We start from the raw sequence: 564,165 nt of genomic DNA on the forward strand, positions 1-564,165 counted from the left end.
CAACTCCAGCATGATGCCACCATCAAACACATCATCCCCTCACTACCCATCCCTTCACTGTGCGACCGTGGTGGCACGGTAGCACAGTGGTTAGCACTGCTGCTTCACAGCTCCAGGGACCTGGGTTCGATTCCCGGCTCGGGTCACTGTCTGTGTGGAGTTTGCACATTCTCCTCGTGTCTGCGTGGGTTTCCTCCGGGTGCTCCGGTTTCCTCCCACAGTCCAAAGATGTGCGGGTTAGGTTGATTGGCCATGATAAAATTGCCCCTTAGTGTCCTGAGATGTGTAGGTTAGAGGGATTAGTGGATAAAATATGTAGGGATATGGGGGTAGGGCCTGGGTGGGATTGTGGTCGGTGCAGACTCGATGGACAGAATGGCCTCTTTCTGCACTGTAGGGTTCTATGATTCTATGATACCTCTGTCAGCATTCCACAGAGACCGTTCCCTCTGGGGAAATCTAGTCCACTCCTCCACTATCCAGAACACCTCTCCCATTACCCATGGCGCCTTCACATGCAATCGTAGAAGGTGTAACACTTGCTCCTTTACCTCTTCCATGCTTCAGATCCAAGGTCCAAAATACTCATTCCAGGTTAAGCAGCATTTCACTTGCACCTCTTTCAATTTGGTCTATTGCATCCGCTGCTCCCAATGTGGTCTCCTCATATACTGGAGCAAGCTGAGAGGGAGTGATTGGAGGCAGGAGTGCTGGTGAGAGATTGATTGAATTGTTTATTTATTTAATTAGTCAGCTAGTGTGTGTTTTGTTTTGGCCTTTACTTTTGTAGTAGTATTTTAAGTTTAAAGTGAAAACTGGAAGTGGGCTGCTAAGGAGTCTGGGAAGCGTTTTTTAAGCGCGCGAAGTAGAAAAGGTAGGCTGCAGTATACAGCGGGCAGCGTCGGGAGCGGGCAGTGGAGTGAGTGGGAAGCAGAGTGTGAGCTATAAGGCTTTGGCTCACAGGGCTTAGGCAGAAAGGGCGAGCAGGGGTGAGTTTAATTCATTTTTGCTGTTTCTACCTGGTACTGGCAAGATATCTAGAGGGGATGGGTGTGCAGGCAGTGCTATGTTCCTCTTGCAGTATGTTTGAGGTGAGGGACGACGACAGTGTCCCTGCTGATTACATCTGTGGGAAATGCACCCATCTGCAGCTCCTCCAAAACCGTGTTAGGGAACTGAAGCTGGAGTTGGATGAACTTAGGATCATTAGGGACGCAGAGGTGGCCATAGACAGAAGCTTTAGGAATACAGTTAGTCCGAGGAATGAAAACAGATGGGTGAGAGGGGCTGGGAGGAAGCAGTCCGTGCAGGGATCCCCGGTGGTCGTTCCCCTTAGCAACAAGTATTCCGCTTTGGATATGGTTGAGGGAGATGACATACCAGTGGTGAGCCGCAGTGAGAGGATCTCCAGCACTGTGTCCGTCTCTGTGGCTCGGGAGGGTAAGGGGCAGAGCGGGAGGGCAATAGTTATTGGGGACTCGTTAGTTAGAGGGATAGACAGGAGGTTCTGTGGCAGCAAAAGAGACTCACGGATGGTATGTTGCCTACCGGATGCCAAGGTCCGTGACGTCTCAGACCGTGTTTTCCGGATTCTGAAGGGGGAGGGGAAACAGTCACAAGTCGTGGTACACATTGGTACCAATGACATAGGTAAGAGAAGGGACGGGGATTTAAGGCAGGAATTTCGGGAGCTGGGCTGGAAGTTGAGAGCCAAGACAAAACATGTGGTCATCTCTGGTACGTTGCCGGTGCCACGTGATAGCGAGTTGAGGAACAGGGAGCGAGTGCAGTTAAACATGTGGTTGCAGCGATGGCGTAGGAGGGAGGGTTTCAGATACGTGGATAATTGGAACACATTCTGGGGAAGGTGGGACCTGAACAAACAGGACGGGGTGCACCTGAACCAGAGGGGCACCAATATCCTAGGAGGGAAATTTGTTACGGCTCTTCAGGGGGGTTTAAACTAATTTGTCAGGGGAGTGGGAAAAGGAGTTGTAGTCCAGAAGTCAGTGAGGGTGGTGAGGTATTGGGGAAGGTATCAGGGTCAAGGGTGGGTACCGGTAGACACGAAGGTGGGTTGAAGTGTGTCTACTTCAATGCAAGGAGCATCCGGAACAAGGTAGATGAACTTGGGGCGTGGATTGGTACTTGGGACTACGATGTTGTGGCCATTACGGAGACATGGGTAGAACAAGGACAGGAATGGTTGTTGGACGTTCCGGGGTATAGATGTTTCAGTAAGTGTAGGGAAGCTGGTAAAAGAGGTGGAGGAGTGGCATTGTTAATCAAGGATAGTTTAACAGCTGCGGAAAGGCACTTCGAGGGGGATCTGCGCACTGAGGTAATATGGGCTGAGGTTAGAAACAGGAAAGGAGCAGTCACGTTGTTAGGAGTTTACTATAGGCCCCCAAATAGTAATAGAGATGTGGAGGAAGAAATTGCTAAGCAGATTATGGATATGTGTGGGGGTCACAGGGTAGTTGTCATGGGGGACTTTAACTTTCCAAATATTGATTGGAACCTTTGTAGGTCAAATAGTTCAGATGGGGCAGTTTTTGTGCAGTGTGTGCAGGAGGGTTTCCTGACACAATATGTGGATAGGCCGACAAGAGGTGAGGCCACATTGGATTTGGTACTGGGAAATGAACCGGGCCAAGTGTTAGATTTGGTTGTGGGAGAGCACTTTGGAGATAGTGACCACAATTCGGTGTCTTTTGTTAATGCAATGGAGAGGGATAGGGCTGTACGCAGGGCAAGGTTTACAATTGGGGGAGAGGTAATTATGATGCGATTAGGTAAGAATTAGGGGGCATAAGTTGGGAACAGAAACTGTCAGAGAAAGGAACTAATGAAAAGTGGATCTTTTTCAAGGAACAAATACTGTGTGTCCTTGATAGGTATGTCCCTGTCAGGCAGGGAGGAAATGGCCGAGTGAGGGAACCATGGTTCACGAAAGAGGTGGAATGTCTTGTGAAAAGGAAGAGGGAAGCTTATGTAGGGATGAGGAAACAAGGTTCAGATGGCTCGATTGAGGGTTACAAGTTAGCAAGGAATAAGCTGAAAAAGGGGCTTAGGAGAGCTAGGAGGGGACACGAGAAGTCCTTGGCGGGTCGGATCAAGGAAAACCCCAAGGCTTTTTACTCTTTATGTGAGGAATAAAAGAATGACCAGGGTGAGGTTAGGGCCGGTCAAGGACAGTAGTGGGAACTTGTGTATGGAATCAGTAGAGATAGGCGAGGTGATGAATGAATACTTTTCTTCAGTGTTCACCAAGGAGAGGGGCCATGTTTTTGAGGAAGAGAAGGTGTTACAGGCTAATAGGCTGGAGGAAATAGATGTTCGGAGGGAGGATGTCCTGGCAGTTTTGAATAAACTGAAGGTCGATAAGTCCCCTGGGCCTGATGAAATGTATCCTAGGATTCTTTGGGAGGCAAGGGATGAGATTGCAGAGCCTTTGGCTTTGATCTTTGGGTCCTCGCTGTCCACGGGGATGGTGCCAGAGGACTGGAGAATGGCGAATATTGTTCCTCTGTTTAAGAAAGGGAATAGAAATGACCCTGGTAATTATAGACCGGTTAGTCTTAGTTCGGTGGTTGGTAAATTGATGGAAAAGGTCCTTAGAGATGGGATTTACGACCATTTAGAAAGATGCGGATTAATCCGGGATAGTCAGCACGGATTCGTGAAGGCCAAGTCGTGCCTCACAAATTTGATAGAATTTTTTGAGGAGGTAACTAAGTGTGTTGATGAAGGTAGGGCAGTTGATGTCATATACATGGATTTTAGTAAGGCGTTTGATAAGGTCCCCCATGGTCGGCTTATGATGAAAGTGAGGAGGTGTGGGATAGAGGGAAAGTTGGCCGGTTGGATAGGTAACTGGCTGTCTGATCGAAGACAGAGGGTGGTGGTGGATGGAAAATTTTCGGATTGGAGGCAGGTTGCTAGCGGAGTGCCACAGGGATCAGTGCTTGGTCTTCTGCTCTTTTTAATTTTTATTAATGACTTAGAGGAGGGGACTGAAGGGTGGATCAGTAAATTTGCTGATGACACCAAGATTGGTGGAGTAGTGGATGAGGTGGAGGGCTGTTGTAGGCTGCAGAGACATAGATAGGATGCAAAGCTGGGCTGAAAAATGGCAAATGGAGTTTAACCCTGATGAATGTGAGGTGATTCATTTTGGTAGGACAAATTTAAATGTGGATTACAGGGTCAAAGGTAGGGTTCTGAAGACTGTGGAGGAACAGAGAGATCTTGTGGTCCATATCCACAGATCTCTAAAGGTTGCCAGTCAAGTGGATAGAGCTGTGAAGAAGGCCTATAGTGTGTTAGCTTTTATTAACAGGGGGTTGGAGTTTAAGAGCCGTGGGGTTATGCTGCAACTGTACAGGACCTTGGTGAGACCATATTTGGAATATTGTGTGCAGTTCTGGTCACCTCACTATAAGAAGGATGTGGAAGCGCTGGAAAGAGTGCAGAGGAGATTTACCAGGATGCTGCCTGGTTTGGAGGGTAGGTCTTATGAGGAAAGGTTGAGGGAGCTAGGGCTGTTCTCTCTGGAGCGGAGGAAGCTGAGGGGAGACTTAATAGAGGTTTATAAAATGATGAAGGGGATAGATAGAGTGAACGTTCAAAGACTATTTCCTTGGGTGGATGGAGCTATTACAAGGGGGCATAACTATAGGGTTCGTGGTGGGAGATATAGGAAGGATATCAGAGGTAGGTTCTTTACGCAGAGAGTGGTTGGGGTGTGGAATGGACTGCCTGCAGTGATAGTGGAGTCAGACACTTTAGGAACATTTAAGCGGTTATTGGATTGGCACATGGAGCACACCAGGATGATAGGGAGTGGGATAGCTTGATCTTGGTTTCAGATAAAGCTCGGCACAACATCGTGGGCTGAAGGGCCTGTTCTGTGCTGTACTGTTCTATGTTCTATATCAGAGAGACCAAACATAGACTGGGAGATTGCTTTGCACCTTAGGTCCGTGCGTAATCAGGACCCTGACCTCCCTGTTGCTTGCCATTTTAACACATGATCCTGCTCCCATGCCCACATGTCTGTCCTTGGCTTGCTGCAATGTTCCAGTGAAGCTCAACGTAAACTGGAGTAACAGCATCTCATCTTCCAGTTAGGCCTTTTGGTCTCAACACCGAATTCAACAACTTCAGATGATTAGCTGTACCTTACCTTGACCCCTTTGTTTTCATTTTATTGAATTTTTAACTGTTCTCTACCTTTTATTTCTTTATTGTCTTTCTTTTTCTTACCCTCCCCAATTTTATCCCCCCTTTCCTTAGCTTTTCTCCCCCTTTGCTTCCCCTTTATCTCCTTTTACTCAATTTTACTTCTCTCTCACACATCTCCTCTCTACCCCCCCCCCTCCTCTCTCCCCCCACATATTCATCTGTTACAGCTTACCCTCTGATTTCAGCTTCTCTGCTGTTTGGCCGTTCACGCCTTCTATTCTCTCTATGGATTGCCATTAGCAACGTTTCCCCTTGTTTTTGTGGCTATGACGCATCTCTCATTCCCTCACCCTACAGTATAAATATCTCCCACGTTCTGTGCCTTTTAGCTTTGACAAAGGATCATCTGGACTCGACGTCAGCTCTTTTCTCTCCTTGCGGATGCTACCAGACCTGCTGAAATTTTCCAGCATTTTCCCTTTTGGTTTCTGGAGCCTCTGTTGTTTGTAGTATGTATAAGTGATTTGGAGGAAAATATAAGTGGTCTGATTAGTAAATTTGCAGATGATGCAGAAGATGCAGAAGAGCATTCAAATGGTTATTGGATAAACATATGGATGATATTGAAATAGTGTAGATTAGAGGGGCTTTAGATTGGTTTCACTGGTCGGCGCAACATCGAGGGCCGAAGGGCCTGTACTGCGCTGTAATGTTCTTTGTTCTATACGAAAATTGGGGGAGTAATGGATAATGAGGAGCATTGTCAGAGGCTATAGCAGGATATGAATTGGCTGGAGACCTGGGCTGAAAGATGGCAGATGGAATTTAACCAAGATAAATGTGAGGTGATATGATTTAGAGGGTCTGCTGCAGAAGGAAAGTACACAGTAAATGTTAGAGCCCTTAGAACTATCAGCATTCAGAGAGATTTAGACTCCACAGTTCCCTGAAGGTGGCAACTCAGATGGACTAGGTGGTCAGGAAGCTGTATGGCATGCTGGCCTTCATCGGTGGGGACATTGAGTGTATGAATTGGAAAATCATATAAGACTATATAAGACTTGGTTAGGCTGCATTTGGAGTATTGTGTACAATTCTGGTCGTCACACTACTGAAAGGATGTCGATGCATTGGAAAGGGTGCAGAAGTGATTTACCAGGATGTTGCCTGGTTTGGAGGATATGGACTATGAAGAAAGGTTGAAAAAAACTTGGATTGTTTTCATTGGAGTGTCGGAGGATGAGGGGAGACCTGATAGAGGTTTACAAGATTGACAGGCTTGGATAGAGTGGATATTCAGAGTCTTTTTCCCAGGGTCAAAGGATCAATTACTCGGGGGCATAGGTTGAAAGTGAGAGGGGGAAAGTTTAAAGGACTTGTAAGGGGCAAGTTTTTCACTCACAGGGTGGTGAATGCCTGAAACGTGCTGCAAGAGCAGGTGGTTGAAGCAGATTCTATAACAACGTTCAAGAGGCATCTGGATAGATACATGAATAGGCAAGGAATGCAGAGGTATGGACCATGTAGAGACAAGAAAATATTAGATTAGAGAGGCAGCTGTGTTGGCACAGACTTGGTGGCATGAACTACCCTTTTATAAATCTGCTTGGCTGTCTCTGATCAGCTGAGAATTTTCAAGATCTCTAACCACCCTATCCTTGCTTATGGACTCCAGTAATTTCCTGACAACTGATGTTCGGCTAAGTGGTCTGTAATTCCCTGGTTCCCTTTCTCATCTTTCTTAAATAGCAGAATGATATGCAATTTTCCAATCCAGCAGAGTGACTTGCAGTTTTCCAATCCAAAGGTACAGTTCCCAAATTAAGTTAACTTTGCCTTGACTATATTCTTTCAATGGCAATGGTCTTGCATACTTCCTTTTAAAATCCTGAGGTGGAAATGATCCAGATCTGAATATTTGTCACTTTTTAGTGCCATTATTTTCATCATTACTGTTACCTTGGCAAGTTTCCTTAGTACAAGTGGCAATTTGACCTCTTCCCCTACTTTAAATACTGATGCAAAGTAAATAATGATTTAAAAGTTGATTTACTGATATAAATGTTGATTCAATGGGTCCACCATGTCATTGACAAAATCACGGTCATCAGTTTTCCACAAATTGTCTCCCAACCATCCTCTTTTTACTAATAAAATTGTAAAAATGTTGATTTTGATATCCCCTACAGATTTCTTTACATACTACCTCTTTGTAACTCCTGCTATTTTTTAACCCTTTACTGTTCTTTGTATCTTGCACATTCGTATGTCTTCTCTTATTTTTATTTTTAGTTTAAGTCTTTAATCGTCAAAAGCTTTGTTTTGACTTTTGCACCATCGGGTACAAACTGGTTCAGTGTCACATTCTTTTTGAACACCTCCCACTTTCTTCTGTCATTTTACCCATTAACAGGTTTATCCAGTTTACGGTGGATAGCTGATGTCTCATCACGTTAAAACCAACCATGCCCAAATCTCAAACCTGAGTCATTTTTTTGTGCTTTTCACTTTTAAACAATTGTTATTCATACACCATTGGGATACTAATTCAATCTGGCTCATTATCCATTACTAAATATAACATGGCCTGCCCCTTTGGCTCAGTAAACAATCCTGGACACACAAGACATTCACTACCTTTTGGCCATGCTAGTTCACTTGTCCCAATCTATATGAAAGTCAAAATGCTCCATTTTAACTTGCCACCTTTTCTACTTTTTAATCTCTGAAACCAGGTTTCCACCTTCCCACGTTACCAAGCAGTCTTTATTTATGTGCCTGTGACAATGTTGCATCCTCATTCTTCTCAACCTGACTGTGACACAATTAGCCACACCATTCTCCTCCAGCATCTCTCCACTGTTGTCCAACTGAATGGCACTGTCCTTTCTTCTTTGCATTCTTATCAAACCAGTCATAGCCAAAGGACTGTCTACAATGACTTCTGTTCCCAACGATCCATCCTCGGCTTTTCTTATTTTTCAATTATGTACCGCACCTTGGTATCATCATCGAAAACACAGTGTCAGATTCCAAATATATGCCAATGGCTTCTGGCTCTACTGCACGACTACCTCTCTTGATCTCTTCACTGCTTCTGATTTGTCACATTGCTTGTCTGATATCCAGTAGTGGAAGGGCACAAATTTTCCCCAATTAAATATGGAGAAGGCTGAAGCTGTTGCTTTTGGTTCAAGCTACCAGCTCCCCTCTCCAGTCACTGACTCCATTCCCTTCCGTGCCAGCTGTTTGAGGCCGATCCATTCTATTTCTACATAATCAGATGTTAGGACATTGGCAGGAATTTGCAAATCCTCTGGCTGCAGATGAGGTGCCAGGGGACTGGAGGAGAATTAATATTGTCCCATTATTTAAGAAGAGAGGTAGGGATAGACCAGGAAATTATAGGCCAGTCAGTCTAACCTCAATGATGGGAAAGTTACCAGAAAGAATTGTGAGGAACAGGATAAATCTGCACTTGGGTAGACATGGATTAATCAAGGATTAAGGCTTGCACTTTTCAGGAAAGGTCTTTTTTGACAATTTAATCAAATTTTTTGAGGAGCTGGTTGTAAATAAAGGGTTGTTTTTCAAACTGGAGGCCTGTGACCAGCGGTGTGTCTCGGGGATCAGTGCTGGGTCCACTGTTATTTGTCATTTGTATTAATGATTTGGATGAGAAAATAGGAGGCATGGTTAGTAAGTTTGCAGATGACACCAAGATTGGTGGCATGGTGGACAGTGAAGAAAGTTATCTCCAATTGCAACGGGATCTTGATCAATTGGGCCAGTGGGCTGATGAATGGCAGATGGAGTTTAATTTGGATAAATGCGAGGTGATGCATTTTGGTGGATTGAACCAGGGCAGGACTTACTCAGTTAATGGTAGGGTGTTGGGGAGAGTTACAGAACAAAGAGATCTTGTTCTATAGCTCCTTGAAAGTGAAGTCACAGGTGGACAGAGTGGTGAAGAAGACATTCAACATGCTTGCTTTCGTTGGTCAAAATATTGAATACAGGAGTTGGGACGTCTTGTTGAAGTTGTACAAGACATTGGTAAGGCCACACTTGGAATACTGTGTACAGTTCTGGTGACCCTATTATAGAAAGGATATTATTAAACTAGAAAGAGTGCAGTAGAAATTTACTAGGATGCTACCGGGATTTGATGGATTGAGTTATAAGGAGAGGCTGGATAGACTGGGACTTTTTTCTCTGGAGCGTAGAAGGCTGAGGGGTGATCTTATAGAGGTCTATAAAGTAATGAGGGGCACAGATCAGCTAGATGGTCAATATCTTTCCCCAAAGGTAAGGGAGTCTAAAACTAGAGGGCATAGGTTTAAGGTGAGAGGGGAGAGATACAAAAGTGTTCAGAGGGATAATTTGTTCACACAGAGGGTGGTGAGTGTCTGGAACAAGCTGCAAGAGGTAGTAGTAGAGGCGGGTACAATTTTATCTTTTAAAAAGCATTTAGACAGTTACATGGGTAAGATAGGTATAGAGGGATATTGGCCAAATGTGGGCAATTGTGATTAGCTTAGAGGTTTAAAAAAAAAGGCAGCATGGACAAGTTGGGCCGAAGGGCTTGTTTCCAAGCTGTATACCTCTATGACGTTGTGACTATGACTCTAGGTAACCAGGAGTATTGATGAAGGTGGCCTATATGGACTTTAGGAAGGCGTTTTTAATAAGGTCCCTCATGGAAGACTGGGATCCAAGGCAAAGGGGCACATTGGGTCCAAAATTGACTGAGAGGCAGGAAGCAGAGGGTGAGGTAGAGGGATGTTTCTGTTACTGGAAGTCTGTTCCAATGGAGTTTTGCTCAGTGCAGGGGCCCTTGCTATTTGTGGTGTATATTAATGATTTGGACTTCGATGTAGGGGATATGATCAAGAAGTTGGTAGGATGGTGAACAGTGAGGAGGATAGCTGGGGACTGCAGGAGGATATCATTGGACTGGTCAGGTGGCCAGAGCAGTGGCAAATGGAATTCATCCTGGAAAAATGAGGCAATGCACTTGGGGAGGGCCAGCAAGACAATGGATTACACGAGGAATGGTAGGACCCTGGAAAATACTGAAGATCAGAGGGAACTGCGAGTGCATATGCACACATCCCTGAAGGTGGCAGGGCAGATAGATAAGCTGGTTAAGAAGGCATATGGGATGCTTGTCCTTTATTAGCCAAGGTATAGAATGCCAGATCAGGGAGGTCATGCTGGAGCTGTATAATATGTTAGTTTGTCCACAACTAGAGTACTGTGTACAGTTCTGGTCACCATGTTATAGGAAGATTCCACTGGAGAGGGTGCAGAGGAGATTTACCAGGATGTTGCCTGGGCTCGAGCGTCTGAACTACGAGGAAAGATTGGATAAGCTGGGGCTGTTTTCCTGGTGGGATGGGGTGTAAGTGGGGGAGGAGGGGGGTGCTGCTGGGGGAAGTGGGAGGTTAGACTGTTGTGTGTGAACTGCCTGCCCCCCACACCGCAAAAGGAAAGTTAGCTGGAAGCTAGCATACCAGTAAGCGGTCTGCTCTGCAGCCATAACACGTCACAGGCAAGCTAAAGTAGTTGAGAGTGGGAATTCTGAGAGGAAGTCCTTTCCTCGAGATTGTCCCGCAGTTCCAACAGTGCCAGGGCTCAGCAGTGGGCACTGTCAGGACTGCAAGAAGGAGCACAAAGAACTTGGATAGATAGTAGATGATACCTGGAGGTTTATAATTACGAAGGATCCTGGTGCCTGAGGTGGGGCTGGGTGTTGGAGGGCAGATGGCAGAGAAGGAATAGCAGGACCCTTCCTTGCTCCCATTATTTCATAACAGCTGCCCATTCCCACCTGCCTGTCTATGCCATCCATAATATGGTGTGGGAAGTGTACTATCCAATCAATAGCAAGCCTGGGAGATAATTAACTATTTATTTACATATGAAGTTGGGCTGCCAATTTCAGTGCATGCCAACCTCGCATATTAAAAGCGTCAAGCCAGAGTTGGTGGGAAGGTAGTGGGCTATCCACCCAACCTATTTGACATGACCCCCTGGTGAAAACACCATGTGAAATTCAGCCGCAAGAGATCTGTTTGATCGTTTTCCTCTGTTCTTCCCAATCCAAGTTTGCATTCTAGCTATAACACCCTCTATCAACAAATGTTCTGTGGGCCAAGGATCAAACTGGTAATGGCTCAACGTCGCAACACTTGCTGCATTTACCCACAGAGTAATAAAGGAAGTCGAGGGGAAACTGTATTACATTCCATGGTTAACCATATTAGGTTGAATTTATTTTCAATTGTATTTGAAAGTTGGTTTATTTTCAAATAAGATTGTTGATTAATCCAATCCCTTGTTCTTGTTATGGTCATGCAGCACGGTGGCACAATGGTTAGCCTCACAGCGCCAGGGACCCGGGTTTGATTCCTGGCTTGGATCGCTGTCTGTGTGGAGTTGCACATTCTCCCCGTGTCTGCGTGGGTTTTCTCCGGGTACTCTGGTTTCCTCCCTCAGTCCAAAGATGTGAAGGTTAGGTGGATTGGCCATGCTGAATTGCCCCTTAGTGTCCCAATATATGTAGATTAGATGGGTTAGTCATGCTGAATGTGCAGGGTAAGGGGATAGGGCAAGGGAGAGGGCCTGGGTATGACACACTCAATGGGCTAATTGCCTCCTCCTGCATTGTAGTGATTTTATGCTATGACAATATACAGCAGGAAAACGAAGCATTCTATACCTTAATTTCAAAAATACCACAAAGGGTCTCGTCTCTTGCAGTTCTTGCCAGTGCTGACTGAGACATGCAATTAATCATACATATAGAGTTCAAGAATGCATATAACTTTGTAGCGGGTCTTCCAAATTTTTACTTAGCCAGAAAAAGATGCATTGATCAGCACAACCATCTTGATTTCTAGAGACTTTTGTATTTTTTATTTGTCGTGCATTCTTAATTTAAAACATTCTGCTTTGTCACATATTGTCTCTTAGGGTGGCAAGAAAATTGTGGTATTGGTTCATGTTTTCATGATTGGTTATTTTCGCATTTAGATGCCGAGAAAGTTTTCCTGCCTTGGCTGATGGGAGAGGTAAAGAAATCAATTGAGAAGAGAATTCTGGGAAGGACTATCTTGGACAGTAAGTAACTGACCTATCCAAACAATTTTGTTTCTGTTCTGTGCATAAACTCAATTATTTCAAATGCAACAGGTTTAGACAAATGGGAGTTTTGCTAGTGTGGTTCGGGTGGGTTTAAACTAATGTGGCAGGGGGGTGAGGATCAGAACAATAGGTCAATAAGCATAGAGGCTGGGGACAAGGTTGGGGCCAAGACAAGGCTATCTAAGAGGAAGAGCCTTCTGGGGGAGGATGACCTCAGTGGGCCTGGAGGCCTGGAGTGCATCTGCTTCAATGCAAGGAGCGTCACGGGCAAGACAGACGAGCTTATAGCCTTAATGCGTGCGTAGAACTTGGATGTGGTTGCAGTGATGGAGACTTGGTTAAAAGAAGGACAGGACTGGCAGCTGAATATTCCGGGGTATAAGTGTTTTAGGCGAGATAGAGGAGAGGAGAGGTGGGGGAGTAGCAATGCTGGTCAGGGAGCATATTACAGCGGTACAGAGGGTGGACAATATGGAAGGGTCATGTAACGAGTCACTGTGGGTGGAGCTCAGAAACAGGAAGGGCACAGTCACTATGCTGGGGGTATACTACAGGCCACCCAACAGCCCACAGGAAGTTGAGGAATGGATATGTAAGGAGATTCTGGACAGGTGCAGAAAAAATAGGGTTGTTGTAATGGGAGACTTTAATTTCCCTCACATAGACTGGAAATCGCTTAGGGTTGGGGGCCTGGACGGGGAAGAATTTATAAAATGCGTACAGGAAGGTTCTTTGGAACAATATGTTGACAGTCCAACTAGAGAGGGGGCTATACTGGACCTAGTACTGGGGAATGAGCCCGGTCAGGTCATCAAAGTTTCAGTAAGGGAACATGTGGCAAATAGTGATCGCAATTCTGTAAACTTTAGGATAGTAATGGAAAAAGATGAGTGTTGTCCTATGGGTAAGGTGCTGAATTGGGGGAAGGCTAACTACAGCTGGATTAGAAGGATTTGGTGGTTGTTGATTGGGAGAGGCTGTTCAAGGGTAAATCCACATCTGGCATGTGGGAGTCTTTTAAGGAACAGTTGATAGGACTGCAGGACAGGCATGTGCCTGTAAAGAGGAAGGATAGGAAAGGTAGGATTTGAGAGCCGTGGATAACCAGTGAAATTGTGGGTCTAATCAAAAAGAAAAAAGAGGCATACATGAGGTCCAGGCAGCTAAAAACAGATGGAGCACTGGAGGAATACAGAGAAAGTGGAAAAGAACTCAAACAAGGACTTAGAAAGGCAAAAAGGGGTCACGAAATGTCCTTGGCAGACAGGATTAAGGAGATACCTAAGGCATTTTATACATACGTTAGGAACAAGAGGGTTGTTAGGGAAAGAATCGGACCTCTCAGGGACAAAGGAGGGGAATTATGCTTAGAACCAAAGGAAGTAGGTGAGATCCTAAACGAATACTTCGCATCAGTATTCACAAAGGAGAGGGACATGTTGACTGGTAGTGTCTGAGAGATGTGTTGACCTGTTAGAAAAAATCTCAATTACAAGGGAGGAAGTGTTAGGTTTTTTAGGAAACATTAAGACAGACAAATCCCCAGGGCCGGATGGCATCTATCCTAGACTCCTCAGGGAGGCGAGAGATGCAATTGCTGGGCCTCTAACAGAAATCTTTGTCTCTTCACTGGACACAGGTGAGGTCCCAGAGGATTGGAGGATAGCAAATGTGGTCCCGTTAAGAAGGGTAGCAAGGATAACCCGGGTAATTATAGGCTGGTGAGCTTGACGTCCGTGGTAGCGAAGTTGTTGGAGAAGATTCTTAGAGATAGGATATATGCGCATTTAGAACTGAATAATCTCATTAGCGATAGACAGCATGGTTTTGTACGAGGGAGGTCATGCCTCACAAATTTGGTTGAGTTTTTTGAGGAGGTGACAAAAATGATTGACGAGGGAAGGGCCGTGGATGTCGTCGATATGGATTTTAGTAAAGCTTTTGACAAGGTCCCTCATGGCAGGCTGGTGCAAAAGGTTAAATCTCACGGGATAAAAGGTGAGCTAGCTAGATGGGTGGAGAACTGGCTTAGCCATAGAAGACAGAGAGTAACAGTGGAGGGGTCATTTTCCGGTTGGAGGTCAGTGACTAGTGGTGTTCCGCAGGGCTCTGTACTGGGATCTCTGCTATTTGTGATATATATAAATGATTTGGAGGAAGATGTAACTGGTGTGATCAGTAAGTTTGCAGACGACACGAAGATTGCTGGAGTTGTGGATAGTGATGAACATTGTCAGAGAATACAGCAGGATATAGATAGGCTGGAACATTGGGCGGAGAAATGGCAGATGGAATTTAATCCAGATAAATGCGAAGTGATGCATTTCGGTAGATCTAATGTAATCTAATAATAATGTAATTTGGTAGATCTAATCTAATGGAGCTCTACAATAAATGGTAGAACCATCAGGAGTATAGACACACACAGGGACCTGGGTGTACAAGTCCACAGATCTTTAAAGGTGGCAGCACAGGTGGAGAGGGTGGTGAAGAAGGCATATGGCATGCTTGCCTTTATTGGACGGGGCATAGAATATAAAAATTGGCATATGATGTTGCAGCTGTATAGAACATTGGTTAGGCCACATTTGGAATACCGCGTCCAGTTCTGGTCACCACACTACCAGAAGGACGTGGAGGCTTTGGAGAGAGTATAGAGAAGGTTTACCAGGATGTTGCCTGGTATGGAGGGTCTTAGCTATGAGGAGAGATTGGATAAACTGGGGTTGTTCTCCCTGGAAAGACGGAGGATGAGGGACGACCTAATAGGGGTGTATAAAATTATGAAGGCATAGATAGAGTGAACAGTGGGAAGCTTTTTCCCAGGTCGGAGGTGATGAACACAAGGGGTCACGGGTTCAAGGTGAGGGGGACAAGGTTCAACACAGATGTCAAGGAGACGTATTTTACACAGGGTGGTGGGGGCCTGGAATGCCAAGCAGGATGATTGAGGCGGACACGCTGGGATCGTTTAAGACTTATCTAGATAGCCACATGAACAGACTGGGAATAGAGGGATACAAAAGAATGGTCTAGTGGGCACATGAGCGGCGCGGGCTTGGAGGCCGAAGGGCCTGTTCCTGTGCTGTATTGTTCTTTGTTCTTTGTAAAAGTAAAATACCGCAAATGCTGTCAATCTGAAACATAAATAGAAAATGCAGGAGATCTGGTAGCATCTGTGGAGAGAGAAACTGAAATGTTAGCTCAGACAAATGATATTTTCCTCTCTAGCTAAAGACAAGTTAGGGGCAGATTTTATTTCCTTCTGCTTGGCAGAAACCAGACCAAGTTCCATTCAGTGGAGTAGGTGCCTCATTTAATATAAACCAAGTAGAGTTTGATGTTTCGTAGAGAACCCCGAAGCAATTTTAACAACCTGCTTGCTGGTTGTAATGAGTTAGCTCCTCTGGAGCTACCACCATTTTCCACCAGGAAAATGTGGGGCTTTTCTCCCATGGTTATCCCTCCACTTCCTTAGAACCACTCTCAAACCCCTTCATACCCAAAACCTCAGCACAGATTGGGAATCCCTTCTGGGGTCAACTGGTCTGTATTGCCTGATACTACTACAGGCACTGTTTAATTATTAGGTGCTTCTTGGATTTACACAATAAGACAATTTTGGATGTAAAGTAGCACACGAGCTTAAACTTCATCCAAAACTGTAACCTTTTTTGACCATGTAGACGTCAAAGGCAACACTTGGAATACTGTGTACAATTCTGGTCACCCTATTATAGAAAGGATATTATTAAGCTGGAAAGAGTGCAGAAAAGATTTACGAGGATGCTACCGGGACTTGATGATTTGAGTTATAAGGAGAGGCTGGATAGACTGGGACTTTTTTCCCAGGAGCATAGGAGGCTTAGGGATGATCTTAGGGGTTTATAAAATAATGAGAGGCATAGATCAGTTAGATAGTCAACATCTTTTCCCACAGGTAGGGGAGTCTAAAACTAAAGGTTTAAGGTGAGACGGGAGAGATACAAAAGCGTCCAGAGGGGCAATGTTTTCACAGGGTGGTGAGTGGAACAAGCTGCCAGAGGTAATAGTAGAGGCGGGTACAATGCTGTCTTTTAAAAAGCATTTAGACAGTTACATGGGTAAGATGAATATAGAGGGATATGGGCCAAATGCAGGCAATTGGGACCAGCTTAGTGGTTTAAAAAAAAAAGGACGGCATGGACAAGTTGGTCTGAAGGACCTTTTTCCATGCTGTAAACCTCTATGACTCTATAACTGCATTGCCCTCATCTATCTATCTTGGTTACCGCTTCAAAAATCTAAATCCAATTCGTGAGACATGATTTTCTACTCTCAAAGCCATGCTGACTGTCCCTAATCAGTCCTTGCCTCTCTCAATGCCTGGAGATCCTGTCTCTTCGAATACCTTCTAACAACTTAACCACTACAGACGTTAGGCTCACTGGCCTGTAGTTCCCAGGCTTTTCCCTGTAGCCCTTTTTAAACAACGTTTGCCACCCTCCAATCTTCAGGCACCTCACCTGCGGCTATCGATGATTCAAATATCTCTGCTTGGGGACCCACAATTTCCTCCCGAGCCTCCCACGATGTCTTGGGATGCATTTCATCCGATTTATCTACCTTGATGCGCTTTGAGACTTCCAACACTCCCTTCTCTGTAATATGTACACTCCTCAAGACATCACAATTTATTTCCCCAAGTTCCCTAACATCCATGCCTTTCTCAACAGTAAATACCGATGATAGTCAAAAAGAAGAAGAGGCATATGACATGCATAGGCAGCTGGGATCAAGTGGATCCCTTGAAGAGTATAGAGGTTGTCAGAGTAGAGTTAAGAGGGAAATCAGGAGGGCAAAAAGGGGACACGATTGTTTTGGCAGATAAGGCAAAGGAAAATCTAAAGAGCTTCTGCAAATACATAAAGGGCAAAACAGTAACGAGAGAGTAGGACCTCTTCAGGATCAACAAGTCATCTACACACATAGGGTCTCACCCATCTCTCTAAGTGAATATTTCTCATAGTAATATTTACTATTGAGAAAGGCATGGATGTTTGGGAACTTGAGGAAATAAATGGTGATGTCCTGAAGAGTGTACATATTACAGAGAAAGAGATGCTGGAAGTCTTAAAGCGCATCAAGGTAAATAAATCGCCGGGACCTGATGAAATGTATCCCAGGACATTGTGGGAAGCTAGGGAGGAAATTGTGGGTCCCCTAGCAGAGATATTTCAATCAGTGACAGCCACAGATGAGGTACTTGAAGATTGGAGGGTGGCAAATGTTGTGCTTTTGTTTAAGAAGGGCTGCAGGGAAAAGCCTGGGAACTACAGACCGGTGAGCCTAACTTCTGTAGTGGGTAAATAGTTAGTAGGTATTGTGAGAGACCGGGTTGACAGGCATTTGGAGACGCAAGGACTGATTAGGGACAGTTAGCATAGCTTTGTGAGTGGAAAATCATGTCTCGCAAATTTGATTGAAGCGGTAACCAAGAAGGTAGATGAGGGCAGTGCAGTTGATGTTGTCTACTTGGGCTTTAGCAAGGCCTTTGACAAGGTACTGCATGGTAGGTTGTTGCATAAGGTTAAATCTCACGGGATCCAGGGTGAGGTAGCTAAATGGATACAAAATTGGCTTGATGAGAGGAGACAGAGTGGTTGTAGAGGGTTGTTTTTCAAACTGGAGGCCTGTGATCAGTGGTGTGCCTCAGAGATCGGTGCTAGACCCACTGTTATTTGTCATTTATTAATGATTTGGATGAGAATTTAGGAGGCATGGTAAGTAAGTTTGCAAAAGACACCGAGATTGTTGGCATAGTGGACAGTGAAGAACATTATCTAGGATTGTAACGGGAGCTTGATCAATTGGACCAGTGGGCCGATGAATGGCTGATGGAGTTTAATGTGGATAAATATGAGGTGATGCATTTTGGTAGATTGAATCGGGGCAGGACCCACTCAGTTAATGGTAGGACATTGGAGAGAGTTATGGAACAAAGAGATCTAGGGGTACAGGTTCAAAGCTCCTTGAAAGTGGAGTCACAGGTGGACAGGGTGGTGAAGAAGGCATTCGGAATGCTTGGTTTCATTGGTCAGAACATTGAATACAGGAGATGGGACATCTTGTTGAAGTTGTATAAGATATTAGTAAGGCCACACTTGGAATACTGTGTACAGTTCTGGTCACCCTATTATAGAAAGGATATTATTAAACTAGAAAGAGTGCAGAAGAGATTTACTAGGATGCTACCGGGACTTGATGGTTTGAGTTATAAGGAGAAGGTGGATAGACTGGTAAGTAAGTTTGCAAAAGACACCGAGATTGTTGGCATAGTGGACAGTGAAGAACATTATCTAGGATTGTAACGGGAGCTTGATCAATTGGACCAGTGGGCCGATGAATGGCTGATGGAGTTTAATGTGGATAAATATGAGGTGATGCATTTTGGTAGATTGAATCGGGGCAGGACCCACTCAGTTAATGGTAGGACATTGGAGAGAGTTATGGAACAAAGAGATTTTTTCCCTGGAGTGTAGGAGGCTTAGGGGTGATCTTGTAGAGACCTATAAAATAATGAGGGGCATAGATAAGGTAGAGTCAACATCTTTTCCCAAAGGCTGGGGAGTCTAAAACTAAAGGACATTGGTTTAAGGTGAGAGGGTTGAGAGACAAAAAGGTCCAGCAGGGCAATTTTTTCAGAGGGTGGTGAGTGTCTGGAACGAGCTGCCAGAGGTAGTAGTAGAGGCAGGTACAATTTTGCCTTTTAAAAAGCATTTAGACAATTACATAGCTAAGATGGGTATGGAGGGATATGGGCCAAATGCGGGCAATTGGGGCTAGCTTAGTGGTAAAAACTGGGCCGCATGGACAAGTTGAGCCGAGGGGTCTGTTTCCATGCTGTAAACCTCTATGACTCTATGACCGTAACCTCAAATGAATGTCTAAAGGAAAACATGCTCAAAAGTAATCTGTAGTTTGTGTAGCATTCTGAAGTAATTATATTCATTTTTATTAATGAAAGGAAGTCTGATCTGTTGTTTGAGAACAATACAGAAGTCTGATCTGCTATTTGAGAACATGTATTGTGATCAATAATTTCCACAATATATTATATTTCTTTACATTCTAGTATCATAGAGGTCATTTGGATGTTGTATATGGGGTTCCAAAAGGTGTTTGATAAAGTTTGGTAGGCTTGTTGGCAACATTGAAACCCATAGGATAAAAGCGATACTGGACACATAATTGGCTAAGAGATCGAAAACAGTGTTATGGTGAATGCCTGCTTAGAGAATGGGGAGGTTTTCCGAACTTACTCCGCTGTTATTAGATCACGCCAAAGCAGTAGAATAGTGTGTGAGCCTAAAAATCCGTTTTGCACCTGGTGCCAAACAGTTTGCAATTCTCCCAGCCTCTTTGTAATGGCGCAAACCAATTCGTGCCCATTCTCACCGAAAAAGAAGTCGAGGGTGATTCGCATACAATTGCCAGCATTTCAATTTCATTTTCACCAGGATGCTGCCTTGGATGGAACATTTAAGTTATGAAGACAGGTTGTGTAGGCTTAGGTTGTTTTCATTGAAGCAGAGAAGACTGAGGGGCGACCTGATCAAGGTGTACAAGATGATGACAGACATGGACAGAGTGGATAAGGAGTAGCTGTTCCCTTAGTTGAAGAGTCAGTCATGGGAGGACATAGGTTCAAGGTGAGGGGCAGCAAGTTTAGGGGAATTTAATTGAGGAAAAACTTCTTCACCCAAAGGGTGGTGACGGTCTGGAATGCGCTGCCAGGGAGGATGGTAGAGGCAGGTTGTCTCACATCCTTCAAAAAGTATCTTGATGAGCACTTGGCACATCATAACTTTCAGGGCTATTGCCAAGTGCTGGCAGATAGGATTAGGTGCGAGTTCAGGTGTTTCCAATGTGTCGGGGCAGACTCGATGGGCTGAAGAGCCTCTTCTATGCTGTATGAGTCTATGATTAGCAAAATCGGCAAGTGACTCCCAGACTACACCCATCTATCCGGTGTCATGTCACACCGGCGCAAATCATTATCTCTCCTATAAACTGTGGTTCAGGCACAACAGTTGGGAAGGAGAGCTGTCCACCAACCTTCCAGGGTGCAAAGAGGGTGGTTCAGCCACTGCCATGGTGCGGGGTGGAGACCCCCATGGATGCAACAGGCTTGAGAGGGGGAGCTCAGGCTGGGCCGGGGGTCCTCAGGTCAGTGGTCGCTGCTTGGTTGGAGCTGTGGGGCAAGCATTCACCCTGCCTGCTGAAAGACCCCCTAGGAGGTCCAGAGATTGAGATCAAATCCCACTGATGTTGCCGCCTCCACCTTGCCACCTCTCGGCTGGGAAGGCTCCATGGTTTAGCAAGGACATCCCATCCCAGGCCCCATTAACAGTCACAAGCACATGGCAGCTGTTACCCCAATTAAGGGAGCTTGTCAGGTGATAACACAGCTCAGCACACTGCATGAACTCAGTAGTACTCCCTACAGTGACCATCTATCGCAAGGAAGTTAGAACGGTGCTTCCCTACCATTTTGTCTGATCAGGGCGCCATGTCTGGAAGTCACGTTGCACCAAACATCCAGGTGGGTACACGCATGTGTATCCTGCAAGGATTCCTTATTGAGGACCTTCCCACAACTGCACTTAGGCTCAACGTGAGCGCCAGAGCGCTGAGCCCAGTCTGCCTCGTGCAGCTGCCACTGACCTGTGATATCAGGGGTCTGTATCCAGGGATGTGACTTTCCAGGGATTTGGTGGGGGGGGGAGCTTTGCGCCACATACCAGCAAGCATGCAATTGCTGCATCATGTGAAGGGAGGGTACAGCCGTGTGGGACACCATTGGCAACCATAAGGGGGCAGTTTCTATGGCCGCTGAGGTGATGATGTGTTAAAGGTTGGCAGCCAATCAAGGTGGCACATGGCAGTGGGGTAGGTTAGGCTTGCCAGGGTTCAGACGCATGAGGACATGGGCTGTTTTGAGGGATTGAGGGCTCCGTGATAGATAACCTTATGGTTATCAGGGAGTGCCCTTTATGAACAGGAAGGCTTTCACTCTCTGAATGCGTAGATCATGTGCGACCGCCTCGCTAACATCTTGGAGATGTGCTTGGGCTTCCAGGGGAGTATGTATGACAGCTACATCTTGGGACACTCGTGTATCTCCAGGGTGTTTGAAGACCAGCGTTAGAGAGAATCTCTGTTACGAGGGAGGAAGTGTTAGGTTTTTTTAGGTAACATTAAAACTGACAAATCCTCAGGGCCTGATGGCATCTATCCTAGACTGCTCAGGGAGACAAGAGATGTAATTGCTGGGCCTCTGTCAGAAATCTTTGTCTCTTCATTGGACACAGGTGAGGTCCCTGAGGATTGGAGGACAGCGAATGTGGTACCGTTATTTAAGAAGGGTAGCAGGGATAACCCGGGTAATTATAGGCCGGTGAGCTTGACGTTCGTGGTAGGGAAGTTGTTGGAGAGGATTCTTAGAGACAGGATGTATGCGCATTTAGAATGGAACAATCTCATTAGTGACAGACAGCATGGTTTTGTAAGAGGGAGGTCGTGCCGTACAAATTTGGTGGAGTTTTTTGAGGAAGTGACAAAAACGGTTTACGAAGGAAGGGCCGTGGATGTCGTCTATATGGATTTCAGTAAGGCATTTGACAAAGTCCCTCATGGCAGGTTGGTTAAGAAGGTTAAGGCTTATGGGATACAAGGAGAGGTGGCTAGATGGATAGAGAACTGGCTTGGCCACAGGAGACAGAGGGTAGCAGTCGAAGGGTCTTTTTCCAGCTGGAGGTCTGTGACCAGTGGTGTTCCGCAGGGCTCTGTACTGGGACCTCTGCTATTTTTGATATATATAAATGATTTGGAAGAAGGTGTAACTGTTGTAATCAGCAAGTTTGCGGATGACACGAAGATGGCTGGACTTGCGGATAGCAATGAACATTGTCGGACAATACAGCAGGATATAGATAGGCTAGAAAATTGGGCGGAGAAATGGCAGATGGAATTTAATCCAGACAAATGCGAAGTGATGCATTTTGGAAGAACTAATGTAGAGGGGAGTTGTACAATAAATGGCAGAGCCATCAAGAGTATAGCAACACAGAGGGACCTAGGTGTGCAAGTCCACAAATCCTTGAAGGTGGCAGCACAGGTGGAGAAGGTGGTGAAGAAGGCATATGGTATGCTTGCCTTTATAGGACGGGGTATAGAGTATAAAAGCTGGAGTCTGATGTTGCGGCTGTATAGAATGCTGGTTAGGCCACATTTGGAGTACTGCGTCCAGTTCTGGTCACCGCATTACCAGAAGGACGTGGAGGCTTTAGAGAGAGTGCAGAGAAGGTTTACCAGGATGTTGCCTGGTATGGAGGGTCTTAGCTATGAGGAGAGATTGGGTAAACTGGGCTTGTTCTCCCTGGAAAGATGGAGAATGAGTGGAGACCTAATAGAGGTGTACAAAATTATGAAGGGTATAGATAGGGTGAACAGTGGGAAGATTTTTCCCAGGTCGGAGGTGACGATCACGAGGGGTCACGGGCTCATGGTGAGAGGGGCGAGGTATAACTCACATATCAGAGGGACGTTTTTTACACAGAGTGGTGGGGGCCTGGAATGCGCTGCCAAGTAGGGTGGAGGAGGCAGGCACACTGACATCGTTTAAGACTTACCTGGATAGTCACATGAGCAGTCTGGGAATGGAGGGATACAAACGAATGGTCGAGTTGGACCAATGAGCGGCACAGGCTTGGAGGGCCGAAGGGCCCTGTTTCCTGTGCTGTACTGTTCTTTGTTCTTTGAGCTGCCAGGATGCCTCATGGGGACAAGGGCCATCCGCTTAAGTCACAGTTTATGACACCTGAGACCAAGGTGAAGGAGACCTACAATGAAGCCCACACAGCCATCTGGTCCATCGTCGAGCAGTACATCAGACTAGTAAAGATGCGGTTCTGCTACCTTCACCACTCTGGTGGGATCCTTCAGTACAGCCCCAGAGGGCCTCCTGCATTGTGGAGGTCTGCTGTGCACACCACAACCTGGCGCAGCAGTGGGGTGACATCATGGAGGAGGAGGGGAGCCAGGCGGATGCCCTTGTGGAGGAGGTGGTCCAGGAGGGTGTGGAAGAAGATGCTAAGGAGGAACCAGAGGATGCTGGACCAGCAGCAGCAACCCCCCCCCCCCCCCCCCCCCCCCATCATCACCTCAGGGTAATGGGGGCTCACTGCCAAGACCCTCTGTCTTGCACCTGCCACCTTTGGCTACCATTTCCAGTGCTGGGTCCACTGTTATTTGTCATTTATATTAATGATTTGGATGAGAATATAGGAGGCATGGTTAGTAAGTTTGCAGATGACACCAAGATTGGTGGTATAGTGGACGGTGAAGAAAGTTATCTCCAATTGCAACGGGATCTTGATCAATTGGGCCAGTGGGCTGACGATTGGCAGATGGAGTTTAATTTAGACAAATGCGAGGTGATGCATTTTGATAGATTGAAGCAGGGCAGGACTTACTCAGTTAATGGTAGGGCATTGGGGAGAGTTACAGAACAAAGAGATCTAGGGGTACAGGCTCATAGCTCCTTGAAAGTGGAGTCACAGGTGGACAGAGTGGTGAAGAAGGCATTCGGCATGCTTGGTTTCATCGGTCAGAACATGGAATACAGGAGTTGGGACATCTTGTTAAAGTTGTACAAGACATTGGTAAGGCCGCACTTGGAATACTGTGTGCAATTCTGATCACATTATAGAAAAGATATTATTAAACTAGAAAGAGTGCAGAAAAGATTTACTAGGATGCTACCGGGACTTGTTGGATTGAGTTATAAGGAGAGGCTGAATAAACTGGGACTTTTTTCTCTGGAGCATAGGAGGCTGAGGGGTGACCTTATAGAGGTCTATAAAATAATAAGGGGCACAGATCAGCTAGATAGTCAATATCTTTTCCCAAAGGTAGGGGAGTCTAAAACTAGAGGGCATAGGTTTAAGGTGAGAGGGGAGAGATACAAAAGTGTCCAGAGGGGCAATTTTTTCACACGGTGAACAAAGAACAAAGAACAATACAGCACAGGAACAGGCCCTTCGGCCCTCCAAGCCCACGCCACTCCCCGGTCCAGGATTGAATCCTGAATCCAGGATCCCCGCCCAATTTTCCAGCCTATCTACATCCTAATATCCTATCCACCAAGCTGTCCCTCACAGCTACGATGCTTTGTTCATCACAACCTATTAACTCACCCCCACCCCCCCATTCCAGACCATGTGATCTCCAGGGAGAGGCGAAAACCCAGAGTGAAAACCCCAGGGCCAATATGGGGAAAAAAAATCTGGGAAATTCCTCTCAGACCCCCTGTGGCGATCGAAACGAGTCCAGGAGATCACACTGGCCCTGAACAGAAAATGCTTCCCAACCCTATTCATTTCCACTTCTGCTTTACGAACACCATCTGAATTCCCTGCCCCCGAGACAGGTTCCCAACTATCCGCAGTCTCGCTCTGTACTGGCACCAGCAAGATGATCATAGAATGAAGCCTTGAAACGAGAAACAAAGAACAATTAGCCCGCGCCGCTCCCCTGGTCCAAACTAGACCACTCTTTTGTATCCCTCCATTCCCACTCCGTTCATATAGCTGTCTAGATAAGTCTTAAACGTTCCCAGTGTGTCCGCCTCCACCACCTTGCCCGGCAACACATTCCAGGCCCCCACGACCCTCTGTGTAAAATATGTCCTTCTGATATCTGTGTTAAACCTCCCCCCCTTTCACCTTGAACCTATGACCCCTCGTGAACGTCACCACCGACCCGGGGAAAAGCTTCCCACCGTTCACCCTATCTATGCCTTTCATAATTTTATACACCTCTATTAAGTCTCCCCTCATCCTCCGTCTTTCCAAGGAGGGTGGTGTGTGTCTGGAACGAGCTGCCAGAGTTAGTAGTAGAGGCGGGTACAATTTTATCTTTTAAAAAGCATTTAGATAGTTACATGGGTACAATGGGTATAGAGGGATATGGGCCAAATGTGGGCAATTGGGATTAGCTTAGGGGCTTTAAAAAAAAAAAAGGGCAGCATGTACAAATTGGGCCGAAGGGACTGTTTCCATGCTGTAAACCTCTATGACTCTATGACACATACATCTTTCTTCAGAACCAGTTGGCACAAAAACAGATATGCTCATCTGGGTGCTACATTTCCAGCCTTTTAACCCCTCTGGACAGAGATCCAGAAAGACACCTATCTTCTGACCCCCATACAGCAGTCTCCAGAGAGAGAGTGCTAACTTCAAACAGCAGAACTTTAGAGAAAGAGCTGTATTTTCTGGCTGGTTCCTGACTCCAATATTCAGAGAGAGAAAGAGCTTACTTCTTTCTATAGCTCTCAAACAGCAACTAAACCTGTTACTCTCTGTGCACCTAGCCCTGCCACCCAGTCGCATGCTGTCAATCAACCTAATCAAGCCCCACTCTGAAAAACCCCAGGGGAAAACACTAAAATAACTGATCTGCATTAGTCCAGGTTAAAACAAACATTCCAGCAATTAGGACCAATTATGCTTCTGCAACATTGACATGTTGTCAGTTTGTACATGATGTGCTCCTGCGCCCCCATAAGAATTGTACCCTTTATATTGGGTGGAATTTTGAGCCCTTGGTAGTCGTCAGCATAAACCGTGACACTGGACCAACCTACCATGAGGGACTTTGTCAAACGCTTTATTAAAGTCCATATAGACGACATCCACGGCCCTTCCCTCGTCAACCATTCTAGTCACTTCTTCAAAAAACTCCACCAGGTTAGTGAGGCATGACCTCCCTCTCACAAAACCATGCTGACTATCGTTAATGAGTTTATTCCTGCAGGATGATCCATCTTTCCAGAAGTGAGGATATCCACAATGGAAGAAGGCACGCAGAGATAAATTAGTCTAATAGGCACCAGTACGGGTATTCTGCTGTTCCAGTAGTATACAGTGTAGATGAGAGCAATTTAATCAATAGAAAAAGTTAATTTAATAGAAGGACAGCAATCCAACACGGGTTTAGAATAGTCCGTTTTAAATTTGTTACTTGACGTAGCTCATATCCACCGTTCAAGAAAGAAACAAGATTGAAGCAATCATAATGAGGACAAGTATTTCAATAAAAAAAATAATGAGCTCTGTGGTTTCCAAGAATAATATATGCGTTTGTTCCTTGTTTTGCAGTAATACTCCGTGATGTGATTAAGAGCAGAAACCAGGCTTTCTCACAAGTGAAATCGGATGATGAGCCAATGCATGTATTTAGGTAAAGAAAGAATCCAGAAATTTGTATTTTGCAGTTTGCTAACCAGTTCTGCTTTGCTCTTAATAAACTGTGATGAAAATGACAGTGTGACATGTTGGTGGTTGCCACTTGTTTGTTACCTTCATGTTCTGCTTTCTTTTCTACTAACTGGCAAGTAATTTAGTTTAAGCCCTGAAATTTCAGGCTTTCCTTCATATTGTGTTGCAACGTTTGTTGTTAAGTCTGTAAAACACACATCAAAAATGGATTTCTGACAACTGCCCTGTGAGAGGTTTTTTTGTATTGCATACTGCCACTAGATGTCATCCTTGTTTAATTCTTAAAATATGTTTAGATGAAAAATTTCCAACAGCGTCCCCTGAAATTAGCTGGAGGTTTTCTTCTTCGTTTTGCATCTCGGTAGATTGCCTTGCTAGAAAATGGGTCAGTTTGTACATGATGTGCTCCTGCACCCCCATAAGAATTGTACCCTTTATATTGGGTGGAATTTTGAGCCCTTGGTAGTCGTCAGCATAAACCGTGACACTGGACCAAAATTTCTCAATTTACATGTCCCTCTATGACATAAAGAGGTTCTTTCGGGAACTCAATTTTACTATATTAGCATATCATTAGTGAGCCTTCCCACCAGGATTTCCACCCTCTGATTTGTTCATTACGCACTGGCGTGACATCATGCTGGCGCAGTTTACAAAGTCTCCATAGTCATGTGAACCTGGCGACCTCGCATCCGAAGGGGATATTGGTGGTGAGCGTGCAAGTCACCATTACCAACGAGGGAGTCAAATGGAGAGTGGGCAATGGAGATGATGTGGGGGAACTATCTAAGTCATTCTCAGGCTGAGGAGAGGTAGTTCTAGGGCTCCTTTTGGTGTAGACTTTGTGCTTCTTGGGTTCCCCCTGCTGGTGTTAAGCAATGTTTCCTGTGGCCTTTCTGGAATAAGTTTATAGGGTCAGCACAGACTTTGAGGTCCCAGGTTCGGGTCTAGTGAAAAGCCAGGCTGCATGGGCAGTATGGGGGCTCTGATGTGGTGATTAGCTCCATGAGGGCAAGCGAACCCTGGCATGATGGGTTAAAGAGGTCAGTCACAGTTATTACCCCCCACCCTCATGCTGCAAGGGACAGCTGTAGGGCATGAAGAGTGTGGAAGGCCACTGCAATGGTCCTGGAGTCCAGGCTGTCATAGAAACATAGCAAATAGGAGCAGCAGTAGGCCATTAGGCCCTTCCAGCCTGCTCCACCATTCATGATCATCACTAATCATCCAACTCAGTAGCCTGTTCTCGCTCCCCTCCCATCCCGTCATATTCTTTGATCCCTTTCACCCCAAGAGCTATATTTAGCTCCGTCTTGACAACAAACAATGTTTTGGCCTCAATTACATTCTGTGGCAGAGAATTCCACAGTCTCACCATTCTCTGGGTGAAAAGATTTCACTCATCTCAGTCCTAAATGATTTACCTGTAGTGTTAGACTGTAGCCCCTGGCTCTGGACTCTCCTGCCATGGGGAACATCCTTCCTGCATCTATCCGATCTAGTCCTTTTGGAATTTTGTAGGTTTCAATGAGATTCCTCCCTCATTCTTCTAAACTCCAGTGAATATAATCATAACCAATTCAATCTCTCCTAATACGTCAGTCCTGCCATGCCAAAAATCAGTCTGGTAAACCTTTCCTCTATAGCACGAACGTCCTTCCTTCGGTAAAGAGACCAAGACTTCACACGATATTTCAGGTGTGGTTTCACCATGACCCTCTATAATTTCAGCAAGGCATACCTGTTCCTATACTCAAATCCTCTCATTATGAAGGTCAACATTACATTTGCCTTATTTACCACTTGCTGCACCTGCATGCTTTCTTTCAGCGACTGATTTAGAAGGACACCAGGTTTCGTTGCACATTCCCCTCTCTCAATTTATAGCCATTCAGATCATTTGCCTTCATGCATTACCAAAGTGGACAACCTCACATTTATCCACATTATACCGCTTTTGCCGTGGATTTGCCTACTCATTCAGCTTGTCCAAATCACAATGAAGCTTTTCTGAATCCTCCCTGCAGTTCATCCTCCCACCCAGCTTTGTGTCATCTGCAAAATTGGAGATATTGCATTCAGTTCCTTCATCTAAATCATTAATATATATATTGTGAACATCATAGAAATCATAGAAGAAATCATAGAAACCCTACAGTACAGAAAGAGGCCATTCGGCCCATCAAGTCTGCACCGACCACAATCCCACCCAGGCCCTACCCCCATATCCCTATATAGTTACCCACTAATCCCTCTAACCTACACATCTCAGGATACTAAGGGCAATTTTTAGCATGGCCAATCAACCTAACCCGCACATCTTTGGACTGTGGGAGGAAACCGGAGCACCCGGAGGAAACCCACGCAGACACGAGGAGAATGTGCAAACTCCACACAGACAGTGACCCAAGCCGGGAATCGAACCCAGGTCCCTGGAGCTGTGAAGCAACAGTGCTAACCACTGTGCTACCGTGGACTTACATCTAAGGACTTAGTACTGATCCCTGTGGTACCCCATTAGTTACTGCCTGCCATTCAGAAAAAAGACCTGTTTATTCATGCACTTTTGTGAGACAGTTTTCTATCCCCCTCAATACATTACCGCCAACCCCACGCGCCTTAATTGCCAATCTCTTACGTGGGACTTTGTTGAAAGCCATTTGAAAGTCCAAATAAACCATATCCACTGTCTCTCCTTCATCAACTTTACGAGTTACATCCTCGAAGAATTGCAGTAAATTTGTCAAGCATGATTTCCCTTTCGTAAATCCATGCTGACTCTGTCCGATTCTGCCACTGTTTTTCAAAGTGCTCTGCTATAAAACCTTTGATAATGGACTCTTGAATTTTACCAACCACTGACGTCAGGCTGACTGGTCTTAATTCCCTGTATTTTCTCTACCTCCTTCTTTAAATAGTGGGGTGACATTTGCTACCCTCCAATCTGCAGGAACTGTTCCAGAGTCTATAGAATCTTGGAAGATGAGCACCAATGCATCCACTATTTCTAGAGCCACTACCTTAAGTACTCTGAGATGTAGATTATCAGTCCCTGGGAATTTTGGCCTTCAAGCCCATCAATTTCCCCAACACCATTTCTCTATTAATGCTGATATCCTTCAGTTCCTCCATCTCACTAAACCCTGTGTTCCCTAACATTTCTGGTATGTTATTTGTGTCCTCCTTTAGATCATAGATCATAGAAACCCTACAGTGCAGAAAGAGGCCATTTGGCCCATCGAGTCTGCACCGACCACAATCCCACCCAGGCCCTACCCCCATATCCCTACATATTTTATCCACTAATCCTTCTAACCTACGTGAAGACAGAACCAAAGTATGTATTTAATTGGTCAACCATTTCTTTGTTTCCCTATTATAAATTCCCCTGTTTCTGACTGTAACTTGCCTTCACTAATCTTTTTCTCTTCATATACCTAGAGAGACATTTACAGTCAGTTTTTGTTTACCGCAAGCTTACTCTCTTACTCTATTTTCCCCTTCTTAAGCAATCTCTTGGTCCTCCTTTGTTGAATCCTAAACTGCTCCCAATCTTGAAGTCTGTTTTTTCTGGCCAATTTGTCTGCCTCTTTCTTGGATCTAATGCTATTTCTAATTTCCCTTGTAAGCAATGGTTTGGCCACCTTTCCCATTTTACTTTTGCGCCAGTCAGGAATGAACAAATGTTGCAGTTGACCCATGTGTTCTTTGAATGTTTGCCATTGTCTATCCACTATCAGCCCTTTAGAACAAAGAACAGTACAGCACAGGAAACAGGCCCTTCAGCCCTCCAAGCCTGTGCCACTCCTTGGTCCAACTAGACCATTCGTTTGTATCCCTCCATTCCCAGACTGCTCATGTGACTATCCAGGTAAGTCTTAAACGATGCCAGCATGTCTGCCTCCACCATCCTACTTGGCAGCGCATTCCAGGCCCCCACCACCCTCTGTGTAAAAAACGTCCCTCTGATACCTGAGTTATACCTCGCCCCTCTCGCCTTGAGCCCGTGACCCCTCGTGATCGTCACCTCCAACCTGGGAAAAAGCTTCCCACTGTTCACCCTATCTATACCCTTCATAATTTTGTACACCTCTATTAGATCTCCCCTCATTCTCCGTCTTTCTAGGGAAAATAAGCCCAGTTTACCCAATCTCTCCTCATAGCTAAGACCCTCCATACCAGGCAATATCCTGGTAAACCTTCTCTGCACTCTCTCTAAAGCCTCCACGTCCTTCTGGTAGTGCAGCGACCAGAACTGGACTACCAGCCTAACCAGCGTTCTATATAGCTGCAACATCAGACTCCAGCTTTTATACTCTATACCCCATCCTATAAAGGCAAGCATACCATATGCCTTCTTCACCCCCTTCTCCACCTGTGCTGCCACCTTCAAGGATTTGTGGACTTGCACACCTAGGTCCCTCTGTGTTTCTATACTCTTGATGGCTCTGCCATTTATTATATAACTCCCCCCCCCTACTTAATTCTTCCAAAATGCATCACTTCGCATTTATCCGGATTAAATTCCATCTGCCATTTCTCCACCCAATTTTCCAGCCTATCTATATCCTGCTGTATTGTCTGACAATGTTCATCGCTATCTGCAAGTCCAGCCATCTTCGTGTCATCCGCAAACTTGCTGATAACACCAGTTACACCTTCTTCCAAATCATTTATATATATCACAAATAACAGAGGTCCCAGTACAGAACCCTGCGGAACACCACTAGTCACAGACCTCCAGCCGGAAAAAGACCCTTCGACTGCTACCCTCTGTCTTCTGTGGCCAAGCCAGTTTTCTACCCATCTAGCCACCTCTCCTTGTATCCCATGAGCCTTAACCTTTTTAACCAACCTGCCATGAGGGACTTTGTCAAATGCCTTACTGAAATCCATATAGACGACATCCACGGCCCTTCCTTCGTCAACCGTTTTTGTCACTTCCTCAAAGAACTCCACCAAATTTGTAAGGCACGACCTCCCTCTTACAAAACCATGCTGTCTGTCACTAATGAGGTTGTTCCGTTCTAAATGTGCATACATCATGTGCATGCAACATTTCCCAAACTATCATAGCTAGCTCGCGCCTCATACCTTTGCAGTTTCCTTTATTAAGATTTAGGACCTTGGTCTCAGAATCAAATACGCACTCTCCATCTTAATGATGAATTCTATCATCTCAATGGGGTCTTGCACAACTAGATTGCCAATTATTCCTTTCTCATTACACAATACTCAGTCTAGGATGGCCAGTTCTCTGGTTGGTTTCTCAACGTATCGGTGCATCCCATATACACTCCAGTAATTCTTCCTCTACAATATTGTATTAGAACGCAGAAGTTGATCCCCTTTTGAGAAACTGCACTGAATCCCCAAAAGCGGACTATGTCGCTTCATAATCTGAGTGAATAATTAACAAGTTATTTATTTAACCAACCACAATCTTTAACTAGGCAACTAACATATTAGTTAAAGGAAGGTTCTACTGGAACGCTGTTCAAATAAATACAAGGACCATTCATTACCAAAAACAAAATAATTTAGTCCCCCTCAAAAAATAAACAGGTTTTGTGGCTTTGGAAAAACCTTTGGATTTCTTCTGGCGATTCCACTGTTGGTAAGCTCTTTCTGATTTGGTACCCTTTTGTTAGATAGATGGAGAGTTCTCTTAAGAGAGATTTTTTAGCTGGCAGGGAGCTGCTCTTCCCTCTCTAGGTGTTGAGAGGTGGCAGCCCTTCAGTAGAACTGCAGGCAGGCAGTTGAGTTCCTCTTTATAACTCTGACCTATCAATTTTCCTACACCAGCATTGGTCTGATGTTATCAACAACAGCAAATTCAAATTTGATAGGTTCCTGATAGCTGAGTATCTTCTTTAAACTGATAGGCTGTCAAAATTCAAAACCTGCAAAGCTTTTTACCAAGGCAACCCTGATGCTTGGTCCTCATTATAAATATTACAAAACAAAGAACAATACAACACAGGAACAGGCCCTTCGGCCCTCCAAGCCTCCGCCGCTCCCTTGTCCAAACTAGACCATTCTTTTGTACCCTTCCATTCCCACTCCATTCATGTGGCTATCGAGATAAGTCTTAAACGTTCCCAGTGTGTCCGCCTCCACCACCTTGCCCGGCAGCGCATTCCAGGCCCCCACCACTCTCTGTGTAAAATACGTCCTTCTGATATCTGTGTTAAACCTCCCCCCGCTCACCTTGAACCTATGACCCCTTGTGAACGTCACCGCCGACCTGGGAAAAAGCTTCCCACCGTTCACCCTATCTATGCCTTTCATAATTTTATACACCTCTATTAGGTCACCCCTCATCCTCCGTCTTTCCAGTGAGAACAACCCCAGTTTACCCAATCTCTCCTCATAACTAAGCCCTTCCATACCAGGCAACATCCTGGTAAACCTCCTCTGCACTCTCTCTAAAGCCTCCACGTCCTTCTGGTAGTGTGGCGACCAGAACTGGGCGCAGTATTCCAAATGCGGCCGAACCAACGTTCTATACAACTGCAACATCAGACCCCAACTTTTATACTCTATGCCCCGTCCTATAAAGGCATGCGTGCCATATGCCTTATTCACTACCTTCTCCACCTATGACGTCACCTTCAAGGATCTGTGGACTTGCACACCCAGGTCCCTCTGCGTATCTATACCCTTTACGGTTCTGCCATTTATCGTATAGCTCCTCCCTACGTTAGTTCTACCAAAATGCATCACTTCGCATTTATCTGGATTGAACTCCATCTGCCATTTCCTTGCCCAAATTTCCAGCCTATCTATATCCTTCTGTAGCCTCTGACAATGTTCCTCACTATCTGCAAGTCCAGCCATTTTCGTGTCGTCCGCAAACTTACTGATCACCCCAGTTACACCTTCTTCCAGATCGTTTATATAAATGACAAACAGCAGAGGTCCCAGTACAGAGCCCTGCGGAACACCACTAGTCACTGGCATCCAGCCGGAAAAAGACCCTTCCACTACCACCCTCTGTCTTCTGTGACCAGCGTAAGAGTTTTAACAACACCAGGTTAAAGTCCAACAGGTTTATTTGGTAGCAAATACCATTAGCTTTCGGAGCGCTTCTCCTTCGTCAGATGGAGTGGAAATCTGCTCTCAAACAAGGCACAGAGACACAAAATCAAGTTACAGAATACTGATTAGAATGCGAATCCCTACAACCAACCAGATCTTAAAGATACAGACAATGTGGGTGGAGGGAGCATTAAGCACAGGTTAAAGAGATGTGTATTGTCTCCAGACAGGAAAGCCCGCAAATCCAGGAGGCAAGCTGCGGGGGTTACTGATAATGTGACATAAATCCAACATCCCGGTTTAGGCCGTCCTCGTGTGCGGAACCTGGCTATCAGTTTCTGCTCAGCGACTCTGCGCTGTCGTGTGTTGTGAAAGCCGCCTTGGAGAACGCTTACCTGAAGATCAGAGGCTGAATGCCCGTGACTGCTGAAGTGCATCATTCTGTGACCAAGCCAGTTCTCCACCCATCTAGCCACTTCCCCTTTATCCCATGAGATCCAACCTTTTGCACCAACCTACCATGAGGGACTTTGTCAAACGCTTTACTAAAGTCCATATAGACGACATCCACGGCCCTTCCCTCGTCAACCATTCTAATCACTTCTTCAAAAAACTCCACCAGGTTAGTGAGGCATGACCTCCTTCTCAGAAAACCATGCTGACTATCGTTAATGAGTTTATTCCTTACTAAATGCACATACATCCTATCTCTAATAATCCTCTCCAACAACTTCCCTACCACGGACGTCAAGCTCACCGGCCTACAATTTCCCGGGTTATCCTTCCTACCCTTCTTAAATAACGGGACCACATTAACTATCCTCCAATCCTCTGGGACCTCACCTGTGTCCAGTGACGAGACAAAGATTTGCGTCAGAGGCCCAGCGATTTCATCTCTCGTCTCCCTGAGCAGCCTTGGATAGATTCCATCAGGCCCTAGGGATTTGTCAGTCTTTATATTCCCTAAAAAACCTAACACTTCCTCCCTTGTAATGGAGATTTTCTCTAACGGTTCAACACTCCCCTCCGAGACACTCCCAGTCAACACATCCCTCTCCTTTGTGAATACCGATGCAAAGTATTCATTTAGGATCTCCCCTACTTCTTTGGGCTCGAAGCATAATTCCCCTTTTGTTCCTAACGTATGAATAAAATGCCTTGGGATTCTCCTTAATCCTGTCTGCCAAGGACATTTCGTGACCCCTTTTTGCCCTTCTAATTCCTCGTTTGAGTTCTTTCCTACTTTCTTTGTATTCCTCCAGAGCTCCCTCCGGTATTCACAAAGGAGAGGGATGTGTTGACTGGGAGTGTCTCGGAGGGGAGTGTTGAACCGTTGGAGAAAATCTCCATTACAAGGGAGGAAGTGTTAGGTTTTTTAGGGAATATAAAGACTGACAAATCCCCAGGGCCTGGACCTAACGTACGCCTCTCTTTTCTTTTTGACCAATCCCTCAATTTTCCTGGTTATCCACGGTTCTCGAATCCTACCCTTCCTATCCTTCTTTTTTACAGGCACATGCCTATCCTGCAGCCCTAACAACTGTTCCTTAAAAGACTCCCACATGCCAGATGTGGATTTACCCTCAAACAGCCTCTCCCAATCAACAGCTGCCAATTTCTGCCTAATCCCACTAAAGTTAGCCTTCCCCCAATCCAACACCTTACCCTTGGGACACCACTCATCCTTTTCCATCACTATCCTAAAGCTAACAGAATTGTCGTCACTATTTGCCACATGTTCCCCGACCGAAACTTTGAAGACCTGACTGGGCTCATTCCCCAGTACCAGGTCCAGTATAGCCCCCTCTCTAGTCGGGCTATCTGCATATTGTTCCAAAGAACCTTCCTTTACGCATTTTACAAATTCCTCCCCATTCATTACGATTTGTGTACCCTGTGTTTTAAACATCCAAGCACTGACACAAAACCAGCTTTTAAAGGGACTGCACTTCGCAACAATTGTGACTAATTTGATTTGCTCAATCTATATGCAGAATGAAGTTACCAATAAGAATAGATGTTCCTTCCGATTATAATCCTCTCCAATTTCCTGTTTAATTCTATTTCCAACATCACTACAGTTTGGGATCTACATGCAGCCCCCACTAATGTTTTTTTATCCCTTTAGTGTTTCTCAGCTCTACCCATATAGATTCCACATCGTCGGAACTATCTTTCCTCACTCTTGCATTAATTTCCTGTTTAGCCAGCAATGGAACGCCACCTCATTTTTCCTTTTTGTCTGTTCTTCCTAAATACTGAATACCAATGGATATTCATTTTTTTCATCCCTGGTCACCATTCAGCCATGTCTCTGCAATCCTGACTATATCGTACCCATTTACATCTAGTTGTGCAATTAATTCACCCACTTCATTGCGAATGCTCCGCGTGTTATGGCACAAAGCCTTGAGGCTTTTTAACATTACTTGTCCTGTTCCCACTATTTTTCATTGTTGTTGTTTCTCTGCCTATCACTTCTTGTTCCCCTTACTGTCTTTTGTTCTTGTCTTTGATTTCCCCTCCTCTGACTCCTTGTATAGGTTCCCATCCCCTACTATTTTAATTTAAACTTTCCCCAAATCCTATCTTTGAGGTCATACTTTTCAACTTGCTTACTAACTCCCTATATTCTGCTTTTAGGACCTCATCCCTTTTTCTATGTATGTCATTTGTACCACGACCACTGGCTGTTCATCCTCCACCTTCATAATGCCCTTTAACCATGCCGAGACATCCTTTTTCCCAGCACCAGGGAGGCAACATACCATCTGAAGTCTCATATGTGGCTGCAGAAACACCTGTTTACTTACTATTGAATCCCTTACTATTGAATCCCTTACAACTATTGCATTCCCACACTTTTTACTCCTCTGTGCAACAGAGATGACCATGGTGCAGCAAATTTAGCTGTTGCTGCTTTCCCCTGAGAGGCTATTCCCCTCAACAGTATCCAAAGTATTATATCAGTTTTGCAGGAGAATAGCCACAGGGGATTCCTGCACTGCCTATTTAATCCTCTTGCTCTGCCTGGTGGTCAGCCATTCCCTATCTGCCTTGTGGTGACTGAGCCTGTGGTGTGACTGCCTTTCTTTATGTGCTATGCACAATATTCTCCCTCATGGATGCTCCAACTCCAAACCCGGGCTTCCTGGAGCTGGAGCCATTTCCTGCACACACGCTGGCTCCGGGCACTGGAAATGTTCCCGGATTCCCACATGGAGCACAAGGAGCACACCATGGCTTTGAACTCTCCTGCCATGACTTACCCCAGGAAATTAAACCTTTGGAAGATGCTTAATATCAAATATTATCAATGACTCTAGGAACATTCTTTCCTGGTCCTCGTTATTATAGAATGTAGCCTTCACAAACTATAAACCAAATAAAGACCTTACAAACTATAAGAGATGAAAGGAGTAACTAAACTTTACCCACTTCTTACCAATTGGCTCTCTCCCTTTTAGTCACGATTGCTCCAGCAGAGCAAGACCACTCTCTGAAGATTTAAATAATTAGAAAGCAAAGTGGCAAAGGAAAGCAAAAAGCACCTCTTGCCCCTCTGTACCCAATTCCTACTGTTCTCCAAATTCCCGATATCCACGCTCACTCTGGCTGTGTCTCACATGGGGTGTGCTCTCTCCCACTCAGGATGTGCTTCCAATGGTCCCTTTTTTAAATAGAGCTGAGGTGAGCTGAGATGACTTACATGCACACACGCGCATGCGCTCACCTTCAACAGTAATCAACACCTATTGAGGCTTTAATCAGGCTTCAGTTGATTGACAGTTAACTGTCTTGCAGTCGTAGAATCATACAGTGCAGAAAGAAGACCTTTGGCGCATCCAGTCTTCACCGACACATGTGAAACACCTGACCTCGCACCTAATTCCATTTACTAGCCCATAGCCTTGAATGCGATGACGTGCCAAGTGTTCATCCAGGTACTTTTTAAAGGATGTGAGGCAGGGAGCACATTCCAGACCGTCACCACCTTCGGGTAAAAATGCTTTTCCTTACGTTATCCTAAACCTTCTGCCCCTCACATTGAACTTGTACCCACACTTGACTGACCCTTCAACTAAGGGGAACTGCTGCACCTTATCTATTATGTCCATGCCCCTCAATCAGGTCACCCCTCAGTCTTCTCTATTCCAACAAAAACAAAGAACAAAAAAAAACTACAGCACAGGAACAGACCCTTCAACCCTCCAAGCCCATACTTTTTTAAAAAAACCTTCTTCCCTTACTCAGTTTCTCTCCTTCTATTCTCTCCTTGTTCATATACCCATCCAGATACTTTAGCTTTAGCGATGGAAAGGGATAGGTATATACCGCAGGGCAAGAGTTATAGCTGGGGGAAAGGAAATTATGATGCGATTAGGCGTGATTTAGGATGCATAGGATGTGGAAGGAAACTGCAGAGGATGGACACAATTGAAGAAATCATAGAAACCCTACAGTACAGAAAGAGGCCATTCGGCCCATCGAGTCTGCACCGACCACAATCCCACCCAGGCCCTACCCCCATATCCCTATATAGTTACCCACTAATCCCTCTAACCTACACATCTCAGGACACTAAGGGACAATTTAAGCATAGCCAATCAACCTAACCCGCACATCTTTGGACTGTGGGAGGAAACCGGAGCACCCGGAGGAAACCCACGCAGACACGAGGAGAATGTGCAAACTCCACACAGACAGTGACCCGAGCCGGGAATCGAACCTAGGCCCCTGGAGCTGTGAAGCAGCAGTGCTAACCACTGTGCTACCGTGCTGCCCGAAATTAGGACGAAATTAGGATTGAAATGTGGAGCTTGTTCAAGGAACAGCTGCTGCGTCTCCTTGATAAGTATGTACCTGTCAGGCAGGGAGGAAGTGGTCGAGCGAGGGAACTGTGGTTTACTAAAGAAGTTGAATCTCTTGTGAAGAGGAAGAAGGAGACTTATGTAAAGATGAGACGTGAAGGCTCAGTTAGGGCGCTTGAGAGTTACAAGTTAGCCAGGAAGGACCTAAAGAGAGAGCTAAGAAGAGCCAGGAGGGGACATAAGTCTTTGGCAGGTAGGATCAAGGAAAATCCTAAAGCTTTGTATAGGTATATCAGGAATAAAAGAATGACTAGGGTACGATTAGGGCCAGTCAAGGACAGTAGTGGGAAGTTGTGCGTGGAGTCCGAAGAGATAGGAGAGGCGCTAAATGAATATTTTTCCTCAGTATTCACTCAGGAACAAGACAATGTTGTCTAGGAGAATACGGAGATACAAGCTATCTCAGTATTTATCCCAGGAATCTCTGGGATGCTAGGGGGGAGATTGCAGAGCCTTTGGCTTTGATCTTTATGTCGTCATTGTCTACAGGAATAGTGCCAGAAGACTGGAGGATAGCAAATGTTGTCCCCTTGTTCAAGAAGGGGAGTAGAGACAATCCTGGTAATTATAGACCAGTGAGCCTTATTTCTGTTGTGGGCAAGGTTTTGGAAAGGATTACAAGAGATAGGATTTATAATCATCTAGAAAGGAATAATTTGATTAGGGATAGTCAACACGGTTTTGTGAAGGGTAGGTCATGCCTCACAAACCTTATTGAGTTCTTTGAGAAGGTGACCAAAGAGGTGGATAAGGGTAAAGTAGTTGATGTGCTGTATATGGATTTCAGTAAAGCGTTTGATAAGGTTCCCCACGGTAAGCTATTGCAGAAGATACGGAGGCATGGGATTGAGGGTGATTTCGCGGTTTCGATCAGAAATTGGCTAGCTGCAAGAAGACAGAAGATGGTGGTTGATGGGAAATGTTCATCCTGGAGTTCAGTTACTAGTGTTGTACCGCAAGGATCTGTTTTGGGGCCACTGCTGTTTGTCATTTTTATAAATGACCTGAATGAGGGCGTAGAAGGATGGGTTAGTAAATTTGCGGATGACACTAAAGTTGGTGGAGTTGTGGACAGTGCGGAAGGATGTTGCAGGTTACAGAGAGACATAGATAAGCTGCAGTGCTGGGCTGAGAGGTGGCAAATGAAGTTCAATGCGGAAAAGTGTGAGGTGATATACTTTGGAAGGAGTAACAGGAATACAGACTACTGGGCTAATGGTAAGATACTTGGTAGTGTGGATGAGCAGAGAGATCTCGGTGTCCATGTGCATAGATCCCTGAAAGTTGGCACCCAGGTTGATAGGGTTGTTAAGAAGGCATACGGTGTGTTAGCTTTTATTGGTAGAGGGATTGAGTTTTGGAGCCAGGAGGTCATGTTGCAGCTGTACAAAACTCGGTGCGGCCGCACTTGGAGTATTGCGTACAGTTCTGGTCGCCGCATTATAGGAAGGATGTGGATGCATTGGAAAGGGTGCAGAGGAGATTTACCAGGATGTTGCCTGGTATGGTGGGAAGGTCTTATGAAGAAAGAGGGACTTGAAGCTGTTTTCATTAGAGAGAAGAAGGTTAAGAGGTGACTTAATAGAGGCATATAAGATGATCAGAGGATTAGATAGGGTGGACAGTGAGAGCCTTTTTCCTTGAATGGTGATGGCTAGCACGAGGGGACATAGCTTTAAATTGAGGGGTGATAGATATAGAACAGATGTCATCGGTAGGTTCTTTACTCAGAGTGTAGTACGGGTGTGGAATGCCCTGCCTGTAACAGTAGTGGACTCGCCAGCATTAAGGGCATTTAAATGGTCATTGGATAAACATATGGATGATATTGGAATAGTGTAGGTTAGATGGGCTTTAGATTGGTTTCACAGGTCGGCGCAACATCGAGGGCCGAGGGGCCAGTACTGCGCTGTAATGTTCTATGTTCTAGATGCCTCTTGAATGTTGCTAATGTGCCTGCTTTCACCACCTCCTCTGGCAACGCATTCCAGGCACCCACCACTGCGTGAAAAACTTCCCTCGCACATCTCCATTAACCTTTCTTCCCCTCATCTTGAACTTGTACCATCTTGTAATTGACACTTCCATCGTGGGAAAAAGCCTCTGACTATCCACCATATCTATGCCCCTCATAATTTTGTAGAGCTCTATCAGGTCTCTCGTCAGCCTCTGTCTTTCCAGTGAAAATAATCCTAGTTTATTCAACCTCTCCTCATAGCCAACACCCTTGAGAACAGGCAATATCCTGGTGAACCTTCTTTGCACACACTCCAAACCTTCCATGTCTTTCTGCTAATGTGGCAACCAGAACTGCACGCAATACTCCAAATGTGGCATAACCAAGGTTTTATGTAGCTACAACATGGTTTGCCAACTCCTGTACTCAATGCCCCAGATGATGAAGGCAAGCATGCCATATACTTCTTTAATCACTTTGGTCAGCTTGTTGCCACTTCGAGGGAACTGTGGACCCGCATGCCCAATCCCTCTGTATGTTAATGTTCCTAAAGATTCTGCCATTTACAATATAATTCGCACCTAAATTTAATTCTCCAAAATGCATCACCTCACATTTGTCTGGATTAAACTCCATCTGTCATTTCTATGCCCAAGCCTCCAATCTATCTATATCCTGTTGTATCCTCTGATAATCCTCAGCACTATCAGCATTTCCACCAGTCTTTGTGTCATCCGCAAACTTACTAATCAGACTCCCTACATTTTCCGCCAGATCATTTATTTATATATTATATATACTACAAACAGCAGAGGTCCCAGCATGATCCCTGCGGAACACCACTAGCTACAGATCTCCATTCTGAAAAATATCCTTCCACCACTACTCTCTGTCTTCTATGACCAAGCCAGGTCTGTGTCCATCTAGTAAGAGTTTTAACAACACCAGGTTAAAATCCAGCAGGTTTATTTGGTAGCAAATGCCATTAGCTTTCAGAGCGCTGCTCCTTCGTCAGATGGAGTGGATATATCCACTCCATCTGACGAAGGAGCAGCGCACTTACATGTTAGTCCATTGTATATAAATGATGTACGTGTGGTGGCCACACATTATCTACCCCGTCCTCCGTATCCTGCCCGGGCAAAGTGTGGATCTATGGGTGTAATTTCTAGGGTGCAGTCCTGTGTCCGGTTAAACCCACACTCTGCTGCCTCTCCTTGTCTCAGTGGGTGGGGACAGATGGTGATCTCTCCCCGCTGTTTGCACCCTGCGAGAGAGACACTGGACATTATACCATGCCTGGAGATGGCCGTGGTTTCGGTTATCTGGTAGCAGAGGGAGGTATTGCCCCTAACAACACCAATGTTTTCAATCCGGAAGATAGGGAATGGCCCCGCGTCCTGTGTGACTGTTGGAACCAACAGAACCATTCCTATCCCGGTGCCCTCACTAACCTCGCAGTCGGGGATCACTTTCATGGTCCGGTCATCCAGCATCCCCTTCTGATCTGAGAGTTGCGCTAGCTGGGTGCTGTCGATCCAGTCTGGCACCTCCCCCCTGTGTACCTGGTCCAGATTGTGTCGTACTTGTGCTACCATCCACTGACCATACGCATGGCATAGCTGTCCCTGTTGTACCCGGGCAGTGTCCTCCCTCTCCCTGTCTATGAGGTGGTTAATGGTCCGGGCGTGCGCTTCTAGTACTGCAATCCCATCTAATTGGATGTGGGCGCCCGCTCCCCCTGGAAAGGTTTGCTCAGCCTGTTGGTCTAGTGATCGCTGTAAGATGTTCTTCATCACCCCCTTTAGTTGTTCAATTTTGTTGTTAAGGCCCTGGATGTCAATGGGGTTAACTACTGTGGATCCTGTGTTTAACCCCGTGAATATGTCATTGACAATGTCCCTTTTATTCCTGTATGTGTTTGTGTCTCCCCTGTAATGTAATGTGAGTCAATGGCCCATTTTATGGTCTCCCTCCCCAACATTCGGTACATGTCTTGTGTCTGCTCCGAGCAATACTCTGGCACCTGAATTCCTGAAATATCAATCAGGACAGGTACGACCTCATGTTTCACATTTTCATATACAATCTCCCCCTCGTTCCACAACACCAGTCCTCCCTCCGGTCCCCTGCTTTGCAAGGGGCAGGGTAAGATTTCGGGTGTTGTAGTCATGGGGGCCCGCGTTGGAATCGGCGCGAAGCATGCATACAGTGAGACTGCGGGAGCCTCAACAAGTCTGTAATAGCCGCATATGTCCATGTCTGGCTTTAAAATGTCCTGTGGTGTTGTAATCAATGGGTTGTCGGGGAGGGCGCAGATGGTCCCGAAAGTGCAGTAATCTCTGTTCTGAAGGTCCCGTCGTTGAATGCAGGTTTGGAATCTTTCTAAGGTGCAAGTGAAGCAGATCTCGTTGATACCCGGGTAAATTTGTAGCCATGCATTAAAATAAGTTCTACTGTCCATAGGGTCCGGTTCAGCTGGCACACATAGTGCCTCGGATGTGTTGAAGATTACTCCGTGGAATCGCGGGTAGATGGGGTGTTCTATGGGTGCAATACCCGTCAGGAAGGTCGCCGTGAGGATCATCCTCCAAGTGGTCCACATGATCCTTGAGAGGGGGGTTGGGGGAGGATATATAAAACCTGGTGGCCACCAGACGTTAGATTGATATCAAATGACTAACTTAATCTATTTATCTATTCATGTTTATATTCCTATATACATATATACATCCGTGCCACGGTTGGCGCACGACTCCTTTGTACCAAAAATAAAAGTTGTTATTCCGACCTCCGCTGTCTGGACAAAGATGGTTAGGGGCCAATACGTGAAGTGGTCGGAGCATCCCTGTCTTCACAGTCAGTCTGTCCTGTCTCTTTCCCGTGGTGGTAGGATTTTAATTGTGACCAATGTTTCCAGCGGCCCTTTCCCTTAACATCGACACAGGCACATGCGTCGCTGGTAAGGATAATCTCGTGGGGTCCTATCCATTTTGGTGCAAACCCGGGTCGGTCTGGGGCAACCCGTATTAAAACTTTATCCCCTACTTGGGGGAAGGGTGGTGGTGTGACTGACATTTTGATCTCTAGCCTGGTCTCTAATGGCTTGCTGGTCTCTGGCTGCGTGGTGCAGATCTCGGAGCTGTAAGTCTAGTTGCTGTACATATCTCTTGATTTTGTCCCGAAGGGGTGCCATTTCTTCCCCTCCCACGGCAATGTTTTCTGGGAGTCGCATTGCCCTCCCGGTCATTAGCTCAAACAGGGTGAGTCCTACGGTACGACCTGGGGTGGCCCGTAGGCGCATCAAAATACAAGGAAGGACATCTACCCACCCCTGACCTGTCTCTGCGATGGATTTGGCTATCGCATTTTGAGAGTGCGGTTCGTCCGCTCTACCATTCCAGCACTTTGAGGGTGGTATGGGATGTGGAATCGCTGCCGGATTCCTAGGGCTTTGCAAGCGTCCTTCATCACCTTGCCTGTAAAGTGTGTCCCCTGGTCGGAGTCCAGTTGCAGCGGGACTCCCCACCTTGGTATTATTTCGTATGCCAGGATGCGGGCTACAGTGGTCGCCCCGCAATCCCGAGTTGGAAAGGCTTCTACCCATCGGGTGAACTGGTCTATGAGGACTGGGCAGTACTTCTTCCCGCGGCTGGTGGGTAGGGGGCCGATGAAATCAATTTGGAGGTTTTTCCAAGGTCCCTTTGGTCTGTGTTGGTGAGCTAATTTAACTTTCAGGGGCCGACCAGGGTTTGATCATATTTCGGGAGCGCTCTCTCTCTCTCTCCTTGGGAACCTTCTGCTTCTGCAGGCTGATTCGGTGTGACCGAATCTGCCGCACTTGTGGCATATGTTAGAGGGATGGGGTGCCTGAGCTCGGCAGTCCTTTTTATAATGGTCCGATTTCCCACACCTGTAGCAATTCCCTCCTTCAGTCCCCATAGCTGATATCCCTACTCTGGCGCTTTGGATCTTTCTTTGTTGATTATAGAAACATAGAAAAACTATAGCACAAACAGGCCCTTCGGCCCGCAAGTCGTACCGAACACATCCCTACCTTCTAGACCTACCTATAACCCTCCATCCTATTACGCTCCATGTACTCATCCAGGAGTCTCTTAAAAGACCCTATTGAGTTCGCCTCCACCACCACTGACGGCAGCCGATTCCACTCGCCCACCACCCTCTGTGTGAAAAACTTACCCCTAACATCTCCCCTGTACCTACCCCCCAGCACCCTAAACCTGTGTCCTCTCGTAGCAGACATTTCCACCCTGGGAAAAAGCCTCTGAGAGTCCACCCGATCTATGCCTGTCAACATCTTATACACCTCTATTAGGTCTCCTCTCATCCTACGTCTCTCCAAGGAGAAAAGACCGAGCTCCCTCAGCCTATCCTCATAAGGCATGCCACTCAATCCAGGCAACATCCTTGTAAATCTCCTCTGCACCCTTTCAATCTTTTCCACATCCTTCCTATAGTGAGGCGACCAGAACTGAGCACAGTACTCCAAGTGGGGTCTGACGAGGGTTTTATATAGCTGCATCATTATCCCCGGACTCCAAAACTCAATCTCTCGATTGATAAAGGCCAGCACACCATACGCCTTCTTAACCACGTCCTCCACCTGCGGGGCCGATTTTAGAGTCCTATGGACCCGGACCCCAAGGTCCTTCTGATCCTCTACAGTACTAAGAGTCTTTCCCTTTATATTGTACTCCTTCATCCCATTTGACCTACCAAAATGGACCACTATGCATTTATCTGTGTTGAAGTCCATCTGCCACTTGTCAGCCCAGTCTTGCATCCTATCTATGTCCCTCTGTAACTTCTGACATCCCTCCAGACTATCCACAACCTCACCAACCTTTGTGTCGTCGGCAAACTTACCAACCCATCCCTCCACTTCCTCATCCAGGTCATTTATGAAAATGACAAACAGTAAGGGTCCCAGAACAGATCCCTGGGGCACACCACTGGTGACCGACCTCCATTTAGAAAAAGACCCATCTATACCCACTCTCTGCCTCCTTTGGGCAAGTCAGTTCTGGATCCACCGGGCAGCAGCCCCTTGGATCCCATGCCCCCTCACATTTTCGAGAAGCCTTGCATGGGGGACCTTATCGAACACCTTGCTAACATCCATATAAAGCACATCTATCGCCTTCCCTTCGTCAATGTGTTCAGTCACATTTTCGAAGAACTCCACCAGGCTCGTAAGGCACGATCTGCCCTTGACAAAGCCATGCTGAGTATTCTTGAGCATACTAAACCTCTCTAAATGCTCATAAATCTTGTCCCTCAGGATCTTCTCCATCAGTTTACCTTACCAACCACTGAGGTTAGACTCACCGGTCGGTAATTACCTGGGCTATCCCTATTCCCCTTCTTGAAAATAGGAACCACATCCGCAATCCTCCAATCCTCCGGCACCTCTCCCGTCTCCATCGACGATGCAAAGATCATCGCCAGAGGCTCTGCAATCTCTTCCCTCACCTCCCACAGTAACCTGGGGTACATCCCATCCGGACCCGGCGACTTATCTATCTTGATGCCATTCAAAGATTCCAGCACAACCTCTTAAAGTCCACATACTCAATCCTTTCAGTCCACCGCACGCCCGAAATACATCCACCCAGGTCCTTCTCCTCTGTGAAAACCGAGGCAAAATACTCATTGAGCACCTCTGCCATTTCTACTGGTTCTGTACAGACTTTCCTGCCTTCACCTTTTATAGGCCCTATTCCGTCACGTCTCATCCTTTTACTCTTCACATATTTATAGAACGCCTTAGGGTTCTCCTTAATGCTACCTGCCAGGGCCTTCTCGTGACCCCTTCTGGCTCTCCTAATTTCCTTCTTTAGTCCCCTCCTACAAGCCGTATACTCTTCTAAATCCCTATCTTCGCCAATTTCTCTGAGCCTTTTGTACGCTTTCCTTTTCTTCTCGACAAGGTCCCGCACAGCTTTCATGCACCACGGTTCCTTTAACCAACCAACACCTCCCTGTCTGCTCAGAACGTTGTCCTGTAGAACTCTAGACAGACATTCCTTGAAAAACTGCCACCTCTTTTCAGTACATTTCCCCGAGAATACCTCCTTCCAATTTACTCCTCTAATTTGCTGTCTAATGTCTTCATATTTCCCCTTACTCCATATAAACGCTTTCCTAGCCTGCCTGATCCTCTCTTTTTCCAATGCAAGCCTAAAGGAGATAGAGTTATGATCGCTATCCCCAAGATGCTCTCCCACTGAGAGATCTGACACCTGTCCAGGTTCATTGGTCAGTATCAGATCAAGTACAGCCTCTCCTCTTGTAGGCTTGTCCACATGCTGTGTCAGGAAACCCTCCTGAACACACCTAACGAACTCTTCCCCATCCAATCCCCTTACCCTAGGGATATTCCAATCTATGTTTGGGAAATTAAAGTCTCCCATCACAACTCTGCTATTACTGCATCTCTCCAGGATCTGTTTCCCTATCTGCTCCTCCACCTCCCTGTTACTATTGGGCGGCCGATAGAAAACTCCCAGAAAAGTGACCGGCCCCTTCCCACTCTGAACTTCCACCCACAGAGACTCGGTGGACAATCCCTCCACAGCATACACCTTCTCTACAGCTGTGACACTATTCCTGATCAGCAGTGCCACTCCACCCCCTCTCTTGCCTCCCTCCCTGTCCTTCCTGAAACATCTGAATCCCGGCACCTGGAGTATCCAGTCCTGTCCCTGAGACATCCAAGTCTCCGTAATGGCCACCACATCGCACTTCCAGGCATCAATCCACGCTCTGAGCTCATGCCCTTTATTCACTATACTCCTGGCATTAAAGTAGACACATCTCAATCCTTTGGTCTGTCCTCTCCCCTTCTCTATTCCCTGTCCATCTGCCCTCTTGCACTGCCTATAACCCTTCTCTGTTTGCGAGCTACCTTCCTCACTCTCAGTCACCTCATTTTGATCCCCTCCCCCCAACCTATCTAGTTTAAACTCTCCCCAGTAGCCTTAGCCAACCTTCCTACCAGGATATTGGTCCCCCTGGGATTCAAGTGCCACCCGTTTTTTGTGTACAGGTCACACCTGCCCCTAAAGAGGTCCCAATGGTCCAGGAACCTGAATCCCTGCCCCCTTCACCAGTCCCTCAGCCACACATTCATCCTCCACCTCACTCCATTCTTGTCCTCACCTTCCCGTGGCACAGGCAGCAATCCTGAGATTACTACCTTTGCTTTCCTCCTTCTCAGCTGTCTCCCTAATTCCCTATACTCTCTTTTCATGACCCCTTCCCCCTTCCTACCCATATCAGCGGTACCAATATGTACCACTACCTCCAGCTCCTCTCCCTCCCACCTCAGGATTTCTGGGACTCGCCCAGCGACATCCTGGATCCCAGCCCCAGGGAGGCAGACCACCATGCGAGACTCCCGCCTGCCTCCGCAAAAACGCCTGTCCGACCCCCTTACTGTCGAGTCCCCGATTAATGCTGCCTTCCTCCTCTTTTCCTTAGCCCTCTGAGTTACAGGGCCGGACTCCACCCCGGAGATAAGGCCACTGCTGCTTCCCCCAGATGGGCTGTCCCCCCCAACAGTACTCAGGCAGGAGTACTTGTTGTGTAGGGGCACATCCACCAGGGTGCTCTCAATCACCCGAGCTTTACCCTTCCTGGCCGTCACCCACTTGGCCTCCTCCCGTGGCCCTGGTGTGACCACCTGATGATAGCTCTTGTCTATCACCTCCTCATTCTCCCTTAACAGCCTACGATCCTCGAGCTGCAGTTCCAGCTCCCTAACACGGTCCCTCAGGAACCGCAGCTCGACACACCCCTCACAGATGTGGATGTCTGGGAGGCCAGGTGCCTCCAGGACCTCCCACATCCTACACTGGGAACAACACACTGGCTTCACACTCATATTTCACCCTTTCTACCAAGGTACACAGAGAAAAGTAAATTAGAAATTTAAAAAAAAGAAACTCACCCCTGCTCGCCCTTTCCCCCCGAAGCCCTGTGAGCCAAAGACCTTACAGCTTTCACACTGCTTCCCACTCACTCCCCTGCCCACTCCCGACGTTCCCGCTCAAAAGTGTGGCCTGGTTTTAAACCCTCCAAAAAAACCTTCTCAGGCTTCTCCTGGGCCTACTTCCTGTTTTGGATTAAAAAAAAACCTCTGATTTTTTTACACAAATTTAACTGAAAAATAAATAAATCACATGCACAAACACACTGCCTTACCCTCAGCCTGCTCCTGTGGAACAATGAGCTACAGTGATGGCCCAGTTCTCTAGTTCATCAAAAGTGTTGAAATTTACCAACCCGGTTTTCAGAACTGCTTGGTGCGCCGGGCTCAGTCCATCCCTATATTGCTGGAGGAACGCGGGGTTCTGCCTATCTGCATCGGGCATTCCCCCATGGGCCATAAAGGCATCAAATTTCCGTCGCCCATATTCCTGGGCCCCTTCCTCCTTCCCCTGCGCTACCCCTACTATTGCGCCCCAGCTCACGGGGACCTGCCCCATGGTCTGGACGATATCATTTTTAAAGTCTGCCAGAGCCTGATCCTGCTCTCGGCGACTCTCATCCAGGTTTGCACACCAGGACCCATTCTGGTGCTCTGCCTGAAGCCGGGTCCAATAATTCTCGGGCATCTTGGCTCTTAAAAGCCCTGCTATGTCGCGGTTATGTAGGTTATGACACAGTTGCATTTCCTTAATCTTCTGCCAGAAGATCTTAGAAATCTTAGAAACCCTACAGCACAGAAAGAGGCCATTCAGCCCATCGAGTCTGCACCGACCACAATCCCACCTAGGCCCAACCTCCATATCCCTACATATTTACCAACTAATCCCTCTAACCTACGCATCCCAGGACACTAAGGGCAATTTTAGCATGGCCAATCAACCTAACCCGCACATCTTTGGACTGTGGGAGGAAACCGGAGCACCCGGAGGAAACCCACGCAGACACGAGGAGAATGTGCAAACTCCACACAGACAGTGACCCAAGCCGGGAATCGAACCCAGGTCCCTGGAGCTGTGAAGCAGCAGTGCTAACCACTGTGCTACCATGCCGCCCATTACTGTGTCTGGGCTGGAGGGTCGGGAGTTTCTCTGATAATTTCATTGTGTCTCCCGGTGTGAGTGACACATAGATCATTTTAATCTGGGTCTGCCGCCCTCGCCCATCTCTCCCTTGTGCCCCAGGAACGCATTCGATCTTTAAGGGAGCTGCCATAGCGTCCTGGGGCGGGGGGTCGGTGGTCAACGGGAGGTTCCCCCCTGTCGGGCACAGTGAGCCCGTTTCATCCATTAAGCATTCCCAATCGGGACACTCCTCACTTGGAAATTCATGTGAGAGGTCGGACAGCGCTGGCAGCATGGGGTTAGCAGCCATCACAGCGGCGCACTTTCGCTGTGCGGACTGTTCTTGCTTGTCCTGAACATATTTATGAACTCGCCCTGCTAGAGTGATGTGGGCTTTTAATATCAGGATCCAAGCCTTATCATCTTTATTCCTCTTTTCTTTTGCCCACCATTCCCGTTGGTTTTCAAGTGGGTCTTGGGGTTTCCACCCTGCTTTGATCATGCTTTTAATTAGTATCTTATTTTTGTCTGCTAGAAAGCGGGTGAGGGACCCTTCTGGTCCCCATTCGAAGGTGGTATCATTGCTATCCATGTCAGGTCTCTTAACTAGGACCAGTGGTATACTAATCCTGGCTCTGGTGCTTCTCACAGATACTTGTGTGGGTATCTCTGAGGTTACTGGTTTGGTGTTCCCACTGTCAGTGTGTTTAAACTTTCAGCAGCAACACGCAGAGCCCGTTCTGCGTGTAGCGGGGAGATTACCGCTCACAGAGGCAGGTGAGCTCTGACCATGACTACAGGGGCCGGGGCCACCCTTTCCTGGCCAACTCCTATCACTAAGTCAATCCTCAGAGGCTCGCCGTTTCCCTATCTCCTCGGGATCACCCTGACCTGGGTGCGGACAGGCGTGGAATTGACCGCAGATAGGAGTTCCCCCGGCTTATAGCCCTTCGTTTGCGCGACCAGAGGTCTCCTGCTTGTAGTGGTCGAGGCACACAGAGGCTCCAGACTTAGTAGCGCCCAGACATGTAGCAGACTCCTCGCCGTTTCTGCCCCCAGTGGCCCGAATCTTTCGTGCCTGCAGAGGTCCTACCCGACTTGTAGCGCCCGGACTTGTACCGAACTCCGAGAGCCCGATCACAGTGGCCCAAACCTAGACGTCCTCGCGGCTTCTACTATTCTCAAACTCTGTCCTGTCAGGTACCTATAGGTCAGTTAGTTTATGGTCGGGTTCGCCGTCAGGGGTACACGGAATGTAATGGCAACACAATCAATCACAGTTCACGACCCCACTCGCCCGCCCAAAAAGAACCTACCCTACTGTGCAGTTATTGAACAGACTCTGTTCACAAGTTCAGATCGCGGCAGCCGTGAAACACCGCTCTGACACTGGGAATGCCCGCGGATTTAAATGAGTAAAGATACTCACCCAGAGACGATGTTCCAGCGACGGTCACGATCCCGGACGAGCCCCCAATTGTTAGTGCGAGTGGGCGAATACGACCACTACGGACCCAGAGTCAGGTTCAACAATGACGCAGCTTTATTGCTTTTACGTCGACGGAGGTACAATCAGGACACACATACAATAACAGTCCCGAAAGCACTCTGAAAGCCTGCCGCAATGGGCTACAGTTATACTCGAACTTTGACACTTCGTATGATTCAAATGTTAATGTTTTGTTTACAGTATTTGACTCTAGCCATTCTGTGGTTGATGTGTAAATGGTTTGTTTATGGTGTCCTGATATGGTCATCCTGTTTAATGGGTTTTTAGGTGCGGAGTTGATGTGTTAAGTCTGGTGATAATTGTTTGAGATCTCCAGAGTTTCTTATACAATAGATGTTTAATTGGATATCAGGAAGTCTTCCAGGTCTCAGAGACCTTCTGAAGTGTTTGATAAGGGCTTCCTGATATCAAAGAACAAAGAACAGTACAGCACAGGAAACAGGCCCTTCGGCCCTCCAAGCCTGTGCCGCTCCTTGGTCCAACTAGACCAATCGTTTGTATCCCTCCATTCCCAGGCTGCTCATGTGACTATCCAGGTAAGTCTTAAACGATGTCAGCGTGCCTGCCTCCACCACCCTACTTGGCAGCACATTCCAGGCCCCCACCACCCTCTGTGTAAAAAACATCCCTCTAATGTTATACTTCGCCCCTCTCACCATGAGCCCGTGACCCCTCGTGAACGTCACTTCTGATCTGGGAAAAAGCTTCCCACCGTTCACCCTATCTATCCCCTTCATAATCTTGTACACCTCTATTAGATCTCCCCTCATTCTCCGTCTTTCCAGGGAGAACAACCCCAGTTTACCCAATCTCTCCTCATAGCTAAGACCCTCCATACCAGGCAACATCCTGGTAAACCTTCTCTGCACTCTCTCTAACGCCTCCACGTCCTTCTGGTAGTGCGGCGACCAGAACTGGACGCAGTACTCCAAATGTGGCCTAACCAGCGTTCTATACAGCTGCATCATCAGACTCCAGCTTTTATACTCTATACCCCGTCCTATAAAGGCAAGCATACCATATGCCTTCTTCACCACCTTCTTCACCACCTTCTCCACCTGTGTTGCCGCCTTCAAGGATTTGTGGACTTGCACACCTAGGTCCCTCTGTGTTTCTATACTCCTGATGGCTCTGCCATTTATTGTATAACTCCTCCCTACATTATTTCTTCCAAAATGCATCACTTCGCATTTATCCGGATTAAACTCCATCTGCCACCTCTCCGCCCAATTTTCCAGCCTATCTATATCCTGCTGTATTGCCCGACAATGCTCTTCGCTATCTGCAAGTCCAGCCATCTTCGTGTCATCCGCAAACTTGCTGATTACACCAGTTACACCTTCTTCCAAATCATTTATATATATCACAAATAGCAGAGGTCCCAGTACAGAGCCCTGCGGAACACCACTGGTCACAGACCTCCAGCTGGAAAAAGACCCTTCGACCACTACCCTCTGGCTCCTATGGCCAAGCCAGTTCTCCACCCATCTAGCCACTTCTCCTTGTATCCCATGAGCCTTGACCTTCTTAACCAACCTGCCATGTGGGACTTTGTCAAATGCCTTACTGAAATCCATATGGACGACATCCACGGCCCTTCCTTCATCAACCGTTTTTGTCACTTCCTCAAAAAACTCCACCAAATTTGTAAGGCACGACCTCCCTCTTACAAAACCATGCTGTCTGTCACTAATGAGATTGTTCCGTTCTAAATGCACCTACATCCTGTCTCTAAGAATCCTCTCCAACAACTTCCCTACCACGGACGTCAAGCTCACCGGCCTATAATTTCCTGGGTTATCCCTGCTACCCTTCTTAAACAACGGGACCACATTCGCTATCCTCCAATCCTCAGGGACCTCACCCGTGTCCAAAGAAGCGACAAAGATTTCCGTCAGAGGCCCAGCAATTTCATCTCTCGTCTCCCTGAGCAGTCGAGGATAGATGCCATCAGGCCCTGGGGCTTTGTCAGTTTTAATGTTCCCTAAAAAACCTGACACTTCCTCTCTTGTAATGGAGATTTTCTCTAACGGGTCAACACCTCCCTCCGAGACACTCCTGGTTAACACGCCCCTCTCCTTCGTGAATACCGATGCAAAGTATTCAGGACATTTCATGGCCTCTTTTACCCCTCCTTACTCCCTGTTTGAGCTCCTTCCTACTTTATATTCTTCAAGGGATTCGTCTGTTTTTAGTTGCTGAGACCTTATGTATGCTTTTTTTGACTAAGCTGACAATTTCCCCTGTCTAACAGGGTTCCCGAATCTTGCCATTCCTGTCCATCATTTTCACAGGAACATGTCTGTCCTGTAGTCTAATCAACTGGTCTTTAAAAGACTCCCACATGTCAGATGTGGATTTACCCTCAAATACCCTCACATTCTCCAATTCTTGCCTAATTCAGTTATAGTTGGCCTTCCCCCGATTTTAACACCTTCACTTGAGGATCACTCTTGTCCTTATCCATAAGTATCCTGTTCTCGTGTTCACATGTCTATTCTTGGCCTGCTGCAATGTTCTAGTGGACCCAACGAAAACCAGAGGAATAGCACCTCATCTTCCGATACAGCCTTCCAGACTGAACATTGTGTTCAACTTTAGAGCATGAACTCTCCCCTCCACATTTACCCCATTACCATTAATTTTATTTTATTTTGTTTCATTTTATCTTACTACTTTTTTTATTTTCATTTCTTCCTCCTTTTCATTTTTCCATCTTTTTAAAATCTTGCTTTGGATCTTGCCCCCACCACCCTCCCCCCTCTCACCTTAACAGAATCTAAATATCAGCCTATTTTCTATTGTCATCAGCTCTGATGAAGGGTCATTCTGACTCAAAACATTGGCTCTATTTTCTCTCTCTGCAGATGCTGTCAGACCTGCTGAGATTTTCCAGCATTTTCTGCTTTTGTTCACTATGTCTAGGTGTCTCTCCAGGGTGGGGTGACCTGCTGACCGTGATGCCATGTTACCTGAGATGACCTTGTTGGGCACTTCCCGGAGGGCTGGGACCTCGAGGGTCCGAGCTTGCTTTTGGGCAGCACGGGTGTTGTACTGCTGCCCTCCTTGATTTACAGGGTTGGAAGTTTGCTCACATTAAGAGGGGAATCAGATAGGCTGGACACCCGCACCGCCCCACCCCCACCCCCCTCCCCCAGGGTCTCCGGGCTGTGCACCAGATGATCCTCTTCCCTATGGGTGCACAGGGTCCCTGGACTCTTCCATGGGATGTGGGTCAGCTGGAATAAGATCCAGAAATCCCATCATCCTCTGGTGCTGACACTCATGGATTCCCACAGTTGCATGTACCATGCAGTTAATGCCCTGTACCATGCAGCTCACACCCTCAGCCATGGAGTACATGGCCTGAACCATGGAGTGGACATCCCTCACCATGAAGTGCACATCCTTCACCAAGATCTCCACTGCAGATGACACCCTCAATGTTGGTCTGGTTGCGTCAGAGTGCTGACACCGTCTCCTCGTTCAGAAGATGATGGGACTCCTCCAGTCAGCCTTGCAGTCTGGATGCTGACATCCCTTCCTGATATTCATGACACTGCCTTTATAACTCCAGCAGCTGTGGGCCTTCCGAACCTAGGGGCACGTCACCTGACCAGGGCTCAGCAGAGTCCTGGGGTCCAGCATTCATCCAGTACACATTGATACAAACGACATAGTTAAAAAAGGGATGAGGTCCTAAAAGCAGAACATAGGGAGCTCAGAAGCAAGTTGAAAAGTAGGACCACAAAGGTAGTAATCTCAGGATTACTAGCTGTGCCACATGCTATTCAGAGTAGTAACAGCAGAATACATAGGATGAATATGTGGCTGAAAAGATGATGTGAGGAGGAGGGTTTCAGATTTCCTAGGGCATTGGGACCAGTCCTGGGGGTGGTGGAACCTGGGCAGGATTGGGACTGATGTCCTTCAGGGTTGGAGAGATTTTAAACTAATATAGCAAGGGGATGGGAACCTTTGCAAGGATTCAGAGCAGGGGGAATTAAGAACAAGAGGAAAAGACAGTAAGGAGAATAAGGAAAGTGACAGGCAGAGAAATCAAGGGCCAGAGTCATAAGAACCGAGTTTTTAAAAAAATAGTAGGAAAGGGAGAAGAAATGTTCAAAGTGCCCACCCTAGGATTTTGTACCTGATTGCTTGGAGCATTCGGAGCAAAATGGATGAACTCGTTGCACAGATAGATGTACAGGGGTATAATATAGTTTGTATTACGGAGACATGGCTCCAAGGTGACCAAGGATGGCAACTAAATACTGAGGGCTATTCAGTGTTTAGGAAGGACAGACAAAAAGGTAAAGGTGGTGGAGTTGCATTGTTGATCAAAGATCATATTGATACGATATTGAGGAAAGATATTCGCATAGATAATGTGGAATCTGTATGGGTCAAGTTCAGAAACAGCAAAGGGCAAAAAACATTGGTGGGGGTGGTATACAGACCACTGTGTGGTAATTTTGGGAAAAACATTAGACAGGAAATCAGAGATACATGCGTTAAAGGAACATTTGTGACTATGGGTGACTTTAAATTAGTCACAGTACAATTTTTGGAGCAATGCGTGGAGGAACCAAAGGAACAGGCCATCTTGGACTGATTGTTGTGCAATGAGAAAGGATTAGTTGGCAATTTAGTTGAGAGAACACTTGGGGACGAGTGACCATAATATGGTAGAATTTTTTCAAGGTGGATAGTAATGTCGTTGATTCTGAGACCCGGGCCCTGAATCTCAATAAAGATAACTATGATGGTATGAGGCATGAATTGGTGATGATGGACTGGGAAACATGAATGAAAGGAAAGACAGTGGACAGGCAATGGCAGGCATTTAAAGAACGAATAGGTGAACTCCAGAAGTTGTTTATTCCTGTTTGGCGCAAGGGTGGTAGGGAAATTGTGGCCAAACCATAGCTTACAAGGGAAATTAGAGAGAGTATCACATTCGAGGAAGAAGCACACAAATTAGCAAGAAAAAGCAATAATTGGGATTGGGAGCAGTTTAAATTCAGCAAAGGAGGAGAAAGGATTGATTAAGAAGGGAAAAATAGAGTATGAAAGTAAACCAACGAGGAGCATAAAAATTGACTGTAAAGGTTCTATAGGTATGTAAAGAGAAAAATATTGACAAAAATGAATGTAAGCACCTCACAGTCAGAATAGGGAGAATTCATACCGGGGAATAAAGAAATGGCTGAGGAATTAAATTTGTACTTGGCTTCAGTCTTCACAAAGGAAGACATGAATAATGTACCAGAAGTTCAGAGAGAAACAAGTTTTAGTGAGGAGCTAAAGGAAATCAGCATTAGCAGAGAAATGGTTTTGGGGAAATTGATGGGATTGAAGTTGGATAAATTTCCAGGTCCTGATAATCTTCATCCATGAGTACTTAAGGAATTGGGCCTGGAACTAGTAAATTTATTAGTGGTCATTTTCCAAAATTCTTCGGATTCTGGACTGGTTCCTACAGATTGGAGGGAAGCCAATGTAAGCCTGCTATTCAGAAAGAGATGTAGAGAGAAAACGAGGAACTACAGACCAGTGAGCCTAATGTCGGTACTGCGGAAGTTGCCAGAGTCCATTGTCAAGGATTTCATAACTCAGCATTTGGAAGCCCATGGTAGAATCAAACAAAGTCAGCATGAATTTACAGATGGGAAATCATGCTTGACGAATCTATTGGAATTCTTTGAGGATGGAACTAGTAGAGTTGACCGAGGAGAACCAGTGGATGTGGTTTATTTAGACTTTCAGAAGATTTTGACAAGGCCTCACATAACAGACTACTATGTAAGGTTAAACATATGGAATTGCAGGCCATGTCTTGAGATGGATAGAAAGCTGGTTAGCAGATAGAAAGCAAAATGTTGGCATAAATGGGTCTTTTTCTGATTTGCACTCAGTGACTAGTGCGGTACCGTAGGGATCTCTGCTCGGTTCCCAACTGTTCACATTATATGTTAATGATTTGGAAGAGGGAACCGAATGTATTATCTCCAGATTTGCAGATGATACAAAGTTGGGTGAGAGGATGAGCTGTGAGGAGGACGCAGAGATTCTTCAGCGTGATTTGTCAGGCTGAGTGTGTGGCCATCTGCATGGCAGATGCAGTATAATGTGGATAAATGTGAGTTATACACTTTGGTAGCAATAAGAGGAAGGCAGATTAATTCTTGAATGGGTGTAAATTGAGAGAGGTGGATACTCAGTGAGACCTTTGTGACCTCGTGCATCAGTCGCAGAAAGTATGTGCATAGGTACAGCAGGCAGTAAAGAAGGGAAATGCTATGTTGGCCTTCATAGCGAGAGGATTTGAGGATAGGGATCATTTGCTGCAATTGTATAGGGCATTGATGAGGCCACACCTGGAGTATTGTGTACATTTTTGGTGTTGTGAAGGCTGTCCTTGTTATGGAGGGAGTACAGTGAAGGTTTACCGGGAAGATTCCTCGAATGGCAGATCAGTCATATGAGGAAAGACTAAGTTGGTTAGGGTTATATTCACTGGAGTTTAGAAGAGTGAGAGGGGATCTCATAGAAAGTTGTAAAATTCTAACAAGGTTAGACAAGGTAGATTCAGAAAGAGTGTTCCCAATGGTAGGGGAGTCCAGAACTAGGGGTCATAATTTGAGGATAAGGCGTAAACCTTTTAGAACTGAGGTGAGAAATTTCTGCACCCAGAATGTGTGGCATTCACTACCACAAAGTAGTTGAGGCCAAAATGTCTGATTTCAAGAATAAATTAGATATACCTCTTGGGGCTAAAGGGATCAAGAGATATGGGGGGGAAGGGGGATCAGGATATTGAATTTGATGATCAGCCATGATCAAATTGAATGGTGGAGCAGGCTCGAAGAGCCAAATGGCCTTCTCCTGCTTCTAGTTTCTATGTTTCTATCCCTCCGAGTGCTGGATCCCTGGACATCCCTGCTTCTGCATAGAGTCAGAGGTTTACAGCATGGAAACCGACCGTGCAGCCCGACTTGTCCATGCTGCCCTTTTTTTTAAACCCCTAAGCTAATCCCAATTGCCTGCATTTGGCCCATATCCCTTTATACCCATCTTAACCATGGAACTGTCTAAATGCTTTTCCCACCTCTACTACTACGTCTGGCAGCTTGTCCCGGACACTCACCACTCTCTGTGTGAAAACATTGCCCCTCTGGACACTTTTGTATCTCTCCCCTCTCACCTTAAACCTATGCCCTCTAGTTTCAGACTCCCCTACCTTTGGGAAAAGATATTGACTATCTAGCTGATCTGAGCCCCTCATTATTTTATAGACCTCTATAAGATCACCCCTCAGCCTTCTACGCTCCAGAGAAAAAAATCCCAGCCTATCCAGCCTCTCCTTATAACTCAAACCATCAAGTCCCGGTAGCATCCTAGTAAATCTTTTCTGCACTCTTTCTAGTTTAATAATATCCTTTCTATAATAGGATGATCAGAACTGTACACAGTATTCCAAGTATGGCCGTACCAATGTCTTGTACAACTTCAACAAGATGTCCCAACTCCTGTATTCAATGTTCTGATCGATGAAATCAAACATGCTGAATGTCTTCTTCACCACTCTGTCCACCTGTGACTCCACTTTCAAGGAACTATGAACCTGTACCCCTAGATTTCTTTGTTCTGTAACTCTTCCCAGTGCCCTACCATTAACTGAGTAAGTCCTGCCCTGGTTCAATCTACCAAAATGCATCACCTCGCATTTATCTAAATTAAACTCCATCTACCATTCGTCAGCCCACTGGCCCAATTGATCAAGATCCTGTTGCAATTGGAGATAACTTTCTTCACTGTCCACTTTGCCACCAATCTTGGTGTCATCTGCAAACTTACTAACCATGCCTCCTATATTCTTATCCAAATCATTAATATAAATGACAAATAACAGTGGACCCAGCACTGATCCCTGAGGCAGACCGCTGGTCACAGGCCTCCAGTTTGAAAAACAACCCTCTACAACCACCCTCTGGCTTCTGTCAAAGAACAGTAAGAAGTCTCACAACACCAGGTTAAAGTCCAACAGGTTTATTTGGTAGCAAATACCATAAGCTTTCGGAGCACAGCTCCTTCGTCAGATGGAGTGGATATCCACTCCATCTGACGAAGGAGCTGTGCTCCGAAAGCTTATGGTATTTGCTACCAAATAAACCTGTTGGACTTTAACCTGGTGTTGTGAGACTTCTTGCTGTGCTTACCCAAGTCCAACGCCGGCATCTCAACATCATGACTTCTGTCAAAGAGCCAATTTTGTATCCATTTAGATACCTCACCCTGGATCCCGTGAGATTTAACCTTATGCAGCAACCTACCATGCTGTACCTTGTTAAAGGCCTTGCTCAAGTCCATGTAGACAACATCAACTGCACTGCCCTCATCTCCCTTCTTGGTTACCCCTTCAAAAAACTCAATCAAATTTGTGAGACATGATTTTCTACTCTCAAAGCCATGCTGACTGTCCTGAATCAGTCCTTGCATCTCTAAATGCCTGTAAATCCTGTCTCTCAAAACACCTTCCAAAAACTTACCGACCACAGATGTGAGGCTCACCAGTCTGTAGTTCCCAGGTTTTTCCCTGCAGCCCTTTTTAAACAAAGGCACAACATTTGCCACCCTCCAATCTTCAGGCACCTCACCCGTGAGTATCAATGATTCAAATATCTCTGCGAGGGGACCCGCAATTCCCTCCCTAGCCTCCCACAATGTCCTGGGATACACTTCATCAGGTCCTGGGGATTTATCTACCTTGATGCGCTTTCAGACTTCCAGCCCCTCTTTCTCTGTAATATGTACATTCCTCAAGACATCAAAGAACAAAGAAAAGTGCAGCACAGGAACAGGCCCTTCGGCCCTCCAATCCTGCACCGACCATGCCACCCGACTTAACTAAAACTCCTACCCTTCCGGGGACCATATCCCTCTATTCCCATCCTATTCATGTATTTGTCAAGATGCCCCTTAAAAGTCACTTTCGTATCTTCTTCCACTACCTCCCCCGGCAACAAGTTCCAGGCACCCACCACCCTCTGTGTAAAAAAAAAAATCTGCCTCGTACATCTCCTTAAACCTATGCCCCCTTTTAATTGACTCTTCCACCCTGGGAAAAAGCTTCTGACTATCCATTCTGTCCATGCCCCTCATAATCTTGTAGACTTCTATCAGGTTGCCCCTCAACCTCCGTCACTCCAGTGAGAACAAACCAAGTTTCTCCAATCTCTTCTCATAGCTAATGCCCTCCATACCTGGCAACATTCTGGTAAATATTTTCTGTCCCCTTTCCCAAAGCCTCCACATCCTTCTGGTAGTGTGGCGACCAGAATTGAACACTATATTCCAAGTGCAGCCTAACTAAAGTTCTATAAAGCTGCAACATGACTTGCCAATTTTTAAACTCAATGCCCTGGCCGATGAAGGCAAGCATGCCGTATGCCACCTTGACTACCTTCTCCACCTGCATTGCCACTTTCAGTGCCCTGTGTACCTGTACACCCAAGTCCCTTTGCCTGTCAATACTCTTGAGGGTTCTGCCATTTACTGTATATTTCCTATTTGTATTAGACCTTCCAAAATGCATTACCTCACATTTGTCCGAATTAAACTCCATATGCCACCTCTCCGCCCAAGTCTCCAAGTGATCTATATCCTGCTGTATCCTCTGATGGTCCTCATTGCTATCTGCAAATCCATCAACCTTTGTGTCACCTGCAAACTTACTAATCAATCCAGTTACATTTTCCTCCAAATCATTTATATATATATTAATCATAGATCATAGAAACCCTACAGTGCAGAAGGAGGCCATTCGGCCCATCGAGTCTGCACCGACCACAATCCCACCCAGGCCCTACCCCCACATATTTACCCACTAATCCCTCTAAGCTACACATCTCAGGATTCTAAGGGGCAATTTTTAACCTGGCCAATCAACCTAACCCGCACATCTTTGGACTGTGGGAGGAAACCGGAGCACCCGGAGGAAACCCACGCAGACACTAGGAGAATGTGCAAACTCCACACAGACAGTGACCCGAGCCGGGAATTGAACCCGGGACCCTGGAGCTGTGAAGCAGCAGTGCTAACCACTGCGCTACCGTGCTGTTAAAAACAGCAAAGGTCCCAGCGCTAATCCCTGAGGAATGCCACTTGTCAGATCCCTCCATTCAGAAATGCACTCTTCCACTGCTACCCTCTGTCTTCTTTGACTGAGCCAGTTTTGTATCCACCTTGCCAGCTCACATCTGATCCCATGTGACTTCATCTTCTGCACCCGTCTGCCATGAGGGATCTTGTCAAAGGCCTTACTGAAGTCATGTAGACAACATCCACTGTCCTACTCTCATCAATCATCTTCGTCACTTCCTCGAAAAACTCGATCAAGTTAGTGAGACACGACAAAGAACAGTACAGCACAGGAAACAGGCCCTTCGGCGCTCCAAGCCTGTGCCACTCCTTGGTCCAACTAGACCATTTGTTTGTATCCCTCCATTCCCAGACTGCTCATGTGACTATCCAGGTAAGTCTTAAACGATGCCAGTGTGTCTGCCTCCACCACCCTACTTGGCAGCGCATTCCAGGCCCCCACCACCCTCTGTGTAAAAAAACGTCCCTCTGATATCTGAGTTATACCTCGCCCCTTTCACCTTGAGCCCGTGACCCCTCGTGATCGTCACCTCTGACCTGGGAAAAAGCTTCCCACTGTTCACCCTATCTATACCCTTCATAATTTTGTACCCTATTAGGTCTCCCCTCATTCTCCGTCTTTCCAGGGAGAACAAGCCCAGTTTACCCAATCTCACCTCATAGCTAAGACCCTCCATACCAGGCAACATCCTGGTAAACCTTCTCTGCACTCTCTCTAAAGCCTCCACGTCCTTCTGGTAGTGCGGCGACCAGAACTGGACGCAGTACTGCAAATGTGGCCTAACCAGCGTTCTATACAGCTGCAACATCAGACTCCAGCTTTTATACTCTATACCCCGTCCTACAAAGGCAAGCATACCATATGCCTTCTTCACCACCTTCTCCACCTGTGCTGCCACCTTCAAGGATTTGTGGACTTGCACACCTAGGTCCCTCTGTGTTTCTATACTCTTGATGGCTCTGCCATTTATTGTATAACTCCCCCCTACATTAGTTCTCCCCTTCACAAAATCATGTTGGCTCTCACTAATACATCCACTTATTTCCAAGTGGGAATAAATCCTGCCTCGAAGAATCCTCTCCAAAAATTTCCCTACCACTTATGTAAGGCTCACCAGCCTGTAATTGCCTGGATTATTCTTGCTACCCTTCTTAAACAAAGGAACAACATTGGCTATTCTCCAATCGACTGGGACCTCCCCTGTAATGTGGAGATGCCGGTGTTGGACTGGGGTAAACACAGTAAGAAGTCTCTCAACAGCAGGTTAAAGTCCAACAGGTTTATTTGGTAGCAAAATCCACTAGCTTTCGGAGCGCTGCCCCTTCATCAGGTGAGTGGGAGTTCTATTCTCAAACAGGGCACATATAGACACAAACTCAACTTACAAAATAATGGTTGGAATGCAAGTCTTTACAGGTAATCAAGTCTTAAAAGTACTGACAATGTGAGTGGAGAGAGGGTTAAGCACAGGTTAAAGAGATGTGTATTGTCTCCAGCCGGTACACGGTACATACACTTGCAACTCGGCCAACGTTGTCTACCTGATACGCTGCAGGAAAGGATGTCCCGAGACATGGAGACCATGCAGATGCTACGACAACGGATGAATGAACACCGCTCGACATTCACCGGGCAAGAGTGTTCTCTTCTTGTTGGGGAACACTTCAGCGGTCACGGACATTTGGCCTCTGATCTTTGGGTAAGCGTTCTCCAAGGCGACCTTCATGACAACGCAGAGTCGCAGAGCAGAGACTGATAGCCAAGTTCCGCACACATGAGGGCGGCCTCAACCGCGATCTTGGGTTTATGTCATACTATCTGTAACCCCCACGACCTGCCTGGGCTTGCAAAATCTCTCTAACTGTCTTGTCTGGAGACAATACGCATCTCTTTAAGCTGTGCTTAACTCTCTCTCCACTCACATTGTCTACCTTTAAGACTTGATTACCTGTAAAGACTCTCATTCCAACCATTATTTTGTAAATTGAGTTTGTGTCTATATGTGCCCTGTTTGAGAACAGAACTCCACTCACCTGATGAAGGAGCAGCGCTCCAAAAGCTAGTGGCTTGTGCTACCAAATAAACCTGTTGGACTTTAACTTGGTGTTGTGAGACTTCTTACTGTGACTTCCCCTGTAGCCAGTGAGGATACAAAGATTTCTCTCAAGGCCCCAGCAATTTCCTCCCTTGCCTTTCTCAGTATTCTGGGGTATATCCCATTAGGCCCTGGAGACTTGTCTACCTTAATGTTTCTCAAGAACCCCAATACCACCTCTTTTTTGATCTCAACATGACTCAAACTATCTACACATCCTTTCCCAGACTCATCAACCACCAAGTCCTTCTCTTTGATGAATACTGACGCAAAGTACTCATTTAATACCTTACCCATTTCCTCTGGCTCCACGCATAGATTCCTTCCCTTGTCCTTGAGTGGGCCAATCCTCACCCTGGCTACCCTCTTGCTCTTTATGTATGTATAAAAAGCCTTGGGATTTTCCTTAATCCTGCTGGCCAATGCTTTATCGTGACCCCTTTTAGCCCTCCTTACTCCTTGCGAAAGTTTCTTTCTACTTTCCTTGTATTCATGTGTTCCCAGCTTCCTAGCTTTGACAAATGCTTCCTTTTTCTCTTTGACTCGGCTCACAATATCTCTCGTTATCCAAGGTTCCCAAAACTTGCCATACTTATCCTCCATCCTTACAGGAATGTGCCGGTCCTGAATCCCTATCAACTTGCACTTGAAAGCCTCCCACGCGCCAGATCACTACTTATTTCCCCAAGTTCCCTAATAATGTAGGGATATGGGGGTTAGGGCCTGGGTGGGATTGTGGTCGATGCAGACTCGATGGGTCGAATGGCCCCTTTCTGTACTGTAGGGTTTCTATGATTTCTATGAATCTATGATTTCTATGAATATCCATGCTTTTCTCAACAGTAAATACTGATGAGAAATATTCATTTGGGATCTCACCCATCTCTTGTGGATCCGCAGATAGATGACCTTGTTGATCCTTAAGAGGCCCTACTCTATCCCTTGTTACTTTTTTGCCCTTTATGTATTTATAGAAGCTTATGTATTTGCATGCTGTGAATGACCCAGAAACCTGCCTACTAGTTAGTTCCACTCAGTGCTGATGAAGGATGGTTGATAGTTGACGCCTCAATGATGCTCGTCTCCAAGTTTTTTTCCTCGGAGCTGCTCGGGTCCCTGGTTTCCAGACGGCGAGAGGATGGTCTGTACTGGTCGAATGATTGACCTGCATGGGAAGCAAGATGATAGTGTATGACTGGGAGGCATAAGGATGGCAGAAACCGGCCTCATGAGGGTGGTGCCAAGGCTGGATGTGTTGAGGGTTCTCACTTTTGTTTCTTGTCCCCACCTCACCATCTGCACGGGTGCGGTCCACTCCTCTCCGGTCAGCCCAAGGGCTCTTTGCTCAGTCAGGATGAGGGGCTTCAACTCGAGCATTGCTCCAACTGGCTATGCCCAGTCGCACCAGTTGTGTTGAAGTTTGCCCTGCAATGAGACATTTGGAGAAAGTGTAGGCAGGACTTATGCCGGGTCAGATGGTAATGATGTCTGACATGCGCGATAGATGAGTGGGAGCAGGAAGAGAATAGCTGAAGTAAATGTTGGCCATTTAGAGGACAATACTGATGAGGTATTAATGGGGAGCACAGAAATAGCAGAGGCACTAAACCAATATTTTGCCTCTGTCTTCAAGGTAGAGAATAATGAAGATTTTCCAAAAACTCATTCATGCAGAGGAACTTGGTGCAATAACCATCACTAGGGAGAAAGTGTTGAATAAACTAATGGCAGATAAATCTCCAGGATCTGATGGCCTGCACCCTTGGTATTAAAGGAGGTGGCAGCAGAGATAGCAGATCATTGGTTGTGATATTTCAAAATTCCTTTGATTCTGGTAAGGTCCTGGTAGATTGGAAACATGCTAATGTGATGCCCTTTTTCAAAAAGGGAGAGAGGCAAAAAGTAGGAAACTGTTATGGGGGACTTTAACTTTGCAAATATTGACTATAGTTCGAGTACTTTAGATGGGTCAGTTTTTGTCCAATGTGTGCAGGAGGGTTGGATAACATTCCTGACATAGTATGTTGATAGGCCAACAAGAGGCGAGGCCACATTGGATTTGGTACTGGGTAATGAACCAGGCCAGGTGTTAGATTTGGAGGTAGGTGAACACTTTGGTGATAGTGACCACAATTCGGTTACATTTACTTTAGCGGTGGAAAGAGATAGGTATAGACCGCAGGGCAAGAGTTATAGCTGGGGGAAAGGAAATTATGATGCGATTAGGCGTGATTTAGGATGCATAGGATGTGGAAGGAAACTGCAGGGCATGGGCACAATTGAAATGTGGAGCTTGTTCAAGGAACAGCTACTGCGTGTCCTTGATAAGTATGTACCTGTCAGGCAGCCGGAGCGGGGGGGGAGTGGTCGAGCGAGGGAACCGTGGTTTACTGAAGAAGTTGAATCTCTTGTGAAGAGGAAGAAGGAGACTTATGTAAAGATGAGACATGAAGGCTCTGTTAGGGCGCTTGAGAGTTACAAGTTAGAGGGATGTGTTGACTGGGAGTGTCTCGGAGGGGAGTGTTGAACCGTTGGAGAAAATCTCCATTACAAAGGAGGAAGTGTTAGGTTTGTTAGAGAATATAAAGACTGACAAATCCCCAGGGCCTGATGGAATCTATCCAAGGCTGCTCAGGGAGACGAGAGATGAAATCGCTGGGCCTCTGACGCAAATCTTTGTCTCGTCACTGGACACAGGTGAGGTCCCAGAGGATTGGAGGATAGCTAATGTTTTCCCGTTATTTAAGAAGGGTAGGAAGGATAAACCGGGTAATTATAGGCCGGTGAGCTTGATCTCCGTGGTGGGGAAGTTGTTGGAGAAGATTCTTAGAGATAGGATGTATGTGCATTTAGAAAGGAATAAACTCATTAACGATAGTCAGCATGGTTTTGTGAGAGGGAGGTCATGCCTCACTAACCTGGTGGAGTTTTTTGAAGAAGTGACCAGAATGGTTGACAAGGGAAGGGCCGTGGATGTTGTCTATATGGACTTTAGTAAAGCGTTTGACAAAGTCCCTCATGGTAGGCTGGTGAAAAAGGTTGGATCTCATGGGATAAAGGGGGAGGTGGCTAGATGGGTGGAGAACTGGCTTGGTCCGAGGGTCCGAGGGTGGTAGTGGAAGGGTCTTTTTCCGGCTGGAGGCCTGTGACTAGTGGTGTTCCACAGGGCTCTGTATTGGGACCTCTGCTGTTTGTGATTTATATAAATGATCTGGAAGAAGGTGTAACTGGGGTGATCAGTAAGTTTGCGGACGACACAAAATTGGCAGGACTTGCAGATAGTGAGGAGCATTGTCAGAAGCTACAGAAGGATTTAGATAGGCTGGAAATTTGGGCAAAGAAATGGCAGATGGAGTTCAATCCTGATAAATGCGAAGTGATGCATTTTGGTAGAAATAATGTAGGGAGGATAAATGGCAGAACCATAAAGGGTGTAGATACGCAGAGGGACCTGGGTGTGCAAGTCCACAGATCCTTGAAGGTGGCGTCACAGGTGGAGAAGGTGGTGAAGAAGGCATATGGCATGCTTGCCTTTATAGGACGGGGCATAGAGTATAAAAGTTGGGGTCTGATGTTGCAGATGTATAGAACGTTGGTTCGGCCGCATTTGGAATACTGCGTCCAGTTCTGGTCGCCACACTACCAGAAGGACGTGGAGGCTTTGGAGAGAGTACAGAGGAGGTTTACCAGGATGTTGCCTGGTATGGAGGGGCTTAGTTATGAGGAGAGATTGGGTAAACTGGGGTTGTTCTCCCTGGAAAGACGGAGGATGAGGGGAAACTTAATGGAGGTGTATAAAATTATGAAAGGCATAGATAGGGTGAACGGTGGGAAGCTTTTCCCCAGGTCGGTGGTGACGTTCACGAGGGGTCATAGGTTCAAGGTGAAGGGGGGGAGGTTCAACACAGATATCAGAAGGACATATTTTACACAGAGGGTGGTGGGGGCCTGGAATGCGCTGCCAGGCAAGGTGGTGGAGGCGGACAAACTGGGAACGTTTAAGACTTATCTAGACAGCCATATGAACAGAGTGGGAATGGAGGGATACAAAAGAATGGTCTAGTTTGGACCAGGGAGCGGCACGGTCTTGGAGGGCCGAAGGGCCTGTTCCTGTGCTGTATTGTTCTTTGTTCTTTGTTAGCCAGGAAGGACCTAAAAAGAGAGCTAAGAAGAGCAAGGAGGGGACATGAGAAATCTTTGGCAGGTAGGATCAAGGAAAATCCTAAAGCTTTGTATAGGTATGTCAGGAATAAAAGAATGACGAGGGTAAGATTAGGGCCAGTCAAGGACAGTAGTGGGAAGTTGTGCGTGGAATCCGAAGAGATAGGAGAGGCGCTAAATGAATATTTTTCATCAGTATTCACTCAGGAACAAGACAATGTTGTCGAGGAGAATACTGAGATACAGGCTATTAGACTAGATGGGATTGAGGTTCATAAGGAGGAGGTGTTAGCAATTCTGGAAAGTGTGAAAATAGATAAGTCCCCTGGGCCGGATGGGATTTATCCTAGGAATCTCTGGGATGCTAGGGGGGAGATTGCAGAGCCTTTGGCTTTGAACTTTATGTCGTCATTGTCTACAGGTATAGTGCCAGAAGACTGGAGGATAGCAAATGTTGTCCCCTTGTTCAAGAAGGGGAGTAGAGACAACCCTGGTAATTATAGACCAGTGAGCCTTACTTCTGTTGTGGGCAAAGTTTTGGAAAGGATTATAAGAGATAGGATTTATAATCATCTAGAAAGGAACAATTTGATTAGGGATAGTCAACACGGTTCTGTGAAGGGTAGGTCGTGCCTCACAAACCTTATTGAGTTCTTTGAGAAGGTGACCAAAGTGGTGGATGAGGGTAAAGCAGTTGATGTGGTGTATATGGATTTCAGTAAAGCATTTGATAAGGTTCCCCACGGTAAGCTATTGCAGAAGATACGGAGGCATGGGATTGAGGGTGATTTAGCGGTTTCGATCAGAAATTGGCTCGCTGTAAGAAGACAGAGGATGGTGGTTGATGGGAAATATTCATCCTGAAGTTCAGTTACAAGTGGTGTACCGCAAGGATCTGTTTTGGAGCCACTGCTGTTTGTTATTTTTATAAATGACCTGGATGTGGGCGTAGAAGAATGGGTTAGTAAATTTGCGGATGACACTAAAGTCGGTGGAGTTGTAGACAGTGCGGAGGGATGTTGCAGTTTACAGAGGGACATAGATAAGCTGCAGAGCTGGGCTGAGAGGTGGCAAATGGAGTTTAATGTGGAAAAGTATGAGGTGATTCACTTTGGAAGGAGTAACAGGATTACAGAGTACTGGGTTAATGGTAAGGTACTTGGTAGTGTGGATGAGCAGAGAGACCTCGGTGTCCACGTGCATAGATCCCTGAAAGTTGGCACCCAGGTTGATAGGGTTGTTAAGAAGGCGTACGGTGTGTTAGCTTTTATTGGTAGAGGGATTGAGTTTTGGAGCCAGGAGGTCATGTTGCAGCTGTACAAAACTCTGGCGTGGCCGCACTTGGAGTATTGCGTACAGTTCTGGTCGCCACATTATAGGAAGGATGTGGATGCATTGGAAAGGGTGCAGAGGAGATTTACCAGGATGTTGCCTGGTATGGTGGGAAGGTCTTATGAGGAAAGAGGGACTTGAAGCTGTTTTCGTTAGAGAGAAGAAGGTTAAGAGGTGACTTAATAGAGGCATATAAGATGATCAGAGGATTAGATAGCGTGGACAGTGAGAGCCTTTTTCCTCGAATGGTGATGGCTAGCACGAGGGGACATAGCTTTAAATTGAGGGGTGATAGATATAGGACAGATGTCAGCGGTAGGTTCTTTACTCAGGAGAGTAGTAAGGGCGTGGAATGCCCTGCCTGCAACAGTCGTGGACTCGCCAACATTAAGGGCATTTAAATGGTCATTGGATAAATCGATGGATGATATTGGAATTGTGGAGGTTAGATGGGCTTTAGATTGGTTTCACAGGTCGGCGCAACATCGAGGGCCGAAGGGCCTCTACTATGTTGTAATGTTCTATGTAGGCTGGTTAGCTTGACCTCTATGGTGGTGAAGTTGCTGGAATCGATCAAAGCTCAACCCACCATTGTTGAACCAAAAGGCCATAAGACATAGGAGGAGAATTAGGCCACTCGGCCCATTGAGTCTGCTCTGCCATTCAATCATGGCTGATATTTTTCTCATCCCCATTCTCCTGCCTTTTCCCCATAACTCCTGACCCCCTTATTAATCAAAAACCTATCTATCTCTGCCTTAAAGACACTCAATGACCTGGCCTCCACAGCCTTCTGTGGCAAAGAGTTCCACAGATTCACCACTCTCTGGCTGAAGAAATACCTCCTCATCTCTGTTTTAAAGGATAGTCCCTTTACCCTGAGGTTGTGCCCTCTGGTTCTAGTATTTCCTACTAGAGGAAACACCCTCTCCATGTCCATCCTTCTAAACTCCCAACGAGTACAGACCCAGAGTCTTCAACCGTTCCTCATACGACAAGCTCTTCATTTCAGAGATCATTCTTGTGAACATCCTCTGAACCCTTTCCAAGGCCAGCACATCCTTCCTTAGATATGGGGCCCAAAACTGCTCGCAATACTCCAAATGGGGTCTGACCAGAGTCTTATACAGCCTCAGAAGTACATCCCTGTTCTTGTATTCTAGCCGTCTCAACATGAATGCTAACATTACATTTGCCTTCCTACCTGCCAACTGAACCTGCATGTTAACCTGAAGAGAATCTTGAACAATGACTCCCAAGTCCCTTTGTGTTTCTGATTTCCTAAGCATTTTCTCAGTTAGAAAATGGTCTATGCCTCCATTCCTCCTTCCAATGTGCCTAACATAGAACATAGAACATTACAGCGCAGTACAGGCCCTTCGGCCCTCGATGTTGCGCCGACCAGTGGAGCCAATCTAAAGCCCCTCTAATCTACACTATTCCAATATCATCCATAGGTTTATCCAATAACCATTTGAATGCTCTTAGTGTTGACGAGTCCACTACTGCTGCAGGCAGGGCATTCCACGCCCTTACTACTCTCCGAGTAAAGAACCTACCTCTAACATCTGTCCTATATCTCTCACCCCTCGATTTAAAGCTATGTCCCGTCGTGCTAGCCATCACTATCCGAGGAAAAAGGCTCTCACTATCCACCCTATCTAATCCTCTGATCATCTTGTATGGCTCTATTAAGTCACCTCTTAACCTTCTCTCGAACGAAAACAACCTCAAGCCCCTCAGCCTTTCCTCATACGATTTTCCCACCATACCAGGCAACATCCTGGTAAATCTCCTCTGCACCAGGCAACATCCTGGTAAATCTCCTCTGCACCCTTTCCAACACTTCCACATCTTTCCTATAATGTGGCGACCAGAACTGTACGCAATACTCCAAATGCGGCCGCACCAGAGTTTTGTACAGTTGCAGCATGACGTCCTGGCTCCAAAACTCAATCCCTCTACCAATAAAAGCTAACACACCGTATGCCTTCTTAACAACCCTATCAACCTGGGTGCCAACTTTCAGGGATCTATGCACATGGACACCCAGATCCCTCTGTTCATCCACACTACCAAGTATCTTACCATTAGCCCAGTACTCTGTATTCCTGTTACTCCTTCCAAAGTGATTCACCTCACACTTTTCCGCATTAAACTCCATTTGCCACCTCTCAACCCAGCTCTGCAGCTTATCTATGTCTCTCTGTAACCTGCCACTTCCCTCCGCACTGTCTACAACTCCACCGACTTTAGTGTCACACTTTTCCACATTGTATTCCATCTGCCACTTTGCACACTCTCCTAATCTGTCCAAGTCCTTCTGCAGCCCCCCGCTTCCTCAATACTACTTGTCCCTCTGCATATCTTTGTATCATCTGCAAACTTAGCAACAATGCCTTCAGTTTCTTCCTCCAAATCGTTACTCTATATTGTGAAAAGTCGTGGTCCCAGCACTGACCCCTGAGGCACACCACTAGTCACCGGCTGCCATCCTGAAAAGGACCTCTTTATCCCCACTCTCTGCCTTCTGCCAGTCAAGCAATCCTCTGTCCATGCCAGGATCTTACCCTTAACACCGTGGGCACTTAACTTATTTGACAGTCTCCCATGCAGCACCTTGTCAAAGGCCTTCTGGAAATCTAAATAAATCACGTCCACTGGTTCTCCTTTATCTAACTTCCTTGTTACCACCTCAAAGAACTCTAATAGATGACCTCCCCTTGACAAAGCTGTGCTGACTCAGTCCTACTTTATCATGCACTTCCAAGTACTCTGCGATCTCATCTTTAATAATGCACTCTAAAATCTTGCCAATGACCGAAGTCAGGCTAACCGGCCTATGATTTCCCAGCTGCTGCCTCCCTCCCTTCTTAAACAGTAGTGTTACATTAGCTACTTTTCAGTCCTCTGGTACTCTCTCTACCTCCAGTGATTCCTGAAAGATCACCACCAATTCTTCCACAATTTCCTCAGCTATCTCTTTTGGAACCCTGGTGTGTAGTCCATCCGGTCCAGGTGATTTATCCACCTTCAGACATTTCAGTTTCCCCAGAACCTTCTCCTTAGTGATGGCCACTACACTCACCTGTGCCCCCTGACTCTCTCGGAGCTCTGGCATCCCACTGGTGTCTTCCACCGTGAAGACTGATGCAAAGTAACTATTCCGTTTCTCTGCCATTGCTTTGTTTCCTGTTATTACTTCTCTAGCCTCATTTTCCAGTGGTCCAATGGCTATTTTTGCCCCTCTCTTACCTTTTATATATTGAAAAAAAACTCTTCCTATCATCTTTTACATTACTAGTCGGCTTACATCATATTTCATCTTCTCCCCACTTATTGCTTTTTTAGTTGTTCTCTGCTCGCATTTAAAGGCTTCCCAATCCTCTGGCTTCCCACTAATCCTCGCCACTTTGTATGCTTTTTCTTTTGCTTTTATGCTGTCCTTGACTTCCCTCATCAGCTATGGATGCCTCATCCTCCCCTTAGCATGTTTCCTCCTCCTTCCTCCATCTTGGGATGAATTTCTGTTGTGCCTCTCCAATAACCACCCAAAACTCCTGCCATTGCTGTTCCAGTGTCTTCCCTGCTAGGCTCCCTCTCCAATCAACTCTGGCCAGCTCCTCACTCACATTTTTGTAGTTACCTTTATTTAATTGTAATACCGTTACATCTGATTCCAGCTTCTCCATGGGTTAGCATGGTTTTATGAAAGGTAAGTCATCCTTGACAAACTTGCTTCAGTTCTTTGAGGGCATAACCAGCAAGGTGGATAGTGGAGAACCTGTGGATGTGGTATATCTGGACTTCCAAAAGGTGTTTGACAAGGTGCCGCATAAAAGACTAATCCAGAAGGTGAGATTGCAGGGGGTTGGGAGTAGAGTACTGGATTGGATTGAGGATTGGCTGACTGACAGAAAGCAAAGAGTCGGGATAAATGGGTCATAGTCATAGAGGTTTACAGCATGGAAACAGACCCTTCGGACCAACTTGTCCATCTGCCCAGTTTTAACCAGTAAGCTAGTCCCAATTGCCCGTGTTTGGCCCATATCCCTCTATACCCATCTTATCCATGTAATTGTCTAAATGCTTTTTAAAAGACAAAATTCTTTAAAAGACCCATTTCTACTTCTATCTCTGGCAGCTCATTCCAGACACTTGCCACCCTCTGGACCCTTTTGTATCTTTCCCCTCTCACCTTAAACCTATGCCCTCCAGTTTTAATCTCCCCTACCTTTGGAAAAAGATGTTGACGATCTTCCTTATCTACACCCCTCATTATTTTATAGACCTCTATAAGATCATCCTGAAGCCTCGTATGCTCCAGGGGATAAAGTTCCAGTCTATCCATATAATCTCCTTATAACTCAAACCATCAAGTCCCGGAAGCGTCCCAGTAAATCTTTTCTGCACTCCTTCCAGTTTAATAATATCCTTTCTACAATAGGGTGACCAGAATTGTACACAGTATTCCAAGTGTGGCCTTACCAATGTCTTGTACAACTTCAACAAGATGTCCCAACTCCTGTATTCAATGTTCTGACCAATGAAACCAAGCTTGCTGAATGAAACCAATTCAGCACCCTGTCCACCTGCGACTCCATTTTCAAGGAGTATGAACCTGTACCCCTAGATCTCTTTGTTCAATAACTCTCCCCAGAGCCCTTTCGTTAATTGAGTAGGTCCTGCCCTGGTTCGATCAACCAAAATGCGGCACCTCACATTTATCTAAATTAAGCTCCATCTGCTATCCATCAGGTCCTTCTCTGGCTGGCGAAATGTAACTAGCGGGGTTCCGCAGGGGTCAGTCCTCGGACCTCAACTATTTACAATCTATATAAATGATCTTCAAGCAGGGACAGAGTGTAACATAACAAAATTTGCGGATGATACTAAAATAGATGGGAAAGCAGGCAGTGAAGAGGATATAAAGATTTTACAGACGGATATAAATGGGCCAAAATTTGGCAGATGGAGTTTAATGTGGATAAGTGTGAGGTTGTCCATATTGGCAGAAAAAATAGGCAAATTATTACCTAAATGGAAAGTAGATTCAAATTGCGCCCGGGCAGAGGAATCTGGCTATTTATGTTGATGGATCACAGAAAGTCGGTATGCAGGTGCAGCATATAATACAGAAGGCAACTGGGATGTTGGCATTTGTTACAAAGGAACTGGAGTATAAAAGCCGAGAACTGTTGTTGCAATAGTATAGGGTGTTGATGAGACCACATCTGGAGTATTGTGTCCAGTTTTGGTCTCCTTATTTGAGGAAGGATGTGGTGGCATTGGAGGCAGTTCAGAGGAGGTTCACTAGATTGATTCCGTGGATGAAAGTCTTGACGTATGAGGAGAGATTAAACAGTTTGGGCTAATACTCGCTGGAGTTTAGAAGGATGAGAGGGGATCTGATTGAGGCATATACAATTTTAAAAGGGATTGATAGAGTAAAGGTAGACCAAATGTTTCCTCTTATGGAACATTCTCGAACAAGAGGTCACAGGTATAGGTTGAGAGGCGGTAGCTTTAAAACTGAGATGAGGAGGAACTACTTCTCGCAGAGGGTGGTGAATTTGTGGAACTTGCTGCCCCAAAGCACGGTGGAGCCTGAATCGTTGAATGGTTTCAAGAAGGAGATAGATATATTTCTAATAAAGAAAAGGGATAATGGGATATAGGGAACAGGTGGGGAGGTGGATTTGAGACCAGGGAGAGATCAGCCGTAATCTAATTGAATGGCGGAGCAGGCTCAAAGGGTTGAACTTGCCTACTTCTGCTCCTAATCTCTATGTTCCTATGAATGTAAGTAGGAGAGGAGCCACTGTGGGGGATAATTAGGGACGAGGGGGGTGGGGGGGCAGGTGACGGTAGGAAGGATGGCCAGGTGAGTGTTATAACCTCATGAGGTGGATGGGAGTGAGATCACAGTGGAGGTTTTAATGGATGTGGGTGGATACGGGAAGGGTGACTTAACCTTGCTGCATGAAGAAGGTCACTCATCTTCTTGCATTGGATCTCCTTCCCCATATGCAGTAAGCTGGCTCTCATTATTTCTGCTATCCCTCCCAAGTGGGGTTGGTCACCTTGCTGGCAGGCCATTTGCTGGTGCGAGGGTAGAGGATGTCATGGCTTTGCTCCACCCTGCATCCAGCATCTTGGTCAGGGCTCACTCAAAGAATCGTGGGGCTGTCTTCCTGGCTGCCATTCCACCAAATGGACTTGGAATAAGTGTTAGGGAGGTGTTTAAAAGGAGCACCCCCCCAGCCCCCAATTGCTGAGATGAAATAATTCCAGGCAAGTGAATCAGATGCAGGCTGCCACGAGCATAGTGTGAACATTTAATTTCCAAAGTGGCTGAAAATGCAGCAATTTTTCACACCAACAACACCAATGGGATTCTCTCCAGTTTTCTCGTTGAAACCAGCACTTTGGAAAATTCCACCCATTATATATCCATGTTCTATCAAAATGCATCACCTCATTCTTCTCCACATTGAACATCTGTCACCTATCTGCCCACTCTGCCAACTTTTCTTGTACTTTTGAAGTTCTACATTAATAGCGGCACTTTGGCACAGTGGTTGGCACTGCTACATCAGTGCCAGGGACCCAGGTTCAATTCTAGCCTTAGGTGACTATCCATGTGTAGTTTCCACATTCTCCCTGTGCCTGTGTGGGTTTCCTCTGGGTACTTTGGTTTCCTCCCACACTCCAAAGATGTGCAGGTTAGGTGGATTGGTCATGCTAAATTGCCCTTGTTGCCCAAGATAGGTAATGGCACCTCCTCCACGATTATCCTCAACATCGGTGCCCCTCAGGGCTGTGTCCTCAGCCCCTTACTATACTCCCTATACACTTCTGACAGTGTGGCCAAATTCTGCTCCAGCTCTATTTTCAAGTTTGCTGATGACACCACTGTAGTGGGTCAGATCTCAAACATCAACGAGACGGAGTGCAGGAAAGTGATAGAGAATTTGGTGAAATGGTGCAGTGACAATCTCTCCCCCAATGTTAGCAAAACGAAAGAGCTAGTCATCAATTTCAGGAAACTGTAGTGGAGGACATGCCCCTGTCTACACAAACAGACATGAAGTAGAGATGGTTGAGAGCTTCAAGTTTCTTGGTGTTTAGATCACCAACAATCTGTCCTTTACATTGGTATTCACAAAGGAGAGGGACACGTCAATTGATGGTGCCTCGGAGGGGTGTGTAAACCCTTCAGAACAAGTCATCATTACGAGGGAGGAAGTGTTAGGTGAATTCAAAAGCATTAAGGTAGACAAATCCCCAGGGCCAGATGGGGATTTTCCTCATTGGCCACTGGAGAGGTACCAGAGGATTGCAGGATAGCCATTGTCCCATTATTTAAGACGGGTAGCGAGGATAACCTGGATAATTATCAGCCAGTGAACTTGACGTCAGTGGTAGTAAAGTTGTTGGAGAGGATTCTTAGACATAAGATCTACACACATTTGGAACTGAATGGTCTTATTAGTGACATAGACATAGAACATAGACATAGAAACCCTACAGTACAGAAAGAGGCCATTCGGCCCATCAAGTCTGCACCGACCACAAACCCACCCAGGCCCTACCCCCATATCCCTACATATTTACCCACTAATCCCTCTAACCTACGCATCTCAGGACACTAAGGGCAATTTTTAGCACAGCCAATCAACCTAACCCGCACATCTTTGGACTGTGGGAGGAAACCGGAGCACCCGGAGGAAACCCTTGCAGACACGAGGAGAATGTGCAAACTCCACACAGACAGTGACCCAAGCCGGGAATCGAACCCAGGTCCCTGGAGCTGTGAAGCAGCAGTGCTAACCACTGTGCTACCATGCTGACAAGACACTACAGATTACAGGGGTTACAGATAGTGTGACATGAACCCAATGTCCATCTGTAACCCCCACAACCTGCCTGAATGTGCAAAGTCTCACTAGCTGTCCTGTCTGGAGACAATACACATCTCTTTAACCAGTGCTTAATGCTCCCTCCACTCACATTGTCTGTACCTTTTAAGACTTGATTAGCTGTAAAGGCTCACATTCCAATCATTATTCATGTAAATTGAGTTTGTGTCTTTGTGCCTTGTTTGTAATCAGAACTCCCACCCACCTGACGAAGGGACAGCCTGTTCCGAAAGCTTGTGGCTTTTGCTACCAAATAAACCTGTTGGACTTTAACCTGGTGTTGTTAGACTTCTTACTGTGGTGGCCATAGAAGACAGAGGGTAGCAGTGGAAGAGAGTTTTTTCTGAATGGAGGTCTGTAACTGGTGGTGTTCCACAGGGATCAGTGCTGGGACTTCTGCTGTTTGTAATATATATAAATGACTTGGATGAAAACGTAGCTGGTCTGCTACCAAGTTTGGGGATGATACTAAGATTGGCAGAGTTGCGGATAGTGATGAAGACTGTCAGAGAATCCAGCAGGATATAGATAGGCTGGAACATTGGGCGGAGAAATGGCAGATGGAATTTAATCCAGACAAATGCGAGGTCGAATTCAGGTGAGAGTTATAAAATAAATGGCAGAACCATTAGGAGCTTAGACACACAAAGATCTGGGAGCCTTACATCAGTGGTAGGGAAATTATTGGAGAGGATTCTTCGAGACAGGATTTATTCCCACTTGGAAATAAGTGGACGTATTAATGAGAGGCAACATGGTTTTGTGAAGGGAAGGTCATGTCTCACTAACTTGATCGAGTTTTTTGAGGAAGTGACGAAGATGATTGATGAGGATAGGGCAGTGGATGTTGTCTACATGGACTTCAGTAAGGCCTTTAACAAGGTCCCTCATGGAAGACTGGTACAGAAGGTGAAGTCGCATGGGATCAGAGGTGAGCTGGCAAGGTGGATACAAAACTGGCTCGATCAAAGAAGACAGAGGGTAGCAGTGGAAGGGTGTGTTTCTGAATGGAGGGCTGTGACAAGTGGCATTCCTCAGGGATCAGTGCTGGGACCTTTGCTGTTTCTAATATATATAAATGATGGAGGAAAATGTAACTGGTTTAATTAGTAAGTTTGCAGACGACACAAAGGTTGGTGGATTTGCGGATAGTGATGAGGACCATCAGAGGATACAGCAGGATATAGATCGGTTGGAGACTTGGGTAGAGAGATGACGGATGGAGTTTAATCTGGATAAATGTGAGGTAATGCATTTTGGAAGGTCTAATACAGATAGGAAATATACAGTAAATGACAGAACCCTTAAGAGTATTGATAGGCAGAGGGATCTGGGTGTACAGGTACACAGGTCACTGAAAGTGGCAATGCAGGTGGTGAAGGTAGTCAAGAAGGCAAACAGCCTGCTTGCCTTCATCATCCAGGGTATTGAGTTGAAAAATTGGCAAATCATGTTGCAGCTTTATAGAACCTTAGTTAGGCCGGACTTGGAATATAGTGTTCAATTCTGGTCACCACACTACCAAAAGGATGTGGAGGCTTTAGAGAGGGTACAGAAAAGATTTACCAGGATGTTGCCTGGTATGGTGGGCATTAGCTATGAGGAGAGGTTGGAGAAACTTGGTTTGTTCTCACTGGAAAGACAGATGTTGAGGGGTGACCTGATAGAATTATATAAGATTATGAGAGGCATGGACAGAGTGGATGGTCAGAAGCTTTTTCCCAGGGTGGAAGAGTCAATTACTAGGGGGCATAGGTTTAAGGTGCGAGGGGGCAAGGTTTAAAGGAGATGTATGAGGCAGATTTTTTACACCGAGAATGGTGAGTGCCTGGAACTCATTGCCGGGGGAGGTAGTGGAAGCAGATACGGTAGTGACTTTTAAGAGGCGTCTAAACAAATACATGAACAGGATGGGAATAGAGGGATATGGTCCCCGGAAGGGTAGGGGGTTTTAGTTAAGTCAGGCAACATGGTCGGTGCAGGCTTGGAGGGCCGAAGGACCTGTTCCTGTGCTGTAATTTTCTTTGTTCTTTGTACAGGTCCACAATCCTTAAAAGTGAGCACAAGTGGAAAGGTGACGAAGAAAGCATATGGCATGCTTGCCTTCATCAGCCAGAACATCGAGTATAAAAGTTGGCAAATTATGTTACAGTTATAAAAAACATTGGTTAGGCCACATTCGGAATACTGTGTCCAATTCTGGTCACCAAACGACCAGAAGAACGTGGAGACTTTGGAGAGTGTACAGAAAAGGTTTACCAGGATGTTGCCTGGTATGAAGGATATTAGCTATGAGGAGAGATTGAATAAACTGGGATTGTTCTCCCTGGAAAGACCGAGGCTGAGGGGTGACCTGATAGAAGTGTATAAAATTATGAGGGGTATAAGTAGGGTAAACAGTTGGAAGCTTTTTCCCAGGGCAGAAAGGACAATTACAAGGGGGCACAAGTTCAAGGTAAGGGGGGAAAGGTTGAGTGGAGATGTGCGGGGAAGTTTTTTTTAACACAAAGGGTGGTGGTGACCTGGAATGTACTGCCAAGTGAGGTGGTTAAGACCAATACGTTAGTGACAATCCCAGTTTATTCAATCTCTCCTCATAGCTAATACCAGGCAACATCCTGGTAAATCTTTTCTGTACTCCCTCCAAAGCTCCACGTCCTTCTGGTAGTGTGATGACCAGAATTGGACACAGTATTCCAAATGTGGCCTAACGAATGTTTTATATAACTGTAACATAATTTGCCAACTCTGCCCTGGCAGATGAAGGCAAGCATGCCACATGCTTTCTTTTCCACCTGTGCTGCCACTTTTAAGGATCTGTGGACCTGTACTCCCAGATCTGTGTGTCTATGTTCCTAATGATTCTGCCATTTATTTTATAACTCCCACCTAAATTTGATCTCCCAAAATGCATCACCTTGCATTGTCAGATTAAATTCCATCTGCCTTTTCTCCGCCCAATGTTCCAGCCTATCTATATTCTGCTGTATTCTCTGACAATCTTCTTCTCTATCCACAACTCCATCAATCTTAGTATCATTTGCAAACTTGCTAATCAGACCAGCTACGTTTTCTTCGAAGTCATTTATATATATTACAAACAGCAGAGGTCCCAGCAATGATCCCTGTGGAACACCATTAGTTACAGACCTCCATTCAGAAAAACATCCTTCCACTGCTACCCTATGGCTTCTATGGCCAAGCCAGTTCTGAATCAATTTAGCTAGTTCACACTTGATCCCGTGTAATTTAACCTTTTGCACCAGTCTACCATGAGGGAATTTGTCAAATGCTTTACTAAAGTTCTTTTAAAGTGCTTTTTAGTCTACTGCCTAGCTCTCTGAATTCTCGATGCAAGACCTCATCCCTCTTTCTTTCTATGTCATTGGTACCAACATGTACCATGACCTCTGCCTTATCACCCTCCCCCTTCAGGATGCCCTGCAGCCATTCAGTGACATCCCGGACTTTAGCACCAGGGAGGCAACATGCCATCCTGTGTAGTTCATGAACGGTATGTTTCGCCTGTATAGCGCGCAAGAAACAATACTTTTCACTGTATCCCAGTACGTGTGATGATAAATCAAATCAAAAGATGTGTATGTTAGGTGGATTAGCCATGGTAAATACACAGGGTTATGGGGATAGGGCAGGGAGATAGGCCTGGGTAAGATGCTCTTTTAAAGAGTCGGTGTAGATTTGATGGGCCAAATGGCTTCCTTCTGCACTGTAGGGATTCTATTTTTTAAGGAGCTGTCCTCAAAGTTTACAATACAAATGTATGAAATAGGAGCAAAAGTAGGCAATTTGGCTCATCGAGCCTACTCTGCCACTCAATAACATCATGGCTGATCTGTTTGTCTTGAGTTCCACATTCTGCATCTACCCGATAACCTTTGATTGTGGTTATGCAAAGGAATCAGTCTGCCTCCATCTTAAAAATATTCACTCACTGCTTTCTGGGACAGAGTTCCAAAGTCACAACCCTCAAAGAAAATAATTCTCCTCATCTCTATCCTATTAGGGTGGTCCCTAATTTAAAAATAGTGCCCCCTAGTCTGGACTTGCCCACAAGTCTCATCCTCTTAACATTCACCTTGTCAAGATCATTCAGGTTTTTACATGCTTTAATCAAATCGCCCCTCACTTTTCTAAACTCCAGTGAAAACAAGCCCAGCCTTTCCAACCTACTGGCAGACCTCATTCCAGATATCAATCTAGTAAACCTCTTCTGAATTTCCTCCAGCACATTTACATCCTTCCTTAAATAAGGAGACCAATAATGCACATGCTTTTCAAGATGCGGTCTCACCAATGCCCTGTATAACTGAAGCATAACATCCTTATTTTATGCTCAATTCCTCTCATAATAAGAGGATGCTTCCAAGTTTTGTGCATCTGCAAACTTTGACATTGTCCCCTGCGCACCAAGACTAGATCATTAATATGTATCAAGAAAAGCAAGCATCCCAATACTGACCTTTGGGGAACTCCACTACAAACCTTCCTCCAGCCCAAAAAATATCCAATGACCATTACTGTCTGTTTCCTGTTATTCAGCTCAATGATTTAGAGGGAACTAGGTGTCCTAGTGCAGGAATCACAAATGGTTAGTATGCAGACGCAGCAAATAATTAGCAAAGTTGATAGAATATTATTGTTTTTTGCAAGGGAAATTGAATGCAAGAGTAAGGAAGTTATGCTTCAGTTATATCGGGCGTTGGTGAGACCACATCTGGAGTACCGTGCACAGTATTGGTCTCCGTATTTAAGGAAAGATATAAATGCATTGGAAGCAGTTCAGAAGTGTTTTAATAGACTAATACCTTTCATAGAAACCCTACAGTACAGAAAGAGGCCATTCGGCCCATCGAGTCTGCACCGACCACAATCCCACCCAGGCCCTACCCCCATATCCCTATATATTTTACCCACTAATCCCTCTAACCTATGCATCTCAGGACACTAAGGGGCAATTTTAGCATGGCCAATCAACCTAACCCGCACATCTTTGGACTGTGGGAGGAAACCGGAGCACCCGGAGGAAACCCACGCAGACAAGAGGAGAATGTGCAAACTCCACACAGACAGTGACCCAAGCCGGGAATCGAACCCAAGTCCCTGGAGCTGTGAAGCAGCAGTGCTAACCACTGTGCTACCGTGCCGCCCAACGTTTTCTTACCTTATGAGAAAAGGTCGGACAGACTAGTCTTGTTTGGAGTTTACAAGAGAAAGAGGCGACTTGATTGAAACAAGATCTTAAGGTGACTTGAGAGAGTGGATGTAAAAGTAGTGGGAGCAATCTTGAGCCCATGCTTGCCAACTATGTGAATGCCAGCGGAAGATCAAGATCCGGAAGTCACAGTCCTCGCCGGCTAGTTCAGGATTTCAGATCTTCCCCGTCCCTCGCTGGTGACATAATCAGGTTCACACCCATAACGGATGTGAACCTGCTTTACATCAATTTGAAAAGATTTTAACATAATTAACATGTCATTCTGGCAGTGCCAACCTGTGCCAAGAGGCGGGCACCAGTGGGAGCCTCATGGGGGAGTGGTGGTGGGGATTCATTTAGATGTAGGTGGCCAGGAGCGGGCGGAGGAGCTGAGAATGCTGGCGATGGCTGTTGGGGGTGTGGAGGTAGGTGTCAGCTCAGACTCTGGGGGTGGAGTGGGGTGGGTGGGGGAGGGACCGATGATCGGGGGAGGGGGTTGGAGAAAGGGGTTGAAGATCGCGGCGGAGAAAGGGGTTGAAGATCAGGGGAGGAGCAAGGGGCCCATGATTGGGATGGGAGGATAGAGAAGTTTCAATCGAGTCGCCACTTTCTCTTGTAAACTCCAGCAGATACAAGACTAGTTTGTCCACCCTTTTCTCATAAGATATTAGTCTAATAAAACACTTCTGATCAGGGAAGGGAATCCCGAGACCTCCATGGGGGTTGGGGAGCAGCTTTACTTGGGTTATAATCGGGGCGCCATTTAAAGGTGGTGCCCCGCTCTCAGTGCAGCCAGGTTTTTCTGGCGTGTTGAGGCCCTGTCCCTCTGTTTGACAGAGTGAAGCATGCCCCCTTGATTACTTTTGGCAGAGTGTCATAAGATCTGCAGAGAAAACTGGTGCCGGTTTTCTTGCCAGAAACAAAACTCTGCCATTTTTTGGTAAGATTTAGGCCAAAGTTGCTTCAAGAGCTCCTGAAGGCTTTTTTTTAAAAAAAGGATCCTATTTTAAGCAGTAGGGTTGCAATTGGTTGGTTGGTTTGTTCAGTAACTGGAAGGCCTAATTTCTACTCTTACTCTTAAATCCAATGTATATTTTTTCTGTAATCACAATTTCCATTTGATTTTTTAAAAAATGCTTGTCGGGTGTTAATTTTATATGATGTGTGCTAAATTGCAAATAAAATGCTGCAGTTAAATGTCTAAAAGCTGGTAAAAGCTCAAGCAGGTACTGAAATCAAACGGAAAATTCCATTTCTATTGTTAATTTTGCATTTACACGATCTGTAATATAAATCTTGTTGCTCCGCTAAAAACTCTCAATCCTATTCTTATTAAACATCTTTGTATAAAATTAAATAAAAACAAATTCAACATGTCTGGCAACTTCTGTGGAGAGAGAAATAAGAATTAAGAATGACATTGTCTAGTTGCAAATCTCAGTATATGTATTCAACCTTAGATTTGTAAACACATTTTTATTTCTTATTTTCCAGGAGCACCAGATAAATTGAAGTATTCTGGACGGGGGCAGAATGGGAAGTTCTTGAATATCCATCATATGTTGAATAATACCTTAAAAAATGAGTTCTTCAGATTCCAGTGTCCCTTGTATTTGTGTGAAAAATATCAATGGCACATTGACTTGAACCAGGAAATCCTACATTTGTAAATAATTGTTGAGATTCCAAACAGTAAACAGATCTAGACATAATGCATTATTAAGCTGTGCAAACATATAATGTGTAAACTTAAAATAAACCTGCTTTTCAAATGAAGCAATAGTGAAGTTTGTCCTTAATCTCAGTGTATTAGATTAAAAGTGCTTCACCTGTTGAAACATATTTATTATTTATGCAATTTATCTTTTTTTTTTGTTTTCACTTCTGTGGTTTCATATTACAGCTGTTCTGGCTTTGTGGTTGAAAAAGTTTTCAACATGTGAGCTGTAAACATTGATCGTATGTTGGCACGACATTACTACCCTAAGTGCAGATGTGGCCTACTACATACTGCCTATCCTTCAAGTGATGAGTGCATAAACCCACAGAAGACTGAATGAAATTCTTAAACTGAGTTTGAAAAGCTGCTGAAATTTATACCCGTGAACAGGAAGCTGAATTATCGAACCGCACCCTACAAAATTACTGTCCTCCATTCTTCTTCTGAATATTTTGTCAAAATATCATGTTAAAGATCCTGACAAACTGGTTTCCTGTAACTGAACCATTATTCATCTACTACCAAGTTGCCATCTGACCTTTTATTTTTGTGTTTGTGATCTTATGACAGCAGAGAACTGACTAGGTCTAACCTCTGAAAATTTAAAATATAAAAGTAAAGTTTATTTATTAGTCACAAGTAAGGCTTACATTAACACTGCAATGAAGTTACTGTGACATTCCCCTGGTCGCCACAGTCTGGCATCTGTTCAGTTTAGTGCACCTAAATAGTCAGATTCCTTGTTTCAAAATGAGCACAGTTATTTTGAATAATTTTAACATAGAAACATAGAAAGCTACAGCACAAAACAGGCCCTTCAGCCCCACAAGTTGTGCCGAACATATCCCTACCTTTTAGGCCTACCTATAACCCACCATCCTATTAAGTCCCATGTACTCATCCAGGAGCCTCTTAAAAGACCCTATTGAGTTTGCCTCCACCACCACTGACGGCAGCCAATTCCACTCACCCACCACCCTCTGTGTGAAAAACTTCCCCCTAACATTTCCCCTGTACCTACCCCCCAGCACCTTAAACCTGTGTCCTCTCATAGCAGCCATTTCCACCCTGGGAAAAAGCCTCAGAGTGCACCCGATCTATGCCTCTCAACATCTTATATACCTCTATTAGGTCTCCTCTCATCCTACGTCTCTCCAAGGAGAAAAGACCGAGCTCCCTCAGCCTATCCTCATGAGGCATGCCACTCAATCCAGGCAACATCCTTGTAAATCTCCTCTGCACCCTTTCAATCTTTTCCACATCCTTCCTGTAATGAGGCGACCAGAACTGAGCACAGTACTCCAAGTGGGGTCTGACGAGGGTCTTATATAGCTGCATCATTATCCCCGGACTCCTAAACTCAATCCCTCGATTGATAAAGGCCAGCACACCATACACCTTCTTAACCACCTCCTCCACCTGCGGGGCCGATTTTAGAGTCCTGTGGACCCGGACCCCAAGGTCCTTCTGATCCTCTACCATACTAAGAGTCTTTCCCTTTATATTGTACTCCTTCATCCCATTCGACCTGCCAAAATGGACCACTATGCATTTATCTGGGTTGAAGTCCATCTGCCACTTCTCCGCCCAGTCTTGCATCCTATCTATGTCCCTCTGTAACTTCTGACATCCCTCCAGACTATCCACAACCCCACCAACCTTCATGTCGTCGGCAAACTTATCAACCCATCCCTCCACTTCCTCATCCAGGTCATTTATGAAAATGACAAACAGGAAGGGTCCCAGAACAGATCCTTTTAATTGAATTAAACTTGGTTTAGAGAGCTACAGTAGTTTATGCTTAGATTGGAAGTACAATGCTGAATTGTGGTATCAGACTTTCGTCCATTTCCATAGCTATTAATTCCCAGAACATTGTGTTAGTCTCACGCCAGGGGTTTATAGCTTAAGAGGCGCCACGCCACTTCAAGTGTGGCTGAACTCGGATCCAAGGGCACAGCCTCAGTAAAGAGATGACCCTTTAGAACTGAGGAATTACGTAAGCCAGAAGGTGGCAAATCGATAGAAATCATTGCCACAGAAGGCTGTGGAGGTCAAGTCGTTGAGTGCATTTAAGACAGAGATAAATAGGTTCTTGATTGGTAACGGAATCAAATGTTACAAAGAAAATGTGGAAGAATGGGGTTGAGAAACCTATCGGCCATGATTGAATAGCGGAACAGATTTGATGAACCAAATGGCCTAATTCTGCTCCTATATCTTATGGTCTTATGAAAAACTCCTCTCCACATCCACACTGTCAAGACCCCACAGGATCTTGTAGGTTTCAATCAAGTTACCTCTTACTATTCTAAACTCCAGCAAATTCAAGCCTAGCCTGTCCAATGTTTCCTCTGAAGACAACCTGCCCATTCCAGGTATTAGTCTGGTAAATCTCTGAACAGCTTCCAGTGCATTTACATTCTTCCTTAAATAATTTGACCAATAGTGTACACAGTACTCCAAATGTGCTTTCACCAGTGTCCTGTACAAAAGCATAACCTTTGTATTCAATTCCTTTCATAGTAAATGATGGCATTTAGCTTTCTAATTACTTGCTCTACCTGCTGTTGTCTGTGAAATACTTTATACAGATACTTCAACCAGTTTATCACTCAAAACACATTTACCCAGGTGCTCTTACTTTATGGGACAGACAAAGGACTGTGGTTTGAACTTAGCTTTATTAAAAACACTCGGGTTAGAGAAACAATTCTTACACAGTGGCACAGTGGTTAGCACTGCTACCTTAGTGCCAGGGATCCAGGTTCAATTTTGGCCTTAGGTGACTGTGTGGAGTTTGCACGTTTTCCCTGTGTCTGCGTGGGTTTCCTCCGGGTGTTCCGGTTTCCTCCCACAGTTCAAAGATGTGCAGGTTAGGTGGATTGGGCATAGTAAATTGCCCCTTAATGTCAAGATGTGTAGGTTAGATGGATTAGCATGGTAAATGTGTGGGGTTACGGGAAAGGGAGAGGGCCTGAGTAAGATAGCCTGTCAGAGAGTTGGTGCAGACCCGTTGGGCCAAATGGCCTCCTTCTGCACTGCATGATTCTAACTTTTCCCCAAACTGCTAATTGCCTGAAAAACAGATACTACCTGGTCTGGTGAAATCGATTGGGCTGTTGGATTCATGTCGACAGATGAACTCAGGGTCCTCTTAGCATGAAGGTGGATCTCGCACGCTCTCTTGCGTTGTCCCAGGTCACAGTAGGTTGGTTGTGTCTTCACTGGAGTTTATCTTCAAAATGGCTGTTTTTATCACCCCTTTTCAAGCCCTTCTCTAATATTGACTGGATTTTGGCCAATAGGGGTAAATGGTGGGAGTCACAGCACCCAGTAAGATTAGGCCAGATCATCATACTTGTACATTTCCCCACTCAGGATATGGTTAATAGCAGGGAGTCTGGCCGAAACTAGGGAATACTGTCTTTTTTTTATTCTTCTGGCTCAGTACCTCCTGTTGGGTTTTGGGCCATAATGACTTCTATTGTTAAATCTGAGCCTTTCTTTCAGTATGTAAGAGTTCTGGCTTCAGGTTATAATGACTTCCCCATTGTTAAGGTCAAGTACCTCTCTTCAATATATGCGACACAGCTGTGGTAGAACAAAGAAAATTACAGCACAGGAACAAGCCCTTCAGCCCTCCAAGCCTGCACCGACAAAGACATCAGCTGTTTTTAAAGCAGGCTTTTGTAAGAATACGACCAGGGAGCTTGCCGGCAAACTGTGGGAGAAACCTCATCCAGAGTGAGATTCACCTAGAGTGAGGGTGAAGCCATCAGGAATTTGGAGTTGTGGGAATTCAGTGCAGAGGGGAAAGAGGTGCATTCTAACTTTTAAATCTTAGGAGTAGTCTTGCCCTGCTGCAGCAGTAGAGAACACAAAGGATTGGTAAGTAATAAGGTCGGGTAAGTATTTAAAATTTATCTCACTTTTTGTGGTTTATAGTTTGTAAGGGTTATATTCAGTAGTAATGAGGAGCAGGAAAGAAGAGTCCGAGAGAATTGGTTTTAATGTGATTTCAAGCATCTTCTAAAAGCTAAATTTAAAGGGGTAAACCTGCTCTTCGTGCTCCATTTGGGAGGCCGGGAAAATTTCCAGTGCCTGGGGCCAACGTGTACAGGAAGTGTTTCCAGGTGCCGCTCCTGGAAGCCCAAGTTTCAGAGCTGGAGTGGCATCTGGGGACACTGGAGCATCCACAAGGCGGGGAGTATTGTGGATAGCACGTATAGAGAAGTGGCCACACTGCAGACTCAAGCAGGAAGGGAATTGGTGACCACCAGGCAGAGCAGGAATCTCTCGTGGCCATTTCCCTGCAAAACCAATATATTAATTTGGATATTGTTGAGGGAATGGCCTCACAAGGGTAAACAGCAACAACCAAATTCATTGCACCAGGGTTGGGTCTGCTGCAGAGGGAAGGAGTAAAAAGTGTGCAAATGTAATAGTTACAGTGGATTCAATTGTAAGGGGATAGATAAGCATTTCTCTGGCCACAAATGGGGGTGGGGTGGGTGGGCGGTTGCAGAGTGCCAGCATTAGACACTCTGGCTACTTGCCAGAGTGTTTGGGGAGGGCTTAAACTAATATAGCAAGGAAATGGGAACCTATGTAAGGATTCAGAGCCATGGAAATCAAGAACAAGAGGAAAGGACAATAAGGAGAATTGGTAAGTGATGAGCATAGAAACCATGGAGCAGAATCAGATAAAGACACAAGTTATAATAGGAACAGGATAAGAAATGTTAAAAGGGATCACAAAGTTTTGTATCTGAATGCTCGAGGCATTCAGAACATAATGGACGGATTAATTGCGCAGATGGATGGAAAGGTGTATGATATAGATGGCATTGTGGAGACATGGATCCAAGGTGACCAAGGATGGGAATCAAACATTGAGGGCTATTCAGTTTTGAGGAAGGACAGAGAAAGGAAAAGGTGGCGGATTTGCATTGTTGATTAAAGAAGATATTGATATGATATTGAGGAAAGATATTAGCACAAACGATGTGGAAGATACACAGGTCGAGTTTAAAAAAACACCAAGAGGCAAAACCATTTGTGGGGGTGGTTCACAGACCACCAAACTGTAGTGGTAATTTTGGGAATAGCATGAGACAGGAAATCAGAGATTCATGTGTCAAAGGGATATCTGTAACTATGGGCGACTTTAATCTGCCTATAGATTGGGAGAGTCAAATTAGACATAGTACAATAGAGGAGGAATTTCTGGAGTGTACATGGGATGGTTTTTGGAGCAATACATTGAGGAACCAACAAGGGAACAGGCCAGCTTGGACTGGGTGTTGTGCAATGAGAAAGGATTAATTGGCAATCCAGTTGTGAGAGAACCCTCGGGGACGAGTGATCATAATATAATAGAATTCTTTGTCAACGTATTGACGTAGTTAATTCTGAGACCAAGGTTCTGAATCTCAATAAAGGTAACTATGATAGTATGAGATATTAATTGGCTATGATGAACTGGGAAACATGTGCCTTATCCACTATGGAGTGGCGTCTGGAGTATTTGGGGGCCAAGAATGTACCTACTTGGGAAACCTGGAGCATTACCTTTTGTCCTACCTCATACTCTATCTGGTTTACTCCGCCATCAAAGTGCTTTGTTTCCTTTTCTGCCCTGATTTAATGGCAGCTGCCATCCTTGCAGCCTGTATGTTCTCTAGCAGCAACGTAACTGCCTGCTCATGGCTGAGAGTTGTGGATTTAGGCTCAGAAAGATCTAGTCCGAACAGTGGTTCAATTCCTTTCATGGGGCGTCCGGTCATCAGGGTATTGGGGGTGAATCCGGTAAAAAGTGCTAATGTATTCTGTACCAGCATCAGGACAAAGGGTAACACGATAGTCCAAGTGGAATTGTTTTGCTGGATAGTCTTTCTGATCATACCTTTTAGGATATGGTTCATCGTTGATTTGATTTGATTTATTATTGTCACATGTATTAACATACAGTGAAAAGTATTGTTTCTTGCGCGCTATACAGACAGAGCATACCGTTCATAGAGAAGGAAACGAGAGAGTGCAGAATGTAGTGTTACAGTCGTAGCTAGGGTGTAGAGAATGATCAACTTAATGCAAGGTAAGTCCATTCAAAAGTCTGACAGCAGCAGGGAAGAAACTGTTCTCGAGTCGGGTGGAACGTGACATCAGACTTTTGTATCTTTTTCCCGAAAAAAGAAGACGAAAGAGTGTGTGTCTGGGGTACGTGGGGTCCTTAATTATGCTGGCTGCTTTGATGAGGCAGTGGGAAGTGTAGACAGAGTCAATGGATGGGAGGCTGGTTTGCGTGATGGATTGGGCTACGTTCACGACCTTTTGTAGTTCCTTGTGGCCTTGGGCAGAGCAGGAGCCATACCAAGCTGTGATGCAACCAGAAAGAATGCTTTCTATGGTGCATCTGTAAAGGTTGGTGAGAGTCGTAGCTGACATGCCAAATTTCTTAGTCTTCTGAGAAAGTAGAGGTGTTGGTGGGCTTTCTTAACTATAGTGTTGGCATGGTGGGACCAGGACAGGTTGTTGGTGGTTTGGACACCTAAAACCTTGACGCTCTTGACCCTTTCTGCTTCGTCCCCATTGATGTAGACAGGGGCATGTTCTCCTTTACGCTTCCTGAAGTCAATGACAATCTCCTTCATTTTGTTGACATTGAGGGAGAGATTGTTGTTGCCGCACCAGTTCACCAGATTCTCTATCTCATTCCTGTACTCTGCCTCATCATTGTTTGAGATCTGACCCACTACGGTGGTGTCGTCAGCAAACTTGAAAATGAATTTGAGGGGAATTTGGCCCCACAGTCATAGATGTATAAGGAGTATAGTAGGGGGCTGAGAACACAGCCTTGTGGGACACCGGTGTTGAGGATGATCGTGGAGGAGGTGTTGTTGCCTATCCTTACTGATTGTGGTCTGTGAGTTAGGAAGTTCAGGATTCAGTCACAGAGGGAGGTGCCAAGGCCCAGGCCATGGAGTTTGGAGATGAGTTTCGTGGGAAAATTAGTGTTGAAGGCTGAGCTGTAGTCAATAAATAGGAGTCTGATATAGGTGTCCTTATTATCTAGGTGTTCCAGGGTTGAGTGCAGGGCCAGGGAGATGGCATCTGCTGTGGACCTGTTGCGACAATAGGCAAACTGTAGTAGGCAAACAGGCAGTCCGGGAGGCTGGAATTGTTTTGTGCCATGACCAACTTTTTGAAGCACTTCATAATGAACATAGAACATAGAACATAGAACATTACAGCACAGAACAGGCCCTTCGGCCCACGATGTTGTGCCGACCTTCATCTGAAACCAAGATCAAGCTATCCCACTCCCTACCATCCTGGTGTGCTCCATGTGCCTATCCAATAACCGCTTAAATGTTCCTAAAGTGTCTGACTCCACTATCACTGCAGGCAGTCCATTCCACACCCCAACCACTCTCTGCGTGAAGAACCTACCTCTGATATCCTTCCTATATCTCCCACCATGAACCCTATAGTTATGCCCCCTTGTAATAGCTCCATCCACCCGAGGAAATAGTCTTTGAACGTTCACTCGATCTATCCCCTTCATCATTTTATAAACCTCTATTAAGCCTCCCCTCAATCTCCTCCGCTCCAGAGAGAACAGCCCCAGCTCCCTCAACCTTTCCTCATAAGACCGACACTCCAAACCAGGCAGCATCCTGGTAAATCTCCTCTGCACTCTTTCCAGCGCTTCCACATCCTTCTTATAGTGAGGTGACCAGAACTGCACGCAATATTCCAAATGCGGTCTCACCAAGGTCCTGTACAGTTGCAGCATAACTGTTGCAGCATAATGATGGATGTCAGAGCTACCGGCTGATAGTCATTAAGGCACGCTGCTTGGTTTTTCTTCAGTACCGGGATGACGGTTGTCGTCTTGAAGCAGATAGGGACCTCAGATTGTTGTAAAGAGAGGTTGAAGATGTCTGCCAGCCGATCAGCGCAGGATCTGAGTGCATGTCCGGGGATCCCATCCGGGCCAGTCGCTTTCCGTGGGTTGACCTTCAAGAAAGCTGCTCTGACATCTGCAATGGTGACTCCAGATACAAGATCATCCAGTGCTTCCAGGGTGGAGGGCATGCTCTTGCTGACCTCTTGCTCAAAATGGGCGTAGAATGCCCATCATCAGGGAGGGGTGTGTTGGAGCCGGTGATTTTAAATGCCTTCATCTTGTAGCCTGTTATGTCTTGCAGACTTTGCCATAGTCGGCAGAGGTCGGTGTGGCTAGCCTGGGACTCTAGCTTTCCAGTATCCCAATCCAGGCAACATCCTTGTAAATCTCCTCTGCACCCTTTCAATCTTTTCCACATCCTTCCTATAGTGAGGCGACCAGAACTGAGCACAGTACTCCAAGTGGGGTCTGACGAGGGTCTTATATAGCTGCATCATTATCCCCGGACTCCTAAACTCAATCCCTCGATTGATAAAGGCCAGCACACCATACTCCTTCTTAACCACCTCCTCCACATGCGGGGCCGATTTCAGAGTCCTATGGACCCGAACCCCAAGGTCCTTCTGATCCTCTACAGTACTAAGAGTCTTTCCCTTTATATTGTACTCCTTCATCCCATTTGACCTACCAAAATGGACCACGACGCATTTATCTGGGTTGAAGTCCATCTGCCACTTGTCCGCCCAGTCTTGCATCCTATCTATGTCCCTCTGTAACTTCTGACATCCCTCCAGACTATCCACAACCCCACCAACCTTTGTGTCGTCGGCAAACTTACCAACCAATCCCTCCGCTTCCTCATCCAGGTCATTTATGAAAATGACAAACAGCAAGGGTCCCAGAACAGATCCCTGGGGCACACCACTGGTGACCGACCTCCATTTAGAAAAAGACCCATCGATACCCACTCTCTGCCTCCTTTGGGCAAGTCAGTTCTGGATCCACCGGGCAGCAGCCCCTTGGATCCCATGCCCTCTCACTTTTTCTAGAAGCCTTGCATGGGGGACCTTATTGAATGCCTTGCTAAAATCCATATAAACCACATCTACCACCTTCCCTTCGTCAATGTGTTTAGTCACATTTTCGAAGAACTCCACCAGGCTCGTAAGGCACGATCTACCCTTGACAAGGCCACTTGTCACACTTCTCGTTTATATACTTCCTTAGTAACTCTTCCCACTCTGGGCACTTTGCCATTTTCTCTATTCTCTATATCTCTTGAGTTTGTGACTGGGATTGGGGTCCAGCTCTCACCTGACCTCCTGTTCCACAGGAGCAGGCTGAGGTTAAATTTGTGATAAAAATCGGAGGTTTTTTTGCAAAACAGGAAATAGGCCCAGCAGCAGCCTGGGAAGGTTTTGGAGGGTTTAAAAGTAGGCCGCACCTTTGAGCTGGCAGCGTCGTTAGCGGGCAGCGGAGTGAGCAGGGGACAGAGTGAGAGCTGAAGGGCTTTGGCTCACAGGGCTTCGGCGAGGGTGAGGAAGGTTGTTTGTTTTTCTTCTGTTAGACCCCCTTTTTTGTTTTATCTCCCAAAAACTAAAAAGGACATGGCTGGTATGAGTGGGAGGCCAGTATACTGCATTCGGTGTGGGATGTGGGAGTTCCTGGAGACAACTTGCCTCCCGGAAGTCCATATCTGTGCCAGATGTGTGGAACTGCAACTCCTGAAGGATCGTGTAAGGGAGCTGGAGCTGAGGCTCGATGAACTCAGTTTAGTTAGGGAAAATGAGAGATTAATAGATAAAAGTTATAGTCAGGTAGTGACACCAGGGTCTCGGAAGGAAGACACGTGGGTCACAGTTAGGAGGGGTAATAGTCAGAAGGGTGATGTGCCAGAAAGTACCCCAGTGGCAGTCTCCCATAAAAGAAAGGGATGGGCAACAGATGGGAGAAAGGAAGGGAGTGAGCAGTCTGTGGTTGTCCCCCTCCAAAATAGGTATATTGTTTTGGATTCTGTGGAGGGGGATGACCCTCCAGGGGTAAGCCACGAGGACCAGATCGCCTGCACGGAGACAGGCTCAGGGGTCCGGAAGGGAAAGAAGGGGTTTAGGAGAGCGATAGTTGTGGGGGACGCAATGGTTAGAGGCACGGACAGACGGTTCTGTGGGAGTGAACGAGAATCCAGGATGGTAGTCTGCCTCCCTGGTGCCGGGGTACTGGATGTCTCTGAGAGGGTAGGAAGCATATTTAAAAAGGAAGGTAGTCAAACGGATGTGATTGTACACATTGGTGAAAATGATGTAGGTAGGAAGAGCAGGAGGGTCATACGAGAGAAATTCAGGGAGTTGGGTGCTAGGCTAAAAAGTAAGACCTCCAGGGTAGCAATCTCTGGACTGCTCCCGGTGTTGGTGCAAGTGAGGCTCGGAACAGGGAGATTCTACAGTTGAACGCGTGGCTAAAGGACTGGTGCAAGAGGGAGGGTTTTAAATTCATAGATAACTGGGAAATCTTCAAGTCAGGATGGCAACTGTACAGAAAGGATGGGTTACACCTCAACTGGAAGGGAGCAAATATCCTGGCTGGAAGTTTTGCGAGAGTGTTTCGGCAGGATTTAAACTAGTGTGGCAGGGGGGTGGGGAAGAAAACAGGAGGTCAGTAAATACTGAGGCTGGGGTTGAGCTGGGGGCCAGGGCAAGGCTAGCTAAGAAGAGGAGCACTCTGGAGGAGGATGACCTGAGTGGGCCTGGAGGTCTGGAGTGCATCTGCTTCAATGCGAGGAGCGTAACGGGTAAAACAGACAAACTTAGGGCCTTAATGCTTATGCGGAATTTGGATGTGGTTGCGGTGACGAAAACTTGGTTAAAAGAAGGACAAGACTGGCAGCTGAATATTCCGGGGTATAAGTGTTTTAGGCGAGACAGAGGAGGGGCTAAAAAAGGTGGGGGAGTAGCGATATTAGTTAAGGAGCATATTACCGCGGTGCAGAGGGGAGACAACTGAGAGGGGTCATGTACTGAGTCGTTGTGGGTGGAACTCAGAAACAGGAAGGGTGCAGTCACTATGCTGGGGGTGTACTACAGACCACCCAACAGCCCACGGGAAGTGGAGGAAAGGATATGTCAGGAGATTCTGGATAGGTGCAGAAAAAATAGGGTTGTTGTAGTGGGGGACTTTAATTTCCCTGGCACAGACTGGAAAGTGCTTAGGGCTGGGGGTCCGGACGGGGAGGAATTTGTAAAATGCGTACTGGAAGGTTCTTTGGAACAGTATGTAGATAGCCCGACTAGAGAGGGGGCTATACTGGACCTAGTTCTGGGAAATGAGCCCGGTCAGGTCATCAAAGTTTCGGTAGGGGAACATGTGGCAAATAGTGACCACAACTCTGTTAACTTTAGGATAGTAATGGACAAGGATGAGTGCTGTCCTACGGGCAGGGTGCTAAATTGGGGGAAGGCTGACTATAGCCGGATTAGGCAGGAATTGGTGGATGTTGATTGGGAGAGGATGTTCGAGGGTAAGTCTGCGTCTGGCATGTGGGAGTCTTTTAAGGAACTATTGATAAGGCTGCAGGATAGGCATGTGCCTGTAAAAAGGAAAGATAGGAAAGGTAGGATTCGAGAGCCGTGGATAACCAGGGAAATTGAGGATCTGATTAAAATGAAAAGGGAGGCGTACGTTAAGTCCAGGCAACTGAAAACAGATGGAGCTCTGGAGGAATACAGAGAGAGTAGGAAAGATCTCAAACGGGGAGTTAGAAGGGCAAAAAGAGGTCACGAAATGTTCTTGGCAGGCAGGATTAAGGAGAATCCTAAGGCATTCTATTCATACGTTAGGAACAAAAGAGTTGTCAGGGAGAAAATCGGACCTCTCAGGGACAAAGGAGGGAAATTATGCTTAGAACCCAAGGGAATAGGGGAGATCCTAAATGAATACTTTGCATCGGTATTCACGAAGGAGAGGGGCGTGTTAACCGGGAGTGTCTCGGAGGGAGGTGTTGACCCGTTAGAGAAAATCTCCATTACAAGAGAGGAAGTGTTAGGTTTTTTAGGGAACATTAAAACTGACAAAGCCCCAGGGCCTGATGGCATCTATCCTTGACTGCTCAGGGAGACGAGAGATGAAATTGCTGGGCCTCTGACGGAAATCTTTGTCGCTTCTTTGGACACGGGTGAGGTCCCTGAGGATTGGAGGATAGCGAATGTGGTCCCGTTGTTTAAGAAGGGTAGCAGGGATAACCCAGGAAATTATAGGCCGGTGAGCTTGACGTCCGTGGTAGGGAAGTTGTTGGAGAGGATTCTTAGAGACAGGATGTAGGTGCATTTAGAACGGAACAATCTCATTAGTGACAGACAGCATGGTTTTGTAAGAGGGAGGTCGTGCCTTACAAATTTGGTGGAGTTTTTTGAGGAAGTGACAAAAACGGTTGATGAAGGAAGGGCCGTGGATGTCGTCTATATGGATTTCAGTAAGGCATTTGACAAAGTCCCACATGGCAGGTTGGTTAAGAAGGTTAAGGCTCATGGGATACAAGGAGAAGTGGCTAGATGGGTGGAGAACTGGCTTGGCCATAGGAGACAGAGGGTAGTGGTCGAAGGGTCTTTTTCCGGCTGGAGGTCTGTGACCGGTGGTGTTCCACAGGGCTCTGTACTGGGACCTCTGCTATTTGTGATATATATAAATGATTTGGAAGGTGTAACTGGTGTAATTAGCAAGTTTGCGGATGACACGAAGATGGCTGGACTTGCGGATAGCGAAGAGCATTGTCGGGCAATACAGCAGGATGTAGATAGGCTGGAAAATTGGGCAGAGAGGTGGCAGATGGAGTTTAATCCGGATAAATGCGAAGTGATGCATTTTGGAAGAAATAATGTAGGGAGGAGTTATACAATAAATGGCAGAGTCATCAGGAGTATAGAAACACAGAGGGACCTAGGTGTGCAAGTCCACAAATCCTTGAAGGTGGCAACACAGGTGGAGAAGGTGGTGAAGAAGGCATATGGTATGCTTGCCTTTATAGGACGGGGTATAGAGTATAAAAGCTGGAGTCTGATGATGCAGCTGTATAGAACGCTGGTTAGGCCACATTTGGAGTACTGCGTCCAGTTCTGGTTGCCACAATACCAGAAGGACGTGGAGGCATTAGAGAGAGTGCAGAGAAGGTTTACCAGGATGTTGCCTGGTATGGAGGGTCTTAGCTATGAGGAGAGATTGGGTAGACTGGGGTTGTTCTCCTTGGAAAGACGGAGAATGAGTGGAGATCTAATAGAGGTGTACAAGATTATGAAGGGGATAGATAGGGTGAACAGTGGGAAGCTTTTTCCCAAGTCGGAGGTGACGATCACGAGGGGTCACGGGCTCAAGGTGAGAGGGGCGAAGTATAATTCAGATATGAGAGGGATGTTTTTTACACAGAGGGTGGTGGGGGCCTGGAATGCGCTGCCAAGTAGGGTGGTGGAGGCAGGCATGCTGACATCGTTTAAGACTTACCTGGATAGTCACATGAGCAGCCTGGGAATGGAGGGATACGAACGATTGGTCGAGTTGGACCAAGGAGCGGCACAGGCTTGGAGGGCCGAAGGGCCTGTTTCCTGTGCTGTACTGTTCTTTGTTCTTTGTTCCAGTCCCCCTAAATCTAAGGCGGGCTAGAAATGTGTGTCACACTCTTAGCTAACCAAGTTTCAAAGTCTGCCATTTGTTTGTCTCACTGTTCAAAACACCTGGTTTATGGCCCGATTACCAGTCAGTTGCCCCTATCCTCATTCACCTATTTGAATCCTGGTCTTCACACCGTGAGCGGTGGGAGGGGATACAAGGAGTATGATCAGCAGAAGGGTATCCAAGTAGGGGTGATCGGCAGTGGGGAGGAGACTGGCACAGGAAGTGATCAGCGGGGGTGGGGGGGACTGGCGCAGGGAACAATTGGTGGGATGGGGGGTGGAGACTGGCATGGGGGTTGGGCATGCGGGGTGGGCCCTGGCAGGGATCATGACTCACTGGGTGGGTCCCATGCCCTGATGCCAGCAACCTGTATTGTCATGGGGATGGGTTACACTGCCGCTGATGAAGGTGGGGGATGGCAATTTCACCGTGGGACGTGTGGGGAGATTGGCAGGAGGTCTCCAGTTCAGGACAGTGGCACCCAGCAGTCTTCAGCCTGCAACCCCCCCCCCACCCCCCCCCCCCCCCGACCTCCTCCACCCCAATCCACCCAACTGGTGAGAATGGTGTTTCTGTCCAAAACAAGAGTGTCATAAGATTGCATTTTCAAACTTGTCCAAAGGTCTGAAATTTTCCCGTTTTCTCACTCCATAGAATCCATTCGGCCCATCGGGTCCACACCGACTCTCCGACAGAGCATTTCATCCAGACCCACCCCCTTCTCGATACCCAGACATTTATCCCACAAAATCCCTAACTCTCATCTTTGGATATGAAGGAGCAGTTTACCATGGCCAATCCACCTAACCTGCACATCTTTGGACTGTGGGAGGAAACTGGATCACTCGGAGGAAACTCACACAGACACGGGGAGAAGTTCTAAACTCCGGCATGAAGTTGTGGGGTTACGGGGATAAATGGAATTGTGGTCGGTGCAGACTCAATGGGCCGAATGGCCTCCTTCTGCACTGTAGGATTCTATGATTCCACACAGACAGTCACCCAAGTATTGAACCCAGGTCTCTGGAGCTATAAGGCAGCAATGCTAACCACTGTACTACCATGGATGAAGGGAAGGCGGTGGATGTTGTCTACCTGGATTTCAGCAAGGCTTTTGACAAGGTCCCTCATGGGAGGTTAGTTAGGAAGGTTCAGTCGCTAGGTATACATGGGGAGGTAGTAAATTGGATTAGACACTGGCTCAATGGAAGAAGCCAGAGAGTGGTTGTGGAGGATTGCTTCTCTGAGTGGAGGCCTGTGACTAGTGGTGTGCCGCAGGGATCGGTGTTGGGTCCATTGTTGTTTGTCATCTATATCAATGATCTGGATGATAATGTGGTAAATTGGATCAGCAGGTTTGCTGATGATACAAAGATTGGAGGTGTAGTGGACAGTGAGGAAGGTTTTCAAAGCTTGCAGAGGGATTTGGACCAACTAGAAAAATGGGCTGAAAAATGGAAAATGGAATTTAATGCAGACAGGTGTGAGATATTGCACATTGGAAGGACAAACCCAAGTAGAACGTACAGGATAAATGGTAGGACTCTGAAGAGTGCAGTTGAACAGAGGGATCTGGGAATACAGGTACAGAATTCCCTAAAAGTGACGTCACTGGTGGATAGGGTCGTAAAGAGTGCCTTTGGTACATTGACCTTTATAAATCAGAGTATCGAGTATAAAAGTTGGAGTGTTATGGTAAGGTTATATAAGGCATTGGTGAGGCCGAATTTGGAGTATTGTGTACAGTTTTGGTCACCTAGTTACAGGAAGGATGTAAATAAGGTTGAAAGAGTGCAGAGAAGGTTCACAAGGATGTTGCCGGGACTTGAGAAGCTGAGTTACAGAGAGAGATTGAATAGGTTGGGACTTTATTCCCTGGAGCGTAGAAGATTGAGGGGAGATTTGATAGAGGTGTATAAGATTTTGATGGGTATAGATAGTGTGAATGCAAGCAGGCTTTTTCCGCTGAGGCGAGGGGAGAAAAAAACCAGAGGGCATGGGTTAAGGGTGAAAGGAGAAAAGTTTAAAGGGAATATTAGGGGGGGCTTCTTCACGCAGAGAGTGGTGGGAGTGTGGAATGAGCTGCCGGATAAAGTGGTAAATGCGGGGTCACTTTTAACATTTAAGAAAAACTTGGACGGGTTCATGGATGAGAGGGGTGTGGAGGGATATGGTCCAAGTGCAGGTCAGTGGGACTAGGCAAAAAATGGTTCGGCACAGACAAGAAGGGCCAAAAGGCCTGTTTCTGAGCTGTAATTTTCTATGGTTCCATCTATGGTTCTATGCCGTCGTTGTGCCATTTTGCACTTAAGATTTTCTTTTGTATGATTGCGCCTGAGGGGGTGATCTTGCTAAAAAACTTCTATGTGCGGAATGACCATTTTGGAACTGTCTGCCTCAGAACAAGGGTTATGGATTCTTCTCAGGTAAGGGAATCAAAGTTATTGGAGGTAGATTGGAAAGTGGTGTTTGAAACACAAACAATGATCTTAAATAATGTTGTGGAGATGCCGGCGTTGGACTGGGGTAAACACAGTAAGAAGTTTAACAACACCAGGTTAAAGTCCAACAGGTTTATTTGGTAGCAAAAGCCACACAAGCTTTTGGAGCTGCAAGCCCCTTCTTCAGGTGAGTGGGAATTCTGTTTGTGAACAGAATTCACACTCACCTGAAGAAGGGGCTTGCAGCTCTGAAAGCTTGTGTGGCTTTTGCTACCAAATAAACCTGTTGGACTTTAACCTGGTGTTGTTAAACTTCTTACTTAAATAATGTAGCAGGCTTGAGGGGTTGAATGGTCTACTTCTGCTCCTAATTCGTATCTTTGCATGTTTATGATGCGGAAAATAGAGATTCCATTTCAAAGAACAAAGAAAAGTACAGTGCAGGAACAGGCCATTCAGCCCTCCAAGCCAGTGCCGATCATGATGCCGTAACTAAACTAAAAAAAAGTTCTGCCTTACTCGGTCCATATCTCACTATTCCCTTCCTATTCATGTACCTATCCAAAAGCCTCTTGAATGTTGCTAATGTGCCTCTTCCACCACTCCTCTCATAGCACATTCCAGGCACCCACCAATACATGTTAAACTTCCCCACACATCTCCCTTAAACTTTCTCCCCCCTCACCTTGAATATGTGCCACCCTGTAATTGACACTTCCACCCCAGGAAAAAGCCTCTGACTATCCACCCGTCTATGCCTCTCATAATTTTGTAGAGCTCTATCAGGTCTCCCCTCAGCCTCCATTTTTCCAATGAAAACAATCCTAGTTTATTTAACACCTCCTCATAGCCAACACCCTTGCGACCAGGCAACATCCTGGTGAACATTCTTTGCACTCTCTCCAAAGCTTCCGCGTCCTTCTGGTAGTGTGGTTACAAGAACTGCATGCAATACTCCAAATGCGGCCTAACCAAGGTTTTATATCGCTGCAACATGATTTCCCAACTATTGTACTCAATGCCCGGCTGATGAAGGCAGGCATGACATATGCCTTCTTAATCCCCTTGGCCACCTATGTTGCCACTTTTAGGGAACTGTGGATCTGCACGCCCAGAGCCCTCTGTATGTTAATGGTTCTGCCATTTATAGTATAATTCACACCTAAATTTGATCCTCCAAAATGCATCACCTCGCATTTGTCTGGATTAAATTCCATTGGCCATTTCTGTGCCCAATCTATCCTGTTGTATCCTCGGCAATCCCTGGCACCATCAGCAACTCCACCAAGCTTTGTGTCATTTCATTGGACATTGGCACCATTATTGGGACAATAGGGATTTGTACAGTTGGGACATACTCCACCTGAACCAAGCTGGGATAATTGTATCTGAGCGGAAAGCGTAAATAGGGTGGTCACAAGGACTTTAAAATAGTAAATGGGCAGGAGGGTTCAGGTGGAGAAGGGAATAATAGTGCAAAACCAAACAAAAATGAAGAGTAGAGTAACAGTCCAAAATTGTGCTTTAGTACTAAAGGGAAAAATGAAAAGATTTTTAAAAAGATTTTAAAAGATTTTTGGGGGACAGAATTCTTCCATCCCACCTGCAGCAGGTTTGGTGGTTGTAGAGAGTCTGGCACGAGCCAAAAACTCAGAAACCCGCAGTGTAAAATCACATTGCAATTCTCCCAATGGCAGAATGACGGGTCATTTATCCCATTGGCAGGTGAAGTGAATGCAATTTGCTTTCATTTGCATCTCATGAATGAACAAAGAACAAAAAACAAAGAAAATTACAGCACAGGAACAGGCCATTCAGCCCTCCAAGCCTTCACTGACCCTGCTGCCTGACGGAACTAAAACCCCCTACCCTTCTGGGGATCATATCCCTCTATTCCCATCCTATTCATGTGTTTGTCCAAATGCCCCTTAAAAGTCACTATCATATCTGCTTCCACCAGCGAGTTCCAGGCACCCACCACCCTCTGTGTAAAAAAAACTTGCCTCGTACATCTCCTTTATACCTTACCTCTCGCACCTTAAACTTATGCCCCCTAGTAATTGACTTTTCCACCCTGGGAAAAAGCTTGTGACAACCACTCTGACCATGCCCCTCATAATCTTGTAGACTTCTATCAGGTCGCCCCTCAACTTCCAGCGTTCCAGTGAGAACAAACCAAGTTTCTCCAACCTCTCCTCATAGCTAATGCCCTCCATACCAGGCAACATCCTGGTAAATCTTTTCTGTAGTGTGGCGACCAGAATTGAACACTATATTCCAAGTGCGGCCTCACTAAAGTTCTATAAAGCTGCAACATGACTTCCCAATTTTTAAACTCAATGCCCCGCTCGATGAAGGCAAGCATGCTGTTTGCCTTCTTGACTACCTTCTCCATCTGTGTTGCCACTTTCAGTGACCTGTGTACCTGTACACCCAGATCCCTCTGCCGATTAATACTCTTAAGGTTCCTGCCCTTTACTGTATATTTCCTGACCTTCCAAAATGCATTACATCACATTTGTCTGGATTAAACTCCATCAGCCATCTCTCTGCCCAAGCCTCCAACCGATCTATATTCTGCTGTATCCTCTGACGGGCCTCATCACTATCCGCAAATCCACCAACCTTTGTGTCGTCTGCAAACTTACTAATCAATCCAGTTACATTTTCCTCTAAATCATTTATATATATATATATATTACAAACAGCAAAATTCCCAGCACTGATCCCTGAGGAATGCCACTAGTCACAGCCCTCCATTCAGAAAGGCACCCTTCCACTGCTACCCTCTGTCTTCTATGACCGAGCCAGTTTTGTATCCACCTCACCAGCTCACCTCTGACCCCTTGCGACTTCACCTTCTGTACCAGTCTGCCATGAGGGACCTTTTCAAAGGCCTTACTGAAGTCCATGTAGACAACATCCACTGCCCTATCCTCATCAATCATCTTCGTCACTTCCTCTCAAAACTCAATCAAGCTAGTGAGACATGACCTCCCCTTCACAAAACCATGTTGCCTCTCGCTAATACAGCCACTTATTTCCAAGTGGGAGTAAATCCTGTCTCGAAGAATCGTCTCCAATAATTTCTCTACCATCAACGTAAGGCTCACTGGCCTGTAATTACTTGGATTATGCTTGCTACCCTTCTCAAACAAAGGAACAACATTGGCTATTCTCCAATCCTCTGAGACCTCCCCTGTAAGAAGTCTCACAACACCAGGTTAAAGTCCAACAGGTTTATTTGGGAGCAAAATCCACTTTTTTGTGGATTTTGCTACCAATTTAACCTGGTGTTGTGAGATTTCTTACTGTGTTTACCCCAGTCCAACGCCGGCATGACCTCCCCTGTAGCCAGTGAGGATACAAAGATTTCTCTCAAGGCCCCAGCAATTTCCTCCCTTGCCTTTCTCAGTATTCTGGGGTATATTCCATCAGGCCCTGGGGACTTGTCTCCCCTAATGTTTCTCAAGACCCCCAATACCACCTCCTTTTTGATCTCAACATGACTCAAACTATCTACACACCCTTCCCCAGACTTATCATCCACCAAGTCCTTCTCTTTGGTGAATACTGATGCCAAGTACTCATTTAATACTTTGCCCATTTCCTCTGGCTCCATGCATAGATTCCCTCCCCTGTCCTTGAGTGGGCAAAGCCTCTCCCTGGCTACCCTCTTGCTCTTTATATATGTATAAAAAGCCTTGGGATTTTCCTTAATCCTGCTGGCCAATGACTTTTCATGACCTCTTTTAGCCCTCCTTACTCCATGCTTAAGTTTCTTTCTGTTTTCCTTGTATTCCACACTTGCTTCGTGTGTTCCCAGCCTCTTAGCTTTGACAAATGCTTCCTTTTTCTCTCTGACACGGCTCACAAGATCTCTCATTATCCAAGGTTCGCAAACCTTGCCATACTTATCCTTCATCCTTACAGGAATATGCTGGTGTCCTGAATTCCTATCAACTTACAATTGAAAGCCTCCCACGTGCCAGATGTTGATTTGCCCTCAGACATCTGCCCCCAATCTGCATTCTTTAGTTCCTGCCTAATAGTGTTGTAATTAGTCTTCTCCCAATGCTCATTAAAAGTGCTGGCCCTCGGAATCCCATCAGGCCTTCCAATTTATTGTCACCGCAGTGGGAAATCATATCAGTGTCAAACCCTCTATGGCGATAAATACGCAATGGCGTAAATACGCCATTGCTCTGGAAGCTACAGCTAACCAGTTTTCAAAATTTGTTCTTTTAAAGGGATAGGCACAGATAAATAGCCTCGCATCAGATTTGGAAATGCTACATAGTGGAAGACAGAAATGTAGCCTTGGAGGATGAAGGCTTTAATGAAGGGGGCTTGGCTGCATCAATTGTGCCATTCAATCAGTGACGAGGATTCATGGGTTAACAATTAATGTAGTAAGAAGTTTAACAACACCAGGTTAAAGTCCAACAGGTTTATTTGGTAGCAAACGCCACAAGCTTTCGGAGCTCCAAGCCCCTTCTTCAGGTGAGTCACCTGAAGGGGCTTGGAGCTCCGAAAGCTTGTGTGGCTTTTGCTACCAAATAAACCTGTTGGACTTTAACCTGGTGTTGTTAGACTTCTTACTGTGTTCACCCCAGTCCAACGCCGGCATCTCCACATCTTAACAATTCATACCATTCATCAATGGCCAAACAGATTCCATTCATTCACCATAAGCAAACAAGTGAATAAAGAACTGACCGAGGAATTAAATTTGTACTTTGCTTCAGTCTTCACAAAGGAAGATATGAATAATGTACCTGAGGTTCTGAGAGAAACAAGTTTTAGTGAGAAGATAAAGGAAATCAGCATTAGTTGAGAAATGGTTTTGGGAAATTGATGGGATGGAAGGTGGATAAATCTCCAGGTCCTGATAATCTTCATCCCAGCGTACTTAAGGAAGTGGCCCTGGAAATAGTAAATCCATTGGTGGTTAATTTCCAAAATTCTTTGGACTCTTTACTGGTTCCTACAGATTGGCGGGTAGCTAATGTAAGCCCGCTATTCAAAAAGGGAGGTAGAGAGAAAACAGGGAACTATAGACCGGTGAGCCTAATGTTAGTAGAGTCATAGAGGTTTACAGCATGGAAACAGGCCCTTCAGCCCAACTTGTCCATGCCGCCCTTTTTTTTTAAAACCCTGAAGCTAATCCCAATTGCCTGCATTTGGCCCATATCCCTCTATACCCATTGTACCCATGTAACTATCTAAATGCTTTTTAAAAGATAAAATTTTACCCGCCTCTACTGCTACCTCTGGCAGCTTGTTCCAGACACTCACCACCCTCTGTGTGAAGAAATTGCCCCTCTGGACACTTTTGTATCTCTCCCCTCTCACCTTAAACCTATGCCCTCTAGTGCTGGGGAATTCCATTATCAAGGATTTCATAACTCAGCATTTGGAAGGCTGTGGTATAATCAACCAAAGTCAGCATGGATTTACAAAAGGCAAATCATGCTGGACGAATCTATTGGAATTCTTTGAGGATGTAACGCGGCGAGTTGACCGAGCAGAACCAGTGGATGTGATTTATTTAGACTTTCAGAAGGCTTTCGACAAGGTCTCACATAACAAACTATTATGTAAATTATGCACATAAGATTGCAGGAAATGTCTCGAGATGGATAAAAAGTTGGTTAGCAAAGAGTTGGCTTAAATGGGTCTTTTTCTGATTGGCAGTCAGGAACTAGTGGGGTTCCACAGGGATCTATGCCAGGACCCCAATTATTCATATTATATATTAATTTTAAAGAGGAAACAATGTATTATCTCCAAACTTGCAGATGATACAAAGTTGGGTGGGTGGGTGAGCTGTGAGGAGGATGCAGAGATGCTTCAGCGTGATTTGTCAAGCTGTGTGTGCGCGCATCTGCATGGCAGATGCAGTATAATGTGGATAAATGTGAGGTTAGCTATAGATAATAGGAAGACAGTTTATTACTTGAATGGGTAAAAATTGAGAGAGGTGTACACTCAGCGCGATCTTGGTGTCCTCGTGCATCAGTCGCTGAAATTAAGAATGCAGGTATAGCAGGCAGTAAAGAAGGCAAATGATATGTTGGCCATCATAGCGAGAGGATTTGAGTATAGGGATAGGAATGTTTTGCTGCAATTCTATAGAGCGTTGGTGAGGCCACACCTGGAGTATTGTGTGCAGTCTTGGTGTCCTTATCTGGGGAAGGGTGTCCTTGCTATAGAAGGAGTACAGTAAAGGTTTATCAGGCTGATTCCTGGGATGGTAGGTCTGTCATGAGGAAAGACTAAGTCGGTTAGGATTATATTCACTGGAGTTTGGAAGAGTGAGAGGGGATCTCATAGAAACTTATAAAATTCTAACAGGGTTAGACAGGGTAGATTCAGAAAGAATGTTCCCAATGGTGGGGGAATCCAGAACTAGGGGTCGTAGTTCGATGATAGCAAGGTGGCTCGGTCAAAGAAGACAGAGGGTAGCAGTAGAAGGGTGCATTTCTGAATGGAGGGCTGTGACAAGTGGTATTCCTCGGATCAGTGCTGGGACCTTTGCTCTTTGTAATATATATAAATGATTTGGAGGAAAATGTAACTGGTTTGATTAGTAAGTTTGCAGACGACACAAAGGTTGGTGGATTTGCGGATAGCGATGAGGACCGTCAGAGGATACAGCAGGATATAGATCGGTTGGAGGCTTGGGCAGAGAGATGGCAGATGGAGTTTAATCCGGACAAATGTGAGGTAATGCATTTGGAAGGTCTAATACAGATAGGAAATATACAGTAAATGGCAGAACCCTTAGGAGTATTGATAGGCAAAGCGATCTGGGTGTACAGGTACACAGGTCACTGAAAATGGCAACGCAGGTGAAGAAGGTAGTCAAGAAGGCATACGGCATGCTTGCCTTCATAGGCTGGGGCGTTGAGTTTAAAAATTGGCAAGTCATGTTGCAGCTTTATCGAACCTTAGTTAGGCCGCACTTGGAATATAATGTTCAATTCTGGTCGCACACTACCAGAAGGATGTGGAGGCTTTGGAGAGGGTACAGAAAAGATTTACCAGGATGTTGCCTGGTATGGAGGGCATTAGCTATGAGGAGAGGTTGGAGAAACTTGGTTTGTTCTCACTGGAACGACGGAGGTTGAGGGGCCACCTGATAGAAGTCTGCAAGATTATGAGAGGCATGGACAGAGTGGATAGTCAGAAGCTTTTTCCCAGGGTGGAAGAGTCAATTACTAGGGGGCACAGGTTTAAGGTGTGAGGGGCAAGGTTTAAAGGAGATGTACGAGGCAGATTTTTAACACAGAGAGTAGTGGGTGCCTGGAACTCGTTGCTGGGGGAGGTAGTGGAAGTGGATATGGTAGTGACTTTTAAGGGGCATCTTGACAAATACATGAATAGGATGGGAATAGAGGGATATGGTCCCTGGAAGGGTGGGGGGTTTTAGTTCAGTCGGGCAGCATGGTCGGTGCAGGAGGGCCGAAGGGCCTGTTCCTGAGCTGTAATTTTCTTTGTTCTTTGATAAGGGGTAAACCTTTTAGAACTGAGGTGAGGAGAAATTTCTTCACCCAGAGGGTGGTGAATGCATGGAATTCACGACCACTGAATGTAGTTGAGGCCAAAATGCCTGATTTCAAGAATAAATTAGATATAGCTCTTGGGACTAAAGGGATCAAGGCATATGGGGGGAACGGGGGAATCAGGATTTTGAATTTGATGATTGATGCGCGTTATCACACACGAGGCTTGAGATGCTCAGGAAATAAAGGCTTTTATTTGCTGTAACAACGAAGCTACTAATTATATACACGATCCCAGACTGAGGGGTCCCAGACAGAGCAGAGACCTTTATACCTCTCCCAGGAGGCGGAGCCCGACTGGGATGTACCATAATAACTATATTACAAGGTGTAACAACCCAACCCTAACCCCAACAGCAACATATATATATACTTGTAGTACTGGCCAGACCCTGGCTCAGTACTATCTAGTGGGAACCAACGATGGTTCACCACAATGATCAGCCATGATCATAGTATAAAATAGAATAGAATCCCTACAGTGCAGAAGGAGGCCATTCAGCCCATCGAGTCTGCAACAACCACAATCCCACCCAGGCCCTATTCCCGTAACCCCACATATTTACCCTGTTAATCCCCTGACACTAGGATCAATTTACCATGGCCAATCAACCTAACCCGCACATCTTTGGACTGTGGGAGGAAACCGGAGCACCCGGAGGAAACCCATGCAGACACAGGGAGAACGTGCAAACTCCACACAGACAGTGACCCGAGGTCAGAATTTAACCCGGGTCCATGGCGCTGTGAGGCAGCAGTGCTAACCACTGTCCCACCATGCCACTCCCTAAATGAATGGCGGAGTAGGTTCGAAGGGCTGAATGGCCTCTATGCTTACAAGTGCTCATAGCTATGCCAAGTCAATGAATGGATGTCAGACGGACATTGGTTCAATGATGTAATTCACATATTCTGAACCCCCACTCCCAAACTACCCCCCCCCCCCCCCCCCCGCGCTCCACCCCTCCCACCCCCTTGGGGATCCCAATGTAACTTCTATGGAAAGGAATGCTGCTCACTGCTACGTGTGTGCTAGAGTCTCAGGGTAAGGCAGCATGAGGAACAATGCAACCTAAGGTGCCAAAGCCTACTTCTCCCATAGCTCTCTCATTTACACCATTGTACTCAGTACCCTCTATCTATTCTGGTCTTCAATAGCTTTTTTCAGAGAGAGCCAAAAGTGAGAATGGATCCAGTGTTCCAGAGAGTTTTTATACAAATCCTCATTTGAGGAAGGAGGGAAAAGGGTCCACGCATGCAGCTTGAGCAGGGGGCTCTGCATGTGGGATATGGCCAAGAGGAGCATGAACATCACAAGGAGGCTGAGGAGCAGAGACCCAGACTGCAGAGATAACTAGCAACACCAAGGGTGTATTACCCACAAGTCTCCTCTCTGTAAATGATTGAAAGTGAAAGACAAGCCTGTGATTGTCCACAGATCTGGTCCATCACATACGCCACATGCTCCAAGAAGACTTGATGCCACATGGATTTGGAGGCTCCCCTACCAGTGGCTCTGAAGGTAATAGCAGCGCTCAATTTCTTTGCATCTGGATCTTTCCAGGGAAAAACTAGGGACCTGTGTGGCATTTAGGGCGGCATGGTGGCACAGTGGTGAGCAAAGAACAAAGAAAATTACAGCACAGGAACAGGCCCTTCAGGCCTCCAATCCTGCGTCGACCATGCTGCCCGACTGAACTAAAATCCTCTTCCCTTCCGGGGACCATATCCCTCTATTCCAATCCTAATCATGTATTTGTCAAGACGCCACTTAAACGTCATTACCATATCCGCTTCCACTACCTCCCCCGGCAACGAGTTCCAGGCACTACTCTCTCTGTAAAAAAAATCTGCCTCATACATCTCCTTTAAACCTGGCCCCTCGCACCTTGAACCTGTGCCCCCTAGAAATTGACTCTCCCACCCTGGGAAAAAGCTCCTGACTATCCACTCTGTCCATGCCTCTCATAATCTTTTAGACAAGATGTAGCAGTGCTACATCACAATGCCAGGGACCCAGGTTAAATTTCAGCCTTGGGTGACTCTGTGTGGAGTTTGCACATTCTCCCCCTGTCTGCGTGGGTTTACTCCGGGTGCTCCAGTTTTCTCCCACAGTCCAAAAAAGATGCATGGGTTAGGCTCATTGTACATGCTAAATTGCTGCTTGGTGTCAGGGAGATTGACAGGGTAAATATGTGGGGTGACGGGGATAGAGCCTGCGTGGGATTGTTGTTGGTGCATGCTCGATGGGCTGAATGACTTCCTTCTGTCGGGATTCTATGATTTTACAGTCAACAATACATTGGTGCATTCAGGAAGTGACCAATGCCCTTAACAGGAGGGCCCATCATTATTTGAACTTTTCTGTGGTCGAGAATAACCAGACTTTCAGATTCAGGGGCTATGCAGCTAGCGTTGGGTTCCCTATAGTGCCGAGAGCAATAGACTGCACCCATGTGGTTATGTGGGCTCCCTGGCAGCAGTTCTTGAGGTTCATCAACCGCAAAGGCTCTATTTCATCAACGTGCTGTTGGCGTGTGATCATCGAAAGCACATCCTGCACAGATCCAGCAGAGGTGGCAGAGGAGGATTCTGGGAGAAGTCAACTCAGACACCTTGACTGTACTGTGGGTAGCAGAAAAACCCCTCCAGTGACAAACAGGATGAATATCATTCAGCAGAGGTGGCAGAGGAATATTCTGGGGGAAGTCAACTCGGTCACCTTGACTGTACTGTGGGCCGCGGAAGAACTGGTGTCAAGGCGTTGGGTTGGAGCAGCAGCTGGACACACTGAGGAGCATAAAGTGTGATAGACACTAGGTTCAGGGAGGTGGTCACACCACAGGTCCAAACAGGTGGATGGGTGACCGTCCGGAGAGGCAGGCAGGTAAGGCAGGAGTCTCCTGTGGCTATTCCCCTCTCAAACAGGTGTACCATTTAGGATACTGTTGGAAGCGGATAGCCTCTCAGGGGAAAATATCTGCAGCAGCCAGGCCTGTGGCACCACAACTGGTTCTGCTGTAGAACTAAGTCCAAGCGAGTGATAGTAGTAGGCGACTCGATAGTCAGGGGCACAGACAGATGTTTCTGTGGCCGCGAACGAGACTCGAGGCATTCACCAAGGAAAAGGATATGACAGATATTGAGGTCAGGGATAGGTGTGTGAATGCTCAAGAGAATGTTAATATATCAAAGGAGGAAGTGTTGAGTATCCTACATTGCGTAAGGTAGATAAGTCCCCGGGGCTGGATGGGATCTATCCCAGGTTACTGCGGGAGGCAAGGGAAGAAATAGCTGGGGCCTTAATTGATATCTTCACATCCTCTTTGACCACAGGCGAGGTTCCAGGGGACTGCAGAATAGCCAATGTTGTTCCCTTGTTTAAGAAAGGAAGCAGGGATAATCCAGGAAATTATGGACCAATGGTAGGGAAGCTTTTGGAGAAAATACTGAGGGACAGGAAATGTGCATATTTGGAAGAAAATGTGTGGTTTTATTTGGGGAAGGTCACGTCTCACCAACTTGATTGAGTTTTTTGAAGAGGTGATAAAGATAATTGGTGAGGGAAGGGCTGTAGTTTATATGGACTTTAGTAAGGCAATTAATAAGGTCCCACATGGCACACTTGTACAAAAACTAAAATCACACAGGATTCAGGGTGGGCTGGCGAGATGGACACAGAACTGGCTTTGTTATAGATGTGGAGATACCGGCGTTGGACTGGGGTAAGCACAGTAAGAAGTCTCACAACACCAGGTTAAAGTCCAACAGCTTTATTTGGTAGCAAATACCATAAGCTTTCGGAGCGCTCGCTGCTCCTTCGTCAGATGGAGTGGTTATCTGTTCTCCAACAGTGCACAGACACAGAAATCAAGTTACAGAATACTAATTAGAATGCAAATCTCCACAGCCAGCCAGGTCTTAAAAGGTACAGATAATGTGGTTGAGAGCTGGTGAGATTATGCAAGACCAGGGGCAAGCTGTGGGGGTTACTGATAATGTGACATAAATCCAACATCCTGGTTTAGGCCGTCCTCATGTGTGCGGAACTTGGCTATCAGTTTCTGCTCAGCGACTCTGCGCTGTCGTGTGTCGTGAAGGCCGCCTTGGAGAACGCTTACCTGAAGATCCAAGGCTGAATGCCCGTGACTGCTGAAGTGCTCCCCCACAGGAAGAGAACAGTCTTGCCTGGTGATTGTCGAGCGGTGTTCATTCATCCGTTGTCGTAGCGTCTGCATGGTTTCCCCAATGTACCATGCCTCGGGACATCCTTTCCTGCGGCGTATCAGGTAGACAACGTTGAGAACATGAGAACACCATCTACCAGGTACACGGTACATACTCTTGCAACTCGGCCAACGTTGTAATTAGTATTCTGTAACTTGATTTCTGTGTCTGTGCACTGTTGGAGAACAGAGACCACTCCATCTGACGAAGGAGCAGCACGCTCCGAAAGCTTATGGTATTTGCTACCAAATAAACCTGTTGGACTTTAACCTGGTGTTGTGAGACTTCTTACTGTGTTATAGATAATAGAGTAGCAATGAAAGGGTGTTTTTCAGAGTGGAGATTATTTCAGGATTATTTGCTGGAGCCAATCTCGTCCATCAAGCTTGGCTACTGACCCTTAACTACACTTAAAGGCAGTTGGGCAATTTGCTGCCTATAACTGACAAGGTGCTGCTGTTGTTTCCAAAATCTGTATAGTCTCCCCCGTATACATCGCCTGCCTGGTTGCAGTGTTTTTTAATCTCAGAGGCTGGACCTCTCCCTGTAGGCGTCGATAAGTCTTTTCTCTCTCTACTGTGGCAGAAGCTCCTTTGTCTACCTCCACTTTGAGTGGATGACTGTTACCCATCACCATTATTGAGATGGGGCTACTTTGCCCAACTTAATATTATTCAACCTGTATACATCTGATTCTTTTTCAGAATGACTCTCTACGCTGTGCGCAAGAGCTGGATTTTTTTTTCTCTAGCACTGGGCAGGTCCTGTTTAGCCTTGCATTTGCTTCTTTTATGCCCCTTCCTGCCACTGGCATAACACATAGCTTTCCTAAGTCTACATTTGTCCTGGGGGTGGGCTCCCCACACCAATAGCATTCTTCACAGTTCTTGGTTTGGAGGCCGAATCTCCTATATCTCTGCACCCTCTCTCTGTGCTTCTTTGGTTAGTAAACGCAGTGCCCACAACCCTGGCGCCACTGCCTTTAGCAGTTTTCCATCAAACTCGGTGAACCTTGCCATGCTTTGAAGTTCCATTATGTCTTTTTCAACATTTTGCATAGCAAGGGCAATTCCTAACACCACCTTTTGGATTATTTCTGCTTCTGCCAACAGTTTCTTCTGTTTGTCAGCGATATTCACCTCACACACTAATCGGTCTCAACATCTCATTCAAGGCAGACCCAAATTCACAATGTTCAGCCACTTACCACAATCTCAGCATGAAAGCTATGTGTCATAATAAGTCATCTTTATTTTTAAATTCACAGAATGTTTTTTTTGCTGAAATCAATTAAGTTGGTGAAAACCACTCTGAGGGCAGGATTTTCCGGCCGCGCTCACCCCAAGACCGGAAAATCCTGTTCAAGCTCAAAGGACCTTTGCATGGTCCATGTCCTGCCTGCTACAATCCCCATGGCAGGCAGAATGGGAAAATTCCACCCTGAGAGTAAGAAACCACAATAACCTCATACATGAAAACACTTTTTCATTACTGACAACAATAAAACATTCTGTGCATGACACAAAAGTAAATCGGCAGGCAGTCATCAGATTGTTGCATTTTTGTTTGGATACGTATTTATATATGTGTGCAGACAAATACATACAGACATATGTAAATAATTTGGAACAAAAGTCATTGGGCAGGGAAGAAAAAGCGTCATGAGCAAATAGTAAGAAAAACAGATATCCCAACACATTTTTCAAGTGTAGTCACCGTTGTAAAGTAGGAAAAAGCAGCAGCCTATTTGAGCACAGTAAGCCCCACAAAAAGAAATATGATAATGACCAGATAATATGGCAGAATTTTGTTAAAGGAGGCTGCCCTGCAGCAATATTACACAGGGGCAGCCTTAATAAGTTAATTGTAAGCCTTCTGCCCCTCAGGAGCAGGAAGCCCTGCCCTCGAGATCTGACTATTAGCTGAGTAGTCCGAGCAGTGCCAGAGAGCAGTAGTGGCCACTACTGGGATTACAAGGGAGCCCTGAAAAGAAGACAATGTGAAGACCGAACTTGGTTAAGTCCTGGGGGGAGGGAGTGGGGGGGGGGGACACTGAATGTCAGCCCCCCGCCCTTGCTGTCAACAGTCAATGCCCCTCCCTCGTAATCCCCACCCTAAGACCCTGTCCCAGTGATCACTCACCTGTGCCCGTGCCCTTCCCAACCTGAGGCCTCATTGAGTGCAGTGCCTCCCCCATTGTGCTGCTGCCCACGGAAGGACAAAGAACAAAGTACAGCATAGGAACAGGCCCTTCAGCCCTCCAAGCCTACACTGATCATGATGCCTGCCTAAACTAAAACAGTATGCACTTACGGAGTCCATAATCAAAGAACTACAGGCCAGTGAGCCTCACATCTGTGGAGGTCTTGCTGCAACTGTACAAGGCACTGGTGAGGCCGCAACTGGAGTACTGTGTGCAGTTTTGGTCCCCTTATTTGCGAAAGGATATATTGGCCTTGGAGGGAGTGCAGAGAAGGTTCACCAGGTTGATACCGGAGATGAGGGGTGTAGCTTATGAGGAGAGATTGAACAGATTGGGTCTGTACTCGTTGGAGTTTAGAAGGCTGAGGGGTGATCTTATAGAGACATATAAGATAATGAAGGGGCTGGATAGGGTAGAGGTAGAGAGATTCTTTCCACTTAGAAGGGAAACCAGAACTAGAGGGCACAGCCTCAAAATAAGTGGGGGCCGGTTCAGAACAGAGTTGAGGGGGAACTTCTTCTCTGAGGGTAGTGAATCTCTGGAATTCTCTGCCCATTGAAGTGGTGGAGGCTACCTCGTTGAATATGTTTAAATCACGGGTAGATAGATTTCTGATCGATAAGGGAATTAAGGGATATGGGGAGCAGGCGGGTAAGTGGAACTGATTCACTTCGGATCAGCCATGATCTTGTTGAATGGCGGGGCAGGCTCGAGGGGCTAGATGGCCTATTCCTGCTCCTATTTCTTATACTCTTATGTTCTTATGTGGGTAAGTTGTTGGAAGGTATTTTGAGAGACAGGATCTACAGGCATTTAGAGACACAAGGACTGATTAGGGACAGTCAACATGTGAGTGGAAAATCATGTCTCACAAATTTGATTGAGTTTTTTGAAGGGATAACCAAGAAGGTAGATGAGGGCAGTGCAGTTGATGTTGTCTATGTGGACTTTAGCAAGGCCTTTGACAAGGTACTGCATGGTAGGTTGTTGCACAAGGTTAAATCTCACGGGATCCAGAGTGAGGTAGCTAAATGGATACAAAATTGGCTTGATGACAGAAGACAGAGGGTGGTTGTGGAGGGTTGTTTTTCAAACCGGAGGCCTATGACCAGCGGTGTGCCTCAGGGATCAGTGCTGGGTCCACTGTTATTTGTCATTTATATTAATGATGTGGATGAGAATGTAAGAGGCATGGTTGGCAAGTTTGCAGATGACACCAAGATTGGTGGCATAGTGGACAGTGAAGAAAGTTATCTTGGATTGCAATGGGATCTTGATCAATTGGGCCAAGGCCAAACAAAGCTGCATTATTCTCCTTTAGATACTTTTTCTCCCCTTATAATCCAAACCATATGTATAAAGTTTCCTACAGAAGGCTCTAAATTACCAACACTGGCTTTCAAACAGTATCAATGTTTTACAGATTGTGGATCATTTTTGGAGTTTAATGCTGATGCGGAAGAAAGAGAGTAAAGTTCACAGTTAATCAGGAGATGATTATTGAGGTGGATCACTGTAAAGTCCAAACATATTTTTTACAACTGCTGTAAAAGAACACTGTTCATGAACAACTTGTCAAAGACTTGCAAAAGACTGAATTTACATGAGGTTTTTCAGTCCGCTTGGATGTTATTACTCACTGGCTGGCCGTGGGCTTCACTCAAGCAAGGGCTGGAACAAAGGACTTGATTTATTGGACACTCCAACAGGATCGTGTGTAGTTCCTGAGGGAGTTTAATTTTTTCTAATGTTAATTTATTCTCAAAGAGAATGAGGGTAACTAAGGAAAGAGTAGGGCCTATTTGAGACAAGAACCTGTGTGTAGAGGTAGGAGATGCAGATTCGGTTGTGAATAAATGTTTGGATTTTCATCCTGAGAGTGGGAAATGGAAGCTGGGATGATTTGCAGGATTCAAATACACCCTGAAAGGGAGGGGGAAACACAATATTCAAGGCATTGACTCCTTAATTGATGTGGAGAGAGATTTATCATCCAACTCACCAGCTTTATTCAATCCTTCTCTAAAATTTGATACACAGTCCAATAATATAGTCTCAGAACGCTAACTCACCAATTTCTCTTTAATCAATTTAAGGGATCGTCTGACCTCATGACCAACAATCATTTCAAATGGACTGAATTTAGTTGATTCATTAGGTGCATCCCTAATTGCAAAAAGTACAAATGGAATTCTTTTATCCCAATCCCCCGAATAATCTTAACAATAAGCCCTCAACGCTGTCTTTAAAGTTTGATGTTACTGCTCTAATTGTTCCCTGTGATTCTGGATGGTACGCAGATGATTGAAATTGTTTTACTCTGAAGCTATCCATAACCTCATTGAATAACTTTGATGTACAATTTGATCCTTGATCTGGTATTTCTGTGGTTAGACCATACCTAGTAAAAAGTTTAAATAACTCCTCTAAAATCTTTTTAGCTGTAATATTGCGTCATGGAATGGCCTCTGGAAATCTAGTAGATACATCAATTAAAGTCAATTAATATTCATTCCCACTTTTCATTTTAGGGAGGGCTCCTACGCAATCAATTAAGGTCCTGAAGAAAAGTTCCTCAAATGCTGGAATGGGTATCAAGGGCGCTGGTTTTGACACTGTTTGAGGTTTCCCTATTACCTGACATATATGACATTACCAACAACATTGAACCACATCTTTATGCAGTCCAGCCCAATAAGAATTTTTTTTTAGTTTGAGTTTTCCTTACTCCCAAATGACCACCTTATGTGCTACCTGCAACATCTCCGTTGTATATAGAGTCATAGTGGTTTCCAGCATGGAAACAGACCCTTCGACCCAACTTGTCCACGCTGCCCCTTTTTTGTTTTAAAGCCCTAAGCTAGTCCCAATTGCCCGCATTTGGCCCATATCCCTCTATACCCATCTTACCCATGTAACTGTCTAAATGCTTTTTAAAAGACAAAATTGTATCCACCTCTACTATTGCCTCTGGCAAGTTGTTCCAGACACTCACCACCCTCTGAGTGAAAAAATTGCCCCTCTGGACCCTTTGTATATCTCCTCTCTCACCTTAAATCTATGGCCTCTAGTTTTAGACTCCCCTACCTTTGGGAAAAGATATTGACTATCTGGCTGATCTATGCCCCTCATTATTTTATAGACCTCTATAAGTTCACCCCTAAGCTTCCTAAGCTCCAGGGAAAAAAACTCCCAGTCTATCCAGCCTCTCTTTATGACTCAAACCATCCAGTCCCGTTGGCATCCTAGTAAATCTTTTTTGCACTCTTTCTAGTTTAATAATATTGTTTCTATAATAGGGTGATCAGAATTGTACACAATATTCCAAGTGTGGTCTTATTAATGTCTTGTACAACGTCAACAAGGTGTCCCAACTCCTGTATTCAATGTTCTGATCAATGAAACCAAGCATGTTGAATGTCTTCTTCACCACTCTGTCCACCTGTGACTCCATTTTCAAGGAGCTATGAACCTGTAATCCTAGTTCTCTTTGCTCTATAGCTCTCCCCAATGTCCTATCATTAACTGAGTGGATCCTGCCCCGATTCGATCTACCAAAATGCATTACCTCACATTTATCTAAATTAAACTCCATCTCCCATTCATCGGCCCATTGGCCCATATAATCAAAATCCCATTGCAATCCTAAGTAATCTTCTTCACTGTCCACTATGCCACCAATCTTGGTGTCATCTGCAAACTTACAACCATGCCTACTAAATTCAAATCCAAATCATTAATATAAATGACAAATAACAGTGGACCCAGCACTGATCCCTGAGGCACACCACTGGTCACAGGCCTCCAGTTTGAAAAACAACCCTCTACAACCACCTTCTGTCTTCTGTCGTCAAGCCAATTTTGTATCCAATTGGCTACCTCACCCTGGATCGCATGAGTGTTAGCCTTATGCAACAACCTACTATGTGGCATCTTGTCAAAGGCCTTGCTAAAGTCATGTAGACAATGTCAACTGCACTGCCCTCATCTACCTTCTTGGTTATCCTTTCATAAACTCAACCAAATTTGTGAGACATAATTTTCCACTCACAAAGCCATGCTGACTGTCCCTAATCAGTCCATGCCTCTCTAAATGCCTGTCTCTCAGAAAACCTTCGAACAACTTGCCAACTGCAGATGTTAGGCTAACCGGCAAGTAGTTCCCAGCTTTTCCCTGCAGCCCTTCTTAAACAAAGGCACAACAGTTGCCACCCTCAAATTTTCAGGCACTTCACCTGTGGCTGTTGATGATTCAAATATCTCTGCTAGGGGACCCGCAATTCCCTCCCAAGCCTCTCACAAAATCCTGGGATACATTTCATCAAGTCCCAGAGATTTATCAACCTTGATGCGCTTTCAGATTTTCAGCACCTCCTTCCCTGTAATATGCACACTCCCCAAGTTCCCTAACATCCATGTCTTTCTCAATAGTAAATACCGATTTTTAAAAAACATTATTTTAGGATCTCACTCATCTCTTGTGGATCCACACATAGATGACCTTGTCACGTCTTCGCCAATCGCCCAGACACACCTTGGTGTGCCTTGTGTGTCCCTCTATGGAAGAATCCTCCCCCAATACATTGGGGACCTGGGGTGGAGGCTAGTGCATGCGGCAGTTCCATGTAATCGTAAATTGTGTTCCCCAGAAACCTGCCCTTTTTGCAATTCTGCAAAGTCAGTGGACCATGTCTGCGTTTCGTGTTATAGGCTGCACTCCCTTTTTAATTACTTAAATCTTTTATTGATGTTTTGTTTGCACTTTAGTCCCACATTCCTGATCTATGGACACCCAGTGCGGAAGGGGGTGGGGAAGGCGGAGAACCACCTCGTGAACCTGCTCCTGGCCAGACTCTCCAAGTCCAGGCAGTGGATGACCAAGAGGGTCGTTAAACCCGACTGTCTGCCCCTCTATTGTGGCTACATTCGCAGCCAGGTGTCCCTGGAGAGAGCATGCAGTGTCCAAGGGCACCATCGAGGCTTTCTGTGCCCGTTGGACCCCACAGGGGCTGTGGTGAATTATTGACGCTTTAAATCACATTTTGATTTGATGTTTTAAGTTTCCTTTCCACTTTGTCTTTTCTTTTGGACTGGCACAAAAAGAATTGTCCTCTTGGTGACCCTATAACTTGTTAACCTTATGTGGCCTCTAGGTGTCTTCCCACGATGCACATCAGAGATGGAGGTGATCAACTGCATTCTGCGCTCAGTGGCCTGTGATGTACTTGGCAGGTGTGCCCTGGTCGGCTTTCCGGTGTCATAGATGTATCCCACTGCCGTTGAGATGCTCCAGTGTCAGGAAGGGGGTGGGAATCAGAAGGCATAGCAACGGCCACAGTCGCTTGGGTGGAAGGCCCCGGCATTGGCTACAGCCCTTCCTCCTCCTTTGGGGTGCCAATGGGGCCCTGGGTCACTCCATGGGACGGCGGTGCTTTTCAACTGAGCTCAAAGTTCTGGCATCAGCTGGTCCTGCCAATCCTGAGGCCTACCTATGTTCACCCTATATTGTATGAACCCTTGGCGATGGCCCTCTCAGTCTGGGGCCACCTGTTGATGGCCACAGCATGTTCTCTGAGACTGTGCTATGCTCTGCAGCCATGCCTCCGTCTGGGTCACGCTCTCTAGGGATGCAGCCATAGCCCGCTGTATTTTGGCCCTGGAACCTCTCGAACTTTTCAGTATGGGCTGTAGAATCTTGATAAGGCACGCGAGGCCGTGGCCCGCTGTGACTTGGCCATGCCTTGGATCCTGCCGCTCATGGCAATCATTCACTGCCCCAAGCTTTCCACCATGAATGCAATTCTTGCAGTGTTGGCCTGAGTACCATGGAATACTGGAATTCCCACCTGAAACCTGTGGGAATCCTCCAGCAGATCATAGAAAGAATAATGGAAACCCTACAGTGCCGAAGGATGCCATTCAGCCCATCGAGTCTGCACCGACCACAATCCCACCCAGGCCCTACCCCCATATCCCTACATATTTACCCGCTAATCCCTCTAACCTACACATCTCAGGACACTAAGGGGCAATTTTTAGCATGGCCAATCAACCTGACCCACACATTTTTGGACTGTGGGAGGAAACCGGAGTACCCGGAGGAAACCCACGCAGACACGAGGAGAATGTGCAAACTCCACACAGACAGTGACCTGAGCCGGGAATCGAACCCAGGTCCCTGGAGCTGTGAAGCAGCAGTGCTAACCACTGTGCTACTGTGCCACACACGGAAGGACTAATCACAGTGGCCCAGCATTGAGCTTGGGGCCAGCTGAGTCATTGGCTCCGGGAGGCCTCCGCAGGCAGAGGCCTCAGATGTACAACAGCAAATGTGTCATGCGCATCATAGAGTGACTCAGAAGCCTCACCATTAACTTGATCCACCAAGGTGATAGTCTCTGAAATGTTGAACTGTGATGTGGAAGTCTGTGTCGATAAACTGATGCTGGCCTCGGAGGTTTCCTCCTGCCCTTCCTCCAAGGTGTCTTCCAAACTATCCTGGGGAGTCTCAGCGGGAGCAACGGGGGGGCAGCGATACTAAACGGGGCTGGCACATCGGGGTTGTTTTCTGCAACACAAGACACAAGGTTGAGTGCAAGGGAGGGACAAGAATCTGGGCTGCATGCAGCTTACTTGAGATGTCTCAAATGATTGGAGGATTGTCAGGTGCTTAGATCTGTGGCACAGCCTGGCCTGGCTGTTACAAAGAACAAAGATTGTTACTGATTGTTCAGTCATCATCCTCCCCCGCCAGATCCAGTGCCTGCTCCTTGAATGGTTGGGGGGACTCTGATATAGAACATAGAACATAGAACATTACAGCGCAGAACAGGCCCTTCGGCCCACGATGTTGCACCGACCAGTTAAAAAAAAAAACTGTGACCCTCCAACCTAAACCAATTTCTTTTCGTCCATGAACCTATCTACGGATCTCTTAAACGCCCCCAAACTAGGCGCATTTACTACTGATGCTGGCAGGGCATTCCAATCCCTCACCACCCTCTGGGTAAAGAACCTACCCCTGACATCGGTTCTATAACTACCCCCCCTCAATTTAAAGCCATGCCCCCTCGTGCTGGATTTCTCCATCAGAGGAAAAAGGCTATCACTATCCACCCTATCTAAACCTCTAATCATCTTATATGTTTCAATAAGATCCCCTCTTAGCCGCCGCCTTTCCAGCGAAAACAATCCCAAATCCCTCAGCCTCTCCTCATAGGATCTCCCCTCCATACCAGGCAACATCCTGGTAAACCTCCTCTGCACCCTCTCCAAAGCCTCCACATCCTTCCTGTAATGTGGGGACCAGAACTGCACACAGTACTCCAAGTGCGGCCGCACCAGAGTTGTGTACAGTTGCAACATAACGCTACGACTCCTAAATTCAATCCCCCTACCAATAAACGCCAAGACACCATATGCCTTCTTAACAACCTTATCTACTTGATTCCCAACTTTCAGGGATCTATGCACACATACACCTAGATCCCTCTGCTCCTCCACACTATTCAAAGTCCTCCCGTTAGCCCTATACTCAACACATCTGTTATTCCTACCAAAGTGAATTACCTCACACTTCTCCGCATTAAACTCCATCCTCTCGGCCCAACTTTGCAACCTGTCTAAGTCTTCCTGCAAACTACGACACCCTTCCTCACTGTCTACCACACCACCGACTTTGGTGTCATCAGCAAATTTGCTAATCCACCCAACTATACCCTCATCCAGATCATTAATAAATATTACAAACAGCAGTGGCCCCAAAACAGATCCCTGAGGTACACCACTTGTAACCGCACTCCATGATGAATATTTACTATCAACCACCACCCTCTGTTTCCTATCCGCTAGCCAATTCCTGATCCAATTTCCTAGATCACCCCCAATCCCATACATCTGCATTTTCTGCAGAAGCCTACCATGGTGAACCTTATCAAACGCCTTACTAAAATCCATATATACCACGTCCACTGCCTTGCCCCCATCCACCTCCTTGGTCACTTTCTCAAAAAACTCAATAAGGTTAGTAAGGCACGACCTACCTGCCACAAAACCATGCTGACTATCACCTATCAATTCATTACTCTCCAAATAACTATAAATCCTATCCCTTATAATTTTTTCCAACATCTTGCCGACAACAGAAGTGAGACTCACCGGTCTATAATTCCCGGGGAAGTCTCTGTTCCCCTTCTTAAACAATGGGACAACATTCGCTAACCTCCAATCTTCTGGTACTATACCAGAGGCCAACGACGACCTGAAGATCAGAGCCAGAGGCTCTGCAATCACTTCTCTTGCCTCCCAGAGAATCCTTGGATAAATCCCATCCGGACCAGGGGATTTATCTATTTTCAGACCCTCCAGAATATCCTGCACATCCTCCTTATCAACTGTAATACTGTCTATTCTACTCCCTTGCAACCCAGTGTCCTCCTCAGCTATATTCATGTCCCCTTGCGTGAACACCGAAGAGAAATATTGGTTCAATGCTTCACCAATCTCCTCCGGTTCCACACATAACTTCCCTCTGCCATCTATAACTGGCCCTAAACTTGCCCTAACCAACCTTCTGTTCTTGACATACCTATAGAACGCCTTAGGATTCTCTTTAACCCTATCCGCCAAAGTCTTCTCATGTCCCCTTTTAGCCCTTCTAAGCTCGCTCTTCAACTCCCTCTTAGCCAATCTAAAGCTTTCTAGTGCACTACCCGAGTGCTCACGTCTCATCCGAACATAAGCCTCCTTTTTCTTTTTAACCAACAAAGAAACTTTTTTGGTGCACCACGGTTCCCTAGCCCTACCAATTCCTCCTTGCCTGACAGGGACATACCTATCACAGACTCGCAGTAGCTGCTCCTTGAAAAAACTCCACATGTCGGACGTTCCCAGTCCCTGTAATCTCCTAGTCCAACCTATGTTTCCTAATTCTCTCCTAATAGCCTCATAATTACCCTTCCCCCAGCTAAAACCACTGGCCCGAGGTTCATGCCTATCCCTTTCCATCACTAAGGTGAACGTAACCGAATTGTGGTCACTATCACCAAAATGCACACCAACTTCCAAGTCTAGCACCTGGTCTGGCTCATTTCCCAGCACCAGATCCAATATAGCCTCACCTCTAGTTGGCCTGTCTACATACTGAGTCAAAAAACCTTCCTGCACGCTTTGAACAAAAACTGACCCCTCTAACGAGCTAGAGCTATAACAATTCCAGTCAATATTAGTCAAGTTAAAATCCCCCATAACAATTGCCCTATTACTTTCACTCCTAAGCAGGATTGACTCCGCAATCCTTTCCTCAACCTCTGATATCACGCACACCATCCCTTATCTTTTCACGCTTGTGGTAATTATGGGCCTGATCCATGATTATGATTCTTTTCCTGTGGAGACAGAAAGAACAAAGAAAATTACAGCACAGGAACAGGCCCTTTGGCCCTCCAAGCCTGCACCGACCATGCAGCCCATCTAAACTGAAACCCCCTACACTTCCGGGGACCATATCCCTCCATTCCCATCTTGGTCATTTATTTGTCAAGATGCCCCTTAAAGGTCACTATCGTATCTGCTTCCACTACCTTCCCCAGCAAAGAGATCCAGGCACCCACCACCCTCAGTAACTTGCCCTCTTTTTAAAAAAAAAAACTTGCCTCATGCATCTCCTTTAAACCTTGCACCTTAAACCTATTCCCCTCATAATTCACTCTTCCACCCTGGGAAAAAGCTTTTGATTATCCACTCCGTCCATGCCCCTCATAATCTTGTAGACTTCTATCAGGTCGCTCCTCAACCTCCGTCGTTCCAGTGAGAACAAACCAAGTTTCTCCAACCCCTTCTCATAATTAATGCCCTCCATACCAGGCAACGTCCTGGTAAATCTTTTCTGTACCCTCTCCAAAACCTCCAGATCCTTCTGGTAGTGTGGGGACCAGAATTGAACACTATTCCAAATGCGTCCTAACTAAAGTTCTATAAAGCGTCAACATGACTTGCCAATTTTTAAATTCATTGCCCCGGCTGATGCATGCCGTATGCTTCTTGACTATCTTCTCCACCTGCGTTGCCACTTTCAGTGACCTATACATCCAGATCCCTCTGCCTTTCAATGCACTTAAGGGTTCTGCCATTTATTGTATATTTCCCCTCGCGTATATGACCCCTCGTGATCAGAAGTGACGATCACGAGGGGTCACGGGCTCAAGGTGAGAGGGGCAAAGTATAACTCAGATATTAGAGGGATGTTTTTTACACAGAGGGTGGTGGGGGGCTGGAATGCGCTGCCAAGTAGGGTGGTGGAGGCAGGCACGCTGACATCGTTTAAGACTTACCTGGATAGTCACATGAGCAGCCTGGGAATGGAGGGATACAAACGATTGGTCTAGTTGGACCAAGGAGCGGCACAGGCTTGGAGGGACGAAGGGCCTGTTTCCTGTGCTGTACTGTTCTTTGTTCTTTGTCTTTGTTCTTTGTTCCCATCTGTATTAGACCTTCCAAAATGCATTATCTCTCATTTGTCCGGATTAAACTCCATCTGCCATCTCTCTGTCCCAGTCTCCAATTGATCAATATCCTCTGATGGATCCTCTGAGGAAGTGGAGGGATGGGTTGGTAAGTTTGGTGATGACACAAAGGTTGGAGGTGTTGTGGATAGTGTGGAGGGATGCCAGAAGTTGCAGCGAGACATTGATAGGATGCAAGACTGGGCGGAGAAGTGGCAGATGGAGTTTAACCCAGATCAGTGTGAGGTGGTTCATTTTGGCAGGTCAAATAGGATGGCGGAATATAATATTGATGGTAGGACTCTTGGCAGTGTGGAAGATCAGAAGGATCTTGGGGTCCGAGTTCATAGGACGCTCAAAGCAGCTGTGCAGGTTGAGGCTGTGGTTAAGAAGGTGTATGGTGTACTGGCCTTCATCAATCGAGGAATTGAGTTTGGGAGTCGTGAGATAATGTTGCAGCTATATAAGACCCGAGTCAGACCCCACTTGCAGTACTGTGCTCAGTTCTGGTCGCCTCATTACAGGAAGGATGTGGAAGCCATAGAAAGGGTGCAGAGGAGATTTACAAGGACCTTGCCTGGGTTGGGGAGCATGCCTTATGAGGATAGGTTGAGTGAGCTAGGCCTTTTCTCCTTGGAGAGACGAAGGATGAGGGGTGACCTGATAGAGGTGTATAAGATGTTGAGGTATTGATTGAGTGGACAGTCAGAGGCTTTTTCCTAGGGCTGAAATGGTTGCCACAAGAGGACACAGGTTTAAGGTGCTGGGGAGTAGGTACAGAGGAAATGTCAGGGGTAAGTTTTTCACACACAGTGGCGGGCGAGTGGAATGGGCTGCCAGCAACGGTGGTGGAGGCTGATTCGATAGGGTCTTAGAAGAGACTTTCAGATAAGTACATGGAACTTAGTAAGATAGAGGGTTATAGGTAAGCCTAGTAATCGCTAAGGTAGGGACATGTTCGGCACAACTTTGTGGGCTGAAGGGCCTGTATTGTGCTGTAGTTTTTCTATGTTTCTATGTCCTCATTGCTATCTGCAGTTCCACCAATCTTTGTGTCGTTCGCAAACGTATTAATCAAACCAGTTACGTTTTCCTCCAGTGGCTGACATAGTAGCACAGTGGTTAGCACTGCTGCCTCACAGTGCCAGGGACCCGGATTCAATTCCTGGCTCAGGTCATTGTCTGTGCGGAGTCTGTACATTCTCCCCATGTCTGCGTGGGTTTCCTTCGGGTACTACAGTTTCCTCCGACAGGCCAAAGATGTGCAGGTTAGGTTGATTGGCCATGCTAAATTGACCCTGGTGTCAGGGGATTAACAGGATAAATATGAGGGGTTACTGGAATAGGGCCTGGGTGGGATTGTGGTCAGTGCACACTTGATAGGCTGAATGGCCTCCTTCTGCACACTCTCTGGATTCTATAAACAGCAAAGGTCCCAGCACTGATCCCTGAGGAACGTCACTTGTCACAGCCCTCCATTCAGAAACGCACCCTTCCACTGCTGCCCTCTGTCTTCTATGGCCGAGCCAGTTCTGTATCCACCTTGCCAGCTCACCTCTGATCCCATGCAACTTCACCTTCTGTACCAGTCTGCCATGAGGGACCTTGTCAAAGACCTTATTGAAGTCCATGTAGACAACATCTACTATCCTATCCTCATCAATCATCTTTGTCACTTCCTCAAAAAACTCGATCAAGTTAGTGAGACACAACCTCCTCTTCACAAAACCATGTTGCCTCTCACTAATACGTCCATTTATTTCCAAGTGGGAGTAAATCCTGTCTCGAAGAATCTTCTCCAATAATTTCTCTACCACTGACGTGAGGCTCACCTGCCTGTAATTGCCTGGATTATCCTTGCTACCTCCTTAAACAAAGGAACAACATTGGCTATTCTCCTATCCTCTGGGACCTCCCTGGTAAGAAGTCTCAACACCAGGTTAAAGTCCAACAGGTTTATTTGGTAACACAAGCCACTAGCTTTCGGAGCACTGCTCCTTCATCAGGTGAGTGGGAGTTCTGTTCACAAACAGGGCATATAAAGACACCAACTCAATTTACAAAATAATGGTTGGAATGTGAGTCTTTACAGGTAATCAAGTGTTAAAGATACAGACAATGTGAGTGGAGAGAGGGTTAAGCACAGGTTAAAGAGATGTGTATTGTCTCCAGCCAGGACAGTTAATGAGATTTTGCAAGCCCAGGCAAGGCGTGGGGGTTACAGATAGTGTGACATGAACCCAAGATCCCGGTTGAGGCCGTCCTCGTGTGTGCGGAACTTGGCTATCAGTCTCTGCTCAGTGACTCTGCGTTGTCGTGTGTTGTGAAGGCCGCCTTGGAGAACGCTTACCCGAAGATCAGAGGCCGAATGCCCGTGACCGCTGAAGTGCTCCCCAACAGGAAGAGAACAGTCTTGCCTGGTGATTGTCGAGCGGTGTTCATTCATCCATTGTCGTAGCATCTGCATGGTCTCCCCAATGTACCATGCCTTGGGACATCCTTTCCTGCAGCGTATCAGGTAAACAAGGTTGGCCGAGTTGCAAGAGTACGTACCGTGTACCTGGTGAATGGTGTTGTCATGTGAAATGATGGCATCCGTGTCGATGATCCGGCACGTCTTGCAGAGGTTGCTGTGACAGGGTTGTGTGGTGTCATGGTCACTGTTCTCCTGAAGGCTGGGTAGTTTGCTGCGGACAATGGTCTGTTTTGAGGTTGTGTGGTTGTTTGAAGGCAAGAAGTGGGGATGGCCTTGGCGAGATGTTCGTCTTCATCAATGACATGTTGAAGGCTCCGGAGAAGATGTCGTAGCTTCTCCGCTCCGGGGAAGTACTGGACGACAAAGGGACAGAGTACCATTCGTCGTCTAGTACTTCCCCGGAGCGGAGAAGCTACGACATCTTCTCCGGAGCCTTCAACATGTCATTGATGAAGACGAACATCTCGCCAAGGCCATCCCCACACCCCCACTTCTTGCCTTCAAACAACCACGCAACCTCAAACAGACCATTGTCCGCAGCAAATTACCCAGCCTTCAGGAGAACAGTGACCACGACACCACACAACCCTGCCACAGCAACCTCTGCAAGACGTGCCGGATCATCTCGCGTGAGAACACCATTCACCAGGTACACGGTACATACTCTTGCAACTCGGCCAACCTTGTTTACTTGATACGTTGCAGGAAAGGATGTCCCAAGGCATGGTACATTGGGGAGACCATGCAGATGCTACGACAATGGATGAATGAACACCGCTCGACAATCACCAGGCAGGAGTGTTCTCTTCCTGTTGGGGAACACTTCAGCGGTCACGGGCATTCGGCCTCTGATCTTCGGGTAAATGTTCTCCAAGATGGCCTTCACAACGCAGAGTCACTGAGCAGAGACTGATAGCCAAGTTCCGCATACATGAGGACGGCCTCAACCGGGATCTTGGGTTCATGTCACACTATCTGTAACCCCCACGACTTGCCTGGGCTTGCAAAATCTCACTAACTGTCCTGTCTGGAGACAATACACATCTCTTTAACCTGTGCTTAACGCTCTCTCCACTCACATTGTCTGTACCTTTAAGACTTGATTACCTGTAAAGACTCACATTCCAACCATTATTTTGTAAATTGAGTTTGTGTCTTTATATGCCCTGTTTGTGAACAGAACTCTCACTCACCTGACGAAGGAGCAGCGAGCGCTCCGAAAGCTAGTGGCTTTTGCTACCAAACAAACCTGTTGGACTTTAACCTGCTGTTTTGAAACTTCTTACTGTGTTTACCCCAGTCCAACGCCGGCATCTCCACATCATGACCTCCCCTGTAGCCAGTGAGGATACAAGGATTTCTCTCAAGGTCCCAGTAATTTCCTCCCTTGCCTCTCTCAGTATTCTGGGGTATATCCCATCAGGCCCTGGGGACTTGTCTACTTTAATCTTTTTCAAGACCCCCCAATACCTCCTTTTTGATCTCAACATGACCCAAACTATCTATACACCCTTCCCCAGACTCATCATAGAATCATAGAAACCCTATAGCACAGAAAAGGCCATTTGGCCCATCGAGTCTGCACCGACCACATCATCCACCAATTCCTTCTCTTTGGTGAATCCTGATGCAAATACTCATTTAATACCTCGCCCATTTCCTCTGGCTCCACACATAGATTCCCTTCCCTCTCCTTGAGTGGGCCAACCATCTCCCTGGCTACCCTCTTGCTCTTTATATATGTATAAAAAGCCTTGTGATTTTCCTTTAATCCTGCTGGCCAATGAATTTTCGTGATCCCTTCAGCCCTCCTGACTCCTTGTTTAAGTTTCTTTTTACTTTTCTTTTCCACACTTGCTACATGTGTTCCCAGCCTTCTAACCTTGACAAATGCTTCCTTTTTCTTTTTGACTAGGTTCATATTTCTCATCACCCAAGGTTTCCGAAACTTGTCATACTTATCCTTCATCCTTATAGGAACGTGCCGGTCCTGAATTTCTATCAACTTACACTTGAAAGCCTCCCATGTGCCAGATGTTAATTTGCCCTCCAACATCTGCTCCCAATCTACATTCTTCAGTCCCTGCCTAATATTGCTGTAATTAGCCTTTCCCCAATTTAGCACCTTCACCCGAGGACTACACTTATCTTCATCCATCAGTACCTTAAAGCTTACTGAATTGTGATCGTTGTCCCCAAACTCCTCCCCTACTGAAACGTCAATCACCTGGCCGGGCTCATTCTCCAATACCAGTTCCAGTATGGCCCCTTCCCTAGTTGGATTATCTACATATTGTTTCAAGAAGCCCTCCTGGATGCTCCTTACAAACTCTGCCCCATCCATGCCCCTAGCACTAAGTGAGTCCAGTCAATATAGGGGAAGTTAAAATCACCCACAACACCTACCCTGTTACTTTTACACCTTTCCAAAATCTGCCTATATATCTTCCTCTATCTCTCCTGGCTGCTGGGAGGCCGATAGTAAACCCCCAACATTGTGGGGGTTTACTATAGGCCTCTCAACATTGTAAAGCCTGATGGCAGGATGCCTGCAAGGAGTGGGCCTCAGAGGGCAGGGGTTGTGTGGAGCTTCAGGGCGGTGGGTTGGAAGCAGGTGCAAGGGGTCACAAAAGGAGCATATGCACTTGGCAGGGGTCACATAGGGAGCAATGCACACTCACCTTTGCTGCACGAATGAGGTCATTGATGATTTTCCTGTACTAGTGTCCAATCCTCCATACCAGTGATGGTGCACTGACTGCCACGGCCTCCCAAGCTGCTCTGCCATCCTTTCCCCTGGCTCGGCATCTGGGGGAAGAAAGTATCCCTCCTCTCCTCTACTGCATCTGGGAGATGTCCCGGTTCTCCCTCTGAGAATCAGGGGGCTGTTCTTTTGGCAGCCATCTTCCTGCCCTGCTTGCCTGTCTGTTCATCCTTGGGGCTTGTATGCTGGTCTTCCTTGTTAAGACAGTTCAGCTGCAGGCAGTTTGGGTGATTCATGCACCCTTTCGGGCATTTCAGCAAGTTTACATGCGGGTTGCTTTGTTGTAATAAGGGTGAGACTTGCAGGTGTGTTGATTTTGGGGATAGGTGGGGGTGTGGTGAGGAATGTGCTACTGTGGTGATTGGGGATGTGAGAGTGGGACACTTAAGACACTCTGCAATCGGGGGGAGGGGGGTGTTATGATGCTGAGGTTGACCCCCCTTTTGAGAAGTAAGGCCGATGCCCCCAAAGAGGAATTCCTCGCCTTGTAATCTGTTCAAGTGTGTGGGAAGATGTGAACTGTTCTTCAGTAACGTTTAGTGGTTAACTAACAAATACCTGACACTCACTTTAAAATGAACACTTAGCAATTAATTTTATTTAACTAAACAAGTAACATACTGAATAACATAAGATTTTAAATCATAGAATCCCTACAGTGCAGAAGCAGGCCATTCGGCCCATTGAGTCTGCATTGACCACAACCCCACCTTATTCCTGTAACTCCACATATTTATCCTGCTGGGGGAGGAATGTCGACAAGAGCAGCAGTTTTGCTGCTTTCTGTGTGCATGCATATTCGGGCCCACCGAGCTGAGCAGCTGGCTTTTGGGTGACGATATGCTCCATCTCCACCCCTGCTGGTGGAAAACACACGGAGGGAGTTTTCACTGCACAGAGTTCATAAGATTCGACTGGTGGCTTCACCGAAATAACGGATCTAAAGCTCTCCTGTTTTCACGCTCAATCAGGACTTAGTATTTTTTTGGTACTGTTGCACTGGCACCAGTAGAGCCCAGTTTTGTAGTCGATCTGTTTTAGTGCTGTTTGGTTAGGAATAAATACTGGGCAGAGCACAAAGAAAACTCTCCTGCTCTTCTGAATAGTGCTCTGGGATTTTTTTGTTTACCTGAGAGCAATTTGCACAAACATTTTTTTGAAAGTACATTCAGTGCACAGATAATGCTGAGCAGGCACAAAAGCAGGAATTTGTCATCTGATCTCTTGAGAGGTTGTCCTTCCATTTAGTCACCCATCCAAATACGCAAGTCAATTGCAAAAGATTGGGAGTAACTTCACCACACGGACTGCGTTAGTTCAAGAAGCATCTCGCCTCCGAGAGAATTAGAAATTGCCAATAAATGCTGGCTATGCCAGTGGTGTCATGTCATCTAAATGAAAAAAATCATAGAAACCCTACAGTACAGAAAGAGGCCATTCGGCCCATCGAGTCTGCACCGACCACAATCCCACACCGGCCCTACCCCCATATCCCACCCGCTAATCCACGCATCCCAGGACACTAAGGGGCAATTTTAGCATGGCCAATCAACCTAACCCGCACATCTTTGGACTGTGGGAGGAAACCGGAGCACTCGGAAGAAACCCATGCAGACACGAGAAGAATGTGCAAACTCCACACAGACAGTGACCCCAGCCGGGAATCGAACCCAGGTCCCGGGAGCTGTGAAGCAGCAGTGCTAACCACTGTGCTGCCCCTATGATGCGGATAAAATATTTTAGAACCTCGTTCTTCACCACAACAGTAGCAAGCATTTAACATAACTTCCCCACACCTCCAGTTGTAGTTGCTTTGACAATATTATTAATAATTAAGAAAGAATATACACTGTGGGTTGAGCTACCTTTCCAAAGTGAGAACAAAGCAGTCAACACTATAAACTCATTCCTTCCCTCCTTTTTTATAGCTGCCTATTTATAATGTCTGGACCCTATTGGCCAGAAGCATAATTAGGCGTTCCCTGGTGTCAGCATTCCAGATATTTGCAGCAATCACAAGATTGGCTCTGACTCATGGGCTCTGCCTTTATACTGTAAACTGCTTCCTGCTACTCAGTGACCTGACACCTAACCTGTTACTATGGTCACAATGTTTGTGGACAAATCTCAGGGCGGGTTCAGCCAGCGTCATACAGATCCAATGATCTGAATTACTTTTCTCATTGCAACCTATTGAGTTAATGCAACTAGCCAGAAGTGTTTTGAATGAATACATATTGCTCCTAACTCTGAGGCTGAACTGTGCTCCAGTCCAATGGTATTTTCCAATACTTAACAATCCTGTTTTTCCTGTGTGCAACCAGATTGTTTTCTGGCAATGAATTGAAATAGCCGCCTCTTCACAAGGGGATTCCTGCAGTACCTGCTTTGCTTGTTTCCTGATATGATGAAGATTCCAAAGCATCTGGTTTCATGCAAAAAAAAACACTGATTTTCTATTTCTTCTCCAAAAACATTTAAGAAAATAGCTGGAGAAAATGTTTATTCTTAGGAATAGTAGGGGGCGGCATGGTAGCACAGTGGTTAGCACTGCTGCTTCACAGCTCCCGGGACCTGGGTTCGCTTCCTGGCTTGGGTCACTGTCTGTGTGGAGTTTGCACATTCTCCTCGTGTCTGCATGGGTTTCCTCCGGGTGCTCCAGTTTCCTCCCACAGTCCAAAGATGTGCGGGTTAGGTTGATTGGCCATGCTAAAATTGCCCCTTAGTGTCCTGAGATGTGTAGGTTAGAGGGATTAGTGGGTAAAATATGTAGGGCCTGGGTGGGATTGTGGTCGGTGCAGACTCGATGGTCCGAATGGCCTCTTTCTGTGCTGTAGGGTTTCTATGATTCTATGATACTCTTTTAAAATTGTACTGGTGTTTTGGACAACCGAGAGCACCAGTAACTTAGTTCACAGGTTTCTGCTATGACAGTCACCAATAAAAACAGAAACTAATTCACTACAGGAGCTTTGTCACTGATATCATAAATAGTTCACTACAAGACAGAGGCTGAAGAACGGCCAGAAACCGGGGATAGGAACTGCAATGGCCAGAGGCTAGACAGTCAGATCAAATGCAGCCCAACATTGGGCCATAAGGACTGGAAAACCTATGGCTGCAGACTAGGTTCTGGAGCAGCCTGAAATTGGAGAATAAATTCTGGAAGAGCCAAATACTGCAGAGTAGGACATGGTGCAGTTAAGGTGCAAGTCAGAGTAGAAATAGCAAAATATATCTGATGAATATGTGGCTGAAGAGATGATAGGAGGGGGAGGATTTAAGATTCCTGGGATATTAGAACAAGTTCTGGGGGAGGTTAAACCAGTATGATGCATAATCAATTATGCAAAGACTTGTTGTTGCAAAATAACAGGCTTTTATTTACGAAAGAACTGGAGCACACCCGAACCGATAGCTAATCCAAACTGAGGCAAAAGGGGCGGAGAGCAGTCGCCTTTATGCCCAGAGAAGGGCGGAGCCCCGGATTGAGGCAGCAGGGGCATGTCCAGGCATTTCACACAAACAGACAATACTACAGTGGTTCACCACATTCACCCCCTGTTCAAAATGTTCGGCGGGGGCGAGGTGGTGGAACGACAGTCAGAGTTACAAGTTCAGTCTCTCCGGGGGCTTGATCTGCCGCTGCGACCGCCGCAGTGTTGGCCATGATGCCGGTTCAGGAGGCCGCGGTGATGAGTCAGACGCCGGTCCATAACCGGTGAAGCTGTCCGTAGCCCCTTCAGACTGCCGGGTGTGTGGAGGCTGCTCCTGGGGCTCAGGCGTGCTGTACACGGGGGCCAGATGAGCGTGCTGCAATCCTGGTGCATCATGGGCAACGTTGGGAGCTGTGGGTGAGGGGCCGTGGGGCGTAGTACCCGCGGGTGCCAGGTCACGAATGGAGACCGTGTCCTCCCGCCCGTCGGGGTATGCCACATAGGCGTATTGGGGGTTGGCGTGGAGGAGCCGGACCATTTCAACCAGGGGGTCCGACTTATGGGTCCGCACGTGCTTCCGGAGCAGGACAGGGCCTGGGGACGTCAGCCACGACGGTAGTGAGGTCCCCGAGGAGGACTTCCTGGGGAAAACAAACATTTGTTCATGAGGGGTGCTGTTGGTAGCCGTGCACAGTAGTGACCTAATTGTGTAGCGCATCAGGGAGGACCTCTTGCCAGCAGGAGACTGGAAGACCCTTAGACCGGAGAGCTAATAAAACAGCCTTCCAGACTGTCGCATTCTCCCTATCCACCTGTCCATTCCCCCTGGGGTTGTAGCTGGTGGTCCTACTCGAGGCTATACCTTTGGAGAACAGGTACTGTCACAGCTCATCACTCATAAAAGAGGAACCCCGGTCGCTATGAATATAGCTGGGGAAACCAAACAGGGTGAAGAGGCTGTGCAGGGCCCTGACGACCGTGGCAGAGGTCATATCCGGGCAGGAAATAGCGAAGGGGAACCGCGAATACTCATCGATGACATTGTGGTCAGAGGAGGGGGGGGACCTTTGAAGTCAATGCTCAGGCGTTCGAAAGGGCGGGTGACTTTGATGAGGTGCGCTCTGTCTGGCCGGTAGAAGTGCGGCTTGCATTCCGCGCAGACTTGGCAGTGCCTGGTTACAGACCTGACTTCCTCGATGGAATAGGGCAGGTTCTGGGCCTTGATGAAGTGGAAGAACCTGGTCACCCCCGGGTGGCAGAGGTCATCGTGGAGAGTCTGTAACCGGTCTAGGTTCGCGCTGGCACAGGTCCCCCGGGTCAGGGTGTCTGGGGGCTCATTGAGCTTCCCAGGCCGGTATAAAGTGTCGTAATTGTAGGTGGAGAGCTCGATCCTCCACCTCAAAATCTTATTGTTCTTGATTTTGCCCCGCTGTGTGTTACTGAACGTAAAGGCAACGGACTGTTGGTCCGTGAGCAGGGTGAACCGTTTGCCAGCTAAGTAGTGGCGCCAGTGTCGCACAGCCTCCACGATGGCTTGTGCCTCCTTTTCGACAGAGGAGTGTCGAATTTCAGGGCCCTGGAGGTTGCGCGAGAAGGTGGCCACAAGTCTGCCCGCCTGGTTAAGAGTGGCGGCTAGGGCAAAGTCAGATGCATCACTCTCCACCTGGAACGGGATGGATTCGTCTACAGCGTGCATCGTGGCCTTCGCGATATCCGCTTTGATGCGGTCAAAGGCCAGCCAGGGGAAAAGATGTGGATTTGATGAGCGGACGGGCTTTGTCTGCATAATTGGGGACCCACTGGGCGTAGTACGAGAAGAAGCCCGGACATCGCCGCAGTGCTTTGAGGGTGGTGGGGAGGGGAAGTTCCAGGAGGGGACGCATGCGGTCGGGGTCGGGGCCGATGATCCCGTTTTCCACAACACAACCAAGGATGGCGAGGCGGAGCGTGCGGAATACGCACTTCTCCTTATTATAGGTCAGACTTAGAAGTGTGGCGGTGTGGAGGAATTTGTGGAGGTTGGCGTTGTGGTCCTGCTGATCATGGCCGCAGATGGTGACGTTATCCAGGTACGGGAAGGTGGCCCACAGTCTGTTCTGGTCTACCATTCGGTCCATCTCACACTGGAAAACTGAGACCACGTTGGTGACGCCGAAGGGGACCCGAAGGAAGTGATCGAGACGGCCATCCGCCTCGAAGGCAGTGCATTGGCGGTCTTCCGGACGGATAGGGAGCTGGTGGTATGCAGATTTCAAGTCCATGGTGGAGAACACCCGATATTGTGCAATCTGATTGACCATGTCAGAGATGCGGGGAAGGGGATACGCGTCCAGCTGCGTGTATCGGTTGATGGTCTGACTGTAGTCGATAACCATGTGATGTTTCTCCCCAGTCTTAACAACCACCACTTGGGCTCTCCAGGGGCTGGTACTGGCCTCAATGATCCTCTCCCCCAGGAGGCGTCGCACCTCGGACTTAATAAACACTCTATCTCCAGCGCTGTACTGTCTGCTTTTGGTGGCAATGGGCTTGCAGTCGGGGGTGAGGTGTTCAAAGAGCGAGGGAGGGGCGACTTTAAGGGTCGAGAGACAACAGGTGGTGCGCGGTGGCTGGTCTAATAGCTGCGGATTGTGGACGGAGATTGGGGGAAAAGGCCCATTATACAGCATGGTGACGTTCCCAAGGTGATACATGAAATCTAGCCCCAGTAGTACGGCAGCGCAGAGCTGTGGCAGCATGAGGAGCCTGCACTTCTCGTACACCGTGCCCATACAGTCAGAGTTGCCACACAGTAGCCGAGGTCATTCACCGACTGGGACATCTAAACCATGGAGATTGATTGCTGCATTGGCAGTACTGGCAGTGTGTAGCGACTCACCGTGTTCGGGTGGATAAAACTCTCCGTACTCCCACTGTCAAATAAACAGTTTGTAGTGTGACCGTTTATCTTGATGTCCATCATAGACCAGGCGAGTTGGTGAGGCTTGGACTGGTCCAACGCGACTGAGGCCACCGTCGGATTAGGCGGGGAGCCGCACGCGGTGGATGGTTCCCAAAATGGCGGCCCGCGTGGCTCGCACGCAGCTGACATCATCCAAGATGGCGGCCCCGTGACTCGCACACGGCTGATGGCGTCCAAGATGGCGCCTCCCGCGGATCACACGCGGCGCTGCTGGGCCTGGAGGCCGATTTTTGCCCTGCAGACTTTCAGGTAATGGCCCTTCTCACCACAGCCGGAGCGGATCGCGTCTTTCGCCGGGCAGCGTCGTCGTGGGTGCTTTTCCAGGCCGCAGAAGTAGCACCTCGGGCTTCTGGAGACAGCCGCAGTGGTCAGTTCAGTGTCGGGACGGGGTGTGGCGTAGGTTTGCGGCACTCCCGGGTACAGAGGTGGCAGCGGTTGCGGTGTCTACGGTGCGCCCTCGTGGCTGGGGGTGTAGGCCTCGATTGCGAAAAGCCACCTGCAGCGAGCCGGCAAGCTCCACAGTTTTCTTCAGGTCCAGCCCACCTTGTTCCAGTAGACGCTGCTGGATATAGGTCGACCTGATGCCCGCGACAAAGGCATCTCTGATCAGGTCGTCGGCGTTTTGGGCGGCTGAAACGGCCTTGCAGCTGCAGGCTCTGCCGAGTGCACGCAGTTCACGCAAGAATTGTTCAGTCGATTCCCCCGGCTGCTGCCTGCGAGTGGCCAGCAGATGTCTGGCGTAGACCTCGTTCGGCTGCCGGTTGTACTGGCTCTTTAGGAGATCGATTGCCTCCTGGTAAGTTTCCGTGTCTCGGATTATCGCGAAGACGTGAGCGCTGACGTGGGCGTGGAGCACGTGTAGTTTGTCGATGTCGGTTACGACGATGGCGGAGGAGGTGATGAAGGTCTCGAAGCAGCGCAGCCAGTGATCAAAAGAGTTTGAGGCCCCAACAGCCTGGGGATCCAAGTCCAATTGATCAGGTTTTAAGAGTTGCTCCATCCCAAAAACTTTCGTAAATAAAATTGATGCACCATCAATTATGCAAAGACATGTTGTTGCAAAATAACAGGCTTTTATTTACAAAAGAATTGGAGCACACCCGAACCGATAGCCAATCCGAACTGAGGCAAAGGGGTGGAGAGCAGTCACCTTTATACCCAGAGAAGGGCGGAGCCCCGAATTGAGGCAGCAGGGGCGTGTCCAGGCATATCACATAAACAGACAATACTACAGTGGTTCACCACACAGTACAAACTGGACGTATTACACCTGGGCAGGACTAATGTTCCAAGTGGAGTATTTGCTAGAGTGGTTGCAGAGGGATTAAAATAAAATGGCAGAGGGATGGGAACCTATGCAAGGAGTAAGAGCAGGGGGAAGCAAGGACAAGAAGAAAAGATGGTAAAGAGAATAAGAAAAGTGATTGGCATGGAAATCAAGAGCCAGAATCAACAGGACCACAGTGAAAAATAATGGGAATAGGACCAGTACAGTGTGATTTTTTTTTCCCCCCGGCCCACTAGCACAGTGGGCCGGGAAATGTCAGTGGAGGATCTGTAGTGAGAGTCACAACCAGCGTCCAGCTGATCATGGCTTTTCCAGGCCACCTTTTTAAAAACATAATCAACCTTGCACTGGAAATCAGTGTGAGACTGATTACAATATGGAGATCTTCATTTCCATATCATTAGTGAGCCCAGGACGGTATTGTCTAGGTTCACGAATGTTTTCTTCCCCCCCCCCCCCCATCAAAACAGGCTAAAAAGATGTGTATTGTCTCCAGACAAGGCAGCCAGTGAAACTAAGTGAAGCTGAGCAGAAACTGATAGCCAAGTTCCGCACACACGAGGACGGGCTCAACCGGGATATTGGGTTCATGTCACACTATCTGTAACCCCCACAGCTTGCCTGGACCTGCAAAGTTTCACTGGCTGTCTTGTCTGGAGACAATACATATCTTTTTAGCCTGTCTTGATGCTCTCTCCACTCACATTGTTTGTATCTTAAAGACTTGATTAGCTGTAAGTATTCACATTCCAACCATTATTCATGTAAATTGAGTCTGTATCTTTATATGCCCTGTTTGTGAACAGAATTCCCACTCACCTGAAGAAGGGGCTTGGAGCTCCGAAAGCTTGTGCGGCTTTTGCTACCAAATAAACCTGTTGGACTTTAACCTGGTGTTGTTAAACTTTTTACCCCATTAACAGGGGCCAGGCATGATCACCTTGCTGGTGGGGTCAGAGTCCATTGAGGCTCCCAGGGGAGGTCGGGGGTGGGGGATGTCCCTTGGGCAGTGCCAGCTTGGCACCTTGGCACTGCTCACTGGGCAGTATCAAGGAGTTGGGGACTGGGGAGTTGGGGCCTAATGGGATGGGATTAATTGGCAGGGGGGGGATAGGGCCACTGCGCACTATGCATTAGAGATCAGTTGGGGGGGTGGGGGGGAGGCAGGAGGAGTAAGTGTCAGGGAGAATGAATAGGAGTGGGAACAAAGAGGAAACTGAGGAGGAAATTAGTTCTCTTAGGGGAACATGAGGAATATCAATTGAGTCCTTTCTGTACCTACCAATACAGGCACTGCTAACTTAAAATGGTTAAGGAACGTAGTGTTAGGGATCTGACATTTAGTACAGAGACTGGTGTAGAATTAGACACAGTATACACATCTAACAAAAGTTTTTAAATCCATGAATATCCTGTTCACCCACCCTGCTCATGTTTGCTGACTAGTGGGCATGCTACCTACCAACATCTCCATTTTAATATCCTTGAGTTCAAACAATTCATGGTCTCAGCTCTCCTCCTCTCTGTAATCTTCTCCAGATGAACAAGATAAGGTTGCTGCAAAACAGTAGATAAATTTCCTTTGATCTACCAGATTCCCTAAAGACTAGAATGGAAGGTAGAAATCTACCTAATTAAGAAAAGATGCAGGGAGAAAGAAGGAGGAGCTATGGACATTAGCTTGAAATCATAGAACATAGAACAGTACAGCACAGGAGAGGCCCTTCGGCCCACGATGTTGTGCCGAGCTTTGTCTGAAACCCAAATCAAGCTATTTCCTCCCTATCATCCCGAAGTACTCCATGTGCCTATCCAATAGCTAAATCAGTAGTAATAAAAATGTTTCAGGTTTCAGGGAATCGGGTTGAACAAATTGAGGAGAGTTTTTCTAAGGTATAACTGGGGTAGATGGGGATAACCAGTATATTTGGATTTTCAGAAGGTATTCAATAAGGTAACACCCAATCAAGTGTGGTATATATTATTAGCATGGATTGTGCTTTGGCTAATGGACAGACTACAGATAGTAGGAATAAACAGGTCTTTAGTGACTAGAATGGTTGACGAGGGAAGGGCCGTGGATGTCGCCTATATGGACTTTAGAAAAGCATTTGACAAAGTCCTTCATGGTAGATTGGTGCAAAAGGTTGGATCTCGTGGGATAAAGGGGGAGGTGGCTAGATGGGTGGAGAACTGGCTTGGTCACACAAGACAGAGGGTGGTAGTGGAAGGGTCTTTTTCCGGCTGGATGCCTGTGACTAGTGGTGTTCCGCAGGGCTCTGTATTGGGACCTGTGCTGTTTGTGATTTATATCAACGATCTGGAAGAAGGTGTAACTGGGGTGATCAGTAAGTTTGCGGACGACACGAAAATGGCTGGACTTGCAGATAGTGAGGAACATTGTCAGAGGCTACAGAAGGATATAGATAGGCTGGAACTTTGGGCAAAAGAAATGGCAGATGGAGTTCAATCCAGATAAATGCGAAGTGATGCATTTTGGTAGAACTAATGAAGGGGGGAGCTATACGATAAATGGCAGAACCATAAAGGGTGTAGATACGCAGAGGGACCTGAGTGTGCAAGTCCACAGATCCTTGAAGGTGACGTCACAGGTGGAGAAGGTAGTGAATAAGGCATATGGCATGCTTGCCTTTATAGGACGGGGCATAGAGTATAAAAGTTGGGGTCTGATGTTGCAGTTGTATAGAACGTTGGTTCGGCCGCATTTGGAATACTGCGCCCAGTTCTGGTCGCCACAATACCAGAAGGACGTGGAGGCTTTAGAGAGAGTGCAGAGGAGGTTTACCAGGATGTTGCCTGGTATGGAAAGGCTTAGTTATGAGGAGAGATTGGGTAAACTGGGGTTGTTCTCACTGGAAAGACGGAGGATGAGGGGTGACCTAATAGAGGTGTATAAAATTATGAAAGGCATAGATAGGGTGAACGGTGGGAAGCTTTTTCCCAGGTCAGTGGTGACGTTCATGAGGGGTCATAGGTTCAAGGTGAGGGCGGGGGGGGAGGTTTAACACGGATATCAGAAGGACATATTTTACACAGAGGGTGGTGGGGGCCTGGAATGCGCTGCCGGGCAAGGTGGTGGAGGCGGGGACACTGGGAACGTTTAAGACTTAGCCACATGAACGGAGTGGGAATGGAGGGATACAAAAGAATGGTCTAGTTTGGACCAGGGAGCGGCGCGGGCTTGGAGGGCCGAAGGGCCTGTTCCTGTGCTGTATTGTTCTTTGTAGCAAGGGAGAGTGCCACAGGATCAATGCTTGGTCCTCAGATACTTACTTATTAATGACTTAAATGAGGGGAGAAAGTGAAACATATCCAAGTTTGCCATAAAGAGGAAACAAGGGACAAAGGAGGGGAATTATGCTTAGAACCAAAGGAAGTAGGTGAGATCCTAAGCGAATACTTTGCATCAGTATTCACAAAGGAGAGGGACATGTTGACTGGTAGTGTCTCAGAGAGATGTGTTGACTCGTTAGAAAAAATCTCAATTACAAGGGAGGGAGTGTTAGGTTTTTTTAGGAACTATTAAGACAGACAAATCCCCAGGGCCAGATGGCATCTATCCTGGACTCCTCAGGGAGGCAAGAGATGAAATTTCTGGGCCTCTAACAGAAATCTTTGTCTCTTCGCTGGACACAGGTGAGGTCCCAGAGGATTGGAGGATAGCAAATGTGGTCCCGTTATTTAAGAAGGGTAGCCAGGATAACCCGGGTAATTATAGGCCGGTGAGCTTGACGTCCGTGGTGGGGAAGTTGTTGGAGAAGATTCTTAGGATATACACTCATTTAAAACTGAATAATCTCATTAGCGATAGACAGCATGGTTTTGTACGAGGGAGGTCATGCCTCACAAATTTGGTTGAGTTTTTTGAAGAAGTGACAAAAACGATTGATGAGGGAAGGGCTGTGGATGTCGTCTATATGGATTTTAGTTAAGCATTTGACAAGGTTCCTCATGGCAGGCTGGTGCAAAAGGTTAAATCTCACAGGATAAAAGGTGAGCTAGCTAGATGGGTGGAGAACTGGCTTAGCCATAGAAGACAGAGAGTAACAGTGGAGGGGTCATTTTCCGGTTGGAGGTCAGTGACTAGTGGTGTCACTACAGAGCAGGGCTCTGTACTGGGACCTCTGCTGTTTGTGATATATATAAATGATTTGGAGGAAGATGTAGCTGGTGTGATCAGTAAGTTTGCGGACGCCACGAGGATTGCTGGAGTTGTGGATAGTGATGAATATTGTCAGAGAATACAGCAGGATATAGATAGGCTGGAACATTGGGCGGAGAAATGGCAGATGGAATTTAATCCCGATAAATGCAAAGTGATGCATTTCGGTAGATCTAATGTAAGGGGGAGCTATACAATATATGGCAGATCCATCAGGAGTATAGACACACAGAGGGACCTGGGTGTACAAGTCCACAGATCCTTAAAGGTGGCAGCACGGGTGGAGAGGGTGGTGAAGAAGGCATATGGCATGCTTGCCTTTATTGGATGGGGCATAGAATATAAAAGTTGGCATATGTTGCGGCCACATTTGGAATACTGCGTCCAGTTCTGGTCGCCACACTACCAGAAGGACGTGGAGGCTTTGGAGAGAGTACAGAGAAGGTTTACCAGGATGTTGCCTGGTATGGAGGGTCTTAGCTATGAGGAGAGATTGGGTAAACTGGGGTTGTTCTCCCTGGAAAGACGGAGGATGAGGGGCGACCTAAGAGAGGTGTATAAAATTATGAAGGGCACAGATAGGGTGAACAGTGGGAAGCTTTTTCCCAGGTCGGAGGTGACTAACACAAAGGGTCACAGGTTCAAGGTGAGGGAGGGCAAGGTTCAACACAGATGTCAGGGGGACGTATTTTACACAGAGGGTGGTGGGGGCCTAGAATGCACTCCCAAGCAAGGTGATTGAGGCGGACACACTGGGATCATTTAAGACTTATCTAGATAGCCACATGAACAGACTGGGAATAGAGGGATAGAAACAAATGGTCTATTTGGGCACATGAGCGGCGCAGGCTTGGAGGGCCGAAGGGCCTGTTCCTGTGCTGTATTGTTCTTTGTTCTTTGAAACAAAGTGGCTGCAAAGGGATATGGGTCGGTGAAGTAACTGGACAGGAAGGTCGTTGAAGGAACATAATGTAGGCAAGTGTGAAATTGTCCTGTTTGGAAGTGTTATGAAGTTGCATATATAAGATTAAAAATGTGGTGTTTGACAAATGTAAATATTGAAAATAAGTGTTTAAAAAACCAAAGGAAATCATGTAGCATTGTCTCTTTGTGCTTGGGATTTTAAACTGCAGAAAGCAGGCTGCAGACGCCAATTTTGCAACATTCGTATCCAAAGAAGCAGCCAGAGTTCCAACAGAACAAAACAGGCTTTTGAGATTGGACCAATGATTTTAAAGCAAATACTCAAAGACACCGAATCAATTGAATACAAATTTGATTGTTGTTGACAGCTTCAAGCCACTCAAATTGCAGGAATACTGTGAGGTAACTCTAGGTATTTAAACCTGGACAAGGGGAAATAATGGTTCGAGTAATCTGCTCACCTCTTTAATCAGAAGGAGGGAGAGGTGAGGCTCTCTTATCGAATCCTGCCGTAATATATATATATATATATATATATAGCTTCATCAAGGCACCATCTAAATAGAAAGAGAAACCAACTCAGAAAATATTCCAGACCAAAGCATCAGAAGAAAGTTCATACTTCCAACAGATGCCTGGTATTGTATTATTTGAGAGTGACTATATTCAGTAATGATTTATTTCATTATTCCCAAATGAGTCTTGTAATTTGAACAGGACTCTATTGGGGAGCTTATTCAGTTTGTTAATCGTTTTATAAGGTTGTCACCAGTTTTAAAATAAGGACCTGTGTTAATTGTTCATGATAGTGTGTCAGACCCTGCTTTAATTTACCTAAACTAATAACTTTCTACTCCCTCACGCACACTTCAGATTGTGAGGCGAGGAATATCCCTTTGTGGGGTTCCAAAACAGAAGGAAGAATAGTAACACAGAATATTTTTAAAAGGTGAAATATGAATAAATGTTAGTATTTAGAGGGATTTGGGTGCCCTTCTATATGAACCACAGAAAATTAATACATACAGTAAGCAATTAGGAAGGCAAATGAGGTGTAGGCCTCTTTTACATATAGGTGGAAGTATAAGATTTAAGGAAGTCTTTCTGCAATGAAATAGGGCATTGGTGATGTTACCACCAGCACCAGGTAAGGTTCCCCAAAAGCGTTGAGTCAGACAAGACTCCTCGATTTTGTCACTGTCCAACTCACCTGGGAGAGGAGGGGTGACTGGTTCCATGTCTCAACCCATCCTCTGGTTTAATCTAACAAGTTCCCTCTCTCTTGAATGCTTTTCCAGTCCCAATAGTTACGTTTAAAAACATAACGCAGTTTCCTTGAGTTAGGATAGAGTAAGTTTGAGATAATGAAAACGTAAGGAGTAATGATAAAACATATCAGATACATTCATACAGATTAGAAGTCAGAATTGAATCCAATAGTAAGTAAATATTTAAAAAATTATACAAAACAGTTCTTGAGTTTTGAAAAGTAGATAATGAGCATTGAGTGATTCAGGTTGATTCCAGTAATTGACTTCGCTGGCGAATAGTTGATTCTTCAGTTCAGGTGCTCTGTGAGATTTTAGTTCTTTTTCCAGCTGCGATCAACTTCCATGATCTGAGAGAGTTGCAGATGTTACTGCAAAAGCTGCCTATTTTGCAGGGCCTCTGCTTCAGTTACTGTAACAACTTCAGTTTCTGCATGCACACACAAACCTACAGACAATTTCATACTTCCACCAACTTCCCACCTTTGCATTAATGAGTAACATGTATCATCTGTCATACTTACCTCGTACAGTTTATGCCACTGCAGTTGGAGACCATTGTGATCTGGTTGTACCTTCACCTCTATCTTATTACTGAATTATGGCCCTCTTGATTTTTATTTTAATTGCTGATCTTGCCCTAAACCCTGCATTCTATTTTGTACTATGCCCTCTTACTCATTCACATCTTGTCTCATTACTATTCTCAATCGCTTATTTCTCTTCTCAAACCCTTGAGTAGGTGTGAAAAACAGATAAGAATGTTGCTTCTGCAGGAGAATCACAAGACGACTGATAAGGTATGGATAGGGTTAAACTGGCTGGGACAAAGGGAAGCCAGGACTGCAGCTTGTCACGTACACTGTGGGCGCTCACACAGAAAGTGGCGCGAAAATGGGAGATAAGGATGGGAGGGAACAGCCAAATAAGGGACAAAGTAAACATGGACGGGGGCTGCCAAGCTGGGTAGCAGGGGCAGTAAACAAAGGTGGAGTAAACCTAGGGCTTATGATAGGTGATATCCGATAACACGAACACCAACTGGGGGGAAGGGGAGGGATTGAGAGACACACAGAAATTGTATAAATTGTGTGGGGGGCACGGTAGCACAGTGGTTAGCACTGCTGCTTCACAGCTCCAGGGACCTGGGTTCGATTCCCGGCTTGGGTCACTGTCTGTGTGGAGTTTGCACATTCTCCTCGTGTCTGCGTGGGTTTCCTCCGGGCGCTCCGGTTTCCTCCCACAGTCCAAAGATGTGCGGGTTAGGTTGATTGGCCATGCTAAAATTGTCCTTAGTGTCCTGAGATGCGTAGGTTAGAGGGATTAGTGGTTAAATGTGTAGGGAAATGGGGGTAGGGCTTGGGTGGGATGGGCCGAATGGCCTCTTTCTGTACTGTAGGGATTCTATGATTCTATTCTATGATTTATAGGAGAGATACTCCAGGGTGTGCCTATTTGCTAGCCACCCGTTCTTGCAAGACCGTTAAATAAAAGTGTTTGCTACTTCAGAATTTGACTTGGAGTAAATTATTTGCAAAGTGAGCTTCGTTTCTCACAATTGAGGGCTCGTCCGGGATCGAGTCATCTCCGGCGGAGTGGCCACCGTCGACGACCGGGAAGACGCGTCCCGTTCCTTTAGAACGGTCTCGTGTTTCTCGTCGATGAACACCCCTCCCGGCTGACTGACAGAGATCTTAGGGAAGTCATTCTGAACAAGGGAAGGACAATAGGCACAGGTGCAGTCAGGTAACTCCGTGCACAGACTAGGGTAAGAAAATTGACTTTTAAGTACTGCCTTGGTGACTGGGGTGGTTTACTCGTTGTAGGGATTGTGTAAACAAGACTGACGTAGTAGCCACAATAGGGGGGGGGCTAAGAGTGAGTCCCCCGGGAAAAAGGAGAAGATGAATGGGGCCCCGGGAAACATCCCTCCAGAAAGTCCTTTGGGACGGATGTTGAGTGATTGGGAAAACAATGAAAGTACTAAAAAGAAAGATCAGAAAACGATAAGATATTGTTGCTTTACGTGGACAAAGGAACCTATCCGAGCTCCGTCCATTTTCTGGCCAAAATACGGATCGGACGAGGATTGGGTTTGTCAGATTTTAAATATTTATGTCAGCCAAAAACAACCATATAACCAAGAAGAATCTGAGTACGCCTCCTGTTGGAGACCCGATGGATACAGATTATACCCCATGAATACAGTGAGGGAAAAAGAGGACGAGAAGCAGTCCTCTGCCCCGCCACCCTCTTGGGATGTTATAATAACGATGGGAACGATCGGAGGCGTATGAAAGACTTAAGGGACCTGATAGTGAAGGGTATTAGGGAGGCGGTCCCCAAGTCACAGAATCTAGCTAAAGCTTTTGAAGTTCACCAGGAGAAAGATGAGGCTCCCTCAGCCTTTTTACAAAAGTTACGGGACACCATGAGGAAATATTCAGGAATGGATCCTGACGACCCGGTAGTGCAGGGACTTCTAAAAGTACACTTTGTCACCAAAGCATGGCCGGATATTCAAAAGAAAATTCAGAGGATAGAGGGGTGGAGTGAGAAAGCGCTTGACGAGTTATTAAGAGAGGCACAGAAAGTGTTTGTAAGGAGAGAGGATGAAAAAGAGAAGCAGAAGGCAAAAATGATGGTGGCTACTGTAGACGAAATAGTGAAGAAAAGGGTGGAACCGACCACCAAGGGCCAGAACAGAGAGTGGCAGCATGTAAATAATAGGGGAAGAGGAAGGGGACGACCTCGAAAGGGGTCCTATAGACAGGGACAAGGACAGGAATGGGGACCCCAACAAGCGGGATGTTAACACTGTGGGAGAATGGGACATTTTAAGCGGGAGTGTCCCGAGCTAAGGAGGGAAGAACTGGCAGTGCCGCTCATGCGTTTTGAAAAAGACTAGGGGGGTCAGGGGTTCCTGCCCCCAGGAACCCTTGATAAATTTAAAGGTGGGACCAGATATGGAAGATGCAGTTTTCTTAGTGGACACGGGGGCATTTAGATCGTCTTTAAATTTTATACCCCGGGAAGTACGATTTACACAACGGAAATTAACAGTGTCTGGAGTAAAGGGAGAAGGGTTTGCAGTGCCTGTGTTTGAGATGATGACAATTAGATACGATGGAGGAGAAGTCAGGGGACAATTGTTGTACATTCTGGACATAGGGAGTAACCTACTGGGGAGAAACTTAATAATAATGTTGGGACTGGGAATTGGAGTACACGATCAAAGGGTAGTGATACAAATGGCTGTGCTAACGGAAGAACAAGAGAAAGAAATAGATCCTATCGTGTGGGGGGGGGCAAGAAAGACGACCGAAGGGTGATGGATGTCACCTGATGGCCGAGAAATGCTAAACAAAATGCTGATGAGGGAGATCATGGCAGTCTTACATCAGGGTAGTCATTGGGGCGTACAAGCAAGGTGTGACCTGCTTTTGAGAAAGTACGGATGCAAGGGCATATACACCGTAGCTAAACAAATATGTGAGGGGTGTATAACATGCAGAAAAGTTAACAAAAAGGTGTTATGGGGACAAGTGCCGGGAGGAAGGGAACCTGGTTTAAGACCATTCCAGAGTCTACAGGTAGACTATACCGAATTGCCTCAGGTGGGAAGGTTGAAGTACCTGTTAGTTATAGTAGACCATTTAACTGTTTGGGTGGAGGCGTATCCTCTAGCTACAGCAACAGCAGGCGGGGTGTCCAAGATAGTGCTTGAACACATAATTCCCCGATATGGAATGGTAGAGTGCATAGGTTCAGACCAAGGAAGCCATTTCACTTCTAAAGTCTTACAAGGAATAATGAAAGGACTGGAAATCTCTTGGGAGTTTCACACCCCCTGGCACCCTCCCTCCTCTGGGAGGGTCGCACGAATGAATCAGACCCTAAAAAAGCAGCTGTCCAAATTAGTGGTAGAAACCAAATTGCCCTGGACTCGGTGTCTACCAATAGCCCTGCTAAGAGTTCGGACGGCACCACGAAAGGATCTGGGACTGTCCCCTTATGAAATGTTGTTCGGACTGCCGTATATGGGAACGAAGGGGGATTTACCTGTCCTCGAGACTGAGGATCTGTTTTTAAAGAAGTGTAGACTGGGCCTGTCCTCCTCTTTGTCCTTCCTCAGGAGACAGGGACTATTGGCACAGACCCCACCTCTCGAATTTGCCATCCATCGAATCCAGCCAGGAGACTGGGTCCTGGTAAAATCGTGGAAGGAGACCAAACTGTCTCCTTCCACAGTTTGGAGATCGGGAGGGACCATACCAGACTCTCCTGACCACTGAGATGGCCATAAGAACGGTGGAAAGAGGTTGGACTCACTACACAAGAATTAAGGGACCCGTGAAACCCCCGGTCGGAGCAGGAACTTGGACAGCCGAACCGACGGAGGAACCTTTGAAGCTGAAACTAAAAAGACTTTGAGTTACTGTTTATACGGTGGCGACGCAAGCGCGGGAAAAATAGTCGGTAAAAGTTTGTATATTGGGTCTCCCTCTCTCTCTCTTTAACAAACTAGGACCAGGTTAGAATGAAGTGGGGGTTGTGGTATGCGATGTTGATTTCCTTGGTGATGGGGTGGGACTACACCCTTATTGATCAGGAATGGGAAGAATCTAAGACATTCATGGTAAAGATCCCTGAAAGCTCCAACTCGCAGGTGATAGAGACAGATGCTTGTAGCCTGGTAGACTGCGGAGATGTAGAAAGTCAGAGGGAATATAGTGCCTCGGAAAAGTACCTCACTAGGGAAGGAAGCACCTGGGGAAAAACTGAAGCTGGAGCCTGGGTGAGGAGTGACTCATCAGAAATGAAAAAAAATTACAATTCTCCGAAGCCCCATTCGACCGGGTCCGTATTGTCCCGATAAGAGATGTAACCCGATATATCTAACAATCAAATGTACAAAATGGCAAGAGGTGTTTGAAAAAAGGAAAGTCTGGAAAACCAAAGAGGGGGAGGTTAGAAGGGGAAGAGGTTGGAGGGGTATACTATGGGGAAATGAACAACAAGGTGTTTGGAATAGGGATAAAAACGGATGGGCAAGATTTCCAAGGAAGTTGTTTCCAAATAAAGGTAGAAGGGAGCGGATCAGCCAATAAAACAGGCGGTAGGGCTACCCGAATGCCACTAATACGACCCTTCGTTCCTCCCAATGACCCTGAGGTAGTGAGGGTAATGGAGGTTAAAGACCTAGCACAAACCATTGAGATAGAAACCGGATATGGGGATACAAACGCCTGGGTTGAATGGATAAAGTATACTGTAAAAAGCCTGAACAAAAGCAATTGCTATGCTTGCGTCTCTGGCAGGCCGGTAGCTCAAATAGTACCCTTTCCGCTTGGATGGGAACGTGACAGGAAGGGTATGGAGTGTATGATGGCGCTGTATCAGGACAAGACTGCCTGGGATAATAGCAGCTGCACGTCCTTGTCATTAATGTTCCCTCACTTGAGAGAGAAAGATTTAAAGAATCCTCCTGTATTTTCTATTGCAGTAGGAAACCACACATCATGTGTGAGCCGGCAGGGTGCAAGTCTAATTCGAGACTTGGGGGAACTGAAATCCTGCACGAAAATCGAGAATGTGACTGGAACGGACAAGGGAGGGAACTATTCATCGTTGAACGTTCCTGGAGCAGACTTATGGTGGTACTGTGGAGGAAAGGTATTAAGACCTACCTTACCCCCAAAGTGGAGGGGGACGTGTGCCATTGTACAATTGGCCATCCCATTTACCCTGGCGTTTGAAAAAGGGAAGGTAATAGAAGGGAGGAATAAAAGGGAAATAATAGAGAGCTCTTTTGATGATCGTATATATCTAGACTCTTTGGGTATACCAAGGGGAGTACCTGATGAATTTAAGGCTCGCAACCAGATTGCGGCGGGTTTCGAGTCCTCTCTCTTTTGGTGGGTTACGATCAACAAAAATGTAGATTGGATAAACTATATTTACTATAACCAGCAGAGGTTTATTAATTTATACCAGGGATGCAGTAAAAGGCATAGCCGAACAACTAGATGCCACCAGCAGGATGGCTTGGGAGAATAGAATGGCTTTAGATATGATATTGGCTGAGAAAGGAGGTGTGTGTGTGATGCTGGGAGGAAATTGTTGCACTTTTATCCCGAACAACACGGCCCCTGATGGGACAATCACTCGGGCTTTGCGGGGATTAACTACCCTTGCGGAAGAAATGGCCAAAAATTCAGGAGTAGAGACATCAATCACTGGGTGGTTGGACACGTGGTTCGGGAAATGGAAAAACATAGTGGCCTCAATTTTCACCTCCCTGATAGTGGTGGCCGGACTGCTGATAACGGTGGGATGCTGTATTATACCCTGTGTACGAGGACTGATTCAGCGGCTAATTGAGACAGCCCTGATGAAACAAATGTCCCTAAAGAATGATAAAGTGGAAGGTGTGTACTTGTTAGATGGCAGAGATGAAATTACAAAATTGAATGAGGCTGCCAGGATAATGCTTGAGAAGTTTGAGGCAGCCTGTGATACTTCCCCCCTTGTATGCAGAAGGCAACAAGTGTGAACCAGAAAAGAAAAGGGGGACTGTGAAAAACAGATAAGAATGTTGCTTCTGCAGGAGAATCACAAGACGACTGATAAGGTATGGATAGGGTTAAACTGGCTGGAACAAAGGAAAGCCAGGACTGCAGCTTGTCACGTACACTGTGGGCGTTCACACAGAAAGTGGCGCGAAAATGGGAGATAAGGATGGGAGGGAACAGCCAAATAAGGGACAAAGTAAACATGGACGGGGGCTGCCAAGCTGGATAGCAGGGGCAGGAAACAAAGGTGGAGTAAACCTAGGGCTTATGATAGGTGACATCCGATAACACGAACACCAACTGGGGGGAAGGGGAGGGATTGAGAGACACACAGAAATTGTATAAAAGTATATGAGAGATACTCCAGGGTGTGCCTATTTGCTGGCCACCCGTTCTTGCAAGACCGTTAAGTAAAAGTGTTTGCTACTTCAGAATTTGACTTGGAGTAAATTATTTGCAAAGTGAGCTTCGTTTCTCACAGTAGGGATCTGTGCAACGATAAAATCCACCATTTTTTAGAATCCAGCTTCTTCTTCGGATGATTTGTGTTAAATTCCATGAATATTAACTTGAGTAAGGCCTCTTGAATGAATAGATTGATGCTCCTTTCTTCCTGACAGTCCCCACTTGCAGATCACCTCACTCCTTATCATTCAGAATATCATCATGCATGGACTTAAAATATTCTCCAGTTCTCTATTTATTTATCTTTCAATCTTATGGATATTCCTCAGCAGGTTTACCGTTTCACTATAATTTTGCTCATTTTGTTTTTTTTTGACATGTACATGTTTAATTCTGTTCCAATTGTTTGAAATTGGTTTCTCTATGGAGTTTACCTTAACTTTGCTGCCATGCCATGTTGTTTGTCAAGTAGTGTGCATATCTGGGACCTGCTCTTAAATGTATAATTGCAAGCATTTCAAAACCATTCGTTCTATTTTGGATTGATTTCCTGCATATTAATTATTCCGTACGTAATTCATCACACTTAAGCAGTATCTCAATATCATGCCAACATCTTCTTGACTCCCAGGCGATCTTAACAAAAGATCGTGAAGTCTTTGCTCATCTCTCTACATATGGTGCAGATGCCTCAGGTAGTAGAACCATAGAACCATGGAAAATTACAGCTCAGAAACAGGCCTTTTGGCCCTTCTTGTCTGTGCCGAACCATTTTTTGCCTAGTCCCACTGACCTGCACTTGGACCATATCCCTCCACACCCCTCTCATCCATGAACCCATCCAAGTTTTTCTTAAATGCATTTACCACTTTATCCGGCAGCTCATTCCACACTCCCACCACTCTCTGCATAGAGGCTAGAGGATCAAATCCTGTTCTCTTTTTTTAAAAAAAAGACAAGGACACAAATATCACCAAGAGAAAGCTCTCAATTTATTAACCTATCTACATTTGCCTTTCGCTAGAATATACATCCATGGCAGATTGAAATATTCCATTGAATTGAATTGCACTCAATATCTCAATTCTCATTTACTATTTAATATCTTCTACCCTCAATTATTTAATTCTATTCAGTTTGCTTCATTACAGAAATCAAACATTTCTACTTGATTCCAGGTAGTAACCTACTTTGCTCATTTTTTGTCTTAAATAGCAAGATTTTGATGTAGCTTGCTAACAGCACATTTTTCCAATATCAGAATTATCCCAAATTCAAACAACAGTCTTGTTGGCTTTCAAATGTCCATTGATAACTATCTTATCTCTTTTTTTTAAAAAAAACTTTGTTCCTACATCCATAGATATCACCTAAACTGTGTGCATGTTTTTCTTAATCCCTTTAAATATCTTTTTTTTAAATCACCATCGTCGTTCTCGTTATCCATCAAATAAATCCCCCCTTCAATTCTGTCCTAACCTGTTTAGCTATTGCCGATCCTGTTCTTGGCTCTCTGTTCACTTTACTGTAACCCATCAACAAACAGGGTCACATTAGCTGCCCTATAACAGCTCTTCTATTACCCTGTTTATATAATCATACAGCGCAGAAGAGGCCCTTCAGCCCATCGAGTTTGCATCGACACATTAGAAACACCTGAACTCTCACCTAATCCTATCTGCCAGCACTTGGTCCATAGCCCGGAATGTTATGAAGTGCCATGTGTTCAGGTACTTTTTTAAAGGATGTGAGGCAACACACCTCCACCCTCCCAGGCAGTGCATTCCAAACCACCACCACCCTCTGGATAAAAAAGGTTTTCTTCACATCCCCCCTCCAAACCTCCTGCCCCTCACCTTGAACCTATGTCCCCTTGTGAGTGACCCTTCAACTAAGGGGAACAGCTGCTCCTTATCACTCTGTCCATGTCTCTCAATCTTGTACACCTCGATCAGGTCGCCCCTCAGACTTCTCAGCTCCAACGAAAACAACCCAAGCCTATCCAACCTCTCTTCATAACTTAAATGTTCCATCCCAGGCAGCATCCTGGTGAATCTCCTCTGCAGCCCCTTCAGTGCAATGACATCCTTCTGATAACGTGGCAACCAGAACTGTACACAGTATTCTAACTGTGGTCTCACCAAAGTTCTATACAACTCCAACATGACTTCCCTGCGTTTGTAATCAATACCTCGATTGACAAAGGCAAGTGTCCCATAATCCTTTTTCACCACCCTACTAATATGCCCTTCCACCTTCAGAGATCTGTGGACAAACACGCCAATAAAGTCATAGAGGTTTACAACATGGAAACAGACCCTTTGCCCCAACCTATCCATATCGTTCCTTTTTTTTCACCACTAAGCTAGTCCCAATTGCCCGCGTTTGGCCCAAATCCCTCTAACAATTTTATCCATGTAACTGTTAAATATTTTTTAAAAGACAAAATTGTACCCACCTCTACTACTACCTCCTGGCAGCTCATTTCAGGCACTCACCTCACTCTATGTGGAAATAAATGTCCCTCTGGACACTTTTGTATCTCTCCTCTCTCAACTTAAATCTATGCCCTCTAGTTTTAGACTCCCCTACCTCTGGGGAAAGATGTTGACTATCTAGAACATAGAACAGTACAGGCCCTTCGGCCCTCGATGTTGTGCTGAGCTTTGTCCGAAACCAAGATCAAGCTATCCCACTCCCTATCATCCTGGTGTGCTCCATGTGCCTATCCAATAACTGCTTGAAAGTTCCTAAAGTGTCCAACTCCCCGATCACAGCAGGCAGTCCATTCCACACCCCAACCACTCTCTGAGTAAAGAACCTACCTCGGACATCCCTCCTATATCTCCCACCATGAACCTTTTATAGTTATGCCCCCTAGTAACAGCTACATCCACCCGAGGAAATAGTCTCTGAACGTCCACTCTATCTATCCCCCTCATCATCTTATAAACCTCTATTAAGTCACCTCTCAACCTCCTCCGCTCTAAAGAGAAAAGCCCTAGCTCCCTCAACCTTTCCTCATAAGACCTACCCTCCAAACCAGGCAGCATCCTGGTAAATCTCCTTTCCACTCTCTCCAATGCTTCCACATCCTTCTTATAGTGAGGTGACCTGAACTGCACACAATATTCCAAATGTGGTCTCACCAAGGTCCTGTACAGTTGCAGCATAACCCCACGGCTCTCCAACTCAAACCCCCTGTTAATAAACGCTAACACACTATAGGTCTTCTTCACGGCTCTATCCACTTGAGTGGCAACCTTCAGAGATCTGTGGATATGAACCCCAAGATCTCTCTGTTCCTCCACATTCCTCAGAACCCTACCGTTGACCCTGTAATCCGCATTCAAATTTGTCCCACCAAAATGAATCATCTCGCACTTATCAGGGTTAAACTCCATCTGCCATTTTTCGGCCCAGCTCTGCATCCTATCTATGTCTCTTTGCAGTCTACAACAGCCCTCCACCTCATCTACTACTCCACCAATCTTGGCGTCATCAGCAAATTTACTGATCCATCCTTCAGCCCCCTCTTCCAAGTCATTGATAAAAATCTAGCTGATCTATGCCCCTCATTATTTTATATACCGCTATAAGATCACTAAGGTCCCTTTGTTCCACAGAACATCTGAGTATCCTACCATTTATTGAGTTCGTTCTTTTTAAATTACTCCTTCCAAAGTGTATCACCTCACAGTTTGCAGGGTTAAATTCCATCTGCCACTTATATGCCCATTTGGCCATTCCATCTACATCTTGTAGGCCAAGACACTCCGCCTCACTGTTAACCACCTGTCCAATCTTTGTGTCATCCACAAACGTACTAATCCTACCCCCGACATAGTCATCAATGTCATTTATATCAATGATGAAATAATAGGGGGACCAACACAGATCCCTGTAGTATGCCACTGGACACTGGCTTCCAGTCACTAAAGCAGCCTTCTGTCATCACCCTCTTTTTCATTCAACTGAGTCAATTGCACAACTGAGATCATCTGCACATTACATACATGGTCCTTTCCTTCAATGTTCATCTATCCTACTGGGTTATTTCCCTCGTCCCTAAATATAGTAATCCACCCATTTTCTGGCAGGAGCAGGCTTTCCCATTGAGCCCACCTCATATCTGACATGGTTTTCAACCTTCCCATATTCAGGATTTGCACCAGAGTGTGTTGCCTAATCCATCTAACCTCGATATCTTCGGACACTAAGGAGCAATTTAGCATGGCCAATCCACCTAACCTGCACATTTTTGGAGTGTAGCAGGGAACCGGAGGAAACCCACGCAGACACGGGGAGAATGTGTGAACTCCACACAGATGCTCACCCAAGGCTGGAATTGAACCCGGGACCCTGGAGCTGTGAGGCAGCACTGTGCCACGATGTCGTTCTGTGTGCAAAATTACCTTCCCCAACATTGTATTGCTTATTCTGAACTGCCCATGCTGCACAAGCTTTCAGAGCCCCAATAGCCTGTTGGACTTTAACCTGGTGTTGTTAAACTTCTTACTGTGTTTACCCCAGTCCAACGCCGGCATCTCCACATCATGCTACACAATCCAGGTCTTAAATACATCTGGTTAATTCCCATCCTAGTGCTCTAACACAGCCTGTCATCCAAGGCTGGAATAGAACCTGTGTCCCTGGTGCTCTGAGGCAGCAGTGCTAACCACTGTGTCATTGTGCAGCTGGGGCTGTAGCTCGACGTTGTTTGAAAGAAGTGAATGCAAACACGCACTCCCTCATCCATTGTCTTTTGTAACTCCTCATTAGATGCCCTCCCACTTTTTCTAGATTTGAAATCAGGCTGATTGTTACAATATTGGAACTTTACCAATAAATTCTCAAATGTCTTGAAGCTACTGCAATCTTGTTCCATTTTCAGTTAGCTGCTTGGAGCAGAATGGGTTATTTCATCTGAACATATCGGACAATTCTAAACCTTAAAACCTTGTAATTCTCAATTCCTGCAAAAATAAATGCACCTTCAGCTGCTAGTAGACAGAACTAATTTTCTGCTACTTTGAAATTGGGTTCCATCAAATGTTTAGCTTGTTCTAGGTGGAGACCAAGATTCACAATGTGAGCTTTGTCAATCTCATCATGGGTCTGATCTTCCCACCAGTTTTTACTGCACCAAGGTGGATCCGATGGTATCCATCCCTGATGCTTCATTTTATCAATAGGTTTGTGATGTTTGTGAGCCAGGAGAAGGGAAGTTGTGCCTTCCATAATACATAGGAGCAGAATGAGACCATTCGGCCCATTGAGTCTGCTCCACCATTCAATCATGGCTGATATTTTTCTCATCCCCATTCTTATGCCTTTTCTCCATAACCCCTGATCCCCTTATTAATGAAGAACCTATCTATCTCTGTCTTAAAGACACTCAATGACCTGGCCTCCATAGCCTTCTGCGGCAAAGAGTTCCACAGATTCACCACTCTCTGGCTGAAGAAATTCTCTGTTTTAAAGGATCGGCCCTTTAGCCTGAGGTTGTGCCCATTGATACCGAGGCACACCACTAGTCACCAGCTGCCCTCCTGAAAAAGACCCCTTTATCCCCACTCCCTGCCTTCTGCCAGTCAGCCAATCCTCTATCCATGCCAGGATCTTACCATTAACACCATGGGCTTTTAACTTATTTAACAGTCTCCTATGTGGCACCTTGTCAAAATCCATTCCTCAATAAAGTTTGAGTCTCAGGCTGGGCTCAGATTTCACTCTTTAAATCGGCTGGTGGTTTATAACAGCACCTGGCTCAGAATATAATCAAAAGAAAATACTCACCGAACAGAAGTGCTGTCCCAGAGGCCCGAGTGAATCCCATCTTCATCGCCAATTTGTTGCAGGTGTTCTTTGATGTTCTGCCTGTTAGTGTATTTATTACTGTGTTCCCTTGAAGTAGCCAACAAAGTGGCAAACTGGTTCAAAATGATTATTCTATAGCTATAGGACTTTGAAATGTCATTAAGGCCAGTCAGAGTACAGAATTCAGGAATATACAAGCAGATGTAGTTTCAAATTTGATCATAAGTAATTAACATAAACCAATTAAGGCAAAGGAGTTATCTCTATCTACTCTCAGCTATTTATTAAATTTACATCATACACAAGATAGATATTAAAACCAATCAAAATCATTGCACGCCTACTTAATTATATCCAATTAGCATGAAGACTTGATCAGCTGACATAATTCATCATTGTTACAAATTATCATTGATGTACCAGCTTGTATCTGTGTTTGTGGATATCACTCCTCCCCTCATGTTTAGATGTGTGACTTAATGAATTCACTCAGGCTTTGATGCCTTTCTGTGTTAACTTTTATTAAGACCTCTGGTTTCTCTCATAAGTAATGTGATTTTCAAACTTGTATGATTATTTAAATAATTTCAGTGACATATCAGCAAGAAAGGGAGCATGAGGAACGGAGGATGGTGAATGTGGTTTCACTTTTCAAGAAGGGTAGTAGAGATAAACCATGAAATTACAGACCGGTGAGTCTCATATCAGTTGTGGGGAAACCATTGGAGAAAATTCTGAAGGAGTAAATTAATCTCCACTTGGAAAGGCTTGAAAAGCAGGGAGGCTTTGTTAGAGGGAGGTCATGCCTAACAAATTTGATAGAATTTTCAAAAGTATGTTCAAGTGTGTGGATGAGGGAAGTGTAGTTGATGTAGCTTATATGGATTTTAGCAATGACTTTAAGAAGGTCCCACATGGAAAACTGATTGCGAAAGTTGAAGCACATGGAAATGTGATGAGGTGGATCCACAACTGGCTTAGTAATAGGATACAAAGTGAGTGAGTGACTGGAGGCCAGAGGCCAGTACCCAGTGGCGTACCTTATAGTTTGTTATATATAAATTATATAGATGATAAAGTGGGGGGAATAATAAAGAAGTTTGCATGTGACATCAAGATTGGTATGGTGGTTAATAGTAGAGATGAAGATAGTAGGTTACAGGAAGATATCGATGGGTTGGTCAAAAGGGCAGAGCAGTGGCAAATAGTATTTAACCCTGCTCAGTGTGAAGTGATACACTTTCGAAGAAGTAACAAGTTGATGGGGTATTTATTGAATAGTAGTACACAATAGATGAGGAATCAAGGTAACCAGACATTAGATCAGAAATCAAAGGAACATGAGGATAGACCATGAATCACAGGGAACATGAAGATAGGGCGGCACGGTGCACACTGGTTAGCACTGCTGCCTCACAGCTCCAGGGACCCAGGTTCAATCCCAGCCTTGGGTGTCTGTCTGTATGAAGTTTGCACATTCTCCTTGTGTCTGCGTGGGTTTCCTCCAGGTGCTCCAGTTTCCTCCCACAGTCCAAAGATGTGCGGGTTAGGTTGATTTGCCATGCTGAATTGTCGCTTGGTGTCACAAGATGTGTAAGTTAGATAGATTAGCCATAGAGTTGAAGTGGGGAAAAACATAAAGATGGGTACATAACACACAAAATGGCTGCCTGGCACATAAAAAGGTTACCTGGGAGAGAGACATTAAGCAGGCACTGACGTTTAGTGCAGACAGCTACTCGAAATTGAAACATACAGGACAGACAGTTATTTAAAGTTAAACATGCAGGGAACAAATACTACAGGAAACAGCCAGGGCTTGGGGCACTTTTAAGATAAGGACAGATCTAGGACAATAAGGACTGATAAAGAGGTTAGCCACAAACGGGAACGGGAATACATAAATGCAGGAAAACCAATTACTGTATGTGTAGACCGAAACTAAGTCATTGATAGGGAAAATGTACCCATTCTATGAAACAATGCGATGTTAAAAGCCAATGTCTGTATATGTCTGGTTGTAACGACGTGTTAACTATCGATCCAACTCAACTGTAACGATGTGTTAAATGGCTAATGTCCGGACTATCCATTGTCTGAAAAGTATAAAAATGAACCACTCCTATTGTATCATTGAGAGAAGGTAGCTGCCTGATGTACTGTGGAGTGCCAGTGCCTTTTCTCCACGAAGCTTCGTCAAATATAACTGTATTGTTGAAACCTCCAATTCTGACTCCGAAGTGGCAATTTTCCCACAACAATTGGCGTAGTTGGCAGGGTCCTATTACTGGTAAGCTCTGATCAATTGGCCACGATCGGAAAGCCGGGGTAGAGATCACTGAATCTATGGAAGTCAGACAAGGTCAAGAATACAGTTTGAAAGGGGTTAAACTTGAGGGGTATTTGTAGTAATAAGTATTGTTGTATATGATATAGTGAGAAGTACTAACTGCTGATAGTGATAAGTAACTGTTGCTTGTGCTGACCGACAAGAGGACAAGGTAGTGCCTGTCTCAAAAACCCAGCCTTAGGCCGGCTGTTGAGAGGGGAAATCCCCCATGCGATGGTCAGGAATTGAAGTGGACAAAGAGACACCAAGGGCACTTAGGATTGTGAAGCACAAGTGGCAGGGGTCGGTTAACATCAAACTCTGTAGTGGCGAACAAACACAGAGTTGCCATCTGATTGCATGAAAGTTTGTATAGTTGGGTACTGGACTGTCAATGTTGTAAAAGCGGGGCGGAAAAGGAACTGATCAACTCTGACCTAAACCGGACTCCGGTGGAGAAGCACATTGCCGAGGTGGTAATAGTGGAAGCTGTGAGTATAAATTGAAACTCTGAGACGGTAGTGAAACACGGTGCTCGAGTAGTAATAGTGGCCGGGGATAGTGAAGTCCCTTCGGTAGAGAGCACCCTTTGAGGAAGTAATGGTGGCCGTACGGTGCCTAAAATACGTTGCCAAGGTGGTAATAGTGGCCGGGGGTAGTGAAGTCTGCGAAATGGCAGATAATGAAGTAAAGAGGGGATCTGCAGGTTCTCTCATTGAAGTGTACATGACGGACAGAAAAGCATTAATAAAGAGGATGCAAAAGGATGGCTGGGATACTTCTCAGACCTTAGAGCAGCAGAGAAAGTGGATAGATAAAGAAAAGAGAAACAAGACAAAGAAGATAGGAGTATTGTTAATACCTCAGTTAGCTGGTCTAATTCAGCAAGCAGTCGCCTCTACTAAGAAGTGGAGTGAAGATAAAGAAAAGATTAGAGAATTAGAACCATAAAACCATAGAAAATTACAGCTCAGAAACAGGCCTTTTAGCCCTTCTTGTCTATGCCGAACCATTTTTTGCCTCGTCCCACTAACCTGCACTTGGACCATATCCCTCCACACCCCTCTCATCCATGAACCCGTCCAAGTTTTTCTTAAATGTTAAAAGCATTTACCACTTTATCCGGCAGCTCATTCCACACTCCCACCACTCTCTGCGTGAAGAAGCCCCCCCTAATATTCCCTTTAAACTTTTCTCCTTTCACCCTTAACCCATGCCCTCTGGTTTTTTTCTCCCCTAGCCTCAGCGGAAAAAGCCTGCTTGCATTCACTCTATCAATACCTATCAAAATCTTATACACCTCTATCAAATCTCCCCTCAATCTTCTACGCTCCAGGGAATAAAGTCCCAACCTATTCAATCTCTCTCTGTAACTCAGCTTCTCAAGTCCCGGCAACATCCTTGTGAACCTTCTCTGCACTCTTTCAACCTTATTTACATCCTTCCTGTAACTAGGTGACCAAAACTGTACACAATACTCCAAATTCGGCCTCACCAATGCCTTATATAACCTTACCATAACACTCCAACTTTTATACTCAATACTCCGATTTATAAAGGTCAATGTACCAAAGGCACTCTTTACGACCCTATCCACCTGTGACGTCACCTTTAGGGAATTCTGTACCTGTATTCCCAGATCCCTCTGTTCAACTGCACTCTTCAGAGTCCTACCATTTACCGAGTACGTTCTTCTTTGGTTTGTCCTTCCAAAGTGCAATATCTCACACTTGTCTGCGTTAAATTCCATTTTCCATTTTTCAGCCCATTTTTCTAGTTGGTCCAAATCCCTCTGCAAGCTTTGAAAACCTTCCTCACTGTCCACTACACCTCCAATCTTTGTATCATCAGCAAACCTGCTGATCCAATTTACCACATTATCATCCAGATCATTGATATAGATGACAAACAACAATGGACCCAACACCAATCCCTGCGGCACACCACTAGTCACAGGCCTCCACTCAGAGAAGCAATCCTCCACAACCACTCTCTGGCTTCTTCCATTGAGCCAGTGTCTAATCCAATTTACTACCTCCCCATGTATACCTAGCGACTGAACCTTCCTAACTAACCTCCCATGAGGGACCTTGTCAAAGGCCTTGCTGAAATCCAGGTAGACAACATCCACCGCCTTCCCTTCATCCACTTTCCTGGTAACCTCCTCGAAAAACTCTAATAGATTGGTCAAACATGACCTATCACGCACAAAGCCATGTTGACTCTCCCTAATAAGTCCCTGTCTATCCAAATATTTGTAGATCCTATCTCTTATCACACCTTCCAATAACTTGCCCACCACCGACGTCAAACTTACTGGCCTATAATTTCCCGGATTTCTTTTGGAACCTTTTTTAAACAACGGAACAACATGAGCCACCCTCCAATCATCCGGCACCTCCCCCGTGAATACTGACATTTGAAATATGTCTGCCAGGGCCCCTGCAAGTTCAACACGAGCTTCCCTCAAGGTCCGTGGGAATACCCTGTCCGGTCCTGGGGATTTATCCACTCTGATTTGCCTCAAGACAGTGAGCACCTCCTCCCCTTTAATCTGTAAAGGTTCCATGACCTCCCTACCAGTTTGCCCTATTTCCGTAGACTCCATGCCCGTTTCCTCAGTAAATACGGATGCAAAAAAACCATTTAGTATCTCCCCCATCTCTTTTGGTTCCATACACAGTCTACCACTCTGGTCTTCAAGAGGACCAATTTTATCCCTCACTATCCTTTTGCTCCTAACATACCTATAGAAGCTCTTTGGGTTTTCCTTCACTCTGTCTGCCAAAGCAACCTCATGTCTTCTTTTAGCCCTCCTGATTTCCCTCTTAAGTAGCTTCTTGCACTTTTTATACTCCTCGAGCATCTGATCTGTTCCTTGCTGCCTGTACATTTCATACAACTCTCTCTTCCTTTTAATCAGTGTTACAATCTCCCTCGAGAACCAAGGTTCCTTATTCCTATTTACTTTGCCTTTAATCCTGACAGGAACATACAAACTCTGCACTCTCAAAATTTCTCCTTTGAAGGCCTCCCACTTTCCATTTACATCCTTACCAGAGAACAGCCTGTGCCAATCCACGCTTCCCAGATCCCTTCTCATTTAATCAAATTTGGCCTTTTTCCAGTTCAGTCCTTCCACCCGAGGACCAGATCTATCCTTATCCATGATCAGGATTAGAATCCCGAGTGAGGGAACTGGAGAAACAAAACCAGGTTTTAGAAGAAAAGCAATGGAGAGGGGAAACTGTTCCTCTACCTCCTTATGAGTCCACACAACAGGGACCAACCACTCCTCCAGAGGAGTGGGAAGCGCTAGAACACAACTTAGCACCAGTGACCCGAGGGGGAACAGAGGCGCAGCCAAAGGCAAATTATAAACCCTTCACTCCAGGTGAGAGAAAGCAAATAATGGCTTCCCTGGGTAAATTACAACCTAGAAGCGCAAACACTAAATTCTGGGAAGAATTAGACACAATCTGGGTAGGACACCAATTACACCTGAGAGACGTACACCAGCTGGTCAGGGCAGCATGTCCAGCGGATAAGTGGAGGCAGGTAGCAGGTGGACCCGCCGCTCCTCCAGCACAGGATTATAGTGGGGGACGGTGGACACATGCAGTCGCCCTAACATCGGAGATAGATGCCCAACAGGCACCCTTCACCCAGTTTAAAGCAGAGATTCAGAGGGTATTAGGGAATCTTCCCACTAACTGGAGCAGAATTACCACAACAAAACAGTTAAAAGGGGAACGAGCTTCTGAATACGGGGAACGGTTGTTCCAGGTATATCAAGAGTGCTCAGGACAAGGGAACCCAGGTCGAGGAGATCGAGCGTTCATCCAGGCTTTTAAGGATGGACTCTCCAGCGCTCGCCAGGTCATCCTAAAAATGAGAGTGATTATGTCCCAAGATTACGATGAATTGGTAGAGTGGGCTAGTGGAGTACCGAGAGAAGGGAAATCCCAGGCAAGAACAAGGCTAGAAAGAGTAGCAGCCTACAGTAATGGGAATGGAACAAAGTCTAAACTGACTTGCCACAATTGTGGCCGGCAAGGACACTTTGCGAGAGATTGTGGGGCTCCACGGAAAGGGAACAGTGGGAAACACTGCAGCCACTGTAATAAATATGGACACACCGAAGTAGTTTGTTGGAATAAGCATGGGATACCCCCGACCCGATCCATGACCACAGCATAACCGGAGGAACCACAGGACCTCCGGGGTCAGCAAGATTGACAGTCTGCAGCCCCCATTGACAAGGGTAAGAAGGAGGGAAGGATTTACGTGTCAGCACTAGTCGGGGGCAGGCAAATGTGAGATGCTAGTGGACACAGAAGCATCCATATTTGTCACCGACCTACCCTTACCTACTACAAATAAAATGATTTACCAGGAGGGAACAAAACACCCGCCTATCTGAGCGAGACCACGTTAGTAGAGATAAATAATCTGTATATACCAATGAGGTTTTATGTGTGTAAAAATAACGAGGGTACAATAATGGGAAATGATCTGATGAAAGAATATGAGATTTTGATAGACTGTGGAAAGGGAGAATTAATGTGGCCAAGACAGGACGGTCAGAAAACGAGAATAGGGAAACTTACAAGTCACCGCGAAACTATTAAGGTGGCCACAGTCACCACCAGAAATTGGGAATTAGAGACAGGAGGGTTTGGAGCCATCTGTCCTTCTGTCCCTGGAGTATGGGCTAAAACAAAGTTAGATACCGATTTGACTAAAACGGACCGAATAAAGGTACCGGGACCGGAGCATAAGCCACACCGACAATACCCAATAAAACCAGAGGCAGAGAAAGCTGTAGTGGAGATAGTTAATGGATTAGTGGAAAGGGGGATTCTGAGAGAAGCCACAAGCACCACTAATTCCCCAACCTGGCCAGTGAGCAAGCCTGATGGAAGCTATAGGCTCACGATAGATTACACCGGACTCAATAAAGTCACGTCCAAGTTGCACCCCATTGTAGCAAGCCCTTCGACAATCCTGAATGGACTGTCACAGGAGCACAAAATATTCACACTATTGGACATGGCCAACGGATTCTGGTCCTTACCATTGGATCCGAATCCCAAGACAAATTCGCCTTTACAGAGGGAGACAAGCAGTACACTTGGACTCGTTTACCACAGGGATTCCACAACAGCCCCGCTATATTCCATCGAGCAATGAGTGGCATCCTGAACAGGGTAGAACTGCCAGAGGGTAGCATGATCCTACAGTATGTAGACGATATCCTAATAGCTTCGGAGTCCAAGTCAGGACATCAAGAAGCCTTATATTTAGCACTGAATGAATTAAAAACCGCAGGGTTAAGGGTGAGCCCCAAAAAGGCACAAATCGGGAAAACACAGGTCCTATACCTAGGACACCTTATATCCCAAGGACTTAAAGAAATGCCAACGGACCGAAAGAAGGCGGTACAACAAATGCCACGACTCGTCACCGTAAGGTCAGAAAGGTGCTAGGACTATTCAACTATAGCCGGAGTTTCATCCCAGAGTTCGCAAAATTAGCAGAACCCATTACAAAGACTAGTCAAAGAGGGAAAACCAGCTTTAGATCCCATAGAATGGGGAACCGAGCAGGAAGAGGCTTACAATAAACTAAAAACAGAACTGATATCAGCCCCTGGACTAGGATTACCCGATTCTAATAAGGACTTCCATATCCATTGTAGTACTGAGGGAGGGTTCTATTCCGCAGTGGTAACACAGGACCATGGCGACAGAAGGAGACCCAGAGGGTATTATTCCACCGCAGAAGGGCCGGTTGTCACCGGACTGCCAAGGTGCATAGCCGCCTTGGATTGCGCCGCCTGGGCTGTAAAGGTTAGCGAGCCAGTAATCATGACAGGGAATATAATCCTTCACACCAAACACACCTTGGTGGAAATGTTGAACACGGGAAAACCAAGGTCAGTCTCAAACATGAGAAGGGCTAAGTGGGAAGCTGTCCTCCTACCTCCAAACAAGTCCGTGATAATAATAAGGGATACAGGGAATGACCCAGCAGAAGGAATTTTAGACGAAGGAGAGCCACACAATTGTGAGGATATAGATATGGACGAATATGGGGCGGCACGGTAGCACAGTGGTTAGCACTGCTGCTTCATAGCTCCAGGGACCTGGGTTCAATTCCCGGCTTGGGTCACAGTCTGTGTGGAGTTTGCACATTCTCCTTGTGTCTGCGTGGGTTTCCTCCGGGTGCTCCGGTTTCCTCCCACAGTCCAAAGATGTGCGGGTTAGGTTGATTGGCCACGCTAAAATTGCCCCTTAGTGTCCTGAGATGCGTAGGTTAGAGGGATTAGCAGGTAAATGTGTAGGGATATGGGAGTAGGGCCTGGGTGGGATTGTGGTTGGTGCAGTCTTGATGGGCCAAATGGCCTCTTTCTGCACTGTAGGGTTTCTATGATTCTTTCTATGAAGGAGAGGGCAGGATAAAGGATATACCCTTAATAGCAGCTGAGGAGACCCTTTTTGTAGATGGGTCACGCAAAAATGGGGAAGGATCACCCCGGACAGGGTGGGCAGTAGTGAATGACAAATTAGAGACAGTAAGGTCAGGAAGGATTGACGGAGGTCTTTCCACGCAAGTGGCAGAACTAGTGGCACTCACACAGGCACTAGAGTTATCTGAAGGTAAAACGGTGAACATCTATACAGATAGTCACTATGCATTCGGAGTCATACATGGCTACATGACAGCATGGAGAAGAAGAGGGTTCATAACCAAGGGAGGCACCCCTATGAAGCACCAGCAAAGAATTGAGGCATTGTTGAGAGCGAGCGAGAAACCTCGAGAAGCCGCAGTAATCAAAATTAAAGCGCACCAGAAAGAACCAGGAAGAGATAACCCGGACTAGTTAAATTTCAAAGGGAACCAAGCCGCAGACAGGGCGGCACAGTTAGCCTTAGGACAGGAGACAATTGGCGAGCTGTCAATAGCAGCAACAGAACAGACAGGAGACGAAATAGATATTCGGGACTTACATGAGGATACCTCGAAAGAGGAAAAGGAGAAATGGGAAGCACAGGGAGTAGTCAAAGGGACTGACAACGTTTGGAGACGGGAAGATAAGTTAATAGCACCAGAATGCATATAAAACATCCTATTGGAACTACACCATGGACTCTCACATATGGGTAGAGAGGCCATAATAACCAATGTAGGAAAGGAATGGTGGTGGAAAGGAATGGGAAGAGATATAGCCCGACACTGTCACCGATGCGTGTCGCGCGCACAACACAACCCTGGTTGACCCATAAAAATTAAAATGGGACACCAGCCGAGACCAAAGGGACCCTGGGAACATCTGCAAATAGATTTCACAGGGCCACGACCACAATCCCATGGCAAAACTTATTGTCTGGTTATTATAGACCAGTTCACCAGGTGAGTAGAAGCGTTCCCTCCTACAAATTGCACTGCTACCCCGGTGGCTAGGATATTGGCAGAAGAGGTAATCCCTAGATGGGGAGTACCCTACAAATCGATTTGGACCAAGGGACGCACTTCACTGGAAAGGTGGTAAAAACAGTATGCCAATTAATGGGGATAAAACAAAAATTTCACATCCCTTACCACCCACAGAGTTCTGGAATGGTAGAATGTATGAATAGAACACTTAAAAATGCACTAGCTAAAGCCATACAAACATCGGGGAAAATGTGGACAGAGGTATTGCCCACTATACTAATGAGACTAAGGGCTACCACAAACCGGACAACCGGATTAACCCCTTATGAGCTAATGACAGGACGAGCGATGCAATTACCAGAAAGCATCATAACAGGTGGGACCGACATAGGTCCACTAAAAGATAAAATCAGGAGATATGTTTTGGAACTAAGCACCCAACTAAAAGGGATGCACAAATTGGTAAAAGACAATCGGGAAATAAAAGACGCAGAGAGAGAGCTTGAAATGCTCCCTGACGTCCCAACAGCGGGAAGTCGCGTCCTAGTAAAAACACTACCTGACAAACCAGGGTTTGCACCAAAATGGAATGGGCCATATGAAGTTATAATTAGTGGAGATACCTGTGCCTGTATAGACATAAGAGGGAAAGGGGTCTGGAAGCATTGGACCCAGCTGAAATTACACAAGGGAATAAATGAATGACAGAATTAATAAACTAACAGAACTGCTTTCCTCAACACAGGCAAAGACTGCAAGCAAGAACAACTGGCGCGTGTGGGTTAATAGATAATATAACTTGTAAAGATTATATGAATTATAGTGTTAGGTTTGATATTTGATCATTGCGAATATGTGTGTAATCGTGTATGTAACTGTAATACTTTGCGTTGTCGCGACTGTAAATTTGACTGGATTGGAGGATAACTTGTTTTACAAAGCTCACATTTACATGGGAATCGAACTGTATGTTACCCGTTAGCACAATCGGTAGAAGCCCTATTTGTAGCCACCCCTGGGTGGACCCCTCATGACTTATATACTGTAGACACATCAGATGCACCCTGTAAGGGACAAATTGGCAAATATAAAAGAGGTATACAGGGGAGATGTGTGGAACTTGTAAACCCCACAGATCCTGTGTGCAGGGGGTTCCAACAGGTGGGAGGAAAAGCTTGTTCAGATACTGCAAGCTATCCGCTTTGTTTTGCGGGGCAGGGATGGGGATGTGCCTATGCCTTGGTCCCTAAGAATGATTCCTGCATACAGACGCAGTGTGTCCGTCAACATTGTCGGGTTAATAAGGGACAGTTTACTTGCGCTTCTGATGAACAGAAACAGAATATAACCGCGGGGAGTCAGCTTATTTGTGGACAATGCAATGGAACTCACATAAGCTCAGCCAAATGGACATACCCATTTGATACTTACCAGGTGGTGAGATCAAACGGGGAGTCAAGTAAACCGAACAATTGGCAATATGAACAAACTCATAATCGGGACACTAAATGTTACTGGGCTAAGAAGGGATATGTGTTCCTCTTCAATGGTACTTACATGACAGAAGCACCAAACCTCCCAAACCGTTTTGCAGTGGAAACAATAGGACCACTGACTGTTCCATGCCCTCAGAAGGGGCATATTCGGAGGAGAATAGTAATTCGGGTTATCAGCAAAGAATTCTATGCTGATTGGGAAGCCCCGGGCACAATGGGATCCTCACTGGGATATGGGTTCCTTGGAGCCCTATCTCTGGGAGGGGCAGCAGGAGTGATTAGTGCAAAGAATAGGAATCATATTGTTTGTGGACCAACAGTCCTGGGAAACAGCACTTCAAAAGCACTGGAGGCTGTTAACCAAGAAATGGCTGAACTGAGACTATATGCACAGCAGACACGATACGCAGTGGACTACCAGTTAGCACAACAAGGGGGAGTGTGTACAATTTTAGGCAATAAATGCATAACCCATGTCACAGACGAGTCTTATAACATTACACAAGTCATCAACAACATCAGAGAACAACTTGATAGCTTCAGACAGGGACCCAAGAAAGGAAGTAACTGGCTGGAATGGCTAGTAGGGGGGTCCTGGGAATTTTACTTATTACATGGATTGGTCATACTCATTTCAATTGTAATTGTCTGTTGTCTAATTGTTGGATGCCTAAAGGTCTGCTGCAAGGTTATGGTAACAAGAATTGTGCCGGGAGCCAGTGTATCCATCGAGGAAGAACCCATGATGAAGATCCCCGAAGACATCAGAAGAAACGAAGGAGGAAAGAAGAAGATTGACTTATATATGTGAATGTATAATTGTTGGTCTGGGGATTATTAAAGTCATAATCCAGACCAAAAGTAGGGAGTGAAGTGGGGAAAAACATAAAGATGGGTACATAACACACAAAATGGCTGCCTGGCGCATAAAAAGGTTCCAGGGAGAGAGACATTAAGCAGGCACTGACTTTTAGTGCAGACAGCTACTTGAAATTGAAACATACAGGACAGACAGTTATTTAAAGTTAAACATGCAGGGAACAAGTACTACAGGAAACAGCCAGGGCTTGGGGCACTTTTAAGATAAGGACAGATCTAGGACAATAAGGACTGATAAAGAGGTTAGCCACAAACGGGAACGGGAATACATAAATGCAGGAAAACCAATTACTGTATGTATAGACCGAAACTAAGTCATTGATAGGGAAAATGTACCCAATCCATGAAACAATGCAATGTTAAAAGCCAATGTCTGTATATGTCTGGCTGTAACAATGTGTTAACTATCGATCCTACTCAGCTATAACGATGTGTTAAATGGCTAATGTCCGGACTATCCATTGTCTGAAAAGTATAAAAATGAACCACTCCTATTGTATCATTGAGAGAAGGTAGCTGCTTCAAGTACAGCGGAGGTGCCAGTACCTTTTCTCCACGAAGCTTCGTCAAATAAAACTGTATTGTTGAAACCTCCAATTCTGACTCCGAAGTAGCAATTTTCCCACAACAGAGTCATAGAGGTTTACAGCTTTGGCCCATGCAACATAAGAATAGGTGAGAAATCAAGGTAACGAGAAGAGATGAGAAATCAAGGGAATGAGGTTAGATCAGAAATCAAGTGAACATGAAGATAAATATCAGGAATTAAAGTAAAATGAAGATATATCAGAAGTCAAGGGAACATGAAGATAGACTAGAATGAAAGGGAACATGAAGGTAAATATCAAAGAACAAATAAAATACAGCAGAGGAACAGGCCCTTTGGCCCTCCAAGCCTGTGCTGATCATGATGCCCTAACTAAACTGAAAAAAACCTTCTGCCCTTGCTTGGTCCATATCTCTCTTTTCCCTCCCTATTCATGTAACCATCCAGATGCCTCTTCAATGTTGCTAAAGTGCCTGCTTCCACCGCCTCCTCTGGCAGCACATTCCAGACACTCACCATTCTCTGCGTAAAAAAACCTCTCCCCCCCGCACATTTCCCTTAAATTTCCCCCCTCTCACCTTGAACCTGTGCCCCCTCGTAATTGACATTTCCCCCTGGGAAAAGCCTCTGACTATCCGCCCTGTCTATGCCTCTCATAATTTTGTAGAGCTCTATCAGGTCTCCAACTCCCCCTCCCCCAGCCTCCATCTTTCCAATGAAAATAATCCCATTTTATTCAACCTTTCCTCATAGTCAACATATTTTGGTAGATCGAACCAAGGCAGGACTTACTCAGTTAGTGGTAGGGCATTGCGGAGAGTTATAGAACAAAGAGATCTAGGGTACAGGTTCATAGTTCTTTGAAAGTGGAGTCACAGGTGGACAGAGTGGTGAAGAAGGCATTCAGCATGCTTGGTCATAACATTGAATACAGGAGTTGGATGTCTTATTGAAGTTGTACAAGACATTAAGGCCACACTTGGAACACTGTGTACAGTTCTGGTCACCCTATTATAGAAAGGATATTATTATACTGGAAAGAGTGCAGAAAAGATTTACTAGGATGGTACCGGGACTTGATGGTTTGAGTTATAAGGAGAGGAAGGATAGACTGGGACTTTTCTCTCTGGAGTTTAGGAGGCTTAGGGGTGATCTTATAGAGGTCAATAAAGTAATGAGGGGCATAGATAAGGTAGATAGTCAACATCTTTTCCCAAAGGTAGGGGAGTCTAAAACTAGAGGGCATAGGTTTAAGGTGAGAGGGGAGAGATACAAAAGGGTCCAGAGGGGTAATTTTTTCATGGAGGGTGCTGAGTGTCTGGAACAAGCTGCCAGAGGTAGTAGTGGAGGTGGGTACAATATTGTCTTTTAAAAAGTGTTTAGACAGTTACATGGGTAAGATGGGTATAGAGGGATGTGGGCAATTGGGACTAGCTTAGTGGTTTAAAAAAAAGAATCGGCATGGACGAGTTGGGTCGAAAGACCTGTTTCCATGTTGTAAACCTCTGACTCTATAACACCCTCAAGACCAGGCAACATCCTGGTGAACCTTCTTTGCACTCTCTCCAAAGCTCCCATGTCCTTCTGGTAGCATGGTGACCAGAACTGCACACATTACTCCAAATGCGGCCTAACCAGGGTTTTATACAGCTGCAACATGATTTCCCAACTCTTGTACTCAATGCCCTGGCTGATGAAGGCAAGCGTGCCATGTGCTTTCTTAATCACCTTGGTCACCTATGTTGTCACTTTCAGGGAACTATGGACCTGCAAGCCCAGATTCCTCTGTATGTTAATGTTCCTAAGAGTTCTGCCATTTACAGTGTAATTCACACCTAAATTTGATCCTTCAAAATGCATCACCTCGCATTTGTCCGGATTAAACTCCATCTGCCATTTCTGTGCCCAAGTCTCCAATCTATCTATATCCTGTCATATCCTTTGACAATTCCCAGCATTATCAGCAACTCCAATCCTTGTGTCAATGGCAAACCTACTAAGCAGACCACCCACATTTTCCTCCAGATCATTTATATATACTACAAACAACAGAGGTCCCAGCACTGATCCCTGTGGAACATCACTAGCTACAGATCTCCATTCTGAAAAACTCCCTTCACTGGTACTCTCTATCTTCTATAACCAAGCCAGTTCTGTATCCATCTGGCCAGCCCACCCCAAATCCCATGTGATTTTACTTTTTGTACCAGTCTGTCATGTGGGTCCTTATCAAACGACTCAGAACATAGAACATAGAACAGTACAGCACAGAACAGGCCCTTCGGCCCACAATGTTGTGCCGAGCTTTATCTGAAACCAAAATCAAGCTATCCCACTCCCTATCATCCTGGTGTGCTCCATGTGCCTATCCAATAACCGCTTCAATGTTCCTAAAGTGTCTGACTCCACTATCACTGCAGGCAGTCCATTCCACACCCCAACCACTCTCTGCGTAAAGAACCTACCTCTGATATCTTTCCTATATCTCCCACCAAGAACCCTGTAGTTATGCCCCCTTGTAATAGCTCCATCCACCCAAGGAAATAGTCTTTGAACGTTCACTCTATCTATCCCCTTCATCATTTTGTAACCTCTATTAAGTTTCCCCTCAGCCTCCTCCGCTCCAGAGAGAACAGCCCTAGCTCCCTCAACCTTTCCTCATAAGACCTACCCTCCAGACCAGGCAGCATCTGGTAAATCTCCTCTGCACTCTTTCCAGCGCTTCCACATCCTTCTTATCGTGAGGTGACCAGAACTGCACACAATATTCCAAATGTGGTCACACCAAGGTCCTGTACAGTTGCAGCATAACCCCACGGCTCTTAAACTCCAACCCCCTGTTAATAAAAGCTAACAGACTGGTAGCGGCACGGCAGCACAGTGGTTAGTACTGCTGCTTCACTGCTCCAGGGACCTGGGTTCGATTCCCGGCTCGGGTCACTGACTGTGTGGAGTTTGCACATTCTCCTCGTGTCTGCGTGGGTTTCCTCCGGGTGCTCCAGTTTCCTCCCACAGTCCAAAGATGTGCAGGTTAGGTTGATTGGCCATGCTAAAATTGCCCCTTAGTGCCCTGGGATGCGTAAATTAGAGGGATGAGCGGGTAAAATATGTAGGGATATGGGGGTAGGGCCTGGGTGGGATTGTGGTCGGTGCAGACTCGATGGGCCGAATGGCCTCTTTCTGTACTGTAGGGTTTCTATGATTCTATGATTTCACACTATAGGCCTTCTTCACAGCTCTATCCACTTGAGTGGCAACCTTTAGAGATCTGTGGATATGGACCCCAAGATCTCTCTGTTCCTCCACAGTCTTCAGAACCCTACCTTTGACCCTGTAATCCACATTTAAATTAGTCCTACCAAAATGAATCACCTCACATTTCTCAGGGTTAAACTCCATTTGCCTTTTTTCAGCCCAGCTTTGCATCCTATCTATGTCTCTTTGCAGCCTACAACAGCCCTCCACCTCATCCACTACTCCACCAATCTTGGTGTCATCAGCAAATTTACTGATCCACCCTTCAGCCCCCTCCTCTAAGTCATTAATAAAAATCACAAAGAGCAGAGGACTAAGCACTGATCCCTGTGGCACTCCGCTCGCAACCTGCCTCCAATCCGAAAATTTTCCATCCACCACCACTCTCTGTCTTCGATCAGACCTGGACCTATCCAATCGGCCAACTTTCCCTCTATCCCACACCTCCTCACTTTCATCATAAGCCGACCATGGGGGACCTTATCAAACGCCTTACTAAAATCCATGTATATGACATCAACTGCCCTACCTTCATCAACACATTTAGTTACCTCCTCAAAAAATTCTATCAAATTTGTGAGGCACGACTTGCCCTTCACGAATCCGTGCTGACTATCCCGGATTAATCCGCATCTTTCTAAATGGTCGAAAATCCCATCCCTAAGGACCTTTTCCATCAATTTACCAACCACCGAAGTAAGACTAACTGGTCTATAATTACCAGGGTCATTTCTATTCCCTTTCTTAAACAGACGAACAACATTCGCCATTCTCCAGTCCTCTGGCACCATCCCCGTGGACAGCGAGGACCCAAAGATCAAAGCCAAAGGCTCTGCAATCTCATCCCTTGCCTCCCAAAGAATCCTAGGATACATTTCATCAGGCCCAGGGGACTTATCGACCTTCAGTTTATTCAAAACTGCCAGGACATCCTCCCTCCGAACATCTATTTCCTCCAGCCTATTAGCCTGTAACACCTTCTCTTCCTCAAAAACATGGCCCCTCTCCTTGGTGAACACTGAAGAAAAGTATTCATTCATCACCTCGCCTATCTCTACTGACTCCATACACAAGTTCCCACTACTGTCCTTGACCGGCCCTAACCTCACCCTGGTCATTCTTTTATTCCTCACATAAGAGTAAAAAGCCTTGGGGTTTTCCTTGATCCGACCCGCCAAGGACTTCTCATGTCCCCTCCTAGCTCTCCTAAGCCCCTTTTTCAGCTCATTCCTTGCTAACTTGTAACCCTCAATCGAGCCATCTGAACCTTGTTTCCTCATCCCTGCATAAGCTTCCCTCTTGCTTTTCACAAGACATTCCACCTCTCTTGTGAACTATGGTTCCCTCACTTGGCCATTTCCTCCCTGCCTGACAGGGACATACCTATTAAGGACACCCAGTGTTTGTTCCTTGAAAAAGTTCCACTTTTCATTAGTGCCTTTCCCTGACAGTTTCTGTTCCCAACTTATGCCCCCTGATTCTTACCTAATCGCATCATAATTACCTCTCCCCCAATTGTAAACCTTGCCCTGCCGTATGGCCCTACCTCTCCATTGCAATAACAAAAGACACCGAATTGTGGTCACTATCTCCAAAATGCTCTCCCACAACCAAATCTAACACTTACTAAAGAGAACAAAGAAAATTACAGCACAGGAACAGGCCCTTCGGCTCTCCAAGCCTGCACCGACCATGCTGCCCGACTGAACTAAAACCCCCTATTTACCGTTCTGGGGACCCTATCCCTCCATTCCCATCCTATTCATGTATTTGTCCAGACGCCCCTTAAAAGTCACTATCGTATCTGCTTCCACTACCTCCCCCAGTAGAGAGTTCCAGGCACTTTTACACATCCTCTGTGTAAAAAAACCTGCCTCATACGTCTCCTTTAAATCTTGCCCCTCGTACCTTAAACCTTTGCCCCCTAGTAATTGACTCTTCTACTCTGGGAAAAAGCTTCTGATTATCCACTCTGTCCATGCTCCGCATAATCTTGTAGACTTCTATCAGGTTGCCCCTCAACCTCCATTGTTCCAGTGAGAACAAACCAAGTTTCTCCAACCTCTCCTCATAGCTGATGCCCTCCATAGCAGGCAACATCCTGGTAAATCTTTTCTGTACCCTCTCCAAAGCCTCCACATCCTTCTGGTAGTGTGGCGACCAGAATTGAACACTATATTCCAAGGAACATGAAGATAGATCAGGAATCATGGGAACATAAGGGTAGATCAGCGTAAGGAACATTGGGACATAGGAACGCAGAAGTAGACAAATTCAGATCATACTGATCTCTTCTTGATCTCAAATCCACCTCCCCATCTGTTCCCCATACACCTCTTTACCTTTTTTAAAAATATGTCTATCTCTCTCTTGAAACCATTCAACGATTCAGACTCCACCGCGCTATGGGGCAACAAGTTCCACAAATTCACCACCCTCTGCGAGAAGTAGTTCCTCCTCATCTTAGTTTTATATCTACTACTTCTCAAACTATATCTGTGATCTCTTATTCTAGATTGCCCCATAAGACAAAATATTTGGTCTACATTTACTTTATCAATCCCTTTTAACATTTTATATACATTAATCAGATCCCCTCTCATCCTTCTAAACTCCAGCAAGTATAAGCCCAAACTGTTTAATCTCTTTTTTTTGAGGAGGTGACCAAAACGATTGACAAGGGAAGGGCCGTGGATGTTGTCTATATGGATTTTAGTAAACCGTTTGACAAGGTCCCTCATGGCAGGCTGGGGCAAAAGGTTAAATCTCACGGGATAAAAGGTGAGCTAGCTAGATGGGTGAAGAATTGGCTTTAGCCATAGAAGACAGAGGGTAGCAGTGGAGGGGTCTTTTTCCAGTTGGAGGTCTGTGACTAGTGGTGTTCCGCAGGGCTCTGTACTGGGACCTCTGCTGTTTGTGATATATATAAATGATTTGGAGGAAGACGTAGCTGGTGTGATCAGTAAGTTTGCGGACGACACGAAGATTGCTGGAATTGCGGATAGTGATGAACATTGTCAGAGAATACAGCAGGATATAGATAGGCTAGAACATTGGGCGGAGAAATGGCAGGTGAAATTTAATCCAAATAAATGCAAAGTGATGTAGATCTAATGTAAGGGGGAGCTATACAATAAATGGCAGAACCATCAGGAGTATAGACACACAGAGGGACCTGGGCGTACAAGTCCACAGATCCTTAAAGGTGGCAGCACAGGTAGAGAGGGTGGTGAAGAAGGCATATGGCATGCTTGCCTTTATTGGACGGGGCATAGAATATGAAAGTTGGCATATGATGTTGCAGCTGTATAGAACGTTGGTTAGGTCACATTTGGAATACTGCGTCCAGTTCTGGTCACCACACTACCAGAAGGACGTGGAGGCTCTGGAGAGAGTACAGAGAAGGTTTACCAGGATGTTGCCTGGTATGGAGGGTCTTAGCTATGAGGAGAGATTGGGTAAACTGGGGTTGTTCTCCCTGGAAAGACGGAGGATGAGGGACGACCTAGTAGAGGTGTATAAAATTATGAAGGGCATAGATAGAGTGAACAGTGGGAAGCTTTTTCCCAGGTCGGAGGTGATGAACACAAGGGGTCACAGGTTCAAGGTGAGGGGGGCAAGGTTCAACACAGATGTCAGGGGGACGTATTTTACACAGAGGGTGGTGGGGGCCTGGAATGCACTGCCAAGCAAGGTGATTGAGGTGGACACGCTGGGATCGTTTAAGACTTATCTAGATAGCCACATGAACAGACTGGGAATAGAGGGATACAAAAGAATGGTCTTGTGGGCACATGAGCGGCGCAGGCTTGGAGGGCCGAAGGGCCCGTTCCTGTGCTGTATTGTTCTTTGTTTTTGTTCTTTGTTCTCTCCTCATATGTCAACACTTTCATCCCCAGAATCAATCTGGTGAACCTCCTCTGAACGGCCTCCAATGCCACCACATCCTTCCTCAAATAAGGACACCAAAACTGGACACAATACTCCTGATGTGGTCTCACCAATACCCTATACAATTGCAACAACAGTTCTCTATTTTTGTACTCCAGTCCTTTTGCAATAAATGCCAACATCCCATTTGCCTTTTGTATTATGTGCTGCACCTGAATATTGACTTTGTCATTCACGAACATAGATACTCAGAAAACTTTCAAGGTAACATGAAAATAGATCAGGAATCAAGGGAACACGAGGTTATATCAGAAATCAAGGCAACATAGAATCACAGAATCCCTCCAGTGCAGAAAGAGGCCGTTCAGCCCATCAAGCCTGCACCGACAACAATCCCACTGAGGCCCTATCCCTGTAACCCCCATGTATTTATTCTGCTAAATTCCCTGACACTAAGGGCCTATTGAGCATGGCCAAGCCACCTAATGCACACATCTTTGGAGTGTGGGAGGAAACCGGGGCACCCAGAAGAAACCCATGCAGACACGGAGAACGTGCAAACTCCATACAGACAGCCCTTCCACTCAAGGCTGGAATCGAACCTGGGTCCCTGGTGCTGTGAGGCAGCAGTGCTAACCACTGCGCCATCATGCCACCCTCAACATGAAGAAAGGTCAAAACTCAATGGAGCATGAGGATAGATCAGGAATCAAGGGAACAGGCAGACAAATCAAAAATCAAGGGAACCTGAAGATACATCGGGAATCAAGGGAACCTGAGCTTAGATGAGAAATCAAGGGATCATGAAGGAATGAAAGTAACATGAAGTTATTTGAAAAATCAAGGGAACATGAAGACAGATCAGCTATCAATGGAAATTGAAAATTAATCAGAAATCAAATATGAGGATAGAACAGAAATCAAGGGAATTAGAAGATTGGGAAAGCTTTAAAAAACAACAAAGAACTACTAAGAAAGCGATAAAGAAAGGAAAGATAGATTATGAAAGTAAACTAGCACAAAATATAAAAACTGATAGTAAAAGTTTTTACAAATATATAAAAAGGAAAAGAGTAGCTAAAGTAAATATTGGACCCTTCGAAGACGAGAAGGGGGATTTAATAATGGAAAACGAGGAAATGGCCGAGGCCTTAAACAAGTTTTTTGTGTCGGTCTTCACGGTAGAGGACACAAATAGCTTACCGAAAATTGACGGTCGTGGGACTGTAGGGGGTGAGGTCCTTAAAACGATTACTATTACTAAAGAGGTAATGCTTGGTAGGCTAATGGGACTAAAGGTAGACAAATCCCCGGGCCCGGATGGAATGCATCCCAGGGTACTGAAAGAAATGGCAGAAGTAATAGCAGATGCGTTGGTTGTAATTTATCAAAATTCACTGGACTCTGGGGAGGTGCCAGCTGATTGAAAAACAGCTAATGTAACGCCACTGTTTAAAAAAGGAGGTAGACAAAAGGCAGGTAACTACAGGCCGGTTAGCTTAACATCCGTAGTTGGGAAATTGCTGGAATCCATCATTAAAGAAGAAATAGCAGGACACCTGGAAAAAAATGGTTCGATCAAGCAGACGCAACATGGATTCATGAAGGGAAAGTCATGTTTGACGAATTTACTGGATTTTTATGAAGATGTAACGAGTGCAGTTGACAGAGGGGAACCGGTGGATGTGGTGATTTTGGATTTCCAGAAGGCGTTCGATAAGGTGCCTCACAAAAGGTTGCTGCAGAAGATTAGGGTACACGGAATTGGGGGTAAAGTGTTAGCGTGGATTGAGGATTGGCTATCTAACAGGAAGCAGAGAGTTGGAATAAATGGGTGCTTTTCTGGTTGGCAGTTGGTGACTAGTGGCGTACCGCAGGGAAGGGTGCTGGTGCCTCAACTGTTTACCATATACATAGACGATCTGGAGAAGGGGACCGAGTGTAGGGTAACAAAGTTTGCAGATGACTCAAAGATGAGTGGGAAAGCGAATTGCGTGGAGGATGTGGAAAGTCTGCAGAGAGATTTGGATAGGCTAAGTGAGTGGGCGAGGATCTGGCAGATGGAGTATAACGTTGACAAGTGTGAGGTTATCCACTTTGGAAGGAATAATAGTAAAATGGACTATTATTTAAATGGTGAAAAATTACAACATGCTACTGTGCAGAGGGACCTGGGGGTCCTTGTGCATGAATCGCAAAAACTCAGTTTGCAGGTGCAGCAGGTGATCAAGAAGGCAAATGGAATGTTGGCCTTTATCGCGAAGGGGATGGAGTATAAAAGCAGGGAGGTCTTTCTGCAATTGTACAAGGTACTGGTGAGGCCGCAACTAGAGTACTGTGTGCAATTATGGTCCCCTTATTTGCGGAAGGATATATTGGCCTTGGAGGGAGTACAGAAAAGGTTCACCAGGTTGATACCGGAGATGAGGGGTTTAGCTTATGAAGAGAGATTGAGTAGATTGGGCCTGTACTCGTTGGAGTTTAGAAGGCTGAGGGGAGATCTTATAGAGACATATAAGATAATGAAGGGGCTCGACAGGGTAGAGGCAGAGAGATTCATTCCACTTAGAAAGGAAACAAGAACTAGAGGACACAGCCTCAAAATAAGGGGGAGTCAGTTTAGAACAGAGTTGAGGAAGAACTTCTTCTCTCAGAGGGTAGTGAATCTCTGGAATTCTCTGCCCACTGAAGCAGTGGAGGCTACCTCATTAAATATGCTTAAGTCACAGGTAGATAGATTTCTGATCAATAAGGGAATTAAGGGTTATGGGGAGCGGGTGAGTAAGTGGAACTAAACCACTATCAGATCAGCCATGATCTTATTGAATGGCGGGACAGGCCTAGGGGCTCCTATTTCTTATGTTTTTATGTTCTTATGTTCTTAAGGGAACATGGTCTGTGACCAGCCGTGTGCCGCAGGGGTCGGTGCTGGGTTCACTGTTGTTTGTCATTTATGTAAACGATTTGGATGAGAATTTAGCAGGCATGGTTAGTAAGTTTGTGGATGACACCAAAATTGATTGTGCATTGAACAGTGAAGAAAGTTATCTAAGACTAGAATGGGATCTTGATCAACTGGGCGAGTGGGCTGAGGGATGGCAGATGGAGTTTAATTCCGATAAATATGAGATAAGTTTTGGTGAGACATAGAAACATAGAAAATAAGTGCAGGAGTAGGCCATTCAGCCCTTTGAGGCTACACTACTATTCAATATTGATTATGCACTTTCAGTACTCTACTTCAGACAAACCAGGGCAGGACTTACACAGTCAATGGTAGGGCGCTGGGGAGTGTTGTCGAACAGAGAGATCTAGGGGTGCAGGTACATAGTTCCTTGAAAATGGTGTCACAGGTAGAGAGGGAGTTGAAGAAGGCATTTAGCACACTTGCCTTCATTGGTCAGAGCATTGAGTACAGGAGTTGGGATGTTATGTTGCAAATGTACAAGACATTGTAAGGCCACATTTGGAGTACTGTGTACTATTCTGGTTGCCCTACTATAGGAAGGATGTTATTAGACTGGCAAATGTGCAAAAAAGATTTACAAAATGTCACCAGGACTGGACAGTTTGAATTATAAGGAGAGGCCAGATAGGCTGGGACTTTTTCCCCTGGAGTGTAGGAGGATGAGGGGACCTTTATAGAGGTTTATCAAATCATGAGCATAGATTATGGGCATAGATAAGGTCAATAGCCAAGGTCTTTTCTCCAGTGTGGGGGCGTCCAAGACTAGAGGGCATAGGTTTAAGATGAAACGGGAAAGATTTAAAAGGGACCTGAGGGGCAACTTTTTCATACAGAGGGTGGTGCGTATAGGGAATGAGCTGCCAGAGGAGGTGGTAGAGACAGGTACAATTACAACACTTAAAAGACATCTGGACGATTTCACGCATAGGAAAGGTTCAGAAGGATATGGGCCAAATGCAGGCAAATGGGACTAGTTCAGTTCAGGAAACTTGATTGACATAGAAATCATAGAAATCATAGAAACCCTACAGTGCAGAAGGAGGCCATTCGGCCCATCGAGTCTGCGCCAACCACAATCCCACCCAGGCCCTACCCCCACATATTTACCCGCTAATCCCTCCAACCTACACATCCCAGGACTCTAAGGGGCAATTTTTAACCTGGCCAATCAACCTATGGATGGGATGGGCTGAAGAGCCTGTTTCCATATCGCTTTGACTTAATGACTCGAAGGAGACCAGGCATGACTCGACCAAGACATCAGTAGACATGAGAGAGACTTGATTTGACTCGAGGGGAGACCTGATTTGACTCGAGGGGAGACCTGATTTGACTCGAGGGGAGACCAGGCTTGACTTTGGAAGGCTAAGTTTGACTCGGGGAGACCAGGTTTCACACGAGGCGGCCAAGTTTTACGAGGAGAAATTTGGGTGGAGGCCGGGCCCAACTCGGAGGGGGCCCAACTCGGAGGGGGGGGGGGGGGAAGAGGGGGGTGGAGAGGGGGAGAAGGGGGTAGGCCGGGCCCGACTCGGGGGTGGGAGGGAGGCTGGGCCCGACTTGGAGGGGGGTGGTGGGAGAAGAGGGAGGCCGGGCCCGACTCGAAAGGGGGAGTGGGGAAGAGGCCGGCCCAACTCGGAGGCGGGAGGCATGGGGGGCCGGGCCCGACTCAGTGGGGGGGTAGGCTGAGCCCGACTCGGTGGCAGGGGTGGGAGGCTGGGCCCGACTTGGGTGGGGAGAGGGGGGCTGGAGAGAGGCCGGGCCCAACTCGGAGGCAGGTGGGGGGTAAGGTTCGCCCAGCCCGACTCGGTGGGGGTAGGCCGAGCCCGACTTGGAGGGGAAGGGGAGACCGGGCCCAACTTGGAGGGAGGGAAGGGAGGCCGGGCCTGACTCGGCGGGGTGGGCGGGGCGGGGGGCGGTTGGCCCGACATGGAGGGTGGTGGGGGAGACCGGGCCCAACTCGGAGGGAACCAAGTTAGGTTCGAACAACACCAGGCTTGACTTGGGGGTGCCCGAGTTTTTCTCAAGGGAGACCGAGCTTTACTCGACCAAGACTTCGGTGGACTTGAGGGAGAGCAGATTGACTCGGGGATGACCAGGCTTGACTCGAGCGGGTCCAGGCTTGACTTGAGGGAGAGCAGATTGACTCAGTGATGACCAGGCTTGACTCTGGAAACCAGGTTTGATTCTAGAATGACCAGATCTGTCTGGAGGGAGAACAGACTTGACTTGAGGACAACCACGTTTGTCTCGGGAGAGAGGCATGATTTCAGGAGATCAAGTTGACTCCAGCAGGAGCCAACTTGATCTCCTGAACAAGTGCAGATTGGAGTTGAGGGAGATGAGATTTGACTTGAGGGAGACCAGGCTTGACTCCACGGAGAGCAGACTTTACTCAGGGAAGATTTGTCTTGAGGGAGACCTGGCTTGATTGGTTAAGAAGGTTAAGGCTCATGGGATACAAGGAGAAGTGGCTAGATGGGTGGAGAACTGGCTTAGCCATAGGAGACAGAGGGTGGCGGTTGAAGGGTCTTTTTCCAGCTGGAGGTCTGTGACCAGTGGTGTTCCACAGGGCTCTGTACTGGGACCTCTGCTATTTGTGATATATATAAATGATTTGGAAGAAGGTGTAACTGGTGTTATCAGCAAGTTTGTGGATGACATGAAGATGGCTGGACTTGCGGATAGCGATGAGCATTGTCGGGCAATACAGCAGGATATAGATAGGCTGGAAAATTGGCGGAGAGGTGGCAGATGGAATTTAATCCGGATAAATGCGAAGTGATGCATTTTGGAAGAAATAATGTAGGGAGGAGTTATACAATAAATGGCAGAGCCATCAAGAGTATAGAAACACAGAGGGACTTGGTGTGCAAGTCCACAAATCCTTGAAGGTGGCAACACAGGTGGAGAAGGTGGTGAAGAAGGCATATGGTATGCTTGCCTTTATAGGACGGGGTATAGAGTATAAAAGCTGGAGTCTGATGATGCAGCTGTATAGAACGCTGGTTAGGCCACATTTGGAGTACTGCATCCAGTTCTGGTCGCCGCACTACCAGAAGGATGTGGAGGCGTTAGAGAGAGTGCAGAGAAGGTTTACCAAGATGTTGCCTGGTATGGAGGGTCTTAGCTATGAGGAGAGATTGGGTAAACTGGGGTTGTTCTCCCTGGAAAGATGGAGAATGAGGGGAGATCTAATAGAGGTGTACAAGATTATGAAGGGGATAGATAGGGTGAACGGTGGGAAGCTTTTTCCCAGATCAGAAGTGACGATCATGAGGGTTCACGGGCTCAAGGTGAGAGGGGCGAAGTATAACTCAGATATTAGAGGGATGTTTTTTACACAGAGGGTGGTGGGGGCCTGGAATGCGCTGCCAAGTAGGGTGGTGGAGGCAGACACGCTGACATCGTTTAAGACTTACCTGGATAGTCACATGAGCAGCCTGGGAATGGAGGGATACAAACGATTGGTCTAGTTGGACCAAGGAGCGGCACAGGCTTGGAGGGCCGAAGGGCCTGTTTCCTGTGCTGTACTGTTCTTTGTTCTTGACTGTAGGGAGACCAGTCTGACTTGAGGCAGACCAGGTTTGATTCGAGCAGCACCAAGCTTGACACTGGAAAGACCAAGTTTGACTTGAGTAGACCAGGCTTTACTTCAGTTGCATCAGGCTTGACTCAGGGGGACCATTTCTGACTAGGGGAGACCAAACTTGCCTCAAGCAACTCCTGGCTTGGCTCAGGGAAGTGGAGATGCCGGCGTTGGACTGGGGTAAACACAGTAAGAAGTCTAACAACTTTAACCTGGTGTTGTTAGACTTCTTACTTGGCTCAGGGAAACCAGGCTTGACTTCACCAATACCTAGGTGGACTTGGGGAAGACTAGAGGTGATTCGAGCAAGACCAGTCTTGACTCGGGGAAAGCGCAGCTTTGATTCGAGGAGACCAGGCTTGACACGATGCAGTTCAGGCTTGATTCGAGCAAGACCAGGTTGACTCGGGGACACCAGGCTTAACATGAGGGACAGCAGGCATGGAGATTACCAAGACATGGGTGGACTTGAGGAAAACCAGGCTTTTAGGCAGACCAGGCTTGACTTGAGGGAGACCAGGTTTGACTCGGGGAAGACCAGGTTTGACTTGATGGAGAGCAGGCTTTACTCGGGGAAGACCAGATTTATCTCAAGGGAGACCAGGCCTAACTAGAGGGTGACCAGGCTTGACATGACCAAGACCTAGATGAACTAGATGGCGGCATGGTAGCACAGTGGTTAGCACTGCTGCTTCACAGCTCCAGGGTCCCGGGTTCGATTCCCGGCTCGGGTCACTGTCTGTGTGGAGTTTGCACATTCTCCTCATGTCTGCGTGGGTTTCCTCCGGGTGCTCCGGTTTCCTCCCACAGTCCAAAGATGTGCGGGTTAGGTTGATTTGCCAGGTTAAAAATTGCCCCTTAGAGTCCTGGGATGTGTAGGTTAGAGGGATTAGCGGGTAAATATGTGGGGGTAGGGCCTGGGTGGGATTGTGGTCGGTGCAGACTCGATGGGCCGAATGGCCTCCTTCTGCACTGTAGGGTTTCTATGATTTCTATGATAACTTGAGGATGACTAATGTTGAATCTGGGAAGACCAGGTGTGATTCGAACAAGATTAGTCTTAACTCGAGGAAGACCAGGTTTGACTTGAAGAGACCAGGCTTGACTTGAGGGAGACCAGGCTTGACTCGAGGGAGACCAGGCTTGACACGAGAGAGTCCAGGCTTGACACGAGAGAGTCCAGGCTTGACTCAAGGGTGATCATGCTTGAATCGAGCAAGTCCAGGTTTGACTCGAGGGAGAGGTTTGATTCGAGGAGACCAGGCTTGACTCGAGCAGCACCTGGATTGACTTGAGGGAGACCAGGCTTCACTCAATCATGACCAGGATTGACTTGGGGAGACCAGACTTTATTCAAGGGGGACCAGGCTTGACTTGAGGGAGAACAATTTTGACTTGAGGGAGAACTGGCCTGTCTCGAGGGAGACCAGGTTAGATTTGAGCAAAACAAAGCTTTGACACGCGGAGCCAAAGTTTGACTTGAGCAAGACCACATGTGATTCAGGGTGGCCACGTTGGACTCGGCAAGCCCCTCAATGCTTCGCTGTAGACTTACCTACAAGGAGTTGTTCCCAGTCAACTTTGGCCTTATTTTAGTAAAATCAGCCTTCCGCCAATCTAAAACCATTTTTTGCAGGCCATCTTTCTCCTTGTCCATAACAAATTTGAACTGTACCGTGCTATGGTCACTGTCATTAAAATGCTCTCACACTGCCACATTGAACATTTGTCTGGCTTTGTTCCGCAGAACCAGATCTAGCACTGCACCATTCCTTGTTGGGTCTTCTACATATTGAGGTGTGATCTAAAATTGTTGAAATTAGTGTTGAATCCTGAAGGATTTAAAAGTGCCAAGGCAAAAGCTGACAATGTGTCCCTGAGCTTCTGTTGAACTTTATTGACCCCTGTATTAGGCTATGGATAGTAAGGTCAGAGTGGGAGCAAGGTGGGGAATTGAAATGACAAATGACAGTAAGCTGGGAGTCATGGAACTGAAGTGTTTCGCAACCTCGTCAACATTTGGTCTCCGTGTAGAGGAGGACACATTGTGAACAGCCAAATACTGTATGAAGAAGCACATTGTTGAAACCTTTCATTTTGCACTCATTAGGAAGATGCAAAATGTCAAATTTCAAGGGTAACAATAATTTATGTGTTAGTTCTGACGAGTTGATAAGCCATCTTTGATTGGTCAAGATGTTGTCATGGTGAATGCACCAGTGCTAACTTGCCAACAGGCATGTCATGTCTCTTTTTTCAGCAATATTCAAGTTCCGAAATCCACCTGCTACTTGAATACTGGATACTAAATTGAAACAAGTACAAGTGAATTAGTTTCACTTGGGAGGAGTGTTTGAGATCTTGGATGGTGAGTAGCAAGGAGATGAAAGGACAGGTGCAAAGAGGTTGGTGAGGTGGAAGGTTAGGATGGAGGAATTCTTTCATGGTTCTGGAATAGAGAGGGAGCAGAAGTGCAAGGAATGGATTGGACATGGAGGAGGCCAAGCCAACCACCTTGGGTGGAAAGACTCAGTTGAGGAAAAGCATTAAGATGAAAGAAAAATACTGGAAATCTGAAATAAAAACATAAAATACTGGAGAAACCCTTGCAGGCCTGGCAGAATCTGTTGAGAAACAGAGTTAATGCTTTGAGTCTGTATGACTGAACAAGAATCACATGGACTCAAAATATTAACTCTTGTTTCTCTCTCCAGTCCAACGCCGGCATCTCCACATCATTTCTCTCTCCTGCTAGACCTGGTGAGTTTTCCCAACATTTTCTGCTTTTATCTCGGAAGCAGTGGTGTGGATGGCAGTATTTTTGGATTTCCCAGAGCTATGGTGAGGGCTATGAAAAATCTACCCAAATCAAGAATATTGGTGCTTGGCAATGGAACATATTTGTTCAGTCACTTGGCATCATCGATAACAATGGGGAGCATCCAGTTCACTCGCTCCATTGGACACATTCTAATACTGAACTCGGGTATAACACGAGACATGATGTGGAGATGCCGGCGTTGGACTGGGGTAAACACAGTAAGAAGTTTAACAACACCAGGTAAAGTCCAACAGGTTTATTTGGTAGCAAAAGCCACACAAGCTTTCGGAGCTGCAAGCCCCTTCTTCAGGTGAGTGGGAATTCTGTTCACAGAGCATATAAAGACACAAACTCAATTTACATGAATAATGGTTGGAATGCGAATACTTACAACTAATCAAGTCTTTAAGAAACAAAACAACGTGAGAGAGCATCAAGACAGGCTAAAAAGATGTGTTTTGTCTCCAGACAAGACAGCCAGTGAAAGCCAGTGAAACTCTGTGGGGGTTACAAATAGTGTGACATGAACCCAATATCCCGGTTGAGGCCATCCTCGTGTGTGCGGAACTTGGCTATCAGTTTCTGCTCAGCGACTCTGCGCCGTCGTGTGTCGCGAAGGCCGCCTTGGAGAACGCTTACCCGAATATCAGAGGCCGAATGCCCGTGACCGCTGAAGTGCTCCCCAACAGGAAGAGAACAGTCTTCATGCACAGGTTCGAACAAGACTTCTTCACCGCACGGGACCTTCAACCGATGCTATACACTAGATACATCGATGACATTTTCTTCCTTTGGACTCATGGTGAACAATCACTGAAACAACTCTATGATGACATCAACAAGTTCCATCCCACCATCAGACTCACCATAGACTACTTTCCGGAATCGGTTGCATTCTTGGACACACGCATCTCCAATAAGGACGGTCACCTCAGCACCTCACTGTACCGCAAGCCCACGGATAACCTCACGATGCTCCACTACTCCAGCTTCCACCCTAAACACGTTAAAGAAGCCATCCCCTACGGACAAGCCCTCCGTATACACAGGATCTGCTCGGATGAGGAGGATCGCAACAGACACCTCCAGACGCTGAAAGATGCCCTCATAAGAACAGGATATGGCGCTCGACTCATTGATCAACAGTTCCAACGCGCCACAGCGAAAAACCACACCGACCTCCTCAGAAGACAAACACGGGACACAGTGGACAGAGTACCCTTCGTTGTCCAGTACTTCCCCGGAGCGGAGAAGCTACGGCATCTCCTCCAGAGCCTTCAACATGTCATTGATGAAGACGAACATCTCGCCAAGGCCATCCCCACACCCCCACTTCTTGCCTTCAAACAACCGCACAACCTCAAACAAACCATTGTCCGCAGCAAACTACCCAGCCTTCAGGAGAACAGTGACCATGACACCACGCAACCCTGCCACAGCAACCTCTGCAAGACGTGCCGGATCATCGACACAGATGCCATCATCTCACGTGAGAACACCATCCACCAGGTACACGGTACATACTCTTGCAACTCGGCCAACGTTGTCTACCTGATACGCTGCAAGAAAGGATGTCCCGAGGCATGGTACATTGGGGAAACTATGCAGACGCTGCGACAACGGATGAATGAACACCGCTCGACAATCACCAGGCAAGACCGTTCTCTTCCTGTGGGGGAGCACTTCAGTGGTCACGGGCATTCGGCCTCTGATATTCGGGTAAGCGTTCTCCAAGGCGGCCTTCACGACACACGACGGCGCAGAGTCGCTGAGCAGAAACTGATAGCCAAGTTCCGCACACATGAGGACGGCCTCAACCGGGATATTGGGTTCATGTCACACTATTTGTAACCCCCACAGAGTTTCACTGGCTGTCTTGTCTGGAGACAATACACATCTTTTTAGCCTGTCTTGATGCTCTCTCCACTCACATTGTTTTGTTTCTTAAAGACTTGATTAGTTGTAAATATTCGCATTCCAACCATTATTCATGTAAATTGAGTCTGTGTCTTTATATGCTCTGTTTGTGAACAGAATTCCCACTCACCTGAAGAAGGGGCTTGCAGCTCCGAAAGCTTGTGTGGCTTTTGCTACCAAATAAACCTGTTGGACTTTAACCTGGTGTTGTTAAACTTCTTACTGTGTTAACACGAGACAGGCATGGGTTCAAACGCTATCCCAAACGCTGAGTTTACAACGCATGCTGATATTTTAATGCAGGAATGTGGGAACAGTGCAGAATGTGTCACTTTCTTTCAATATGACATTAAACCGATGAGTCCTCTCATCTGAACATGGTTCCATTGTATTACTGGAAGGTAAAATGAATTCTACCAGTGGCCTAGTCAATATTTGTCCATTGCCCCACAGAACAGATGATGTGGTCATTTTCGATTGCTGTTTTGTAGGAGTTTACTGTGCTGACATTGGCAGTCTTTCCGTACAGCAGCCCAGAGGTGCTATCTAAATGAAATTTGGTTCTTACCTAATGCTGTAATAATGCAGGCGGATGAAAGGAAGCGCCACCCAGAAGGGAGTGGCAGCTTTTACGGGGAGTGAGGCAGGTAGAAACAGACAGAATCAGGGGAAGAAGGTACGACGAGAAACAGTCGTATTGATGTCCGGTAAGAACAGACAAGTTTGAGTTCAGGTGAGGAGCCGGGTCGGGGAAACACACAGACTGTCACTGAGAATTAGAGAACTGGCTGGGGCGGATCCGCCAATATCTGCCCAGGTTTTCTGTAACTGAGTTTGCGGTTCGAATAACGCGGCGGAGGGAAACTTTTTAATTTAAATGAAGATAGCATTTTAAGAAAAAGTACTTAAAGTGAGTTTTCAAAATATTTAAAATTTGCAGTTGAACATAATTGATTTGAGGCAGATATGTGAGTCAGTACATGAGGAATCCACCTGAATGAAGCTGTTCAAGTGAGTTTTCCGAGACACTGAACTGGGAAGCTGGCACTGGAAACTTGAATCTTTTTCCCTGTGCTGACTCTGCCTTCATTTTGCTCCCTGCCCCCTATGGAGTGAGTGGCGGCACTCATTGCTCTTTACTGACTGCGCCCTGTTTTTCCAGCAGCACACTCCCTGATCGTGAATCAGCGGCACTTGCAGCTGGAGGGGGGAGTCTCTTAGAGGGAGGTAGAGACAGAGAGAGGCACCTCCTTACCCCGCATTTCATTTTGTAACAGGTGATTGGACTTTAAACCTCAGCTCTCGACACCTTCACATCACCGAAAGGAGAGACCCCAAGCCCGAAAATGCCGAAACCGGTAAGCAGTTTTCTTTTCTTAAAAAAGCGTTGTAATATAATTTAGTAGCCAAGATGGTGTCTTGCGAAAGGTACAGTTACTTGCCAACAACGCAAGGTTGTTTGAAACGCAGAAATTACTTCCTGTATTGTACTATGAAGGATCCAACCTAGTGGTAGCACTTGCAACGTCAAAAGTTAGCAATGATCTGCACAGAATATTTTGATGTGTAAAATTCTGATTGTACAATAGTTTTCAAAGAATAATGTTGATGCAACTGAAATCTGATGCTTTGGCATTGCAGTTTGTCCCAGCTGATTAAATGTACTGAACAGCCAGGTTCTATGAGATGCTGTTATAGTTGGGCCTTGGCAGTATTTTGTTTTGCTTCTGGATTCAACCACTCCCAGTTAATTTCAAGTCCTTATCCTTCCAGGTTTCAGAGGTGGCTCTGTGTAATGAACAAAGCCTACACTTGTAACAGAATAAAGTTTTGAGGTGGTTACTGTGGAAACACTAGTGGGTGCTATTTGGTTGACACAGCAATTTGACTACTTTATAAAAAACGAATGCCTTTGCGTTTGTGCAGGCATCTGCTTGGCATAAGCTTAGGTGGGTGTGCCCTCAGTCTTCAGCCATGTAAAAGTTACAACGTTATTTCCTATAAACAGGGATTGTTTATTTACTCAGCTGACTGTATGATTTATACAGTAAGAAGTTTAACAACACCAGGTTAAAGTCCAACAGGTTTATTTGGTAGCAAAAGCCGCACAAGCTTTCGGAGCTCCAAGCCCCTTCTTCAGGTGAGTGGGAATTCTGTTCACAAACAGGGCATATAAAGATACAAACTCAATTTACATGAATAATGGTTGGAATGCGAATACTTACAGCTAATCAAGTCTTTAAGATACAAACAACGTGAGATATTCCAACCATTATTCATGTAAATTGAGTCTGTATCTTGATTCCCACTCACCTGAAGAAGGGGCTTGGAGCTCCGAAAGCTTGTGTGGCTTTTGCTACCAAATAAACCTGTTGGACTTTAACCTGGTGTTGTTAAACTTCTTACTGTGTTTACCCCAGTCCAACACCGGCATCTCCACTGTATGATTTATAGTCATGCTTTGGGACTAACCAATTTGGTTCATAGAATCTTTCAGTGCAGAAGGAGGCCATTTGGCCCATCAAGTCTGCACCAACTCTGACAGAGCATCTTACCCAGGCCCTATCCCCGTAAGTCAATGTATTTACCCCACCAATCAACCTAACCTGCACATTTTGTTTAGGGATTGTTTAGTCATTGTTCCCAGGGATTTTGAAATGTGGAAATTTAGAATCATAAAATTCCTACAGTGCAGAAAGAGCCCATTGGGCCCATCACATCTGCACCAACTCTATGGAAGAGCATCTTACCCAGGTCTAGCCTGTTCCCTAACCTCATAAAAATTGCCCCTAGTGTCAGGTGATTAGCAGGGTAAATATGTGGGGTTTATGGAAATAGGGCCTGGGTGATATTGTGATTGGTGCAGACTTGATGGGACAAATGGCCTCATATACATAGAAACCCTACAGTACAGAAAGAGGCCATTCGGCCCATCGAGTCTGCACCGACCACAATCCCACCAAGGCCCTACCCCCATATCCCTACATATTTACCCACTAATCCCTCTAACCTACGCATTTCAGGACACTAAGGGCAATTTTTAGCATGGCCAATCAACCTAACCCTCTCATTTTTGGACTGTGGGAGGAAACCGGAGCACCCGGAGGAAACCCACGCAAACACAAGGAGAATGTGCAAACTCCACACAGACAGTGACCCAAGCCGGGAATCAAACCCAGGTCCCTGGAGCTGTGAAGCAGCAGTGCTAACCACTGTGCTACCGTGCCTCCTTCTGCACTGTAGGGATTGTATAACCCCACAAGCATTTACCCTGCTAATCCCCTAACCAACAAACTTTAGAAATCATAGAAACCCTACAGCACAGAAAGAGGCCATTCGGCCCATCAAGTCTGCACTGACCACAATCCCACCCAGGCCCTACCCCCCATATCCCTACATATTTTCCCCGCTAATCCCTCTAACCTACACATCTCAGGACACTAAGGGGCAATTTTAGCATGGCCAGTCAACCTAATCCGCACATCTCTGGACTGTGGGAGGAAACCGGAGCACCCGGAGGAAACCCACGCAGACACGAGGAGAATGTGCAAACTCCACACAGACAGTGACCCAAGCCGGGGAATCGAACCCAGGTTCCTGGAGCTGTGAAGCAGCGGTGCTAACCACTGTGCTACTATGCTGCCCATCTTGGGATACTTAGGGGGCAATTTAGCATGGCAAATCCACCTAACCTGCAAATCTTTGGACTGTGGAAGGAAATCGGAGCATCCAGAGGAAATCCACGCAGACACAGAGAAGGTGCAAACTCCACGCAGTCATCCAAGGCTAGAATTGAACCCAGGTCCCTGGCACTGTAAGGCAACAGTGCTAACCACTGTGCCACCAGGCTATATAATCAATGTGAATATTCTGATTTCAGGAGGAATAGAATTGTTATCTGCGTTCTATCTATAACTCCAACCCTTTTTGGCCATAAATAAAACAATTCCTAAGTAGGTTGGTAGTTCACCAACATCTGTGTTGACCAGCAGTCAAGGTATTAGATTCATTAGACGTTGAAATGAAAAGCTGTTCATAGTAAGTGATGTTGCAAGGGCTAGGGGCCACAGATTTAAGATTTTGGCATGTGAGAAATAACTTCTTTATGCAATGATTGGAAATAACTTGGAACTTGTTGCCTCTGAGCATGGTGAAAATTGTTGAATAATTTTTGAAGGCAATTGGGTGGGCAGTCAAGGTAATAAATTTCTAAATCTCTGGGAATAGTGGGGTTTGAAACTGGTTTGCTTGTCAGTGAGCTGACAGACATGATGGGCCGAGTGGGAGTGACCTGCAGAAGAATATTTAGCAAGATGACTTTGCCTGTTCAGTATTGAATTAAAAAGGGAGGGGTAGAAGAAGGAATCAGCACCTTTTTTAGGTTATGGAAAAATAATTCGGAATGTGACCTCATTCCCGTGACTAAGATCTTTAGCTAGTCATTTGAGCAGTGTTCAGGCTTTTCAAAGGTAATGATTAACAGGTCATGAACTTCTGAATCTTGTACACTTTTGAGTATGTGACTGATCAACATTAATGGATTAAGGTTAAATGAATGCTTGCTGATTGTGCCAGGAAATCTAAAATGAAACTATTGTAATATTGGTAATGGGCTGGAGGTTGAATTGACCAAAGACACTCTCTAATTATTACTTAAGATTCCAGTTTTATATAAAATGGCATTTTTTTTTTACTGCTGAGATCTCGAGATCATTCATTCTTAGTATAATGACTTCACTAAAGTTGAGATGTAATAGTGGTGAATCCATAGCAATTTAGTAAGAGTATTGTGTTTAGATTTTGGCTCCACACTATGATGGTTGTTGAGGAAATAATGAGATTGAGGAGAATCATTTCGGACCTAGTGTCAGGATATCAAAATATAAAATGACCTGTAAAACTGAGAATGTTTTCATCAGATCAGGAAAGATTTATAAAATCCTCAGATGTTTATAATTATGAAGGAATGAGAGGATAGATGGAAACAAGGTCATCGTGAGGGCATTCCAAATTTAAGGTTACAGACAGCATCGGGGGTAATTTATTTGTACAGAGGGCAGTGGCCATGGAATGTATTACTTGAGTTTGTGATTGAAGTAGAAACTATGCAATTATAGATTAGATAGCTAGTTGAAGGATATGGTAATTGGGTGTGTACATGAGATTAGGGCTACTCGTGTATAACATGTATATCAGCAGGAGTTAACTGGGCCAAATAGCCTGATTCTTGTCACCAATTCCAGGAAGCTAAGTATGCAAAATGTTAGTACTGTGTTCCTGCAATCTGCGCAATTGAGTTTTCATATTTCATGTTCGAGGTCAGCAGGGTCAGAAAGATTGGCATGATCAAATATACATGGGACTGAATGGCTCACAAGCTGCTCTTTGGAGACGGGAACAGAGTTATGCCAAAGTTTAAAAAAAAAAATCTTTGCAGCATTTCCAATTCAGATATTCAATTCAAAAACTAAATTTATACTTTTGTGTTACTTATGATTTAAGTTGTAAAAACAAGAACATTTTATAATGGTACCCCTTTAAAGTAATGAAATGTCCTAAGGTGCTTTACAGGAGCATTATAAAACAAAGCATGAGATATCAGGTCACATGATCAAAAGCTTGCTCAGAGAGAGATTTTGAGGAGTGTCTTAAGGGAGGAAAGCAAGGTAGAATGGCGAAGCGGTGAAAGGAGGTTATTCCAGAGTCAGGGGCCTCGACAACTGAGGGCATAGTTACCAATGGGGAGTGACTAAAATCAAGATGCACAAACATTTCTGAAGGCTGAGAGGCTAGAGGAGATTAGAGGTGGGGAGAATTTGAAAGCAAGGATGAAAATTTTAAAATCAAGATGTTGCTTGACTGGGAGTCACTGTAGGTCGGTAAATCGAGGAGCGATCTTAAATTTATGGAGTGTGGAATGTGGGAAACCAACGAGGAATGCATTGAAATAATCACAACTCAAGATTTAAAAAAGTTGTGGATGAGGGTTTCAGCAGCAGATGAGTCGGGATGGGCAAAGTCAGATGATAGGGTAGCACAGTGGTTAGCATTGCTGCCTCACAGCGCCAGGGACCCGGGTTTGACTCCTGGCTTGGGTCACAGTCTGTGTGGATTCTGCACGTTCTCCCTGTGTCTGCGGGCATTCCAATTTCCTCCCACAGTCCAAAAGATGTGCTAGTTAGGTGAATTGGCCATGCTAAATTCTCCTCAGTGTACCCGAACAGGCGTTGGAGTGTGGCGACAAGGGGATTTTCACAGTAACTTCATTGCAGTGTTAATGTAAGCCTACTTTTGACAAATATTTTTTTTTTAAAAGGTGGTCTTAGTGATGGCGTGAAAACAGGTCGTAAACTCATCTTGGGATCAGATATGACACAAAGGTTGTGAACAGACTGGTGTAATCTCAGACTGTTGTCAGGGAACGCGATGGCATTGGTAGCAAGGGGATGAAGTTGAAGTGGAGTCATTGAATCCCTCCAGTGCAGAAGGAGGCCATTTGGCCCATCGAGTCTGCACCGACCACAATCCCATCCAGGCACTATTCCCATAACCCCACATATTCACCCTGCTAATCCCCCTGACAGGGTCAATTTAGCATGGCCAATCAACCTAACCCGCACATCTTTGGACTGTGGGAGGAAACTGGAGCACCCAGAGGAAACCTACACAGACACGGGGAGAATGTGCAAACTCCACACAGACGGTGATCCGAGGCCGGAATTGAACCCAGATCCCTGGCGCTGTGAGGCAGCAGTGCTAACGACTGTGCCACCGTACCGCCCAAAAACGATGGTTTCAGTCTTCCTAATATTTGGAGAGAATTTCTTCTCATCTATACTGCATGTTGGAAAAGTCCATCCTGGATATTGGATGGCATGGTGGCACAGTGGTTAGCACTGATGCTTCACAGCACCTGGGTTCAATTCTGACCTTGGGTGACTATTCTCCCAATGTCTCCATGGGTTCCCTCGGGGTGCTCTGGTTTCCTCCACAATCCAAAGATTTGCAGGTTAGGATGATTGGCCACTTAGTGGCCCAGGATGTGTGGGTGAGGGGGATTAGTGGAGTGAATATGTGGGGTTACAGGGCTAGGGCCTGGGTAGGATGCTTTGGAGAGTTGGTGCAGACTCGATGGGCTGAATGGCCTCCTTCTGAACGGTAAGGATTCTATTATTCTAGTCTGATAATTTGGCGACAATGAGGTATCAGGAGAGGTGAGGTTGAACTGGGTGTCTTTAGGTGTGAACCTGAATTATTTGCCTTGACTCACATTTATGTAGCAGATTACAAATACAATTATCACCTCTTTTTACATATGAATGTCCTGCATACAACACTGAGATGGAATGAGTAATAAATCTGTCTTTTGGATGTCATCTGTCATCAAGTCTCGCTGGAAGAAGGGGCTTAGAGCTTCGAAAGCTTGTGTGGCTTTTGCTACCAAATAAACCTGTTGGACTTTAACCTGGTGTTGTTAAACCTCTTACTGTGTTTACCCCAGTCCAACGCCGGCATCTCCACATCGTAAGAAATAAAGTCAGTTAATAAACAAGATCTCCTAATAAGTTAGAAAGTGGAACAAAATTGGAGCTAAATTGAGTCCTTTTCCGGTGTTGTGATTTTTGACAGAATACTGAATTTTTCTTAGATTTTAGTCTGAAATAAATTTTCATCATTCTTTCCTCTTTCCCTTATTGTTGGATAACAAAACTATATTTGTATAAGCATCTATTTGTAATTGTAGAATGTTTTGTGATTTTAAATAGCTAAATTGTCTATATTTGAATTGAACGTTGTTGTTGCTAGGAATTTCATGCTGAGAAATGGAATCTGATCATTTTGAACTGAGCAAAGAACTATTGCAGTTTCCTCGCAAAAATTGACCTCTAACTTGATGTCATTCTAGATTTTCATGAACTGTCCCAAAAAATCATTAACAATCCAATATATACATCTTTTTTGTTAACGTTCACGTCTCCCAGAATATGCACAAGTGTTTTTCAATCTATGAAGTGATATTGGCATTCAGTGTAAGTGACTTGGTTGAATCATTCCTGTGAATGAGTAACTATCTGATCATGGATCCCACCCTAAATAACCATTGTACTTCTGGGTGAATGAAATAAAGAAAAGAATGGCGAGCAACTTTCATGACCTCAATGTCCCAGAGCGCTGTGCAGCTAATGGAATACTTTTGTAATCACTGTTATAATACAGAAAAAGCAGCAGCCGATTTGCTGTTTATTGGAGCTTATGTTCAGTGTGGTCATGACCAGTTAATCTGTTTTAATGATGTTGATTCAGAGTCATAGAGGTTTACAGCATGGAAACAGGCCCTTTGGCCCAACTTTTCCATGCCGCCCAGTTTTTCCCACTAAGCTAGTCCCAATTGCCCACATTTGGCCCATATCCCTCTATACCCATCTTACCCATGTAACTATCGAAATGCTTTTTAAAAGACAAAATAGTACCCACCTCTCCTACTGCCTCTGGCAGCTCGTTCCAGTCACTCATCACCCTCTGTGTGAAAAAGTTTCCCCTCTGGACCCTTTTGTATCTCTCCCCTCTCACCTTCAACCTATGCCCTCTGGTTTTAGAATCCCTTATCTTTGGGAAAAGATGTTGACTATCTACCTCCTCTATGCCCCTCATTATTTTATAGACCTCTATAAGATCATCACTAAGCCTCCAATGCTTAGGGAACAAAGTCCCAGTCTATCCAGCCACTCCTTACAACTAAAACCATCAAGTCCTGGTAGCATCCTAGTAAATCTTTTCTGCACTATTTTTAGTTTAATAATATCCTTTCTATAATAGGGTGACCAGAATTGTACACAGTAATCTAAATGTGGCCGCACCAATGTCTTGTACAACTTGAACAAGACGTCCCAACTCCTGTATTCAATGTTCTGACCAATGAAACTAAGCATGTCGAATGCCTTCTTCGCCACGCTGTCCACCTATGACTCCACTTTCAAGGAGATCGCCAAGATCTCTTTGTTCTATAACTCTCCCCAATGTCCTACCATTAACTGAGTTAATCCTGCCCTGGTTCAATCTACCAAAATGCATCACCTCACATTTATCTAAATTAAACTCCATCTGCCATTCATCGGCCCACTGGCCCAATTGATCAGGATCCCGTCGCAATTCTAGATAACCTTCTTCACTGTCCACCAAGCCACCAATATTGGTGTCACCTGCAAACATAAGAACATAAGAACTAGGAGCAGGAGTAGGCCATCTGGCCCCTCGAGCCTGCTCCGCCATTCAATAAGATCATGGCTGATTTTTTCGTGGACTCAGCTCCATTTACCCGCCCGCTCACCATAACCCTTAATTCCTTTACTGTTCAAAAATTTACCTATCCTTGTCTTGAAAACATTTAATTAGGCAGTCTCAACTGCTTCACTGGGCAAGGAATTCCACAGATTCACAACCCTTTGTGTGAAGAGGTTCTTCCTCAACTCAATCCGCTTCCCCTTATTTTGAGGCTATGCCCCCTAGTTCTAGTTTCACCAGCCAGTGGAAACAACTTCTCCTCTGCACCCCATCCAGTGCCAGTATATCCTTTCTCAAGTAAGGAGACCAAAACTGTACACAGTACTCCAGGTGTGGCCTCACCAGCACCTTATACAGCTGCAACAGAACCTCGCTGTTTTTAAACTCCATCCCTCTAGCAATGAAGGACAAAATTCCATTTGCCTTCTTAATCACCTGCTGCACCTGCGAACTAACTCCTTGAGATTCCTGCACAAGGACACCCAGGTCCCTCTGCACAGCAGCATGCTGCAATTTTTTACCATTTGAATAATAGTCCATTTTTCTGTTATTCCAAAATGGATGACCTCACACTTACCAACATTGTACTCCATCTGCCAGACCCTCGCCCATTCACTTAGACTATCTATATCCGTTTGCAGACTTTCAGCATCCTCTGCACACTTTGCTCTGCCACTCATCTTAGTGTCATCTGCGAATTTTGACACACTACACTTGGTCCCCAACTCCAAATCATCTATGTAAATCGTAAACAATTGCGGTCCCAACACTGATCCCTGAGGCACACCACTAGTCACTGATTGCCAACCAGAAAAACACCCATTTTCCCCCTCTTTGTTTTCTGTTAGTTAACCAATCCTCTATCCATGCTAATACATTACCCGTAACACCATATAACCTTTATCTTATCTTTGGTGCAGCACCTTGTCAAATGCCTTCTGGAAATCCAGATACGCCACATCCACAGGTTCCCCATTGTCCACTGCTCATGTAATGTTCTCAAAGAATTCCACCAAATTAGTCAAACAAGACCTGCCCTTCATGAACCCATGCTGTGTCTGACCAATGTGACAATTTATATCCAGATGTCTCGCTATTTCTTCCTTGATAGATTCAAGCATTTTCCCTACTACAGAAGTTAAGCTAACTGGCATGTAGTTAGCCGCCTTTTGTCTATCTCATTTTTAAAAACAGTGGCGTCACATTTGCTGTTTTCCAATCTGCGGGAACCACGCCAGAGTCCAGCGAATTTTGGTAAATTATCACTAGTGCATTTACTATTTCTCCAACCATCTCTTTTAGTACCCTGGGATGCATTCCATCAGGGCCAGGACACTTGTCTACCATTAGCCCCATTAACTTGCCCAACATTACCTCTTTCGTGATAATAGTTTCTAGGTTCTCACCTGCCATAGCCTTCCTGTCATCAATTTTTGGCATGTTATTTGTGTCTTCCACTGTGAAGACCGACACAAAATACCTGTTCAATGTCTCAGCCATTTTCTCATTTCCAGTTATTATATCCCCCTTCTCATTCTCTAAAGGACCAATGTTTACTTTCGCCACTCTTTTTTGTTTTATATATTTGTAGAAACTTTTGCTATCTGTTTTTATACTCTGAGCTAGTTTACTCCCATAGTCCATCTTACTTTTCTTTATAGCTTTTTTCGTGGCTTTCTGCTGACCTTTAAAGATTTCCCAATCCTCTAGTTTCCCACTGAACTTTGCCACTTTGTATGCATTTTCTTTCAATTTGATACCCTCCTTTATTTCCTTAGATATCCACGGCTGATTATCTCTCTTTCTACAATCCTTTCTTATCACTGGTATATACTTTTGCTGAGCACTGTGAAAGATCGCTTTGAAAGTCCTCCACTGTTCCTCAATTGTCCCACCATAACGTTTTTGCTCCCAGTCTACCTCAGCCAACTCCTCCCTCATCCCTTTGTAGTCTCCTTTGTTTAAGCACAAGACACTGGTATTGGATTTTACCTTCTCATGCTCCATCTGTATTTTAATTTCAACCGGACCGTGATCACTTCTTCCAAGAGGATCCCTAACTGCAAAATCATTAATTATTCCCATCTCACTACACAGGACCAGATCTAGGATAGCTTGCTCCTTTGTAGGTTCCATTACATACTGTTCAAGGAAGCTATCGTGGATACATTCTATGAACTCCTCCTTAAGGCTGCCTTGACCGACCTGGTTTGACCAATTGATATGTAGATTAAAATCCCCCATGATAATTGCTGTATCATTTTTACATCAGTTATTTAGAAACATAGAAAACTACAGCACAAAATAGGCCCTTCGGTCCCACAAGTTGTGCCGAACATATCCCTACCTTTCAGGCCTACCTATAACCCTCCATCCTATTAGGTCCCATGTACTCATCCAGGAGTCTCTTAAAAGACCCTATTGAGTTTGCCCCCACCACCACTGATGGCAGCCGATTCCACTCGCCCACCACCCTCTGTGTGAAAAACTTCCCCCTAACATTTCCCCTGTACCTACCCCCCAGCACCTTAAACCTGTGTCCTCTCGTAGCAGCCATTTCCACCTTGGGGGGGAAAAAGCCTCTGAGTCCACCCGATCTATGCCTCTCAACATCTTATATACCTCTATTAGGTCTCCTCTCATCCTACGTCTCTCCAAGGAGAAAAGACCGAGCTCCCTCAGCCTATCCTCATAAGGCATGCCACTCAATCCAGGCAACATCCTTGTAAATCTCCTCTGCACCCTTTCAATCTTTTCCACATCCTTCCTGTAATGAGGCGACCAGAACCGAGCACAGTACTCCAAGTGGGGTCTGACGAGGGTCTTATATAGCTGCATCATTATCCCCGGACTCTTCATAGAAACCCTACAGTACAGAAAGGGGCCATTCGGCCCATCGAGTCTGCACCGACCACAAATCCCACCCAGGCCCCACCCCCATGCCCCTACATATCCACCCACCAATCCCTCCAACCTACACATCCCAGGACACCAAGGGCAATTTTTAGCATGGCCAATCAACCTAACCCGCACATCTTTGGACTGTGGGAGGAAACCGGAGCACCCGGAGGAAACCCACGCAGACACGAGGAGAATGTGCAAACTCCACACAGACAGTGACCCAAGCCGGGAATCGAACCCAGGACCCTGGAGCTGTGAAGCAGCAGTGCTAACCACTGTGCTACCGTGCCGCCCTTAACCGTGCTAAAACTCAATCCCTCGATTGATAAAGGCCAGCACACCATACACCTTCGTAACCACCTCCTCCACCTGCGGGGCCGATTTTAGAGTCCTATGGACCCGGACCCCAAGGTCCTTCTGATCCTCTACCGTACTAAGAGTCTTTCCCTTTTATATTGTACTCCTTCATCCCATTTGACCTGCCAAAATGGACCACTTTGTTTATTTGTCGCTTCACCATGATGTCATTATTTGGTGGCCTATAGACTACGCCTATCAGTGACGTTTTCTCCTTACTATTTCTAATTTCCACCCAAATGGATTCAACCTTTTTTTCCATAGAGCCTATATCATCTCTCACTACCGCCCTGATGTCATCCTTAAATATCAGAGCTACAGCACTTCACTTACCTTTCTGTCGGTCCCTCCGAACAATCTGATACCCCTGGATATTTAACTCCCAGTCGTGACCATCCTGCAACCATGTCTCTGTAATAGCCACCAAATCATACTCGTTTGCAATGATTTGTGCCGTCAACTCATTTATCTTGTTTCGAATGCTACAAGCATTCAGATAAAGTGCCCTTATGCTAGTTTTTGTACCTTTTTGAATTCTAACACTTCCATCAATGACATCTCCTGAGTTCTCCTTCCTTTTAACAATTTTCCTGATTTTTGATGTAGTTGGGCCCTTCTCCCCATGTTTTGACCTTGCTCCCTCCTCCTCGGACTCCTTATACAGGTTCCCATTCTCCTGGCATATTAGTTTAAACCCTCCCCAACCGCTCTAGCAAACAGGACATCAGTCCCAGTCCTGCCCAGGTGTAACCCGTCCAATTTGTATAGGTCCCACCTCTCCCAAACTTATGTGGTTGGAATGCGAGTCTCCACAGGCAATCAAGTCTTAAAGTCTTAAAGACTTGCATTCCAACCATTATTTTGTAAATTGAGTTTGTCTTTATATGCCCTGTTTGTGAACTGAAATCCCACTCACCTGATGAAGAAGCAGCGCTTCGAAAGCTAGTGGCTTTTGTTACCAAATAAACCTGTTGGACTTTAACCTGGTGATGTGAGACTTCTTACTGTGTTTACCCCCAGTCCAACGTCGGCATCTCCACATCATGGTTGAGGTTTGCCATGGCGAATACACCTTGGAACTATTGTACCCCATACTTTTGTTTAGTTCAAAAAATGTGGAATGCCTGGACATGTTGCTTTTTCCTGCTGTCGGATTATATGTAGCAAGCGTATAAAAATAAGAGGGTAACTAGGGAGAGAGTAGGATTGCTCGAGGATAAAGGAGAGAACTTGTGCTTGGAAGTGGAGGATGTGGGCAAGATCCTAAATGAGTACTTTGTGGTTGGTATTCACCGAGGAGAAGGACATGGAGGATAGTGAGATTAGTGTGGAGCATGCTGATATGCTAGGGCATTTTGAAATCAAGAAAGAAGTGGTGTTGGCTCTCTTGATGAGCATTAAGGTAGATAAGTCCTAGGGCCTGATGGGATCTGCCCCAGGTTATTGAGAGAGGCAAGAGAGGAGATTGCTGGGGCCCTGACAAACATCTTTGATCCTTGCTAGCCTCTGGTGAGGTCCCTGAGGACTGGCGAGTAGCTAATGTTGTTCCTCTGTTCAAGAAAGAAAAAAGAGATAACCTAAGAAATTATAGACAGGTGAGTCTCACATCGGCGGTTGGCAAGCTATTGGAGGGGATTCTTCAGGATAGGATTTATGCGCGTTTGGAAAAGCATGGTCTAATTAGGGAAAGTCAGCATAGCTTTGTGCAGGGCACGAAGTAGAAAGGGTCGAGGGCTTCAAGTTTTTAGGTATGCAGATCACCAACAACCTGTCCTGGTCCCCCGCATGCAAACACTATAGTTAAGAAAGCCCACCAACGCCTCTACTTTCTCAGAAGACTAAGGAAATTTGGCATGTCAGCTACAACTCTCACCAACGTTTACATGCACCATTGAAAGTGTTCTTTGCGGTTGTATCACAGCTTGGTATGGCTCCTGCTCTGCCCAAGACCGCAAGGAATTACAAAAGGTCGTGAATGTAGCCCAATCCATCACGCCAACTAGTCTCCCATCCATTGACTCTGTCTACACTTCCCGCTGCCTCGGCAAAGCAGCCAGCATAATTAAGAACCCCACGTACCCCGGACATTCTCTCTTCCACCTTCTTCCTTCAAGAAAAAGATACAAAAGTCTGAGGTCACGTACCAACCGACTCAAGAATAGCTTCTTTCCTGCTGCTATCAGACTTTTGAATGGACTTGCCTTGCATTAAGTTGATCTTTCTCTACACCCTAGCTATGACTGTAACACTACATTCTGCACTCTCTCGTTTCCTTCTCTCTGAACGGTATGTTTTGTCTGTATAGCACGCAAGAAACCATACTTTTCACTATGTTAATACATGTGACAATAATAAATCAAATCAAAAGTGCAGGTCATGTCTTACTAACTTGATTGACTTTTTTCGAGGAGTTGACGAAGGTGATTGATGAGGGTAGAGCAGTGGATGTTGTCTCTATGGATTTTAGTAAGGCTTTCAACAAGGTCCCTCATGGTGGGTTCATCCAGAAGATTAAGATGCATTGGATCCACGGTGACTTGGCCGCTTGGATTCAGAATTGGCTTGCCCATAGAAGTCAGAGAGTAGTGGTGGAAGAGTGCTTTTCTGACTGGAGGTCCGTGACTAGTGGCATTCCGCAGGACGAACAAAGAACAGTACAGCACAGGAAACAGGCCCTTCGGCCCTCCAAGCCTGTGCCGCTCCTTGGTCCAACTAGACCAATCGTTTGTATCCCTCCATTCCCAGGCTGCTCATGTGACTATCCAGGTAAGTCTTAAACGATGTCAGCGTGCCTGCCTCCACCACCCTACTTGGCAGCGCATTCCAGGCCCCCACCACCCTCTGTGTAAAAAACGTCCCTCTGATGTCTGAGTCCATACTTGGACCTCTGCTGTTTGTAATATATATAAATTGCATGGGTGAAAACATAGATGGGGAAGTTAGTAAGTTTACAGGTGACACAAAGATAGGCGGAGTTGTGGATAGTCCAGAAGGTTGTCAAAGGATACCGCGGGATATAGATCAGTTGCAGGTATGGGCAGAGAAATGGCAGATGGAGTTTAATCCGGGCAAGTGTGAGGTGCTGCACTTTGGGAGATCAAATGTTATGAGTAAGTATACAGTTAATGGCAGGACCCCGAGCAACATTGATGTACAAAGGGATCTTGGGGTTCAACTCCATAGCTCCCTGAAAGTGGTCACACAAGTAGATAGGGTGGTAAATAAGGCATATGGCATGCTTGCCTTTATTGGTTGAGGTATTGAGTACAAGAGTCAGGATGTCATGTTGAAGCTTTGTAAAACTTTTGTTAGGCTGCACTTGGAGTATTGTGTTCAATTCTGGTTGCCACATTACAGGAAGGATGTGGAGGCTTTGGAGAGGATGCAGAAGAGGTTTGCCAGGGTGCTATCAGGATTAAAGAGTATAAGCTGCGAGGAGAGGCAGGGCAAACTAGGGGGAGTGTTTTCTCTGGAGCAGCAGAGGCTGAGGGGAGACTTGATAGAAGTCTATAAAATTGAGGTTGATGGTCAGAATCTTTTTCTCCAGAGTTGAAATGTCTGATATTAGGGAACAGGCACTTGAGGTGAAAGGGGGAAAGTTCAGAGGAGATGTGAGGGGCAAGATTTTTACAGAGTGGTAGGTGTCTGGAATGCGCTGCCAGGGTGGTGGTGCAGGGAGATACAATAGAGGCATTTAAGGGCCTTTTAGATAAACACATGAATATGCAAGAAATAGAGAGATATGGACCAAGGGCAGGCAGAAGGGATTAGTTTAATTTGGTGTCATGTTCGGCACAACATCGTGGGCTGAACGGCCTCGTTCTGTACTATTTATGTTCTATGTTCAAAAGCATAAATGAGGCACATTGAGAACCTGACTAATGATCTTAAATTGGTTGTTGTTGTAATTCGCCCAATTGGGATGTTCAGCAACTGCTGTCCAATCATGGAATCGCATCTAATGTTAAACATTATGTTCTTGAGGTCGACAAGCATGGGCTGATTGAGGAGGGTCAATTATCTGCCTATTGCAAACAGTCAAAGGGACATGTGTTTCATATGATCCTCCAGTTATTGAATATAGAGTCTATGTACCTGAAATCAGAACAGCATTGAAATTCGTATACACTTTACTCATTAGTATGATAGAATGTTTACAAAGAACAAAGAAAATTACAGCACAGGAACAGGCCCTTCGGCCCTCCAAGCCTGCACCGACCATGTTGCCCGACTTAACTAAAACTCCCTACCCTACCGGGACCATATCCCTCTATTCCCATCCTATTCATGTACTTGTCAAGATGCCCCTTAAAAGTCACTACCGTATCCGCTTCCACTACCTCCCCCGGCAACGAATTCCGGGCACCCACTACTCTGTGTAAAAAATCTGCCTTGTACATCTCCTTTAAACCTTGCGCCTCGCACCTTAAACCTGTTGTGGTGAACCATCGTTGGTTACCACTGTGGGGTTATTCTAATGTTGCTGTTGGGTTAGGGTGTTGACACTGTGGGGTTGTTCTAATGTTGCTGTTGGGCTAGGGTGTTGACACTGTGGGGTTGTTCTAATGTTGCTGTTGGGCTAGGGTGTTTACACTGTGGGATTAATATACCTGTGGTGGATGCTGTTATGGCACATCCCAGTCGGGCCCCGCCTCCTGGGAGAGGTATAAGACCCTCTGCTCGGGCGGGACCCCTCCAGTCTGGAATGGTGTACTCGTGTTTAGATAGTTCCATTGTTTGTCAATAAAAGCCTTCAATTGCTGAAGCCTTGTACCTCGTGCTTGATTGTCGCGCATCAATTTTATTGACAAACACGAAACTCTCGACAGAACTGAGAGTATGGAGCAAATGCTGAAACCAGAGCGTCTGACGCTGGATCCACGTGCGGTCGGCACCTCTAACACCTTCGACCACTGGCTGAAGTGTTTCGAGGACTACCTGGCAGCCTCTGCAGCAGTTACTACGGATAACGACAGACTCCAGGTCCTCCATGCGAGGGTAAGCGACACTGTCTACCTCGCGATTCGTGCGGCCACCACTTACCCGAGGGCCCTCGAGCTCTTGAAAAAGCGATACACGAGACCACCCAACGAGATCCACGCTCGTTACCTCCTCGCTACACGACGTCGGCAGTCGGGCGAAACCATGGAGGACTACGCCAATGAGCTCTTGCAGCTTGCCAGGGGCTGCGACTGCAAAGCTGTGTCGGCTGAGCAGTACATGTACGACCTCGCCCGAGATGCGTTTGTGGCAGGGGTAGGGTCTTCGTACATCCGGCTCAAGCTATTGGAGAAAGGGAATCTCAACCTGACCCAAGCGATGGAGATGGCTGAAATGCTGGAGGCGGCGTCGAAGAGCATGGCCCTGTACCCAGAGGACCACGTGGAGACAACGTGGCAGGAGCAGTCACAAATCCCTCCTCGCCCCACGGGCTCGCGCTCCCATATCGACCCGACGACGGCGGCAGCTCCAGGCGGCCCGCGATGCTATTTTTGCGGAGGAGCCAAGCATCCACGGCAACAGTGTCCAGCTAAAACGGCGATCTGCAACCAGTGCGGTAAAAAGGGGCACTACGCGAAAGTCTGCAGATCGAAGCCCAAGAACGGCAGTGCAGCCTGCGACCCTCCAGAACGGAGATCATCTCCATCGGCGTCGCAGTACCCACGAGGTCCGACCACGTGCGAGCCCAGGACGACGCCATTGTGGCTGGCGGAGGAGGAGGATGACCACCAGGAGTCGCTACGCTCGGCACCCTCACCCATGTGCGATTCATGGGGGCGGCCATCTTGGTCGACGACGACCAGAAGCGACCAGCAGGGGTCCTCGGTATCAACCTCGGCTGCCTGCAGTGACGTCCAAGGGCCAACGGTGGCGTCGATCACTCTGGACCAGGCTAAGCATCACAGGCTTGACTGTTCAATGATGAACATTAAGGTAAATGGTCGTACTGTGTATTGTCTGTTTGACAGCGGGAGCACTGAGAGTTTTATTCACCCTGACACTGCAAAGAGGTGTGGACTCCGGGTTCTACCTGCCAAACAGACAATTTCTATGGCATCACGGTCCCGGTCTGTACCGATCCAAGGACGTTGTGTGGTAACTCTGGAAGTGCAGGGCACAATTTACGAGCGATACAGGCTCCTTGTGTTGCCGCATCTTTGCGCGCCAATTCTCCTCGGACTAAACTTTATGGTCCACATGAAGAGTGTGATCCTACAGTACGGTGGGCCACTCCCTTCGCTGGCAGTAGGGAATCAGCCGCAGCCTCCAAATCGTCCAAAGCGCCCCGCATGCAATCTTTCCACACTAAAGATCACCACACCCTCTTTATTTAAGAATCTGGTACCAGGCTGCAAGCCCATCGCTACTAAAAGTAGGCGTTACAGCGCTGAAGACCGGATCTTCATCAGATCTGAGGTTCAGCGGCTCCTCAAAGAAGGGATCATACAGTCCAGCGTTAGTCCGTGGAGAGCACAGGTCGTGGTGGTTAAGAGCGGGAACAAACCCCGGATGGTCATCGACTACAGTCAGACCATTAATCGTTATACGCAGCTGGATGCGTATCCTCTCCCGCGCATATCTGATATGGTCAATCAGATTGCGCAGTACCGGGTGTTCTCCACCATAGACCTTAAGTCCGCCTACCACCAACTCCCCATCCGCCCAGAGGACCGACAATACACGGCTTTTGAGGCGGATGGTCGTCTGTATCAGTTCCTTAGGGTTCCATTTGGTGTCACCAATGGGGTCTCGGTCTTCCAGCGTGCTATGGACCGAATGGTGGACCAGAACGGGCTGCGGGCTACCTTCCCGTACCTGGATAATGTCACCATCTGCGGCCATGACCAGCAGGACCATGACACAAACCTCCAGAACTTTTTGCGCACTGCGTCTCGCCTGAACCTGACCTACAACAGGGAGAAGTGTGTATTCCGTACGCGCAGGTTAGCTATCCTGGGATACGTGGTGGAAAACGGGGTCATTGGCCCTGATCCAGACCGTATGCGCCCCCTTAGTGAACTTCCCTTGCCCGCTAGCGCAAAAGCACTGAGGAGATGCCTCGGCTTCTTCTCTTATTATGCGCAGTGGGTCCCCAACTACGCGGACAAAGCCTGTCCGCTCATCAAGTCCACGACTTTCCCACTCACGCCAGAGGCCCAGTTGGCCTTCAAGGCTTTGAAAAGCGACATTGCGAAAGCCACGATGCACGCGGTGGATGAATCCATCCCTTTTCAGGTGGAAAGTGATGCATCGGATTTCGCCCTGGCCGCCACACTAAACCAGGCAGGCAGGCCCGTCGCGTTTTTTTCCCGCACCCTTCAAGGTCCCGAAATTCGGCATTCAGCGGTGGAGAAGGAGGCCCAGGCTATTGTGGAGGCCATCAGACACTGGCGCCATTACCTGGCGGGGAAGCGGTTCACCCTGATCACGGATCAGCGATCCGTGGCGTTTATGTTCAGTAATACGCAGAGGGGCAAGATCAAGAATGACAAGATCTTGCGGTGGAGAATTGAGCTCTCCACCTATAATTACGATATTATGTATCGTCCAGGGAAACTCAATGAGCCCTCGGATGCCCTCTCGCGCGGAACATGCGCTACCATGCAGGAGGACTGCTTGAACGCCCTCCATAATGACCTGTGCCATCCTGGGGTCACTCGGCTCTACCACTTCATCAAAGCCCGCAACCTGCCTTACTCGGTGGAGGATGTCAGGTCAGTAACAAGAAGCTGTCGGATTTGCGCGGAATGCAAACCGCACTTTTACCGACCTGACCAGGCACAATTGGTCAAGGCCACTCGCCCCTTCGAGAGGCTGAGTGTGGATTTTAAGGGCCCCCTTCCATCAACGGATCGGAACGTGTACTTTCTCAACATCATAGATGAGTACTCCCGGTTCCCGTTTGTTGTCCCCTGTGCGGACACGTCGACTGCCACGGTGATCAAGGCATTCCGTGATCTTTTTACCCTGTTCGGGTACCCCTGCTATATACATAGCGACAGGGGCTCGTCGTTCATGAGTAATGACTTGAGGCAATTCCTGCTCTCATACGGGATTGCCTCTAGTAGGACCACGAGTTACAACCCTAGGGGTAATGGACAGGTGGAAAGAGAGAATGCTAGTCTGGAAGGCTGTCCTATTGGCGCTGAAGTCCAAAGGCCTTCCAGTCTCCCATTGGCAGGTGGTCCTCCCTGATGCGCTTCACTCCATTCGCTCCCTCCTGTGTACGGCAACCAATGCTACTCCCCACGAGAGGATGTTCTCATTCCCTCGGAAGTCGTCCTCGGGGATATCTTTACCAGCCTGGTTGACGTACCCAGGACCCGTCCTTCTGCGGCGACATGTAAGGGCCCGCAAGTCCGACCCCTTGGTCGAACCGGTCCAACTCCTCCACGCCAACCCTCAGTATGCCTATGTGGCATATCCTGACGGGCGAGAGGACACAGTCTCGATTCGAGACCTGGCGCCCGCAGGGGACGTAGCAACTCCTGTCGCTCCCATACCCCCAGTCACGAATCCCCTATCACTTATTTCTTCCCCGGACGTGGCGCGGTCAGCACCGGGACCAGTGCATAACAGTTATACTCCACTGTACAGCTTGCCTGAGACTCGGAGATCGGCGCCACCACAGGCGGTACCGGGATCCCCTGCACCACCGCTTCACCAGGGTCAACCGGCCCGTGAGTCCTCGAGGGGACAGCCGGACGCTGTTTTGGAGAGAACGCCACCGCAAGCACCTGCTCCGGTGTCACAACCGGTGTTGAGGAGGTCACAGCGTCGGTGCGGTCCTCCAGACCGTCTGGACTTGTAGATTTTTTTGTATATATGTAGTCTGTTTTCGCACCTCGTCGGCCTTTGTTTTCAAAGGAGGGGTGAATGTGGTGAACCATCGTTGGTTACCACTGTGGGGTTATTCTAATGTTGCTGTTGGGTTAGGGTGTTGACACTGTGGGGTTGTTATAATGTTGTTGTTGGGCTAGGGTGTTTACACTGTGGGATTAATACACCTGTGGTTGTTGCTGTTATGGCACATTCCAGTCGGGCCCCGCCTCCTGGGAGAGGTATAAGACCCTCTGCTCGGGCGGGACCCCTCCAGTCTGGAATGGTGTACTCGTGTTTAGATAGTTCCATTGTTTGTCAATAAAAGCCTTCAATTGCTGAAGCCTTGTACCTCGTGCTTGATTGTCGCGCATCACCTGTGCTCCCTAGTAACTGACTCTTCCACTCTGGAAAAAAACTTTTGACTATCCACTCTGTCCATGCCTCTCATAATCTTGTAGACTTCTATCAGGTCTCCACTCAACTTCCGTCGCTCCAGTGAGCACAAACCAAGTTTCTCCAACTTCTCCTCATAGCTAATGCCCTCCACACCAGGCAACATCCTGGTAAATCTTTTCTGTACCCTCTCCAAAGCCTCCACATCCTTCTGGTAGTGTGGCGACCAGAATTGAACACTTGTTCAAGAAGGGGAGTAGGGACAACCCTGGTAATTATAGACCGGTGAGCCTTACTTCTGTTGTGGGCAAAGTTTTGGAAAGGATTATAAGAGATAGGATTTATAATCACCTAGAAAGGAATAATTTGATTAAGCACGGTTTTGTGAAGGGTAGGTCATGCCTCACAAACCTTATTGAGTTCTTTGAGAAGGTGACCGAAGAGGTGGATGAGGGTAAAGCAGTTGATGTGGTGTATATGGATTTCAGCAAAGCGTTTGATAAGGTTCCCCATGGTAAGCGTTTGCAGAAAATACGGACACATGGGATTGAGGGTGATTTAGTGGTTTGGATCAGGAATTGGCTAGCTGTAAGAAAACAAAGGGTGGTGGTTGATGGGAAATATTCAGCCTGGAGTTCAGTTACTACTGGTATACCACAAGGATCTGTTTTGGGGCCACTGCTGTTTGTCATTTTTATTAATGACCTGGATGAGGGGGTAGAAGGATGGGCTAGTAAATTTGCGGATGACACTAAAGTCGGTGGAGTTGTGGACAGTGTGGAGGGAAGTGGCAGGTTACAGAGGGACATAGATAAGCTGCAGTGCTGGGCTGAGAGGTGGCAAATGGAGTTTAATGCGGAAAAGTGAGGTGATTCACTTTGGAAGGAGTAACAGGAATACAGAGTACTGGGCTAATGGTCAGATACTTGGTAGTGTGGATGAACAGAGGGATCTGGGTCTCCATGTGCATAGATCCCTGAAAGTTGGCACCCAGGTTGATAGGGTTGTTAAGAAGGCGTACGGTGTGTTAGCTTTTATTGGTAGAGGGATTGAGTTTCGGAGCCAGGAGGTCATGCTGCAACTGTACAAAACTCTGGTGCGGCCGCATTTGGAGTATTGCGTACAGTTCTGGTCGCCGTATTATAGGAAAGATGTGGAAGTGTTGGAAAGGGTGCAGAGGAGATTTACCAGGATGTTGTCTGGTATGGTGGAAAATGGTATGAGGAAAGGCTAAGGGGCTTGAGGTTGTTTTCGTTAGAGAGAAGAAGGTTAAGAGGTGACTTAATAGAGGCATACAAGATGATCAGAGGATTAGGTAGGGTGGATAGTGAGAGCCTTTTTCCTCGGATGGTGATGGCTAATACGAGGGGACATAGCTTTAAATTGAGGGGTGAGAGATGTAGGACAGATGTTAGAGGTAGGATCTTTACTCGGAGAGTAGCCAGGGCGTGGAATGCCCTGCCTGCAGCAGTGGTGGACTCGTCAACATTAAGAGCATTCAAATGGTTATTGGATAAACATATGGATGATATTGGAATAGTGCAGATTAGAGGGGCTTTAGATTGGTTTCACTGGTCGGCGCAACATCGAGGGCGGAAGGGCCTGTACTGCACTGTAATGTTCTATATTCCAAGTGCGGCCTAACTAAGGTTCTATAAAGCTGCAACATGACTTGCCAATTTTTAAACTCAATACCCTGGCCGATGAAGGCGAGCATGCCGTATGCCTTCTTGACTACCTTCTCCATCTGCATTGCCTGTTTCAGTGACCTGTGTACCTGTACACCCAGATCCCTTTGCCTGTCAATATTCCTAAGGGTTCTGCCATTTACTGTATATTTCTTATCTGTATTACACCTTCCAAAATGCATTACCTCACATTTGTCCGGATTAAACTCCATCTGCCCCCTCTCCGCCCAAGTCTCCAACTGATCTATATCCTGCTGTATCCTCTGATGGTCCTCATTGCTATCTGCAAATCCACCAACCTTTGTGTCATCTGCAAACTTGCTAATCAATCCAGTTACATTTTCCTCCAAAACATTTATCAGCAAAGGTCCCAGCACTGATCCCAGAGGAACACCACTTGTCATAGCCCTCCATTCAGAAACGCACCCTTCCACTGCCACCCTCTGTCTTCTATGACTGAGCCAGTTCTGTATCCACCTTGCCAGCTCACCTCTGATCCCATGCAACTTCACCTTCTGCACCAGTCTGCATTGAGGGACCTTTTCAAAGGCCTTACTGAAGTCCATGTAGACAACATCCACTGCCCTACCCTCATCAATCATCTTCGTCACTTCCTCGAAAAACTCGATCAAGTTCGTGAGACACTACCTCCCCTTCACAAAACCACGTTGCCTCTCACTAATACATCCGCTTATTTCTAAGTGGGAATAAAGCCTGTCTCGAAGAATCCTCTCCAATAATTTCCCTACCATTTAATTAAGCTTTGACAAAGGGTCGTCTGGACTCGAAACGTCAGCTCTTTTTTTTCTCCTTACAGATGCTGCCAGTCCTGCTGAGATTTTCCAGCATTTTCCTTTTTGGCTGTTAGAATAGTTCTTTTGTCAAAACTCAGTATTAGCAAGGAGTTTTGCTACTTATGAGACCTACATTCTTTTGGATTTTGAGGGTTTAATTGGGTGAGGGAAGGGGGTAGCAGTTGGTGTGTTCTGTATTCAGTGAGCTTCTGTCTAAGAAGCTTAATATTGTTCCCTGAACACAGCAAGAAGAAACAGAGTTGGTGTTTTCAGTCTGTATGACTCTTCAGTTCTGAAGCAGTTGTACAGATTCAGTGTTAACTCTGAAGAAAGAACAAAGAACAGTACAGCACATGAACAGATCCTTCAGCCCATCAAGCCTGATGGCCTGAAAGCCAGGGTGCCTTTCTAAATTAAGACCTTTTTGGCTCTATACGGTTGTATCGCTCTATTCCCTGCCTATTCATGTATCTGTCAAGGCACCTCTTAAACATTGCCATTGTATCTGCTTCTACTATCTCCTCTGGCAGCACTCTCCAGGCACTTGGAACATAGAACAGTACAGCACATAACAGGCCCTTCGGCCCACGATGTTGTGCCGAGCTTTATCTGAAACCAAGATCAAGCTATCCCACTCCCTATCATCCTGGTGTGCTCCATGTGCCTATCCAATAACTGCTTAAATGTTCCTAAAGTGTCTGACTCCACTATCACTGCAGGCAGTCCATTCCATACCCCAACCACTCTCTGCGCAAAGAACCTACCTCTGATATCCTTCCTATATCTCCCACCACGAACCAAAAAAACTTGCTTCTCATCTCCTTTAAACTTATGTCCCCTAGTAATTGACATTTCTATCTGAGGGGAAAAGACTCCCAAATATTCATTCTATCCACGCCTCTCTCAATTTTGTAAACTTCAATCAGGTCGCCCCTCAGCCTCCGACGTTCAAGTAAAAACAAACCAAGTTTGTTCAATTTCTCTTTGTCGCTAATATCCTCCAAACCAGGAAACATCCTGATAAACCTCCTCTGCACCCTTTCCAAAGCCTCCACATTCTTCTGGTAGTATGGCAACCAGAACTGTATGCAATATTCCAAATGTGGCCGAACTAAAGTTCTATACAGCTGCAACATGACTTACTAATTTTTATGTGCTATGTCCCAACTGATGAAGGCAAGCATGCCAGATGCCTTCTTGACCACCATATCCACTTGTGTTGCCACTTTCAGGGAACTGTGGACCTGTATGCCTCGATCCCTCTGTATGTTAATGCTTCTAAGACTGCACTTTCTCCCATGCCACTTTCTGTAACAATTCTATTCAATTCTTTGCTGTATCTGTTCTGACAATACCACTTTCCATATTGATACTTCCAATTGCCAATAGACCTCAGTGGTTGATGGAGTTGCTAACAAGTTCTTGTCCCACTTTCCACAAGTCTGCTTTCACCTGTTCCTTTCCTCTCAGAACCATGATTGGGAATCTCCTTGTCCTCACCTTCCACAGTAAGACGTTTAACAACACCAGGTTAAAGTCCAACGACTCACCTTCCAGACCCAGAGCCTTCACGTTGAATGGATCATCCACTGCCATTCTGCTAGCTTTAGTATGATACCATCATCAAACACATTTTCCCCTTTTCAGGATTCTAAAGAAATCTTCCACTGCTCAATACCCTCAATTCTGCCTCTCCCCATCCTGTTGCACTTCCTGTGCCAGTCCAGGTGATGTAGCACCTACTTCTGGGACTCCTTATTGTCTGTCTGTCTGTCTAGGACTGCAAACACTTCTTAAGAGGCAACTTACTTGTGTTTCTTATTATTTATACTGTATTCAATGGTCATAATGCAGTTTTCCCTACACTGGGTAGACCAAATACAAGTCGGGTAATGGTTTTGCAGATGTCAGTTTAGTCTGCAAGTGTTAACCTTGAATTTTCCATCATTTGTCATGTAATTCTCTGCTCTCTCTCTCCTTCTACACGTTATTCCAGTGAAGCTTGAGGAACAAGCACCTCATTTTTTCGGACGAGGACTTCATGCCTTTCTAGACTCAACACTGAGTTTGATCATTTAGATCCTCTCTACTGCTCCCACTTTTTTGGACAGCAAGTGTTGGTTATTGCTGTTTTCTTTGAACTTTCTTTAGATTCATGTTTTGTTTCTTTATTTTGCCTCTACTTGTATTTGACTTTTTCCAGTTCTGATAAAAGGCCTGAACCATTGACTTTCTTTTTCCACAAATGTTGCCAGAACTGAGTATTTCCAATATTTTCTATTTGAGATGTCACTGGATTAAAGGTATTGAATAAGTGCTGCTTGTTGTTAATTCAGGCCTTTTAATCACTACTAAGCCTATTGTGTTGAAATTTTTCCTTTACAGCCCTTGACACAAGGAGGTTTCAACTATAGGTGGTCTTTTAACTGAATTTCTCATAATTAAAAATATTTTTGGCTTAACATTATTTATGATCTTCTGATCCTTGGAATTAAATAACCTTGAGGTATTTCTTAATGAAGATACAAAAATATTTCCCAATTAATTTGCTAAGCAAGGTATCTGCAAATGAAGTAAGCTGTTTGATGCATATTGCCATGTTCCTTTAGAACAAAGAACAATACAGCACAGGAACAGGCCCTTCGGCCCTCCAAGCCCGTGCCGCTCCCTGGTCCAAACTAGACCATTCTTTTGTATCCCTCCATTCCCACTCCGTTCATATGGCTATCTAGATAAGTCTTAAACGTTCCCAGTGTGTCCGCCTCCACCACCTTGCCTGGCAGCGCATTCCAGGCCCCCACCACCCTCTGTGTAAAATATGTCCTTCTGATATCTGTGTTAAACCTCCCCCCCTTCACCTTGAACCTATGACCCCTCGTGCACGTCACCACCGACCTGGGTAAAAGCTTCCCACCGTTCACCCTATCTATGCCTTTCATAATTTTATACACCTCTATTAAGTCTCCCCTCATCCTCCGTCTTTCCAGGGAGAACAACCCCAGTTTATCCAATCTCTCCTCATAACTAAGCCCCTCCATACCAGGCAACATCCTGGTAACCTCCTCTGTACTCTCTCTAAAGCCTCCACGTCTTTCTGGTAGTGTGGCGACCAGAACTGGACGCAGTATTCCAAATGCGGCCGAGCCAACGTTCTATACATCTGCAACATCAGACCCCAACTTTTATACTCTATGCCCCGTCCTATAAAGGCAAGCATGCCATATGCCTTATTCACCACCTTCTCCACCTGTGACGTCACCTTCAAGGATCTGTGGACTTGCATACCCAGGTTCCTCTGCGTATCTACACCCTTTATGGTTCTGCCATTTATCGTATAGCTCCTCCCTACATTATTTCTACCAAAATGCATAACTTTGCATTTATCAGGATTGAACTCCATCTGCCATTTCTTTGCCCAGATTTCCAGCCTATCTATACGCTTCTGTAGCTTCTGACAATGCTCCTCACTATCTGCAAGTCCTGCCAATTTTGTGTCGTCCGCAAACTTACTGATCACCCCAGTTACACCTTCTTCCAGATCATTTATATAAATCACAAACAGCAGAGGTCCCAATACAGAGCCCTGCGGAACACCACGAATCTCAGGCCTCCAGCCGGAAAAAGACCCTTCCACTACCACCCTCTGTCTTCTGTGACCAAGCCAGTTCTCCACCCATCTAGCCACCTCCCCTTTATCCCATGAGATCCAACCTTTTTCACCAGCCTACCATGAGGGACTTTGTCAAACGCTTTACTAAAGTCCATATAGACGACAGCCACGGCCCTTCCCTCGTCAACCATTCTGGTCACTTCTTCAAAAAACTCCACCAGTTAGTGAGGCATGACCTCCCTCTCACAAAACCATGCTGACTATCGTTAATGAGTTTATTCCTTTCTAAATGCGCATACATCCTATCTCTAAGAATCTTCTCCAACAACTTCCCCACCACGGACGTCAAGCTCACCGGCCTATAATTACCTGGGTTATCCTTCCTACCCTTCTTAAATAACGGGACCACATTAGCTATCCTCCAGTTCTCTGGGACCTCACCTGTGTCCAGTGACGAGACAAAGATTTGCGTCAGAGGCCCAGCGATTTCATCTCTCGTCTCCCTGAGCAGCCTTGGATAGATTCCATCAGGCCCTGGGGATTTGTCAGTCTTTATATTCTCTAACAAACCTAACACTCCCTCCCTTGTAATGGAGATTTTCTCCAACGGTTCAACACTCCCCTCCGAGACACTCCCAGTCAACACATCCCTCTCCTTTGTGAATACCGACGCAAAGTATTCATTTAGGATCTCCCCTACTTCTTTGGGCTCCAAGCATAATTCCCCACTTTTGTCCCTGAGAGGTCCGATTTTTTCCCTGACAACCCTTTTGTTCCTAACGTATGAATAAAATGCCTTGGGATTCTCCTTAATCCTGTCTGCCAAGGACATTTCGTGACCCCTTTTTGCCCTTCTAATTCCCGTTTGAGTTCTTTCCTACTTTCTTTGTACTCCTCCAGAGCTCCCTCCGTTTTTAGCTGCCTGGACCTAACATACGCCTCTTTTCTTTTTGACCAGTCCCTCAATTTCCCTGGTTATCCACGGTTCTCGAATCCTACCCTTCCTATCCTTTTTTACAGGCACATGCCTGTCCTGTAGCCCTAACAACTGTTCCTTAAAAGACTCCCACATGCCAGATGTGGATTTACCCTCAAACAGCCTCTCCCAATCAAGAGCTGCCAATTTCTGCCTAATCCCACTAAAGTTAGCCTTCCCCCAATTCAACACCTTACCCTTGGGACACCACTCATCCTTTTCCATCACTATCCTAAAGCTAACAGAATTGTGGTCACTATTTGCCACATGTTCCCCTACTGAAACTTTGAAGACCTGACCGGGCTCATTCCCCAGTACTAGGTCCAGTCTAGCCCTCTCTCTAGTCGGGCTATCTACATATTGTTCCAAAGAACCCTCCTGTACGCATTTTACAAATTCCTCCCCATTCAGAGAGTTCCTATTTTTCTCAACTGCACCAAAGAGGCTGTTCTTTAATTCAACTGGTGGTGTCCAGTAGTCAACCGAAAATCTCGCTCGCAGTTGGTTAAAGGTGTTTACTGGATTGATGCCAGTTTTAACTAGCCTGGTGCAGTGATGCCAATTTGGATTTTTTAATTGTTGTTTTTAATTATTGAAGTTGAACTTGAAAGTTATTTTCCCCATTCCTTATTTTTTGAGGACTTTGGGTCCTTCCTTAGAGTTTGCTTGCTATTTTGAGCCTTTTGATTGGCAGAAGCAAATAGTATTCAGAGCAACATTTTAATGATGCTGTTTTAGCTCCATTGTGCAACCTTTTAAAGGATGGTCATTGCTATTCTCAAAAGAGTGATGGTGGCATTGCATATCTTGGATTTGATTTATCTCTGGGCTCCTCAGTGTGATCATACTTTTCAAAAAGATTAGAACAAAGGATACCACACACAATGTGACAAGGAAGATACTACACTCGCAGATTCAACATTTATTTGTCAAGTGAACCTTAAAAGTGAGGTAGTAATTTTGGTAGGAAAAATAAGGAATCCACATACTCCTCCAGAAAATAAGTATCTAAAGGCGGTAGAAGAACAGAGGAATTGACTGATTGATGAGGGTCGGGCAGTGGATGTTGTCTACATGGACTTCAGTAAGGCCTTTGACAAGGTCCCTCATGGCAGACTGCTGCAGAAGGTGAAGTCGCATAGGATCCAGAGGTGAGCTGGCAAGGTGGATACAAAACTGGCTCGGTCAAAGAAGACAGAGAGTAGCAGTGGAAGGGTGCGTTTCTGAATGGAGGGCTGTGACAAGTGGTGTTCCTCAGGGATCAGTGCTGGGACCTTTGCTGTTTGTAATATATATATATGATTTGGAGGAAAATGTAACTGGATTGATTAGTAAGTTTGCGGACGACACAAAGGTTGGTGGATTTGCGGATAGCGATGAGGACCATCAGAGGATACAGCAGGATATAGATCAGTTGGAGACTTGGGCGGAGAGGTGGCAGATGGAGTTTAATCCGGACAAATGTGAGGTAATGCATTTTGGAAGGTGTAATACAGATAGGAAATATACAGTAAATGGCAGAACCCTTAAGAATATTGATAGGCAAAGGGATCTGGGTGTACAGTTGCACAGGTCATTGAAAGTGGCAATGCAGATGGAGAAGGTAGTCAAGAAGGCATACGGCATGCTTGCCTTCATCGGCCGGGGTATTGAGTTTGAAAATTGGCAAGTCATGTTGCAGCTTTATAGAACCTTAGTTAGGCTGCACTTGGAATATAGTGTTCAATTCTGGTCGTCACACTACCAGAAGGATGTGGAGGCTTTGGAGAGTCTACAGAAATGATTTACCAGGATGTTGCCTGGTATGGAGGGCATTAGCTATGAGGAGAGGTTGGCGAAACTTGGTTTGTTCTTACTGGAATGAGGGAGGTTGAGGGGTGACCTAATAGAAGTTTACAAGATTATGAGCGGCATGGACAGAGTGATAGTCAGAAGCTTTTTCCCAGGGTGGAAGAGTCAATTACCAGGGGGCATAGGTTTAAGGTGCGAGGGGCAAGGTTTAGAACCAGAGAACATTACAGCACAGAAACAAGCCTTTTGGCCCTTCTTGGCTGTGCCGAACCATTTTTCTGCCTAGTCCCACTGACCTGCACCTGGACCATATCCCTCCACACCCCTCTCATCCATGTACCTGTCCAAGTTTTTCTTAAATGTTAAAAGTGTGCCTGCATTCATCACTTCATCTGGCAGCTCATTCCACACTCCCACCACTCTGTGTGAAGAAGCCCCCCCCTAATATTCCCTTAAGTTTTCCCCCTTCACCCTTAACCCATGTCCTCTAGTTTTTTTCCCCCCCTAGCCTCAGTGGAAAAAGCCTGCTTGCATTCACTCCATCTATACCCATCATAATTTTATACACCTCTATCAAATCTCCCCTCATTCTTCTACGCTCCAGGGAATAAAGTCCTAACCTATTCAACCTTTCTCTAACTCAGTTTCTCAAGTCCCGGCAAAATCCTTGTAAACCTTCTCTGCACTCTTTCAACCTTATTAATATCCTTCCTGTAATTAGGTGATCTGTTTTGGGGCCACTGCTGTTTGTCATTTTTATTAATGACCTGGATGGACCATGGAAGGATGGATTAGTAAATTTGTGGATGACACTAAAGTCGGTGGAGTTGTAGACAGTGCGGAGGGAAGTGGCAGGTTACAGAGGGACAAGATAAGCTGCAGAGCTGGGCTGAGAGGTGGCAAATGGAGTTTAATGCAGAAAGGTGTGAGGTGATTCACTTTGGAAGGAGTAACAGGAATACAGAGTACTGGGTTAATGGTAAGATACTTGGTAGTTCTTGGTAAGATACTTGGTAGAACATGTGGATGAACAGAGGGATCTGGGTGTCCATGTGCATAGATCCCTGAAAGTTGGCACCCAGGTTGATAGGGTTGTTAAGAAGGCGTACAGTGTGTTAGCTTTTATTGGTAGAGGGATTGAGTTTCGGAGCCAGGAGGTCATGCTGCAACTGTACAAAACTCTGGTGCGGCCGCATTTGGAGTATTGCGTACAGTTCTGGTCGCCGTATTATAGGAAAGATGTGGAAGTGTTGGAAAGGGTGCAGAGGAGATTTACCAGGATGTTGCCTGGTATGGTGGGAAGATCGTATGAGGAAAGGCTGAGGGGCTTGAGGTTGTTTTCGTTAGAGAGAAGAAGGTTAAGAGGTGACTTAATAGAGGCATACAAGATGATCAGAGGATTAGATAGGGTGGATAATGAGAGCCTTTTTCCTCGGATAGTGATGGCTAGCATGAGGGGACATAACTTTAAATTGAGGGGTGAGAGATATAGGACAGATGTTAGAGGTAGGTTCTTTACTCAGAGAGTAGTAAGGGCGTGGAATGCCCTGCCTGCAGCAGTAGTGGACTCGTCAACATTAAGAGCATTCAAGTGGTTATTGGATAAACATATGGATGATATTGGAATCGTGTAGATTAGAGGGGCTTAAGATTGGTTCCACTGGTCGGCGCAACATCGAGGGCCGAAGGGCCTGTACTGCGCTGTCGTGTTCTATGTTCTAAAATTGCACACAATACTCTAAATTCGGCCTCACCATAACATTCCAGCTCTTTTACTCATTGCTTTGATTTATAAAGGCCAATGTACCAAAAGCACTCTTTACGACCCTATCTACCTGTGACGCCACTTTTAGAGAATTATGTATCTGTATTCCCAGATCCCTCTGTTCTACTGCACTCTTCAGTGTCCTACCATTTACCTTGTATGTTCTACCTTGGTTTGTCCTTCCAAAGTACAATACCTCACACTTGTCTGCATTAAACTCCATCTGCCATTTTTCAGCCCATTTTTCTAGCTGGTCCAAATCCCTCCACAAGCTTTGAAAACCTTTCTCACTGTCCGCTACACCTCCAATCTTTGTATCATCAGCAAATTTGCTGATCCAATTTACCACATTATCATCCAGATCATTGATATAGATGACAAACAACAATGGACCCAGCACTGATCCCTGTGGCACACCACTAGTCATAGGCCTCCACTCAGGGAAGCAATCCTCCACTACCACTCTCTGGCTTCTTCCATTGATGTGGAGATGCCGGCGTTGGACTGGGGTAAACACAGTAAGAAGTTTAACAACACCAGGTTAAAGTCCAACAGGTTTATTTGGTAGCAAAAGCCACACAAGCTTTCGAGGCTCTGAGCCCCTTCTTCAGGTGAGTGGGAATTCTGTTCACAAACAGAACTTATAAGACACAGACTCAATTTACATGAATAATGGTTGGAATGCGAATACTTACAACTAATCCAGTCTTTAAGAAACAAAACAATGGGAGTGGAGAGAGCATCAAGACAGGCTAAAAAGATGTGTATTGTCTCCAGACAAGACAGCCAGTGAAACTCTGCAGGTCCACGCAACTGTGGGAGTTACAAATAGTGTGACATAAATTCTGATTCTAGGATCGCATGATAAAGACTCAGGAGCATGATAAAGACTCATGCACAGGTTCGAACAAGACTTCTTCACCGCACGGGACCTTCAACCGATGCTATACACTAGATACATCGATGACATTTTCTTCCTTTGGACTCATGGTGAACAATCACTGAAACAACTCTATGATGACATCAACAAGTTCCATCCCACCATCAGGCTCACCATAGACTACTCTCCGGAATCGGTTGCATTCTTGGACACGCGCATCTCCATTAAGGACGGTCACCTCAGCACCTCACTGTACCGCAAGCCCACGGATAACCTCACGATGCTCCACTTCTCCAGCTTCCACCCTAAACACGTTAAAGAAGCCATCCCCTACGGACAAGCCCTCCGAATACACAGGATCTGCTCGGATGAGGAGGATCGCAACAGACACCTCCAGACGCTGAAAGATGCCCTCATAAGAACAGGATATGGCGCTCGACTCATTGATCAACAGTTCCAACGCGCCACAGCGAAAAACCGCACCGACCTCCTCAGAAGACAAACACGGGACACAGTGGACAGAGTACCCTTCGTTGTCCAGTACTTCCCCGGAGCGGAGAAGCTACGGCATCTCCTCCGGAGCCTTCAACATGTCATTGATGAAGACGAACATCTCGCCAAGGCCATCCCCACACCCCCACTTCTTGCCTTCAAACAACCGCACAACCTCAAACAGACCATTGTCCGCAGCAAACTACCCAGCCTTCAGGAGAACAGTGACCAAGACACCACACAACCCTGCCACAGCAACCTCTGCAAGACGTGCCGGATCATCGACACAGATGCCATCATCTCACGTGAGAACACCATCCACCAGGTACACGGTACATACTCTTGCAACTCGGCCAACGTTGTCTACCTGATACGCTGCAAGAAAGGATGTCCCGAGGCATGGTACATTGGGGAAACTATGCAGACGCTGCGACAACGGATGAATGAACACCGTTCGACAATCACCAGGCAAGACTGTTCTCTTCCTGTTGGGGAGCACTTCAGCGGTCACGGGCATTCGGCCTCTGATATTCGGGTAAGCGTTCTCCAAGGCGGCCTTCGCGACACACGACAGCGCAGAGTCGCGGAGCAGAAACTGATAGCCAGGTTCCGCACACACAAGGACGGCCTCAACCGGGATATTGGGTTTATGTCACACTATTTCACATAAATATTTCTGCTTTTTTCCTCCTGAGTCTTTATCATGCGATCCTAGAATCAGAATTTATGTCACACTATTTGTAACTCCCACAGTTGCGTGGACCTGCAGAGTTTCACTGGCTGTCTTGTCTGGAGACAATACACATCTTTTTAGCCTGTCTTGATGCTCTCTCCACTCCCATTGTTTTGTTTCTTAAAGACTGGATTAGTTGTAAGTATTCGCATTCCAACCATTATTCATGTAAATTGAGTCTGTGTCTTATAAGTTCTGTTTGTGAACAGAATTCCCACTCACCTGAAGAAGGGGCTCAGAGCCTCGAAAGCTTGTGTGGCTTTTGCTACCAAATAAACCTGTTGGACTTTAACCTGGTGTTGTTAAACTTCTTACTGTGTTCTTCCATTGAGCCAATGTCTAATCCCATTTACTACCTCTCCATGTATACCTAGCGACTGAACCTTCCTAACTAACCTCCCATGCGGGACCTTGTCAAAGGCCTTACTGAAGTCCATGTAGACAACATCCACTGCCTTCCCTTCATCCACTTTTCTGGTAACCTCCTCGATAAACTCTAATAGATTGCTTAAACATGACCTACCATGCACAAAGCCATGTTGACTCTCCCTAATAAGTCCCTGTCTATCCAAACATTTGTAGATCCTATCTCTTGGTACTCCTTCCAATAATTTACGTACGACTGACGACAAACTTACCGGCCTATAATTTCCCGCATTACTTTTTGAGCCTTTTTTAAACAACGGAACAACATGAGCTATCCTCCAATCATCCGGCACTTCACCTGTGGATACCGACATTTTAAATATATCTGCCAGGGCCCATGCAATTTCAACACTAGTCTCCTTCAAGGTCCGAGGGAATAACCTGTCCGGCCCTGGGGATTTATCTACTCTGATTTGCCTCAAGACAGCAAGCACCTCCTCCCCTTTAATCTGTATAGGTTCCATGACCTCCCTACTTGTTTGCCTTATTTCCATAGACTCCATGCCAGTTTCCTTAGTAAATACGGATGCAAAAACCCCATTTCTTTTGGTTCCATACATAGCCGACCACTCTGATCTCCAAGAGGACCAATTTTACCCCTTACTATCCTTTTGCTCTTAATATACCTGTTGAAGCTCTTTGGATTCTCCTTTATCTTGTCTACCAAAGCAACCTCATGTCTTTTAGCCCTCCTGATTTCTTTCTTAAGTAGTTTCTTGCACTTTTTATACTCCTCAATCATCTTATTTGCTCCCTGTTGCCTATACATGTCATACATCTCTCTCTCCTTCTTTATCAGAGTTCCAATATCCCTTGAGAACCAAGGTTCCTTATTCTTATTCACTTTGCCTTTAATCCTGACAGGAACATACAAACTCTGCACTCTCAAAATTTCTCCTTTGAAGGCCTCCCATTTACCAATCACATCCTTGCCAGAGAACAGCCTGTTCCAATCCACGCTTTTTAGATCCTTTCTCATTTCTTCAAATTTGGTCTTTTTCCAGTTTAGAACCTCAACCCGAGGACCAGATCTATTTTTATCCATGATCAAGTTGAAACTAATGGCGTTATGATCACTGGAACCAAAGTGTTCCCCTACACATACTTCCGTCACTTGTCCTAACTCGTTTCCTAATAGGAGATCTAATATTGCATCCTCTCTAGTTGGTACCTCTATATATTGATTTAGAAAATTTTCCTGAACACATTTTACAAACTCTAACCCATCTAGACCTTTAACAGTATGGGAGTCCCAATCTATATGTGGAAAATTAAAATCCCCTACTATCACAACTTTATGTTTCCTGCAGTTGTCTGCTATCTCTCTGCAGATTTGCTCCTCCAATTCTCGCTGACTATTGGGTGGTCTATAATACAACCCCATTAGAACATAGAACATAGAAAAGCTACAGCACAAACAGGCCCTTCGGCCCACAAGTTGCGCCGAACATGTCCCTACCTACTAGGCTTACTTATAACCCTCTATCTTACTAACTTCCATGAACTTATCCAAAAGTCTCTTAAAAGACCCTATCGAATCCGCCTCCACCACCACTACCGGCAGCCGATTCCACGCGCCCACCACCCTCTGAGTGAAAAACTTGCCCCTAACCCCTATTAATGTGGTCATACCTTTCCTGTTTCTCAGCTCCACCCATATGGCCTCGGTAGACAAGCCCTCTAATCTGTCCTGCCTGAGCACTGCTGTAACATTTTCCCTGACTAGCAATGCCACCCCCCCACCCTTCATAATACACCCTTGTATTATAGTGTTGATGAAGGTAGGGCAGTTGATGTCATATACATGGATTTTAGTAAGGCGTTTGATAAGGTCCCCCATGGTCGGCTTATGATGAAAGTGAGGAGGTGTGGGATAGGGGGAAAGTTGGCCGATTGGATAGGTAACTGGTTGTCTGATCGAAGACAGAGGGTGGTGGTGGATGGAAAATTTTTGGATTGGAGGCAGGTTGCTAGCGGAGTGCCACAGGGATCAGTGCTTGGTCCTCTGCTCTTTGTGATTTTTATTAATGACTTAGAGGAGGGGTCTGAAGGGTGGATCAGTAAATTTGCTGATGACACCAAGATTGATGGAGTAGTGGATGAGGTGGAGGGCTGTTGTAGGCTGCAAAGAGACATAAATAGGATGCAAAGCTGGGCTGAACAATGGCAAATGGAGTTTAACACTGGTAAATGTGAGGTGATTCATTTTGGTAGGACTAATTTAAATGTGGATTACAGGGTCAAAGGTAGGGTTCTGAAGACTGTGGAGGAACAGAGAGATCTTGGGGTTCATATCCACAGATCTCTAAAGGTTGCCACTCAAGTGGATAGAGCTGTGAAGAAGGCCTATAGTGTGTTAGCTTTTATTAACAGGGGGTTGGAGTTTAAGAGCCGTGGGGTTATGCTGCAACTGTACAGGACCTTGGTGAGACCACATTTGGAATATTGTGTGCAGTTCTGGTCACCTCACTATAAGAAGGATGTGGAAGCGCTGGAAAGAGTGCAGAGGAGATTTACCAGGATGCTGCCTGGTTTGGAGGGTAGGTCTTATGAGGAAAGGTTGCGGGAGCTAGGGCTGTTCTCTCTGGAGGGAGGAGGCTGAGGGGAGACTTAATAGAGGTTTATAAAATGATGAAGGGGATAGATAGAGTGAACGTTCAAAGACTATTTCCTCGGGTGGATGGAGCTATTACAAGGGTTCGTGGTGGGAGATATAGGAAGGATATCAGAGGTAGGTTCTTTACGCAGAGAGTGGTTGGGATGTGGAATGGACTGCCTGCAGTGATAGTGGAGTCAGACACTTTAGGAACATTTAAGCGGTTATTGGATAGGCACATGGAGCACACCAGGATGATAGGGAGTGGGATAGCTTGATCTTGGTTTCAGATAAAGCTCGGCACAACATCGTGGGCCGAAGGGCCTGTTCTGTGCTGTACTGTTCTATGTTCTATGTTCATCCCTCTGCCTCTATCACGTCTGAAACATTGGAACCCTTCTATTTGTGATTTTGCATGAACTATTAGCATCATTTATTTTCACCCCCGCTCCACTATCTGCTCTGGCACTCTGGTTCCCACCCCCCTGCAAATCTAGTTTAAACGCACCCCAATAACACTAGCAAACCTCCCTGCAAGAAGTATATTGGTCCCCTTGTAGTTCAGGTGTAACCCGTCTCTCTTGTACAAGTCCCACCTGCCCCAGAAGAGGGCCCAATGATCTAGAAATCTGAAACCCTGCCCCCTACACCAGTTCCCCAGCCACGTGTTCATCCGCCTGAGCATCCTACTCTTACCCTCACTGGCACGTGGCACAGGTAGCAATCCTGAGATTACTACCCTCGGGGTCCTGCTTTTTAACTTCCTACCAAGCTCTCGATACTCACTCTTCAGGACCTCCTCATTCTTCCTTCCTACGTCATTGGTACCGATGTGTACCATGACATCTGGCTGATCACCCTCCCACTTCAGAATGCTGTGCACGTGATCAGAGACATCCCTGACCCTGGCACCCGGGAGGCAACAAACCATCCGGGAGTCTCTGTCACGACCACAGAACCTCCTATCTGTACCTCTGACCATCGAGTCCCCTATCACAACTGCTCTCCTCTTCTTCAACCCTCGCTTCTGCACTGCAGAACCAGACTCAGTGCCGGAGATCTGGCTGCCGCAGCTTGCCCCAGGTAAGGAGATGTACGAGGCAGATCTTTTACACAGAGAGTAGTGGGTGCCTGGAACTCGTTGCCGGGGGAGGTAGTGGAAGCGGATATGGTAGTGACTTTTAAGGGGCGTCTTGACAAATATATGAATAGGATGGAAATAGAGGGATATGGTCCCCCGGAAGGGTAGGGGGTTTTAGTTAAGTCGGGCAGCATGGTCGGTGCAGGGCTGGAGGGCCGAAGGGCCTGTTCCTGTGCTGTAATTTTCTTTGTTCTTTGAATATGGGGGAAAGATGCATATATCAATAAAATAGAAACACAGGCTAATGAGGTCAATATATAAAATAAAGGTAAATGGGAGCAGAAGTGGGCCATGAGGCATATTGAATCTTGTGCAACATTCAATAAGATCATGGCTGATCGTTGGCCTTGATTCCATTCTCCAGCATAAGGGCGGCACAGTGGTTAGCACGGCTGCCTCACAGCGCCAGGGACTCGGGTTCAATTCTAGCCTCGGGTCACTGTCTGTGTGGAGTTTGCACATTCTTCCCGTGTCCGTGTGGATTTCCTCCGGGTGCTTCTGTTTCCTCCCACACTCCAAAGATGAATAGAATCCCTACAGTGCAGAAGGAGGCCATTCAGCCCATCGAGTCTGCGCCAACAACATTCCCACCCAAACCCTCTGCCTGTCATCCTACATATTTACCCTGCTAATCCCTCTAACCTATGTATCCTGGGACACTCGGGCAATTTTACATGGCCAATCAACCTAACCCGCACATCTTTGGAGTGTGGGAGGAAACCGGGGCACCTGGAGGAAACCCACGCAGACACGGGGAGAATGTGCAAACGCCGCACAGACAGTGACTGAACCCGGGAATCAAACCCAGGTCCCTGGAGCTGTGAGGCAGGAGTGCTAATCACTGTGCCCCATGTGTGGGTTAGATTGATTGGCCATAGTAAATTTCCCCTTAGGGAAACTAGCAGGGTAACTACGTGGGGTTACAGAGATACAGCCTGGGTGTGATTGTTGTCAGTGCAGGCCCAATGGGTCGAAAGGTCTCCTTCTGCACTGTAGGGATTCTGTGAACCCCGACAAGGAATCCTGCTGCTGATTATCACTTGGCATTCTCCCTCATCTGATGAATCAGTGCTAGACCATGTTAGTCAACACTTGGAAGAAGCACTGATAGTATCAAAGGCATGGAATGTACTCTGGATCTTTCAATGTCCATCGCTAAGTAGTACTACTACTATGCAAGTCCTGAAGAAGGTGTCTGCCAGACTGTTCCTGCAGCAGGTGGTAAGGGAAAACATATATTTGACCTCTTTCCTCACCAATCTACCTGATTTGGTTGCATCTGGATGTAACTGTATAGGTGGAGGTCACCACGCCACAGTCCTTATGAAGATGAAGTCCTGAGTTCACATTGAGGATACAAACTTAGAAGCAGTAAACTGGCCAACCATGAGGCGCTATGGGCCATGAGCAGCAGAATTGCAATCAACACCAATTTATACCCTCAAGGCTTGGCCTATACCTCAATAGATAATAAGCCCCCATTTTAAGTCATTTTGTTTTAAAGTTGTGTAGTTTTGAGGCGTCAACATTCCCAATTTATGCTTTTGGTTCCAATTTTACATTGTTTTGTGTCGTCGTCGTCGTGTGTCATTAATCTGCACTGTTCTGCATCACTGACCTGATCAACGCCATTTTGTATCAAGTGTGAGGAGAGGTGTGTTTGCACTCCTAAGGATTCAAGTTTTTTTTCCCTAAATCTCTGACGCAAACTTTTCCAAAAAGAATATCCAAACGAACAGAATTTTTTCACAAGGAAGCAGTTGAAACCTGAGCTGCTCACTTCTGTGAAGAAAAGGCCAATTTCTTGACTCTGCAAGGTGGTTTTAAATTTGGAACCCCAGGTGTGCTTACTGTGGAGCTTTATGTTCGTGAGGCAGAGGCCATTTTAAAGTCATAGAGAGAGGCACAGAATTTGCTACTGTAGAGTACACAGGTAAAATTACTTTCCTTGTCTCTGGGCTAAGAACAAAGAACAGTACAGCACAGGAACAGGCTGTGCCGACCACGTTGTCCTATCTAGACCAGATGCTTGTATCCCCTATTCCCGTCTGTTCATGTCTATCCAGATAAGTCCTAAATGTCGCTAACGTATTGGCCTCAACCACCTTACTTTGACAGTGCATTCCAGGTCACCACCACCCTCTGTGTTTTTAAAAAAAAATTCCCCCGCACATCTCCACTGAACCTTTTCCCCCCTTATCTTGAACTTGTGCCCCTTTGTAATTGTCACTTCTGCCCTGGGAAAAAGCTTCCAACTGTTCACTCTATCTGTACACCTCATAATTTTATACACTTCTATCAGGTCACCCCTCAGCCTCCGTCTTTCCAGGGAGAACAATCCCGGTTTATTTAATCTCTCCTCATAGCTAAAACCCTTCATACCAGGCAGCATCCTGGTAAACCTTTTCTGTACACTCTCCAAAGTCTCCCCGTCCTTCTGGTAGTGCGATGACCAGAATTGGACACCGTATTCCAAATGTGGCCTAACCAATATTTTATATATTTTGCCAACTTTTATCCTCGATGCCCTGGCAGATGTAGGCAAGCATGCCACATGCTTTCTTCACCACCTTTTTCACCTGTGCTGTCGCTTGTAAGGATCTGCAGACCTGTACTCCCAGATCTGTGAGAGTATGCTCATGATGGTTCTGTCATTTATTTTATCGCTTCCACCTGAGTTGGATCTACCAAAATAATCCCGACAAATGAGAGGTGATGTAAATTCCATCTGCCATTTCTCTACCTAATTTTCTAGCCTATCTATATCCTGCTGTACTCTCTGACAATCTTCACCACTATCTGCAACTCCACCAATCTTAATATCATCCGCAAACTTGCTAATCAGACCAACTATGTTTTCTTCACAGTCATTTATATATATTACAAACAGCAGAGGTCCCAGCACTGGTCCCTGTGGAACACCATTAGTTACAGACCTCCATTCAGAAAAACACCCTTCCACCGCTACCCTCTGTCTTCTATGGCCAAGCCACTTCTGAATCCATCTAGCTAGTTCACACTTGATCACATGTGAATTAATCTTTTTCTCCAGCTTGCCATGAGGGACCTTGTCAAATGCTTGTTTGGGTGAACAATACCAGATGCTGTACGTACATTTCAAGAGCCTGGCTCTGAAATATTCTAATTAATTTTGTAGAAGGTGAGGTGGAGAAGTCATTTTAAAGCCAATGAGAAAGTCCAGTTTGAGGTGCCACTCAAAGCCACTTCACTGAAATACTTTGGGGGCGTCCTCAGCGCTTTGAGATCAAACAATTCCACAGACTGTGATGGTGACTGACCAAATTGGAAAACAGTTCATTTAGGAAGGCATTGTGAGCATGCAGAGGTAAAGTCAAAGTGGCAAAATCCTCCAAACAACGCAAGAGTTGTACAGGAAAGGATCTTTAGCCCATTGAGTCGGCACCGAAAGTAACTACCACTAAAGGCACATTGATCCCACTTTCCTACACTTGTCCCATATCCTTGAATGTTATGATATTTCAAGTGCTCATCCAAATACTTATTTTAAATGTTGTAAGATTTCTGGCCTCTAGTACCTTGATGTGGAGATGCCGGCGTTGGACTGGGGTAAACACAGTAAGAAGTTTAACAACACCAGGTTAAAGTCCAACAGGTTTATTTGGTAGCAAAAGCCACACAAGCTTTTAGAGCTCCGAAAGCTTGTGTGGCTTTTGCTACCAAATAAACCTGTTGGACTTTAACCTGGTGTTGTTAAACTTCTTACTCTCGTACCTTCCCAGGCAGTGCATGCCGGATTCCCACCATCCCCTTGAGTGATTTTTTTTCCCTCTCAAATCCCCTCCGAATCTCCTACCCCTAACCCAAAAACTATGCCCCCTTGTGACTGACCCCCAATCATGATTTGATTGACCTTCAAACACAGCCTGCCTCCACATGTGGCAGAGACTGCAAATCACCCATTGGACTTATCAGCCATCTCAGAGTTCATCCCGGAGTGGACGTAAGTCATCCCAGAACCTGAGGGACTGCCCAGGAAGAGCGAGAAAACTGCTGTCACCCAATTTGAATATATACAGTATTTTTATATTTAGTGATATTTTATTTTGCAAATTATTTCAGTTAGAATACATTGCATTATACAAAGGTACACTATTTCAATTTGTACATTAGTTTTTCTGGGTGAGAAATGTCTAAAGGGATGTAACCTTGGTTTTAACATTAATTCCTAATGGGAACAAATTATTCACTTGTTTCGTGTAACTACAACTTGAGTGAGGACTTAATGTACCATTATCATCAAGCCAGGGATCAACCCAGATTCAATGAAGAGTGCAGGAGAAGCATGCCTGGAGTAGCAAAATATCTGAAAATTAGGTGCCACCCTGGTGAAGCTAGAACATCAGACCACATGCATGCCAAACAGTGGAAGCAGCAAGCAACATACAGAGTTAAACAATCCCACAACCAATGGATCTGAACTAAGCTCCGCACTCCTACCATGTCCAGTTGTGAATGGTCATGGATAATTAATTAATGAAAGAATGACACTCCACAAATATGCCCATCCTCAGTGAAGTTAGGAGCTGGGGGCACGTGGGCAGCACACCAGTACCAGTAGGGCAGCACGGTAGCACAGTGGTTAGCACTGCTGCTTCACAGCTCCAGGGACTTGGGTTCGATTCCCGGCTTGGGTCACTGTCTGTGTGGAGTTTGCACATTCTCCTCGTGTCTGCGTGGGTTTCCTCCGGGTGCTCCGGTTTCCTCCCACAGTCCAAAGATGTGCGGGTTAGGTTGATTGGCCATGCTAAAATTGCCCCTTAGTGTCCTGGGATGTGTAGATTAGAGGGATTAGCGGGTAAAATATGTAAGGGTATGGGGGTAGGGCCTGGGTGGGATTGTGGTCGGTGCAGATCCCTGGCTCGATGGGCTGAATGGCCTCTTTCTGTGCTGTAGGGTTTCTATGATTTCTATGACCAGTACAAAAGACAAGACATTTGCAACCATCTTTAGCTGGAAGTGCCAAATAGATTATCTATCTTGGCCTCCTCCTAAGGTCCCCTGGATCGCCAATGCTAGTCTTGTGGGCTTGAGGCAGATTTTCCCAGCTATCCAGCCTGCAGTAATTTTACATTGGGCAAAACCTTTAATCGTCTGGACTGTGCAAAGTACAATAAATGTTCCTGGAAATGCCACATCTACATGTTCACACTGAGATACCGCTCAGGTGAGGAGAGGCCTCCACCTGATCTGAATGGAGGAAGGAATTTGCTTGTTTATTCTATGTACTGAGATGCCCGCAAGTTCACAATTAACTACAGTGATCAGATTTTGCTATTAATCACATTCAGGATTGAATCATGTTCATTGGGGTCTGTTTCTGCCGATGTTAATAAACTTCATCTTAGTTGCAGGGGCTGGTATTCTTGCCAGAGGCCAAATAGATCAGTTTTGCATTTTAAAAAAAGAGGCAAATTAAACGAATAGACATCCTTAAAAGGCAAAAGATGCACATGGAAGCTGCTAAAATGCTCTCCTTCACCAAAGAAGAATTTATTAAAGCATTAGAATGGGCATTAGATTTATCTGCATTTCAGGTGCTCAGCAGACGTCAAAGCACAAAAGGAGGCTGTTTGACCTATCAAATCCATACCTGCTTTCAAGAGCAATTCATTGAGTCTCATTCCCCTACTTCTCCATGTAGCCCTGCAGGCTTTATTTTCATCGAGTGTTTGTCCAATTTCTGTTGTGAAGCTGTATGCATGCCAGGAGCTTCATAGTGACCTCACTATGTGATGCGCTATCAATTAGGCAAAAGACTACTTGTGTGCCAATACAACTGTAGGCTTTTATTCATAACAGAATCAGGAGCACATCCCAACAGGTACCGACCCGGACTGAGCAAGGGGGAGGAGACAGCCACCTTTATACTAGGTGACAAGGGGAGGAGCCGAGCCGGCAGGGGATGTGCCCAGGCATAACAAACACACAACGGTGGTCCAAGCAGGACAAAGGCACAACTGAGGTCCACCACATTCACCCCTCCTTTAAAAAAACAACACGGGGTGAAGCGGAAACAATATCACAAGTCCAGACGAACCGGTGGCTTGATTCGCCGTCGCGATCGTCGTAGTGCAGGTCGCAGAGTTGTCCGAGCAGGGAGCGATGTCGGCCCAGGCTCCAGGCACTGAGCGTCGAGAGGAGGTGCCAGGTGGTGTGAGGCGGACCCATCCATCGACCCGTCCAGTAGTCGGGGACTGCGTGGCGACGGCACCGGCGACTCAAGCGAGCTGTACATAGGGGTGAGGGGAGTGGGCTGTGGCCCGTGGCCCTGGTGGCGTATGGAGAACAGTTGGAACTGGCGCTGGGGGGTGGAGGGCCATCGCGGGCTCTGGGCGCTCGACACAAGGGACTGAGGGGCGGAGGGACGTGGTGGCCTCAGGGGCACCTGCGGGTGCCAAGTCGCAGACAGAGACCGTGTTCTCCCGCCCATCAGGGTACGCTACATAAGCGTATTGAGGATTAGCGTGGAGCAATTGGACCTCCTCGACCAAGGGGTCTGCCTTATGGGTCCGGACATGCTTCCGAAGCAGAACGGGCCCCGGGGACATCAGCCAAGCTGGGAGCGAAGTACCCGAGGAGGACTTTCTGGGAAAAGTGAACATCCGCTCGTGAGGGGTCGTATTGGTCGCTGTACACAAGAGTGACCTAATTGAATGTAATGCGTCCGGGAGGACGTCTTGCCAACGGCTGACTGGAAGGCCCCTAGACTGTCGCGCTAATAGAACAGCCTTCCAGATGGTTGCGTTCTCCCGCTCTATTTGACCATTACCCCTGGGGTTATAGCTAGTGGTGCGGCTGGAGGCAATGCTTTTGGCGAGCAGGTACTGCCGCAGCCCGTCACTCATGAATGAGGACCCGCGGTCGCTATGAATATAGGATGGAAGGCCGAACAGGGTGAAGAGCGTGTTCAGGGTCCGAACCACCGTAGCCGTGGTCATGTCCGGGCAGGGGAAGGCAAAAGGGAAACGCGAGTATTCATCGATGACATTCAGAAAATAAATATTGCGGTTAGAGGAAGGGAGGGGGCCTTCAGAATCAATGCTGAGGCACTCAAACGCGCGAGTGGCCTTTATAAGGTGCGCCCCGCCTGGCCGGTAGAACCGCGGTTTGCACTCTGCGCAGACCCTGCATTGCCTGGTAATCGTCCGGACTTCCTCGAGGGAGTAGGGCAGGTTACGGGCTTTGATAAAGTGGAAAAATCTGGTGACACCCGGGTGACAGAGATCGTTATGGTGGGACTGTAGCTGGTCCAGTTGGGCGCTGGCACATGTTCCACGGGACAGGGCATATCGACGCACTGTGTGAGGGTGTATAAAACTTCCTGTGCTCCCGCAGTCGAACAGGCAGTTTTCTGCATGGTCATTTACCTTGATCTCCATTATTGGCTTGGAGAGTTGCTGAGGCTGCGACTGGTCCAGGCAAATCAATGCCACCGTCGAATCCAGGAAGAATCCATCTTCGTCCGCGTCAGATGACGTCACGGATAAAGTTTCCTGCTCGGCGCATCTTGATGACGGCATCCAAGATGGCAACGCCCGCACATCCGGCGACCGCATCAAAGATGGCGATTCGCACGCAGCCGCTGACTACATTAAAGATGGCGGCACCCGCGAAACACACGTGGTGCCACGAGGCTTCACGATCGGCTTCGCCTGGCAGACTTTGACGAAGTGGCCTAGCTTACCGCATCCAGAGCAGATCGCATCCTTTGCCGGGCAGCGACGCCAAGGATGCTTGGATAGGCCGCAAAAGTAGCATTTGGGCCCCGTTGGAACAGCCATTGCGCTGGAACCGTCGATGGAACGGGATGCAGGGTAGGCCCCGAGGTTGTGAGAGGCCACTTCTAGCGATTCAGCCATCGTGGCCGTTTTCTGGAAATCCAGGCCATCCTGTTCAAGCAGGCGCTGCTGAATGCAAGTAGACTCAACCCCAGCAACGTAGGCGTCCCAGATCAGGTCCTCTGTGTTCTGAGCTGCTGAAACAGCCTTACACTCGCAAGCTCGAGCTAGGACCCGCACGGCGCGCAGAAATCGGGCGCACGATTCTCCTGGCTGCTGCTTGCGGGTAGCCAGGAGATGTCTGGCGTAGACCACGTTAGGGCTCTTTCGAAACTGCCCTTTTAAGAGTTCTATAGCATCCGCGTATGTAGTAGCATCGCGGAAGATACCGTAGACTGCTTCGCTTACCCGGGCACGGAGCACGTGGAGCTTAGCTCCGTCGGAGTCGACGGCCACAGCAGCGTCGATGAATGCTTCAAAGCAGCCCAGCCAATGGTCAAATTTATCAGAGACTCCGACCTCTTGAGGGTCTAATGTTAACTTGTCGGGTTTTAAAAGCTGCTCCATGTCGGTCTAATGTTATGAATAAAATTGATGCGCTATCAATTAGGCAAAAGACTACTTGTGTGCCAATACAACTGTAGGCTTTTATTCATAACAGAATCAGGAGCACATCCCAACAGGTACCGACCCGGACTGAGCAAGGGGGAGGAGACAGCCACCTTTATACTAGGTGACAAGGGGAGGAGCTGAGCCGGCAGGGGATGTGCCCAGGCATAACAAACACACAATGGTGGTCCAAGCAGGACAAAGGCACAACTGAAGTCCACCACACTATGACATTGCCATGTGTAAGGCTGGAGAATAAAAGGTGCAGCCTCCATGTTAGGTGTTCACTATTGCCTTTGACCCCTACTGCAGATGCTCAAAACTGTCTGAGACTCTGGAGTAAGACTTTATGTGGACTGTACGTGTCAGGCATATAGTCAAGTAATCAACCAATGTAGCTGCTACAACCCAGGCTAGATCATGGCCTGTGCAGAGCTGTATATAGTTGTTGCAAGTAAGAAACTTCATGTACTGTGTTCAGCCAGAACTTTGTAATTCTCAATATCTTAGCGTAGAGACAGTCAATACACACACAGTGGCAGCAGACCATAGCAATTTCTTTTTGCGATCATTAATCACCTCTGCTTCCACCATTTCCATAAGGAGTGAATTCCAGGTCATTACCACTCTCCACATAAATATCCCCTTGGACGTCTTTCCCAAAACCTTGAATTTGTCCCTTAGTCCTTGTATCATTACCTAATGAAACAGCTTTACTTTGTCTACCATATTTCATAGAAATCATAGAAACCCTACAGTGCAGGAAGAGGCCATTCGGCCCATCGAGTCTGCACCGACCACAATCCCACCCAGGCCCTACCCCCATATCCCTACATATTTTTACCTGCTAATCCCTCTAACCTACACATCTCAGGACGCGAGGGGGCAATTTTAGCATGGCCAATCAACCTAACCTGCACATCTTTGGACTGTGGGAGGAAACCTGAGCACCCGGAGGAAACCCACGCAGACACGAGGAGAATGTGCACCTCTATCATATCTCCCATCGACCTTCTTTGTGCCAAGGAGAATAACCCCAGATTCTCCAGCCTAACCTTGCGGCTGAATTCCTTCAATCCTCTTTAATATATATATAAAAAAATATAATATATATAGACACATGTAAATTTGCTCAATCTGTTACTCTCTCGATCTGTCTTGCCACCTTCAAAGATTTATGCACATGAAAGCCTTAGTCCCTCTGTAACTGCATACTTTAGAACTGTGCTATTAAATGTATGTTGCCTGTACCAACCCCTTTTGCCGGAATATGTAGAAACATAGAAATACCTCACACTTCTCTATTAAAACCCATCTGCCAATTTACCGCCCACTCCACCAACCCATCAATATGGTTTTGTAGATTATCGCTATCCTCTACACTACCCACTACTTGGCCAGTCTTTGTCTTCTGCAAATTTTCCAATCGTGCCCCCCATGTTCATGTCCAAATCATTAATATATAATACAAACAGCACTGACCCTGTGGAACACCACTCTTCCCATTTGCAAAGGCATCCATCTTTATTTCCTGTTACTAAGCCAACTTTTGTTCCAGTTTACCTCGTTATCCTGTATCCAAAGAAGAACAAAGAACAATACAGCACAGGAACAGGCCCTTCAAGCCGGCGCCGCTCCCTGGTCCAAACTAGACCATTCTTTTGTATCCCTCCATTCCCACGTGCTTTTATCTTTTTGACCAATCTGCCATGTGGGACCTACACAAAATCCACTGCACTACCTTCATTAATCCTCTTGTCACTTCCTCAAATAATTCAATCAAGTTTGAGAGGAAAAACCTTCCGTTAACAAATCCATGCTGACCATCCCTGACAAGTTCATGCCTTTCTATGTGATGGTCTCAGGATTGATTCCATTAATTTGCATACCACTGATGTAAGACTAACTGGCCTATAATTGTTTGCCATTTCCTTTGATCCCTTTTTAAACAATGGAGCTATGTTCACATTTCTTCAATCCTCTGGTACCTCCCCTATATCTAGTGAGGATTGGAATATCATCCTCAGCATCTGCCATCTCCTCCTTGACCTCCTTCAGCAGCCTCAGAAACTGTCCATCTGGTCCTGGCGACTTATCAACTTTCAAGGATTCCAGTACTTTCGAGTACTACTTCGCTCTTTATTATTATCCCATCCCAGTGTTCTTCCTGGGCTAGCAAATCTGCATCATCTCTTTCCTTTGTAAACACGGAGACAAAATATTAATTTAAAATCCTTTCCACAGCTTCTACATCTACACACCAGTTCCCTTCTTCTTCTGATAGGTCCCACTTCTTCCTTAACTAACCTTTTGCCATGAATATTTTGGGAAAAATCTCTCTTCGTTTTCCTTTTTTTACTTCGTCCCTGCACTTCCTATATTCATCTAGGCTATCTGCAGTGTTTGGTTCTTGTGCCTATCGTACACTTTCCTTTTTTGCAAGCAAATGTTGCTTTTCCATTTTGCAAATATATCATTAGCAATCTGAAGATAGCAATTGATCAATTAGAACCACAGTAAAGTTACAGCACAGAAGGAGGCCATTTGACCCATCATGCCCATGCCAACCCAAGGACACCCAGGTGCCCTTTCGAATCCAACCTTCCTGCACCTGGCCCATAGCCCGTAGCTTACAGCACTTAAGATGCAGATTCAGGTATTTTTTAAAGAGTCACACCCTGACTTACTTCTGTGTAGCTTTTTAATGTATTTATATCCTCTGCTAACTTGCACTTCAGTTACCTTGCTCACTTGGGGTGGCACAGTGGTTAACACTGCTGTCTCTCAGCAGCAGAGACCCGGGTTCAATTCCCAGCTTGGGTTGCTGTCTGTGTGGAGTCTGCATGTTCTTCTTGTGTCTGCATGGGTTTCCTCTGGGTGCTCTGGTTTCCTCCCACTGTCCAAAGATGTGCACGTTAGGTGGATTGGCCATGCCAAATTCTCTGTGTACCCGAATAGGCGCCAGAGTATGGCGACGAAGGGATTTTCACAGTAACTTCATTGCAGTGTTAATGTAAGCCTACTTGTGCAAATAAACTTTTTTTGTCGACTGTAGCAGGAATTTCTCAACCATTAATTTTTGTCAGCTGTGTAGATATTTATCATAGAGCCTTGTGAGCCCACATGGATCTGAAATCTATTGAAGCTGAACGCATCTTGGATCAGGTTTTGACTCCGCAGATGCTTTCCAACCTGCTGCCTAAACAAAGGCAGAAAAGTTAGAAATAGAGAGAACTTGGTTTAAGCATTCTTGCTACGTGCAAATACAGAATTAATTGGTTTTGAAATGTAGTCACTGTTCATATCTCAATATACTGATGAAATCTCGATGATTGAGGTTAACCCATGAATAAATAATCTGTTTTGGTGATATTTAGTGGATTCATTCATCAGCAAGATAACTGTGCTTTCAGCAAATCTATCAAAGCTTCCAGACCCAGAAGGTTCAAAGTGACAAAAACCAATTTACAAACTGCTGTGTTGCCTGAGCACCAAAACTGGATAACACCTTTTACAGGACCATGAAGTTTTCAGTAAAACAGGTCACTTCACATTTGCGCCACAGAATTATCGACTGAATCTTTTCTCTACTGCAGAGACAGACTTTTTAAATCCATCATCTATGTCTGTTCCACCCTCGTCTCCAACAAGCTGAGGGAGTTCATCCAATCAGCTGCCTTTGCTGTGTCCCTCCCTTCCACCAGTCTATTTGGCCAAACTTCCTCAACATTGCTGGGTATTGGATCTTTAGGCGAGACAGAGGAGGGTGTAAAAAGGGAAGTGTTGTAGCACTATTAATTAAGGAGTCAATTACTGCAATAAGGAGAGAGAAAATCTTGAAATAGTCTTCAAACAAGGCTTTGTGGGTAGAACTTGGGAATGTTAAGGGGGCAGCCACTTATAGACCCCCAACAGTGAGTGCAAAATAGAGGAACAGATATGTAGACAGTTCACAGAGGTGTGTAAGATTAATAATTGGGTAATTATACTAGGGAATTTCAACTTTCCCAACATAAATTTGGATCATCACAGTGTTAAGGGTTTAGAGGGGGTGGACTTCTTGAAAAAAAATTCAGTGTGGCAGTGGGGAGCATTTTAGCGATAGCAACCACAACAAAACACAGTACAGTTCAAATTTGTTGTGGAAATTTTGATTTAATTTATTATTGCCACATGTATTGGTATACAGTGAAAAGTATTGTTTCTTGCGTGTTATGCAAAGCATACCATTCATAGAGTACCTAGGGGAGAAGGAAAGGAGAGGGTGTAGAATGTAGTGTTACAGTCATAGCGAAGGTGTAGAGAAAGATCAACTTAAGGTAGGTCCATTCAAAAGACTGATGGCAGCAAGGAAGATGCTGTTCTTTCGTCGACAAGGAGAATTGAATACGGGAATTGGGGCATCTTGTTGAAGTTGTACAAGACATTAAAAAGGCCACACTTGGAATACTGTATACAGTTCTGGTCACCCTATTATAGAAAGGATATTATTAAACTAGAAAGAGTGCAGCAAATCTATACTAGGATGCTTCTGAGACTTGATGGTTTGAGTTATCCAGAGAGGCTGGATAGAGTGGGATTCTTTTCCCTGCAGCGTAGGAGACTTGGGGTGATCTTATAAAGGTCTATAAAATAATGAGCGGTATAGATAAGGTAGATAGTCAACATCTTTTCCCAAAGGTAGGGGAGTCTGAAACTGGAGGGCCTAGGTTTAAGGTGAGAGGGGAGAGATACAAAAGGATCCAGAGGGGCAATTTTTTCACAGAGGGTGGTGAATGTCTGGAACAAGTGGCAGAGGTAGTAGTAGAGGCGGGTACAATTTTGTCTTTTAAAAAGCATTTAGACGGTTACATGGGTAAGATGGGTATAGAACTATATGGGCCAAACATGGACAATTGGGACTAGCTTAGCGGTTAGAAAAAGCGCGGCATGGGCAAGTTGGGCCGAAGGGCCTGTTTCCATGCTGTAAACCTCTATGACTCGATGAGAAAGAAGACCTGCAAAAGACAGCTTTGGAATGTGGGAAGGCAGATTTTATTAACGTAAAGCAAGATCTGGCCAAAGTTGACGGCTCCTTGTGGATAAGTCTACAGTGGGGGCGGGGGCATTCAAAAAGAAACTGGGAAGAGTACAGATCCAACATGTTACCTGTCGGAGGAAATGTCGGAGCAATAAGTTCAGGGAACCGTGGTTGTCTAGGACAATTCAGGTCTAGATGATGAAGCAGAGAGCGGTTTTTAGCAAGCCCAAAGGGAGCAATTCAGCTGCGGCCCTAAAGGAATATAGGAAATGCAAGGGGGACCTTAAGAAAGCAATTAGAAGAGCAAGGGGGTGGCACAGTGGTTGGCACTGCTGCCTCACAGATCCAGGTTCCAGCCTCGGGCACTGTCTGTGTGGAGATTGAACATTCTCCCTGTGATTACATGGATTTCCTTGAGGAGCTCTAGTTTCCTCCCACAGTCCAAAGATGTGCGGCTTAGGTTGATTTGGCCATGCTAACTTGCCCCTTAGTGTCAGGTGGATTAGTAGGGTAAATACGTGCAGTTACGGGGATAGGGCCTGGGTGGGATTGTTGTCGAAGCAGGCTCAATAGGCTGAGTAGGGATTCTGTGAAAAAGGGGGCATGAAAATAGACTTGCGAACAGGATTAGGGAGAATCCTAAGAGGTTTTTAAAATACAATAAAGGGAAGAGGTGAACCAGGGAAAGAGTAGGGCCCATTATGGGAAAAGGGGACAATCTGTGCATGAAGCCGCACGATATTGGAAGGGTGTTAAATGAATACTTCTCATTGGTCTTCACTGGGAAAAGGCGGACATAGGTACAGAATTCAGGAAGTGGGACTGAGAAACTTGCACAGTTTGACATAGGAGGTATTGAAGGCTCTGATGGGCTTAAAAGTGGATAATTCCCCTGGCCTGGATGAATTGCACCCTAGGCTGTTGTGGGAAGTGCGGTGGGAAATTGCAGGGGGTCTGACAATTTTTAATTCCTGTGGCTACAAGGGAAGTGCCAGAGGGCTGGGGGGCTAATGTGGTTCAAATTTTCAATAAGGGTGGCAGAGATGAACCAGGAAATTACCGGTGAGTCTCCCGTCAGTGGTAGGGAAACTATTAGAGAAAATTCTGAAGGAGAGAATTAATCTCCACTTGGAAAGGGATGGGTTAATTAGGGATAGTCAGCATAGCTTTGTCAGAGGGAGGTCACGCCTAACAAATTTATTAAATTTTTTTTGAAAATGTGATTTCAAATGTGTGGATGAGGAAAGGTTCAGTTGATATAGTTTATGTGGAAAGCTTTTGACAAAGTCCCACATGGGAGACTGATTGAGCAGGTTAAAGCACATGGAATTCAGGGATGGATCAGAAACTGGCTTAGTAATAGGAAGAAGTCTCACAACACCAGGTTAAAGTCCAACAGGTTTATTTGGTAGCAAATACCAAATACTCTAAATACTCTGATGGTATTTGCGACCAAATAATTCTGTTGGACTTAGAACATAGAACATAGAACATAGAACATTACAGCGCAGAACAGGCCCTTCGGCCCACGATGTTGCACCGACCAGTTAAAAAAAAAACAAAAAAAAAACTGTGACCCTCCAACCTAAACCAATTTCTTTTCGTCCATGAACCTATCTACGGATCTCTTAAACGCCCCCAAACTAGGCGCATTTACTACTGATGCTGGCAGGGCATTCCAATCCCTCACCACCCTCTGGGTAAAGAACCTACCCCTGACATCGGTTCTATAACTACCCCCCCTCAATTTAAAGCCATGCCCCCTCGTGCTGGATTTCTCCATCAGAGGAAAAAGGCTATCACTATCCACCCTATCTAAACCTCTAATCATCTTATATGTTTCAATAAGATCCCCTCTTAGCCGCCGCCTTTCCAGCGAAAACAATCCCAAATCCCTCAGCCTCTCCTCATAGGATCTCCCCTCCATACCAGGCAACATCCTGGTAAACCTCCTCTGCACCCTCTCCAAAGCCTCCACATCCTTCCTGTAATGTGGGGACCAGAACTGCACACAGTACTCCAAGTGCGGCCGCACCAGAGTTGTGTACAGTTGCAACATAACGCTACGACTCCTAAATTCAATCCCCCTACCAATAAACGCCAAGACACCATATGCCTTCTTAACAACCTTATCTACTTGATTCCCAACTTTCAGGGATCTATGCACACATACACCTAGATCCCTCTGCTCCTCCACACTATTCAAAGTCCTCCCGTTAGCCCTATACTCAACACATCTGTTATTCCTACCAAAGTGAATCACCTCACACTTCTCCGCATTAAACTCCATCCGCCACCTCTCGGCCCAACTTTGCAACCTGTCTAAGTCTTCCTGCAAACTACGACACCCTTCCTCACTGTCTACCACACCACCGACTTTGGTGTCATCAGCAAATTTGCTAATCCACCCAACTATACCCTCATCCAGATCATTAATAAATATTACAAACAGCAGTGGCCCCAAAACAGATCCCTGAGGTACACCACTTGTAACCGCACTCCATGATGAATATTTACTATCAACCACCACCCTCTGTTTCCTATCCGCTAGCCAATTCCTGATCCAATTTCCTAGATCACCCCCAATCCCATACATCTGCATTTTCTGCAGAAGCCTACCATGGTGAACCTTATCAAACGCCTTACTAAAATCCATATATACCACGTCCACTGCCTTGCCCCCATCCACCTCCTTGGTCACTTTCTCAAAAAACTCAATAAGGTTAGTAAGGCACGACCTACCTGCCACAAAACCATGCTGACTATCACCTATCAATTCATTACTCTCCAAATAACTATAAATCCTATCCCTTATAATTTTTTCCAACATCTTGCCGACAACAGAAGTGAGACTCACCGGTCTATAATTCCCGGGGAAGTCTCTGTTCCCCTTCTTAAACAATGGGACAACATTCGCTAACCTCCAATCTTCTGGTACTATACCAGAGGCCAACGACGACCTGAAGATCAGAGCCAGAGGCTCTGCAATCACTTCTCTTGCCTCCCAGAGAATCCTTGGATAAATCCCATCCGGACCAGGGGATTTATCTATTTTCAGACCCTCCAGAATATCCTGCACATCCTCCTTATCAACTGTAATACTGTCTATTCTACTCCCTTGCAACCCAGTGTCCTCCTCAGCTATATTCATGTCCCCTTGCGTGAACACCGAAGAGAAATATTGGTTCAATGCTTCACCAATCTCCTCCGGTTCCACACATAACTTCCCTCTGCCATCTATAACTGGCCCTAAACTTGCCCTAACCAACCTTCTGTTCTTGACATACCTATAGAACGCCTTAGGATTCTCTTTAACCCTATCCGCCAAAGTCTTCTCATGTCCCCTTTTAGCCCTTCTAAGCTCGCTCTTCAACTCCCTCTTAGCCAATCTAAAGCTTTCTAGTGCACTACCCGAGTGCTCACGTCTCATCCGAACATAAGCCTCCTTTTTCTTTTTAACCAACAAAGAAACTTTTTTGGTGCAGCACGGTTCCCTAGCCCTACCAATTCCTCCTTGCCTGACAGGGACATACCTATCACAGACTCGCAGTAGCTGCTCCTTGAAAAAACTCCACATGTCGGACGTTCCCAGTCCCTGTAATCTCCTAGTCCAACCTATGTTTCCTAATTCTCTTCTAATAGCCTCATAATTACCCTTCCCCCAGCTAAAACCACTGGCCCGAGGTTCATGCCTATCCCTTTCCATCACTAAGGTGAACGTAACCGAATTGTGGTCACTATCACCAAAATGCACACCAACTTCCAAGTCTAGCACCTGGTCTGGCTCATTTCCCAGCACCAGATCCAATATAGCCTCACCTCTAGTTGGCCTGTCTACATACTGAGTCAAAAAACCTTCCTGCACGCTTTGAACAAAAACTGACCCCTCTAACGAGCTAGAGCTATAACAATTCCAGTCAATATTAGTCAAGTTAAAATCCCCCATAACAATTGCCCTATTACTTTCACTCCTAAGCAGGATTGACTCCGCAATCCTTTCCTCAACCTCTCTAGAACTTTTAGGAGGTCTATAAAAGACTCCCAACAGGGTGACCTCTCCTCTCCTATTTCTAATCTCCGCCCATACTACCTCAACAGATAAGTCCTCATCAAACCTCCTCTCTGACACTGTGATACAATCTCTGACCAATAATGCTACCCCTCCCCCTCTTCTACCTCCTTCCCTACTTCGACTAAAACATTTGAACCCCGGGACCTGCAGCATCCATTCCTGCCCCTGCTCTATCCATGTCTCTGAAATAGCCACAACATCGAAGTCCCAGGTACTGATCCACGCTGCAAGTTCACCCACTTTATTGCGAATACTCCTGGCATTGAAGTATACACATTTCAAACCTTGCTCCACCCCACCTCTGCAATGCCGTGCATTGCAGTCCCCATCCATGCATCCCTCACTTTCAGCCCCACTACTCAGGATCCCTCCCCCCCCCCGAATCAGTTTAAACCTCCCTGCATGGCCTTAGCAAATTTACCCCCCAGGATATTGGTCCCCTTCTGATTAAGGTGTAGACCATCCTTCTCATAGAGGTCACACCTTCCCCAGTACGAGCCCCAATTGCTTAAGTACCTGAACCCCTCCCTCCTGCACCATCCCCTCAGCCATGAATTCAAACCTTCCCTCTCCCTATTCCTCTCTAAACTATCCCGTGGTACAGGCAAGAGTCCAGAGATAACCACTCTGTCAGTCTTGGCCTTTAGTTTCCACCCCAACTCCATAAATCCCTGCCTAATATCCCCTTCCCCTATCCTCCCTATGTTGTGTGTCCCCACATGTACAATAACTTGTGGTTTATCTCCCTCCCCCCTAAGAGTCCTGAATACCCTGTCAGACACATCCCGGACCCCAGCCCCTGGTAGGCAACACACCAACCCTGAGTCCCTACCTTTAGTTCCGACCCTCCTATCTGTCCCCTTAATTGTGGAGTCCCCAATCACAAGGCCCAGTCTTTTACAGCCCCTAACCACCTGAGCTTTCTCACTCGGCTCACCCCCAGAGATCTGCTCTCTATGCTCAGTTGATTCCTCCTCAACTGTAGCCTCCAGCACCGAAAACCTATTATGGAGGGGAACCGCCCCAGGGGATTGTCTTCCCGATTGCTTCTTACCCCTCCTCCTGGCATTGACCCAAGCCTCATTTCTAGGAGTTACTATTTCTCTATAACTCCTATCAACTTCCACCTCCGCCTCCCGAATTATGCGGAGTTCCTCTACCTCCCCCTCCAGCTCCTTTACACGCTCCTCCAGAAGCTGCAATCTAATGCACTTCTTACAACTAAAATCTCCTGAAACACTACTGGATTTCCTCACCACATACATCCCACAGGAGATGCAGCATACTGCCTGAACTGCCATCCCTGAAGCCATTACCAGCAAGAAAAAAAGAAAACAAAAAACTTCCCCACACTTCCCCAACTGTCACTCTCCACTGCAGCCCGAGCAACACTCCCTCACTGAGACACCAACTGTCACACTCTACTGCAGCCCGAGCAGCACTCCCACAGTGAGACACCAACTGTCACACTCTACTGCTTTAACCTGGTGTTGCGAGACTTCTTACTGTGTTCACCCCAGTCCAACGCCGGCATCTCCACATCATTAGTAATAGGACACAAAGGGTAGTGGTAGAAGGCTGTTTGACTGACTAGAGACCAGTATACCACAAGGATTAGTACTGGGATTCTTATTGTTTGTTTGTTATATACATAACTGATGTAGATGAAAATGTAGGGGGAATGATGAGCATGTTTGCAGATGACACCAAGATTGTACGGTGGTTAATAGTGAAGAAGATGGTTGTAGGTTACAGAAAGATACAGATGGGTTGGACAGATGGGCAGAACAGCGGCAGATGGTACTTAACCCTGATAAGTGCAAGATGATGCACTTTGGAAGAAGAAACAAGATGTAGGTGTATTTAATAAATGGCAGGACCCTGTGTAGCTCAGAGGAACGGGGATTTTGGGCTAATCATTCGCAGATCCCCGAAGGCAGCAGAGCACATGAATAGGATAGTTAAGAAGGCATATGGGATACTTGCTTTCATCAGTTGTGGCATAGAGTATAAGAACAAGGAGGTAATGTTGGAGTTGTACAGAGCATTGGTTAGGCCACAGCTGGAGTACTGTGTGCAGTTCTGGTCACCTCACTATAAAGAACAAACAAAGAAAATTACAGCACAGGAACAGGCCCTTCGGCCCTCCAAGCCTGCACCGACCATGCTGCCCGACTTAACTAAAACCCCCTACGCTTCCGGGGACCATATCCCTCTATTCCCATCTCATTCATGTACTTGTCAAGACGCCACTTAAATGTCACTGCCGTATCCACTTCCACTACCTCCCCTGGCAACGAGTTCCAGGCACCCACCACTCTGTGTAAAAAATCTGCCTCGTACATCTCTTTTAAACCTTGCCCCTCGCACCTTAAACCTGTGCCCCCTAGTAATTGACTCTTCCACCCTGGGAAAAAGCTTTTGACTATCCACTCTGTCCATGACCCTCATAATCTTGTAGACGTCTATCAGGTCTCACCTCAACCTCCATCGCTCCAGTGAGAACAAACCAAGTTTCTCCAACCTCTCCTCATAGCTAATGCCCTCCATACCAGGCAACATCCTGGTAAATCTTTTCTGTACCCTCTCCAAAGCCTCCTCATCCTTCTGGTAGTGTGGTGACCAGAATTGAACATTATATCCCAAGTGTGGCCTAACTAAGGTTCTATAAAGCGGCATGTGATAGCACTAGAGGGGATACAGAGGACATTCACCAGGATGTTGCTTGGGATGGAGCATTTGACCTATAAGGAGAGACTAGATAGGCTTGAATTGTTTTCTTTAGAGCAGAGAAGGCTGCGAAGGAACATGATTGAGGGGAATGGACAAGGTGAGTAGGGACCAGCTGTTCCCCTTGGTTAAGGGGTCAATCATGAGGGGCATAGTTTTAGGATAACATGCAGGAGATTGAGGGGTTTGAGAAAATACCCCCCCCCCCCTCCAAACACACGCGCGCGCACACACACACCCCTCTCCCCATTCCTCCTTTTGGTCTAGTTGTCGGTGCATTTGAAGTAGAATGACAAAAATACTCCAGGTTTGAAGTTGCCTCTCTGCCTGGCTCAGCTGCCTGATCTCGCAATTTTTCCCACTCATCTTAAATGTTCCTTCCGATTCCGTGCCTGTGTAATGACTGAACATGTCAGTCGTTGACCTCCTGTTGCCTGCACCAAGTCGGTGCACGAATATGTTGGGCCCACTCAGCACTCATCACTAAAAAGTGTTTTTTTTTAAATTAGAGTGCTTTTAGGCTCACCGTTCACCTCCAGATTGGGTAGTTTCCTCTCCACAGTCACCATGATCTTTTATGCTACCTTGGAGCAGCAGGAACTTATGCTTCGATTGTTTCTGGAGTCACGTCCCACAATTTGAGAACCACCGGTCTAGACCCTAACCTCTGGAGTTCCATCATTTGCCTCTCCGCCTCACTTTTCTCCTTTACGTCTTTCGTTAAAAGCTACCTCTGAACAAACTTTTGGTAATCTGGACTAATTGTCATATTTTAAAATGTTTGTGAAACACTTTGGGACATTTTATTACATTGAAAGTGTGATATAGATATGTTGTTTTGCCTAACATTTTTATTTGAAATCACACTGGATGGTACTGGGAGTTGATCTGCTACAACAATCTAAACTGCAAGTTTGTAATTTACAACCTTTGGGAGTGTTGAGCATGTGACCAAAATTTTGTCAGCTACCGAAAATATATACATTGATGCATGTCAGCTAATGGTTATATCAGAAGTACATTTATGAGGGGGTCATTATGTTCACAACAGCAAGGGAATTAATGACTAATTGATCTGTTTTGGTGGTATTGGTTGAAGCAAAAATGTTGGCCACTTAACTTTCAGGAATTTTTGTACCAGTACCATGTGATATTTACGATGCGTCAAAAGGGAAAAGGACTTGAATTTTGGAATGTTCTTTTGCCATTACCTTGTATATAGCACTAATTGGAACATTTTACTGGAGTATAATTAAAACATAGTCACTTGTATAAATTTTTGGCTATCCATTCTACTGAATTCACAAAGTTTAGGAGTAAACAAACAGAATGTATGAGCAGAGGAATGTCAGACAGGCAATAATGAGTTGAATTCTGGATTGCAAAAATAATATTAGTTATGCTGAAGTACAAATTTCAGATTTCAATTAATTGTATATCATATTTGAACATCTCGATCGCTAGTGATTGAGTATCTGACATTCGAGAGAGAGAAAAGGATGGTAGGATGGCGGTCAAGGCCAATGTGATTTAATGAAAAGGAAATTTGGCCAATTAGTTTAAACCTTCAATGAGTGAGAAACACAATAACCATTACTGACTTGGCCAGAAAAAAGAAACACTTGCAATTATGTTGCATTTTTCATGACATCTCAAAGCACTTTCCAGCAGTGCAGTAACTGATTTGATTTATTATTGTCTCATGTGTTAACATACAGTGAAAAGTATTGTTTCTTGTGTACTATGCAGACAAAGCATACCGCTCATAGAGAAGGAAACGAGAGAGTGCAGAATGTAGTGTTACAGTCATAGCGAGGGTGTAGAGAAAAATCAACTTAACGCGAGGTAGGTCCATTCAAAAGCCTGACAGCAACAGGGAAGAAGCTGTTCTTGAGTAGGTTAGTACGTGACCTCAGACTTTTGTATCATTTTCCCGAAGGAAGAATGTCCGGGGTGGGTGGGGTCCTTAATTATGCTGGCTGCTTTGCCGAGGCAGCGGGAAGTGTAGACAGAGTCAATGAATGGGAGGTTGGTTTGTGTGATGGATTGGGCTACATTCACGACCGTTTGTAGTTCCTTGCGGTCTTGGGCAGAGCAGGAGCCATACCAAGCTGTGATACAACCAGAAAGAATGCTTTCTATGGTGCATCTGTGAAAGTTGGTGAGAGTCATAGCTGACATGCCAAATTTTCTTAGTCTTCTGAGAAAGTAGAGGCGTTGGTGGGCTTTCTTAACTATAGTGTCTGCATGGAGGTACCAGGACAGGTTGTTGGTGATCTGGATACCTAAAACCTTGAAGCTCTCGACCCTTTCTACTTTTGTCCCCATTGATGTAGACAGGGGCATGTTCTCCTTTATGCTTCCTGAAGTCAATGACAATCTCCTTCGTTTTGTTGACATTGAGGGAGAGATTATTGTTGCCGCACCAGTTCACCAGATTCTCTATCTCATTCCTGTACTCTGTCTCGTCATTGTTTGAGATCTGACCCACTGCGGTGATGTCGTCAGCAAACTTGAAAATCAAATTGGAGGGGAATTTGACTGCACAGTCATAGGTGCATAAGGAGTACAGTAGGGGGCTGAGAACACAGCCTTGTGGGGCACTGGTGTTGAGGATGATCGTGGAGGAGATGTGTGGTGAACCATCGTTGGTTCCCACTGGATAGTACTGAGCCAGGGTCTGGCCAGTACTACAAGGATGTACATATGTTACTGTTGGGTTGTGCTACTTGTTGCTGTTGGGGTTAGGGTGGGGTTGTTACACCTTTGTACTGTAGTGTTGTGGTACATCCCAGTCGGGCTCCGCCTCCTGGGAGAGGTATAAAAGTCCCTGCTCTGGCTGGGACCCCTTCAGTCTGGGATCGTGTATATAATTATTGGCTGCTTCATTACAGTAAATAAAAGCCTTTATTTCCCGAGCATCTCGCCTCGTGTTTGGTAACGCGCATCAAGATGTTGTTGCCTATCCTTACTGATTGTGGTCTGAGAGTTAGGAAGTTCAGGATCCAGTCACAGCGGGATGTGCCCAGGCCCAGGTCACGGAGTTCAGAGATGGGTTTCATGGGAATAATAGTGTTGAAAGCTGAGCTGTAGTCAATAAAAAGGAATGCTGGGACCTTTGCTGTTTGTAATATATATAAATGATTTGGAGGAAAATGTAACCGGTTTGATTAGTACATTTGCGGATGACATAAAGGTTGGTGAATTTGTGGAGCCATGATGTGGAGATGCCGGTGTTGGACTGGGGTAAGCACAGTAAGAAGTCTCACAACACCAGGTTAAAGTCCAACAGGTTTATTTGGTAGCAAATACCATAAGCTTTCGGAGCGCTGCTCCTTCACTGTTTGAGAGCACATTTCCACTCCATCTGACGAAGGAGCAGCGCTCCGAAAGCTTAGGTATTTGTTACCAAATAAACCTGTTGGACTTTAACCTGGTGTTGTGAGACTTCTTACTGAATTTGTGGATAGCAGTCAGGATATTGATCAGTTGGAGACTTGGATGGTGAGATGGCAGATGGAGTTTAATCTGGACAAATGTGAGGTAATGTATTTTGGAAGATCTAATACAGATAGGAAATATACAGTAAATAGCAGAACCCTTAAGAGTATTGATAGGCAAAGGGCAGGTTAATTATAGTTATTCAATCTAGTAATTTGGTTGTTTGCACTGTGGAAATACAATTGTGTAGCAGACTGGTCAAGGTAGAATAATGTAGAGTCTTGCTTTGAGAGAAATGACAATTTTATTTTTGGCACTTTACCACTTGCAGGAATCCAACCTTAATATATTCCTTGATTTATAAAATGCTGGTGAAAGAAAGAGCTTCCCATACTTGTGGGGATCAGAAGCTTTCTGACAAATGTGAGGTAATGCATTTTGGAAGGTCTAATACAGATAGGAAATATACAGTAAATGGCAGAACCCTTAAGAATATTGATGGGCAGAGAGATCTGGGTGTACAGGTACACAGGTCACTGAAAGTGGCAATGCAGGTGGAGAAGGTAGTCAAGAAGGCATACGGCATGCTCGCCTTCATCGGCCGGGGTATTGAGTTTAAAAATTGGCAAGTCATGTTGCAGCTTTATAGAACCTTAGTTAGGCCGCACTTGGAATATAGTGTTCAATTCTGGTCGCCACACTACCAGAAGGATGTGGAGGCTTTGGAGAGAGTACAGAAAAGATTTACCAGGATGTTGCCTGGTATGAAGGGCATTAGCTATGAGGAGAGGTTGGAGAAACTTGGTTTGTTCTCACTGGAACGACGGAGGTTGAGGGGCGACCTGATGGAAGTCTATAAGATTATGAGGGGCATGGACAGAATGGATAATCAGAAGCTTTTTCCCAGGGTGGAAGAGTCAATTACTAGGGGGCATTGATTTAAGGCATAATGTTTAGAGAAGATGAACGAGGAAATTTTTTACACAGAGGGTGGTGGGTGCCTGGAACTAGCTGCCGGGGGAGGTAGTGGAAGCAGATACGATGGTGTCTTTTAAGGGGCGTCTGGACAAATACATAAATAGGATGGGAATGGAGGGATGGTCCCCGGGAGGGTAGGTAGGGGGCTTTAGTTCAGTCGGGCAGCCTGGTCGGTGCAGGCTTAGAGGGTTGAAGGGCTTGTTCCTGTGCTGTAATTTTTTTTTTTGTTCAATGTTCTTAAACATGATTTTCCTTTCACAAAGCCATATTGACTCTGCCTGATCTCATTTGTAAATGTCCTCCTATTACCTGAAGATAAAATGAGGGACTTCATATTTGTTGAAGAAGTTTTTAAAAGGAAGAGGCTGGCTATGAGCAGGTTAATGCATTTCTCAGTGTGTGAACAAAGAGAAATATAGCACAGGAACAGGCCCTTTGGCCCTCCAAGCCTGCACCAATCATGATGCCTGCTTTAAAACCGTATGCACTTATGGAGTCCGTACCCTTCCATTCCCATCCTATTCATGTATTCGTCTAGTTGCCCCTTAAATGCCAATAATGTACCTGCTCCCACCACCTCCCTGGGCAGTGCATTCCAGACATTCACCACCCTCTGTGTAAAAAAAAAACTTGATGTGGAGATGCCGGCGTTGGACTGGGGTAAGCACAGTAAGACGTCTCACAACACCAGGTTGAAGTCCAACAGGTTTATTTGGTAGCACAAGCCACAAGCTTTCGGATCTGCTCAGATGAGGAGGATCGCAACAGACACCTCCAGACGCTGAAAGATGCCCTCATAAGAACAGGATATGGCGCTCGACTCATCGATCGACAGTTCCGATGCACCACAGCGAAAAACCGCACCGACTTCCTCAGAAGACAAACACGAGATGCAACGGACATGGTACCCTTCGTCATCCAGTACTTCCCCGGTGCGAAGAAGCTACAACATCTTCTCCGGAGCCTTCAACATGTCATCGATGAAGACGAACATCTCGCCAAGGTCATCCCCACAACCCCACTTCTTGCCTTCAAACAGACCATTGTCCGCAGCAAACTACCCAACCTTCAGGAGAACAGTGACCACGACACCACACAATCCTGCCACAGCAACCTCTGCAAGACGTGCCGGATCATCTCGCGTGAGAACAGTATCCACCAGATACACGGTACATACACTTGCAACTCGGCCAACATTGTCTACCTGATACGCTGCAGGAAAGAATGTCCCGAGGCATGGTACATTGGGGAGACCATGCAGACGCTATGACAACAGATGAATGAACACTGCTCGACAATCACTAGGCAGGAGTGTTCTCTTCCTGTTGGGGAACACTTCAGCAGTCACGGGCATTCAGCCTTTGATCTTCGGGTAAGCGTTCTCCAAGGCGGCCTTCACGACACACGACAACGCAGAATCGTTGAGCAGAAACTGATAGCCAAGTTCCGCACACACGAGGACGGCCTCAACCGGGATCTTGGGTTCATGTCACACTATCTGTAACCCCCACGACTTGCCTGGGCTTGCAAAATCTCACTAACTGTCCTGGCTGGAGACAATACACATCTCTTTAACCTGTGCTTAACCCTCTCTCCACTCACATTGTCTGTACCTTTAAGACTTGATTACCTGTAAAGACTCGCATTCCAACCATTATCTTGTAAATTGAGTTGGTGTCTATATCTGCCCTGTTTGAGAACAGAACTCCCACTCACCTGATGAAGGGGCAGTGTTCTGAAAGCTTGTGGCTTGTGCTACCAAATAACTTTAACCTGGTGATGTGAGACTTCTTACTAAAAAAAAACTTGCCTCTCACATCTCCTCTACACTTTTCCCCACGTACCTTAAGCCTATGTCCCCTAGTACTACACTTTTCTACCTAGGAAAAAACATCTGACTATCTACTCTGTCCATGCCACTCATAATCTTGTAAACCTCTATCAGGTCACCCCTCAACCTCCATCCCAGTGAGAACAAACAGTTTATCTAACCTCTCCTCATAGCTAATACCCTCCAGACCAGGCAACATCCTGGTAAACCTCTTCTGTACCATCTCCAAAGCATCCACATCCTTCTGGTAGTGTGGTGACCAGAATTGCACACAATATTCTAAATGAGGCCCAACTAAAACATAGGCATTAATGCTTGTGTATTAATTTATTTTAATTCAATTTATTATTAATAATACATTAATTTAGTGGTGAAAGAACAGGTCATGTGAGAGGAGACTCATTGTTCAACATTGATGGTCCTTCGTTTTCTCTGGAAGGTTGATTCAGTCACAATTAATATGCTTGCCACCAATTCCATTCCCTTGCCCAGTCATTGTCTCTGTACAAGCTAGACTGCATTCTCAATGCCTACTGGACCTTAAGCAGAGCTTCTGCCTCCTCTGTCAGCACAAAGACCACACTTTCCTGTGTCCATAACATTGCTGTTCAACTGCTGCCAAAATTTGCATCCATGCCTTTGTAATGTCCAGACTCGACAGTTCCAAAACTGTCCTGACCAGTCTCCCACCCTGCACACTTTGTAAACTTAAGGCTCACCCAAAACTCTGCTGCCTCTGTCCTATCATGAAAATGGTTGGCTCATCAATCACTCTTGTACTTTTTGATTTTCAATGGCTTCTGGTCCACAAGTCTCAAACAACGAGATGAGAATTTTGAGTTTACGTGCTTTTGTAGCATACATATCGGAATGGGTGATGTTATGAAGGGATGTAAACCATTTGCAACTATCTAAATTCTGTTTTCCTGTGACGCTGATCTCTTGAATGTTCTGCAATCCTTTTGTCAGATCTATATTGGGGTATACCTTTGACCATCATGTCTATAGTGTCTTGAATTCTTTCCACTGCCCTCTCTTTCTTAAGAGTTTTCTTGAAGTCCTTATCTTTGATTCCATTTTTAGACACCCTTGTAATATCCTCTTCTTTGTCTTCATCCATCAATGTCTATAAGTACTTTGGGGTAGTTTCCTACATTAAAGGTGGTACTTATTGACTTTTGCCATCTCTAGCCATGAGTTGGGAAGGGAATGTATCAGGATGGAGCAAATTCATCGACTAACTCCATGAGATTAAAAATGATTTCACCATCCTTCAAATCCCATCTTCAATATGACATTTTAATTTGAGAAACTATTTGGACAGAAAGGTAGCACTTTGCAACAAAGACAAAATCCCTTGCAAACGTTTAATCTCTGAATTAGTACTGAAGACAGATTTCCCAGAGCAATTACATAATTTAAATTGATGTCTTCATCCTTTTTAAAAAATAATCTTCTCTTTCAGGCTCTGTGTAGTGGAAAAAGCAAGGACGGACCCTTGAGTGATACAATGACCTGTTTTAACTCCGTTTGAAATGGTGTCTACTGCTCCATTTAAAACATTTTATTTTCAAAACAAACCAAATGTGACGGGCTTTGTAGTATAAAGCCGAGCTTCATCAGATTGAGATCAAAATGTAGCATGGTTGGCTCTGTCAATGTCAACACAAGAAATGATTCGATTTGCAGTTCCGAGGAAGATCATATTGGACTCACGATGTTAAATCTGTTTCTCTCTCCACCGATGCTGCCAGACTTGCTGAGTTTATCTAACACTTTGTTTTTATTTCAGATCGCCAGCATTCATAGTATTTTGCTATTATTTTAATTCTTTTCTCTTTATTCCCACAAATACTCCATGATTGAAAACTTGTAAAGGGATTTTGGATGCATTTGTATAAAGCATAAACATAGAACATAGAACAGTACAGCACAGAACAGGCCCTTCGGCCCACGATATTGTGCCGAGCTTTATCTGAAACCAAGATCAAGCTATCCCACTCCCTATCATCCTGGTGTGCTTCATGTGCCTATCCAATAACCGCTTAAATGTTCCTAAAGTGTCTGACTCCACTATCACTGCAGGCAGACCATTCCACACCCCAACCACTCTCTGCGTAAAGAACCTACCTCTGATATCCTTCCTATATCTCCCACCACGAACCCTATAGTTATGCCCCCTTGTAATAGCTCCATCCACCCGAGGAAATAGTCTTTGAACGTTCACTCTATCTATCCCCTTTATCATTTTATAAACCTCTATTAAGTCTCCCCTCAGCCTCCTCCGCTACAGAGAGAACAGCCCAGCTCCCTCAACCTTTCCTCATAAGACCTACCCTCCAAACCAGGCAGCATCCTGGTAAATCTCCTTTGCACTCTTTCCAGCGCTTCCATATCCTTCTTATAGTGAGGTGACCAGAACTGCACACAATATTCCAAATGTGGTCTCACCAAGGTCCTGTACAGTTACAGCATAACCCCACGGCTCTTAAACTCCAACCCCCTGTTAATAAAAGCTAACACACTATAGGCCTTCTTCACAGCTCTATCCACTTGAGTGGCAACCTTTAGAGATCTGTGGATATGGACCCCAAGATCTCTCTGTTCCTCCACAGTCTTCAGAACCCTACCTTTGACCCTGTAATCCACATTTAAATTTGTCCTACCAAAATGAATCACCTCACATTTATCAGGGTTAAACTCCATCTGCCATTTTTCAGCCCACCTTTGCATCCTATCTATGTCTCTTTGCAGTCGACAACAGCCCTCCACCTCATCCACTACTCCACCAATCTTGGTGTCATCAGCAAATTTACTGATCCACCCTTCAGCCCCCTCCTCTAAGCCATTAATAAAAATCACAAATAGCAGAGGACCAAGCACTGATCCCTGTGGCAGTCCGCTAGCAACCTGCCTCCAATCCGAAAATTTTCCATCCACCACCACCCTGGTCCAGTTGGCCTATTCGGGACCAAGGGGGCAATCTGTGGGTGGAGCCAGAGGACATTGGTAGAGTGGTACTCACATCCATCCTCATCCAGAGAATGAGGATGAGGTATGGAATTCAGGGAGAGGGACTGCAAAGTTCTTGAGCAAATTGACATAGAGAAGGACAAAGTAACGTCATACAGTGCAGAAAAGCCCTTCAGTCCATCAAGTCTGCAGTGACGATAGCTACCACTGAAGTTGCACTAATCCCATTTTCCAGCACTTGTCCCAGATCCTTGAGTGTTATGCTGTTTCCAAATACTTTTTAAAGGTTGTAAGATTTACGGCCTTCACTACCTTCCCAGGCAGTGCATTCCAGATGCCCATAACTGAGTGAAAAAAAATGTTTTCTCAAATTCCCTCTGAACCTCCTGTCGCTTACCCTAAAACTATGATCGCACAACCAAGGGAAACAGCTGCTTCCTGTTCACCTTGTCCATACCCCTCATAATCTTACCTCATAAAGCTCCAATATTACCTCCTTGCTCTTATATTGTGTCCCAGGCTGCTGTGGGAGGCAAGGAAGGAGATTGCAGGCGCTCTGACCCAAATTTTTAATTCCTCTCCAGCCACGGAGAGGTGCCAGAGGATTGGAGAACAGCTAATGTGGTTCTGCAATTTAAGAAGGGTTGTAGAGATAAACCAGGGAACTATAGACCAGTGAGTCCAAAGTCAGTGGTAGGGAAACTATTGCAGAAAATTCTGAAGGAGGGCATCTATCTTTCAGGTAAAGCTTTATCAGAGATAGTCGGCGTAGCGTTGTCAGAGAGAGGTCATGTCTAACAAATTTGCTTGAATTTTTGAGGAGGTGACCAGGTGTATAGATGAGGGCATTGCAGTTTATATGGATTTCAGCAGAATCTTTGACATGGGAGACTTATAAAGAAGGCAAATGCACACGGGATAGAGGGTAATTTGATAAAACGCAATCAAAATTGGCTCAGTTGTAAGAAATAAAGGGTGGTGACAGAAGGCTGCTTTAGTGATTGGAAGCCAGTGGCATACCACAGGGATCTCTTAATCGTCATTTATACAAATGACATAGATGACTATGTTGGGGGGGGGAGGGTGGAACCTTGCGCTTGAGATTCAGCTTTGCTGGAACAGTATAGTACGATCAGCATGAAGAAAACTGAAGTAAGGCTGAAGTTGTTCTATGCATTGGAAAATGAGTCCATGCTATATTGCATGTCCAACTCTGAACCTGCAGCTACTGCACAGTCATTGGCAAACAGGAAAACACAAAGTTTGTCCTTGGAGACATTGGTCTATGCCAGGAGTAATCTTTGAACAGCTTTCCTTCAATGCAATATCTGATTTTGATGCTAGAATCACCATTATGGAAGGCCTAAAAGGGCATTGTGGCGAAAAACACAATGAAGATGGTTGGCCCAAGAGTAACCCTGTCCCATAGGTGACTGGAAATGGGTCAGAAGACTTGTTAAATCCAGGTCTTAAACAAGCATGCCGTCGTGGAACTGTGAATGAATTTCTCGAGTCTTCCAAAATTATTCTTTATCTACCAGAGGCCCTCAGATCTGACTGTGTCAAAGGCCTCAGTCAGGTCAACAAACATGGTGTAGAAGTCCATGATCCTGGAGCTGTCTAACTGCAAACGTCATATCAGTGGTTCCTCGACTTTCCTGAAACAGCACTGACCAAGGTTAAAAATTTTCTTTTGAGACTCTTGGGATTTCCTCAGCAGCTACTTTTGTGTCTCATCCAGCTCGACACATACAACAAAATGGTGCTGACCCACCTTGAAGACCATTGGACCTTAGATTGGTCTTCTCTGTCCGGTCTGCCAGAATAAGTCTTCACATGCCAGAGTAGACAAATCCCTAAGTCACTGAGGGTAGGAGACTCTGTCGCTACCCTTTCCTCTTGGTTTGACCTGCTTATTGAATTGGTTTACCATGGTGTGTCACATGAGGTCATAAGAAATAGAAGTAGGTAATTTGGCCCATTGAACCTACTCTGCCACTCAATAAGGTTATGGCTGGTCTTATTGTGGTCTTGACTTCCCACTTTCCTGCCTACTCTTCGTAACCCTGGCTCCTTTGTAAATTGGTTTAACTCAATGATGTAGCCTCCATGGTAGAGAATCCCAAAATTAATGACTGTCTGAGAGAAGAGATTACTCCTTATTTTCATCTTAAATCTGAGACCATTTCTTCTGAAATTTGTTGTTCATGTAATGCTTAGTGCACACTAGATTGTTCATCAAGTGCCGTCTAATTGCAAAATCACATCTAACATTAGCCATTGGCCAGAGCTTACCGGCTGTTCATACACGATCTTCTGGTCCCACTGTTGCTGTACTCCTGCTGTGGGTTTCATGGCAGTGAGAGGTGCATTCAACAGAAAATCCCGTTGACAATGGCAGGACCAGAAAGATCCCACCGCTGGCCAATGGTGAGCTGCCTTCCACTCCAATAAAACATGCAGTGGGTTACGTGATAAATCCTACCCACAATTTTGAATTATGCGACCAATTTAAGCATCCCACCAAAGCCCATCCCTCTGCCCGATCTCCAGAATCCCATGCATTTATCATGGCTAACCCCCTAACCTACACATCTTGGGGCTATTTAGAATGGCCAATCTACCTAACGAACAAAGAACTGTACAGCACAGGAACAGGCTCTTCAGCCCAGCAAGCCTGCGCCAATCACATTGCCCTATCTAGTCCAACCGCCTGTATCGCCGTCTGTTCATGTGACTATCTAGGCAAGTCTTAAATGTCGCTAACGTGTCTGCCTCAGCCACCTCACTTGGCAGTGCAATCTAGGCCCCCACCACCCTCTATGTAAAAAAAATCTTCCCCGCACATCTCTGTACTCCTGGATCTTTGTGTGTCTGTGCTTTTATGGTTCTGCCATTTATTTTATAGCTCCCAACTGAATTGGATCTATCAAAATGCATCACCTCGTATTTGTCCGGATTAAATTCCATCTGCCATTTCTCTGCCCAATTTTCTAGCCTATGTATATCCTGCTGTACTCTCTGACGATCTTCATCACTATCCGCAACTCCACCAATCTTAGTGTCATCCGCAAACTTGCTAATTAGATCACTTATGTTTTCTTCCAAGTCATTTATATACATTACAAACAGCAGAGGTCCCAGCACTGATCCCTGCGGGACACCACTAGTTACAGAGCTCCATTCAGATAAACATCCTTCCACCACTACCCTCTGTCTCCTATGGACAAGCCAGTTCTGAATCTATCTAGCTAGTTCACCCTTGAGCCTGTGACTCACATCAGATGTGCAGGTTAGGTTGATTGGCCATGCTAACATTGCCCCTTAATGTCCTGAGATATGTGGGTTAGGGGGTAGATATGGAGGTAGGACCTGGATGGGATTGTGGTTGGTGCAGACTCGATGGGCCGAGTGGCCTCTTTCTGCACTGTAGGGTTTCTATGATTCTATGATCACCAGGGACCTGGGTTTAATTCTTGCTTTCAGTGACTGTGTGGAGTTTGCACATTCTCCTCGTGTCTTTGTGGGTTTCCTCAGGAGGTCCGGTTTCCTCCCACAGTCCAAAGATATGTAGGTTAGTTGGATTGGGCATGGTAAAATGTCCCTTAGTGTCCCAAGATGTTTAGGTGATTAGCGAGGTAAATACGTGGGTTTATGGTGGATAGGATCTGGGTAAGATGCTCTGTCTGTGTTTTGGTGCGGACTTGATGGGCCGAATTGCTGCCTCCTGCACTGTAGAGATTCAGTGGTGGGCACTGCTGGGATTGAGGTGCATTATTGACCCTCTTAATGATGGTTTGATGTTTTAAGTTTCAGTTGTGATTTGTTTTTTGTTTAAGGCAGTATCCCTTTAAGGGGCTGTTCTTTTAATTTGTGTCTCTGTTTATTTGATTTAGTTTACTTGGTTATTTGTTTTGATCCAATAGAGTTGAAACCCGAGGCCCCAGGCATTGATATTCAAAGCTCAGACAAGCTTCAATATAATACAGATTACACTGATGTGTACCTCTTATGGAAGACATGATAGTATGTCCATCACCACTCACTCCGTCCAATGTCATGACAGGGGTCACCTTTGAGGCACCCTGTCAGGATGCAGACACTGGCCTCATGCATCTATTCAATTGCCCTTTTGTGTAATGTCAGCATTTTGGGTGGGGAGTTGGGATTTGGGGAGAGATGCCACTGACTCTACAGGATCCATGCGCTTCACCTTGGAGTTGAAAGGGAGCAATGTGGGGATGTGACTGTAGTCTCGAGGGAAAGGAATGTGGGATCGCGGAGAGGCACGTACTGAGTGGGGAGTGCTTGGGTGGAAGTTCCAGAGATATTGAGGGATGAGGGTCAGGGCTCTGTCAGGAATCCTCATTGCTTACAGTGATGTTCTCTTTTCAGTGCATGGATCTGAAGAATCATGGAGCCAGTTAAGTTGGCTTTTTTACTCATTGCGATAGAGCAGCAGCAGAGACATTGACATGGTGCTGCATGTGGCAAGGACCAGCACCGTGCAGATGAGGTGGAGGATGGCCCGGAGCTGTTGCGGGAGCAGCAGCCCAGATGCTGGAGTCTTGTGGGATACATTACTGAAAAAGGTCTCCCTCCTCCCCCCCCCAGCTCAAGTGCTCACTCCTCAAATGGCATGAGCGTTCTGAGCTTTGGCATGACTCTGCAACACTGTGCCCACTCATGGCCCTCATTGCAGAGTTTGTCCTGCAATGAGACAGATGGGAGAGTGTAGGCGATTCATTCCCACAGATGGTGATGAAGTGTGACATGCATGGGACCTGAGCGGGAGTGTGAGGAGCATATCAACGAATGGGGGAAGGGGGGGAACTGGCTAGGGGAGTGGGTGTTTAAGAGGGCCTTGTGATAGGTATTGGCAACTCACAAGGTGGCTAGGTGAGAGATCAATTTGGGGGTGTGTGAGGGGGTCCAGGGTGAGATTGGAGAAGTCAGTCTTACCCTGGCTGCGTGAAGATTATTCATCATCTTACAACACTGCTGTCCCATCCTCTTCTGTAGTGAGCTGGCACTCGCTAAAGCTGCCACAGTTCCCATGCATTGGTGGTCACCTGCTGGAAGGACATCTGTGACTGTGGATTGAGGACGTCCCACCTCTGTCACGCACCATCCAAGAGTCTGGTCAGGGCTCCCACCGAGAAATGAGATGCTGGCTTCCTGGTAGCCATCCCTTCTGATGGAACTGGTGTAATTGCTGGAGAGACGTTTATATGCAGCTCCCCCTGATTGAAGCGGTTAAGTTGACCCGGAGTGCCCATATCAGGGAGGCTGCCATGAGAACAGCATGAATCATGGTGGGGGGAAAAAATTGTTAATGAGGCTCAAAGTTCCATGAGAAATCACGCCAGCATTGCCGGTGAAATTTGCATCCTTGTTTTCACCGGAGCCGGCCCTTTGCCAAATTCTAGTAAGTGAGTGGGCACAAAATGGCAGGAGTATAATGTGGGAAAATGTGATGATGTCCACTTTAGCAGACAGGATATTATTTAAATAGATTGCAAAGTGCTACAGTCCAGTGGGATCTGGGTGTCCTAGTACATGAATCAGAAAATGTTATCATGCAGGTACAGCAAATAATGAGAGAGGCAATTGTATGTTGACTTTTGTTACCAGGGAAAGGTGTATAACAGTAGAGAATTCTTGCTACAGCTCTGCAGGGCATTAGTAAGACTGTGCCTGGAGTACAGTGATCAGTTTTGTCCTCCTTGATTCGGGAGGGATATACATATATGACATAGATTAGGTGGCACGGTTAGCACTGCTGCCTCACAGCGCCAGGGACCCGAGTTCAATTCCGGCCTCGGGTCAATATGTGTGGAATTTGCACGTTCTTCCTGTATCTGCATGGGTTTCCTCCGGGTGCTCCAGTTTCCTCCCACAGTGCAAAGATGTGCTGGTTAGGTTGATTGGCCATGTTAGGTTGATTGACCCTAGTGTCAGTGCATTAACAGAGTAAATACTGTGTACAGTTCTGGTCACCCTATTATAGAAAGGGTATTATTAAACCAGAAAGAGTGCAGAAGAGATTTACTAGGATGCTACTGGAACTTGATGGTTTGAGTTATAAGGAGAGGTTGGATAGTCTTTTTTCTCTGGAAGGCTGAGGGGTTAACTTTTAGAGGTCTGTAAAATAATGAGGGGCTCAGATCAGCTCAATAGTCAATATCTTTTCCCAAAGGTAGAGGAGTCTAAAGGTAGAGGCATAGGTTTAAGGTGAGAGGGGAGAGATACAAAAGCGTCCAGAGGGGCAATTGTTTCACACAGAGAGTGGTGAGTGTCTGGAACAAGCTGCCAGAGATGATAGTAGAGGCGGGTACAATTTTGTCTTTTTAAAAAGCATTTGGACAGGTATATGGGTAAGATGGATATAGAGGGATATGGGCCAAATGCGGGCAATTGGGATTACTTGGGGCTTTAAAAACAAAGGGCGGCATGGACAAGTTGGGCTGAAGGGCCTGTTTCCATGCTGTAAACCTCTATGACTCTATGATTCTATGTGGGGTTACGAAAATGGGGCCTGGGTGGGATTGTGGTCGGTGCAGACTCAATGGGCCGAATGGCCTCCTTCTGCACTGTACTGATTCTATGGTATACTGCAAGCAGTTCAGAGAAAGTTCACTGGGCTGATTCCTGGGATGTAGGGTCATCTTATGAGGAAAAGTTGACTAGGTTGGGCTTTCACTTACTGGTACTTAGAAGATTGAAAGTTGATCTGAAGATTCAGATCAACTTGGCAGTGTAGATGCTGAGAGGATGTTTCTCCTCGTGGGGAAATATAAAACTAGGGAACAAGTTCAAAAATTAGGGCACTCCCATTGAGACAGGAGCTGAGGATGAAATGCTCCTCTCAGGAGTCGTTGGCATTTGGAATTCCCTTCCACGGAGCTGTGGAGGCTATGTAATTGAATATATTCAAGGCCAAGTTACAGATTTTTGATCTCTCGGAGGCTGACTATATTCTGGACAAATACGTGAATATGATGGGAATAGAGGGAGATGTCCCCAGGAAGGTAGAGGGTTTTAGTTCAGACGGGCAGCATGGTTGGTGCAGCCTTCCTGTTCCTGTGCTGTAATTTTCTTTGTTCTATACTGAAGACCAAGTTGCAGATTTTTGATCTCTCGAAGGCTATGTAATTGAATATGTTCAAGGCCAATTTTTGATCCTTGAGGGAGTCAGTGTGGGGGCAAGCAGGGAAATCAAGTTAAGGCCACAATCAGATTAGCCTTGCACTTAAAGAATGGTGAATCAGGCTCACTGGCCTAAATGGTCCATCCTTCCTGTTTCTTATGGTTAAATTAAACACAAGTCCTATTAGTTTAAGTGCAAAATGGAAGCCTTGCACTTGGTGCAAAATTATTTGTCTGCTGTTACTTTTTTCCCTTCAACTTTATTTTCTCTGTTTCAGATCAATGTTCGTGTTACAACAATGGATGCGGAGCTTGAATTTGCCATCCAACCCAGCACTACAGGCAAGCAGCTGTTTGACCAGGTCAGTCTGAAGTTTTTAATTCTTTATATTATATTGTATGCCCTTGATCTGTACCATGCCTTGCAATGGTAAACAAAACCTGTTGGAAAGAATAGTTTCTGAACTGAAATTATGAATCCCAAGTGTAATTATTTGGGTTGATGCATAATATTCAATGTGCTGCACAACAGAATCTGATACTTCATATGTGAAGGAGCAAAGAGAGGAAAAGGGGTTGAATAAGTAGCACACAGACCAAATTCAACCAAGTAATAAACTCCAGTATTTGACAAGGGAAAGAAATTGGGTAGTGAGGGATTGTGGTCCTTTTATAGAACAAGAAATAGTCTGAGAGAGGCAGGAACATCTGAGTAGGTATTTTAAACCAGTTCTGGGATGAACTGTATAACTTAACTACTTAAACTAATATAACAGCAAATTGTTGTTGTGATACTTCTAAACTTGAAATAAAGTACTTTAGTTGCCATTTAAATAAAAGATAATAAAGATGGCAAGGCTGGTGATATGTTGCAATTGTAGCATATGGGATTTGATATTCATAGCATCCACATATTCGGTAATAGACTGTAGATTGATCAACTTGAGCTGGAGACAAGATTTGGATACTTGAGGGATGAAGGTACTAGCAGGCCTTTGGATTAGATGCATCAGATTCAGTCCATGGTCAGGGACAGGAGGGTGTGATCACATGTGAGGCAGGTGTGAAGATTCACAAGGTCGCACTGGAGGAGCCTCGGCTCTCACCCTTGTCCAATAGGTTTGAGGTTCTTGTAGCCTGTATGGAAAGAATTGCAAGGAGAACAAGGAATTCGATCATATCACCTTGGTACTGGAAGCCAGTCAAATGAGGGGAATAAGAAGTAAGTGTTAGGGGGATAGACACTGTTCTCTGCAGCCAAGAGTCTGAGTCCCAACATCTGTGTTAACTGCCTGGTGCCAAGGATGGAGAAGAATTTTGAGTGGGAGGGGAAAGATTTAAGTTGTGGTCCATGTAGGTATGAACAACTTGGGTAGAACTGGGAAAGAGATTTTGTTAAGTGAGTATAATCAGTAAGAGGCTAAATTAAAAAGCAGAACCACAAATGTAATCATCTGTGGGGAGCTGGTGGTGCAGTGGTAATGTCACTGAGGTGGTAATCCAGGGACCCACTGATAAACTGAGTCTTTGTAATGGTGAACATGAAGCTACCATTAATTGTCATTTCTTTGAAAAACAATTTGGTTCACCAAAGTTTTCTGTCTGATGGGAAATCAGCCATCCTCACCTGCTCTGTGTGTGTTCCAGACCTGCAGCAATGTGGTTGATTCTTAACTGTCCTTTGTAACATCCTACAAGTCACTCAATCCCAGAGCAAAGAGGACAAAACCTAAAGTTGCCAGACTTGGTGTTGAGTCCTGAGGGCTGCAACATGCCCAACTGGAAGATGAGATGCTGCTTCTCCAGCTTCACAGTAAGAGTTTTAACAACACCAGGTTAAAGTCCAACAGGTTTATTTGGTAGCAAATACCATTAGCTTTCGGAGCGCTGCTCCTTCGTCAGATGGAGTGGAAATGTGCTCCCAAACAGGGCACAGAGACACAAAAATCAAGTTACAGAATACTGATTCGAATGCGAATCCCGACAGCCAGCCAGATCTTACAGATACAGACAATGTGGGTGGAGGGAGCATTAAGCACAGGTTAAAGAGATGTGTATTGTCTCCAGACAGGACAGCTTGCAAGTCCAGGGGGCAAGCTGTGGGGGTTACTGATAATGTGACATAAATCCAACATCCCGGTTTAGGCCGTCCTCATGTGTGCGGAACTTGGCTATCAGTTTCTGCTCAGCGACTCTGCGCTGTCGTGTGTCGTGAAGGCCGCCTTGGAGAACGCTTACCTGAAGATCAGAGGCTGAATGCCCGTGACTGCTGAAGTGCTCCCCCACAGGAAGAGAACAGTCTTGCCTGGTGATTGTCGAGTGGTGTTCATTCATCCGCTATTCATTCAGACGCTACGACAACGGATGTCTGGAGACAATACACATCTCTTTAACCTGTGCTTAATGCTCCCTCCACCCACATTGTCGGTATCTTTACGATCTGGCTGGCTGTAGGGATTCGCATTTGAATCAGTATTCTGTAACTTGATTTTTGTGTCTCTGTGCCCTGTTTGAGAGCACATTTCCACTCCATCTGACAAAGGAGCAGCGCTCAGATTTGCTACCAAATAAACCTGTTGGACTTTAACCTGGTGTTGTTAAAACTCTTACTGTGTTCACCCCAGTCCAACGCCGGCATCTCCACATCATGGTCTCCAGCTTCAACCAGGCCCCACTGGAACATTGCAGAAGTAAGAAGTCTCACAACATCAGGTTAAAATCCAACAGCATTTGATAGCACAAGCTTTCGGAGTGTCCCTCCGACAAGAAGCGACACTCCGAAAGCTTGTGCTACCAAATAAACCTGTTGGACTTTAACCTGGTGTTGTGAGACTTCTTACTGTGCTTACCCCACTCCAACGCCGGCATCTCTACAACACTGCAGAAGGTCAAGGATGGACATTCCATAGCATCCCATAGAATCCCTACAGTGCAGAAGGAGACCATTTGGCCCATGGAATCTGCATCGACTCTCTGAAAAAACATCCCGCCGAGGTGGGAGAACGTGCAAACTCCTCAAAGAGTCACCCAGGGCTCGAATCGAACTGGGTCCCTGGCACAGTGAGGCAGCAGTGCTAATCACTGTACCACCCATGTGATATGAGAGCAAGATGCTGAGTTAAAATGGCATACAACAGGAAGTTTGGGGTCATGCTTGTAGACTAAGTGAAAGTATTCCATAAAGAAGTAACCCAGTCCGCTTTTAGTTTCCCCAATGTAGAGGAGCAGCATTGGGGAGCCTCAGCTCGCGCTCATTGGGAGCAGCAAATAAATAACCAAATTGAAGTGCAAGTGAAACCCTGCTTAACCTGAAAGAAATAGTTGGAGCCTAGAACATTGAGGAGGGAGGAGGATTCATGCAGCTACCTCGACCACAGCTCCTTGCATCCCGCTCCCTGTAAGGGCTCCACCACAAGGGGGATTGCCATCATCTTCTCTCATAGTCATAGTGTCATACAGCGCAGAAACGGCCCATCGAGTCTGCACCGACAGTAACTACCACTAAAGTCACACTAATCCCATTTTCCAGCGCTTGTCCCATATCCTTGAATGTTATGATATTTCAAGTGTTGATCCAAATACTTTTAATGGTTGTAATGTTTCCAGCCTGCGCTATCTTCCCAGGCAGTGCATTCCAGATTCTTACCACACTGATTTCCCCTTTGAATCTCCTATCCCTCACCCTAAAACTATGCCCCGTTATGATTGATCCCTCAACCACGGGGAACAGCTGCTGCTTATTCAACCTGGCATATCATCATAATCTTGTACACCTCAATCCTGTCCCCCTTCAGCCTTCTCTGCTCGTAGCTAAGAAAAACAATCCAATCTAGTCTCTCCTTAAAGCCTCCAATACCTCCTCACTTCTTCTATCAAACTATTCAAAGTCCTCACAGTCCCTTTCTCCTGAATTCTGTACCCTATATCCTCCATTTTCTGAGTGAAGATGAAAGGTGTTGTACAAACATGTATTTTAACCTCTAATAGCAAATAAAGACACTAAGTCGACTTTAAATACTTAAACATAATTTCTTTATTTAACACTTTAGGTATCAAACTCAAACTTATAACAGTTGCAACACTTTAACTCTTTGTTTTACTGAACTTTGAACTTTAACACTCATTCTTGAACTGAAAATAGATGCTACCCAGTTTAGAATGAAACTGCCAGGTCTGTTCACTATGTAGAATCTGTCCTCATGGTTTTTCCTCTGAAGATGTTCCTCAGGGCACTCTTGCGAAGGTTGATCTCTAGAGTTGTCCTTGGACACAAAGAACTTCACATGTGCCTTTATCCCCAAAAATATCCTAACCTTCCAGAAGGTCTGTGACATCCAGCCAATGGTGTAACCAGAAACCGACCACATTCCTCTACCAGGCCAATGGAATTACTCACAAACAACTCTGTGATGTTTAGTTCAAATATCATGTAGGTCACATTGCCTCCTCTCAAGAAGGTGGTCAAGAAGGCCAGGTGGTCGACGTTTCAGTAGGGCAGCAGTTTGGGAACCGTGACCACAGTTCAGTAAGCTTTAAGGTACTCATGGATGAAGATAAGTATAGTCCTCAAGTTAAGGTGCTAAATTGGGGGAAGGCCAATTACAACAATATTAGGCAGGAGCTGAAGAATGTAGATTGGGGGCAGATTTTTTGAGGGCAAATCAACATCTGGCATGTAGGAGGCTTTCAAATGTAAGTTGACAGGGATTCAGGAACGGCACGTTCCTGTAAGGATGAAAGATAAGACTGGCAAGTTTTGGGAACCTTGGATGATGAGAGATATGAACCTAGTCAAAAAGAAAAAGGAAGCATTTGTCAAGGTTAGGAGGCTGGGAACACACGTAGCAAGTGTGGAAAACAAGGAAAGTAGAAAGAAACTTAAACAAGGACTAAGGAGGGCAAAAAGGGGTCACGAAAAGTCATTGGCCAGCAGGATTAAGGAAAATCCCAAGATTTTGTATACATATATAAAGAGCAAGAGGGTAGCCAGGGAGAGGGTTGGCCCACTCAAGGACAGGGGAGGGAATCTATGCATGGAGCCAGAGGAAATGGGTAAGGTATTAAATGAGTATTTGCCTCAGTATTCAGCAAAGAGAAGGACTTGGTGGATGATGAATCTGGGAAAGGGTGTGTTGAGACATGTTGAGATCAAAAAGGAGGAGTTATTGGGGTTCTTGAAAAACATTAAGGTAGACAAATCCCCAGGACCTGATGGGATATACCCCAGACTACTGAGAGAGGCAAAGGAGGAAATTGCTGGGGCCTTGAGAGAAATCTTTGTATCCTGACTGGCTACAGGGGAGGTCATGATGTGGAGATACCGGTGTTGGACTGGGGTAAACACAGTAAGAAGTTTAACAACTACTTACTGTGTTTCTTCAGGTGAAGAAGGGGCTTAAGGCTCCAAAAGCTTGTGTGGCTTTTGCTACCAAATAAACCTGTTGGACTTTAACCTGGTGGTGTTAAACTTCTTACAGGGGTGGTCCCAGAGGATTGGAGAATAGCCAATGTTGTTCCTTTGTTTAAGAAGGGTAGCAAGAATAATCCAGGTAATTACAGGCCGGTGAGTCTTACATCAGTGGTAGGGAAATTATTGGAGAGGCTTCTTTGAGACAGGATTTACTCTCACTTGGAAATAAGTGGGCGTATTAGCGAGAGACACCATGGTTTTGTGAAGAGAAGGTCACGTCTCGCTAAGTTGATTGAGTTTTTCAAGGAAGTGATGAAGATGATTGATGAGGGTAGGGCAGTGGATGCTGTCAGTAAGGCCTTTGACAAGGTCCCTCATGGCAGACTGGTACAGAAGGTGAAGTTGCACGAGATCAAAGGTGAGCTGGCAAGGTGGATACGGAACTGGCTCTCTCATAGAAGACAGAGGGTAGCAGTGGAAGGGTGCGTATCTGAATGGAGGGCTGTGACAAGTGGCGTTCCTCAGGGATCAGTGCTGGGACCTTGGCTGTTTGTAATATATATAAATGATTTGGAGGACAATGTAACTGGTTTGATTAGTAAGTTTGCAGGCGACACAAAGGTTGGTGGATTTGCGGATAGTGGTGAGGACCATCAGAGGATACAGTAGGATATAGATCGGTTGGAGACTTGGGTGGAGAGATGGCAGATGGAGTTTAATCTGGACAAATGTGAGATGATGCATTTTGGAAGGCCTAATACAGAGAGGAAATATACAGTAAATGGCAGAACCCTTAAGAGTGTTGATAGGCAGAGGGATCTGGGTGTACAGGTGTACAGGTGCTGAAAGTGGCAACGCAGGTGGAGAAGCTAGTCAAGAAGGCAAACGGCATGCTTGCCTTCATCAGCTGGGGCACTGAGTTTAAAAATTGGCAAGTCATGTTGCAGCTTTATAGAACCTTATTTAGGCCGCACTTGGAATATAGTCTTCAATTCTGATCGCCACACTACTAGAAGGATGTGGAGGCTTTGGAGAGGGTACAGAAAAGATTGACCAGGATGTTGCCTGGTATGGAGGGCATTAGCTATGAGGAGAGTTTGGAGAAACTTGGTTTGTTCTCGCTGGAACATGGAGGTTGAGGGGCGACCTGATGGAAGTCTGCAAGATTATGAAGGGCATGGACAGAGTGGATAGTCAGAAACATTTTCCCAGGATGAAAGGGCGGCACGGTGACACAGTGGTTAGCACTGCTGCTTCACAGCTCCAGGGACCTGGGTTCGATTCCTGGCTTGGGTCACTGTCTGTGTGGAGTTTGCACATTCTCCTCGTGTCTGTGTGGGTTTCCTCCGGGTGCTCCGGTTTCCTCCCACAGTCCAAAGATGTGCGGGTTAGGTTGATTGGCCATGCTAAAATTGCCCTTAGTGTCCTGAGATGCATAGGTTAGAGGGATTAGTGGGTAAAATATGTAGGGGTATGGGAGTAGGGCCTGGGTGGGATTGTGGTTGGGGCAGACTCGATGGGCCGAATGGCCTCTTTCTGTGCTCTAGGGTTTCTATGATTCTATGAAAGAGTCATTTACTAGGGGGCATAGGTTTTAAGGAGATGTACGAGGCAAGTGTTTTGCACAGAGGGTGGTGTGGGTGCCTGGAAATTGCTGCCGGGGGAGGTGGGGGAGGTAGTGGAAGCAGATACGCTAGTGACTTTTAAGGGGCACCTTGACAAATACATGAATAGGATGGGAATAGAGGGATGTGGTCCCACGAAGCGTAGGGGATTTTACTTCAGTTGGGCAGCATGGTTGGTGCAGGCGTGGAGGGCCGAAAGGCCTGTACCTGTGCTGTAATTTTCTTTGTTCTTTGTTCTCTCCTATCTGGTGCCATCAGGTCTAACTCAAAGTAAATGCTTCCCTTATTTGGTCAACACAGGAAGTTTCAGGTCACAGGGCAGACCACAGCTTGCAGCAACTTTATAACCTGCATCTGTTTTTAATTATAAGTTGACTGAAAATCCTAGCATGTTTAACTCTGTCAGAATCTCTCTTTAAAGCCTATATTACCATTATTGTTATTAAATAATTTTTGTAGTCATTCTTCTTCTCCATTCACTAAAGCATTCATTTAACACCCTTTCAATGTCCTGCAGTTTCACACAGATTGCCCTCTTGGTCTCTTATAGATCCTACCTTTCCCTGGTTAACCTCTTCCCCTTAATGTATTTATAGAATATCTTGGGATTCTCCCTAATCTTGTTTGCAAGACCTTTTGCATGCCCTCTTTTTGCTCTTCTAATTGTTTTCTTAAGTTCCCTCTTGCACTTCCTATATTCCTCTGGGGCCGCAGCTGAATTGCTCCATTTGGACTTGCTAAAAGCCTCTCTCCTCTTCCTTATTATTCCTGAATTATTCTGGGCATCCGGGCTTCCTGGCCTGTACTCTCCTCTTTTCCTTTTTGAATGCCCCCCCACTTGCTCTACTGTAGACTTTCCCACAAGGAGCTGTTCACAATCAACTTTGGCCAGATCCTGCCTTATTTAATAAAATTTGCCTTCCCCCATTCAAAAGCCATCTTTTGCAGGCTATCCTTTTCCTTTGTCCAGAGCAAACTTGAACCAAAACTTATTTTGGTCACTATCACAAAGATGCTGCCCCACTGCCACATTGAACACTTGTCTTCCCAAGAACCACACTGCTCCATTCCTTGTTGGGCCTTCTACATACTGATACAGAAATATTCCCCTGGATACATTTCAAGTAACCCACCCCATTTAGTAGTAGTTATTGGCAGTACAGACTCGATGGGGTGAAGGGCCTTTCCAGCTACCAGGCTGATTCCTATGATGGCAGGTCTGTGAGATGAGGGGAGACTAAATCGATTAGGATTATTTTCAGTGGTGTTTAGGAAAGTGAGAGGGGATCTCATAGAAACTTATAAAATTCTAGCAGGATTAGACAAGGTAGATTCAGAAACAATGTTGCCAATGGTGGTGGAAACCAGAATTAGGGGTCATAGTTTGAGGGTAAGGGGCAAACCTTTTAGGACTGAGGTGGTGAATGTGTGGAATTCACTACCACAGAAAATGGTTGAGGCCAAAACATTGTGTGATTTCAAAAAGAAATTAGATATAGCTCTTGGGGCTAAAGGAATCAAAGGATATGGGGGGAAGATGGGATGAGGATATTGAATTTGATGATCAACCACGATCAAAGTGAATGGTGGAGCAGTCTTGAAGGGCCAAATGGCTTATTTCTGTTTCATTTTCTATGTTTCTAAAAACTTCAGACATTTGATATCATTTATCAACGTACTTTAAGCTATCAACCGAAACAGGGTACTTTTTCCCTTCAACTTCAAAGTAATCATGTAGTCATTTCCACGATTCTTGTGTTTGACTATGGAAATTTTGGATTCTGAGACATACTTCAAATTTTATGACAACACTTTAAAATAGCATCTTCCTACAGTTTTTATACAGATTATCCCTGTGCGCTCTTGATAAAGTTCTCTAACAATCTCTCTAAATCGTGCTGAAATTATAACTCTTGAGCCCAATGTGAGATAGTCGTGATCTATGTTCAGTTCATTTCCATGCTGAAGTACCCCTGCAAACCTTATTGTCATACTCGGACCAGCTATTGATATCATAATTGAGCACCTTACTGAGCACCACATCCTTCCAGTTTTTCACTAATTTTTCTGGCAGACACTGGCACTCTTTTGTTTGTAAAATACTTCACAGGTAATTCAGTGGCTAGAAATGAAGAAGTCTTCAAGAAATCTCAAAAGAACGTCTTTGTTAACATGATCTGCTGGCTTATATTTAATATTGTATTTGTGGGCCATCAGAGTCAACATCCACCTTGAGGTTGTGTGCCATTTGGATGGTGGTGCTTCCTTTTAACAAAATATGATCATAAAATGGTCAATTAACAAAGTTTACCTCCTACCATACAAGTATTTGTGGAACTTAGTTAAACCATATATGCTCGCTAATTCCTTTTTCTCAATTTGATCTGATTTTGCTAAAGTGCATGAAGCATTTGCTACATAAACCATCTTCCAGGGGACATTATGTCACATCCAACCCCTGTGATTAGGCATCGCACAATGAAAATCTTTTCTTGGGGTCATAGTGGGTCAAAACCACATTGGTGGATTTTGGTAAGGCTTTTGACAAGGTCCCTCATAGAACATAGAACATAGAACATAGAACATTACAGCGCAGAACAGGCCCTTCGGCCCACGATGTTGCACCGACCAGTTAAAAAAAAACTGTGACCCTCCAACCTAAACCAATTTCTTTTCGTCCATGAACCTATCTACGGATCTCTTAAACGCCCCCAAACTAGGCGCATTTACAACTGATGCTGGCAGGGCATTCCAATCCCTCACCACCCTCTGGGTAAAGAACCTACCCCTGACATCGGTTCTATAACTACCCCCCCTCAATTTAAAGCCATGCCCCCTCGTGCTGGATTTCTCCATCAGAGGAAAAAGGCTATCACTATCCACCCTATCTAAACCTCTAATCATCTTATATGTTTCAATAAGATCCCCTCTTAGCCGCCGCCTTTCCAGCGAAAACAATCCCAAATCCCTCAGCCTCTCCTCATAGGATCTCCCCTCCATACCAGGCAACATCCTGGTAAACCTCCTCTGCACCCTCTCCAAAGCCTCCACATCCTTCCTGTAATGTGGGGACCAGAACTGGTAGGTTCATCCAGAAGATTAAGATGCATGGGATCCAAGGTGACTTGGTTGCTTGGATTCAGAATTGGCTTGTCCATAGAGATCAGAGAGTAGTGGTGGAAGGGTATTTTTCTGGCTGGAGGTCCGTGACTAGTGGTGTTCCATTGGGATCAGTACTCTGCTATTTGTGATGTATATAAATGACATGGATGAAAACGTAGATGGAGGGTTGGTAAGTTTATGGATAACAGAAAGGTGGAATTGTGGATAGGGTAGAAGGTTGTCAAAGGATATAGTGGGATATAGATCAGTTGTAGAAATGGCAGATAGAGTTTGATCCTGGCAAGTGTGAGGGGCTGCATTTGGGGAGGTCAAATGTTAAGTGTGAGTATGCAGTTCATGGCAGGACTGTATTCCATTCTATTCCATTTTATCCTCTACAAGCATTGATGTACAAAGGGATCTTGGGGTAGTCAGATGCTCTTTCCTAGAGTAGAAAAGTCAAATACTAGAGGACATAGGTTTAAGGTGCGTGGGGAAGAGTTTTGAGGAGATGTGCGAGGCAATTTTCTTTTTACACAGAGGGTGGTGAATGCCTGGAACGCGCTGCCCGGGGAGGTGATGGGAGCAGGTATGATAGCGGCATTTAAGGGGCATCTAGACAAATACATGAATAGGGTGGGAATGGAAGGATTTCAAGTTGGGCCGGAGGGCCTTTTTCGATGCTGTAAACCTCTATGACGCTATACAGACTGCGTAAGCGCATACGATTTTAGTTTAGGCAGGCATCATGATTGGTGCAGCTTGGAGGGCCAAAGGGCCTGTTCCTGTGCTGTACTGTTCTTTGTCCTTTGAAGTCCATAGCTCCCTGAAAGTGGCCACACAAGTAGATCAGGTGGCAAAGAACGTGTATGGCATGCTTGCCTTTATTGGTCATTATAGGAAGGATGTGGAGGCTATGGAGAGGGTGCAGAAGAGGTTTACCAGGATACTGCCACGATTAGAGGGTATGAGCAGTAAGGAGAGGCTGGACAAACCAAAGTTCTTTTCTCTGGAGTGGTGCAGGCTGAGGGGAAACCTATAGAAGTCTATAAAATTATGAGAGGCATAGATAGGGTTGACAGTCAGAATTGTTTTCCCAGAGTTAAAATGTCTAATCCAGGGGGCATGCACTTAAGGTGAGCAGGGGGGGCGAAGTTCAAAGGAGATGTGAGGGGCAAGTTTTTTGCACAGTGATAGGTGTTGAGAACATACTACCAGGGTGGTGGTGCTGGCAGATATGATAGGGGTATTTAAGTGGCTTTTAGATAAGCACAGGAATATGCAAGGAGTGGAGGGATATGGACCAAGAGCAAGCAGAAGGGATTAGTTTAATTTGGCATCATGTTCGGCACAACATTGTGGGCTGAAGGGCCTGTTCCTGTTGTTCTACATTCTAGTTGGTACTTTTTCCACTTCAAGTGCATTCTGATATTCAGCAGATCGCACTCACCTTTGAGCAGTTGATACAAAGTTGGGGATAAAAACATAGAAACTGGGAGCACGAGAAGACCATTCAGCTCTTTGAGCCTGCTGCCCCAGTCAATATGATCATGGATGATCCTCTATCTTGATGCTTTCTCTCCACACCACTTGATGCCATTAAAATCTAAAAATGATCTATCTCTTTACTGAACACATTCAGTTACTTGGCCTCCACAACCTTCTGTGGCAGAGAATTCTATATGTTCAATACCCTTTGAATGAAGACATTTTCCTCATCTCAGTCCTAAATGGTCTGCTCTATATCCTGAGACTGTGCCCCTTGTTCCTAGATTCATCAACCAGGGAAAACATCCTCCCTGCATCTAGTCTATCCAGCCCTGTTAGATTTTTATATGTTTCAATCAGATCTCCTGTAATCCATCTAAATTCCAGTGAATACAAGCCCAGTCAAACCAGTCTCTTCCCATTGGACAGTCCCGCCAACGATCAGCCTAGTGAACCTCCACTGCACACCTTCTATGGAATGTATATTCTTTCTTCGGTAGGGAGACCAAAATTGCATGCAATATTCCAGGTGTGGTCTTGCCAAGGCCTTGTATAACTGCAGTAAGATATCCCTACTTCTGAACTCAAATCTGCTTGCAATGAAGGCCAACATACCACTTTGTTTTCCTAATTACTTGCTGCACCAGCCTCTACTTTCATTGACTGGTGTACAAAGACACCCAGATCCCTTTTTACATCCACACTTCCCAATGTATCACCATTTAAATAATACTCTTACACTTCAGTGTGAAAAACAAAGTAATTTAGTCATGTTGTACTGCATCTGCCATGTGTTTATCCACTCACTCGGCTTATCTAAATCATCTTGAGGCCTCCTTGCAACCTCCTCATAACTCACAATTCTGCCCAGTTATGTGTTATCAGCAAACTTGGAAATGTTACATTTGTTTCCCTCATCTAGGTCATTTATATATATTATATTATTTATATATATATATTTTATATATATATATATCTGGGGTCCTAGCACAGATCCCTGCAGTACCCCACTAATCACTGCCTGCTACTCGGAAAAAGACCCATTTATTCCCACTCTCTATTTGCTGTCTCTCAACCAATTCTCGATCCTTGACAATGTATTCCCCTATCCCATGTGTTTTAATTTTGCCCACTAACCTCTTACAAGGGACCTTATCAAAGCCTTCTCAAAGTCCAAGTGCAGCAGCTCCACTGAGTCATAGGCATCGAGGTTTACAGCATGGAAACAGGCCCTTCAGCCCAACTTGTCCATGCTGCCCTTTTTTTAAACCCTGAAACTAGTCCCAATTTCCCGCATTTGGCCCATATCCCTCTATACCCATCTTACATATGTAACTGTCTAAATACATTTTAAAAGACATAATTGTACCCGCCTCTACTACCTCTGGCAGCTTGTTCCAGACACTCACCACCCTCTGTGTGAAAAAATTGCCCCTCTGAACACTTTTGTCTGGGAGAACACTGGTTCTCCCTTATCTATTCTAGCAGTATCCTCAAAAAACTCCAGTATTAAGTATGATTTGCCTTTCATAAACCCATGCTGGCTTTGTCCAATCACAATAATACTTTCCAAATCTTCTGTCATCACATCTAATCTTATAGACTTTAGCATCTTCCCCACTATTGATGTCAAGGTAAGTGGTTTCATAGAAGCGATCATTTCATAGAAACCCTACAGTGTAGAAAGAGGCCATTCGGCCCATCAAGTCTACACCGACCACAATCCCACCCAGGCCCTACCCCCATATTCCTACACATTTACCCGCTAATCCCTCTAACCTACGCATCTCAAGACACTAAGGGGCAATTTTAGCACGGCCAATCAACCTAACCCGCACATCTTTGGACTGTGGGAGGAAACCGGAGCACCCGGAGGAAACCCACGCAGACACGAGGAGAATGTGCAAACTCCACACAGACAGTGACCCAAGCCGGGAATCGAACCCAGGTCCCTGGAGCTGTGAAGCAGCAGTGCTAACCACTGTGCTACCGCGCCGCCCAGAAACTTACAGATGCTGCCAGACCTGCTGAGATTTTCCAGCGTTTTCTCTTTTTGGTCCCAGCACATTTTTGTTCACTTACTACATGATCCATGATGTTGTAAAACATTGTGAATACCCTGAATGGTAACCTTTCATATTATTACAGCCCTTTGTGTGTGTGTATGTGGCAAGCAATTCCTTGTTCTTGTCAGTTAATTCCAATTATAGATATGAATTTTACAAATTTACGAAACGCCTTCCACTTGGCTACATAAGACAAATCTTCACTAGTAAGCAGTGCTACGTATCATTCTTGATCATCACTTTATTTACTGTTTGCTTATAATCTCCACAAAACCCATTTGCTTTTTGAACTGCCACTACTTTTTAATGGTCCCTGTTTTTCCTAATCTACAGTAAGAAGTCTCTCAACACCAGGTTAAAGTCCAACAAGTTTATTTGGTAGCACAAGCCATTAGCTTTTGGAGCACTGCTCCCAAGAAGTGGGGGTGAGGGGATGGCCTTGGCAACGCGCCACAAGCTTTCGGATCTCCTCAGATGAGGAGGATCGCAACAGACACCTCCAGACGCTGAAAGATGCCCTCATAAGAACAGGATATGGTGCTCGACTCATCGATCGACAGTTCCGATGCACCACAGCGAAAAACCGCACCGACCTCCTCAGAAGGCAAACACGGGACACGACGGACAGAGTACCCTTCGTTGTCCAGTACTTCCCCGGAGCGGAGAAGCTACGACATCTTCTCCGGAGCCTTCAACATGTCAATGATGAAGACGAACATCTCGCCAAGGCCATCCCCACACCCCCACTTCTTGCCTTCAGACAACCGCACAACCTCAAACAGACCATTGTCCGTAGCAAACTACCCAGCCTTCAGGAGAACAGTGACCACAACACCACGCAACCCTGCCACAGCAACTTCTGCAAGACGTGCCGGATCATCGACACGGATGCCACCATCTCACGTAATAACACCATCCATCAGATACACAGTACATACATTTGCAACTCGGCCAACATTGTCTACCTGATACGCTGCAGGAAAGGATGTCCTGAGGCATGGTACATTGGGGAGACCATGCAGACGCTATGACAATGGATGAATGAACACCGCTCAACAATCACCAGGCAAGAGTGTTCTCTTCCTGTTGGGGAACACTTCAGCGGTCACGGGCATTCGGCCTCTGATCTTCGGGTAAGCGTTCTCCAAGGCGGCCTTCATGACACACGACAATGCAGAGTCGCTGAGCAGAGGCTGATAGCCACGTTCCGCATACATGAGGACGGCCTAAACCGGGATCTTGGGTTCATGTCACACTATTTGTAACCCCCACGACTTGCCTGGGCTTGCAAAATCTCACTAACTGCCCTGGCTGGAGACAATACACATCTCTAACCTGTGCTTAACCCTCTCTCCACTCACATTGTCTGTACCTTTAAGACTTGATTACCTGTAAAGACTCTCATTCCAACCATTATTTTGTAAATTGAGTTTGTGTCTTTATATGCCCTGTTTGTGAACAGAACTCCCACTTACCTGATGAAGGAGCAACGCTCTGAAAGCTAGTGGCTTGTGCTACCAAATAAACCTGTTGGACCTTAACCTGGTGTTGTGAGACTTCTTACTGTGTTTACCCCAGTCCAACACCGGCATCTCCACATCTTTCCTAATCTGACCAGCACTTTGCTCCTTGTAACTGTGTATAAGATACTGGCCTAGCCTTCCAAAGTGTTTGCTGTACATTGTCCCTTATCTTGACTTCAGCTGATTTTATCAATTGGCTCTCCTTGCTGAAAGACAACTTTGTGCTCTCTTAGCACTTTCTCAATGTCGGACTTGTTATTGCTGATTCCTGACTGGAAATAACTTGACCCAGTTTAACCACAAGATTTTAAATCAGTTTCTTTCCATCAGGGAGACTTTGTTCCCTCCTACTACTACTAAGGGCAAGTGGGATGCATCATCACATTCCACTCGAATAGTAACTTCACCTAACGCTGGAATAACCAGTCGGTTTCATACTAGTTTGTGATGGGGAATATGACTTGGGGACTCCTTGGACTCTTCAAGATAGCTGATGTGTCTGCAACTGTATAAACCATGAAAGGAATATGTGAAACTGACTTTCGTTTCTACTTTGGATGCTGGAAATATATCTTGCCTCATTTCATTTGCATGTGCTATTTTACTTGCTGTTTGACTGGGCACAACTCTTGATCTTCCTGTTGAATAACTTCAATTCCTGCTTCTGCATCTATCATGTATGCATTTGAGGATTTCCAGACTCCTGAACTAATTTTAGATCTACCACAACAACCTCAACCTAGTGTCTGGCTGTGACCTGGAGCTTTAACACAACCTGGAGCGTTACTGTTTCCTACTCCTACATTCTGGATATGCCTGACTTACCCATAGGCAGATCGCATTGACTGGGAATTAGGGCGTTTAGGTGGCTGATGGTTACAACAATGATAGCATCTAAAATTCTGACTCTTGGGACTGTGAACTTGGCTGATATAGTCAGAATCACATTGAAAACTGCTGGAGTTCCCTTGCTGACTCGGAGAAAGAACTCCTTTGCAATTTACAATCACCTCTGCCAATTCCATGGCTGTGGCCTAATAACAGATTCAGCTTCTTGTCTTTGCTCAAAAGCTTGCCCTGGATTTTATTGTCCTTTAGGCTTCCTCTGCTTATATCTCTAAGTTTGATTTCTTAAACAGCATCTATATAATGATGACTATGTGGGCTGTAGGATTAGTAAGTTTGCAGATGACACAAAGATTGGCCAGGTGGTTAACAGTGAGGCTGAGTGTCTTGGGTTATGAGAAAATGCAGATGGAATGGTCAAATGGGCAGACAAGTGGCAGATGGAATTTAACCCTGAAAAGTGTGAGGTGATGCACTTTGGAAGGAGTAATTTGACAAGGAAGTATTCAATGAATGGTAGGACACTAGGAAATTCTGTGGAACAAAGGGACCTTGGCGTGTTTGTCCCCAGATCTCTGAAGACTAAAGGGTGGTGAGGAAGGCATTTGGGATATCGAGGCATAAATTACAAAAGCAGGACAGTCATGTTGGAGTTGTATAGCACTTTGGTGAGGCCACAGCTGGAGTACTGTGTGCAGTTCTGGTCGCCACATTATAGGAAGGATGTGATCACACTGGAGGAGGTGTAGAGGGAATTCACCAGGATGCTGCCTGGGATGGAACATTTAAGTTATGAAGAGAGGTGGGATAGGCTTGGGTTGTTTTTGTTGGAGCAGAGAAGATTGAGGCGCGATCTGATTGAGCTGCATAAGATTGTGGGCATGGGCAGAGTGGATAAGGAGCAGCTGTTCCCCTTAGTTGAAGGGTCAGTCATGAGGGGACGTAGGTTCAAGGTGAAGGGCAGGAGGTTTAGGGAGGATGTGAGGAAAATCTTTACCCAGAGGGTGGTGATGGTCTGGAATGTGCTGCTTGGGAGGTGGTGGAGGCAGGTTGCCTCACATCCTTTAAAGAGCACCTGGCATGTCATAACATTCAAGGCTATGGGCCAAGTGCTGGTAAATGGGGATAAGGTGGGAGTTCAGGTGTTTCTTGTGTGCCGGTGCAGACTCGATGGGCTGAAGGGCCTCTTCTGCACTGTATGATTCTATCTTTTAATTTGACAATGTCATCTGCAACAGTCCCTTTTGGCAATGCTTCTTTTGATGGACGTAATCCTCGGATGTGATTATATACATTAGTCATGCCATAATGAATCCAAATTTTATTTATTTCAACTCATTCCATTGAAACCTCTTCAAAAGCATCTGGTCCCATAATGAAAAGAAAATCAAATAAAAGCAAAATTCTGTAAATGCTGGAAATCTGAAATAAAAACACACAATGTTGGAAAAACTCATGTCTGGCAACATCTGTGGTGAGAAACAGTTAATGTTTCGCGTCTAAATGACCCTTCTACAGTTTTTTTAATAAATAAAATATCCTGTTGAATTCTTGCACTATCCCAAAATAAAGCTTCAGTGCTATTATTTTTCAACTATATACCATACTGAGCCACTGCATCTTGGGGATGGGGTGCTGATGTTGGGGGGTGAAGTGTATGATGAGACATATGGACATGGGAGGAAGATTTTTAATTTTAAGTTGGAATTCCTCCCCCTTCTTTCCTAACTCCAACCAATCAAAATAGAGCATTGTTATGATCCCAACTGATACTGGATGAGTTAGATCCCAGAGTGAAGCCAGGCTTGATGGATCCTAACTTGTGTTTTTTTTTTAGAAACTATGGAGGAAAGTTACTGAACCGATCACAGGAATATGCTGATGAACTTTAAACACCGAAAAAATATTAATTAAACTAATAATGAACGATATTAATACCTAACAAAGGTTGGGGAAAAATCACAATGCAAGCATAAGATGATTCAAATGCTATTCCTTCGTCCCAATAATATTGGGACCAGCATGTACAAATTCAGAAAGATAAAGCAATTTTCAATATCTGTCTTGTACTAAAATATTCAGGATAAGTGAATTAACAGGCAAACTATGGTTAGACACACCACATTAGAAGAACAAAGAAAAGTACAGCTCAGGAAAGGCCCTTCGGCCCCCCAGGTCTGTGCCGATCATGATGCCCTAACTAAAAAAAAACTTACTCAGTCCGTATCCATCTATTTCCTCCTTTATTCATGTACCCATCCAAATGCCTCTTAAATGTTGCTAATGTGCCTGCTTCCACCACTTCCTCTGGCAGCATATTCCAGGCACCCACCATTCTCTGCGTGAAAAGCTGCCTCCGCACATCCCCCTCAAACTTTCCCCCTCTCACCTTGAACCTGTGCCCCCTTGTAATTGAAAATTCCAAAGTAAGTAACAGATGCAACCAAAGCTGCTTCCATGGATTTCTCAACCCACCCAAATGTTTGTTACATTATGAGTCAACCAGTACCACAGAAACTTTGCCTTTATCACAAGGCAAACTCCACATTTGAACTCTCCAAATGTCACTTCCACTTGGACAACTGACAGGATCCACCACAGAGTTTTAATCTCTTCAATATTCCTTTCCCTTTGATCTCCAGGTACACTCAAACTTCACCTTCCAAGCACAATTTCAGATCCATTGGCCAGAATACAAGCAGAATACTACTACTGCTCTGCATGGAGCCACCCAACCTTTGGCTACCCTCTCAGATCTTCAGGACTTTGTACAAACCCACTCTCCTTCAAGTCTTTTCCTTGTGGCTCTTTCTCTTTAATTAACACCTTATTTCTCTGTTCCATCCTTTTAGCTTTACTTCTAGGACCTTTTTCTGATCCATGTCTTTGTCTCTGCCTGCAGCTTTCTTCTCCGATCAATCGCTGCCCGCTAGCACCACCACCCCACCTCCCCAGTGTCCTGCTACCCAGGGCACCTTCTCTGGAATGGTCCCCGGTTCTAAGTCACCTGACCAGATTTTTGCAATGAGACTTCACGTGTGCGACCATTTCGCATGTGCTGCATATGCAAAAGACCCGAGGCCTGCTGGGAACTGAAACTTCTGACCTCGTTTCTCAACGTTATGCAACATCAAATGAAATGTTATAATTGTTGTATCTTGTAGCAAAATATTATATTGACTGCGGCAGTGCATTATGTATCAAAGATGTAGATTTGTAACTGGGCCCAGGAAACCATATGCAATGGAAGTTTTTTTTCTATTTGCAGTACTACTGATTAAACTGAATTAGGAAACTTGCAAAAAACTGGCTCGACATCCTCTGCATCCTCAGCATATTGAAACATAAACCACGGCGGCACGATAGCACAGTGGTTAGCACTGCTGCTTCACAGCTCCAGGGTCCCGGGTTCGATTCCCGGCTCGGGTCACTGTCTGTGTGGAGTTTGCACATTCTCCTCGTGTCTGCGTGGGTTTCCTCCGGGTGCTCCGGTTTCCTCCCACAGTCCAAAGATGTGCGGGTTAGGTTGATTGGCCAGGTTAAACAAATTGCCCCTTAGAGTCCTGGGATGCGTAGGTTAGAGGGATTAGCGGGTAAAATATGTGGGGGTAGGGCCTGGGTGGGATTGTGGTCGGTGCAGACTCGATGGGCCGAATGGCCTCCTTCTGCACTGTAGGGTTTCTATGATTAAGTTAGAGTGGAACTTTGTACGTTGACTATATCATTTAAAACTATATACTTCTACCAATTTTGTGCCAAGTATTTGATTTTTTTAACATTTGCCTTGAGATCTGCATCAAACACAGACCCCGTGGAGAAGCCTTCTGTCATAGTTGTTTCTTAATGTAAAAAAGATAGTCAATATCAGTTTGGATAAAAATTAGGTTAATGACAAAAAAACAGCATCATGGAAAGTGGTTGTTTTTAAGACTGGAGGATGGTAGAAAATGGAATTCCTTATGGGTCAATGCTTTTTTAATATGTATAAATTATTTGGATTATGGAATACAAATGAATTTCAAAATTTGCTGATCATAAACTTGGATGAATGGCCGTTGGTGAGGATGATACCAATGGACAGCCGGGGGCCATAGACTCGCAGAATGGGCAGATGGAATTTAATATAGAGAAGTAAGGTGATGCATATTGTTGCAAAATTGGTGTTTGTAAAATTATCTGTTAAAAGGTGGGGTTTTTTTTCCGTGCCCAGAAAGTTAAAAAAAATGCAAGTACATGAAGAGTGCCAAAAGTAGAACATTTGTATCAGAAGGCCAAGCAGCAGGGTTACCAAGGCAACAGGTTTTCAGGCTTTTGAATTTTTTTGAATTCTGCCAATCAAATTTGAATCAGGCACTTAGATACGAAGAACCTATTAAATTTAAATTTGATGGTTTTGGTAATCTAGGATCAATCATATTGTGAGGGATATTGTGATGTCATCATGGATATAAAAGGAAGGTTCAGTGCAACAGAGGAGGAGAGCATCTGCCACAGCTCATAGCTATTAGCTCAAAGCCTCATCTTGATAGCGAAGGTACCAAAAAAGACAGAAGTTTCAGACAGGAGAATCAACAGAGAAGGCCCAGAATATTCCAGAAGAGACAAAACCCGGTTATTATTTCGCGTGTGACTAAATTCAATTTTTTTGTTAATAAGTGGGAATTGTATTTATCTGAACAGCATTCCATTAGAATCACGTTTTATTTGGTTTGTTAATAGTTTAGTTAACTTGTTCACTGTTAGTTAGATAAATAATTTGTTACTTGTTGACTTTAGGCAGAGTTTCGGGGAGTTATTTTGATGTAATCACCAAAATTTGCTGAAGAGCAGATCATACCACTTCACACTCACTTTTACAGATTATGAGGCGAGGTACTCCTTTGAGTGGTTAGGTGTTTGTTCTTGGAGGAGGGAATCCACCTCCGCTTCATATGCAGAAGGGATAGAGGGGAGCAATGTAGATTAAACAACACAGTTCTAAAATGTGTAGGACCTCTGGGTTCTTGTACAACATTTGAAAGGGTTAGGACACAGTGATAATTAGTAAAGCATACAAGATCATGGGTTTAATAAATGGAAGTGTTGAGTACAGAAGCAGAGAAGTTATGCTGAAGCTTTTATGAAACACTGGTTAGACCCCAACTAGATTATTGCATCCTGTTCTGGTCACCACACTTTAGAAGGGAGGATCTTTGACAGGGTTATGACCGGGTTAGAGAAGGTAAATGAAGAAGAGCTCTTCCCATTAGCTGATCATACAAGGACGAGGGGATACAGATTTAAAGTTGTATGCAGGAGATGTGGGGGAATGTGAGGAAGAACTTTATTTGCGCAGTGAATGGTATTGACCTGGAGCTCCTGTTCTACGAGGGTGGTGGAAGCAGAAATGATCGCTGATTTCCAAAGGAAACTTGGATGGACACTTGAGGGAAATAAACTTGCAAGGTTACAGGGATAGAGTGAGGGAATGGGGATGACTGGATTTTTCTACTGAGAACTGGCATAGATTTGGTTGGCCAAGTAACTTCCTTCTGCGTTGTAATGACCCTAACTCGAATGTGGTTTCAAAATGTAGTTATGATCTTTCATCTATTTGCAAATTAGTCAATGTTTGAACCTGTTTTAGATCTCTCTTGTTGAATGAAAAAGGGATGGTATTTAAAATATTTTCAGACAGCAGTACACCCTCTCCTAAACAACATCATCTTCAGTACTCTTAATGGAAACGTATCACTCCCAGACCTGTTGGTTAATTGGCTTGTTTGTTATTTACCGATTCAGAGACTGTTTCCAAATCACCATTGTGTGATTCTCATGTTTACTAAAGTAAAGAAGCCTTTTATACTGCTGTTACTATTCCCTTGGATAGTTGTGAACATTTTTCACCCATTACTAATAGTGTTTTGTTGTGTCTCATCCAAAAGACATCTTCGTTTGTTTCAAAATTAGCTAATGTAGCTCCAATATGCACTCTATTACACATCATTTGAAACTTGAGTACAGTTAAATTCCTTTTGACCTGATGCTGCCTTTTTTACTTGTTGTCCCATGACAAATCTCGGACCTCCAGTCAAATGTAGTTATTTACTGATTCGAATCCTGTGAGTGACGAAAATAATTTAGATTTTAAAGTGAGAATTTGTACACTTCTTCCACAGGTGGTCAAAACAATTGGCCTACGAGAGATCTGGTATTTTGGACTCCAGTATACAGACAACAAGGGGTATCCAAACTGGTTAAAACTTGATAAAAAGGTAGGTGTGCTTTGACAATTAAGATCAAACCTTTTGATTTTTCTTAATGAAATCACTTATGAATCCTGATTGATTCCTCATTCAAATGTCCAAAATAAGAAGCTTTCCTTTTGTCTTGGGATGGTGGGGAGGGAGAAAGTAGTATATTTAAAATTTTTCTCCCCTTTCCTATCATCAAAATAGCACATGACTTTATGCTTTACTTTACAGAATGTTGCATTTCAGTATTTTATTGCAAAGTAAGACATTGGCTGTAAGTCTATTAAAGAATGGTCGCCATTATGAATGTGGATTCGCAGCTGGGTCCAGAGTAACTAAATGCAACAAAAATTTGTCAATTTGCAGTGCTGGTGATAAACTGAATTGTGCAACTTGAAAGAAACTGGCTCTACACCTCCATATTTAAGTACATAAATAAATACACAAACCAAGAGGAAAAACTTTGTTCTTTTACTCTGCCCTCCATTTAAAAAAATATTTCTAAATTGTTGACAAATAATAGTATTTCCTGAATTAGTTGAGATCTCACTTTGGCCATTTCCCAATAAAACACAATTTGCTGATTTGAGGGATAGAGCCAAGGAAATTTACAGAAGAAAAGGAGACCATTCAGCCAATCTTGTGTGCTTGCTCCTTGCAAAAACATTCCAAAACTAATTGCAACCTGGCTCTCCTTGTATCATGGAATCTTTTTTGCCTCCTTCCTAATATATTGACATCATGGCTAAAATTTGCCCCCTGAATTACTCCAACTTAACAGTGTTTTTTTAAATAAAAGTTTAGCATAACGTTCTTCTGTGTGTGTACAGCATTCTCACTTTGTCAAGCCACCTTCAAAGATTTGTATACATTCCCACCCTAGTGTCTGTACTATTAATTGCCTTTCTCTTGTTGCAAAATTGCATCATCTCACATCTGTCTTATCCCTTCCCATTCCCAGTCCATGTCCTCCTGAATCTGTTTGAGTTTCATGTCATCATAGAATTTTATAACACTGAAGTAGGCCAGTTGGTTCATCATGCCTCTGCTGCCTCTTTTTGAAACAACAGTCATGCTTGGTCTCACATGCCTGCTTTTTGTCCGTAACCCTAAGTTCCGCATAATCATATATCTGTCCATCTCCCTTTTAGGATGATTTATGGACTCAGCTGATTTTTGAAACTTCTGATGTTCCGATTCCAGATCCCGATTAAAAGAAAAGTGCCAATACGGATATAGAATTCTGAGAAACATGGAAACATAGAAGATAGGATCAGGAGGAGGCCATTTGGCCCTTCGAGCCTGCTCCACCATTCATTACGATCATGGCTGATCGTCCAACTCAATAGCCTAATCCTGCTTTTTCCCCATAACCTTTGATCCCATTCACCCCAAGTGCTATATCTAGCCGCCTCTTGAATACATTCAATGTTTTGGCATCAACTACTTCCTGTGGTAATGAATTCCACAGGCTCACCATTCTTTGGTGCTAAGAGACAGAGAACAAAGAGTGATAGATTATTTTTCGAGTCAAGAGTGCTTTTGAAGGTCTTTTGCCAATGATTTCAAATCTTTGAAATCTGTTTAATGACACACCCATCAGAGGAAGTATTTTCCAGATCAAAATCTCTTATCTTAAGTCATCGAGCAATAATTGCATACTACTATTCAGCCCACCCACACCATGCCAGCTCTCTGGAGAGCAATCCAGTCAGTCTCATTAACCCACTACATCCCCATAGCCCCAGAAATTTTACCCTCAAGTGTCCATCCACTTTCTTTTAGAAATCATTAATTACAGAATGGTTACAACATTCAGACCAGAAGGAGCCAGTCACTTGGTGTGATTTCTGCACTTTTTCCCTTTAACCTGTTCTTTCTCCCTTTCCTAATAATCCAATTTCCCTTTGAATACCTTGATTGAAGCTGCCACCAACACACAGGAAGCGCATAAACTTTCCCTCATATCACCGTTTCATCTTTTGCCACTTACCTTAAATGTGGGGTTACAGGGATAGGGCAGGGGAGAGGGCCTGAATAAGATACTCTGAGAGTTGGTGCAGACTCGATGGGCTGGATGGTTTCTTCTGCACTGTGGGGATTCTGGTGATTCTTTTCTCTGGTTCTTGATCCTTCCATTGATGGAAAGAGTTTTTCTACCATGTCCAGACCACTTGTAATTTTGAATCTCCTCAATCTTCTCTTCTCCATAGAAAACATTCCCAACTTCTCCAATTTATAGTCAGCTGGGATCAAGTGAATCCCTTGAAGAGTATAGAGGGTGTAGGAGTAGAGTTAAGAGAGAAATCAGAAGGGCAAAAAGGGGACACGAGATTGTTTTGGCAGATAAGGCAAAGGAGAATCCAAAGAGCTTCTACAAATACATAAAGGCCAAAAGAGTAACTCGGGAGAGAGCATCTTAAGGATCAACAAGGTCATCTATGTGCGGATCTACAAGATGGGTGAGATCCTAAAATATTTCTCCTCAGTGTTTACTGTTGAGAAAATCATGCATGTTGGGGAACTTGGGGAAATAAATAGTGATGTCTTGAGGCATATACATATGACAGAGAAGGAGGTGCTGGAAGTCTTAAAGCGCATCAAGGTAGATAAATCCTCGGGACCTGATGAAGTGTATCCCAGGACGTTGTGGGAGGCTAGGGAAGAAATTGTGGGACCCCTAGTAGAGTTATTTGAATCATCGACAGTCACAGGTGAGGGGCCTGAAGATTAGAGGGTGGCAAATAGTGTGCCTTTGTTTAATAAGGGTTGCAGGGAAAAGTCTGAGAACTACAGGCCGGTGAGCCTCACATCTGTCGTGGGTAAGGTGTTGGAAGGTATTTTGATAGACTGGATCGACAGACATTTAGAGACCAAGGCCTGATTAGGGACAGTCAGCGTGGCTTTGTGAGTGGAAAATCATGTCTCACAAATTTGATTGAGCTTTTGAAGGGGTAACCAAGAAGGTAGATGAGGGCAGTGCAGTTGATGTTGTCTACATGGACTTTAGCAAGGCTTTTGACAAGGTACCACACGGTAGGTTGTTGCATAAGATTAAATCTCTCGGGATCCAGGGTGAGGTAGCTAAATGGATACAAAATTGGCTTCATGACGGAAGCCAGAGGGTGGTCGTAGGGGGTTGTTTTTCAAACTGGAGACTTGTGACCAGTGGTGTGCCTCAGGGATCGGTGCTGGGTCCACTGTTATTTGTCATTTGTATTAATGATTGGTAAGTTTGCAGATGGCACCAAGATTGGTGGCATAGTGGACAGTGAAGAAGGTTATCTCAGATTGCAATGGGATCTTGATCAATTGGGTCAGTGGGCTGACAAATGGCAGATGGAGTTTATTTAGATAACTGGGAGGTGATGCATTTTGGTAGATTGAACCAGGACAGGACTTACTCAATTAATGGTAGGGCATTGGGGAGAGTTACAGAACAAAGAGATCTAGGGGTACAGGTTCATAGCTCCTTGAAAGTGGAGTCACAGGTGGACAGAGCCGTGAAGAAGGCATTCGGCATGCTTGGTTTCATTGGTCAGAACATTAAATACAGGAGTTGGGACATCTTGTTGAAGTTGTTACAAGACATTGGTAAGGCCACACTTGGAATACTGCAATTCTGGTCACCCTATTATAGAAAGGATATCATTAAACTAGAAAGAGTGCAGAAAAGATTTACTAGGATGCTACCGGGACTTGATGGTTTGAGTTATAAGGAGAGGCTGGATAGACTGGGACTTTTTTCTCTGGAGCGTAGAAGGCCGAGGGGTGACCTTATAGAGGTCTATAAAATAATGAGGGGCATAGATCAGCTAGATAGTCAATATCTTTTCCCAAAGGTAGGGGATTCTAAAACTAGAGGGCATAGGTTTAAGGTGAGAGGGGAGAGATACAAAAGTGTCCAGCGGGGCAATTCTTTCACACAGAGGGTGGTGAGTGTCTGGAACAAGCTGCCAGAGGTAGCAGTAGAGGCGGATACAATTTTTTCTTTTAAAAAGCATTTAGACAGTTACATGGGTAAGATGGGTATAGAGGGATATGGGCTAAATGTGGACAATTGGGACTAGCTTGGGGGTTTAAAAAAAAGGGCAACATGGACAAGTTGGCCGAAGGATCTGTTCCCATGCTGTAAACCTCAATGACTCTATCTATGTCTCTGCTTAAGCATCTCTTCACCTATTCTGTTCTGAGGACAACAGTCCAGACTTTACCAGACTCCTAATTACAGAAGCCCATCATCTCTGATGCACCGCACGGTAGCACAGTGGTTAACACTGCTGCTTCACAGCTCCAGGGACCTGGGTTCGATTCCCGGCTTGGGTCACTGTCTGTGTGGAGTTTGCACATTCTCCTCGTGTCTGCGTGGGTTTCCTCCGGGTGCTCCGGTTTCCTCCCACAGTCCAAAGATGTGCGGGTTAGGTTGATTGGCCATGCTAAAATTGCCCCTTAGTGTTCTGAGATGCGTAGGTTAGAGGGATTAGTGGGTAAAATATGTAGGGATGGGGGTAGGGCCTGGGTGGGATTGTGGTCGGTGCAGACTCGATGGGCCGAATGGCCTCTTTCTGTACTGTAGGGTTTCTATGATTTCAATCTATGATTTCTCTAAACTTCTTCTATACCTGTGTTAAGCAGTTTTCCTGAAATGTGATGTTTCACATTTGTCCACATCAATCCAACTGAGGCCCAAGTAGTGCTTCATAAAATTCCAGAATGATATCTTTTCTGTTTTAATGTATAATTTGTAAACCTAAGTAACCATAGACTTTTTAACCAGCTTAAGTTGCTTACCATGTCATCTTTATGCAAATAGACGCCAAAATGTCTCTGCTCATCCAGATTTTTCAAAATCTTGCCATTATCTTTCCACATTAGTCTTCTTAAAGTGCATCACTTCACATTTCTCTCTTTTGATCGCCATCTGCCATGTTCATGTCACTTTCACCAGCCTATCAATCATCCTGAAATTTAAAATGATCTATTGCCAAATTATCTGTTGCCAAATTACATGTTGGTAAATTTTCTAATATTGGTCTCTGCACCAAAGTCCAGATAGCCTACAAAAAAAATAGAATGAGTAATGGACCCTAAGCAGATTGCAAAGATTCACAACCCTCTTGAAAGAGGAAATTCCTTCTCATCGCCGTATTCCGAAAATATAACACCCAATTCTTGATTCTTCCACAAGGGGAAACATTCTCTTTGTCGAATTGGTTAACCACCCCGCCCCCACCCAGCCAAAACAACTATTATAAGATCACCTATTATTCTTCTAAACTCCAGAGTATAGGCCTAATCCGCTCACCTTCTTCCTCACAAGGCAAATCCCCTTCCCAGTAATTAGCCGAGCCAGCCTTCCCTGAACTACTTCCAATACAAACATTACCCTGAAGTAGCAAAACCTAAAACTGTTCACAGTTCTCTAGATACAGTCTCACCAATGCCCTCTTCAGTTATAGTAAGACTCCCCTACTTTTCACTCCCCTCTGCAATAAGGGGTGCCAATCTGTTTGCCTTTCTAATTACTTGTTGTACCTATATGACAACTTTGTGATTCATATACTGATACCCAAATCCCCCTTCACTGCAGCATTCTGTAGTTCCTGACCACTTAAAAAATTTTTTTTCCTATTTTTCCAGCCAAGGTGGCCAACCACACATTTTCCCACATCGTAATACAAATGTTTACCCAGTTACTCATTTGTATCTCTTTCCAGACTCTTTGAATGCTCTTTCCTACTTATTTTTGTATCATCGGCAAATTTGGCTACAATACAGTTGGCCCCTTCATCCATGTCATTAATATAGATTGTAAATTATTGAAGCCCAGCAGTGATCCCTGTGGCACTCTACTAATTATAACTCTATCTGTGCTAGTATCACCCCTGGTTCGTATCCTGTGTTGTAAACTTCTGTGTGGCATCTTATCAAATGCCTTTTGGAAATCCAAGTACACTGTTCCCCTTTATCCATCTTGCTTGATACATCTTTAATAAACTGTAATTTGTCAATAACAAATTTCCTCTCATACAGTTGAGCAAAGTCAACATGATTTTCTAAATATCATGCTTACTACCTTAATGGTATCCAGCATTTTCCCAATGACAAGTATCAGTCAAACTGGCCCAGAGTTTCCTGCTTTCTGTCTCCTTCCTGACTTGAATTGGGGAGTTACATCTGTAGTTTTCAAATCTGCTGGAACCTTTTCCGAATCTAGGAAATTTTGAAAGGTGACAACCAATGCATCTATTCTCTCCAGTAATTTCTTTTAAGACCTTGGAATTGTTATGTTGCAGAGGTTAATCCCCTCGCTTCGTAATCTGGTGTTTGGGAAGGTGTTAACTGTTCTACATTAACGTTTAAAGGTTCATTAATATAAAGACCTGACACTCGCTTTAAGTGAATAATTAACAAATTCTTTTATTTAACCAAGTACCATTTTAATTAAAGGATGGTTTGACTGAAATGCTGGTCAAATAAAGACGAGGACTATTCAGTACCAAAACACTAATAACAGAATCTTAGTCACTCTCAAAAAATATATACAACCAGATGGCATGGAAGCTTTGGAGTTTTTTTCTGGTGATTTCTCAATCTGTAAGGTCTTTCTGACTTGCATAGAAACATGGAAGATGGGAGCAGGAGAAGGCCATTTGGCCCTTCAAGCCTGCTCCGCCATTTATTACGATCATGGCTGATCATCCAACTCAGATCATCCTAATCCTGCTTTTTCCCAATAACCTTTGATCCCATTCGCCCCAAGTGCTACATCCTGCCGCCACTTCTTGAATACATTCATTGTTTTGGCAACACCTACTTCCTGTGGTAATGAATTCCACAGGCTCACCACTCTTTGGGTGAAGAAATGTCTCCTCACTTCCGTCCTAAATGGTCTACCCTGAATCCTCACACTGTGATCCCTGGTTCTGGATTCCCCCACTATTGGGAATATCCTCCCTGCATCTACCCTGTCTAATCATAGTCCTGTTAGAATTTTATAAGTCTCTATGAAATCCCCCCTCATTCATCTGAACTCCAGCAAAAACAATCCTAACCGAGTCGATCTCTCCTTAGACATCAGTCCCGCCATCCCCGGAATCAGTCTGCTAAACTTTTCTGCACTCTCTCGAGAGCAAGAACGTCCTTCCTCAGAAAAGGAGACCAAAACTGCATACAATACTCTTGGTGTGGCCTCACCAAGGCCCTGTATAGTTGCAACTACACATCCCTGCTCCTGTACTCAACCTCTCACAATGAAGGCCTACATACCATTTGCCTTCTCTACCACCTGTTGCACCTGCATGCTTACCTTCAGTGACTAGTGCACAAGGACACCCAGGTCCCGCTGCATACTCTCCTCTCCCAATTTATAGCCATTCAGGTAGTAATCTACCTCCTTGTTTCTGCTTCCAAAGTGAATAACCTCACACTTATCCAAATTATACTACATCTGCCATTGATTAGCCCACTCGCCCAACCTGTCCAGATCATTCTGAAGGATCTCTGCATCTACGTCACAGTTCACCCTCCCACCCAACTTGGCATCATCTGCAAACTTTGAGATGTTACATTTTGTTCCCTCATTGAAATCATTAATATATATTGTGAATAGCTGGGGTCCCAGCACCGATCCCTGTGGCACCCCACTAGTTACTGTCTGCCAATTTGAAAAGGACCCATTAATTCCAACTCTTTGTTTCCTATCTGCCAACCAGTTTTCTATCCATCTCAATACCTATCATCCTCCTCCTCCTCCTCCCCCCCCCCAAATCCCATGCGCTTTAATCTTGCACGGTAATCTCTTGTGCGGGGCTTTGTCAAACGCTTTCTGGGAGTCCAAATATACCACATCTACTGGTTCCTCCTTGTCAACTCTACTAGTTACATCTTCAAAGAATTCCAACAGATTTTTCAAGCATGATTTCCCCTTCATAAATCCATGCTGCCCTGCCACTGCTTTCTAAATGCTCTGCTATAAATTCCTTGATAATGGATTCGAGAATTTCCCCCACTACCGATGTTAAACTTAGTGATCTATAATTCCCTGTTTTTTTTTCTACTTCCCTTTTTGAATATTGGAGTGACATTAGCTACCCTTCAATCTGCAGGGACTGTTCCAGAGTCTATAGAATCCTGGAAGATGACCACCAAGGCATCCACTATTTCTAGAGCCACTTCCTTAAGTACTCTGGGATGTAGATTATCAGGCCTTGGGGATTTATCCATCTTCAATGCCATCACTTTTCCCAGCACCATTTCTCTACCAATATTGATTTCCTTCAGTTCTTCCCTCTCACTAAATCTTGCATTCTCCAACATTTCTGGCATTTGATTTGTGTCCTCTTTTGAGAAGACAAAACCAAAGTATATATTCAGTTGCTCGGCCATTTCTTTGTTCTTCTGTTTCTGACTGTAGGGGACCTATTTTTGTCTTCACCAACTTCTTTCTCTTCAGATATTTATAGATATCCTGTTCGATAGATAGTGAATTCTCTTCAGAGATTGTTCTTTTTGCTGGCAGGGTGGAGAATCGCTCCAGAGATGGTTTTCTGTGCTGGTTCTCAGTTGAACCCAACTGAACTTGCGAATGAACTGGAGTCACCGGAGGCAGGCAGTTGAATTTGTGTATTTATATTCCTGATGACCGATGCATTTAGTACATCAGGATTGTGTTGATGCTGACAGTAACAGCAAAATTCAAATTCGATACTTTCCTTTTAGCTGAGTGTCTTCTTTAAACTGATAGGCTATTAGCTGAGTTTCTTTGACCTGATACGTTATCAAAATGCAACTGCCTGCAAAGCCTGTTACCAAGGCAACCCTGATACTTGGTCCTAGTTACAATTGTTGCCATTTGTGTACTCTGTATGCCTGCATTTTAAACATCCCAGCATTGAACCTAAAAACAGCTGTTTGAAGGGACCACGCACTGTTGTTGTTCTAGTATTTCACATTCTTTACAAACACTCCTTACATCTTTACAAACTCAACTTCACAACAGAATGCACACCATCTGATCCAGGGAACCTGTCAACCTTAATGGCATTAGTTTACCTAATACTTTTTCTTAGTTGTTTTAAGTTCCTTCCTCCCTTTTGCCCCCTGATTTTCTAGTATTATTGTGATGCTTTTTATGTCTTCTAAAGGCAAAATATCTGCCGTTTCCTTGTATCCACTCCCCAGCCTTATTCTCTAAGGGGCCAATATTTATTTTAGTTACTCTGTTCCTCTTCATATACTTGCAGAAACCACACCTTTTTTCTATTTTTACATTTTCTTGTCAGCTTACTCTATCTACTTTTTTTATTTTAATATTTGCCGGTTTCTAAAATTTTCCCAGCCTTTTGGCCTACTTTTAATCCTTGCAGCATAATGTGCATTTTGTTTCTGTTTGAAAGGATACAAAAGTCTGAGGACACGTACCAACCGACTCAAGAAGTGCTTTACCTGCATATCACTTCAGTATATCAGTAGCAAAAAATACTATGCGGATGGAAATCAGTGGAATGTGGCAACCCTTCATATGGGCAACTGGTCAACAAAATGCCTCATTGACCACACTCAGAACTCAGATGGGTGGCATATGGCCCTCCACTGAGAGAGAATATAGGTTGCCCATTACTGACCTAACTGTCTTGGCTTTTTAACCTATTTTTCCAATCCATTTGAGTAAATGTTGTCATCTTAGTTTTGGATTTGTCTTTATTTATGTTTTAAAGCACTCATTTCTCATACTGAATGTGAAATTCACTCTTCACTGAGGATCTGTTACTATGATATCATTAATTACTCCTGTTTCATTGAACATTACCAGATCCAAAATGGCATGTTCCCTGGTTGATTCAACAATGTATTGTTCAAATAAATTGCCTTGAGTAATTTGTCAAATGCCATTAGAAGGTCCAAATACACAACAACGGCCACTTTGCCCTCACCACCTTTTTACTTCATCAAATGAATCAGTCAATGTTGACTCTATTAGGCCATATGATGATCGCTTCATTTTAACCTCTGCATCCTTGGTCATCATGGGTGCTCTAGCTTTGGATGCACTTTTCCCCCTTCATAGGAATATGTCTACTCCATCTAAACCATTGTCTAAAGATGTGTGGGTTAGGTTGATTAGCCATGCTAAATTGACCCTATTTCAGGGGGATTAGCAGGGTGAATATGTGGGGTTAAGGGAATGGGGCCGGGGTAGAATTGTGGTCAGTGCAGACTTGATGGGCCGAATGGCCTCCTTCTGCACTGTAGGGATTCTATGATTTTATGAACCGACTCCTCCTTGAAGGCCTCCCATTGATTATTTTCTATTTTGCCAAACAATTTTTGATTCCATGCCACCTAGGCCTGATCCTCCTTGCTGAAGTGAGCTGTCATAGAAACCCTACAGCGCAGAAAGAGGCCATTTGGCCCATCGAGTCTGCACCGACCACAACCCCACCCAGGCCCTACCCTCATATCCCTCCACATTTACCCGCTAACCTACGCATCTCAGGACACTAATAGGCAATTTTAGCATGGCCAATCAACCTAACCCGCACATCTTTTGACTGTGGGAGGAAACCGGAGCATCCGGAGGAAACCCACGCAGAGACAGGGAGAATGTGCAAACTCCACACAGACAGTGACCCAAGCCGGGAATTGAACCCAGGTCCCTGGAGCTGTGAAGCAGCAGTGCCAACCACTGTGCTACCGTGCCGCCCTGTCCTCCAGCTTTAAACTTTTATGCTTGTTTACAAAATGCTCACTCATTGAAACATGCTACATTTGCCCCTCGTCATTGTCCAGAATCAGATACAGCACTGTTTTTGTTCCTGGTTGGACTTGAAATTCAGTAAACTTGTACACATTTCCAGATTTCTCCTTTTGCCTGCTCTTTACATTGTTGCTGTCCCCAGTCTATATTTGGATAATTAAAGTCTCCCATTATCATTATAGTTCATAGAATCCCTACAGTGCAGAAGGAGGCTATTCGGCCCATTGAGTCTGCACCGACAACAATCCCACCTAGGCCTTATCCCCGTAACCCCACATTTTTACCCCACTAATCCCTCTGACCTACGCATCCCGGGATACTAAGGGGTAATTTAGCATGGCCAATGCACCTAACCCGCACATCTTTGGACTATGCGAGGAAACCAGAGTACCCAGAGGAAACCCACACAGACACGGGGAGAACGTGCGGACTCCGCACAGACAGTGACCCAAGGTCGGAATTGAACCTAGGTCCCTAGAGCTGTGAGGCAGCAGTGCTAACCACTGTGCTACCTTGCTGCCCATCATTACAGTTCTTGCCTCCAAATTCGCTTTTCCATTTCCTTTTGACTGTTTGGGTAAAAGCAAACACTAATAATAGAACCTCTTGTTCCATAAATTTAATGGATTTGATTCTGTCCTTGAACTCTCCCTGCATCATCCCTATCCAGTCTAATAATACTTTTTTCTTCCATACCTTGAAGCCCAGGAAGATTACACTCCCAATTCTACCTTTCTTTGAGATTAATCTGTTGTTTCCACCATATCATACCCCTTTTCCAGTCCTCTACACCTCATTTCTCCTCTCTGGTATTCACTTCTGCCAGTTAGTTTTAACATTGCTGAGCACTAACACTGATTAACTGTGATGACCTCAGCAAGGCCCATGAAGTTGGCCTCTTGGAGTATGAGCTCCCTGATTGGGGTAATGATTGCTTGCCCAATCAGGGAGTCTCTCTTGAGGAGTTTCAGGGCTACTGACACTCCGGATTCTGACTTTATACCTGAAACACTCTTGGGAGTCCAGTTAAATTTTCAAATAAAAGGAATTTGGTGAAGGGATACCGGCTGCTGAGGAGTTATAGCGACATGGAAAAAGAATGACCATAAGGAACTTGCTTGCGAACCGCTGGTTTCACGAAGCCATTTTTAGGCATCATGCCTCTGTTTGGGAAACTGGATTCTTTGGGCCCAGTTCTCCACAGCAGGGTCAAATGTGTGCAATGCATTTGTTACTTTTTTTTAGGACTAACAACATTGTTATATGAAAAGAGAGGAGTAATTTTTCTCACTGTTTGTGGATCATCGGCATTTGCCATTATTCACAGCTTAACGTCCAGGAATTGGTGGAACTAGTGAGGGGTATTATGACCCTAAACCACCACTGATCCTGAGAAGGTACCGGGAGACAGGGCAGTCTGTTTCCAAACAAGGTTGAGACGACTGGTGGAAGTATGTGAATTTGGGTTGACGCTTAATGAGATGCTTAGAGACTGCTGGTATGTAACTATCCAGAAACACCTGTTGGCTGAAGCCTAGCTGGACTTCAAACAGGCACTATAGCTGGCCTTATCATTGGAAAATGCTGCAAGTGGGGCTGATGAGTTGCAGGGTATCCAGATGGAAGTGGACACCCATGCCAGTTCGACTGAGTTCGGGGACCACCGCTTGAGTGCAAGCGATTACATAGCCTCCGGATATTGTATCCAGATACAAGTAAACCAGATCTGCCCACAATCCAGCCCAAAAGCAAAACCAAACTTTGACCAGATAGTCAACAGTCCCTTCAGAATCCCGCCCAGCAAGGCATTGTAATTGTTGCCAGAGTCAGAGCAGCCCTCAAGACCTAGATTTAGGAAAACTACATGTAGGCCAGTGTCCAGGGAAGTGCACAGCCTGGAAGGTACACTTCCATCCGTCGTGGAACAATTAAGCTGTATAGCAATGTCCAAATCGGACCCAATTAAGATAACTGTACGATAAAATGGATGTGCAGTACTAATAGAGGTCGATAAGGGTGCGAATGTATTGGTGGTCAGAGAATCAGTGTTCAGTAAAATTTGCACTAGCTTCCAACCCTTAACTTCAATCAAGACTTCAGCATGACTGAGAACTTATACAGGGAAACCTCTGAGTATTGTGGATACTCAGTTTGCTTTAAGGAAAAAGGAAACAGAAATTAGAAGACTGGAACAAGGAGGTATCATAAAACCTGTCGCAGAATGGGCAGCACTGGCCGTGCCTATTTTGAAGCCAGCTGGTTCAGTCCATCTTTGTGGGGACTTTTAAGCAAATGATAAACTGTTATTCGCAGTTGGACAAATATCCAATTTCCCAGATCAAGGATTTATGTGTAAAGTTGGCAGGGGGACTCTTATTTTCAGAATTAGGTATTATTCATGCTTATTTGCTGTTGCAACTGAAGGAAGATTCGCAGAAATAGTCCACCTTCAATACTCTAAAAGGCCTCTGTCAATACATAAGGTTACCTTTTGGGGTATCGTCTGCCTGCTCGATCTTCCAGAAAACAATGGAGAACATGTTACATGGTTCACAATACAGGTAAAACAAAGGTGGAACACCTACAGAACCTGGAGTAAATTCTAAGTCATTTTTCATGGGCCGGTGTGTGCCTAAGAAGGGAAGAATGTGCCTTCCTGGTACTCAAGTGACCTATCTGGCATACAAATTGGACAAGTTGGGTCTACATTCATTGGTGGACTGGGTGCGGGTGATTAAAGACACTCCAGCTCCCAGGTCCATCCAGGAGTTACGGTCGTTTCTGGGGCTGGTGACATACTATGGAAAATTTATACCAAACCAGGCCTCCATCTTGGTTCCGCTACATCAACTGCAAAAAAAGGATCAAGCTTGGGATTAATCTGCCTATCAAATTCTGGCTTTAAGAGAGTTCAGGAATGACTATTATCGTTGAATGTCTTGGCAGATTATGATCCGAGATAAGAGTTAGTGCTAACCTGTGATGCATCTCCGTAAGGCATTGGGGTGGTATTAGCATGAAGATTGCCAAATGCCATATGCCCGATAGCATATGCCTCCAGGACGTTGAACGTAGTGGAAAGAAAGTACGCCCACATTGAAAAAGATGGTTGGCGGTAATAAAAAATTTCATCAATACCTTTATGGGCAGAAATTTGTGATTGTCACCGATCACAAGCTGCTACTGGGGCTACTAAGAGAGGACAAAGTGGTGCCAACGATGGCATCGGCCCTTATCCGGTACTGGGTGCTATTATTGGCTGCTTACAACTATCAGTTGGAACACCGGCTGGGAGGCAGAGTGGCAAACGCAGTTGTCATAAGTAGGCTGCCTTTAGCAGACTGATGGTACAACAAGTAGAAGAGACGGGAATGACAATGAATTTCTGGTTTCTCTTCCAGTGGCCACATATAATAATAATTGCAAAGGTTAAACAATTAATGCTGACAGGAGAAACAGAAAGACCAGTACTGCCCCTATTCCACCCGTGTTGGAGTCGGAGAGAGCAGCTCACTGTAGAAGATGGCATACTGCTATGGGGGGCATGAGTGGTTGTTCCGAGTCAGGGTCGCCATTCCATACTGGCTGAACTACATCATGGACACCCTGGAATATCCAAAACGAAGATGTTGGCAAAAAGCTATGTTTAGTGGCCCAGATTGGATGCAGATATAGCAGCGCTTATGGGTCGGTGCCAGCAATACCAGCAAGAACTAAAGGTGCCATCAGCAACTCCCCTACACCTATGGGAATGGCCAGGTAGACCATGGACTAGGCTGCACATGGGTTATGCAGGTCCATTCATGGGTTCAATGTTTCTAGTCATAATGGACAGCTACTCCGAGTAGATGAACATCCATAGGGTACATTAGGTGATCACAAAAATAATGATAGAGAAACTTTGCACTTCCTTTTCGACACATGGGACCCCAGAGGTGCTAGTCTCTGACAAATGGATACCTTTTGCCAGCTAGGAGTTCACCAGATTCATGAAATTGAATGGAATTCGTCACATCAGGATGGCACCATACCATCTATCGTTGAACGGCCTTGTGGAGAGAGCGGTCAGACTTTAAAAGCTGGTTTTAAAAAGCAGCTGGCAGCGTCAATGAACACCAAGCTCCCCTGTTAATATTTTGTTTATAGGACAACCTTCCCTTGCCCCATACAACAATGGAAAAGCATTCGCAGAGTTGCTCATGGACAGACAACTCCAAAGATGTGCAGCTTAGGTCAGGGGGATTAGCGGGTTAAATAGGTGGGGGTCAGGGGATAGGGCCTGGGTGGGATTGTTGGTGTAGGCACGATGGGCCAAATGGCCTCCTTTTGCACTGTGGGGGGAGGGGGGGTGCGGGGTGTGGATGTGTGGAGAACTTGGAAAGGCAGGAAGAAGCTCAATGCAAAGGCCACGACAACAGCCACCAGGGGCAAGAATTGGAGACCAGTGAAAAAATACTGGCAAAGAATTACGCCAAGGGTCCAGCGTGGCTACCAGGAACAGTAGACTCAAGGACGAGGCCAGTATCCAACAAAATATGCTTGGATAAGGCTTTCGAGAATAAAAACATCTGGGCCAGGTGCGGGCCTTGAAATCGCAGTTCGGCCAGGAGCTAACTATGCCCAGCCAACTGAGAACCGAGGAGCGTCCTCCTAGACTGGCTTCCTCTGCTCTCTGTCGCTCACAGTTAGGACTTAGGAGTCTGAATTGGACACTGCGGGTGGAGCCACGGCTACTCCTTTGTCTCCCGAGGAATGGAGTGAACAGGAACTCCGGCCCTTGGATCGTAGAAGACTAGCGCCTGTTGGATACACTCCACCCATGTCAGACACTGAGTTGCAGGTACCGGATCTGGTTCTGAAACATTGTGGTTCCCTGATTGAGGTAATGATTGCCTGCCCAATTCAGGAAGTCTCATCTGTATGTGTGTGTGTAATATATATATATGACTTTGTACCTGAAGCAAGTGGAATTGAGTTTGTAAATAAAGGGAAACTGGTGAAGGGAACACTGCCTTGAAGAAGTTATTTCATTAACCTTCCTTGAGAGACATTGGTGAGATCTAACCTAGCTGGTTTGTACAAATCTCTCCTTCCCTGGAACTAGTCTAATGCTTCAGGAATCTGAAGCCCTCCATCCTGCACAATTTTTCCAGCCTCGTGTTAACCTAGTCTTTACCTGAAGCAACTCTCCTCAAAAATCATCCATTGACCACAATGTTTCCTGTCAAACTTAAAGTCTAACCACGGTAAAATGGAGCCATTGCAGCATCAAGTAATTCTGAAGCACATGATTAGTTTTTAAGTTTATTTATTAGTATCACAAGTAGGCTTACATTACACTGCAATGAAGTTACTGTGAAAATCCCCTAGTCGTCACAGGTACACAGAGGGAGAATTTAGCATGGCCAATGCACCTAACCAGGTATGTCTTTCGGACTGTGGGAGGAAACCGGAGCACTCGAAGGAAACTCATGCAGACACGGGCAGAATGTGCAGACTCCACGCAGACTGTGACCCAAGCCAGGAATCAAACCCAGCTCCCTGGCGCTGTGAGGCAGCAGTGCTAACCACTTTGCCACCCTATAGACTATAAACCTCGTGTGCAAACTAAGTAATCAAAAATAAAGATAATTTCGTAATTTAGCAGAAAAAAGAATTACGATCTTTATTTTACATAGCATCATATTTCTCTGAGTCAAATTCCCAGTCTCGTCAAATTCCCTTTGTCACTCTATGCAGAATCCTCAAACTGTGCTTTCGTAAATATCTCTAATTTACCTAACCTTTTAGAAACACAGCAGTTAGAACTGATTAGTCATCCACAATGATTTAAACCTATTCAGAGACCCAGTTATAGTTGGTTAGCTACCACTGAGGTACAGCTGTAAAGTAAGGAAAATGGTTGCATTCCAGTTAGATAACACCATATCAATACTAACCAGGGAATTCCCAATCTTACCAAATACTGAGCATCAGTGTTTAGCAAGCACACTGGTTAGTAGATTTGCCAACCTCACCCTGTCAACACATTTCCCAGGGCTAACTGATTTCTGTTAACTTGTGTTATGAAGTGGAGGTGGATTCCCCCCTCAGAGAACAAACAGCTAACCACTCGAAGAGGAGTACCTCGCCTCATAATCTGTAAAAGTGAGTGTGAAGTGGTACGATCTGCTCTTCAGCAACTTTTAGTGGTTAAATCAAAATAACTCTCTGACACACACTCAAGTCAACAAGTAACAATTTATTTATTTAAACAACAATGAACAAATTAACTAAATTATTAACAAAACAAATTAAACATGATTCTAATGGAATGCTGTTCAGATAAAAACAATTCTATGTTATTAACAAAAACATAGAATTTTAGTCCCTCTCTAAATTACAACCAGGTTTTGTGTCTTCCAGAATATTCTGGACCTTCTCTGTTGATTCTCCTGTCTGAAACTTCTGTCTTCTTTGGTACCTTCGCTATCGAGATGAGGCTTCGAGCTAATAGCTATGAGCTGTGGCAGATTGCAGTTGCTCTCCTCCTCTGTTGCACTGCCCCCTTCCTTTTATACCTGCGATGACATGTCTATATCCTCCACAATATGATTGGCCCTAGGTTGCCCAAAACCCTCAAATTTAAATTTAATAGGTTCTTGGTATTTAAGTGCCTGATTCAAATTTGATTGGCTGAATTCAAAAAAATTCAGAAGCCTTAAAGTCTGTTGCCTTGGTAACCCTGCTGCTTGGCCTTCCGATTCAGATGTTTCATTTTTGGCACTCTTTGTGTACTTGCATTTTTTTTTACTTTCTAAGCACAGAAAAAAACCCCACCTTTTACCAGACAATTTTACAACTTCGCAACACTTGGCACGAAGTAAGGCTTTGAGTCCAGTTTCTTCTTGGTTTCTTTATATGGTTTAGCGATGGAAAATGGACTTTGCAGATTAAGTGATTTGTTCCTAGAAAATGGTAGTTCAAGATCAGAAAAAGTGATTACAAAGGTTGACTGGTGTTCTCATTGCATTGCATTCTTGCAATTGCCTTGTTTAGTGTACATTTAGTGTACATTTCAGAAAAAATGTAATGTAAATTAGGTTTTTAGTGACTTCTAATTAAAGACTTCTAATTAAAGTGGTGCCATTTTAATAGTGGAATGTCATTTTGATTTTGGTTTCAGAAGTGATCAAAGCGTTTGCTTTCCTGTTAGGTATCTCACCAGGATTTAAAGAAAGAAAACCCTGTTCAGTTCAAATTTCGTGGCAAGTTCTTCCCAGAAGATGTGGCTGAGGAGCTAATCCAGGAGGTCACCCAAAAACTTTTCTTCCTTCAGGTCAAGGAAGGCATTCTTTCTGATGAAATTTATTGCCCACCTGAAACAGCTGTGTTGCTTGCTTCCTATGCAGTCCAGGCAAAGTTTGGAGACTTCAACATGGAGGCACACAAAACTGGCTACCTTACATCTGACCGCCTGCTCCCACAGCGGTAGGTGAATATAAGAACTTGCACAGGAACTCGTGACTTCTCGTTTGGGCTGAATCAAGTTCAAATCTTAGCTTTCTACATAGTTCAGCCTTTGGGGGTTCTGCATTTTAAATATATATAGGCCCTGGATTTCCATAGTTATAACTTTAGGAGACAATTGGAAGAACCTCCCTAAGGAACTAATGATGATGGCTGCTCATAGGGTTAAAGAGTTCTGTGGGTCTGTCACGGTTAACTAGGGTAGGTTGGATTCTGCTTCCACCACTGTTTCCAGTTAGATATTTTTGCAGCAACTGCTTCTTCTCCAGTAGTGTCCTAAATTATTCAAGGGTTGCTGTGATTTTTACTAGGGTGAGGAGCAGGTCCCAGGTTTACCTCGACCAGGACAGGGAACATAGAACATAGAACAGTACAGCACAGAACAGGCCCTTCGGCCCACGATGTTGTGCCGAGCTTTATCTGAAACCAAGATCAAGCTATCTCACTCCCTATCACCCTGGTGTGCTCCATGTGCCTATCCAATAACCGCTTAAATCTTCCTAAAGTGTCTGACTCCACTATCACTGCAGGTAGTCCATTCCACACCCCAACCACTCTCTGCGCAAAGAACCTACCTCTGATATCCTTCCTGTATCTCCCACCACGAACCCTATAGTTATGCCCCCTTGTAATAGCTCCATCCACCCGAGGAAATAGTATTTGAACGTTCACTCTATCTATCCCCTTCATCATTTTATAAACCTCTATTAAGTCTCCCCTCAGCCTCCTCCGCTCCAGAGAGAACAGCCCTAGCTCCCTCAACCTTTCCTCATAAGACCTACCCTCCAAACCAGGCAGCATCCTGGTAAATCTCCTCTGCACTCTTTCCAGCGCTTCCACATCCTTCTTATAGTGAGGTGACCAGAACTGCACACAATATTCCAAATGTGGTCTCACCAAGGTCCTGTACAGTTGCAGCATAACCCCACGGCTCTTAAACTCCAACCCCCTGTTAATAAAAGCTAACACACTATAGACCTTCTTCACAGCTCTATCCACTTGAGTGGCAACCTTTAGAGATCTGTGGATATGGACCCCAAGATCTCTCTGTTCCTCCACAGTCTTCAGAACCCTACCTTTGACCCTGTAATCCACATTTAAATTAGTCCTACCAAAATGAATCACCTCACATTTCTCAGGGTTAAACTCCATTTGCCATTTTTCAGCCCAGCTTTGCATCCTATCTATGTCTCTTTGCAGCCTACAACAGCCCTCCACCTCATCCACTACTCCACCAATCTTGGTGTCATCAGCAAATTTACTGATCCACCCTTCAGCCCCCTCCTCTAAGTCATTAATAAAAATCACAAAGAGCAGAGGAACAAGCACTGATCCCTGCGGCACTCCGCAAGCAACCTGCCTCCAATCCGTAAATTTTCCATCCACCACCACCCTCTGTCTTCGATCAGACTGCCAGTTACCTATCCAATCGGCCAACTTTCCCTCTATCCCACACCTCCTCACTTTCATCATAAGCTGACCATGGGGGACCTTATCAAACGCCTTACTAAAATCCATGTATATGACATCAACTGCCCTACCTTCATCAACACACTTAGTTACCTCCTCAAAAAAATCAATCAAATTTGTGAGTCACGACTTGCCCTTCACGAATCCGTGCTGACTATCCCGGATTAATCCGCATCTTTCTAAATGGTCGTAAATCCCATCCCTAAGGACCTTTTCCATCAATTTACCAACCACCGAAGTAAGACTAACCGGTCTATAATTACCAGGGTCATTTCTATTCCCTTCCTTAAATAGAGGAACAACATTCGCCATTCTCCAGTCCTCTGGCACCATCCCCGTGGACAGCGAGGACCCAAAGATCAAAGCCAAAGGCTCTGCAATCTCATCCCTTGCCTCCCAAAGAATCCTAGGATACATTTCATCAGGCCCAGGGGACTTATCGACCTTCAGTTTATTCAAAACTGCCAGGACATCCTCCCTCCGAACATCTATTTCTTCCAGCCTATTAGCCTGTAACACCTTCTCTTCCTCAAAAACATGGCCCCTCTCCTTGGTGAACACTGAAGAAAAGTATTCATTCATCACCTCGCCTATCTCTACTGACTCCATACACAAGTTCCCACTACTGTCCTTGACCGGCCCTAACCTCACCCTGGTCATTCTTTTATTCCTCACATAAGAGTAAAAAGCCTTGGGGTTTTCCTTGATCCGACCCGCCAAGGACTTCTCGTGTCCCCTCCTAGCTCTCCTAAGCCCCTTTTTCAGCTCTATCCACTTGCGCTGTTTGCTTTATTCTGAACCGCACAATAGCCAATTGAGCTAATCACCCCCTCATTCTATCTAGGCTGTATCATTAGTTTAAAAAATGCACTCCTAGCCCCTCTCTTGTTCTTGTTTAGTATTGAGGTATTAATAGCTTATTTTCTATATTCAACTAGTTTTGACTTCATAAGGGAGTACAACTGAACCATTGCCCATGATGGAATGTGATCAGCTATGTATCAACTGCTCTTGCATCTGATATAAGTCGCCTTCGTGCAAATTTTCTAGTACCCTATTTCCAAGGAACAAAAGTGGCCTGGTGTTGCAGAGAATGATCATGCTCCTGTGCACAATTAATGTTTTGCCAAGCAAACATTTCCAGGGTATATGCTGTTGTTCCTGTCTTTATACAGTATGTGATTGTACTGTTTGATGGAAACTCGGCTGGAGATGAGAGTCAGCTGGTAAACTGAATTTGTAGTTGTGTGCAGGTTAGAACAGAGGCATAAATTGTTTCCCTTAGCAGTATATAAAATTAAAAGAATTATATAAAATAAAAAAATAGGACTACGACTTAACATTTGTTCAACGCCCAAAATATTTTGCCCTTTTGATTTGATTCAGTTCTTTCAACGTCATTATGTTCTGCAAAGTGAGATTTGCAGAAGCTTATAAGGTTCCTTGGTCAAAGATGTGCGGGTTAGGTGGATTGGCCATGTTAAAATTGCCCCTTAGTGTCAGGGGATTAGGTAGGCTAAATGCATGGGGCTATGGGGTAATGGGGATAGGGTCTGGGTGCGATTGTGGTTGGTGCAGACTCGATGGGCCGAATGGCCTCCTGCGCTGCAGGGTTCTGTGATTCTTTCTAGAATGTAAAAGGGTATGACTTGTGTTTTTCAGTGAAGCTGAAATTGCAAAGTGCATTTTTATAGTCTACAGCTCAAACTAGATGTTCAATCCCACTGATCTACACTGACATTTATGCTCCACATGAACCTCCTCACACCTATTGCATTTAATCCCATTAACTATATGCATTGCTCGCTTGCCCATAATAATGGAGCTGTCAAGTAGTTATGCGGAAGCTGCACTTGGTTGAGGTCATTGGGTTGCATTTAAGCTTCATATGTTTCAGATGAAGCAATTTTTAAAAGCGGTATCTCGGCCTTTTGGCTAAAATGCAAATGAGATCAAGCCTTGGAGGAAGAATTCTCCGCCTGCTCCAATCAGCTTGGCTCATGCAGATCAGGCCCAAGACAGGGTAGAGGATTGCATGCTCTGTCTTGTCAGCCTGGATCGGAACAGTCTCAACTTGTTGAGACTCTGAATTAGACTTGATTTGATTGAATTGGAAAAGTATTTTTTAAAAAAGCCCAGGTTTCTATCTCCTGAAAAGATTTGAATTGAACCCAGATGTTTGTAAAGGGCTTTTTGCTATCTGGTGGATAAATTCTAAAATATCAGCGAATTCAAGCACTGATTTAACTTTATATGCATACCACTGATCTCTTATGGCCATATCTTTGCTCAGTAAGAAGTCTCACAACACCAGATTAAAGTCCAACAGGTTTATTTGGTAACAAAAGCCACTAGCTTTCGGAGTGCTCCTTTCCAGGTGTGTGGGATTTCAGTTCACAAACAGGGCATATAAAGACACAAACTCAATTTACAAAATAATGGTTGGAATGCAAGTCTTTACAGGTAATCAAGTCTTAAAAGGTACAGACAATGTGAGTGGAGAGAGGGTTAAGGACAGGTTAAAGAGATGTGTATTGTCTCCAGCCAGGACAGTTAGTGAGATTTTGCAAGCCCAGGCAAGTCGTGGGGGTTACAGATAGTGTGACATGAACCCAAGATCCCGGTTGAGGCCGTACTCGTGTGTGTGGAACTTGGCTGTCAGTCTCTGCTCAGCGACTCTGCGCTGTTGTGTGTCGTGAAGGCCGCCTTGGAGAACGCTTACCTGAAGATCAGAGGCCGAATGCCCGTGACCGCTGGAGTGTTCCCCAACAGGAAGAGAACATTCATGCCTGTTGATTGTAACTTCAGCGGTCACCGTCCCGGCTGGAGACAATACACATCTCTTTAACCTGTGCTTAACCCTCTCTCCACTCACATTGTCTGTACCTTTTAAGACTTGATTACCTGTAAAGACTCGCAGTCCAACCATTATTTTGTAAATTGAGTTTGTGTCTTTACATGCCCTGCTTGTGAACTGAAATCCCACTCGCCTGACGAAGGAGCAGCGAGCGCTCTGAAAGCGAGTGGCTTTTGCTACCAAATAAACCTGTTGGACTTTAACCTGGTGTTGAGAGACTTCTTAATGTGTTTACCCCAGTCCAACGCTGGCATCTCCACATCATATCTTTGCTGCCAAAGAACAAATTTGGATATACATGCATTAGCAGTATTTTGCAATATTGTGCCTTTTTTGTTATACATCTCACTGTTTCTCTAGTTTATAGATGTATCCTTGATAATTTCCTTCTCTTGAGTAATATATATGTTGAAAGTCCATTCCAAGACTTCTATACTCGCAGTGTATATAAAATCTGAATGTTTTTTGCCCCCATTCATTCTTCCTCCAAACTGGTGTGGAAAGCTTTTATATATTTACATTTATTTATGAAGAAAGTTGGGCCACAGCCAGTAGCATTATGCAGATCCAAAGTCCAGGACACCACCATGGTTAAGGGGTCAGGCTCCATCATCCATGCCAGTTCCATGACTGAGGAGAGGGGCCAAGTTTTGAGATCCAAGAACTACTCCAGATTACAAGTCTGAAAAAAATAAAGAAATTGAGAATTAAAAATTAATTGGGTGCAGGGATGGTATTTTGGCGCATTTAAGATTTTAAATTTCGATTGACTCATTTTGGATCTGTCTGGTTAGGACCAGTCAGTATTTTTCAGTGAAATCACTAACACAAGTCATACCATTTTACAAGCTTATCAGTACTGAATTTACTACCTTCTCCTAGAAGTGCTTTGATGAACCATCATTGGACCTCACTTATGCGAGCCATGTTGCTTTCATACGTATGTTTGAATTGGAGTAGACCATGTAATCCCTTGAACCTGTTTTACTGTTCGGTGAGATCATGGCTGATTTGTGACAAAGCTCCATATACCCATCTTTTTCCCATGTTCCCTAATATCTTTGACAAAAACCTGTTATCCGTTCCCTTTAATATCTTATAAACCTTCATAAAATTAACCCTGAACCATCTAAATTCTAGTGAAAACAGCGACCTGAGTTTGTGCAATCTCTCCAACTAGCTTAACCCTTTGTGTTCAGGAACCATTCTGGTAAACCTCTGCCACAGTCCCTCCACGAGCATTTTATCGGTCCTCTGATGTCCAGAACTACTTGGTATTCCAGGTGTGATCTAACCAGGGCTGAAGTATGATCTTGCATTCTTGTTGTCTGGATATAAATGCCAGCATTCCATTAGTCTTTTTAATTATAGTGATGTGTGCTTCTGGACCCATTGCAGGCAGAAGGAATAAATTAACAAATCTAGCGTTTTAGTTTTTTTATTTAAAAGCACTTTCTGTATTAAATAATGCAAGTTTTTCTTCATCTACAGTGTTGTGGAGCAGCATAAACTTAGCAGAGAGCAGTGGGAGGAGAGAATCCAGGTTTGGCATGAGGAACACCGTGGAATGCACAAGTAAGTTTGGATTAATCAAAGTGATCAATGGGAAATATTTTTATTCCAGAGATTTGGAAATGTTTGTACTATATGCCTTTAGTGGGAATTGAGTAATTTAGATTTGATTCGGTGGTGAGCACTGTTGCCTCACAGTACCAGGGACCCAGGTTTGATTCCAGCCTTGGGTGACTGTATGGAGTTTGCATGTTCCCCTGAGTCTGTGTGGGTTTCCTCCAGGTGCTCTGGTTTCTCCCACACACCAAAGGTGTGCAGATTAGGTGCATTGGCTATGCTAAATTGTCCCTTAGTGTCCCATGGTGTGCAAGTTAGAGGGATTAGAACATAGAACATAGAACAGTACAGCACAGAACAGGCCCTTCGGCCCACGATGTTGTGCCGAGCTTTATCTGAAACCAAGATCAAGCTATCCCACTCCCTATCATCCTGGTGTGCTCCATGTGCCTATCCAATAACCGCTTAAATGTTCCTAAAGTGTCTGACTCCACTATCACTGCAGGCAGTCCATTCCACACCCCAACCACTCTCTGCGTAAAGAACCTACCTCTGATATCCTTCCTGTATCTCCCACCACGAACCCTATAGTTATGCCCCCTTGTAATAGCTCCATCCACCCGAGGAAATAGTCTCTGAACGTTCACTCTATCTATCCCCTTCATCATTTTATAAACCTCTATTAAGTCTCCCCTCAGCCTCCTCCGCTCCAGAGAGAACAGCCCTAGCTCCCTCAACCTTTCCTCATAAGACCTACCCTCCAGACCAGGCAGCATCTGGTAAATCTCCTCTGCACTCTTTCCAGCGCTTCCATATCCTTCTTATAGTGAGGTGACCAGAACTGCACACAATATTCCAAATGTGGTCTCACCAAGGTCCTGTACAGTTGCAGCATAACCCCACGGCTCTTAAACTCCAACCCCCTGTTAATAAAAGCTAACACACTATAGGCCTTCTTCACAGCTCTATCCACTTGAGTGGCAACCTTTAGAGATCTGTGGATATGGACCCCAAGATCTCTCTGTTCCTCCACAGTCTTCAGAACCCTACCTTTGACCCTGTAATCCACATTTAAATTAGTCCTACCAAAATGAATCACCTCACATTTCTCAGGGTTAAACTCCATTTGCCATTTTTCAGCCCAGCTTTGCATCCTATCTATGTCTCTTTGCAGCCTACAACAGCCCTCCACCTCATCCACTACTCCACCAATCTTGGTGTCATCAGCAAATTTACTGATCCACCCTTCAGCCCCCTCCTCTAAGTCATTAATAAAAATCACAAAGAGCAGAGGACCAAGCACTGATCCCTGTGGCACTCCGCTAGCAACCTGCCTCCAATCCGAAAATTTTCCATCCACCACCACCCTCTGCCTTCGATCAGACAGCCAGTTACCTATTCAATCGGCCAACTTTCCCTCTATCCCACACCCTCTCACTTTCATCATAAGCCGACCATGGGGGACCTTGTCAAACGCCTTACTAAAATCCATGTATATGACATCAACTGCCCTACCTTCATCAACACACTTAGTTACCTCCTCAGAAAATTCAATCAAATTTGTGAGGCACGACTTGCCCTTCACGAATCCGTGCTGAGTATCCCGGATTAATCCGCATCTTTCTAAATGGTCGTAAATCCCATCCCTCAGGACCTTTCCCATCAATTTACTAACCACCGAAGTAAGACTAACTGGTCTATAATTACCAGGGTCATTTCTATTCCCTTTCTTAAACAGAAGAACAACATTCGCCATTCTCCAGTTCTCTGGCACCATCCCCGTGGACAGTGAGGACCCAAAGATCAAAGCCAAAGGCTCTGCAATCTCATCCCTTGCCTCCCAAAGAATCCTGGGATATATTTCATGAGGCCCAGGGGACTTATCGACCTTCAGTTTATTCAAAACTGCCAGGACATCCTCCCTCCGAACATCTATTTCCTCCAGCCTATTAGCCTGTAACACCTTCTCTTCCTCAAAAACATGGCCCCTCTCCTTGGTGAACACTGAAGAAAAGTATTCATTCATCACCTCGCCTATCTCTACTGACTCCATACACAAGTTCCCACTACTGTCCTTGACCGGCCCTAATCTCACCCTGGTCATTCTTTTATTCCTCACATAAGAGTAAAAAGCCTTGGGGTTTTCCTTGACCCGACCTGCCAAGGACTTCTCATGTCCCCTCCTAGCTCTCCTAAGCCCCTTTTTCAGCTCGTTCCTTGCTAACTTGTAACCCTCAATCGAGCCATCTGAACCTTGTTTCCTCATCCCTACATAAGCTTCCCTCTTTCTTTTCACAATTCATTCCACCTCTTTCGTGAACCATGGTTCCCTCACTCGGCCATTTCCTCCCTGCCTGACAGGGACATACCTATCAAGGACACCCAGTATTTGTTCCTTGAAAAAGTTCCACTTTTCATTAGTGCCTTTCCCTGACAGTTTCTGTTCCCATCTTATGCCCCCTAATTCTTGCCTAATCGCATCATAATTACCTCTCCCCCAATTGTAAACCTTGCCCTGCCATGCGGCCCTATCCCTCTCCATTGCAATAACAAAAGACACCGAATTGTGGTCACTATCTCCAAAGTGCTCTCCCACAACCAAATCTAACACTTAGCCCGGTTCATTTCCCAGTACCAAATCCAATGTGGCCTCACCTCTTGTCGGCCTATCCACATATTGTGTCAGGAAACCCTCCTGCACACAGTGGGATAAAATGCGTGGGATAAAGGGAATGGGGCGGGGGTTGGGTCTGGGTAAGGTGCTCCGTCGGAGAGTCGGTGTAGACTCCACAGGCCAAATGGCTCCTTCTGCACTGTAGGGATTCTATGATTTGTGGGAATGTTAGGTGTTTGGAGATTGGATTTGCTTTCAACTCTGATGTCAAAGATTCAAGTCTAATTCAGACTAATGAGATTCTTGCAACCAGAAAATGTTAACCCAATCGGAAAACAAACTTCTTGGGCCTTAACCTGTCGCATCGCTGCAAACTCCTCCAAGTCTTACACAGCTTCAAGTTCCTTTGATTCTTTGGGGTCAAAATTGGGCTGGACCCTTCTGCACTTCAGTGGTTCTATGGTTCTCTGGTTCCATTCCCCTAGTACTGGAGTAATTTTCAATTACTTGAATGGATTCTTTGACACTTCACAAGCAGCTATCTAATTGCAATGGTATAAAAACAGAAAATTCTGGAAATCTCTGGCCTGGCGGCATCTGTGGAGAGAGAAACAAAGTTAAGGGGTGGGATTTTCTTGGAAATTGGCAAAGGCCGATGGTGGGCGGAATAAGTGGCATTGAGCCAGCTGACAGCAGTGGCAGCTTCTCAGCCTTTATTGATTTCTTGCCATATCACTGGTGGGGTGGCCTCTGATTTGCCCGTCCCGCTGTCACCTCAATGTTGTGACCATCTGAGCACCACAATTAAAGGCCACTCCAGTTCACAGCAACACACTTCATAGGTCACCAGGAAATGATGGCTGTCAGGAAATCTGCCCCAAGTTTTTTGACGTCTCCCCGGAGAGCCTACTCAATGTTGTGGAGCCTGCCGTGACGTGCTACACTCTGGAAGAAAACCAGCCAGCAAGCTTGCTAGCCCAGCAAGGAAAGCGGTGGTCAGTGTCGGCACCCTGGAGAAGAGGACAGCCATCCAGTGCAGGAAAAGGATGAATGATCATCTCCATTTTGTCAGGACATGCATTCCATGATGCAGGCACTTGCTGGTATCCATTAGTTCCAATGTCAAAGAAACGGGGCTTTTTGCGCTCACTCCAGTTGCGAACAACTGTGCCACCATGCCGCCCCAGATGGTCTACAAAACTGAGGCATAGATAGGGTGGATAGTCGGAGGCTTTTTCCTAGGATGGAAGTGTCAATTACAAGTGGGCATGGGTTCAAGGTGAGAGGGTAAAAATTTAAGGGAGATGCTTTGTTTCAGGAGGTGGTCATACCCTTAATCATTTGGTTTGGAAAGTGGTCATGGACAGAAGGGTGTGACTGCAGCTAAGGCAGGCCAGAGGACAGGAGTATCAGCCTCTGCAAACATTCAACAGGCTTGTGGTTCTTTTCAGCTTGTTTGGATGAGAGTGGGGGTTGTAGGGTGGATGAGCTGGCTGGCCATGGCACTGTGGTACAGGAAGCCTGTTGGTGTAGCTTTAGTTAGTATGAGATTGAATAAGTACGATAACGATAGCAAGAAATGATCTTGGATGAGAAGACATAGAATCCATACAGGTGGACATGAGAAATAAAAAGGGGAAGACACTGATGGGAGTAGTCTATAGGCTCCCTAAAAGTAGTTATACTGTCGGATGGAAGATAAATCAGAAGATAATGAGGGCATGCAAAAAAAGCCGTACATAATCATGGGTGACTTTAATCTTCACATGGATTGGGAAAATCAAATTGACAGAGATAATCCAAGAGTTCATAGACAATTTTTCTGGAACAATATGTTGTGGATCCAACCAGGGATCAGGCTATTTTGGATCTGGTGATGGGGCAGATTTAATAAACAATCTCGAGTAAAAGATCCCCTTGGAATCAGTGACTATACTAGCATTTCCAAGAAGCATTCGACAACCGCACTCAAGGTTATTAAATAGGATATGAGTCCATGGTGTTGGGGGTAGTATATTAGCATGGATAGAGGATTAACTAACTGTTGGCCAGAGAGGGACATTTTCAGGATGACAACCTGTAACTAGTGTAGTGCCACAGGGATCAGTGCTGGGGCCACAGTTATTTACAATATGTATTAATGACTTGGATGAGGGAAGTGAATGTGCTATTGCTAAATTCATGGATGACACAAAAATAGGTTGAAACATAGAACCAGGAGCAAAAGCAGGCAAATTCAGCCCTTCAAGCCTGTTCCACCATTCAATCACATCATGGCTGATCTCTCCTTGGCCTCAAATCCACCTCCCGACCTGTTCCCCATGTCCATTTTTAAAATTAATAATATATCTATCTCCTTCTTGAAATCATTCAACAATTCCGTTTCCACCGCACCATGGGGCAGTGAGTTCCACAAATTCACCACCCTCTGCGAGAAGTAGTTCCTCCTCAACTCAGTGTTAAATCTACTGCCGCTCAATCTATATCTGTGACTTCTTGTTTTAGATTGCCCCAAAAGAGGAAATATTTGGAATACATTTACTTTATCAATCCCTTTTTAAAATTTTATGTACCTCAATCAGATCCCTTCCCATCCTTTTAAACTCCAGCAAGTATAAGCCCAAACTGTTTAATCTCTCCTCATACGTCAACCCTTTCATCCCCGGAATCAATCTGATGAACCTCCTCTGAACTGCCTCCAATGGCACCACAACCTTCCTCAAATAAGGAGGCCAAAACTGGATAAATACTCCAGAAGTGGTCTCACCAACACCCGATACAATTGCAACAACACTTTTCTACTTTTATTCTCCAGTCCTTTTGCAATAAATGCCAACATCCCATTTGCAATCGGGACAAGTGATTCCCCCATTGACCATATAAAATAGGGGTCTCCAAACTTTTCAGTACGAGGGCCACATCGTATATTTTATACATTTTCGGGGGCCAAAGAAAAAAAATTAGTTTTATAAATAAACTGGCGATGATTAAGCCCGTGAGATCGAATGAAATTCACTGTTGAACTCAAGACATATCCACATATTTTCCGCACAATGCTTGTTGATGGATAATGCAATGCAGAAACATGGACTTTGAGAATCCACCAACCTCACAAGCTTTTGTGATTTGTCCAACCAAACCTTTCTTCACCCCAGACATGTTCTTTCCTCCATCAATTGTCACGCATTGCAGTTTATTCCACTCCAGGTTATATTCTAACACAGTTTTTTGCAATTCTTTGAAGATGTCTTCTCCAGTTACTGCGCTGTGCATGCTATGCACTGATGCTAATTCTTGTGTCACATTAAATTCACTGCCGACGCCACGGATAAATACTAGGAGTTGTGATGTGTCACACACATCAGTCGATTCATCAAGTGCGAGAGAATACAACTGAAAATTTCTTGCCTTGTCTGCAATTTGATGAAATATATTGCTTCCTATATCCCCGATTCTACAAGCAACAGTATTTGGCACAAGACTGATGATTTTGAACAGATTTGCTTTTTCTGGGCCTAACTCCTCCACTGCTTCCATTATACACTCTTTGATGAGATCTCCATCGGTGAATGGCTTTCCTCTTTTAGCCAACACATAAGCTAGTTTGTAATTGGCCCTGGTTTAAAGCTTCATTTTCAATTATCTTCTGCATAAAAAAAAGCTTGTTGGGAAAGCAACCTGCGTTGCATTGATTCAAATTTTTCCGAACGCTGTGTTCCTGTGAATTGGGAATAACTTGGTTCATGTTTGGTCTCAGTGTCGACGTACATTGTACTCCTTCAAAACTGCAACAGTTTCGTTGCATATGACACACAAGGCTTTATCACCTGCTTGTACAAAAGTACTTTACACCCCATTCTTCATTAAACAGGTGGCACTCACTGTCCACTTTTCTTTTCCTTTTTCCTTCCATAACTGAATTGGTCTGAATTGCCGCCATCATTGTCATTGTTCTCGCTCATTTCAGACAGATGGAGCTTACGGATTGGATAAAGCAGCTGTCACTCAGTCAATGCAGAGCGGCAATTGGATAACAGATGTCTCAATTGCTGATTCGTTTAATGAACTGCCAGTCACAGGACGGCAGCTCTGATTGGACAATAGGCTGGTAAAGAGGGCGGGGATTCCCATGGGTCCATCAGACACCGCGCAGAGTGGCAGCAAATGTCTAGCCTGTGGCTTCCGTCCCCGCGTCCGGATCCTGAGTCAGCGGTGGGGTTCCGGACGTGGGAGTGTTTTCGGCAGCGGGAATCCCGTCCCACCCCACTGGCTGCGGGCCAGATGTTTCCAAAGAACCCCTACAGTGCAGAAAGAGGCCATTCAGCCCATCGAGTCTGCACCGACCACAATCCCACCCAGGCCCTATCCCCATATCCCTACATATTTACCCACTAATCCACACATCCCGGGACACTAAGGGGCAATTTTAGCATGGCCAATCAACCTAACCCGCACATCTTTGGACTGTGGGAGGAAACCGGAGCACCCGGAGGAAACCCACGCAGACACGAGGAGAATGTGCAAACTCCACACAGACAGTGACCCAAGCCGGGAATCGAACCCAGGTCCCTGGAGCTGTGAAGCAGAGTGCTAACCACTATGCTACCATGTCGCCCATGTTAGCCCGCTGCGGGCCGGATGTGGCCCGCAGGCCGTAGTTTGGAGACCCCTGATATAAAGTGTAAGAGTCGATTTAAGAAGGAAATCAGGAGAGCAAAAAGAGGGTATGAGATGGATCTTGCAGTTAATGTTAAAGAAAATCCCAAGAGGTCCAAGAGCTATGCTATTAAGAGTAAAAGAGTGGCTAGGGAGAGAATAGGTTCCCTTAAATATCTGCATGGCTGTCTGTATGTGGAGCAACAGGAGGTGGGTGAGATTTTTAATGAATGATTCTCCTTCGTGTTTACTGAGGAAAAAATCATGGGTGCTAGTGGTGATGCCTTGGCCCACAGCATATTATTAGGGAGGTGGTATTTGCAGCCTTAAAGTACATTATGGTGGATAACTCCCCTGGGCCTGATAAAGTGCATCCTGGATCTTGTGGGTGGCTGGGGAAGAGATTGCAGAGACATTTGCTTCATTTCTTTCCACTGGTGAAGTTCCGGAAGACTGCAGGGTGACTAATGTTGTTCCATTGTTTAAGTAGGGTGGAAAAGACAAGCCAGGGAATTGCAGGTCAGTGAGCCTGACATCAGTGGTGGGTAAGTTACTGGAGGGGATTCTGAGGGACAGCATCTACAAACATTTGGATAGTCAAGGTCTGATTAGGGATAGTCAGCATGGCTTTGTACGTGGAATGTTATGTCTGACGAATCTTTTAGAGTTTTTCGAAGAGGCGAGCAAGAGGATGGATGAGGGTAGGGCAGTAGATGTTGTCTATATGGACTTTAGCAAGGCCTTTGATAAGGTCCTGCATGGAAGGCGAGTCTGGAAGGTTAGATTGCATGGGATCCAGGTATAGCTAGCTAATTGGATTCAAATTTGGCTCGATGCTATGAAGCAGAAGGTGATGGTTAGTTCTCGGACTGGACGCCTGTGACAAGTCGTGTGCCTCAGGAGTTAGTGTTGGGCGGCACGGTAGCACAGTGGTTAGCACTGCTGCTTCACAGCTCCAGGGTCCCGGGTTCGATTCCCGGCTCGGGTCACTGTCTGTGTGGAGTTTGCACATTCACCTCGTGTCTGCGTGGGTTTCCTCCGGGTGCTCCGGTTTCCTCCCACAGTCCAAAGATGTGCGGGTTAGGTTGATTGGCCAGGTTAAAAATTGCCCCTTAGAGTCCTGAGATGCGTAGGTTAGCGGGATTAGTGGGTAAATATGTGGGGGTAGGGCCTGGGTGGGATTGTGGTCGGTGCAGACTCGATGGGCCGAATGGCCTCCTTCTGCACTGTAGGGTTTCTATGATTTCTATGATTCTATGACCCTTGCTATTCGTTATTTATATAAATGATTTGGATGTGAATGTACAAGGCATGGTTAGTAAGTTTGTGGATGATGCTAAATTAGGAGGTATTGTTGATAGTGAAGTAGGTTATCAACAATTACAGGGGGATCTTGAGATTTTACCTTCCCCTATATTGACTGGGACTCACTTAATGCTCGGGTCATGGATGGGGCAGAGTTTGTAAGGAGCATACAGGAGGGCTTCTTGAAGCAGTATCTAGATGGTCCAACTAGAGAAGGGGCCGTACTGGACCTGGTATTGGGGAAGGAGCCTGGCCAGGTGGTCGATGTTTCAGTAGGGGAGCAGTTCAGGAACAGTGACCACAATTCAGTAAGCTTTAAGGTACTGATGGATAAAGATAAGTGTAGTCCTCAAATAAAGGTGCTAAATTGGGGGAAGGCTAATTACAACATATTAGGTAGGAGCAGAAGAATATAGATTGGGGGCAGATGTTTGAGGGCCAATCAACATCTGGCATGTGGGAAGTTTTCAAGTGTAAGTTGATAGGAATTCAGGAATGGTAAATTCCTGTAAGGATCAAGGATAAGTATGGCACATTTTGGGAACCTTGGATAACAAGAGATATTGTGAGCCTAGTCAAAGAGAAAAAGGAAGCATTTGTCAAGGCTAGGAGGCTGGGAACACACGAAGCAAGTGTGAATACAAGGAACGTAGAAAGAAACTTGAGTAAGGAGGACTAAAAGGGGTCACGAAAAGTAATTGGCCAGTAGGATTAAGGAAAATCCCAAGGCTTTTTATACATATATAAAGAGCAAGAGGATAGCCAGGGAGAGGGTTGGCCCACTCAAGGACAAGGGAGGGATTCTATGCATGGAGCCAGAGGAAATGGGCGAGGTATTAAATGAGTACTTTGCATCAGTATTCACCAAAGAGAAGGACTTGGTGGATGATGAGTCTGGGAAAGGGTGTGTAGATAGTTTGGGTCATGTTGAGATCAAAAAGAAGGAGGTATTGGGGTTCTTGAGAAACATTAAGGTAGACAAGTCCCCAAGACCTGATGGGATATACCCCAGAATACTGAGAGAGGCAAGGGAGGAAATTGCTGGAACCTCTGAGAGAAATTATTGTATCCTCACTGGCTACAGGGGAGGTTATGATGCCGGCATTGGACTGTGGTAAACACAATAAGGAGTCTAACAACACCAGGTTAAAGTCCAACAGGTTTATTTGGTAGCAAATGCCACTAGCTTTCGGAGCGCTGCTCCTTCGTCAGGTGAGTGCGAGATCTTCTTATTTGGTAGCGTTTGCTACCAAATAAACCTGTTGGACTTTAACTTGGTGTTGTTAGACTCCTTACAGGGGAGGTCCCAGAGGATTGGAGAATAGCCAATTTTGTTCCTTTTTTTAAGAAGGGTAGCAAGGATAATCCAGGTAATTACAGGCCGGTGAGTCTTACTTCAGTGGTAGGGAAATTATTGGAGAGGGTTCTTTGAGACAGGATTTATTCCCACTTGGAAACAAGTGTACCTATTAGTGAAAGGCAACATGGTTTTGTGAAGGGGAGGTCGTGTCTCACTAACTTGATTTGAGTTTTTTGAGGAAAGGGCGAAGATGATTGATGAGGTAGAGCAGTGGATGTTGTCTACATGGACTTCAGTAAGGCCTTTAATAAGGTCCCTCATGGCAGACTGGTGCAGAAGGTGAAGTTGCATGGGATCACAGGTGAGCTGGCAAGGTGGATACAGAACTGGCTCAGTCATAGAAGACAGAGGGTAGCTGTGGAAGGGTGTGTTTCTGAATGGAGGGCTGTGACTAGTGGTGTTCCTCAGGGATCAGTGCTGGGACCTTTACTGTTCGTAAGATATATATAAATGATTTGGAAAAAAATGTAACTGATTTGATTATTATTCGCGGACGACACAGAAGTTGGTGGAATTGCGGATAGCGATGAGGACTGTCAGAGGATGTGGCAGGATATAGATCGGTTGGAGACTTGGGCAGAGAGAGATGGCAGATGGAGTTTAATCCGGACAAATGTGAAGTAATGCATTTTGAAAGGTCTAATACAGATAGGAAATGTACAGTAAATGGCAGAACCCTTAAGAGTATTGACAGGCAGAGGGTGTACAGGTACACAGGTCACTGAAAGTGACAACGCAGGTGGAGAAGGTAGTCAAGAAGGCATACGGCATGCTTGCCTTCAATGGCCGGGGCTCTTGAGTTTAAAAATTGGCAAGTCATATTGCAGCTTTATAGAACCTTAGTTAGGCCGCACTTGGAATATAGTGTTCAATTCTGGTCGCCACACTACCAGGAGGATGTGGAGGCTTTGGAGAGGGTACAGAAAAGATTTACCAGGGTGTTGCCTGGTATGGAGGGCATTAGCTATGAGGAGAGGTTGGAGAAACTTGGTTTGTTCTCACTGGAATGACGGAGATTGAGGGGCGACCTGAGAGAAGTCTACAAGATTATGAGAGGCATGGACAGAGTGGATATTCAGAACCTTTTTCCCAGGGTGGAAGAGTCAATTACTTGGGGGCATAGGTTTAAGATGTGAGGGTCAAGGCTTAAAGGAGATGTCTGAGGCAAATTCTTTTTTACACAGAGGATGGTGGGTGCCTGGAACTCGCTGCCAGGGGAGGTAATGGAAGCAGATACAATAGTGACTTTTAAGAAGCGGTCTTGACAAATACACAAATAGGATGGGAATGGAGGGATATGGTCAGCCGGGCAGCATGGTTGATGCAGTCTTCGAGGGCCGAAGGGCCTGTTCCTGTTCCTGTGCTGTAATTTTCTTTGTTCTTTGAGCCGAGGATTGGCAAATGGATTTCAATACAGATAAGTGTGAGGTGTTGCATTTGGAAATTTAAACCAGGGTAGGACTTATATAGTGAATGGTAGGGCCCTAGAAAGTGTTAAGGAACAGAGGGACCTAGGCGTACAAGTACATAGTTTGTTGAAAGCAGTGTCACATAGGGTGGTGAAGAAGGTGTTTAGCACACTGGCCTTCAATCAAGGCATTGAAATAGGAGTAGGGACATTGTTGCAGCTGTATAAGTCATTGGAAAGCTCTCATTTGGAGTATTGTGTACGGTTTTGGTCATCCTGTTATAGGAAAGACATTTCCATAACAAAGTTCAAAAGGCATCTGGATAGATACATGAATAGGCAGGGAATTAGATTAGAGAGGCATCTGTGTCGACTCAGACTTGGTGGGCAGAAGCCCTGTTCCAGTGCTGTACTGTTCTTTATTCTTTACTGATAAACTGGAAAAAGTGCCAAGAAGATTTCCGACGGTCTCACCAGGACTAGTGGACCTGGGTTATAGGGAGAGATTGGTCAGGATAGGACTTTATTCCTTGGAATGTAGGAGAATGAGGGGTCACCTTATTGAAATGTATAAAATCATGAGGGCCATAGGATGAATGCACAGTCTTTTTCCCAGGCAAAGAGAATTGAAAACTGAAGGGCATAGGTTTAAAGTGAGAGGGGAAAGATTTAAAAAGGATCTGAGGGGCAACTTCTTCACGCAGAGAATGGTGCGCATATGGAATAAGCTGTGAGCAAAAGTAGTTGAGGCAGATATAATAGCAACATTTAAGAAGTAATTGGATAAGTACATGGATTGGAAAGGATTAGAGGGATATAGGCCAAACACCGGCAATTGGGACTAGCTGGGAGGGCATCATGGTCGGCATGGATCGGAAGGGCTAAAGGGTCTGTTTCCGTGCTGTATTGCTTTATGACTCTGTGACCAACCAGTTACCTGGACATGTGCGGCCTTTGACACCACTGGTTCTCTGACACCTGCAGGTATGTTAGGCGCCATCTGTAGACTCTGGGTCTAGCGAAGGTTTCCTGGGGTTCATCCCCTGTGTGCCGAGCAGGTCCTGCCATGCTTTCCTCATTACAGTTCTGTTCCTGCCTTTGGCACCTAGGCATTGGCATCATCTTCTCTCCTGCCTATGAGTAAGAAGAATGACAGCAAATTCACCAGGCTCCTCCTATGTTTCCTACATTCTCCTCACTACAGTATCAGAGAGAGAGACTTGGGGGGTGATTCTCCCAAAAGTACTAAGTGCCCAAGGGGTGGGAATACAGGAGCTTTTCCTGCCAGTTTTCTGGGTGAGCTGAGTGAAATGAATCTTCAGAACTCTGTGCATCACAGTCCATTATGAGATTCATGCCAGTAAGGGGGGGAATGGAGTAATCCCCTAATCCCACCCAAGAGGCTGGCATCAGCGTGCTGAGTGCCCACTGCGCATGCACCGATCTGTCAGTGGAGAGATCAGCACGTGCGCACTGGCCCCCGAAATCACCGGCCTCCATGACTCCCCCGAACGCTGGTCTCCATGACCCTCATCTGCAGTCTGATCGCGCAGTCAGGCTGTCAATGCCCAAGTGGCGCCCCCCTGACCTCCTGAGGGGGCCTCAATGGCCTCTGTCCCCACCAATGGGGTGATCATGCCTGCTCCCTGTTTATGGGGACCATACATGATACCTGTTGGTGGGCCTCTCCCGGCGGGGTGGGAAACATTAGCAAGCCCAGCGATACCATTCTGGGCTCACTAACGGTATGGAATTGACAATTTCCATCTCGTCATCAGCCTCGCGCTGGGAATCAGATTGTGAATCACATTGTGATCAGAACTCCCACCCACCTGATGTAGGAACAGCCTGTTCCGAGAGCTAGTGGCTTTTGCTACCAAATAAACCTGTTGGACTTTAACCTGGTGTTGTTAGACTTCTTTCCATATTGATGCTCAGTCCTTACTTCGCACTATGCTTTGGCAACATTACACACCACCCTTCCCCACACCACGTGATCAAGTGTCCCCAGCATTGGGTATTCTACTGCACTCTGAGCTCTCATCTCAGGTGCAGGCATTGTCCAAAGCTGCACGCAACCTGGTCTATGGGGAGGGGCACTTATCAATATGCACCTCAGCACACAGCTAAGGATTAAGAGTGCTCTTCTCGGGCAGTGTGCCGTTGCCAAATCTCTAACTTACATCGTTGCTTGCCCAGTTGCATTGGTACAGGCACACCACAGCAGTCATCGAATTTGGAATTCAGTGCACCAAGAGCTAGATACTGAGCAGCAATCAGAGCACTCACATATGGGTGGTGCTTGTGTGGCATCATTGTATGACTAATTTGACTCGAGGCATGTAATTTGTGTTATAGCTGAATGGCTTCTGCTAGAAAGGGTACTAATGACTGACATATTTTCCAATTGGCCTTGTCGTTGCAACTAGGTCCCCAGATTTAAACAGCAGCATTGGTCTTTGATAGCTGCCTCTCTTCACCCGCACTCCCACAAACACCACACTGTTCAGGCTTCTCCTCTCTCTGTGATGCCCTTCTAAGTAGCCTGTGGTCTGGCAGCAGAAGGCATACTCAAGAATGGCGCCTGTTGTCTCCTCGGGTCTCCCCTGACTAGGTCCTGGTACCACCGAGATGAACCCTTGGTACAAACCCCAGAATGCGTGGAGCTGCTCCTTAGCTCCCCTCAGAGGGATGCTCACCATGCGCATGCCTTTTGAAGTCAGTCATCCTTCGCACCATTTTTGTATCATGTCACTGTGGATGGATTTTTTGATGGGGGAGGAGTTATGATTCCGGCATCTGGAGCTGATAATGAGATGCAAATATATTCCAATGAGGTTCCCAATGTTGTACAGCTGGTAACGGAGCCTGCTACTAACAGGGAGAGGGGATAATCACGGCAGGCTTTCACCCCCACATACAACGTGACTTTGCACTTCTCGTGATTTTTTTGCTCCTGCCCTCTGCCCCCGCCGGCCCCAATGGCAGCCAATTTTCAGAGCATGACTGCAGTGGTACCAAGTGCTGGCAATATCCATGAGGGAGTTAGTGATAGTGTTGAGGTGGCATATTGTTTCTGGGTTTGATTCCAACCCAGACCAATGGGTTAAAGGTTTCTCTTCTTTACAGGCTATCTGGAAATATCCTAAGGGAGTGATAAATCAATCCAGTTCCTGATGGCCATATATGTAAGGGTAAACAATGATTATGCAGTAAACTTTGTCATATCGAAAATCACAATGTTGTCCACAAACTTTGTTTTGAGAGTTTAGGCAAAGGAGGAGGAGCTTTATTTGACATTTGTAATCAATTTAAAGCAAATTTGAGTAAAGTGCAAGAAAGTGACTAACAAACGTAAACATTAAAGTGGAGTTAGTGTTCTCTTATGAATTTCTTGGTTGCTATCTTTATGATATATAGAAAATTCTCTCATTTTGGTGAACTTCTCCGGCACTAATTATTTATTGTTGTTATTTAAATTGTTCATCTTATCAACAGGGAAGATGCCATGATTGAGTACCTGAAGATTGCCCAAGATCTCGAAATGTATGGTGTCAACTACTTTGATATCAAAAATAAGAAGGGAACAGATTTATGGTTGGGTGTTGATGCTCTTGGTCTCAATATCTATGAAAAAGATGACAAGTAAGTGATTTTTTAAGCCCCTGAATACATTAGTGGGTAAGATTGCAGATTTGAACTCACCCCAAAAATGGATCAGAAACTCTCCGGCAGCATGACCTCTACCAATAAAAGCTAACACACCGTACGCCTTCTTAACAACCCTATCAACCTGGGTGCCAACTTTCAGGGATTTATGCACATGGACACCCAGATCCCTCTGTTCATCCACACTACCAAGTATCTTACCATTAGCCCAGTACTCTGTATTCCTGTTACTCCTTCCAAAGTGAATCACCTCACACTTTTCCGCATTAAACTCCATTTGCCACCTCTCAACCCAGCTCTGCAGCTTATCTATGTCCCTCTGTAACCTGCCACTTCCCTCCGCACTGTCTACAACTCCACCGACTTTAGTGTCATCCGCAAATTTACTAATCCATCCTTCCACGCCCTCATCCAGGTCATTAATAAAAATGACAAACAGCAGTGGCCCCAAAACAGATCCTTGCGGTACACCACTAGTAACTGAATTCCAGGATGAATATTTCCCATCAACCACCACCCTTTGTTTTCTTCCAGCGAGCCAATTCCTGATCCAAACCACTAAATCACCCTCAATCCCATGCGTACGTATTTTCTGTAAAAGCTTACCATGGGGAACCTTATCAAACGCTTTGCTGAAATCCATATACACCACATCAACCACTTTATCCTCATTCACCTCTTTGGTCACCTTCTCAAAGAACTCAATAAGGTTTGTGAGGCACGACCTACCCTTCACAAAACCGTGCTGACTATCCCTAATCAAATTATTCCTTTCTAGGTGATTATAAATCCTATCTCTTATAATCCTTTCCAATACTTTGCCCACAACAGAAGTAAGGCTCACCGGTCTATAATTACCAGGGTTGTCCCTACTCCCCTTCTTGAACAAGGGGACAACATTTGCTATCCTCCAGTCTTCTGGCACTGTTCCTGTAGACAATGACGACACAAAGATCAAAGCCAAAGGCTCTGCAATCTCCTCTCTAGCCTCCCAGAGTATCCTAGAATAAATCCCATCCGGCCCAGGGGACTTATCTATTTTTACCCTTTCCAGAATTGCTAACACCTCCTCCTTATGAACATCAATCCCATCCAGTCCAACAGCCTGCATCTCAGTACTCCCCTCAACAACACTGTCCCTCTCCAGTGTGAATACCGACAAAAAATATTCATTTAGTGCCTCTCCTATCTCTTCAGACTCCACGCACAACTTCCCACTCCTGTCCTTGACTGGCCCTAATCTTACCCTAGTCATTCTTTTACTCCTGACATACCTATAGAAAGCTTTAGGGTTTTCCTTGATCCTACCTGCCAAAGACTTCTCATGTCCCCTCCTGGCTCTTCTTAACTTACCCACTTAGAGTAAAGGTGGAGGGGGAAAGCCTTGGAATAAAGGTGGAGGGGGCGGGACTTAAATCGCCCAGACGCTGGCTGAGAGTAGCAGAGTGCGCAATCGTGCATGTCTCAGCCAGCCTCAAACAAAGCACACCCCATCAGTTTCTCCTGGGGCCTGCAGCCTGTCAATGATCCCCTCCCCCACCTGCCTGGACGAATTAAGCCTTGCCGCTTGGCACTGTCCAGTGGATAGTGCCAGAATGCCTGTTGGGCATTGCCAGGCTGACACTACACATGGGGCACCCCCCCCCGTGTCCCCGCCCTCCCTGGGAGGCCGCAATAGTCTCCGGTTCTACTGGCGAGGCCATCACCTCTGGGGACCAGCTGTGATTCTCACCGGAGAGAACCTTCGGGCAAATGAGCCCAAACAATTGAGTCCCGGGCTCATTAATTCTATGCAAAATACATTCAAATGTCATTCAAATAAATCATTCAGCCTTGCGCCGGAAATGGGCTGATCTCGCTGGATATCTGGTGCCGATAGATCATGAGAGGTGTGAAATCCAGCGTGAACCTAATTTCTCTGGTCTTGCTTGATCTCACTGGCTTGCCCATGGGCCAGTGGGGTGTAATGGTAAGATTGCCCCCCAAATCTCCTATGGTGTTTCACAGAAGTGTTACGATAATTTTGCACTGAGCCATGCAAGAAGGCATTGGGGCCTGACATCAGTAACAATGACAGCTGGAACAGAGCCAGACTCTCATGGTGATAAAGAGGCCTGAGAGCAGGAGCTGAATGAGACCGGAGAGATAATAAAAAGTGGAAGTGGATAGGCAATGTTTGATGGAGGGGGAAGAGAAGAACCTCCATGTAACATCTGAGGAAAGTGGATAAGTGGCTTTCTACAAAGAAAGCCATTTGTATAAATCACAAGGTGGGAAATTAAAAATTATCAGAATTTGTATAACAGCTCTGAAGAAGGCTCATCCAGACTCAAAGCGTTAGTTCTATTCTCCCTCCACAGATGCTGTCAGACTTGTTGAGGTTTTCCAGCATTTTCTGTTTTTGTTTCAGATTCCACAGTAATTTGCTTTTATATTATGCACATAAGAGTACTAACATACAGCAGGTCTGGAGGCATTCATTAAAATTAATAGTTTGAACAAGCTACTAACTAGATTCTAAGGGCAGGAATAAAGATTTTTCTACAGCCCGGATGAGAGGCTGAGGCCTGTTGCTTAAAATTCCTGCGCAGGTGTGAAATTCTTTGGGTATCACGTTTGAGATATGAAAGATTAAAAATATATATATTCATCAGCTGGCCTATTTCATAAAGTAATTTTTTTCTCTGTGCTGTTAAAAATGGAAAATTGCTGAGCTAATAAATGGTTCAGCCAGTGACCTGATGCTTTGAAGCAGTTTCAAGATAACAATGGCTTCAGGAACGCGCTGTCTGGTTCAGATGACTTTGAACAAAGAAAAACCTTTGCAAATTGTAATCTTCCATAATAGTACTCGTGGTCAAAGCATTGTCACCATGGTTTTGACAGAGTATGGCAGTTAAATTAATCTGACACCAGTGTCTCCAAAAACAAAAAGCCTCCAGGCTCCAATTAAAGCTCTAGATTCCAGCCTTGGGAATATACATCCTGTGTTCAAAATTGCGGGGTGTCACATGACCTCCCCCAAGTTGCACTGTGATATTGTCTGTTTGAACTGGATTCCTATTTAACTTCAAAACTGAACAGAACTCCAGGGAACAGCCTGTGCTGTCTACCCTCAAGCTGATGGCAGCAGAAAGACCGCGGACCCTCATCAAACCTGCCAATTACTGGAACCTCTGAACTCGTGTCTCCAGACTGACTCATTCTAGGTGCCTTCTCTCGTCGTGCCAGCCTCATTCTGAAAGACAGGGGCATTCTGCAATCATGCATGCATATGTGTCATTTCCAAATTTAAGGGTTGGGGACAATACACTATTTATAAAAGGGGAAATCAAAACAACTGAAAACACCTTTCTGTTCATGGATGCGTAGGATGGGAAAATAAGAGCAGTTTAAATTGACCCCCCCTCTTCCCCTCCTGTCTGTGACTCTGGCCACATGTGTACAAAGTATCCCAGCTTGAGCTGAAGTTCAGGGTTTTGGAACTTGATGGGGAGCTGAAATCAATATGGAGTGTCAAGGTGGCTTGGTTTTCTGGATCATGGATCATCATAAACTAGAAATAGTTCAGAAAAGATTTACGAGGATGCTACCAGGACTTGATGGTTTGAGTTATAAGGAGAGGCTGGATAGACTGGGACTTTTTTCTCTGGAGCATAGAAGGCTGAGGGATGACCTTATAGAGGTTTATAAAATAATGAGGGGCACAGATCAGCTAGATAATCAATATCTTTTCCCAAAGGTAGGGGAGTCTAAAGCTAGAGGGCATAGGTTTAAGGTGAGGGGGGGAAGATACAAAAGTGTCCAGAGGGGCAATTTTTTCTCACACAGGCTGGTGAATGTCTGGAACAAGCTGCCAGAGGTAGTAGTAGAGGGGGTATAATGTTGTCTTTTAAAAAGCATTTAGACAGTTACATGGGTAAGATGGGTATAGAGGGATATGGGCCAAATGCGGGCAATTGGGATTAGCTTAGGGGTTTACAAAAAAAGGACGGCATGGACAAGTTGGGCTGAAGGGCCTGTTTCCATGCTGTAAACCTCTATGTATTCCAGGGCCACCTGCAGGTAGAGTTCTGAATAGTAGATGAGTGGCCATCAGGAAGAGTAGGAAGAGGCAAGAGATATGAAAGTCATGAGGATGGCTTATATCCTGCTGAAGATCATAAGAAATAGGAAGAGGAGTAGGCCATTCAACCCCTGGAGCTGTTTCCACTGATGTGACATTCCTTGCGTCTACTTTCCTGCCCTTTCCCTGCAACCCTTAATTCACTTACTGATCAAGAATCTATCTCAGCCTTATACACAAGGACTCTGCCCAACTTACCAGCTGACCAATATCAGTCACAACAAGGAGTTCCAAAGACTCAACCGCCAGTGAAGAAATTCCTCCTCATCTCAGTTTTAAATTGGTGCCCCTTTATTCTGAAACCACGCCATCTGGTCTCATGAGGGGAAATATCTTCTCAACATTTCTCCTGTCAAACTCCTTACATATTCGAGACGTTTCATGAAAAAGTACTCCCAAGTCCCTCTGTGTTGCAGCTTTCTGCAGAACATTGGAGATGCTGAGAAAACATAAGAACACAAAAATTAGGAAGGCAAGTAGGCCCATCAGCTGCATGAGCCTGTTCTGCCATTTGATCTGGTTGTGGCCTCACTTTCCTGCCCTTTTTGAGACCTTTGCATCTTGCCTGAAGTGTGGGTGCTCAAAATTGTTCACAATACCCCAGCTGAAGCCTAACGTATGATTATAAAGTTCTAACATCTCTGCTTTTATGCCTCTATGTATAAATCCATATGCTTTTTAATTACCTCATCAACATCTGCTGCATCACCCTGATCAATCTTTTCTCTTACCTCAAAGAATTCATTCAAGTGAGATACAATTTAACTTTAATATAAATATACTGACTCTCGTTGATTCAGTATTTTCCACGTTAATAGCTTCAATAATCTCCCCAACACCACTGTTAGGCTGACTAACCTGTAACTTTTCCCTGTTCTTGAATATAGATGAATATAGAGTCATACAGCACAAAAACAGCCTCTTCAGCCCACCATGTCTTATGTCGACCATCCAATGCTAATCTGTACTAATCCTGTTTACCTGCACTTGGTCCATTGCTATGCCTTGGACAAGTGCTCATCCAGATGCTTCTTAAATGTTGCAAGAGAACCTGCCTCCACCACCTCCTCAGGCAGCGTGCCCCATATTTCCACACCCCTCTGGGTGAAAAATCTTTCCTCCGAGCCCTTCTGGTCCTAAACACCCTGCCCTCTGGTCCTAAACAGCTCTGCCATGGGAAAAAGTTTCTTACGATCTATCCTATCTGTGCGCCTCATAATTTTGTATACCTCTATCAGATCCCCCCTCAGCCTCCTCTGCTCCAGGTAAAACAAAACTGGCCTATCCAGTCTCATAGCTGAAACTTTCCATTCCAGATAACATCGTGGTGAATCTCCTCTGCACCCTCTCCAGTACAATCACAACTTCCAATAGTGTGTTGACCAGAACTGCACACAATATTCTGTGGCCTCACCAATGTTTTTGTACCAAGACCTCCCTGCTCCTGTATTCTATGCCCCAGTTAATGAAGGCAAGCATTCCATATGCCTTCATCACCTGTGCTGCCACCTTCAGGGATCTATGGACTTGTACACCAATGTTCCTTTGTTCCTCAATACTCCCTAGGGACCTACCATACATTGTGTATATCATAATTGACCTCCCAAAACGCATCACCTCACTTCTCAGGATTAAATCCCATCAGTTATTGGTCTGCCCAATTTACCAGTTGAGCAATATTAATCTGTAGCCAAAGACTATCATAGAATCATAGAATCCCTACAGTGCAGAAAGAGGCCATTCGGCCCATCGAGTCTGCACCGACCACAATCCCACCCAAGCCCTACCCCCACATATTTACCCGCTAATCCCTCTAACCTACGCATCTCAGGACTCTAAGGGGCAATTTTTAACCTGGCCAATCAACCTAACCCGCACATCTTTGGACTGTGGGAGGAAACCGGAGCACCCGGAGGAAACCCACGCAGACACGAGGAGAATGTGCAAACTCCACACAGACAGTGACCCGAGCCGGGAATCGAACCCGGGACCCTGGAGCTGTGAAGCAGCAGTGCTAACCACTGTGCTACCGTGCCGCCCCTCACCATCCTCGCCATCAACAACACCATTAATTTTTGTGTCATCTGCAAACTTACTAATTATACTTTCTACATTTGCATCCAAGTTGTTAATGTAACAGCAAGGGTCCCAGCACTGATCCCTGTGGTAGACCACTGGTCACAGGATCCAAGAACAAAGAAAAGTACAGCACAGGAACAGATCCTTCGGCCCTCCAAGCCTGTGCCAATCATGATCCCTGCCTGAACTAAAACTGTATGCACTTACGGAGTCCGTATCCTTCCATTCCCATCCTATTCATGTATTCGTCTAGTTGCCTCTTAAATGCCGCTATCGTATCTACTCCCACCAGCTCCCCGGGTAGCGCGTTCCAGACATTCAACACCCTCTGTGTAAAAAAAACTGGCCTCGCACATCTCTCATTTCTTCCCCTGCGGAATCTGAGGGAAATATGAATGTGAAGCCAGCTTGCTGTGCTAAGTGTCGGATGTGGAAGGTCATGGAGTTGCCTAACCTCCTAGAGGTGCATATCTACGCGAGGTGTATTGAGCTGCGGCTCCTAAGGGAGCGAGTTAGGGAACAGGAGCTGCAGCTCGAGGACATTCGTCTGGTCAGGGAAAACGAGGAGGTGATAGATAGGAGTTATAGGCAGGTGGTAACACCGGGGCCACAAGAAGCAGGCAAGTGGGTCACAGTTAGGAAAGGGAAGAGTCAGGTGGTTCAGAGTATCCCAGTGATTGTGCCCCTTAAGAATAAGTACTTTTGTTTGAGTACTGATGGGGGGACAGCCCACTTGGGGGAAGCAGCAGTGGTCGTGCCTCCGGTGCGAAGTCCAGTCCTGTAGCAAAAAAAGGTAAGGAAAGGAGTAGGAAGGCAGTGGTGATTGGGGACTCCACAGTGAGGGGGTCAGACAGGCGTTTCTGTGGAAGAAGTCGAGAAACGCGGATGGTGGTTTGCCTCCCTGGGGCCGGGATCAGGGATATTTCCGACAAGATCCAAGAAACCCTTGAGTGGGAGGGAGAGGAGCCAGAGGTCATGGTGCATACTGGTACTGCCGACGTAGGCGGGAAAGGGGAAGGGGTTATGAAAAGAGAATATAGGGAGTTAAGTGAGAGGAACGCTCAGGTAGTAATCTCGGGATTGCTACCTGTGCCACGAGACAGTGAGGGAAGGAACGGAATAAGGTGGAGGATGAATGAGTGGCTGAGGGATTGGAGCAGGGGGCAGGGATTCAGGTTCCTGGATCATTGGGACCTCTTTAGGGGCAGGTGCGACCTGTACAAAAAGGATGGGTTTCACTTAAATCCCAGGGGGACCAATATTCTGACGGGAACGTTTGCTAAGGTTACTGGGGACAGTTTAAACTAGAATGGTTGGGGGGTGGGAATCAAAATGTGGTGACTGGGAGTGAGGAGGTTAGAATAAAAATAAGAGGGGCTGGTCAGCAGTGTGACAGGGAGGATAGGCAGGTGACGGAGAAGGGGAGCTCTCAGACAGAAGGGTTGAGGTGTGTTTATTTTAACGCAAGGAGTATAGTGAACAAAATGGATGAGCTTAGAGCGTGGATCGCTGCTTGGAAGTGTGATGTGGTGGCCATTACAGAGACTTGGTTATCTCAGGGTCAGGACTGGGTACTTCAAGTGCCGGGTTTCAGATGTTTCAGGAGGGACAGGGAAGGAGGCAAAAGAGGTGGGGGAGTGGCACTGTTGATCAGGGATAGTGTCATGGCTGTAGAAAAGATGGATGCCACGGAAGGATTGTCTACGGAATCTCTGTGGGTGGAGGTTAGGAACAGAAAGGGATCGGTAATTTTACTGGGTGTTTTCTATAGGCCGCCCAATAGTAGCAGAGATGTGGAGGAGCAGATTGGGAAGCAGGTTCTGGAGAGATGTGATAATAACAGAGTGGTCGTGATGGGAGATTTTAATTTCCCAAATATTGATTGGAATGTCCCTAGGGTAAGGGGTTTAGATGGAGAGGAGTTTGTTAGGTGTGTTCAGGAGAGCTTCCTGACACAGTATGTGGATAAGCCTTCAAGAGGAGAGGCTGTGCTGATTTGATATTAGGGAATGAACCTGGGCAGGTGTCAGATCTATCAGTGGGAGAGCATTTTGGGGATAGTGATCATAACTCTATCTCCTTTACACTAGCATTGGAGAGAGATAGGATCAGCCGAGCTAGGAAAGTGTTTATCTGGAGTAAGGGCAACTATGATGCTATTAGACAGGAAATTAGAGGCATAAATTGGAAGGAGGTTTTCTCAGGGAAATGTATGGAAGAACTGTGGCAAATTTTCAAGGAAAATTTGTCTGGAGCTCTGCGCGGAAATGTTCCGGTGCGACAGGGGAGTTATGGTAGGTTACAGGAACCGTGGTGCACGAAAGCTGTAACGGATTTAGTCAGGAAGAAAAGAAAAGCCTACAAAAGGATCAAGGAGCTAGGTAATGTTAGAAATCCAGAAGAGTATACGACTAGTAGGAAGGAACTAAAGAGGGAAATTAGAAGAGACAGGAGGGGACATGAGAAGGTCTTGGCAGACAAGATAAAGGAAAACCCCAAGGCATTCTACAAGTATGTGAAGAGCAAGAGGATAAGATGTGAAGGAGTAGGACCTATCAAATGTGACGGTGGGAAAGTCTGTCTTGAACCAGTTGAAATAGCAGAGGTACTCAATGAATACTTTGCTTCAGTATTCACAGTGGAAAAGGATCTTGGTAGTTGCAGTGCAGACTTGCAGTGGACTGAGAAGATTGAGCATGTGGACATTAGGAAAGAGGATGTGTTGGAGCTGTTGAAAAGCATCAAGTTAGATAAATCGCCGGGACCGGATGGGATGTACCCCAGGTTACTGTGGGAGGCGAGGGAAGAGATTGCTGATCCTCTGGCGATGATCTTTGCGTCGTCAATGGAGACGGGAGAGGTTCCGGAGGATTGGAGGATGGCGGATGTGGTTCCGTTATTCAAGAAAGGGAGAAGAGAAAGTCCAGGAAATTATAGACCGGTGAGTCTAACCTCAGTGGTAGGTAAGTTGATGGAGAAGATCCTGAGAGGCAGGATTTATGAACATTTGGAAAGGAATAGTATGATCAGAAGTAGCCAGCACGGCTTTGTCCAAGGCAGATCATGTCTTACGAGTCTGATTGAGTTTTTTGAAGATGTGACTAGACACTTAGACGGGGGAAGAGCAGTAGATGTGGTTTATATGGATTTCAGTAAGGCCTTTGATAAGGTGCCCCATGCAAGGCTTATGGAGAAAGTGAAGGGGCATGGGATACAAGGGCACGTTGCTTTGTGGATTCAGAACTGGCTTGCCCACAGAAGGCAAAGAGTGGTTGTAGATGGGTCTTTTTCAGAGTGGAGGTCGGTCACCAGTGGAGTGCCCCAGGGATCTGTTCTGGAACCCTTGCTCTTTGTGTTTTTTATAAATGACCTGGATGAGGAAGTGGAAGGATGGGTTGGCAAGTTTGCTGATGACACAAAGGTTGGTGGTGTTGTGGATAGTGTAGAGGGATGTCAGCAGTTGCAACGAGACATAGATAAGATGCACGACTGGGCGGAGAAGCAGCAGATGGACTTCAACCCAGATAAGTGTGTGGTGGTTCATTTTGGCAGGTCAAATAGGATGGAAGAATATAATATTAAGGGTAAGACGCTTGGCAGTGTGGAAGAACAGAGGGATCTTAGGGTTCATAGGACGCTCAAAGCGGCGTCGCAGGTAGAGGCTGTGGTTAAGAAGGCGTATGGAATACTGGCCTTCATCAATAGAGGAATTGAGTTTAGAAATCGGGAGATAATGCTGCAGCTGTATAGGACCCTGGTCAGACCCCACCTCGAGTACTGTGCCCAGTTCTGGTCGCCTCATTACAGAAAGGATGTGGAAGCCATAGAACGGGTGCAGAGGAGATTTACGAGGATGTTGTCGGGATTAAGTGTTATGCCTTATGAAGATAGGTTGAGAGAGCTAGGTCTATTGTCCTTGGAGAGGCGAAGGATGAGAGATGACCTGATAGAGGTGTATAGATGTTGACAGGTATTGATAGAGTGGATTCTCAGAGGCTTTTACCCAGGGCTGAAATGGTTGTCACGAGAGGCCACAGGTTTAGGGTGCTGGGAAGTAGGTATAGAGGAGATGTTCGGGGTAAGTTTTTCACTCAGAGGGTGGTGGGTGTGTGGAATCGGCTGCCGGTAGTGGTGGTGGAAGCGGATTCGATTGAGTCTTTTAAGAGACTTTTGGATAGGTTCATGGAGGTTAGTAAGATAGAGGGTTATAGATGAGCCTAGAAGGTAAGGAAATTGTTCGGCGCAACTTGTGGGCCGAAGGGCCTGTTTGTGCTGTAGCTTTTCTATGTTCTATCTCTTCCAAAACTTTTCCTCACGCACCTTAAACCTATGTCTCCTAGTACTTTACTTTTCTATCCTAGGAAACAGCATCTGACTATCCACTCTGTCCATGCTATTTATAATCTTGTAAACCTCTATCAGGTCACCCATCAACCTCCGTCGTTCCAGTGAGAACAAACCGAGTATATCCAACCTCTCATAGCTAATGCCCTCAATTGAAAATTGATGACAGATAGGTTTTGGGTGTTTTACGCAGCTGTTTACTCCACAGCGGCTGGGTCTAGACTGAATAAAGTCTGCAAAGTAGCTGATGATGTCACGGACTGACCACATCACCAAACTCTTTAAGGGGCCATGCAACACCCTAATACATTCCAGACCAGGCAACATCCTGGTAAACCTCTTCTGTATCCTCTCCAAAGCATTCACATCTTTCTGGTAGTGTGGCGACCAGAATTGTACACAATATTCTAAATGAGGCCTAACTAAGGTTCTGTACAGCTGCAGCATGACCTGCGAATTTTTATACTCAATGCCCCGACTGATGAAGGCAAGCATGCCGTATGCCAACCCGACTACCTTATCCAATTTGCTAACTTGCCATGGATCCCATGGGCACCTTTTGAACCAGTCTTCTCAGTGGGATTTTGGCAAAGGCCTTACTGAAGCCCATGTAAACCACATCAACTGCGCTATCCTCAATAGCATATTTAGTTATCTTTGCAAAAAACTCAATGAAATTAGTTGGGCAGGATCTCCCACCAACAAATCCGTGCTGACTGTCCCTGATCAATCCCTGTCTTTCCAAGTGTTGATTAATCCTGTCCCTCAGAATTCTTTCCAATAATTTCACTACCACTGACATTAGACTAACTGGCCATAGTTGCCTGGCTGATCCTTGCTGCCCTTCTTGATGAGCTATTTTCCAGTTATCTGGCTCTTTACCTGTGGCCAGTGAAGATTTTAAGTGTCCATCAGGGCCCCTACATTCTCCTCCCTTGGTTACCAGAGCAGCCTGAGATGCATCTCATCAGGCCCTGGGGATTTATGCACCTGTATGCTTGCTAAAACATTTAATGCCACCTCCTCTTTATTAATCTTAACGTACTCTAGAACTTCACCATCCCAACTGAAATCTCCAGCTACAATGTCTTTCACCTAAGTGAATACAAAAAAAAGATTAATTTAAGAACTCATCCATATCCTCTGGTTCCACACACACATTGCCCATTTGGTCTTTAATGTGCCCCACTCTCTCTGGTCGTCCTCTTGCACTTAACATACTTATAAAATGTCTTGGGGTGTTCCTTAATCATATCTGTCAGTCATATTTTGTGAACCCTCTTTGCCATCCTAATTTTTTTAAGCAACCCCCCCCCCCATACATACACACACACACACACACACACACCTCCTGAGGAGAGACATTTCTTCACCCAAAGAATGGTGAACCTGTGGATTTCATTACCACAGGAAGCAGTTGATGCCAAAACATTGAATGTATTCAAGAGGCGGCTAGATATAGCACTTGGGGAGAATGGGATCAAAGGTTATGGGGAGAAAGCAGGATTAGGCTATTGAGTTGGATGATCAGCCATGATCATAATGAGTTGTGGAGCAGGCTCGAAGGGCCAAATGGCTTCCTCCTGCTCCTATGTTTCTATTACTGCAGTGATGGTTTCTTTTATCAATAATGCAATGACTCCTCTTTTCGTACATCCTCCCTCCAATCCCCCATCACACCTGAAACTCCTATACCCTGGAATGTTGAGTTGCCATTCTTGCCCTTCTATCAATCATGTCTCCATGATTGCAACAATGTCATATTTCAACATGCTGATCAATCATCTGCCTTACCAGACAGGTTCCTTGCAGGTTCCAGGCTGCCTGACTGAACTAAAACCCCCCACCCTTCCAAGGACCATATCCCTCTATTCCCATCCGATTCATGTATTTGTCAAGACGCTCCTTCGTATCTACTTCCACTACCTCCCGCGGCAGCGAGTTCCAGGCACCCACCATCCTCTGTGTAAAAGAAAACTTGCCTCGTACATCTCCTTTAAACCTTGCCCCTCGCACCTTAAACCTGTGCCCCCTAGTAATTGACTCTTCCACCCTGGGAAAAAGCTTCTGACTATCCACTCTGTCCATGCCTCTCATAATCTTGTAGACTTCTATCAGGTCGCCCCTCAACCTCTATCGTTCTAGTGAGAACAAACCAAGTTTCTCCAACCTCTCCTCCTAGCTAATGCCCTCAATAGAAAGTTGATAACACGTAGGTTTTGGGTGTAATAACAGAATAATTTTAGGTAGCTGGATCTATTCTGAATAAAGTCTGCAGAGGAACTGATGATGTCATGGACTGACCACATGACCAAACTCTTAAAGGGGCCATGCAACACACGATAACTCTAATATGTAACATCCATCCCCTTTACTTCTGAGGTCCCATAACAATGATAGCCATGATACCCTTACATAGTCATCAGAAAACATGTATATACATTAGAAATACACAATTATAAGCAGTTACTAGGAAAGACCATCGGGAGAGACCATCTGTTCTGCCCTGGATGCCTTCACAGTTTATGAATCTGATTGTCCTTGACCTTAGAGGTAATTGCAGAGTTTGTTGTAGGTGTTTCCATCCTAGAAAGTGCAACAATCTTATCAGCAGAAGGTAGACTAATATCAATAGAGTCATCCACAGTCCTTGGGTCAGCTGATTGATCCAAATAGAAGGTGGAATAGAAGGTGGTACAACCTGAGAGAGTTCTGGCACTGATGGTAATAACACATTGATGCATGTAGCCAATAACTGATCTGCATGTCATCTCGAAACAAACTCCTCTTCTATTTGTACAGTATACAAGATTGAACTAGTCGAGACAGTTGCATGAACCAACTTCCCATTGGTGATAAAACTGCAAGCCAAATTTGTTTTCCTTCTTGGAGTAGGTGTTGTTGAGTTACCTTCCTGTCATAGGATTTGTGACTGTTGATTGTATTCTACTATGTCTCCTCATATTGCGGTATGAGTAAATCGCAAGTGGTTCTCTGCTTTCCCTTCATTAGTAGTAAAGCTGGCGAATTTTGTGGTGTTACAGGTGTGGTATTTGTGAGATGCTGTTGTTTGTGAAGTTGAGTTTGTAAAGATGTAAAAGAACTCTAAAAACTGCGAGAGGGAAAAAACATTGTGTGGTCCCTTTAAAAGCTGGTTTTGTATTCAGTGCTTGAATGTTTAAAATACAGGTTACACAGAGTGCAACAATTGTAACTAGGACCAAGCATCAGGGTTGCCTTGGTCACAGGTTTTGCAGGCTTTTGCCTTTTGACAGCCTATCAGTTAAAGAAGACACTCAGCTATCAGGAACCTATCAAATTTGAATTTGTTGTTGACACCATCAAAGAACAATACAGCCAAGGAACAGGCCCTTCGGCCCTCCCAGCCTGCGCCGCTCATGTGCCCAACTAGACCATTCATTTGTATCCCTCTTTTCCCAGTCTGTTCATGTGGCTATCTAGATAAGTCTTAAACGATCCCAGCGTGTCCGCCTCAATCACCTTGCTTGGCAGTGCATTGCAGGCCTCCACCACCCTCTGTGTAAAATACGCCCCCCCGACATCTGTGTTGAACCTTGCCCCCCTCACCTTGAACCTGTGACCCCTTGTGTTCGTCACCTCTGACCTGGGAAAAAGCTTCCCACTGTTAACCCTATCTATGCCCTTCATACCATCATACCAATCCTGGGGGTAAGAAAATGAATAGGTCATCAGAGATATAACAATAAGTGCTCAACTGTCTGCCAGTTAGTCAGTTAGTTAGGTGAAGTTGAACTGTAAAGCTGCCACCTCTCAAGATTTGGAGAGGGCAAGAGCAACTCTCTGCCAGCTAAAAAAAATCTCTTAAGAGAAACCTCCATCTATCTACCAGATGGGTACCAAATCAGAAAGAGTTTACTGACAGTGACATCGACAAAAGAACTTCAAAAGTTTTTCCAAAGCCACAAAACCTGTTTATATATTTTTTGAGAGTCATTAAGTTATTATTTTTTGGTAATGAATGGTCCTTGTATATATTTGAATATATTTTATAAGGTTCCAGTCAAACCTTACTTTGATAAGTTACTTGTTTAGTTAAAGTTCCCAGTTGGTTAAATGAATGACTTGATAATTATTCACCTAAAGTGAATGTCAGGTCTTTCTGTTAATTAACCTCTAAACGTTAATGAAGAACAGTTAACACCTTCCCAAACAAATTTAACAGATTACAAAGCGAGGTAAAGGAGATTAACCTCTGCGTCGTAACACTGTCAAGAAGATGGCAATTTAATGAACCTTGGTCCTTGGAAACTTTCAGTGCTTGCTTCAAGGACTAGACCAATCTTTTGGTTAAACCATTTGTCAAAGGGTATAGTATGTTGCTGATTTTGTGTAGGATAGTACTCTTCTTTAGTTTTTGAGCTCCTGAGCTGTGAATTGTGGTTCATTATCACTTGCAACTTATTCTGGTTTGAGCTTTTTGATGGTTTGTTTCGCAGTTGTTGACTTGTGGCCACTGAGTGGGCATCAATGGCAACCAGAAGCATGTGTCCTTTGTATGGACTTGCAAAGTCCATATGTAAATATTGCCAAGGCATTTTAGACCACTCGCATGGATGTAATGGGGACAATGTGTTCCATACCTGTGCACATTACTGGCACTGTCTTGCTTTTTCCTGATTTGGGCATTAAGTCCAGGCAGCCAAAAGTAGCTCGTCATTTGAACTATAGCTAATTTTGTACCCATTTAGCTACCTCACCCTGGATCCTGTGAGATTTAACCTTATGCAACAAGATACCATGCGGTACCTTGTCAAAGGCCTTGCTAATGCCCATGTAGACAACATCAACTGCACTGCCTTCTTCTACCTTCTTGGTTACCCCTTCAAAAAACTCAATCAAATTTGTGAGACATGATTTTCCACTCACAAAGTAATGCTGACTGTCCCTAATCAGTTCTTGCCCCTCTAAATGCTTGTAGGCCCTGTCTCTCAGAATACCTTCTAACAACTTATCTACTACAGATGTTAGGCTCACCGGCCTGTAGTTCCCAGGCTTTTCTCTGCAGCCTTTTTTAAACAAAGGCACAACATTTGCCACCCTCCAATCTTCAGGCACCTCACCTGTGGCTGTCGATGATTCAAATATCTCTGCTTGGGACCCGCAATTTCCCCCTTAGCCTTCTACAACGTCCTGGGATACACTTCTTCAGGTCTCGGGGATTTATCTACCTTGATATGCTTTAAGACTTCCAGCACCACCACCTCTGTAATATGTACATTCTGCAAGACATAACTATTTATTTCCCCAAGTTCCCTTTTGCCTTTTATGTATTTGTAGAAGCTCTTTGGATTCTCCTTTGCCTTATCTGCCAGATTAATCTCATGTCCCCTTTTTGCCCTCCTAATTTCTCTATTAACTCTACGCTAACACCCTCTACTCTTCAAGAGATCCACTTGATCATAGCTGCCTATGCATGTCATGTGCCTCCTTCTTCTTCTTGACCAAGCCCTCAATATCCCGAGTCATCCAGGGTTCCCTACTTCTACCAGCCTTGCACTTCACTCTAAAAGGAATGTGCTTACCCTGAACCCTGGTTAACACACTTTTAAAAGCCGCCCCTTTACCTGCCAACAGACTCCCCCAAACAACTTTTGCAAGTTCCTATCTAATGCCATCAAAATTGGCCTTGCCCCAATTTAGAAATTAAATTTTTGGGCCAGACCTATCGTTCTCCATAGCTATCTTAAATCTAATGGAATTATGGTTATTCAACAAAACAAAGAACAAAGAAAATTACAGCACAGGAGCAGGCCCTTCGGCCCTCCAAGCCTGCACTGACTATGCTGCCCGACTTAACTAAAACCCCCTACCCTTCCGGGGACCATATCCCTCTACTCCCATCCTATTCATGTATTTGTCAAGACGCCCCTTAAAAGTCACTACCGTATCCGCTTCCACTACCTCCCCGGCAACGGGTTCCAGGCACCCACTACTCTGTGTAAAAAATCTGCCTCGTATATCTCCTTTAAACCTTGCCCCTCGCACCTTAAACCTGTGCCCCAAAGTGATCCCTCACTAACACTTCTGTCACCTGCCCTTCCTTATTTCCCAAGAGGAGGTCAAGTTTTTTCCTCCTCTCTAGTCGGGCCATCCACATATTGAATGAGAAATTCATCCTGAATACCCTCAACAAATTTCTCTCCATCCAGCTCTCCAATACAATGGCTGTCCCAGTCAATGTTGGGAAAGTTAAAGTTCCCTACTATTATCACCTTAATTTACTTGAAGCTATCTATAATCTCCTTACATATTTGCTCCTCAATTTCCCGCTGACTACTTGGGGGCCTATAGTACAACCCTATTGAAGTGATTTCCCCCTTCGTATTTCTCAGTTCTACCCAAATAGCTTCAGTGGGCGAACCCTCAGAAATATCCCCTCTCAGTACTGCCGTGATGTTTTCCTGAATCAAAAGTGCAACTTCCCCTCCTCTCTTACCTCTTGTTCTATCTTTCCGATAGCATCTGTACCTTGGAACATTGAGCTACCAGTCCTGTCTCTCCCTCAGCCATGTTTCAGTAATAGCTATAATATTCCAGTCCCCTGTATCCATCCATGCCCTAAGTTCATCTGCCTTGCCTGTCAGGCCTCTTGCATTGAAATAAATGCAATTTAATCTGGACTTCCCTTGCTCTCTGCCCTGCTTTTGCCTGACCTGTCAAGTACTAGGATTACTGACACTGTGTTTACTACTTAATGTGCTCTCTTTAACTTCCGTGTTGTCCTCAACCTTCTCTTCTGTCGCCCGACTGCTTGGGTCACCCCACTGCCAAACGAGCTTAAGCCTTCCCGAGTGGCTCTAACAAATCCCCCCGCCAGAATATTAGTCCCCCTCCAGTTCAGGTGTAACCCATCCCTCTTGAACAGGTCACCCCTTCCCCAGAAGAGATCCCAATGATCCACAAATCAAAATTCCTGCCCCTTCACCAGCTCTCAAGCAACGCATTCATCTGCCTAATCTTCCTATTCCTACTCTCACTCGTACGTGGCACCAGCAATCATCCAGAAATTACTACCTTCGAGGTCCTGCACTTTAGCTTTCTGCCTAACTTTCTATATTCACACTTCAGGACCTCGTCTGTTTTCCTACCTATGTCGTTGGTACCAATGTATATAACGACCTCTTACTGCTCACCCTTCCCCTTAAGAATGTCCTGCAACCGTTCAGAAACGTCCTTAATCCTGGCACCAGGGAGGCAACACACCACCCTGGAGTCTCGATCATGGCCACAGAAACGCCTGTCGGTGCTTCGAACTAACGATTACTACTATTACTACGCTTGCTCTTTGTTCAACCCTGCTCTACAGCAGAATCAGGTGTGATGGCACAGACCTGGCTGCTGCTGGTATTTTCCCCTGACAGGCTATCCCCCTCAACAGCATCCAAAACGGTATACCTGTTTGAAAGGGAAATAGCCACAGGAGACTCTTGCACTACCTGCCTGCCTCTCCTGATAGTCACCAATCTACCTGACTGAACTTGTGGTGTGACAACTTCCCTATAACTAGTGTCTATCACACCATCTGCCCGATGTATGCTCCGCAGTGTGGCCATCTGCCACTCCAACCAAACAATGCAGTTGGCTTCTGTATTTCTACATTTTGTTCAGATGCTCCATATTCATACTTAGAATGGGCTCTCACTGTCAGGTTACTGTGTTGTAGTATAACTACTTTGCAATCTGGCCCTTTCCACTCTTTTAGCCCCTTTCCCACATCATCCTTTTCGAAATGTACCCCAGTGATGTCATAGGGCTCATTGTATCCACTCTGAAACCTCTACCTTAATGAAGGCTTTTCTCCCTGCATGCATGGCATTCAAATGTGTGGACAAAATGGAGTTAATACTTGTCTGTTTCAATGCCGGAGGAGTGTCTATCAATACTGATGGTAACCTTGGGTTCCTCCCAAATACCAATTGGTATGGACCATAGCCACCTGCCATTTGTAATGAATTTTTTCCATGCACCACCCACGCTAATGACATCTGCAGTTTACAGCTTGGTTGATCGGCCAAAATGTTATAGAACATAGAACATAGAACAGTACAGCACAGAACAGGCCCTTCGGCCCACGATGTTGTGCCGAGCTTTATCTGAAACCAAGATCAAGCTATCCCACTCCCTATCATCCTGGTGTGCTCCATGTGCCTATCCAATAACCGCTTAAATGTTCCTAAAGTGTCTGACTCCACTATCACTGCAGGCAGTCCATTCCACACCCCAACCACTCTCTGCGTAAAGAACCTACCTCTGATATCCTTTCTGTATCTCCCACCACGAACCCTATAGTTATGCCCCCTTGTAATAGCTCCATCCACCCGAGGAAATAGTCTTTGAACGTTCACTCTATCTATCCCCTTCATCATTTTATAAACCTCTATTAAGTCTCCCCTCAGCCTCCTCCGCTCCAGAGAGAACAGCCCTAGCTCCCTCAAACTTTTCTCATAAGACCTACCCTCCAAACCAGGCAGCATCCTGGTAAATCTCCTTTGCACTCTTTCCAGCGCTTCCACGTCCTTCTTATAGTGAGGTGACCAGAACTGCACACAATATTCCAAATGTGGTTTCACCAAGGTCCTGTATAGTTGCAGCATAACCCCACGGCTCTTAAACTGCAACCCTCTGTTAATAAAAGCTAACACACTATAGGCCTTCTTCACAGCTGTATCCACTTGAGTGGCAACCTTTAGAGATCTGTGGATATGGACCCCAAGATCTCTCTGTTCCTCCACAGTCTTCAGAACCCTATCTTTGACCCTGTAATCCACATTTAAATTAGTCCTACCAAAATGAATCACAGAAATCACAGAAACCCTACAGTGCAGAAGGAGGCCATTCGGCCCATCGAGTCTGCACCGACCACAATCCCACCCAGGCCCTAGCCCCACATATTTACCCTCTAATCCCTCTAACCTACACATCTCAGGACGCTAAGGGGCAATTTTTAACCTGGCCAATCAACCTAACCCGCACATCTTTGGACTGTGGGAGGAAACCGGAGCACCCGGAGGAAACCCACGCAGACACGAGGAGAATGTGCAAACTCCACACAGACAGTGACCCAAGCCGGGAATCGAACCCAGGACCCTGGAGCTGTGAAGCAGCAGTGCTAACCACTGTGCTACCGTGCCGCCCCTCACATTTCTCAGGGTTAAACTCCATTTGCCATTTTTCAGCCCAGCTTTGCATCCTATCAATGTCTCTTTGCAGCCTACAACAGCCCTCCACCTCATCCACTACTCCACCAATCTTGGTGTCATCAGCAAATTTACTGATCCACCCTTCAGCCCCCTCCTCTAAGTCATTAATAAAAATCACAAAGAACAGAGGACCAAGCACTGATCCCTGTGGCACTCCGTTAGCAACCTGCCTCCAATCCAAAAATTTTCCATCCACCACCACCCTCTGTCTTCGATCAGACAGACAGTTACCTATCCAATCGGCCAACTTTCCCTCTATCCCACACCTCCTCACTTTCACCATAATCCGACCATGGGGGACCTTGTCAAATGCCTTACTAAAATCCATGTATATGACATCAACTGCCCTACCTTCATCAACACACTTAGTTATCTCCTCAAAAAATTCTATCCAATTTGTGAGGCACGACTTGCCCTTCACGAATTCGTTCTGACTATCCCGGATTAATCCGCATCTTTCTAAATGGTCGTAAATCCCATCCCTAAGGACCTTTTCCATCAACTTACCAACCACCGAAGTGAGACTAAGCGGTCTATAATTACCAGGGTCATTTCTATTCCCTTACATAAACAGAGGAACAACATTCGCCATTCTCCAGTCCTCTGGCACCATCTCCGTGGACAGCGAGGACCCAAAGATCAAAGCCAAAGGCTCTGCAATCTCATCCCTTGCCTCCCAAAGAATCCTAGGATACATTTCATCAGGCCCAGGGGACTTATCGACCTTCAGTTTATTCAAAACTGCCAGGACATCTTCCCTCCGAACATCTATTTCCTCCAGCCGATGAGCCTGTAACACCTTCTCTTCCTCAAAAACATGGCCCCTCTCCTTGGTGAACACTGAAGAAAAGTATACATTCATCACCTCTCCTATCTCTACTGACTCCATACACAAGTTCCCACTACTGTCCTTGACCGGCCCTAACCTCACCCTGGTCATTCTTTTATTCTTCACATAAGAGTAAAAAGCCTTGGGATTTTCCTTGATCCGACCCGCCAAGGACTTCTCATGTCCCCTTCTAGCTCTCCTAAGCCCCTTTTTCAGCTCATTCCTTGCTAACTTGTAACCCTCAATCGAGCCATCTGAACTTTGTTTCCTCCTCCCTACATAAGCTTCCCTCTTCCTTTTTGCAAGACATTTTGTGAACCATGGTTCCCTCACTCGGCCATTTCCTCCCTGCCTGACAGGGACATACCTATCAAGGACACTCAGTATTTGTTCCTTGAACAAGCTCAGCTTTTCATTCGTGCCTTTCCCTGACAGTTTCTGTTCCCATCTTATGCCCCCTAATTCTTGCCTAATCGCATCATAATTACCTCCCCCCCAATTATAAACCTTGCCCTGCCGTAAGGCCCTATCCCTCTCCATTGCAATAACAAAAGACACCGAATTGTGGTCACTATCTCCAAAGTGCTCTCCCACAACCAAATCTAACACTTGGCCCAGTTCATTTCCCAGTACCAAATCTAATGTGGCCCCACCTCTTGTCGGCCTATCCACATATTGTGTCAGGAAACCCTCCTGCACACACTGCACAAAAACTGCCCCATCTGAACTATTCGACCTATAAAGGTTCCAATCAATATTTGGAAAGTTAAAGTCACCCATGAAAACTACCCTGTGACCCCCACACCTATCCATAATCTGCTTGGCAATTTCTTCCTCCACATCTCTATTACTATTTGGGGACCTATAGTAAACTCCTAACAACGTGACCGCTCCTTTCCTATTTCTAACTTCAGCCCATATTCCCTCAGTATGCAGATCCCCCTCGAAGTGCCTTTCCGCAGCCGTTAGACTATCCTTGATTAACAATGCTACTCCTCCACATCTTTTAACAGCTTCCCTACACTTGCTGAAACATCTATACCCCGGAACGTCCAACAACCATTCCTGTCCTTGTTCTACCCATGTCTCCGTAATGGCCACAACATCGTAGTCCCAAGTGCCAATCCACGCCCCAAGTTCATCTACCTTGTTCCGGATGCTCGCTGCATTGAAGTAGACACACTTCAACCCACCTTCCTGTCTGCTGGTACTCACCCTTGACCTTGATACCTCCCCCAATACCTCACTACCCTCAACACTGACTTCCGGACGACAACTCCTTTTTCCACCCCCCTGACTAATTAGTTTAAACCCCCCTGAAGAGCCGTATCAAATTTCCTTCCCAGGATATTGGTGCCCCTCTGGTTCAGGTGCACCCCATCCTGTTTGTACAGGTCCCACCTTCCCCAGAATGTGTTCGAATTATCCATGTAGCTGAAACCCTCCCTCCTACACCATCCCTGCAACCACATGTTTAACTGCACTCTCTCCCTGTTCCTCAACTCGCTATCACGTGGCACCGGCAACGTACCAGAGATGACCACATGTTTTGTCTTGGCTCTCAGCGTCCAGCCCAGCTCCCTAAATTCCTGTTTTAAATCCCTGTCCCTTCTCTTACCTATGTCGTGGATATCTGTGGATATGAACCCCAAGATATCTCTGTTCCTCCACATTCCTCAGAACCCTGCCGTTGACACCGTTATCCGCATTCAAATTTGTCCTACCAAAATGAATCACCTCGCACTTATCAGGGTTAAACTCCATCTGCCATTTTTTGGCCCAGCTCTGCATCCTATCATTGCCTCTTTGCAGCCCACAACAGCCCTCCACCTCATCCACTGCTCCACCAATCTTGGTGTCATCAGCAAATTTCCTGATCCACCCTTCAGCCCCCTCCTCCAAGTCATTGATAAAAATCACAAATAGCAGAGGACCCAACACTGATCCTTGTGGCACACCGCTGGTAACTGGTCTCCAGTCTGAAAATTTTCCATCCACCACCACCCTCTGTCTTCTATGAGATAGCCAGTTACTTATCCAATTGGCCAAATTTCCCTCTATTCCACACCTCTTTACTTTCTTCATGAGCCTACCATGGGGAACTTTATCAAACGCCTTACTAAAATCCATGTATACGACATCAACTGCTCTACCTTCATCTACACACTTAGTTACCTCCTCAAAGAATTCAATCAAATTTGTGAGGCAAGACTTACCCTTCACAAATCCGTGCTGACTATCACGGATTAAGCTGCATCTTTCCAAATGGTCATAAATCCTATCCCTCAGGACCTTTTCCATTAACTTACCAACCACTGAAGTAAGACTAACTGGCCTATAATTACCAGGGTCATTCCTATTTCCTCTTGAACAAAGGAACAACATTCGCCACTCTCCAGTCCTCTGGCACTATCCCCGTGGACAGTGAGGACCCAAAGATCAAAGCCAAAGGCTCTGCAATCTCATCCCTTGCCTCCCAAAGAATCCTAGGATATATCCCATCTGGCCCAGGGGACTAATCGACCCTCAGGTTTTTCAAAATTGCTAATACAACTTCCCTCAGAACATCTACCTCCTCCAGCCTATCAGCCTGTATCCCATTCTCATCCTCAAAAACATGGTCCCTCTCCTTAGTGAACACTGAAGAAAAGTATTCATTCTTTGCCTCTCCGATCTCTTCTGACTCCATGCACAAGTTCCCACTACTCTCCTTGACCGGTCCTAACCTCACCCTGGTCATTCTTTTATTCCTCACATAAGAGTAAAAAGCCTTGGGGTTTTCCTTGATCTGACCCGCCAATGACTTCTCATGTCCCCTCCTAGCTCTCCTGAGCCCTTTTTTTTAGCTCATTCCTTGCTATCTTGTAACCCTCAAGCGACCCAACTGAACCTTGTTTTCTCATCCTATCATACACTTCCTTTTTCCTCTTGGCAAGACATTCAACCTCTTTTGTGAACCATGGTTCCCTCACTCGGCCATTTCCTCCCTGCCTGACAGGGACATACCTATCAAGGACACGCAATATTTGTTCCTTGAACAACCTCCGCTTTTTATTAGTGCCTTTCCCTGACAGTTTCTGTTCCCATCTTATGCTCCCTAATTCTTGCCTAATTGCATCATAATTACCTCTCCCCCAATTATAAACCTTGCCCTGCCGTACGGCCCTATCCCCCTCCATTGCAATAATGAAAGACACCGAATTGTGGTCACTATCTCCAAAGTGCTCTCCCACAACCAAATCTAACACTTGGCCCGGTTCATTACCCAGTACAAAGTCCAATGTGGCCCCACCTCTTGTCGGCCTATCCACATATTGTGTCAGGAAACCCTCCTGCACACACTGTACAAAAACTGCCCCATCCGAACTATTCGACCTATAAAGGTTCCAATCAATGTTTGGAAAGTTAAAGTCACCCATGACAACTACCCTGTGACCTCCATACCTATCCATAATCTGCTTTGCAATTTCTTCCTCCACATCTCTATTACTATTTGGAGGCCAATAGAAAACCCCCAACACCATGACCACTCCTTTCCTATTTCTAACTTCAGCCCATATTACCTCAGTAGGCAGATCCACCTCGAACTGCTTTTCAGCAGCCATTAAACTATCCTTGATTAACAATGCTACTCCTCCACCTCTTTTACCACCTTCCCTACTCTTACTGAAACATCTCTACCCCGGAACTTCCAACAACCATTCCTGTCCCTGTTCTAATGGCCACAACATCGTAGTACCAAGTACCAATCCACACTCCAAGTTCACCTACCTTATTCCGGATGCTCCTTGCATTGAAGTAGACACACTTCAACCCACCTTCCTGTCTGCTGGTACACTCCTGCGGCCTTGATACCCTCCTCAGTACCTCACTACACTCAACACTGGCTTCTGGACTACAGCTCGTTTTCCCATCCCCCTGACAAATTAGTTTAAACCCCCCCGAAGAGCCGTAGCAAATTTCCCTCCCAGGATGTTGGTTTCCCCTCTGGTTCAGGTGCACCCCGTCCTGTTTGTACAGGTCCCACCTCCCCCAGAATGTGCTCCAATTATCCATGTAACTGAAACCCTCCCTCCTACACCATCCCTGCAGCCACATGTTTATCTGCACTCTCTCCATGTTCCTCAACTCGCTAGCACGTGGCACCGGCAACAAACCAGAGATGACAACATGGTTTCTCCTGGCTCTCAGCTTCCACCCTAACTCCCTAAATTCCTGTTTTAAATCCCCGTCCCTTCTCTTACCTCTGTCGTTGGTACCGATGTGTATAATAGTTTATTATAGTTTGTTAATAGTTTAGTTAACCTGTTTACTGTTAGTTAGATAAATGAGTCTCAGGTAGTTATTTTGATTTGATCACTAAACGTTGTTGAAGTGCAGATAATCCCCTTTCTCTCTCACATTTTGACAGATTATGAAGGGAGGCTCTTCTCTTTGAGTGGTTGAGTGTTAGTTCTGAGAGAGGAGATCCACCTCCCCTTCATAACAGATTGGGGACTCAGGTCCTGGATTTGAACAGTGCTAAATCTTTAAATAAACCTGAAGTGGAAGATCTGTTAACTGACAAAAGCCAGTTAAATCAAAAGTGGGGAAATGGCTCTTAACATTGCTAAAGAGGTTGTAGGGATTGAAGATGCTTCCCAGATTTGCCAAGAAAGTTTAGAGAGACAAAAAGGTGACGCTTGTAGAATTGGCAAACAGGCTAAAATTGGGTTTGACCAGGGATAATAGGAAAGCTGAAATTGTAACGGAGAGAGCCAAGCATTTAGGTCTAGCAGGGAAACAGTCAAGTATGGTCGAGTTAGAAAAAAATTAAAATTGCAAATGAGATGATTGGAGTTAGAAAGTGAACTTAAAAAGGCTGGAATTAGAAAAAGAGTGAGGGGGGAGTGAGGGGAGAGGGGGAGTGAGGGGAGAGGGGGAGTGAGGGGAGAGGGGGAGTGAGGGGAGAAGGGGAGTGAGGGGAGAGGGGGAGTGAGGGGGAAAAGAGGGAGGGAGAGAGACAGAAGACAGAGGGTGATTTATGAGGGCAGTGCAGTTGTTGCTGTCTCCATGGACTTTAGCAAGGCCTTTGACAAGGTATAGCATGGCAGGTTGTCGCATAAGGTTAGATCTCATAGGATCCAGGATGAGGTAGCCAAATGGATACAAAATTGGCTTGATGACAGAAAACAGAGTGATTGTAGTGGGTTGTTTTTCAAACTGGAGGCCTGTGACCAGCGGTGCCCCTCAGTGATCGGTGCTGGGTCCACTGTTGTTTGTCATTTATATTAATGATTTAGATGAGATTTTAGGAGGCATGGTTTGTAAGTTTGCAGATGACACCAAGATTGGTGGCATAGGGGACATTGAAGAAGGTCATCTAGGATTGCAACGGGATCTTGATCAATTGGGCCAGTGGGCTGACGAATGGCAGATGTAGTTTAATTTAGATAAACATGAGGTGATGCATTTTGGTAGATCGAACCAGGGCAATGATAGGATGTTGGGGAGAGTTATAGAATAAAAAGATCTAGGGGTACATGTTCATAGCTCCTTGAAAGTGGAGTCACAGGTGGACAGAGTAGTGAAGAAGGCATTCGGCATGCTTGGTTTCATTGATCAGAACATTGAATACAGGAGTTGGGATGTCTTGTTGAAGTTGTTGCAAGACATTGGTAAGGCCGCACTTGGAATACTGTGTCCAGTTCTGGTCATCCTATTATAGAAAGGATATTACAAAACTAGAAAGAGTGCAGAAGGGATTTACTGGGATGCTACCGGGACTTGATGATTTGAGTTATAAGGATAGGCTGGGACATTTTTCTCTGGAGTGTAGGAGAGTAGGCTTAGGGGTGATTAGAGAGGTCTATAAAATAATAAGGGGCATAGATCAGCTAGATAGTCAATATCTTTTCCCTAAGGTAGGGGTGTCCAGAACTAGAGGGCATAGGTTTAAGGTGAGAGGGGAGAGATACAGAAGTGTTCAGCGGGGCAATTTTTTCACACACGGTGGTGAGTGTCTGAAAGAAGCTGCCAAAGGTAGTAGTAAAACCAAGTACAACTTTGTCTTCTAAAAAGCATTTAGACAGTTACATGGGTAAGATGGTAATAGAGGGATATGGGCCAAACATGGGCAATTGGGACTAGCTTAGGGGTTTTAAAAGAAAGTGTCGTCATGGATAAATTGGGCTGAAGGGCCTGTTCCATGCCTATAAACCTCCATGACTCTGTGTGAGAGAGAGAGAGGCGAGGTCAAGAGGGAGAGGGGCGGGCGCGAGAGAGAGGGAGAGGGGCGGGAGAGAGGGACGGGCGCGGGAGAGAGGGAGAGGCGAGAGGGAGAGGGGCGGGCGCGAGAGAGAGGGAGAGGGGCGGGCGCGAGAGAGAGGGAGAGGGGCGGGCGCGAGAGAGAGGGAGAGGGGCGGGCGCGAGAGAGAGGGAGAGGGGCGGGCGCGAGAGAGAGGGAGAGGGGCGGGCGCGAGAGAGAGGGAGAGGGGCGGGCGCGAGAGAGAGGGAGAGGGGCGGGCGCGAGAGAGAGGGAGAGGGGCGGGCGCGAGAGAGAGGGAGAGGGGCGGGCGCGAGAGAGAGGGAGAGGGGCGGGCGCGAGAGAGAGGGAGAGGGGCGGGCGCGAGAGAGAGGGAGAGGGGCGGGCGCGAGAGAGAGGGAGAGGGGCGGGCGCGAGAGAGAGGGAGAGGGGCGGGCGCGAGAGAGAGGGAGAGGGGCGGGCGCGAGAGAGAGGGAGAGGGGCGGGCGCGAGAGAGAGGGAGAGGGGCGGGCGCGAGAGAGAGGGAGAGGGGCGGGCGCGAGAGAGAGGGAGAGGGGCGGGCGCGAGAGAGAGGGAGAGGGGCGGGCGCGAGAGAGAGGGAGAGGGGCGGGCGCGAGAGAGAGGGAGAGGGGCGGGCGCGAGAGAGAGGGAGAGGGGCGGGCGCGAGAGAGAGGGAGAGGGGCGGGCGCGAGAGAGAGGGAGAGGGGCGGGCGCGAGAGAGAGGGAGAGGGGCGGGCGCGAGAGAGAGGGAGAGGGAGGGGGCGGGCGCGAGAGAGAGGGGGAGGGAGGGGGAGAGGGGCGGGCGCCGCGAAAGAGGGGAGGGGGGCACGGAAGGGGGGCGAGGGAGGGGGAGGGGGGCGCCAGGGAGGGGGGCGCGAGGTAGGGAATGGGGTGCATGGGAGGGAGGGGTGGGATGGGGGCCGCGAGGGCGGGAGGGGTGGGATGGGGGCGCGAGAGAGGGGGGTTGGGATGGGGGCGCGAGAGAGGGGGTGTGGGATGGGGGCGCGAGAGAGGGGGTGTGGGATGGGGGCGCGAGAGAGGGGGGGTGGGATGGGGGCGCGAGAGAGGGGGGTGGGATGGGGGCGCGAGAGAGGGGGGTGGGATGGGGCGGGGCGGGATGTGAGGGGGGAGGGGGGGAGGGGTGGCGAGGGAGAGGAGGGCGAGGGAGAGGAGGGCGAGGGAAAGAGGGGGAGAATGGGGGGACAGGGGAAGTTGGAATTGGAAGCAAAAAGATAGTGTAGCCAACCGCCTGGTGTGGAAATATACAAATATGTCCCAACATAACCAAGATTTGACGAGCAGGATGCAGAAGCCTTTTTCATTTCCTTTGAGAAATTGGCTACACCGATGGAATGGCCAGAGGAGGTGTGGGTAATGTTAGTTCAGACCAAGTTAGTAGCAGAGCTACTGAAGTGTTTGCAGCGCTATCAGAAGAGGTGTTTGGAAAGTAAGAAGTAAAGAATGCTGTTTTGTGTGTTTACGAATTGGTGCCAGAAGCATATAGACAATGGTTCAGAAATGTCAGGAAGGCACCAAGTCAGACTTGTATCGAGCTTGAAAGAATTAAGCAGGGCAACTTCAATAGATGGGTGAGAGCATTAAAGTTGAAAAGGCATATGAGGCTATTAGAGATATTATTCTTCTGGAGGAGTTTAAAAATTCACTTCCAGAAGTGATATGAACTCATCTTTAGGAACAGAAAGTTTGCAACAGCGAGAAAGGCTGCAGAGATGGCAGATGAATACACATTAGTGCATAAATTGAAATCCAGCTTCTGACAGTAATTTCATTCACATGAGGGATAGAAATTGGGAAAGGGGGAGATCCTTCAATGAAAAATAAAAAGTCGACCACACTGGGAACAGTTTACTAGTTGTGAAGAAAGAAACCCAAGAGGATGGAAAAGAGGTGAAAGATTTCAGGTGTTTTCACTGTGATAAGGCAGGACACAAAGTCACGGTGCTTGTGCCTTAAGAAAGACACTGGGAAAAAGGATGTGGTAAAAGGTGCTTAACCAGTGGGATTAGGTAAGGCAGTGAAGGAAATCTAGAGAGAAGTAGAGGAGCTGAAAGCATAGGCATGGACTGGATAGTAAGATAGTACCCGATCTTTTCAAATAGTTCACTTGTGCGGGTAAGGTTTACTCAGCAGGGGGAATAGGTAAATAAGTTAAAATATTGAGAGATACGAGAGCTAGTCTGTCTCTAATAGTAAGAGATGAAAATATTTGCACACCTTCTGAAATATTGCCCGAGAGAATAGTAATCTGTGGAATAAATGAAGAGAGGAGTCGTGTTCCCCTGTCTAAAATAAGGCTAGAAAGTCCAACCAAGACTGGGAAAGTGATAATGTGAGTGCTGGAAATCTTAGCTATTCCAGGAATACAGTTTATCCTTGGCAACAATATAGCTGGATCACAGGTGGGAGTGATACCCATTGTAGTGGAAAAGCCAGAAGAAAACCAGGGAACTGAGGAATTAAAAAAAACCCTGGATTTTTTCTGGACTGTGTGATGACAAGATCCCACAGACTTAAGTTAAAACAGGAAGGGATTACAAATGAGAAGTTGAGGCCCAGTTAGCTGACACTCTGTATGATGAAATGGTAAAGGAAAAACCAAAGCAGGTAGAGGATCAGACAGAGTGTTTAGTTCTGAAAGATGAATGGAGTTACAACAGAGAGATGATACGATAATGAAGTCTAAACAGAAAAGAAATCAGTGCATTCCAGAATGCTATTACTTAAGGATAAAACCTTCAAGCGGAAATGGGAACCTTGGCAGGTTAGCGCAGATGAGAAATGAGTGGAAGTTCACCAGACTGTGTTGCGGATAGAATACAGACAGGAAGTATTGCGGGAGCGCACACACTTGGTGCAAACTCCTGTCTGTGTGGAGTTTGCACATTCTCCTCGTGTCTGCGTGGGTTTCCTCCCACAGTCCAAAGATGTGCGGGTTAGGTTGATTGGTCAGGTTAAAAAAAAAAATTGCCCCTTAGAGTCCTGGGATGCGTAGGTTAGAGGAATTAGCGGGTAAAATATGTGGGGGTAGGGCCTGGGTGGGATTGTGGTCGGTGCAGACTCGATGGGCCGAATGGCCGCCTCCTGCACTGTAGGGTTTCTATGATTTCTATGACTACCTGGAGGTCATCTAGGAGTGAGGAAGACTCGGGCTAAGATACAGAAGCATTTTTATTAGCCTGGATCACATAAAGATGTGTTTGAATTTTGCCGTACCTGTCATACATGTCAGATGGTAGGAAAGCTACAGGCAGTGATAAAACCAGCTCCCTGGATGCAATTCCCACATTTGAAGAATGTTTTACACGGGTTATAATTGATTGTGTGGGTCGCCTCCCTGAAACCAAAAGTGGGAACCGTTTTGGATGTGTGCACCAGGTTTCCAAAGGCAATTACTTTACGGAAAATCAAGGCAAAAAAGGTTGTGGAGGAGTTGCTTGCTTTCTTTACCTGTTGTGGATGACCCAGGGAGATTCAGTCAGACCAAGGGTCCCGTTTTACTGCCAAATTATTTAAGGAGGTCATGGATAGTTTCGGCACCAGACGCTTTACCTCAAGAGGCACATGACATGCAAAGGCAACTGGGATCAAGTGAATCCCTTGAAGAGTATAGGGAGTGTAGGAGTAGAGTTAAGAGAGAAATTAGGAGGGCAAAAAGGAGACACGAGATTGTTTTGGCAGATAAGGCAAAGGAGAATCCAAAGAACTTCTACAAATACATAAAGGGCAAAAGAGTAACAAGGGAGAGAGTAGGGCCTCTTAAGGATCAACAAGGTCATCTATCTGCAGATCCACAAGAGATGGGTGCAATCCTAAATTAATATTTCTCATCAATATATACTGTTGAGAAAAGCATGGGTGTTGGGGAACTTGGGGAAATAAATAGTGATGTCTTGAGGTGTGTACATATTACAGAGAAGGTGGTGCTTGAAGTCTTAAAGCGCATCAAGGTAGATAAATCCCCGGGACCTGATGAAGTGTATCCCAGGACATTGTGGGAGGCTAGGGAGGAAATTGCAGGTCCCCTAGCCGAGATATTTGAATCATTGATAGTCACGGGTGAGGTGCCTGAAGATTGAAGAGTGATAAATGTTGTGCCTTTGTTTAAAAAGGGCTGCAGGGAAAAGCCTGGGAACTACAGGCCAGTGAGCCTCACATCTGTTGTGGGTAAATTGTTGGAAGGTATTTTGAGAGATATGATCTACAGGCATTTAGAGACACACGGACTGATTAGGGACAGTCAGCATGGCTTTGTGAGTGGAAAATCATGTCTCACAAATTTGATTGAAGGGGTAACCAAGAAGGTAGATGAGGGCAGTGCAGTTGATGTTGTCTACATGGACTTTAGCAAGGCCTTTGACAAGGTACCGCATGGTAGGTTGTTGCATAAGGTTAAATCTCATGGGATCCAGGGTGAGGTACCTAAATGGATACAAAATTGGCTTCTTGACAGAAGCCAGAGGGTGGTTGTAGAGAGTTGTTTTTCAAACTGGAGGCCTGTGACCAGCGGTGTGCCTCAGGGATCAGTGCTGGGTCCACTGTTATTTGTCATTTATATTAATAATTTGGATGAGAATATAGGAGGCATGGTTAGTAAGTTTGCAGATGACACTAAGATTGGTGGCACAGTGGACAGTGAAGAAAGTTATCTCCAATTGCAACGGGATCTTGATCAATTGGGCAGTGGGTTGACGAATGGCAGATGGAGTTTAGAACATAGAACATTACAGCACAGTACAGGCCCTTTGGCCTTCGATGTTGCGCCGACCAGTGGTACCAATCTAAAGCCCCTCTAATCTACACTATTCCAATATCATCCATATGTTTATCCAATAACCACTTGAACGCTCTCAACGTTGACGAGTCCACCACTGCTGCAGGCAGGGCATTCCATGCCCTTACTACTCTCTGAGTAAAGAACCTGCCTCTAACATCTGTCCGATATCTCTCACCCCTCAATTTAAAGCTATGTCCCCTCGTGCTAGCCAACACCATCCGAGGAAAAAGGCTCTCACTATCCACCCTATCTAATCCTCTGATCATCTTGTATGCCTCTATTAAGTCACCTCTTAACCTCCTTCTCTCTAACGGAAACAACCTCAAGCCCCTCAGCCTTTCCTCATACGATCTTCCCACCATACCAGGCAACATCCTGGTAAATCTCCTCTGCACCCTTTTCAACACTTCCACATCTTTCCTATAATACGGCGACCAGAACTGTACGCAATACTCCAAATGCGGCTGCACCAGAGTTTTGTACAGTTGCAGCATGACCTCCTGGCTCCGAAACTCAATCGCTCTACCAATAAAAGCTAACACACCGTACGCCGCCTTAACAACCCTATCAACCTGGATGCCAACTTTCAGGGATTTATCACATGGACACCCAGATCCCTCTGTTCATCCACACTACCAAGTATCTTATCATTAGCCCAGTACTCTGTATTCCTGTTACTCCTTCCAAAGCGAATCACCTCACATTTTTCCGCATTAAACTCCATTTGCCACCTCTCAGCCCAGCTCTGCAGCTTATCTATGTCCCTCTGTAACCTGCCACTTCCCTCCGCTCTGTCTACAACTCCACCGACTTTAGTGTCATCCGCAAATATACTAATTCATCCTTCCATCCCTCATCCAAGTCATTAATAAAAATGACAAACAGCAGTGGCCCCAAAACAGATCCTTGCGGTACACCACTAGTAACTGAACTCCAGGATGAATATTTCCCATCAACCACCACCCTTTGTTTTCTTACAGCGAGCCAATTCCTGATCCAAACCACTAAATCATCCTCAATCCCATGTGTCCGTATTTTCTGCAAAAGCTTACCATGGGGAACCTTATCAAACGCTTTGCTGAAATCCATATACACCACATCAACCGCTTTACCCTCATCCACCTCTTTGGTCACCTTCTCAAAGAACTCAATAAGGTTTGTGAGGCACGACCTACCCTTCACAAAACCGTGCTGACTATCCCTAATCAAATTATTCCTTTCTAGGTGATTATAAATCCTATCTCTTATAATCCTTTCCAATACTTTGCCCACAACAGAAGTAAGGCTCACCGGTCTATAATTACCAGGGTGTCCCTACTCCCCTTCTTGAACAAGGGGACAACATTTGCGATCCTCCAGTCTTCTGGCACTGTTCCTGTAGACAATGACGACACAAAGATCAAAGCCAAAGGCTCTGCAATCTCCTCTCTAGCCTCCCAGAGAATCCTAGGATAAATCCCATCCGGCCCAGGGGACTTATCTATTTTTACCCTTTCCAGAATTGCTAACACCTCCTCCTTATGAACATCAATCCCATCCAGTCCAACAGCCTGCATCTCAGTACTCCCCTCAACAACACTGTCCCTCTCCAGTGTGAATACCGATGAAAAATATTCATTTAGTGCCTCTCCTATCTCTTCAGACTCCACGCACAACTTCCCACTACTGTCCTTGACTGGCCCTAATCTTACCCTAGTCATTCTTTTACTCCTGACATACCTATAGAAAGCTTTAGGGTTTTCCTTGATCCTACCTGCCAAAGACTTCTCATGTCTCCTCCTGGCTCTGAGTTTAATTTAGACAAATGCGAGGTGATGCAGTTTGGTAAATTGAACTAGGGCAGGACTTACTCAGTTAATGGTAGGGCACTGGGGAGAGTTACAGAACAAAGAGATCCAGGGGTACATGTTCATAGCTCCTTGAAAGTGGAGTCGCAGGTGGACAGAGTGGTGAAGAAGGCATTCGGCATGTTTGGTTTCATTGGTCAGAACATTGAATACAGGAATTGGAATGTCTTGTTGAAGTTGTACAAGACATTGGTAAGGCCACATTTGAAATACTGTGTACAGTTCTGGTCACCCTATTCTAGAAAGGATATTATTAAACTAGAAAGAGTGCAGAAAAGATTTACTAGGATGCTACCGGGACTTGATGGATTGAGTTATAAGGAGAGGCTGGATAGACTGGGACTTTTTTCTCTGGAGCGTAGGAGGCTGAGGGGTGATTTTACAGAGGTCTATAAAATAATGAGGGGCACAGATCAGCAAGATAGTCAATATCTTTTCCCAAAGGTAGGGGAGTCTAAAACTAGAGGGCGTAGGTTTAAGGTGAGAGGGGAGAGATACAAAAGTGTCCAGAGGGGCAACTTTTTCACACAGAGGGTGGTGAGTGTCTGGAACAAGCTGCCAGAGGTAGTAGTAGAGGCGGGTACAATTTTGTGTTTTAAAAAACACTAGGATAGTTACATGGGTACGATGGGTATAGAGGGATGTGTCCCAAATGCGGGCAATTGGGATTAGTTTAGGGGTTTTAAAAGAGAAATGGCGGCATGGACAAGTTGGGCCGAAGAACCTGTTTCCATGCTGGAAACCTCTATGACTCTATGACTATAAGTGCATACCATCCTGAATCCCAGGGAGCTTTGGAAAGGTGGCATCAGACCCTAAAGACCATGTTGAGGACTAATTGCCAGGATTACCCAACATTATTGGGATAAAGATATCCCCTTTATTTTGTTTGCTACCAGAGATGCTCCAATGAATTGACTCCGTTTATTGCATTTGAGTTGATATTAGGACATGAAAAGGTTTTTTAAAATTAACTAAGGAAAAATTGGTAGGTCCGAAGTCAGAGATCTCATAATTGGATTACGTATCTGAGGTGAGAGAAAGATTAAACAGGGTGGGTGAATTAGTGAGACAACATTTGAAGGTGGCCCGGAAATCTAAAATTTGTGTATTTGCCCATGGGGATAAAGTATTGGTGTTATTACCAGTGGTAAGAGATCCCTTCAAAGCAAGGTTTCGAGGTCCCTATCAGATTGAGAAGTTAAGTCAGGTGAATTATCTGATAATGATGCCAGATAGGAAACAAATGTAAATGGTATGTCATGTGAACATGCTAAAACAGCACTATGACAGGGAAAGGGAACCGGAGAAACAGGTATTAGTTACTGCCACTCAGAATGAGGAGTCAAATCAAGGTGATGTGGATTTTGATGTGCCTCAGAATAAACTGAACAATGAAGAAGTCCTTTGAGGAATGGAATAAGGCAATGAGCTAACTGTCTCGGAACAGAGAACTGAATTGAAAGACTTGTTACAGTGCTATGAGGATCTATGTAGAAATAGAATGGGGAGGACCAATGATGTAGTACGTGAGGTTGACGTCGGGAATGTTGTTCCAATAATACAACTCTCCTATCGGCTTAATCCTCTCAAAACAGCGCAGACTCAGAAGGAAGTGGAAGTGATGCTGCAAGATAACATCATAGAGCCAAGTCAAAGTGAGTGGAGTTCAACAATCGTGTTGGTCTCCAAACCTGATGGTACTCAGTGATTCTTTGTAGATTATCGGAAGGTCAACGATGTGACTAAATTTGATTCATACTGTTGAAATCTCAACTTCCGTGTTTGATTTTAACACAAGCACACATTAACACAAGATACTTAACCGACAGATTGTCTTTATTTTACTTGCCAGCAAGGGGAGGGTCTTTACGCAATGAGTCAAAAACACTACTCCGCCAGACAAAATCATCATGGTTTATACAATTCTGCAGCTCACAGTCAGTTGGCACAATCCAATTAAAAGGGTTACAAATGACATACTTTAAGTATTGATCCAAAAGAATGAAAATACTGAACAACCCTAATCTATGTGATCGCAATACCTCGTTGACTTTGTGTGGAGTTTGCATGTTCTCCTCGTGTCTGCGTGGGTTTCCTTCGGATGCTCCGGTTTCCTCCCACAGTCCAAATTAGGTAGATTGACAATGCTAAATTGCCCCTTAGTGTCCAAGGGTGTGTTGATTATGTGGATTAGCCATGGTAAATATGCAGGGTTACAGGGATAAGGCAGAGTTAATGGAAACTTGATGGGCCAAATAGCATCCTTCTGCACTGTAGGGATTGTTGTGGGAAATGTACCACTGGGTCAGGCTTGAAGGTTTCAAGAATACAGTTTTATTTAACGAAGCTTCGTGGAGAAAAGGCACTAACAAGCAGCAAACCTTCTCTCAATGAGACAATAGGAGCAGTCCATCTTTATACCCTTTACACAATAGATGGACCAGACATCTAGCTATTATCACATCGTTGTAATCAAGTAGGTGATCGATCGTTAACACATCGTTATAGACAAATACAGACAGATACAGACATGAACATGTTAACATCGCATTGTCTTATGAATGGATACATTTCCTACGTCAGTGGCTGTCAATGGTTTTAGTTTCGGCCTATTCATATAGTAATTTACAGTCATTGGTTTTCCTGCAGTTATGTATTCCCGATCCCACCTGTAGCTAATCTCATTATCTAGCCTTCTTGTCCTTATCCTTAAGCCCTGGCTGACTTCCTGTAGGATTTGATTCCTGCATGTTTAACTTTGGATAGCTGTCTGTCCTTTATGTTTTAATCTCAGGTGGCTGTCTGTACTGAAAGTCAGTGCCCGTGTAATGTCTCTTTCCCAGATGACTGTTTGTGTGCCAGGCAGCCATCTTATGTGTACCCATCTGTATATTTTTCCCCCTTCAGTCCCCAGTTTTGGTCGGATTATGAGTTTCACTAATCCTTAGACCAACCATTTTTATATGTATAATTCTTTGTTCTTCTTTCCTTCTTCGTTTCTTCTGATGTCTTCGGGGATCTTCATCAGGGTTTCTTCTTCGATGTATACACTGGCTCCTGGCACAATTCTAGCCACCATCACCTTGCAACAGACTTTTACACATCCAACAATCAGACGACAGACAATTACAATTGAAATCATAGAAATCATAGAAACCCTACTGTGCAGAAGGAGGCCATTCGGCCCATCGAGTCTGCATCAACCACAATCCCACCCAGGCCCTACCCCCACATATTTACCCGCTAATCCCTCTAACCTATGCATCTCAGGACTCTAAGGGGCAATTTTTAACCTGGCCAATCAACCTAACCCGCACATCTTTGGACTGTGGGAGGAAACCGGAGCACCCGGAGGAAACCCACGCAGACACGAGGAGAATGTGCAAACTCCACACAGACAGTGACCCGAGCCGGGAATCGAACCCGGGACCCTGGAGCTGTGAAGCAGCAGTGCTAACCACTGTGCTACCGTGCCGCCACTGAGAAATGAGTATGACCAATCCATGTAATAAGTAAGATTCCCAGGACCCCCCCCCCCCCACTTGCCATTCCAGCCAGTTACTTCCTTTTTTGGGTCCCTGTCTGAAGCTATCAAGTTGTTCTCTGATGCTATTGATGAACTGTGTAATGTCATAGGACTCGTCTGTGACATGTGTTATGCATTTATTGCCTATAATTATACACACTCCCCCTTGTGCTAACTGATAGTCCACTGCGTATCGTGTCTGTTGTGCATATAATCTCAGTTGAGCTATTTCTTGGTTAACAGCCTCCAGTGCTTTTGAAGTGCTGTTTCCCAGGACTGTTAGTCCACAAACAATATGATTCCTATTCTTTGCACTAATCACTCCTGCTGCCCCTCCCAGAGATAGGGCTCCAAGGAACCCATATCCCAGTGAGGATCCCATTGTGCCCGGGGCTTCCCAGTCAGCGCAGAATTCTTTGTTGATAGCCCGAATTACTATTCTCCTCCGAATATGCCCCTTCTGAGGGCATGGAACAGGCAGTGGTCCTATTGTTCCGACTGCAAAATGGTTTGGGAGGGTTGGTGTTTCTGTCATGTAAGTACCATTGAAGAGGAACACATATCCTTTCTTAGCCCGGTAACATTTAGTGTCTTGATTATGAGTTTGTTCATATTGCCAATTGTTCGGTTTACTTGACTCCCCGTTTGATCTCACCACCTGGTAAGTATCAAATGGGTATGTCCATTTGGCTGAGCTTATGTGAGTTCCATTGCATTGTCCGCAAATGAGCTGACTCCCCGCGGTTATATTCAGACATTTCTGTTCATCACAAGTGCAAGTAAACTGTCCCTTATTAACCTGACAATGTTGACGGACACACTGCGTCTGTACGCAGGAATCATTCTTAGGGACCAAGGCGTAGGCACATCCCCATCCCTGCCCCGCAAAACAAAGCGGATAGCTTGCAGTATCTGAACAAGCTTTTCCTCCCACCTGTTGGAGCCTCCTGCACACAGGATCTGTGGGGTTTACAAGTCCCACACATCTCCCCTGTATACCTTTTATATTTTCCAATTTGTCCCTTACAGGGTGTATCTGATGTATCTACAGTATATAAGTCATGAGGGGTCCACCCAGGGGTGGCTACAAATCGGGCTTCTACCGATTGTGCTAACAGTTCGATTCCCGTGTAAATGTATGTGAGCTTTGTAAAACAAGTTATCCTCCAATCCAGTCAAATTGACAGTCGCGACAACGCAAAGTAGTACAGTTATATACGCGATTACATACATATCCGCAACGATCAAATATCAAACCTAACACTATAATTCATATAATCTTTACAAGTTATATTATCTATCAACCCGCACGCGCCAGTCGTTCTTGCTTGCAGTCTTTGCCTGTGTTGAGGAAAGCATTTTCGTTAGTTCATCGATTTAATTACTTATTTGTTCCCTTGTGCAATTTTAGCTGTGTCCAGTGTTTCCAGACACCTTTCCCTCTTATGTCTATACAGGCACAGGTATCTCCACTAACTATAACTTCATCTGGCCCATTCCATTTTGGTGCAAATCCTGGTTTGTCAGGTAATGCTTTTACTAGGACGCGACTTCCCGCTGTTGGGATGTCAGGGAGCATCTCAAGCTCTCTCTCTGCGTCTTTTATTTCCTGATTATCCTTTACCAATTTGCGTATCCCCTTTAGTTGGGTGCTTAGTTCCAGAACATATCTCCTGATTTTATCTTTTAGTGGACCTACATCGGTCCCACCTGTTATGATGCTTTCGGGTAATTGCATCGCCCGTCCTGTCATTAGTTCATAAGGGGTTAATCTGGTTGTCCGGTTCGTGGTAACGCTTAGTCTCATCAGTATAGTGGGCAATACCTCTGTCCACATTTTTCCCGATGTTTGTATGGCTTTAGCTAATGCATTTTTTAGTGTTCTATTCATGCGTTCCACCATTCCAGAACTCTGTGGGTGGTAAGGGATGTGAAATTTTTGTTTTATCCCCATTAATTGGCATACTGTTTTTACCACCTTTCCGGTGAAGTGCGTCCCTTGGTCCGAATCGATTTGTAGGGGTACACCCCATCTAGGGATTACCTCTTCTGCCAATATCCTAGCCACCGTGGTAGCAGTACAATTTGTAGTAGGGAACGCTTCTACCCACCTGGTGAACTGGTCTATAATAACCAGACAATATGTTTTGCCATGGGATTGTGGTCGTGGCCCTGTGAAATCTATTTGCAGATGTTCCCAGGGTCCCTTTGGTCTCGGCTGGTGTCCCATTTTAATTTTTATGAGTCTACCAGGGTTGTGTTGTGCGCGCGTCATGCATCGGTGACAGTGTCGGGCTATATCTCTTCCCATTCCTTTCCATCACCATTCCTTTCCTTTATTAGTTATCATGGCCTCTCTACCCGCATGTGAGAGTCCATGGTATAGTTCCAATAGGATGTTTTATATGCACTCTGGTGCTATTACCTTATCTTCCCGTCTCCAAATGTTATCAGTCCCTTTGACTGCTCCCTGTGCTTTCCATTTCTCCTTTTCCTCCTTTGGGGTATCCTCATGTAAGTCCCGAATATCTATTTCGTCTCCTGTCTGTTCTGTTGCTGCTATTGGCAGCTCGCCAATTGTCTCCTGTCCTAAGGCTAACTGTGCCGCCCTGTCTGCGGCTTGGTTCCCTTTGAAATTTAACCAGTCCGGGTTATCTCTTCCTGGCTCTTTCTGGTGCACTTTAATTTTGATTACTGCGGTTTCTCTATGTAACCCCCTGCTGATCACTATATGGGGCTACTATTTGACTGTTCGATTTACAGGATCCTGAATTCCTAGCGGTTGATGGTGAGCTGGCTAAATTTCCTGTTTACCCATAAATGCCAGTACAGGCTTGCATGGAAAGGATTTGAGTTTGTTTAGTGCGGTGCCTCCAAAAATGTTATTGAGATAAACCTTATAATGAGAAAAGGTTCGGAACAACAAGGTAAACGGAATAACAAAAAAATTTAATAACAAATATAATTAGCAGATATAAACAAGTAAAGAATCCCAACTGAAGATTTTCCAATTAACAGTTTCAACCTGAGAAATGTTCAGAATATCACCAAGCACTTTGAATTTTAAACGTTGGGGCCCATCCGTTGGTGCACATCTGAAGAAAACCACATTCTGTTACCGTTCCTGTCTGATAGTACTCACTTAACCCCGACACACATACAGTCCAGACGGGTCTACGAGAGGGAAGATGATGGAGCAAGCACACGAGGCAGAGGTGCCGCGAGCTATCTGTGTAGTAACGCAGGTCCAGTGCGCTGAAGGCTGTCCTCCTCGGCAGTCAAAACCATGAAAAACCAAGCAGTTTTACCTGAGAAAGATTCACTTCGAACTGACCTTTTTACTGCCTCTGAAAAGCTTCTCTTCAAAAAAACGTGGCTGTCCCTCTTCTGCACACTCCCTCCTCAGCTCTGCAGCTGCTTCACTTCCTGGCGCCTTTTTTTCTTCCCGCTCCCAGAGCAATCCCATTGGCCCAGCCCACATCACTCAACCAACAGCATCCTGTTCACAGCACCCGCCCGGCAAACGGGACACTGAAACCCACAAGGGACAAAGAACACTGGTAAACATCTTCCCCACAAATTTTCCTCAGTCCCTTACATCTAGGTTTCTCGCTAGCTCTCAATAATGCCTCAATTCTTTGCTGGTGCTTAATAGGGGTCCCTCCTGTGGTTATGTACCCTCTTCTTCCCCATGCTGTCATATATGACTCCGAATGCAGAGCGACTGTTTGTATAGATGTTTACGGTTTTACCTTCAGATAACTCTAGTGCCTGTGTGAGTGCCACTAGTTCTGCCACTTGAGCGGATAGACCTCCGTCAGTCCTTCCTGACCTTACTGTCTCTAATTTGTCATTCACCACTGCCCACCCTGTTCGGGGTGATCCTTCCACATATTTGCGTGACCCATCCACAAAAAGGGTCTCCTCAGCTGTTATTATCTTACCCTCTTCTTCGTCCCTATCTATATCTTCACAATTGTGTGGCTCTCCTTTGTCTAGAATCCCTTCTGCTGGGTTATTCCCTGTATCCCTTATTATCACGGACTTGCTTGGAGGTAGGAGAACAGCTTCCCACTTAGCCCTTCTCATGTTTGAGACTGATCTTAATTTTCCCGTGTTCAACATTTCCACCAAGGTGTGTTTGGTGTGAAACATCTATACAAACAGTCGCTCTGCATTTGGAGTCATACATGACAGCATGGGGAAGAAGAGGGTACATAACCACAGGAGGGACCCTATTAAGCACCAGCAAAGAATTGAGGCATTGTTGAGAGCTAGCGAGAAACCTAGATGTAAGGGACTGAGGAAAATTTGTGGGGAAGATGTTTACCAGTGTTCTTTGTCCCTTGTGGGTTTCAGTGTCATGATTACTGGCTCGCTAACCTTTACAGCCCAGGCGGCGCAATCCAAGGCGGCTATGCACCTTGGCAGTCCAGTGACTACCGGCCCTTCTGCTGTGGAATAATATCCTCTGGGTCTCTTTCTGTCGCCATGGTCCTGTGTTACCACGGCAGAATAGAACCCTCCCTCAGTACTACAATGGATATGGAAGTCTTTATTAGAATCGGGTAATCCTAGTCCAGGGCCTGATATCAGTTCTGTTTTTAGTTTAGTGTAAGCCTCTTCCTGCTCGGGTCCCCATTCTATGGGATCTAAAGCTGGTTTTCCCCCTTTGACTAGTCTTTGTATGGGTTCTGCTAATTTTGCGAACCCTGGGATGAAACTCCGGCTATAGTTGAATATTCCAACACCTTTCTGACCTTACGGTGACGAGTCGTGGCATTTGCTGTATTGCCTTCTTTCGGTCCGTTGGCATTTCTTTAAGTCCTTGGGATATAAGGTGTCCTAGGTACAGGACCTGTGTTTTCCCGATTTGTGCCTTTTTGGGGCTCACCTTTAACCCTGCGGCTTTTAATTCATTCAGTACTAAATATATTAGGCTTCTTGATGTCCTGACTTGGACTCTGAAGTTATCAGGATATCTTCTACATATTGTAGGACCGTGCTACCCTCTGGCAGTTCTACTCTGTTCAGGATGTCACTCATTGCTCAATGGGATATAGCGGGGCTGTTGTGGAATCAAAGAACAAAGAACAGTACAGCACAGGAAACAGGCCCTTCGGCCCTCCAAGCCTGTGCCGCTCATTGGTCCAAATCGACCATTCGTTTGTATCCCTCCATTCCCAGACTGCTCATGTGACTATCCAGGTAAGTCTGAAACGATGCCAGCGTGTCTGACTCCACCACCCTACTTGGCAACGCATTCCAGGCCCTCCACCACTCTGTGTAAAAAAACATCCCTCTGATATCTGAGTTATACCTCGCCCCATTCACCTTGAGCCCGTGACCCCTCATGATCGTCACCTCCTGTGGTGAACCATCGTTGGTTTCCACTAGATAGTACTGAGCCAGGGTCTGGCCAGTGCTACAAGTATGTATATATGTTGCTGTTGGGTTAGAGATGGGTTGTTCTACTTGTTGCTGTTGGGGTTAGGGTGGGGTTTTTACACCTTTGTACTGTAGTGTTGTGGTACATCCCAGTCAGGCTCCGCCTCCTGGGAGAGGTATAAAGGTCCCTGCTCTGGCTGGGACCCCTCAGTCTGGGATCATGTATATAATTGGTAGCTGCCTTGTTACAGCAAATAAAAGCCTTTATTTCCTGAGCATCAAGCCTCGTGTATGATAACGCACATCACCTCCGACCTGGGAAAAAGCTTCCCACTGTTCACCCTATCTATACTCTTCATAATTTTGTACACCTCTATTAGGTCTCCCCTCATTCTCTGTCTTTCCAGGGAGAGCAAGCCCAGTTTACCCAATCTCTCCTCATAGCTAAGACCCTCCATACCAGGCAACATCCTGGTAAACCTTCTCTGCACTCTCTCTAGAGCCTCCACGTCCTTCTGGTAGTGCGGCGACCAGAACTGGACGCAGTACTCCAAATGTGGCCTAACCAGCGTTCGATATAGCTGCAACATCAGATTCCAGCTTTTATACTCTGTACCCCGTCCTATAAAGGCAAGCATACCATATGCCTTCTTCACCACCTTCTCCACCTGTGCTGCCACCTTCAAGGATTTGTGGATTTGCACACAGAAACACCTCTGTGTTTCTATACTCTTGATGGCTCTGCCATTTATTGTATAACTCCTCCCTACATTAGTTCTTCCAAAATGCATCACCTCGCATTTATCTGGATTAAATTCCATCTGCTATTTCTCCGCCCAATTTTCCAGCCTATCTATATCCTGCTGTATTGTCTGACAATGTTCATCGCTATCCGCAAGTCCAGCCATCTTCGTGTCATCCGCAAACTTGCTGATTACACCAGTTACACCTTCTTCCAAATCATTTATATATATCACAAATAGCAGAGGTCCCAGTACAAAGCCCTGCGGAACACCACTAGTCACAGACCTCCAGCCGGAAAAATCCCTGTGGTAAACAAGTCCAAGTGTACTGTTTGTCTCCCACTGTAAAGGCAAATTTGTCTTGGGATTCGGGATCCAATGATAAGGACCAGAATCCGTTGGCTATGTCCAATACTGTGAATATTTTATGCTCCTGTGACAGTCCATTCAGGATTGTCGAAGGGCTTGCTACAATGGGGTGCAATTTGGACGTGACTTCATTGAGTCCGGTGTAATCTATCGTGAGCCGATAGCTTCCGTCAGGCTTGCTCACTGGCCAGGTTGGGGAATTAGTGGTGCTTGTGGTTTCTCTCAGGATCCCCCTTTCCACTAACCCTTTAACTATCTCCACTACAGCGCTCTCTGGTTTGATTGGGTATTGTCGGTGTGGCTTATGCTCTGGTCCTGGGACGTTTATTGGGTCCGTTTTAGTCAAATCGGTATCTAACTTTGTTTTAGCCCATACTCTGGGGACGGAGGCACAGATGGCTCCGAACCCTCCTGTTTCTAATTCCCAATTTCTGGTGATGACTGTGGCCACCTTAATAGTTTCGAGGTGACTTGTAAGTTTCCCTATTCTCGTTTTCCGACTGTCCCGTCTTGGCCAGATTAATTCTCCCTTTCCACAGTCTATCAGAATCTCATATTCTTTCATCAGATCATTTCCCATTATTGTACCCTCGTTATTTTTGCACACACAAAACCTCATTGGTATATACAGATTATTTATCTCTACTAACGTGGTCTCGCTCAGGTAGGCGGGTGTTTTGTTCCCTCCTGGTAAATCATTTTATTTGTAGTGGGTAAGGGGAGGTCGGTGACACATATGGATGCTCCTGTGTCCACCAGCATCTCACATTGCCTGCCCCCGACTAGTGCTGACACGCAAATCCTTCCCTCCCTCCTTACCCTTGTGAATGGGGGCTGCAGACCGTCAATCTTGCTGACCCCGGAGGTCCTGTGGTTCCTCCGGTTCTGCTGTGGTCATGGATCGGGTCGGGGGTCTCCCATGCTTATTCCAACACACTGCTTCTGTGTGTCCATATTTATTACAGTGGCTGCAATGTTTCCCACGGTTCCCAAATCTGTTCCCTTTCCGTGGAGTCCCGCAGTCCCTCGCAAAGTGTCCTTGCCGGCCACAATTGTGGCAAGTCAGTTTAGACTTTGTTCCATTCCCATTACTGTAGGCTGCTACTCTTTCTAGCCTTGTTCTTGCCTGGGATTTCTCTTCTCCCGGTACTCCGCTAGCCCACTCTACCAATTCATCGTAATCTTGGGACATAATCACTCCCATTTTTAGGATGACCTGGTGAGCGCTGGAGAGTCCATCCTTAAAAGCCTGGATGAACGCTCGATCCCCTCGACCTGGGTTCCCTTGTCTTGAGCACTCTTGATATACCTGGAACAACCGTTCCCTGTATTCAGAAGCTCCTTCCCCTTTTAACTGTTTTGTTGTGGTAATTCTGCTCCAGTTAGTGGGAAGATTCCCTAATACTCTCTGAATCTCTGCTTTAAACTGGGTGAAGGGTGCCTGTTGGGCATCTATCTCTGATGTTAGGGTGACTGCATGTGTCCACCGTCCCCCATTATAATCCTGTGCTGGAGGAGCGGCAGGTCCACCTGCTACCTGCCTCCACTTATCCGCTGGACAGGCTGCCCTAACCAGCTGGTGTACGTCTCTCAGGTGTAATTGGTGTCCTACCCAGAGTGTGTCCAATTCTTCCCAGAATTTAGTTTTTGCGCTTCTAGGTTGTAATTTACCCAGGGAAGCCATTATCTGCTGTCTCTCACCTGGGGTGAAGGGTTGATAAGTTGCCTTTAGTCGCGCATTTGTTCCCCCTCGGGTTACTGGTGCTAAATTGTGTTCTAGCGCTTCCCACTTCTCTGAAGGAGTGGTTGGTTTCTGCTGTGTGGACTCATAAGGAGGTAGAGGAACAGTTTCCCCTCTCCATTGCTTTCCTTCTAAAACCTGGTTTTGCTTTTCCAGTTCCCTCACTCAGGATTCTAATTCTCTAATCCTTTCTTTATCTTCTCTCCACTTCTTAGTAGAGGCGACTACTTGCTCAATTAGACCAGCTAACTGATGTGTTAACATTACTCCTATCTTCTTTGTCTTGTTTCTCTTTTCCTTATCTATCCACTCTCTCTGCTGCTCTAAGGTCTGAGAAGTATCCCAGCCATCCTTTTGCATTCTCTTTATTAACTCTTTCCTGTCTGTCATGTAAATTTCAATGAGGGATCCTGCAGGTCCCCTTTTAACTTCATTATCTGCCATTTCGCAGACTTCACTAACCCCGGCCGCGATTACTCCCTTGTAAAGTGTGCTCTCTACTGTAGGGACTTCACTACCCCCGGCCACTATTACTACTCTAGCACCGTGTTTCACTACCATTACAGGGTTTCAAGTTATACTCATGGCTTCCACTATTACCACCTCGGCAATGTGCTTCTTCACTGGAGTCCGGTTTAGGTTAGAGTTGATCAAGCCCCGCTTTTCACAACATTGATAGTACAGTTCCCAACTTTTCAAACTTTCATGCAATCAGATGGCGACTCTGCGTTTGTTCGCCGCTACAGAGTTTGATGTTAACCGACCTCTGCCACTTGTGCTTCACAATCCTAAGTGCCCTTGGTGTCTCTTTACCCACTTCAATCTCCTGACCTTCGCGTGGGAGGTTTCTCCTCTGAACAGCCGGTCTAAGGCAGGGTTTTTGAGACAGGCACTACCTTGTCCTCTTGTCGGTCAGCACAAGCAACAGTTACTTATCACTATCAGCAGTTAGTACTTCTCACTATATCATGCACAACAATAATTATTACTACAAATACCCCTTAAGTTTAACCCCTTAAGTTTAACCCCTTGCAAACTGTATTCTTGACCTTGTCTGACTCTCTCAGATTCAGTGATCTCTACCCCGGCTCCGATCGTGGCCAATCGATCTCACCAGTAATAGGATCCTGCTGACTACGCCAATTGTTGTGGGAAATGTACCACTGAGTCAGGCTTGAAGGTTTCAAGAATACAGTTTCATTTTAATGAAGCTTCGTGAAGAAAAGGCACTAACAAGCAGCAAACCTTCTCTCAATGAGACAATAGGAGTGGTCCATCTTTATACCCTTTACACAATAGATGGACATCTAGCCATTATCACATCATTGTAATCAAGTAGGTGATCGATCGTCAACACATCGTTATAGACGAATACAGACAGATACAGACATGAACATGTTAACATCGCATTGTCTTATGAATGGATACATTTCCTATGTCAGTGGCTATCAATGGTTTTAGTTTCGGCCTATTCATATAGCAATTTACAGTAATTATTTTTCCTGCAGTTATGTCTTCCCGATCCCACCTGTAGCTAATTTCATTATCTACCCCTATTGTCCTTATCCTTAAGCCCTGGCTGACTTCCTGTAGGATTTGATTCATGCATATTTAACTTTGAATAGCTGTCTGTCCTTTATGTTTTAATCTCAGATGGCTGTCTGTACTGAAAATCAGTGCCCGTGTAATGTCTCTTTCCCAGGTGACTGTTTGTGTGCCAGGCAGCCATCTTATGTGTACCCATCTGTATATTTTTCCCCCTTCAGGATTCTATGAATTGGGGTTGGGCAGAGCGGGGCAGGTAGTAGTCGAGTGGATTTAGAATCCTTGGAGGATGTTTTGCCCAGTGGGCAAGGGACAGGGAGCAGATAATTTCAAGCTTAATGTGAAAGCCGAGAGTTCCTCGCACTTGTTGCACATGTCGGTGGTGGCAATAGGAGGGATATAGGTATTTGTAATAGAACAGAGAAACTGAGAGTTTTGAGCTGGATTGGCAGAGGAGAGCCGCACATAGTGGTGTTTTGTATTCCAATCAAATCTGATGATTAGCTAAACTGCGTATCCATCATAAATGTTCAAATCTCGATTCCTTGTCTTTATCAAGTGAGATAAGGGCCATGCTGGGGGAGTGACTAGTGATGGGGAGCAATGGTTTTAATAGGGACAGGGGCACCAAAGATGGAGGTGGAGGTGAAGGCCTGATTATAAACCTGCTGAAATACAATGGTGAATGGCAGACCAAATGCCCAACAGTTGTAAATTTAAATTTACAGTTTTAAATGGTTTTGAAGAGTTTTTTTCTCAGATTGGATATAGTTGGAAGTGGAGTTGAGAGCTGGCAGAATAATGTGGGTGGAGATTGTCTTATCCGTGGTTGACACAACGGGAGCAGATGGAGGGCAATAGTTTTAAGAACTCAGAGCCATAGAGGTTTGCAGCACGGAAACAGATGCTTTGGCCTAACTTGTCCATGCTGTCCATTTCCTTTTAAAACCACTAAGCTAATCCCAATTGCCCGCGTTAGCCCATATCCCTCTATACCCATCTTACCCATGTAACTGTCTAAATGCTTTTTAAAAGACAAAATTGTACCCGCCTCTATGACTATCTCTGGCAGTTTGTTTCAGATACTCACCACCCTCTGTGTGAAAAAATTGCCCCTCTGGACCCTTTTGTATCTCTCCCCTCTCACCTTTAAACTATGCCCTCTAGTTTTAAACTCCCCTACCTTTGGGAAAAAATGTTGACTATCTAGCTGATCTATGCCCCTCATTATTTTATAGACCTCTATAAGATCACCCCTCCGCCTCCTACACTCCAGAGAAAAAAGTCCCAGTCTATCCAGCCTCTCCTTATAACTCAAACTATCAAGTCCCAGTAGCATCCTAGTAAATCTCTTCTGCACTCTTTCTAGTTTAATAATATCTTTTCTATAATAGGGTGACCAGAACTGTACACAGTATTCCAAGTATGGCCTTACCAACGTCTTGTACAACTTCAACAAGACATCCCAACTCCTATGTTCAAGGTTCGGACCAATGAAACCAAGCATGCTGAATGCCTTCTTCACCACTCTGTCCACCTGTGACTCCACTTTCAAGGAGCTATGAATATGTACCCCTAGATCTCTTTGTTCTGTAACTCTCCCCAACGCCCTACCATAAACTGAGTAAGCCCTACCCTGGTTCAATCTACCAAAATGCATTACCTCGCATTTATCTAAATTAAACTCCATCTGCCATTCGTCAGCTCACTGGCCAATTGATCAAGATCCCGTTGCAATCGGAGATAACCTTCTTCACTGTCCACTATGCCACCAATCTTGGTGTCATCTGCAAACTTACTAACCATGCCTCCTATATTCTCATCTAATTCATTAATATAAATGACAAATAACAGTGGACCCAGCACCGATCCCTGAGGCACACTGCTGGTCACGGGTCTTCAGTTTGAAAAACAACCCTCTACAACAACCCTCTGGCTTTTGTCATCAAGCCAATTTTGTAACCATTTAGCTACCTAACCCTGGATCCCGTGAGATTTAACCTTATGCAACAACTTACCATGCAGTACCTTGTCAAAGGCCTTGCCAAAGTCCATGTAGACAACATCAACTGCACTGCCCTCATCGACCCTTTTGGTTACCCCTTTAAAAACTCAATCAAATTTGTGAGGCATGATTTTCCATTCACAAAGCCATGCTGACTGTCCCTAATCAATCCTTGCCTCTCTAAATGCCTGTAGATTCTGTCTCTCAAAATACCTTCCAACAACTTACCCACGACAGATGTGAGGCTCACCAGCCTGTAGTTCCCAGGTTTTTCCCTGCAGCCCTTTTTAGACAAAGGCACAACATTTGCCACCCTCCAATCTTCAGGCACCTTGCCTGTGACTAAAATGATTCAAATATCTCTGCTAGGGGACCCGCAATTTCCTCCCTAGCCTCCCACAATGTCCTGGGATGCACTTCATTAGATCCTGGGGATTTATCTACCTTGATGCGCTTTAAGACTTCTAGCACGTCCTTCTCTGTAATATGTACACTCCTCAAGACATCACTATTTATTTCCCTAACGTCCATGCTTTCCGCAACAGTAAATACAGATGAGCAATATTCATTGAGGATCTCGCCCATCTCTTATGGATCCGCACATAGATGACCTTGTTGATCCTTAAGAGGCCCTACTCTCTCCCTAGCTACTCTTTTCCTTTACGTATGTAAGGGACTGAGGAAAATTTGTGGGGAAGACATTTACCAGTGTTCTTTGTCCCTTGTGGGCTTCAGTGTCCTGTTTGCCGGGCGGGTGCTGTGAACAGGATGCTGTTGGTTGAGTGATATGGGCTGGGCCAATGGGATTGCTCTGGGAGCGGGAGGAAAAAAAGGCGCCAGGAAGTGAAGCAGCTGCAGAGCTGAAGAGGGAGTGTGCAGAGAGAGAGAGAGCTTTTTCTAGGCAGTAAGAATTCGGTTTGGAGTGAGAGGCAGCCAGGCATTCCCCTGCCTGTTCTTTTCATTACTGCCGAGGAGGACAGCCTTCAGCGCACTCGACCTACTTTGCTGCACGGATAGCTCGCGGCACCTCTGCCTCCTGCGGCATCATCTTCCACACGTGTGTTTCTTCTGGACTGTGTGTGTGTGTGTGTGTGTGTGTGTGTGTGTGTGTGTGTGTGTCGTGAGTAACTGGTGGGGACTATACAGTCCAACTGGAACAGTATCTACAAATATGTTACTGAGGATGAGTTTCCCCATGTGTGCACCAACGGATGGGCCCCAATGGTTATAGATCAGAGCTCACTGTTTTATGTCTGTTAATTATATTTGTTATTACATTTATTTTTGATATTCCGGTTACAGTACTGATGTTTATGGGTAAACAGGGAATTAGCCAAATCAACATCAACCGCTAGGAATTCGGGATCCTGTTGATTGAATATTTAAATAGTAGCCCCATATAGTGGTCAGCAGGGGGTTACACGTAGTTGTAGAAGCACTTTGGATTCTCCTTTGCCCCTTATCTGCCAAAACACAAATTCCCACTCCCCTGCCACATTAGTTTAAACCCACACAAGCCAAACTAGCAAACCTCCCAGCTGAGATATTGGTGCCCCTCCAGTTCAGGTGTAACCCATCCTTCTTGTACACCCTCCCTGGAAGACATCCCAATGATCTAAGAAACTGAAACCCTCCCTCCTGCACCAGTTCTTTATCCACGTGTTCAGCTACACTATCTCTCTGTTCCTAGCCTCACTAGCACAGGGTGTAATCCTGAGATTACTACCCTGGAGGTCCTGCTTTTCAATCTGCTATCCAACTCCCTAAATTGCCGTTGCTGGACCTCACTACTCTTTCTACCTGTCATTCGTGCCGATGTGGACAATGACATCTGTCTGATTTCCCTCCCGTTTAAGGATGCTTTGCACCTGCTCAGAGACATCCAGGACCCTGGCACCAGGGAGGCAAACTGCCATCCTGGAGTCCCTTTTGCAGCCACAGAAGTGCATATCTGTGCCCCTAACTATTGAATCCCCTACTACTATTGCTTTGCTACGCCTTGTACCCCCAGTCTGTGCAACAGGGCTAGCCGTGATGCCTTCGTTCTGGCCACTGCTGTTGCTGTCCCCTGATGGAACTTCCCCCTCATCAGTATCCACAATGGCATACTTGTTAGATAGGGGGACAGCCATAGGGGATCCCTGCACTGACTGCCTACCCCGTCTTCCTGAACCTTGGGTGTGACCACATCTCTGTAGCTGTCGTCTATAACAATTTCAGCTAATTGTGTGCTCCTCAGTGCCTCCAGCTGCTGCTGTAACCTATTTATGTGTTCAGTGAGCATCTGCAACTGGATACATTTCCCACAAATGTTGTCCTCAGGGATACTTGAAATGTCCATGAAATTCCACATTGTGCAATTAATTCGTGGGTGATCTGTGTGCTAACTTCCATCCATCTTGATTCCATAACCCTTAACCATAGAATCATGGAACGGTGCAGCATAGAAGGAAATCATTTGGCAATCGAGTCTGCATGGTTCCTTTGAAGAATAATCCAGTTAGTCCCACTCCCCTGTTTTTTCTTTTCTCCCGTATCCCTTCATATTATTTTCCTTCAGTATTTATCCAATTCCCTTTTGAAATCTGTTGTTGAATATATATGCATGATTCTATCACTGTTGAGCCTAATTGCTGCTTGTACTTTTTTCTGTCATCCTAGCTGCTTTTGACGATCACCATTAATCACTGTAATTGGAAACAGTATTTTTTAGACTACCAAACCCCTTCATGATTTTGTGCATCTCCATCAAATCTCTTAGCCTTTTCTATTTACAACTGTCTGCTCCAAGGAAAACCACCCCAACTTCTCCAGTCTATCCATGAACTGCAATTTCTTGGCTCTGAAACCATGGTAGTAAATCACTCCTTAACCCTCTCCAAAGCCTCTCCATGTTCTTCTAAAGACTGGTGCCCACAATTGTGCAAATTACTCCCTCCACATGAGAATTGTTTTCTTTTATAAAAATGCCAATCTAGTAATGGAATGGAAGAGTGGCATGGAGACATAGTGGTGAGCACTGCTGCCTTACGCGCCAGGAATGCAAGTCTGATTCTGGCCTTGGGTAACTGTGAGGAATTGCACGTTCTCCTCATGTCTGCGTGGGTTTCCTCCGGGTGCTCCACAGTTTCTCTCACAGTCCAAAGATTTGCAGGTCAGGTGGATTGGCCATGCTCAATTGCCCCTTGGTGTCCCAAGATGTGTAGGTTAACTGGATTAGCCATGGTAAATGCATAGGGATAGGGCGATGGGCCTGGGTAAGATGCTCTATTGGAGTCGATGCAGTACCAATGGGCCGAATGGCCATCTTCTGTACTGCAGCAATTCTCTGGTATAGCTCTATGATGTTGAGGATAAAGGAATTCAAACTGGGTTCAATTCCATAATTAAAATCAGTCATTCCTGATGCGTATTTTTTATTATTCATGCAAGACTAGTTGTTGTTCTATGTCATTATGACACATTTTCAGTTTTTGTTCTGTGACATAATTTGGTAATCATGAGTCTCAGAATTTAACTTTCAAAATTTAAAATGTAATGATTACAATTATTCTAATACCAGTTCTGATAAACTATATGAATTCATAATTTGTTTAAGTTACTACCATTTCTCCCAATATGCACCAAAGATGTATTTCCAATAAATTGAGTCTACGTACAAAGTGATCAATGTGCAGTCTTGGTTAAGTATGTGTGGAATGAAATGCTTAGTTTAGTTGAAGCCCAGACTGGAAAGTAAAGTTACCTTTTAAACCTTAGACTCACACCCAAGATTGGTTTCCCGTGGAGTGAAATCCGCAATATCTCCTTCAATGACAAGAAATTTGTCATCAAACCCATCGACAAGAAGGCACCGGTAAGTTTTGCACTTTTGGTTTATTTTTCAGATTTACCTTGCAGGTATTACTTTTCATTCTAAATGCTTAAGATCTATTCTCTTGTGCATCAATGCTTGGATTTCATTGCAAAAGATTTTTCTTCAAGAAGTTGACTTTCATAGTGTCATAGAATCACACAGTGCAGAAGAGGCCCTTTGGCACATCGAGTCTGAGCTGACATGCGAGAAACACTTGACTTCCCACCTAATCCCATTCACCCGCACTTGGCCCAAAGCCTTGAATTTTTCGACATGCCAAGTGCTCATACAGGTACTTTTTAAAGGATGTGAGGCAACTCACCTCTAGTACCCTCGCAGGCAGTGCATTCCAAGCTATCTGCATCCTCTGGATAAAAGACTTTTCCTCACATCCCCCACAAACCACCTGCCCCTCACCTTGAACGTATGTCTGTTTATAACTGACTATTTAACTAAGGGAAAAGGCGACTCCTTATCCACTTTGTCCATGTCTCTCATAATCTTGTACATCTCGATCAGGTCGCAGCTCAGTCTTCTCTGCTCCACAAAAACAACCCAACCCCACCCAAACTCTCTTCACAGCTTAAATGTTCCATCACAGGCAACATTCTGGCACCCTCTCCAGTGCAATTACATTCTTCCAATAATGTGGCGACCAGAACTGCACACAGTACGCTAGCTGTGGCCTCACCAAAGTTCTATACAACTCCAACATGACTTCCCTGTTTTTATAATCTATGCCTCGATTGACAAAGCCATGATGTGGAGATGCCAGCGTTGGACTGGGGTGGGCATAGTAAAAAGTCTCACAACACCAGCTTAAAGTCCAACAGGTTTATTTGGAATCGCGAGCTTTCGGAGCGCTGCACCTTCATCAGGTGAGTGAAGAGGTAGATTCACATACACGGCATACATAGGCGAAGACACAATTGCAAGATAATTACAGATTGGAACGTGAAGAATGGTTGGAATGCGAGTATTTACAGTAATCAAATCTTACAGGTACAGACAGTGCAAGTGGAAAGAGGGATGATCACAGGTTAAAGAGGTGTCAATTATCTCAAGTCAGGACAGTTAGTAGGATTTTGCAAGCCCAGGCCAAATGGTGGGGGTTGCATATAGAGTCATAGAGGTTTACAGCATGGAAACAGGCCCTTCGGCCCAACTTGTCCATGCCACCCTTTTTTTAAAAAAACCCTTAAACTAATCCCAATTGCCCGTATTTGGGCCATATCCCTCTATACCCATCGTACCCATGTAACTATCAATGCATTTTAAAAGATAAAATTGTACCCGCCTCTACTACTACCCCTGGCAGCTTGTTCCAGACACTCGCCACCCTGTGTGTGAAAAAATTGCCCCTCTGGACACTTTTGTATCTCTCCCCTCTCACCTTAAACCTATGCCCTCTAGTTTTAGACACCCCTACCTTTGGGAAAAGATATTGACTATCTACCTTGTCTATGCCCCTCATTATTTTATAGACCTCTGTAAGGTCACCCCTCAGCCTCCTACGCTCCAGAGAAAAAAGTCCCAGTCTATTCAGCCTCTCCTTATAACTCAATCCATCAAGTCCCGGTAGCATCCTAGTAAATCTTTTCTACGCTCTTTCTAGTTAGATATCCTTTTTATAATAGGGTGACCAGAACTGCACACAGTATTCCAAGTGTGGCCTTACCAATGTCTTATACAACTTCAACAAGACGTCCCAACTCCTGTATTCAATGTTCTGACCGATGAAACCAAGCATGCCGAATGCCTTCTTCACCACTCTGTCCACCTGTGACTCCACTTTCAAGGAGCTATGAACCTGTACCCCTAGATCTCTTTGTTCTGTACTCTCCCCACCACCGTACGATTGACTGAGTAAGTCCTGCCCTGGTGCAGATTTTGGCAAGGTGTAAAAGTAACAGGTTTGTTATAGAACATAGAAAAACTACAGCACAAACAGGCCCTTCAGTCCACAAGTTGTGCCGAACACATCCCTACCTTCGAGACCTACCTATAACCCTCCATCCTATTAAGCTCCATGTACTCATCCAGGAGTCTCTTAAAAGACCCTATTGAGTTCGCCTCCACCACCACTGACGGCAGCCGATTCCACTCGCCCACCACCCTCTGTGTGAAACACTTACCCCTAACATCTCCCCTGTACCTACCCCCCAGCACCTTAAACCTGTGTCCTCTCGTAGCAGACATTTCCACCCTGGGAAAAAACCTCCGAAAGTCCACCCGATCTATGCCTCTCAACATCTTATAATCCTCTATTAGGTCTCCTCTCATCCTTCGTCTCTCCAAGGAGAAAAGACCAAGCTCCCTCAATCTATCCTCATAAGGCATGCCACTCAATCCAGGCAACATCCTTGTGAATCTCCTCTGCACCCTTTCAATCTTTTCCACATCCTTCCTATAGTGAGGCGACCAGAACTGAGCACAATTATGATGAGAGATTTTTACTTGCCCTATATTGGCTGGGACTCACTCAGTGCTAGGGCCGTGGATGGGGCAGAGTTTGTAAGGAGCATCCGGGAGGGCTTCTTGAAACAGTATGTAGATAGTCCAACTAGGGAAGGGGCCATACTGGACCTGGTATTGGGGAATGAGCCTGGCCAGGTGGTCGATGTTTCAGTAGGAGGAGCAGTTCGGGAAAAGTGATCACAATTCAGTAAGCTTTAAGGTACTGATGGATAAAGAAAAATATAGTCCTTAAGTTAAGGTGCTAAATTGGGGGAAGGCTAATTACAACAAAATTAGGCAGAACTGAAGAATGTAGATTGGGGGCAGATGTTTGAGGGCAAATCAACATCTGGCATGTGGGAGGCTTTCAAGTGTAAGTTGATAGGGAGTTAGGACCGGCACATTCCTGTAAGGATGAAGGATAAGTATGGCAAGTTTTGGGAATCTTGGATAACGAGAGATATTGTGAGCCGAGTCAAAGAGAAAAAGGAAACATTTGTCAAAGCTAGGAGGCTGGGAACACACGAAGTACGTGTGGAATACAAGTAGAAAGTAGAAAGAACTTAGGCAAGGAGTAAAGAGGGCTAAAAGGGGTCACGAAAAAACATTGGCCAGCAGGATTAAGGAAAATCCCAAGTCTTTTTATACATATATAAAGAGCAAGAGGGTTGGCCCACTCGAGGTCAAGGGAAGGAATCTATGCGTGGAGCCAGAGGAAAAGGGTGAGATATTAAATGAGTATTTTGTGTCCGTATTCACCAAAGAGAAGGACTTTGTGGATGAGGAGTCTGGGAAAGGGTGTGTGGATAGTTTGAGTCATGTTGAGATCAAAAAGGAGGAGGTATTGGGGTTCTTGAGAAACATTAAGGTAGACAAGTCCCCAGGCCCTGATGGGATATGCCCCAGAATACTGAGAGAGGCAAGGGAGGAAATTGCTGGGGCCTTGAGAGAAATCTTTGTATCCTCACTGGCTACAGGGGAAGTCATGATGTGGAGATGCCGGCGTTGGACTGGGGTAAACACAGTAAGAAGTTTAACAACACCAGGTTAAAGTCCAACAGGTTTATTTGGTAGCAAAGGAGCACTTTGGAGATAGTGACCACAATTCGGTGTCTTTTGTTATTGCAATGGAGAGGGATAGGGCCGTACGGCAGGGCAAGATTTACAATTGGGGGAGAGGTAATTATGATGCGATTAGGCAAGAATTAGGGGGCATAAGTTGGGAACAGAAACTGTCAGGGAAAGGCACTAATGAAAAGTGGAACTTTTTCAAGGAACAAGTACTGGGTGTCCTTGATAGGTATGTCCCTGTCAGGCAGGGAGGAAATGGCCGAGTGAGGGAACCATGGTTCACGAAAGAGGTGGAATGTCTTGTGAAAAGGAAGAGGGAAGCTTATGTAGGGATGAGGAAACAAGGTTCAGATGGCTCGATTGAGGGTTACAAGTTAGCAAGGAATGAGCTGAAAAAGGGGCTTAGGAGAGCTAGGAGGGGACATGAGAAGTCCTTGGCTGGTCGGATCAAGGAAAACCCCAAGGCTTTTTACTCTTATGTGAGGAATAAAAGAATGACCAGGGTGAGGTTAGGGCCGGTCAAGGACAGTAGTGGGAACTTGTGTATGGAGTCAGTAGAGATAGGCGAGGTGATGAATGAATACTTTTCTTCAGTGTTCACCAAGGAGAGGGGCCATGTTTTTGAGGAAGAGAAGGTGTTACAGGCTAATAGGCTGGAGGAAGTAGATGTTCGGAGGGAGGACGTACTGGCAGTTTTGAATAAACTAAAGGTCGATAAGTCCCCTGGGCCTGATGAAATATATACTAGCATTCTTTGGGAGGCAAGGGATGAGATTGCAGAGCCTTTGGCTTTGATCTTTGGGTCCTCGCTGTCCACGGGGATGGTGCCAGAGGACTGGAGAATGGCGAATGTTGTTCCTCTGTTTAAGAAAGGGAATAGAAATGACCCTGGTAGTTATAGACCAGTTAGTCTTACTTCGGTGGTTGGTAAATTGATGGAAAAGGTCCTTGGGGGTGGGATTTACGACCATTTAGAAAGATGCGGATTAATCCGGGATAGTCAGCACGGATTCGCGAAGGGCAAGTCATGCCTCACAAATTTGATAGAATTTTTTGAGGAGGTAACTAAGTGTGTTGATGAAGGTAGGGCAGTTGATGTCATATACATGGATTTTAGTAAGGCGTTTGATAAGGTTCCCCATGGTCGGCTTATGATGAAAGTAAGGAGGTGTGAGATAGAGGGAAAGTTGGCCGATTGGATAGGTAACTGGCTATCTGATCGGAGACAGAGGGTGGTGGTGGATGGAAATTTTTCAGACTGGAGGCAGGTTGCTAGCGGAGTGCCACAGGGATCAGTGCTTGGTCCTCTGCTCATAGAAATCATAGGAATCATAGAAACCCTACAGTGCAGAAGGAGGCCATTCGGCCCATCGAGTCTGCACCGACCACAATCCCACCCAGGCCCAACCCCCACATATTTACCCACTAATCCCTCTAACCTACGCATCTCAGGACTCTAAGGGGCAATTTTTAACCTGGCCAATCAACCTAACCCGCACATCTTTGGACTGTGGGAGGAAACCGGAGCACCCGGAGGAAACCCACGCAGACACGAGGAGAATGTGCAAAGTCCACACAGACAGTGACCCGAGCTGGGAATCGAACCCGGGACCCTGGAGCTGTGAAGCAGCAGTGCTAACCACTGTGCTACCGTGCCGCCCCTGTGCTACCGTGCTCTTTGTGATTTTTATTAATGACTTAGAGGAGGGGGCTGAAGGGTGGATCAGTAAATTTGCTGATGACACCAAGATTGGTGGAGTAGTGGATGAGGTGGAGGGCTGTTGTAGGCTGCAAAGAGACATAGATAGGATGCAAAGCTGGGCTGAAAAATGGCAAATGGAGTTTAACCCTGAGAAATGTGAGGTGAGTCATTTTGGTAGGACTAATTTAAATGTGGATTACAGGGTCAAAGGTAGGGTTCTGAAGACTGTGGAGGAACAGAGAGATCTTGGGGTTCATATCCACAGATCTCTAAAGGTTGCCACTCAAGTGGATAGAGCTATAGTGTGTTAGCTTTTATTGATGTGGAGATGCCGGCGTTGGACTGGGGTAAACACAGTAAGAAGTTTAACAACACCAGGTTAATGTCCAACAGGTTTATTTGGTAGCAAAAGCCACACAAGCTTTCGAGGCTCTGAGCCCCTTCTTCAGGTGAGTGGGAATTCTGTTCACAAACAGAACTTATAAGACACAGACTCAATTTACATGAATAATGGTTGGAATGCGAATACTTACAACTAATCCAGTCTTTAAGAAACAAAACAATGGGAGTGGAGAGAGCATCAAGACAGGCTAAAAAGATGTGTATTGTCTCCAGACAAGACAGCCAGTGAAACTCTGCAGGTCCACGCAACTGTGGGAGTTACAAATAGTGTGACATAAATTCTGATTCTAGGATCGCATGATAAAGACTCAGGAGGAAAAAAGCAGAAATATTTATGTGAAATAGTGTGACATAAACCCAATATCCCGGTTGAGGCCGTCCTTGTGTGTGCGGAACCTGGCTATCAGTTTCTGCTCCGCGACTCTGCGCTGTCGTGTGTCGCGAAGGCCGCCTTGGAGAACGCTTACCCGAATATCAGAGGCCGAATGCCCGTGACCGCTGAAGTGCTCCCCAACAGGAAGAGAACAGTCTTGCCTGGTGATTGTCGAGCGGTGTTCATTCATCCGTTGTCGCAGCGTCTGCATAGTTTCCCCAATGTACCATGCCTCGGGATATTGGGTTTATGTCACACTATTTCACATAAATATTTCTGCTTTTTTCCTCCTGAGTCTTTATCATGCGATCCTAGAATCAGAATTTATGTCACACTATTTGTAACTCCCACAGTTGCGTGGACCTGCAGAGTTTCACTGGCTGTCTTGTCTGGAGACAATACACATCTTTTTAGCCTGTCTTGATGCTCTCTCCACTCCCATTGTTTTGTTTCTTAAAGACTGGATTAGTTGTAAGTATTCGCATTCCAACCATTATTCATGTAAATTGAGTCTGTGTCTTATAAGTTCTGTTTGTGAACAGAATTCCCACTCACCTGAAGAAGGGGCTCAGAGCCTCGAAAGCTTGTGTGGCTTTTGCTACCAAATAAACCTGTTGGACTTTAACCTGGTGTTGTTAAACTTCTTACTTAGCTTTTATTAACAGGGGGTTGGAGTTTAAGAGCCGTGGGGTTATGCTGCAACTGTACAGGACCTTGGTGAGACCACATTTGGAATATTGTGTGCAGTTCTGGTCACCTCACTATAAGAAGGATGTGGAAGCGCTGGAAAGAGTGCAGAGGAGATTTACCAGGATGCTGCCTGGTTTGGAGGGTAGGTCTTATGAGGAAAGGTTGAGGGAGCTAGGGCTGTTCTCTCTGGAGCGGAGGAGGCTGAGGGGAGACTTAATAGAGGTTTATAAAATGATGAAGGGGATAGATAGAGTGAACGTTCAAAGACTTTTTCCTCGGGTGGATGGAGCTATTACAAGGGGGCATAACTATAGGGAGATATAGGAAGGATATCAGAGGTAGGTTCTTTACGCAGAGAGTGGTTGGGGTGTGGAATGGACTGCCTGCAGTGATAGTGGAGTCAGACACTTTAGGAACATTTAAGCGGTTATTGGATAGGCACATGGAGCACACCAGGATGATAGGGAGTGGGATAGCTTGATCTTGGTTTCAGATAAAGCTCGGCACAACATCGTGGGCCGAAGGGCCTGTTCTGTGCTGTACTGTTCTATGTTCTAAAAGCCACACAAGCTTCCAAGGGAATAGGGGAGATCCTAAATGAATACTTTGCATCGGTATTCACGAAGGAGAGGGGCGTGTTAACCGGGAGTGTCTTGGAGGGAGGTGTTGACCCATTAGAGAAAATCTCCATTACAAGAGAGGAAGTGTTAGGTTTTTTAGGGAACATTAAAACTGACAAAGCCCCAGGGCCTGATGGCATCTATCCTCGACTGCTCAGGGAGACGAGAGGTGAAATTGCTGGGCCTCTGACGGAAATCTTTGTCCCTTCTTTGGACACGGGTGAGGTCCCTGAGGATTGGAGGATAGCGAATGTGGTCCCGTTGTTTAAGAAGGGTAGCAGGGATAACCCAGGAAATTATAGGCCGGTGAGCTTGACGTCCGTGGTAAGGAAGTTGTTGGAGAGGATTCTTAGAGACAGGATGTATGTGCATTTAGAACGGAACAATCTCATTAGTGACAGACAGCATGGTTTTGTAAGAGGGAGGTCGTGCCTTACAAATTTGGTGGAGTTTTTTGAGGAAGTGACAAAAACGGTTGATGAAGGAAGGGCCGTGGATGTCGTCTATATGGATTTCAGTAAGGCATTTGACAAAGTCCCACATGGCAGGTTGGTTAAGAAGGTTAAGGCTCATGGGATACAAGGAGAAGTGGCTCGATAGGTGGAGAACTGGCTTGGCCATAGGAGTCATGATGTGGAGATGCCGGCGTTGGACTGGGGTAAACACAGTAAGAAGTTTAACAACACCAGGTTAAAGTCCAACAGGTTTATTTGGTAGCAAAAGCCACACAAGCTTTCGAGGCTCTGAGCCCCTTCTTCAGGTGAGTCACCTGAAGAAGGGGCTCAGAGCCTCGAAAGCTTGTGTGGCTTTTGCTACCAAATAAACCTGTTGGACTTTAACCTGGTGTTGTTAAACTTCTTACTGTGTTGGCCATAGGAGACAGAGGGTAGTGGTCGAAGGGTCTTTTTCCGGCTGGAGGTCTGTGACCAGTGGTGTTCCGCAGGGCTCTGTACTAGGACCTCTGCTATTTGTGATATATATAAATGATTTGGAAGAAGGTGTAACTGGTGTAATCAGCAAGTTTGCGGATGACACAAAGATGGCTGGAATTGCGGATAGCGAAGAGCATTGTCGGGCAATACAGCAGGATATAGATAGGCTGGAAAATTGGGCGGAGAGGTGGCAGATGGAATTTAATCCGGATAAATGCGAAGTGATGCATTTTGGAAGAAATAATGTAGGGAGGAGTTATGCAATAAATGGCAGAGTCATCAGGAGTATAGAAACACAGAGGGACCTAGGTGTGCAAGTCCACAAATCCTTGAAGGTGGCAACACAGGTGGAGAAGGTGGTGAAGAAGGCATATGGTATGCTTGCCTTTATAGGACGGGGTATAGAGTATAAAAGCTGGAGTCTGATGATGCAGCTGTATAGAACGCTGGTTAGGCCGCATTTGGAGTACTGCGTCCAGTTCTGGTCGCCGCACTACCAGAAGGACGTGGAGGCATTGGAGAGAGTGCAGAGAAGGTTTACCAGGATGTTGCCTGGTATGGAGGGTCTTAGCTATGAGGAGAGATTGGGTAGACTGGGGTTGTTCTCCTTGGAAAGACGGAGAATGAGGGGAGATCTAATAGAGGTATACAAGATTATGAAGGGTATAGATAGGGTGAACAGTGGGAAGCTTTTTCCCAGGTCGGAGGTGACGATCACGAGGGGTCACGGGCTCAAGCTGAGAGGGGCGAAGTATAACTCAGACATCAGAGGGACGTTTTTTACACAGAGGGTGGTGGGGGCCTGGAATGCGCTGCCAAGTAGGGTGGTGGAGGCAGGCACGCTGACATCGTTTAAGACTTACCTGGATAGTCACATGAGCAGCCTGGGAATGGAGGGATACAAACGATTGGTCTAGTTGGACCAAGGAGCGGCACAGGCTTGGAGGGCCGAAGGGCCTGTTTCCTGTGCTGTACTGTTCTTTGTTCTTTGTTCTTTCGGAGCTCCAAGCCCCTTCAGGGTTTCAGAAGGGGCTTGGAGCTCCGAAAGCTTGTGTGGCTTTTGCTACCAAATAAACCTGTTGGACTTTGACCTGGTGTTGTTAAACTTCTTACAGGGGAAGTCCCAGAGGATTGGAGAACAGCCAATGTTGTTCCTTTGTTTAATAAGGGTGGCAAAGATAATCAGGCTAATTATAGGCCAGTGAGCCTTACATCAGTGGTAGGGAAATTGTTGGAGAGGATTCTTCGAGACAGGATTTATTCCCACTTGGAAATAAGTGAATGTATTAGTGAGAGGCAACATGGTTTTGTGAAGGGGAAGTCGTGTCTCACGAACTTGATCGAGTTTTTCGAGGAAGTGACAAAGATGATTGATGAGGGGAGGACAGTGGATGTTGTCTACATGGACTGCAGTAAGGCCTTTGACAAGGTCCCCCATGGCAGACTGGTGCAGAAGGTGAAGAAGTCGCATGGGATCAGAGGTGAGCTGGTGAGGTGGATAACGAACTGGCTCGGTCATAGAAGACAGAGGGTAGCAGTGGAAGGGTGTGTTTCTGAATGGAGGGCTGTGACAAGTGGCGTTCCTCAGGGATCAGTGCTGGGACTTTTTCTGTTTGTAATATATATAAATGATTTGGAGGAAAATGTAACTGGTTTAATTAGTAAGTTTGCGGACGACACAAAGGTTGGTGGATTTGCAGACAGCGATGAGGACCATCAGAGGATACAGCAGGATATAGATCTGTTGGAGAATTGGGCGGGAGAGATGGCAGATGGAGTTTAATCCGGATAAATGTGAGGTAATGCATTTTGGAAGGTCTAATACAGATAGGAAATATATAGTAAATGGCAGAACCCTGAAGAGTATTGATAGGCAAAGGGATCTGGGTGTACAGGTACACAGGTCACTGAAAGTGGCAACGCAGGTGGAGAAGGTAGTCAAGAAGGCAAACGGCATGCTTGCCTTCATCGGCTTGGGCATTGAGTTTAAAAATTGGCAAGTCATGTTGCAGCTTTATAGAACCTTAGTTCGGCCGCACTTGGAATATAGTGTTCAATTCTGGTCGCCACACTACCAGAAGGATGTGGAGGCTTTGGAGAGTCTACAGAAAATATTTACCAGGATGTTGCCTGGTATGGAGGGCATTAACGATGAGGAGAGAACAAAGAACAGTACAGCACAGGAAACAGGCCCTTCGGCCCTCCAAGCCTGTGCCGCTCCTTGGTCCAACTAGACCAATCGTTTGTATCCCTCCATTTCCAGGCTGCTCATGTGACTATCTAGGTAAGTCTTAAACGATGTCAGCGTGCCTGCCTCCACCACCCTACTTGGCAGCGCATTCCAGGCCCCCACCACCCTCTGTGTAAAAAACGTCCCTCTGATATCTGAGTTATACTTCGCCCCTCTCACCTTGAGTCCATGACCCCTCGTGATCGTCACCTCCGACCTGGGAAAAAGCTTCCCACTGTTCACCCTATCGATCCCCTTCATAATCTTGTACACCTCTATTAGATCTCCCCTCATTCTCCGTCTTTCCAAGGAGAACAACCCCAGTCTACCCAATCTCTCCTCATAGCTAAGACCCTCCATACCAGGCAACATCCTGGTAAACCTTCTCTGCACTCTCTCTAACGCCTCCACTTCCTTCTGGTAGTGCGGCGACCAGAACTGGACGCAGTACTCCAAATGTGGCCTAACCAGCGTTCTATACAGCTGCATCATCAGACTCCAGCTTTGGAGTCTGAGAGGTTGGAGAAACATGGTTTGTTCTCACTGGAACGAAGCAGGTTGAGGGGCGATCTGATAGAAGTCTACAAGATTATGAAAGGCATGGACAGAGTGGATAGTCAGAAGCTTTTTCCCAGGGTGTGGAAGAGTCAATTACTAGGGGGCATAGGTTTAAGGTGCAAGGGGCAAGGTTTAAAGGAGATGTACGAGGCAGATGTTTTACACAGAGGGTGGTGGGTGCCTGGAACTCGTTGCCGGGGGAGGTAGTGGAAGCGGATACGCTAGTGACTATTAAGCGGCATCTTGACAAATACATGAATAGGATGGGAATAGAGGGATACGTTCCCCGGGAGGGTAGGGGGGTTTAGTTAAGTCGGGCAGCATGGTTGGTGCAGGCTTGGAGGGCCGAAAGGCCTGTATCTGTGCTGTAATTTTCTTTGTTCTTTGTTTGTTATCCTTTGCCTGGCCTATGACATGCACCCGCAACCAATTGAAATGTTCAGGGCCTTTCAATGTTTGCAGGTTCTTTGGTCATTTTTTTGGGGATACTCGCCTCATTACAGGAAGGATGTGGAAAAGATTGAAAGGGTGCAGAGGAGATTTACAAGGATGTTGCCTGGATTGAGTGGCATGCCTTATGAGGATAGGCTGAGGGAGCTCAGTCTTTTCTCCTTGGAGAGACGAAGGATGCGAGGAGACCTAATAGAGGTATATAAGATGTTGAGAGGCATAGATGGGTGGACTCTGAGGCTTTTTCCCAGGGTGGAAATGGCTGCTACAAGAGGACACAGGTTTAAGGTGCTGGGGGGTAGGTACAGGGAAAATGTTCGGGGTAAGTTTTTCACACAGAGGGTGGTGGGCGAGTGCAATCGGCTGCCGTCAGTGGTGGTGGAGGCAAACTCCATAGGGTCTTTTAAGAGACTCCTGGATGAGTACATGGGACTTAATAGGATGGAGGGTTATAGGTAGGCATAAAAGGTAGGGATATGTTCGGCACAACTTGTGGGGCTGAAGGGCCTGTTTTGTGCTGTAGTTTTCTATGTTTCTCCATGTTTCTAATAACAATCAAAATTGGCGAAGGTTAATTCTTAACCCCTCTTTCATCTTTTGGGTCTGTTAAATTAACATGGCAGTGAAAATTTCCTGTGGATCAAAGCAATGGATTCACTTTGGTTACCAAGCATTTGTTCCAAACTATGCACGACTCACATTAGACCATTTGCTTTTGCAGTGTGTCACACTTTGACATGAGCCATTATCATGGTAAGCGTGCAGTATTGAAAATCAATACAAGCATAGAATCCTTACAGTGCAGAAGGAAGCCATTTGGCTCATCAAGCCCGTGCTGATAACTGTCCCACCTAGGCCCTAACCCCGTAACCCCACGTATTTACCCTGCTTGTCCCCCTGACACAAAGGGGCAATTTAACATGGCCAAATCAATGTAACAGGCACTGGGAAGAAACTGGAACACCTGAAGGAAACCCATGTAGACACGGTGAGAACATGCAAACTTCACACAGACAGTGAACCGAGGCCAGAATTGAATCTGGGTCCCTGGTGCTGTGAGGCAGCAGTGCATGGCACTGTGCTGCCCATGTAAGGAAGTGAAACTCCTTTGAACTTTTTGAACTGAATTTCTTCTTCAAAATATGAATTCCTTTTTCTGCACTTTGCTTCTTGGACTGACCTTTGTCTCTTTTTTCCTGAGATTAGATCTGGATTGTTCTGGCAGAAACATAAACATAATTAAGCAGAATGGCAGCCTCCCTTGCTTTTATTGCTTAGTGCTGGTTCCAATGTCTTGTGAACTGCATTTTTCCACCATCTAAAATGAAACTGGAGACTTTGAATGACATATCCAAAATATTGAATTGTCTGAGTGTTGTAATATTGCAAAATGTGTATGTTCTGCAATCACTTGACTAATAAACTATATGCATCCAGAGGATACTGATTCTTGGCAAACTGCAAAGCATCATCTTCTGTCCACTTGCATTGTTGGTACATAGTAGTAGACAGTGAAAACTGAAAAGAAGGAGCAAAAGTGTAGGCAAATTTCAGAAATCTAACAGAAAATATGGCATGTGTCAGGTACAGAATGCAATCAAATCCAGGCAGGATAGATTGTACAGGAAGAAATTGAAATAGGATACAAGAACAAAGAAAAGTATGGCACAGGAACAGGCTTCGGCCCTCCAAGCCTGTGCCGATTATGATGGCCTAACTAAACTTTTTTAAAAAAACCTTCTGCCCTTACTCGGTCCATGTCCTCTTTTTCCCTCCCTATTCATGTACCCATCCAGATGCCTCTTTAAATGCTGCTAATGTACCTGCTTCCACCACCACCTCTGGCAGCATGTTCCAGGCACCCACCACTCTGTGTGGAAAAACTTCCCCCACACACCTCTCTCAAACTTCTGCCCTCTCACCTTGAACCTATGCCTCCTTGTAATTGACACTTCTACCCTAAGAGAAAGCCTTTGACTATCCACCCTGTCTATGCCCCTCAATCTTGTAGACCTCTAGCAGGTATCCCCTTAGCCTCCGTCTTTCCAGTGAAAACAATCCTAGTTTATTCAACCTGTCCTCATAGTCAACACCTCGACACTAGGCAACATCCTGGTGTACCCTCTTTGCATTCTCTCCAAAGCTCCCATGTCCTTCTGGTAGTGTGGTGACCAGAACTACACTCAGTACTCCAAATGCAGCTTAATCAAGCTTTTGCAACATGATTTCCCAACTATTGTACTCAGTGCCCCAGCTGATGAAGGCAAGCATGCCATGTGCCTTCTTAATCACCTTGGCCACTTTAGGGAAATTTGGACCTACATGCCCAGATCCCTCTGTACGTTAATGTACCTAAGGGTTCTACCATTTACAGTTTAATTCTCAGCTACATTTGATCCTCCAAAATGCATCACCTCGCATTTGTCTGGATTAAACTCCATCTGCCACTTTAGCATGGCCAATACACCTAAAATACAGCATGGCCAATACACCTAACCCTCACATCTTTGGACTGTGGAGGGAAACTAGAGCACGCAGAGGAAACCCATGCAGTCATGGGGAGAACGTGAAAACTTCACACAGTTTCCTCCAGATCATCTATACATACTACAAATAACAGTGCTCCCAGTACTGATGCCTGCAGAACACCACGAGCTACAGACCTCCATTCTGAAAAACACCCTTCCATTGCTGCTACTCTCCTCCATAACCAAGCCAGTTCTGTATCCATCTCGCCAGCCTACCCCCAATCCCATGTGATTTTACAAAGAACAATACAGCCCTCCAAGCCCACGCCGCTCCCTGGTCCAAACTAGACCATTCTTTTGTATCCCTCCATTCCCACTCCATTCATGTGGCTATCCAGATAAGTCTTAAACGTTCCCAGTGTGTCTGCCTCCACCACCTTGCCTGGCAGCGCATTCCAGGCCCCCACCACCCTCTGTGTAAAATACGTCCTTCTGATATCCGTGTTAAACCTCCCTCCCCTCACCTTGAACCTATGACCCCTCGTGAACGTCACCACCGATCTGGGAAAAAGCTTCCCACCGTTCACCCTATCTGTGCCTTTCATAATTTTATACACCTCTATTAGGTCACCCCTCATCCTCCGTCTTTCCAGTGAGAACAACCCCAGTTTACCCAATCTCTCCTCATAACTAAGCCCTTCCATACCAGGCAACATCCTGGTAAACCTCCTCTGCACTCTCTCTAAAGCCTCCACGTCCTTCTGGTAGTGTGGCGACCAGAACTGGGCACAGTATTCCAAATGCGGCCGAACCGACGTTCTATACAACTGCAACATCAGACCCCAACTTTTATACTCTCTGCCCCGTCCTATAAAGGCAAGCATGCCATATGCTTTATTCACTACCTTCTCCACCTGTGACGTCACCTTCAAGGATCTGTGGACTTGCGCACCCAGGTCCCTCTGCGTATCTACACCCTTTATGGTTCTGCCATTTATCGTATAGCTCCCCCCTTCATTAGTTCTACCAAAATGCATCACTTCGCATTTATCTGGATTGAACTCCATCTGCCATTTCCTTGCCCAAATTTCCAGCCTATCTATATCCTTCTGTAGCCTCTGACGATGTTCCTCACTATCTGCAAGTCCAGCCATTTTCGCGTCGTCCGCAAACTTACTGATCACCCCAGTTACATCTTCTTCCGGATCGTTTATATAAATCACAAACAGCAGAGGTCCCAATACAGAGCCCTGCAGAACACCACTAGTTGCAGGCATCCAGCCGGAAAAAGACCCTTCCACTACCACCCTCTGTCTTCTGTGACCAAGCCAGTTCTCCACCCATCTAGCCACCTCCCCCTTTATCCCATGAGATCCAACCTTTGGCACCAACCTACCATGAGGGACTTTGTCAAACGCTTTACTAAAGTCCATATAGATGATATCCACGGCCCTTCCCTCGTCAACCATTCTAGTCACTTCTTCAAAAAACTCCACCAGGTTAGTGAGGCATGACCTCCCTCTCACAAAACCATGCTGACTATCGTTAATGAGTTTATTCCTTTCTAAATGCGCATACATCCTATCTCTAAGAATCCTCTCCAACAACTTCCCGACCACGGACGTCAAGCTCACCGACCTATAATTTCCCGGGTTATCCTTCTTAAATAACGGGACCACATTAGCTATCCTCCAATCATCTGGGACCTCACCTGTGTCCAGTGCCGAGACAAAGATTTGCGTCAGAGGCCCAGCGATTTCATCTCTTGTCTCCCTGAGCAGCCTTGGATAGATTCCATCAGGCCCTGGGGATTTGTCAGTCTTTATATTCCCTAAAAAACCTAACACTTCCTCCCTTGTAATGGAGATTTTCTCTAACGGTTCAACACTCCCCTCCGAGACACTCCCAGTCAACACATCCCTCTCCTTTGTGAATACCGACGCAAAGTATTCATTTAGGATCTCCCCTACTTCTTTGGGCTCCAAGCATAATTCCCCACTTTTGTCCCTGAGAGGTCCGATTTTTTCCCTGACAACCCTTTTGTTCCTAACGTATGAATAAAATGCCTTGGGATTCTCCTTAATCCTGTCTGCCAAGGACATTTCGTGACCCCTTTTTGCCCTTCTAATTCCTCGTTTGAGTTCTTTCCTACTTTCTTTGTATTCCTCCAGAGCTCCCTCCGTTTTTAGCTGCCTGGAACTAACGTATGCCTCTTAATTTTTGTACCAGTCTGCCATGTGGGACCTTGTCAAACACCTTACTAACGTGCATATAAACTACATCCACAACTCTTGCTTCATCAATTATCTTTGTCACTTCTTCAAAAAACTCAGTCACGTTGGTGAGACATGACCTGACCTTCCCCGTATAAAACCATGCTGCCTGTCACTAACTAGTTCATAGAGTCATAGAAGTTTGGTCCTTCGGCCCAATTTGTCCATGCTGCCCAATTTTTTTCCACTAAGCTAATCCCAATTGCCTGCATTTGGCCCATGTCCCTCTATACCCATCTTACCCATGTAACTGTCTAAAAGTTTTTTAAAAGACAAAATTTTACCTGTCTCTACTACTGCCTCTGGCAGCTCGTTCCACACACTCACCACCCTCTGAATGAAAAAATTGCCCCTCTAGACGCTCTTGTATCTCTTTCCTCTCCCCTTAAACCTATGCCCTTTAGCTTTAGACTCCCGTACCTTTGGGAAACGATGTTGTCTATCGAACTCATCTATGCCCCTCATTATTTTATAGACCTCTATAATATAATAAATGTCATTATTTAAATGGCGTCACGGTACCACAGTGGTTAGCACTGCTGCTTCACAGCTCCAGGGTCCCGGGTTCGATTCCCGGCTCGGGTCACTGTCTGTGTGGAGTTTGCACATTCTCCTCGTGTCTGCGTGGGTTTCCTCCGGGTGCTCCGGTTTCCTCCCACAGTCCAAAGATGTGCGGGTTAGGTTGATTGGCCATGCTAAAATTGCCCCTTAGTGTCCTGGGATGCGTAGGTTAGAGGGATTAGTGGGTAAATATGTGGGGGTAGGGCCTGGGTGGGATTGTGGTCGGTGCAGACTCGATGGGCCGAATGGCCTCTTTCTGCACTGTAGGGTTTCTATGTTTCTAATATCACCCCTAAGCCTCCTTCGCTCCAGGAAAAAAAGTCCCAGTCTTTCCAGCCTCTCCTTGTAACTCAAACCATCAAGTCCCGTCAGCATCCTAGTAAATCTTTTCTGCGCTCTTTCTAGTTTAATTATATCTTTGTACAACTTCAACAAGACATCCCAACTCCAGTATTTAATGTTCTTTTCTTCCAAATGCGCATATATCTTGTCCCTCAGTATCTTCTCCAAAAGCTTCCCGACCACTGACATTCAGCTCACCAGTTTATAATTTCCTGGATTATCTCTGCTTCCTTTAACAAAGAACAACATTGGCTGTTCTTCAGTCCTCTGGAACCTCGCCTTTGGTCAAAGAGGATGTGAAGATATCTGTTAAGGCTCTGTTCCATCCGCAGACCCCACGGATTCCTTGCCCTCATCTACATTGAACACTTGCCACTTCCCTCCTGGGTTTGAATACGGATCGCTTCAGTTCGTACTCTTCTAGACCCCGGTGCTCTGCAGTTTCGGGCAATATAGCCCACCTTCCGACAGTTTCAGCACTGAACTCCCTATGTCCAACAACTGGATCTGTGTGATCCCCCTCAGCCACAAAGGCGGCATTCCTCGGGCCGTGAGTAATTCTTCAATGTCTCTACCACCTTGTGCTCCCTCGCACAGTGCGCAGCCTTCGTCAGTCCATTCCATGGTGACTGTGATTTCAAATCCCGCCTTAAACTCCAGCTGCAATTCTGCCAATAATCCTCATTGAATTGTCTCCTGATGGAGGGGTCCCATAGCGCATCCTGCAAGAAAACCCAAAATTCACAATGCTCAGCGAGGCTTTTGAGGGAAACCACAAATATGATAATGGTCTCGCCCTCCATCTAGTCCTGCTTGTAAAACTGGAAACACTCCACAATCAGCAGCAGTGCTGGTGCAAAGTGCCCCTCCAATACTGTACACAACTCCTGAAATGGCTTCTTCGTCAGTTTCTCCGGTTGAAAGTAGGCTTCCAAGATGCCGAAAGTTTTGCTTCCCATTGTGCTCAAAAAGACTTGCACAATGAGGTGGTGCACCACCCTATTCATGGTGACAAAAATACTGACTGTTTGATGTAGGCCATCCACGACTCCATTTCTTCATTGAACACCCCTATTGTACCAAATTTCCCCTGGCTGCAGGGGTTTCCATGCCCCTGAACTGGCTGAAGCCTGTTTTTCCTGCGCTGGTTCCTGCACTTGCTTCTCCCCGAGCACTCAGTGTTGCAATCTCCTGACAACTGAGTCTTTTTCCGATCGTCCGTAACCCGATGCCAGTGACAGTCGTGGAGACTGACTTGCAACCATTGACGGCACCTGAGTTCTACCACTAGCTGTTTCCCGCGATGTCCTCTTAACCCCGTGGTCCTACCCGTCCCCCAAAAGTTTCCTTTTTTTTATGCTGTACACTGTGGATCTCCAGACGCTCCGTGTTAAAGGTCCCGACCCTTCACCTTATGAACCGTCGAACACTCCAACCTTCGTTGCCAGTGTTAAATTCCTTAGTACCAAGGAGTTCCCTCAAGAACTGCTCCACAGCTGGGCATCAGGGAACACGGATCTTAATTCAGTCTACTCGCTCCACAGTCCAAGTGATAATTGCCCCCTCAGGGTGCTTCCCAGTCAGCTCACCCCACACCCTGGGTCACATGACCCTTTACCTTAAAGGGGCTATGCCCCAACGTATACATAACACGACCCAGATTAATTCCCACTTTTTATGAAGTTTGAAAATACGTCTGATAATGTTACACAGTAAGAAGTCTCACAACACCAGGTTAAAGTCCAACAGGTTTATTTGGTAGCACAAGCTTTCGGAGTCTCGTTCCTTCTTCAGGTGAGTGAGGAGTTGGGTTCACAAACAAGGCATATATAGACACAAACTCAATTTACAAGATAATGGTTGGAATGCGAGTCTTTACAGGAAATCGAGTCTTGAAGGTAGACAATGTGAGTGGAGAGAGGGTTAAGCACAGGTTAAAGAGATGTGTATTGTCTCCAGCCAGGACAGTTAGTGAGATTTTACAAGCCCAGACAAGTCGTAGGGGTTACAGATAGTGTGACATGAACCCAAGATCCTGGTTGAGGCCATCCTCATGTGTGCGGAACTTGGCTATCAGTTTCTGCTCAGCGATTCTGCGTTGTCGTGTGTCATGAAGGCCGCCTTGGAGAACGCTTATCCGAAGATCAGAGGCTGAATGCCCGTGACTGTTGAAGTGTTACCCAGGAACACTCCTGCCTGGTGATTGTTGAGCAGTGTTCATTCATCCATTGTCGCAGCGTTTGCATGGTCTCCCCAATGTACCATGCCTCGGGACATCCTTTCCTGCAGCATATCAGGTAGACAATGTTGGCCGAGTCGCAAGAGTATGTACCATCGATGAAGACTAACATCTCGCCAAGGCCATTCCCACACCCCCACTAATTGCCTTCAAACAACCGCTCAATGTTCCAGGGTACAGATGCTATAGAAAGATAGGACAGGAGGTAAGAGAGGAGGGGGACTTGCACTTTTGATTACGGAAAACATCATGGCCGTACGGAAAGGGGATATACCCGAGGGTTCGGCCGCTGAGTCTATATGGGTAGAACTGAGAAATAAGAAGGGGGAAATCACTTTGATAGGGTTGGACTATAGGCCCCCAAATAGTTGGTGGGAAATTGAGGAGTGAATATGTAAGGAGATTACAGATAGCTCCAAGCAAAATAGGGTGGTAATAGTCAGAGATTTTAACTTTCCCAACATTGACTGGGACAGCTGTAGTATTAGAGGGTTGGATGGAGAGAAATTTGTTGAGTGTATTCAGGAGGAATTTCTCATTCAGTATGTGGATGGCCCGACGAGAGAGGGGGCAAAACTTGATCTCCTCTTGAGAAATAAGGAAGGACAAGTGACAGAAGTGTTAGTGAGGATCACTTTGGGACCAGTAACCATAATTCTATTAGTTTTAAGATAGCTATGGAGAATGATAGGTCTGGCCCAAAAGTTAAAATTCTAAATTGGGGCAAGGCCAATTTTGATGGTATCAGGCAGGAACTTTCAAAAGTTAATTTGGGAAGGCCAAGGGACATAGAACATAGAACATTACAGCGCAGTACAGGCCCTTCGGCCCTCGATGTTGCGCCGACCAGTGGTACCAATCTAAAGCCCCTCTAATCTACTTTTCCAATATCATCCATTTGTTTATCCAATAACCATTTGAATGGTCTTAATGTTGACGAGTCCACTACTGCTGCAGGCAGGGCATTCCACGCCCTTACTACTCTCTGAGTAAAGAACCTACCTCTAACATCTGTCCTATATCTCTCACCCCTCAATTTAAAGCTATGTCCCCTCGTGCTAGCCAACACCATCTGAGGAAAAAGGCTCTCACTATCCACCCTATTTAATCCTCTGATCATCTTGTATGCCTCTATTAAGTCACCTCTTAACCTTCTTCTCTCTAATGAAAACAACCTCAAGCCCCTCAGCCTTTCCTCATATGATTTTCCCACCATACCAGAACAAAGAGATCTAGGGGTGCATGTTCATAGCTCCTTGAAAGTCACAGGTGGACAGAGTGGTGAAGAAGGCATTCAGCATCCTTGGTTTCATTGGTCAGAACATTGAATACAGGAGTTGGGACGTCTTGTTGAAGTTGTACAAGACATTGGTAAGGCCACACTTGGAATACTGTGTGCAATTCTGGTCACCCTATTACAAAGAACAAAGAACAGTACAGCACAGGAAACAGGCCCTTCGGCCCTCCAAGCCTGTGCCGCTCCTTGGTCCAACTAGACCAATCGTTTGTATCCCTCCATTCCCAGGCTGCTCATGTGACTATCCAGGTAAGTCTTAAACAATGTCAGCGTGCCTGCCTCCACCACCCTACTTGGCAGCGCATTCCAGGCCCCCATCACCCTCTGTGTAAAAAACATCCCTCTGATATCCGAGTTATACTTCGCCCCTCTCACCTTGAGCCCGTGACCCCTCGTGAACGTCACTTCTGATCTGGGAAAAAGCTTCCCACTGTTCACCCTATCTATTCCCTTCATAATCTTGTACACCTCTATTAGATCTCCCCTCATTCTCCGTCTTTCTAGGGAGAACAACCCCAGTTTACCCAATCTCTCCTCATAGCTAAAGGATAGCTATTATAGAAAGGATATTATTAAACTAGAAAGAATGCAGAAAAGATTTACTAGGATGCTACTGGGACTTGATGGTTTGAGTTATAAGGAGAGGCTGGATAGACTGGGACTTTTTTCCCTGGAGTGTAGAAGGCTGAGGGGCGATCTGAAAGAGGTCTATAAAATAATGAGGGGCATAGATCAGCTAGTCAATATCTTTTCCCAAAGGTAGGGGAGTCTAAAACTAGAGGGCATAGGTTTAAGGTGAGAGCGGAGAGATACAAAAGTGTCCAGAGGGGCAATTCTTTCACACACAGGGTGGTGAGTGTCTGGAACAAGCTGCCAGAGATAGTAATAGAGATGGGTACAATTTTGTCTTTTAAAAAGCATTTAGACTTTTACATGGGTAAAATGGGTATAGAGGGATATGGGCCAAATGCGGGCAATTGGGATTAGCTTAGAGGTTTAAAAAAAAAAGGGCGACATGGACAAGTTGGGCCGAAGTGCTTGTTTCCATGCTGTAAATCTCTATAACCTCAAACAGACCATTGTCCACAGCAAACTACCCAGCATTCAGGAGAACAGTGACCACGACAGCACACAACCCTGTCACAGCAACCTCTGCAAGAAGTGCAGGATCGTTGACATGGATGCCATCATCTCACATGCGAGCACCATCCACTAGGTACACGGTACATACTCTTGCGACTCAGCCAACTTTGTCTATCTGATACGCTGCAGGAAAGGATGTCCCGAGGCATGGTACATTGGCAAGACCATGCAGACGCTACGACAACGGATGAATGAACACCGCTCAAGAATCACTAGGCGGGAGTGTTCCCTTTCAGTCTGGGAACACTTCAGCAGTCACGGGCATTCAGCCATGATCTTCGGGTAAGCGTTCTCCAAGGCAGCGTTCTCCAAGGCAGCCTTCACAACACACAAGGCAGCCTTCACAACACACAACGCAGAATCGCTGAGCAGAGACTGATAGCCAAGTTCCGCGCACATGAGGACGGCCGCAACCGGGATCTTGGGTTCATGTCACACTATCTATACCCCCTCCACTTGCCTGGGCTTGCAAAATCTCACGAACTGTCCTGGCTGGAGACAATACACACTTCTTTAGCCTGTGCTTGGCCCTCTCTCCACTCACATTGTCTGTACCTTTAAGAATTGGTTGCCTGTAAAGACTTGCATTCCAACCATTATCTTGTAAATTGAGTTTGTGTCTATATATGATCTGTTTGTGAACATGACTCCTCACTCACCTGAAGAAGGAGCGAGACTCCGAAAGCTTGTGCTGCCAAATAAACCTGTTGGACTTAAACCTGGTGTTGTGAGACTTCTTACTGTGCTTACTCCAGTCCAACGCCGGCATCTCCACATCGATGTTACACAGAATAGACTCGGTCAGAAAATTGAAGTATATGAAATTAAAGGAATACTGGTGACTTGAGTGCTTGATTAAGGGTCACAAGGCAAGGAGTAGTGGTGAATTGATGCTTTTTCTAATTAGAGAGAATCATGGTTAAAGTCCAACAGGTTTATTTGGTATCATGAGCTTTCGGAGTGCTGCTCCTTCATTAGGTGAGTCAAGTTGATAAGGTCATTAAAAGCTGTTGACTTTGTAAATAGGGACATTAAATACAAAAATGAGGAAGCCATTCTAAGCACTTGCGTCTCTGGTTATGTCTCTGTGTAAAATTCTGGAAAGGTTGCTGAGTCTTGGACAGGATACAGAGGATGTTTACCAGAATTATCCCAGAAACTAGTGACTTGTACAGTGAGATTGATGAACTTGATCCAGAAGAAAAATATAAATTTGTAATTTCTTTAACATGTCTGTGGAATCTAATAGTTTTAATAAATGTTTAAAAGGTATTTTTTGACTTCTATCAATTGTAATGGGATGAATTATAGTTTTCTTAAATAATTAGAAATGCTGATCCATGTGACCTGGTGACTCTTGACCTGGAAGCTGTACCAACAGGAAGGAAAATAAGATCATAGGCCTGACTGGCAGGCACAAAGGAGAACTACAATCTCTAGGTCCTTTGCTTGAAGGCACAGATGCAGCCATACAGATAAATCATAGAATAGAATCATAGAAACCCTACAATGTAGAAGGAGGCCATTCGGCCCATCGAGTCTGCACCGAAAATATGATGTGATAAAACAGAGACAGAAAAAGAATTTTGTGAGAAGAATCCAATCACTCTAAGGAAGGGTTTAATTTTTCTGTTTGACAGAAAAGGAAATGGAAACTCTTAGAGCTGGTGAAAAAGATCTAAAATCTAGAAAGCTGTGCAAATAGCTCAGAGGTGCTAAAAAAACTGGTGTTTTCCCAGAAGGCCAAACCATGAACTGAATTATTAGTTGGTTGATTGAAGAGGAATGCTGGAAATCTATGCCATCAGGATGTTGTGACCCATGGGAGAGGGGAAAAGGTTTGTTAAACTTGGCATTGCCGATGTTAATCGTATCCTTAACCCATAGGTGAAAGTTTTTGTCAGATAGGACTCCTGACTTGCACTGCACTGCGTGAATAAAACATGTTTGACAAACCTTCTAGAATTCGTTTGAGGATGCAACCAGGAAGGTAGATAATGGGGATTGTGTGGATGTGATCTATCTGGACTTCCAGAAGGCATTTGATAAGGTGTCACACAAGAGACTGATCCAGAAGTTGGATCCCAAGGGGTTGGGGGGTCGAGCAGTGGCTTGGATTGAGGATTGGCTGACTGATAGAAAGCAGAGGGTTGGGTTAAATCGTCCTTCCCCAGTTGGCAATCTTAACTAATGGGGTCCTGCAGGGTTCAGTTCTCGGACCACAACTATTTACAATCTCTAGCAATGATCTACAAGCAGGGACGGAGTGTAACATAGTGAAATTTGCTGATGACACGAAAAAGATTAGGAAAGCAGGCTTTGATGAGGATATAAAAAATTTCCAAGTGGATATTGACAGGCTAGGGGAATGGACCAGAATCTGGCAGATGGAGTTCAATGTGGATAAATGTGAGGTTATCCATTTTGACCGGAAGAATAAAAGGGCAAATTACTATTTAAATGGGAAACAGATTCAAAAGACATCTGTGCAGAGTGATCTGGGTGTCCTTGTGCATGAGTCTCAGAAAGTGGGTATGCAGGTGCAGAATGTTATAAGGAAAGCTAATGAAATCTTGACATTTCTAGCAAAGGGACTAGAGTATAAAAGTAGAGAAGTGTTGTTACAATTGTACAAGACATTCGTGAGGCCACACTTGGAGTACTGTTTTCAGTTTTGGTCACTTTCTTTGAGGAAGGATGTGGCAGCACTGGAGGCAATTCGGAAGAGGTTCACTAGGTTGATTCCAGGTTTGAAGGGGCTGTCGTATGAGGAGCGGTTGAGTAGCTTGGGCTTGTACTCGCTGGAGTACAGAAGAATGATGGGGAATTTAATTGAGCCATGTTCTACAGAAAATACTCAACGGGATTGCTAAAGTAAATGTTAACCAAATGTTCCCCCTTCTAGAACAGTCTAGGACGAGAACATGGTTGTAGAGTAAGAGGGGGGATATTGAAGACGGATAAGGAGAAGCTACTTCTCACAAAAGGTTGTGAATCTATGGAACTCGCTGCCCCAGAGTGCAGTGGATGCAGAATCAAGAAAGGAATTGATAAATATTAGATCAAAAGCGAGATAAAGGGCTATGGGTAAAAGGCAGGGAAGTGGAGTTAGGATGAGATGGAGATCAGCCATGATCATATAGAGTGGCGGAGCGGGCTCAGAGGGATGAATGACCTACTTTCGCTCCTTATTCCTATCTTCCTATGTTGAGAATTGTGTGGCTATGTAGTGCCGTGTGTCTGGGAGGGGAGCTGATGTGGATGCTGGTGACTATGTAAGATGTCTTTGTATCAACTGAAGTGAAATTTATCTTTTTATTTGAGGTATCATTTATCTATTGATTCATATTTAATTTAGATTGGTTCTGATTAGTGTTTAGCTGCTTTTGCTGCCAACAGTTGTAACACTTTACTCCAAGATGCAAGCAACAGAGATCAGAACTCACTCATTTCTCCAAAATAAAAGCCGAAAATACTGCATAAACTCATTTCTCCAACCTCAGTGTGATACTAATCCTCTCCATTTAGTTCCTCACTTTTAAGCAAAAATTCAAACTCTCATCCTTTCAAAAAAAAAAGTACGTAGATGAGCATTTGGCATATCATAACATTCAAAGCTATGGGTCAAGTGTTGGTAAATGAGTTTAGGTGGAACGTCAGGTGTTTTTCATGTGTTGGTGTGAACTCAATGGGCTGGAGAGCCTCTTCGACACTGCTTGATTCTATGATTCTATTGTATGAAGCAATACTAATGAGAACTGAAACCAAAGAACAAAATTAAATTTACAACAGTGGAAAGTGGATTTTGAGACCGAAAAGGGCTATTTTATTCAAAACTAAATGCAATATCTATTTTCATCAAGGTAATTTCCTTCAGCATAATTTTCCATGGCATATTTTCAGTTCTGTTATATATGCACCCTGGCAGCTCATTCATCAATACCTGAAACATTTTGCTGTTCTCTATACTTGTCTCTGTTTTTTTAATATAAAGTCAAATACTGTTTTCTCTTATGTCCTGTACAACATGCATAGTCTTGTTAACAATGATCATGAAAATATGTGATTTTACTTTCCAACATATTTAATTGTGCTGTGTGTGGTGAACCATAGATGGTTATCACTATGGGTACTGAACCATAGATGGTTATCACTATGGGTACTTGTACATATGTTACTCTTGTTACTGTTGGGGTTAGGGTTGGGGTGTTCCACCTGTTAGCATTGTTCTGTGGTACACTCCGTTTGGCTCCGCCTTCCTATAGGAGTATAAAGGTCACTGCACTTCCTAGTGACCCTTAGTCTGGGATTGTATTGTTAAGCAGTATGCTCTATTCTTGTTGCAAATAAAAGCCTTTATTCCCGGGTACGATCTAGCCTCCCGAGTGGATTAATCGTGCATCAATTTTATTCGCAACAAATTTTGTTCTGAAAAAAAAAAATGGAGCAGATGCTGAAACCTGATCAGCTAACCTTGGATCCACGTGCCGCTGGAGCGTCGAACACTTTCGACCATTGGTTGAAGTGTTTCCAGGATTACATCGACGCCTCAACAGCAGTCCAGACCGACGCCGACAGATTGCGGGTCCTCCACGCAAGGGTAAGCGACACTGTGTATGCAACAATCCGTGATTCCCAAGATTACAAAGAGGCCATCAAATTACTCAAGAAGCTGTACCATAAACCGCCAAACAAAATTCATGTCCGTCACCTACTAGCCGCTCGACGGCGGCAGCCCGGTGAAACGACGGGACAGTACCTGCACGAACTTCAGCAGCGAGCCAGAGCCTGCAATTGCAAGCCCGTGTCGGCTACTCAATACACCAACGATCTGATCTGAGATGCGTTCGTGGCGGGAATCGGCTCATCCTATATTCGCCTGCGGCTGCTAGAGCAGGGTAACGTGGACCTGGCTAAGACGGTGGAATTGGCTGATGTGATGGAAACGGCCTCCAGAAGTCTTGAAACTTACCCCACCGACCACGTGGGAACATCGTGGCAAGTACAGCCACTGCCTCTACTGTACCCGGCGGCTCCTCGGTACTGCGCGATCGTGCTTTCAACCTCAGACCTGACGGCTGCAGCAGCTCCTGGAGGCCCACAGTGCTATTTCTGTGGATTGGCGAAGCACCCTCGTCAGAGATGTCCGGCCAGGACGGTATTTTGCTCCGCTTGTGGGAAGAAAGGGCACTATGCAAAAGTGTGCCGAGCAAAGCCCCCTTCTAAGCCAAGCAGTGCTGCGTGTGACTCCCCAGGATCCGTCTCCTCGTCTCCAGCTTCGTCGATGTCTTCAACCACGTGCGATTCACGGGCTCCGCCATTCCTGATGACGACGACGCAAGACGCGTGCAACCTGCGGGTGCCGCCACTTTCAACGCCATCGACCACGTGCGATCCATGGGCGCAGCCATTTTGGTCGACACCGGCCGCAGAAGACCAGCAGGGGTCCTCGTCGTCGACTATCTCAGCTGCCTGCAGTTACACTTGGGATCCAACGGTGGCGTCAATCATCCTGGACCAGGCTAAGCCTCACAGACTCGACAAGTCCATGATGGACATAGAGGTAAACGGACGCCTGACTCATTGTCTGTTTGACAGCGGGAGCACGGAGAGTTTCATTCATCCGGATACTGTGAAACGGTGCACTCTCCGTGTACAAACTGTCAGGCAGACAATCTCTATGGCGTCGAGGTCCCGATCTGTTATCATTCTTGGGAGCTGTGTGGTAACTTTAACGGTGCGGACACAGTTTATGAGAACTTCAGGCTCCTCGTGTTACCGCACCTTTGCGCTCCGGTACTTCTGGGGCTAGACTTTATGGTCCACCTGAAGAGTGTGACCCTGGAGTACGATGGGCCACTCCCTCCACTTTCAGTGGGAGAACAGCAGCCTCCAAATTGTCCAGCGCGCTCCACATGCAGTCTCTCGACATTCAAAATTACCCCGTCTTCTTTATTTGAAAATCTCGTGCCAGGCTGCAAGCCCATCGCGACTAAGAGCAGGCGTTACAGCGCTGAGGATCGGATCTTTATTCGATCTGAGGTTCAGCGGCTCCTCAGGGAAGGGGTCATTCAACCTAGCACTAGCCCATGGAGAGCACAAGTCGTGGTGGTCAAGACTGGAGACCAGCCCCGGATGGTCATAGACTATAGTCAGACCATTAATAGGTACACGCAGCTGGACGCGTACCCTCTCCCGCGCATATCTGACTTGGTCAACCAGATTGCGCAGTACCGGGTGTTCTCCACCATCGACTTGAAGTCAGCCTACCACCAGCTCCCCATTCGCCCAGGGGACCGAAAATACACGGCCTTTGAGGTGGATGGCTGTCTCTACCAGCAGGACCACGACGCCAACCTCCTGAAGTTTTTACGCACTGCGTCTCGCCTGAACCTGACCTATAACAGGGAGAAGTGCGTATTCAGCAAGCACCGCCTAGCAATCCTCGGTTACGTGGTGGAAAACGGGGTCATCGGCCCCGATCCAGACCGTATGCGTCCCCTCCTTGAACTTCCCCTACCCACTAGCATCAAAGCACTGAGAAGATGCTTAGGCTTCTTCTCGTATTATGCACAGTGGGTTCCCAATTACGCAGACAAAGCCCGTCCACTCATCAAGTCTACCTCTTTTCCCCTGACAGCAGAGGCTTGCCTAGCCTTTGAAGGGATAAAAGCTGACATCGCGAAAGCCACGATGCACGCTGTCGATGAGTCCATCCCCTTCCAGGTGGAGAGTGATGCATCTGATTTCGCCCTGGCCGCCACACTTAACCAGGCGGGCAGACCCGTCGCCTTTTTCTCTCGCACCCTCCAAGGCCTTGAAATTCGGCATTCCTGTGGAAAAAGAGGCTCAGGCCATTGTGGAGGCCGTACGGCATTGGCGCCATTATTTGGCTGGAAAACGGTTTACCCTGCTCACGGACCAGCAGTCCATGGCATTCATGTTCAACAACACGTTAAGGGGAAAAATTAAGAATGATAAAATCTTGAGGTGGAGAATCGAACTCTCCACCTACAACTATGATATCATGTACCGTCCGGGGAAGCTTAATGAGCCCTCAGATGCCCTGTTGTGTGGAACATGTGCCAGTGTGCAGGAGGACCGGCTACAGGCCCTCCACAATGATCTCTGCCATCCGGGGATCACTCGGCTCTTCCATTTTGTAAAGGCCCGGAATCTGCCCTACTCCATAGAAGATGTCAGTTCGATAACTCGAAGCTGCCAGGTATGTGCTGAGTGCAAGCCGCACTTCTACCGACCTGACAGGCCACACCTCATTAAGGCCACTCGCCCTTTTGAACGACTGAGTGTTGATTTCAAGGGCCCCCTCCCTTCGACAGATCGGAATGTGTATTTCCTCAATGTGGTTGACGAGTACTCACGATTCCCCTTTGCCATCCCCTGTTCTGACATGTCCGCTGCCACGGTCATCAAAGCCTTGCGGAGTCTTTTTACCCTGTTCGGCTACCCCAGTTATATCCACAGTGATAGGGGTTCGTCGTTTATGAGCGACGACTTGAGGCAATACCTGCTCTCTGAAGGAATTGCCTCAAGTAGGACCACGAGTTACAACCCCAGGGGTAACGGGCAGGTCGAAAGAGAAAACGCTACAGTCTGGAAGGCTGTCTTACTGGCGTTAAGGTCTAGGGGTCTTCCAGTCTCCCGTTGGCAAGAGGTACTTTCTGATGTGCTCCATTCAATCCGGTCCCTCCTGTGTACGGCAACCAATGCTACCCCACATGAGCGGATGTTTACCTTCCCTAGGAAGTCTTCCCCTGGGACCTCACTGCCGTCTTGGTTGACGTACTCGGGACCTGTCCTCCTGCGGCGGCATGTTAGGGCCCGCAAGTCCGACCCTTTGGTTGAACAGGTCCATCTCCTCCACGCCAACCCTCAATATGCCTATGTGGCATATCCTGACGGGCGAGAGGACACGGTCTCTATCAGAGACCTGGTGCCTGCAGGGGACCTGGAAACCCCCGTCACTCCCGCACCCCTGGTTAGGATTCCTTCACCCTTTCTCTCCCCTCCTGACACGGCGCGGGCAGCATCGGGACCTCCACTTAATCCTCTTACACCCGTGTACAGCTTGCCTGAGTCCAGGAAATTGTCGCCACCTCGAGGTCCACCGGTGCGTGAGGAACTGGAGGAGTCACTGGACACCACCTTGGAGAGAGGGACACCACGGTCACCAGAACCGGCACTGCCGCCAGCGCTGCGGAGGTTGCAGAGACGGTGCGGACCTCCGATACGACTGAACTTGTGAACATATGGACAGTTCGTATTGTCTCCTTACCCCACCGGCCTTTGTTTTTAAAGGAGGGGTGAATGTGGTGAACCATAGATGGTTACCACTATGGGTACTGAACCATAGATGGTTACCACTGTGGGTACTTGTACATATGTTACTCTTGTTACTGTTGGGGTTAGGGTTGGGGTGTTCCACCTGTTAGCATTGTTCTGTGGTACACTCCGTTTGGCTCCGCCTTCCCATAGGAGTATAAAGGTCACTGCACCTCCTAGTGGCCCTTAGTCTGGGATAGTATTGTTAAGCAGTATGCTCTATTCTTGTTGCGAATAAAAGCCTTTATTCCCGGGTACGATCCAGCCTCCTGAGTGGATTAATCACGCATCACTGTGTTAGCTGCTTACGCATCCAGCCAATTTTCTGTGTTTATTTGTCTGTGCACATGCATTTGTCTGAGTATCAATGACCATCTTTTATTGACAGGAGATAGTGATGTAAAGTGAAATCTTGTTGGTAATTGCTTCATTTGCCGGGTGTCAGGCCACTTTGGTTTGAAGTTCTCCCACAGCAATCATAACAAAAGGGTGGTGCAATCAGATTCCATAAGTCAGCAAAGGAATCAGACATGCACTTGAGTAGTTTATATAGATTGCAGCAAAGCATTTGACAAGGTTCCACATGGGAGACTTGTAAAGAAGGCAAATTCACATGAGATATAGGGTAATTTGATAAATTGAATTCAAAATTGGCTCAGTTGTAGGAGACAGAAGGTGATGTGTTGTGAAGTTAGTGTTTGTAAAATTATAGAAAATTGTAAAAATGTGAAGAGTTGTAAAATTGTCTGTTTAAAGGTGGTTTAGTTTTTTTCTGTGCTGAGGAGCTGCAGGTTCACCCTGGACAGACTGAAACAATGTATCTGAGAAAAACAGTAAGAGTTTTAACAACACCAGGTTAAAGTCCAACAGGTTTATTTGGTCACAAATACCATTAGCTTTCGGAGCGCTGCGAAAGCGAATGGTATTTGCTACCAAATATACCTATTGGACTTTAACCTGGTGTTGTTAAAACTCTTACTGTGTTCACCCCAGTCCAACGCCGGCATCTCCACATTCTGAGAAAAACACCAGGGTTGCTTTGGTAATAGGCTTTAGACATTTGAATCAGAAAATGTTTTGAATTTTAACCAATCAATTTGAAATATGCATTTGAATAGCAGCGGTCTATCAAATTTGAATTTGGTGTTTTGATAGCTTGTAAACCAAGCCTATTGTGGGGTTTTTGATATGTCGTGGGGGTATAAAACCAGCTCCCAGCTCCAGAAAACTGCCAGAAAGGCAGCCACTAACTCTGCCAGCAGCCTGCCACAGCTCACAGCTAAAGAGAGAGACACAGACAGGCAACTCTCTGCCAGCTTAACAGCCACATGTCTTAAAAGAAAGCCTCATTTTATCTCAGAATAACAGAAGCAAAGAAGAAAGAAGATTCTGGAAGACTACTAACCTGATTGACATTTGAGAGTGACTAAAATTTCTTTTTTGTTTGTTAATAAGTGGGAATCATAATTATCTAAACAGCATTCCATTAGAATAGTGTTTATAGTGTTTTGTTCGGTTTGTTAATAGTTTAATAAAAAATAAAGTGTTACTTGTTTCTTTTAAAGAGAGAGCCTCAGGTACTTATTTTCATTTAATCACTAAAAATTGCTGTAGGCAGATCATACTATTTCTCACATACTCTTTAATAGATTATGAAAGGGAGATACTTCTCTTTGAGTGGTTGAGTGTTAGTTCTCATAAGTTGGGAACAGAAACTGTCAGAAAAAGGAACTACTGAAAAGTGGAACTTTTTCAAGGAACAAATACTGGGTGTCCTTGTCCCTGTCAGGCAGGGAGGAAATGGCCGAGTGAGGGAACCATGGTTCACGAAAGAGGTGGAATGTCTTATGAAAAGGAAGAGGGAAGCTTATGTAGGGATGAGGAAACAAGGTTCAGATGGCTCGATTGAGGGTTACAAGTTAGCAAGGAATAAGCTGAAAAAGGGGCTTAGGAGAGCTAGGAGGGGACACGAGAAGTCCTTGGCGGGTCGGATCAAGGAAAACCCCAAGGCTTTTTACTCTTATGTGAGGAATAAAAGAATGACCAGGGTGAGGTTAGGGCCGGTCAAGGACAGTAGTGGGAACTTGTGTATGGAGTCAGTAGAGATAGGCGAGGTGATGAATGAATACTTTTCTTCAGTGTTCACCAAGGAGAGGGGCCATGTTTTTGAGGAAGAGAAGGTGTTACAGGCTAATAGGCTGGAGGAAATAGATGTTCGAAGGGAGAATGTCCTGGCAGTTTTGAATAAACTGAAGGTTGATAAGTCCCCTGGGCCTGATGAAATGTATCCTAGGATTCTTTGGGAGGCAAGGGCTGAGATTGCAGAGCCTTTGGCTTTGATCTTTGGGTCCTCGCTGTCCACGGGGATGGTACCAGAGGACTGGAGAATGGCGAATGTTGTTCGTCTGTTTAAGAAAGGGAATAGAAATGACCCTGGTAATTATAGACCGGTTAGTCTTACTTCGGTGGTTGGTAAATTGATGGAAAAGGTCCTTAGAGATGGGATTTACGACCATTTAGAAAGATGTGGATTAATCCGGGATAGTCAGCACGGATTCGTGAAGGGCAAGTCGTGCCTCACAAATTTGATAGAATTTTTTGAGGAGGTAACTAAGTGTGTTGATGAAGGTAGGGCAGTTGATGTCATATACATGGATTTTAGTAAGGCGTTTGACAAGGTCCCCCATGGTCGGCTTATGATGAAAGTAAGGAGATGTGGGATAGAGGGAAAGTTGGCCGATTAGATAGGTAACTGGCTGTCTGATCGAAGACAGAGGGTGGTGGTGGATGGAAAATTTTCGGATTGGAGGCAGGTTGCTAGCGGAGTGCTGCAGGGATCAGTGCTTGGTCCTCTGCTCTTTGTGATTTTTATTAATGACTTAGAGGAGGGGGCTGGAGGGTGGATCAGTAAATTAGCTGATGACACCAAGATTGGTGGAGTAGTGGATGAGGTGGAGGGCTGTTGTAGGCTGCAAAGAGACATAGATAGGATGCAAAGCTGGGCTGAAAAATTGCAAATGGAGTTTAACCCTGATAAATGTGAGGTGATTCATTTTGGTAGGACTAATTTAAATGTGGATTACAGGGTCAAAGGTAGGGTTCTGAAGACTGTGGAGGAACAGAGAGATCTTGGGGTCCATATCCACAGACCTCTAAAGGTTGCCACTCAAGTGGATAGAGCTGTGAAGAAGGCCTATAGTGTGTTAGCTTTTATTAACAGGGGGTTGGAGTTTAAGAGCTGTGGCGTTATGCTGCAACTGTACAGGACCTTGGTGAGACCACATTTGGAATATTGTGTGCAGTTCTGGTCACCTCACTATAAGAAGGATGTGGAAGCGCTGGAAAGAGTGCAGAGGAGATTTACCAGGATGCTGCCTGGTTTGGAGTGTCGGTCTTATGAAGAAAGGTTGAGGGAGCTAGGGCTGTTCTCTCTGGAGCGGAGGAGGCTGAGGGGAGACTTAATAGAGGTTTATAAAATGATGAAGGGGATAGATAGAGTGGACGTTCAAAGACTATTTCCTCGGGTGGATGGAGCTATTACAAGGAGGCATAACTATAGGGTTCGTGGTAGGAGATACAGGAAGGATATCGGAGGTAGGTTCTTTACGCAGAGAGTGGTTGTGGTGTGGAATGGACTGCCTGCAGTGATAGTGGAGTCAGACACTTTAGGAAGATTTAAGCGGTTATTGGATAGGCACATGGAGCACACCAGGACGATAGGGAGTGGGATAGCTTGATCTTGGTTTCAGATAAAGCTCGGCACAACATCGTGGGCCGAAGGGCCTGTTCTGTGCTGTACTGTTCTATGTTCTCTGAGAGGAGATCACCCTCCCTTTCATAACAGACGACAGAAGATTCCTTTAGTGACTGGAAGCCAGTGTCCAGTGGCGTACCACAGAGATCTGTGCTGTGTCCCCTATTATTCGTCATTTACATAAGCACCATAAATGACTATGTCATGGATAGGATTAATAAGTTTGAGCATGACACAAAGATTGGCCGGGTGGTTAACAATGAGGCTGAGTGTCTTTGGCTACAGTCGATATATGTGGGACGATCAAATGGGCAGGTAAGTGGCAGATGGAATTTAATTCTGAAAAATGCTGTGATACGCTTTGGAAAGAGTAATTTGACCAAAAAATGAGCGACATGACACGAGAAGTTCTCTGGAACAAAGGGACCTTGGTCTGTTTGTCCACAGATCGCTGAAGATGGAAGGACATGTTAATAGGATGGTGAAAAAAGCATATGGGACATTTGCCTTTATCAATGGGGGCATAGATTAGAAAAGCAGGGAACTCGTGCTGCAGTTGTACAGAACTTTGATGAGGCCACAGCTTAGAGTAGTGTGTAGTTCTGATCGCCACATTATCGGAAGGATGTGATTGCACTGGATGGGTGCAGAGGAGATTCACTGGGATGCTGCTTGGAACGGAACATTTGAAGAGAAGTTGGATAGGCTTGGTTTTTTTCATAGATGTGGAGATGCCGGCGTTGGACTGGGGTGAACACAGTAAGAAGTCTCACAACACCAGGTTAAAGTCCAACAGGTTTATTTGGTAGCAAATACCATAAGCTTTCGGAGCGCTGCTCCTTCGTCAGATGGAGTGGAAATGTGATTTCAAACAGTGCACAGAGACACAGAAATCAAGTTACAGAATACTGAACCTCTGCAAGATGTGTCGGATCATCGACACGGATGCCATCATCTCACGTGAGAACACCAACTCCCAGGTACACGGTACCTACTCTTGCAACTCGGCCAACATTGTCTACCTGATACGCTGCAGGAAAGGATGTCCCGAGGCATGGTACATTGGGGAAACCATGCAGATGCTACGACAACGGATGAATGAACACCGCTCGACAATCACCAGGCAAGACTGTTCTCTTCCTGTGGGGGAGCACTTCAGCGGTCACAGGCATTCAGCCTTGGATCTTCAGGTAAGCGTTCTCCAAGGCGGCCTTCACGACACACGACAGCGCAGAGTCGCTGAGCAGAAACTGATAGCCAAGTTCCGCACACGAGGATGGCCTAAACCAGGATGTTGGATTTATGTCACATTATCAGTAACCCCCACAGCTTGCCCCCTGGACTTGCAGAATCTCACTAGCTGTTCTGTCTGGAGACAATACACATCTCTTTAACCTGTGTTTAATGCTCCCTCCACCCACATTGTCTGTACCTTTAAGACCTGGCTGGCTGTAGGGATTCGCATTCTAATCACTATTCTGTAACTTGATTTCTGTGTCTCTGTGCACTGTTTGAGAGCACATTTCCACTCCATCTGACGAAGGAGCAGCGCTCCGAAAGCTTATGGTATTTGCTACCAAATAAACCTTTTGGACTTTAACCTGGTGTTGTGAGACTTCTTACTTTTTTCATAGAAGCAGAGTAGACTGAGAGGTGACCTGATCGAGGTGTACAAAGTTGAGGGCCATGGACAGTGGATAAAGAACAGCTGTTCCCCTTAGTTAAAGGGTCAGTCATGAGGGGACATAGGTTCAAGGTGAGGGGCAGGAGATTTAGGGGAGATGTGAGGAAAACATTTTTTACCCAGAGGGTGGTGACGGTCTGGAATGCACTGCCTGGAAGGGTGGTAGAGGCAGGTTAGTTTACATCTTTTAAAAAGTACCTGGATGAGCACTTGGCACATCATAACATTCATGGCTATGGGCCAAGTGCTGGTAAATGGGATTATGTGAGAGGTCAGGTGTTTCTCTCTGTGGCACAGTGGTTAGCACTGCTGCCTCACAGCACCAGGGACCCAAGTTTGATTCCCAGCTTGGGTCAGTGTGTGGAATCTGCACATTCTCTCCATGTCTGAAAGGGTTTCCTCCAGGTGCACCAGTTTCCTCCCACAGTCCGAAAGATGTGCTGGTTAAGCACATTGGACATACTAAATTCACCCTCAGCGTACCCGAAAAGGCATCGGAGTGTGGTGACTAGGAATTTTCACAGTAACTTCTTTGCAGTGATAATGTAAGCCTACTTGTGACACCAATAAATAAACTTAAAACTTTTCGCAAGTTGGTGCAGACTCAATGGGTTGAAGGGCTGCTTCTGGACTAATTTGCAGCATTATGGGGTGGAGGGGAGGGGAGAAACTGGAGTAAGGGATTAAATTAACTAGCTCTTCTTCTATCTCTGTTCTCCAGGATTTTATTTTCTATGCTCCTCGTCTGAGAATTAATAAGAGAATCTTGCAACTGTGTATGGGCAACCATGAGCTGTACATGAGGCGCCGAAAACCTGACACCATCGAAGTACAGCAGATGAAGGCCCAGGCTCGAGAGGAGAAGCACAAGAGACAGTTGGAGAGGTATTGGTCTAATCTGTGGCGGCACGGTGGCACAGTGGTTAGCACTGCTGCCTCACAGCTCCAAGGACCTGGGTTCGATTCCCAGCTTGGGTCATTGTCTGTGTGGAGTTTGCACATTCTCCCCGTGTCTGCGTGGTTTTCCTCCGGGTGCTCCGGTTTCCTCCCACAGTCCAAAGATGTGCGGGTTAGGTTGATTGGCTGTGCTAAATTGCCTCTTAGTGTCCTGGGATATGTAGGTTCGAGGGATTTGTGGGGTAATAGGGGTAAGCCCAAGGTGGGATTGTTGTCGGTGCAGACCCGATGGGCCGAATGGCCTCCTTCTGCACTGTAGGGTTTCTATGATTCTAGTATTTTTTTCCAGACTTTTCACTCCTACCTGAATGGTATATTTCAATGAGATGTTGAATCCAGGCCCTAGCTACCTACTTTGCTAGATGTGAAATATCCCATGGTACTATTTAAAGAAAAAAGGAAAGTTGAAGAATTCCGACCAACATTTAATCCTCAACACCAGAAGAAGCAGATAGCTTATTGCTGTTTGTGGAACCTGCTGTATGCAAATTGACTGCTGAGTTTCCTGTATTACAACCATAACTATTTCAGAAGGTATTCAGAAGTAATATATTGTTTGTGAATTGCCGCAGAATACACTGAACTCCATTTTTCACTTTGTCATTTTCCTTCACAGCTCCTTTTCTTCCAGGAATAACTTTGCCTTTTAGTTTTCGTTCCATAAATTTTCCACCTTGTTACAGGCTTTAAAGCTTGTTTTGTTTGAATCATTTAGACAGGCTAATGATTACATGCTGCAATTAGATTATTGACAATATCATAGATAAATTCATTACCTTTTACCAACCAGTGGAGTAATGGGGTTGAATATGTGTGTAATCCGATTAAGGCACTTTAAAAAAAATTTGAAATCTAAACTTGCATTATTTGATGCGCAATGATCAATATTTTGAGCATGCTAAAATTCTGCCCTATAATGGGAAGAGGCATTTAATGCTTTATGACATCAGGAAAATGGAGTGACAGTCTCTCAGTTTTAATATGGGGAATGGAAAAATATTTGAGCTGCTTCTATCTGGAAGAGGAAATCAGTATGTATTATCTGCAATGTTGGATGCACCCATGCTGCCTTGCATTAACTCTTACGTTTAGGGCACAGTTGGAACAGGAGAAACAGAAGAGGGAGACTATAGAGAAAGAGAAGGAGCAGATGGAGAAGGAAACTCGTGATCTGATGCTGAAGTTGAAACAATACGAAGATCAGACAAAGAAAGCTGAAAAAGGTAAGGGTAAACTCAAAGCATTCTAACTGTTGTTTTGTCCAGTCTCCAGAAAATTGGTGTGTGGAAAATTTGGGACTGCTTGTCAGGTTCTTTAATGGATTTTGTGGATGATTTACTTTCCTATACTGAGTTTGTCACAGGAAATGGAGGCAATCATCACTATTGCCTATATTCAAATATCTTGTTTCAGCATTTGGTGTTCTTATAAAGCAGTTCTTATAATGACCCTGTAATGACTGTTGCACTGATGAAATAACAGTGACTGGCCTTTGCATCAAGACAACTATGAATTAATTGTGGCACTGAGGAGCCTAAGTCAAGGAGGAAATGTCTCGAGCGCCCGGTGTCATACCTAGCAAAAATGAAGTTGGTTGAGATATTTGGATGTCAATCTTCTCAACCCTATGCCATGCACCTGGAGTTCGTCAGAGCAGTTTTCTCAACCCAATCATCTTCAGCTGCTTCATCAGTTAAAGTTTATTTATTAGTCACAAGTGAGGCTTACATTAACACTGCAATGAAGTTACTGTGAAATTCCCCTAGTCAGAAGTAGGGCTGTTCACTGCAATTGTAATTCATTGGCTCCTTATTTGCATGCAGCAAGAATTGGATTGTATCCAAGCTTGGACCGAATAGTGGCAAGTAACATTTGAATTACACAAATGCCAGGCAATGCCAATATCTGACAAGAGAATATTGAACTTCCTCTCTTTGGGAGGCATGGTAGCACAGTGGTTATCACTGCTGCCACACAACACCAGGCACCCGGGTTCGATTCCAGTCTTAGGTGACTGTGTGTAATTTGCACGTTCTTCCTGTGTCTGCATGGGTTTTCTCTGGGCGCTCCAGTTTCCTTCCACAATCCAAAGATGCGCAGGTTAGGTGGATTGGCCATGCTAAATTACCCCTTTGTGTTCCAAGATGTGTGGGTTAGGGGGATTAGTGGGGTAAATGCCTGGAGTTAACGGGGATAAGGTGGGGGCTGGACCTAGATAAGGTGCTCTGTCGCAGAGTCAATGCAGGCTCGATGGGCTGAACGGCCTCCTGCACAGTAAGGATTCTACGATTGTTTAACATTCAATGGAATTACCACACTGAATCGCCAATCAGCATCCTGGGGAGTCACCTTTGACCAGAAATTCAATTGGATCAGTGGATGTCAGAGGCTTAGTATTCTGCAATTACTGGCTCATCTCCCCATTCTCCAAATACACTTCACCACCAACAAAGTAAAAGTGAAGAGTGTGTTGTGAATGGGTCGTGCTGCAACAATATTTCGAATGCTGGACACTGTACAGGGCAAAGCAGTCCACTTAATTGGTACTCCATACCTTAAATATTAACCCCCTCCACCACCAACTGTGAGTTGTAGTGTAATGTCTACAGGGCTTCTTCAACATACCTGCCAACCTACAACTTGAAGCAGCACTCTAGTTGTGATCTAACCAAAGTTTTATGCAACTGCAGCATAACCTCCATGCCTTTGTACTCCAGCACCCTTGAAATAAAGGTGGTGGGATAGTGGTATTGTCACTGAATTAGTAATCCAGAGACCCAGAGGGTAATGTTCTCGGGACCTTGGTTTGAATCCCATCATGGCAGGTGGTGAGATTTGAATTAAACAAAAATCTTTAATTATAGTCCAATCATAACCATGAAACCTTTGTTGTTTGTCATAAAAACCCATCTGATTCCCTGATGTCCTTTAGGGAAGGAAATTTGCCATCCTTACCTGGGTGGCCAGCATGCGACTCCACAGCAATGTAGGTGACTCTTAAATGCACTCTGAAATGGCCTAACAAACCACTCATTTCAAAGGTAATTAGGGATGGGCAATAAAATGCTGGTCCAGTCAGTGAGGCCCACATCCCTTGAACAAATAAATAAACAGTATTTTTTATTATTTTACCCGTCCACAACTTCATATTGACTTATGTACTTGAACTCCTGTATCTTATTGGATGGTGGCACAGTGGTTAGCTACCTCACAGAGCCAGGGACCCAGGTTCAATTCTGGCCTCAGGTCACTGTGTGGAATTTGCATGTTCTCCCCGTGTCTGCGTGGGTTTCCTCTGGGTGCTCCGATTCCTCCCACAGTCCAAAGATGTGCAAGTTAGGTTGATTGGTCATGCTAAATTGACCCTAGTATCAGGGGGATTAGCAGGGTAAGTATGTGGGGTTACGGAATAGGGCCTGGGTGGGATTGTGGTCGGTGTAGACTCGATGGACCGAATGGTCTCCTTCTACACTGTCGCGATTCAATGATTCTACAGTTTCAAGCTTCTTTCATTTGGAAAATAAATGGATGAGAAGCCGCGTGTTTTGGTTTATGTCCCATAATCAGCTCACTGAGGCTTGCCTGGGTCATTTCAGTTCTATTCTAATCCTCCTTGGCAATTTGTTGACCTCCACATCGAATGTTGTGAATTCTTCCCAGTGATGAATCCTGATAACACTTGTTCGTACAGTTTCCTGATTGAACTGACAATGTGTGATGCAGTTTACTTCACTAAATTAGTGAAACGTAGCCTGAATCTGGAGGTGGGAGCTTGTTGGACCTGAGCAGTTAGTTTCCACGCTATCTTAAAATGAATCATAGAAGGAGGTCATCTGGCATATTCGCTAGAATTCTATCACTCCGCCCATCTTGGAATCAGAATGGGCGAGGGATGGACAACAGAAATGTCCATTGACCTTGGGCGGGAATTTCCGGTCTCGCTTGAGTGAGGCCGTAAAATCCCACCCAAAGCGTCTGTGCCGGCTCTCTGAGTAACTGGGCGGCACGGTAGCACAGTGGTTAGCACTGCTGCTTCACAGCTCCAGGGTCCCGGGTTCGATTCCCGGCTCGGGTCACTGTCTGTGTGGAGTTTGCACATTCTCCTCGTGTCTGCGTGGGTTTCCTCCGGGTGCTCCGGTTTCCTCCCACAGTCCAAAGATGTGCGGGTTAGGTTGATTGGCCAGGTTAAAAAAATTGCCCCTTAGAGCCCTGGGATGTGTAGGTTAGAGGGATTAGCGGGTAAAATATGTGGGGGTAGGGCCTGGGTGGGATTGTGGTCGGTGCAGACTCGATGGGCCGAATGGCCTCCTTCTGCACTGTAGGGTTTCTATGATTCTATGACATGTAAATTTTGTTTCTTCATGTGATGATCCCATTCCCTTTTGAAAGCCAGATTTGAATCTGCCTCCACTACAAGCAGACAGTGCATTCCAAATCATTACCACTCACTGCATAAGCAAGCTTTTACCCATATTGTCTTTGTTTTGCATGTCATCATCTGTGACTTGTGGTTCTCGATTCTCCCACCAAAGGAAACAGTTTCTCCCTATCCCTAGGCAGACCACTCATGATTTTGGACACCTTCATCAGATTTCACCTCACCTTTCTTTTCTCTAAGGAAAGCTGTCCCAGCTTCTCCAATCTGTCCTTGTAACTGATGTTCCTCGTTCCTGGAATCATTCTCGTGAACCTTTTCTGCATCATCTCTAATGCCTTCACATTCACCCTTACATGTGTTGTTCAAAACTGGATTCAATGCTGCAGTTGAAACCAAACTTATTTTGTTGAAGTTTGTTACCTTTGCTTTTATGCTCCATACTCCTACTTATGAAGTTCAGGATCCCATATGGAGTCAAAGATTCATCTGTTTCTTCAACCATTCTTTCTTGGCCTTCCAGCTTCAGTAATTTGTGGACATATGCACCTAGGCAGAGATGGACTTGCAATGAGACTGTGCTGCAATGTGAGACCCCGGTGGGAGGTGGCATACAAAGAGGTAGCTATTGGAGCGCCAACCGGAGTCTGGTAGCTCTGAATTTGCTGATAGGCTCTTGAGCCTACCAGGAGTCAATGCAGAACAACATTGGGATCTGATCAATGGTGTCCCAGTGATGGTGAATTGAGAGCAGTTTGGATGGATTTCCTGATTGTCTGGTCTGAAGTTTCTGAACTTTCCATGAGTAAAGCAGCAGCCAGATTTCCAACATTTGGATCTGGCAGCCTGAGACAACAGCGAGGTTGTTGGCCTTCAGCAAGGACTGTGGAGGAGGCGCTGGCCAACGGTCATCGAGGGGAGCAGAGAGGAGATGCTCAACCTCCAGGCTAGGGCTGAGGAGGGCGGGCGGGCAACCAATAACAAAAATAACAGAGGGCAGGCCAGATAAAGCCAACATCAGCCAGGTAATGAGTGGGTCAGGAGCACAAGTGGTCATTGAGGCTCAGCCACTTGAGCAAGAGGTGCGCAGTCAGGAAGTCAGAGGGCCAGGCAGCTGCTGGCAAAGTTTTCAGGAATCAGCAGGGCAACTCGAGGTTTGAGCAGTGACCAGATCGGCCAGGACGAGGCCAGCAACCAAGGGCAAGAGTAGAGGGTAGGGCAGATTGGATAAAGCCAGCAGCTGTAGCAAAGGAGCCAGTCAAGAGCACACGCAGTGGATGAGGCTCGAGATCAGACCATCCGAGTGAGAGGTGAGCAGTCAGGAGGTGAGAGGGCCAGGCAGACACCAGTGTGGTTTTCAGGGAGCAGTGGGGTGATTTGACCAGAGGGCTGGGCAACTGGCAAGGGTGAGAACAGAGGCCAGACCAGATAGTCAGCATCAGCAGCAGCCGCCGTGCAACCAATGAGCCAGCAGCACACCGCGCTTAGGTCATCGACGGGAGCAGCTGCAGGGGTCACCCGAACCCAGGCGAGAGTTGAGGGGGGCTGGGCAGGTGAGGGAAAGGCCATACCATGGCCAAGCAGCCTGAGCCAACAGTGAAGCGAGGTCGTCAAGGTCAGCAAAGGCAACTTGACCCCCAAGGCTGAAAAGGACAAAGAAACCCCCTCTTTCTGAAAATTCATATTCCTTGAAATCAAGACAGATCAGTCAATATGAAGCAACACTATTGATCTGAAAAACGCAGAGGGCAAAATTTTCCTGTCCTGCCCGCTATGGGAACCGTAGCAGGCAGGACACAGACCATGAAAAGATCCCTGATCTCAGGTGGGATTTTCCGGACTTTGAGTGAGCGCAACCGGAAAATCCCGTCCAGAAAGTTTTAAGGCAAGGCAAGAGGATGAAGCCAGGCAAAAAGACAGTTTGGCACTTTCTTTTAAAAGGCTTGAAGTATTCAGCAGTGCCCAAACTGCACATTCATCCTCAACAATAACATTCACAAAGTTTTGGTGACTTGTATGGCTTTGATTTACCGATTTCTGGAGACAATACATTGCCTAAAAAACTTGAACCAGAAGCATACTCTGAAATGGGAATGGAACTACAAGATGCTGCTCAAAATCATTCTTGTGCAACTGAAGTGAGGGAAGAAACCTACCCTGAAGACATTGCATTATGGTCAAAATCTGTTCCACTGAGTATGGTTGAATATTTCATAATAAATACAGGTAACATGAAAAATTTGGGATATGAGTAAAATTTTCAAGGTTGAAAGCAGTACAGAAGTCTTCATGGGTCTCATTTTCTGAGGGTAAAGAGAAATGGCATGACGGAAAGGTGAAATTGGTCGATTTTCTTTTCAGAAATTCCCACTATTTTGTTTGCAAATTACAGCTCAAAAACAAGCCTTTTGGCCCTTGTCTGTGCCGAACCATTTTTTGCCTAGTCCCACTGACCTGCACTTGGACCATATCCCTCCAGACCCCTTGTAAAATTTGATTAAGTGCCACACAATAGACTTGTGAGCAAAGTTAGAGAGTTTATGGAATAAAAGGTATAGCAGAGTGACAAGAAGCATATTGCTAAATGGCTGTTTTGCAGACTGGAAAGAGGCATATGGTGGAGATCCCCAGGGATCAGTGCTAAGACCCCTGATTTTCCTAATATACATTAGTGACCTAGACCTTTGATGGACAGGGCACAATTCCAAAATTTGCAGATTACACAAAAATTGAAAGTATTGTGAACTAAGAGGATAATTAAACATTGGTGGAATGGGAGGAAAAGTGGGTATTAAATTTAATGTTGGGCAGTGTAAAGTGATTCATTTTGCAAGGAAGAACATGGAAAAACATAAAATAATGGGAATAATTATTTATAATATTCTGCAGGAGCATAAAGACCTGAGTGTAGCAGTGGGTTTTCACTCTTGGGGTCCAATGCTCTGCCCTCTGTGCCGGAGCACCCTGCGACATCATGCTCCCGCGCCTCCCCCACTACCCCGACAAAAATAAAGTATACAAATCACAAGCTTATGAAAACAAGCCTGTAATTGATTAATTGAAATCCAAGCCTATCTATTGTCAGCATGACGGTGAGATGATCAATATTGCTGTCTATGTATTTGAGGCAAGCAAACTTGAACCCAGCTGAGTCTGCACACAGCACAGGCCAGGCAAGTGCAGGACCGAATGAGCCAGAAAAAGTCCAGTGCAGGAGCAAACACTCCAATCAAGTGGACTCAGTCTGAAGCCAGTATTGAGAGCAATGGGGGATAATGGTTACTTGCTGGTTAAAATTGTCTTCACGTGACCACCAGCCATCATATCAGACAAGCATATGTTCTCTTTTGACAAACAAAATTTAGACTGGAAAAACAAAGAGGGACATTTTTTTTTTATGTTTCCTTGCTTTGTCAGTTGTTTTCAATCCATGGCAATTTAGATAGCTTTTCTTCACATGATCATAGAATCCTTCAGTGCAGAAAGAGGCCATTCAGCCCATCGAGTCTGCACCAACCACAATCCCACCCAGGCCCTATCCACATATCCCTACATATTTACCCACTAACCCCTCTAACCTATGCATCCCGGGACACTAAGGGGCAATTTAGAATGGCCAATCAACCTAACCCGCACATCTTTGGACTGTGGGAGGAAACCGGAGCACCCGGAGGAAACCCACGCAGACACAGGGAGAATGTGCAAACTCCACACAGACAGCGATATCATCAATATTATCATAGGTAAAATCTTGTGAGGATGCATTTTCAATCATCAATATTGCTGAACTTGCCAAATGTTCCTGACTCATTGTACTTCACAGATAATGTTTAGATTCTTTCAATACAGAGAAAGAATGTTCACCTGAAACATTTGAAGATTTGTTAAAAATATTTTCAGAATGGTGCAAGTCTGTATAAATCAGCTGGTGTTCTCAAAGTATAGAGCTCATCATGTGTAAAAAATCTGCCTCGTACATCTCCGAAAGAACAAAGAAAAGACAAGAAGGGCCAAAAGGCCTGTTTCTGAGCTGTAATTTTCTATGGTTCTAAGTGCGTGTATACTACATGTACGCCATTACTGTCATCTCTCACTGTTACCTCATCATAAAAAGTCCAGCAAGTTAGTTGAACACTATTTGACCATAAACCCATGCTGCCCGACTTAACTAAAACCCCCTACCTTCCGGGGACCATATCCCTCTATTCCCATCCTATTCATGTACTTGTCAAGATGCCCCTTAAAAGTCACTACCGTATCTGCTTCCACTACCTCCCCCGGCAACAAGTTCCAGGCACCCACTACTCTCTGTGTAAAATCATGATTGATGAAATTGTTTCACTTCACCTTCAAAAAGATTTGTGTCTACGTGGTCCTGGTAGAATTCAGTTACTTTCTTACTGCAGCTCTTAGCATTCTCACCAAACTTCTGTGAAAAAGCATGGAAAATGATTCAATGCTTTTCTTCAGAGATTCACTTTTACTCTGTAATTGCACCATTATTGTTTTGGTTTTCCTTAATTAACCTGCATTTGCCTCCTAAATTATCATTTCTAATAGCTTCCCCACCACCCAACTGACTAACCTCGTTGCTGGGTTTATCCTTTTTGAACAAGGCTGCAACATTTGCAATTCTCTAGTCCTCTGGCTCCACATCTGTATCTATGGAATATTGGAAAATTATGGCTGTTGCTTCCATCAGTATCCTTGGATGCATCTCATCTGGTCATGTCACTTTATCAACCTCCTGCACTGTAGGGAATCTATGATTTACAAAAGAACACAAGAAATAGAAGCAGGAGTAGGCCACCAGGCCTTTCAAGCCTGCTCCGCCATTCAATTCAATCAAAGAACAAAGAAAATTACAGCACAGGAACAGGCCCTTCGGCCCTCCAAGTCTGCACCGACCATGCAGCCCAACTGAACTATAACCCCCTACCCTTCCGGGGACCATATCCCTCTATTCTCATCCTATTCATGTATTTGTCAAGATGCCCCTTAAAAGTCACCAGCGTATCCGCCACCACTAGCTCCCCCGACAACGTGTTCCAGGCACCCACCACTCTCTGGGTACAAAAACTGCCTCGTACATCTCCTTTGAATCTTGCCCTTCGCACCTTAAACCTGTGCCCCCTAGTAATTGACTCTTCCACCCTGGGAAAAAGCTTTTGACTATCCACTTTGTCCATGCCCCTCATAATCTTGTAGACTTCTATCAGGTCTCCCCTCAACCTCCGTTGCTCCAGTGAGAACAAACCAAGTTCTTTCCCAGACTCATCATCCACCAAGTCCTTCTCTTTGGTGAATACTGATGCAAAGTACTCATTTAATACCTCGCCTATTTCCTCTGGCTCCACACATAGATTCCCTCCCTTGTCCTTGAGTGGGCCAACCCTGTCCCTGGCTACCCTCTTGCTCTTTATATATGTATAAAAAGCCTTGGGATTTTCCTTAATCCTGCTGGCTAATGATTTTTCGTGAGCCCTTTTAGCCCTCCTTTCTCCTTAAGTTTCTTTCTACTTTCCTTGTATTCCACAGTTGCTTCGTGTGTTCCCAGCCTCTTGGGTTTGACAAATGCTTCCTTTTTCTTTTTGATTAGGTTCACAATATCTCTCGTTATGCAAGGTTCCCCAAACTTGCCATACTTATCCTTCATACTTGTAGGAATGTACCGGTCCTGAATCCCTATCAACTTGTACCTGAAAGCCTCCCACATGCCAGATGTTGATTTGCTTTCAAACATCTGCCTCAATCTACATTCTTCAGTTCCAGCCTAATATTGTCTTCCTCCAATTTGGCACCTTCACTTGAGGACTACACTTATCTTTATCCATCAGTACCTTACAGCTTACTGAATTGTGGTTACTGTTCCCGAACTGCTCCCCTAATTCCCAAACTGCTCCCCTGATCATGGCTGATCTATGCCAACCTCAACTTACCTTCTGTAAGTTCATGGCCGTTTCCCCATTGCCCTCTCTTGCTAGGATAACCATCTCATCCCCATTGCCCTCTCTTCCTCAAATGTTTATCCACCTTCACTTTAAATACTTTTAATTTTGCTTCCACTACCCTTTGATGTGGTGAATTCCAGAGATTTACTACCTTCTGCGAGAAGAAATTTCTATGCACCTCAGTCTTAAATGACCGGCCCTTTTATCTTGTAGTTATGTTCCCTTGTTAGAGACTCTCCCACTGTGAAAACATCTCACTATCTACCCTGTCAATCCCCCTCAGAACAAAGAACAAAGAAAATTACAGCACAGGAACAGGCCCTTCGGCCCTCCAAGCCTGCGCCGACCATGCTGCCTGAATTAACTAAAAACCCCGATGCTTCCGGGGACCATATCCCTCTATTCCCATTCCACTCATATACTTGTCAAGATGCCCCTTAAAAGTCACTACCGTATCCGCTTCCACTACCTCCCCCGGCAACGAGTTCCAGGCACCCTCCACTCTGTGTGAAAAATCTGCCTCGTACATCTCCTTTGAACCTTGCCCCTCGCACCTTAAACCTATGCCCCCTAGTAATTGGCTCTTCCACCCTGGGAAAAAGCTTCTGACTATCCACTCTGTCCATGCCTCCATCTGCACTTGGTTCGTGATCCGTAGTCCTTTCGGTATCTTGTCTGCTTTCGTGAGACTTCTTACTGTGATGCCTCCATCTGCCATCTCTCCGCCCAAGTCTCCAACTGATCTATATCCTGCTGTATCCTCTGATGGCCCTCATCGCTATCTGCAAATCCACCAACCTTTGTGTCAACCTCAGGATCTTGTATATTTGAATAAGGTCGCCCCTTACTCTTCTAAACTGCAAGAAAAACAGACCCAGACTATTTAGCCTCTCTTGCTAGGATAACCATCTCATCCCAAAAATTAGCCTTTGCAATAAAGACCAAAATGCCGCTTGTCTGCTTAACTACCTGTTGGACCTGCTTGCTAGCTTTTTGTGATTCACGCAGTAGAACACCTAGATCCCACTACACTTTTACTCATTTGCAGTCTCTCTCCATTTAGATAATACTCTGCCTTTTGATTCCTCATCTCAAAATGCATGACCTCACCCATCCCCACTTAAATTCCATTTGGCAGGTTCTTGCCCAGTCACCCAATCTATCTGTGTCCCATTGCAGAATCACAATATCCTCATCACAGCCTATTTTTGTATTGGTGGCAAAATCTGGAAATCTTGCATTCTGTTCCTCCCTCCAGTTCATTAATGTAAATAGTGAACAATTGGGGCCAAGAACTGATCCTGGTGGTACTCCACTAGTTAGGTCTTTCCACTCTGAAAAGGACACATTTATTCCAACTCTCTGCGGGTGATTCTCCCGGTTTGCTGCACTGCTTGCGTGGCGTGGCCAGGAGACATCAGCAGTGAGTCTGTAGCGGGATGCGTGTCCAGCCAGTCTCAAGTCTCCCCAGGCCATGTTTTTTGACATTCAGCCTCATGCCGGAAATCAGTGTGAGGCGGATTACAGTATGGAAATGCACATTTCCATATCATTCGCGAGCCCAGGATTGTATTCTCTGGGCTTGCTAGAGTCTCTTTCCCCCCAGTCCCTGCCGGAAGAGGTTCCTACCAGTGGGGATTAAAGCTGGTCCCCATCAATGGGGTCACCCCACTGGTGGAGACACAAGCCATTGAGGCACCCCTGAGCGGTCAGTGGCAGTGGGGATGCTTCTTGGGCAATGCCCACCAGGAAAGGCCAAAGGGGTTGGGCCAGAGGAGGGCAGGGTTGATTGATGGGGTGGGGGGGGGGGGGCGGGAGGGGGCTGTGCCCTCTACATTAGGGATTGGTGGGGGAGGGAGGGGTCGGGTTAGCCATGGAAGGGGGTTGGACTGGCCTTGAGGGACTGGCGATTGGGGCTGGACTGCGGCGGGGGGTGTAGGGGAGACCCGCAACCGGAAAGGGAATTGGGGATGCCAGCAATGCGGGGGGGGCGGGGGGAGAAACTGGTAAGCAACTGGGACGCTGGCGATGGGGGACCAGTGTACATGCGCTGATTTCCCCGCCCCCCCCCCCCCCAGAGATCAGCACATGCAGTGGCCCGTTTAGCATGCTGATTCCAGCCCCTTGAGCAGGTTCGGGCCCCGCCCCTCCCCTTACCGGCGTGAATCCCCCCTGCAACACCCTGTGATGCACAGACTCAGTATGCCCAAAAAACAGTTGGGAAAATCTCCCGTTTTCTTGCCCATTGGGCACTTCGGTTTTTTGGGAGAATTGCCCTCTCTATTTTCTATCTGACAGCCAGTTTACCATCCAGAGAAATGTAGAAAATAGGAGCAGGAGGAGGCCATTTAGCCTGCTCTGCCATTCATTATGTTTGTAGCAGATCTTTCAACTCAATAACCTACTCCCGCCTTCTCTGCATATATCAATAGATCCCCTTCACCTTAAGAGCCATATCTAACTGTTTCTTGAAAAATTTCAGGGGACGATCTTAACCAAAAAAATTGTAAGTGCTGAGCAAGTATGAAAACAGGAGAGAATCGTGCTTTTTTTTTTGGACACCTTAAAAATCAAAACTTACCTCACTTAGAGGAAAAAATGAAGCAAGGTCTGTTTCCTGCCAGCAAGGGGAGGGAGCAAGGCGTAACCTTGTCTGAAAGCCAGTAGCTTGCAACAGGAGAGTGCCATTGCACATGTGTAGATCTCCCTCTTCTGTACAATAGCACAGAACCGAAAGATCTGTCAGTCACCTTCCTCCAGCTACCAATGACCACCATGAATGATTGTTGCCTCTGGCATAGACCAGCCAGTCACCCCCCCCCCCCCCCCCCCAAAACTGGCACAGGCTGGTCGATCACCAGTTGCCGATTGCACACAGTGCCCCTCACCCCTTCCATCCTGGTTGCAGAGTGTGCAGCATCCCCCTACCTCTCTTCAGACCCCACCCCTTGACAGTGCCAATGTGCCAGGGTGCCAAGGTAGCACTGGCAAAGGGGCATCGCCATATCCCCAACCTTCCGGAGGAGGTTTCAATGGCCTGCGATCTTACTGGCTAGCCCCGCCCATGGACCGGTGGGACGAGATGTTAAGATCGTCCCCTCGATCTTTTGGCCTCACAACTTTGTGGTAGCAAATTCCACAGGCTGACCAGTCTTTGGGCAAAGAAATTTCTCCTCATCTCTGTCCTAAGTGGTCTACCCTGTATCCTCAGACTGTGAACCCTGGTTCTGGACGCCCCCACCATCAGGAATTCCTTCTTGCATATACTGTGTAGACCTGTAAGAATTTTCTAGGTTTCTATGAGATCCTCCTCATTCTTCTGAACTCCAGCGAATACAATCCTAACTGGCTCAATCTCTCCATATCCGTCAGTCCCGCTATCCCAAGAATCGGTCTGGTAAACTTTCACTGTACTTCCCCTCGAGCAAGAACATCCTTCCTCAGAAAAGGAGACCAAAATTGCACGCAATATTCCAGGTGTGGCCTCACTGTTATGGGGTTGCATATATAAGGTTAAAAATGTGGTGTTTGACAAATGTAAATATTGGAAAGGAATGAAAGAAAGGAGACACGAGATTGCTTTGGCAGATAAGGCAAAGGAGACTCCAAAGAGCTTCTACAAATACATAAAGGGCAAAAAGAGTAACAAGGGAGAGAGTAGGGCCTCTTCAGGATCAACAAGGTCATCTATGTGCGGATCCACAAGAGATTGGTGAGATCCTAAATGAATATTCCTCATCAGTATTTACTGTTGAAAAAAGCATGGATGTTCGGGAAATTGGGAAAATAAATAGTGATGTCTTGAGGAGTGTACATATTACAGAGAAGGAGGTGCTGGAAGTCTTAAAGCACATCAAGGTAGATAAATCCCCGGGACCTGATGAAGTGTATCCCAGGACATCGTGGGAGGCTAGGGAGGAAATTGTGGGTCCCCTAGCAGAGGTATTTGAATCATCGATAGTCATGGGTGAGGTGCCTGAAGATTGGAGAGTGGCAAATGTTGTGCCTTTGTTTAAAAAGGGCTGCAGAGAAAAGCCTGGGAACTACAGGCCAGTGAGCCTCACATCTGTGGTGGGTAAGTTGTTGGAAGGTCTTTTGAGAGACAGGATCTACAGGCATTTAGAGATGCAAGGACTGATTAAGGACAGTCAGCATGGCTTTGTGAGTGGAAAATCATGTCTCACAAATTTGATTGAGTTTTTTGAAGGGGTAGCCAAGAAGGTAGATAAAGGCAGTGCAGTTGGAGTTGTCTACATGGACTTTAGCAAGGCCTTTGACAAGGTACCGCATGGCAGGTTGTTGCATAAGGTTAAATCTCACGGGATCCAGGGTGAGGTGTCTAAGTGGATACAAAATTGGCTTTTTGACAGAAGCCAGAGGGTGGTTGTTGAGGGTTGTTTTTCCAAACTGGAGGCCTGTGACCAGCGGTGAGCCTCCGGAATCTGTGCTGGGTCCACTATTATTTGTCCTTTATATTAATGATTTGGATGAGAATATAGGAGGCATGGTTAGTAAGTTTGCAGATGACACCAAGATTGGTGGCATAGTGGACAGTGAAGAAAGTGATCTCCAATTGCCATGGGATCTTGATCAATTGGGCCAGTGGGCTGACGAATGGCAGATGGAGTTTAATTTAGACAAATGTGAGGTGATGCATTTTGGTAGATTGAGCCAGGGCGGGACTTACTCAGTTAATGGTAGGGTGTTGGGGAGAGTTACAGAACAAAGATCTAGGGGTACATGTTCATAGCTCCTTGAAAGTGGAGTCACAGGTGGACAGAGTGGTGAAGAAGGCATTCGGCATGCTTGGTTTCATTGGTCAGAACATTGAATACAGGAGTTGGGATGTCTTGTTGAAGTTGTACAAGACATTGGTAAGGCCACACTTGGAATACTGTGTGCAGTTCTGGTCACCCTATTATAGAAAGGATATTATTAAACTAGAAAGAGTGCAGGAAAGATTTATCAGGATGCTACTAGGACTTAATGGTTTGAGTTATAAGGAGAGGCTGGATATACTGGGAGTCTAAAACTGGAGGGCATAGGTTTAAGGTGAGAGGGGAGAGATACAAAAGGGTCCAGAGGGGCAATTTTTTCACACACAGGGTAGTGTGTGTCTGGAACAAGCTGCCAGAGGCAGTAGTAGAAGCGAGTACAATTTTGTCTTTTATAAAGCATTTAGATAGTTACACGGGTAAGATGGGTATAGAGGGATATTGGCCAAATGTAGGCAATTGGGATTAGCTTAGGGGTTTTTAAAAAAAAAAGGGCGGCATGGACAAGTTGGACCGAAAGGCTTGTTTCCATGCTGTAAACCTCTATGACTCTATGAAACCAATCTTTATAAAGCAAGTGTCTTTCTGTGGATTTTAAACTGCAGCAGCAGGTTTACAACATTGGTATCAAAGCAGAAGTCAATGTTCCGACATAGAAAAATAGGCTTTTGAATTGAACCAATGAGTTTAAGGCAAGCACACAGAGCTGCAAGACCAATGGAATTCAAATGTGAGGTTTGTTGACAGCCACAAGCCACTGAGATCACAGGAATACTGAGGTATATAAACCTGGACAAGGGCAGATAACGGTTAGAGTAAGCTTGCTACCTCTTTAAACGGAAGGAGGAGAGACAAGGCTCTCGTGTAGAATCCTGCAGTAATATATATATCTTCAGAAAATCACCATCTAAATTGAAGGAAATACTAGCTTAGAAAGTATTCCAAACGAGAGCATCACCAAAGAATCTTCATACTTCCAAAAGACACCTGGTTGAAAATTCTTTGAGAGTGACTCTATTCTATAAGGATTTATTTCATTATTCCTGAACGAGCCTTGTAATATTTGGACAGCATTCTATTGGGATTTTATTTGGTTTGTTAGTTGTTTAATAAGTCACCAGTTTTAAAAATAAAAACCTGTTAATTGTTCATGACAGAGAGTGGCCGATCCTGCTTTAATTTACCAAAACCAATAGTTTCCTACAACCTCTCACTCATGTGTATAAGATTACAAGGTGAGGTACATCCCTTTGGGTGGTTCCAAAATCGCGCAGGGGGAAAAATCATCTCCGCGTCATAACATCACCAAGGCCCTGTATAATGCATCAAGACATTCCTGTACTCTAATCCTCTCGCCATGAAGGCCAACATACCATTTGCCGTTTTGACTGAATGCTGTACCTGCATGCTTGCCTTCAGTGACTGGTGTACAAGGACAGCCAAGTCTCATTGCACATTCCCGTCTTCTAATGTATGGCCATTCAGATAGTAATCTACCTTCCCGTTTTTGCTACCAAAGTGGATAACCTCGCATTTACCAAATTTTACTGCACCTGTCAATCATTTGCCCATTCACTTGTCCAAATCACACTGAAGGATCTCTACCTCCTCACAGCTCACCTTCCCACCCAGCTTCCCAGCTTTGTGTCATTTGCAAATTTGAAGATATTACATTTAGTTCCATTATCTAAGTCATTGATGTATATTGTAAACAGCTGGGGTCTGAGCACTAACCCCACTAGTCACTTCTGCCATTTGGGAAAAGACTCATTTATTCCTATTCTTTGCTTCGTGTCTGCCAAACAGATTTCTATCCATCTCGATACACTATGCCCAGTCCTATGCATGCTAATTTTGCATGCAAACCTTTTAAGTGGGACCTCATCGAAAGCCTTCTGAAAGTCCAAATAAACCACATTCACTGGCTTCCTCTGTGTAATCCTGCAAGCACTCTAGGTTGTAAATTATCAAGCCCGGGTGATTCTTCGGTCTTCTATCCCATCAGTTTCTCTAACACCATTTCTCTACTAATACTGATCTTCAGTTCCTCTCTCTCTCACTAAACCCTGTGTTCCCCAACATTTCTTGTATCTTATTTGTGCTTTTGTGAAGGCAGAACCAAAGCATGTATTCCGTTGGTCAGCCATTTATTTGTTCCCCATTATAAATTTCTGACTAAGGACCAACATTTGTCTTCACCAATCTTTTTCTCCTCCCATACTATAGAAACTTTCACAGTCAGTTTTTTTTCCTCTGAAGGCTTACTCTCATATTCTATTTTCCACTTTTTAATCAGTCCCTTGGTCCTCCTTTGCTGAATTCTAAACTGCTTCCAGTCCTCAGATCTGTTGTTTTGCTTGGCCAATTTTTAACGTCTCTCTATTAGATCTAATACTCTCTCTAATTTTCCTTTTAAGCCATGGTTTGGCCATTGTTGCAGTTCACCCATGCGCTCCTTGAATGTTTGCCATTGCTGATCCACTATCATCCCTTTTACGTAACGTTTCCCAATATATCACTGCCAACTTGTGCCTCATATCATCATAGTTTCCTTTATTAGATTCAGGACCCGAGCCACAGAATCAATTACATCACTCTCGATTTTGATGAAAAATTCTATCATGTTATGATCACTCATCCCCAAGGGGTCTCACACAGCTATAGCTATTTTAAGAATAAAAGGGTGTCCAGGGAGAGAATAGGTTCCCTTAAAGATCAGCATGGCTGTCTGTGTGTGGAGCCAAAAGAGATTGGTGAGATTTTTTAAAGAATATTTCTCCTTGGTATTTACTGAGGAGAAAATCATGGGTGCTAAAGAAATAAGGGAAACAAGTGGTGGTGTCTTGACTCACATGCATATTACTAGGGAGGAGATACTTGTAGCCTTAAAGTGCATTAAGGTGGATAAATCCCCTGGGCCTGATCAAGTGCATCCTCAGATATTGTGGGAAGCTAGAGAAGAAATTGCAGAGGCCCTTGCAGAGATATTTGCTTCCTCTTTTTCCACTGGCGAAGTTCCGGAAGACTGGAGTGTGGCTAATGTTGTTTAAAAATGGAAGCAAGGACAAGCCAGGGAATTACAAGCCGGTGAGCCTGACATCGGTGCTGGGTGACTTACTGGAGGAGATTCTAAGGGACAGAATCTACCAACATTTGGATAGTCAGCACAGCTTTGTACATGGGAAGTTATATCTGATGAACCTTTTAGAGTTTTTCGAAGAGGTAAGAAAGAGAATGAATGAGGTTAGGGCAGTAGATGTTGTCTATGTGGACTTTAGCAAGGCCGTTGACAAGGTCCCGTATAGCAGATTAGTCTGGGAGGTTAGAGCATGTGGGATGCAGGGAGAGCTGGCTAATTGGATTCAAAATTGGCTTGATGCTATGAAGCAGAGGGTGATGGTCGAAGGTTGTTGCTTAGACTAGAGGCCTGTGACTAGTGGTGTGCCTCAGGGTTCAGTGTTGGGACCCTTGTTATTTGCTATTGTGATAAATGATTTGGATATGAATGTACAAGGCATGGTTAGTAAGTTTGCGGATGATACTAAATTATGAGATATCATTGATAGCAAAGAAGGTCAGAGGGGGATCTTGGAAATGGGCTGAGGATTTCAATACAGCTAGGTGTGAAGTATTGCATTTTGGAACATCAAACCAAGGTAGGATTTATGCAGTGAATGGTAGGATGCTGAAGAGTGTTGATGAACAGAGGGACCTAGGAGTACAAGCAGATAGTTTGTTGAAAGCGGTGTCACAAGGAGACAGGGTAGTGAAGAAGGCAGTTAGCACACTGGTCTTCAGCAGATTTCGCATCGAGTATGGTAGTTGGGACATTGTTACAGTTGTATAAGTCTTTGGTGAGGCAGTACTTGCGAGTATTGTGTACCGTTTTGGTTAACCTGTTACAGGAAAGACATTGATAAACTGGAAAGCGTGCAAAGAAAATTTATGAGGATGTTGCCAGGACTAGTTGGCCTGAGTTATAGGGAGTGTTTGGCAAAGCTAGGGCTTTATTCGTTGGAATGTAGGAGAATGAGAGATGACCTTATTGAAGTGTATGTGGTTGACGCAGGTACAATAGCAACATTAAAAAAGCATTTGGATAAGTACATGGATGGGAAAGGGTGAGAGAGATTTGGACTAAACATGGGTAGCTGGGAGGGCACCATGGTTGGCTTGCATCGGTTGGACTGAAGGGCCTGTTCCCATGCTGTATTGCTCTAGGATACACGGCAGTACTAAGAGGGGATATATCTGAGGGTTCGCCCACTAAGCTGATATGGGTAGAACTGAGAAATAAGAAGGGGGAAATCACTTTGACAAGGTTGTACTATAGGCCCCCAAATAGTCGGCAGGAAATTGAGGAGCAAATATGTAAGGAGATTACAGATAGCTCCAAGAAAAACAGGGTGATGATAGTAGGGGATTTTAACTTTCCCAACACTGACTAGGACAGGCATAGTATTAGAGGTTTCGATGGAGAGAAGTTTGTTGAGTGTATTTGGTTGGGCAAAAAAAGGTGGGGGAGTAGCGGTATTAGTTAAGGAGCATATTACAGCGGTGCAGAGGTTGGACAATTTAGAGGGGTCATGTAATGAGTCGCTGTGTGTGGAGCTCAGAAACAGGAAAGGTGCAATCACTATGCTGGGGGTATACTAGAGGCCACCCAACAGCCCACGGGAAGTGGAGGAACGGATATGTCAGGAGATTCGGGATATGTGCAGAAAAAATAGGGTGGTTGTAGTGGGAGACTTCAATTTCCCTGGTATAGACTGGAAAGTGCTTAGGGCTGGGGGTCTGGATGGGGAGGAATTTGTAAAATGCGTACTGGAAGGTTCTTTGGAACAGTATGTAGATAGCCCAACTAGAGAGGGGGCTATACTGGATCCAGTTCTGGGAAATGAGACTGGTCAGGTTGTCAAAGTTTCGGTAGGGGAACATGAGGCAAATAGTGACCACAACTCTGTTAACTTTAGGATAGTAATGGACAAGGACGAGTGTTGTCCTAAGGGTAGGGTGCTAAATTGGGGGAAGGCTAACTATAGCCGGATTAGGCAGGAATTGGTGGCCGTTGATTGGGAGAGGCTGTTCGGGGGTAAGTCCACGTCTGGCATGTGGGAGTCTTTTTAAGGAACAGTTGATAAGGCTGCATGACAGGCATGTGCCTGTAAAAAGGAAGGATAGGAAAGGTAGGATTCGAGAGCCGTGGATAACCAGGAAAATTGAGGATCTTATCAAAAAGAAAAGAGAGGCGTACGTTAGGTCCAGGCAACTGAAAACAGATGGAGCTCTGGAGGAATACAGAGAGAGTATACAGCTTTTTAAACTGTCACCGCTCTGTGTTCCCACTCTTTAAACTGTCACCGCTCTGTGTTCCTGCTTTTTAAACTTCTTTCCCAGTGCACTCTGAGGAAGAGGAAAAAGGGTTCAGTGTTCCATTGGAGCAATTCTTTTTCTTTGTAGCAGTAAGTTATATGGAGGGGATGGAAGTGAAGGCAGTGCAATGTACCTCCTGCAGAATGTTTGAGGTGAGGGACACCGTCAGTGTCCCTGCTCATTACACCTGTGGGAGGTGCACCCATCTGCAGCTCCTCCAAGACCGCGTTAGGGAGCTGGAGCTGGAGTTGGATGAGCTTAGGGTCATCAGGGAGGCAGAGAGGGCCATAGACACAACATAGAACATTACAGCGTAGTACAGGCCCTTCGGCCCTCGATGTTGCGCCGACCAGTGGTACCAATCTAAAGCCCCTCTAAATTTACACTATTCCAATATCATCCATATGTTTATCCAATAACCACTTGAACGCTCTCAACGTTGACAAGTCCACCACTGCTGCAGGCAGGGCATTCCACACCCTTACTACTCTCTGAGTAAAGAACCTACCTCTAACATCTGTCTTATATCTCTCACCCCTCAATTTAAAGCTATGTCCCCTCGTGCGAGCCAACACCATCCGAGGAAAAAGGCTCTCACTATCCACCCTATCTAATCCTCTGATCATCTTGTATGCCTCTATTAAGTCATCTCTTAACCACCTTCTCTCTAACGAAAACAACCTCAAGCCCCTCAGCCTTTCCTCATACAATTTTCCCACCATACCAGGCAACATCCTGGTAAATCTCCTCTGCACCCTTTCCAACACTTCCACATCTTTCCTATAATACGGCGACCAGAACTGTATGCAATACTCCAAATGCGGCTGCACCAGAGTTTTGTACAGTTGCAGCATGACCTCCTGGCTCCGAAACTCAATCCCTCTACCAATAAAAGCTAACACACCGTACGCCTTCTTAACAACCCTATCAACCTGGGTGCCAACTTTCAGGGATCTATGCACGTGGACACCCAGATCCCTCTGTTCATCCACACTACCAAGTATCTTACCATTAGCCCAGTACTCTGTATTCCTGTTACTCCTTCCAAAGTGAATCACCTCACACTTTTCCGCATTAAACTCCATTTGCCACCTCTCAGCCCAGCTCTACAGCTTATCTATGTCCCTCTGTAACCTGCCACTTCCCTCCGCACTGTCTACAACTCCACCGACTTTAGTGTCATCCGCAAATTTACTAATCCATCCTTCCACGCCCTCATCCAAGTCATTAATAAAAATGACAAACAGCAGTGGCCCCAAAACAGATCCTTGCGGTACACCACTAGTAACTGAACTCCAGGATGAATATTTCCCATCAACCACCACCCTTTGTTTTCTTACAGCTAGCCAATTCCTGATCCAAACCACTAAATCACCCTCAATCCCATCTGTCCCTATTTTCTGCAAAAGCTTACCACCTTATCAAACGCTTTCCTGAAATCCATATACACGACATCAACCGCTTTATCCTCATCCACCTCTTTGGTCACCTTCTCAAAGAACTCAATAAGGTTTGTGAGGCACGACCTACCCTTCACAAAACCGTGCTGACTATCCCTAATCAAATTATTCCTTTCCAGGTGATTATAAATCCTATCTCTTATAATCCTTTCCAATACTTTGCCCACAACAGAAGCAAGGCTCACCGGTCTATAATTACCAGGGTTGTCCCTACTCCCCTTCTTGAACAAGGGGACAACATTTGCTATCCTCCAGTCTTCTGGCACTGTTCCAGTAGACAATGACGACACAAAGATCAAAGCCAAAGGCTCTGCAATCTCCTCTCTAGCCTCCCAGAGAATCCTAGGATAAACCCCATCCGGCCCAGGGGACTTATCTATTTTTACCCTTTCCAGAATTGCTAACACCTCCTCCTTATGAACATCAATACCATCCAGTCCAACAGCCTGCATCTCAGTACTCCCCTCAACAACACTGTCCCTCTCCAGTGTGAATACCGACGAAAAATATTCATTTAGTGCCTCTCCTATCTCTTCAGACTCCACGCACAACTTCCCACTCCTGTCCTTGACTGGCCCTAATCTTACCCTAGTCATTCTTTTACTCCTGACATACCTATAGAAAGCTTTAGGGTTTTCCTTGATCCTACCCGCCAAAGACTTCTCATGTCCCCTCCTGGCTCTTAACTCTTTCTTTAGGTCTTTCCTGGCTAACTTGTAACTCTCAAGCGCCCTAACTGAGCCTTCACGTCTCATGTTAACATAAGTCTCCTTCTTCCTCTTCAGAAGAGATTCAACCTCCTCAGTAAACCACGGTTCCCTCACACGTCTGCTTCCTCCCTGCCTGACAGGTACATATTTATCAAGGACGCGTAGTAGCTGTTCCTTGAACAAGTTCCACATTACAATTGTGCCCATCCCCTGCAGTTTCCTTCCCCAACCTATGCCAGCTAAATAGAATAGAATAGAATAGAAACCCTACAGTGCAGAAGGAGGCCATTCGGCCCATCGAGTCTGCACCGACCACAATCCCACCCCACATATTTACCCGCTAATCCCTCTAACCTACGCATCCCAGGACTCTAAGGGGCAATTTTTAACCTGGCCAATCAACCTAACCCGCACATCTTTGGACTGTGGGAGGAAACCGGAGCACCCGGAGGAAACCCACGCAGACACGAGGAGAATGTGCAAACTCCACACAGACAGTGACCCAAGCCGGGATTCGAACCCGGGACCCTGGAGCTGTGAAGCAGCAGTGCTAACCACTGTGCTACCGTGCCGCCTTAAATCTCGCCTAATCGCATCATAATTTCCTTTCCCCCAGCTATAACTCTTGCCCTTTGGTATATACCTATCCTTTTCCATTGCTAAAGTAAACGTAATCGAATTGTGGTCACTGTCACCAAAGTGCTCACCTACCTCCAAATCTAACACCTGGCCTGGTTCATTACCCAGTACCAAATCCAATGTGGCCTCGCCTCTTGTTGATCTATCTACATACTGCGTCAGGAAGCCTTCCTGCACAAACTGGACAAAAACTGACCCCTCTAAAGTACTCGAACTATAGCTTTTCCAGTCAATATTTGTAAAGTTAAAGTCCCCCATAACAACTACCCTGTTACTTTCGCTCCTATCCAGAATCATCTTTGCAATCTTTTCCTCTACATCTCTAGAACTTTTCGGAGGTCTATAAAAAACTCCCAACAGGGTGACCTCTCCTTTCCTGTTTCTAACCTCAGCCCAAACTACCTCAGTAGACGAGTCCTCATCAAATGTCCTTTCTGCCACCGTAATACTGTCCTTGACTAACAATGCCACACCTCCCCCTCTTTTACCACCTTCCCTGCACTTACTGAAACATCTAAACCCCGGAACCTGCAACAACCATTCCTGTCCCTGCTCTATCCATGTCTCCGAGATGGCCACAACATCGAAATCCCAGGTACCAACCCATGCTGCAAACTCACCCACCTTATTCTGGATGCTCCTGGCGTTGAAGTATACACACTTCAAACCGCCTTCCTGCCTGCCAGTACACTCCTGCGACTCTGAAACTCATCCATTACCTCACTACTCTCAACCTCCTGTACACCGGAGCTACAATTCAGGTACCCACCCCCCTGCTGAATTAGTTTAAACCCTCCCGACGAGCATTAGCAAATTTTCCCCCCAAGATATTGGTACCCCTCTGGTTCAAGTGCAGACCATCCTGTTTGTAGAGGTCCCACCTACCCCAGAAAGATCCCCAATTGTCCAGGTATCTGAATTCCTCCCTCCTGCACCATCCCTGTAACCACGTGTTCAACTGCTCTCTCTCCCTATTCCTCTCCTCACTATCACGTGGCACGGGTAACAAACCAGAGATAACAACTTTGTTTGTTCTAACCCCAAGCTTCCACAAGCTTCAGGGATATAGTTGCTCCAGGGAATGAAAATAGATGGGTGACGGTGAGAGGGGCCGGAAGGAAGCAGTCGGTGCAGGGATCCCCTGTGGTCATTCCCCATAGCAACAAGTATTCCACTTTGGATACAGGTGAGGAGGGAGACCTACCAGTGGTAAGCCGCAGTGACCAGATCGCCAGCGCTGAGTCCGTCCCTGTGGCTTAGAAGGGAAATGGGGAGAGCGGTAGAGCTATAGTTATTGGGGACTCGTTTGTTAGAGGGATAGATAGGAGGTTCTGTGGCAACAAGAGAGACTCACGGATGGTATGTTGCCTCCCGGATGCCAGGGTCCGTGACATCTCCGACCATGTCTTCAGGATTCTAAAGGGGGAGGGGGAACAGTCACAAGTCGTGGTGCACGTCGGCACCAAAGACATAGGTAAGAGAGGGGACGGGGATTTAAAACAGGAATTCAGGGAGCTAGGGTGGAAGCTGAGAGCCAGGACAAAACAGGTTGTCATCTCTGGTATGTTGCCGGTGCCACGAGATAGCGAATTGAGGAACAGGGAGAGAGTGCAGTTAAACACATGGATGCAGGGTTGGTGTAGGAGGGAGGGTTTCAGCTATGTGGATAATTGGAACATTTTCTGGGGAAGGTGGGACCTGTACCAACAGGACGGGATGGGGTGCACCTGAACCAGAGGGGCACCAATATCCTGGGAGGGAAATTTGCTACAGCTCTTCGGGGGGGGTTTAAACTAATTTGTCAGGGGGGATGGAAAAAGGAGTTGTAGTCCGGAGGTCAGTGAGTGTAATGAGGTACTGGGAAGGGTATCATGGTCAAAGGTGGGTACCAGCAGACAAGAAGGTGGGTTGAAGTGTGTCTACTTCAATGCAAGGAGCACCCGAAATAAGGTAGGTGATCTTGGGGCGTGGATTGGCACTTGGGACTACGATGTTGTGGCCATTACGGAGACATGGATAGAACAAGGACAGGAATGGTTATTGGAAGTTCCGGGGTATAGATGTTTCAGTAAGTGTAGGGTAGCTGGTAAAAGAGGTGGAGGAGTGGCACTGTTAATCAAGGAGAGTGTAACGGCTGCAGAAAGGCATTTCGAAGGGGATCTGCCTACAGAGGTAATATGGGCTGAGGTTAGGAATAGGAAAGGAGCGGTCACGTTGTTAGGAGTTTACTATAGGCCCCCAAATAGTAATAGAGATGTGGAGCAAGAAATTGCTAAGCAGATTATGGATAGGTGTGGAGGTCACAGGGTAGCTGTCATGGGGGACTTTAACCTTCCAAATATTGATTGGAGCCTTTATAGGTCGAATAGTTCGGATGGGGCAGTTTTTGTGCAGTGTGTGCAGGAGAAGTTCCTGACACAATACGTGGATAAGCCGATAAGAGGTGGGGCCACATTGGATTTGGTAATGGGAAATGAACCGGGCCAAGTGTTGGATTTGGTTGTGGGAGAGCACTTTGGAGATAGTGACCACAATTCGGTGTCTTTTGTTATTGCAATGGAGAGGGAGAGGGCCATGCGGCAGGGCATAGTTTACAATTGGGGGAGAGGTAATTATGATGCAATCAGGCGGGAATTAGGAAGCATAGGATGGGAACAAAAATTGTCAGGGAAAGGCACTAATGAAAAGTGGAACTTTTTCAAGGAACAAATACTGCATGTCCTTGATAGGTATGTCCCTGCTAGGCAGAGAGGAAATGGCCGAGTGAGGGAACCATGGTTCACAAAAGAGGTGGAATGTCTTGTCAAGAGGAAGAAGGAAGCGTATGTAAGGTTGAGAAAACAAGGTTCAGTTGGCTCGATGAAGGGTTACAAGTTAGCAAGAAATGAGCTGAAAAAGGGGCTTAGGAGAGCTAGGAGGGGGCATGTGAAGTCCTTGGCAGGTCGGATCAAGGAAAACCCCAAGGCTTTTTACTCTTATGTGAGGAATAAAAGAATGACCAGGGTGAGGTTGGGGCCGGTCAAGGACGACAGTGGGAATTTGTGCATGGAGTCAGAAGAGATAGGAGAGGTGATGAATGAATACTTTTCTTCGGTGTTCACCAAGGAGAGGGGCCAGGTTTTTGAGGAAGAGAAGGTGTCACAGGCTGATAGGCTGGAGGAAATAGATGTTCAGAGGGAGGATGTACTAGCAATTTTGAATAAACTGAAAGTTGATAAGTTCCCTGGGCCTGATGAAATATATCCTAGGAGTCTTTGGGAGGCAAGGGATGAGATAGCAGAGCCTTTGGCATTGATCTTTGCATCCTCACTGTCCACGGGGGTGGTGCCAGAGGACTGGAGAGTGGCGAATGTGGTTCCTCTTTTAAGAAAGGGAATAGAAATGACCCTGGTAATTATAGGCCGGTTAGTCTTACTTCGGTGGTCGGTAAGTTGATGGAAAAGGTCCTCAGGGATAGGATTTACGACCATTTAGAAAGATGCAGCTTAATCCGGGATAGTCAGCACGGATTTGTGAAGGGCAAGTCTTGCCTCACAAATTTGATAGAATTTTTTGAGGAGGTAACTAAGTATGTAGATGAAGGTAGTGCAGTTGATGTCATATACTTGGATTTTAGTAAGGCGTTTGATAAAGTCCCCCATGGTCGGCTTATGAAGAAAGTAAGGATGTGTGGGATAGAGGGAAGTTTGGCCGATTGGATAGGTAACTGGCTATCTAACAGAATGTGGAGATGCCGGCGTTGGACTGGGGTGAACACAGTAAGAAGTCTCACAACACCAGGTTAAAGTCCAACAGGTTTATTTGGTAGCAAATACCATAAGCTTTCGGAGCATATTGATTGGAGCCTTTATAGGTCGAATAGTTCGGATGGGGCAGTTTTTGTGCAGTGTGCGCAGGAGGGGTTCCTGACACAATATGTGGATAAGCCGACAAGAGGTGGGGCCACATTGGATTTGGTAATGGGAAATGAACCGGGCCAAGTGTTGGATTTGGTTGTGGGAGAGCACTGATCTTTGTCCATTCCACACCCCAACCACTCTGAGTAAAAAACCTACCTCGGACATCCTTCCTATATCTCCCACCATGAACCCTATAGTTATGTCCCCCCGAGTTACCACTCCATTCACCCGAGGAAATAGTCTTTGAACGTTCACTCTATCTATCCCCCTCATCATCTTATAAACCTCTATCAAGTCTCCTCTCAACCTCCTCCGCTCCAAAGAGAAAAGCCCAAGTTCCCTCAACCTTTCCTCATAAGACCTACTTGATAGAGGTTTATAAGATGATGAGGGGGATAGATAGAGTGAACGTTCAAAGACTATTTCCTCGGGTGAATGGAGTGGTAACTCGGGGGGCATAACTATAGGGTTCATGGTGGGAGATATAGGAAGGATGTCCGAGGTAGGTTTTTTACTCAGTGGTTGGGGTGTGGAATGGACTGCCTGCAGGGATAGTGGAGTCAGAAACTTTAGGAACATTTAAGAAGCTATTGGATAGGCACATGGAGTACTTCGGGATGCTAGGGAGGAAATAGCTTGATTTGGGTTTCAGACAAAGCTCGGCACAACATCGTGGGCCGAAGGGCCTGTTCTGTGCTGTACTGTTCTATGTTCTAATCGGGTGACCAGAACTGTACACAGTATTCCAAGTGTGGCCTTACCAATGTCTTGTACAACTTCAACAAGACGTCCCAACTCCTGTATTCAAAGTTCTGACCAATGAAACCAAGCATGCTGAATGCCTTCTTCACCACTCTGTCCACCTGTGACTCTACTTTCAAGGAGCTATGAACATGTACCCCTAGATCTCTTTGTTCGGTAACACTCCCCAATGCCCTCCCATTAACTAAGTCCTGCCTTGGTTCAATCTACCAAAATGCATCACCTCGCATTTATCTAAATTAAACTCCATCTGCCATTCATCAACCCACTTGCCCAATTGATCAAGATCCCATTGCAATCGGAGATAACCTTCTTCACTGTTCGCTATGCCACCAATCTTGGTGTCATCTCCAAACTTACTAACTATGCCTCCTATATTCTCAGCCAAATCATTATCAATGACAAATAACGGTGGACCCAGCACCGATACCTGAGGCTGGTCACTGGCCTCCAGTTTGAAAAACAACCCTCTACAACCACCCTCTAGCTTCTGTCATCAAGCCAATTTTGTATCCATTTAGCTACCTCACCCTGGATCCCATGAGATTGAATCTTGTGCAACAACCTACCATACGGTACCTTGTCAAAGGCCTTGTTAAAGTCCACGTAGACAACATCAACTGCACTGCCCTCATCTACCTTCTTGGTTACCCCTTCAAAAAACTCAAAAAGCCATGCTGACTGTCCCTAATTAGTCCTTGCCTTTCTAAATGCCTGTAGATCCTGTCTCTCAAAATACCTTCCAACAACTTACCCACCACAGATGTGAGGCAAGTTCCCAGGCATTTCCCTGTTTTTTAAACAAAGGCACAACATTTGTCACCCTCCAATCTTCAGGCACCTCATCTGTGACTATCGATGATTCAAGTATCTCTGCTAAGGGACCTGCAATTTCCTCCCTAACCTCCCACGATGTCCTGAGGTACACTTCATCAGGTCCCAGGGATTTATCTACCTTGATACGCTTTAAGACTTCCAGCATCTCCTTCTCAGTACTCCTCAAGACATCAATATTTATTTCCCCAAGTTCCCTAACATCCATACTTTTCTCAACAGTGAATACTGATGAAAAATATTCATTTAGGATTTCATCCATCTCTAGTGGATCTGCAAATAGATGACCTTGTTGATCCTTAAGAAGCCCTACCCTCTCCCTTGTTACTCTTTTGCCCTTTATGTAGAAGCTCTTCGGATTCTCCTTTGCCTTAGCTGCCAAAACAATCACGTATCCCCTTTCTGTCCTCCTGATTACACCTGTGGGAGGTGCACCACCTGCAGCTCCTCCAAGACCTGGAGTTGGATGAGCTGAGGGTCATCAGGGAGGCAGAGAGGGCCATAGACACAAGCTTCAGGGATATAGTTGCTCCAGGGAATGAAAATAGATGGGTGACAGTGAGAGGGGCTGGGAGGAAGCAGTCGGTGTGGGGATCCCCTGTGGTCGTTCCCCTTAGCAACAAGTATTCCACTTTGGATACAGGTGAGGGGGGCGATCTACCAGTGGTAAGCCGCAGTGACCAGATTGCCAGCGCTGAGTCCGTCCCTGTGGCTCAGAAGGGAAAGGGGGAGAGCGGTAGAGCTATAGTTATTGGGGACTCGTTTGTTAGAGGGATAGAAAGGAGGTTCTGTGGCAACAAGAGAGGCTCACAGATGGTATGTTGCCTCCCGGATGCCAGGGTCCGTGACATCTCCGACCGTGTCTTCAGGATTCTAAAGGGGGAGGGGGAACAGTCACAAGTCATGGTGCACGTCGGCACCAAAGACATAGGTAAGAGAGGGGACGGGGATCTAAAACAGGAATTCAGGGAGCTTGGGTGGAAGCTGAGAGCCAGGACAAAACAGGTTGTCATCTCTGGTATGTTGCCAGTGCCACGGGATAGCGAGTTGAGGAACAGGGAGAGAGTGCAGTTAAACACATGGATGCAGGGATGGTGTAGGAGGGAGGGTTTCAGCTATGTGGATAATTGGAACACTTTCTGGGGAAGGTGGGACCTGTACCAACAGGACGGGGTGCACCTGAACCAGAGGGGCACCAATATCCTGGGAGGGAAATTTGCTACGGCTCTTCGGGGGGGGGTTTAAACTAATTTGTCAGGGGGATGGGAAAAGGAGTTGTAGTCCGGAGGTCAGTGAGTGTAGTGAGGTACTGGGAAGGGTATCACGGTCAAAGGTGGGTACCAGCAGACAAGAAGGTGGGTTGAAGTGTGTCTACTTCAATGCAAGGAGCACCCGAAATAAGGTAGGTGAACTTGGGGCGTGGATTGGCACTTGGGACTACGATGTTGTGGCCATTACAGAGACATGGGTAGAACAAGGACAGGAATGGTTGTTGGAAGTTCCAGGGTATAGATGTTTCAGTAAGTGTAGGGTAGCTGGTAAAAGAGGTGGAGGAGTGGCACTGTTAATCAAGGAGAGTGTAACGGCTGCAGAAAGGCATTTCGAAGGGGATCTGCCTACAGAGGTAATATGGGCTGAGGTTAGGAATAGGAAAGGAGTGGTCACGTTGTTAGGAGTTTACTATAGGCCCCCAAATAGTAATAGAGATGTGGAGCAAGAAATTGCTAAGCAGATTATGGATAGGTGTGGGGGTCACAGGGTAGTTGTCATGGGGGACTTTAACTTTCCTAATATTGATTGGAGCCTTTATAGGTCGAATAGTTTGGATGGGGCAGTTTTTGTGCAGTGTGTGCAGGAGGGGTTCCTGACACAATATGTGGATAAGCCGACAAGAGGTGGGGCCACATTGGATTTGGTAATGGGAAATGAACCGGGTCAAGTGTTGGATTTGGTTGTGGGAGAGCACTTTGGAGATAGTGACCACAATTCAGTGTCTTTTGTTATTGCAATGGAGAGGGAGAGGGCCATACGGCAGGGCATAGTTTACAATTGGGGGAGAGGTAATTATGATGCAATCAGGCGGGAATTAGGAAGCATAGGATGGGAACAAAAATTGTCAGGGAAAGGCACTAATGAAAAGTGGAACTTTTTCAAGGAACAAATACTGCGTGTCCTTGATAGGTATGTCCCTGCCAGGCAGAGAGGAAATGGCCGAGTGAGGGAACCATGGTTCACAAAAGAGGTGGAATGTCTTGTCAAGAGGAAGAAGAGAGCATATGTAAGGTTGAGAAAACAAGGTTCAGTTGGCTCGATGGAGGGTTACAAGTTAGCAAGAAATGAGCTGAAAAAGGGGCTTAGGAGAGCTAGGAGGGGGCATGGAGTCAGAAGAGATAGGAGAGGTGATGAATGAATACTTTTCTTCAGTGTTCACCAAGGAGAGGGGCCATGTTTTTGAGGAAGAGCGGGTGTCACAGGCTAATAGGCTGGAGGAAGTAGATGTTCGGAGGGAGGATGTACTAGCAATTTTGAATAAACTGAAAGTTGATAAGTCCCCTGGGCCTGATGAAATATATCCTAGGAGTCTTTGGGAGGCAAGGGATGAGATAGCAGAACCTTTGGCATTGATCTTTGCATCCTCACTGTCCACGGGGGTGGTGCCAGAGGACTGGAGAGTGGCGAATGTGGTTCCTCTGTTTAAGAAAGGGAATAGAAATGACCCTGGTAATTATAGGCCAGTTAGTCTTACTTCGGTGGTCGGTAAGTTGATGGAAAAGGTCCTCGGGGATAGGATTTATGACCATTTAGAAAGATGCAGCTTAATCCGGGATAGTCAGCACGAATTTGTGAAGGGCAAGTCTTGCCTCACAAATTTGATAGAATTTTTTGAGGAGGTAACTAAGTATGTAGATGAAGGTAGTGCAGTTGATGTCATATACATGGATTTTAGTAAGGCATTTGATAAAGTCCCCCATGGTCGGCTTATGATGAAAGTAAGGATGTGTGGGATAGAGGGAAGTTTGGCCGATTGGATAGGTAACTGGCTATCTAGCAGAAGACAGAGGGTGGTGGTGGATGAAAATTTTCGGACTGGAAACCGGTTACCAGCGGAGTGCCACTGGGATCAGTGCTTGGTCCTCTGCTATTTGTCATTTTTATAAATGACTTGGAGGAGGGGGCTGAAGGGTGGATCAGTAAATTTGCTGATGACGCCACGATTGGTGGAGTAGTGGATGAGGTGGAGGGCTGTTGTAGGCTGCAAAGAGACATAGATAGGATGCAGAGCTGGGCTGAAAAATGGCAAATGGAGTTTAACCCTGACAAATGCGAGGTGATTCATTTTGGTAGGACAAATTTAAATGTGGATTACAGGGTCAAAGGTAGGGTTCTGAAGAATGTGGAGGAGCAGAGAGATCTTGGGGTTCATATCCATAGATCTCTGAAGGTTGCCACTCAAGTGGATAGAGCCGTGAAGAAGGCCTATAGTGTGTTGGCGTTCATTAACAGGGGGTTTGAGTTTAAGAGCCGTGGGGTTATGCTGCAACTGTACAGGACCTTGGTGAGACCACATTTGGAATATTGTGTGCAGTTCTGCTCACCTCACTATAAGAAGGATGTGGAGACACTGGAAAGAGTGCAAAGGAGATTTACCAGGATGCTGCCTGGTTTGGAGGGTAAGTCTTATGAGGAAAGGTTGAGGGAACTTGGGCTTTTCTCTTTGGAGCAGAGGAGGTTGAGAGGAGACTTGATAGAGGTTTATAAGATGATGAGGGGGATAGATAGAGTGAACGTTCAAAGACTATTTCCTCGGGTGAATGGAGTTGTAACTAGGGTTCATGGTGGGAGATATAGGAAGGATGTCCGAGGTAGGTTTTTTACTCAGAGAGTGGTTGGGGTGTGGAATGGACTGCCTGCAGTGATAGTGGAGTCAGAAAATTTAGGAACATTCAAGAAGCTATTGGATAGGCACATGGAGTACTTCGGGATGATAGGGAGGAAATAGCTTGATCTGGGTTTCAGACAAAGCTCGGCACAACAACGTGGGCCGAAGGGCCTGTTCTGTGCTGTACTGTTCTATGTTCTAGAGTAGGAAAGACCTCAAAAAGAGGTCACGAAATGTTTTTGGCAGACTTAAGGAGAGCCCTAAGGCATTTTATTCAAATGTCAGGAACAAAAGAGTTGTCAGGGAAAAAGTCGGACCTCTCAGGGACAAAGGAGGGGAATTATGCTTAGAACCCAAGGGAATAGGCGAGATCCTAAATGAATACTTTGCATCGGTATTCATAAATGAGAGGGGCTTGTTGACTGGGAGTGTCTCAGAGGGAGGTGTTGACCCGTTAGAGAGAATCTCCATTACAAGGGAGGAAGTGTTAGGTTTTTTAGGTAACATTAAAACTGACACATCCCCAGGGCCTGATGGCATCTATCCTAGACTGCTCAGGGAGACGAGAGATGTAATTGTTGGGCCTCTGACGGAAATCTTTGTCTCTTCGTTTGACACAGGTAAGGTCCCTGCGGATTGGAGAATAGTGAATGTGATACCGTTATTTAAGAAGGGTAGCAGGGATAACTCGGGTAATTATAGGCCAGTGAGTTTGACGTCCGTGGTAGGGACGTTGTTGGAGAGGATTCTTAGAGACAGGATGTATGTGCATTTAGAACGGAACAATCTCATTAGTGACAGACAGCATGGTTTTGTAAGAGGGAGGTCGTGCCTTACAAATTTGGTGGAGTTTTTTGAGGAAGTGACAAAAACGGTTGACGAAGGAAGGGCCGTGGATGTCGTCTATATGGATTTCAGTAAGGCATTTGACAAAGTCCCTCATGGCAGGTTGGTTAAGAAGGTTAAGGCTCATGGGATACAAAGAGAGGTGGCTAGATGGATAGAAAACTGGCTTGGCCACAGGAGACAAAGGGTAGCAGTCGAAGGGTCTTTTTCCGGCTGGAGGTCTGTGACCAGTGGTGTTCCGCAGGGCTCTGTACTGGGACCTCTACTATTTGTGATATATATAAATGATTTGGAAGAAGGTGTAACTGGTGTTATCAGCAAGTTTGCGGATGACACGAAGATGGCTGGACTTGCGGATAGCGATGAACATTGTCAGACAATACAGCAGGATATAGATAGGCTGGAAAATTGGGCGGAGAAATGGCAGATGGAATTTAATCCAGATAAATGCGAGGTGATGCATTTTGGAAGAACTAATGTAGGGGGGAGTTATACAATAAATGGCAGAGCCATCAAGAGTATAGAAACACAGAGGGACCTAGGTGTGCAAGTCCACAAATCCTTGAAGGTGGCAGCACAGATGGTGAAGAAGGCATATGCTATGCTTGCCTTTATAGAACGGGGTATAGAGTATAAAAGCTGGAGTCTGATGTTGCGGCTGTATAGGCCGCATTTGGAGTACTGCGTCCAGTTCTGGTCGCCGCACTACCAGAAGGACGTGGAGGCTTTAGAGAGAGTGCAGAGAAGGTTTACCAGGATGTTGCCTGGTATGGAGGGTCTTAGCTATGAGGAGAGATTGGGTAAACTGGGCATGTTCTCCCTGGAAAGACAGAGAATGAGGGGAGACCTAATAGAGGTGTACAAAATTATGAAGGGTACAGATAGGGTGAACAGTGGGAAGCTTTTTCCCAGGTCGGAGGTGACGATCACGAGGGGTCACGGGCTCAAGGTGAGAGGGGCGAGATATAACTCAGATATCAGAGGGATGTTTTTCACACAGAGAGTGATGGGGGCCTGGAATGCGCTGCCAAGTAGGGTGGTGGAGGCAGATTGGCTGGCATCGTTTAAGACTTAGCTGGATAGTCACATGAGCAGTCTGGGAATGGAGGGATACAAACAAATGGTCTAGTTGGACCAAGGAGCGGCACAGGCTTGGAGGGCCGAAGGGCCCTGTTTCCTGTGCTGTACTGTTCTTTGTTCTTTGTATTCAGGAGAAATTTCTCATTCAGTATGTGGATGGTCCGACTCGAGAATGGGCAAAACTTGACCTCCTCTTGGGAAATAAGGAAGGACAGGTGACAGAAGTGGTAGTAAGGGATCACTTTGAGACCAGTGACCATAATTCCATTAGCTTTAAGATAGCTATAGAGAATGATAGGTCTGGCCCAAAAGTTAAAATTCTAAATTGGGGCAAGGCCAATTTTGATGGTATCAGGCAGGAACTTTCAATAGTTAATTGGGGGAGTCCGTGGGAAGGCAAAGGGATATCTGGTAAGTGGCAGGCTCTCAAAATTGTGTGAACCAGGGTAAGCACATTCCTCTGAGAGTGAAGGGCAAGGCTGGTAGAAGTTGGGAACCCTGGATGACTCAGGATATTGAGGCCCTGGTCAAGGAAAAGAAGGGGGCATATGACATGCATAGGCAACAGGGATCAAGTGGACCCATTGAAGAGTATAGAGGGTATAGGAATAGAGTTGAGAGAGAAATCAGGAGGGCGAAAAGTGGATTGTTTTGGCAGATAAGGCAAAGGAGAATCCAAAGAGCTTATACAAATACAAAAAGGGCAAAAGAGTAACTAGGGAGAAAGTAGGACCTCTTCAGGATCAACAAGGTCATCTATGTGCGTGGGTGAGATCCTAAATGAATATTTCTCATCAGTATTCACTGTTGAGAAAATCATGGATGTGAGGGAACTTGGGGAAATAAATAGTGATGTCTTGAGGAGTGTACATATCACAGAGAAGAAGGTGCTGGACGTCTTAAAGCGCATCAATATAGATAAATCCCCGGGACCTGATGACGTGTATCCCAGGACATTGTGGGAGGCTAAGCAGGAAATTGTGTCCCCCCCGAGCAGAGATATTTGAATCATAGAAACATAGAACATAGAAAAACTACAGCACGAAAACAGGCCCTTCGGCCCCACAAGTTGTGCCGAACATATCCCTACCTTTTAGGCCTACCTATAACCCCCCATCCTATTAAGTCCCATGTACTCATCCAGGAGTCTCTTAAAAGACCCTATTGAGTTTGCCTCCACCACCACTGACGGCAGCTGATTCCACTTGCCCACCACCCTCTGTGTGAAAACTTACCCCTAACATTTCCCCTGTACCTACCCCCCAGCACCTTAAACTTGTGTCCTCTCATAGCAGCCATTTCCACTCTGGGAAAAAGCCTCTGAGAGTCCACCCGATCTATGCCTCTCAACATCTTATATACCTCTATTAGATCTCCTCTCATTCTACGTCTCTCCAAGGAGAAAAGACCGAGCTCCCTCAGCCTATCCTCATAAGGCATGCCACTTAATCCAGGCAACATCCTCTGCACCTTTTCAATCTTTTCCACATCCTTCCTGTAATGAGGCGACCAGAACTGAGCACAGTACTCCAAGTGGGGTCTGACGAGGGTCTTATATAGCTGCATCATTATCCCCGGACTCCTAAACTCAATCCCTCGATTGATAAAGGCCAGCACACCATACGCCTTCTTAACCACCTCCTCCACCTGTGGGGCCGATTTTAGAGTCCTATGGACCCGGACCCCAAGGTCCTTCTGATCCTCTACAGTACTAAGAGTCTTTCCCTTTATATTGTACTCCTTCATCCCATTTGACCTGCCAAAATGGACCACTACGCATTTATCTGGGTTGAAGTCCATCTGCCACTTGTCCGCCCAGTCTTGCATCCTATCTATGTCCCTCTGTAACTTCTGACATCCCTCCAGATTATCCACAACCCCACCAACCTTCGTGTTGTCGGCAAACTTACCAACCCATCCCTCCACTTCCTCATCCAGGTCATTTATGAAAATGGCAAACAGCAAGGGTCCCAGAACAGATCCCTGGGGCACACCGCTGGTGACCGACCTCCATTTAGAAAAAGACCCATCTATACCCACTCTCTGCCTCCTTTGGGCAAGCCAGTTCTGGATCCACAGGGCAGCAGCCCCTTGGATCCCATGCCCTCTCACTTTTTCGAGAAGCCTTGCTTGGGAGACCTTATCGAACGCCTTGCTAAAATCCATATAAACCACATCTACTGCTTTCCCTTTGTCAATGTGTTTATTCACATTTTCGAAGAACTCCACCAGGCTCGTAAGGCACGATCTGCCTTTGACAAAGCCATGCTGAGTATTCTTGAGCATACTAAACCTCTCTAAATGCTCATAAATCTTGTCCCTCAAGATCTTCTCCATCAGCTTACCAACCACTGAAGTTAGACTCACCAGTCGGTAATTTCCTGGGCTATCCCTATTCCCCTTCTTGAAAATAGGAACCACATCCGCAATCCTCCGACACCTCTCCCGTCCCCATCAACGATGCAAAGATCATTGCCAGAGGCTCTGCAATCTCTTCCCTCGTCTCCCACAGTAACCTGGGGTACATCCCATCCGGACCCGGCGACTTATCTATCTTGATGCCATTCAAAGATTCAATCACAACCTCTTTGTTAAGTCCACATACTCAAGCTTTTCAGTCCACCGCAAGCCCGCAGTACATCCACCCAAGTCCTTCTCGTCTATGAAAACCGAGGCAAAATACTCATTAAGCCCCTCTGCCATTTCTACTGGCTCCGTACAGATTTTCCCGCCTTCACCTTTTATAAGCCCTATTCCTTCACGTCTCATCCTTTTACTCTTCACATATTTATAGAACGCCTTAGGGTTTTCCTTAATCCTACCTGCCAAGGCCTTCTCGTGACCCCTTCTGGCTCTCCTAATTTCCTCCTTTAGTCCCTTCCTACAAGCCGTATACTCATCTAGATCCCTATCTTCGCCAAGCTCTCTGAACCTTTTGTATGCTTTCCTTTTCTTCTCGACTAGGTCCCGCACAGCTTTCATGCACCACGGTTCCTTTAACTTACCAACTCCTCCCTGTCTGCTCGGAACATTGTCCCGTAGAACCCTAGACAGACATTCCTTGAAAAACTGCCACCTCTCTTCAGTAGATTTCCCCGAGAATACCTCCTCCCAATTTACTCCTCTAATTTGCTGCCTTATAGAATTCATAGAAACCCTACAGTGCAGAAGGAGGCCATTTGGCCCATCGAGTCTGCACCGAACACAATCCCACCCAGGCCCTTCCCCCACATATTTACCCGCTAATCCCTCTAACCTACGCATCTCAGGACTCTAAGGGGCAATTTTTAATCTGGCCAATCAACCTAACCCGCACATCTTTAGACTGTGGGAGGAAACCTACGCAGACACGAGGAGAATGTGCAAACTCCACACAGGCAGTGACCCAAGCCGGGAATAGAACCCATCTCCCTGGAGCTGTGAAGCAGCAGTGCTAACCACTGTGCTACCATGCCGCCCCTTGTCTTCATATTTCCCCTTACTCCATATAAACACTTTCCTCGCTTGCCTGATCCTCTCTTTTTCCAATGCAAGCATAAAGGAGATAGAGTTATGATTGCTATCCCCATGATGCTCTCCCACTGAGAGATCTGACACCTGGCCAGGTTCATTGGTCAGTATCAGATCAAGTACAGCCTCTCCTCTTGTAGGCTTGTCCACATGCTGTGTCAGGAAACCCTCCTGAACACACCTAACGAACTCCTCCCCATCCAATCCCCTTACCCTAGGGATGTTCCAATCTATGTTTGGGAAATTAAAGTCTCCCATCACAACAACTCTGCTATTATTGCAACTCTCCAGGATCTGTTTCCCTATCTGCTCCTCCACCTCCCTGTTACTATTGGGCGGCCTATAGAAAACTCCCAGCAAAGTGATCGACCCCTTCCCACTCTGAACTTCCACCCACAGAGACTCTGTAGACAATCCCTCCACAGCATACACCTTCTCTACAGCTGTGACACTATCCCTGATCAGCAGTGCCACTCCACCCCCTCTCTTGCCTCCCTCCCTGTCCTTCCTGAAACATCTGAATCCTGGCACCTGGAGTATCCAGTCCTGTCCCTGAGACAACCAAGTCTCTGTAATGGCCACCACATCACACTTCCAGGCATCGATCCACGCTCTGAGCTCATCCCCTTTTGTTCACTATTCTCCTGGCATTAAAGTAAACACATCTCTATCCTTTGGTCTGAGCTCTCCCCTTCTCTATCCCCCGTCCATCCTCCCTCTTGCACTGTCTATAACCCTTCTCTGTTTGCGAGCTAACTTCCTCGCTCCCAGTCACCTCGTCTCGATCCCCTCCCCCCAACCTATCTAGTTTAAACTCTCCCCAGTAGCCTTAGCCAACCTTCCTGCCAGGGTATTGGTCCCCCTGGAATTCAAGTGCCACCCGTTTTTTGTGTACAGGTCACACCTGCCCCTAAAGAGGTTCCAATGGTCCAGGAACCTGAATCCCTGCCCCCTGCACCAGTCCCTCAGCCACACATTCATCCTCTACCTCACTCCATTCCTGCCCTCACCTTCCCGTGGCACAGGCAGCAATCCTGAGATTACTACCTTTGCTTTCCTCCTTAGCTGTCTCCCTAGTTCCCTATACTCTCTTTTCATGACCCCTTCCCCCTTCCTTCCCACATCAGCGGCACCAATATGTACCGCTACCTCTGGCTCCTCTCCCTTCCCCCTCAGGATTTCTGGGACTCGACCAGCGACATCCTGGATCCCGGTGCCAGGGAATCCGAGACTCCCGCCTGCCTCCGCAAAAACGCCTGTCCGACCCCCTTACTGTCGAGTCCCCGATTAACACTGCCTTCCTCTTTTCCTTAGCCCTCTGAGTTACCGGGCCGGACTCCACTCCAGAGACACGGCCACTGCTGCTTCTCTCAGGCGGGCTGTCCCCCCCAGCAGTACTCAGGCAGGAGTGCTTGTTGTGTAGGGGCACATCCACCGGGGTGCTCTCAATCACCTCAGCTTTACCCTTCCTGGCCGTCACCCACTTGGCCTCCACCCGTGGCCCTGGTGTGACCACCTGATGATAGCTCTTGTCTGTCACCTCCTTATTCTCCCTTAACAGCCTAAGATCCTCGAGCTGCAGTTCCAGCTCCCTAACACGGCCCCTCAGAAACCGCAGCTCGACACACCACTCACAGAAATCGATGTCCAGGAGGCCAGGTGCCTCCAGGACCTCCCACATCCTACACTGGGAACAACACACTGGCTTCAGACTCATATTTGAACCTTTTTACCAAGGTACACAGAGAAAAGTAAATAAGAATTAAAACTCACTCCTGCTCGCCCTGTCTCCCAAAGCCCTGTGAGCCAAAGCCTTTGTAGCTCTCACTCCGCTGCCCGCTCCCGACACTGCCCGCTGTACACTGCAGCCTACCTTTTATACATTGTGCGCTTAAAAAACCCTTCCCAGACTCCTTAGTGGCCCACTTCCGGTTTTCAGTTTAAAATTAAGAAAAGAAAAAAACGACTCGAAAAATGAAGGCAAAAAACACACTAAATAAATAAATAAATAAATCTCTCACCAGCACTCTTGCCACAAATCACTCCCTCTCTGCTTGCTCCAGTGGAACAATCATTGATAGTCACAGGTGAGGTGCCTGAAGATTGGAGGGTGGCAAATATTGTGTCTTTGTTTAAGAAGGGCTGCAGGAAAAAGCCTGGGAACTACAGACCGGTGAGCATAACGTCTTTAGTGGGTATGTTGTTTGAAGGTATTTTGAGAGACAGGATCTACAGGCATCTAGAGATGCCCTCTACCAATAACAGCTAACACTCCGTACACCTTCTTAACAACCCTATCAACCTGGGTGCCAACTTTCAGAGATCTATGCACATGGACACCAAGATCTCTCTGTTCATCCACACTACCAAGTATCTTACCATTAGCCCAGTACTCTGTAATCCTGTTACTCCTTCCAAAGTGAATCACCTCATACTTTTCTGCATTGGACTCCATTTGCCACCCCTCAGCCCAGCACTGCAGCTTATCTATGTCCCTCTGTAACCTGCAACAACCTTCCGCACTGTCTACAACTCCACCGACTTTAGAGTCATCCGCAAATTTACTAACCCACCCTTCTACGCCCTCATCCAGGTCATTAATAAAAATGACAAACAGCAGTGGCCCCAAACAGATCCTTGCGGTACACCACTAGTAACTGAACTCCAGGATGAACATTTCCCATCAACCACCACCCTCTGTCTTCTTACAGCTAGCCAATTCCTGATCCAAACCGCTAAATCACCCTCAATCCCATGCCTCCGTATCTTCTGCAATAGCTTACCATGGGGAACCTGATCAAACGCTTTACTGAAATCCATATACACCACATCAACTACTTTATCCTTATCCACCTCTTTGGTCACCTTCTCAAAGAACTCAATAAGGTTTGTGAGGCACGACCTACCCTTCACAAAACCGTGTTGACTATCCCTGATCAAATTATTCCTTTCTAGATGATTATAAATCCTATCTCTTATAATCCTTTCCAAAACTTTGCCCACAACAGAAGTAAGGCTCACCGGTCTATAATTACCAGGGTTGTCTGTACTCCCCTTTTTGAACAAGGGGACAACATTTGCGATCCTCCAGTCTTCTGGCACTGTTCCTGTAGACAATGATGACATAAACGATCAAAGCCAAAGGCTCTGCAATCTCCTCTCTAGCCTCCCAGAGAATCCTGGGATAAATCCCATCCGGCCCAGGGGACTTATCTATTTTCACACTTTCCAGAATTGTTAACACCTCCTCCTTATTAACCTCAATCCCGTCTAGTCCAATAGCCTGTATCTCAGTATTCTCGACAACATTGTCTTTTTCCTGCGTGAATACTGACGAAAAATATTCATTTAGCGCCTCTCCTATCTCTTCAGGCTCCACGCACAACTTCCCACTACTGTCCTTGACTGGCCCTAATCTTACCCTAGTCATTCTTTTATTCCTGACATACCTATAGAAGGCTTTCGGGTTTTCCTTGATCCTACCTGCCAAAGACTTCTCATGTCCCCTCCTGGCTCCTCCTAACTCTTTCTTTAGGTCCTTCCTGGCTAACTTGTAACTCTCAAGCGCCCTAACTGAGCCTTCACGTCTCATCTTTACATAAGTCTCCTCCTTCCTCTTCTCAAAAGATTCAACTTCTTTAGTAAACCACGGTTCCCTCGCTCGACCACTTCCTCCCTGCCTGACAGGTACATTCTTATCAAGGACACGCAGTAACTGTTATAGAATCATAGAATCCCTACAGTGCAGAAGGAGGCCATTCGGCCCATCGAGTCTGCACCGACCACAATCCCACCCAGGCCCCACCCCCACATATTTTACCCTCTAACCTACGCATCTCAGGACTCTAAGGGGCAATTTTTTTAACCTGGCCAATCAACCTAACCCGCACATCTTTGGACTGTGGGAGGAAACCGGAGCACCCGGAGGAAACCCACGCAGACACGAGGAGAATGTGCAAACTCCACACAGACAGTGACCCGAGCCGGGAATCGAACCCAGGACCCTGGAGCTGTGAAGCAGCAGTGCTAACCACTGTGCTACCGTGCCGCCTTGAACAAGCTCCACATTTCAATTGTGCTCAGCCCCTGCAGTTTCCTTCCACATCCTATGCATCCTAAATCTCGCCTAATCGCATCGTAATTTCCTTTCCCCCAGCTATAACTCTTGCCCTTCTGTATATACCTATTCCTTTCCATCGCTAAAGTAAACGTAACCGAATTGTGGTCACTATCACCAAAGTGCTCCCCTACCTCCAAATCTAACACCTGGTCTGGTTCGTTATCCAGTACCAAATCCAATGTGGCCTCGATGGCAGAAGAAATCAGCCACAAAAAAAGAACATTCCAGAAGACGACAGACCTGGTTATATTTTGCGAGTGACTAAAAATTCTAATCTTTTTGTTAATAAGTGGGAATTGTAATTATCTAAACAGTATTCCATTAGAATAGTGTTTTATTTGGTTTGTTAATAGTTTAGTTAACCTGTTTACTGTTAGATAGATAAATAAAGTGTTACTTGTTGCCTTTACAGTGGGAGTCTCAGGTAGTTATTTTGATTTGACCACTAAAAGCTGTTTAAGGGTGGATAATTCCCCTTCTCACAAAAACTTTAACAGATTATGAAGGGAGGTACTTCTCTTTGAGTTGTTGAGTATTAGTCCTCAGAGAGGAGATCAACCTCCTTCGTAGCAATAGCGTTGGTTGGAGGACCGAGAATCATAGAATCCTACAGTGCAGAAGTAGGCCATTTTTGCCCATCGAGTCAGCAGCGACCACAATCCCACCCAGGCCCTATCCCCACAACCCCATGCACTTACCCTAGCTAGTCCTCCTGACACTAAGGGGCAATTTAGCATGGCCAATCCACTTAACCTGCACATCTTTGGCCTTTGGGAGGAAACCGGAGCACCCGGAGGAAACGCACGCAGGCATGGCAAGAACATGCAAACTCCACGCAAACAGTGACCCAAGCCAAGAATCGAACCCAGGTCCCTGGTGCTGTGAGGCAGCAGTGCTAACCACTGTGTTGCCCATATGTGGCAAAGATCTCTTGCTCGAACCTTTACATGAAGATGTAGGGGTTCAAATTTGGTCCCCGTGGCTGTTCCGTGTCTCTGGATGAAAAACTGGTTGTCAAAGGTAAGATGTTGTGGTCAAGGATGAAGTGGATGGGTTGTAGGGTGGTGTGTGGAAATTGGCTGTTGTTGGTGTTGAGTGCTGAGGTTGTTGCAGCGATGCCGTCATCATAGGGGAAGTTGATGTAAAGTGCCGAGGCGAACATTGTGACGAGGAGTGATCCTGGTTCGATTTATAATTATAAAATTATGAGGAGCGTAGATAAGGTGAACAGTTGGAAGCTTTTTCCCAGGGCAGAAATGACAATTACAAGCGGGCACAAGTTCAAGGTAAGGGGGGAAAGGTTCAGTAGAGATCTGCGGAGGAAGTTTTTATGATGTGGAGATGCCGGCGTTGGACAGTAAGAGTTTTAACAACACCAGGTTAAAGTTAATAAACCTGTTGGACTTTAACCTGGTGTTGTTAAAACTCTTACTGGGGAAGTTTTTACACAGAGGATAGTGGCGGCCTGGAATGCACTGCCAAGTGAGATGGTTAAGGCGGACACATTAACAACATTTAAGACTTATCTGGGTAGACACATGAACAGGGCGAGAAAAGAGGGATGCAGCCAGTTGGTCTAAATAGGACAACGTGAGGGCCGAAGGTCCTGTTCCTGTGCTGTACTGTTCTTTGCTCTTTGACTTGTCTGTGGGTGCTGTGGTGTAAGAGGCCTGTGGTGTCTCAACAGAAGCTGAGGGTTCCTTGTATGATGGATGTCCTATATGTAACCTGAGAGATTCTCTTACAGGGAGAAGATATGATGGGACATCCAGGTATGTTTGGTTTGTGTGTCTTTGGGAGGCAGGAGAAGTCTCCAACGTGGGTTGAGAGTGAGTAGGATGCTTTGAAAGTCTGGATCGAGGGTCTTGATCAGTCTGTTGAGTTGATGGGTGTGTTCTCTGGTTGGATCGGTGGGTAATCATTTAAGTGCTCCTGATTGTTTGGTTGTTTGTACACTTCTTCGCAATAGTACATGCTCTTCTGTATGACAATGGCTCCTCCTTTGTCTGCTAGTTTGATGATGAAGTTACAGTTAGTCTTGGGAGTGTAGGTGGTGTTGTGTTGTGCTTGGGTGATGTTCTGCGCCAACTTGTAAGTGCAGCTGATGAATCTGGTGTTGATGCATCTCCTGACAGTTTGAGCATACATGTCGAGCTTAGGGCAGCGGCCTTGTGGAGGTGCCCAATTCGACTTTTTCTACTTCGTTTGCTGCAATTGTTCCCTACAAACCAAGATCTAAATCGTTAGTGTAGTGTCTAACCACTCTATAATTCTTGCACTTCTTTATAATTCCTTGGAAATTTTGTTCACTACATCCTTTCCACCGGTTATGGCCTACAGAATATACAGAGCAATGTGGTGCTACCTCTGTATATCAGGAAAAGCAAGAGTCCCAACACTAACCCCTGGTGAACACCACATCAAACCTTCTTCCAGCCTGAAAAATATCCATTTACCATTATTCTCTGCTTCCTATTATTCATCCAATTTTGTATCCACATTGTTACTGTCCCTTTTGTTCCATTAGCTATAACCGTGACACTGTATCAAATGCCTTCTGAAAGTCCGTGTACACCACATCAACAGCATTACCCTTAATGGTCCTTCTGTTGCCTCCTCAAAAAAAACCCAGCAAGTTGGTTAAACACGATTTCTCCCTTTAGAAATCCATGCTTGCTCCTCTTAATCGACTCTCATTTTTCCGTGTGACTACTGATTCTATCCTCAATAATGTCTGCTGCTTCATCTCACCCCATATCTCTTGTATTTTCCACAAAATTCTGTATTTGTTTGCCATACCTTTCTACCTCATGTGAATGTACCCAGACTATCTCTTCAAAGACCATCCATTACCCATTTACAATTTGGCTCACCAATCATTGCTTCAAATTTATTAGGACCAGATTGATTCTTAACCATGGAAGTTGGCTGTCCTCTAATTATTCTTACTCTGGATTGCAACTTGTCCTTCTCCATAGACAACCTAGCCTCATGATACAATGATAACTTGGTCCACCTCATTCCCAAGAATCAGATCCAGCAATGCCTCCTTCCTGGTATAGAAAACTCTGCTGAACACATTCTAGAAACATTTTTCCTACCCTTTTTACCCTATTACTGTCCAGGCTGTACTGGCATAATAACCTCTCTATAATTCTTGCACTTCTCTATAATTCCGTGGAAATTTGATTCCCTACATCCTTTCCACTGGTTGTGGCCTACAGAATATCTCCAGCAATGTGGTGCTACCTCTATATTTCCTTACCTTTAATGAAATAGATCCCGCCTTTGATCCTCTGGGACATCCTCTCACTCCAGCACTACAATGTTCTCGTTAATTAATATAGGTAACTCTCCTCTTTTCTTTCCTACCCTATCTTTCCTGAACACCTACATCTAGGAATGTTTAATTCCTGGTCCTGTCCTCCTTTGAGCCAAATCTCCATTATCACCACAACACCATACTTCCATGTGGCAATCTGCGGCTGCAGCTATTCTTAAGGAGTTGATTGTCTCTTCGTGAGTAGATTCATAAAACTGGTGATCAATTTCACCCTTTTATCTTGATCCTAGACTTGGCTGAGCAGATGCAGCGAGCAACTCATCTGGAGGAAGAGAGAACCAAAGCTCAACATGAGGCGGAACGCCTAGAAGCTGAACGTTTGGATGCCCTCCGAGCTAAGGAGGAGTTTCAGAGACAAGCTGAGGATCAAATGAAGAACCAGGAGCAATTAGTAAGAATTGATTTGTTCGACCTGTAACTGAGGCAATATAACTTGCAGCACAGTTAGTGTAACTAAACTTTCAGCTGCACAAGTGGTTACTTTATTAAGGATTCTTGTATCCCCATAGTATCTGCTTCATTCATATCAGCAGATAAATAATAAGAACAACAAAGCACAAGGAAAATTGCAACACAGGAACAGGCCCTTTGGCCCTTCAAACCTGCACCAACCATGCTGCTTGACTGAACTAAAACTCCCTACCCTTGCAGGAACGTATCCCTCTACTCCCATCTTATGTATTATCAAGAAGCACCTTAAAAGTCACTATCATACCTGCTTCCACTACCTCTCCCGGCAGCGAGCTCCAGGCACCTACCACCCTCTGTGTAAAAAAAAATTGCCTCATACATCTTTAAACATTTCCGCTCGCACCTTAAACCTGTGCCCCCTAGTAATTGACTCATCCACCCTGGGAAAATACTTCTGACTATCCACTCTGTCCATGCCCCTCATAATCTTGTAGACTTCTATCAGGTTGCCCCTCAACGTCCGTCATTCCAATGAGAACAAACCAAGTTTCTCCAACCTCTCCTCATAGCTAATGCCCTCTATTCCAGGCAATATCCTGGTAAATCTTCTCTGTACAAAGAACAATACAGCACAGGAACAGGCCCTTCAGCCCTCCAAGCCTGCGCTGCTCATGTGCCCACTAGACCATTCTTTTGTATCCCTCTATTCCCAGTCTGTTCATGTGGCTATCTAGATAAGTCTTAAATGATCCCAGCGTGTCCGCCTCAATCACCTTGCTTGGCAGTGCATTCCAGGCCCCCACCACCCTGTGTAAAATACGTCCCCCTGACATCTGTGTTGAACCTTGCCCCCCTCACCTTGAATCCGTGACCCCTTGTGTTCGTCACCTCTGACCTGGGAAAAAGCTTCCCACTGTTCACCCCATCTATACCCTTCATAATTTTATACACCTCTATTAGGTCGCCCCTCATCCTCCGTCTTTCCAGGGAGAACCCAATCTCTCCTCATAGCTAAGACCCTCCATACCAGGCAACATCCTGGTAAACCTTCTCTGTACTCTCTCCAAAGCCTCCACGTCCTTCTGGTACTGTGGTGACCAGAACTGGACGCAGTATTCCAAATGTGGCCGAACCATCGTTCTATACAGCTGCAACATCATATGCCAACTTTTATATTCTATGCCCCGTCCAATAAAGGCAAGCATGCCATATGTCTTCTTCACCACCCTCTCCACCTGTGCTGCCACCTTTAAGGATCTGTGGACTTGTACACCCAGGTCCCCCTGTGTGTCTATACTCCTGATGGTTCTGCCATTTATTGTATAGCTCCCCCTTACATTAGATCGACCGAAATGCATCACTTTGCATTTATCTGGATTAAATTCCATCTGCCATTTCTCCACCCAATGTTCCAGCCTATCTATATCCTGCTGTATTCTCTGACAATGTTCATCACTATCCGCAACTCCAGCAATCTTCGTGTCATCCACAAACTTACAGATCACACCAGTTACATCTTCCTTCAAATCATTTATATATATCACAAACAGTACCCTCTCCCAAGCCTCCACATCCTTCTGGTAGTGTGGTGACCAGAATTGAACAGTATATTCCTAGTGCGGCCTAACTAAGGTTCTATAAAGCTGCAACATGACTTGCCAATTTTTAAACTCAATGCCCTGGCCAATGAAGGCAAACATGCTACATGCCTTCTTGACTACCTTCTCCACCTGCATTGCCACTTTCAGTGACCTGTGTATCTGTACACCCAGATCCCTCTGCCTATCAATACTCTTAAGGATTCTGCCATTTACTATATATTTCCCATCTGTATTAGACCTTCCAAAATGCATTACCTCACATTTCCAGATTAAACTCCATCTGCCATGTCTCCGCCCAAGTCTCCAATTGATCTATATCCTGCCGAATCCTCGGACAGTCCTCAACGCTATCCGCAATTCCACCAACTTTTGTGTCATCCGCAAACTAACATTAGTTAAACCAGTTAAATTTTCCTTCAAATCATTTATACATATTACAAACAGGTCCCAGCACTGATCCCTGAGGAATGCCACTAGTTACGGCCCTCCATTCTGAAATACACTTCCATTGCTACCCTGTCTTCTATGACTGAGCCAGTTGTGTATCCATCTTGTCAGCTCACCTCTGATCCCGCGCGACTTCACCTTCTGTACCAGTCTGTCATTGTCAAAGGCCTTACTGAAGTCTATGTAGACAACATCCACTGCCCTACTCTCATCAATCATCTTCGTCACTTCCTCGAAAAACTCGATCAAGTGAGTGAGACACAACCTCCCCTTCAAAAAACCATGTTGCCTCTCGCTAATACGTCCACTTATTTCCAAGTGGGAGTAAATCCTGTCTCAAAGAATCCTCTCCAATAATTTCCCTACCACTGATGTAAGGCTCACCAGCCTGTAATTAGCCTGATTATCCTTGCTATCCTTCTTAAACAAAGGAACAACATTGGCTATTCTCCAATCCTTTGGGACCTCCCCTGTAGCCAGTGAGGATACAAGGGTTTCTCTCAAGGCCCCAGTAATTTCCTCCCCTGCCTCTCTCAGTACTTCTGGGGTATATCCCATCAGGCCCTGGGGACTTGTCTACCTTAATGTTTCTCAAGACCCCCCAATATCCCCTCCTTTTTGATCTCAACATGACCCAAACTATCTGCACACCCTTACCCAGACTCATCATCCACCAAGTCCTTCTTTTTGGTGAATACTGACACAAAGTATTCATTTAATACCTTGCCCATTTCCTTTGGTCCCACGCATAGATTCCCTCCCCTGATTTTGAGTGGGCCAACCCATTCCCTGGCTACCCTCTTGCTCTTTATGTATAATGTATAAAAAGTGTTCGGATTTTCCTTAATCCTGCTGGTCAATGACTTTTTGTGACTTCTTTTAGCCCTCTTGATTCCTTGCTTAAGTTTCTTTCTACTTTCCGTGTATTCCACACTTGCTTTATGTTTTCTCCTAGCTTTGACAACAGAGCCATAGAGGTTTTGCAGCATGGAAACAGGTCCTTTGGCCCAACTTGTCAATGCCGCCCCTTTTTTTAACCACTAAGCTAGTTCCAATTGCCTCCATTTGGCCCATATCCCTTTATACCCATCGTATCCATGTAACTATCTAAATGCTTTTTAAAAGACAAAATTGTACCCGCCTCTACTACTAGCTCTGGCAGCTTGTTCCAGACACTCGTCACCCTCTGTGTGAAAAAGTTGCCCCTCTGCACACTTTTGTATCTCTTCCCTCTCACCTTAAACCTATGCCCTCTAGTTTTAGACTACCCTACCTTTTGGAAAAGAGATTGACTATCTAGCTGATCTATGCTCTCATTATTTTGTAGACCTTTGTAAGATTATCCCTCAGCCTTCTATGCTCCAGAGAAAAAAGTTCCAGTCTATCCAGTCTCTCATAACTCAAACCATCAAGTCCCGGTAGCATCCTAGTAAATCTTTTCTGCACTCTTTCTAGTTTAATAATATCCTTTCCATAATAGGGTGACCAGAACTGTACACAGTATTCCAAGTGTGGCCTTACCAATGTCTTGTACAACTTCAACAGGATGACCCAACTCCTGTGGGTCGTCTTGTTGGGCTGTGGGCTTTGACAAAGAGTCATCTGGACTCGAAACGTCAGCTCTTTTCTCTCCTTGCAGATGCTGCCAGACCTGCTGAGATTTTCCAGCGTTTTCTCTTTTGGACCCAACTCCTGTATTCAATTTCTGACCAATGAAGCCAAGCATGCCAAATGCCTTCTTCATCACTCTGTCCACCTGTGACTCCACTCTCAAGGAGCTATGAACCTGTACCTCTAGATCTCTTTGTTCTATAGCTCTCCCCAACACCCTACCATTAACTGAGTAAGTCCCACGCTGGTTTGATCCACCAAAATGCAACACCTCACATTTTTCTAAATTAAACTCCATCTGCCATTTGTCAGCCCAGATCAAGATCCTGTTGCAATCCTAGATAACCTTCTTCACTGTCCCCTATGCTACCAATCTGCAAACTTACTAAACATGCCTCCTAAATTCTCATCCAAATCATTGATATAAATGACAAATAACAGTGGACCCAACACTGATCCCTGAGGCACACCGCTGGTCACAGGCCTCCAGTTTGAAAAACAACCCTTTGCAATCACACTCTGTCTTCTGTCATCAAGCCAATTTTGTATCCATTTGGCTACCTCACCCTGGATCTCGTGAGATTTAACTTTTTGTAACAACCTACCATGCGATAGCTTGTCAAAGGCCTTGCTAAAATCCATGATGTGGAGTTGCCGGCGTTGGTCTGGGGTAGGCACAGTAAGTAGTCTCACAACACCAGGTTAAAGTCCAACAGGATTATTTGGTAGCAGGAGCTTTCGGAGCGTTGCCCCTTCATCAGGTGAGTGAAGAGTTCGGTTCACAAACAGGGCATATAGCGACACAACCTCAATTGCAAGATAATGGTTGGAATGCAAGTCTTAACAGATAATCGAGCCTTTACAGGTGCAGACAATGTGAGTGGAGAGATGGTTAAGGACAGGTTAAAGAGATGTGAATTGTCTCCAGCCAAGACAGTTAGTGAGATTTTGCAAGCCCAGGCAAGTCGTGGGGGTTACAGATAGTGTGACATGAACCCAAGATCCCGGTTGAGACCGTCCTCGTGTGCAGAACTTGGCTATCAGTTTCTGCTCAGCGATTCTGCATTGTCGTGTGTCGTGAAGGCCGCCTTGGAGGACGCTTACCCGAAGATCAGAGGCTGAATGCCCTTGACTGCTGAAGTGTTCCCCGACAGGAAGGGAACATAACGATAGTCATTAACGATAGTCAGCATGGTTTTGTGAGAGGGAGGTCATGCCTCACTAACCTGGTGAAGTTTTTTGAAGAAGTGGCTAGAATGGTTGATGAGGGAAGAGCCATGGATGTCACCTATATGGACTTTAGTAAAGCGTTTGACAAAGTCCCTCATGGTAGGCTGGTGAAAAAGGTTGGATCTCATGGGATAAAGGGGGAGGTGGCTAGATGGGTGGAGAACTGGCTTGGTCACAGAAGACAGAGGGTGGTAGTGGAAGGGTCTTTTTCCGGCTGGATGCCTGTGACTAGTGGTGTTCCGCAGGGCTCTGTATTGGGACCTCTGCTGTTTGTGATTTATATAAACGATCTGGAAGAAGGTGTAACTGGGGTGATCAGTAAGTTTGCGGATGACACGAAAATGGCTGGACTTGCAGATAGTGAAGAACATTGTCATAGGCTACAGAAGGAAATAGGCTGGAAATTTGGGCAAATAAATGGCAGATGGAGTTCAATCCAGATAAATGCGAAGTGATGCATTTTGGTAGAACTAACGTAGGGGGGGGACTATACGATAAACGGCAGAACCATAAAGGGTGTAGATACGCAGAGGGACCTGGGTGTGCAAGTCCACAGATCCTTGAAGGTGACGTCACAGGTGGAGAAGGTAGTGAATAAGGCATATGGCATGCTTGCCTTTATAGGATGGGGCATAGAGTATAAAAGTTGGGGTCTGATGTTGCAGTTGTATAGAACGTGGGTTCGGCCGCATTTGGAATACTGCGCCCAGTTCTGGTCGCCACACTACCAGAAGGACGTGGAGGCTTTAGAGAGAGTGCAGGGGAGGTTTACCAGGATGTTGTCTGGTATGGAAGGGCTTAGTTATGAGGAGAGATTGGGTAAACTGGGGTTGTTCTCACTGGAAAGACGGAGGATGAGGGGTGACCTAATAGAGATGTATAAAATTCTGAAAGGCATAGCTAGGGTGAACGGTGGGAAGCTTTTTCCCAGATCGGTGGTGACATTCATGAGGGGTCATAGGTTCAAGGTGAGCGGGGGGAGGTTTAACACGGATATCAGAAGGACGTATTTTACACAGAGGGTGGTGGGGGCCTGGAATGCGCTGCCGGGCAAGTTGGTGGAGGCGGACACACTGGGAACGTTTAAGACTTATCTAGATAGCCACATGAACGGAGTGGGAATGGAGGGATACAAAAGAATGGTCTAGTTTGGACCAGGGAGCGGCGCGGAGGGCTGAAGGGCCTGTTCCTGTGCTGTATTGTTCTTTGTTCTTTGAATGCTCCTGCCTGGTGATTGTTGAGCAGTGTGCATTCATTCGTTGTCGTAGCGTCTGCATGGTCTTCCCAATGTACCATTCCTCGGGACATCCTTTCCTGCAGCATATCATAGAGTCATAGAAACCCTACAGTGCAGAAGGAGGCCATTCGGCCCATCGAGTCTGCATCGACCACAATCCCACCCAGGCCCTACCCCCATATCCCTACATATTTACCCGCTAATCCCTCTAACCTACACATCTCAGGACACTAAGGGGCAATTTTATCATGGCCAATCAACCTCACCCACACATCTTTGGACTGTGAGAGGAAACCGGAGCACCCGGAGGAAACTCACGCAGACACGAGGAGAATGTGCAAACTCCACATACAGTGACCCAAGCCGGGAATCGAACCCAGGTCCCTGGAGCTGTGAAGCAGCAGTGCTAACCACTGTGCTACCGTGCTGCCCTGATAGACAATGTTGGCCGAGTCACAAGAGTCCATATAGACAACATCAACTGTACTGCCCTCATCTACCCTCTTGGTTACCCCTTCAAAAAACTCAATCAAATTTGTGAGACGTGATTTTCCACACTCAAAGCCATGCTGACTGTGCCTAATTCGTCTTTGCATCTCTAAATGCCTGTAGATCCTCTCTCTCAGAATACCTTCTGACAACTTACGCACTACAGATGTGAGGCTCACTGGCCTGTAGTTCCCAGGCTTTTCCTTGCAGCCCTTTATTAAACATTTAAACATTTGCCACCCTCCAATCTTCAGGCACCTCACTTGTGGCAGTCGATGATTCAAATATCCCTGCTAGGGGACCCACAATTTCCTCCCTAACCTCCTACGATGTTCTGGGATTCACTTAATAAGAACATAAGAACATAAGAAATAGGAGCAGGAGTAGGCCATCTAGCCCCTCGAGCCTGCCCCGCCATTCAATAAGATCATGGCTGATCTGACGTGGATCAGTACCAATTACCCGCCTGATCCCCATAACCCTTAATTCCCTTACCGATCAGGAATCCATCCATCCGCGCTTTAAACATATTCAGCGAGGTAGCCTCCACCACCTCAGTGGGCAGAGAATTCCAGAGATTCACCACCCTCTGGGAGAAGAAGTTCCTCCTCAACTCTGTCTTAAACCGACCCCCCTTTATTTTGAGGCTGTGTCCTCTAGTTTTAACTTCCTTACTAAGTGGAATCTCTCCGCCTCCACCCTATCCAGCCCCCGCATTATCTTATAAGTCTCCATAAGATCCCCCCTCATCCTTCTAAACTCCAACGAGTACAAACCCAATCTCCTCAGCCTCTCCTCATAATCCAAACCCCTCATCTCCGGTATCAACCTGGTGAACCTTCAGGTCCTGGGGATTTATCTACCTTGATGCGCTTTAACACTTCCAGCACCGCCTCCTCTGTTATATGTGCACTCCTCAATACATCACTGTTTATTTCCCCAAGTTCCTTAACGTTCATGATTTTCTCAACAGTAAATACTGATGAGAAATATTCATTTAGGATCTCACCCATCTCTTGCAGATCCACACACAGATGATCTTGTTGATCCTTAAGAGGTCCTACTCCCTCTCTAATTACTCTCTTGCCCTTTATGTATTTGTAGAAGCTCTTTGGATTCCTCTTTGCCTTATCTGCCAAAGCAATCTCGTGTCCCCTTTTTGCTCTCCTGATTTCTTTCTTAATTCTACTCCTACACCCTCCATACTCTTCAAGGGATCCACTTGATCCCAGCTGCTTATGCATGTCATATGCCTCCTTCTTCTTCCTGACCAGGGCCTCAATATCCCAAGTTATCCACGGTTCCCTACTTCTATCAGCCTTGCCCTTCACTCTTACCCTGAACCCTGGAATGGTTGATGAACCATAACTAGACTCACAATATCTCTCGTTACCCAAAGTTCCCGAAATTTGCCATGCTTATCCTTCATCCTTACAAGAACATGTCTCCTTGCAAGATTTCTGTCTGAAAATTAACAGCCACAGTTAGGTATCCCGCTATACTTCCAATTTTCACTGCTCAGCTGCATCTTTTAATGCTTTCATTGAGTATGATAGCTACTAGCCCCCTTCACAAGTAGTTAGTCTCTTTTAGAATCAAAACTTCGGATATTTACTAAAAGAATGAAACTACAAGGTTCATGGTTTAACACAAAATAATTTCAGCACACCAGTCAGTGAACATTTTAAGGACATTTTGAATAGTCAGTTTGTTAGTGCTGCTGTTTATAGCTATTTATGAACATATGAAATAGGAGCAAAATGTGGCCACTCAGCCCCTCGAGCCTGCTCTGCCATTCAATAAGATCATGGCTGATCATCTTGTGTTGAGTTCCACATTCCTCATTTACACCTGATAACCTTGGATTCTTGTTGGGCTAGGTGACCAATCTACCTCTGCCTTAAAAATACACAATGATCCCACTTCTACTTCATTCTGAGGTAGAGTTCCAAAGTTACACAACCCTCGGAGAATTATTCTCATCTCTGTCCAAAAGAGTGGCCATTAATTTTCGAACAGTGCCCCCTAATTCTGGACTCACCCACAGGAGGAAACAACCTTTCAACAACCACCTTGTCAGTACCATTCAGGATCTTGTATTCATCAATAAAGTTATCCCTCACTGTTCTAAAATCTAATGGAAACAAGCCCAGCTTTTCCAATCTAACCTCTTAAGATAAGACAATCCATTCATTCCAAGTATCAATATAATAAATTTCCTCTGAACCACCTCCGATGCATTTATATTCTTCCTTGATTAAGGAGACCAAAACTGCACATGGTATTCGAGATGCGGTTTCTCCAATGTCCTGAATAATTGAAGCATAACTTCCCTTAACATCCTTACTTTTACGTTCAATTCCTCTCATAATAAAGAATAGCATGCTATTAACCTTCTTGATTATGTGCTGCACTTTCATACTAACTTCTTGTGACTCGTGCATGAGAATATCTAAATCCCAGTGCACCTCAGCATTCTGCAGCCGTTCTCCATTGAAGTAATACGGTGTTTTTTTATTCTTCCTGTCAAAGTGAACAACTTCACACTTTCCCACATTGATCACTCAACCGAACCACATCCATCTACATACTTTCCTAACTATTTTTGTATTGTTATGAAGGGGGAGGTTGATCTCCTCTCTGAGAATTAACACGCAACCACTTAAGGAGAAGTACCTTGCATCATAATCTGTTAAAGAGTTTGTGAGGAGGGTTCATATCTGCACTTCAGTACCTTTTAGTGGTTAAATTAAAATAACTACCTGAGACACACTCTGTAAAAGTAACAAGTAACACTTTATTTATCCAACTAACAGTGAACAGGTTAACTTAACTATTAACAAACCGAATAAAACACTATTCTAATGGAATGCTGTTTAGATAAATCAAATTAACAAAAGAAGAATTCTTAGTCGCACTCAAATTTCAACCAGGTTTGTCATCTTGCGGAATCATCTGTCTTCTTTGCTGATTTTTTCCGTCTTCACGAACGAGATGAGGCTTTCTTTTAAGACATAACTGTGGCTGTTACACTGGCAGAGACAGTTGTTAGCTCTGTCTCTCTCTCAAGCTGTGAGCTGTGGCAAAAGCTGGCTGGCAGAGGCAGTTGCTGTCTGGCTCTCTGGAGTTCAGAGCTGGCGGTTTTACCCCTGATGACATACCAAAATACCCACATTAGGATTGGTTTACAGGTTACCAAAACATCAAATTCAAATCTGATAGGCTGCTTTCATTCAAATGCCTAGTTTAAACTGATTGATTAAAATTTTTTTAAAACCTTTTGCCTTTGCAGCACTACTGCCGAGTCTTGCAATACATTGTTTCACTCTATGTACTGCATGCACCTGCATCTCATCAGTACAGAAAGAAACTTTTTAACAGACCATGCAATTTTACAACTCTTAGCATTTTACAATTTTTTACTAATTTTTTACAAGAACTTCACAACACCTCCCCTGCCAGCCCAGCTTTGCATCCTATCTATGTCTCTTTGCAGCCTACAACAAGCCTCCACCTCATCCACTACTCCACCAATTTTGGTGTCATCAGCAAATTTACTGATCCACCCTTCAGCCCCCTCCTCTAAGTCATTAATAAAAATCACAAAGAGCAGAGGACCAAGCACTGATCCCTGTGGCACTCGCTAGCAACCTGCCTCCAGTCCGAAAACTTTCCATCCACCACCACCCTCTGTCTTTGATCAGATAGCAAGTTGCCTATCCAATCAGCCAACTTTCCCTCTGTCCCACACCTCCTTACTTTCATCATAAGCCGACCATGGGGGACCTTATCAAATGCCTTACTAAAATCCATGTATGGGCGGCACGGTAGCACAGTGGTTAGCACTGCTGCTTCACAGCTCCAGGGACCTGGGTTCGATTCTTGGCTTGGGTCACTGTCTGTGTGGAGTTTGCACATTCTCCTCGTGTCTGCGTGGGTTTCCTCCGGGTGCTCCGGTTTCCTCCCACAGTCCAAAGATGTGCGGGTTAGGTTGATTGGCCATGCTAAAATTGCCCCTTCGTGTCCTGGGATGCGTAGATTAGAGGGATTAGCGGGTAAAATATGTAGGGATAAGTAGGGCCTGGGTGGGATTATGGTCGGTGCAGACTCGATGGGCCGAATGGCCTCTTTCTGTACTGTACGGTTTCTATGATTTCTATATGACATCAACTGCCCTACCTACATCAACACACTTAGTTACCTCCTCAAAAAATTCAATCGAGTTTGTGAGGCACGACTTGCCCTTCACGAATCCGTGCTGACTATCCCGGATTAATCCGCATCTTTCTAAATGGTCGTAAATCCCATCCCTAAGGACCTTTTACATCAATTTACCAACCACCGAAGTAAGACTAACCGGTCTATAATTACCAGGGTCATTTCTATTCCCTTTCTTAAACAGAGGAACAACATTTGCCACTCTCCAGTCCTCTGGCACCATCCCCATGGACAGTGGGGACCCAAAGATCAAAGCCAAAGGCTCTGCAATCTCATCCCTTGCCTCCCAAAGGATCCTAGGATACATTTCATCAGGCCCAGGGGACTTATCGACCTTCAGTTTATTCAAAACTGCCAGGACATCCTCCCTCCGAACATCTATTTCCTCCAGCCTATTAGCCTGTAACACCTTCTCTTCCTCAAAAACATGGCCCCTCTCCTTGGTGAACACTGAAGAAAAGTATTCATTCATCACCTCGCCTATCTCTACTGACTCCATACACAAGTTCCCACTACTGTCCTTGACCGGCCCTAACCTCACCCTGGTCATTCTTTTATTCCTCACATAAGAGTAAAAAGCCTTGGGGTTTTCCTTGATCCGACCCGCCAAGGACTTCTCATGTCCCCTCCTGGCTCTCCTAAGCCCCTTTTTTTTTGACTCGAACATTAACTCTGTTTATCTCTCCACAGATGCTGCCAGACCTGCTGAGTTTTCTGTTTTTGGTCTGAGTACTGTTGTTGCAAAGTTGAGTTTGTAAAGAATGTAAAAAACAAAGCTAGAAGGAAAAAAAGCATTGTTTGGTCACTTTTAAAGCTGCTTGGAGGTTTGAAATGCGAAGTACATCTAGAGTCCCAGACTGAAACATTTATATCAAAAGTCAAGCAGTAATCTTGTCAAGACAGCCTGTTTGTGTTTGAATCTTGTCCAATCAATTTAAAGCAGGCACTCAGCTACCAAGAATGTATAAGATTTGAATTTGATCTTGTTGACAACAGCTGACCAATCCTATTGTAGGGATATTGATAGGTCATCACAGGTATAAAAGAAAGTGCAAGGGAGAAAAATAGTTTGCAACTACCACCTCTCAAGTCTCGAGAGGGAGAGAGCAGCTCTGCACCCTGCCAGCTTTATCCATCTCTTAAGAAAACGCACCATCTAACCAGTGAAAGGTACCAAATCAAAAAGAACTTAGACAGAGAAATCAACCGAGAAACTCCAGAAGGTTCCAAAAGACACACAACCTGGTTGTATAATTTATTGAGAGTGACAAAATTCTATCATTACTTTTTTCTTAATGGGCGTTGTATTTATTTGAACAGCATTCCAGTAGAATCTTATTTTATTCGGTATGTTACTTGTTTAGTTAAAGTTTCCTGTTAAATAGATAAATTGTTAACTGTTCATCATAAAGTGAGTGTCAGGTATTTCTGTTAGCTAACCACTAAACACTGTTCTTCAAAGACTCATTATAGGTTATCTCGTGTCTCTGCTCTTGCTCTCATCTCACTTGCATCTTACATCTTCCCTGAAACATTAACTATGTTTCTCTCTCCACAGATGCTGCCGGACCTGCTGCGTTTTTCCAGCATTTTCTGTTTCTGATCTGTGTACTGTTCTTCAAAGACTCGTTAAAGGGATTCCCTCTCATGTCTCCCACGCGTCACGCTGGGTCCTGCCCTTGTTGCACATGTGTGTCCCCTTACATGAACCCAAGGCCTCACTTCACGTGTGTGCCCCCCTCCCCCTAGTTCGCAGGGCCCACCCGCTCCAATTTTGGGACTTCTGTTTACCCCCAGTGAGCTTACCCCTTCAAATCTTCTCAAACCTTCTTGCATGCTTTCATAAATCCCCTTTCAGAGAAAGCTAGTTCCTAAAGTTGCCAGCGCCCCATAATTAAAAAAAAGATCTTTTTCCCAAAAGTGTATGGGCCATTATAATCGACAAACTCTAGATTTGGAGCAAGGAAAGAAAAATCAACGAGGCATCGGTTCAATGTTACTTAAATGATACTATGGGTAATGTTTGCAGCTTTCCTTTTGCGAGACATGAGAATAGATTATACTGTCAATATATGCATGAATCCTTTCACTAATTATATGTCTTAAGTACCAGAGACTTTTTTTTTCAGTTTAATATGCTATAACTCTTCATTAATTACCTCACTATTCTGTAACAGAATTCAGAATTATCAGAGTATACGGTCAAGATTGAAGAACTAGAGAATGCCAGGAGGATGAAAGAGGAAGAGGCATACGAATGGCAACAACGGGTGAAATCCTTTCCATTGATGTTTATATTTGTGAAAGACCTGTTCAGAAATAAGGAAGCAGTTATTTCAATCTGACCCTGTCAAATTGATGCAGTAGTTTAATGTGTTTTTTTATTCTTATTACCCTTAAGGGAGGCATGGTGGCACAGTGGGTAGCACTTCTGCCTCACAGCGCCAGGAACCCGGGTACGATTCCCCGGGGAGTTTGCACATTCTCCCCATGTCTGCGTGGGTTTCCTCCGGGTACTCTGGTTCTATGATTCTGTGATCCCTCAGCCCTATTCCCCTGATGACTTCTCAGAATCTTTGGCAGCGAGTGGTTGAAAAAGACCATAGAATGTGATACCCGCCTCTCTTCAGTGCTTAATGCAAGATTGTTTAAAATATGTCTGTGCTGGTGTGAGCTACATAGTCGTTGGATGGAATTAGTGCCACTGACTTTGTGTGAGCCCAGCACGTGTGGGAGATAAACCTGATTCCAAAGCCCATCCTGCAATGACCCTTCTGACGAAAGGCCATCTGGACTCGAAACGTTGGCTCTATTCTCTCCCCACAGATGCTGTCAGACCTGCAGAGATTTTCCAGCATTTTCTGTTTTTGCTGCAATGTAACTGCACTGTTACTGTTTATGTTTCAGTTTTCAAACCATTATTGCAGATAGATTTATCTGCAGCTGGATTTTTTTAATGAAGATATTTCTTTATGCCTGGATTCTTTACCAATGAATTGAACTCCCATTTCTTAATTTTCATGAAATTCAAAGTTTGAAAAGTAGGTCGAAAGGAAAATATGAAGCATTCAGATTCCCACATCTGTAGAATTATAGAATCCCTACAATGCAGAAGGAACCCATTTGGCCCATCAAGCTTACATTGGCAACAATTCCACCCAGGCCCTATCCCTGTAACCCATGTATATACATGTATGTACCCTGCCAACCCCCCGACACGAAAGGGCAATTTACCATAGCTAATCTATCTAAACTGTACAGCTTTGAACTGTGGAAGGAAACCGGAGCACCCAGAGGAAACCCATGCAGATACAGGGAGAACATGCAAACTTCTCTCTGTCACCCAAGGCCGGAATTTAACCAGGTCCCTGGCACTGCACAGCAGCCGTGCTAACCACTGTGCCATCATGCTGTGTCCTTGAGCAATTAGACTAGAATTCTGGCACTAAGGGATTTGCAGATTTTTGATCTGAATACGGTGAAGGAACAGTGATTATGTTTCCAAGTCAAGATGATGTATGACTTGTTGTGACTTGGTCATATTCCCCGGTCATGTTCCCATGTATTGCTGCCCTTGTTCTTCTTGGAGTTGGAAGGAATTGCTTAAGAAGTTGGCAGGTTGCTGCAGTGCATTTTATGGATGGTACACATTGTCCAGTGATGGTGAGAGGATTGAATATTTAAGGTAATGGATAGGGTGCTAATCAAGTGGGCTGCTTTTTCCTGTGATCGATTGAGCTTCTTGAGTGTTGTTGGAGTTGCACTCAATGAGGAAAGTGGAAAGTATTTCATCACGCTCCTGACTGTGCCTGAATGGTGGCAGACTTTGGGGAGTTGGGAGATGAATTAGTCACAGTAGAATTCCCAGCCTCTAACCTGCGCTTGTAGCCACTATTTATTAACCCAGTGGTTCCCAAAGGGTGTGGCGCGCCACACTGGTGCGACGAGAGAGGATGGCAAGTGTGGCGGGAAGATTCAAGGACAATCAAAGAAACATTTAAACATGGATAGATATTTTTCCAAAGTGAGAGCAAGAGCATCAAGTGATGCATTGTTTTATACTTTCTGGATGTCCCATGATCATATTATAAAGTAGTTGTGTTCGATGTGTTCTTCAACCCAGATAAATGCGTAGTGGTCCATTTTGGCAGGTCAAATGGGCTGAAGGAGTACAATATAAAGGGAAGGACTCATAGTACTGTAGAGGATCAGAAGGACCTTGGGGTCCGGGTCCATAGGACTCTAAAATCGGCCCCCGCAGGTGGAGGAGGTGGTTAAGAAGGCGTATGGTGTGCTGGCCTTTATCAATCGAAGGATTGAGTTTAGGAGTCCGGGGATAATGATGCAGCTATATAAGACCCTCATCAGACCCCACTTGGAGTACTGTGCTCAGTTCTGGTCGCCTCATTACAGGAAGGATGTGGAAAAGATTGAAAGGGTGCAGAGATTTACCTGGATTGAGTGGCATGCCTTATGAGGATAGGCTGAGGGAGCTCGGTCTTTTCTCCTTGGAGAGACGTAGGATGAGAGGAGACCTAATAGAGGTATATAAGATGTTGAGAGGCATGGACTCTCGGGTGGACTCTGAGAGGCTTTTTCCCAGGGTGGAAATGGCTGCTACGAGAGGACACAGGTTTAAGGTGCTGGGGGGTAGGTACAGGGGAAATGTAAGGGGGAAGTTTTTCTCACACAGGGTGGTGGGCGAGTGGAATCAGCTGCCATCAGTGGTGGTGGAGGCAAACTCAATAGGGTCTTTTAAGAGACTCCTGGATGAGTACATGGGACATAATAGGATGGAGGGTTATAGGTAGGCCTAAAAGGTAGGGATATGTTCGGCACAACTTGTGGGGCTGAAGGGCCTGTTTTGTGCTGTAGTTTTTCTATGTTTCTATGTTATGAATCAGGCACTGCTAGGAGTTGGTTTTTTTAGTTTTTGAATGTATTTCTTATCAATAAAAAATTTGGTGTGGCGCGAGCAAATTTTTATTCCGAAAGTCGGCCCAGTGAAAAAAGTTTGGGAACCATTGACTTAACCCATCTAAAAGTTGTGTTATAGGATGCTGATTTTGCAGTCAAGCATCTGCTTTGTTTAATCATCATGCTGTTTATGTAACGTTGCAAGCAATTACTTGAATGGTGAGGATATTGCAGCTTCGATATCACTTGGAGTAGCACTATGTTCCGAGTCTACCCTGTTTCTGGTCTTAGAATCATCGAATATTCTGTTCGTATCATAGAATCCATACACTGCAGAAGGAGGCCATTCAGCCCATCAAGCCTGCACCGAAAACAATCCCACCCCAATTACCCCACGTATTTACCCTGCTAATCTCCCTGACACTGAGGGGCAATTTACCATGGTCATTCAACCTAACCTGCACATCTTTGGACTGTGGGAGGAAATCGGAGCACCTGGAGCATCCCCACGCAGACACGGGGAGAAAGTGCAGACCCCACACAGACAGTTACCTGAGGCCAGGATTGAATCTGGGTCCCTGGTGCTGTGAGGCAGCAGTACTAACCGCTGTGCCACCGAGCTACCCATATCCCTCCCATAAAACTGCTTTGAAAGCTGATATGAGCAGAATGCACAAATAGCCAGAGGTGTATCCAATACTACTTTGGGCGGCATGGTGGCAACGTGTTAGCACTGCTGCCTCAAAGCTCCTGGGACCTGGGTTCGATTCCCCAGCTTGGATCACTATCTGTGTGGAGATTGCACTTTCTCTCTGTGTCTGAGTGAGTTTCCTCCGGGTGCTCTCCCACAGTCCAAAAATGTGCAGGTTAGGTGTATTGGCCGTGCTAAATTGCCTCTTCGTGTCCCAAGATGCGTGGATTAGAGGGATTCGCGGGCTAAATATGTGGGGTTACGGGGATAGGGCTGAGGTGGGATTGTTGTCAGTGCAGACTTGATGGGCCGAATGGCCTCCTTCTGCACTGTAGGAATTCTATGGTAAGAGTTAAACTCCTTGAGAGTTGAATTTCCCCTTCTGCCATATCTTGTGCTGTCTCAAGGTTAAGGAGAAAGGAGGGATGTGGTGAGCACTTCTGATACTGGAAACAATTCTGTGATCCAGCGTTTGCAGAGAGGGGCGCAATGTAGAAAATCATTACCTGCCCACCTTGCACGCACCATTTTCCCCACAATATTTTAAACAGCCTAATAGGTGCTTCCAATCATGAGTAATACTTCAGATGGAAGAATGTATCTTGCACTAATATTGGAACTTAGACAGTTAGAGAATTGTTGGTGGCTATTTTGTTGAACCACTGTATTCTGTTTAATAATTGAATCAATAATTTAATACATTACAAAGTCTGTACACTAAATCATCATATTTATCACTTCAGGCAAGGGTGGTCCAGGATGATTTGGTGAAAACAAAAGAGGAACTACACATGGTATTATCTGCCCCAGTCTCACTCCCTCTTCCACCCCCTCCACCATCCTATGAGCATCTAGAAGAGAATGAACATGATGATGCTGAAGAGAACCATACCATGTACAGTGCTGACTTCGCAACTGAAGGCATCTTGGATCACAGAAAAGAAGAAGAACGTGTGACAGAAGTGGAAAAAAATGAACGAGTGCAACAGCAGCTAATGGTAAGGAGCTGTACTAGCTATTTGGTGGACCTTATACTGCATCATGAAATCTATGTGCATTTGGTTGTGTTTTAGGGCTGATATAACTAGTTAAATAACTGGTGAAGGGCAGGTTAATTATAGTTATTCAATCTAGTAATTTGGTTGTTTGCACTGTGGAGATACAATTGTGTAGCAGACTGGTTAAGGTAGAATAATGTAGAGTCTTGCTTTGAGAGAAATGCCAATTTTATTTTTGGCAGCTTTACCACTTGCAGGAATCCAACCTTAATATATTCCTTGATTTATAAAATGCTGGTGAAAGAGCTTCCCATACTTGTGGGGATCAGAAGCTTTCTGACAAATGTGAGGTGATGCATTTTGGAAGGTCTAATACAGATAGGAAATATACAGTAAATGGCAGAACCCTTAAGAGTATTGATAGGCAGAGAGATCTGGGTGTACAGGTACACAGGTCACTGAAAGTGGCAACGCAGGTGGAGAAGCTAGTCAAGAAGGCATACAGCATGCTTGCCTTCATTGGCTGGGGCATTGTGTTTAAAAATTGGCAAGTCATGTTGCAGCTTTATAGAACCTTAGTTAGGCCACACTTGGAATATAGTGTTCAATTCTGGTCGCCACACTACCAGAAAGATGTGGAGGCTTTGGAGAGGGTACAGAAAAGATTTACCAGGATGTTGCCTGGTATGGAGGGCATTAGTTATGAGGAGATGTTGGAGAAGCTTGGTTTGTTCTCACTGGAACGACGGAGGTTGAGGGGTGACCTGAAAGAAATCTACAAGATTATGAGGGGCATGGACAGAGTGGATAGTCAGAAGCTTTTTCCCAGGGTGGAAGAGTGAATTACTAGGGGGCATCGGTTTAAGGTGCGAGGGGCAAGGTTTAAAGGAGATGTATGAGGCAAGTTTTTTACACAGTGGGTGGTGGGTGCCTGGAACTCGCTGCAGGGGGAGGTAGTGGAAGCAGATACGATAGTGACTTTTAAGGGGCGTCTGGACAAATACATGAATAGGATGGGAAGAGAGGGATATGGTCCCCAGAAGGGTAGGGGATTTTAGTTAAGTCGGGCAGCATGGTCGATGCAGGCTTGGAAGGCCAAAGGGCCTGTTCCTGTGCTGTAATTTTCTTTGTTCTTTCATTTCACCATGACCTGGACATACTAACCTCAATATCCCAATGGGCATTGGATTGTCTGGGAAAGGTCTGGGCTAAATTGGAGGAGCTTTAGCTTAAAGCTTAAAAAGAAGGTGTCTGAAGGATTTGATTTGATTTATTATTGTCAAATATATTGGGATATAGTGAAAAGTATTGTTTCTTGCGTGCTATACAGACAAAACTTGCTGTTTATAGAGTACATTAGGGAGAAGGAAAGAAGAGCGTGCAGAATGTAGTGTTATAGTCATAGCTAGGTGTCGAGAAGGATCAACTTAAAATAAGGTAAAAGCAAAATTCTGCGGATGCTAGAATCTGAAACAAAAACAGAAAATGCTGGAAAATCTCAGCAGGTCTGACAGCATCTGTGGAGAGAGAATAGAACCAATGTTTCAAGTCTGGATGACGCTTCGTCACAGCTCTGATGAAGGGTCATCCAGACTCAAAATGCTGGCTCTATTCTCCACAAATACTGTTAGCTCTGCTGAGATTTTCCAGCATTTTCTGTTTTAATATAAGGTCGGTCCATTCAAAGTCTGATGGCAACAGGGAAGAAGCTGTTCTTGAGTCAGTTGGTTTGTGTTCTCAGACTTTTGTATCTTTTTCCCGATGGAAGAAGGTGGAAGAGAGTATGTCCGGGATGCAAGGGGTTCCTGGTTATGGTGGCTGCTTTTCTGAGGCAGCAAGAAATGTAGACAGAGTCAATGGATGGGAGGCTGGTTTGCGTGATGGACTAGGCTACGTTCATAACCCTTTGTAGTTCCTTGCAGTCTTGGTCAGAGCAGGAACTATACCAAGCTGTGATACATCCAGGAAGCATGTTTTCTATGGTACATCTGTAAAAATTGGTGAGAGTCGTAGCGGGCATGCCAAATTCCCTTAGCCTCCTGGGAGAGTAGAGGTGTTGGTAAGCTTTCTTATCTACAGCGTTAGCATGGAGGGACCAGGACAGGTTGTTGGTAATCTAGAAAATTGAAGCACTTGACCATTTCCACTTCATCCCCGTTAATATAGACAAGGGCATGTCTTCCACTACGCTTCCTGAAGTTGATGACTGTCTCCTTTGTTTTACTGACATTGTGGGAGAGATTATTGTTGTTGCACCATTTCACCATATTCTCTATCACTTTCCTGTACTTCACCTTATCATTGTTTGAGATCCGACCCACTATGGTGGCGTCATCAGCAAACTTGAAAATGGAGTTGGAGCAAAATTTGGCCACACAAAGAACAAAGAAAAGTACAGCACAGGAACAGGCCCTTCAGCCCTCCAAGCCTCTGCCGATCATGATGTTTGCCTGCACTTATGGAGTCCGTATCCTTCCTGTCCCATCCTATTCATGTATTCGCCTAAATGCCACTATCATACCTGTTCCCACCACCCTCCCATGTAACGCGTTCCAGACATTTACCACCGTCTGCGTAAAAAAAAACTTGCCTCGCACATCTCCTCTACACTTTTCCCCACGCACCTTAAACCTATGTCCCCTAGTACTTAACTTTTCTACCCTCAGAAAGCACATCTGACTATCCTCTCTGTCCATGTCACTCATAATCTTGTAGACCTCTATCAGGTCACCCTTCAACCTCCCTCGTTCCGGTGAGAACAAACCAAGTTTATCCAACCTCTCCTCATAGTTAATACCCTTCAGACCAAGCAACATCCTGGTAAATCTCTTCTGTACCCTCTCCAAAGCATCCACATCCTTCTGGTAATGTGGCGACCAGAATTGTACACAATATTCTAAATAAGGCCTACCTAAGGTTCTGTACAGCTGCAGCATGACCTGCAATTTTTATACTCAATGCCTCGACCGATGAAGGCAAGCATGCCGTATGCTTTCTTGACTACCTTATCCACCTGCGTTGCCACTTTCAGTGATCGGTGGACATGTACGCCCAGATCTCTCTGCCTGTCAATACTCCTAAGGGTTCTACCATTTACTGTATAATTCCTACATGCATTGTACCTTCCAAAATGCATTTTCTCACACTTGTCTGGGTTAAACCCCATCTGCCATTTCTCTGCCCAAGTCTCCAACTGGTCTATGTCTTGCTCTATCCTCTGATAATCCTCTTCACTATCCGCAACGCCACCAATTTTTATGTTGTCTGCAAACTTGCTAATCAGACCAGCTACATTTTCCTCCAAATCATTTATATATACTATGAACAACAAAGGTCCCAGAATTGATCCCTGTGGAACACTGCTAGTCACAGCCTTCCGTTCAGAAAAGGACCCCTCTATTGCTACCTTCTGTCGTCTATGGCCAAGCCACTTCTGTATCCATCTTGCCAGCTCTCCTCTGATCCCGTGTGGCTTCACCTTTCATACCAGTCTACCATGAGGTACCTTGTCAAAGGCTTTACTGAAGTCCATGTATGCAACATCCACTGCCTTTCCCTCATCTATCATCTTTGTCTCTTCCTTGAAAACCTCGATCAAGTTAGTGAGACACGACCTCCCCTTCACAAAACCATGCTGTCTATCACTAATAAGTCTGTTTATTTCTAAATGTGAATAAATCCTGTTTCTAAAAATCTTTTCCAATAATTTCCCTCCCACTGACGTAAGGCTCACTGGCCCATAATTTCCTGGATTATCCCTGCTGCCCTTCTTAAACAATGGAACAACATTGGCTATCCTCCAGTTCTCTGGAACTTCACCTGTAGCCAATGAGGATACAAAGATTTCTGTCAAGGCCCCAGCAATTTCCGCCCTTGCCTCCCTCCATAGTCTGGGGTAGATCCCATCAGGCCCTGGGGACTTCTGCTTTAATGCTTTTTAAGACACCCAATATCTCCTCCTTTTTGACATTGACATGACTCAGAATATCTACACACCCTATCCTAGGCTCCTCATCCATCAAGTCCCCCTCTTTGGTGAATACTGAGGCAAAGTATTAATTTAGTATCTTGCCCATTTCCTCTGGTTCCATGGATTGACTCCCTTCACTATTCTTGAGTGGGCCAACCCTTTCTCTAGCTACCCTCTTGCACTTTACATACGTATAAAATGCCTTAGGATTTTCCTTAACCTTGTTTGCCAAGGACTTTTCATGACCCCTTTTAGCTGTCCTAATGCCTTCCTTAAGTTCCTTCCTGTGTTCTTTATATTCTTCAAGGGCTTCATCTGTCCTAAGCCTTTTAAACCTTATGAATGCTTCCTTTTTCTTTTTGACAAGGCTCATAATGTCCCTCATTATCCAGGGTTCCTGATACTTGCCATACTTATCCTTTTCTGAGGAAGAATGTTCTTGCTTTCGAGGGAGTGCAGTGAAGGTTTATCATGCTGATTCCGGGGATGGCGGGACTGGTGTATGAGGAGAAATGGACTAGGTTATGATTGTTTTCACCGGAGTTCCGACAAATGAGGGGGGATCTCATAGAGACTTACATATTTCTAACAGGTTTAGACAGGATAGATGCAAGGAGGGTGTTCCCGATGGTGGGGGAGTCCAGAACCTGGGGTCACAGTCTGAGGATTCAGGGTAAACCATTTAGGACGGAGGTGAGGAGACATTTCTTCACCCAAAGAGTGGTGAGTCTATGGAATTCATTACCACAGGAAGTAGTTGATGCCAAAACATTGAATACATTCAAGAGGTGGCTGGATATAGCACTTGGGGTGAATGGGATCAAAGATTATGGGGAAAAAGCAGGATTAGGCTTTTGAGTTGGATGATCAGCCATGATCGTAATGAATAGCGGAGCAGGCTCGAAGGGCCAAATAGCCTCCTCCTACGGAGGAGATGTCGTTGCGTATTATTACAGATTGCAGACTGTGGATTAGGAAGTCTAGGATCCAGTCGCAGAGGGAGGAGCCGAGCTCTGAGCCACAGATTTTAGAGATGAGTTTCGTAGGAATAATGTAGTTCAAGGTTGAGTTGTAGTCAATAAATAGTTGAGGGTGGCACAATGGTTAGCACTGCTGCCTCACAGCGTCAGGTACCCTAGTTCAAATCCAGCCTTGGGTGACTCTGTACGGAGTTTGCACATTCTCCACATGTCTGCGTGGGTTTTCTCCGGGTCTCTGATTTCCTCCCACAGTCCAAAGCTGTGTATGTTAGGTATATTGGCCATGGTAAATTTACAGAGTTATGAGTATAGATGGAATAGTGGCCTGGGTGGGATGCTCTTTCAGAGAGTTGGTGCAGATTTGATGGGCTGCATGGCCTCTCCCTGCACTGAAGATTCCACGGTTCTATGGATAAGGTGGGGCCTTCTCAGATGTACAAAATTCAAAATGGGATGGATAAATCAACAGTGTTACTTCAAATTGAAGCCAACATTTAATAGAACATAGAACAGTATAGCACAGAACAGGCCCTTCAGCCCACGATGTTGTGCCGAGCTTTATCCGAAACCAAGATCAAGCTATCCCACTCCCTATCATCCTGGTGTGCTCCATGTGCCTATCCAATAACCGCTTAAATGTTCCTAAAGTGTCTGGCTCCACTATCACTGCAGGCAGTCCATTCCACACCCCAACCACTCTCTGCGTAAAGAACCTACCTCTGATATCCTTCCTATATCTCCCACCATGAACCCTATAGTTATGCCCCCTTGTAATAGCTCCATCCACCCGAGGAAATAGTCTTTGAACGTTCACTCTATCTATCCCCTTCATCATTTTATAAACCTCTATTGAGTCTCCCCTCAGCCTCCTCCGCTCCAGAGAGAACAGCCCTAGCTCCCTCAACCTTTCCTCATAAGACCTACCCTCCAAACCAGGCAGCATCCTGATAAATCTCCTCTGCACTCTTTCCAGCGCTTCCACATCCTTCTTATAGTGAGGTGACCAGAACTGCACACAATATTCCAAATGTGGTCTCACCAAGGTCCTGTACAGTTGCAGCATAACACCACGGCTCTTAAACTCCAACCCCCTTTTAATAAAAGCTAACACACTATAGGCCTTCTTCACAGCTCTATCCACTTGAGTGGCAACCTTCAGAGATCTGTGGATATGGACCCCAAGATCTCTCTGTTCCTCCACAGTCTTCAGAACCCTACCTTTGACCCTGTAATCCACATTTAAATTAGTCCTACCAAAATGAATCACCTCACATTTCTCAGGGTTAAACTCCATTTGCCATTTTTCAGCCCAGCTTTGCATCCTATCTCTGTCTCTTTGCAGCCTACAACAGCCCTCCACCTCATCCACTACTCCACCAATCTTGGTGTCATCAGCAAATTTACTGATCGCCCCTACAGCACCCTCCTCCAAGACATTAATAAAAATCACAAATAGCAGAGGACCAAGCACTGATCCCTGTGGCACTCCGCTTGCAACCTGCCTCCAATCCGAAAATTTTCCATCCACCACCACCCTCTGTCTTCGATCAGATAGCCAGTTACCTATCCAATCGGCCAACTTTCCCTCTATCCCACACCTCCTTACTTTCATCATAAGCCGCCAATGGTGGACCTTATCAAACGCCTTCCTAAAATCCATGTATATGACATCAACTGCCCTACCTTCATCAACACACTTAGTTACCTCCTCAAAAAATTCTTGTTAATGAACATGAAATTTATAGAATCATAGAATCCGTTCAGTGCATAAGGAGTCCATTCAGCCCATCAAGTCTGCCCAAACTCTCTGACAGAGTATCTTACCCAGACCCTCTTCCCCCACCCTATCCCCATAACCCAATGGTTAATGCATCTAACCCACACATCTTGGGACATTATGGGGCAACTTAAAGCTATTAGAAACATTTTAAGTACTGTAAAACATTGGTGACTGAGAAGAAGCTAGTTTAGGTAAGAATTTTGGGTTGGCACAGTGGTTAGCACTGCTCTCTGTCAGTGCCAGGGCCCCAGGTTCAATTCCAGCCTTGAGTGACTGTCTGTGTGGAGTTTGCACATGCTCACCGTGTCTGCGTGGGTTTCCTCCTGGTGCTCCAGTTTCCTCCCACAGTCCAAAGATGCGCGGGTTTGGTTGATTGGTCATGCTAAATTGTCCCTTAGCATCCCAAGATGTATGGGTTAGGGGAATTAAAAGTTAATATGTGAGGTTACGGGGATATGGCTTGGGTAAGATGCTCTGTTGGAGTGTCAGTTCAGATGGGATGGGCCGAATGGCCACCCTCTGGACTGTAGGGATTCTATGATTCTTTGAATATTTAGTATCAAATACATTGATTAATTTATCTGAGATTTATTTGCCATGTGTACCTTTAATGGGAGGATTGACTTGATTGTTCTTTCTCCCCTTCCCTCTCTCCCTATCAAAAGCTTTTGAGCAGTGAGCTCGCCCAAGCCAGAGATGAGAGCAAGAAAACGTCCAATGACATCATTCACATGGAAAATGTCAGAAAAGGTCAAGACAAATATAAGACACTTCGCCAGATACGGCGAGGAAACACCAAGCAGAGAGTGGATGAGTTTGAATCTATGTAAAATTTCACTTCCAGCGGTACCTGTGTATTGTTCCAAATAGGATGATGCACAATTGGAAGTATTTTAATTTTTCTGGTGATCACTGGATCAACCACGTTGGATTCTAGAGTAAAGAGGCTATTTAGGGGTACAGTCTGAAGTTTCCATTTCCCCTCCCCCACTAGTTCTGCCAAGTCTAAATTTTATATAAATATGTGTCCAAATTTTGAATCTCTTCATTCTTGAGCAGTGAACCAGATCATTGGTCACATAATTTTTTAATATTTTTGTAGGCCTTTCAGTACTTGAAGGAAATGCTCTTCCTTCTGAAATAATGTGCTGCAGTGCAAAAATGATTGTTCGGTGCCAAAAATAGAGCAAGATTTTTTTAAAGGAAATCAACCTATGCCCCAACATTATAGCTGAAATGGCCAGGATCATGAATTGGTTCAATCAAAGCAAATTTCTTCTTTGCATCGCTTTCTGTCACAAACCATGATCACTCAGGGGAAATGATGATTTTAATTCGTGCTTGCCATTCTGCAGTTGAGAATTCATTTTTGATCTTGCAAATATTAATGGGCATATGATCATAATAGTGTCCACACACACACGATCAATGGCATACACATGATTGAAACACTTTAGACACTATCACCTTTCTCTGCATCTTACTGCAGATTATGAACTTCCATAGTTTCAATGTAATATCACAAGTTATCAATGACCACCTAGTACAGGTCTGTGGGAAATGGATACGCCTTTGTATATTTTTACTATTCCAAGATTTACACTTCAACACTTAAAGATGACAATGTTATATCTATAATGGAATAAAAATTTGTTTTGTGGTACTGAAACAAATCTGAATTCTTATTTTGTAGAACTGAATCTATCTGTAAAGATTTTTTTATTTTAGACCAAATGAGCAATAAAGCATGTTTGTAAAATTTCAGTGGCAAGAGCAAAATCTCACATTCTATTTAACCTGATCAACTAATAAAGATGATTATTAGAACTAAATATGCCAATCTTTAATTTTGACATTGTGAAAGTTCATCTGTTAAAGCTTTATAATTCAACATGACTCACCAAGGTATGAAGAACATGTAACAATGTACACTATCACTACATTCTGTCTTAATAGTGCGCTTATCAAAATGACCAGTTCTGTACTTTGTACTTGCAAATCTTGTACTAAAATGGGTTTTGCAATGTTGAATTGCACCTAATAAAGATTTTGGCAATGATTTTGGGCTTTAGAGCATTTACCCACTTGACCTTGCTTCTGCATAAATGTGCACATCATAAAGATATGGTGAACCTATAAAGCAGCTGAGCCTGATCGTAATGGGGAATAGTACTGCAGAAGTGTAGCACTATGCAATGTTGGTGCATTTGGTCACTGTCTCCATAGCACCATAAAATTGACAAAATTGCATTGTTGTGCTGTCTTTATCGCAAAGGGTTAGACCAGATATCAACATTACATTGAAAATCATAACTCTTGAAATTCCAATGATTAGCTGAGTCTTGTTTTCCAGCATTGCACTTAGTTGATCTCACCTTGTGTCAGCAACACTATGCCAAAGGTTCATGTGCCCTCTACTGATAATGAACATTTAATAAAGGAAAGAGTTCAGCTGCAAAATCGCTCAATTTTTTGCTAACCTCATGAGTCCCACAACACCTGATTGCTCTTTGCAGTCCTTCTAAAACAAATGTTTTACAGCATAAGGGTTATACAGTGCAGAAAAGGCCCATCAGCCCATCGAGTCTGCACTGACAATAACTATCTCTAAGACGTGCAAATCTAATTTGCCTACACTTGTCCCATATCCTTGAATATTATATTTCAAGTGCTCGTCCAAATATTTTTTTAAAGGTTGGAAGGATTCTGGCCTCCACTATCTTCCGGGCAGTGCAGTCCAGATTCCCACCACCCTCAGTGAAATTTTATTTTCTCAAGTCCCCCCTGAATCTCCTGCCCCTTAGCCTAAAACTATGCCCTTTTGTGATTGACCCCTCAAACAAGGGCTGCTCCCTTCTCACCCTATCCATACGCCTCATAATCTTAAACACCTCAATCATGTGCCACCCACTTCATGTCCATATGTTTTGAACCAGCTGGCCCATCTTATGAGAATTGCCTTTTCATATTTGCACCCTTGATGAGATTCATTTAGATTAAGTCCCAACCATTAATTTCACAAAATAAAGCAGGGGCCTCTTGAACTGTTGCAGTTATGATGATTCACATTATTTACATAATAGCGACAGAGATGTGGCTACACCCAAGGTAGAGGGAGATAGATGGGTGACCAGACGAGGTAGCCAGCATAGGTCCCCTAACCTCCAACAAGAAGGCCGTTTTGGATGCGGACGCTGGGTCCAACCACCAACCCAGACCACAGGAATGACTGCCATCCTGGACAATGGGCCTGACCACTGCTTCAGACCTTTTGTCCTGCCGCCACTCGGGACCTTTAGGCCGACTGTCAACCTGGACAGTGGGCCTGAAAGTAATCCTGGACCTTCCATCTTACCCCCACATCGGAAATTTGGTTCGCATGCCACCCAGGAGCTTGGGTGCGACCGCCACCCCGGACCTCTGGTCCGACCGGCACGCCGGAACTCACCGATGACCTCCAACCTGGACCTCGGGTACGACCGCCACCTCGGGCCCGGCCGCCACCCCGGACCACGGGCCAGGCCGCCACCCCGGACCTCGGGCCTGGCTACCACCCTGGACCTCGGGCCCGGCCGCCAACCCGGACCTCATGCCCGGCCGCCAACCCGGACCTCATGCCCGGCCGCCAGCCCGGACCTTGGACACGGCCGCCTGCCCGGACCTCGGGCCTGGCCACCAGCCCGAACCTCGGGCCGACTCCAGCCCAGACATTGGGCCTGGCCGCCAGCCCGGACCTCGGGCCCGGCTGCCAGCCTGGACCTTGGGCCCAGATACCAGCCCGGAACTCCGGCTCGGCCACGAGCCCGGTCCTTGGGCCCAGCTGCCAGCCGGGACCCCGGCCCGGCCGCCACCCCGGACCATGGGCGCGCCCACCAAAGAACAAAGAACAAAGAACAGTACAGCACAGGAAACAGGCCCTTCGGCCCTCCAAGCCTGTGCCGCTCCTTGGTCCAACTAGACCAATCGTTTGTATCCCTCCATTCCCAGGCTGCTCATGTGACTATCCAGGTAAGTCTTAAACGATGTCAGCGTGTCTGCCTCCACCACCCTACTTGGCAGCGCATTCCAGGCCCCCACCACCCTCTGTGTAAAAAACGTCCCTCTGATGTCTGAGTTATACTTCGCCCCTCTCAGCTTGAGCCCGTGACCCCTCGTGATCGTCACCTCCGACCTGGGAAAAAGCTTCCCACTGTTCACCCTATCTATACCCTTCATAATCTTGTATACCTCTATTAGATCTCCCCTCATTCTCCGTCTTTCCAAGGAGAACAACCCCAGTCTACCCAATCTCTCCTCATAGCTAAGACCCTCCATACCAGGCAACATCCTGGTAAACCTTCTCTGCACTCTCTCCAATGCCTCCACGTCCTTCTGGTAGTGCGGCGACCAGAACTGGACGCAGTACTCCAAATGCGGCCTAACCAGCGTTCTATACAGCTGCATCATCAGACTCCAGCTTTTATACTCTATACCCCGTCCTATAAAGGCAAGCATACCATATGCCTTCTTCACCACCTTCTCCACCTGTGTTGCCACCTTCAAGGATTTGTGGACTTGCACACCTAGGTCCCTCTGTGTTTCTATACTCCTGATGACTCTGCCATTTATTGCATAACTCCTCCCTACATTATTTCTTCCAAAATGCATCACTTCGCATTTATCCGGATTAAATTCCATCTGCCACCTCTCCGCCCAATTTTCCAGCCTATCTATATCCTGCTGTATTGCCCGACAATGCTCTTCGCTATCCGCAATTCCAGCCATCTTTGTGTCATCCGCAAACTTGCTGATTACACCAGTTACACCTTCTTCCAAATCATTTATATATATCACAAATAGCAGAGGTCCCAGTACAGAGCCCTGCGGAACACCACTGGTCACAGACCTCCAGCCGGAAAAAGACCCTTCGACCACTACCCTCTGTCTCCTATGGCCAAGCCAGTTCTCCACCCATCGAGCCACTTCTCCTTGTATCCCATGAGCCTTAACCTTCTTAACCAACCTGCCATGTGGGACTTTGTCAAATGCCTTACTGAAATCCATATAGACGACATCCACGGCCCTTCCTTCATCAACCGTTTTTGTCACTTCCTCAAAAAACTCCACCAAATTTGTAAGGCACGACCTCCCTCTTACAAAACCATGCTGTCTGTCACTAATGAGATTGTTCCGTTCTAAATGCACATACATCCTGTCTCTAAGAATCCTCTCCAACAACTTCCCTACCACGGACGTCAAGCTCACCGGCCTATAATTTCCTGGCTTATCCCTGCTACCCTTCTTAAACAACGGGACCACATTCGCTATCCTCCAATCCTCAGGGACCCCACCCGTGTCCAAAGAAGCGACAAAGATTTCCGTCAGAGGCCCAGCAATTTCCTCTCTCGTCTCCCTGAGCAGTCGAGGATAGATGCCATCAGGCCCTGGGGCTTTGTCAGTTTTAATGTTCCCTAAAAAACCTAACACTTCCTCTCTCGTAATGGAGATTTTCTCTAACGGGTCAACACCTCCCTCCGAGACACTCCCGGTTAACACGCCCCTCTCCTTCGTGAATACCGATGCAAAGTATTCATTTAGGATCTCCCCTATTCCCTTGGGTTCTAAGCATAATTCCCCTCCTTTGTCCCTGAGAGGTCCGATTTTCTCCCTGACAACTCTTTTGTTCCTAACGTATGAATAGAATGCCTTAGGATTCTCCTTAATACTGCCTGCCAAGAACATCTCGTGCCCTCTTTTTGCCCTTCTAACTCCCCGTTTGAGATCTTTCCTACTCTCTCTGTATTCCTCCAGAGCTCCATCTGTTTTCAGTTGCCTGGACTTAACGTACGCCTCCCTTTTCATTTTAATCAGATCCTCAATTTCCCTGGTTATCCACGGCTCTCGAATCCTATCTTTCCTATACACCGGACCTAGGGCCCGGCCGCCACCCCGTACCTCGGGCCGGCTGCCACTACGGACCTTGGGCCACTCCGGAAGTCGGGCCCGTTCGCCACCACGGACCACGGGCCCGGCCGCCACCCAGGACATCGGGCCCGGCCGCCACCAAGGGCCTCGGGCCCGGGTGCCATCCCGCACCTCGGGCGCGGCCATCAGTCCGGACCTCAGGACTGGCTGCCAGCCCGGACCTCGGGCCTGGCCGCCAGCCCAGACCTCGGGCCTGTCCGTCAGCCCAATCCTCGGGCCCGGCCGCTAACTCGGACCTCGGGCCCCGCCGCCACCAGCGCCTTGGGCCTCGCCTTCACCCTGGACCACAGGCACAGACGCCAGCCGGGACTCGGGCCCGGCCGCCACCTCGGGCCCGGCCGCCACCCTGGACCTCGGGCCCGGCCGCCACCCCGGACCTCGGGCCCGGCCGCCACCCCGGACCTCGGGCCCCGCCGCCTCCCCGGACCTCGGGCCCAGACGCCAGCCCGCACCTCGGTCCCGGCGGCCAGACTGGACCTGGGGACCAGCCGCCAGACCGCACCTCGGGCCCGGCTGCCAGCCCGGACCTCGGGCCCAGACACCAGCCCGGAACTCCGGACCGGCCAGCAGCCCGGACCTTGGACCCAGCTGCCAGCCGGGACCTCGGGCCTGGCCGCCACCTCGGACCTCGGGCGCGGCCGCCACACCGAACCTAGGGCCTGACCGCCACCCCGGACCTCGGGCCCGCTGCCACTACAGACCTCGGGCCCGTCCGCCACTCCGGAACTCGGGCCCGGCCGCCACCCCGGACATCGGGTGCGGCCGCCACACGGGACCTAGGGCCTGACCGCCACCCCGGACCTCGGGCCCGCTGCCACTACAGACCTCGGGCCCGTCCGCCACTCCGGAACTCGGGCCCGGCCGCCACCCCGGACATCGGGTGCGGCCGCCACACGGGACCTAGGGCCTGGCCGCCACCCCGGACCTCGGGCCCGTCCGCCACTCCGGAACTCGGGCCCGTTCGCCACCCCGGACCGCGGGCCCGGCCGCCACCTCGGACCTCAGGCCCGGCCGCCACCCAGGACCTCGGGCACGGACGCCACTGAGGACCTCGGGCCCGACCGCAACCAACGGCCTTGGGCCCGGGTGCCACCCCGGACCTCGGGCGCAGCTGCCAGCCCGGAGCTCGGGCGCAGCCGTCAGCTCGGACCTCGGGCCCGGCCGCCAACCCGGAACTCGGGCCAGGCCGCCAGCCCGGACCTCGGGCCCGGCCTTCACCCCGGACCTCTGGCCCGGCCGCCAGCCCGGACCTCCTGCCCGGCTGCCAGCCCAGACCTCGGGCCCGGCCACCAGCCTGGAACTCGGGCCCGGCCGCAATCCCGGACCCCAGCCCGGACCTCGGGCCCGGCCACCAGCCTGGAACTCGGGCCCGGCCGCAATCCCGGACCTCAGGCCCGGACCCCAGCCCGGACCTCGGGCCTGGCTGCCAGTCCGGACCTCGGGCCCGGCTGTCAGCCCGGACTTCGGGCCCAGACACCAGCCCGGAACTCCGGCCCGGCCACCAGCCCGGACCTTGGGCCCAGGTGCCAGCTGGGACATTGGGCCCGGCCGCCACCCCGGACCTCAGGCGTGGCCGCCACACCGGACCTCGGGCCCGTCCGCCACTCCGTAACTCGGGCCCGTTCGCCACTCCAGACCGCGGTCCCGTTCGCCACCCAGGACCTCGGGCCCGGCCGCCACCCAGAACATCGGGCCCGGCCGACACGAAGGGCCTCGGGCCCGGGTGCCATCCCAGACCTCGGGCGCCATCCCAGACCTCGGGCGCAGCCGCAAGCACGGACCTCGGGCCCGGTCGCCACCCTGGACCTCGGGCCCGGTCGCCACCCTGGACCTCGGGCCCGGCCGCCACCCTGGACCTCGGGCCCGGCTGCCAGCCATGAACTCGGGCCCGGCTGCCAGTCCGGACCTCGGGCCCAGACACCAGCCCGGAACTCCGGCCCGGCCACCAGCCCGGACCTTGGGCCCAGCTGCCAGCTGGGACATTGGGCCCGGGTGCCACCCCGGACCTCGGGCGCAGCTGCCAGCCCGGACCTCGGGCGCGGCCATTAGCTCGGACCTCAGGCCCGGACGCCAGCCCGGAACTCAGGCCCGGCCACCAGCCCGGACCTCAGGACTGGCTGCCAGCCCAGACCTCGGGCCCGGCCGCCAGCCCGGACATCGGGCCTCGCCGTCTGCCCTGACCTTGGGCCCGGCCGCCAGCCCGGACCTCGGGCGCAGCTGCCAGCCCGGACCTCGGGCGCGGCCGTCAGCTCGGACCTCGGGCCCACCCGCCAGCCCGGACCTCGGGCCTGGCCGTCTGCCCGGACCTCGGGCGCGGCCGTCAGCTCGGACCTCGGGCCTGGCCGCCAGCCCGGACCTCAGGCCCGGCCGCTAGCCCGGACCTCGGGCCCGGCCGCCAGCCCTGACCTCGGGCCCGGCTGCCAGCCATGAACTCGGGCCCGGCTGCCAGCCCGGACCTCGGGCCCAGACACCAGCCCGGAACTCCGGCCCGGCCGCCAACCCGGACCTCGGGCCCGCTGCCACAACAGACCTCGGGCCCGTCCGCCACTCCGTAACTCGGGCCCATTCGCCACTCCAGACCGCGGTCCCGTTAGCCACCCAGGACCTCGGGCCCGGCCGCCACCCAGAACATCGGGCCCGGCCGACACAAAGGGCCTCGGGCCCGGGTGCCATCCCAGACCTCGGGCGCAGCCGCCAGCCCGGAACTCGGGCGCGGCCGTCAGTCCGGACCTCACGACTGGCTGCCAGACTGGACCTCGGGCCTGGCCGCCAGCCCAAACCACGGGGCGGGCCGCTAACCCGGACCTCGGGCCCCGCCGCCACCCAGTGCCTTGGGCCTCGCCTTCACCCTGGACCACAGACACGGCCGCAAGCACGGACCTCGGGCCCGGTCGCCACCCTGGACCTCGGGCCCGGCCGCCACCCCGGACCTCGGGCCCGGCCGCCACCCAGGACCTCGGGCCCGGCCGCCACCCTGGACCTCGGGCCCGGCCGCCAGCCCGGACTTCGGGCCCGGCGGCCAGACAGGACCTCGGGCCCGACCGCCACCCTGGACCTTGGGCCCGGATGCCAGCCCGCACCTCGGGCCCGGACGGGCCGCATGCCCAGATCTCGGGCCTAGCCGCCACCCCGGACCTCGGGCCCGGCCTTGGCCCGGCCGCCAGCCCGGACCTCCTGCCCGGCTGCCAGCCCGGACCTCAAGCCCGGCCACCAGCCCGGAACTCAGGCCCGGCGGCCAGACTGGACCTCAGGACCGGCCGCCAGACCGGACCTCGGGCCTGGCTGCCAGCCCGGACCTCGGGCCCAGACACCAGCCCGGAACTCCGGCCCGGCCAGCAGCCTGGACCTTGGACACAGCTGCCAGCCAGGACCTCGGGCCCGGCCGCCACCCCGGACCTCGGCGCGGCAACCACACCGGACCTAGGGCCTGGCCGCCACCCCGGACCTCGGGCCCGCTACCACTACAGACCTTGGGCCCGTCCGCCACGCAGGAACCCGGGCCCATTTGCCACCCCGGACCGCGGGCCCGGCCGCCAGCCCGGACCTCGGGCCTGGCTGCCAGCCCGGTCCTGGGGCCCGGCCGCCAGCCCGGTCCTCGGGCCCAGCCTCCAGCCCGGACCTCGGGCCCAGCCTCCAGCCCGGACCTCGGGCCCGGCCTCCATTCCGGTCCACGGGCCCGTCCACCAGCCTGGACCTCGGGTCCGTCCGCGAGCCCAGACCTTGGGCCCAGCCATAACACCGGACCTCGGGCCCGGCCGCCACCCAGCGCCTTGGGCCTGGCCTTCACCCTGGACCTCAGGCCCGGACGCCACCCCGGACATTGGGCCAGGCCGCCACCCAGGACCTCAGGCCCGGCCGCCAGCTCAGGCCCGGCCGGCACCCCGGACGTCGGGCCCAGCCACCACCCCGGACCTCGGATCCGGCCGCCACACCGGACCTCGGGCCCGGACGCCACACCAGACTTCGGGTGTGGCCGCCACCCAGGACCTCGGGCCGGGCCGCCACCCCAGACCTCGGGCCCGGCTGCCACCCTTGACCTCGGGCCTGGCCGCCACCCTGGACATCGGGCGCGGCTGCCACCGCGGACGTTGGGCCCGGCCGCCAGACTGGACCTCGGACACGGCCACCTGCCCGGCCACATGCCCGGACATCGGGCCCGGCCGCCAGCTTGGACCTCGGGCCCGGCCACAACCCCGGACCTCGGGTCCAGCCGCCACCCCGGACCTCGGGGCCGGCCTTCACCCCTGACCTCTGGCCCGGCCGCCAGCCCGGACCTCCTGCCCGGCTGCCAGCCCGGACCTCGGGCCCGGCCATCAGCACGGACCTCGGGCCCAGACACCAGCCCGGACCTCGGGCCCGCCCACCAGCCCGGAACTCGGGCCCGGCCGCAATCCCGGACCCCAGCCCGGACCTCGGGCCCGCCCACCAGCCCGGAACTCGGGCCCGGCCGCCAGCCCGGAACTCGGGCCCGGCCATCAGCACGGACCTCGGGCCCAGACACCAGCCCGGAACTCCGGCCCGGCCACCAGCCCGGACCTTGGGCCCAACTGCTAGCCGGGACATTGGGCCCGGCCGCCACCCCGGACCTCGGGCGCGGCCGCCACCCAGGACCTCGGGTCCAGCCGCCACCCCGGACCTCGGGCCCGGCCTTCACCCCTGACCTCTGGCCCGGCCGCCAGCCCGGACCTCCTGCCCGGCTGCCAGCCCGGACCTCGGGCCCGCCCACCAACCCGGAACTCGGGCCCGGCCGCCAGCCCGGAACTCGGGCCCGGCCATCAGCACGGACCTCGGGCCCAGACACCAGCCCGGAACTGCGGCCCGGCCACCAGCTCGGACCTTGGGCCCAACTGCTAGCCGGGACATTGGGCCCGGCCGCCACCCCGGACCTCGGGCGCGGCCGCCACCCAGGACCTCGGGCCCGCTGCCACAACAGACCTCGGGCCCGTCCGCCACTCTGTAACTCGGGCCCATTCGCCACTCCGGACCGCGGTCCCGTTCACCACACAGGACCTCGGGCCCAGCCGGCACCCAGAACATCGGGCCCGGCCGCCACGAAGGGCCTCGGGCCCGGGTGCCATCCCGGACCTCAGGCGCAGCCGCCAGCCCGGAACTCGGGCGCGGTCGTCAGTCTGGACCTCAGGACTGGCTGCCAGCCCGGACCTCGGGCCTGGTCGCCAGCCCAAACCTCGGGCCCGGCCGCTAACCCAGACCTCGAGATCGGCCACCACCCTGGGCCTCAGGCCCGGCCGCCACCCTGGACCTCGGGCGCGGCCGCCACCCCGGACATCGGGCCCAGCCGCCTCCCAGCACCTCGGGCCCGGAAGCCAGCCCGGACTTCGGGCCCGGCGGCCAGACTGGACCTCGGGCCTGGCCGCCAGACCAAACCTCGGGCCCGGCCGCTAACCCAGACCTCGAGATCGGCCACCACCCTGGGCCTCAGGCCCGGCCGCCACCCTGGACCTCGGGCGCGGCCGCCACCCCGGACATCGGGCCCAGCCGCCTCCCAGCACCTCGGGCCCGGAAGCCAGCCCGGACTTCGGGCCCGGCGGCCAGACTGGACCTCGGGCCTGGCCGCCAGACCAGACCTCGGACACGGCTGCCACCCTGGACCTTGGGCCCGGCCACCACCCCGGACCTTGGGCCCGGATGCCAGCCCGGACCTCGGGCCCGGCCGCCGGACCGGACCTCGGACATGGCCACTGGCCCGGCCGCATGCCCGGATCTCGGGCCCAGCCGCCACCCCAGACCTCGGGCCCGGCCTTCACCCCGGACCTCTGGCCCGGCCTCCAGCCCGGACCTCCTGCCCGGCCACCAGCCCGGAACTCAGGCCCGGCGGCCAGACCGGACCTCAGGATCGGCCGCCAGACCGGACCTCGGGCCTGACTGCCAGCCCGGACCTCGGGCCCAGACACCAGCCCGGAACTCCGGCCCGGCGGCCAGACCGGACCTCAGGATCGGCCGCCAGCCCGGAGCTCGGGCCCAGACACCAGCCCGGAACTCCGGCCCGGCCAGCAGCCTGGACCTTGGACCCAGCTGCCAGCCGGGACCTCGGGCCCGGCTGCCACCCCGGACCCGCTGCCACTACAGAGCTCGGGCCCGTCCGCCGCTCCGGAACCCGGGCCCGTATGCCACCCCGGACCGCGGGCCCGGCCGCCACCCCGGACCGCGGGCCCGGCCTTCACCCAGGACCTCGGGCCCGGACGCCACCGAGGACCTCGGGCCGGGCCGCCACCAACGGCCTCGGGCCCGGGTGCCACCCCGGACCTCGGGTGAGGCTGCCAGCATGGACCTCAGGCGCGGCCGTCAGCTCGGACCTCGGGCCCGGCCTCCAGCCCGGAACTCGGGCCCGGCCTCCATAGAACATAGAACATTACAGCGCAGAACAGGCCCTTCGGCCCACGATGTTGCACCGACCAGTTAAAAAAAAAAACTGTGACCCTCCAACCTAAACCAATTTCTTTTCGTCCATGAACCTATCTACGGATCTCTTAAACGCCCCCAAACTAGGCGCATTTACAACTGATGCTGGCAGGGCATTCCAATCCCTCACCACCCTCTGGGTAAAGAACCTACCCCTGACATCGGTTCTATAACTACCCCCCCTCAATTTAAAGCCATGCCCCCTCGTGCTGGATTTCTCCATCAGAGGAAAAAGGCTATCACTATCCACCCTATCTAAACCTCTAATCATCTTATATGTTTCAATAAGATCCCCTCTTAGCCGCCGCCTTTCCAGCGAAAACAATCCCAAATGCCTCAGCCTCTCCTCATAGGATCTCCCCTCCATACCAGGCAACATCCTGGTAAACCTCCTCTGCACCCTCTCCAAAGCCTCCACATCCTTCCTGTAATGTGGGGACCAGAACTGCACACAGTACTCCAAGTGCGGCCGCACCAGAGTTGTGTACAGTTGCAACATAACGCTACGACTCCTAAATTCAATCCCCCTACCAATAAACGCCAAGACACCATATGCCTTCTTAACAACCTTATCTACTTGATTCCCAACTTTCAGGGATCTATGCACACATACACCTAGATCCCTCTGCTCCTCCACACTATTCAAAGTCCTCCCGTTAGCCCTATACTCAACACATCTGTTATTCCTACCAAAGTGAATTACCTCACACTTCTCCGCATTAAACTCCATCCGCCACCTCTCGGCCCAACTTTGCAACCTGTATAAGTCTTCCTGCAAACTACGACACCCTTCCTCACTGTCTACCACACCACCCTGGACCTTGGGCCCGGCCACCAGCCCGGAACTCGGGCCCGGCCGCCAGCCCGGAACTCGGGCCCGGCCTCCAGCCCGGACCTCAGGACTGGCTGCCAGCCCAGACCTCGGGCCCGGCCGCCAGCCCTGACCTCGGGCCCGGCCGCCAGCCCAGACCTCGGGCCCGGCCGCCAGCCCTGACCTCGGGCCCGGCCGCCAGCCCGGACCTCGGGCCCGGCCGGCAGCCCGGACCTCGGGCCCGGCCTTCACCCCGGACCTCCTGCCCCGCTGCCAGCCCAGACCTCGGGCTCGGGCCCGGCCACCAGCCTGGAACTCGGGCCCGGCCGCAATCCCGGACCTCAGGCCCGGACCCCAGCCCGGACCTCGGGCCCGGCTGCCAGTCCGGACCTCGGGCCCGGCTGCCACCCCGGACCTCGGGCGCGGCCGCCACACCGGACCTCGGGCGCGTCCGCCACTCCGTAACTCGGGCCCGTTCGCCACTCCAGACCGCAGTCCCGTTCGCCACCAGGACCTCGGGCCCGGCCGCCACCCAGAACATCGGGCCCGGCCGACACGAAGGGCCTCGGGCCCGGGTGCCATCCCAGACCTCGGGCGCAGCCGCCACACCGGACCAAGGGCCTGGCCGCCACCCCGGACCTCGGGCCCGCTGCCACTACAGACCTTGGGCCCGTTCGCCACCCCGGACCGCGGGCCCGGCCGCCACCTGCGACCTCAGGCCCGGCCTCCACCCAGGACCTCGCGCCCGGGTGCCACCCCGGACCTCGGGCGCAGCTGCAAGCCCGGATCTCGGGCGCGGCCATCATCTCGGACCTCGGGCCCGGCCGCCAGCCCGGAACTCGGGCCCGGCCGCCAGCCCGGAACTCGGGCCCGGCCGCCAGCCCGGAACTCGGGCCCGGCCGCCAGCCCGGACCTCGGGCCCGGCTGCCAGCCCAGACCTCGGGCCCGGCCGCCAGCCTCGGACCTCGGGCCTGGCCGCCAGCCCGGACCTCGGGCCCGGGCCGCCAGCCCGGTCCTCGTCCCAGCCTTCAGACCGGACCTCGGGCCCGGCCTCCATCCCGGTCCATGGGCCCATCCGCCAGCCTGGACCTTGGGCCCGTCCGCGAGCACAGACCTCGGGCCCGGCCATAACCACGGACCTCGGGCCCCGCCGCCACCCAGTGCCTTGGGCCTGGCCTTCACCCTGGACCACAGGCCCGTCTGCCAGCCCGGACTTCGGGCCCACCCGCCACCCCGGACCTCGGACCCGGCCGCCACACCGGACCTCGGGCCCGGACGCCACCCCGGACTTCGGGTTTGGCCGCCACCCAGGACCTCGGGCCGGGCCGCCACCCCAGACCTCGGGCCCGGCTGCCACCCCAGACGTTGGGCCCGGCCGCCAGACTGGACCTCGGACACGGCCATCTGCCCGGCCACATGTCCAGACATCGGGCCCAGCCGCCAGCCTGGACCTCGGGGCCCGGCCGCCACCCTGGACCTCGGGCCCAGCCGTCACCCTGGACCTCGGGCCCGGACGCCACCCCGGACCTCGGGCCCGGACGCCACCCCGGACCTCGGGCCCGGACGCCACCCCGGACCTCGGGCCCGGACGCCAGCCCGGACCTCGGCCCGGCCGCCAGAGCGGACCTCGGAGGCGGCCGCCTGCCCGGCCGCACGCCCGGACATCGGGCCCAGCTGCCAGCGCGGACCTCAGGCCCGGCCGCCAAACCGGTCCTTGGGCCCAGCCTCCAGCCCGGACCTCGGGCCTGGCATCCAGCCCGGACCACGGGCCCGTCCGCCAGCCTGGACCTCGGGCCCGTCTCCAAGCCCGGACCTCAGGCCCGGACATCACCCCGGACCTCGGACCCCGCCGCCACCCAGGGCCTTGGGGCTGGCCTTCACGCTGGACCACAGGCCCGGTTGCCAGCCCAGACCTCGGCCCGGCTGCCCGCCCGGACCTCGGGGCCAGTCCGCCCCCCTGGACCTTGGGCCCAGCCGCCACCCTCGACCTCGGGCCCGGCCGCCACCCCGGAACTCGGGCCCGGACGCCAGCCTTGACCTCGGCCCGGCCGCCAGACCGGACCTCGGAGACGGCCGGCTGCCCGGCCGCACGCCCGGACTTCGGGCCCTGCCGCCAGCCTGGACCTCGGGCCCGGCCGCGACCCCGGACCTCGGGCCCAGCCGCCAGCCCGTCCACCTGACCGGTCCTCAGGCCTGGCCGACAGCCTGGACCACGGGCCTGACCTCAAGCCCGGACCTTGGGCCCGGCTCCAGCCCGGACCTTGCTCCTGGCCGCCACCCCGGACCTCGGTCCCCGTCGCCACCCCGAACCTCGGGCCCAGCCGCCACCCCGAAACTCGGGCCCGGCCGTTTGTCCGGCCACCCGCCTGGACCTCAGGCCCGGCCGCCAGCCTGGACCTCGGGCCCAGCCGTCAGCCCGCACCGTGAGCCCAGCCGCCAGCTCAGACCTTGGGAAAGGCCGCCAGCCCGGACCTCGGGCCGGGCCGCCAGCCTGGACCACCGTCCCAGCAGCCTGCCCGGCCACACGCCTGGACCTCGGGCCCGGCCTCAAGCACGGACATCGGGCCCGGATGCAAGCCCAGTCCTCAGACCCGGCCGCCAGCCCGGACCTCGGGCCCGGCCGCAAGCCCAGACCTCGGGCCCGGCCGCCAGCCCGGAACTCGGGCCCGGCCGCCTCCCGTCCTCAGGCACGGCGTCCAGCCCGGACCTCGGGCCCGACCGCCAGCCGGACCTCGGCCCCGGCCGCCAGACTGGACCTCGGACACAGCCGTCTGCCCGGCCGCATGCCCGGACCTCGAGCCCGGACCTCGGGCCTGGCTGCCAGCCCGGACCTCGGACCCAGACACCAGCCCGGAACTCCGGCCCGGTCAGCAGCCCGGACCTTCGGCCCAGCTGCCAGCCGGGACCTCGGGCGCGGCCGCCACACCGGACCTCAGGCCCGCGGCCACTACGGACGTTGGGCCCGTCCGCCACTCCGGAACTCGGGCCCGTTCGCCACCCCGGACCGTGGGCCCGGCCGCCATCCACGACCTCGTGCCCGCCCGCCATCCACGTCCCCAGGCCCGGCCGCCACCGCGGACCTTGGGCCCGGCCGCCACCAAGGGCCTCGGGCCAGGGTGCCACACCAGACCTCGGGTGCAGCCGCCAGCCCGGACCTCGGGCGCAGCCGTCAGTCCGGACCTCGGGCCCGGTCGCCAGCCTGGAACTCGGGCCCGGCCACCACCCCGGATCTCGGACCCGGCCGCCACACCGGACCTCGGACCCGGACGCCACCCCGGACTTCGGGCCAGGCCGCCACTCAGTATCTCAGGCCCGGCCATCACCCCGGACCTCGGGCCCTGCCGCCATTCAGCGCCTTGGGCCTTGCCTTCACCCTGGACCACAGGGCCGGCCGCCAGCCCGGACCTCGGGCCTGGCCGCCCGCCCGGGCCTGGGGCCCGGCCGCCACTCAGGATCTCGGGCCCGGCCATCACCCCGGACCTCGTGCCCTGCAGCCACCCAGCGCCTTGGGCCTTGCCTTCACCCTGGACCACTACGGACCTTGTGCACGTCCGCCACTCCGGAACCTGGTCCCGTTCGCCACCCCGGACCTCGGGCCCGGCCGCCACACCGGACCTCGGGCCCGGACGCCACCCCAGATTTCGGGCCAGGCCACCACTCAGGATCTCGGGCCTGGCCATCACCCCGGACCTCGGGCCCTGCCGGCACTCAGCGCCTTGGGCCTTGCCTTCACCCTGGACCACAGGCCCGGCCGCCTGCCCGGACGTCGGGCCTGGCCGCCCGCCCGCCCGGACCTTGGGCCCGGCCGCCACCAAGGGCCTTGGGCCCGGGTGCCATCCCAGACCTCGGGTGCAACCGCCAGCCCTAACCTCGGGCACGGGCGTTAGTCCGGACCTCGGACCCAGCCGCCAGCCCGGACCTCGGGCCCGGCCTCCAGCCCGGACATCGGGCCCGGCATCCAGCCCGGACATCGGGCCCGGCCTCCAGCCCGGACCATGGGCCCGTCCGCCGTCCCTGACCTCAGGCCCGTCCACCACCCAGGGCCTCGGTCCCGACCTTCACGCTGGTCCTCAGGCCCGGCCGCCAGCGCGGACCTCGGGCCCGGCTGCCAGCCAGGACCTCGGGCCTGGCCGCCCTCCCGAAACTCGGGCCCGGCCGCCAGCCCGGACCTCGGGCCCGGCCGTTTGTCCGGCCACCCACCCGGACCTCGGGCCCGGCCGCCAGCCCGCACCTCGGGCCCGGCCGTTTGTCCGGCCACCCACCCGGACCTCGGGCCCGGCCGCCAGCCCGCACCTCGGGCCCGGCCGCCAGACTGGAACTCAGGCCCGGCCGCCTCCCGGACCTCGGGCCCAGCCGCCAGCCCGGGCCTCGTGCCCGGCCCCCAGCACGGACCTTGGGCCAGGCTGCCAGACCGGACCTTGGGACCAGCCGCCAGCCCGGTCCTCGGGCCCAGCCGCCAGCCCGGAAATCGGGCCCAGCTGCCAGCCAGGACCTCGGGCCTGGCCGCCTTCCCAAAACTCGGGCCCGGCCGCCAGCCCGGACCTCGGACCCGGCCGCCACACCGGACCTCGGGCCCGGACGCCACCCCGGACCTCGGGCCCTGCAGCCACCCAGCGCCTTGGGCCTTGCCTTCACCCTGGACCACTACGGACCTTGTGCACGTCCGCCACTCCGGAACTCGGGGCCCATTCGCCACACCGGACCTCGGGCCCGGACGCCACCCCGAACTTCGGGCCAGGCCGCCACTCTGGATCTCGGGCCCGGCCATCACCCCGGACCTCGGGCCTTGCCGGCACCCAGCGCCTTGGGCCTTGCCTTCACCCTGGACCACTACGGACCTTGTGCACGTCCGCCACTCCGGAACTCGGGGCCCATTCGCCACACCGGACCTCGGGCCCGGACGCCACCCCGAACTTCGGGCCAGGCCGCCACTCTGGATCTCGGGCCCGGCCATCACCCCAGACCTCGGGCCTTGCCGGCACTCAGCGCCTTGGGCCTTGCCTTCACCCTGGACCACAGGCCCTGCCGCCTGCCCGGACCTCGGGCCTGGCCGCCCGCCCAGACCTTGGGCCCGGCCGCCACCAAGGGCCTCTGGTCCGGGTGCCATCCCAGACCTCGGGTGCAACCGCCAGCCCTAACCTCGGCCATGGCCGTCAGTCCGGACCTCGGGCCCGGCCTCCAGCCCGGACATCGGGCCCGGCCTCCAGCCCGGACCACGGGCCCGTCCGCCGTCCCTGACCTCAGGCCCGTCCGCCACCCAGGGCCTCGGTTCCGACCTTCACGCTGGTCCTCAGGCCCGGCCACCAGCCCGGACCTCGGGACCAGCCGCCAGCCCGGACCTCGGGCCCGGCCGCCAGCCTGGACCTCGGGCCCTGCTGCCAGCCAGGACCTCGGGCCTGGCCGCCCTCCCGAAACTCGGGCCCGGCCGCCAGCCCGGACCTCGGGCCCGGCCGTTTGTCCGGCCACCCGCCCAGACCTCGGCCCCAGCCGCCAGCCCGGGCCTCGGGCCGATCCGTCAGCCAGGACCTTGAGCCAGGCCACCAGCCCGGACCTCGGGCCCGGCCGCCAGCCCGGACCTCGGGCCTTGCCCCCAGCACGGTCCTCGGGCCCGGCCGCCTTCCTGGATCATGGGCCCCGACGCCAGCCCGGACCTTGGACCCGGCCGCCTGCCCGGACCTCGGGCCCCGCCGCCAGCCATGACCTCGGGCCTGGCCGCCGGCCCGGTCCTTGGACCCGGCCGCCTGCCCGGCCAGCCGCCAGGACCTCGGGCCCGGCCGCAAGCACAGACCTCGGGCCCGGCCTTCATGCCGGACCTCGGGCCAAGGCTGCCATCCCGTACCTCGGGCCAGGCCGCAAGCCCGGACCTCCTGCCGGGCTGCTATCCCGGACCTCGGGCTTGGGTGCAAGCACGGACCTTGGGCCCGGCCGTCTGCCCAGCCACCCGCACGGCCCTCAGGCCGGGCCGCCAGCCTGGACCTCGGTCCCGGCCGCCAGCCCAGACCTCAGGCCCGGACATCAGCCCGGACCTCGGGCTCGGCCGCCACCCGGAGATCGGGCCCGGCCCCTAGGCCGGACCTCGGGCCCGGCCACCAGCCCGGACCTCGGGCCCGGCCGCCAGCCCGGTCATCGGGCCCGGACACCAGCCCGGACCTTGGGCCCAGCCCCAGCCCGGACGTCGGGCCCGGCCGCCCGCCATGACCTCAGGCCCAGCTGCCAGCCGGGACCTCGGGCCTGGTCACCCGCCCGAAACTTGGGCCCGGCCACCAGCCCGGACGTTGGGCCCGGCCGTTTGTCCGGCCACCAGCCTGGACCTCAGGCCCGGCCGCCAGCCTGGACCTCGAGGCCCAGCCGTCAGCCTGGATCGCGAGCCCAACCGCCAGCCCGGACCTTGGGACCGGCCGCCAGCCCGGACCTCGGGCCCGGCCGCCAGCCGGGACCTCCATCCCAGCCGCCTGCCCGGCCACCCGCCTGGACCTTGGGCCCGGCCTCAAGCACAGATATCGGGCCCGGCTGCCAGCCCAGTCCTCAGGCCCGACCGCCAGCCCGGACCACGGGCCCGGTCTCGAGCCCGGACCATAGGCCCAGCCTCCAGCCCGGACCTTGGCCCCGTCCACCAGCCCGGACCTCGGGCCCGGCCGCAAGCCTGGACCTCGGGCCCCGTCGCCACCCCGGACCTCGGGCCCGGCCTTCGCCCCGGACCTCGGGCCCGGCCGCCTCCCCGGACCTCGGGCCCGGCCTTCGCCCCGGACCTCGGGCCCGGCCGCCTCCACGGACCTCGAGCCCGGCCGCCAGCCCGGACCTCGTGCCCGGCCCCCAGCAGGACCTTGGGCCAGGCCGCCAAACCGGACCTCGGGCCCGGCCGCCTGCCCAGACCTCGGGCCCAGCCGCCTGCCCGGCCACCCGCCCGGACCTCGGGCCCGGCTGCCAGCACAGAACTCGGGCCGGGCTGCCTGCCTGGACCTCGTGCCCGTCCGCAAGCCCAGACCTCCGGCCCGGCCTTCAGCCCGGACCTCGGGTGCGGCCTCCAGCCCGTACATCGGGCCCGGCCTCCAGCCCGGACCTCGGGCCCGGACGCCTGCCCGGCCACCCGCCTGGAACTCGGGCCCGGCCGTCAGCACGGACATCGCGCACGGCTGCCAGCCCAGTCCTCAGGCCCGGACGCCTGCCCGGCCACCCGCCTGGACCTCGGGCCCGGCCTCCAGCCCGGACCTTGGGACCGGCCGCCACCCCGATCCTCGGGCCCATCCACCACCCTGGACCTCGGGCCTGGCCTCCAGCCCGGACCTTGGGACCGGCCGCCACCCCGATCCTCGGGCCCATCCACCACCCTGGACCTCGGGCCTGGCCTCCAGCCCGGACCTTGGGACCGGCCGTCACCCAGATCCTCGGGCCCATCCGCCACCTCGGACCTCGGGCCCTGCCTTCAACCCAGACCTCTGGCCCGGCCCCCAGCCCGGACTTCGGTCCATGCCGCCAGCCTGGACCTCCGTCCCAGCCGCCAGACCGGAACTCGGGCCCGGCCTCCTGCCCGGACCTCGGACCCAGCTGCCAGCCCGGGCCTCGGGCCGATCCGTCAGCCAGGACCTCGGGCCCGGCCTCCAGCCCGGACCTCGGGCCCGGCCGCCAGCCCGGATCTCGGGCCTGGCCCCCAGCATGGTCCTCGTGCCCGGCCGCCATCCCGGACCTTGGGCCCCGACGCCAGCCCGGACCTTGGGCCCGGCCGCCAGCCATGACCTCGGGCCGGGCCGCCAGCTCAGACCTCCTGCCCAGCCGCCAGCCCGGACCTCAGGTCTGGCCACCAGCCCGGACCTCGGGCCCGGCCGCCTGCCCGGCAACCCACCTGGACCTCGGGCCCGGCAGCAAGCACAGACCTCGGGCCCGGCCGCCAGACCGGATTTTGGGCCAGACCTCCAGGCCGGTCCTCGGGCCCAGCCGCCAGCCCGGACCTAGAGCCCGGCCTTCATGCCGGACCTCGGGCCTGGCTGCCATCCCGGACCTCGGGCCCGGCCACAAGCCCGGACCTCCTGCCGGGCCGCTATCCCGGACATCAGGCCTGGGTGCAAGCCCGGACCTCGGGCCCGGCCGTCTGCCCAGCCACCCGCACGGACCTCAGGCCGGGCCGCAAGCCTGGACCCCGGGCCCAGCCATCAGCCCAGATCTCGTGCCCGCCGCCAACCCGGTCCTCGGGCCTGGCCTCCAGCCCGGACCTCGGGCCTGGCCGCCAGCCCAGACCTCGGGCCCGGCCGTCAGCCCGGACCTCGGGCCCGGCCACCACCCGGAGCTCGGGCCTGGCCGCCAGGCTGGAACTCGGGCCCGGCCATCAGCCCGGACCTCGGGCCCGGCCGCCAGCCCGGTCATCGGGCCCGGCCGCCAGCCCGGTCATCGGGCCCGGCCGCCAGCCCGGTCATCGGGCCTGGCCGCCAGCCGGGACCTTGGGCCCAGACCCAGCCCGGACTTCGGGCCCGGTCGCCCGCCATGACCACAGGCCCGGCTGCCAGCCAGGACCTCGGGCCTGTGCACCCGCCCGAAACTTGGGCCCGGCCGCCAGCCCGGACCTCGGGCTCGGCCGTTTGTCCGGCCACCCGCCCGGACCTCAGGCCCGGCCGCCAGCCTGGACCTCGGACCCAGCCGTCAGCCCGCACCGTGAGCCTAGCCGCCAGCCCGGACCTCGGGACCGGCCGCCAGCCTGGACCTCGGACCCAGCCGTCAGCCCGGACCGCGAGCCTAGCCGCCAGCCCGGACCTCGGGACCGGCCGCCAGCCCGGACCTCGGGCCCGGCCGCCAGCCCGGACCTCGGGCCCGGCCGCCAGCCCGGACCTCGGGCCAGGCCACCAGCCCGGCCACCCGCCTGGACCTCCAGCCCGGCCTCAAGCACGGATATCGGGCCCAGCTGCCAGCCCAGTCCTCAGGCCCGGCAGCCAGCCTGGACCACGGGCCCGGTCTCGAGCCCGGACCATGTGCCCAGCCTCCAGCCCGGACCCGGCCGCCAGCCCGGAACTCGGGCCCAGCCGCAAACCCGGACCTCGGGCCTGGGTGCCACCCCGGACCTCGGGCCCGGCCGCCACACCGGACCTCGGGCCCCGTCGCCACCCCGGACCTCGGGCCCGGCCTTCACCCTGGACCTCTGGCCCGGCCACCAGCCCGGACCTCGGGCCCAACCGCCACACCGGACCTCGGGCCCCGTCGCCACCCCGATCCTCGGGCCCAGCCGCCACCCTGGACCTCGGGCCCGGCCTTCACCCCGGACCTCTGGCCCGGCCGCCAGCCCGGACCTCGGGCCAGGCCGCCGGCATGGACCTCCGTCCCATCCGCCAGACCGGAACTCGGGCCCGGCCGCTCGCTCGGACCTCGGGCCCGGCCGCCAGCCCGGACCTCGGGCCCGGCCGCCAGCCCGGACCTCGGGCCCGGCCGCCAGCCCAGACCTCGGGCCTGGCCCCCAGCACGGTCCTCGGGCCCGGACACCATCCCGGACCTTGGGCCCCGACGCCATCCCGGACCTTGGGCCCCAACGCCATCCCGGACCTTGGGCCCCAACGCCATCCCGGACCTTGGGCCCCGACGCCATCCCGGACCTTGGGCCCCAACGCCATCCCGGACCTTGGGCCCTGGCGCCCGCCATGACCTCGGGCCGGGCCGCCAGCTCGGACCTCCTGCCCAGCCACCAGCCCGGACCTCGGGCCCGACCGCCAGCCCGGACCACGGGCCCGGCCGCCTGCCCGGCCACCCGCCCGGACCTCGGGCATGGCCGCAAGCACAGACCTCGGGCCCGGCCGCCAGCCCGGACTTCGGGCCAGGCCGCCAGGCCGGACCTCGGGCCCAGCCACCAGCCCGGACCTCGAGCCTGGCTGCCATGCCGGACCTCGGGCCAGCCACAAGCCTGCACTTCCTGCCGGGCCGCTATCCCGGACCTCGGGCCTGGGTGCAAGCCCGGACCTCGGTCCCGGCCGTCTGCCCAGCCACCCGCACGGACCTCAGGCCGGGCCGCGATCTCGGAGCTGTAAGTCTAGTTGCTGTACATATCTCTTGATTTTGTCCCGAAGGGGTGCCATTTCTTCCCCTCCCACGGCAATGTTTTCTGGGAGTCGCATTGCCCTCCCGGTCATTAGCTCAAATGGGGTGAGCCCTACGGTACGACCTGGGGTGGCCCGTAGGCGCATCAAAATACAAGGAAGGACATCTACCCACCCCTGACCTGTCTCTGCGATGGATTTGGCTATCGCATTTTTGAAAGTGCGGTTCAACCGCTCTACCATTCCAGCACTTTGAGGGTGGTATGGGATGTGGAATCGCTGTCGGATTCCTAGGGCTTTGCAAGCATGCTTCATCACCTTGCCTGTAAAGTGTGTCCCCTGGTTGGAGTCCAGTTGCAGCGGGACTCCCCACCTTGGTATTATTTCGTATGCCAGGATGCGGGCTACAGTGGTCGCCCCGCAATCCCGAGTTGGAAAGGCTTCTACCCATCGGGTGAACTGGTCTATGAGGACTGGGCAGTACTTCTTCCCGCGGCTGGTGGGTAGGGGGCCGATGAAATCAATTTGGAGGTTTTCCCAAGGTCCCTTTGGTCTGGGTTGGTGCTAATTTAACTTTCAGGGGCCGACCGGGGTTATGCTGAGCGTATATAATACATCTCTGGCAGGGCTTAGCTACATCTCGTCCCATCCCTGGCCACCACCAATCGGCTGATAAGCGGGCCAGGGTCCCATCCCGGCTGGAGTGGTCCGGTTCGTGGTGGAGTCGGAGTAGTTCAGCCTGTATGAATGAAGGGGCAACTACCTGGTGCCCTCTGCGCCATACCCCATTCTTATCTAGGGACGCCCCTGCCTGCTCCCACCATGCCACCTCGTCTGGGTCAGCGCTGCCCTGGAGTTTACAAATGTCCACCTCTTCCTGTCCACGGGGGTGGTGCCAGAGGACTGGAGAGTGGCGAATGTGGTTCCTCTGTTTAAGAAAGGGAATAGAAATGACCCTGGTAATTATAGGCCGGTTAGTCTTACTTCGGTGGTCGGTAAGTTGATGGAAAAGGTCCTTAGGGATAGGATTTACGACCATTTAGAAAGATGCAGCTTAATCCGGGGTAGTCAGCACGGATTTGTGAAGGGCAAGTCTTGCCTCGCAAATTTGATAGAATTTTTTGAGGAGGTAACTAAGTGTGTAGATGAAGGTAGTGCAGTTGATGTCATATACGTGGATTTTAGTAAGGCGTTTGATAAAGTCCCCCACGGTCGGCTTATGAAGAAAGTAAGGATGTGTGGGATAGAGGGAAGTTTGGCCGATTGGATAGGTAACTGGCTATCTCATCTCGCCTGAGAACACCATCTACCAGGTACACGGTACCTACTCTTGCAACTCGGCCAACGTTGTCTACCTGATACGCTGCAAGAAAGGATGTCCCGAGGCATGGTACATTGGGGAAACCATGCAGACGCCACGACAACGGATGAATGAACACCGCTCGACAATCACCAGGCAAGACTGTTCTCTTCCTGTGGGGGAACACTTCAGCAGTCACGGGCATTCAGCCTTGGATCTTCAGGTAAGCGTTTTCCAAGGCGGCCTTCACGACACACGACAGCGCAGAGTCGCTGAGCAGAAACTGATAGCCAAGTTCCGCACACATGAGGGCGGCCTAAACATTATCAGTAACCCCCACAGCTTGCCTCCTGGACTTGCAGAATTTCACTAGCTGTTCTGTCTGGAGACAATACACATCTCTCTAACCTGTGTTGAATGCTCCCTCCACCCACATTGTCTGTACATTTAAGACCTGGCTGGCTGTAGAGATTTGCATTCTAATCAGTATTCTGTAATTTGATTTCTGTGTCTGTTTGCACTGTTTGAGAACAGATATCCACTCCATCTGACGAAGGGGCTGTGCTCCGAAAGCTTATGGTATTTGCTACCAAATAAACCTGTTGGACTTTAACCTGGTGTTGTGAGACTTCTTACTGTGCTTACCCCAGTCCAACGCCGGCATCTCCACATCATATCTGATCGAAGACAGAGGGTGGTGGTGGATGGAAAATTTTCGGACTGGAAACCGGTTACCAGCGGAGTGCCACAGGGATCAGTGCTTGGTCCTCTGCTCTTTGTGATTTTTATTAATGACTTGGAGGAGGGGGCTGAAGGTGGATCAGTAAATTTGCTGATGACACCAAGATTGGTGGAGTAGTGGATGAGGTGGAGGGCTGTTGTAGGCTGCAAAGAGACATTGATAGGATGCAGAGCTGGGCTGAAAAATGGCAAATGGAGTTTAACCCTGACAAATGCGAGGTGATTCATTTTGGTAGGACAAATTTAAATGTGGATTACAGGGTCAAAGGTAGGGTTCTGAAGAATGTGGAGGAACAGAGAGATCTTGGGGTTCATATCCATAGATCTCTGAAGGTTGCCACTCAAGTGGATAGAGCCGTGAAGAAGGCCTATAGTGTGTTGGCGTTCATTAACAGGGGGTTTGAGTTTAAGAGCCGTGGGGTTATGCTGCAACTGTACAGGACCTTGGTGAGACCACATTTGGAATATTGTGTGCAGTTCTGGTCACCTCACTAGAAGAAGGATGTGGAGACACTGGAAAGAGTGCAAAGGAGATTTACCAGGATGCTGCCTGGTTTGGAGGGTAGGTCTTATGAGGAAAGGTTGAGGGAACTTGGGCTTTTCTCTTTGGAGCGGAGGAGGTTGAGAGACTTGATAGAGGTTTATAAGATGATGAGGGGGATAGATAGAGTGAACGTTCAAAGACTATTTCCTCGGGTGAATGGAGTGGTAACTCGGGGGGCATAACTATAGGGTTCATGGTGGGAGATATAGGAAGGATGTCCGAGGTAGGTTTTTTACTCAGAGAGTGGTTGGGGTGTGGAATGGGCTGCCTGCAGTGATAGTGGAGTCAGAAACTTTAGGAACATTTAAGAAGCTATTGGATAGGCACATGGAGTAATTCGGGATGATAGGGAGGAAATAGCTTGATCTGGGTTTCAGACAAAGCTCGGCACAACATAGTGGGCCGAAGGGCCTGTTCTGTGCTGTACTGTTCTATGTTCTATGTTCCGTGGGTGGAGTGGTGATGGCGGCTACCTGCGGTAGGGCTTCCCCAGCTGCAGCTTTGGCAGCAGCATCTGCTAGTTGGTTTCCCTTCTGCTCCGCAGTCCTCGCCTTCTGGTGGGCTTTTATTTTAATTCGGCTGCTTCCGAGGGTAACCTGGATGCTGTTGCCAAGTCACGGATTGTGTTTTCATGTTTTACGTGTGCCCCCCCCCCCCTGCGGTGATGAATCCGCGCCTTTTCCATGCCATCATATAGTCATAGAACATAGAAAAACTGCAGCACAAACAGGCCCTTCGGCCCACAAGTTGTGCCGAAACACATCCCTACCTTCTAGACCTACCTATAACCCTCCATCCTATTAAGCTCCATGTACTCACCCAGGAGTCTCTTAAAAGACCCTATTGAGTTCGCCTCCACCACCACTGATGGCAGCCGATTCCACTCGCCCACCACCCTCTGTGTGAAAAACTTACCCCTAACATCTCCCCTGTACCTACCTCCCAGCACCCTAAACCCGTGTCCTCTCGTAGCAGACATTTCCACCCTGGGAAAAAGCCTCTGAGAGTCCACCCGATCTATGCCTCTCAACATCTTATACACCTCTATTAGGTCTCCTCTCATCCTTCACCTCTCCAAGGAGAAAAGACCGAGCCTCCTCAGCCTATCCTCATAAGGCATGCCACTCAATCCAGGCAACATCCTTGTAAATCTCCTCTGCACCCTTTCAATCTTTTCCACATCCTTCCTATAGTGAGGCGACCAGAACTGAGCACAGTACTCCAAGTGGGGTCTGATGAGGGTCTTATATAGCTGCATCATTATCCCCGGACTCCTAAACTCAATCCCTCGATTGATAAAGGCCAGCATACCATACACCTTCTTAACCACCTCCTCCACCTGCGGGGCCGATTTTAGAGTCCTATGGACCCGGACCCCAAGGTCCTTCTGATCCTCTACAGTACTAAGAGTCTTTCCCTTTATATTGTACTCCTTCATCCCATTTGACCTACCAAAATGGACCACTATGCATTTATCTGGGTTGAAGTCCATCTGCCACTTGTCCGCCCAGTCTTGCATCCTATCTATGTCCCTCTGTAACTTCTGACATCCCTCCAGACTATCCACAACCCCACCAACCGTCGTGTCGTCGGCAAACTTACTAACCCATCCCTCCGCTTCCTCATCCAGGTCGTTTATGAAAATGACAAACAGCAAGGGTCCCAGAACAGATCCCTGGGGCACACCACTGGTGACTGATCTCCAATTAGAAAAAGACCCATCTATACCCACTCTCTGCCTCCTTTGGGCAAGCCAGTTCTGGATCCACCGGGCAGCAGCCCCTTGGATCCCATGCCCTCTCACTTTTTCGAGAAGTCTTGCATGGGGGCCTTATCGAACGCCTTGCTAAAATCTATATAAACCACATCTACCGCCTTCCCTTCGTCAATGTGTTTCGTCACATTTTCGAAGAACTCCACCAGGCTCGTAAGGCACGATCTGCCCTTGACAAAGCCATGCTGAGTATTCTTGAGCATACTAAACCTCTCTAAATGCTCATAAATCCTGTCCCTCAGGATCTTCTCCATCAGTTTACCAACCACTGAGGTTAGACTCACCGGTCGGTAATTTCCTGGGCGATCCCTGTTCCCCTTCTTGAAAATAGGAACCACATCCGCAATCCTCCAACACCTCTCCCGTCTCCATCGACGACGCAAAGATCATCGCCAGAGGCTCTGCAATCTCTTCCCTCGCCTCCCACAGTAACCTGGGGTACATCCCATCCGGATGGGAGAAGCAGCTGCAATAGCAATGTTTAAGATGTATCTTGACTAATACATGAATAGCAGGAATATAGGGAAAGGGACTGTGAGGAGACAAAAGGTTTTTACTTTAGAAAGACGTCAGGTGTCGGCACAGGCTTGGTCGTCCAAAGGACCTGTTCCTGTGCTGTACTATTCTTTCTTCTTTTGAAAGATTACACATTAGAATTAAATTATGAGGAATGTGACCTTGAGTATAGAATTTTAAGGGATGAGCTAATTGAGGCATTTGAGATAATTATAGTAAGTAGTCTCACAACACCAGGTTAAAGTCCAACAGGTTTATTTAGTAGCATGAGCTTTCGGAGCATTGCCCCTTCATCAGGTGACCCCAGTCCAACGACGGCAACTCCATATCAGGGATAAGTATAGGATTTGAACAGGTAGGTCAGGAGAAAGTCTTCCCTCTATTTGGAACAAAGAACAAAGAAAAGTACCGCACAGGAACAGGCCCTTCAGCCCTCCAAGCCCATGCCGATCATGATGCCCTAACTAAACTGAAAAAAAAACCTTCAGCCTTTACGCGGACCAATACCCTTTATTCTCTCCTTATTCATGTACCCATCCAGATGCCTCTTAAATGTTGCTAATGTGCCTGCTTCCACCATCTCCTCTGGCAGCGCGTTCCAGGCATCCACCACTCTCTGTGTGAAAAACCTCCCCCGCCATCTCCTTTAAACTTCCCCCCTCTCACCTTGAACTTGTGTCCCCTTGTAATTGACAATTGCACCCTGGGGAAAAGCCTCTGACTATCGACGCTGTCTATGCCTCTCATAATTTTGAAGACCTCTATCGGGTCTCCCCCCAGCCTCCATCTTTCCAGTGAAAACAATCCTAGTTTAATCAACCTCTCCTCATAGCCAATGCCCTCGAGACCAGGCAACATCTTGATCAACCTGCTTTGCACTCTCAAGTCAAAGCTTCCACGTCTTTCTGGTAATGTGACAGTCAGAACTGCACGCAATACTCCAAATGCGGCCTAACCAAGGTTTTATACAGCTGCAACATGATCTCCCAACTCTTGTACTCAATGCCCCGGCTGATGAAGGCAAGCATGCCATATGCTTTCTTAACCACATTGGCTACCTGTATTGCCACTTTTAGGGAAGCACCAAAGAGGAGGGCGTAAACATAAAATTAGAGCTTGGCCATTAAGAGTTGATATCAAGAAGCACTTTTTCAGACGCAGTGCAAATCTGGAATTCTTTCCGTCAAAGATTTGTAAAGTCTAGGTCAAATTAAACTTAGAAAACTTATTTAGACAGATTTTTGTTAAATCAGGGAACTGAGGTGTATGGATCAGATAGGGTAAATGAAGTCCAGTCCCTCAAGTGCTCGATTCTTCACACAAGGAAAATATTTTCTCAGCACTCATGTCAATTTCTTTAAGAATTTTATGTATGCCAATTAGATCACATCTGATTTTTCTAAAGTCCACAGAATATAAGGTTAGTATAGTCAATCTCTCCTGTAGGACAATTCCTCATCCAAGGAATCAGTCTAGTAAAACTTCACTGCACTCCTTCTTGGGCAAATATTTATTTCCTTAGGTAAGGAGACCAAGCATGAATACATAGCCTCACCAATTTCCTGTGCAAGTGTTATAAGACTTCTTCATGCTTATATTCCCATCTCTTTGAAATAAAAGTTCATGTACCATTTGCCTTCCCTATATTGTTTGCTGTAACTGCATGTTAATTTTCTGCAATTCACATACAACACTCAAATTCCTCTGAATCCAAATATTTCCCAGTCTTTCATCATTCAAAAAATATTCCTTTAATTTTCCTACCAAAGTGAATTGTTCACCATACATTGCACACCATACTGTATTGTACACCATACTGTATTGTACACCATACTGTATTCCATCTGCCATCTTCTTGCCCACTCAGCCTATCTGTCTATGTCTCTGCAGTCTCTTTGCATTCTCCTCACTGCTTACTTTCCCACCTAACATTGTGCCATCGGCAAACTTAGATATGTTATCCTTGGTTCTCTAATTTATATTATTAATATTGATTGTAAATAGCTGAAGCCGAAGAATTGATCCTTGCAGTACCCTGCTAGTTACATCCTGCCAATCTGAAAATGTTCTGTTTATTTCTGCTCTCTGTTTTTCTCCATTAACCAAACCTCAACTAACCCTCAATCCCATGAATTCTAATTTTGTGTACTAACCTCCTGGGTAGTACCTTACTGAGTGTTTTTTGAAAATCCGACACCCTGTAATCCATACTAGCTGCTTCCACAAAAACTGATGGATTTGTCAAAAACACAATTTTATAGAATCATAGAATGAGTTCTTTGAAAATGTGACCAAACACATTGACGAAGGAAGAGTGATGGATGTGGTCTATATGGACTTCAGCAAGGCGTTCGATAAGGTCCCCCATGCAAGACTTCTTGAGAAAGTGAGAGGGCATGGGATCCAAGGGGCTGTTGCCTTGTGGATCCAGAACTGGCTTGCCTGCAGAAGGCAGAGAGTGGCTGTGGAGGGGTCTTTCTCTGCATGGAGGTCAGTGACCAGTGGAGTGCCCCAGGGATCTGTTCTGGGACCCTTGCTGTTTGTCATTTTCATAAATGACCTGGATGAGGAAGTGGAGGGATGGGTTGGTAAGTTTGCTGACGACACCAAGGTAGGTGGTGTTGTGGATAGTTTGGAGGGATGTCAGAAGTTGCAGCGAGACATAGATAGAATGCAAGACTGGGCGGAGAAGTGGCAGATGGACTTCAACCCGGATAAGTGTGTAGTGATCCATTTTGGCAGATCCAATGGGATGAAGCAGCAGTATAATATGAAGGGTACCATTCTTAGCAGTGTAGAGGATCAGAAGGACCTTGGGGTCCGGGTCCATAGGACTCTTAAATCAGCCTCGCAGGTGGAGGATGCGGTCAAGAAGGCGTACGGCGTACTAGCCTTCATTAATCGAGGGATTGAGTTTAGGAGTCGGGAGATAATGCTGCAGCTTTATAGGACCCTGGTTAGACCCCACTTGGAGTACTGCGCGCAGTTCTGGTCACCTCATTACAGGAAAGATGTTGAAGCCATTGAAAGGGTGCAGAGGAGATTTACAAGGATGTTGCCTGGATTGGGGGGCATGCCTTATGAGGATAGGTTGAGGGAGCTTGGTCTCTTCTCCCTGGAGAGACGAAGGATGAGAGGTGACCTGATAGAGGTTTACAAGATGTTGAGAGGTCTGGATAGGGTAGACTCTCAGAGGCTATTTCCAAGGGCTGAAATGGTTGCTACGAGAGGACACGGGTTTAAGGTGCTGGGGGGTAGGTACAGAGGAGATGTCAGGGGTAAGTTTTTCACTCAGAGGGTGGTGGGTGAGTGGAATCGGCTGACGTCGGTGGTGGTGGAGGCAAACTCGTTGGGGTCTTTTAAGAGACTTCTGGATGAGTACATGGGATTTAATGGGATTGAGGGCTATAGATAGGCCTAGAGGTAGGGATATGATCAGCGCAACTTGTGGGCCGAAGGGCCTGTTTGTGCAGTGGCTTTCTATGTTCTATGTTCTATGATTGTTACACAGGAGGCCACATTTTAAAATCAAGGGATGGAATTTTCTCATTTTCTGGCAAGCAGGTAAAATAGGGTGGAAGCCATTGGCCCTAAGGGAAATTACGTCTGCTGTATTTTAGGCTCTTGAGGAAAAGAAAGGAAGAGACAGGTCCCATGGCATCAGGCTGATGGGGTAGGCTCTAATCGAGAGTCAGTGCCTGGGGGCATAACCCATTTAACCCATGGGATCTGTACTCACTTGAGAACTTCTGGCAGGTTCTGTTTGCCAGATGCATGTATTGGGTGGGATTTTACGGCCTCGCGCATCCCGAATATGTAAAATCCAGCCCGAGGTCAACGGATCTTCCCATGCTCTACACCTCGCCCGCTCTGATTCCCGTGGTGGGCGGGCCAGTAAAATTCTGGCCATTGTGATTCATGTCAGCACGAGTGTGCGCCAGTGTGCTTGGAGACCTAAAGGGCCTGTTCCTGTGTCATAGAGGTTTAAACATAGAACATAGAACAGTACAGCACAGAACAGGCCCTTCGGCCCATGATGTTGTGCCGAGCTTTATCTGAAACCAAGATCAAGCTATCCCACTCCCTATCATCCTGGTGTGCTCCATGTGCCTATCCAATAACCGCTCAAATGTTCCTAAAGTGTCTGACTCCACTATCACTGCAGGCAGTCCATTCCACACCCCAACCACTCTCTGCGTAAAGAACCTACCTCGGATATCCTTCCTGTATCTCCCACCATGAACCCTATAATTATGCCCCCTTGTAATAGCTCCATCCACCCGAGGAAATAGTCTTTGAACTTTCACTCTATCTATCCCCTTCATCATTTTATAAACCTCTATTAAGTCTCCCCTCAGCCTCCTCCGCTCCAGAGAGAACAGCCCTAGCTCCCTCAACCTTTCCTCATAAGACCTACCCTCCAAACCAGGCAGCATCCCGGTAAATCTCCTCTGCACTCTTTCCAGAGCTTCCACATCCTTCTTATAGTGAGGTGACCAGAACTGCACACAATATTCCAAATATTTACAGCATGGAAACAAGCCCTTTGGCCCAACTTGTCCATGCCGCCTTTTTTTTTAAACCCCTAAGCAAATCCCAATTGCCCACATTTGGCCCATATCCTTCTGTACCCATCTTATCCATGTAACTATCTAAATGCTTTTTAAAAGACAGCATTGTACCCGCCTCTACTACTACCTCTGGCAGCTTGTTCCACTCACCACCCTCTGTGTGAAAAAAATTGCCCCTCTGGACACTTTTGTATCTCTCCCCTCCCACCTTAAACCTATGCCCTCTCGTTTTAGACTCCCATACTTTTGGGAAAAGAGATTGACTATCTAGCTGATCTGTGTCCCTCATTATTCTATAGACTCTATAAGATCATCCCCTCAGTCTCCTACGTTTCAGAGAAAAAAGTCCCAGTCTATCCAGCTGAGAATGTGTATAAGGTAGATTGAGAAGAGGAAAGGGCTAAAATTGGGATGCATAACTAGGAATCAGTTGAGGGATAAACTGGTTATGGAAAGGACCTGAGGCGAGGGCAACAAGGCTCACCGAAACTAATGATCACGTTAAAGAAACTGCTAATAGTTAATTGTGGTTCTGGCTTTGGAGGGCAGGGCCTTATCGATTGGCCTTTTGTTCTTGAAAGTAATCTAATCAGAAATTTTAATAGCCATGTCCTTACGTAGCTATCACCTTTTGTTCTTGAAAATAATCTAATCAAAATGTAACAATACAGCTATGCCCTTATTGGCTAACAGAAGTATGTGGATGTATCTCCGTCGTGTATAACTGAAAACAGTTTTGTAAGCCAGACAGAGACTCACAAACCCATGCTTGATGCACATGGTCTTGCGATCTCTCCTCCGATGCAATAAAGAAGGTTTGCGGAGAAACCTGTGTCTCATCAGTTTTTGATCCGACTTCCGAAAGCGAATTCCACACAGCCTCTCCTTATAACCCAAACCATCAAGTCCCAGTAGCATCCTAGTAAATCTTTTCTGCACTCTTTCTAGTTTAATAATATCCTTTCTATAATAGGGTGACCAGAATTGCACACAGTATTCCAAGTGTGGCCTTACCAATGTCTTGTACAACTTCAACACGACGTCCCAACTCCTGTATTCAATGTCCTGACCGATGAAACCAAGCACGCCGAATGCCTTCTTCACCACTCTGTCCACCTGTGACTCCACTTTCAAGGAGCTATGAACATGTACCCCTAGATCTCTTTGTTCTGTAACTCTCCCTAACGCCCTACCATTAACTGAGTAAGTCCTGTGCTGTAGTTTTCTTTGTAGAATCAGGCAAGTGCAGTTCTACAGGTATGGAACAGTGGAGAGGCACTGGAGAAGGATAATGTGATTTGATTTATTCTTGTCACGTATTAGTATACAGTGAAAATAATTGTTTCTTGCGCGCTATACAAAGTATGCCGTACATAGAGAAGGAAAGGAGAGGATGCAGAATGTAGTGTTATAGTCATAGCTAGTGTTACAATGCGGAGGTGGTTCACCTTTGAGATGTAATGCCAATCCCCCAATGAGGAATACCTCACCTCGCAATCTGTTAAAAGTGTGTGTGTGTGGGAAGGATGATCTGTCCTCCAGTAACGTTTAGTGATTAACTAACAGAAATACCTGTCACTCACTTTAAAATGAATACTTAACAGTTTATTTATTTGACTAACAGAGAACTTTAACTAAACAAGTAACATACAGAATAAAATAAGATTCTACTAAAATGCTGTTCAAATAAATACAAAATCCATTCAGTAACCAAAAAAAGTAATAATAGAATTTAGTCGCTCTCAAAAAAAATATACAACCAGGCTTTGTGTCTTTCGGAACCTTCTGGAGTTCCTTGGTTGATTTCTCTGTCTGTAAGTTCTTTTCTGATTTGGTAGCTTTTACTGGTTAAATGGTGCGTTCTCTTAAGAGATATCTGAATCTGGCTGGGTGGAGAGCTGCTCTCTCCCTCTCGAGACTTGAGAGGTGGCAGTTGCTATCGCTTGTTTTTCCCCCTTGCACTCACTTTTATACCTGTGATGACCTATCAATTTTCCTGCAATAGTCTGATTTTGTCAACACCATCAAGTTCAAATGTTAGCCAAGTGCCTGCTTTAAATTGATTGGGCAAAATTTTTTTAAAAAGGTCATCTTGTCAAGACTATTGCTTGACTTTTTGATACAAATGTTTCAACTTGGATTCATTTTGCACCTGAAGCACTGAAACAAATACCAGCTTTTAAAGGAACCACACAATATTCTTTCCCCTCTAGCATTTTTGAGATCTTTATCAACATCAAATTCCAACTTCACAAACTCAACTTCACAACGTTAAGGTGCAGAAAAAGATCAACTTAATATGAGGTAGGTCCATTCAGAAGTCTGATGGCAGCAGGGAAGAAGCTGTTCTTGAGTTAGTTGGTATGTGTCCTCAGACATTTGTATCTTTTTTGGATAGAACTGATGGGTGGCACGGTAGCACAGTGGTTAGCACTGCTGCTTCACAGCTCCAGGGTCCCGGGTTCGATTCCCAGCTCGGGTCACTGTCTGTGTGGAGTTTGCACATTCTCCTCGTGTCTGCGTGGGTTTCCTCCGGGTGCTCCGGTTTCCTCCCACAGTCCAAAGATGTGCGGGTTAGGTTGATTGGCCAGGTTAAAAGAATTGCCCCTTAAGAGTCCTGGGATGCGTAGGTTAGAGGGATTAGCGGGTAAAATATGTGGGGGTAGGGCCTGGGTGGGATTGTGGTCGGTGCAGACTCGATGGGCCGAATGGCCTCCTTCTGCACTGTAGGGTTTCTATGGTTCTAACTCAGGAACAAAGTGGTGCAATCACACTGTTGGGGTTGTACTACAGACCTCCTACGGCCAACGTGAAGTGGAGGAACTGATATGTCAGCAGATTATGGGAAGATGTGAAAGCAACAGGGTTGTTGTGATGGGCGATTTTAACTTTCCCAACATAGACTGGATTCCTTTCATGCTAGGGGCTTGGACGGGGCAGGATTTGTTTCGTGTGTCCAAGAGTGCTTCTTGAGGCAATATGTAGATAGTCCAACTCGGGAAGGGGCTGTCTTAGACCTGGTTCTGGGAAACAAGCCTGGACAGGTGATTGACGTCTCAGTGGGGGACCATTTTGGGAACAGTGATCACAATTCTATAAGTTTCAAGGTACTTGAAGAAAATGATAGTAGTCCCAGAGTGGAGGTACTAAACTGGGGGAAAGCTAACTACAACAGTATTAGGCAGGAGTTAGGGAATGTAGACTGGGAGCAGCTGTTTGAGGGTAAATCCACATCCGATATGTGGGAGTCTTTTAAAAGTCAGTTGTTAACAATTCAGGACAAATATGTACCTGTAAAAATGAAGGCAAGATTCTGGAACCCTGGATGACGAGCGAGATTGTGAGCTTAGTGAAAAAGAAGGAAGCATACATAAATTTCAGGCAATTGAAAACAGATAAGGCTCAAGGAACACAAAGATAGCAGGAAAAAGCTTAAATCGGGACTTAGGAGGGCAAAAAGGGGCCATGAAATGTTCTTGGCAGGCAGGATTAAGGAGCATCCCAAGGCCTTTACTGTGTACAAAAGGAGGAAGACGGTAAATAAGGAAAGGGTAGGTCCACTCAAGGAAAGTGGAGGGAATTATGTGGGGAGCCAGATGAGGTGGGTAAGGTCCTTAATGAATACTTTGCATCAGTATTCACAAAGGAGAAGGATGTGGTGGATGGTGAGTGTACAAAGGAGGATGTTGACATTCTAGGACATGTTGAGATAAAAAGGGAGGAGGTATTGGAAGTTTTGAAAAACATTCAGGTGGACAAGTCCCCAGGGCCAGATAGGGTCTATCCCAGAATACTGAGAGAGGCAAGGGAAGAAATTGCTGAGGGCTTGACCAAAATCGTTGTATCCTCTTTAGCCACAGGTGAGGTACCAGAGGACTGGAGAGTAGCTAACACTGTTGCTCTGTTTAAGGAAGGCAGAAGAGGCAATTTGGGAAATTACACACCTGTGTGCCTTACATCAGTGGTGGGGAATTTATTGGAGAAAATTCTGAGGGACAGGATTGAAGAGAATACGCTCATTAGCAATAGGCAACATGGTTTTGTGAATGGGAGGATGTGTCTCACGAACTTGATTGAGTTGAGACAACTTGATTGAGTTCTTTGAGGAAGCGACAAGAAAAATTAACCAGGGCAGGCAGTGGATGTCGTATATATGGACTTCAGTAAAGCCTTCGATAAGGTTCTTCATGGCAGACTGATACAGAAGATGAAGTCATATGGGATCCGAGGTGAGTTGGTAAGATGGATACAAAACTGGCTTGGGCATAGAAAGCAGAGAGTAGCAGTGAAGGGTACTTTTCTAACTAGAGGTCTGTGACAAGCGGTGCTCCACAAGGTTCAGTGCTGGGGCCTCTGTAGTTTGTAGTATATATATATATATATAAAATTGATTTGGAGGAAAATGTAGGTCTGATTAGTAGGTACAGATGATACAAAAATTGGGTGACTAGTGGATTGTGAGGAGGATTGTCAGAGGATACAGCAGGATATAACTCAGCTGGAGACCTGGGCCGAAAGATGGCAGATGGAATTTAACCCAGACCAATGTGAGGTGATGCGATTTATAAGGTCTACTGCAGAAGGAAAGTATACAGTAAATGGGAGGGCCCTTAGAATTATTAGCATACAGAGGGATCGAGGCGTGCAGATCCACAGGTCCCTGAAGGTGGCAACTCAGGTGGACAAGGTGGTCAAGAAGGCATATGGCATGCTGCCATTCATTGGAAAATCATGTTGCAGCTGTAAAAGACTTGGGTTAGGCCGCATTTAGAGTATTGAGTACAATTCTGGTCACCACACTACCGGAAGGATATTGATGCATTGGAAAGGGTGCAGAAAAGATTTACCAGGATATTGCCTCATTTAGAGGACATGGACTATGAAGAAAGGTTGAACAAAGTTGGATTGTTTTCACTGGACCATTGGAGGATGAGGGGGGCCTGATAGAGGTTACAAGATTATGACAGGCTTGGATAGATTGGGTAGTCAGAGTCTTTTTCCCAGGGTTGAAGGGTCAATTACTCGGGGGCATTGGTTGAAAGTGAGAGGGGGAAAGTTTAAAAGAGATGTAAGGGGCGAGTTTTTCACACAGAGGGTGGTGAATGCCTGGAATGCCCAGAGGGAGGAGGAGGTGGAAGCAGATTCTATAACATTCAAGAGGCATCAGGATAGATGTATGAATAGGCAGGGAATATAGGGATATGGACCATGTAGAGGCAAGAAAATATTAGATGAGAGAGGCATCTGTGTCAGCACAGACTTGGTGGGCTGAACGGCCTGTTCCTGTGCTGTACTGTTCATTGTTATTTGTTCTTTTTCCTGAAAGAAGGCGGTGGAAGAGATTTTGTCCAAAGTACATGGGGTCCTCGATTATACTGGCTGCTTTTTCAGGGCAGCAGGAAGTGTAGACAGAGTCAATAGAAGGGAGGCTGGTTTCCGTGATGGACTGAGCTTTGTTCACAACCCTTTGTAGTTTCTTGCGGACTGGGACAGAGCAGGACCCAGACCAAGCTGTGATACAACCAGAAATAGATTGTAGAATGTAATTTGTGACTTTGATACAAGCTGTTTCAATACTGTTGCAAGGGGTGAAAGCAAATTGGACAGAGTCGAACATAGAGCAGAATTTTATCGTCTCCTGTCTATGAGTTTGCAGGCTGCTGAGGTCATAAAATTCTGTGGGTGCCTTTCCTGTTGCATGCATGGCCTCCATGACAAGACCATCATATAAACAGGTGGCATGCAAGGCCTTGGGCAGCCCATTGACCCTCATGCCAATTTAGGCTCTTAAATGCCTAATTATTGTCCACTTAAAGCGACATTTCACTTGGCTCCAATTGTTTGGCCAGTGGAAGGAGGTTGGCGATAGGTGGGAAGCCTGGCCGGTAAGCCTGCTTGGGCCTCATGTGCTTCCAGTTACCCTTCTGGGACCAGATATCTACTGGTCAATCTGAATGACAGTCGACTCTCAGAGGAAGAACTTCCTTCCCAGATGGGGGTGCAAGGCTAATCTCAAGCCAATTAAAGCTCCTCAGGGCATCTAATGGCTGCAGGGCAGCTTGCAGGGTGAGTTTCATGGCGACTTTTCAGTGGCTGGGTAGGAAATACTGTCACCCAAAAAAATGGTCATGGTGTTTGAAGAATGATGGGCATGGATTCAGAATTGAGAACATGGGAGAAGGGAGTTCAAATAAACAATACAGGTACCATTACGCACTGACTGTATTCTACAGGTCACCAACTGGTAGGAAAGATATTAGCAGAGCAAATGTAAAGGGAAATTACTGAGAGGTGACAAAACTACTGAGCAGTGATAATGGGGACTTTAAATACCTTAATTATAGACTGGGATAGGAATAGTGCGAAGGCATGGGGGATGGGTTTTTGAATGGTATTAAGGAGAATGTTCTTGATCGGTTCAATTCCAGACCATTGGAAAAGAAGACAGTGCTGAATCTGGTTCTGGGCAAAGAGGTAGGTCAACTGGATCAAGTGTCAGTCAGGGAAGATTTTGGTAATAGCGATCATATTATCATAAGGTTTAGGCTAGCCATGGGAAAGGACATGAACAACTGAGAGTAAAAATACCAGATTAGAGGGAGGCCAATTACAGTGGAATGAGAACAGATCAGTCTCTCACAAAGCGGAATCATAGACTAGCAGGCAAAACTGCAGTAGAACAATGGACTGAATTTAAGCAGGAGCTACTTTGAGGACAGCTGTGGTGCATTCTCATGAAAGGGAAATGTAGGGCTAACAAAGCCAGAGTTTCTTGATGATGATCAAGATGCCGCAAGGCATAACTTCCAAATAGCACAACACTTGGATGCCATTACACCGTCGTATTTCTGAAGACAGATGATCTGAATTATGGAATGTTGTTAAACATTTGCTTTTAGCAAAAATAGATGCAGAGGAAAGTGCCAAAATACTGCCTCTAGAAGCAATGAACCCACAGATGAAAGTGAGGAGGTGTGGGATAGAGGAAAAGTTGGCCGATTGGATAGGTAACTGGCTGTCTGATCGAAGACAGAGGGTGGTGGTGGATGGAAAATTTTCGGATTGGAGGCAGGTTGCTAGCGGAGAGCCACAGGGATCAGTGCTTGGTCCTCTGCTCTTTGTGATTTTTATTAATGACTTTGAGGAGGGGGCTGAAGGGTGGATCAGTAAATTTGCTGATGACACCAAGATTGGTGGAGTAGTGGATGAGGTGGAGGACTGTTGTAGGCTGCAAAGAGACATAGATAGGATGCAAAGCTGGGCTGAAAAATGGCAAATGGAGTTTAACCCTGAGAAATGTGAGGTGATTCATTTTGGTAGGACTAATTTAAATGTGGATTATAGGGTCAAAGGTAGGGTTCTGAAGACTGTGGAGGAACAGAGAGATCTTGGGGTCCATATCCACAGATCTCTAAAGGTTGCCACTCAAGTGGATAGAGCTGTGAAGAAGGTCTATAGTGTGTTAGCTTTTATTAACAGTGGGTTGGAGTTTAAGAGCCGTGGGGTTATGCTGCAACTGTACAGGACCTTGGTGAGACCACATTTGGAATATTGTGTGCAGTTCTGGTCACCTCACTACAAGAAGGATGTGGAAGCGCTGGAAAGAGTGCAGAGGAGATTTACCAGGATGCTGCCTGGTTTGGAGGGTCGGTCTTATGAGGAAAGGTTGAGGGAGCTAGGGTATTCTCTCTGGAGCGGAGGAGGCAGAGGGGAGACTTAATAGAGGTTTATAAAATGATGAAGGGGATAGATAGAGTGAACGTTCAAAGACTATTTCCTCGGGTGGATGGAGCTATTACAAGGGGGCATAACTATAGGGTTCATGGTGGGAGATACAGGAAGGATATCAGAGGTAGGTTCTTTACGCAGAGAGTGGTTGGGGTGTGGAATGGACTGCCTGCAGTGATAGTGGAGTCAGACACTTTAGGAACATTTAAGCGGTTATTGGATAGGCACATGGAGCACACCAGGATGATAGGGAGTGGGATAGCTTGATCTTGGTTTCAGATAAAGCTCGGCACAACATCGTGGGCCGAAGGGCCTGTTCTGTGCTGTACTGTTCTATGAATGGGTTGTCATAAAAGAGTCAATGCTCTTTCGGGAAGGACAGAAATGTAGTTTACTCTGAATCGGCCGAGCAAGTCACTCAGTTTAAGGGCAATTGGGGACACCAACGTCCCATGAATGAATGAAAAACATACACATGCCATATCTGCATTAATCTGGCTCTCTTCTTTTACAGGCATTGGTAGACCTGTTATGCGTTCACAATGCATAAAAATAAAATCTGAAAAATAGAATCTGAAGAACTCAGCAGGCTTGGCAATTGTGTAGGGAGAAAGAGAGTTAACATTTCAAGTCCATTCTGATTCTTCTTTTAAACATGAGTCATTCTAAACTCAAAACACTGGCCGGGAAAATTTTTCCCTCTTCACAGATGCTGCCAGACATCTTGAGTTTTTCCAGTAGTTACTGTTTTTACATTTATATCGTGTCTGGAACATAGTAAATTGGCCATCGCACTTAACAAGAGCATTATGAGATAAAAACTGCCATCAAGCCAATAAACAATATATGAAATTATCTTCCATTTTTACTTCAGCAGGCTTTAAATTGTGATAACTTTCCACAATTTGATTAGAATGGAACATCAGAATTTTAGTCTCATTAAGAAATCACTAAATCTCATCAACTGAACTCAGGCCAAAGTAATACAAAGAGCAATGTTTAACTCATTGTGAGGAAGAGAGTTCAAACAAGATACCAGACAGGAGAGATGGAATTGAATTGACTTACGTCTGATGTGGCCGGTGAGAGACCAGAACAAATTTTCCATAGATCTGGTGAATCCTTTCAAATGCTTTCCCTCCTATAGGTCATCAAATCAGCTTTGATTAATTGTACAGTCCTGACAAAGTTCATTCAATTGATCACTTAACAGAATAACAAACACAGAGATGGCAAACTTCAATCTACTTCCAGCTAGGCAGCCACATCTGCATGTAAAAGTACAGAAGTGCCATAGCTGCTGGCCAATGGATGCTTCCCACACAGGCCACATGCATCATGCACGTGCATTGTGTCCCCTGCATGTGCCCAAAGAGGTTGGAATAGCAAGATTGTGACAACATGGATGTCAATGGCTGATGCAACACACAAATTGGCAGCAAGCAAGATGAGTTCTGTTCTGGAGTTATTTAAAGGGGCATTCAATAAATCACAGCTGAGGTGTTTTTGATTTACTTGCACTCAGACAACATTGGTTGAAACACTGTACTGAATACTGTTGGAGTTTGAAAGTTTTTGCTGATTACTGAAAAGCTTCTTTGCATAAGTTGCAAATGGAAATGGTTGCAATGCCCAGGCAACCTAACAGGTCAGGCAGAGAAGGAAGCAGAAAGCGGAACTTCTGCAAGGAGGAATGAATAGGGTGGCTCTCCATAGGAGGCTCCACCCTTAGTGTCTTCTGGGAGCACTAATCCGACAACAGGTTGAGCCAGGAATTGTGCCTCAGGAAGCTTTGCTTCACTAAACAGGATTTAATGGAATTTACGAAGACCTGGAGCCTCAGACCAGGGTGGAAATGATCCTTGTAATGGCTGTGAAGATCACCATCTCTTTTTTATTGTTACAATTTTTATTCAACCTGTTACGATGCAGAGGTTGTCCTCCTTTTGAGATGTAACGCCGAATCCCCTAAAGAGGAATACCTCGCCTCATAATCTGTTAAAAGCACGTGGGAAGGTGTGAACTTACTTCGGAAACATTTAGTGGTTTAACAGAAACACCTGACATTCATTTCAAAATGAACACAACAATTTATTTATTTAACTAACAGGGAACTTTAACGAAACAAGTAACATACCGAATAAAATAAGATTCTAAGGGAATGCTGTTCAAATAAATACAATAAATACAATACTCATTCATTAACCAAACAAAAAAATAGAATTCAGTCACACTCAAAAAAATGCAACCAGGTTTTGTGGCTTTCAGAAACTTTTGGAGTTCTTCTGTTGATCTCTCTGTCTGTAAACTCGTTCTGATTTGGTGCCTTTTGCAAGTTAGATGGTGCGCTCTCTTAAGACATATCCGAAACTGGCAGATTTTCAAGCTGCTCTCTCCCTCTCGAGGCTTGAGAGCTGGCAGTTGCGAACTGCTGCTTTTCCCCCTTGCACTCTCCTTTCCCTGTGATGAACTATCAATTTTTCTATAATAGGATTGGTCTGATGTAGTCAACACCATCAAATTCAAACGTTCTTGATATAGAACCATAGAACCATAGAAAATTACAGCTCAGAAACAGGCCTTTTGGCCCTTCTTGTCTGTGCCGAACCATTTTATGCCGAGTCCCACTGACCTGCACTTGGACCATATCCCTCCACACCCCTCTCATCCAAGTTTTTCTTAAATGTTAAAAGCATTTACCACTTAAAAGCATTTACCACTTTATCCGGCAGCTCATTCCACACTCCCACTACTCTCTGCGTGAAGAAGCCCCCGCTAATATTCCCTTTAAACTTTTCTCCTTTCACCCTTAACCCATGCCCTCTGGTTTTTTTCTCCCCTAGCCTCAGCGGAAAAAGCCTGCTTGCATTCACTCTATCTATACCCATCAAAATCTTATACACCTCTATCAAATCTCCCCTCAATCTTCTACGCTCCAGGGAATAAAGTCCCAACCTATTCAATCTCTCTCTGTAACTCAGCTTCTCAAGTCCCGGCAACATCCTTGTGAACCTTCTCTGCACTCTTTCAACCTTATTCACATCCTTCCTGTAACTAGGTGACCAAAACTGTACACAATACTCCTAATTCGCCTTCACCAATGCCTTATATAACCTTACCATAACACTCCAACTTTTATACTCGATACTCCGATTTATAAAGGCCAATGTACCAAAGGCACTCTTTACGACCCTATTCACCTGTGACGTCACTTTGAGGGAATTCTGTACCTGTATTCCCAGATCCCTCTGTTCAACTGCACTCTTCAGAGTCCGACCATTTACCCTGTACGTTCTACTTTGGTTTGTCCTTCCAAAGTGCAATATCTCACACTTGTCTACGTTAAATTCCATTTGCCATTTTTCAGCCCATTTTTCTAGTTGGTCCAAATCCCTCTGCAAGCTTTGAAAACCTTCCTCACTGTCCACTACACCTCCAATCTTTGTATCATCAGCAAACTTGCTGATCCAATTTACCACATTATCATCCAGATCATTGATATAGATGACAAACAGCAATGGACCCAACACCGATCCCTGCGGCACACCACTAGTCACAGGCCTCCACTCAGAGAAGCAATCCTCCACAACCACTCTCTGGCTTCTTCCATTGAGCCAGTGTCTAATCCAATTTACTACCTCCCCATGTATACCTAGCGACTGAACCTTCCTAACTAACCTCCCATGAGGGACCTTGTCAAAGGCCTTGCTGAAATCCAGGTAGACAACATCCACCGCCTTCCCTTCATCCACTTTCCTGGTAACCTCCTCAAAAAACTCTAATAGATTGGTCAAACATGACCTACCACGCACAAAGCCATGTTGACTCTCCCTAATAAGTCCCTGTCTATCCAAATATTTGTAGATCCTATCCCTTATCACACCTTCCAATAACTTGCCCACCACCGACGTCAAACTTACTGGCCGATAATTTCCCGGATTTCTTTTGGAACCTTTTTTAAACAACGGAACCACACGAGCCGCCCTCCAATCATCCGGCACCTCCCCTGTGAATACTGACATTTTAAATATGTCTGCCAGGGCCCCTGCAAGTTCAACACGAGCTTCCCTCAAGGTCCGTGGGAATACCCTGTCCGGTCCTGGGGATTTATCCACTCTGATTTGCCTCAAGACAGCGAGCGTCTCCTCCCCTTTAATCTGTAAAGGTTCCATGACCTCCCTACCTGTTTGCCCTATTTCCGTAGACTCCATGCCTGTTTCCTCAGTAAATACGGATGCAAAAAAACCATTTAGTATCTCCCCCATCTCTTTTGGTTCCATACACAGTCTACCACTCTGGTCTTCAAGAGGACCAATTTTATCCCTCACTATCCTTTTGCTCCTAACATACCTATAGAAGCTCTTTGGATTTTCCTTCACTCTGTCTGCCAAAGCAACCTCATGTCTTCTTTTAGCCCTCCTGATTTCCCTCTTAAGTAGCTTCTTGCACTTTTTATACTCCTCGAGCATCTGATGTGTTCCTTGCTGCCTGTACATTTCATACAACTCTCTCTTCCTCTTAATCAGTGTTACAATCTCCCTCGAGAACCAAGGTTCCTTATTCCTATTTACTTTGCCTTTAATCCTGACAGGAACATACAAACTCTGCACTCTCAAAATTTCTCCTTTGAAGGCCTCCCACTTTCCATTTACATCCTTACCAGAGAACAGCCTGTGCCAATCCACACTTCCCAGATCCCTTCTCATTTCATCAAATTTGGCCTTTTTCCAGTTCAGAACTTCAACCCGAGGACCAGATCTATCCTTATCCACGATCAGGTTGAAACTAATGGCATTATGATCACTGGATCCAAAGTGTTCCCTCACACTCACATCCATCACCTGCCCTAACTCATTTCCCAATAGGAGATCCAATATCGCATCCTCTCCAGTTGGCACCTCTATATACTGATGTATAAAATTCTCCTGAACACATTTTACAAACTCTACCCCATCTAAACCTTTAACAGTATGCGAGTCCCAACCTATATGTGGAAAATTAAAATCCCCTACTGTCACAACTTTGTGTTTCTTGCAGTTGTCAGCTATCTCTCCGCTGATTTGCTCCTCCAATTCTCGCTGACTATTGGGTGGTCTATAATACAACCCCATTAATGTGGTCATACCTTTCTTGTTTCTCAGCTCCACCCATAAGGCCTCTGTAGACAAGCTCCCTAATCTATCCTGCCTGAGTACCGCTGTAACATTTTCCCTGACCAACAATGCCACCCCCCCCACCTTTTATCCCTCTGCCTCTATCCTGCCTGAAACATTGGAACTCTGGAACATTGAGCTGCCAGTCCTGCCCCTCCTGTAGCCAAGTTTCACTAATGGCTATAATGTCATATTTCCATGTGTCTATCCACGCCTTCAGCTCATCTGCCTTCCCCACAATACTCCTGGCATTGAAATAGACACACCTCAAAAGATTATTTCCACCACACTCTACCCTTCCATTTGTGATTTTGCTTGAACTAACCTGTCTTTTAACCTCTGCTCCACTATCTGCTCTGGCACTCTGGTTCCCATCCCCCTGCAAATCTAGTTTAAACACTCCCCAATAACACTAGCAAATCTCCCTGCAAGTATATTGGTCCCCTTGTAGTTTAGGTGTAACCTGTCTCTCTTGTACAGGTCCCACCTGCCCCAGAAGAGGTCCCAATGATCCAAGAATTGGAAACCCTGTCCCCTGCACCAGTTCCTCAGCCACGTGTTCATCCGCCCAAGCATCTGCTCCTGCCCTCACTGGCATGTGGCTCAGGTAGCAATCCTGAGATTACTACCCTTGGGGTCCTGCTTTTTAACTTCCTTCCAAGCTCTTTGTACTCACTCTTTAGGACCTCCTCACTCTTCCTTCCCACGTCATTGGTACCGACATGTACCACAACATCTGGCTGATCACCTTCCCACTTTAGAACGCTGTGCACGCGATCAGAGACATCGCTGACCTTGGCACCTGGGAGGCAACAAACCGTGCGGGAGTCTCTGTCCCGACCACAGAACCTCCTGTCCGTATCTCTGACCATTGAGTCCCCTATCACTACTGCTCTCCTCTTCTTCATCCCACCCTTTTGCGCTGTAGAACTAGACTCAGTATGAGTTCCGGCTGTCGCAGCTTGTCCCAGGTAAAGCATCTCCCACAACAGTATCCAATTCAGTATACCTGTTGTGGAGGGGTATGGCCACAGGGGAACCCTGCTCTGCCTGTCCTTTCACACTGCCATTTCCTCTCCTTACAGTAACCCAATTTCCTGTGCTCTGCTGCTTAGGTGTAACTATCTCCCTAAAGCTACTGTCTATATACTTCTCATTCTCCCGAATTAGATGGAGGTCATCAAGCTCCTTCTCCAGTTCCCTAACACGCTTTGCTAGCAGCTGCAGCTGAATGCATCTTTTGCAGGTGCTGTCGTCAGGGATACCGGAGGTCTCCCTGATCTCCCACATCCTGCAAGAGGAGCATTCCAACATCCTGCCTGGCATTTTTTTTTGCTCTGGGGAAATACAGGAATAAACTTTCTGAAAAAGAAAAAAAAACCTACCCTCGCCTCTGCCTGTTCTCGCCGAAGCCCGTTTTGAGCCAAAGCCCTTCAGCTCTCACTCTGCCCCCTGCTGCCCGCTAACGACGCTGCCCGCTCAAAGGTGCGGCCTACTTTTAAACCCTCCAAAACCTTCCCAGGCTGCTGCTGGGCCTACTTCGTGTTTTGAAAAAAAACCTCCGATTTAAATAAATATAATGCACAAACAAGCTCCCTTACCCTCAGCCTGCTTCTGTGGAACAATGAGTGTCTGCTTTAAATTGATAGGCTGAATTCAAAAACATTTAATTGCCTGATTCCTGTTACCAAGGCAACCCTGCTGCCTGGTGTTTGATACAAATGTTTCAGTCTGGGACTGTGTGCATACTTTCCATTTTAAACTCCAAGCACTGAAACTAAACACCAACTTTTAAAGGAACCATGCAATGTTTTTTTCCCTCTCGCATTTTTACACTCTACATTTTACCACATCAAATTCCAACTTCACAAACTCAACTTCGCAACAAACCAATTTCTTCCAAGCAGGAGCTGACAATATTAGCAACATGTCTCAATTCACCATCCACGGAAGGAGAGAGGGTTTCATCCTCTTCTCCCTGAGGAAGGATAACCAGGATGGGGGGGAAGTGGCTTCACCATGTTCGTGGGCTTCCAATGGTGTACGGTACCATCACCTGCTCAAATGTGCTCTGTGACCAGGCATATTAATTGGGAGCAATATCATAAACACAAGGGTTCCTACTACACTGTTAACATCCAGCTGCGTGAGAGCACACCAAGAATTTCATTTGGTGAATGTTCACTTTCCTGGAAGCTGCCATCATGCCTCTGCCCTTTGTCTACCACCTTCAAGCGCCAACAGACAGCTCAGAGGCAAGGTATTTGCTTGAGTCACTCAGGGGGGTTTAAACTCGTATGGCAGGGGGCTGGGAACAAGAGCAGTAGATCAGCAGGAGAAATAACTGAAGGAGAGCTACAGATTAAGGCCAGTAAGATTAAGAGGAAGAGCAGGCAGGGAGTAGTTGATGAACACAGCGGGAGTGATGGTCTACCCTATCCGACCCCTTCATTTTCTTATATGCCTCAATAAGATCACCCCTCAGTCTTCTAAACTCCAACGAGTACAAACCTAATCTGCTCAATCTCTCCTCATAATCTACACCCCTCATCTCCGGTATCAACCTGGTGAACCTTCTCTGCACTCCCTCCAAGGCCAATATATCCTTTTGCAAGTAAGGGGACCAAAACTGCACACAGTATTCCAGCTGCGGCCTCACCAATGCCTTGTACAGATGCAGCAAGACTTCTCTGCTTTTATATTCCATCCCCCTCGCGATAAATGCCAACATCCCATTTGCCTTCTTGATCACCTGTTGTACTTGCAGACTGAGTTTTTGCGATTCATGCACAAGGACCCCCAGGTCCCTTTGCACAGTAGCATGTTGTAATTTTTTTCCATTTAAATAATAATCCAATTTGCTATTATTTCTTCCAAAGTGAATAACCTCGCATTTGCCAACGTTATACTCCATCTGCCAGATCCTCGCCCACTCACTCAGCCTATTCAAATCTCTCTGCAGACCTTCCGCTTCCTCCACACAATTCACTTTCCCACTTATCTTCGTGTCGTCAGCAAACTTTGTTATCCTACACTCAGTCCCCTCCTCCAGATCATCTATGTAAATAGTAAACAGTTGAGGCACCAGTACCGATCCCTGCGGCACGCCACTAGTCACCATCTGCCAACCAGAAAAGCACCCATTTATTCCAACTCTCTGCTTCCTGTTGGATAGCCAATCCCCAATCCACGCTAACACCCTACCCCCAACTCCGTGTGCCCCAATCTTCTGCAGCAAACTTTTGTGAGGCACCTTATCGAATGCCTTTTGGAAATCCAACAACACCACATCCACCGGTCCCCCTCCGTCAACCGCACTAGTCACATAGAACATAGAACAGTACAGCACAGAACAGGCCCTTCGGCCCATGATGTTGTGCCGAGCTTTATCTGAAACCAAGATCAAGCTATCCCACTCCCTATCATCCTGGTGTACTCCATGTGCCTATCCAATAACCGCTTAAATGTTCCTAAAGTGTCTGACTCCACTATCACTGCAGGCAGTCCATTCCACACCCCAACCACTCTCTGCGTAAAGAACCTACCTCTGATATCCTTCCTGTATCTCCCACCACGAACCCTATAGTTATGCCCCCTTGTAATAGCTCCATCCACCTGAGGAAATAGTCTTTGAACGTTCACTCTATCTATCCCCTTCATCATTTTATAAACCTCTATTAAGTCTCCCCTCAGCCTCCTCCGCTCCAGAGAGAACAGCCCTAGCTCCCTCAACCTTTCCTCATAAGACCTACCCTCCAAACCAGGCAGCATCCTGGTAAATCTCCTCTGCACTCTTTCCAGCGCTTCCACATCCTTCTTATAGTGAGGTGACCAGAACTGCATACAATATTCCAAATGTGGTCTCACCAAGGTCCTGTACAGTTGCAGCATAACCCCACGGCTCTTAAACTCCAACCCCCTGTTAATAAAAGCTAACACACTATAGGCCTTCTTCACAGCTCTATCCACTTGAGTGGCAACCTTTAGAGATCTGTGGATATGGACCCCAAGATCTCTCTGTTCCTCCACAGTCTTCAGAACCCTACCTTTGACCCTGTAATCCACATTTAAATTTGTCCTACCAAAATGAATCACCTCACATTTCTCAGGGTTAAACTCCATTTGCCATTTTTCAGCCCAGCTTTGCATCCACATCTTCATAAAAATCCAGTAAGTTCATCAAACACGACTTTCCTCTCATGAATCCATGCTGCGTCTGCTTCATCGAACCATTTTTATCCAGATGGTCTGCTATTTCTTCTTTAATGATGGATTCCAGCATTTTCCCAACTACAGACGTTAAGCTAACCGGCCTGTATCTTCATAACTTAAGTTTCTCATTCTTGGAACCATTCTTGTTAACCTCTTCTGCATCTCTCCAATGAGTTCACATCCTTCCTATAGTATGGTGCCCAGAGCTGTACACAATATTCCAGCTGATGTCTAACTAGTGTTTTGTACAAGTTCAACATAATCTCCTTGCTCTTGTACTCAATACCCCTATTAATAAAGCACAAAATACCATTTGTTTTATTAACTGTTTTCTCCAGTTGTCCTGCCACCGTCAATGAACAATGCACATTTACACCCAGGTCCCTCTGCTCCTGCATCCCTTTAGGAATTTTACCCTTTATTTTATATTGACTCTCCATGTTCTTCCCACCAAAATGCATCTTCACATTGAACTTCATTGTCACTTCTGTCGACTCCACCAACTTGTCTATATCTTTTTGAAGTTTGACATTGGCGTCTTCACAGTTTACAGTACTTCCAAGTTTTCTGTCATCCATAAACTTTGAGATCATTAACATACATGTCAGGAAAAGCAAGGGTCTCAATACCAATCCCTCGAAAGCAGCACTACAAACCTTCATCCAGCCTGAAAGATATCCATTGACTATTACTCTCTGCTTCCTATTATTCAGCCATGTTGCTACTGTCCCTTTTATATAATTTAATACCTCAGCCATGTCCCCAGCCTCCATATGTAAATTCCCTTTTAGGATCCTAATCAGCCTTACTCTTCTCATACAGTAAATGGCAGAACCCTTAGCAGTATTGATAGGCAAAGGGATCTGGGTGTACAGGTACATAGGTCACTGAAAATGGCAATGCAGGTGGAGAAGGTAGTCAAGAAGGGATACGGCATGCTTGCTTCATCGGCCGGGGTATTGAGTTTTAAAATTGGCAAGTCATGTTGACGCTTATTGAGGCCGCACTTGGAATATAGTGTTCAATTCTGGTCGGCACACTACCAGAAGAATCTGGAGGCTTTGGAGAGGGTACAGAAAAGATTTACCAGGATGTTGCCTGGTATGGAGGGCATTAGCTATGAGGAGAGGTTGGAGAAACTTGGTTTGTTCTCACTGGAGCGACGGAGGTTGAGGGGACATAGAACATAGAACATAGAACAGGACAGCACAGAACAGGCCCTTCGGCCCACGATGTTGTGCCGAGCTTTATCTGAAACCAAGATCAAGCTATCCCACTCCCTATCATCCTGGTGTGCTCCATGTGCCTATCCAATAACCGCTTAAATGTTCCTAAAGTGTCTGACTCCACTATCACTGCAGGCAGTCCATTCCACACCCCAACCACTCTCTGCGTAAAGAACCTACCTCTGATATCCTTCCTATATCTCCCACCACGAACCCTATAGTTATGTCCCCTTGTAATAGCTCCATCCACCCGAGGAAATAGTCTTTGAACGTTCACTCTATCTATCCCCTTCATCATTTTATAAACCTCTATTAAGTCTCCCCTCAGCCTCCTCCGCTCAAGAGAGAACAGCCCTACCTCCTTCAACCTTTCCTCATAACACCTACCCTCCAAACCAGGCAGCATCCTGGTAAATCTCCTTTGCACTCTTTCCAGCACTTCCACATCCTTCTTATAGTGAGGTGACCAGAACTGCACACAATATTCCAAATGTGGTCTCACCAAGGTCCTGTACAGTTGCAGCATAACCCCACGGCTCTTAAACTCCAACCCCCTGTTAATAAAAGCTAACACACTATAGGCCTTCTTCACAGCTCTATCCACTTGAGTGGCAACCTTTAGAGGTCTGTGGATATGGACCCCAAGATCTCTCTGTTCCTCCACAGTCTTCAGAACCCTACCTTTGACCCTGTAATCCACATTTAAATTAGTCCTACCAAATTGAATCACCTCACATTTATCAGGGTTAAACTCCATTTGCCATTTTTCAGCCCAGCTTTGCATCCTATCTATGTCTCTTTGCAGCCTACAACAGCCCTCCACCTCATCCACTACTCCACCAATCTTGGTGTCATCAGCAAATTTACTGATCCACCCTTCAGCCCCCTCCTCTAAGTCATTAATAAAAATCACAAAGAGCAGAGGACCAAGCACTGATCCCTGTGGCACTCCGCTCGCAACCTGCCTCCAATCCGAAAATTTTCCATCCACCACCACCCTCTGTCTTCGATCAGACAGCCAGTTACTTATCCAATCGGCCAACTTTCCCTCTATCCCACACCTCCTCACTTTCATCATAAGCCGACCATGGGGGACCTTATCAAACGCCTTACTAAAATCCATGTATATGACATCAACTGCCCTATCTTCATCAAAAAAATTAGTTACCTCCTCAAAAAATTCTATCAAATTTGTGAGGCACGATTTGCCCTTCATGAATCCGTGCTGACTATCCCGGATTAATCCGCATCTTTCTAAATGGTCGTAAATCCCATCCCTCAGGACCTTTTCCATCAATTTACCAACCACCGAAGTAAGACTAACCGGTCTATAATTACCAGGGTCATTTCTATTCCCTTTCTTAAACAGAGGAACAACATTCGCCATTCTCCAGTCCACTGGCACCATCCCCGTGGACAGTGAGGACCCAAAGATCAAAGCCAAAGGCTCTGCAATCTCATCCCTTGCCTCCCAAAGAATCCTAGGATACATTTCACCAGGCCCAGGGGACTTATCGACCTTCAGTTTATTCAAAACTGCCAGGACATCCTCCCTCCAAACATCTATTTCCTCCAGCCTATTAGCCTGTAACACCTTCTCTTCCTCAAAAACATGGCCCCTCTCCTTGGTGAACACTGAAGAAAAGTATTCATTCATCACCTCGCCTATCTCTACTGACTCCATACACAAGTTCCCACTACTGTCCTTGACCGGCCCTAACCTCACCCTGGTCATTCTTTTATTCCTCACATAAGAGTAAAAAGCCTTGGGGTTTTCCTTGATCCGACCCGCCAAGGACTTCTCGTGTCCCCTCCTGGCTCTCCTAAGCCCCTTTTTCAGCTCATTCCTTGCTAACTTGTAACCCTCAATCGAGCCATCTGAACCTTGTTTCCTCATACCTACATAAGCTTCCCTCTTCCTTTTCACAAGACATTCCACCTCTTTCATGAACCATGGTTCCCTCACTCGGCCATTTCCTCCCTGCCTGACAGGGACATACCTATCAAGGACATCCAGTATTTGTTCCTTGAAAAAGTTCCACTTTTCATCAGTTCCTTTCTCTGACAGTTTCTGTTCCCAACTTATGCCCCCTAATTCTTGCCTAATCGCATCATAATTACCTCTCCCCCAATTGTAAACCTTGCCCTGCCGTACGGCCCTATCCCTCTCCATTGCAATAACAAAAGACACCGAATTGTGGTCACTGTCTCCAAAGTGCTCTCCCACAACCAAATCTAACACTTGGCCCGGTTCATTTCCCAGTACCAAATCCAATGTGGCCTCACCTCTTGTCGGCCTATCCACATATTGTGTCAGGAAACCCTCCTGCACACACTGCACAAAAACTGCCCCATCTGAACTATTTGACCTACAAAGGTTCCAATCAATATTTGGAAAGTTAAAGTCCCCCATGACAACTACCCTGTGACCCTCACACATATCCATAATCTGCTTAGCAATTTCTTCCTCCACATCTCTATTACTACTTGGGGGCCTATAGTAAACTCCTAACAACGTGACCGCTCCTTTCCTATTTCTAACCTCAGCCCATATTACCTCAGTGTGCAGATCCCCCTCGAAGTGCCTTTCCGCAGCCGTTAAACTCATAGAATCTCATAGAAACCCTACAGTGCAGAAGGAGGCCATTCGGCCCATCGAGTCTGCACCGACCACAATCCCACCCAGGCCCTACCCCCACATATTTACCCGCTAATCCCTCTAACCTACACATCTCAGGACTCTAAGGGGCAATTTTTAACCTGGCCAATCAACCTAACCCGCACATCTTTGGACTGTGGGAGGAAACCGGAGCACCCGGAGGAAACCCATGCAGACACGAGGAGAATGTGCAAACTCCACACAGACAGTGACCCGAGCCGGGAATCGAACCCGGGATCCTGGAGCTGTGAAGCAGCAGTGCTAACCACTGTGCTACCGTGCCGCCCATTATCTTTGATTAACAATGCCACTCCTCCACCTCTTTTACCAGCTTCCCTACACTTACTGAAACATCTATACCCCGGAACGTCCAACAACCATTCCTGTCCTTGTTCTACCCACGTCTCCGTAATGGCCACAACATCGTAGTCCCAAGTACCAATCCACGCCCCAAGTTCATCTACCTTGTTCCGGATGCTCCTTGCATTGAAGGAGACACATTTCAACCCACCTTCCTGTCTACCGGTAGCCACCCTTGACCCTGATACCTTCCCCAATACCTCACCACCCTCACTGACTTCTGGACTACAACTCCTTTTCCCACTCCCCTGACAAATTAGAGGAGACCTGAAAGAAGTCTACAAGATTATGAGAGGCATGGACAGAGTGGATAGTCAGAACCTTTTTCCCAGGGTGGAAGAGTCAATTACTCGGGGGCATAGGTTTAAGTTGCAAGGAGATGTACAAGGTAGATTCTTTACACAGAGAGTGGTGGGTGCCTGGAACTCGTTGCCAGGGGAGGTAGTGGAAGCGGATACCGTAGTGACTTTTAAGGGGCGTCTTGACAAGTACATGAATGAGATGGGAATAGAGGGATATGGTGCCCGGAAGCATAGGGGGTTTTAGTTCAGTCGGGCAGCATGGTCGGTGCAGGGTTGGAGGGCCGAAGGGCCTGTTCCTGTGCTGCAATTTTCTTTGTTCGTTGTTCCTTTTACAACCGTTTTACTATTTGCATACCAAAGACGACTTTGGGATTCCCCTTTATGTTGGCCAATATTCTTTTCTCAGAATCCCTTTCCTGTTCTCTAATGCTTCCCTCCTCTCTCAAACTTCTGAATTCTCACAGATATGTGGACAAGAAGTATTTAAATGTCATCTTTGTGGAATGCTTCACCTTACCTCAATATTCGAAAGGTCTGCAAGAGCTTCTCACTCATTGTTTCATGTTTACCTGCACCACAATAAAAATAAGAATAAAAAACAAATCAGTACATTTAAAGGGGTGGACTTCATTGAGAATAATTCAGTGATGAATGAACATCTGTCTCTTATTGATTTTCTCTGAGGGAATGCTGCACAGTTGGAGATGAGGCACTAAACCAAAGCCAATCTGCCTCCTCAGTCAGATGTAAAAGATCCTATGGCACCATTCCAAAGAAGAGCAAGTAAGTTATTCCTGGTGTTCTTACCAACATTTATTTCTCAAAGATAGATTATCTGGGAGTATCACATTGCTGTTTATGAGAAATTGCAGTGCACAAATTAGCTGCTATGTCTCTTACATTACAAAAATACTTCATTGGTTGAAAATTGTTTTGAGACGTCTGATGCTGATGAAAAGCATGTTATAAATGAGTGCCATGATGTGGAGATGCTGACGTTGGACTGGGGTAAACAGAGTAAGAAGTCTCACAACAACAGGTTACAGTCCAACAGGTTTATTTGGTAGCACAAGCCTCTAGCTTTTGGAGCACTGCTCCTTCGTCAGGTGAGTCACCAGATGAAGGCTAGCTGTAAGAGAACAGAGGGTGATGGTTGATGGGAAATATTCATCATGGAGTTCAGTTACTAGTGGTGTACCGCAAGGATCTGTTTTCGGGTCACTGCTGTTTGTCATTTTTATTTATGACCTGGATGAGGGCGTGGAAGGATGGATTAGTAAATTTACGGATGACACTAAAGTCGGTGGAGTTGTAGACAGTGCGGAGGGAAGTGGCAGGTTACAGAGGGACATAGATGAGCTGCAGAGCTGGGCTGAGAGGTGGCAAATGGAGTTTAATGCGGAAAAGTGTGAGGTGATTCACTTTGGAAGGAGTAACAGGAATACAGAGTACTGGGCTAATGGGAAGATACTTGGTAGTGTGGATGAAGAGGGATCTGGGTGTCCATGTGCATAGATCCCTGAAAGTTGGCACCCAGGTTGATAGGGTTGTTAAGAAGGCATACGGTGTGTTAGCTTTTATTGGTAGAGGGATTGAGTTTCGGAGCCAGGAGGTCATGCTGCAACTGTACAGAACTCTGGTGCGGCCACATTTGGAGTATTGCGTACAGTTCTGATCGCCGTATTATAGGAAAGATGTGGAAGTGTTGGAAAGGGTGCAGAGGAGATTTACCAGGATGTTGCCTGGTATGGTGGGAAAATCGTATGAGGAAAGACTGAGGGGCTTGAGGCTGTTTTCGTTAGAGAGAAGGTTAAGAGGTGACTTAATAGAGGCATACAAGATGATCAGAGGATTAGATAGGGTCGATAGTGAGAGCCTTTTTCCTCGGATGGTGATGAGGGGACATAGCTTTAAATTGAGGGGTGAGAGATATAGGACAGATGTTAGAGGTAGGTTCTTTACTCAGAGAGTAGTAAGGGCGTGGAATGCCCTGCCTGCAGCAGTAGTGGACTCGTCAACATTAAGAGCATTCAAATGGTTATTGGATAAACATATGGATGATATTGGAATAGTGTAGATTAGAGGGGCTTTAGATTGGTTCCACTGGTCGGCGCAACATCGAAGGCCGAAGGGCCTGTACTGTGCTGTAATGTTCTATGTTCTATTGTTTGCAGTTTTGGTCTCCTTTTCTGAGGAAGGATGTTCTTGCACTCAAGGGAGTGCAGCAAAGATTTACCAAGGTGATTCCGGGGATGGCGGGACTGATATACGAGGAGAGATTGACTAGGTTAGGATTGTTTTCGCTGGAGTTCAGCTGAATGAGGGGAGATCTCAGAGAGGTAGGAGACCATTTAGGACGGAGATGAGGAGACATTTCTTCACCCAGAGTGGTGAGCCTGTGGAATTCATTACCATAGGAAATAGTTATGCTAAAACATTGAATGTATTCAAGAGGCGGCTAGATATAGCACTTGGGGCGAATGGGATCAAAGGTTATAGGGAGAAAGAAGGATTAGGTTATTGGATGATCAGCCATGATTGTGGTGAACGGCGGAACAGGCTCAAAGGGCCAAATGGCCTCCACCTGCTTCTATCTCCTATGTTTCTATACAGCATGTTTGCCTTCATCAGCTGGGGCATTGGAAAAGTTGGCAAGTTATGTTAGAAAATAGAACAGTACAGCACAGTACAGGCCCTTCGGCCCTCGGTGTTGTGCCGAGCTTAGTCCGAAACCAAGATCAAGCTATCCCACTCCCTATCATTCTGGTATGCTCCATGTGCCTATCCAATAACCGCTTGAAAGTTCCTAAAGTGTCCGACTCCACTATCACAGCAGGCAGTCCATTCCACACCCCAACCACTCTCTGAGTAAAGAACCTACCTCGGACATCCCTCCTATTTCTCCCATAATGAACCTTATAGTTATGCCCCCTAGTAACAGCTACATCCACCCGAGGAAATAGTCTCTGAACATCCACTCTATCTATCCCCCTCATCATCTTATAAACCTCTATTAAGTCGCCTCTCATCCTCCTCCGCTCTAAAGAGAAAAGCCCTAGCTCCCTCAACCTTTCCTCATAAGACCTACCCTCCAAACCAGGCAGCATTCTGGCAACTCTCCTCTGCACTCTCTCCAATGCTTCCACATCCTTCTTATAGTGAGGTGACCAGAACTGCACACAATATTCTAAATGTAGTCTCACCAAGGTCCTGTACAGTTGCAGCATAACCCCACGGCTCTTAAACTCAAACCCCCTGTTAATAAACGCTAACACACTATAGGCCTTCTTCACGGCTCTATCCACTTGATTGGCAACCTTCAGAGATCTGTAGATATGAACCCCAAGATCTCTCTGTTCCTCCACATTCCTCAGAACCCTGCCGTTGACTCTGAATGCCGCATTTAAATTTGTCCTACCAAAATGAATCACCTCGCACTTATCAGGGTTAAACTCCATCTGCCATTTTTCGGTCCAGCTCTGCATCCTATCAATGTCTCTTTGCAGCCTACAACAGCCCTCCACCTCATCCACTACTCCACCAATCTTGGTGTCATCCGCAAATTTACTGACCCACCCTACAGTCCCCTCCTCCAAGTCATTGATAAAAATCACAAATAGCAGAGGACCCAGCACTGATCCCTTTGGTACACCACTGAGGGTAACTGATCTACAGTCTGAAAATTTTCCATCCACCACCACCCTCTGTCTTCTATGAGATAGCCAGTTACTTATCCAATCGGCCAAATTTCCCTCTATCCCACACCTCCTTACTTTCTTCATAAGCCAACCATGGGGAACCTTATCAAACGCCTTACTAAAATCCATGTATACGACATCAACTGCTCTACTTTCATCGACACACTTAGTTACCTCCTCAAACAATTCAATCAAATTTGTGAGGCAAGACTTCCCCTTCACGAATCCGTGTTGAGTATCCCGGATTAAGCTGCATCTTTCCAAATGGTCATAAATCCTATCCCTCAGGACCTTTTCCATTAACTTACCGACCACCGAAGTAAGACTAACCGGCCTATAATTGATAGGGTCATTCCTATTTCCTTTCTCCAACAGAGGAACAACATTCGCCACTCTCCAGTCCTCTGGCACCATCCCCGTGGACAGTGAGGACCCAAAGATCCCTTGCCTCCCAAAGAATCCTAGGATATATCCCATCTGGCCCAGGGGACTTATCGACCCTCAGGTTTTTCAAAATTGCTAATACATCTTCCCTCAGAACATCTACCTCCTCCAGCCTGTCACTCTGTATCACACTCTCATCCTCAAAAACATGGCCCCTCTCCTTGGTGAACACTGAAGAAAAGTATTCATTCATCACCTCTCCTATCTCTTCTGACTCCATGCACAAGTTCCCACTACTGTCCTTGACCGGACCTAACCTCACCCTGGTCATTCTTTTATTTCTCACATAAGAGTAAAAGGCCTTGGGGTTTTCCTTGATCCAACCCGCCAAGGACTTCTCATGCCCCTCCTAGCTCTCCTAAGCCCTTTTTTTAGCTCATTCCTTGCTACCTTGTAACCCTCAAGCGACCCAACTGAACCTTGTTTTCTCATCCTTACATACGCTTCCTTTTTCCTCTTGACAAGACATTCAACCTCTTTTGTGAACCATGGTTCCCTCACTCGGCCATTTCCTCCCTGCCTGACAGGGACATACCTATCAAGGACATGCAGTATTTGTTCCTTGAACAAGCTCCGCTTTTCATTTGTGCCTTTCCCTGACAGTTTCTGTTCCCATCTTATGCTCCCTAATTCTTGTCTGTACTCATTACAGCTGTATAAGGTAAGAGGTGGTAATTTTAGGGGAGATAGAAATTGCAGATCGGTGCAGCCTTGGTGGGCCAAAAGGCCTATTCCTGTCCTGTATTGTTCCTTGCTCTAAATAAGCCAGGCATCTTGGGAGTCCATGAACCGATGTAACAGATGGTTGTATGGGGTTACTGCATGTAGCCCCCTCCATCCCAGGTCCCTGATGTTAAGGCGGAGGACTCCTTTGTAGGGGGACCTTCACTGGGGACTCCGCCAAAGACGGCAAGAAGCATCCGGTCAACAGGTGAGGGCAAGGAAGTGAAAGGCACCCCATACAGGAAACCCCTCCATGCCAAAGGGCATGGAGGGCAATTCTGCGAGATGGTTCGGGTTGTGGGAAGGTTCAGGATTTGCATCCATGAAACCATAAGACATAGGAGCAGAATTAGGCCACTCGGCATCGAGTCTGCTCCGCCATTCAATCATGGCTGATATTTTTCTCATCCACATTCTCCTGCCTTTTCTCCATAACCCCTGATCCCCTTATTAATGAAGAACCACCTATCTATCTCTGTCTTAAAGATACTCAATGACCTTGGCCTCCACAGCCTTCTGCGGCAAGGAGTTCCACAGATTCACCACTCTCTGGCTGAAGAAATTCCTCCTCGTCTCTGTTTTAAAGGATCGTCCCTTTAGGCTGAGGTTGTGCCCTCTGGTTCTAGTTTTTCCTCCTCATGGAAACATCCTCTCCATGTCCACTCTATCCAGACCTCACAGTATCCTGTAAATTTCAATAAGATCCCCCCTCATCCTTCTAAACTCCAACGAGTACAGACCCAGAGACCTCAACCGTTCCTCATACGACAAGCTCTTCATTCCAGGGATCATTCTTGTGAACCTCCTCTGGACCCTTTCCAAGACCAGCACATTCTTCCTTCGATATGGGGCCCAAAATTGTGTGCAGTTCTGGTCACCTCATTATAAGAAGGATGTGGAAGCGCTGGAAAAAGTGCAGAGGAGATTTACCAGGATGCTGCCTGGTTTGGAGGGTAGGTCTTATGAGGAAAGGTTGAGGGAGCTAGGGCTCTTCTCTCTGGAGCGGAGGAGGCTGAGGGGAGACTTAATAGAGGTTGATAAAATGATGAAGGGGATAGATAGAGTGAACATTCAAAGACTATTTCCTCGGGTGGATGGAGCTATTACAAGGGGGCATAACTATAGGGTTCATGGTGGGAGATATAGGAAGGATATCAGAGGTAGGTTCTTTACGCAGAGAGTGGTTGGGATGTGGAATGGACTGCCTGCAGTGATAGTGGAGTCAGACACTTTAGGAACATTTAAGCGGTTATTGGATAGGCACATGGAGCACACCAGGATGATAGGGAGTGGGATAGCTTGATCTTGGTTTCAGATAAAGCTCGGCACAACATCGTGGGCCGAAGGGCCTGTTCTGTGCTGTACTGTTCTATGTTCTAAAACTGCTCACAATACTCCAAATGGGGTCTGACCAGAGCCTTACACAGCCTCAGAAGTACATCCCTGCTCTTGTATTCTAGCCCTCTCGACATGAATGTTACCATTGCATTTGCCTTTCTAACTGCCAACTGAACCTGCACGTTAATCTTAAGAGAATCTTGAACAAGTCCCTTTGTGCATCTGATTTCCTAAGCATTTTCCCATTTAGAAAATAGTCTATGCCCCCATTCCTCCTTCCAAAGTGCATAACCTCACACTTTTCCACATTGTAATCCATCTGCCACTGTTTTGCCTACTCTCCTAACCTGTCCAAGTCCTTCTACAGCCCCCCTGCTTCCTCAATACTACCTGTCCCTCTACATATCTTTGTATCATCTGTAAACTTCGCAACAGTGCCTTCAGTTCCTTCCTCCAAATTGTTAATGTATATTGTGAAAAGTTGTGGTCCCAGCACTGACCCCTGAGGTACACCACTGGCCACCGGCTGCCATCCTGAAAAAGACCCATTTATCCCCACTCTCTGCCTTCTGCCAGTCAGCCAATCCTCTATCCATGCCAGGATCTTACCCTCAACACCATGGGCACTTAGCCTATTTAACAGTCTCCTATGCGGCACCTTGTCAAAGGCATTCTGGAAATCTACATAAATCACGTCCACTGGTTCCCCTTTATCTAACTTCCTTGTTACTTCCTCAAAGAACTCCAACAGATTTGTCAGACCTGACCTCCCCTTGCTGACTCAGTCCTACTTTATCATGCACTTCCAAGTACTCTGCGATCTCATCTTTAATAATGGACTCCAAATGCTTGCCAATGACCGAAGTCAGGCGAACCGGCCTATAATTTCCCATCTGCTGCCTCCCTCCCTTCTTAAACAACAGTGTTACATTAGCTACTTTCCAGTCCTCTGGTACCCTCCCTGCCTCCAGTGATTCCTGAAAGATCACCACCAATGTCTCCACAATTTCCTCAGCTATCTCTTTTAGAACCCTGCGGTGTAGTCCATCCGGTCCAGATCATTTATCCACCTTCAGGCCTTTCAATTTCCCCAGAACCTTCTCCTTAGTGATGGCCACTACACTCACTTGTGCCCCCTTACTCTCCTGGAGCTCTGGTATCCACTGGTGTCTTCCACCGTGAAGACGGATGCAGAGTAACTATTCAGTTCATCCACCATTGCTTTGTTTCCTATTATTACTTCTCCAGCTTCATTTTCCAGTGTCCATTGGCTATTTTTGCTCTTTCTTACCTTTTATATATTGAAAAAAACTCTGTCTTCTTTTATATTCCCAGCTAACTTACACTGATATTTCATCTTCTCCCCCCTTATTGCTTTTTTAGTTGCCTCTGCTCACTTTTAAAGGCTTCCCAATCCTCTGGCATCCCACTAATCCTTGCCACTTTGTATGCTTTTCTTTTTACTTTTATGCCGTCCTTGACTTCCCTCGTCAGCCATGGATGCTCGTCCTCCCCTTAGCATGCTTCCTCCTCCTTGGAATGAATTTCTGTTGTGCCTCCCGAATAACTCTCAAAAACTCCTGCCATTGCTGTTTCACTGTCTTCTCTGCTAGGCTCCCTTTCCAATCAATTCTGGCTAGCTCCTCCCTCATGTCCTTGTAGTTACCTTTATTTAATTGTAATACTGTTACATCTGATTCCAGCTTCACCCAATGTGAAATTCCTTCAACTGGCTAATTAATAGCCACTTAAGGGCATTCTAACATCGCCAGTGAAATTTTACACTCCCTGTGCCTGTCCCTCCCCCCACTGCCGATCATTCCGTGTTGTTACCCCAATGTTCATCCCTGTCTGCAGAGTTCCCTCCCCCATCCCTGGCAATCACCACCACCCAGCTCCCCCCCCACCCCGAACCCATTTACAGAGTTCCCTACCCCTGCCGATCACCACCCATTCTGCAGAGTGCTCCTCCCTGGCCAATCACCACCCTTGCAGACCTCCCCCACCCATTGCCAATCACCCCCCTCATCTTCAGAGCTCCCCACCGCCGAGCACTAGCCCCCCCCCCCCCCCCACCATCTGCAGAGCTCCCCCTCACCGATCACCCCCATCTGCAGAGCTCACCGCCCCTTGCAGGCACTCTCAACCCCTCTGTGGAGCACCCCCCCGGTCCAACTGTCATTGCCCAACCCCCCTCAGGCCCCACTCCCTTGGCACTGCCCCAGCACAGATATGGTGCCCAATGGGCAGTGCTGGGATGCTGGTTGGGCACAGCCAGGATGCCGAGTGAGCACTGCCTGGCTGGCAATCCCCCCTAGGACCCTGTCCAGCCATGCCCTGGACCACCCAGGGGGCATCAGTGGCAACCGATCCCCTCGGCAAGGCCATCACATCTGGTCTCCCCTGGTGGAGACCAGCTGTGATTCTTGCCAGTGTGAAGCTCGACCAGCGAGTGGTAAGTGAGCCCAGACAATAGTGTCTGGGACTCACTCATGACATGTTTTTCACGTCATTGATATTTAAATCGGCTTTGCACCTTTTCTGGGTGTGAAGCCAATTTCGCTGGCAAAACAGATCCAGTAAGATAGGGTAAGGCGAAAATCCAAGCATGAACTGGATTTTTAGCCTCTCACTCAATCTTACTAGCTCACCACACCAATCGACCAGCACAGTGAGCCGGTAAAATCGTGTCAAGTGTCAGCCTCTGCCCAAGGTTGAACTGGAAAGCTAGAGCCATAGCATGCTAGTCAAGTCCTGCCCTATCTTTAATCGGTATTAATCTACAACTTAATAAAGATTTCCTGAGTTACCTTACCAAACTGTCTCCTGTTGCCTACATGGTTAAAGTTTCAAATGAGCAGGATTAGAGTTTAAGTTCAGATATTCCTAGAACTTACTGAGATATTAACGTCCATCACCAAGAGTGGCTCAGTAACACTACGACTGACCGAGCTGAAAAAAATCCTAGAGGATTTTTAGGATTTAGGAATTTTTAGGATTTTAGGAAAACCTAATCCTGCTGGATTAGGTTTTCTGCAGTTGTTGAGGGAGCCAACAAGAGGGAGAAACCTACCTGACCTCACCTCACCAATCTACCTGTTGCAGAAGCATGTGTCTATCACAGTATTGGTTGGAGTGACCAACACACAGTTCTTGTGGAAACAAAGTCCTGATTTCAAATTGAGGGTACCCTCCATCTTGTGTATGACACGACCATTGCATTAAACGGGATTTGAACAGATCTTGCAACTCCAACCTGGACATCCGTGAGGCACTGTGGGTTACCATCAGCAGCAGCAGAATTGTATACAACCATAATCTGAAACATCATGGTCCAGCATTTCCTCCAGTCTACATTTCCATCAAACTGGGGATCAACCCTTATTCAATGAACAGTGCAGGTGAGGATATGCCAAGGGCAGCACCAGCCATACCTAAAAATGAGGCATCAACCTGGTGAAACTACAACACAGGATTACTTGCATACCAAACAGCATAAGCAACATGCAATCGACAGAGCTAAGCAATCCCACAACGAACAAATCAGATCTAAGTTTTGCAGTCTTCCCACATGCAATTGTGAATGGTGGTGGACAATTAAACAACTAACTAGAGGAGGAGGCTCCACAAATATCCCTTTCTCCAATGACCAGGGAGCCCAGTGCACCATTACAAAAAACAAGGCTTTGGAACCACCTTCAGTCAGAAATGCCAAGTTGATGATCCATCTCGACCTCCTCCTGAATACCTTTGCCACTTTTCTGGCCATTTGACTTTCCATTGATATCTTCCTGCACTCAACAACTTTCTTCCTTACTATCAAACATATATTCAATTTTTGTATCATCTGCAAAATTTCTTCCACATGACTCCTACATTTAATTAGGAAAGCTAATTGAATGTTATCATATGTAGGTTAGAGGGATTAGAGGTAAATTAGGTTAGAGGTAGGTTAGAGGGATTAGTGGTAAATATGTGGGGGTAGGGCCTGGGTGGGATTGTGGTCGGTGCAGACTCGATGGGCCGAATGGCCTCCTTCTGCACTGTAGGGTTTCTATGATTCTATGATATGTGATAAACTTTGAAAGAAGTAATTGGACAAGGTAGTATTCAATGAACGGCATGACACTAGAAAGTTCTGTGGAACAAAGGGATCTCGGCGTGTTTTTCAAATAATCTCTGAAGGCAGAAGCATGTTAGTAGGGTGGCAAAAATCAGTCAAGGCATAGATTACAAAAGCATGGAAGTCATTTTGGAATTGTATAGAACTTTGGTAATGCCACAGCTGGAGCACTGTGTGCAGTTCTGGTCCCTACATTATAGGAAGGATGTGATTGCACTGGAAGGTGTGCAGAGAAGATTCACTAGGATGTTGCCTGGGATGGAACATTTTTGTTGAAGCAAAGAAAACTGAGTGATCAAGGTGTACAAGATTATGAGATACATGGTCAGAATGAATAAGGCACTGCTCCCCTTAGTTGAAGGGTCAATTACGAAGGGACATTGGTTCGAGGTGAGGGGAGGTGAGGCAAGGGTTTAAGGGAGATGTAAGGAGAAACATTTTTACCCAGAGGGTGGTGACAGTTTGCAACCACTGCTTGGGAGGGTGGTAGAGGCAAATTGGCTCACATCCTTTAAAAAGTATCCAGATGAGCACTTGGCAGGTCATAACATTCAGGACTATGGGCCAAGTGCTGGTAAATGGGATTAGGTGGGAGGTCAGGTGTTTCTTGCCTGTCAGTGCATATTCAATGGGGTGAAGGGCCTCTTCTGTGCTGTATGATCCTATGACTTGTTGTGAGGGGCATTGAATACAAAAGTAGGGAGTTAATGCTATAGTATACAGAGCATGAATGAGACCACATCTGGAGCACTGTATTGTGCACAGCTGGACATCTTATTTAATGAAGGATGTAAATACATTGCAAACAGTTGGGCGGCACGGTAGCACAGTGGTTAGCACTGCTGCTTCACAGCTCCAGGGACCTGGGTTCGATTCCCGGCTTGGGTCACTGTCTGTGTGGAGTTTGCACATTCTCCTCGTGTCTGCGTGGGTTTCCTCCGGCTGCTCCGGTTTCCTCCCACATTCCAAAGATGTGCGGGTTAGGTTGATTGGCCATGCTTAAATTGCCCCTTAGTGTCCTGAGATGCGAAGGTTAGAGGGATTAGTGGGTAAAATATGTGGGGATATGGGGGTAGGGCCTGGGTGGGATTGTGGTTGGTGCAGACTCGATGGGCCGAATGGCCTCTTTCTGTACTGTAGGGTTTCTATGATTGTAAGTTCACAGAAGGTTTGCCAGATTAATACCTGGATTGGGTGAGTTGCCTTACAAGGGAAGGTTGGACAGGCTAGGCTTGTATCTGCTGGAATTTAGAAGAGTAAGAAGCAACTTGATTGAAACATACAAGATCCTGAGGGTTCTTCACAGCGTGGATGTGGAGACGATGTTTCCTCTTTTGGGAGAATTTAGAACTAGGGTCATTGTTTAAAAATAAGGGGTTCCCATTGAAAATTAAGAGGCAATTCTTTTTCTCTCAGAGGGTCGTGAGTCATTGGAACTCTCCTCCTAAAAAGACGATGGAAGTAGTCTTGTTAATATTTGCCACTTTCCGTTAGATCCCAGCAACTTTTAACTTTCTGATAAGTCAGCTACCTTGTCAAAATCCAGATTGGAATGCATCAAATATGTTACACTCTCTGACTTCTTGTTGGTTAAGGTCTAGGGCCCTTCCCAGTTGAACTCTCATTATGGTGGGATGTTTGGTGACTGTAATTGCCACTGTCGTTCCACATCCCCAAATTCCATGACACAATGGAATGGGCTACTAACATATTCATACTCCCCACCACCGAACTGGAAAATGGCTACTGTAAAATGATGCTATGATTTTATGATTTGTTGTGAGGGACATTGAATACAGAAGTAAAGAGGTTTATGCTTCAGTTATACAGAGCACGAGTGAGATCATAGCTGGAGTATGTACTGTGTACAGTATTGGTCACCTTAGATATAACATCCTGGTGGTTATGGTGCTGGATTAGCAACCCAGGGGCTTAGATTCCCAACACAAATGGAAACTAAATTTAATAAATCTGTTGACATCTGAGCTAGCACAAGAAAGCAATGTGAACAATTAACAGCAGCATTCCAAATACCTTGCTCCTGGTGAAATTTCTTTGCTCTTTCTTCAATAAACCACTCTCCAGTTTTCACCTTCATCTGCCTGAAATACAGAATTAGCATATATGGTTTCAAAAGTTAAACTCCAGTTCTTCTGGAACACTTTACCTTGTGTTACACAGGGGGAGCTATTTTCCATTAAATTGACTATTCCATGAAATATAGTTCATAGAATCCCTACAGTGCAGGAGGCGGCCATTCGGCCCATTAAGCCTGCACCGACAACAATCCCACCCAGGCCCTATCCCCATAAGCCCATGTATTTATCCTAGCTAATCTCCCTGACACTAAGGGGCAATTTAGCATGGCCAATCCACCTAACCCACAGATCTTTGGACTGTGGGAGGAAACCGGAACACCCGGAAGAAACCCACGCAGACACGGAGAGAATGTGCAGTCAGTGACCCAAGCCAGGAATCGAACCTGGGTCTCTGGCGCTGTGAGGCAGCGGTGCTAATCACTGTGCCACCGTGCTGCCCAACTGTAAGGAAAATTTTGAGTGAAAATGAGATAAATAATATTCAGTTACTTTTTTTTTTGAAACAGTACTCAGTGGCTAGCACTCTCTCCTCAGAGTCAAAAGGTTCATGTCTCATTCCAGTGCCTTGAGCCATCTTACCTGACACTGTCTTTTGCCTGAGATATTAAAACACCACATGCTCTCCTGGGTGGGCATAAAAGATCCCACTGCACTATTTAAAAGAAAATGGGAGTTCCCTTGGTGCCTTAGTCAAAATTGAGCTCTTAAACATTATCACTAGACAAGTAATCAAGAGACCCAGTGCCATGTTCTGGTACCTGGTTTCAAATCCCACCACAGCAGGTGGTGGAATTTGACTTCAATAAAAAAAATCTGGAATTAAAATTCTAATGATGACCACAAAACCATTGTCAATTGTTGCAAAAACCCATCTGGTTCACTAATGTCCTTCAGGGAAGGAAATCTGCTGTTCTTACCTTGTCTGAACGACATGTGACTCTAGATCCACAGCAACGTGGTTGACTCTTAAATGACCTAACAGTTCAAATGCAATTTGGGATGGGAAATTAATGGAAGGGTGACATCCACACCCCACTAATTAATTAAAAACAAAGCACATCATTTGGTTCATATCATATTGGTGTTTGTAGTATCTTGCACCTATGACAACATTTCAAAATTACTTCATTGCTGCAGTGTTTTAGGGCACCCTGAGGTCATGAAAATAGTGAATGCAATTTCTTTCTTTTATTGTCACATTCCTTGCAGTGAAACTGACGAAAAAGTTTACAACTTCAGGCAATTGACAAGATATAACAGGCAGCGCTTCCAATAAGTCTGTAATGGGGCCTCAGCTTTCACTATATTAATCATAGAGTTATAGAGTGAAACAGCACAGAAACAGGCCCTTAGGCCCACCATGTCAAGGCTGAACATCAAATACCAATCTATACAAATCCCATTTACCAGCACTTGACCATTAGCCTACTATGCCTTGACAATTTAAGTGTTCTCCAGATGCTGCTTACATTGTGCAAGAATACCTGCCTCCATCACCCTCAAACAGCGTGTTCCATATTTCCAACACCCTGAGGGCAAAAAAGGTTTTTTGCCTCAGTTCCCCTCTAAACCATTTACCCCTAACCTTTAAGCAATGCCCTTTGGTCTTAGACACCTCTGCCATGGGCCAACGATTCATTTTTGTTGTGAAGTTAAGTTTGTGAAGTTGGAATTTGATGTTGATAAAGATCTAAAAAATTGTAAAAAAAATGCTAGAGGGGAAAAAAACATTGCGTGGTCCCTTTAAAAGCTGGGGTTTTGTTTCAGTGCTTGCAGGTTTAAAATGCAAAGTATACAGAGAATCCAAGCTGAAACATTTGTGTCAAAAAGTCAAGCAGGAACCTTGACAAGACAATCTGTCTTTTTTGAATTTTGCCCAATTTAAAGCAGGCACTCAGCTACCAGGAACCTATATCATTTGAATGCAATGGTGTTGAAAAAAAAAATCAGACCAACCCTATTGTAGGAAAATTGATAGGTCAGCACAGGTAGAAAAGAGTGTGCAAGGGGGGAAAACAAGGGATAGCAACTGCCAACTCTCAAGTTTTGAGAGGGAAAGAGAGCAAATGCCAGTTGCCAAGAAGTAAGACTTCTCAGCTCTCAACCCTGCCATCTTTATATATGCCTTTAAGAGAACGCACCAACTAACCAGCAAAAGGGACCAAATCAAAAAGAACTTACAGACAGAGAAATCAACCAAGAAATTCTAGAAGGTTCGGAAAGATACAAAACCTGGTTGTATTTTTTTTTGAGACTGACTAAATACTATTTTTTTTGGCTAAAAAAAGAGTATTGTATTTATTTGAACAGCATTCCTTTAGAATCTTATCTTATTCAGTATGTTACCTGTTTAGTTAAAGTTCCCTGTTAGTTAAATAAATAAATTAAGTGTTCATTTAAAGTGAGTGTCAGGTATTTCTGTTAGTTAACAAATTAACGTTACTAAAGGACAGTTTACACCTTCCCATACACTTTTAACAGATTATGAAGCTAGGTATTCCTCTTTGGGGTGTGGCCAAACGGGCCACCTAAAATGGTGGTTTGCAAGAGCACGCTAGCATAATTGAACAAGCCCGGAAACAGACAGGCTACAGCCTCAAAAGAAATTGGACAGAGAGAAACAGGCTGCAGCTGCAAGAGCTGGAATACACAGGATATAGACATCTCCAGGACAAAGGACACTTACTGGTCAAACTGGATTGTTTATCAGACATAGGGGCACCGTAACCCCTTATTTGGGAGGGAGGTATGTGACCTATGTGCCTCCAGCACCTACAGACATGGCCGTTGGGTACACACCCAGAGATCGGTATGGCAGCACCTGATTGGATCCTATCAATCAGAGTGATCAAGGCCTGATGGATTGATTGGCAATGGCCAAAAGGGTGCGAAAACCAACGACAGATGAATCTCTCTCTCTCTCTCACTCCCAACGAACGAACGACAACGGTGACCATCACCAGCAACGACCAGCACGAGGAGAGCCACCACAGCCAAGAAGGAAGGAAGACCAGAGCCAGAGTATCTGACCAGACCAACGGACCAGACTACAGGGAGGACTACAAAGACCAACACGCGGATAAAGGCCAATATCTGCCTGGGTACTTGCCAGTTACACAAAAGTTAAGTCAAGGTCTAGTATTAGACTTGAACTTTAGCATTCTGTAAGATAACTGTGAGATAAGGGTGGCACGGTAGCACAGTGGTTAGTACTGCTGCTTCACAGCTCCAGGGACCTGGGTTCGATTCCCGGCTTGGGTCACTGTCTGTGTGGAGTTTGCACATTCTCCTCGTGTCTGTTTGGGTTTCCTCCGGGTGCTCCGGTTTCCTCCCACAGTCCAAAGATGTGCGGGTTAGGTTGATTGGCTATGCTAAAATTGCCCTTAGTGTCCTGAGATGCATAGGTTAGAGGGATTAGTGGGTAAATATGTAGGGATATGGGGGGTAGGGCTTGGGTGGGATTGTGGTCAGTGCAGACTCGATGGGCTGAATGGCCTCTTTCTGTGCTGTAGGGTTTCTAAAGAAAACTTATTGTTGATTGGGTTGGTGATTAATAATTGTGTGTAAATAAATATGACTGCACTAGCAAGAAGTCTATTCACAATTCTTTGTCCACCATATAACGGTCAAAACAGATTGTGCGGCAGGTGCAGCAGGAACAGGGGGATTCGCGTTACTTCTCAAAAGGGGGTCAACCTCTGGGTGTAACAATTATGATCTACCCTATCTATGCCTCTCATTAATTTGTATACTTCTACCTGATCCCCCCTCAGCCTCCTCAGGGAAAACAAACCAAGCCTATTCAGTCTCTCTTCATAGGTTGTTACCACGTAACATCCTGGCGAATCTCCTCTGCACTCTCTCCAGTGCAATCATTCTTCCGACACTAAATGTGCGCAATATTCCATCCACGGTCTAACCAATGTTTTGTAAAGTTGTTCCAAGATGTCCCTCCTCCTATAATCTATGTCCCAGTTAATGAAGGCAAGCATTCCATATGCCTTCTTCACCAAACTATCTGTGCTGCCACCTTCAGAGACCTATGGACTTGTACATCAAGATCTCTTTATTCCTCAATATTCCCTGAGAACCGCAACCCTCCCCTTTGCCTCCTATTAACAAGCTAATTTTGGATCCAATTTGCCAACTTGCCTTGAATTCTATGGGCTCCAACCTTTTGGACTAGCCTTCCATGCAGGACCTTGTCAAAGGCCTTACTGTAGTAAGGGTGCTACCCTTATCAACATATTTAGTTACTTTTTCAAAAAACTCAAATAAATTAGTTAGACAGGATCTCCCACCAACAAATCCATGCTGACTATCCCTGATGAATCCTCCTTTTCCAACTGTTGATTAATCCGGTCCCTCAGAATTTTTTCCAATAATTGGGTGGAACTCAGAAACAGGAAGGGTGCAGTCACTATGCTGGGGGTATACTACAGGCCTCCCAACAGCCTGTTGAGGAATGGATATACAAGGAGATTCTGGACAGGTGCAGAAAAAATAGGGTTGTTGTAGTGGGAAACTTTAATTTCCCTCACATAGCCTGGGAATCGCATAGGGCTGGGGGCCTGGACGGGGAAGAATTTATAAAATGCGTACAGGAAGGTTCTTTGGAACAATATGTTGACAGTCCAACTAGAGAGGGGGCTATACTGGACCCAGTACTGGGGAATGAGCCCGGTCAGGTCATTAAAGTTTCAGTAGGGGAACATGTGGCAAATAGTGACCACAATTCTGTAAACTTTAGGATAGTCATGGAAAAAGATGAGTGTTGTCCTATGGGTAAGGTGCTGAATTGGGGGAAGGCTAACTACAGCCGGATTAGGCAGGATTTGGTGGCTGTTGATTGGGAGAGGCTGTTCGAGGGTAAATCCACATCTGGCATGTGGGAGTCTTTTAAGGAGCAGTTGATAGGACTGCAGGACAGGCATGTGCCTGTAAAGAGGAAGGATAGGAAAGGTAGGATTCGGGAGCCGTGGATAACAAGTGAAATTGTGGGTCTGATCAAAAAGAAAAAAGAGGCCTACATGAGGTCCAGGCAGCTAAAAACAGATGGAGCACTGGAGGAATACAGAGAAAGTAGAAAAGAACTCAAACAGGGAGTTAGAAGGGCAAAAAGGGGTCACAAAATGTCCTTGACAGACAGGATTAAGGAGAATCCTAAGGCATTTTATACATACGTTAGGAACAAGAGGGTTGTTAGGGAAAGAATCGGACCTCTCAGGGACAAAGGAGGGGAATTATGTTTAGAACCAAAGGAAGTAGGTGAGATCCTAAATGAATACTTTGCATTAGTATTCACAAAGGAGACGGACATGTTGACTGGTAGTGTCTCAGAGAGATGTGTTGACCCGTTAGAAAAAATCTCAATTACAAGGGAGGAAGTGTTAGGTTTTTTAGGAAATATTAAGACAGACAAATCCCCAGGGCCAGATGGCATCTATCCTAGACTCCTCAGGGAGGCAAGAGATGAAATTGCTGGGCCTCTAACAGAAATCTTTGTCTCTTCACTGGACACAGGATTGGAGGATAGCAAATGTGGTCCCGTTATTTAAGAAGGGTAGCAAGGATAACCCGGGTAATTATAGGCCGGTGAGCTTGACGTCCATGGTAGGGAAATTGTTGGAGAAGATTCTTAGAGATAGGATATATGCGCATTTAGAACTGAATAATCTCATTAGCGATAGACAGCATGGTTTTGTACGAGGGAGGTCATGCCTCACAAATTTGGTTGAGTTTTTTGAGGTGGTGACAAAAACGATTGACGAGGGAAGGGCCGTGGATGTCATCGATATGGATTTTAGTAAACCGTTTGACAAGGTCCCTCATGGCAAGCTGGTGGAAAAGGTTAAATCTCACGGAATAAAAGGTGAGCTAGCTAGATGGGTGAAGAACTGGCTTAGCCATAGAAGACAGAGGGTAACAGTGGAGGGGTCTTTTTCCGGTTGGAGGTCTGTGGCTAGTGGTGTTCCGCAGGGCTCTGTACTGGGATCTCTGCTGTTTGTGATATATATAAATGATTTGGAGGAAGATGTAGCTGGTGTGATCAGTAAGTTTGCAGATGACACAAAGATTGCTGGAGTTGCGGATAGTGATAAACATTGTCAGAGAATACAGCAGGATATAGATTGGGTGGAGAAATGGCAGATGGAATTTAATCCAGATAAATGCGAAGTGATGCATTTCGGTAGATCTAATGTAAGGGGGAGCTATACAATAAATGGCAGAACCATCAGGAGTATAGACACACAGAGGGACCTGGGTGTACAAGTCCGCAGTTCCTTAAAGGTGGCAGCATAGGTGGAGAGGGTGGGTCAAGAAGGCATATGGCATGCTTGCCTTTATTGGACGGGGCATAGAATATAAAAGTTGGCATATGTTGTTGCAGCTGTATAGAACGTTGGTTAGGCCACATTTGGAATACTGCGTCCAGTTCTGGTCGCCACACTACCAGAAGGACATGGAGGCTTTGGAAAGAGTGCAGAAAAGGTTTACCAGGATGTTGCCTGGTATGGAGGGTCTCAGCTATGAGGAGAGATTGGGTAAACTGGGGATGTTCTCCCTGGAAAGACGGAGGATGAGGGGCGACCTAATTATGAAGGGCATAGATAGGGTGAACAGTGGGAAGCTTTTTCCCAGGTCGGAGGTGACGAACACGAGGGGTCACAGGTTCAAGGTGAGGGGGGAAAGGTTCAACACAGATGTCAGGGGGACGTATTTTACACAGAGGGTGGTGGGGGCCTGGAATGCACTCCCAAGCAAGGTGATTGAGGCGGACACGCTGGGATCGTTTAAGACTTATCTAGATAGCCACATGAACAGACTGGGAATAGAGGGATACAAACAAATGGTCTAGTTGGGCACATGAGCGGCGCAGGCTTGGAGGGTCGAAGGGCCTGCTCCTGTGCTATATTGTTCTTTGTTCTTTAATTTCCCTACCATTGATATTAGATTAAATGGCCTGCAATTATCTGGCTTATCCCTGATGCCCTTCTTGAACTAAGGTCCACATTAGCTATCCTCCAGTCATTTGGCATTATTGTATGCAGTTTTGGCCAACTGTATGCAGTTTTGTTCTCCTAATCTGAGGAAGGATGTTCTTGCTCTAGGGGGAGTGCTGAGAAGATTCACCAGACTGAATCCTGAGATGGCAGGATTGACGCATGAGTAGCGATTCAGTCAGTTAGGATTGTATTCGCTGGAGTTCAGAAGAATGGAAACATAGATGATTGGAGCAGGAGGCGGCCAGTTGGCCCTTCGAGCCCACCATGGCTGATCGTCCAACTCAGTAGATTAAATCTGCTTTCTCCCCATAACCTTTGATCCCATTCGCCCCAAATGCTATATCTAGCCGCCTGTTGAACACATTCAATGTTTTTTTGCATTAACTACTTCCTGTGGTAATGAATTCCACAGGCTCACCACTCTTTGGTGAAGAAATGTCTCCTCACCTCCATCCTAAATGGTCTACCCCGCATCTTCAGACTATGACCTCTGGTTCTGGACTCCCCCACCATCGGGAACATCCTCCCTGCATCTCCTCTATCTAGTCCTGTTAGAATTTTATAAGTCTCTATGGGATCCACCCTCATTCGTCTGAACTCCAGCAAAAACAATCCTAACCTAGTCAATCTCTCCTCATACATCAGTCCCGCCATCCCCGGATTCAACCTGGTAAACCTTCGCTGCACTCCCTTGAGAGCAATAACGTCCTTCCTCAGAAAAGGAGACCAAAACTGCACACAATACTCGAGGTGTGGCCTCTCCAAGACCCGGTATAATTGCAACGCCACATCCCTGCTCCTGTACTCAAAATCTCTCACAATGAAGGCCGACATACCATTTGCCTTCTTTACTTCCTGCTGCATCTGCATGCTTACCTTCAGTGATTGGTGCACAAGGACACCCAGGTCCCACTGCACACTCCGCTCTCCCAATTTACAGCTATTCAGGTAGTAAGCTGCCTTCTTGTTTTTGCTTCCGAAGTGAATAACATCACATTTCATCCCATTCTGTTTCTATTTATATGAGGGGTAATCTCATAGAAACCTATCAAATTCTAACAGGACTAGATACGGTAGATGTCAGAGCAGCTTTCTTGAAGGTCAACCCACGGAAAGGGACTGGCCTGGATGGGGCACCCGGACGAGCACTCAGATCCTGTGCGGATCAGCTGGCGGGAGTATTCGTAGACATCTTCAACCTCACTTTACAACAATCTGAGGTCCCTATCTGCTTCAAGAAGATGACCATCATCCCGGTACCTAAGAAAAACCAAGCAGCGTGCCTTAATGACTATCGGCCGGTGGCTCTGACATCCACCATTATGAAGTGCTTCGAAAGGCTAGTCATGGCACGAATCAATTCCAGCCTCCCGGACTACCTGGATCCACTACAGTTTGCTTACCGCCGCAACAGGTCCACAGCAGACGCCATCTCCCTGGTCCTGGAACACCTAGATAACAAGGACACCTATGTCAGACTCCTATTTATTGACTACAGCTCAGCCTTCAACACCATTATTCCCACGAAACTCATCTCCAAACTCCGTGGCCTGGGCATCGGCACCTCCCTCTGCAACTGGATCCTGAACTTCCCAACTCACAGACCACAATCAGTAAGGATAGGCAACAACGCCTCCTCCACGATCATCCCCAACACCGGTGCCCCACAAGGTTGTGCTCGTAGCCCCCTACTATACTCCTTATACACCTATGACTGTGCGGCCAAATACCCCTCCAATTCGATTTTCAAGTTTGCTGACGACACCACCGTAGTGGGTCGGATCTCAAATAATGACGAGACAGAGTACAAGAATGAGATAGAGAATCTGGTGAACTGGTGCGGCAACAATAATCTCTCCCTCAATGTCAACAAAATGAAGGAGATTGTCATCGACTTCAGGAAGTGTAAAGGAGAACATGCCCCTGTCTACATCGATGGAGATGAAGTAAAAAGGGTTAAGGGTTGAGAGCTTCAAGTTTTTAGGTGTCCAGATCACCAACAACCTATCCCGGTTCCCCCATGCCGACATGTCAGCTACGCCTCTCACCAACCTTTACAGATGCATCATAGAAAGCATTCTTTCTGGTTGTATCACAGCTTGGTATGGCTCCTGCTCTGCCCAAGACCGCAAGGAACTACAAAAGGTCATGCATGTAGCCCAATCCAGCCTCCCATCCATTGACTCTGTCTACACTTCCAGCTGCCTCGGCAAAGCAGGCAGCATAATTAAGGACGCCACGCAACCTGGACATTCTCTCTTCCACCTTCTTCCGACGGGAAAAAGACACAAAAGTCTGAGGTCATGTACCAACCGAATCAAGAACAGCTGCTTCCCTGCTGCCATCAGACTTCTGAATGGGCCTACCTCGCATTAGGTTGATCTTTCTCTACACCCTAGCCATTCTGCACACTCTCGTTTCCTTCTCTATGAATGGCATGCTTTGTCTGTACAGTGCGCAAGAAACAATACTTTTCACTGTATACTAATACATGGGACAATAATAAATCAAATCAAATACCCTCTCCCAATAACAAAATGTCTCTCACCCCCTCCCCGATTACAGAATGACCCCCAATTACAGAATGACCCCCTCAACCCCTACCCCGGTTAGAGTGTCTCCCTCACCCCCTCCTCCCAATTACAGATGTCCCCTCACCTCCTCCCCCGATTACAGAGTTCCCAATTCACCACCCCCAATTATGGAATCTCTCAACCTCTCCCCTCGATTAGAGTGTACCCTCACCTCCTACACCAATTACAGAGTGCCCTTTCACACCCTCCCCCCCCATTTAGAGTGCCCCCTTCACACCCTCCCCGGTTAGAGTGTCTCTCACCCCCTCCCCCGATTCCAGAATGTCCCCCTCACCCCCTCCCCGATTACAGAGTGTCTTTCACACCTTTTCCCCCCCGATTAGTGTCTCTCACCCCTTCCCCCCCCCCCCCCCCCATGCTAGTGTGTCCCGCTCACCACCTCCCCCGATTACAGAGTGTCTTCCTCAGCTGCTCCCCCCGATTACAGAGTGTCCCCCTCACCACCATTAGTGGCCCCTCACGCCCTCCCCTGATTACAGATGCCCACCCTTACCCCCTCCCCTGATTAGAGTGTCCCCCTCATCCCTCCCCCTGGTTACGGAGTGTCTCTCACTCCCTTCCCCCGATTACAGAATATCCCACTCACATCCTCCCCCCGAATACAGAATGTTCCCCTCACCCCGTTCCCCCTGATTACAGAGTGTGCCCCTCACCCGATTACACAGTGTCCCTTTCACACCCTCCCTCCAATTAGAGTGTCTCTCACTCCCTCCCCCGATTACCGAGTGTCTCTCTCAAACCCTCTCCCCGATTAAAGCATATCCCCCTTCAGCCTCTCCCCCCGCCCCCGATTATAGTGTTTCTCACCCTCCAACAGACTACAGAGTGTCCCCTCAACATCTCCCCCCAATTACAGAGTGTCCCCCTCACCATCTCACCCCGATTACAGAGCATCCCCCTCACCGCCTCCCCCCTGATTAGAGTATCTTTTACCCCCCCCCCCCCCACTGATTAGTGTCTCTCTCACCCCCTCCCACTGATTAGGAGTGTCCCCCTCCCCCGATTACAGAGAGTCCCCTCACCCCTTCCTCAACGGTTACAGAATGTCCCCCTGACCCCCTCCCCCCCGATTCATCACGATTCCAGGCTGTCTCTCACACCCTCTCCTGATTACAAAATGTTTTTCAGCACTTCACCCCGACTACAGACTGTCCCCCACACCACCTCACCCGAATATAGAGTGCGCCCTTCACACCCTCCCCTCGTTTACAGAGTGTCTCACCCCCTCCCAACGATTACAAAGTGTCTCTCACCCCATCCCCCAATTACAGTGTCACTGACCCCCATCCTCGAATACAGAGTGTCCTCCTCGGCCCCTTCCCCCCGATTGCAGAGAGACCCTCTCATCCCCTCCATCCCAATTACGGAGTATCCCCCTCAGCTCTTCCCTCCGATTGCAGACTGTCCCCTCCACCCTCTCTCCCGATTACACAGCGTCCCCCCCACGCCTTCCCCCCAAATACAGATTATCTCTCACCCCCCCCCCGATTACAGTGTGTCACCCTCACCCCCGATTACAGAGTATACCCCATACCCCTCCCCCGATTCCAGAGTGTCCCCCACAACCCCTATCCCGATTACACAGTGTGCCCCTCACCCCCTCCCCTATTAGAGTGTCTCTCACCCCCTTCCCCAATTAGTGTCACTCACACCCATCCCCGATTACACAGTGACCCCCTCACCCCATTACAGTGTCTCTCACCCCCTCCCCCTGATTAGAGTCTCCGCCTCAACTCCTCCCCCCGATTACAGAGTGCCCCCCTCATTCCTCCCCCCCCCCGATTACAGAGCGTCCCCCTCACCCCTTCCCCCCCGATTTCAGGGTGTCCCTCACCCACAATTATAGAGTGTCCCCCTCAGCCCCTCGCCCCGACCACAGAGAGCCCCCGTCACCCCTTCCTCAATGGTTACAGTGTCCCCCTGACCCCCAGCCCCCATTAGAGTGTCACTCACCAGCTCCCCGCAATTAGACAGTCCCCCTCACTCCCTACCTTCAATTACAGACCGTCTCCCTTACCATCTCCCCCGATTACAGAGCGTTCCCCTCACGCCCTCCCTCCAAGTACAGATCACTCACCCCCTCCTCACAATTACAGAGTGTCCCCCTCACCCCTTCCCACCAATTAGAGTGATCCCTCAACCCTTCCCCCCGATTAGAGCGTCTCTCACCCCGATTACAGAGTGTGTCTCACCCCCCTCACCCCGATTAGAGTGTCCTCCTCATGCGCTCCCCCCGATTACAGTAACCCCTCACCCACTGTCCCTGATTAGAGAGCAGCTCTTACCCCCTCCCCCCAATTAGAGTCTCTCAGCCGCTCCCCCCAATTAGAGTGTTTCTCTTGCCACCACACAACGATTACCCTCTCCTCCTGATTACAGTGTGTCCCTCTGAAGCCCTCCCCCGAGTAGTGTCTCTCACCACCTCTCCCCAATTAGAGTGTCCCCCTCAACCCCTCCCCCTGATTTCAGTGTCTCCAACCCCCTCTCCCTAATTACAGAGTGTCTCTCACCCCCTTCACTCCGATAAAAGTGTGCGCATCTCACCCCCTCCCCCGATTACAGTGTCCCCCTCACCCATTCCCCCGATTACAGATTGCCGGCCTCAGCCCCTCCCCCGATTAGAGTGTCCCCATTACCCCTCCCCCCGATTACAGATTGCCCCTCACTACCCCCCCCCCCCCCCCGATTACAGTGTCCCCCTCACCCATTCCCCCGATTACAGATTGCCGGCCTCAGCCCCTCCCCCGATTAGAGTGTCCCCATTACCCCTCCCCCCGATTACAGATTGCCCCTCACTACCCCCCCCCCAATTACAGTGTCTCTCAACTCCCTCACCCCAATTACTAAGTGTCCCCCTCATCCCTTCCCCCCCCGCCCCCCCCCCCGATTAGAGTGACCCCCTCAACCCCTACCCTGGTTACAGAGTGTCTCTCACCCACTCCCCCGATTACAGAGTGTCTCTCACCCACCCCCCGATTACAGAGAGTCTCTCACCCACCCCCCGATTACACAGTGTCTCTCACACACTCCCCAAATACAGAGTGTCCCGTTGGCCCCCTCCACCCAATTAGAGTGCCCCCCTCACCACTTCCGCTCCAATTACAGAGTGTCCCCCACAACCCCAACCCCCGAATGCAGTGTGCCCCTCACCCCCTCTTGCACTGTATGCCCCTCACCCCCTCCCCCGATTACAGAGTGTCACTCACCCCCTCCCCCAGAGTGTCACTCACCCCCTCCCCCAGAGTGTCACTCACCCCCTCCCCCAGAGTGTCACTCACCCCCTCCAGAGTGTCACTCACCCCCTCCCCCAGAGTGTCACTCACCCCCTCCCCCAGAGTGTCACTCACCCCCTCCCCCAGAGTGTCACTCACCCCCTCCCCGAGAGTGTCACTCACCCCCTCCCCCAATTAGAGTGTCACTCACCCCCTCACTCCGATTACAGAGTGTCTCTCACCCCCCTCACCCTGATAATAGTGTCCCCCTCATTCCCTCCCTCAATTAAAGTGTCCCCAGCACCAACCCCCCCCCGCCCCCCGATTACAGAGTGTCCCACTCACCCCCGCCCCCGATTACAGAATGGCCCCTCACATCTCCGATTTCACATCGTCATCCTGAGCCCCTCCCCCACCAATTATAGAGTGTCTCTCACCCCCTCCCCCCGATTACAGATTGTCTCTCAGCCCCTCCCGACGATTACAGCGTGTCTCTCACCCCCTCTCAATAATTACAGCGTGTCTCTCACGCCCAACCCCGATTCCAGAGTATCCCCCTCACCCCTTCTCCCCGATTACAGAGTGTCCCCCACAACCGCCTCCCCCTGATTACACGTTGTGCCCCTCACTCCCTCCCCCCGAGTATAGGTTATCTTTCACCCCCTCCACCCTGATTACGGAATTTCCCCCTCACCCCCTCCCTCCGATTACAGACCATCCCCCGCACCCTCTCCCCTGATTACAAAGCATCCCCCTTAAGCCCTCCCCCCCAAATACAGATTATCTCTCATCCCCTCCCCCCGATTAGAGTGCCCCCTCACCCCTTCCCACTGATTAGAGTGTCCCCCTCACCCCCCCCCAGATTAGTGTGTCCCCTCACACCTCCGATTACAGGTTGTCCGCTGAGCCCCTCCCCTGATTACAGAGTGCCCCCCTCATTCCCTCCCCCCAATTTCAGAGTCTCTCACCCCCTCCACCCAATTACAGAGAGTCTCTCAGCCCCTCCCTCTGATTACTGAGTGTCTCTCACCCCTTCCCCCTCCGATTACAGAGTGTCCCC

General features: G+C 46.7%; 3 protein-coding genes across 5 annotated transcripts in view; 2 read left to right on the forward strand and 1 right to left on the reverse strand.

Moving 5' to 3' along the window:
• Positions 1–83,782, forward strand: part of rsph3 (radial spoke head 3) — a 160,036-nt gene extending 76,254 nt beyond the window's left edge. The window contains exons 6-8 of the mRNA XM_078229990.1: positions 12,226–12,312; positions 26,541–26,622; positions 83,501–83,782. Coding sequence (XP_078086116.1) covers positions 12,226–12,312; positions 26,541–26,622; positions 83,501–83,513 — 182 coding nt within the window. The 3' untranslated portion in view covers positions 83,514–83,782. The remainder of the gene's footprint in view (positions 1–12,225; positions 12,313–26,540; positions 26,623–83,500) is intronic.
• A 104,314-nt stretch (positions 83,783–188,096) lies between these two features.
• On the forward strand, positions 188,097–485,635 carry ezrb (ezrin b). Of its 3 annotated transcripts, none has more exons than XM_078229989.1 (14): positions 188,097–188,178; positions 188,749–188,829; positions 263,021–263,104; positions 284,961–285,056; positions 302,990–303,264; positions 309,122–309,205; positions 324,041–324,187; positions 376,797–376,893; positions 413,204–413,367; positions 414,532–414,662; positions 459,227–459,387; positions 472,418–472,510; positions 476,592–476,846; positions 484,242–485,635. In XM_078229989.1, the coding sequence occupies exons 2-14, from the start codon at positions 188,818–188,820 to the stop codon at positions 484,404–484,406; spliced, it is 1,764 nt and encodes a 587-aa protein (XP_078086115.1). In that variant the 5' UTR covers positions 188,097–188,178; positions 188,749–188,817; the 3' UTR covers positions 484,407–485,635. The 3 variants fall into 3 exon arrangements, with proteins under 3 accessions (XP_078086115.1, XP_078086113.1, XP_078086114.1); XM_078229987.1 differs by having other exon boundaries at positions 188,117–188,204; XM_078229988.1 differs by having other exon boundaries at positions 188,139–188,204; positions 188,637–188,829.
• Positions 485,636–509,797: 24,162 nt separating this feature from the next.
• The window catches only part of sytl3 (synaptotagmin-like 3), a 140,409-nt gene continuing 86,041 nt past the window's right edge, over positions 509,798–564,165 (reverse strand). The window contains exons 3-8 of the mRNA XM_078230477.1: positions 550,228–550,295; positions 538,385–538,436; positions 533,788–533,887; positions 525,024–525,096; positions 513,810–513,885; positions 509,798–509,969 (exon numbers count right to left, since the gene is read on the reverse strand). Of these exons, the coding sequence (XP_078086603.1) occupies positions 509,798–509,969; positions 513,810–513,885; positions 525,024–525,096; positions 533,788–533,887; positions 538,385–538,436; positions 550,228–550,295 (541 nt within the window). The remainder of the gene's footprint in view (positions 509,970–513,809; positions 513,886–525,023; positions 525,097–533,787; positions 533,888–538,384; positions 538,437–550,227; positions 550,296–564,165) is intronic.

This window comes from Mustelus asterias, chromosome 15, assembly GCF_964213995.1.
Source record: "Mustelus asterias chromosome 15, sMusAst1.hap1.1, whole genome shotgun sequence".
Lineage (NCBI taxonomy): Eukaryota > Metazoa > Chordata > Chondrichthyes > Carcharhiniformes > Triakidae > Mustelus > Mustelus asterias.

Bases quoted from the DNA above. Each gene is read 5' to 3' on its own strand.
- ezrb (XM_078229989.1), top strand. The intron at 459,388-472,417 runs GTAAGAATTGAT...ATTCTGTAACAG, and splicing joins TGAAGAACCAGGAGCAATTA to AATTCAGAATTATCAGAGTA. The intron at 476,847-484,241 runs GTAAGGAGCTGT...CCCTATCAAAAG, and splicing joins GAGTGCAACAGCAGCTAATG to CTTTTGAGCAGTGAGCTCGC.